Source organism: Pithys albifrons, chromosome 3, assembly GCF_047495875.1.
Source record: "Pithys albifrons albifrons isolate INPA30051 chromosome 3, PitAlb_v1, whole genome shotgun sequence".
Classification (NCBI taxonomy): Eukaryota; Metazoa; Chordata; class Aves; order Passeriformes; family Thamnophilidae; genus Pithys; species Pithys albifrons.
The window spans coordinates 87,613,903-88,190,618 of NC_092460.1; the positions used below are offsets into that span (position 1 = coordinate 87,613,903).

General features: G+C 40.4%; 11 protein-coding genes across 21 annotated transcripts; 3 read left to right on the forward strand and 8 right to left on the reverse strand.

Moving 5' to 3' along the window:
* The first annotated feature begins 783 nt into the window (after positions 1-783).
* SLC26A3 (solute carrier family 26 member 3) lies at positions 784-14,873 on the forward strand. The gene is made up of 20 exons (XM_071552614.1): positions 784-914; positions 1,681-1,820; positions 1,933-2,043; positions 2,135-2,292; positions 3,005-3,169; positions 3,870-4,022; positions 4,730-4,812; positions 6,092-6,239; positions 6,370-6,483; positions 6,591-6,668; positions 7,096-7,191; positions 8,171-8,277; positions 8,536-8,605; positions 8,694-8,786; positions 10,084-10,179; positions 10,772-11,005; positions 12,730-12,784; positions 13,250-13,395; positions 14,175-14,240; positions 14,850-14,873. The coding sequence occupies exons 1-20, from the start codon at positions 784-786 to the stop codon at positions 14,871-14,873; spliced, it is 2,268 nt and encodes a 755-aa protein (XP_071408715.1).
* A 6,983-nt stretch (positions 14,874-21,856) lies between these two features.
* On the reverse strand, positions 21,857-28,123 carry CBLL1 (Cbl proto-oncogene like 1). 2 transcript variants are annotated; one of them, XM_071552616.1, is made up of 6 exons: positions 28,044-28,123; positions 25,452-25,619; positions 24,998-25,095; positions 24,653-24,736; positions 23,783-23,856; positions 21,857-23,304 (listed from the first exon to the last, which is right to left on the reverse strand). In XM_071552616.1, the coding sequence occupies exons 1-6, from the start codon at positions 28,054-28,056 to the stop codon at positions 22,263-22,265; spliced, it is 1,479 nt and encodes a 492-aa protein (XP_071408717.1). In that variant the 5' UTR covers positions 28,057-28,123; the 3' UTR covers positions 21,857-22,262. The 2 variants fall into 2 exon arrangements, with proteins under 2 accessions (XP_071408717.1, XP_071408716.1); XM_071552615.1 differs by having other exon boundaries at positions 24,998-25,098.
* Positions 28,124-29,172: 1,049 nt separating this feature from the next.
* On the reverse strand, positions 29,173-53,435 carry SLC26A4 (solute carrier family 26 member 4). Of its 2 annotated transcripts, none has more exons than XM_071552617.1 (20): positions 53,188-53,435; positions 52,715-52,854; positions 50,335-50,445; positions 48,548-48,738; positions 47,928-48,092; positions 45,166-45,318; positions 44,972-45,054; positions 43,879-44,026; positions 41,554-41,667; positions 40,705-40,782; positions 40,433-40,528; positions 38,999-39,105; positions 37,591-37,660; positions 37,176-37,268; positions 36,978-37,073; positions 35,780-36,010; positions 34,265-34,319; positions 33,817-33,962; positions 32,566-32,649; positions 29,173-32,059 (listed from the first exon to the last, which is right to left on the reverse strand). In XM_071552617.1, the coding sequence occupies exons 1-20, from the start codon at positions 53,340-53,342 to the stop codon at positions 32,036-32,038; spliced, it is 2,340 nt and encodes a 779-aa protein (XP_071408718.1). In that variant the 5' UTR covers positions 53,343-53,435; the 3' UTR covers positions 29,173-32,035. The 2 variants fall into 2 exon arrangements, with proteins under 2 accessions (XP_071408718.1, XP_071408719.1); XM_071552618.1 differs by having other exon boundaries at positions 50,339-50,445; positions 53,188-53,274.
* Positions 53,436-59,256: 5,821 nt separating this feature from the next.
* Positions 59,257-79,723, reverse strand: BCAP29 (B cell receptor associated protein 29). The gene is made up of 8 exons (XM_071552632.1): positions 79,598-79,723; positions 79,271-79,374; positions 76,018-76,118; positions 75,040-75,190; positions 71,522-71,657; positions 68,828-68,939; positions 61,575-61,675; positions 59,257-60,202 (listed from the first exon to the last, which is right to left on the reverse strand). The coding sequence occupies exons 2-8, from the start codon at positions 79,360-79,362 to the stop codon at positions 60,164-60,166; spliced, it is 732 nt and encodes a 243-aa protein (XP_071408733.1). The 5' UTR covers positions 79,363-79,374; positions 79,598-79,723; the 3' UTR covers positions 59,257-60,163.
* A 3,281-nt stretch (positions 79,724-83,004) lies between these two features.
* On the reverse strand, positions 83,005-93,991 carry DUS4L (dihydrouridine synthase 4 like). Of its 2 annotated transcripts, none has more exons than XM_071552630.1 (7): positions 93,715-93,991; positions 93,483-93,617; positions 92,942-93,063; positions 89,695-89,815; positions 88,115-88,237; positions 86,638-86,864; positions 83,005-85,126 (listed from the first exon to the last, which is right to left on the reverse strand). In XM_071552630.1, exons 2-7 carry the CDS (start codon positions 93,590-93,592, stop codon positions 84,879-84,881), a joined length of 951 nt encoding a protein of 316 aa, XP_071408731.1. In that variant the 5' UTR covers positions 93,593-93,617; positions 93,715-93,991; the 3' UTR covers positions 83,005-84,878. The 2 variants fall into 2 exon arrangements, with proteins under 2 accessions (XP_071408731.1, XP_071408732.1); XM_071552631.1 differs by having other exon boundaries at positions 83,006-85,126; positions 89,695-89,812.
* An 11-nt stretch (positions 93,992-94,002) lies between these two features.
* COG5 (component of oligomeric golgi complex 5) lies at positions 94,003-273,436 on the forward strand. The gene is made up of 22 exons (XM_071552623.1): positions 94,003-94,096; positions 94,941-95,080; positions 96,036-96,093; positions 98,941-98,995; positions 99,106-99,175; positions 104,302-104,422; positions 167,965-168,095; positions 208,829-208,994; positions 209,719-209,831; positions 209,923-210,000; positions 224,377-224,458; positions 226,740-226,944; positions 227,654-227,815; positions 229,778-229,877; positions 248,128-248,238; positions 249,600-249,662; positions 250,455-250,558; positions 251,797-252,034; positions 260,773-260,849; positions 261,334-261,460; positions 262,008-262,087; positions 271,780-273,436. Exons 1-22 carry the CDS (start codon positions 94,039-94,041, stop codon positions 271,892-271,894), a joined length of 2,454 nt encoding a protein of 817 aa, XP_071408724.1. The 5' UTR covers positions 94,003-94,038; the 3' UTR covers positions 271,895-273,436.
* GPR22 (G protein-coupled receptor 22) lies at positions 125,923-131,977 on the reverse strand. Of its 3 annotated transcripts, XM_071552619.1 has the most exons (4): positions 131,928-131,977; positions 131,528-131,780; positions 129,480-130,536; positions 125,923-127,529 (listed from the first exon to the last, which is right to left on the reverse strand). In XM_071552619.1, the coding sequence occupies exon 4, from the start codon at positions 127,502-127,504 to the stop codon at positions 126,203-126,205; it is 1,302 nt and encodes a 433-aa protein (XP_071408720.1). In that variant the 5' UTR covers positions 127,505-127,529; positions 129,480-130,536; positions 131,528-131,780; positions 131,928-131,977; the 3' UTR covers positions 125,923-126,202. The 3 variants fall into 3 exon arrangements, with proteins under 3 accessions (XP_071408720.1, XP_071408722.1, XP_071408723.1); XM_071552621.1 differs by lacking the exon at positions 131,928-131,977 and having other exon boundaries at positions 130,276-130,536; positions 131,528-131,913; XM_071552622.1 differs by lacking the exons at positions 129,480-130,536; positions 131,928-131,977 and having other exon boundaries at positions 131,528-131,913.
* HBP1 (HMG-box transcription factor 1) lies at positions 272,613-290,383 on the reverse strand. 5 transcript variants are annotated; one of them, XM_071552627.1, is made up of 11 exons: positions 290,364-290,383; positions 285,669-285,861; positions 284,374-284,608; positions 283,473-283,605; positions 282,571-282,682; positions 282,338-282,450; positions 281,873-282,029; positions 281,172-281,316; positions 278,471-278,800; positions 275,232-275,373; positions 272,613-273,729 (listed from the first exon to the last, which is right to left on the reverse strand). In XM_071552627.1, exons 2-11 carry the CDS (start codon positions 285,835-285,837, stop codon positions 273,712-273,714), a joined length of 1,554 nt encoding a protein of 517 aa, XP_071408728.1. In that variant the 5' UTR covers positions 285,838-285,861; positions 290,364-290,383; the 3' UTR covers positions 272,613-273,711. The 5 variants fall into 5 exon arrangements, with proteins under 5 accessions (XP_071408728.1, XP_071408729.1, XP_071408727.1 ...); XM_071552628.1 differs by having other exon boundaries at positions 285,669-285,857; positions 290,364-290,375; XM_071552626.1 differs by lacking the exon at positions 290,364-290,383 and adding an exon at positions 289,598-289,638 and having other exon boundaries at positions 285,669-285,857.
* Positions 290,384-296,759: 6,376 nt separating this feature from the next.
* On the reverse strand, positions 296,760-392,621 carry PRKAR2B (protein kinase cAMP-dependent type II regulatory subunit beta). Its single transcript, XM_071552633.1, has 11 exons — positions 392,061-392,621; positions 361,633-361,668; positions 318,049-318,101; positions 317,544-317,627; positions 305,492-305,598; positions 303,227-303,380; positions 301,933-302,034; positions 301,437-301,511; positions 300,611-300,676; positions 300,358-300,496; positions 296,760-298,940 (listed from the first exon to the last, which is right to left on the reverse strand). Exons 1-11 carry the CDS (start codon positions 392,380-392,382, stop codon positions 298,807-298,809), a joined length of 1,272 nt encoding a protein of 423 aa, XP_071408734.1. The 5' UTR covers positions 392,383-392,621; the 3' UTR covers positions 296,760-298,806.
* A 22,670-nt stretch (positions 392,622-415,291) lies between these two features.
* PIK3CG (phosphatidylinositol-4,5-bisphosphate 3-kinase catalytic subunit gamma) lies at positions 415,292-455,780 on the reverse strand. 2 transcript variants are annotated; one of them, XM_071552634.1, is made up of 11 exons: positions 455,645-455,780; positions 447,775-449,790; positions 443,473-443,538; positions 443,163-443,388; positions 439,747-439,850; positions 437,284-437,430; positions 435,932-436,022; positions 426,146-426,276; positions 425,423-425,534; positions 423,379-423,536; positions 415,292-417,453 (listed from the first exon to the last, which is right to left on the reverse strand). In XM_071552634.1, the coding sequence occupies exons 2-11, from the start codon at positions 449,776-449,778 to the stop codon at positions 417,172-417,174; spliced, it is 3,321 nt and encodes a 1,106-aa protein (XP_071408735.1). In that variant the 5' UTR covers positions 449,779-449,790; positions 455,645-455,780; the 3' UTR covers positions 415,292-417,171. The 2 variants fall into 2 exon arrangements, with proteins under 2 accessions (XP_071408735.1, XP_071408736.1); XM_071552635.1 differs by lacking the exon at positions 455,645-455,780 and adding an exon at positions 451,024-451,145.
* A 25,665-nt stretch (positions 455,781-481,445) lies between these two features.
* CCDC71L (coiled-coil domain containing 71 like) lies at positions 481,446-483,214 on the forward strand. The gene has a single exon (XM_071552636.1). It carries the CDS (start codon positions 481,584-481,586, stop codon positions 482,457-482,459), a length of 876 nt encoding a protein of 291 aa, XP_071408737.1. The 5' UTR covers positions 481,446-481,583; the 3' UTR covers positions 482,460-483,214.
* Positions 483,215-576,716: the final 93,502 nt, after the last annotated feature.

Sequence of the window (576,716 nt, forward strand, 5' to 3'; positions counted from 1 at the left end):
TGTGTAATGCAGGCTCCAGGGGTCATTTCTGGAGTGACTGAGGACAGTTTCTATTCAGCCCAAACATGGAACTGTGGGTTGGGATAAGGCAGAAAATTGTATTTAGGTGAGATATTGGAACAACTGTTTGTGAACACGAAGCAGAGGAGAAGCAATCCAGACAGCCTGTGGAAATAAATATTACAAATAACTTCAAGCAGCAATACTGTACTTTTTTACTACTGAGCCTGATCTTGGCACACAGACTCAAGCCAAAAGATTCCCCCCTCTCTCTGAAACCAAGAGAGGATGGCTGAGCCCTGCCTTGGTTCTGCCTTTCCCCTCATGTGTCAGTGGGTTTCACTGAGCTCCCAACCCTCCCAGCAGTGCCACAAAAAGAAACTGCTTGGGATCTGTTTGTTCTTTAGGAAATTAATCTCCATTGAGGGAGGAAGTTCTTGGTTGTAGATGGCTGGCTCAGAGATAAATTAACTCAAAAACCATCTCCACTTTTTGGCTGCATCTTTAGAAGGAAATACTTCACGCTCCAATGAAACGCTGCTCTGAAGCAGGAGGAGGAGCAGGGTAGGAGATCACCTTGGCAGAGTGAAATGGGTGTCTCAACAATCCCTCTTTTGATCTTCAAAGGTGGTAACGCTCAGTTTGGAGTTCACTCAGCTATGCTACAGCTACCCACCCCAGAGTACATAAGGACATAACCCTGTCCTTCATTTCAGGTTTTTAACTGCCTAGGCCAGAGAAAAGCACACACAGTTGCCATCCTCGGCTGACATTTCAGGAGAAATGGTTGAGCCTCTGGGCAATCACTATGTTGTAGCCAGACCTGTGTACTCAGAGAATGCGTTCAATGAAGAGCATGAGAAATTGCACAGATACCATAAAACCTTTTGGGATCACCTGAAACTCTATTTTCGGTAAGGAGATTTTTCTTCCTTTAAATATGGATCTAAGAAAGAGCCTAACCTGTTCTTGGACAGCATGAACTCCATCCTGACAAAATCCATCTCAGATGCCAACATAGCAAATGAAAATTCATTTAACTGAATTCAATGTCAGAGTTTTCTCATGAATTTTAGCTATTACCCTTAAAAGTCTTCCTACAGTTCTATCTAAGGTAGCTTCACTTTTTCTGCGCACTTGGCAGCACAGACTCTGGAGTGACTTTAGGGGTTAAAGGGAGCTTGTAACAAAGATGTGCACAGACTTTTCACCAAGGCCTGTTGTTGCAGGACAAGGGATGATGGTTTTAAACTAAAAGAGGGTAGATTTGGACTGGATATAAGGAAGAAAATTTTAACTATGAGGGTGGTGAGACACTGGTACAGGTTGCCCAGAGAGGTGATGGATGCCCCATCCCTGGAAATGTTCAAGATCAGCTTGGATGGGGCTCTGAGCAACCTGACCTAGTGGGTGGCATCCCTGGGGTTTGGACTTGATGACATTCAAAGGTCACTTCCAACCCAAACTGTACGATGAGAATTTTGGTTGGAAAGTACCTCTGAAGGTCACCGAGTCTGCCTTGAAACACAGCTGGCAACGCAGGCTGATCCAGGCTCTGTCTGGGTAAGATTTTCACCTCTGACAGCCAGAACCTGAATCATTTTGTTTCCCCAGAGAAAACAGGCTGCAACTCAGCCGAGCTGTCCACTGACAGAATTCTGTCCTCTTGTGCCTGTACAGCTGCTCCCCACAAAGGGTCAAAAAAGCTGCTTTGGCTTTGTTTCCCATTGTCTCCTGGCTGCCAGCGTACCGCTTCAGAGAGTGGATCCTGAGTGACATTGTCTCTGGCATCAACACGGGGCTCGTGGCTGTGCTGCAAGGTACCTTTAGGAAACATGTGCCCTGACACAGCCTGCCAGGCCAGGGGCCAGGGCACTGCTGACTGCAGCCTGCGACATACACATCACCTTCCCTGGGCCCCTGTCTTTACAGGTCTCGCCTTCGCTTTGCTGGTGAATGTCCCCCCTGGTTATGGACTCTACGCAGCCTTTTTCCCTGTGCTGGTCTATTTTATCTTTGGCACATCCAGACATATCTCAGTGGGTAAGTGCAGGCACACCACTTACGCTCCTCACTGGTGAAGAAGTACACGCTGCCCTTTCATATCTCTTAATGAGTGCCTTGTGCTGCTCAGGTCCCTTCCCTGTCCTGAGCCTGATGGTGGGAGGAGTCGTCACCAGGCTGGTCCCTGATGGCAGCACTGGAAATGGCAATTCCACAAATATCTCAGCAATAAATGACGAAAGGGTGATGGTGGCTGCATCTGTAACCTTCCTTTCTGGGGTTTTTCAGGTTGGTAAATGCATGTGTGTGTATCCTTGCATGTCTATAGGCACCTAATATGAATAGATGGATGGTGGGCTGACCTTCCTCTTTGGTTTCTGCTATTGTAGTCACCAAAATAATTCTCTCCCCCTTCCTGTGTAACTGACCTCAGCTCACTGATTAGGATACAACTGTTCCTTGGGTTTGCAGAGACCTGAGGCTACAGCCCACACAGCTGTAACCTACACCTGCAGCAAAAACAATCTGCTGGATGGGGAAGAAGTAGCCATGAAAGTAAAATGAATGATGCAGATCCACCAAGAGGAATAAAAGCTCTGCCTCACAATAGGAAAATATTTGGGCTTGTCTTTTAAACCCCCCCAAATTTATCCTTACCTTCTAATAATGAATTCCTACAGTTCTCCACTTCCTAACAATTTATTTGTGCTTTGTGAAACACTGGTACGATATGAAAATATAGGTACGGAAAACCCTAAAGCTAAGGAGGTCTATTTTAGCTGTAATATAAAAAGAATGGGTTTTAACTGCTCTAGAAATTACTCTTACTAGTTGCTACATCTCAACTTTTGGTGCCAGTTTGGTGACAGTATATTCCTCAATTTCTGGATGGATAGGATTAGGTGAAATCTTTGCTTCTATTAAATATGGTACACTTTATTGCAGAGATTGCTTAAAACACAAATGAATCCCACTGATGTATGCTTATTTTGCATTTCAGTTACTTCTGGGAATTTTCCAGTTTGGATTCATCGTTATTTATCTATCACAGTCATTAATCAGTGGTTTCACGACTGCTGCAGCTATCCATGTTGTGGTCTCTCAGCTGAAATTCATGTTTCAGCTCCCTGTCCCTGGATTTAATAAACCATTTGGCATCATCTATGTAAGTGTTGAGTGTTTATTATTGGCTAATGTTATTGATGTACCTGTGATGTATTTCTGACTGTGTATCACAAGGCAGTAATAAGAGAACTCAGCATAAAAATAACCAAGCAGGAGGAAACACAAGAGGAAAATCAGAGAGAGGTATTATTAGTATTTGACCAATCTTTAAATTTATTACCAAGCACCAAATTACACCACATTGGGCTAATTAGATAGTAATCACTGTTGTGTGTTGACATATTTCAATTAAGTACTCAACTCTGTGTTAAGCACTTAATCATTCATTTTTACTGGACTGATGTGGTACGTATTTAATTTGCATATGACTCTGTGAGGGATCTGGGATGAGAAAGGAGGAAAGAGAAGGACAGGAAGGGAGGAAAGAAGAGAGACCCCTGCTTTGCAATGCTCACATTTCCCATTACACACGTGTGTGTTGCTCCAACCCTCCCTCAGGGGAGAGTGAGGAGGGGAGGGTCACAAACCAGTGGAAAGGGTCTTTTACAGATGCTTTCATCATTTGGCTGAGGCACCTACATTCACAGGGGCCTGCAGTCCACATCATGCCACAGGGAATAAATCCCAACCATCATCCTCCTCAGAGCAATTCAGACAGATGCACTTGTGGAAGGGATAGTGCTACTGTGCCAGGGCCCTGCTGTTTCTAAAGCACTGTGTGTTTCTTCCTGATTCCGCAGACTCTGGAGAGCCTCTTCAGCCAGATTACAGAGACGAACATCGCTGACCTTGTCACATCCCTGCTGGTCTTGCTTATCGTGTTCATGGTGAAAGAAATGAACGATCGATACAAAGAAAAGTTACCAACTCCCATCCCGATCGAACTCCTTGTGGTGAGTCACTTCCCTTTGATTTTGCAATTGTTCCATGTTACAACATGGGAAGCAGCGTTTTAATTATTTCTTCTCTTGTTCTCCATTAAATGATGCAATATTATTTAACCTATAAGGAAAAATCGACAGTGTTCGTGAGCTATTGTGATATGTTTTACCTCTGCATAACAGTTCTTAAATGAAAATACCTGTGGTGTTACAAACCATGAATTTTTCACTTGGACAAGTCTCACAGCTGGGGCATCTCTGCACCACACTTGCAAGCAGCCACTGAAGTCCCAGCCATCCATGGCCAAGTACAAAATTATTTTGCCTTCCAGCAGCAGAAGGTTTTGCCCACTCCAAGCAACAGAGGGGTGGGGGAAGCTCCTTAAACCCTGGAGGATGTTGTATAGACTCAAGTAGTACTTGTTTTCTCACAGTCATTACAGCACCTTGTTAGAACCCACCTGCCTTATTGGGTGTGTGGATCTCTGTTGTTAGTAAAATATTCCTTAATAATCTGTGTGATTTTTGAACATAAACTCAGACCTGTAAGGTCATTCAGGAATGACATCTGAACAGCAAAGGGATGTACAGACTTAGGGCATAATTCTGCCACTAGTTATGAGGCTGGAGGGTGTGTGGGAGAGGGAAGGTAATGGTTTTTAATTGTTCACACTCTTGCTTGAATGTATCTAATGGAGATGTGGTTTATTGTCTTTCAGACAGTCTTAGCAGCACTGGTTTCCCACTTTGTTAACTTTGAAGAAAAATTTAATGTAGCTGTTGTGGGAAAACTAGAGGAAGGGTAAGTGATTTACTTACAGTTCACCAGTGGAACAAAATGTTCTCTCTAGTTTGACAGTGCTAAATCAGTTCAGCTGTTTCTGATTAAAATTTTCTGGTTCATTTTCTATCAGTAGGTAAATAAACATTTTTCTCTCAACAATATGACACACTTTCAGTACATAAAAGTTACTCATCTTCTAGTCATCAAGGAATACACCAAGACATGAATTAATTATGTCCTTCACTTTCTAGGACAGCTGTTGAGCAGGAGGTTGACATTTGCCCCTTTTATTGGGCTACTCACTCCAGAACCCCTCAGTTTCCCTCAAAGTACTTGCACAATTCAGCACCACCACCAGACCTGGGAAGCCATCAGGGCACTGCACGGGTCTCCTGCCTGGTCCTGTGACTGGCCACCAGCATCTCCTCAGGCACCATTATCCTCCAGAGACCTCAATGTCTGCTCCTCCAGGAGTATATCCACATACAGAGTATATATCCACTTAAAGAGAATGAGAATGTATCTCTATATAAAGTACATCTGGCTATGCCAGAATCTTGGCATAAAGAATTAATAGGAATGTGTTAAGTTAACAAGAGTGAGGAAGACATTTACTAGGACAGCAGTGCTCCCTGTAGCCTCAGGGGTGTTATTAGATGAAGTTTGTGAAGGAACAGCTATTTCTGCTCCAGTTTCCTTTCTTCAGATTTCAGTTCATTGAAAAAAAAAAAAGAGAAAGGGAGAAAAAAGAAGCCCAGAGGTGAATTCTCCCTAGGAGAAGACCTGGCATTCTCCCTAGCAAAAGACTCTGATCAAAACAGCAAAAAATGGTAAAGCTAAAGTTTCTAGGAGATAGATAGCCTGAGAGACTAGTCAGTATTACCTGATATTGTAAATATTTGTTTTACTGTCTAAAGACACTAAGTGAATCACACAGAGATATTTTTTCAGTTGTAATTAAGTGAAATCTTTCCATGTGCAAATTGCCTCAAGCAAGAACCTATATCCATGTGTACCTAGAAGGAAGAACTGTGTGTGCACCTCAGATGAAATAAGCTGTGACTGGAACTGGCCAAATAAATGAGAACATGCTGAAACACAAACTGAGCTGATCACAGTTAAACAGAGTCCCTGTCCTGATTAAAGATTCCCCAAAGTTTTATAGGGTTCAGTCCCACAGCTCTGTGTCACATCTCTCCAAAGTGCTCAGTACAAGCTTGACCACTGTCTTGCTCTCTCGGCTGGCAGCTTGGCTCCTTGGGCATATCCTTAATGAGAGGAGTTTTTTGTCTTTCAGGTTTCAAGCACCTGTTGCACCTGATGTGGGCATCCTCCAGAACTGCATTGGTGATGGCTTTTCCATCGCCATCGTTGGGTTTGCAGTAGCCTTCTCTGTGGCCAAAGTGTATTCCATCAAGCATGACTACCCAATACATGGCAACCAGGTAGGCAAATATCACAGAGGTCAACATAGTGCATTTACCTATGGGAAATAAGTAATTTTAGGAATCCTTTACCTTGTGAATAACTGTCATGAACCAGCTTTTAAGAACAATCTTTTTTGTTTTATTTCAGGAATTAATTGCTTTTGGTCTGGGTAATATAGTTGGTGGATCATTCAAAGGATTTGCCTCTAGCACTGCTCTGTCAAGATCAGGTGTGCAGGAGAGCACAGGAGGCAAAACACAGGTATAAAAGACAACAAATCAGGATGGTGTCTAGTGAAACACAGCTCTTTTTTCCTAGCTGTTCATAATGCCCACAGGCACTCATGGAGGAATTGTTCTCTCATGCAGATTGCTGGTATTGTCTCGTCTGTCATCGTCTTGGTTGTGATCTTGGCCATTGGATTTCTCCTGGCACCATTACAGAAGGTATTCACTGGTTTCACTTAGTGCTTCCTCCTACTTGCCAAGGGCAGGTCTGCCTTCGGAGTCACTGAGAGTGTTCATAGACTTCAATGGGAGCGAAGCAGGCGTTTGAAAAGCTTGGTTCTTCTTTCCACATCATGCCAGAGAGGACCACTACACCTGGTCCCTCAAAGACAATACAAACACTCAAACACCAAACACCACAGAACCAGCTTTCAGGTGCCAAAAATAAGTGGGATTTGCAGCCTCAAGTCAGACACCTGCATTGCCCCACAGCTGGGGAGGTTCCAGCAGCTGTGATTCACCAAGAGCAGCTCCCTGGCCTTTCAGCTGCACTTTGGGCCTATTAGTATCATCTTTTAATTCCTAATGTTCATAATTTTCTTTGCTTGCTTAAACATTCAGCGTGTGTTTTGGTCTTTTTTAACAGTCAGTCCTTGCATCTTTGGCTCTTGGCAACTTGAAAGGAATGCTCATGCAGTTCAAGGAAGTCGGCATCCTATGGAGAAAGGACAAGTGTGACTGTGTAAGTTGAGTCTCACAAGCATCATCATCACAAGTAAAGTGCTCTGAAAAGTAATCTATTATGCAAATATTCTTACAGGTTACCTTTTTATATGTATATCTGTCTTACTTCACTAAACAGAAAGTACAATAGTGGCATGCCTTCTTTACTGGTGTACCCCTTGCTTATGTTCTCCATTTTGTCCCACCTATTTTGAGTTGATTTTCTCTCTTAACTTTATTTTCATCCATTTCATCAAAATCTATTAAAACAGTGCATTATACAAAATCAAATATAGAAGGCAGTTACAGAAAATGCCTAAATAACAGAAAATGCCTGAATACCCACTGCACTGACTATGCATTCAGGGACACTTTCTCACACTCACACAACACGTTATATGGAAGAGACACAACAAAAAGCAAATGATAACCATAACCTTAAGGGTTTACTCCAAATGGTAAATCCTATGGCTGGAGGGCAGGATTGGTTACATCTAACATTCAGAAAATTTAGGCTCTTGCCTTTCTCATGTGCCAGTTCCTTTGATCACAAATGGTTCCAGGCCTCAGATTTCCCAGCTATCAAACAGAAATGCTTTGAGCTCTGTGGCTAAAAATTCTTCCGTATTACCTAGTCATTTATCAGTTATGTACATTCACAGCACCTATATTTGCACATTTACAACTCTCAGCTTTACAGGATCCTGATTTACTTGTAACCTTGCCTTTCTGCTGTGTTTTTATTGAGAATTTAGTGAACCACCTACTGAAGAGCTACACCCTTATCATTCTGGGTCTTTGTTGTCTAGAAAAGGTCATCCCTAGAAACTCTCCCAGGTGCTGGTGATTTGGGCCCCATTTTACAGGACAAAAGCCTTCACCAAAGCAAACAGACATCCTGGATCAGATCTGAGATCTATTGCTGCTCCCACCCCCTGAGCTCACGACCCAGGTCCTTGACAGAGTCATAACCATTGCCATCCACATTCTTGTTACAGATTATATGGGTGGTGACTTTCTTAGCTGCCATCTTTCTTGGCCTGGACATTGGACTAGCAACAGCTGTGGCATTCCAGCTGCTGACGGTGGTGATCCGCTCCCAGATGTGAGTACTTGTTGGATGTGACGACATCTCAGAGCCTCCTGTTATAAATTAACTCCCTCTATACAGAGAAGGCCAACAGCCCTGTGCCTCAGTCTGTCCAGCAACCACATGTTCAAAAGCAATTTACAGGCATAAACCCTTGGTTGTGGGGATCTGCAACAGTTTGCCACTGCAGCTGAGATTGTTTTATTTGATCCTTCCCATCCTCCAAGTTTTGATATAGGACACTAATAATTTTGTGTGTATTGTTGTTCACAGTCCAAGCTGCACTGTTTTGGCTAATGTTGGGAGAAGTAACATCTACAGAAACAGGAAGGATTACACAGATGTAAGAAGCATCTTGTTGTTTTCATCATCTGCTGCACTTGTGTTTCTATAACATACGTTGTCACTGACACTTTTGCTTCATTGTCCAGATCTATGAGCCAGAGGGAGTGAAGATTTTCAGGTGCTCCTCTCCAATCTTCTTTGCTAATATTGAGTTCTTCAGAGAGAAACTCATCACTGCTGTAAGTGTCTGGAGCTGTCAGTCTCAATATATGAGTTTCACAGCACATTAAAGTGAATACAATGTCCCAATAATTACCATACAGGTAGTTGGTCTGCAGTTCAAAGGTGAGAACAGCCTGACCCACGCTGAACTTATGCCATAATAATGTTTATAGCATATATAGACTTACGTATACACATACATATACTTACACCTTAACAATACATATTTTAAGTCCTTTGCAAGAAAGTAGTGCAAACATAGATAATATAAAGGGAAATTATTTTCTTTTACCAGCCTTTATATTATTTATACCCAATAAAGCCTAGTTTACTCATCTTGCCCCAAAGAACATAGCCACAATAGTCAGAAGAATGCCTCTGTCAAAGAGGTCTTAATGTCTTTCACAACAAATTGGTGGAGGCAGCCAGTCTTTCCATAACCAGCACAGAGATCCAGGATTCCTGAGCCCTTATCACACCAGCAAGGCCCCCCATTCCCAGACTGACCACAACTCACACCCATAACCTTCCCTTCCTGCCACTCTTAGTGGGGAGTTGACAAGCAGTGTCATTACCTGCACACTGGTAATGAGCAATTCATTCTTCATGTGAGGGACTGAAACTGGCAGAGGAACACAGGAGTCTGACACATGGTTCTCCATGAGCTTGGCTTTCACCTCAGGAGAGCCCAAAGTTTTTTTTCTGTGGGAGCAGATGCTCACGCTACTCTCTGTATGAATACTGGTGCTTCTAACACCTCTCTACCCAGTGGATGGATGAGGCAGAAGACTTGCAGGAATCTAGTGTCTTCATAACCCTTATTAGCCTAATTTACCTTCCACCTAATTTTGTTAGATCCAGCTAACAGATTCAAGAAACATATGCATCCAACATGATCAAATTTGGTTTTCTTCTTCAGGAAGAGCAATGTGTGAATGATCTACCCTGTGGTCAGGTGGCACAGAGCAGATAGAGCCTGTGAGCTCTCTAGTCTGGGTTGCCTGGGTCTCCATCCCATAACGAAACAAGTAGGACATGCCAGCTCTGTGCCAGCCCACTGGAGTTACTGGCCTATGCTACAGCACTGTCCCTGCTATAATGCTGTCCAGGCTGGTGTCCTAAAGGGAGTACAGATAGGCCTGTCTGGTTTGTAGCTTTGTAGACATCTTTCCAACTAAGAAAAGTGGTAGGCAACATCAAGCTCAAATGATGCTCATCCCGACTGGAAAGATGAGGCATGTAAGATGCATTGTTCCTACCCCACTGTCCCTGAGATGCTGTTTCTTTTAATTATTCAAAGTGTTACTTTTGCAGGTTGGCTTCAACCCACTGAGAGTCCTGAGGAAGCGCAATAAAGCTCTGAGGAAGATTAGGAAGATGCTGAAGAAAGGAGAGCTGCAAGTGACACCCGTATGTAAGGCAACTCCACCCCAGGGAGGGGGAGTTAAGCAACCAGCTCCTTGGCTTTAGATGGCTGAGAAGTACCTCATAGCCTGCTCTCCTAATTAGATATGCTACTCCCCAAATTTCCACTTCATGACCTAAACACATTTGAAAACTAAGATTTTCAATTGCCATCACAGTTAGAGACCTACAGATTTAGCATGGACAGAGCTTGTATGTGTCCACTAGAGCTTTGTTTGGCATCAAATGGCAGGATCAGATCCCACAGAGGTGAAGATCATGCTGCACTAATGGTAGGATAAAGAGCCCAAATCCTGTGTGCTTTGTGTTGACTTGTTCCAAAATTACTGAATTAAAGTGTATCTGAAAATTTACTTCAGGGAACAATAGAAAGCCATCATTAAATGACTTCCAGACTTCTCCAGGCAAGGGAGAGACAGATTTTTTCTAGTGCCCTGTGCAGCTGGGTCCTGCTCCCTCTTATGGGAACACCAGCTTTGCATTGCCACTGCCCTTTGCCCTTGTGTAAGAAGCACCACTACCCTGGCTGGGTCTTAAAAGAGCGTATTAATTATGATACTTTTCTCTGTCAAAACAGAAAGGCTTGATTTGCATGGCTAACCATACATATGAGTCAGATGAAGAGTTAGACAACAACAAAGTAGAGGAGCTGGACCGGCCCACCAACATGACAGACCTGCCCATTCAGATCAACTGGGGCACTGACCTCCCCCCTGGCATCACAGTGCCCCAGGTCAACATTCACAGCATCATTCTGGATTTCTCATCAGTGTCCTTCCTTGACTTTTCTGCCATGACAGTCCTCCAAAAGGTACTCATAATTCACAAGACAAACAGTTATCATATGAAAGAAAAACTTATGAATGCAGTTACTTTTGAGGGATATGCATGAAGGAAGGGATGGTGTTCAGAGGGACCTGGACAGGTTTGAGGAATGGGTCCATGCAAAACTTGTGAAGTTCAAGAAGGCCAAGTGCAAAGTGCTGCACGTCAATCAGGGCAAACCCCAGTACCAATACAGGCTGGGGAATAAATGGATTGAGAGCAGCCCTGCAGAGAAGGAGATGGGGATACTGGTGGATGAAATATTGAACATGACCCAACAATGTGTTCTCATAGGCCAGAAAGTCAATCATATCCTGGGCTGCATCAAAAGAAGTGTGACCAGCAGGTCAAGAGAGGTGATTCTTCCCCTCTGTTCCACTCTCATGAGGCCCCACCTGTAGTACCCTGTCCATCTGTGCTGTCCCCAGCACAGGAAAGACAGGGACATATTAGAACAAGTCTGGAGAAGAGCCATGAAAAGGATCAGAGGGCTGGACCATCTTTCCTATGAGGACAGGATGAGCAAGTTGGGGTTGTTCAGCCTAGAGAAGGGAAAGCTATGAAGAGATCATGGTATATGGCCTTTCCATACATAAAGGGGGCTTATAAAAAACCTTGGACAATGATTTCTTACAAGGGCATGCAGTGATAGGACAAGGGGGCAATGTCTTTAAACTGAAAGAGTGAAGGTCTAGTTTAGGTATTAGGAAGAAATTCTTTACTGTGAGGGTGATGAGGCACTGGAACAGGTTGCCCAGAGAAGCTGTGAATGCCCCATCCCTGGAAGCATTCAAGGCCAGGTTGAATGGAACTTTTGAGCAACCTTGTCAAGCAGGAGATATCTCTGCCCATGGCAGGGGAGTGGGAACTAGGTGATATCTCTCAGATCCCTTCCAGCCCAGGCAATTCTATTATTCTCTCCTGTGTATATAGCCTGCTTTTTAAAGGCATTCCTATATGAACTGGAAGGTCAGTGGCAACGTTTGAGTTTATGTGAATTTTAACATACATTTTGCAGAGAAATTGTTTAGGATATGGTTTAAATAATCAATACAAATAGTCTTGGAATTAAAGTGTTGCCTGTGACACCCTTTCTTCATTTGTTAAGATTTTTTGAAGCTTTACAGAAATGTATATATGAAATATGTCTTTAAACACCCAGCTGGGAGTTGGAACACTGGAGTTCAATTTCTGCTCCTGCAGTTGCTTCCCCAGATGATCATGAACAAGGGAAAAGACATAACATTTTCAAACAGCAGCAGCTACAGTTAACTGTCTAGAGACACATAGGGTGTGTAAATCTATTTCCATAGGAACTAAAGACCCACCGTGTCGGTGGGAACTGTAGTGCCGCTCAAATTCCCAGTTCTAAAAATCTCCCCAGAAGATATTGAAGTCTTTTAATTTTCATCATGTATTAGGTTGGTACAATAAAGTCATACAACTTGTGAAAGATCCCTTTTCTCTCTGTGAACTAAACATTTTCAATTACTGCCCCTTTTCAAAGGATTGGCCACTCCCATCTGCAGCCACATGAAGAGCCTGTCTCACCTCTGGGTGCAGCAGAGCTTGAGTTCAAAGCCGCTAACAATAGTAGATCTTAAATACCTTAAAGTGGTTTGTACATTTGCTTTGGCTAATCACCACAGTGGTTGTTATCATAGTGCAAAAACAGCAGTATCTAACTGGTGCCTCCTTCTGGTTTGACAGACTTTGAAAGAGTTTGTCCGGCTTGACATCGACATTTACATTACTGGGTCACACGGTGAGTCCTTGCCTTTTGCCTCACCCCTCTGCCTCCCCTGCTGACCACTGAGCATGGCTGTGGGGGTCACCCCAGCTTTACCTTCCAGTCTTGGATGGCAAACAGATCCAGCTGAGCAGAGGTGTCATCCTTCCCATGCTGTCCCCAAAAGGCTGGGACCAGGCATAAAGGCTCATTTTACTCATGGCCATCGCAGCTCTGGCCTGCGAGACCCACAATTGGCACAATTGGGTTGGGCATTAAATAAGCAAAGGGGCTCAAAATCCCTCCTGCCTGGCATTGAGCAGGGCACTACTGATGGGTATTGATGTTCCATCCTCTCCATATCCATAAAGAGGAAACCACCAGCTCTAACAAATAAAACAATTCCCATGTTCACTCAGGGGGTGTGCTCAGGATGCACTGTTTCTTCCTTTTTAAGGCCTGAAAAATCACTCTGTGCTTTTTGATTGTGTTCCCTCACAGAGGGCCTCCTGGACAAACTGGAAAGAAGTGCATTTTTTGATGAGGAGATTAAGCCATCCATGTTTTTCCTCACCATTCATGATGCAGTTTTACACATTTTGCTGAAGAAGGACTTAGCCAGCTCCCCAAAATTAAAGCACACTGAGGTAACACTACAGTTTTCAGCTTTTGTTATTTTAGTGTCTTTCCAGTACTGCCCAGCACTCAGCAGTGTCCTGCATAGTTAGCCACGTGCACTACACTGTCTCTATACTCAAAAAAAGTTAATGACTATAACTCAGCTGGTCTCCAATAAATTTGGAGAGCAAATAGGGGCCTCTGCTCCATATGCTTGGCAAACCACTAGTGAAAGGAGTGAATAACTCCCACTGATGACTGGTCTGGTGACAGACTTCACCTGAAGTCACCTCCTTGGGAAGAGCAGTGTGGGTGAATCCCAGCCCACCCACTGGCAGTCCTGTCATCACCCATCCAGCAGAGACTGCTCCATTCACTCCAGTGGCTCCTTCAAGGCTGCATGTAGGCTTTCCAGCCCTGCCTACCTTCAAAAGGAGTGCTAAGTTAGTGCAGATAAATTAATACAGCCAAGTTTGGTGATGGTCTTTCTGGGAGTGTTCTTAAATCAAGAGCAAGAAAAGATCCTGCATACCTTAAATCTGTTTAGATGTACCAGATCCAGAATGCTGCTCACCTGGAAACTGTCTAAATCCACATAGCCAAACTGGGCCAGCCCTTCTGCACTGACCCAGAGACCTGGCAGGAGTAATAAAGGCCTGACAAGTGAGAGCTTCCTTCCTTCTAGATCAACTTCTCAGGCATTAGTTCAACTCCTAAAGATTTAAAAAGCATTTAAATGTTAAAAAGGAAAAACAGAAAAAAAGGAGTAATTGATTTCCTAACCCACAATTTCTTGTGTTCATTGCAGGAGAACAGTAGAAGCAGCGACTACGTCATCATCCCCAGGAATGGACTGCGCAGCCGGGAGTGCACAGTAAGGCTCTGTCTATGGCACTCCAGGCATAGAAACCCAGCCCAAAAAGCTGCTCAGGGGAACGGCTAGGTCAGATAACAGAAGCATCTTCATCCCTGAGTTCTTACGTCAGCCCAGGGCAGAAAGCACCCAGACAGCGTATTGATGGGATTTGACTTAAGGCAAAGTCTTCTGGCAGCAGGAGGTCCGGGGCTTGGCTCAGCAGTCGTGCTGTGTGCATGGAGAGGCTGCAGAGGGAAAGCAGGCAAAGGCCATTTCACAGGCTGTCTCACCTGGTCTCCTGGACTGTCCAGCACAGCTCCCCAGGCTCACTGACAGAATGCCCTTGTGGCACAGAAGTCAACGTTATTCCACTTTATCAAAATTTCCCAGGGAGAAGGGTAGTCTGGAGACAGGAATAAGAAAGGAATGCATGCAGCCTTTCATCACAGACTTCAGGAGAAGGGCAGTATCCAGCACAGAGCAACCCTATGAGGAGAAAATCTCAGATCACAGTCTTCCCACATAAATGCTTTAGAGAAGCAGACTCTTATACATCATTCACCAGAGGAAACTTACCCTGGCTATTTCTTTCAAAAGGTGAAATTTGTTTCCTTTTATTTCCTACAGATTCCAACAGAAACAAAATTTTAAATTTCCTTTCCTAAATATAATATTCTCCAGCAATACAGTGTCACAGAAGAAGAATGTGGATGCCATGATGAACATGAAGACAGAAGGATACTTTAAAATACCTTAAGAAGGATTTACTACATTTGGTTATGTTCCAAGTTTTGGAATAGGCTTGTTAGTCTTTATGTGTCTCTGTATATATATAAATGTATTTATGTACATATATGGAAGCTAAAATCTTACAGATTTTCTTATTTCATATAGTTTGTAAACAACCTGTACAGTTACTAAAGAATATATTAATATTTGAAATCTTGTGTTTCATAACACAGACTAATAGTTAGGGCTGGTATTTTCTCTTCAACTTGTATATAACTTGTATAAAGTTTTCTTGATAGTTTGTAAGATATTTAGTAGACTGAATTATTGAACTTGTTCTCAGCTCAGTATCATGAGCATAGTGTGCATACTGTACATAGGGACTAATGTATCTGCTGTAAAACATGAAGATTGCTCAGGAAAGACACAGGATGTTCAGATGCAAACACAATTCATTGATTTGGATTAGGCTGGTGAAAGTGCACCCTGGAGGATGCATTTATAGTGAATATCCACATGTAATGACTGCGGTAACTCTGTATGCCTGGCTGTGTTTGTCAAACACCGCTGAGGCAGCGCACGGGCAGTGAGACCCAGCGCGGGCACAGAGGCGCTGCCCACGGAACGGGGCTCGGAGGAGCTGTGCGTGCTGTGCCAGGCTGGATTGCCCAGCTCTGTGCACAGATGCACAGAGGAACTTCAGCTTTAAGAGTTACTCTGATACTCTGCACAACCCAGTCTGCATGAATGTCATCAATGAACTCCCACTGGAAGTCAAAGGCTTGAGGATGAAGTACATCATAACTTGTAGGGGGAAAAACCCAACCCTCAAAAGTGACAGAACTTTTACTTTTGCATGACAAGTGCTGGAGGTATAAAAATCTTCAGCCTAGAGAGAAATGGAACCATCTCTGGAGTCTTAAAAAAAACAGCAGTCTGCAATCACATAAGTTTTTGGTTTTTAAGCTTAGTTTTAACTTGCAATCAATCTGGGGTGACCAGAACTGTGCATTTGAACTTGATGTGAAGAAGGGCTGAAGGGAAGGAGAAAGTGTTCTTGATAAAGCAGAAGCACAGTTTTTATCTCCACAGTATGCAGGTCTTAAAAATAAAATTTGAGGAAAACCAGACAGAAATAAGTGGGGAGAAATGGTACTTGTTTGTATAGAAGGTACCTGCACATATGCCACATTCAACCAGTACCTTTAGTTAGAAAAATAACCTTCCAAAGCGAAATGACATAAACATCATGTCTCTGAACCCGAGCAAAGCCTTCCATGCCCTGCCACACAGGGCCATTTTTAATATCATTGCAGAAGAACAGATTACTAAAGGCACCAAAAGGCAAAGGTAGATTATGCTAAAGAGGAGGTGACAACTAGGAGTTTTGAAAGAGAAACACCAAAATGGAGGGAGCATGAAACTCTTAAATATTTTCATCTTTTTTTTTTTAAACTGCTGTTATCTGATGAATTCTGCTAACGACACCAAGCTGTAAGTCAATATTAAAGTGAGAAGGTTTTGAATACAGAAAGAACAAGGTGAGATTGAAAACTGAGGGAGAGAAGTTCAGCTTTCAGAAAACACACTCATGCATTTGCAATGAATAACAAGCTGTAGTTCTGTGGTGGGTGATTATGGGCCTGACACGGTGTGGGGGACGTGGCTCTTGGTGGCAATCACAGAGATGGCACAGGCAGCTCTCTGCAGACACCAGACAGAGGGAGGGCAGTTGTACAATCCTGCTTTGCTTCCGAGCAGGACACAGCACATATCACGTGCCAGACAATGAGCACAGCAATACCTGAAAACAGATTTAATCAGGACATTGCTAAATTGCTTTTCTAATGCAGTCTTCCGAAAAACACAGATTATATCAGAACAGATTTTCCAGCAGAACAAGCAAGGTATTAATGCTACTGTGCAATGCTCACGGGAGATTTCATTCCAAATACTCTGAATTTCAGGACTCAGCTCTCCAGTTCAAGAAGGATGATGTCAAACTGCAATTAATGAGGAAAATTGCTATGAGGATCTTACTGGAATGGAGAGCCTGTATCTAAGGACTGGCAAAAAGAGAAATAGATCCAGGGATTTAACCTAAAAGAGAGGAAAAGCTATGCCAGATAAAAAATAATATTGTCCTGTGAGGGGAAAAAAAATAAACTGGCCAAACTTAATTAGCAAGATAATAGAAGATGGTTCCTCATTTTTACAATGGTGAGATGATTCTGCAACATCCTTTCCAGTTAGAACAAGAGGAGTAAAACACTAATCTGCTTTTAAGATGAGGCTTAAACATATTTACGAAAATCATGATAACACATCATATCAGTTTAATCTGAACTGTCTGACTCAGGCTGTTCTTTCCAGACCTGTGCTCACAAGCACCTCTAAAGAGACAGGCAAATATCCCTATCAAAACAAGTCAGCAATATATGAAGTGCTGTATGTGGTGGAATGCCACATGTTGCACTTCAGAACCATATGGGATTTGCTGACAGGTTTAAGATAAATGTTCTTTTCTAAATTGCCCTTCTCAGAACAATTTATTCCAATACTAAAGACTCTTCTGACACAGCACCATTTCTTAAAAGGACATGATACCTGGACAGCCTTGCTTAGAGAGCCTTGCACTCCTATGTCACATGTCCCTACCAGCTACTTGCCATCCTCTTGAACCACTTCACTCCTTATTTTCCAGTGTTGACACCAGCAGCATTGTATTTCTGTTTCTTTAAGTGATTTCCCCTCCAGGTCCTGGTTATTTCTGCATTCAACTCTCTGTTACTCTAACTTTCCTCGGGGCGGTTTACCCTTATACAGATTATAGCATAGACCTCTTGTTATGGTGTATTATGGAGATGCAGATTTCCTGCTTTATTCCTGAGATAGGGACCTTCAGAAACCTGGGTTTTTAGGTTTCTAAATGTCCTCCATCAGGCACTGCAGCTGTTCAGTTGGAGCACTACCATATATGACTTCTTAATATTTTACTCAAGAATTAAGCTAAAAGGCAAATTTCATACCTGCTTTCTTTTTGGCAAGCTGACAGGCATCGTGTTAATTCATCATCGCATATCCCGAGCCTATCACTCCTCAGCACAGTGCAGATGCTTCATAACTCAATAATGGCCATTTTACAGCCAGTGAGAGGGATGGAAAAGAGAGAAGCCACGGAGCCTGTGATACTCAAGCCTAGTCTCAAGCCTGGTTTCACTTTTTCAAGCTGAAGAGGTTTCCTGTGTGAAATAGAGATACAAAAAATTGTTTATTCAAGTTCTTGGGCACAATGGAGAGGAATGTAACATGCAAACCCCTAGTTTTTTCAATTTCTAACTGAATTTCTATGAACAAAGAAGTACCTTCTTTACTGAAACATCACTCACAGTTCTCTATTCCTCATCCATGTGCTGAATGTTTATTTTCCCACACTTTATGCACCTTCTCCCTTCTGCTTCCTGATTCAGAAATGGCAGAGAAAAAGTGGAAGAACAATCATCAGTACTTACGTGATTTTATTTAGTACAGGAAATAATTCACCATAAATTGTCCTGGAGCTGCATTGAAGGATTGGTTTTCATAAATAAAACTGAAGAGAACTCTTGGACATTATCACTCCTCCTCATTAAAATGAGTCCTACTGGCATTTAAGAATCACTTGCAGTCTATTATCAAAATTGCTAATTTACCAGCTTCCTGCTGCTATTCCACCCACATCTTTCTGGATGTCTGTTGCACTTTTTAATATTTTAATCTCTTGCACTCATGAAAACAAAACCCCACCAACAAATTAATGCCCTATACTTAACAGAATAAGGAAATCCAATTCAGAGTAGGAAAAGTTTCCAAAGTTTCTGTTCTATGGCTAAGTCAAGACTGAAGGGAGCTTTAAACTTCATTATTCTCACATTATTCACCCTGCCCTAACAAACGGAGCCAGTTCAGTTTACAAACTCATCAGAGTGAATCACTAGTGTGAATATAAAATACATGAACATTGTGAAAAACCTCAGGATTGTGAAGGCACAATTACTGTATCAAGATGATTTATGAATTGCTGAGAATTGTTTTTAACAGTACAAAATAAAAACTAGGGAAAATACAACTTGTATGATGTTGATATTTACTTTAGAAATGTAACCAGGATGAAAATGAATCCAAACCTTGCACATTTCTCTGCTGTGTTGGACCCTGAGTCGTACATATGAAAAGTTCAGACTTATTTCCCATACATTCAGTATTAAGTGGCAGCTGCAGTCCACTGTGCTCCTCTAGTTTTCCAGGCCTGAGAGGACCCTTGATGAGAACCTGTGCCTGCTTTTGTCAGCAGCCCAGCAACACACACAAACACCACAAAATCAGACACAAGTTTTACAGAGCAGAAAGCAGTTTAAGAGCAGTGTGTTCAGACTTGATCCACAGGGAAAGCATATCCACAAATGTACTTTTGAGAACACCTGACTTCACATAACACAGGAGACAGCTTTTCCCTTTGTTACATGTGCAATTTCTAATGTGGAATAAATAGTGGAATTACTTTCACTTCAGTTTTTAGCAAACAGAATTTGACACTCCTTTGAGAGCAGGAAGTGAAAAGCAGCAGAAGCTCCATCCAGTAAGGTTTTCTAACTCTCTTGGACCACATTTTAAAAAAATAATTCACATTTTAAAATATTCTTTTTTAAATGGCATGAAAAATATTGCTTGTCACATCTAGGTAACCAATCTTTATGTTAATAGTATTAAAATCACCACCAACAGAAAGTGTAGGTTCACACAGTTAGTCTGCTTATTGCAAAGTATGCATGGCTGCAGGCAATCCTTCAAGCAAAGTGATAGATGGAGTCAAGGATAGAGGGTAAGGAGACAAGCATCTAAAGCACAGATATTTTCAGGCCATCTGCTGGTGCATCTTGCATTCCATGGGGGACACAAGCCATCATCAAACTCCTTTTTGTTCCCTTATGTGACGTTGTTACAGGAACTTAAAATGGCTGACAAATTCAAAGGTTGTCAGAGTTCTCTTCATAATGTGAGATCTGCTTGGCAATGCCTTGGGAGGGAGATCACTGAGGCATATTTATTCAAAATAAACATATTCAATTCAAATGTTTGCCTTACATTATGACTTAAGAAGGAATCCAAGGAAATCACAAGTACATCTCACCATTTCTAAGTCTGTCAATTATACAATTAAACACAATATATGAGTTTTGGAACTTCACACTAAAATGTCCAAGTATTTTGCAAAAGAACTCCAACCAACTAACCAAGAAAAAACCACCCCAAAACACACCCCAAACCTATAAAAAATTTAAAAAGACAGTTAACACAAGGTTTCAACCAATTAAGGCATTTTTAAACTTCATAAATATGAGAACACTAACAGTGCCCTTGGTTACATAGGTATGCTTAAGACTTAATAATTTAAAAAACATATTTAGGTCTTTCACTTCTAAGCAAGATACAGAAATTTGACCCAAGGCCAAGTACTGCCTGAATACAATGAACTTTCAATTAAATCCTCTATCACAAACATTTTTGGTCCATGGTCACTAAACAATTTAAGGGATCCCACTGCTTTTTTGAGTGATGTATCATTGCCCACGTGACATACGCCACCGTTGCCTCAGAGAAAAAAATTCTCACACATTGTCCACACTGGCATACATAAAACTTCTGTGCTTTTTGATAGAGCAAAAGCTGCTGTTTTCCCTTAAACTGCCTCAGCATTTTTGCAAAAGCACTTTATCAGTAACTTCAAGAAGCAGCTTTGGACACAGAAATAACAAAGTTTGAACCCTTCATCTGCTTCAAAACAGACTAATATACAACAGAAGTATGCAACCTGACTTACTAAAAATCAGCATGATGGAAAGAGGTGCCTTCCTTCCTCAGTACCTGCAATGGACAGGTAGGAGTTCACTTCAGAACGTCTGATTTTCCCAATAGGCACACACAGGTGAGTGGATGCACCACCCTGCCCAAACACCTGCCAGGCGGAGCCCTGGGGAACCCCCGTGTGTCCTGGACACAGGCCAAGCAGTGAGTCCCTGGAATACAGGCATGGCAGGCCTGTCCTGGACACAGGCCCAGCAGTGAGTCCCTGGAACACACACATGGCAGGCCTAAGCCTGGCTTTGCAGACCAGAGCATTCATCAGACATGCACATTTCCTCCCAGATGAAGTTATATGCTGTAACATAAACATGCCTATGTCTCCCTCCTCCCAGAAAACAGTGACAGAAGGGGGTCCTTAAAATTTGCTCATGTGTTTCTTGTTAGTTACTGAATGAAAATAATGCTGGCAGAGCCATTTTTGCCTTCACAAGCACAGAAGATTTCACACAAGGGATTTCAGACCACTTCTTTCAGGTTATCCAAATGGGAAGTTTTCCTACTGTATACATTATATAAAGTGAGAGAGGCAAACACCACCTCCCTACCTAAGCTGCTTCTCAGACATGGCAAGACAATTCACAGCCATAGGCAAATACAATAGTTTGAATTCGCCTCCAGTATTTACACGTAAACAGAATATTCTGAATCAAAACTAGCTTTAAAACAAACTCAAAAACCCAAACAAAACCAAACAAAAACCACACAATACACGACTTCATGTCATGCCAAAAGCTGTATCTTTGATGCATTAATCCTGCTGCATAAACATAAAGGAAAAAAACCCAGAAAACTGAAATGCAGTAAATGCAAAACTCTGCACGTCTGATTTCTAGTGCTGTGAATTCACTACAGCCTGAATTCATTATGAGTAATGGTAAATGGTAGTAGTAGAAATATTAAAGTTCCCTTAATATTTGACTATGCTGCCCATTTGGACAGTATTAGTGTTGAAATTGTGTCCCAGAACTGTGTGTGTTAACTTCATATAAAAACTCACCACGTTTACAACCATAATTCAATTTAATTATTGTACACAGGTTAACAAAAACACTGGATTTAACAAAACCAATATTCAGAATGGTACAACACATGTTCATTTTCTCCAGGAAATAATGTTACAAGTTATCATCTTAGGACAATTTAGCCACACGAGCAACGGAAGTTCTGTTAAAATGCAACTGTGGTCTACTAAGCCACTTATTTTAGCACTACAGAATATTTGAAGTCAGAGTTCTACGGCCAAGGCTTAAAAGTCATTTAAGATTCAAACCTCAAAATGTCTTACAGTCAAAATGACAGAATTTAAAAAAAAACCACAACAAAATAACCTCAAAACAATTAATTAAAAGGTTGCTGTATATAGTTTTATCCTCTTCATAGCACTCTCTATGCATATAATTGCTTGTATCATTGGTAATAGGGTCTGTATCTGGCTTGATCAGGATGGTGTGGTCCAGGAAGAGGGGCCTGAGCAGGAGGCCCTTGCATCCTCGGAGGTGGAGGTGGACCCCTCGGAGCTGGCCATATCCCTGGACTCATTCCCCCAGGCTGTGTGAACGGGGGGCTAAGAGTTCCTTGATCTTCACTGAACTGTGGCAAAGAGTTAGGATTATAGTGATGGGGAGGGGGGGCATTTACATTTACGGGTGGCCCTCCATGCTGGGGAGGTGGAGGTCCCGGAGGAGGATGGTTCATGTATGGCGGCATCTGGGCAATGATGTGTCCAGGCGGTGGGGTTATTGGAGGAGGAGCAGAGGTCATTGGTGGCGGAGGAGCTTGGCTATACACCATGTGAGGTGTGCCTGCTGCCTGGGGAGGGTGCTGCAGCGGGTGGCTGATGGGCGGGGGCGGCGGCGGGGGCGGCGCGTAGTGCTGCTGTGGAGGCATAATATGATGAGGATGAGATACCACTGGCTGGCCCTGGTACTCAGGGTGATGGTGAGCAGGTGCTGGGGCTGGTGGAGGTGGTTCTCGAGCACCTGAATTCGAATCATCCTGAATAGGGACAGTTATTAAGTTGCTGTGTTTCCTCGTTGAAATGCGGAAGGTGTCCTGGCTGACTGGGCGAGGTGGTGGCGGAGCCATGGACAGCTCTGCAGGAGGAGCACGGATGTCCTCGTGGGGCTGGTTGTAATGCTCGTGTGGCACATGCTGCAGAGGAGGTGGTGGCATCATGATGTGCTGCTTTGGCGGAATGTGGCTCATGTGATGTTTCTCAGGGGGCATTATGAAACGCTCAGGAATTTCGGCAGGCGGTGGGGCAATAGGAGGATGCACGGGCTCAATGGCAGGGCGAGTAACAGGCTTTCCAGCTCGCATATGACGGTGGTTGATGTGAGCCTGTAAGTCCCTCTGTGACAGGTAAGTTCTCTTGCAGCCTTGAACGATGCTACACATGAAGAGAGACCCTCGCACACACTGCTCGATTCGCTGCACGGGTTCATTACAGCTAAATCAAAGGAGAACATTAGTTATTGTCATCAGAGAGAGCTCAACATACATTTTTTCTTGTTAAAAGTCAACCAGTTTGCCATAATTAGCCAAATGAAAACTGACAATGTTCTCCCACTTTCACTGATTTAGAAGTTTACCTAGTTTTTAAGTCTCTAAATGTAACTAAGAACTAAATATAACTAAGCATTTTCTAAGTAGCATCTCTCACACAAATTCCTTCTGTGTATTAAGAATTAACAAGGGTCACTCTCACTAAGCAAATTAAACTGCTGTTTATTCCTTTTCAAATTAGAGCAGCAACAGCTTACTACACAAATACTCTTAACAGTCCCAAAGATGGGATAGGAACAAAAAGAGAGTACTGCCTCTACTAAATGTACATAAGTAAGAGCCACGTTAATACAGTGCCTGAAATAACACATTTAAGTTACTTTCCTACATTGCCTTTAATAACAAATCTTGAGAGAACTTACCCTGGACACATCTTGTCTCCCTTTTTCTCATGTAGTATAGCACAGTCATAGCAGAAAACATGCTTGCAAGGTATCTAGAGACAAAAAATTGCTCTGTTAAGACATTGTATGTAACTATCTATGTCGTTTTGCAGAATACAGTTCCTCCCTCCAGCACACAGTTTGTAATAATAAAAGTAACTAAATCCTCTGTAAGGTGAACAACCATAAAGGTGGTTAACAGTTTACAACATATTTGCATAGAAACCTTCTAGAACAGTTTATGATAGTTTGGCATATTTTGGAGGAGTGCTGGTTTGGTTTTTCAAGTGTTGGCAAAAACACCAGTAAAAGTTGGAGTCTTGCACAAATGCCAACACTGAACATTCACAGAAGCTGCATATGTAATCTGATTACACTTGTCTTGTTGGCAAGGACAGAAAGTTTTAAGAGCATTAACTGTAATGAAGTCAGAACCTGAAGCCTGTTACATCACACCTAGAAATCTAAATTAAACTCAGATTTTTAGAAGTGAATAGTGAATAGTGTTTTCTAACTTCAATTAAGATAAAATGTTTATTTTTAAACCTAAGCGGTTTAAGATCAAAACCTATGGAACTTGAAGGGTTTTTTGTTGGTGATGCTGTTCTGATTTTTTAACATTTTCAAGCTTACTTTTTTAAATCAGGGAGTGAAGCAAAATCAGTCAGACAGGTGGAACAAAAATACTTTAGCAATGAAGGCCCCTGGCTCCATCCTGGTACTATTCTGGTGTTTGTTGAGATGCCTGTTGAAATCAGTAACCGCCACAAGCCTCACACAGACACAGTAAAACCTAATTTCTCCTGAAGTGAAACCACAGCTGCATCTTCCAGTGGTAATTTCACTTACCATGCGTCCATACATTTTGATGGGCAATCCACACTTATCACAGAAATGGACCGGTGTGTCATCTTTTTCCCCCAGCAAGTTTATCTGATAGGATAGAGAAGGGGAGGGGAAAACAAACCTCAACATCACTAAAGCTTCCCTTTTCAATTATCATCAACATAACCATTATTTCTGAATTAGAGGAGAAGGAAGCAAGAACACCACAAACAGGAGAAAGCACAGAATGTATTTTTAATCAATCAAAAAGAATGGAAAACACTTTTAATAAACAAAGTATCTACCACGACTACCTACAGCTTGGTATGATACACAGGCAGACTCATGACTTCCCATCCATGACTTTACCTTATAGTCCCAAAAGATGGGTCCAGGAAATCTCCTCTGACTGCCAAACATTTCACCTCCTTTGCATTCGTATCGTTCCTCTTTGTTATAATCAAATTCTTCTGTGGAAAGGAGAAAGAGAAAAAAGACAGGAGCCAACCACAACACTTTCCTAACTGACACCAGCTGCTTATATTAAGAGCATGGATCATTTATACCAAAATCATCAAATCATGCCACAGAACTTCCAAATCTGCTGAGACCATTCTACAGAAACACAGAATCAAAATAGTAAGACAGTCTGAGAAATGGGCACCATTTAAGCCCTACAGTGCAGCAGTACCTGGAAACTTCAAACTTGTTTTGCACTTGGACAGAACCCTGGACTTTAAATCTCCAAGCCTGAAAAAAGTCTTGAACAATGTTACAGAATAATACAATTCCCTAGTAGTACTGGAAATTTATATTCATTTACCTTCATCACCAGCTTGTGTCTTTGAAGGCATCCTGTTCATATTTCTTGTAGTTCGAGGTGCAGGTTTGGTTTTATTGGTCTGCTTTGAAATAAGCTTTATAGGGATTCTTCTACGGACATCAAGACCACCCAATGATCCTGAACTATTTGTTCCTTGCAAATCATTGTCTATGAAAGAAAGTAAAAAAAAAATCTAATTTTTCAGATATCTAATAGTTTCTAAAGAGGCTAAATATTAACAGAAAGTTGTAGGAAAAGTAATTTTTAAAGCTTGTTTAAGGCTCATACAACATAGAAAATAAGTCACTTCACATACAATTTCTTCCAGAAGTCAAGTCACAAAACTTTCTTGGGAACAGCTGTGATTTTAGGAATCTAGTTCTAAAAATAAAGCTATTTAAATAACCTAGGTAGTCTGTAATTTTTCCACAACAGGAAAAAACATTAATTGTATAGCTCTTCTCACAGTGTGAATAGCACTGAAGAGTCAATTCTCTGTACAATTCTCTTGATAACATAGAATTTATGAGAAAATTAATACAATCTAAGAAATTTGTTTATTTAAGTAGAAAGGAAACGAGTTCCTATATTAACTCAGCATCTTGACATATCACTTAGAAGTTTATGATAAAGTTTCACAAAAATATTGGTACTTAGGAGTGTGTAGCTGTATCCTTAAATTGAAAATTATTCCCCACTATGTGCAGAATTCTCTTTAACCACATTTAAATCTGAGTACCAGGGCAAAGGAAGCAAGAAATAGCCTGACACATGTATCAGTAGGTCCAGGCTCCAAGAGATAATCCAGAGCGGGATTGCAACCTGGAACGCTACCACAGCAAGTGTAACTCCCTCAGCCTCAAACGAGTTTACACAAAACCACTGCATAGCATCTCATTAATACAAAAATAAAGTTATGTCCTTCACAAGTCTTCCCAGCTCGCTTGGATTTTAACTGAAAATACCATTTTGGCAGATGTTTCAGCCTGGAAGGGGCGAGCCACAGGCTGTGCCAGCCCTGCCATTCCGTGTGGAGGGCAGTGCAGCCCCAGGACTGCCGTACAGCAGTGCCCGGGCACTGCAATTAGGGCCCATTAGTGATTAGGGCACAACGCTGTCCCTCAAAGCCTACAACCATCCCACACAATACAACAAGTAGAAGGAAAAACGAGGAGAAAGGGACTGCTCAAGGTTATTCAGCAGGTACCGCCAAAGCTGGGAAACACCTGTTCCAAAGTGGGCCTGTGCCCTCACAGTCGCATTACCCCAAAACCAAAAGCCCTCAATTTCCTCTGATAGATCAAATTCCTCTCAGCACTGTGGTTGACAAGTTTCACTCTAAAAGGCAACATGCAAAAAAGGCAAAAGCAACAAAGCTTGTTTTTACTTCTGGCCAGTTGTCACTTGTTTAGGCTATGTGGATGAACCTGCACACCCAACTGTGACACGGGGCTTCCCTGGGCACTGCTGGACCCCGACACCAGAGGGAAAGCTCTCTGTTTTCCACCTGCTGGAAAGTTCTGCTTTCTACCAGAATACACAAAAACACAACACCATAAAATAGGAAAAGTCCCTGCAGAACCTCAGGCCACTTGCAAACAGCAACAACTAAATTTTAAAATTCCCAAACTTGTGTATTACTCAGTCCACTGAAGTGCCAAAGGGAAACAATTAAGTCTGACACTTTTCTTGCACATACCCTTGCAAACCAGGAATATTTCCATGACTTAGCCACTCAGTTAATCCAAACTAGCAAGTTTATTAGTCATTCATGTTTCATGGAAGGACAATAAATTCCAGTCTGCAAAGCATAACTTGCATGATTACATCCAGACAAGAAATACAACAAACATGTACCAAAATTGTTAGGACTACTTAGGGAAGATCTAATTAGAGGCGATGCAGCCTCCTCAAACGCCACTTTTATCAAGTTACGTTTTATTTTTGCATTTCAAGCTTTATTAAAATCCATAAATATAGGTCAGATACCTTACACATACAGATCTATAATGCAATCTTTGCTAAGAAAAGGGAAGGAAAGCTCCAAAACACTCTAGCAAAAAGCCGACGTTCCCCTCTCCCCGCACCGCACTAGCGAGGGAGCGACGGCCACAAAACCAAACTCAAGCACACGAGGGTTTCCCCTCAGGCCACAGTTGGGAACCAGCAAACACATGGTGGGCACGGGGCAAGCGAGCGCCGCTGCGCCACCGCCGAGCGGCCCCGGCTGCGGTGCGGCCGAGCCAGGCCGGGCCGGGCCGCCGGCGGGGCAGCGCAACCCGCGGGCCCGGGGCGCTCCCGGCGGGGCAGCCGCCGCTCCAGGCGCCACGGGGGTGCCGCGGGCAGAGGCCGCTCGGGCCGCTCGGGGCGGGGGCAGCACCGGGCCCGCCGCGCCCGCCCGGGGAGCGAGCAGGCCCCGCCGCGCGAGGAACCGCGGCCCGCCCGGGCCCGCCAGCGCTCCCCATGGCCGGACCGAGCCAGGCCGGGCCCGCAGCCGCCCCGCACCTGCAGGCCCCGCATGGCCCCCCCCCGGCCGGCGGCGAGCGCGGTGCCCCCGGGCCCGGCCCGGCCCGGCCAGACCCCCCCGCTCACCATTGTGGTCCATGATGCGGCGCGCGGCGCTCTGGGAGCGGAAGGGCGCGGCCGGAAACGGCGCGGGAGGGCGGGGCGGAGGGAACTGGAACGGGGCTGTGTGGGATAACCGTGGACTGGGGCGTGGGATAGCCCGGCACGGGGGCTGTGGGATGGCTGTGGGATGGGGTGTGGGATAGCCCGGCACGGGGGCTGTGTGGGATAGCCGTGGCTTGGGGTGTGGGATGGGCCGGGCACAGGGTCAGTGGGGCGGGCTGGACGCGGTGGATCAGTGGCACGGCCCGGGCTCGGCGCGGACGCCTCACACACACCCGGAGCCGCCTCACCCCCGGGGCCGCGGCGAGGCAGCACCGTGACTGGTTGGGAGTAGGAGGCGCGACCCTGTGGGCCCGTGGGGAAGGGTAACATTACAGAATGAGAGGGTGTCTCGGTGCAGGAGCCCCGGCGGCCCCGCCCGCCCTTGCAGTGCGGCCCCAAACACACCGGGCGGGTCTGACACCGCATCCCGCCCTCGGTGCTCGTGGTCAGCCCGAAGTACCACCATGGAAACGGCACATTCCTGACAACTGGGCGGTGGAAATGATGGAGCAGTGAACCTTCAGAGCATTCTAAAGCTTCACAGTGAAATAGCTCACTAGCTCAGGAGAGAGCTTAATGTAATTTCCATAAACTTGGTATTTTGTAATTCCTATGTAACTCAGTGCGATACTGCCTTTATAGATTGCTTGCCCATCACACAGAATAAAGGAAACAAATACAACTAAATCATAGGTTAGGAGTAGAAAATGGCCTCAAGCAGTCCTTCCACAACCCTACAGTAGGGTAACTACTCCATGCACTTCAGATTGGTGATGGTCTCACTAAAAGCCTCCTGGAATGGGATTTTGTGGCCCTACAATGTCTCTCACTATCTTTACAGCCCTAACATTTAAAAGCTGCCATTTAAGTCTATCGTTTCTTGTCTCAACCCCACAAGGCAGAGAGAACAGGTTTTCCCTTTTATATTTGTTCCTCAAAACACAAAACTAAGGGAAGAATGACAATGATCCCCTCACTCATATGCTTTTGTCTCCTGATAAGAATTCACAAGAAGACTCAAACACAAAACCAAACAAGAAATCCCCAAACATGCAGATGAAAGGAGCATTTCTTCAGTATGCACAACTTTATTTTCTAGTTAATGGATATAATTACTTTTCAAATGCAGCTTTTTAAAAGAATAAAAAAATTAAAATACATCTCCAAATTTAACACCTGACATGCAAAGACAGAACAGTAATACTCCAAATGCATATAAAAACACCACTTCTTCATCCAACTGGAAAAAGATAAGCACACCCAGTTGCATCATGGATGTTTGAATTAGTACAAAACTGTAGAGAATTTTAGCTTCACTGCAAAATCCATTATTTTGGTGTCCTTCATTTTGATGGATGCATAGAAAATTAAGCACATACCCTGTGACCCACTGAGAAAGGCATTTGAATGCAATTCAGCATATTCCCTCTCACCCTTCTATGTCACTGTAGGTCTTGTGTGAAATGCTGTTTTTCAGAAAAAGTTGAATATTTATACCAATTAAATTAGGAGCAGATACACCCATGCCTGGAAGAACTATGCAGGCCACAGATAAGTGTATTTCATCATACTTTATCACAATCACAGCTGAAATGTCCTATTTGGAAAGGAACTGGAAGACTGTTGAATATTTAATTGCTTCTTAAATATCTGTACAGACAAGAATAGAGAAAGTTTGAAAAATAATACAAGCCCACATGTCTGTCAAGTAAGAATCTATACTCAAACTTCACAGTGCAGATGTTCCCTTGGGAAAAAAAAATCACTGCTACCATTTTTTTACTATCTTTTCCATATTACATGTCCTGCATAACAATTAGCTGAAAGCTCACTTACCAGTCCTATATGGAAAATTTTACTTTTTACATAAAATATACATCCTTTTTAGAAAAGCAGTACAGCTTCTGAGAAACATGTCACTGGCCTTGTCCTTCTGTTACTGGCCTTGTGCACTGGCAAGAGCTCCTTGTAGTCAGGTTTATAGAAGCTGGGGCCATGGCCTAAAAGGAACTTCAGCTCAGTAAGGTGGGCAGAAGTGCCACCCTCCTGTGTGAGGCTGGAAGACGGGACAGGAGTAGGACAGGTAGTGCTAAAAGTGAATTGTCAAATCACAGCCTGGGCTGAAGCATTAATGTAAATAGAAATTATTAGTACCATCTGAAGAGATGCAGGTTCATCTGATTTGCCTCATGCTCAGCTAGTGGAGTTGCCCATCCAACATATAAATGGCCTCTGCCCATTGTGAATACAGTCCTGCATTTTGCTGTCTTGGACTGCAGCACCAGCATCACAAAGTTCAAGCCTGTATTGCATTTGAAATGAGAAACTTCACTGACTTTGTGAAGGCTGAATTTTTTTGCCTTAATTAGAGAATAAAAGCGTCAGTGTGGTGCTGTTACCTACTTTGTAAGATACTGCCCAACTGAGTGAAGGTTACAGTTTGTTTGTTTTTTCACTGATTTTGATGGAGTTCATTCAGGTCCTAAGGACAGAATATTTTATTTAGTGCTTTGCATTATTCCACTAATGTTAACCTGCAGCAGAAATCTTTTCTGTGCAGTGTTACGTACAAAAATGTCTCTCATGGAATCAAAGAAGGAGACTTAAATATGTGAAGATCCTGAAGTTAATTAGCATATATTGCTAAACTTAAAGGCATTTTATACCTGGACATTTCTTATACTTTTTTATCATTTTCCTCATCATGCAGTGTTTTTTTCCATTAAAAAATATTGTAGTGCTAAAAAATTTAAGGTAGCAGTCTGTTTTCCATCAAAATACAGTTCTTCTTCAGAAAATTAGGAACATTAATTTCCTGCATATCTATTTTACGTAGTCCTGAAGTATGAATTAAAGTTTTGCAGGTCAAATCCTTTATTTTTTGTCAAGTATTGCACTTGTGCATTATGGACTTTAAAATGTAAAGGAACAGCAGCAGTTTGATGTAGAATATTAAAAGAAAAAAATTTGCTATATAAAAAATATAACTATTCATTAAACAAAAAACCCTCCTATATTCCATTTAAAAGACCCATAAACCTCTATACTAGGTCACATTCTGACTTGTTTGCTTGCACTCAGTAGCAGCCTGTTCTACAGATTCTATTAAGTACTTGGGCACTAAGGTTCTCCTTAATTTATGTAATGATCTGCCTCTTGATGAAGGTTATGTAACTGAGCCAAAATAATCTGTGTGTACTTCATTTCAGGGACAATCATAAGTAGTACTGCATGGTTTGCCACAATGGGATTAATACAGAACTAATGAGCCCATATCCAAGGGTCTTTTGAAACTTATCCTGTTTAGGTTTTATAGTAGTTCAGTGCTGTTTTCTATTCCTGTGACTGTTTCACTTGTCACCTGTTTCAGTGATCTAACAACCTGCAGCAATTTCAGGAATGGCTTGGAAAAAATGATTGTGATACATTTTTCAGGACTTCTCAGCATATATTCTCACACTAATATTCTAGAATTCAAAGCCTTGGCCAGCTAGAACTCCTGTCCTTTTGCTAGGCATTGTACAAATACTGAACAAAAGTCTTGCCATCCAAAGATTTTGGTCTCTGACTCTCCTGGGCAGACCATAAAGCAGCTTTTCATCCTGTATGCAATGGTAGAAGTGTAGTGCATCTTCTGCCTGACTAGTCCCAAAACTGAGTACATCTTTCATAACAGTCTTCTGATTTTTCTGAAAATGTATCATATTGGAAAGTGCTTGCTGAATCGAGGTCCAGAATATTTCCAGGACAACGTTAGCTAAAATTTGGAGAGTTATAGAGATCTGTATCATTCAGACAAACAATCAGGTTTTTTCTTCAAGTGCAAAGATTCGTTTCACTGCAGAAAAGGCTTATATAGTATTGGTGTGTAAATATTGCTATGAGTTCACAAGGACAGTACCAGCAGTCCATCTTCATGATGCAAGTCTGCGCATAGCCTAGAGAAATGGTTTTAAAAGGTGGAGAGAAACAGGCCGTGGTTAGTTCTGAGTATACACCACCCAGAAAAATAACACATTTGTGTATGTGCTAACTACAAACTTTGAGAAAGTATGGAGAAATTAACTTCTGTAAAACGAGCAGACTGTGCAAGGTGTCTCCTGTGTTAAAAGGAGGAATGAGAGGGGGATGTTGATCATCATTTTGGACTCTTGGTGCCTCAAACCTTATTGAGTCTTCTTTTAGGCACCTAACTTGTGTTTAGATCTATTTATAAGCCTGTGTAAGGGAAAAGTAGTCCTAAAGTGGCAGAGAGGAGATGTTTATGCAGATATAATCTACTACCCTCTCAGCAAAATCTTCCTTCCTTCACTCAGCTCTGGCATCCAGGTATCCAGAGAGGGTGTTTATTTATGGAGAAGGTAACTGTTGAGAGCCATACTCTCACAGCATGACTCAATGCGACGGGAAAAGGGATAGACACGTTCAGTTCTAAAGTGCATACCTCTTCCTGAACATCAAGTGCGTCATCAGGCCGGCTTGTGTCTGTGAACTCTATCGGTTCTTTAGACCCCTGCATGAGTGAAATCTTGGAAAGAAGTTGAGAAACATAGTTAAGTTACATGTTGTCTGTATCATTGAAATTGATTTTTTACTCTGAAGTACCTTAAGATAACTTCCACAGCTTAAAAGAGTCTGTTGTTTACTGTTCCTTAACAAAGATGTTGATTTAGTTCAGTTGAAAGGAACTTATAAATTGCAGAGCTTTTGATTTTGTCTCTGCTCACATGTCTAGTTATGGCTTTGTAAAAATAATAAAAACAGTCTATCTAAACTGCTGTATAGACTATATAAACTGCATTGTCAAAATGTTAATCTCTACTATAAAACAGTAGTATGCAAAAATTATAAAAAAATAATGTCCTGTCTTAGTTATTTACCGGTAATATTAGTTCTAATTGCTATTTAAGTAGAATACTGTAATAGCAATTGCTAGGGAAGGAACTGTGGTGAAAAGAAAGGAGGATTTTATAATACCATTTTCCTAATGTGGGCCCACATCCTTATATGCTACAGAGTGTTCTGGTTATCTTTAAAAAACACAGAATACAACTAGGAAATGCACAGAGAAGGGCAGCAGGAATGAACAGTAGCTTGGAAGAGCTTCCGTACACATCCATACCAAGTGGGATGAGATCATAGCTTTGGTCAGAGGTCTATGAAATTATGAATAGTACTGGGAAAAGGAGCAGGGGATCATTATTCATTGCAGCTAATAATCCAGAGGTCCAGCAGGCTTAAACCAAACAGGTTTTGTCATATAAAAAATCTAAAATTACAGAACCCAGCTTCACAGGACAGTGTGAGGCTAAAATGTATTAACAAGTTCCAAAAGGAGTATGACAAACACATCAAAGGAAACTCCATCTGTGACAATGAAATACAATACTCCAAATGCAACCTCCAGCTGAGGAAATTCTTAAGCTGTCAGATGTCAGAAACTAGCAATGTGTCTTAGGATAAAGTGTCCTCCATATGTCCTGTTTCTCGTGTTCTTTTCACAAATGAGCTCCTGGAGTTGACAGACCCTTCCTTTGATCTAGAAAAATATTCATGTACTACAGAAACTGCCTGATTTACTACACTCTCACTTTTTTTGTACTACAGTTTTCTATCTAGTTTTCAAACGTGCCATGCTGTAATGGAAATTGCTAGATGACAGAAGGAAGGGAAATTTATTATGTGATATCATTACCTTCTCAAATATGGGGTCTTGGTTGTCACTGTATGTCATTTGATTCCTTATGTAGAGCACAGCATCATGGACAGTCAGGAAGAACATGTCTTTTCTGACAGTATCATCAAAGAAGGCACTCCGTTCCAGCTGAGATATAAGGTTATCTGTATAAAAGGAAATCAAAACAGGTTTATATAATCTGAAGTAATTTAAAAAATAAACGTTGAAATGATCACAACAATCAGAAATTAAACCTATGGCCAAATGAATCCATCAAAGTTTTGTCTTGACTTTTACTTCCCATATTTCCTTTAAACGCCACCATTCTTGTGTCCCCCAAGAGTCCACAATGTTCATCAGTGTGCTAATTCACATATCTATTAGAGCAAATGGTCCACAGACACATCTAGTGACCCCTTCACTTTATTCTTTGCATGAGTGATAGTAGAAATATTTGGGTATTTACCTTGATATGAAGCAAAGTATACTCTCACATCAATTCTCTCAAACTCTTTGATTATCTAAAAGAAAAGAAAAGTTTTCAACAAGTACAAAATAAAATAAATAAAATCTGTAAGGAGAAAATACATAAATGTATATATGTCTATGTAGGTAAAGTTTAGGCACACACACTTCATTTGTTTTCCAAGTGTCTTCATTCTGAATGGTACATTCTGTTTATCCATCACAAATACAGCCCTGCTATACTTTGCTATACTTAATGATCCAGTAGTAAAGTACCAGATTGCTGAAGTGGCCTATCTTTGACTATCTAAGTGGAACTATCCATTTTACACACACAAACACTGCTGCCAATTAGGGTTCTCATTCTGTTCTCATAATGTGAATAATCATCTTGAAATGAGAGCACATGGGCTCAGGCAAGCTTTACTTCCCCCATGTGTGTGTGATGGGATACAATAACTTGCTGGCACATGCAGATTTTTTCACACAGATTCTTTTCCCTCATTCAGTGCACCAGATGGATCTGTTCTTAGATGGAGCTACATATGGAAAGAGTTATGTCTATGGACCTTGTATCTTTTTTGCCTCAGGAGCCAGAAATGAATTTAAACTAGGCAGAAGGCTGAAGCAAAGCACACACCACTCTTGTATTTAACTGAGTTAAAAGGTGGGAAGCTGGAATCTACCCCTGGCTCCCTGGTGGCAGGCAAGGCTCTTAGAACACTGTTTTCAGAGGTGATTACCAATTCCCTTTTGTTAATTGATAAACTAGAGTCTTGGTAAAGATCTGGTTTATAGATAAGCTAAGCAGCCCCAACTGCAAAATTAAGTTAGTGAAAGCAGGAATATGAACATACAAAATATCACAAAATATTAAAGACTGAACAATATGGTCCTATACACTTGTAACTGGGCACCAAAAAATAATGGAAATACTTGGCCTTCATCTTTGCACCTCATTTCCCTTTCCCTAAACCCAGGATTATTATCTCCTCATTATGCAGTGTGATGTTTGAAGAATTAATGAATGTTCATGAAGCCCTTGAAACTAGCCACAAAAACTACTACAAAGAAATTGATTATTCTTCCCTCCTTCATAATTTAAATAGTATGGAATGAATGAATACATAAATCAGTGGATAAATACTGATTAGGGATGGTAACATGAAATTTTTACTACCTCTGTATTAAGTGAGCATCATCCTGTGCCCAGATTAAAGCAGGAGGCATGTGGAAAGAAAATACATAACTAAAATATTTCATAATATATGCACATAAGGGGGCCACATTTTGCAGTTAAATTGACTATGCAAGCTTCATATTGTTCTTTCAATGCATTTTTTTCCCACCTAAAAGACACACAGAGCAATATTCTACCTTTTGCTGTTTACATTTTGAGGGTATTTTTCAACAACTGACTTTTAAAAACTGAGAAATTAACTTCAGTTAACAGCTCTTGATTCACATACTATTGACTAGTTTCATTTTCCTGGAACATCAAAAAACCCACTCTTACCGTTTTTATTGATCTCACAGCTACAATATCCAAGAAGGTTACTGCTCCAAAATCAAGAATGAGACTGTGGATGGGCACCTTGGGGATGTTTACTTTGACTGGGAGTTCTGAATTCCAGTCCACCTGGATCTCTACTTCTTTGGTGGGAACTTGAGGATCTTGGTTGTCTTCAGGTTCCTCATCAGTCTCGAAAGCTTCATTATTAATACCAGGTTCACTGATGATGCCATTCTAATGTGCACATAATATATGTGGAATATAGAATTTAATCATGGAGAAAGTTTTGGAGCTACAAAAATTACTTCCCTGTGACACCTTCTGTTTCAGGAATGAACAAGACAGATACCTGTGACCAGTACCCCCTGCTCCCAATCATGGTAATGTGGTTACCATAATTAACACCATTTTATAAGGCAGGAATTCATTCTCTATGGCCAAGCAGGTCATGAATTTGTTCCCTTTTCCCTCATTCTCAGGCCTTGAGGGTCCTGTGAACCAAACAGACAAACCAAACAGATTTCTTCTTCCCCTCCCTACCAGCCTCAAGATTCCTGGGCACCATCTGATCTTATCTGCAGAGAAACTCTAAATTAAGTTTGGGTCTAGGTAATTAGAAACTGTAAGTTAAGTTGTATTACAAATTCTGTATTATGCTGCTTATAAATTGTACTGCATTAATTCTGTTTGTAGAAATCCTGTGCCATTTTAACCATAAATTCTGTGCTGTACTAATCATAAATCCTGCGAAGAGATATAAACTTCCATTTGTAACTATAATACAGTGTCATCACCATTCTACAAGGATCCCTGCAAGAACCTGTTTGTCCCCTGTTTCATTACATCCAAGAATTTAAAGAAAAACAAGATAGAGCACATAATTATTTCCTTTCCTCTTACGTCTTCATTAAAAGAGCATCTTCCTGCAAGAAGACCACTATCCAGAAAAATCATAGAATCATAGAATTGATTGGGTTGGACATCATCAAGTCCAACCCTTGGTCCAACTCCAGTCCCTTTACCAGATCATGGCACTCAGTGCCACGTCCAATCTCAGTTTAAGAACCTCCAGGGATAGTGAATCCACCACCTCTCTGGGCAGGCCATAAAGATGAGTACATAGAAATTAATAATTATGGTTAAATTAATAAGCTCCAACATGAATCCTTTGAGCAAAAATCAAAAGAAAAAAAAGGCTTACTTTAGTAGCTTTTAATTTTCCCTTCTTGATTAGCTTTTGTATTTTCCTCAGTGCTTTGAGTCTCTTGTTATACACCTTGACTGCATCGAATCCCACCTACAGAAAAAAGACCAAAATTATTTAACTTAACATAGATATAATTCTGAGGAAATCTCAAGGGTAATTTAGAAGCTTCCAAACCCATCACATGTCACTCACTGTGGATTTGAGGCTGCTTTTTAGTCCATCAATGTTAGCATAAAAAATGGGACTTGAAAACTTGAGAATCTTCACACCTTCTGGTTCTATAACCTGTTGCCAAAGAACATAAGGTCAAGCAGCAACAAACATATTTTGACTAAGAAGAAACAGTTTAATAGTTTCAACAGTTCAACTACATATCTAATTTGCAAAAATTGCAAATATTTGCTGACAATTTAGCAGATCCAATTGTTAGAAGCTTACAGGCCCAGCATTAATGTGGACCAACCCTCTGGATCAGGATGCAGAATTTCATGCTGAAACTTGATATCTTCATGACTCCAGTTCCAAATTCAAGTCCACAATATGTGAAGCACAACTTTTTATCATACTGACTTGTAGACTGAAGGGAAACAACTCAGCAATGACTTACATTTTTGTAGTCCTTGACCTTCTTGTAGATGTCTGTGCCAGGAATGTTCCCAAAGCCTCCCCATGAAGGACTAACAGAAACAAAAAGAAAAGATACTGAAGTTAAACATCATACATGGGCACTCACAGAATTGAGGGCTCTGCTGCATACAAAGTGTCTTAGACTTTTGTAGTTTGCTTTCTAATGCCAAACTAACATACTTATTGCATAAGTGTTGAATCTATTTTGTGTCGCTGTAGTGAATGGGACTTTTTAAAGACAAGGTACTTTGGTCTCAGTCTACTTGTTGCACCATTTTGATTTAGAGCTGAGTGAATAACTTGCTCAATTTGTTACCCAAGCCAGAAAAATATTTCAAAAGCAGATTGGTTTGATTTGAATTTAAAAAAAACTCAACAATCTTTTTAGTCTGAAAAAAATTGATTCCTTTTTGTCAATTAAAATCAACTGAAATAATACATTTACATTCTTTTCTGATTATGTAAATATTTTTGTCCAACCTTTTTGATTTTTATTTCAGTCAATATCAAAGCCAAAATATTTTACAGTCTCCAGATATAAGTTTAACAGTTGAAGCAAATGGTTTTGAAGTTTGTAAAGCCTTATTTCCCTTTCATATTTTGATTTCATATATCTGAATTGAATTTGGGATTTTTTTTGAGGGTCTTCAAATTCCATTTTTTTGTAATCTTCTACTGTGTAATAATTTTTGCAAGGCTTTTTATTTGTGCATTTGCTGACAGTGCAACTACCCTTTGGTAATGCTAGCAACCATATTCTGTGGAATCCAGGCTAAAGGAAATGAGTCATGTTGTATTTTCAGATAAAAGATCAATGAAAAGTAACAGGATGGCCAAATAAGGTTCTTTAAATCCACCTTTTCTCACCATTTCACTACCGTATGTTCTTTAAGCAGCCATAAATCAGGCACAAGCACAAAATTTTTTCTTCCTCTCATAATTTCTCTTGCACTGCTTTTACAGGCACACAGTCTTGCATATGCAGTAAGTGAAAAGGCACAGCAACATACTGTGGTACTGTTACCTGCTAAGAGTTACTCTAATGATCAATTAATTACAGAAGCCATACATCTGTTTATATTTGATCTGGAACATTCCCATCCCTTTCCAGAACTCAGCTATGTGAGTGCATAGGTAATATATGGCCAAGTACCAGCAGAGCGGCCAAAATGGTATGGAACAAATACTGAAAAATTGATGCAGCTTCTCTTTTAGCAGTTTAATTCCATGATAGCACACAAAGAGTGTTTTTTCTAAAAAACAGATTTTTTTCATTTCAACATTTTTGTAAACTCAAGCAGATTGTAAACTCAAGTTGATTTTCAGCACACTGTATTTCTTTTCCATAGTATAACAGTAAGAATTACTTCTGATCTTGTGCTACTTACAACTGAACTCTCAGCACAACTGTCAGCAATCCAAACAAAAGGCCAGCAAGTAATCCCAAATCAAGTCCCAGAATGATGGATGCTATACATGTGAAAACCCAGATCATCTGGAAAGGAAATAACAGATGTAAAGTTTCTTCATTATAACATATAAATCCTGGTAACACTAATGGATCACTAGACCAGACAACATGAGTAGCAGAAGAATTTGACTTTGGAGATGATTGTAGCACACTGGCAATTAGCTGACTTCCATACAAAAGTCTTTCCCTTCCTCCAAGATCCTTCTATCTGTCACTGTCTTATCAGGCATAGTTAGCTTTTTAGGAAATAAGGGGGGTTTTACCATAAAATTTTTCAAGGATACAGTTACTTTTGGTGAAATTAATGGAGATGCAGTTAAGCATTGCATTTACCTCTTTCTGATGGTGGCAATCTTTGTTAATCTTTCTTTAGAAATTGGAAAGCATTTATTTTACCAAGATGTAAAATACTGCAAAATGCCCCACCTACAGACATATAGGGAAGGAAGGGGACTCCTCAGTGATATCTAAGAAAACTGTTGCAAAAAGAGGTATTTCCTATTAACAGGTTGATGGCACTCTCTAAAGTCTCCACTGAATATTCAGGCAGAACAGTTGAAGTGCACTCCTCAGTTCTTTCCTACGTCACTGCCCGGGCAGAACACACAGTAGACTCAGTCTTTCAAAAGCTGAGTGCTTGCACTTCTCACTAATGTGAGTGGGATCTCCTGCCTATGAACTAGTAAATGATTTACTAAAATACTTCTGATCTGTCTAAGGCAGGTACTGCCCAGTGACACTAACTGGAAAATGTAAGCGCAGTAAAGACTACATGGAGAAAATGTCTTCTATGCAAACTTTTCCTGCCCACAGTGAAGGTTTATTCCATGGAAAACACAGTGGAAGATGTGAGTAAGTACCCTGAGATATGGTTATAGTGGCTCCTAAGAAAAGTTTGTTCATACATCCCTTAGCATGCCAAGTGAATCCACAGTCTAGCTTGGATTAGTGTTGCTACAACAAGAAAACATATTTTCTGAGGACTTCCTGAGATTATCCAGATGAAAGGGATACTAATGTGGTAACAATATAAATATGTGTACGTGACTTAAGGAAAGGTTGGCTTTTTTGACTCATTTATACTGTGCAAAAGATAAATTGAATGGTAAAGGTGGCACTGGCCATTTTTATTCTGCTTTTCAAGCCTTGTCAACACAAGGCTGCTGTAAACTAGGGTAATTCATATGAAGGAGTCATCATTGCACATGAGTACCCTGATTGCCACCCTTACTGCAGGGTACAGGGAATAAAGGAGATTAGCAGAATACTATGTAAAACTCTAAAATGGGGAATTTTTAACTGACTTCATGGTACTTGCATTCATGAGAAAATAAAAAATCAGGTTACTTACAGCATCCACTTTATTCTGCCTCCACAGCCGGGGAACATCAAACACTTGCATGAACATCCCTTTCAAGTTAGCTACAACTACAGCTGCCAACACAGACTGTGAACAAAAATTATGAAAAATGGTATTCAGAAGCAAAGATGCATATTAAGGTAGTGCTCCACATTATACACTATAAACCACAGCCTTGTCTGGAAGCAGTCACCATGGTTTAAAGAGGGATATTAATCTTGCCCGTCCTGATGTGGCTGTGCAGCAGAGGAAGAGTACAATACCTTTTGTAAGGGCTCTAGCAATTTCCCCAGGGCAACAATAGAAATCAAAACAATCCCAGCTGAGATTATACCAGCAACCTGCAAAGAACAGAGTGTTTATAGGAAATGAACTTATTAAGACACTATCGTATGTTTCTAGGATTACAAAGAAAAGGTACAAGTAGTTGCACATTCATTTATTTAGGAACAAGGAGACCCTCCAAAATGTCATTGTGTTTGGGCATATGTGGGCAATCATTATACACACTTCAGCTAACACAGAGGGAATTCAATTAAGCAGGTAGTCTAAGCAACTACAAGCATGGTAGTTGGAGGGGTTACATTACATGGACAGATGAACACAGCAGTCTGTGTGTCAGATGGAAAAGGGGCTTCTGGATAACCCGTAGTTTTCCATTATTAAAAAATGCAAAACTGTAGTGCTATTAAACAAAGTAGCTTACTCAACATGAGAAAAATGGCACATGGGCTGATGGTGAAGGGCAAATGGCAGGGGGCAGCTCAGGCCGGCACGTGGGAACTTCAGTACAGCACAGCCAGCTGGGAAAGGATTTCCTCTCTCATTCTGAATTCCTGCTGTGACAAACTCAGTCCTTTAACTGGGAGTGAAATTCTGGGGAACTGGAGTTGAAAGATTTCTGACCCCTAAGTGAACTCATGCTATGTAAAACTTGATCGCCCTCTTCTGGCAGAGCGACAAAAATGATTCATTACCAAGACACGAGCTGCTCGATTTCCATGTGCCAGCAACACAATCATTTTAGGACTAATTTAATCCCACTGTGAAATCTGTGCACTATCCAAAATTAAATTTACCGGTGCACAGTACTAGTAAGGAGAGGTCATTACCTGAGTCTTTCCACCAGTACTTTCTTGGACTGCAGTCCGTGAAAGAGCAGTAGTTGCAACAAAACAAGAAAAGGCACCTGAAAAAATGTTGCTGAACCCAAAGGCAATAAATTCCTGAAAGATAATTGGATGATGCTGTAAATACAGATGGCTGAACATAGTTTTGCAATGGAGAATGACAATAGCTTCTGCAGTAGTTGATAAAGCAGGTAGCATAACACTGAGAAGAGTATGAATTAGTAATAGCTGTTAAATGTTTACACAAATTCCTTTTGCACCAGTGCAGTTACCTCTGTTTGGAAACTGATAAAAAAGGTTGGTATACTCCCCCTGATGTGGACATACTTGTCTGAGTGTAAAGGTGTTTAAAGCTTATTTCATCACTGTTATGAAACTTAACATTTCTAAAACTTACACTTGTATAATGGCATCAAGACACAGTACTAGTATAAATTTAACTCCCAGGTATCATCAGCTAAACAAGTTATTTTGATCAGTACAACAGGTTGAGTTTAGACACGCCTTTAACTATTGCAAAGCATTGTATTATTAGTAGAACTAATAAAGAACTTTGCAATAGAACACAATTTCCCTGAAAACTTCTAGTTTGTTTAGCCGGAAGTTTTTCAGTCTAAGCATCCTAATGAAAACACGTTAGTTCCAGGGAGAATGCTCATATATTTGCCCCAGGGTCACAGATGCTGGCATCAACTGATGCTTGTTGGTCTGCTCAAATGACAAGGACCATGAGAGATTTATGTCTTCGGATCTGGGCCATTTTTCTGCCGGGAAATAAGGAATTTGGGAGCTGTCTGCAACCAACCCCATATAATTGACAGAAACATTGTTTTCACCAAGCTGACACAGGCACAGGAGCTTTTCAATGACTGCAAACTTTTAAAAATATAACTTAAGATTTTAATTTGACTGTGCCCTTCTTTTCATCAAAATTAAATTTCCTGCAAGTTTTTCATTAAGCTCCAACTAAAAGAGCAGGATTTTGAAGTCATGTTTTTTAACAGAACAGACCTAGATGATTCATGCCTATTCCTGTGTAACAAGCTGGGACGTGCAAGAAAATGTTGAAAGTATAGTTCCTAGGATTCTTAGGTCTTAATAATCTATGAATCTGTAAAGACAATATAAACACTGGCAGATAATAATACTGACCTCTCCTTCAAAATTATTTTACTACCCGCTTGTATGATGTTATTTTAATTTCTGCAGATCAAGTAAACTATTTGCCCATCAGTCCAGGCTGCTGTTAACCTTGGCTACACGTAAAATTCATAGCATATTGTTGAAAGGAATAGACTAATTCTTTTTATAGACTAATTCTTCTACTACAACACTTAATCAGTATCATTGAAGCACATCAGTACTGGCAGAACAGCATATTTAACAACAGAACAGCATAAACAGCACTTCCAAGATCATGTATTACTCTTTCAGTTTAATTTTGGGCTATTTCTGTAGTGAGTGCATTTTCTAACATGCTCCAAGGATAAAATTCAGAATTAGCATAGATGCAGGACAAGGAAGCTTTCTGACAGTTTTCTTCCATGCCCATGGGCAAGCCACAAAACCCACAGTGAAGACATTGAACAAATGCAGGAATCCTGTAAGAGCTGGTGGCTGCACAGCTCATGTCATGTTTTAGCTATGTGTCCTTAGAAACCAATGCTTAAAGCAGTTCAGCCTCTTACTGCAGACAGTTGCTCAAGGACACTTATGTTGGTAGGCATTAACTTTTGTGAGGCTGCAGGACTGATCTATTATGTTAAAGTACATTTATAGTGATGTAACTGGTGTCATGCTGAGGAGTACAGTACTTTATTAACTGAGAAGTTCAACTGATGTAGACTAAGCCTAAATAAGGCTGCATGTAGACTAAGCCTACATGTAGACTAAGCCTAAATAAGGCTGTCTGGAGCAACTTTGCCTTCCCCTGCCCCAGCAACACACCTCAAAATACGCCTTACAAGAGGAAATGGAAAGTAGATTGCTAAAGCTGGCCACATCAGCTTGATATCACCAGAAACTTCCTCTATACAGTGCTTACCCTTTCAGAGCTACTGCAGTTACTAAACCAATACAGAAGCAATGAATTAGTACAAAAAGCTCATATTGAAGATAGGGCACATCTGACTCATCTCTGTGCGCCCATTTCAGCTAATTATTTTTTTTAAGTAGCTGAAAGAATTTCTCCTGTCAAGACTTTAGCACTTGTCTGAAAAACATGTGTCTCCTTCACTTGGCCACATAAGTCAACATGAAACAGAACTTACATTCACTCTATTTATAAACTGCTTTGGTTATACATACCTGGTTTCCATCAATAGCATAGTCATACTTGGTTGCATATACTTTTCCCACAGATACAGCAATAGCATAAGCAACAATAGCAATGGAAAAGGAGGCTGCTATCATCTGGGAAAACAGGCTGACATTTGGAGCTTCAGGAGGCAAAAATCTAGCATTTAGAAAAGATATTAGTGTTACCAACTTTGATCAAATTCTGTTCTTACTAGAATTGTCAAGGAGTCTTGAGGTGGAGGCATACAGGTTGCTTATAATATGAAGTGTAATGTTTCAAGTTAATAAAAAGGTGGAAACAGCCCACTGACATACAGAACATGCTTATCTAGCTCATCATAGCCCAAATCCTGATGCTATTAGTCAGCAACAAAGCTCCCATTGTTCTCAGCATGACTGAGATTTGGCCTTGTGATAGCAAAGTGAAAAACTACTTTTTTTAAGCATTGAATAAAGGATGTATTGAATAGAATGATGAATTATATAAATATGTTAATGACACTTCATACTATTGTTAACATATTTCTTCAGAAGACCTCAAAAGCATTTTATCCCCTACTGTGTTTCCACAAATTTTAATTAATCAAGCCCTGAATACCAAATGGAATGTGAAGGTTACTACTGTGAAGTGCTCTGAATCTTTCAAGTGAAAGTTTCTACCAGTGTAATCCTCAACATCCTTGCTCCTACGACTACGGAAGTGACAGGATTGGTTGGGATAACAGTAGCAGCATGAATATGAACCACAGTGGGATAAATCAGCTCTACAAAAACATACAGAATTTCTTTCATAAAGTTCTTTTTTTTTTTTACATTTTCCATAGTCATATAGTCACTTCATGAGCATGAAGCAATTAATTCTCCAATGAACTTAATGAATCAGATAGACATTCCTAAGCCCATTTTACAGAAGCAGGAAAGCCAGGCAACATATTTAGGTAGCATAATTGACAGAGGCAGAAGTAAAACTCAGGAAATCTCCAGATCTAAGTTCTAAACTCAGGTTACAGCTCTCAATGTTCCATTTATGCCTTTTCTCTTAGCACTGTCATTTTTAGCCAATTAAAATAATACCTATTTCCCAGAAAACAAAGACACTTACCCTCTTGGAATGCTCTTAACAATGCCTGCATTGTATTTTTTTTCCAAGTCGGCAGCATATGAAATGCCAGTGGCTACTATGGTCTGCAATAAAATAAAACAAGAGTTTTAATTCTTAAAAAGGTTTCTTGTCTCCCTGTAGCTAGACCCATCTATTTTATCTGTTTTCAGGTTTTTTTATGCCCCTTTGCTTACCACAATAACTTCTATTGGTATAGGTATTGGTATCTTGTGTTTGAACCGATCATTTAGTTCTTTAACTACCATGCAGACAAAAATGGTGAGGAGTCCAGCAATAAGATCTGCAATGTTTGTGGTACCAATTTTTTCAAATGTTTCAACAAGAGTCTGAAAAACAAAAATTACAACATTAAAACATGCCCATGTCCACCTGAAGGATGCTACAATACTCATGAGATAATCCAGATGCCTGGGGTTTTGGAAAGGGCCAAGTAACTTCTTTGCTCAGGCCTAGAGAAGCCTGAGGATAATATACTGTCAAGGTGCTACAGAATCAGTAAATGGATTTAATGGGGAACTTAATGGAAAAAGTACAACTGCAAGAATTGTCCACATAGGGGGCTTCTCCTTTCTGATTTTTAGGCAATTAATACTATGTAAGAAGAGCTAACTCTCTACCTGTGTTTTACCTCTACCTGGATTGGAACAAGGAAGGGAAGATCTATAGCTTTTTCACTTTAATGAATAGCAAGAGAGATCCTCATTTTCCTAGTCAAAAGAGAGGCACCCATGGGCAAAATCCTGGTTCATCACATGCCCTAGTACAGGTGGTCTGTGGATTACATGTTTCCTATTCCCATTGCTGACATACAGAGAATGAGTATGAACACACAGGTCCTACCAGTCTGTGAAAAATCCTACACTTGACAAAAGCTAAATCTCACAGTACATTAACCCTCCCAGCAGAGTTCAGCCCCAGAGTGGAGCACTCACAAAACTGAGCTGCAATAGGAAGCTCCCTTCTCTACCCTTGCTATGACCTTGCTTGGTCCTATTGTTTATTGCAAGTAAGTGTACAGAGAAAACAAGAAGGGATGATTACAGAAAAGCCACAAATACTCCTCTGTCCTCTTCCTAAGCATCAGGGTAGTTCTCACTTGTCCACTATCTCCAAGAAAATGTAATTATTCCATGAATAGTTAAGCAGCTGTAACAATGATCTGGTAGAAAAGGGGTTAGAAACAGACTTCTTGCATCCTGGTTAGCTCCCCCAATACTGAACTGCTGGTTTAAAGGCAAAGGGAGGTTTGCAGCAGCAGCACCCTTCTGAAAAGACTATGGTCTTGATATAAAACATCCAAGTGCTTATTCAGCTATGTTTTCTAAGCTAAAGAAGCCTTCCTGAAACACTGGATCAGATGCCCTCCTTTGGTGAACTGAAACCATTTCTTGCCTGTTGTACTGTTTACCAGAGATCCCATTCATACTGACCGTCTCTTGCATTGCCCCACTTCACAGGGGAACACTATAACTTCCTAACTTTGGGTTGTGGATTCTCCTAATGTTGGACGCTTGGTGTTGCAGTTTGTTAAACACCACTTTTGAAGCAAGTCCAAAATTCGCTGAAGCTGACACAGTCAGTCACTGGTTGAGCAGACCAGAAATCACAATTTCTGTGCTCTACACGCATCTGCAAACACACTGACTGGGGTCACCTGTAAGAACACAGAAGCTTTGAACTTTAACCTAAAAAGTCAACATTCCACTCAGGCTTGCAGGAGCTGGAAGAACCATGTAATTCCTTTAAAAAACATGTTCTACTAATGTACCTACTCATTCAATAAACAAAAAAGAGATGGAAAAACCTGCTGGATTAACAAGTTATCACCCTGCCAGGTCTGCTCTAAGGTCTCTTAGACAGTACTTTGTCTCATCTAATTTTCCTTGTTCTGTGGGGAAAGTTTTCAGTAATTCTGAAAAGGCCCATAACATAATACTTTTCTCCCCCCAGATAGGCCACAAACTTTTTTTCCTAAATTTTACCTTGGTGCTTGTAGTTATATTCATCCTATTATTGCTAATCTAGATGCCTGATGTATTTTTACTAGTTTGGTTGCCAGAACTGGCATGTAAAATCTCTAAATACACTTTTTTTCCTGAGAATGGCCTCTTTTAGAAATCTGCTATGCTAATATTAATTTCTGTATAGAATCATAGAATCAGTTGGGTTGGAAGAGACCTCCAAGATCATAAAGTCCAACCCTTAATCCAACCCCACTTTGAATACTAGATCATACCTAAAAAGCCGTGAACCTCAATAGTTTCACGCTGAAATCAGTGACAAACTTAATAATTTTCTTGGGAAAGGATACTATTCTATAACATAGGACCTCTGGGAATTGATTATTTCTGTAATGCAGCCAAGACATTTTCTCCATTTGATCATTTTCTGTAATATCAACAAATGGGGTTGTGACAGCATTTAGTTTCACATTTGCTACCTGGACAAAGGGTGGGAGCCCACATCCTGTTTTAGCTATCCACAAGCATGGCTACACTGTGGAATGGAGAACAATGCCCTTTACCAGAACAACCTGCTCAGCACTAGCCAGCTTTGGGAGATAACCTGGCAGTGTTAAGAAATGATGAAACATCCTTCGCAATAAGTCAGAAAGCAAGGGGTGGGACAAAAAGTAGTCTCCAGAAGTGAAGAACTGTTTTGCTGGATAATTGCGTTACAACTTTATGTGAAAAACTGCTCTGCCTGCAAAAGGTGGCAGTTAGACTCTCTGCCTGGGTAACCCCAAAAGCAGCTACCTAGAGCCACACAGCTATAAAAGAACAGTTGCAGATCTTCATGAGAGTGAGAACTAAATGAATGCCCCATACTTACGACCATATATATGAACCATTTCTCTGTGAAACGGAATCAGAAGATAAGCAATTTTATAAAAAATCTGTCATGAAACCAAGACAGAATGGAACGGCATACTTACATATATTATGGAAAGGACACCATTATAATTTTTAGTTGAAACATTCAGGACTATTTTTAATTGTGACACAAGCACTTGAAAAGCAGCTGCAGTTGTGAATCCCCCAACTAGTGGATCTGCAAGGTACCTCACAATGAAGCCAATCTGGAGGACTCCAAATATTACCTGGAAAAATCATGAAGAATGACAGCTTGCTAAACAACAAAAAGCTACACTTTTATTTGGGGATTTCTTATGCTTTGTCTTTTCTCTTTGTTGGTAGAGTTTAGGACTGTATTCCCCCATTTTAGCCTAATGTAGCTGAGTATCACCCAACCAAGGAAATAAAGGAGACCTGAAGAAACGTGAAAGGAAGCTCCACGATATGGACCATTAACACTTAGTTTCACAATCGCAGGGCTATTTTGTTCACTGCACTCCCAGTCAGGCTGTCACAGACTCTGCCCAGGATAGGAAGAACAATCCCCAAAAGCTCTTCGAAGTTTAAGATAACTTTCCTCCAATTTTGTGTTTAAATACAGGAAAATGTCTGACTGCCTTAGCAGGTATTTTCCAGCCATATGTTTTCCTATTAAAATTAAAGCACTGTCAATCTTGTGTCTTCAAGTCAACTATTTTACCTGTAAAATTCCAACCAGGAATGTGAGAGTACTGGCAATCAGCACTCTCTGTGCATCTCTGGATTCAGTGTCTATCAGTGTTCCAGTACCATTAGTCCCTGTAGCATTAATGCCATGTATGAGAAAATTCTCATCAGGGGCCATGCTTAATACAACAGATCCCACCATCAAACTGACTACAGGGAATGGACCTGTAATGACAAACAAAACACACTGAAGTTTAATATACAATGAAAAGAAGCATTTATCAGATCAGGCGAGAACCTCTAAATCAAAAAAAGCACATAATATTTTCATTGGGCTACATTAGTAGCATTAAGAGGGTGAGAGCTGCAGGCACTGCATACATGACACAAAGATGCAATTATTTTCTTAAATAACTTACATTGTACATACAGGTACAGGTGCAGTTTCATGCTTTGCTTAAGCCAGTTTAGGGCTGTACCAAGGCCAAAATGGGCAACATGTTCAATATGTTCCAACCACGTCCCTTGTGTCAGCACCACAAGGAGACAATCCAGGTGAAAGCAACATTTATTTCTCTGTGGTTTGGATTTTGTTTATTTGCTTGGGTTTTTTGGTGGTTTTTTTTTTGTCAAGGTTAGTTTTCAGCTGATCCAGAGAGCCACACAGATATATGGTCAGGGTTCCCAACACCACAGTGGTGCAGGAACATGCTCCAAGGGGTAGTACCACATCATTTGGCAGTAATGTGCTTTTACACTGGCTAAAGATGACTGAAACTATATGTTGGGCAAGATAGAGAGAGAATGACCATTGTGTCAGTAACACACAATCTAAAAGAAATCATATTTGTTGCAGTTATTTACTAAAATTTCGCAGAAAAGGAAAATGTCATGAAATGTCTTAAAGAAGGACTAGTTAATTTTACAGATACCTTAGAGGACACTTCATTAATAAGAATGTTGGGAGTAGCATAAAAAAAAGAGTGTTTGATAATCTAGAAAGTAGGATTGCCACTGTAAGTAGAGGTAACAACTCAGACCTGGATAGCAAATGTGAGCTGGTAGGTAGAGTTGAAAGAGGCTAAGGAAGTTGAGAAAACATACAGGAGCATTTGATGCAGCAGAGAAGCAAGCTGATGAAAAAGCGTAATACCATGCCAAAGCTCTGGGGGGTGGAAACAATCTAAGCAGAAATGAACAATGAAAGACTAGATTTTGTTAGAATGAGGAAAAAGGAACTTCGGTGATCAAGCTGTAAGAAGACTTTTAAATGTGAGAACTGACAGGAAACAAACCTCCTATTTTAAAGAAAGTATTCAGAAAGAATCAACAAGGTTTACCCATAGCCTTGATGTGAGGACCTAGAGCGAGGCTGGAGTGGACACACAGGTTCTGGTCTCCGCGACAGGCAAGAAGAAGATACTGTCCACAGTAATCAAAAAGGCTGCAGCAAGTAAGGCTTGTAGAGAAGACTAAAAGAGCTCTGTTTTAGCCATCTTGAGCTTTAGCTGATAGACAATATATCTGTCATTCATACTGCCTACTGAGGTCTCGATCTCGTAATTTCTTGCATAAAGTGTAGCCAAAGACAAGATTTAAACTTCAGCACAAATTCAAGCAAAAAGCAGGGTACAACTATTATGCACAACTGCCTGTATAGAGAAGAAATAAGCCTTAATTTCCCCAGATCCACCAATACTAATATTCAGCACAGCCAATTTGGTGCAGAAAGTAGTTATATTATACAAAATATGAATTTCCACAGCAAGGATTAACATTTTGTAATAGATAATTCACTGTAACTTGAACACACGCAGTTACCAACTGAGATGTGCCTTGATGTTCCCAGGAAAAAGTATGTCAGGATGGGAAAAAAAGCAGAATAGAGACCATATCCAACAGGAACTGCAACCAGCAAAGCATATGCCAAACCTGAAATGATAGATCATCAAAATATAAGCTTTAAAATCTCTTAGCAAACTACTATCTGTCTCCAACAGACTTTCAGATTTACTGCTTTCGTCCAGATGCAATATAGAATGTGTTTTGTTTGTAAATCATTTGCAGGCACATATGTGAGTATCAATGACAGTAAATGACTGTATATCCCACCCTGGTAGCTGGATGAACAAGCACTGAAAGATGTTCCTATTTAGCACAATACACAGACTCAGACTGGAAGTTTAAGTGGGGAACATTGTTGCAAGAGTGAAAGGTCTGCCTCATGAGAGAAAAGGGGGATATGTGAAGTGTTCTAGACATAGACAGACATTTCAAGCACAGACTCTGAATTATTGCACTACAAATACGCTTCAGTGTGTTCAGTCCCTGTGAAAACCAGGCTACTTCTTTTTCCAGTATCAGCTTATAAACTGAACTGCCAAAAGTAAGTCACACAAATTTGAGAGTTTTGGTTCTTCCTTTGTATATCTGTGCAAGCTGTCAAAACTTGCAAACAATAAAAAAAAAGTTGCTTTCAGTAGCATATCCCACTAATTGGCTCCTACTGCAGAGTATAGTCATGTCCTTCGAAAATACTGCAAAAACCTGTAAAAGTTCAAACAACTGAAGTCCTGGTCATACTGCGGTGACTGGTGGGAGGACTGCAAGCAACACACATAGTTGCTGGGAGTTAGAGACTTTAGGAACCTCAAGATCCCAGAAGCCTCTTTTTTTTGGCAAATATTTTGGCCAATTTTCCCTATAATGGAAGTTTTAAAACTTCAGAATTATTATCATTTTTAAAATTACAGCTAAGTTTACTAGCACTAATTTCTCCCCCCCCCTTTTTTTAATACATAGGTGGGAGACCAGACAGTATGTTTTAGAAACTGGTTTTACAAATGGATTCTAACTGACCGAAAATCCAGCAACTGAAAAAAAAAATGAGGAGGTTGCAGTAAGAGGATAATAACTGTTATAATTCATATGAAAGGTCCATCTAGCCCAGTTAGTTCATTTTAGAGGAATCCTGTAACCGTGCCACTATCTTCAGCAGAGATCTTCCACTTCTGACATTCTCTTTGGGAATTTCTCTGGGAAAGAATCACTTTTTTTTATTCCTCAGCTCACCCTCTGCCTGAAGCAGAATTTGTAATGCTTTTCTTTCTGCCAATGAGTGCCTTCCTAGCATGCTCCAAGGGAACAGACAAGAGGGAATACTTTTGGCTAATTGGGAATGCGTAAACTGCTTTCTTTGTTTCCAATGTAAGTCTTTGCCCTTTTGCAAACACTTAATTTCCGTGGAGGTAAAGCATGGGGCTGACACAGCTAGCTTTGCCTGCCCCAGTCCTGAAAAACTGTGAAAATGGTTAGTAGTCACAGAATCACACACTATTCTGAGTTGGAAGGGACCCACAAGGATCATTGAGTCCACCTCTTAAGTCAGTGGCCCACATAGGGGATTGAACCCATGACCTTGGAATTATTACAACCAAGTTTTAACCAACTGAGCTAATCTCAGGGTGTAAGAACTCTATTGAGATGAAAGAAATTAATGTGATGGATGTGTCAGGGTTATAGCTAGTCTTATCTTTGATGGATGCTGCCTCCGGCAGAATGGTTCTGCCCTTTAAAGTCTTCTTTAAATAGAGTATTTTAATTAATTTCTGCTTATTTCTGCCACTTTCCTATTTGTTCATCTACTGAATGCTTTACTAAAAAATGTAATACAGAAGTAAGGAAAAAATATTGCAAGTCACAAACCATAAATATCAAACTTATTTTTTAAAAAAATCTGAATATGCCTGCACCCCCTTGAGGGTTGTCTTCTGTAGATACCTGAACAACTTTATGAGGTGAATTTTAAATAGGAGTAGATGTCAAGGCTGCATTATTTTAGGATAACGAGATTTCTATAGGCAGCTGCAGAAGAACTACAGACTTAGATAACCAAGAAAGAAATAAGACCACACAACCTACCTGATTTATCATAATGTAAATAAAATTTTAAACATCAACATGGATACTCTTTGAGTAAAACACTTGGAAAAAAAGTTAAATACATCTTGATAGCACATCAAAGGAAATTTAAATCTCCTAGCCAAGCAGAGGAAAAGGAATAAATTAAAACCATCAATTATTTATTGCAAAATAATACCTAATATCTAGTATTAAATAACAAGCCTCAGATTTGTAATTCCATCTGCATAAGGTCAGCTCCCTTGCAGGAGGGTCCTGGGGGCGGCGTGCCTGGCTTTACCTTGCAGCGTGGCGACGAGGCCAGTGCTGAGCCCAGAGATGATGTCGCTGATCAGCCACTCTTTCACGCGGTAGTTGGGCAGCCACTCCAGGATGGGCAGAAAGGTCTTGGCAATCTGAAAGGCCCTTTTTCTGGAACATCTGCAAGAAAACAAGTGATGAATACACCCCACGGGGCTGCAGCTGGAGAGCCCCAAGAACCTCAGGGTGACAGAGAGCTGAGGTGATGCACATTTAAGCTTAAAAGGCAGAGACACGGTCGCGTCTGCCTGACAGGGACGGGGCATGTACTAGTGCCAAGAGTGCGGTCCCTGAAGAAAGCACCCTGTGGCCGGCTGCGATGTGCTGAGAAGCAGGGATGGGTCTGCCGGCACTCAGGCGTTGATCGGGCACTGCATCCCCCGGCAAGTGGGCTTTGCGGCGCGGGGACCGCGCTCCCCGCCGGCCCGGCCACGTCCCTCCGCTCGGACCCACCTGCAGGCCGCCTGCGCCCGCTCGCGGAGCGTGGGCGGCAGCGGTGGCCGCCGCTCGTTCTCCTCCTGGAAGCCCGGCTCACTGTAGATGGGTCGCGCCACCACGTAGTGGCTGAGCTCTGCCGGCGGCTCCGCCGCCCGCCCGCCCGCGGCCATGGCCCCGCCTGGGCCGAGCGGCGCCCGCCCTGTCGCCCGCGCCCGCAGCGCTGTCCGCTCCTGAACCGCGGCGCTGCCCGCGCCCGCTCCCCGGCCTGGGGCAGGGCAAGCCGGCCCCGCCGCAGCCGCATTTATACGGCCGGCCGCAGCCCGGCGCTTTATTTACGGGGAAACACAGAGACCCGGCTACGGGCCGGGCCGGGCGGCGCCTCCGCCCGCCCTGCCCCTGCGGCCTCGGTGCCCCCCGGCCGGGTCGGCTCTCCGCGGAGCGGCCCCCCGGCCCCGGCACGGCACGTCCCGGCCCCTCGGGCGGGGCTGCACTTCAAAGGCGCTGTTGGGGCTGGCTGGCAGCGGGGCTGGCCGCACGCACACGGACCCCGCGGCAGGGGATGGCCTCTCCCCTCAGCAGCCTCCAGAGTGCTCGCTGTCAGTGAGGGCGAGCCCGAGGCTATGAGATAGGACCGGCCGCAACGCACAGTGCTCGGCCCGCACGGAACCCTTCTCGGAGTTCCCAAAGCCCCGTGCATCCCATAAGCCAGGTTTCAGAGTCGGCACCAGGCAGATACAAACGCCTAATAAGCAGCATCTGCTCTCCGAACCACCCCCGAGCTCACCCAGCCACCTCGGCGGGAAGGAGAGGAGGTTCAGAGCCTGCGGGCTCTGTGTCACACTTGAAACCACAGAAGGTGGCCCGGGGCTGCAGCTTCTGGTTTGCCCAAGGTGGGGTCGTAGGGAATGAACTCCTTGGCAGCCCTGCTGTAATTTAAGATTAGATAGGTCTGGGGCTGAAGTCCTGCGTGCTTGAATACTCCTGGCTACGTTGCAGCTCTTCCATGTTACGTATGGAAGACCTTGCAGGTCTGAAGCAAAGCATGTGTCCTTCTCATCTGGGAGACGTTTTGGAATTGGAAGCAGTGCCAGTGTTTCAGCCAACACCGAGGAGGTGCTGAGGGCACACACTGAGGGTACTGCATCAACCAAAGTATTTCTTCAATGAGCTACTCAGGCATGGATATTCTTGACAGCCTTGGTTTCAAAGTAGTTTAGTATAGTCCTAAATTCAGGTATGTTGAAGCCAATGTTGCTAAACTGTAGAGAAGTTATTTGCTGAAAGTATGTTTTGAAGTGTTAAAACAGTTCGTGTTTTTTATTTCTGCAACTGTCATCCCCTCTGCTGCATTCCAAGGAACGTCAGGGTAAAAGGCTGAACAGCAATGATCTCAGCAATGTTGCATCTATCCTGCAGCAAAGCAGCCAGCTTCCAAGGAATCCCAGTATTTTGTAGAAACATGTAAGCATGGCACTGGAGTAAAGCTGAGTTAACATTTAGAGGTACAAATCTGTGTTTTAAGGAAAGTGACTTAATGTAAACATTACTCAATCCAAAGTCAGAAAGCTTTCAGAGTTTCTCATTAGCAGATAATACTATTGGGAAAAGGAATTAACATTGGAAAACAGAGGAGTAGCTTCATTCAGTTAGACATGTACTAAAGCACATACAAAAAATTGCACTGGCATCAAAACTGAGTAATCTACTAGGTTAGAATCCACTCCAGGTAAGAATGGAGCATCATAAAAAGCAGTTTTGAAATCTAACTTTGAAAAGCTGTTGTGGTAATATCATCTTAGTTCTAAAATTAATACAAAGACAATGATGGCTTCTAGGTTAATCATTAAAGCAAAGAATAGCAAAAACATTTGCAGGAACCCATTGCAGATGCCTTATGCTTAACCAATAAACTCAATTTTCAGGACTGGTTGTGTATTATCTATTATTTTCTCCTAGAATACCCACATAGGATTTTAGAAAAGAATTGGTTGATATCAAGAAGTAGTACTGAACAATAAGGAACACAGGAAGACTACCATCAGAAGAATCTGAATTGACGGTAACATTCCTTGCAAACTTGTTTCCTACAGCATGTATCTGCCTGAGCAGAACTCCAAGCTTCAGCACCTCAATCATGCATCGATGAGACCTCTGCAGGACCACACGTATTGGCAGGACAGAAGTACGCAAGTTTGAGCACAAGAGCTTTCAACAAAAAGATCTGCCTTTCTATAACACAATGTATCTACCAGAATTTGAAAAGACAATTATTTGAGGAAGAGGATTAAGCTTGCAAACCCTAGCTCAGAATGGATCCCATACACAGTGTCCAATCAAACACAACGTCTTTCCAAACTGTGATGTTGCTGACCCCACTCAGAATGCATTCCCTTCCTCTGGAACACTAATCCCTCAAGCTAGAAGGCTCTTCCTTAATTTTTCAACTTTAGTTTTTCTGTTTGGTTGTTGTTTTCTTTTTTATTTTGGGGGGGTTGTTTGGTTACCCCCCCCCCACCTTTAGTTAGCTTGAAATCTGCGTTAGTCTTCTGAATCCTTTTGTTCACCTTATTTTTTGCTACTATTTCCTAATTAGTTCATTTTGTACTTGGTATGAGACAAACAACTTAGGATAGATACAGAGTCTGTTTCCAAGTCTCCTGCTCTTCCCAAGACCTTACCTCTAATGCCTAAGTCATGTCTGGAGAAGAATCAAAGCCTAAGATTTTCTCCTTATTGGCCAAGAATAACAGTTCCTCTCTTCCTTCCTCTCACATTGTCTCTTTTCCGTACCATGTCAAACGTAAAAGGAAAGGAGCAGTTTAGCACCTTCCCACCCAATTTAGTTTCTTCTTCCATAGTTACAGGAATATGCATTTAAACCTAGGTGAGTTATTACACTCTCTTACCAAACACAATTATCACCAAAGCTACTGCCTCTTCTGGCTGTGTTTTCAAAAAGAAGAGTAAACACAGACTACACGACAGTCTCATCTCAGGCTGCAGGATAAAGGGTTTAACTTACAACTATTTAAACTGAGAGTCTTGCAGACATTCTTTTATCACAGCAGTAGCTGGTGTCCAATTTCCAGAAAAGTGAATTGAGATGTTTCCCATTTTCCGTAGGAGCTGGGTTTGGTACCTCCTTACTTCCAAAAGACACTCTAGTGCCAGTGCCTAACTCCCCGTAGCCACTAAACATAGAGGTGGGTTCCCCCTCACTAAGCCCTGGGGCACCCACGTGTGTTTGGGAATCTGAACATCCCAGATGTGGCTCATGCAAACTGAGACCATCTGGGTGGAGTCCAGCAGGGAATCCTTTAGCATATACAGTTCTGGACTGTACAGCCTGCTCCTGCTCCACTCAGCTCTCCTAAAGCTGGAGATGGAATAGCAACATCCTTTCAGGACAGACTTGCCCTTACAGGCAGGTAGTAGACCTGTGTGCCTTTAGACCACAATTACATTTCAGAGAGGACACGAAACCAGAAGGAATACACCCTCACAAATACTCAGTTTTAGAACTATGTATTCAGCTGTCTCACAATTAATGCATACAGCAATAGTCAGCACAGAGTACTGGAGGACTGGCATGACACAACTTGAGTGCTGATTTTCCAACTTATCTGTAAAATTCCTTGTATCAGGTTGCACCAGGACCCAGATTACAGCTGCCAGTGGCATAAGCACTGTCCAAAGACAAGGCAAAATGAGGCTTTCTGTCCCAGAGAGTAAATTCAGGATTTCATGGAACACACAAGAATTGAGGCAGTCATGCAATACTTCTACAACAGCTTCACATTTTGAAAAAGAAATGTTATTTCAATGATGAGAGAAAAGCTGAGCTTTCCACCCTTCACAACAAACTATGAAAGCACAGTGTCTTTTCACTGAGGTTATGTAGCCAGGGACTACTGTGGCAGCAAACACAGGGAGTGTTAATGCAGGGGGACATTTTCAGAAAAGACTATGCACAACTTATGTTATTAAAGAAGATACGTTTGTTGCAAAAATAGAAGAAGGGGAAAAAACTCCTGCCTGGCTACAGGTGCTCTCATTTAGGGAAACACCAAGGCATGCAGCAAGGTCTATTAATATTCAGGTCAGTTCCCTTGCACCCACCATGACCTCACTGCTTTCTTGACTCATCAGAAAAAAAGGGGTTTATGAAAAAAAGATAGTTAAAAAAAGATGGATTCACAACCCTTCAATTTGTTTTGAAAGCTACTATGAGCTAAACCTGTGCAAATATTTTTGGAATACTCTCCTATGCTTCCCCACCCAAGTATGGAAAATGCACATGCCTCTTTCTGTAAAGAGGGGGGAAAAGGCTCCAAAACAACCAATTACTCTGACATTATTCGAAGGGCATTAAATTCTTAATTCTGGAGACATACCCAGAATAAATCAACTGTGCAACATGAGTATAAAAATAATTTTGATTCCATCAGAATTAGTGAAGATTTAGCTTTTTTTCAGCTCTTTCCTACACAACGGGGAGAGTAACCAAAATCTGACCCAACAGTCTGAAAGATCAGGAGTTAAAAGCATGAAAATTTATTTCACTGTCTCCCTGTATATCAAGCATAACTTAAAACATGACCATTGAGAGAACTGTACTTAAAGTTGATTAACCCAGACTCCCACAGGCAATGCAAAAATATTTGCAAGGATTTATCATATACTAGAATTTCCGGACATGCTATTTAGACTTCCCATTTTACAAAAGAAATGGTGTTTTTTCCAAGAAGAGAGTTCTACATAGCAGATATTACAAAATAACTTTAATCTGAGTAGCAAAAGATTATTTTTCTGTGAACAAATCTGGGACTCCATAGAGCTGAGCATGTGATAATGCAACTCAGTGAAGTGTGTGTGACCATCCACAAGTGCCAAAATTATGATGGTCATATCCTACTCTGTGACAGGGAAACCAGACAAATGATACAGGTAATGGGCACGACAGAAGAAATGATGGAGGCAAAATAGGAACTCTGTGTGTTTTATGCAATCTCTGATTAAGGTAATATTCACTGTGCTCTGATATGCAAGGGTTTTTTGTGTTAAGCTGCTATCTGCTCAGTGAGTGTATCCACATCTGCCAAGCAGTCAGAAGGAAACTGTGAGGCTGAGGAGACTGATGTATTAGAGGGCACTGTTTTAAGTACCGTATGTTGAATGCCTGTGGCACACCCGAACATACCCAGCCTCCTCTCAGCTCCTGAGGGAGCAGCACATCCCATCCCGTGCTCCTTCACACTCCAGTTGTGGTCTATAGCAAAAAGCTGTGCAAACCACTCAGACTTCCTTCTCAGTGCATTCACAACTACCCATTTTATATTCCATGTTATTTTTTCTCAGATAAATTTTTAAGGATGAAGAGCACAGTACATGACATCGTTCATTATAAGCTGCTACTTTTCTACCCAATTATTTAGTTGTACTACAGGACAAAATGTTTGAAATTTAATGATAGATAACAGTAAAAATAAGCAAGTAATATTTGCTTTTGTTGGGTGTCTTAAAGTAAGAAACAGATATAAGGTTTTCGGTCTGTTATTAAAATCAGCACTTGCTGCTGTATCTCCAAGGTTTCCAACAGTAGCCTTTGGATTTGACTGAGATAACATTCCACCACAAGTTTAAATATTTCAGAAAGGGGTGGGGAAAAAACCCAAACATGCATTCAACTACATCACCAAAACACATGTGTATGCAGGTATGAAAATCTGTAACTTCCTGAAAGTTTTTATATTAATTAAAAAATCTTGTGTCACAGAACCTCTGAAAACACATTCTGTACTACTTTGGCAAAGATAAAAGTATTTTTAAAAAACATATGCATTCTTACTTAACATGCTGTGTTATTATGCTTTATATGACTTGATAAGCTGTGTTTAAACTCTAAGCTAGACAAATCATGTTCCCAGAGCATTCAAAACTGCCCCTATGAAGGGGTACTGTACTTTCAAGAAGAGTTAAACATCACCAAGCTAGCAGCATATTTTTCCCCTAGTGTATATACCTATTAACTATGATGAGATAGTATGTTGGGAGAGATTTGTAAAGAATAAACCCAGAAACTCATGAAGTTAAACAATCCCTTTAATATAACAAACATATCCAACTTTCAAATATAAACTGGAACCAACTAGCAAATAAGAAACTCAAAACAACTTTCTGAATACCAAAAAGGTCTTATGCAAAACAGTGCACATTTATTTGAGGTATCGTATCCACGAAAACAAAACAAAACAAACCAAACTATCTACATTTAAAAAGATTTTTTACTTAGCAAGGCAGAAGTCAGGTGGAACCTACAGAGTAAACAGATGTAAACAGTGTAAAAATAGAGACTGCTAATACAGCCAACTGAAAACTGAAATAACCCAATATATTAAAGAAAAATAAACCAGAGGCATGCAAAATATTGTTTGTCAAATTACACTCAAATCCATGTGACTAAGTGAAAATCAAAAGCTAGTGAGATGGGTTTAGAAATGCAGTTTTTCCTTTTTTCCTTAAATTGATTGTCATTCAATTTTCCACTGAAGTAGAATGGCTGATGAAAAGCTTTTAGTCTTTTTCAACCCACTGGTAACTGAATTTTAAAGACTCCTAACAGGTGTTGCAAAGGAGGTTTAGATAATTGTGTTTTTATGATATACGATATACAACCTCACTCAAATGCTACATGCAAATGGTGCATGATCGTACCTTATGGGAGAAAAAAGCTCGGAAAACAGTCAGGTTGCTCCAGGTGGATTTTTAAATTTCTCCTCACAAGAGCAGTGACAAACATCATGGTAAATCCAGTAAGCCACCTAACATTTTATTTGCAACATTTTGGCAACCAAGACACATTAGAGGAATCTGAATAGTGACCTGCAATGCATGTGCTTTTCAGAGAAATCAAGTTTTGTTTCAGAACATAACCAGCACAAGGTTTTTCTCATTGAAGCAATTGTACCAATGTCATCCGTCTGAGCTGCACTTACAGGTCTTTTTTATCTTCTGCTTTATTTAAACTTTGCTGAAAAGAGACAGATAAAAAATAATTTAAGTTTGGCAAGATCAGAAACCACTGACTCCAGAAGTCGTATTTTGCCCCTTTGCAGCCACACCTGATTTGCTCATCACACCCCTGTCAAAGTTCCCATCAATGCTACACTTGTGACTTGTGCTTCTGATCCCAGCACAGTCGGGGCTGTGCAGCCCTGGTTCTGCTCCCATCCATGTTACATCTGAACTGTGCAGCAAACTCAGCAGAAAACACGTTCTGCTATCAACCAATTTATCCTTGGGAGCTGCATCCTCTGTGTGCTCAGTACCTTCTGTTCTTTCCATTCAGAGCTAAACACAGAGAATGGTGAGGATGTGTGTTCTAGACCACAAGCCTCTTAGAAATGCAGCAGGACTACTATGGCTCATTACACAGGGAAGCACAACAAGGACAGGCCATGCATGGTGGTCTTGCTCTGAACACACAGATCAGTTGAGCAATCTCTGTAGGAGTGCAGGGTGAGGCTGGGAATCAGTAGGTTGTTTCATATACTACAAGAAAAAATGATTATAACCAGCTCAAATTTGTCTTTTTTTTTTTCTTAATACAGGACCAAACGACTCTTCTTGAAAAGCAGGTCACCATGACTTTAACGTCAATCGTTTATCTTCTGCCAAGACCACCACTTGTAGAAAGGATAACTGTCATTTTTACTGAATTTTGGTTGAGACAGATGTTAGGCATGGAGCACATGAACATGCATCAGACAACTTAAGGAACAGACAGGGCTCCCTGTTCTACCAGAAATAATTACTGTGTATTTTATGGGCATTATAACCAAGAACATATGCAATCTCACTCAAACACCTAATTAAACTTTTGCTTATGTGTTTTGGGTTTTTTAAAATTATTTTGTACTTCAGTTTGAATTTTATAGTAGCCTGGTTTTAGCCTAGGCTGTTTCTTGGGCTTTTTGGGGTTTTTTTACTCTTATGTATCAACAGTATTGCACCATTTATAATCCAGTATTGCAAAAGCATGTTTAAAGAGCAAACAAAATTAAGTTACTTTTATACATTATGTATCTACTCCCCACCCTCACACTACTCCTATCATTTTCTTACAAGATTTCAATTGGATTATCACATGCAAAACCATCTCAATCTTATTTCCCACATAACAACAAATTTAATCTAACATGACCTGAGCTTTGTCACTCAAAGTGCAAAAAAGAAAATAGTAGTAACTTTGCTGTTGAAGTTTAAGGAGTGCTGTCCATTGTAACTTTATGCTGTACTAAAAATTTTGGTAAATTCTCTTGCACAATAAATACCAAACATGTAGAATTTTGGTGGTCCATTTTCAAAACACTGTGCTTGTACAGCAATCCAGAGCCACCTACCTGAAGCCGTTCATATTCTTTCATCAGACGATCATACTCTTTTCTTACACTGTCAGACTGCTTTTTAACTGCAGCCACCTCATCTTTGGCTTTGTGCAAAGCTGTAAAATATCAGAATTGGTATTTTAATTATTACTTGTATTCCTGCAGTTTCTCAGAGCCCTAGATGGGTATTAGGGCTCCACTGCAGTGGACACTCCTTCCTCTAAAAACGGTCAAATTTAAAACACAGCATCACAAAAGTACACAGGAAGAGATGTTCAGGACAGGGAGAGAATGACCTGAGTTCAGGGAGATCAGCACAAGAAACAGGAAGGGTCTGTAAGAATGGTAAGGGCAAGACCAATAAACTGTTGAACGAGGTGTCAAATTAGTGATGAATACAGTGTTCTGTAACATTGTAGGAGACAGTTCTAGAAAAACAAAACTCCACAACTCCAAAATCAAAACTGTCAGCCCTCTTAAAATAAAAAGGGAACTCGAACACTGGGCAAGATTTTCACAAACCAGCTGAGACCATCTACAAAGGGAGAGAATACATTATCATAGGAGCACAGACCCCTCCTTTTCAGCTTATTCTGTATTTTAGCACGCATGATTTAATTGATTAGAAGCATCAGTTTATGGATGAGAAGACAGAAATGGTGGTGGGAGGACAGACAACTGTGAACAGGTTTTTCGTGTGAGAAAAAGTAATTCTTACTCTACTCAATCTCAACACAGTACACTGAGAGCATGGCCATGGTGCAGCACCAAGAGGCCAGGACTCCAAAGGGGCCAATTTACAATGCGAGGTAAATCAGCAAAAAGTGTCATAAAGCCACTACTCCTAAGGTGTTATGTAAGGTCAAGTAAGGTCACTTAGACATTTTCATATTCCTCTGCTATAGCTATCTCAAGTATCATTATACTTCTCTGCTGTACAACACAGGCATACTCTAAAATCTGATTTATTACGCTAAAACAGAGAAACACTGTTGATGACCTAATAAGGCTGGCTCACATGGCCACTTAAAAAAACCAAACAACAAAATCTGACAGAACAAATTAAAAAAAAAAAGCAGATTTCCTTATTCCAAAAATGTGCATCTATCCTTTGACTGTGAACTTGAGACAGAATCTTCTTTCCCAGAGACCTCCAAGACAGTCAAGAATTGCAGCACCTCTAGGAGCCTTTTGCCAAGACAAGGAGCTAGATGTGTTTTTTGGTAAGCACTGGGCTACAAGGAGTCTGGTCTGAACCAGATTTCTCTTTGGGTGCTAGTTCCTGAAACATCAGAAACAAGATTTGAGCACTCTCCTACATGCAGAAAACTCCCTCCCTATTTCTGTTATTTTTAATTAATTTGAATGTATACATGAAAAATAATTCCCATTTCAGAAGTCTGAAAGTGGTTTCTCAGTAATAAGACTTTTTACTTAGCCTGAAATTCTGATTTACTGAAGTTAATAACACTTCCATCTATTGCTTCCAACATAAAATCCCCACCCCTTCTCTTTAAATTCTTTCTTTTATTTCCATGCTCTCACAAAGTTATCCTTTATCCCTTAAGACATTCTTGACAGCATCCATACACATTTTCTAAAGGCTGTGGTATTTGGAATAACTATGATTTCCACATATTTGACAACTCAAACCCCATGGCATTTACTCTTTCTTTGATCTTGTTACTGTTTAAAACATTCAACAGTAAAATTTGGAAATCAATAAAATAGTGACAATTTGACAAACTTCTGAATTTTAAGTTGTAGACAAAAAACCTATGCACACATGGCATCTCACTTCTTCAGAAATCTACTAATTAGAAAGATAAATTTTGCTTTTGTTTGAACATTCTTGCACATATTTATGGTAAAAATTAACGATAACTTATTTCTGAAGAAGTAGTAAGTCAATGTTATTGATCTAATACTGTTTAGTTTTTTACAAGCAGCAGCCCAGTTCTTTAGTTGCAACTAAAAACTACTTTTTCTTTAAAATATGAACAAGAAAGCATCTACAAATCAAGAAAGCAAACAAGTTACTGCATTGTTTTAATGTTTTGACCAAAACAGATGTATGACAGGAATACCTCACCTAACCCTAGAAGAAGAAAAAGCAAGGAACAGATTGTCCTTTCCACCTGTGTTGGCTACGGACAGAGAAACAAAAACATCAACAAACCACTGAATCCAGACTCATTCCTGTTGGGGCCATACAATTAAAAGGAGCATCACATCTTTGACAAGGTGAATTCTTTCTTGCCAAGCAATGGAGCCTGTCCATCCATCACTGCCCACTCTCCTGCCACTGCATGAACGTGGCAGTGCAGATGAGTCGGTCACAAACATGTGTTACTTATCATATGGACTGTATCATATGAACACGGATGCAAAAGAAAACAGAAGATCCTTTGTGTGCACAACACAGTCAGTTATTATTTCTGGCTTCCTTCTGGTCTGTTCCTTTGCCCCACAGGAGACAGAACAGCTGCACTGGCAGCAAGCAAACCCCAACAGCTGACTGTTCAGACCAAGAAAGTGCATGAGCAGGCAGGAGGTGAGGATGCTGCTTCTACATTAATGAAACTAATGAGAGGAATAGTCAGGAAGTCCCAAAACTGGAATCCAGCCTCAGTACTGTGACAGGTAGGCTATCCTTTTTCATTCCTTCTCCTTCCCTTCAAATAAAAATCAACAAAATATTCTTAGGGCAGTGTTTCAATGGAAGACATTTGTGGAGGACTTTATCTCTTTACACTTGTGTCACCTGTGTGACTGGAGGTCCATAAACTAGTGTAACATCTACAGCCTGGGAGAAGTAGAGAACTTGTCCTTCTTCCACCACATTCTCTGTATCCTATTCTGAGATAGACAGTTTACCTCAGATTGCTCTGAATTCGAAGCAGGATGAAGAATAAAACTGCTCCAAAGGAGGTTACCACAGGCCAATAGCTGCAGCATTTCTATGATCTTCTCATTCAACAAGGGTGGAGAACCAAACACTAACACAAAACCAAACAGCAACAAAACCAACCGATGATTCTCTGGGCATTTTCTTGCACAACTACTAGTCCTGGTCTGACTAAATCACTTGACTTATAGTGCTTGCTACTAAGGAAACGATCTGGAACTTACATTAGCATTCTCACAATACAAGCCTACAACCCAAATCATTTGACTAGTTAAAGAGTAAGAAAGAGCCCTCTCTTTTAGGAGTTTTCAAGTTCAGAAAGAACTATTCACATTTAAGAATTTAGGCACTGACGGCACAAAAGATTTGCCAACAAATACACTGTAAGGCTGGGAACAAAACTCCAGTCAAGTAATTCCCTACTAATTCTGAATTCTCTTCATATGATATAATAGATAGAGTTTAAAAAGAGAAGGCAGGGCCAAAAAAAATCATGCACAAATTTGCTTTGAGTACCCTTTGCAAACTCAAGTGAAATTTTGCGACAAAAGGGATATTAAGAGACTCTTCTGATGGCGTAAACAGCCTTGAACAACAAACCCACCCTCGTATATGCAGCGCCATTCCCTCCACTCAACTCCTGCTGCATGTGACTGAGCAATGGCTCCCACCAAGGTTATGATCTCACAGGTAAAAGGTAAGGTTAAGTAAGACAGACTTTGTTTCTAAGTCTTGCTCTGCCATTGGCTTAATAACATGATACAGTGGCCAATTCTTTTAACATGTTTGTTTCTAAAACTGGAGTGTATTAGTGCAGCTTAAATAAGAATAGTTTTCATACATGGCACTAGTCTGCCAGGCAACACAAAGGCCAAGCTGAACTCTGCCTTGCAGCCAGAGTTTTATGAAATGTATTCCCAATGTCTGTATTGTCTAATTATCTTTCCAACACCTAATAATCTTCACATTTAAGTGAGAGCTGTACATCTGCACATGAATATCTTCTAGAACTGTGAACAATTAAGAGCTATTTCCAAACTAGACCTTCACATAAATTACTGCTCTCTTCCTGTCTCCTACAATACTATGCAGCCATGAAACAAAAAACACTCGTGAAATTCTGTACACAAAACAAACCTCAAAGGATGCACGGAAGTTTCATCAGAATTTCCTCCTGCCGCACTGTATGCCTATGACAACAATATATAAACAGAGTTTTTTCAGAAAAAGTTGAACTAAACCTCAAAAGCATCTAAATTACTTCGGTGAGCCAGTACATATTTCACAAAGTGTAATCCTAATGGAAAAGATAAATGGTCTTTGGATTTTGAAATTGACATTTCACACATCAGTATTTCCACAGTGTGGGTTCTGTGAGCAAGAAAAGAAAGTTAATGCCCCAATAGCCCTGTTACTGCCCTCAGCGCAAGGACTGCTGTAAGGACAGCTGCTTTAGGAAACTTCTCTCAGCTCTAACCTCACTGTCAATTGTAGATAATTTGGTTTGTTGTAGCTTTCTGGATAGTTTTCAAAAACATACAAATGAAACAATATCCTTTCCCTTTTCCTCTTCTTTCCCCAGGAAATTCCTATAGGTCCAAGACCAGCAGCCATACTGAGAGCCTTTAATTATTTGAATCAAGATTTTCCATCATATACAAGTTTATCAATACATTACCATCTCAAAGGTTTCTAAACAGTCATGTTATTACATGTCTAGGTATGCTAATAATGGATTTAGGCTCTGAAAGTGCTAACCCCACTGCTGGGTGCTTATAAAGCCCTGACAACAATATGTGGGTCTGCAATAAAGGACAGAGGAACTAGTCCTCTTTCCTTCATTTCTGAAATAAAGAAAAAAAAAGGCATCAAGAGGAATAGGAAAGTCAAGTCTGAAAAGAAAACAAATTTGGCTGGTATCTTTGTCATTCACTTCTAACCTTTCCTCAGATTTTTGTAATTTCACCACTCAGTCTTCATATTGTATTTTCAAAGCACAGGAGGTGGAAAAATGTCTTAACTTAGGATCTCACTTAGAGCTGATTGGGAAAAAATTGACTGTGTTTCCTGTAAAAACTGAAGAACTAGAGATTAATCTCCTGAAAATCTGCAATAATCTCTGTTTACCCTACAATTTCAGTCAGAATTTCATAAAGAGGAGACATACATGGTATTTCCTCTGCCAGTTGTAAATACTGAGTCAACAGGCTTACATTTAGGACTCCTGGGTACCACTCTGTGTTAGTCCACCTTTCAACACATGGGGCCCACTATAAACTAATGTATCACTATGCATCAGTAGCTTAACAAATGTCCCAGACCAGAGTCACAGATATTTGAAAGTGTCTTGTGAAAAAAGATTATACTTGTTTTTTCTTCCAAGTAGCAAATAAAACCCCAAATACAAAATGCCAACCACACAAGAACAAAATTCAAATTTATGACTCTTACTGATACTACAGCTGAAAAATAAGCACGAAAAAAGAAAAATTCCAAAATCAAATCCAGTAAAGTTTACATTTCTATATGGGTCTTGCCTTGTTTCCTGGATAACACCCTTTACACTCTTCACTCCCCCCCACAATTTTATGGACTGGACTTTGTGGACACAAAGAAAAGGTTACTTTAGTCATGTGAGCTCAGTAGCATGAAAATACAGTAGTCTAGAAGAGGTAAAACCAGCTTTTCAATCTCAACTTTCATTTTGTGTAATGCATTGCTCACACTTACTGAGCATGAAACTCAGCAGTGACCTGTTCAGTTGCAGGAATTTCAAAAGAAAACAGTAAATCTGATTCACTTTCTCTAACACTCCATAGAAACCTGTGTCTGCAGATTTGGGTATTATCAAGTACTTTAAGCCTTCAGGCTACCAGTTTGCTCAAAACTGTGTATAAAAAAGCTCCAAGGAGTGAGACGGACATACCTTAACACCACCCAGCTGCTGATGGCAATTCCCGTACCTCCCACAGGGGTTTTGGCAATGAGGGGGATGGCATCAGGAGAAGGGCTGTAAATATTTTCCTATTCTTTCCTAAGAAAGACTCTCTCCCCCACTTCTGCCCTAACAAAAGATTCAAGCATGCCTTAATTTATACATTTTTTGGATGAACAACAGCTCACAGGGAGAATGCAGCTGAAGCAGCATGAGGTAAATCTATTTATCCCTTAGCTTTCCCTAGCATTCCTGACTGGAAAGCTTACATTATATTAATGTAACATACCACCAGTTAGTTTAAATAAAACATATGCATTTAAATTTCGCATTGATCCTGTCACTTCAAAGGTAGTTTCCCCCCCCCCCTTCAAGAAAACAGCAGGAGAGGGAAAACTCACCATCAAACCTGCCTGAGAATGTGAACTAATGAGACTCTCAATTTAAAGACTGCTGTTGCTTCAAGCCCAACTGAAAACAGCTGTTCTACAGTGCTTTTTTGAATTCCCAGTGAAAAAGGGCAATGAAAAAGGATTAGTGAAGTGTTTGCTGTTATTCTTACAGCTTTGTAGCAGTGCCATGCAGTATGAAAGCAGGGCTATGTTTTGATGACAACATGCTATCTGGTACCACGAAAATCTGTATTTTGTTACATTCTGAACATCTGATTAATGTTTACAAGATCGCAGGCAGTGTTATCTTAAAAACACTGATCTCAGGTGAACAGGTGTTCACAAGCATCACACACCTTGATAGATCCCAGTTAGACAGAACCAAACAGGTAAAATCTGCTTCTATCTCAATTTGGGTTGCCTATAAAGCAGTTTTGACAACTTAAACCTTAAACACGGAAGCTGCTAACCAAAGCATTATGTTACAAATGGCAAGGTATGTTTCCTTGTAGACAAAAAAATATAAAAAAAAGCTAACACCTTAACACCTCTGCTGCAGAACACACAAAATTCAGAAGACTAGCCAAGGATATTTCTGCTATCTGACAGAAACCCTATGTTACAGTAAAAACCCTCAACCACATACTTTGCCATTTTATACGGGGACAGGGGTATGACATGAAACATCAAACTGGTAGAAGTAACCAACTTGCAGTTGCCTCCATATCCTGGTTATGTCACTGATGAAGGCAAGTCAACATCACTTAAATATATCCATTCAATTTGTTAATAATTACAATTTAGCTAAGGTGTTCCAATTAAACTGTACACATGTCATAATGGAAACACTGACTAAAATAGAGGGATGGCAGTGATATGTTTTGCCAGTTCCTCGTCAAATGTAAAGAAATCTCATGCCACGTGCTTCAGAAACAGATGAAATTAGTTAATGCTACACTGAGAATACATTTTTGATGTTCAGTCTTAAAACCACCTTTTTCTTAATTGCAAAGAAGTCCATACTAATACTTACCAGTTGATGTCTTCTGTAGTTCTTCTTTCAAATGTTCAACTTCCTTCTTCAACTTTTCCTGAGTTGCTTCCGTTGACTCTTTCTTTTTACCACTTCCTTTTCCACTCAAGGTCTATTAAAAACAACAGTTGCTACAATTAATTTTATTTTCACTAGTTTGAAATTAATGCAAAACACCCAAAGAATGTCAACTTTGATCGCTCAAAGCAATAGGTTTTATCAAGTGTCAACATGATACAAGCAGATACTCAGTCATTCTAGAAAAAAATCCACCTGAATTAAAAAAACTAAACAAACTCCATGTTTTACATAGATAGTAATGGCATACTTGTAATAGAATGGCATTATCTCCAGTGGAAGAGTACTTTGTATGTCTGCTTTGAATGTACAACTTTCATTTAGGTTATAAATGAATTTTTCAGAAGGTACGTGCTGGGACTGTCAGTGACAGAACACTGCCATGTTTATGTGCAACCGGTTCTAATAATTTATTGTGATTTCTCTCCTTGTAGGTTTGCAGCTACTTCTTCAATCTTCAGAGTATCTCAATAGCCAGATTTGATTTCCAGTGAAATTCAAGCACAAAAACTAGGCAAGGAGCCCTGTAAGCACCAGGCACAAGAGCAATATATTCCTTGAACTTTAAAAATATTGGCACTACTATACTTATGCATGCTATTAAAACATAAGATTAGATCCCTTAATTAGACCCTTTGCTCATAAAGCCTCTACTGCCCAACCACACATCATCTCTGTTATGAAAATGGCAAAAAAGTAGTAAATGCTTAATGGAAAAAAGAAAAGTGAAAAACTGAGATACTGTTAGATAAATCTGTAACACCAGAGTTTACCCATGACAGGTGGGAGCAAAGGGAAAAGACTACTTTAGGAAGAAGGAAAAGAACTGTTTATATAAACAGTTCTTTTTCTTCATTTTTAAACAATCCAAGGAAAAGAGGTGAAGAAAAGTTCCCCAAAGATATTTAATCAAGAGCGGAGATTACACTGGACTGTTGGTAAGAAAACAATAGCCAACTATGTCCTTTACTTTGTGCTCACCTCTTTCTATTAATATGCAAACAGCTATTTCTGTAAACTCTCATCTTAAGTCCTGTGCTCCAGGGAACCTCTGAGCAGCAGACAGTGCAGACCTTGCACAGCAGAGCAAACTTACAGCATTAATACTTGCAGCCAGTGCCCTCTATGCAATTGCTCTCACCTCTCTGATGCCAGAATGAAGCGTGCTTGTAAATAAACACAAATGCAAGCCAGTGGATGAGAGAAACCTAAGTCATAGTGTGTCTATAAAGGTAAGATATACCAATTCTGAACACTCTGCATATCTGTCAGAAGGGAGATCCAGCCACAGATCTTCCTGTACCTGTGGTTACCAGTGTTTTTGCAAACCATGCAATCACACACACAAATAGAAACAGACAGGAATACAGTTTCCAGTTTCTGGCTATTGCTTACAGGCGGCTATGAGAATGTGTTGCTAAGGGAATGTGAAAACAGAACAAAAAAGAGGACTTTTGGCCAAATCCCAACAGGACAGAGAACGAAAAAAAAGTACTAGTAAGCAGTAAAGGGACAAATTCCATGGCTGACAGAGGGAGTCTGGATCATTTTGACAAAACACCAAATCCCAACATTTTGGAATCATTTCATACTTGGGAAACAACTAACACACCCTAATGATCCTTCTTTTACAACACTTTTCAAACAATTGGATTTCTTTTACATCCCTTCTAGTACTTTTTGTCCAGAGTTTGTTCTCTTTGTCTGAAGATTTATGATGAAAAAATTACAGTGCTGGTAACCACAGACACTGCATTACACAAACCTGAAGGAAACCTGTACACACCTGCAGTGAATTTTATTTTGACAACATGCGAGACTGAAGAATGCTCTAAAAGTCTCCTTACACCAGATATTTGCACTCTATGGTTCAGTCTCTTTAAAGAGAAGTCAAACTAATCAAGAAAAGATTTAATATATTTATCTTGATTATCTTTGATTACTTCCCTTCCTGCATACATCTGTGTATTGAACCACAACAGAAAAATGATAGCTTAATTTTATCCATTCTTCTCCTAAGAATAACATCTCTTTGATCCACTGGTGTTCTTTCAAGTGAGAAATTTTTGCACTCATTAATACTATGGCAGTGATCTACTAAGCAAGGAAAATATCGGGAAACTGGCTGACACACCATAAAAAGATACAAAATAGAGTAACTACAAAAGACCATTTTTACAAGTTAGAGAAGGTATGTTTCAAGACTGGAGAAAATCCTATTGAGAAGAAGAAGCCAGCATGAGAACAGCTGTATTGTAGGCTTTGGAGGCTTTTTCATCCTGGACTGCTACAGCCTTGACCTAAACAGCCACTGTTCAGGATAAAAAGAATAAAATTAGTGTCTCAATCTACTTTGTTATGATTAAATTCAGAGAGATAATTTAAGAATCTCTTAGTCCTTTGATGAAATTTGTACTGGAAAGACAGAACTTTATTTATTTGGATTACTTCAGTTTCCTCTGTTAGCAAGATGCTACTGCAATTTGATACCAGTGTTCTGAATAATATATTGTAAGAACATTGTTCTTCCTTTTTCCACCAGAGGGAAAAAATGAACAAATATTATTCAGTAGCAAATCATCCCCAGAAAAAATAACTAAAGAAGCTCAAAGATACCTCCTGCAGCCTTTCATTCTCGGCCATATATTTTTTGGCTGCTTCAGTAGCATCATTTACTTGAGTTTCCAGAGCTGCATGAGATGTCATCTCTTTTGCCAACTGAGTAAGAAGGGTGATGGTACGTCTCAATACACTGGTGAAGAAACACAGTGAACAGAACTGTAATTCACAGCACAAATTTAAAAAGAAAAAAAAAGGTAAAACCGAAACCAAACCAAAACAGCCAGAAAACCAAAACAACTCCTTTTCTCTCACTGTATTAGATGTAAAAACAAAACCGGAAGAGAACTGGTTAAGCACCTGAAACATGCAGGTTGACTGGTGACAACCGTGAAAGAAAAACACTCTGATTTTTCCTTGATGCAGAACCTCCCTCCGCCTCAATACCCACAGTCACTAAGAGTTCAGAGACCTGCTTGCTTAAAGACTGAATTACTCTTATGTGACCCAGTGTTTTAAAACAGGATGGGTCTCCAAATTCAAGATGTGTTATGGTAAGGAGTTTAGTGCCAAAAAAAAAAGAATCCCCTAACTTTATAAAAGGTCTTACAAGAATAAAATCAGCAATGTGAGCATATTAATCTTCAAAGTATTCTGTCAATGCAGTTAAATCAAGAGCACTCATACAGCACCTCAAATCTAAGTTTGCAAATATCTCCCTTAATTTGATCTAGTGATTGCCTCTTTGCACAACTACTTTCATTATTCATCTTGGAGTCTTTCAAAGCAGTATGTTGCTGAATCAAGCCAAAGGAACACTGAATTAAATTAATGCCTGTAATAAAACTATGCAGCTGGTCTTCAAAGAAATTTGAAAATCTAAGTAACTGGCTTTTTCATAACTAAAAGAATATTAGTAGACTTTTTGAAGGTAAGCCACCCCTGAACCTCAGCTTTTTATTTAAAGCTCATTTTCTTACTTTTTTGGGGTTAATAAGAGAGTTAAGGTCCCCATGTCACTACTTTTCCAAGGCTTGCCATGTTTTACTATTGCTTATTGATTTATAGAGAAGTCATTAAAACAGCAAAACAGAATCACAGAATCATGTAGGTTGAAAGGGGCTTTCAGAGGTCATCCTGCCCAATGTAGGGACAGGTAGCAGCACTTTTCTGTAAGTCGGAACATCTCAGGTCCCTGGCCTGTTACCTCTTGTCATTCCTGTGTGGATCCATAGAGATGAGCTCACTCCACCTTTTCTCCAAGCTACTACTAGACAGACATAGAAACCAATAGGATCTTTCCCTTCAAAGAGTCTTCTTTTCTGGCTGAAAGCCAAGCACCCTCATCCTCTCCTCAGAGGTCTCCATGGGTCATCACAGCAAGGACACATGTCACCCCAGGATGACACAAACCTGTATGTGCTCACGCTAATTATGTACTCCCCAGCTGTGCCTGCCAGTGGGGCTGATGTTACATTCCCCACTGACTCTCTTAGACGGCTCAGAGAACTGGGAGGACAAACAGCAGAACTTAACAGTAAGAAACTACACAACCTAAGGTTAGTAATGAGATACTCAATGCCTCACTCTTTTCCAAATACTTTGTCATTTGGTCCCCTGTCCCACCGAGCAATGGGCTCACGTTTCCCTGAGCTTTCTCCTTTAATCTTCAGCCCTTTTCATCCCTCTCTGGTTCCACATGGGGTAAGAGAGGGCCAGACAAGCCTTTGTAGTCTCTCCACATCTCCCAAGACATGAAGTAACACTGGCAGATGGGAGTCTGTCCTACTCAAGGGACAGTCCCCGGTGACTATGACCCTTCTCTTTTCTATGCAGTTTGCAGATGAGGGCTCAGCTGGACCCAATACCTCCAATGACAGGAGGTCACTTTCCTCATCTGTACCCAATGTTCCACAATTGCTGAGCCACAGATGAAGAGCTTTCCTTGTCTTGTCAGATGTGACAAGCTTCCAGCCACCTCCATTTTGTAAATCTCCATCTGCCACTCTCCTGGAATCTTCCTACTGGCTGATGTGCTAAAAATAACTAAAACTAATCAAAAGGACGAACTAGGGGCATCGAAATGCCCATTCACATCTAGATGTGGTCTGAACTTGGCTGGGTGATGGTAGTAGCAGGGCAGAATAAGACAACCCAAGGAACACTTTCCCCACCTTCTCTGACAGATATTTTGCCTGTTTAGTGGGTAAGTAAAATAGCTCTATTATGAAAAGTCCTTTCATCTAGCCACTACTGTAGAAGTACTTATTTCTTCTGAATTTTGGTGAAAGGCCAATAGCACAAAAAATGCTTCAGGAAAACCTCTTAAACAGCAGAACTTTTATGCACAATAAAACCTACTGGGGCCACTTGAAAAGTTTTCTTCCTTGAAAGCTGAGTGGGAGTAGGATCCTGGGGGACCAGCTTCCAAATCTTGTGTAGGACACAATCCAGCTACTCCTCTTGGACCACAGATCAAAAACATATTTGGCATATTTACTCAACCTTTCTAAAGGAAGGCAAAGAACATGATGCATTCCTATCACTATTGTGCAAGGCTAGAACCACTTTTGTTTTTTCTAACATTTTCCTGCTCAAGTTTTGTATTATTTTTTCCTTGACACTTCTTTAAGTTCAGTGCTCCTCTACGAGCTGCAGAAATGGCCATACATCACTCTAAGGGGAAGAAGGCTGTCAGAAGTCTCTGTGATTTTCTTGTTCTGTGTTCCTCTTGCATATCTAGGCAATGTCAAGCAGCTCACTGAAGGAACTTGGAAGAGGAGCAACATTCTTTGTCTAGTCACCACAAAAATGTATAAAGAGGAAATTATCTGACCAACATGTCTGTTTCCATTAATTTACATTATCTGTGTCCAATGAACTTGGTGCTCCCTGCCCACTGTTGAGATCTACAGGTTGTTATGGCTACTGATTCACTTGGCTGCTACTGCTGGGCAGTAAAGAACTGTCCTTTCCTTTACCCTGTTTTATTAGCTGTATTTAAACATCCTGAAAGGGTTATCAGGCTTAAGATCATAACACCATAGCAGGCAAGTTACCACAAAGTGCTTGATCTGAAATACATTAGAAATTTTCCTTGAAAGGTGGAATATTATCCTACAGTTCTTAACTTTGAGCTTGAGAAGTAGCAGTTAGGCTCAAGTTTTGCTTCCTAACACAGCAGGATGTAATAACACCAGTTTGCAAGATATTAACATTATTTTAATAGTATTTTAGTCTCTGAAGGTTTTTTTAATTTCAGTTTTCCATGTTCAAAGCAAAGGGTGTAATTTTAAAGAAGGAAATGAGTAATCCTTGAAGAAACTTCTGCAAAATACTTGTTTTCTCCAGGATTCAAAATGTTTCTTTCCATGTGTCACTCATACATCCTTCCAATCTTCAAATATTTTTAAGGTATTATTTTTCCTGACTTTAGTTGCCTCATATCCAACCTGGTCACACTTAATTCTTTAATCTCTTGAAATTGGCCTTCTGATCTTCACTTTATGATTACTTGGTGCAATAGTTCCTGTAATAAACGTACTACATAGATATTAGAAAAATGTTATACTTACAGCCAAAGAAATAAGGAAAAACCTGAGAGATAGAGGTTTCTTTGCGATCGGAAGAGTTTCATCTGAATGTGATCAAAGGCACTGCTATTGACATTTGCAGCCTTTTCATTCACGTGAACGGATGAGTATTTCCTGACTTCTCTAACAGCATCTGCAAATGAAAACAGCCCATTCTTATTCACATCTGTTCTGGTCCTTTTGTAATATTAAGAATATAGTATTGCAGTCTGACCTGACATTTTTATATATGTACTGCATCTGTGTATTTCCCTCTGCAGAAAATAAAACTATGCATTTTTTCTTTCTATTTCAAGCAGCTTGGAATTAAATAGCACGTTCATTCTAAGGTGCTGGGAACACTTCTATCCATGGAGTACTACTACTATCCTTGAAATACAGGAGAACTATTTTAACTACTGGAATACAAGAGATGCTTACCACACACAGCAGTCAAGACAGACATGAAATTAAATCAGTCAGGCATATGGTCACCATTCAAGCTCCAGGATCATTAAAGCCTTACTCCTACTTCATAGACCTTAGGATCTACTCATAACAAAGGCAGCCAACAGCTGTTTTGTATCTGTGCTAAAGTAGTCAAATAGCCCAGCGTTTCGATACATTATTCTGGTCTTCTATTTCAGCAACAACCAAGGGAAAGAGTGCCATCTACTGCACAATGCACAGCTCAGCCAAATTCCTGTGTACAAGAAGTTCATTCACCTCGTGAGACAGTGAAACTAAGCAGCGGGCCAGACCGAGCCCCATCTCTGCTCCTCATTCACCACTATATTACTATTGCATGTGGATCCCCAATGTAGATGCAGTATAAGCCCTCTTCTCTTTCATTCCTTCGTATAACTTTTTGATAAATTAGCTGATTTACATTAGGCTTGAATCCTTTCAATTAATTTACTGATATGAACTCCATGTACCAGGTTATTTTCCCCATTTCTTAAGAAATTATTGAACACTTACCAAGAAATAAGACGATCAGTAAAACTATTATTGTAAGGAACATCTTGTTCCAAAATACTGCCATTTTGCTCCATAGGGGAATCATAAAAATCTTCTGCCATCTGTAAAATAATATTGTGTTATTCAAAAATAATTAAGCACTAAAAGAAGAGCATAACAACCTCATAGAAGAGAACCTTGTTACTGATAAGAGACTTGTGTAAGACCTCTAAACAGCTGCTGTAATTACAATATAATTTAGGTGTACACTAACTTTTCCAACAATCCCACTTGCTTGTTTCATTTTTTTATTTGTTGTCAATACAGGCAAAGACAGTTGGTTCAACTTGCAAACTTCTTGCGTGATGGCAGGTACTCCACAGACATGCTTTATTTCAGCTTTTACTTTGTCTAGGATTAGTTTGTGTTCAGTCCTGACTACAATAAACTAGGTGGAATAAAGATTGTAAAATCCATTCCACCATTTCTGTTTCTATCTATTCACACCCCTTGGTGCCAAATAAAATAAAAAGCTTCCACAAATTAGGATCATCTCTACCATCCTTCTTCAGAAGGCTTACCTTTCACACTGATGAATGTGCGCACTTATGAGGTACAAGGACTGTTACAGCATCCTAACTTGCAATGACAACAAAAGGACAAGTCTTACATTTATATTCTGTCAGGGGCTAAAATCCCTTTCCCTAGCATAAATTTGCTGAGTACAGAACTTCAGAGGCCCAACAGCAGTGAAGACAATTATTATGAATTTTTAAAAACAATCATCTATTTGATATTCCTGCATGGAGGGCTCTGGAGGAATTCACACTCGTAGCACAAATGAAGAACATCTGATGTGCTCAAATGAATGGCAACAAGTGATAACAGAGCACATACTTGTCCTTTGATGCAGGTTGGAATCAGTGCCACTGCACAAATGAAATAATACCTAGTCACACCATTAGGGATGTAATACAGACATGCTATTCACTGTCTGATTATATGAGGTAAGATTTCCCACTTTTGTTAAGACTACATACATTTCCCAGAGACTGTTAAAATCGGCCCTCTAACATAGCAGTTTCCAACCAAAATAGAACTTAAATTAGACTGTAGCATCATCTCCTATGGTTCTTTCTGGTTCTCCACCAGAAAGGATTAAAATGTTTTAACACTGTGCATACAAAAAGTTCATTTTGATGTTGTAGCATAATCTGAGTTCTTTATAGCAGACAGTCACAGTCTGTATCAAACAAAAAGCTTACTTCAAGCTACAACTCAAACAAAGCCAACTTGTTAACTCTTCAAACGTGCAGTTCTCAAAGCTCCACACTAACCTCCACTTAAGAGTGATGCTGAGGTATGACCTTAGATCAGCTACACCGCCAGGTTATAATCAGGCTAAAAATTAGACTTCTTTACTGCTAAGTCTTCTCGTGTTCTGTTTGCACACTTACTTTTCCTCAACAAGTATTGACATTCACATTTACTAATGCTCCATTTCCCTTTAGTGACAAAAAAATCACATAAATACCATCCTTCCAAACTGTAACACCGGCCATCACTGTAGATGTACTACACTTAGTAGAACAGATCTGTCTTTTTTGCATACTTGCATTTTTACACTGTCAATTTACTTGTTCCCCAGGAACTTACAAGCTTGTTAGCGAATTTGAAAAAATTATCAAACAAAAAAGTGCAGGCACAAAAGAGACAAAGTATCTCTTTGAAGACTGAGAAGTGAATAAATCAAACTTTAAAGAATGGCAGTTGCACACCTCCAGTAACCAGGCATGCTTTACTGCCCTGACAGAACCAGCACTCAGGCCACCAAGATGTGAAAGGCAGACCCGCTGCCCTTGGTTCAAGCCCTGTGAGCTTCACAAGTGCAACACATTTCAATATTCCCAAAGTACTCTGCTTGTGTCATCAGCCTGCAGAAATTCTTGCAGCAAGTTTCCTCACATAAACCGTTAATATTCTGATGATTACGATTGCCATAATACTTTCCCCCTTCTTACAGTTGCACTTTGGATTAGAAAACATAAAGTATGAGAACTCAATAATCTGTGCTGAAATGCTGAACTCCCCACAAGCCAACTTGTAAAAACAGGAAGTTAAATTAGATTTTTAGGACAGTTTCAACTTCTGGATTTGGTATCAGCTGTAGAGAAGCCAGTCATTTTCAAGCCTCTCCTGCACGTTTAAGTAGTTATATTCAGATTCTCCACACAGCGGGTTTTATTCTTTAAGATATTACAGTAAAAGCTGCATTCTTCATTCTAAATACATCTAAAGATGCAGAAAGCAAACATTTTTACAAAACACTGAGACAGCAACATTTTTCTTTGAGAAAGCTTTTAGGTTTCATCCTACTGGATTTTGAGGTGGTTGGTGCAGTATTTTGTGGTTTCTGGCTTTTTTTTTTTTAAATCCCAATATTCTGAAAATATAAGTCTGCTTCTCCTGCCTCTTGTAGAGAAGCCAGCTTGCTTTATTTCCTATAAAGAAATATTACCAAATTTGAAGATCTACTTACAAGAAACAATCTTAAGACAATGCTGTAGAAAGGCCTTTGTAGAGAGTCAGAGCAATGAGCATGTTTTGCTTCTTTCCCTTACCACGTGCATTTATCTTACAAGAATTTACTGTTTCCCTAATGTTTGTGTTGTGTTCCAGAACTATTATAATTTTGTTCATCTACATATAAGGCTATAGAGGCCTTTATTTCAGTAGTCCTGAACTTTTTGCATCAAACTGAAGTTGTTTAAACAAGTATCACAAATTTCTTGCAGCCCTTACACACGCTCTCTGCAGCTTGCTTTGATTACCTGAGTCTCTTATCTACCCAGCACCCACAATGCCCAGTGTACACCAAAATATAAAGTTGTTTCTCACAAATTTAACAAATAACTGCCGAAAAAACCGCATCCTCCTCTCATTTATTACTGCCAGATGCCTTCCTTTATCCTGGATACCCCATAATCCAGGGAGAAGCCGCTCCACCTGCTGCAGCAAAGCAGGAGGGCTCATCTGGACACCCGGACCGCTGTTCGGATGAATCAGCACTGCGCAGAAAACATACAGCTCCTTAAAGAGGCTTGCGATTTTTGCAACTCCTGATGCTCCAGTCCCAAACGGCATTCCTTCAGCTTTGTTTACAACTAATTAAAGACGTAGCAAAGCTCCGTGTTTATAGAAACGGAGGTGTAAAGTAAACCCAAGCCGGTGAGCAGCCCGAGCGGGGCTGCCCAGTGCGCCGCAGCGCTCCTACCTCAGCGGGGAGATGAACGGCAGGCACAGCACCAGAATGACCGCGATCTCGCCGTACAAGAAACCGGCCACTGCCGTCCACTGGAAAGTCATGGTCCCTGCGGCCTGCGGGCGAAGAGGAGGCTCAGACTTCCCCTCCCGAACCATCCCCGGGGCGGGGCCGCGGTGGCCCGGCGGGCAGAGCAGAGCAGAGCAAGGCCGGACCGGGCCGGGCCGCCGACAGAGTCCCCGCAGGCCCGAGGGTCCCTCCCGCCGCCGCCACCTCCCCCGCCCGCCCGAGGACCCTCGGGGCCGCCCGTCCCCCCACCCTCCCGGCCTGCCTCCGAACCTTCTGGGCGCCCGGAGCTGATGGCGGCGGAGAGGGGAGAGGGGCCGCCGGGCCGGGGCTGGGGAGGCGCGGGCCGGTATGTCCCGCCGGCACTGCGGGGGCGGGCGCGGGGCCGCCTCCGCCCTGCCCGGGAGCTGCGGGGCGGGACGGCGCTGAGTGACACTGCGGGGGCGGCGCGGAGCTCAGCCGGCCCGGCCGGGGAGAGAGAGGTGCGGCAGGGAGGGCTGTGGTGCCCTCCAGCCCTGCCACACCGGAGAGGGGATGGCGTCGCGCTGCCCCTGCCCCTGTCCCTATCCCTGTCCCTGTCCCTGTCCCTATCCCTATCCCTGTCCCTGCTCCGGCCCCGGCCCCTACCCCTACCCCTGCTCCTGTCCCTGTCCCTGCCCCTGCCTCTGCCCCTGCCCCTGCTCCGGTCTCTGCTCCTGCTCCTGTCCCGGCCCCGGCCCCTGCCCCTGCCCCTGCCCTGGCTGTGCCCCTGCTCTGCCCCGGCCCCTGTCCTGTCCCGGCCCCTGCCCCTGCCGCGCTCACTCCCGGCCCGGCCCGGCTGGGCCCCGGCTGAGCCGGGTCTGGCGGCAGGCGCGGACATACCGAGCGGCCGCACCCTCTGCGGGGAAACGCGTGGATCTACATGCTGGGAAAGGCTGTCATGAATAGTACCTTTTATTTATTTACTCTCACCTAGGGAATGGTTGTAAGCATTTTGCTGCGGAGACCTGCTGTGATCGCCCACTCCATGACTCGAGCTTACTCGATTTGGGACTTCAGCTCTGGTTTTCCAGCTTTCTCCTTAGTTTCTGAAGTTCAGTTAAAATACTGCCAATGTCTGTCCATCCCTCCTCCATGCCTAACACTAATGTAGAAAGACCCAGTAAACATTTTTCTCAAGAAAAATAGGTCCAGTATTCATAAAGACACCAATAACAACAAGTCTCAAACAGTGTTAAATAGGCCTGTTTGAACCTCATGAATAAAACTATATTCCTTCAGAAACCCCTGTTCTATCCTACTGTACTGTGCAATGTTTTTATCAGCATACCAAGGCTCCCAAGATAGTATTTCCACACCTTGGTACCCACTTTCCCACTTGACCAACTCTTCTACCACCCATGCAACTCTCCTTCCTTGCCCCTGCATAAGAAGGGCATCCTCTGATCACTTTCTCCTGTTGATCCTAACAGATGCTGAGGTGCTGCCAGAGGAAAAGGTTACCTTATCTACCTGAGCCTCACCAGCACTCTTGACACAACTACCTGTTTGGCAGAATTTTTCCCCGATTAATTTCCATCAGAATGAGACAGATTAAATGTGGTGAACAGTAGTTCTTTGTTACTCTAATCCATTGGCACTGACACTGGGTTGGAAGTTCTGGGACAAGCAGTTTTGAGCAGAGTTGTTTGCAGCTGCTCAGAATCTGAAATTGTTTACTTAAAATTTCCCAAGTCTGCAGCCTGGGGATGGAGCCAGTGTGTTAACATTTTCCCAGCATCTGCCAAGCAATGTCTGGAGGAAAGGTTACATCCCAAATAATTGTTTATGCATAACAAATATCGGTGACTGATATAACCAGCCATTTCAATCCAATCTATGCAGTGGGAACAGGATGGGTTTTAAGTAGTATTTCTGTTTTCATAAACATATTTGATCAGTAGCATAGACAAAACATAACCTCAGAACATCCTAGTTATTACATTTTAGCTATTGGCCTGCAGCCATTATACTTTACTGAAGCTGTTAAAACGTTAATGTAGACTTTCTCTTCTTTAATTCCAGAATGGTTTCCATTTCTGAGCTGCTCACTTACCTCCTACTAGAACTGCAAGCTGCCCTCCCAGTGGCCCAGCCTCAGACTGATAGGACTATATGTGCTCATCCCCACTGCCAGAGACTCAGAGTCTGCTTTTTCTCTTTAGGGGCTGTGTAAGAGCTCAGAAAGACTCACTCTGCAGTGATTGCTGTGCACTTCCACTGCAGCTGATGTGTGTTCCCCACCAAGCTGGAATGAGATCCGAGGAACAGAGAGAAGCCCCCGGCAAACATGTGTGAGACCTCCCTTTTCTTGAGGAGGTCTTCTGGAAGGAATTCTGCCACTCCTGAAAGGAATTCTAGCTGAAGTTGTAGAAGTCTGTGTTAATAATCTAAGGCCGCCTATCATAGAATGAACTGCTGTGTGATAAATATGATACCATACAATATATATAATGGCTGGCTGCTTTAGGGAAAAAAACTCAGAAACTTTAAAACATTAACACTTTAAAACATTAAAATTATAAGGAATACCTTCCTCTCACACCAGTGAAGTGACAAAGTGTTCAGAAGCAGAAATAGGAAATGCCTGTGTATTAGCATCTGGTTAGAGGACTGAAATCTTACTCACTGCTGAAACAATGGAAAAGTTTAAACTTATACTGTTCTATTTTGGCTTGTATGATGGCTGTTTCATCATCACACACGGCTTTTGCTCAACCATCAGCTCTAGACAGAGAAGTGCCTTACAAAATTTAAAAATAGAGAATACAGAAAATGGGATTGCATAGACTGCCTGAGGGAGCTCATGTTATTGCAGTAGGGTTAAAGTTGCAAAAAAGTAAAAGTATTATGAGAATATGGCATTGTTGTGCAGGGTGGCTTAACATAAAGAGTGGGATCAGTTACAGGAGGCAAATGACCTAAAATAGGAAACAATGCTATGTATCTTAGGTTACTTGCAAGAACAATTTTTAAAAATTCAAAAATTAGAAAGACTGAACACCTGGAGATGTTACAAGTAACACATACAGGGAAGGAATACATCTAGTGGCTTTAACCTGGAAATTAGAATTTTTCCATGTTCATATGGTTTATAATGAGAAATATGACCATATTCTAAAACAACATTGGGAATTAAATAACTAACTCCCATCTTTAGCAATTTATGTATATTTGAACAGTATTTTTGTTCCGAGTATGGCTCAAGACTTCAATTTTGCAGTTTATTCTGTGGCAACACAGTGAAGCGTGTTCAGATGCACACAAAATTCACAAGGGAAGGCTTACAATTCATTTCACCCTCAAAAAGGGATGATAAAAATCCGTTGACTTTTATGATGCATAAAAGGCCAGATCAAGCACTCCTTAATTATTACCAACATTAACAGCAACCTAGGTCTTGTACTTCAGGCAGAAATGTCTGTGATTGATCTCACACAGGTTCAACAACTGCTGTCTTCACAATCATCAAGTATTCAGTTCCTAAATAGGTCAAGGTATTTCAAGTCCTCTAAAATTCAATTTTCCCACTACTAGAGGGGAAAAAAGCGCAAGCCTTTAATTTGTGTTGATTACAATACATTTTTCTTTTCTGCTCCTTGTGCCCAATAGGACAGTTTGCAGCATGTAACAGTTGGTAGCCAACATCATAAAAATCTTAAGAAAATGGTAACAAAGGGCTTAGTTAATACTTTCACAAATCCTCCTCTACAATTCAGTTGTATAGTTTCACTTTTTAATTTTGCAGCAGAAGGCTGGAAGCATTTTCAGAACTGAGAACTGAGTTGCACAGTAACTTGATGAACTTGAGACTGGAAATTCGACAGTACAAAATACAAAGTCGTGCAGTTGGGAAGTAAGAACTTTTGCTGTAAAACTGAAAACTCGTAATTTACATGATGAATATGAGGAGAAGTGAAGCATTAGGAGAAGCATTACCAGAAGAAGATACTGCTGGGAGTTTACTTGGAATGCTATACAAAGTTGTGCTTATCTAACGTCAAGAAAACATCACAATCCAGAAGAGTGAAAAAATAGTTGTCTGAAGGAATGGAGACACTATCACAACAAAAAAGCTGCAGAGATTGTCTCAACTAGGCTAGGATAGCAAGGTATGTCTGTAGTCTTCCATTTGTTAACACATCAGGAAGGTGATCACATCAGAGGAGTTATGTAACTTTGCTGTCTTAAATAGTGAACTAAGACTTGATGACTCGGGTCATGCCTTTCAAACTTTTATTCATATGTCTAAATCAGACATATTCATGATCCAAAATGATCCCATATATTATGCCACTGCACTAAAAAAACTGTGAGAATTTAAGATACTTAAACTATCAAAATATTTGGGGAATAGCATCAAAAGCAACCTTCCCTCCTCTAGATTGTTGCATAATAAAAAAAAAATTACAATTGTATACAAAACCAAGTAATTTATTTAGAAAATTTGGAACTATTCACAAGTATATTCATAGAACAAGCACAGTCAGAAAATAGGCATTTTTTGGTATAAATTTCCGTGTAAACATATATAGAAAACAAATTATTTGATTACAAATAATTGTACTACAGTTTTGTGAAACTTCCCTTGCAGAGCAAATGCAGCTGGTGTCATCCTGTTCTAGTTTTCACTATGTCACTCCTATACAATGATTCAAAGCCAAGTGGCTGTCACGCTTTGATAAGCAAAACGCCAGTGGGCAGAAAGGACTTCAAGAGCCCTACTGAGAGAATCTGTCAGCTTTTCTTTGACCTAAAAAGTTCTGGTCTGGTAGGTGATAGGGATTTAGTCTTGTAGACCATTACTATACAGTAGATAAACAAAACTGAATTCTGTTAGACTGAACTTTCAAGTCTTGTACTTTAGATTCAGCTAAGTTTGTACTTAAGTTTAAACCATCTCTTCATTTTACTTTTTCCTTCTTTTCATTACTGTTTATCTATTCCTTATTTCTTCTACTATATGAAGTATGGAATTTTTCTAAGGTCTAAGTAAGTTTAGAAAGTTTTAGCCTGCAAAAAGGGCATGTAATTTCAAAGAGGATAGTGTGCTGAGCTTCAAGGCCTCACAGTCTAAGTTTGCAAATCTACTCAAAATTCAGCTTATGTCAGTAAAGCAGAAACTTCTGTAATTGCTCACTTTGTATTCTTTTGGTCTGAAATTACTGGCATTATTTGTAAGTAGTCCTTCTGATTTTAGGAGGTTTCATGTAAGAAAGGCCCTAGTTTCCAATAATGCTGCTGTAAGCAATTGTCTGGTGAAAATTTAAATTACTGGAGCCTTACAATAATCTACCCTCGGTGTAGTAGTGCATGGTAAATAGAACTTCAGATTTGTGGAATCTGGAATATTTTTTAGAGGGAAAAATGAAGACATAAAAATACTAAAAATATAAAGTATCATCCTAATGATGTTATGCTGTTTTGAAAATACTTATACAACAGATAAATGTGACTAAAAAGTACGAATCCAATTAAAACTTTTAACACGTATCAACAATTGCAAAATACAAGTTCACATAAAAGATTTAATTTATCACACACCATAATGGTCATTCAGGTAATCTAGTACTGCTGAGGTACTTGATAAAACATTAAAAACTTTTTTTTCTTGTTTTGAAGTTATCCGTTCCATCATGTACATTAAGTGGTGGTGGAAACATGTAAAAGGAGTTCCGTGCTCAAGAGCAATGTCAACCCAGTCCTGGATGCACTTAAAAGGTGTCTCTTCATATCCTGCAAACATAGCTGGATTTGCCAAGAGTCCTCTAGCCACCATTATACCTTCAAAATGGAAATTAAAGCAGCGAGTTATATTCTAGTTCAAATTTTATGTTAAATCTTCCTGTAGATTTGGTATAGCATCCCTTAGGACAACCACCCAAAGTTGCAGACAAGTAACTGGAGGACAACTGGCATTAGTATTGCAGCTGTATCAGAGAAATCCATTTAAAAAGGCAGGCATCAGAGAATCTACAACACTTATCAACACCTTCCACATTCCAGGAATTTTGAAACGAAACACAGGACATACAGCCTTTTCTTCCCTATTTTTGAAACCGCTCTTGAATAGTATTTTGTTTTTATTTGCTACACACATACAAGCCTGCCCTTATAACATGAAATTATGATGGAAAGACACCAATATGCTAAATTCAGTTGGTTTTTTGTGCAACTCAAGTCTGTTCACTGACCTAGAATCCTTCTTTCAGTAAGAGTTCAGTGGCTCAATTAAGTAAATTTCAGGACTCTCGATCTGTAGTACATATTTTTGAACAAGCCAATTGTAATCCCATGTTGCTGGATAACTTCTATAATTTTTCTGTGATTAAGGGATTCTATCTTCCTGCAATGTCAACATATAGTCACTTAGTATTTTCTTAAAAAATAGAAAAATCAAAAATGAAAAATTTCTTTTGCCATTGTACATGACAGAAAAAAACTTAATGCTTTATATTTTTGCTATTGAAGAATGCCAGCTGGACTCTGAGAACATTTTTTGTGCTATGCATTTCCTTCCTGCTTTGTTTTTTGGGGAAGTGGCACCGTAGTTTGGTTCAACTATTTTTGTTGTTGCTAATAAACAGCGACAGTGTCAGCAGAAACCTTCTACATGAACTTCTCCTTCTGCTACTGCTCTTTGTCCTGTTGGTCTCTAGCTGAAAGAAGCAAAGTATGTAGATACAGATCACTTCTTCAAAACACATAACAAATTTCCATATTGTCTTCAAAGGACACACAGTTGCAGGAATCTGTTGTGACTAAATAATTGCAGGGCAATCCTGCAAAAAATCCACATATTTTTCCACTCAATGAGAGTGCAATGCCTCACTGCCCTTGAAGCTAACCATCTTAACTGCTAAGTATCTGGCTTAACAGTATTTCTTTTTCCACTGTGTTCTTACTGCAAGAAATCTGCTTGCTTCCATGTTCAGGAAGTAGAGATTTCCCAGGGGAAGCTTACAGTTCTTTAAAAGATGATCAGATCCATAAAGAGACAGAATGAGTGTCTGAAGGTCCCCCTGAACTCCACTACTGAGTGATGAGATAGCATAATTAAGCAAAGAGCTCTTGTAATTTGCTTTGGAAATCGTTATTTGTGGCTTTGAATAGCAGTGCTCTAGTGCTGATGATTACAAATGATTCTGTTTGTGGGTTTATAAGACATCTAAAACATCCTCTTTCATTTGTCCTCCCAAAGAGTGAAAATCACTCAAATCATGTCCTACTTACAGCCAAAATAAATAGATATCTGATTTGTAAGTTTACTTAGAAAACAGAGTATGTTTTCTTACCATCTGCTTCTGTCAAATGATGAACATTTTCAGCATCTTTTAAAGTTTTAACGTCTCCATTAGCCACAACAGGTATAGACATGCCTTGTTTAATTGTTTTAATTGCATCATAATGTACAGGCTGATGCCTTTCTTCTGTACTTCTCCCATGTACTGTAATCCATGAAACTCCAGCTGCTTCAGCTTTTTGACACAGGTCAACTGTTCTTTTTAAGTCCTCATGGATCCTAAAATTCCAAGAAAAGCAGGAAGTTAGCTGGACTATATAAAAAGCCCTCCTCCATAAGGAGAAGTTACCACACATTTGTATAAATAACAGTATAAAGACAATATTAATGTTGGAAGACAGTGTTTGTTGTCATTTATTAAGAAATTTGAGTTTAATGTATGGAAACAGCTATGTAATTTATATAACATCTCTGTAATATACATAGTAAATTTAATAGAGATGGAGCAAGGGTATCCAAAAATTCTAAAATAAACACCACAATTTTGCATATTCCGTGGAAAAAAAATCCAGCTTATAATAGTTCCCCTTTCCAGAAGGACTGGAAACAGTTGAAACTTAACTGACAAATATGCAAAAGCCATATAAGATATGTGGTTAAATAGTGAATCATGGAATGGCCACAGAGTCATAGAATGGTTTGGGTTGGAACTTAAAGACCACGTATTTCCAACTGCACTGCCTTGGTCAGGCACACCTTCCACTAGACCAGATCCCTCAGAGCCCCATTCAGCCTGGCCTTGAACACTTCAAGGGATGGGGCATCCACAGCTTCTCTGGGCAACCTGTTCCAGTGCCTCACACCCTCACAGTAAAGAATTTCTTCCTAATACCTATTCTAAACCCCCCTCTTTCAGTTTGATGCCATTTCCCCTTGTCCTATCACTACATGTTTTTGTACCAAGTCCCTCTCCAGCTGTCTTGTAGCCCCCTTTAGGTACTGGAAAATGCTCTAAGATCTCTAAGATCTCCTTGGAGCCTTCTCTTCTCTGGGCTGCATACAAAGCAATGCCAAAGAAGTCTACAGAAGTTTAGAAACTGATGAAGGGAAGCAGAATGTATTCCTTGCAGCAGCTGTGGGAACAGTTCCCAGTTTTGTTACCCACCCCTTTATAGCCAACAGCAACTGTGGCTCTGGCTGCCAATAGCTCACAAAGTAAATCTTTGTGATGATACAGACTATGCATTGCTTTTCTTTTACAGAACCCCTTATCTTTTAACTTGTACTTCCATGTTGCTTGGACTGCAAGAAAACTCTAGTATACAGTATGTTATCTGGGGAAGTTGTCAAAGACTGTGCTGGTTCTGCTATTTAAGTTTGGGATTACTTGCCCCAGATACTCACATGTAAGGAAATTATTATAATGTGTAATACTACATTAACAGAATATTGTAACTTTTACACTAAATTGTTTCTATAAAAAAAAGGATTCTTCCTTATACCACAGACAGCACTAAGGTTACACCTACCTTATTTTAATAGATACTGAAAATTTAGGGTTGTCGATCTGATTCCGTACATGTCTCACCATATCTTTAACAAGCTCTGGTTTATTTATTAAGCAGGCACCATAACCTTCTGCCATGGCCCATCTTTAAAAGAAAAAGAACATTTGTATTCTACACTTGAAAAAATGCAGATCACTTTCATCAAATACACCAATTTCATTCCTTAGGACCTTCAGAACATGCGGTTGAGCAGAGATAGTACTGGCTGTAGATCAATTATTTGTTTGCAGTTTGATACCAGTATGAAGATCCTGGTTCTGTCTGCACCGTGCTTTAAAGCTTTGGACAAGTTACTTATCTTTTTCAGTTAAATTTTCTGTTCACAAAATGGACTCACAAGGAAAATAAATTAAAATTTAATCAACAACGGGTTAGAGCATACAGAATATAAATAGTTTGATGTTTCTCCTTCCACTGGGTCATGGATTTCTTGTAAACAGATAATGACTTTGGATTGAAAAGGAAGATTTTTGAAGTGCAAGTGAGGATATTATTTAAGTAATGCTCTATTCTCTCTCAACTGCAAAACACTATTTTGATTGGCAGGAAGTAACCTTTGCTTCCAGTTAAGGGCAACACTTTTTTCCTTAAACAGTTTTTCTTATAAAGTCAGATAAAGTGCATAAACTTTTGTTATTTTGAAACTAATATGCAGAAAAACCAAGAGATTCCAAAGTAAGCATATATTTTTGGCCTAAAAGGAACTTACAGTCTAGCATATTTAACTGTAGTTAGGTTAGGGGAAAAAAATACACTTCCATTCCCCAGTCTTAGATCTCTACAGAAAAGAATTTTCTCAAATACTATAATTTTAAGTCAAGACAACCTAATTAGAACAGACATATTGAGTATTTGCACCATAATATTATCTTTTATTATTCCTATCTTATTTTTCACATCTTAATTTAGAAAAAGACTGCCTGACAAACATGTAATAGATGGTTCTCAATTGAACCAGTTAGCAAGAATCTTCATTTGTGCATTACTACTCTGTTTCACTGTTAAGACAAAATCTTTATCAATTCAAGTGAGAAGTATATCACTAATTTACTATACTTATAAATCTAGCAAAAGATGGAAGAAACTGTTTTCAGCACTTCCTGAATAATATAACCTGTATAATTTTATTTTAGAGACTATCCTTCACTTGCAGAAATTTGAGACATCAGGGACTTGCCTCATTATTTTTGAATTGCCAAATCATTTCTCAAAACACTCTCCAAATTATTTGCAGCAAAGCTCTTTTTGGTAATGCATATTTAACAGCTCTTGAGAAGAGATGGACACTTCACTTCTGAACCAACACTCAATATCTCAGAAATGAAAAAAGGCAAGTTGGCAAATACATCTGCCTTTCCCAGTCTCACCATGGTGACAGGCATCTCAGAACACTAAGAACAGTGTCTTGCCACACAGACATCTCTGACAGGTTAAAAAGCTGTTTCTCTCTTGAGGTCTATTTTTAGGTTAAGACAGAAATTACTACCAAAATTAGTCTTGAATTATTTCATCATCTTTACCCATCTTTTTCAAAACTTTACCTCTGAGGGCAGCCACAGTTTAGGTCTATTCCATCAGCAAACGGACAGATGATACGAGCAGCATCACACAAAACCTGTGCTTCTTTAGCAGCAAACTGAACGATCAGTGGATGATCACCTGCTCCAGTGACAAGATATTTAGAGATTTAAAAGTTCCCAGAAAATAAAAAGAACAAATTCTAAATTTTGAATGGTAGCTTACCAGGGGTTACTAAATTAGTATCTATTAAAAGAGGTGGGAGTTCAGACAAGTATATGTGCCCTACACAGTTGCTGGCTCAACATACACTTTTTCTGACTGAAACCAGTCAGTTGCCTATCTTCCACAAAGACTATCTATGAAGCTCAGTATTCTCTACATTTCAGTAGCCTTCCTGCTTGCCCTCCTAGCCTGCCCCCTCTTGCCTGCTGCCTGTTTACTGTGCTGACATGGTGGTGTCTCCTGTCAGGTGGGAAATCTGCTTACAGAACCAACCCCTCAAAAAGGAGCTAAACCACCCACAAGCTCTGCCCTTCCTCATCCCAGCTTATCTTTTTCCTATTCTGTGCCAGCATGGCTGGATTTTATACCCAGTGTGATATGCAGAGCTGGAATGAACACATGCGCAGAGGCAGCTTTAGCAGCTTTGTCTCCAGTGAGAAACCAAAGTGTCAGTGCTCCTCAGCTTGGATCTGCTGAACTACTTGTGATTTACTAAGCCCCTGCAGAGAGCCAGATGGTCATTTGGAACACGCTCTCCTGTTTTACAGCTACTGCATTACATTAAAGGCATCTAAAAATATCTCAAGCAGCCTTAGCACTCTCCATATAAACAATTGCTTCAGTTAAGAAGGGGGATATCTGAGCACTGATGGAAAGAGATGATCCAACAAATGCACAAAGCAAGTGCACTTCTAGCACTGAAGAGACTGCAAGTGCTTCTCAAGATTTTTTTAGAGTGCAGCTTAAATCAGAAAGGCCAGACAGAGTCAGTGCCTCAATCAAGCTGAGACATTGTAGAGGTTACCTAAAAATCCATCAAGCAAAAAAAATCCCATGCATATTTTCAAAAAAGTACACTGCTCTAGCTGAAGAGATTTACATTGTTATAGCTAATGTTTTAGAATAATCCAATGCTCTTAGACTTTTTCATTGAGCATTAAGTAATAAAAATACTGTCTAGCCCTATGATTGTTTTAGCAGCAGACACAGAGTATCTATCTCTGAGAAATACACAACACACATCAATGCAGAAGAAAATGAAAAACAGAAATTGCAAACATGTTTCACTAATTAGAAGACAAAATCCCCAAACAGCCATCAAGTTAAACATAAAACCACACAAAACGTATAAATGCTAATAATAGAAATACTATAATTTGGGCAAAGAATGAGGCAGAATGTTTTAGGCTTACAAAATTAAGGCAAGTATGAAAGAAGTGAGAAGGGAAAAGATGTTGTTTACAACACTAAAACATTTTATTTCGTACCTCTTGTTATCAGACAGAAAAGTTACAGCATAAAGAACTTCCTTTCCCTGTCCCTGCACCCCTCAGAAGATACTACCTTTCTAACATGTGGAACTTCAATGCCACTGGACTTCGAGTAGATCAGAAGTGTAAGCAAATTCAAAGGGGACACACTAGTTACTGTGGAGCTTTGAGCCATATATACTGTCAGTTACGTTCTTATTCATTTTGACACACAACGAATTATTCAGGCTCGCTTTGAAGCAGAATTCTACCAATAAGAGCATCTACCTGCATTTCCCAATGTGACTTTTCTCTGTAACTGCTCTATTTGAATAATGCACCATAGTAGTCAGTGCATTTCAAATAGTGCAATGTACTTCTCCTACACTTACGAAACCACAGATTCTGTGGTCTGACTAGATCGTCACACTGCATAGATCCTACATGCTGATTTCACTAGCACATTAACAGTGCTCTTCATTCCTCCAGTTGAAACTTATGCTTGTGCGTTCCTTGTGACACTGTTCTACTGCAGACACTTCATGCCAGCAGATCTCTATCATTCTTGCCACCTGTTCCTATGTATTTCATACCACTTTCTCTTTGCTTTACAGCCATGATACTGTGCAACTCATTATACTCCTTATTTTTATATGTTTTCCAGTTATGTGTCATTCCCATGCCTGAAGCCTTGCTTCTCCACACTGACCTCAGCCATGCTTTAATTTCCTGGTCTCTCTGTCCTTCTTGCTCTCAGAATCTCAAGTTGTCTACCAACAGTCCCTTCCACTTTCCACTCCAGCTAATATGAAACCCTGTTTCTTTTATAAATCCTTGATTCCACTGTATCAATGCCTGGACTATTAATTTTTTCACCTTCAGCAACACTATTGATTTTGCTAGAGACCAGAAAATATTTCCCAGCAATGGGTTAAATGTTTGTAACTAAAACACAGCCAAAACAATTGCTGGGGAAAGAATCTTACCATCACCTTGTACCTGGTCTGGCTGGCATGGAGATAATGTTAAAATTTATTTCAAGTTTGTTTGTAGCAGCCTATGTGGTGCTGCAGTTTGAATTTTGCAACATGACCACTGTTGATAATTCACAACATTTTGGTGATTCCTGCAGAGTACTTGCAGTGTCAAAACTTTCTCCTTTCCTCACTCTGACTCCTCCTGCCCCCAGCAAACAGTCTGGGGCAGGCAAGAAGTTTGTAGTGGACACAGCTATGACAGCTGACCCAAACTGGTACCAGGAATATTCCACACTGTATAACATCAAGGCTGGCAACCAAACTGGAGTGGAAAGCGAAGAAGAAAGTGGGTTGGGACGTGCAATTTGTGTTCCAGTGTGGCTGTTGCTTTGGAGACTGGCTGGGCATTGGTCTGTTGGTAGGAAGTGACTGCCTTTGCATTACCTGTAATTTTTTCCTTTCTTTTCTTCACATATTAAGCTGTGTTTATCTTGACCCAAGATTATTTCTCCTGTTTGCTCTTCCTGTTCTCTGGGGAGGATGTGCTGCTGGGAGGATGGAGGAGGAATAAGTGAGCAGCTAGCTCCATGGGTGCAAGGCTTTTACTTCAAGCTTTTCCACTATTTTATTTGACCCACTATGACTGGATTGTTCTTATTCTCACCTAGAATTTTCCTATGGTTTCACAATCAGTAAGGCACAATATACCAAAATTGTTAACAGATGTCAAGTTGTGTGGCAGACTTCATTCACTTGGCCCATTTGGCTCATCACCACATAAAACATTCTGACAAGGCAATGGTTTATAAAAAAAATACCTTTGTTTGTTGTGAATTCGCTGTCTCTAGCTTTTGCAGATCTCACAAAATCGGCTGCCACTATCATTGGTGTGTAGCACAAATCACAACTGTATTTCCTAACCAAGGTTCTGAAAGCCAACCTGCAGACACATGAAAATTAAGAGGTAAATTGTAAAGGCACTTTTCTGATTAGCTGTTCTAAAATGCTGTTGTGACATGCAGTACTCGGGGGACAGAATCATAGAATCGATTGGGTTGGAAAAGACCTCCGAGATCATCAAGTCCAACACTTGGTCCAACTCCAGTCCCTTTACCAGATCATGGCTCTCAGTGCCACGTCCAATCTCAGTTTAAAAACCTCCAGGGATGGTGAATCCACCACCCCTCTGGGCAGGTCATTCCATATGTCCAAGCATAATCATACGATAAAAACATGCTCCATGTCTTCCTCTGTCTTAAATAATTAAAGGAGAAAAAGGTAATCATCCCTGTTTTTACAGTCAAGATAAACTTCCTCAGAGAAAACACACTGGAAGAAGTTGACACGGCAGTTACTTACTTTGAATAGCGGACCATGGGGGCACATATTTTCACTACTTGCCCGGAACGAAACAAATCCATGGGATCTTTTAGCCGGCATTCTTTAGCTTCTGTGCTGTCACCAATCATGTATAATTAGCAGTCCCCTTGGCATCTGGAAAAACAACCAGCGTTTGAAATGTCAGCCGCTGTTACTCCTCACAGGCCGTGCTGCAAAGCACCCGGTGCGTCTTCCCGCGGGACGCGCTCACCCGCACAGTGCCAGGACCTCCCGTCGGAGCCAAGGCCACGCCGCTTCCCGGCAGGACCACCGCGTGCCGCCGGGACCACCGCGTGCCCCCGGGACCACCGCGCGCCGCCGGGATCACCGCGCGCAGCCGGGACCACCGCGCGCAGCCGGGATCACCGCTCCTACTGGGATCACCACGTGCTGCCGGGATCAGCACGTGCCGCCGGGACCACCGCTCCCACCGGGATCACCACGTGCCGCCGCCCGCCCGCTCCGGCGCGCGCGTTCTCCATCATCGCCGCGCGCCGCGCCGCGGGAGTGACGCGCGCGATCCGGCACCGCCAGCATGGAGAAGGAGGCGGGGGCGGCCCCGGCCCCGGCGCTCGCCGAGCTGCGGGCGGATGGTGAGACGAACGCTCGGGGGGGCAGCGCTGGGCGCGGCTGCACCGCGCCAGGGGCCCCGGCGAGGGCGGAGCCCGGGGCGGGCCGGGCGGGGAACCCCCGGCGGAGCAGCCGCGGGAAGTTTGCGCAGGGCAGGGGAGGCCGCGGCGGAGGGTGCGCCCCTGCTCGCCTGCTCCCAGGGGGAAAGGGTGCTCTGGAAGGAGAGGAGGGGAGAGGGGAAGAAGGAAAGGGAGAGGAGAGGGAACTCGGTGGAGTTGGTAGTCGCTGTCTGGGAACTCGGGTGTTGCTTGATCTGCTCCCAGGGGGAAAGGGTGCTCTGGAAGGAGAGGAGTGGGAGCTCGATGGAGTTGGTAGTCGCTGTCTGGGAACTCAGGTGTTGCTTGTTCCAGTGGTATTTTTTAATTGTTTTGCAAACTCGCACCTTTATGAGAGTCCGGTATAATTTCGTGAAGTTGTGCCTTGTGCCACGTGTCAGTGATTTGCAGGTGACTGGTGTGTGCCTGGTTGTTGGTATAAGCTGAACAGCCCCACCCTGGTTAACGCTGTAAAGTTTGAAAAAGAAGGTATGGATACTTCTTAGTGTATTCCACTCAGGGTTGTGGGGTATAAAGGAACATGAGTATCATAATTTAAAAAAAAAACCAACAAAACACAAACCCAAACCTCAACCCCACTTAGAGGCTCCAAACCTGTTTCTCTTGATTGTGGTGTTTCCTCATGTCTGTAGTATGTGATGTAGACAACATGCACTAATTTGGAGGAACTGAAGGTCAGATAACTGCAGTCTAGGTCCAAAACTATTTAACTGTTCTGAAGCATGAATATAAAATTAAATCTTTTTTTCAGAATGTTATGCTGACTTCTTCAGAGAAGACTTCGATGTGAAAGCTTACACTTCCCAGTCTATCCATCAGGCTGTGATAGCTGAGCAACTGGCAAAACTTGCCCAAGGTATTAGTCAGTTGGATAAAGAGCTGCATTTACAAGTAAGTTTAAAACACCTGTTATTCTGGGGTGATTGATATAAAGTAATTAAAAACACACTCACCTTATGATCTTGTATGTTCTGAAATTGCCCAGTGTCCTCTGCAAGCAGTAATAAAAGTACAACTTGCAGCTAAACTAGTAGTGAATCTGATAACTCAGTTAAGCCCACACTTAATACTCCTAGCCACAATCCTATTTTAGTTTCTGCATTCTGTCTCTGTATACTGAGATACATACCTCTGCAGCCTCTCTCTGTTCTCTTCTTTGTAAAAATGTTCCCTGACTCACTCCAAATGATCATGTCAACTATCAGAAACATTGGGCCCATGTTTTGGGACAACATTGTGAGGAGATAGTGAGAGCTTGCACTTTTCAGCCTGTGCTGGAGAGTAGCCTAAGCCCTAAGACTTACCTTTAGCAAGGCAAATACAACTATATTAGCAAACCTTCAGAAAGGCTTTCGGGTTTTGGCTGGTAGAAGACTATTTCTAAGCAGAAGTCACAAATTCACAGTGGACCTTGCAACAAGTTTGTGTGTAGTTTCAAAACCTGTTTGCCCCCCCCCTCCCCCCCGTCCCTATTGGTAAGTTCTTTGGGAACTAATTTTTAAATGTCAGAAAAAAATAGTGAATATACTTTATTGTTGTGTGATTAATAAATTCACATTTACAATTACTATATTTGAAGGTGTGTTGAAATAGGATTGCTCTGCTGGCTTTAATTGTGAGCAATGCTGCAGTTACTGACTTTTATTCTGAGCTTGGTGCTTTTATAAATTAAAACCCATATGTTCTGAAAACCCCTTCATCTTGAGGATGTACCTGCTTTTTCTTGTGTCTGCCTAATGCAGGGGTGGTGATACTTAAATGTCTAGTGTAGGAATGATAACAATATATTTAATACTCCTTTTATATCCCCATTTTTCCCTGTAAATGACTATTTTCTATTTTTAAGGTTGTTGCAAGACATGAAGATCTGTTGGCCCAAGCAACTGGAATTGAGTCCCTGGAAGGTAAATGCTACTATACTATATTGGGTATTCTTACTGTGTGTGAAGGAAGCACTTTTAGAATCTGTGCAGGGAACATCATTCATTGCCAACTTTGGTTCCTCATGTTAAGGCTACAGATCTGTCTTCTGAGGAGTAACATGTGGCACATTTTTTTGATGTCAGTAGATGGAGCTTCAGAGAGAAGATTTGGCTGATACTTATCTGGAGTAGCTGCTTCATAGGGAAATGTATTTTGATAGTCAGTTCTTGGGGACTTTAGCTATCAAGCCTTTTTTGGCCTTTAAATATATTTTCCTATATTTGTTGCATAGTTTGCATATCTTAACCAAGGGTCATTAACACATAATCCCAACTGTGTTGAGATATTTTTTCCTAGCAAAGAGCTACTAAGTTAAATACATGCCTTTGTTTTATTCCACTGTTTGAGACCTGGATTTTAATTTAGGAACCACTGAATCTGTATAGAAAATTATTGCAGTATATTCTTATGTCAGGAGCTCATTGAACCTGCCATTCTGCTCTTTGTCACTTGCTGGGAACTTCGTGTGGTTTTGTTTTGTTTTGTGCTTTTTTTTGTGTAGACAGATACTTACCTGTATGAATTGCTAAACTGCATGTACTATCAGCTCCAAACATATCCCCTGTTCCCCTTCCATTCTGTAACTTCCTAAATAATTTATCTTTGATCCTTTATCTGCTTTCAGGTTTTGGCATAACCAGAGTTTATGGTTACTGACAACTATAGTATATCCTTAGTCTTTAAAAATTCTCTGATACAGAATTTGGTTATCAGCATTTGCGTATAGCTGTAAAATTAAAGAAATTACTATTTAATCCAGTGATGGTAGCTCTTGAGTAACTTGTTGAACAGTTGGAGAATCAAATATAGAAGGCCGAAATATGTGTTCATTCTCCAAATAAGAAGTAGATAGGAATCTGTAGTCAATCTTGTGATTGATCAAGACCTCCTAGTCTTCAGCAATTTGTGCTCAGTGGAATTGTGTTTTCTGAAATTATGGTTGTTTCTGAAGGCATTCCTTCCTAAAATTGCTCTGAGGAAAGAATGATGTACTTAAAAACAACTACTCGGTTAGAAAACATTTCCTTAAGGCAAGTGTGGTAAATAATGCATGTTTTACCCTACTAACCCAAAGTAAAAGTAAAATCCAATTCACCTGAAATTTGCTGAAATTTTTGCATTTACTTAAGGTTACAGTCTTAGAGGAAATACTGAGTCAAGGTTAAGAAGAAAAAGAAAAGATGAATGCCAAGAGATTTTTTAAATTATGAAGTTAGAAACACATAGCTCGTGGTATGTTTATCAAGAAAGTTAGCAAGTGAAGACCATGGAACTAATTCACAGCATGAATAGTCATTTGGATATGTGGAAGTGAATCTCATTAAATGTTTCAAATTGATACACCCAGCTCGGAGAGTCCTTTCTTTGTCAGGCCTGTCGCCTTTTTTAATGGTACACTGATCTCGAATACCTACTCTTTTCCGTGTGTAGGTAGTTCAAGAGATATCTTGAGCTACCTGTTATCTCAAGAGAGGCTCAATGGTATCATCCTGTATCTTTCACAGCTGATGGGGAAGGTAGATTGCCTTTTCACTCCTCCTTATTCTGTCCTCTCAGAAGAGGCCTGCTGTGTGCTTAACAGCAGTATCACAGCCACAGATGCAGCCACTGGCGTTTCCCCCACTGCAACGTAGAGTACAAAATGCAGCCTGTTTTGCTCACTTTTCACTGTATGTCATATCTTCATCCTCTGAGTTGTGAGAATTGCATGCTGGCCATTCTGTGCATAAATGCCAGAGAACCCATGAGTCTGTCACTAAGTCAAGGTAATAATTCTGAAATACGAGAAGATGGAAGTTTACATATTTATACAAAATAAGTGAGATATAGTCACACTGTGGGACAACCTGAATGTAACTATTGGCAGTAGTTTTGTTTGTCTTCCATTTTCCTGTATTGTACTGCAGTTTTATCTGGTTTAATGATGATGTGCTTGTAAACAAGGCTTTATGAAAATGTAGTAAGTTTGAGAATGCTAACAATGCCTGGAACAAAAATAATTTCATAGGCCTGGGTTTGTGTAACTTAATTAAATTTTTAGCAGGCTGATTCTGTATTTCAAAAATTACTGCTATTCTTGACTACTTTGTTTGCAATTTAACAAGAAAAAACAAGCATGCTTGTTGGCGTTCCTTGTGCTGCTTTGCAAACTAATCTGAAATAAACATGATTAGGAGAGTTTGCTCTGTTTGTAATCTAAATGAGATGACCTTACGATGACATTGATATCTTCCTTTTGCTAAAGATGGTTATGCACAGGAAGACAACCTTAAAGGAGAAGTTTTTGTCTTTTCAATCCTCTGTCCATTAGTTTCTCTGAACTGTCTAGTCACTGTGTTAAATAACTAGTGTTGAATGGATTGTGCCATTTTTGTATATCATGTTCAGGTGTTTGTACCAGGTTATGTGCCTTTGAACTGCAGTCCTGATCATCATTCTTCTAGAAAATAACGTCCTCTAAATGTTGTTTGAAACTTCACAGGTGATGGATTTCGGAGTGATATTTCTTCTGTGTATTTCTTCTTTATGTTCTCTACCAATAGATTTTCCATAATATTCAATAACTAACCTATTACCTACTCAGTTTATTTCCTACTATGCTTCATTTTACCAGTTTTAGCCTGTATGAATGCTTTGTTGTAAAGGGGGGAAACTGTTTTGTTTTTTTTTTGTTATGCCAAGTTAGTCCGTAGTAGTTACTGGGATTTGAAGAAAAACTTTCTGTAATCGATGAGTGTTCCATGTAACAAATTTGCTTTATTTTGCAGGTGTCCTCCAAATGATGCAAACTAGAATTGGTGCTCTACAAAGTACTGTTGATAGGTATGAAGTTGATGATGCCATTCCTTACGCTATTAAAAAGTAGAAATTCTAATGTTCTATAATGGTATTTAATAATGCTGCTATAAATAAATTTCTCTTCTTATTTTTAGAATTAAAGTCAAAATTGTTGACCCCTACAACAAAATAGTATCTCGTACAGCTCAGCTAGCAAAACTTCAAGTAAGTTGCATTAGAAATATATTTTAAAAAACCCTTTTTAGACCTGTGTTATTTCACAGTTTTTGGACATGAGTGGTAATTTTCTATGCCAGTAGCCTGTAGTTCATTGTCAGTATTTCTCAGTGAAAATCAGTATTTTTGTGTCTTTTCATGAGCTACTGAGAAGTGTTTTGTATTGCAAAGTAGGAAACTGACCTTTGCACTACCTAAGTGGCAGACAGAGGGAAGAGGGAAAGGTTATCTGAGTACAGATTAATTAAATTCTCATTACTGCTTGGGTAATTGGTGTTACGGTGCTGTTGTATAGAAGATGCTTTTTGCCACTGAATTAACGCATGCTTGGCTGCAGTTCAGTAAAGAGTTTGGAAATTAATTCTTGCAAAATAATGAAGCTGCAACTCGAGCCATTTGTGGTTCTGGAGTTTTGTAAGCCCAGGTGCAAAGTTGTCCCTGTTGTTTAAATATAAATAGAGTCTGCAGAAGAATGTAGATCTCCATTAGAAGATAGCAGTGGGAGAGAGCTTATTGCAATGATGGGGAGATAAGTCTCAAACTTCCATCGATAATTTTATAATAGTTGAAATCTATTCCATAGATCTTCAGCAGTTGTGTGTCTACATTCTGTTAAGTTTATGGTTTAAAAAGCAACATCACTTCAACCTCACAAGTGTTAAATGAGTTACTGTTTAAACTTTTTGTCTTTGCAAAGTTACCTTAGCTTTGGAGAACTAGGAACTTATCTTTTGGTAGGTGAATTTTGAACTGTGAATGTACACTCAAGTAGATTGCCATCTGCATGTGACTGCTTTTGTAGAGTAGATGAAGCTGCAGACTTGGGCAGTTTCTGGTCTGGGGGCTGGTTGAACAGCTGCACTAGTCTCTTGGCAGAACTCTGTTATTTCCTCCATTGCTTTCAGTGGCTCTTTATGTTCTGTTCAGCCAGTTTGTGTGGCCACTTCTGATGTTTTCAGTTCCAGCTATTGGTGCTTTTGCCACTGGGCAAAAGTTCCGTGACTTCTATGTGGTAGGTTAGGTGCAGATCTTTTACTGTTCTCTGATGTTTCATATGCGGAATAAGTTGTGGCAATTTGAGGTAAAGATAAAGTTCATTTCTGCCCTACCCTTACACAAAGGGAAACTGCAGAAAGATCTCTGAGAAGAACGAGTCCTTCAACTTAGAAAATGTTTTTTGAGTGCTCTTTACTTCTCTTGGCTGTAGCAGATTTACCTGGGTTTTCCTTTGGTATGAGAGCAGCATCCATCCAGGGTCAGCATTACTCACGCTGTGCCAGGGAATTTGTAATACCTGGCTTTTCTTGATGTAAGTTGGAAAAAAGAGGTGCAGAGTAGGTGGGAGCCTGCAAGTCTATCCTTTGTAGTATCCAAATTCACTTGAATGGGTACCTCAGTGTATAAAGAGGAATGATGATTCCAGCTTCCCTGCCAGTGTGAGGGTCCATGGAATGATGATTCCAGCTTCCCTGCCAGTGTGAGGGTCCATCCTCAGCATGACAGCTGCTGTCCCTTCCTGGTGTTGGTAGATACACAGCGAGTGCTTTATGTTGCACTGCACTGCTGGGAGTTGGGGGTCAGGTCACCTGAACAATGAAATGAAGCTGCACTTAACGGAGAGCTGACTCAGTCGGGAATCTCAGCTCTCCTGCCTCCCCAAGATGCACTGCTGTGGTGTCCTTCACCTGGCTGACTCATCTGTTGAGGATGGAGGGGGAACAGCACAGCCAACAGTTTGCTTCCTGGCCATGGCAGGGCTTAGGACATGAGGTTTCTCCCAAATACAAGGCTTGTGGCTTCGGACATTTTCAAACTTAGTAATGTTATCAGCTGATGTACAATTATAGAATAAGTAGAAAAAGATAGCTGGTAAAAGAGGTTGCCTTCCATCAAAATCTGTAGTGTTGACAGGTATGTTTTGATGAAATGTGTGGTGTTTCAGGGCCTCTTGTACACAGGATGGTGTCATTTTAGTGCCTTGCCATTGATTGCTGTGGGACTGCTCACAAGCTGAAGGAATATTTGACTTACATAAAGCTAGATTTTGCTGTCTGTAATTGTTTTTAATATAGTAAAACATTCTCACTGGAAGTTGATTGTAAAACTTCAAATCTAGTCCTGAATTCCTAATCTCTGCTGTGTGGTTCTGTGTATTATGTCTTGCTCTTCTGTTACAGCTTCACGGCATCCCAAGGGAGCAGCAGGCACAGAAAGCTCACTTCCTGCTTCAAATCATACTGTTCTCTTCTGACTTTTTCCGTAGTCAATCACAAGCTAAATGGGAGTAGTTAACAGCTGAAATGTGTAGACAGAGAGTTTGTCCTTCAGAGGGATATTTTCTGTGCAGCTCTGTTTAACTAAGTATTTTTACAATGGTCTCTTAGTTTCAGATATCTTGGTGTTTAAAAATACTTACGAGAGCCAAATGTTTAAAACATTTTTAAAAGAATAATAATTCTGTATTTTAAAGTTATTCTCTCTTCAAAATGTTTACCAGTACCAGATTTCATACTGATCCTACTGTAAATAAATAGTAAGTGTAGTCTAAAAATAGTGAACTGTCTCTTCCTTCTTCAGGCTTCATAAACAACAAAATATATGCATTCAATTACCTTACACATGTGAGCTACACACTGGCACATTTTGGAGTGTCCATCTCTTTATAATTAAGTCTTCTGTCACTAATTTCTTAAAATTAACTTGAGCTTAAAAGTATGAGGCTTTTTGATGTCTTAAATTGTAGCAATAATGTCTATATTGTTACGTTGTTTTAAATTTTAGGAGATAGCTAACATGTAACCCCCCAAAAAGTTGTGTTTTATTTTTAATTTCACTTACAGCACCAGAACTAACTGGGGCCACTGGCCTTTTCCAAATTAATTCTTGCTTGAAAGTGGAATTAATTCCTTCTTGGTTGAAAGCACCTCCTTTAGAAAAGCATACTGTATCAACTCAGGAAGGAATTTTTCCTGAATTTATTCAGGCTTCTGTTTTGTAGGTCATCAGGTTAGAGGATTTGGCATCTGTGAACAACTCCACTATTAGATAAAATTCTTTATTTCTGTTACATGGTCCTCATATATTGCATTCTTTTACAGTGACTGGGATTTTTATTAAGTTGAACAGGTCACATAAATGAAAACACTTGGGTGAAACAGGATCTTTGTCAAGGTCACGTTGCAGTAGTAATCCTTGTGAAGTTAAGAGTGCATCTTCAGTGTCATTGGATTGTTCTCCTAATTCACAGGACCATGAGTTAAAACGTTTTTTTTGTTTCTGTATCTAAGTGTAACTTTTCCAATCTCTTAGTTTTGTAGTTAAGAGACTGTTTGTTGGGATGGGAGATAATGAGCAACAGCATGTAAAGTAAAAGATGGTCAGAAAATAACTGAAGTTGAATTCCTAGGCAAAAATATTAGCCAGATGTACACAATTGGATTAGAAAGTAATTAAATTTGAAAGCAAAGTAGTAATACTATGTCCTCTTATTTGGTGAAGCACAGTGCACTATATAAAAAGCTATTTTTGATTCATCTTACAGAAATTCAGTTCACAGATATGAAAGTGATATTTGGATTAAGATTTTTCTAATTAAAGAAATGAATTAATAAAAATTAATACATTAATCTCTCAAAGTAGGATAAGCCCCACTTAGTTCTCACTAATGGTAATAGAAGTCATGTGGTTAAGTTGTCTTAGAGGGCTCAGGAAACTTGCACTTCAGACTGTGGTAGAGAGCCCAAAGCAGTGAGATTAATTGGGCTTTTCGCTGATTTGCCTCATTGGGGATTTTCTAATTTTTCCTTTTTGTTCTGTCTGGATGTTTAACAAAATTAAACTCTAAATATTTATATTTTCATTGGTTTTTGCTGGCATAGGGAAAAGGCTACCAAATTGTACAGTCTGCTGTGAATATTGGTCAAATTGATTCACTTCTGTATGTTTTCTTGTTGCACTTTGACATCAGTTTTCAAGAAATTAACTTGAGTATGAAAAAGACCTTCAAATTCTTTTGGATACTGAATATTTTTTAAAGTAATTTTAATTTAATTTTTATATCCATAAGGTTAAAACTTCAGGAGACTTTTCCTTCAGTACCAGGAAAACCAGCACAGAACAACTATGTCTTCCTTATTCCAGATTTCTCACCATTCTTGTTAATCTGATTGCAGATGTTGGACTGAACCTATGACTGTACTAAAATCTGAGTGAAATTTCTGAATTCTAGTTTAGGTGTTGCCCAATCGTGAATGTTACTGTTCCCACAGCATGTACCTCCTAACCCCTCTGGCCCAGTCCAGCCCTAGAGGAACTCTATGCTCGATGTAACTCCTACAGTTTCTATTATTTAATGTGTAGGAGAAAACCTGTTTCAAGATCTCAGCTGAGTGAACAGTTATGAAATTACTGTGTTTGATCCAGTTGTCAGCAATGCCTTTTTTTCTAATTTGATGCTAATGGAAACATACACAAATATGTTTTCTAAAAATTTTCATATTACATCCATCCTCCATTTTTAACCAAGAGTGCCATGTATTTAATAAGCATATGAAAGAATGTGAACTCACAGTTGGCTGAAAATGAAAGTGACTGGCCTTATGAAAGTTTTGCTGAGAGTTAGTTTTTATGTATATTCCAACCATCAGAGTCAATATCTGTAATAACAATTTAGCCATTAAGTTTTAATGTGCTGTGAAGTACGTGCTGCCATTTTGCTTCTTTTTCATCAATATCTGGTTGGCAAGGCCAACTTCTTAATTTTACTAAAGCACTAAGAGGTGAGGAATACTGAGGAGAGAGGCACAATAACAAATAAAGCTCATTTCCAGTTAGAAATAGAACATGCCTCTGTCATGGGGTTCTGAGTTTCCTTTGTTTTTTGCACAGCTAATGGCAGCATAATCTCAGTAGTGCCATGAATGTAATTGCCAACTTTGGAAAGTACTGATCTGTATAACACAGAATTGTGTTAAAAATTCTGAAAAAAGGAATTTCAGTGCTCAAAAGTTTTTAGTTTTATTCCCATACATATTTCCTGTTTCCACATTAGTGGCCCAGCATTAAGTGATCTGAATACACTGACGGTATCCCCTAATGCTACAATTTCCCTGTAGGCTGCCTGTGACTTGCTGCGTAGGATCATACGCATCTTGTATCTCAGTAAGAGACTTCAAGGACAACTGCAAGGTGGAAGCAGAGAGATAACAAAAGCTGCCCAGAGTCTCAATGAACTTGGTGAGTCCTTCTTAGTTACTTTTACAGGCATTTTTAGCTTGCACTCACATGACTCACACGGGTGTTTGACTTAAAGTTTTGGATGTTTCTTTGGTTTTTTTGCCATGGTTCTTGCTGTCTACTTCCTGATTTAAATTGAGAAATGGCAGGAACAGTACTTATTACTACTTTCCATTTTTCCATGTGACTTCTCTAGATACAGATAATTAATAACATGAAAATTCTGTATTAAAAACTTGTGTTCTTTTGGACAACAATTTCTTTGTGAAGCAATTTCTTTTTGGTTTATGTTTGTATGAAATGCCTTCAGAGGCAGCAGGTATGTATTTGGCTTTTGGAAGACATTGCACTATGATAAGGTATCGTTTGAACTACGAGTTTACATCCTGAAGAAAGTTATTTGCCCTGTGACCTTTATGAAAGCTGTAGGTGGTACAATATACAGCCACCTAATCTTATTCAGGTACTGGAAGCATCCTGCTGCAGTAGTGACTAATTCACCCTGTATTTTATTGGTTTGTATGAAGAATGATGAGAGAGTCCTCTTGAATGAGGTTATAATGCTAAGTTGTTTTTTGTACTTGTGCTAGCTTGGGAAGTTCCACACTTCAGGATGCAGCAAGGAGCATCCCACTGGTCTTGGAGATAGTTGTTGGTGGTGTATATGGTGTCTTGCCAGCTGTTTCTCCTTTGATTTAATAATATTCAGATTTCAGCTTCCAAAAATAGGTTGTGGGAGGGCTGAACTATCAAACATTCAGATCATCCTGAGGTTTATTGTGCATATTTGTCACTACTGATCTTTTTCTACTGTGTAATCAAAAAATTATTAGACAATGGCTTCGTTTTGTAATTGGAAGATCCTGTGTTGCAAATGGAAGGTTTATATATTTATTTAGTGTATCAGTTTGACTGAAGCACTTAAACATCAATTGTAGCATTCTAAGATACGGTATTTTTTCATATTTGAAAAGAATTTTTCTTTCCATTTTGGTCTCCCATTATATACTCAGGATATATAAAATAATATTGTCTTTTAACTAGCTGAATTACAAATCTTGTGGGATTAATTTGACTACTAACTACTATTAAAATATTTAGTCCAATATAATGGTAATATCTGAGGTGCAAGTCTTGCATAGTTTTTAGGATTTTTTTCTTTGAAAGAAAGTGCCTTTTACTCTCCTTCCTCTTTGTTTTTTTAATTTCACTGTTTCAAAAAAGAACTTGCACTTTCTTTTGTTAAAATGCCGCAGTCTTTTGAGTTTCTTGTTTTCACATACTTGGCCTTTTACTGAAGCTTAGCAAAGTCTGAGTAATTATTGTTAAGGTTGAAGGGAAATGTGTCCCTTTAGGCAGCCCTTTTGAGTTGCATCCCGTGGTCCATGGGGGTAGCCAAGGCTTGTGACCCTTAATTTAATCCTTCATTCTGGGTGGTTTGTGGCCAGGTAGAGTCTTTGTCAGTGTCAGTGGTGTTGCAGGGAGGCTGGGTTTGGGCTGTGGATGGGGAGTGCTGTGCTGTGCTGGAAGGCACTGGGATGTGTGGGAGGGTGTGGGGCAGGAGAACAGGGAGGCTGTGATGGCTTGGGGTGAGGTTGTGGAAATGCTGTGCTTTAGAAAGATGGAAAATGTGATGAGTGCTCAGTGGTGTCAGGAGGGTGGGAAGTGTGGGGAGCAGACACTGAGCACTGGTAATTCTGTGGTGAGATATGAAAGCTTTGGGAGGGCTTGGGAAGTACAACATCTGATGGTAGTGAATAGTGGTAGACATGAGTGGTGTGAGAGCCTGGTAGTGGGTAGGAACCTCTGTCATAAAGGCCTGCTTTTAATTAGGGTTCATGGCCAAGATGAATGTTGATGTATGGTTTTAGCCAGATATTTCTGAATATCTCTTTTGTCTCATTCAAAGAAAAAACTCTTTTCTTGTTTATTACCTTTTTGTTGTATGTGTGGTGCAGTACAATTTCTGCATTGTCAAAATCAGTAGCACTGTGATATTACTGTGAAGGCTTTGTACTTTCTGTGGTTGTAATCTATCTTCCATAAGTTATTTTGGGTAGAATCTTGCCATAACTGGGAATTTATTTTTATATACTGTTATAATTTGTGTGAAAGTTTTGGGGACACAAATGTGCATGTTCCCATTTAGGTATATGTATTCAAAATATACTTCTGCTGCAGATCTATGTTAGTCCACTTAAAACTCAGCTGTGTCTTGAAGTTTATTTTGCAGCGATATGAAAAGCTGTGGTAAAAATATAACGTCTTTGAATTAGAAATATGGGTCAACCAGAGGAATCACAAGAAACAATTAGGTTTTGCTGATTTTTTTTATTGGACTCTCTAAGTTGCTAATAGTCTGCAGATCTCCAGCTTCAGTGGATGATGTTAGGAAGGTTCTTGGAAAACATTTGGTAATATTCTGACTGAGATCTTTACTTAAAGCTAAAGTAGACCTAAAATTCTTCTGTGTTGGAGTTTCACATTCTTTGACATTAACTTTCCACTTTGGCACTGTAAGAAGGAAAACTTAATTCCTGTATAATTTTAGAGATTAAAGGTGATTTGTGTGTGTATGTATATATATAAAACTAAACTCTAGACTTCTGCAACTCTTCTACCTCCCAGTATACTTCAGATTGTCTAGCAAAGTAGGAACAGAGTTGTGATTTTCCATTGAATAAGCTACTAGCTGCTTCTCTAGTGATGATTCTTCATATTATACAATCCAAGTCAACATATGGATGGGTAAAACAAGCAATAGTATTGAGATGTCACACAGTGCCTAATGCAGTGAATTATATGCCCTGACTATGCTTCTTGGTGATATTTAAATGCAAATATTTTATAAAGTGGAAAAGAAACATTCCTAAGCAAGATTAAACAATAGAATGTGACAAGAAAATGGTACACTATATACAGTTCCTTTCACAGAAGAAATTCTGCAGGCATTAAAATACCTGCTTTCTTCCATGTGGGTATAGAGAAATTAATGTCTTTAATAGCAGCCTGTAACTTACCAGATGAGGATGAAAAATTCTGATTTGTGCAACAAATGACCAGCATAAGCATGGACAGGTTGTAAATTCCATCTGTCAGTTACAGAGCCAGCTCTGGATAGCAAAGGGTTTCTGTCTTTTCCTTGTTGAATACCTGGAAATGGTGTCATTGTTCATATAAATGCCTAGGTTTATTTTAATGATAATAAACTCCTTGTCTCTATATATGCTTGTATTATAGTTTATGTCACAACAAGTTAATCTATTTGTTTGAATGACCTTGTGAGCATATATTTTGAGGCAGGCTCCCACACCAGTCATAATTTTGCTCTTTTGTAAACTCAGTCTGTGGCTGAGCTATGCAGCCATGAAATGAAGGAGAAGGGGGCTATTAAAACACAGTTTTGAGTGTCTTCAATACAGAAGTTGCTCCAGGACAGTATTGCCTTCCATGTAACTTAAGAGAGGATGGGCAAAGATAGGACTATGACCTTACTTTAAAGCTAAATAATTCTAGAGAAATTACAAAGCATTGTCTGTTACTGAAGTCTAGCTAAAATGATGAAACCCCTACATTTGTACTGTGTTCCTGTCGTGGTTTTACACCAACCATCAACCAAGCCCTGTGCAGCCTTCTGCTCTCTGTCCCTCGTGGAATGGGGGAGGGAATCAGAAGGGTAAAGGTCAGAAAACTCATGGGTTGAGACAAAGACAGTTTAATGGGTAAAGCAAAAGCTATGCACGCAAGGAGGGCAAAGCAAAGAATTAATTCACAACTTCCCCTGGGCAGGCAGGTGTTCAGCCATCCCCAGGAAAGCAGGGCTCCAAGACAAGGGAACACAAACGCCATCAAATCCAAATGTCCCCCTCTCCCTTCTTCCCCAAGCTTTATATACTGAGTATGATGCTGTATGTTCTGGAATGTTCCTTGGGTCATTTGGGGTCAGCTGTCCTGGCCATGTCCCCCCCGACTCCCTGTGCACCCCCAGCCTCCTTGCTGGTGGGATGAGTTGAGGGGCAGAAGAGTCCTTGACTCTGTGTGAGCCCTGCCCTGCTCAGCAGTGACAGAAACATCTCAGTGTTATCAACACTGTTTTCAGCACAAGTCTAAAACACAGGCCAGACCAGCTACTATGAAGAAAATCAACTCTACCCCAGCCAAAACCAACACAATTCTTTATAAAGAGAAAGCAGAGCTTACATATGGCAGTTATTTAGGTTTAATATGGCAATGGAAGATTTAAGGGAAATTGAAAAAAAACAGATCTTGTAAAGAAGTGTAACTGGGCTGGAGAAAACTGAAATTAGTTAGGATATGCAGGATACTGGGTGAAATATAATTTGAAAGAAACTATCTGGTTGTGCCTGGAAGGGCTCTTTGTAGGTGACATAATGTGGGTGGGTGGTGGTAGCCTGGTCTTCTGAAATGCACTGTGGAACTAGTGACATCTGCACAAAAGTGACAGTGGTCTTGGGCCTGAACAATTGTCTTGTAGAGGCTGTAAATAAATTGGATCTGGCACCTTTCTGGGGTGAATGATACAGGTCATACATGATTTAAAAAAAGAAAAAGCCTGGATATGTCTGGTATGTCTTCTAGAACAGAAATTAGAGGCAATGGAAGGAGGAAAACAACCTCATCTGCCTGTTTCAGTGTGGTTTGCATTGGTGGGACCTTGTCTTGTGCAGTATTCAGATTTGCCTGTTCCAGTGGGCTTTTCTGGTGTTGCTGCTGCATGTAGTACCCCGGAGTTTCCACTGGAAAGGAACACCCTTGTAAAGATTGTGAAGTTATCTATAGTATTGCAGCTCATCACCCAGTTTGTGTCCTACAGTAATACAAAATAATGCTTAGTAGAGGGAGACAGCATGATCTGTTTTCCCTGTCTTTGAAAATGACATTAATTAGACCAAAATGTTTTCAAATATTTTAAATCTACAAGTCTAATTTTTCACCCGTCTTGTTCCCTGTTGCTGTTAAAACACAGATCTATTCCATAGAAAGGAGAACATGTTGCATTGCCTGAATATATATATAGTATATTTATGTATATAAAGATTTGTAATATTTATAAATAAAAATACAGATATGAACAGTATGTATGCTCACCCTAATGTATCTCAGCTGCTTTTCAGAGTAGTCTAGTCTCATTGTTCTTCGTGATTATCTTTGGGAATTCCTGGGGGGAGAGATTGGATCCCAGAATCTAATGAAGGGCTTTATTGAAAATAGAACTTACTGCCACCTATTTTGTTTAGACAATTCAAACTAACTTGACTTCCTGAAGCAAAAAAACTTTAGAACAAATAAACTATTTTTTGGAATCTATAGTATAAAAGTGCTATTAAATAGTAGGCCACAGATTTATCAAGAGTGAATCCTGTTTAACCAACTGTATGTTCTTTGTTGGCAGCATAACAGGCCTTGGGACTAGAGAGATCAATGACTGTCTTGTAGTTTGATTTAAATAGGGCTCTTGACACCATTGATTTAAATAGGGCTCTTGACACCATGTCACACTGGCAGGATTAGCAATAGAATCCAGATGCAAATGTTGTGCAATGAATGCAGGAGTTTAGGGAAAGCTGTACCCCAAAGTCTTCATCAGTTGTTCACTGTTGCCCAGCAATATATGAAGTGGAGTTTTGTTGAAACGTGTTCTGCAACTGGCTAGCATTTTCATTAATGATTTGAGGGATGTAATGTGGTGTATATGGTTATTAAATTTACAGGCAATAATCAAGAGAAGGATGGGAAACAGGATTATAGTGAAGAATATTCTCAGTCAATTGGAGATACATCTTAGCTGAACTGATTTAATTTCTCTCCCAGGCAAGTGCTAAGTCCTAGCAATCAGTAGTTGTAGTTAACAGCAGGAGTAGGAGAAATTATGGTATGGATAACAGTTCTGCAGAGATGAAGGGCTTGGACATGGTCAGTGGGTGGAGGAACTGAAAGTGCGTGGCTCTGGTTTGGAGAAGGAGGGTCTGAGAGGCAGATGAAAAGTTTTTCAAATGGCAACAGAATAAATGGCTCTCCATATCTGCTGTGATTGAAACAGTAAGTAATGGGACTGAAATGAAGCAAAAAAAAATTATTTTAAATGTTAGGAAAGGTTTCTGCCAGTACTGACAATTTCAGGGGATCTGTAAAGTCAGTATTTGAAGCCTTTTCAAAAACAATTTAGACAAGGCATGTACCAGGAATAAAATCGAATATCATGGAATAGCCTGGGTTGTGGAATAGCTTTAAAGCCCTTCTAGTTCAACCTCCCTGCAATGAGCAGTGACAGCTCATAGAGAAGGTTTTGCCTTGAAGTAGGACTGAGTAACCAGTCCTTTGTTTCTCTCGAAGATGCTCCTCCTACCCCAACTCTGTTATCAGAAGAGGTAGTATGGAGATGTTTGGGGTTTTTTTGGTGGTGTGGTTTTTTTGGTATTTTGTTTGTATGTGTTTTTTGTTTTGTTTTGGTTTGTTTTTGTTTTTGTTTTTTTTTTCAATTGAAATGCTTGATGTAAAATGTGCTTCCCAAGTTTGTTGGACACTGAGCCTATAGACCTTCTGCAATGTTATTAGTACAGTGTGACTGGAAAATTCATGTGATCACTTTAGTTCAGCCTCTTCTTATCACTCCTTCAGATGCAATAGGAGATAAATGTCCTCAAAGACCTTCAGTTCATCCCTCTGACACAATTACTTCTCTTCTGGTTGTGACTGACATTCTCATAAACTTCACACAGTTCATCTTGTTACTTGAGTGCTGCAAAAACTGCCCCTCCAAAGCTGTTATGTCAGTATTGTCTGGGAGAATGCAGTGAACAGGAAAAAGGAAGGTGATACTGACTATGTGAATGTAAATGTCAAAGGCAAACTGCCTGGCTGCTTTTAAGAAAGATACTAATTTATTCCAGTAGGGTTTCTAAGATTTGGGATCAGTGATGAAGATTGTTTTGTGTTTATCAAAATACTAAGCACTACTTCTAATTTGTTGAAACTTAAATAACTCATTTTAGTAGTAAGTGTCCATACTGGTTTGTTTTATACCATTTAGCCATATCTATTGCAAGCTGGGATTACCTTTACCTGTGTTGTTTCCACAGTGTACCTTATTAGTTGAGTATTAAAATAGCATAAGTAATCTTATTAAAACACAGAGACTTATTCTGAGGTGATTGCAGTTTGGCTGACTGTAATATTTGTTCCTCGAGTAAAATATTGTTGTATTAAAGCCCTTTCATTTTAACTGCTGCAGTTTTTGGAGTAACATTAAATATGTGATATGTATCTGTACACGAGTATTACTGAACTTTCAGTGGTAAACTATCTGAACACCTCCATGGATACTGTGGCAGTCTCTGTCACTATCACCTTCTTCCCATATCCTATTCAGTGATGAACCTATTTTTTTTGTGTGTGTTCCAAGCAATCATTCACAACGCATGATTGCCAAGCCAGCTCTTATGTTGTTGACTGCTATTAAAGTGAGGATGGTCTTGGTTATGATCATGTCAGTGGAGTCTTTCACTGCTAGTACACAGAGCAGACAGATTTGTTGACACTAATACTGCAGTGCACATTTTCTCATAAAATCAACATGCATTAATCTGGAGGGAAAAGTTGCTCTCATGGTGCTTTTGCTTAGGGACTTAGATGCTTTACAATTACTTGTGCAAGACTTGGTGTCCTCTGAAATAATGCAGCATATGTCTGTGTAGCACAGTGCAATGTTCTGTAGGGGTAAGTGAACTGATTTGATTAATAGAAATTACATGGCTTTGCTGACATGACTCTTTGCCTGGGGTAATTAGTCCTACTGAGAATGACTGAATTATATTACTGGCTCAGAGCCATCTATATTATTTTTGAGTGCCACTGCTTCAGGTGGTGCATCTGCATCCATTGTAAGGGCAAATATCGTGCTAAAACATTTTCCTTTTGTCCCCGGTGGTGTTAACAGTAACACTGCCAGATCTTCACTGAAATTGAAAATGTTTGGACTAAAAAACACTGTGCCTTTCTCTAGTTGAGTATAGTCTCCATGTTCTTCCATTTCATGTTGTTCCTTTCAGTTGAGTTGTTTTTTATTTTGCTTTGTTTTGTTTCTCCTGAGCTTCTGTTACCCTAAGATGGAAAATTTTGCAAGAAGTTGTTTTGCAAATTTTTGTTTGTATTCCAGGCCAAAAAACCCCTCTTTGGAGGGAAGGTCAGTTTATTTCTTGTTGGCTTTTGAAATAAAGAAAAATCTTGATAGTATGTAACAAGTTTATTAATTTGAACTGTTTACTGTAAGATACTGAATTAATGTTCATGTAACAAAATGACCTTCAAAACTTAATACAATTTTTCATTTTTTAGTTAGAGGCCAATGATGTAAGACCTTTTTATTCTCTCTGAGCAAGGCAGACAGAACATACAGATTTTACCACCAACTTGTGTTTTGCTGTGACAGAGAATCCTAGCTTGGAAACCTGATGTTAGACAAAGCATTTTATGTAAATATTTGTTATTTGGTTACTTAATCTCTGGCATGCATTTTATTTTCTAACCATTTTCAATAGAAGACACTAAATAATTACAGGCACATGAGAGAAAAGACTTCAGTTTGAATTTATACAAGAAAAAATATTCTGTTGCAATTTTGTTTTTCAGCATAACCTTTAAATTACCAGGGCTTGAATTTACATTTCCTCAAGTTTTTAAAAGTTTGATTTTGTTACTATAGCTTCATTGTAGATTTGTGAAATTGCATTTCTATTTCTATGTCACTGTTTTCCAAAGTTATATCTATTTGGATCTATTGAAATTTAATTCTCTTTGTTCATACAGTTCTAGAAGTCTCGGTGGGTTTTCTCAATGTCTGGTTTCCTTTAAACAACCATAAACAAGTTTCAAGTTTGCCCTATTGAGTGAATTATGAAATTATTTTTTCATGTAAGCATTAAGCTGATTTCTGCTTTTGAGATTAATCATTTAGCTATAACTACTTGAAAAATTTGATTTTGCTGTATTTTTGTATTTGCTAAATTTGTTAATTTTAGTTTCAAGTATACAGACCTTGTCAGAGAGCTGTATATCAGATACTTTAAAATGTATATCAGGCATTTTAAATGTAGTGCTCAGCTTTCTATCTTGGTGTTACCTTGTTCCTGAGAGGTGTGTTATTGATGGCCCATTAGCAGGGCTGTGTCAGAAGTTAATTAGGGTGTGTTCCAGTTGCCTTTGCCATAACACGTGGAGTATTTCTGGCAGATTTTATCCTTATTCCATGTCCATCAAAGACTTTTTTCTATCTTTCACTTTTTCTTTCTCTCAGTTACCGAAGTCCACACCTTTTGTTGCTTACATTTCTGGAAAGCTTTGCACTTTCAAACTCCTTGTCTTCCATTATGCTGAATGTGATTGCTGCCATTTCATTATTAATATCAGTTATAATTGTTATTGTCATAATCTAATGTATAGGGGTTTTGGTTGTAGGCCAGTGTTACATTTAGCTGGGTTTCAGCACAAAATCTGTGGTCTGACAGCTCTGATTGATTTGCTTCTAACAGGTCAGAAGATTTCAGTGGGAAAGAAATGGTAATGGACAACTGAGGAAGGGGAGGGGGAGTGTGATGGACTGCCAGTGTTTTCTGCAAAGAGAGGAATTCTTGTCAGGACTGCACAGGAGCTGCACCCATCATGCAGCTGATAAGTTATTCATTTGAACTTCCTTGTGTATGGTCAGGTGCCCGAGGCATGAATAGTGTTTGCCTTGGGAGCACATCCAGTTCTGTGAGGTTAAGCCAGTACTTCTTATGAAACTACAGTATTTGCCATTTGCTGTGGTAAATGTATCAGATGGTCTGGGGCTTTGACAGCACAGGATTTATCTGGGGTTTGTAGTCCCACACAGGTAATGCTGAAACAGAGAGTTGGGAATTTTGAAAGATGAACTGGTTGGAAATGATGAATAGAAGGAGGGATGAAAAGAGGAGATGTGGAAGGTCTTGGTAATTATCCTCCCTTTTCCCATTAGTGGGCTTAAATGTAAAGACCAAGTCTCATAAGATAGGTTTTTTTCCAGTTTTTGTTTGTTTATTTTGCAATTAGTGCATTTAATTGTGTAATTTTAAAATCTGAAAACTATATTTATATTCTGTTTCTGTAATTACAAAATTTGCCTTCTACTCTCTTTTCAAAGTATCCCTGTAGAGCAGAAAGAAATTATACCAAACCTGTTTCTGTTTTGCTGGTAAGGAATATTTGTTCCCCACCAGAAGGATGGTATTCCAGCAAGGTTTGTACCTTGTTTTTGCTTTACCTCCTGATAATTTCAAGTGTTTGAGCAATAAGTATTTAATGTTTGTTAGCTAGGATGTGTCATAAGAGTGGAGATGTGAAAGGATTTGAGGGAACCAGCATGAGATGGGCTTACAGTTATGAATACTTGTGTTCGGCCAAATACAGGATAAATACAAATTCAGAAGGGTTTTTTTTGTTTTGTTTTTAATGGATTTGAAACAGTTACAGTTGTGTAACTAGTGCAGATTTTAGGGCATTTTTGAGGCAAAGTATTATTACTGGATAATCATACTTTTTAAATAGTACTACGTGGTTAAAAGAAAGCTATGGATTTCTGTCTCCAGGTGACATACAAATATTATCAACACCCAAAGATATCTGCAGTCTCTGTCTGCCTTTGAATCTAGTAATTTTTTGTGCACTGACTTTAAAAAGTCTATATTAGTTTGATACTTGAGCAGCCCAAAGGTGAGAAAAAAGTTTAAAAGAAGTAGTTTTGGGCTGAGAGAAGGGAAGAGAGACAGATGGTGGTGGTGAATCTCTGAGAGATTATTTTTTTGCATCTTGTAAGTTATCAATACATTGTAGAGAGCATGACTAGCTGACAAGACTTTTACATAAACAAAGCAAAAGATTTCTGCTCAGGAGTCTGTATGTTCATGAAGAGAAAGGCAAGTTGGATGACATAATTTCAAACAATAAATGGATTCAGATATATCAACAGAGCAGAGAGATGTCATCTCTAAATTGGTGGCATATTCTTACTGTATTGCAGCAGGTATGAAAGTTTAAGTAAGCAATTAAGAGCTGGTACTCGATACCTATTATAAACAAGTTGGTGGCACTAACAACTAGTATGGAAAAAGTTAGTTCTGTAGCTCCATTCACAGACAAAATGATACATCTGAAACTGTGGATCCAGTTGTCTGTTCTACTTTGGGTGGAGGTTCTGGAAGAAAATGGCAATTTCATGTTTCAAGTAGGTTTGCATGTGCACCATCTGAAGCTCTGGGAGGAATTGGCATTCATAACTCTCTCTCTTTCCTTCTTCCTTTCCTGAGCATTTATATACTTGGAAATTCAATAGTAAACTGCAGGTTAGTCCTCTCAGAACCAGAATAGTGATCTCTAAGGAGAGTGGATTTGGTGGCTTGAGTTCAATAGACGATCACGTCCCCATGGGAAGGTGTGCAGAAATGTCACATGTATTTTTTCTAGGGATGTTGGCTGAGGGTTGCTGGGAATATGTGTGCTTCTTTTTGTTTATCTGTGGCCAATGGTGCAATCAGTTGTTCTGTGGTCAAGGAAATAACAGTGAGAAGCAGTTCATAATATTGATCTTTGTCTTTCTTTTGGGACTGAAGCATTTATTAGTGTGTAACCCGGTGGTTGTACAAGAGAACATGGTTTGTTCAGAAATAATGCTTTGGTATTGCACATCTGAGAAAATAGAGGGGTTTTTGTCTTTTTGAACAATCAGATTCAGCAATAGAGTCAGAGAGAGAAGAGAAATAGGTGAAATGGACCATAACTTTTGATCACCAAGGAAAAGAAGTGAGCATTAGATTGAAATGCTTACTAGAAGATCAAATAATTGTGATAGCAAATCATGTTTGGAAAGTTTCATTGGGGGTAATATAAAGAGAAGTTTCAGTAGAAGTACCTGTAAGTTCATATAGATTTGAGAGCCAGTTAACAAAATCCCAAAGATGTTACTTTCACAACCCACTGAATTAAACCACAAAAATATAATCGTTGCTGACAAACTGTGTTTCCGAGATGTGTGGGGGGTGTGTTGGGAGCCCAGACTGTATGTCCTCCACAACCACTGGTAAAAGGTCACCAATTTCTAACACAGCAATTATCAACAAGGAGAAACATTTTTTTGAATTCTCTTATAATAAATAACCTTTGGGTTTGGAAGCCACTTGTTTTCAGAGTGGCAGGTCTTGATGCACGAGGCAAACTGAGAGTAGACCCAGTGTTTAATGTTTTGGTTTTGAAAGAGTTAATTTCCCTGTGCAGAGGATCTTCTGTTCAGTAGTTGGGGCAAATGTATTTAGACAAACTTGAAAGCTGAAAGATTGCTGAGAAGACTATATTAGATTGTGAAATATTGGCTTTTTGGCAGTCAAGGAAGAGGGTAGTCCTGGCTGAAAGCCTGTTCTAATGTGGTGACAAAGCAAAGACAACAACCACAATTGGAAAACAATGTATAAACACAACTAAATGCATTACAAGTATATGAAAAATTTAAAATACTGCAGAAAAAAATCCATGAGTGACTGGAACCAGATATTCACCTACCATGGAATAAACCTTTTAATATGCTTGTTTCCAGATTTTTCATGAAGATTTAGAGTAGAATGCTTTTTCAATAAATGCTCTTGCTTTCTCTTTGAAGGCAGGGTAATTTGTTCTTCCATAGAGCGAGAATACCTTGTAATCCAACAATAACTAAGGAGGATATTATAAAAAATATTAAGTTCCCAGAGCCATTAGTTTGTAATACCTTACTGAATGGGGAAGGAGAAAGTTGAGCTCCTGTTGTTCTAACATTCAGGAGGAGAAACAGTATTTATGTTGAAATCAAGGTCAGGTAGATACAAAGCTGCTCTATAAAAATAGTAGACAAGTTGAATTCATTTGAAAGAAGAATTCAGGGCTGTAAAGCTGAATTAAGGATAGTAAGTTACCTTTTTATGGAAAATATGCGCTGTCAAACAAATTTGTGTATTTTGCTTACTTAGTTGTTTAAAGGAACTGTGTACATGCATTATGAGTTTATTTTGTGTGCATAATCTACAATTTAGATGAATTAAACCTCCCTTAAGTTATTGTTCTCCTAAGTAGGGTTTAAATAAGCCATCTTCTCCTCACCACACAGTTGTTCTATATACTTAGTAGACAATTTTGTTACTAGGGGAGCTGAAAGAGAGGAACAGGGGTAAGTAAGGTACTAAACTTGTGTAAAGCTTTGGAATTGGACTGCATCCTTGCTGGGATTGCTTTGCCAGTGTTGTTTGTTCTCACATTCATACAGCTGTGTCACGCAAATCTGTACTTCTGAAAATTGCATAGAGAATTGCACTCTACAGGTAAAAACATAGTTCTGTGGTTACCTGTGAATAAATGCAATTACACGTATCACAGTAGGAGATTAAATGGGCTCTTTTTCTTGAAGATTAGGACTGTAGAGGTGCATTCATGGGGAGAAAATAAAGGGCCGCAGAAGGGCTCTTGGATTAGCAGAGAAGGAAATGACGAGAGCTAAGGACTGGAAAATGAGGTCTGGCAAATTCAGAAGTATAAAATAATTGAAAAATTAGATTATATACACAGTTTTGTTGTAATTTCTCTAGTAAATACTGGTTGTTCAAATCTTAAACATAACAACCAACTTTTTTCTGTTCAGTTCTGATTAAAGTGTGAGCCAGTCTGTGTTTAAAAAAACCCACTAAATAGCTAAAAATGGAAGACTGGAGTCTAATCTTTGTTCAGGTCCTGGATGAGAGCCACTATCCCTGTAAGTGTCATTTCTGTCTTGCTTATAAGGTCAGTGGAGGTGTTACTGTATGTAATACAAAGTAATGAGAAGTGTAAAGTAAGATTTCATTCTTCATAGGAAACAGCTTTAAAAATAATCTGTTTTCTCAGGAGTAGTTTTTCCTCTTTGTCTCCTGACTCATGCACATAATTTTCAAATATTGATCAAGAATTTTATGGACTCTTCTCAGTTATGATTTGAAACATAAAGAATTCCAGTCATCTTACATGTTTACCATTCAGGTCCAATCTTCAGTTACCCACAGGTATTAAATCTGATTACTGGCTTTGTTATCTTAAAGGTAAACCCTCTTCAGCTGAAAACCAGCAGGGCCTCATATCTTTTTTCATGTAATTTCAAGGAAAGATGTGAAAACCTAACCTCATTAAAAGAAGGAACTTCCCATTTTTTTGAGAACATACTGTTTCTCTGGCAGGTTGTTTACAATTTCAAAGATTGCCTCCTGCCCCCCCAGTTTTAGTTGACCTGTCTCACAAGCTAAAATTGCAGTAGAGACATGAGATTTTTGACTGAAAAAACCCACCTGGGACATAACAAAAAACCAGTGACTGAATCAAGTGTTTTCCACTTTTATTCTACTTTACTTAAACTGATCTGGAATCTTCACTGTACAACTGAGGCAAGACTTGTTAGAAGCTTCTGAATACATTAATCTTTTTAAAGATGTCTTTAAGTTGTCTTCATATGCACTTTTTTGTGCTTTGTCTATGTTTGATGCAACTGCAGATGAGCTGCACAGCTGCTTTTTATATTTATGGACATATAACCTCATACGGTCAAAATTATTGATCTTAAATGTTTGTTCCTGTTTAAACATAATAAATGAAGTGATTCATCCAATTCACAAATTTCTCATGGTTTGATGTTTGCTTGGTAATTTTTCAGAAGATGACTTTTTAAATAAAGTAACACTCTTATTGTTTCTATTACATGCAAATATAATTCTAGAAAGTCTATTATCTCTGAAAAAAATCTCATTAAATACTTACTGGTAGCAATAGCATCAATTATGCTAAATCTTATTTAGCTCCATATTATGTGCAGGTCTGTGATACTTCAGCAAAACACAAAAACATTGGTTTTCCATTAGAGTTCTCTTTTGGTTTAGGTACAGGAACCACTATTGTTACTGAAACAAAGAACTGTGTTAAAACCTTCTCTTTACCCACAGATTGTTTTCATAGAATCATAGAGTGGGCTGGGTTGGAAGCAACCATAAAGACCATCTTGTTCCAACCCTCCTGCCATGGTCAGGGACACCTTCCACTAGAACAGGTTTCTCCAAGCCCCATCCAGCCTGGCCTTGAACACTGCCAGGAGTGGGACATTCACAGCTTCTCTGGGCAGCCTGTTCCGGTGCCTCACAGCCCTCACAGTAAAGAATTTCTTCCTAGTGTCTTATCTAAACCTTCCCTCTTTCAGTTTGATGCCATTTCCCCTTGTCCTATCACTCCATGCCCTTGTGAAAAGTCTGTCTCCAGCTTTCTTGTAGGCCACATTGGTACTGGAAGATACTCTAAGGTCTCCCTGGAGCCTTCTCTACTCCAGACTGAACAACTCCAACTCTCTCAAGCCTGTCTTCATAGGAGAGGTGCTCCAGCCCTCTGATCATCTTCCTGGCACTCTGGACTTGCTTTAACAGGTCAACATGTTTCTTGTGTTGAGGCCTCAGATCTGGATGCAGTACTCCAGGTGGGATCTCATGAGAGAAGAGCCAAGGGAGCATCACCTGCCTCTGCCTGTTGGCCAGATTCCTTTGATGCACTTGGCTTTCTGGGCTGGCAGCACACATTGCCAGGTCATATTGAGCTTCTCATCAGCCATTTTTCACATCTTTTGTTTTGTTTGTTCTCATTCATTAATAGGTCTCACTTATTAGCTATTAGAGCTGTTAGCAGGACTAATAGATCTTCCCATTATTGTTAAGGTTTTCCAACACCAGTGCTCACATTCACCTCTTTTTTGTAATGATACCTACATTGCAAATAGTATTCCCCTCCCATTTTCTTTTGCCATATGCATGCTTTCAGCCCATGGTAAATGTAAAATCTCACTGGTTATTTGTAATAATAAATACAAAATATCACTGATATTTGTAATAATTTACTAATGTGGGAAGCTGTCCTTTTTTTATTACTTCTCCCTTCTTCCTTCACTATTTATTTGTGACAGAGATTTGTGAAAAATATATTGAATTAAGATTTGGCAGAAAACCATGGTACAGAGTAGGAATAGGTTACTGCGCTTCCCCCTTCCCCTCCCCCACTGATTGATTTGAAATGGAGTTTAATTTGAAGAAAAATCTCGCAACAGATTGTGAGAGATCCTGGTACAGTTAAAAGTAAAACTGTGCTAATACTGCTTTGTTAGTAACAGTCTGACATAGCCAGTGACAGATTTTAGTGCAGTGTTGTTTCAGCAGTGACATTGATTTGTTTATCAGATACAGTATCAAGGTAAACTGTTACAATGTGTGGCAGGAAGTTAGAGATCTTTCAGGGTAACTGGAACCAAAAGTGTGTTTCTGAACACTGGGCTTGGAAAGGAAACAAGGGTGTGCTGTTTGCCCGCAGCTTTGTGCTGTCAGCCGGCCTGGCTGGCAGTGTCAGCAGGCAGGGTGGCCATGTACAAATGCTCGTATTCAAAGCATATAATTCATACAAACTATAAAATAATGTGTTTTCTTAATTTCAGCTTCTGTACCCATCACAGAACTCACTGTAATTTTTTTTTCATTTCAAATGAATTCCTTTTCATTGTGTGAGAGTTTTTTTGTAAAATAAGAAAACAGCTGGTACAGAAATCTGTAACTTAAGTATACGGGAAGATATTTCTTCCATTTTGGATGAATTTATATTAATCACTGAAGTGTAATTTTAACAAAGAACATAAAGATGTCTAATGACATTTCTCCTTCAATGTATTACTCTACAAAAATAAATAAACTGAGAAAAAGAAGCAGTAACTGAAAACATATTGTGATAGTGGAAACACACTCGAAGCATCCAGACAAACTGAAGCTATCTGACCGATACTGACTAAAGGGAAAATTCAACAGCATTTTTAACAATTTATCACTGGGAGCAGGCACTTAATAACCTTTTAGGCCTGTTCTTGTAATGCATATGCTCTGTATATACTTTGTTCTCAGTAAAATGTATACTTTATCTGTAGGAAAAGAGGTGGTACAGTAAGGCATGCCCTGGTTTTGTCTGTTACCTGTGTATAATTTTTTAAATCGAAAGCCTTTTTTGCAGTTGCTGTTTGTCTCATTCTCTCCTCTCCTCCCAACAACTTTAGCACAACCTCATATCCCAGTTGATGATTCAAAGATAAATTCCTCTTGTAATTTTTCAAATGTTTTATATTCCGAAAAATAAGGTTGCCATTCTTTGTACAGCAAGGGCATGTTGCCCTCCAGCTTTCAGTGGTCCTGATGGCCGTAGCTCCTTACAGCAGTTCCTTCTACCTTCTGCTCTTTTCCACTTGACCTGTACTCTTCACATACTTCACATCCTTCTTATTTAACACTTATTGACTGTGAGTGATTTTGAGTTTTGTGGTAGTCAGTTATTATGCAGTTTTTTGATTTCATTTTTTTCAACCTTCCCCAACAAAACAAATTGCAAATTCTGTGTTTAGTTTTGCTTCTTGAATTGCACAAGTGTTCTATGAAGTAGAAAAAGTGGAAGGTAATTACAGAGTCAGATTCTTCTTTCCTCTGGGTGTAAGGCAAATAAATTCAGTGATATTATGGCAGCATGTGTGAAGTGGGAGTGGAGTTCGGCTGTTACAAAAGCTGGAAGGTTTTAAGACAGAAGCCGATTGTCCTTAACTACATGTTGGAGGTATTTTGGTGGAACCTTGGGTGACAGAAGGGGGATTTAGTTTATTCTAGTTTTTTTAATACTTCATTGAAGCTGTGGTAAAGAATGCTGTATTCTCTCCTTTTGAAAGAGTTTAATGGCAATTGGCAACTAAAACATTCTTCAGAGGAAACAAACATAAGTCTAAAATATTCAGCTATCAAAGAATTTTCATGACTAGCACATACATTCATGTTGAAGTAGAAGTATTACGTGGATTGCTATATAATATATGTAATGGTTAACATGGTAGAAAATTTTTACCTTGTGTCTAGTAAATTCTATAGCTTGTTGAGTATATTATTTCATTTAAAAAGAAATAAAACAAAGTGGTGGTGGGTAAGAGAAGATATTTAAGTTTATACATGGTGGGACATAGTGCCTGTCTGTCCAGTTCACTGACACTCTTACCAAAAACTTCTCCATACCAATATAAAATAGATGCTGATGTTGAGCCCCACTTCTGATGTGTATGGTTATGTAGTAATTATGTATTACATACATGTGTGTAATTATGTAACAATGAAGGAAGAGAGATGTTTGGATCTGATATGTATCCAGATGCATACATTTTTTAATCTAAAATATTTAGAAAGCACTGAAGTGACTCCTATTCCCCTGCACTAATAAATAAACAGAACTTCCGACTACGTAGCAGTGCCTTGTAATCCATAAAAATTGTTGCATACTGGAAACTAGATATTTGTGATGTATTTACATTTCTGTTTCACTGGTTTGCCATGTACTAGTGTGTGGAGGTGTGCTTCTTGAATATTCTAATAGATGCTGGCACTGTACTCTATTTCTTTTCTTTTTTGTATTTTCAGTGTGGAATAACCTCGTTTTGCAGTGTAAAATTGAGTGGAAATGCATTTGAAGTTAAAAGACAACATAGTCAGATACCAGCTAATACTTCAGGGACAGAGAATGTGTGAAAATTGGCAGTGCTTGCTTGTGTTTCTGAGATGTGTTTGCTGGAATTAGTGTTTTTGGAGTCCTGTACAATTCTGCTTGCCTTAGGCTGAGTGGTGTGAAGTGTAATTGAACTAATGACTCACTGTGGTGAGATCATTTTTAAGAATGTAGTGGGCTTCTGATTGTACAATACTCTGGCATATATTTGCCCTTTTTTCTCCAGTGATGCTGCCTCTTTTTGCATTCTGTTTTAGTCTATCTGTCAAGCACCCACGGCACACCTTCCTATCCCTCCTGAAATCCTCTTCTGTGTCTGTAGGATATGCAGTGTGTCTTCACTATTTGCTCTTGATTTTATGTTGTTTGGGTTAAATCTGTCATGTGGTATAGATCATGTATGATTCTGTTTTATGATGACTTCTGTGTGTGTACAGGATTGCACAGATCCCTACTTATATTGCTCCCTGCTGTATGCCGAATTTTCTTCTGCAGCCCTCAAAGTGTACTCCAGTGCCGTATAAATCCATTTTTAAAAATTTAATGAAGGATAGTAAATGTAAAAATGAACTTGCTTTTATTCTCATAGGCAATCAATGGCTATGATCGACATAGCTTTTAAAACTGGACTTAATCTCTTTGACTAATTCCTAGGCTGCTCTTTATCTTTGCTGTGAAGTGCTTCTTCATTGCACATGACTTTCTAATGAATGAGCTTTGGCACTAAACGTTGAGTTCTTAAGGATTTATTTAGTTTTAAAAGTAAAATCAAATTGTCAAGAAACCTTTCAAGTCTGAAAGCTTTTCTTAAATGCTTGTTTCAGATAAGGACGTGATGTAAACTTACTCATGTTTTGTGTTCATTATGATTTCTCTTTTCCTTCCTTTTAAATAAATGGGTAGTATTTTTGATATATGAATGCTTTATTGGCAATAAGTTGATAAGTAATCAGTGAAATCATGTTATGTCATTAACCCTAAACATCCCCCTTTCCCCTCCTTCTAGTGTTCAAAATAGAGAGGATGGCTTGAAAGGGAAAGGAAGAAGAGCTACAGGAAAGAAAAAAAATTATGGTTTCTGCTTAGATATTTTGAGTACATTTCTTTTCAGAAGAACTTACTCCCAAAAGAATGTTTTTGAAGTGATAAATGTGGACAATATGGAAAAAAGAAAGCTTATTGCATAAAACCTCAGTAACCTCGGAAATAAGACACAGGATTTCAGTTCTTGTAGGAAACTGGGATAGCTTAGATGGAAACAACACTGTAAATGGGTACAGTGGAATGCAGGTGTCGTTGGGCTGCTTTGCACAGACAAGCCAGTGAAATTATGTCTGAAACCATGTTACCCAGTTATTTCAGCTAGTCAATTACTATCAATTAGATAAAATTTGTAGGTAGAATTTGCCTGATTGTAAGTGACTATTCTTTAGAATATGGAGCTGTAATATTGTTTTTTGAGTATTCTGTTCTGGTAAGCTAAGGCATGAGCCCAAGTAAACTAAGGTACATTACATATATATTTTTAACCAAAAAAACCTGTTTTCACAATACGCATATGATTAATAATGTCATGGAAAAAAGCTTTCTGTGCCCTTAAAACAACAGTTCTTTTCTATGTGCAACTTCAGAAAAGTGCTTCAGAAATCCTCATTTTCTATGTAATACTTTAGTCAAACTAACATGTTCAAGGGTAGACTCTGGTTTTTTTATATATATAAGTTATTACTTAGTGAAAATTACCCTTTGAAGTACATTGGTAGCTGGTGACACACTGATCAGTGTATATAACTCCTCATGGATTTTGCAGTTTTTTTGTTTTGTTTCCTACTCTTCCCTGCCCCCTCAATAACCAGTAATTAGTTCAATGAATTTAGCCACTGCCCTTTGAAATTATGAAATTTCTAAGGATGGCATGATGCAAACAACCAGATAAACTTGTTTGGATGAATATCTTAATTCTTGCTTACAATGTTAGGGTGATGGTAACTTCTTAAGGCTTCTTGCTTCCTCAATGCAGGTTTAAGATGAAATAGAAGAAGAGAATATAGGAGAAAGGTGTACCATGGCCACCCAGGAAATACAGGAGTGGGGTAGCCAGCAGTATTGGTGATTGGTTTGTGACAAAGTAGTTGCAGAGCGAAAACTGAACATCATTGATAGAGATGTGAAGTAAAAATAAGGAAAAAATTATTGAGGGCAAGAAAAATTGTGAGCTTCAGCTGTGGCATTTAACAGCCATAGCTTTCTATGTAGCTGTATGGTGTAAATGAAAAATATCTGTATAAAAGGTCCTCATGTCACACTAGAGGTCTGGCTAAACCTTTTCAGAATGAAAATCTTAGCCTTACACAGGAAGGGCTTGGTTCGTGGGTTATCTTTTGGCATCAAGCCTAATATCCTTCTTGTCCATGTTTCTTTCCTTCATTTAGCCTGTCTTTTACCCCAGTCTCTCCTGTGTAATTATTCAAATGTAAAAACTCTGGATCTGAAATTGTTTAAACAATTCTTTTTACTTTTCTTAAAAGTACTGTCAATTTTTGGACTGGCATGAATTTTTTCCCCCTCATATCAAAGATAACAGATTCTGAACCATTAACTGAAGGATATCATGTAGATGACTTTGTCTACACGTACATGGCAGTTGCATGCTGCAGAAATTTGAAAGAAGTAGCTGTCTAAATAGGAGGTCAAAATGTGTCCAGGTTGTACCTGCATAGCATTCAGAATACCTCTGATCAACACTGTTTATGAATTAAATTTAAAACTACCATTTCATGCAAAATGTTGAATTTGTGCTTCAGAAAAGTATTTCCAAGTGCAATTTTCTTTCAAAATTCTTTTATATTTACAGAGAAACTGAGCCATACAAATATTTTTAAAAGTTCGCACTTCTTTAAGGCTATTTATTTTCTAAAAAAAGAGGACTTGAATATTTTTGACAAATATACACATGGTGTTACGCTAACAAACAGCCATGCAACATATATCTTACATAATGAAGAAATTGAATATACAAGACCTACTCTATTTAACATACATATTGAAAATATACAGTCTCACCAATAGTTAAAAAAGTTTTTCTTATTTGGCAGTATTTTTCTACACTTTGTTCAAATATTCTGTTTTATGTGTTTTGGTGAATACTGAAATCTAGTCAGTGACAACCTGAGGTACTAAACATTTCTGCCTTACTTCGTTGTCTTCAAAGGTAATCTTTTTGTTCCTTTTGGGCTCTATCCATGAGTTGTGTATTATAGCGTTATTTGGCATGGGATCTGCTTCCACTATTGAAACCACTCGCTTTTTCATCTTACTTTTCAGAACTTTCTGAAACTTTTGCCTTGTGAATGCGTAAAGTAGAGGGTGAAATATAGTTGTTCCATATGCCATTACTAGAAAACATAATCTCAGCTTTACCAAAAGGTCACTTGGGCCCAAACATAAGATGGTGGTGTTTAAAACAGAGATGGGTGTCCAGCAGAGCAGGAATGTTGAGATGATCAAGAGGGACATTCTGAAGACTCTCTTTTGCCGTTCTCGCCGCTCCCGGTGCCGTTTCACAGCTCGGCGCAGAGCGATTATGACAGACACAGAAGTCCTGACACCAAACACAACATTTTTTCCTCCTCCACTCTGGGACATATCTGTAGTCTCATGCTGAGTGGTCAGAGAAATAGTTTTTTTCTTTCTGGCTTTCTTCTTTTGTCCTGTTGTAAATCTTGTACCAATCCGAATATTTAGGGCCTGGAGTATTTTGGTGTATGTAATTAGCATTACTATAACAGTGAAGAAGAATATTGGAATCTGAACGAGAATGTGGTAGTACATTCCGAGTTCAGTGTAGTACTCATTTGTACTCACACACAGAAGTGTCTTATTTTCCCAAGTACTTGCACTTTGAAGACTGAAAAAGTTGACTTCGATGAAAGGAATCAGGAAGGAAAAAAGTGAAATGATCCATATTGACGTCATTAATATCACAGCCCTTCCCATGGTCAGAATTCGATTGGCAGGTTTTACAGAGATGTCGTAGCGGTCCAGGGTGATGGCAAAGACGTTGATTGCAGTTGAAACGCTTGCAAAAGAGACACAAGCCTCGTGGAAGCAGCAGATGAGAGCAGTGTTACTCTCCAGTGAAAGCAGAAGGATAACTATAGTTAGAGGAATACATCCCACACAAATTATTACATCAAGTACATGAAGGTTCATTGTAATTATGTTACTGACAGAATTGATTAAGTTGGATTTCATACAGTAAAGTACCAGCACGGTGAGGTTGCTGCCAAGTCCCAAAACAATTTCTAACATCAAAAATCCGGTGAGAGAAACTTGAAAGCTTAATGGATATGACAGTGGTTGGTACATGTTGGTGTCGATGTCATCAATGGCATCTCGAACGGTGATGTTCGATTCAGACTGCATGTTGACTTCCAGAATGGGGGAGAAACACATTCTTTTGTTGCAGTTGTTTTTTCTCCTGAAAGGTGAAATAAAATACAGAACTATTTGATTTCTTTTTTAACACTTATTTTAGATAAAACCTGGGGAAGGAGAAGGGAAGGAGGAAAAGCAACTTTTATTACCAATCTCTTAATTTACTGTATGTTTAGAGCTTTAGTTGGCATGGACTCAAAAGCCTGAGGGTCTGGAATAAGGTCTCTCCTTTTTAAAAGAAGGCATGATTTGTTTAAAAAAAGGAAAAAAAGTGAAAAGCTTCCACTTAAGGAGGCAAGGCTTTGTTTATAGTGATGTGGTTTTTCACAAAAGGCCCATTTGTTGAATAAACTATTCTTGTGCATAGCCTTTGTATTGCTTCAAGGGTCATTTTAGAAGCATGTTGTTAAGTATTAACAAATTAGTGCTCAAGATCATTTTAAAAAGCTCTTGTGGAAAAAGAAAGTGATAGGAACATTGAGCATTGTTACTTACATGTCATAAAAAGAGCATTTAAATTATTTATGCCAATTTAGCCACGTCTTTCTTATGAAGTTTACAGTAGTGTTGTGGACTGAAACGTGAAGTTCTGTAATTCAGTAGATTTTTACAGAGCTTGAAATCTTCTGTTCACTTTTATCTTTTATGCATGCATCTATCTAAACATATGATGCTTGCCACAACAACAATGATATATAAATATATATAATTTCAAATGCAAAACTTAACTTGGATTTAGGGAAATGGAGTTTATTATAAAATACTACATTTCCTTTTTCTCATTTAAATGTTCAATTTCTTCAAGAAATCAGTGCCTACATGGAGGAGAAGAATATTTAATTTTATTGCAGAATACATTTAGGAGAATAATTTTAGAAATAATATTTGAAAAGAAATTCCTTTGGGGGTTTGATTTTTGGCTTTTTTACAAACTGCAATTAAATCCAACAGTTTTACATACATAGTATGTGTCTCTTAGGAGTAAGTGAGGTTAAAAAGTAACACTTCTTACATCTGGGAGATTTTTTTATTTTGTGGCTCATCTGCTTTGTTTTACACATGCCGACAAGTTGTAAATAATACAACATCTGCATGTAAATACCTGATGTTTGTATTGTTTATATTGTGAGCCAACTCTTGAGTTTGTAATTGAGTGAATAAGTAAAAGAGAGGTTATTCAATTTCTTGCTATGATACTCGAAGTCTTATTTTTTTTTAGGTAGGTTTAAATTTAAGAGGGGATGTACTGGGCATGAAAATAAATTTGGATGTCAACCTTTTTGCTCTTCTGAAACATTAAAATGGATAGCAGTAAGGTGAACAAAAATGAGCTCTTTGAAAATGAAAGTATGAATTAAGCACACTTGGGATACAGTATGCAAATGGATTTCATCTGCAGTTCTGAAAAGCCTCAATTGAACAATACTATTAATTGCAAATTGTATGATGAAAATTCTTGGCATTCTTTAACAGCTATTTCACATGTGCCTTTTAAATATAAAGAGATGTAGATTAGAACCTATTAATCTCAGGTGTGAAACTAAACAAGAAATATTTCAAAAGCTTTGTTTCATTTCTAATTTAGGCAACCTCTACTCGGTTTGTATTAGCCCTCAGGAATACAATTTCCTCTATGTATGCTGTCCTGCCTGTGAATGGTTTTCAAGAAACCATTCCAAATGCACTGCTGGATAAATGAAGTTCTTTTGTATTAGCCAAAGCTAGGAAGAAATCAAAAGCAGATCTGCTAAAACAAGTGACACTCTCACAGTAACATTATGCCAACCGAAATTTTGTGAAAACAGAAAAGTTCAGATGTGCTAAGTCATAATTAAACATCACATCCTTGTTGCATTGATCCAATTTCAGTTAAATAAAAGCAGAACTGTGAAGGCAGGGAGCTCATTTATCCAGCACATCCCTCTCCCATCTGGGTAAATCCCTGTTCCCTGTAAGTGCTGAGAAGAGCTGGGGGCACGGACTGCCGACCTACCTGTTCCCTGAGCCTCAAGGGCCTCTCACAGCGTGGCAGCAGCTTGTCATAAATTGATACATGGTGTCACTGAGAGATTTTTGACATGCACTGTAACCTGGAAATCAAGTGGTAGCTGGGCTCTTATTTCATTCCTTCCAGGGTTTTTTTTTCCTTTTATTTGTTCCTGCAGTTCAGCAGCAAAGATTTCTGATTAAACATAGGGACTTCTTAATTGCCTCAGATACTTTTACAGACCAGAGCATATTCTCCATGTCTGTTCTGAATTTCAAGCCAGCAATAACAAGTAAACCTTCTTTTAAACGATGTTAATTTATTTCCCCTGTTGCATTTTGTAGCAGCCTGTTTTTATTTTCCAGGTTTAAAGAGAAATAATTTCTGATCTCTGTTTTCAGAATGTGTGTAGACATCCTTTAGTTTATGGTTGCGTATTTCTTTCTGTAATATTCCTGCTCATTACTTTTGAGTGATGGCTTAGTCAAAGAAGTTGCTATACATCATAAAATCCAGTTCATGTGCTTTGAGAGTAACCATGAGTTACCTAATTTGGTTTATTTTGATTTAAGGAGAATATATAACATCATAAAATGGAGAGAAAAAAATCCGTTAGTCATTATGATGACAAATAAGTTATTTAATGAGTAGTATAGAAAAAGCTTGGTTAAGCCTTTATTCAGCTTGCTGGTGAAGTATGCATATTTTCCTTTTGGGATTTCATGTTTCATTGTCTCTTCATGCATCAGTAGTTCCACAATTCTGGTTTTAAATTATAAATCCCTCTTTAAGAAATGCTCACCATTTTAAGGATCAATCATTGCACTCTTCTTTTAATGAAAATCTGAGCAGATATTTTAGTCTTCCATGTATATTGTTGAAGTGTCATGCACGTAAATGGTAATACAATTGTGTTCCATGTTTTGATTCTAATTCCTTTATGTCTTAAGAATACATTTTAGTGATGCATCCTGCTGCTTGTAGGTCAGACAGCTACAAAGATACCCGGTCAACTGCATTCTTCATATTGTCAGTTGTAAAACTGAATTAGTTGCTGCATGCCCTTGTGAAGGGGAGGAAAAAAAAGGTTAAAAGTAGGGCTTTTAATTTCAAAATAATGCAAGAATATATTTTCTAATATCACTTATTTAATAAACAATAGATTTCTAAAATTAGACCTTATAGATTACATAGAAAATCAGTTAGTCTGTTCTCTATTTGCTAGTAAAATCGTATTCTGCTGGCAGCTTACATGAATTTAGTTTTTTTGGACAAGTTTCCTGTTCTTTGGACAGTGCAGGTTACAAAAACCTCTGACTAGAAGCAGTAGCTGTTGGATGTAGTGTCTGTGACTAAAGGTAGAAAATGTAGTTTTATAGCTCAGGTGAGCAGGTACCTTATACATAAAACTCTCTTGTCTTTTAATGAGAAACTGAACAGAATTAATGAGCCTTATAGGAAATGTGCTTTTGTTTAATTTGCACAATTCTATAATTTTCTTTCTTGAAATAAATATTTAGCAGATCCATGCTTTTAGTAAATGGCTTGAATATACAGGGTAATGAAAGAAATAAGTTTTTTTAAAAAAGGGAGATTTCTTGAGCAATTAGAAATTAGTCATATTAGCCAGCCTTCATAAAATAGTAAGTATAGACTAATTACAGACTGTCTGATCCTTCGAAGGGTAACTGAATAAATCTGAAACATATTTAACTGCCAATATCTGAAAATAGTGCTGAGGGAGAAAAAACATATTCGTGGTTGCATTATGTGGTTGTTTTCTCAATACTGTATGAGCTTAAACTGTGCTGTCCTTATCTTGTACGACCAAAACAGGTTCTTAATATTCTATAAGACTTTCATACAGAATAACATTTTTCTACCATTCTATTTTTAATGGGGAGGGAGAAATAACATTTGAGTATTTCCTGGCCTCAAATATAACAATAAGTGCCTAATATAAGTCAAATCTGATCTCTTGCCTTTTTTCTCCTATTTTTTAATTTGGTTAAATGTTACTTATTCTGCATACCATAATAAGGAACAGATCTTACCTCCACTAAAGATTTGATAAATTCTCGATGCAGGTGAAGCAGTTCCAGGTTGGAGGGATTCATTTTGTTCACTTGTTAGCAGAGTAGAATGGAAAGAGGGTAATAAGCATATCTTCAGAAAATGACCTTAATGAAAATTTGTGCCTGTACTGTGCCATTGTTTCAGCATACTGCTAATGTATACAACTGCTTTAGTTCTGCTTTACAGGCTGCTGCAGTCTCCCACTCTTCCTACGGTAGAATCAATAAGCATCTGAAAATACATAATGAAAGTAATTTAACATAGTGAAGGCTTCTTGTCTCCAGAGACACCACTGAGATTCAAGCTTTCTAAAAAAGAAGAGCAGTGCTTCGGAGAGGAAAGCTTGCGAGGGGCAGCTTTTGCAGAATGACAGCCTACCTTGTCGCTTCTCCTCACTGCAGAGAGATGCAGTGCATTCACTAATTTTGATTGGTCAGTGATGTTGGGCTTAAATTGTGCTTCATATATGGGATTGATGCCCTCCCTCCCCCCAATTTATATAAGGATTCTTTTATAAAAGGACTAAATTTACAAATGATTTATGAATTTTGGAATATATTAAGGGTATGCCTGTTTTATTTTTACCTTTTCACTCCTTACTTTTTGTACACGGGCAACCACATGACACAAAAAAAAGGATTAAACATTATTACTTAAAAAGCTTCCAACAATCTATATTTGAGTTTGCCTACTTTCCATTTCTGAGGGTTTTTGGTGGCTTGAATTTCTGTTTGTTTGTTTTTTTTTTTTTTCTGTTTTTGTCCTAAGAACATCTATGAAATAATACTGCCTCTTTAAGCCGTGCTGAATTTCTCCTCACATGTTTATTTGCAAGTGATCATCTAGGTCTTGTATTCAATAAATTACATTCAGGACAACTTGGTACCCGCATGTATATTAGGAAAATTTGTTGGGATTCACAGAGATTATTCAGACCCTTAAAATGACTTGATAATTCAATTACTTCATGACTCAGAAAGGAATGATTTTTAGGATCCATCACCATGTACCATGTGTATGTAGTAGTGAAGGTTGTTAATTTTGTTGAAATGTTAACTTCTGAAAAATGTCTTATATGTTTCACATGAATTTTGCTGAAGACTTAACAGGTTTTTGTAAGGATGTCTTACATGATGTTCTTGACCTTCACTTTGCAGGGGATGTCTTCATTTTCACTTTTTGTTTCATAACTTACTTCTGAATCTGTTCTGTCAGTACAAACAACAATCAAACCACATAATGCAAAGTGTCGCACAATATCTGTTCTGATTACTGCTTGGCTAAATAAACCTTGGAAATAAATTCAGTATAAAACCCCAAACAGTATTTTTAAAAAAATCTGGTTTTTGAAACAAGTAGTTAAGAATATCTGAGGATAAAATGTTCTGTGGATAGTTTTTAATTGCAAATGAGAGTGTTGAGTGCGGGGCTTTTTTCTTTTTTGTCTTGATTTAAAAGATTTTTAAAAAAATTTTGGTAAAGTACTAAATGTTAAAGTAGGGTTCTTAAATAAGTAACTGTTTTAAGGTGGTAGTTTGGGTCAAATTTTCATGGGGTCCTCTGTTTTTAAGTTGTTAATGCAATTTTCAAATGCAGTTGTGTAACTCAGATGTCTTTATTTCTTCTCTTTTTCATTCAGACACCTCTCCAATATATTATTTATCTTTAGGTAACAGCATACTTCATTTATTTTTTAAAATTGCTGCATATCCATCCCGCGTGCTTCCTGTTCCATACTCTTTTACATTCAGAAAATATGTAACTGAAGATTGCAGAAACTTTGAGCAAAGATCTGCAGGTACCAGCTGGCTACACTGAGTAGCAACTGATTGAGCCCTTTGAGCTGCCTCTTGTGTCGTCTGCCTCCCAAGAGCTTGAAACCAGTGGTTTCTGCATAGCTCTAAAGGGTGATGTGATAAAGAGGATTCCTGAAATGAAAGCATAAATACTAATATATTAAAGAGATTTACTTGCTTCACTTTCAGTATGACTTAGGATAAGTAAGGAAGCCTGTCTAAATTTAAACAGATGAATCTCCATCTCCCTTTCTAATTCTTCAGTGTGTCTGAACAAAGATGGAGGTATTGGATGAGCTGTACTGTTAGAAAGAAAAAGATGTACACAGGGAGGAGGATTGTGACAGGATTCTGGATGTAGCATAGCTATGTGGTTCAAATGCAGGCAAAGGGGTCATGAAGGACTACCTGTATCACAGGAGGTGATATTGGCAGAAGTTTTATCTGCAAAAAGCGTTTGAGAGGAATGATGAGGAGCTGAGTTGTGAACATATATTAAGCTTAAATTTTCTGGAGAGAAATTCAGGAAAAGCAGCAGTACCATATGGAGGCAATCAGGAGTAGGTGGATGGATAGACATGCTTATAAGCCATTGCTGTGCAGATGCTACTTAAGATGGTGTGAACAGATGACATCATCCTCAAAGGGTAGATGGGGAAGAGTGGGCAAAAAGAGCCATGTGCAGGCACCCAGCATAAACAGAAAAATGTGCTGTTCTTATACCTGTTTCTATGTCAGTGTAGAATGGAAGAGAAAGAATTTGGCTGGTGTTTTGTCTTTTGGGGTAGGGAAAAAGAGGGGTGAAAGGGTAATGAGAGTTAGAAATATCAGGGAACAGCAGGAGTCCCAAACTCAGAGACTGGTGGTGAAGGGTCATAGGACTAGGAATGGCAACACAAGAAGAGAGGGAGACCCAGATGGTGACAGAGAATAGAGCTGTGAAGGGCTGAGTCTGCTGAGTCTGATATGAGGGGAAAATAAATGCAGAAAAGCAGGAGCTTGAAGCAGAGTGAAGCATAAGGGAACAGAGGCATATGCGTGTAAATGGGCTCTGAGTACCTAGGGGTAGAGATAATGGCACTTGCATAGCATGCACCCCTGTAGTACTTTTAAATTCAATTCAGGAGTCATAACTGTCTGTTAGAATACCTTTTGTTTTGCTGGGAGCAGGAAGTTCAAAAATCTGGAAGTTGTAGTGTATCCATTTTTTATCTACTGTCTTACTTTCTACACAGAGAATGTAATATCCCAGCATTGGCTGTTACTGCATTCCATAACAGTGGTAGGACATCTCTAAACCTGGAGGTCTCAACTCTGCTGGTGAATTGATAAGATCACCCTGAATGCAGCTTCTTGCATTGCAGTTTTTTAAAAATCTTACTATGTTAAAAAGATTTGTTAGGATCTCAAGGTCTAGCAGGGCCAAATGATGTACTCAATTGTGATGTTTGCTACCATAGTCCTTGATTTCAGAGCTTTAGCATTCTCCTAGTGTGTTTTAGGGATAACTTTACATAAAACCTACCACTGGCTATCTTAACATCCAGATGTCCTGGGCATTCATGTAGATCTTTATTGACACAGTTGGGAGACTGTCTGCTCACTTTCCTTGTTTTCTGCATTAGTATTTTTTTCAGTTTTCATGATTATCTTCCCTGAATGCTTCAGCAGTGCTTTCTTTCTTTGTATTTCACATCTTGTTTCCTAGTTTGAATCTTGCTGCTCTTTTGGTGACTGTTTAGAATTTTCTTACTTCTGGGTCTAAAAATGTCATCTATTTCATGTTTGCAAGACTGGGCCTCCTAACTCATACAATTTTTTAGTGCCCTGTAATGTCTTTAAAACTTAGGTTACTTTTGAAAATGAGTATTGAGTGATCTTGGACATCTTGGCCTGGGATTGTTTTTCAGCATTATTTGTATGGTGCATCTGCACAATTCCTTCTGTACCTTGCACTTACCTACTCTGGGCAGTGTGATACCCAATTCTAATGTAGCTCTTTTGGATATTTTATGGTCTTCATCTGTTCTAGCAGCTTGTGATCCATATCTAAAATGTTTCTTACCTTGTTGCATCTTGATTTCCTCAGTAATCAGTTGCAAAGAACTTTGTTAGAACATAGTTGAAAATCCAGTAACTTCTGTAGTATTAAGTAAAAATAAGCAGTGCGTAGTAGCTGTTTGGGATTGGGAGTTGCACTGATGTGTCCTTGTTATGCTAAATTTGTGAGGGTGTTATGCTTTACCTAGTACTGAAATCAGGGCTTGCTGGCCTGAATCATGTTGCAGCAGGGTTTTATGTTTAAAAGATGTAAATCTGACTCCTGTGCAATACATGAGTTCTAGTTGTAAGAGTTTTTATTATTATTTAAGAGTGGTATGCTGAATAGACAACAAAAAGTCTGCTGGAATTTGTATATAAATACCATTCTGTCTCAGATGACAATGCAGTCTTTCTTTTGGCACAAGTACTTTATTGTCTTCTCTTTAATCTATCAAAAACTGTTCTAAGACTGTTATTCCTTTTCTGTAGTAAAGACTGACATCCACAAAATTAATTTGCCATTCAGTGTCCTGCTCTTAATGTTATTTTTTTTCTCTCTTATCATTGATTGCCATACAACTTGCTTTGCTTTGTTATTTTTATAATGACTTATTTAGATTGGGTTTGAGTTGTTTCGCCTTTCTAACATTCATGTTTCCCTTGCCAGAAAACAGTCCCAACACATGGGACATTGTTGATCTCGATTTCTCAGTTTTAGAATTGCATCCATAGAACAATCTGGATTTTCCAGATTAATTATATGTTGTTTCACTGTGCTTCCTCTTGTATTTGCAAAGATGAAGACCTTTAGAAGCAACACAAAGACAAGTGTTTTTAAATCGATATAAAAATGTATTATATGTAACTCATATATATAATATTATAATGGTACATATATTTTATATGTTTCTGTATGATGTATATATATTCATTTTTCAAGATGCAGAATTAATGTTAGCATAGCAGCCTAAGTATAAAAATGGTAGCTACTTATGCCACAAAATTATAATGTCTTATAGGATTCATTTGAGTTTGTGTAATTGTTAGGCATAGGTTATTTGTTCAGTAGTATTCCATGTTAGTTCAAGTGTTGACCTTTTCAGCACTGGAAGGTTCTGCACTCATGAGGAAATGTGTAAGTTACGGAATGCCCTTTAGCTATTAAGTCTGAAACTATCTTATTTTAGTTTTGCACAAGGAGGTGATACCAAAGGAGAATTGCCAAACCAGTGTTGTTATCATTCATATATAGACAAGGAGCCTTTTTCCTATCACAAGAGTAAATTTGTTTAGGTGGTGAAGCTAAATCATAGTCTTGGTGCATTGCTGCATAATTATTTAAGCGTTTTGGTGAAAAGAAATAAAAGGTAATACCAGTTATCCTCAGGAAGGAAGTATGGCTGGTAAATTTAACAGTAATTTAAATAACATCAGTCTGACTCCAGCTTTGCTCCATAGAGGTGTTTTGTCCTCTAGTATAAACATTCACAATGAATGATGCTGTATCTTGTAGTAGTTATTGCCAAAAGTTTAATTGTGAATTTCAAGATAATTTTTTGATTGTTTTTCTTTCAAAATTGTAATATTGCTGTGAATTTATTTTTTCCTTCATTAAAATTGTGCCTTGACAACTCTGAGAATTTGAGAGATTTCTGCTTTTGTAAAATATTTTTAGCTCTAAGTTAGCAATTGCTACTGAGTTCTAGCGAGGGTTTCCATTATTATGGAAAGGCTTTTGGGAGTTCTGACATCACATCTTTTGTATTGCTTCGAACATACAAAGAAAAAAGCCACCTGTTTGCATTGTGTTTGTGAAGGTGACCCTGAATGAACGTTGATTGATGAAGTTGGAAAGTAGTTTAGCACGAGAGCTGAAATGTGCTGGAGCTGCAGTCCTGACCCTGCGTGGCTGTAGATTGAGGAAATATTGTCTCGTGGTTGGAAGTCCCAGGTGGTTGCTTAGCTTGCTTTCATCAAGATATTTTGTATGTTGGAAGTAGTTTTTTGGTGTAATTCCCTGCTGCTGAGTGACTGTGTTGCCCAGCATCCATCCCCATGTCCTGGCTGCCGACAGCTTGTGCTGGTGCATCGCGAATCGGCATCAACAGAGACTTGTTAGCAAGCTTTCTGCCTGGCTTATCACAGTGCACAGGGTTCACCTCTAAACTTCAGGATTTGGTTCAGGATTCTCCATCAGATATCCTGGTTGCTGTGAAAGTGATGCCTAGCTAAGTACGTGGGATGGGCAGCAGGAGCAGCACTGGATACCTGGTTACAATTCCCTGATGCAGGAGTTTGGTTACATACCTTCCAGGTGTAATGTCTTTTAAGTGGAATTGCTAATTTAAAACAAAATGAGAAACAGGAAGATTAAGTTGTTCATTCATCAGAGATCTTGAAAAGATTTTGTTTCTAGTAATTTTTTTGAAATTGGAAGGCAGTACCATTTTCTGATAATTAAGACAAAGCGTTCACATGGCATGTCTAGTAGTGACCATTCTTCTAGCTGAAAGGCAGGGACAAGTCCTTAGGTATCATGTAATCTGCGTCCCTTAAATTTTGTTAAGATCACCCACAGTGTAAGGTTTGCCACCAGGGTGACTTTGTATGCTGCAGTCTTGCTCAGCCCCTTGGCTAATTTGGTTTGGAAGAGCTACAAAAAACATGTGAAAAGGATCCACTAGGCTTACTACCCTTAAAATCAAAGTTCAGTGACCACACAGAGTAACTCTGCCTGTTTCTACATAGCTGCAGTGACAGGAACATACTTTGTTTTCTTCAGACAACAAAACAAAACCTATGAATGGTAGAGTCCCTCCCTTCTTGTGAATGATGGGTAGAAGTGGTTAAAACCATGTCAGCCCTGGTGTTTGATTCAAGTGCAGGAAGTCATTCACATTGGTCTGATAGTGGTGATATTTCACAAACTTGGTTCTCAGAATCTGAAATTTATATGCAGTACTATATGTTTTCTTTTCATATTTTTTTAAATGATAAATTACTTTGTTGTCCTCTCTTTGCCACCTTGATTACTGAGTTATTTTTACAGAGTTGTTCAGGGAAACTGATAGAAAATGTGTTTATGTAGTGCCATAAAAAGACATGTGAAAACAGTTTAAAAGTAATAAGCTGTAATGATAAAGGCATAATAATGTAGAAATTGAACTAAGTGCATTGTGTTGGCTTCACATTTACTCTGCTAAAAATTATTCATTTGATTGATGTGCATGTTGATCTAAATTGAGATTTGTGTTGGTATCATGTTCAGTTTATTTTCTTTCTTCCTCCGTTGTTTGGGTTCAGCCATTTTCAGAATTTGTATCCATAATGTAGTTTAAGTTTTTTAAAAAGTTGGTTATTGAGAAAGGCCTCTTTCTTTCTGAAGTGGATAAATGAAAGAAATATAATACCCTTCATATTTTCTGGATTTTTAAAAACATATATATTATAGGTCTAGAGTCTAAAATAAATACCTAAACTGTGTTAAACTGCATGCAATACACATGCATATGAAGAGCTAATTTTGTCTGTGAAGCCTGACAAATATCAAGGGGTGTTGTGCCTAAGCCATAGTTTCAGTTTTTTTCCATCTTCTAAAGTATTTTTGTCTTCACTGCATAATTGTTGTCTTTGAAATCACTTACTGTAATATTAAAAAATGCTTTCATACGCTGTTTTTGGGAGAAGGCTGAGAGCAGTAGTGTCAGTGGTATGTCTGAGCAAGGGAATACTGTTTTGCTTTGTATGTGGTTGATGCCTGGAAGTGGCTTTGCAGTCATTAGGCTTGAAGCCTATGTTTTATTTTACAAATAAAATCTTGAGAAATTGAAAGTGGTTGGTTGCGACATTTTTGTTACACTGATGGATCTTGAGCAAATACATGTTATTGGAGAAAAAACTTGTCAAATTCTTCAGCAGCCTTCACTGATGATCTCCATAATAATTTAAAACACAGAGGTAGAATGAGTTGCAGTGATAGGAGCTATGAAGTGTATTTGGAATAGGAAAGAGGAAAAATGTTATTTTCATTATTCCTGGTACCTTTCAAAGTGAGAAGCTTCACTATTACTAGGTAGGCTGGCAACTCTGCAAATTGATACCTTTCCTTAGGAGCTCCTGGAGCAAATGTGAGAGATGGAATACAGCAACTGCAACAACCAATCAACAGGAAAACCGTGTGAGTTATTACATGCTGACTCTCTTGGTTACCTTGCTGTCTTTCCAAAAGAGAAGCTGCCATTCTGATACAAGTAGTGGTGTGTTCCAGTTCTCATTCTTTTCACAGTAGATATAGTATTCAGTCATCTGAGCGACAGCGGGATATGGAGAACATTATTTCTCTTATTAATCAAGCAGATTAGTTTTAATGTGAGCAAGTAATGAAAGGAAAGGAGAGTCTGCCCTTTGAAAGTGGTTACTATTTTAGGCTTGCTGGTGATTAGGTTGGAAATGTTTTTCTTTAAAGTTGTTTAATGTAATACCTCTTCTGCTGTCTTGCTTTTGAAGGAGAAAGAAAAACTCAGCCAGCCCTTCCTGTTTCCCCCCAGGGCAATTGTTTTTCCCCTGCCAATTTGTCATATATTCTTCAGAAACTTACTTTGTTCACCACCATCAAAAAATTCTAGGCAGGTCCCTGCTTATTGGGTTCTTGCTAATACCCTGTTTAACACTCCCACTCCAAAATCTTTAAGCTGGCATTATCACAATGAGCAATACAGAATATTTCAACAGGGATTTTCTGGAGGTTTTTGAGTGCATCTGTATGTAAGGACTCTGTGGCTCTTTGGCCTGTCAGTTAAATGCATACCTTGATAAATGTTACAGGCTGTGATGATAGCAAGTACTTCACACAGTTTGTGAGAGTATAAAAGCCTCTCTCAGTAATCTTGAAGCTTGTAGGCAAAGCAGCTATTGCAGTGTACTTTGGGGCAATAAAGACTGATATTAGACACAGAAATTTTGTTTGTGTTCAGTGCCCTAATCTAGAGCAATTTTATATGGGCAGTTAGAGATAGTTCGGATTAACATTTAAATTTAGCTGCTTATCTGATGTCCATGACTGCAATGCCTGAGCATCTTGTATCTGCTTCATAGTTTCTCTTCACATTACTCTGTTTTGTAGAAAAACAGTTTGGTTATGTGCTGGAAGCCTAGGGCAGGTCTGGAAGGTCTGTCCATATTTCATGAATCTGTTCAGTCTCTATAATACAAGACCAATTTCTTTTTGAAGAATGTGCAGACTACAGAAAATTTTCACATTTGTTTTCTTTGCAGGTCTTTAAGCACAAATTTTTTATCTCTAACTAGACTTGACAAAGAAAGTTAAGCCAAGGCAATGCTTTGGAATAATAAGGAGAGAATTGAGGTTTGAGTGGAAAAAATAGTTCATCTGTCTATCTCTCAGGACATTAATTTAGTTTTTTTCTGAAGGAAAGTAATGTATTGGCAAAGCCAGAATATAAATTATTTCTTGCACTAACTTTACTTCTATCTAAATTGCTTTAAGCCCTCAGTTGCATTGGAAGGGGGGCAGGGAAGCAAAACAAACCTCCAGAACATGCAAATAATTAATGAGATCTTAAGAAACATATTGATGAAACACTACAGAATCATCTACTTCATCATCCAGCTTTTCAGAATTAAACCCTCCCCCCCATCTTTACGGAACAGGCCTTGCAGCATGCACAGAAGATTATTAAACACAGGGCAAAAATACAAAACCATGTTTGGGGAATATTTCACCTAGAGTTTGATTTTGAGGAGTTGTTGGTTCCAGTGTCAACTGGGAAATTACTTTAACTGTAAAGATACTTGATAAACAAAACCTGTAAACATTTAGGACCTAACAATTAAACAAATCAATATTACGAATAGAACAAACTGGATATAGTGGTTTTTGTGTATGGTACTTTGGGTTGTCCCACACTGAAAAAAGCTTTTCATTAATATGTAGGTGCTTTGTATTTTGGTGCATTTCTACTTCTCTTATCCTTCCCAATCCTGCCTGTATCTTAATGTGTTTGTGTGATGTGACAGAAGGAAGAAGAAAAGGTGCCTATTTAGGATGAGCCAGGCATGGAGTTGGTAGCATGAATATTTGATGAGAACTGAAGGAGTCACATGCAAGGACAGGGAAGTTGTGAGAATTGCTGTAAGGGTGACCGAGCTGCTCTTCAGATTTATTTATACAGTCTTTCCTTTATTTATATAGACTTGGCTATAAATGGACAGAGAATGTTGAGTGATGAATTTTATGTCCTCTTTTGTACTGCTAAGAACTTGACTTGTAAACCTTGCTTTTAAGTTTTTGGGTTTTGAAAAAATTCTTCAGTATCAATATTTCTTCACTCTGGTCTCACAGTATAATTCCATTGGGTGCAATTGCCATGGATGGCAATTTGCTGGATAACATCCTGTGATCAGCTGGGCACAAAATTGCCTTGACTAGATTTGCACATCCACAACACAAAGAAATGAGATTAGAAATGGAATTGATCCCAAAAATTCTGTGGACCAGCAGCTGCAGAGAGAACTGTGCACTGTAGAGAGTCCACACCAAATTGCTAATCTGTAATTTTAAATCTTTGTTTAAATCTGTGATTATGATGCAAAGTTTATTTTTCTCATTCTGTGCTTGCCTGAAAGCATCTATATTTTCAAAGTATGTTTTAAGATTGCCGAGAGCTGCTAGTTGTAGATGATGAAGTAATGAATTCACCAAATCACTAATCTTTTTAATTTTTTAGATTCTTTTTAGAAATACATCCAGATGATGTAATTTAATATTCTGTTTTTGTGCAGAGTCTTGGCTAATGCGTCTGTTGAATGAATAAATAAATGGGAAGAAATGCAGTTTTTAATTCTGGCAAAACCTATTTTTATTTTTTGATTGTAAAATTGGCAGCAATATTCTATCTGGGATAGCATTATTGGTTACTGACATAGTGGAATAATAGTAGCAGTTAGAAATAAATTTGAATGTAGATGAATTTTATAGCTTGTGCTTTTATTTATTATTTTTAAGTGATTTTAGCACCTGCAAAACAATGCAAAATGCTGGTTTCTCTTTTGACAAGTATTATACATTCACAGATTTTTGTATAGCTTCACAGAGATTAATGTATAGCTTCTAATCTCCACTGATTACTATTATCGAGTAAGTGCTTGCTAGATATCAAAGCAGTGAACACTGAGCAGGTCACAGAGTGGGCCAGCCTGTTCTTTGACTGGGGCTCAAGAAAGCAGCCAGGCAGCTATTGTTTTACCCTCTGAATGGAAAAATGTATTCCTTTGACTGCCTTTTGGCTTTTGGATTCCTACTGAGTTAGTAATTTATTTATTTGTTTGGGTATTTGAATGATACTTGAACTTCTAATGAGGAAATTCTGCTGTGCTTCATCTGGGAGAAGAAAATTGTATCCAAATAGTTCTAATTGCAGCACCCAACTCTTTGCTGTTCAGTTTAGCTGATAAACACAGGGCTGCTCAAAATGCCTGCTGTGTCCACCTCCCAAAGCCCTCTCAGCACTGTTATGGATCATCTCCCAAACCTGGGATTTTGGGGTGCTGGCAGAGCTGGCACCAGATAAGCTTGGCTGCTCTTGTGGAAATCTGTGACTGCTCGACTGGATTCCAAGTGCTGCCATCCCTGGCACTGCCATGCAGCGCTCCCGAGGCTGATCTGTTCAGTGCCTGCAGACTCCTGATCCTGGAGCTCCTGTGATACAGGCACCCTAGCTACAGTTTGTGTGAATGTGTATATGTATATAAACAAGTATACAGTATTTATAATATTGACCCAATTCTCTGGGAGTGGTATGAATTACACGCTGTCTGGCAATAGAAACAGTATAGTTGTTACATTCTCCAAATGGAGATTCTCCAGTGCATAATGTGTTCTCTACAGTGGAATCCTACTTGCAAAGAGGTAACAAGAAGGAATGCTAAATTTGAAACGACGTACCCTTGCCCCAGAGGCTTTCCAAAATGAGCTTTTCTCCAAAGATGGGCCTTCTCCAATGGCAGTGGAAAAAGAAGCTGTAGTTTGAATTGATTTTGACTCTGGTTTTATTTACAATGGATAATTTTTCCTCCCTCTCTTCCAATTAGCAAACTTTTCTGGTTTTGGTGGGTTTTTTTGGGGTTTTTTTTTGGGGGGGGGGAGTTTTTTTGGGGTTTTTTTTGGTTTTTTTTGGCATTTCTTCTGCTTAAATTTATTAGAAGTAATATCTGGTGTATGAGGATTGGGAAAGAGAAAAGACAGACACAAATCTATTTACAATACTAAAATCAATCTCTGCTGAAATTTAGACTTTTATACAGATGAAGTAATAGCATTCCTGTCTTCTTTTATGTTTTTAATCTGAAATAATGTCATAGAATCATTAAGGTTGGAAAATACCTCCAAGGTCATCAAGTCTAACCTTCGACCAAACACCACCCCCATGGCAACTAAACCACAGCACCAAGTGCCACATCTGTTGTTTCTTGAATGCTTCCAGGGATGATAACTTTACCACCTCCCTGGACAGCCTTTTCCAGTGCCTGACCACCCTTTGGGATTTTCCTTTGTGTTACCAACCCAGTTCCTTACATTTAAAAATTTATATAGTTGAAGGTGTAAGAAAGTTCTTTTCTTCACCTTTCCCACTTTGGTATAGACTTCATGGCTCTCTATTTGTAATCATGGGTAGAAATAACTTAAAGGAAAAAAAACCTGGGGAGAAATTAATAAATTAATTGGCTGGGGATAGATGAAGCATTGGACAAAATCCCAAGGCAGTATTATTTAGGAGACAAAGAATGATGCTCCTGTTGCAACAATGTTCACAGGACTTGTGTGGTAACTGGGTTTAAATGTAAAGTTGATACTCAGACAAGTTCCTTGGTGTTAAACTTCTTCCCTTTATGAGAATGCTTAAAACAGTGGCCAAAAATGCCATGAGATCTAAAGATGGGAACTGTAGGCAAGTGCTGTCTTCTAAGAGGTATTAAAAAATGCAGTCTCTATAGTTTTTGAGGAATTTTTCAAACTGCACCCTTCATGATGAATGAAAAGCAGTAGGGAAGATGATTTCACCTTCAAGCCTCATGCACCAAATGCTTTTTTAAATCTCATGAGAAGGAGCTGTAGCAATTGCATCTGAATGTGGTGCTTTCCTTTCCTTAACTATTTAAAATGTGAGCTTTATTGACTGTGTAAATATATAGCTTTAAAGATCTGAAGAAAAATTACTGTGAAAAACAGAATCTGGGTAGACTCAAATACTGCAACATTAAGACAAGATTTTATACAGAATGTACTAGAACTAGTTTTAAGTAATTCTCCCTTAATAATAATAAAGTATACTAGTCTCCATGGTACCCCATCACCTTTGTGGAGAAAAAGGGAGTAATGAAAAAATTTCCACTGCTTAAATGATCTTTTACAATTACAATTGTTTGAAAAAATTAACAGTCCATGAAAATCACATAAGTTTTATCTTTCATTATTTATTAAATATTACCTTATTTGAAACGTAGTCTGTCATTATTGCTGACACAGTAGGACTACTCATACTTGAAGATGGAAAAATCTGAGTGTAAACCATTCTGTGTAATTGGTACATGGTTTTTAAATTGTCTGAAAACATTATGTTTTATTTGGCTCTTTTTAGGCTTTCCTCACTTGAACTTGTATTAAAGTAAGCATGACTGAAGAAGTGGTGTTGGAAGTCACGCTCTCCTTTCTGTTTATAATCTAGATATGATCTTTGATACATCAAAAAATATTAATTATTGCACTAGTACCCATAATTACTAGAATGAATTCACTGCTGTCTGCCTCAAGCTGATGCATAAAAACCTGCTTTTGTAGTTGCTCATGGTATTACGAGACAAAATTATAATTCTGCCATTGTGAATATAATAAATACTGCTCCTATCTCTGTTACCAAAGTGCACACATCGCTCTGGTGAAATGTAAAGTTGACTTTCTAGTAAAATACTAAGTCTTACAGGTAGCTCCCTTATTGGCAAGTGCACAATGTGAATAAATCAGATCTATGGGTGGTTGAATTTTCTTTATATTTATTTAAAGTTTCTGCCATACTGTTGTGCCACACTTGAAGTTACAATAGTTATGCATCAAGTTATATCTGGTTCTCCAACTGAACATACCAGGCTGGATTTTGAATTAATTAGAGCATTTTCAGGTCTGGAGAAGTTTATTTTTAATGTCCAAGGGAATTGAATAGGCAAAGATATGTGACAGTTTCTACTTTATGTTTATTATAACTATATGTCATCTTGGACAAATCCTTTTGTACCTTCATTCGTGGAGGAATTAAATAAATTGGCAGCTTGCTTAGGTTCAGACAGAACCTAAGAAAAGCACAAAGAAAAGGCAGTTCTTTCTTGGAACATTACTGCAGCCCTTTCACCTGCCTGTGAATTGCAATGAATGACACTTTTTTCTTCTTTTTGATCTGAAGCTTTATTTAAAAAATAATGGTCTACTGTTCTATAACAGCACAGAAATCAGGGTTATAAGGTTGATTCAGAGAGAGGGTAGATGGAAAAAAGAATTGGTATACATACCTGTAGAAACAGAATAGTTATGCTGCTCTGTTTGCCTGGATAAGTGATCTCACTTGAGAAGGCACAAGTGCAGTGATCCCACTCCTGGGGACGTTCTCTGAATTCTTGCTCGGAAAATAACAAGACACCGAACTCCTGAAGTTTCTGGGTTCGAAATTCTGTTTCTAGCCCCAGTTCCAGGTTTGAAAGTCTGAGCTGCGAAAGTTTTAGTTCACCAGTTTCACAAATTCTGAAGTGCTACTTATTTAAAGCAGGTTGAAGTAGTTGCACCAATGGATTATGTAATGTTATACTCAAAAAGATTCTCCCCACCAAGGTAGTCAGAAGAGAAGAAGTTGGTTTATATCGCTGTGTTGTAATACGTAACAGGTGACCTACTTTTGTAGTTTCTACATGGGAACACAAAGAACAACACTATATTTATGTGCTTTGAGATCTTCCTACACATCTCTCTGTCCTTCCTTTCTTTAGGTTTTTCTTCCATTTTTTTGTATTCTATGCCCAGAAATCAGAGAGAGAAATAAACCAATTTTTCCTTTGGCCAGTGTACAAAATGTGCATAAATTTCTATATACTGTAATCCTAGATGTTCATTTTCACATTTCTTTGAAAATAGAAAGATTTTTTTTTCATTTTCAACTGTGTCTTACAAATACATCTGTAATTGTTTGAATTTTAGGGGTTTTTATATGTCTCATATGATTTTAAAAAAATTTTGAGTAGCTCTCAGGTCTTTTTATTTAGTTTTTAGGGGGTTTTTCTTGGCAAGGGAGGAACTTGACTCTTGCATAATTGACTGTGAAAAATGTATTATTAAAATCCATACATACAAAATGTTGTTAAATGTATAGTTTAAATTATACTTTTCCTCTTGCACTGGCCTTTTCTACTTTATTATAAAACATACTATTGTAACCAAGTGAGATTTTCAGGCAGTAACGTTTTTCAGATTCATAGCATCTGTTCAATTGGCATTTATGAAGCACTTTGAGATGCTCAGATGAATGAGGCTGTGTCAGAGTGTGTGTTTGATGGCACCATTTGAAGGAGCAGCGTGTCTAAATAAGTGCGTCTTGGACTTCTGTAAATTCAGTTGTACACAAACTGTCCTAAGTAAAATAGCCTGTGAAAGGCAAAACATAAGCATTAAATTCCTTGGATACCTTTTATTGGGAAAGCAGGATTTGATAAAGGCACAATATGTTGCAGGCTTTATTTCACAGTTCTGCCAACACGGATCCAATCTGAGCTAGAGCACAGCTGCTATTCCTGCCAGTCCTCCTCTCTCTCCTGATGGAGCTTGATCAGCTCTCTTTGTTTTCTGTGTTCTCTAAAAATGAACGCTCTTTGATGATCATCCGTAATGAATTAGTGATGTCCTGTTCTGGGACTGTCATTTATAGAGTGCTTCCCCCCAGCATTAAAATATTCTTTACTGACACAGTAAAGGAAGGTAATGAGGAAAAATAGATGAGAAGTTGAAGATGGATTGCGACGGATAGAAATACGTAGAGAAACTAGATGTTCTTACAACAATTGTGCTATTCTTTTTATCCCTGTAACACAGTTGCTCCTCCTCCGCCCCCCACACAACAGATTTGTAATGAAAGAATAGAATCTTGTGCAGGCTGCAACTCCCAGAGGTAAAACCCACAGTACTAGACTTCCATCTGTATAGCCTATTTTGTTTCAGGGAGATTTCATTTAGTTTTCCTTGGTTAAATTAGTCTGAAATACCGTCTTTGCAAGTTCATTAAAATTATTCTATAATGGGTGTCTACCGTAATTTTTGAACTTTTACATTCAGTTTCTTGCTGGTGGTGCTTGCTATTTACCTGATGTTCTTGTCATCCTTTCTGCCATGTCCCGATGTTTGTCGTGTTCTCTTGCCTTTGCGCTCACCTTTCTGCTGGCCCGTAGTGTTACTGCTGACCTGTTCTCTGTAGAAGTCTTTCTCTCTCTCCCACTCCCATAATAAAATAGTGGAGCAAAAAAAAAGTAACCCGTGTTAGTTGTGTGTAATTGCAGTGGGGAAGGGAATCCTCTTTGGTTGAATAATGTATTTTTATAGAATTTAAGAGGATTAATTCACCAGAATACTTATCTGTAATGTTCACATTTACCAAACATAGCCCTTACTGATCAGTGAAGGCTTTTATCTGCGTGGGGAAACCTGGATTTGAACTTAAGCTATACATGCGGGGGCGGGGGGGCAGGGGGAAGTGCTTCCCAAAGGGAATGGTGCTGGGTTTTGTTTTTGCTTTTCAACCAGCATACTAAAATGTACTGAATCAATACTTTGAATCAATACACAAGTATTGGATAGTTTCTTAGGAGCAGTTAGGAGCACAGGAGGCGTAATCCCAATGAGATCTGCGCGCATGGATCGTTTGATAACCTGCACACCTACAGGGGGAAGTGAAGCTGCAGTGCTGAGGGTAGGACTGGGCACAGGCTGGTGAGAACTTTGCTCTTCTGACACAGAGTGAGCACTGTGTCATTGCTGCACAGACCAGGAGTGTTCCAGGGGTTAGGGACTTCTGCTCTTCACTACCTTGTAAGACAGTGTAGCTTTACCCCTCTCCTTTGCCAAGTAATAAATCCCTCTCTCTCTAAAACATAAGCAAAGAGCTCACTTAGGTAAGTGAATTACTATGAAAATACAGGGGATTCACCTAAGCTACTTTCTGAAGGGCAGTGATTGAACATTTGAAGAACGCTGATAACAAATGTTATCTGAATAATCTGAACTTATCTAATTGCCATTTAAAAGTTCTTTTACTTTTCCCACAGAGAGTTTACCCTTACTGAAGGTGTCTGTTTCAATACTAGATAACCTGGCACTTTTTCTTCCCAAGTTTATTACTTTGCTCAACTCTGTTCTCTAAAGAATTTCCACTTGTGCTTTGGAATTTTTGAGTGCTTTTGCCACAATGATTTTGTGCATTCTTTATATGTTATAGACATGTGCTAATTAGTTGCTGAGTAAAGAGAAATCAGAAAATGTATTAATTGCTGAGTAAGATGGTGAAAACTTGATGTCAGTATAACCCAAAACTTTACAGAGTTCTGTATTTTATTGCTTTAATGTGGAGCTTCATACACACAGTGGATTAAAGATTGACTTGTGTGGGTGTGGAGGAGGGAAGGAGATGACATGGCTGGGAGATGTGGAAGGGAGGGAGCCGTGTCACCTGGAATTGAAACTGGTAGTGGAACTGAATCACAAGAAACTTAGGTCTGCTACCACATCTCAGTATCTTCCCTTTCTTAAATGGTCAGATTATATATAAATAAGTGTCTGAATCATTACTGTTCCCAGTTTCCCCTGGAGGTCTCTGAAGACTCAGCAAATTCCAGAGGGGTGAGAGAAAGCTGACCTTACAGCACAGCTCAGAAAGAGTAAATGGAATGACTCATAACCTGGGCCAGTTGAACATTTGCTTATGATAGAATAATTTTTGACTGATGATAGGGGACATAACAAGTAGAAAGCACAATCTGAAATTTATTCAGATTTCCTGAAAATAATTTTTGCCAATTAATTTTTGCTTTATCTCCATTGTGATAGCGTTCTTTTGACTCTGCATGTAGATATGGGGTGATCTGCATGCTGTGGATTGAGATTGCCTTGGTATCTGTTACGATTTTAAATACATTTTTGTAAATGTGGATGAGAAAATTAAAATATTGAATTTTACATGGACTCAGACAAGAATTGAGCAGAGCCATTTTGCTAACAAAGCTTATGTGTTCCTTTTTTCACCCTCTGTCACCTAATTTCTGAAACTACGAATGGAAAGAGTTTAATAAAAGGTAATAAACTAATTTGATTTTTTAAAATAAGATTACAAGTCTGAGAAAGCTTAACTGTATTAACACTATTGAATTCTGTAGGACTTTTAATACATTTTAAGTAAAAGAAATCAAGTAAAAGATACAAAGGAAAAGACAAACCCTGAGCAACTGGAATGATAAGAGTCAATGAATAGCAGAGCAGCTTTCCCTTGCAAAGAACAGTTTCATCTTTGTTGTCTTCTTTTGTAGAGTTTATTCCATCCCAAGCCTTCCAACCATCCTTATATATGTGAGTTGGAAGTCTTTTGTGTCTGATTTTTTTCGCGAACACCTCTAATTTTTATTGGGATTTCCTTGTCCTGTATTTTTGTAACTCTTATATAATTCTTCATTAGCTTTTTTGCAGCACGAAACACCCCCTGTCCATCAGAAGCTGACTTACAATTCCATTCTTCATCCATCCACCAACCACCTATTGTTACTTTTTGAATTCATAATTATGTCTTAGTGTCTTAAAACAGTAGAAATATAGTACATTTAATATAAGCATTAATGCTATTTTTAAAACTTACGGAGTGGGAAAAGAACAAAAGAGAGTGGCAGTTTGTACAGTTGCCGTGTTGGGGTGTAAGGGATTCACAGAGGAGCCCTGCTGTGTGAGCAGGAGCAGTGAATTGGGATGAACCATCGGACAATTCTCTGCAATTTTCTTCCTTGATCAATATGCAGGTGCTTCTTGGTCATATTGATCTTTTCTGCTTATTTAATGTACTTTCATTTTATGAGACCTATACAATCATTAAATAGAGTAGTTTGAATTGGGTTTGAATTGTTTTCACTTACTGTGACATTGTTTTTAACAGACTGGGTGTATTTACTGGGTAGCTGTCCTGTTGGCTGCCATTAAGGTAAAAATAGCTTGTTTCCAAAACCAGGTAACTGTAGCCAAGTGTCCCATGCTAAATGGTCTGACCAACTTGAGAAAGTTGCACAAACTCAGTATCTCTATTTCAAAATGTCAGGTATTGTCCAGTAGTTTGCTCTTGTTGTATTTATTCCTTTTTCTCTTTTTTGATTAGTGTTTGTTTACTCTGAAAACTGAGGAAATACTAATTCACAGCAGAACAATTTAATTGCAGCCTGAACTGTGCTGAAGATCAGTTTGCTTGTAACAGACTTGCTGAGCAGCAGCCCATGCACTGCTGTGTGACAGACAGCATCATTCTTAGTTCTCATCCTGCTGCCTGCCTGCCTGCTGGGATGTGCTCGAGGGATCCCTGGGAATCAAAGCAGGTGCCTCTTACAGAGGGAGCCGTGCTGGTGCCTGCGCCGGGGCTGTGCCCTGTCAGTGCTGAGCTGCCTGGGTAGCTCAGGCCTGCTCTCCACAAGGCAAGTTTTGCTGGCATGGCTCTTCCAGATTGTCCTTTCAGCATACATGTAGTGCTGCAAAGAATTTTTGCCATGTCAGCCTATGTTACCTGTGGAATGAAACAGGATACATTGCACTACCAAGAGCTCTTCTGTACACTTGGGCTTTTTGCTGGCATAAAAATACTGTAGACCCTTCACTTCATCTTTGTGATGGTGCACTAAGAAAAGTTTGTAATCGAGAGGTGGATTTAATATATATTAAGAATAGAACATAGAATCAACTGTGTTACACTTAGTAAGCAAAGCTAGTGAAAAATACTGAGTGAGTCATAACAAATACTGTTTTTCTATCCCTCTTTTTTGTCATCAAAACAATTTGATGGGGCTGGTTTAACAGATGGGCAGAAAACCTATCACTGTGTGTTGGAAAACTGTTTCCAGATGAAGAAGTTTTCTTCAGTCATTTGCACTCCTTTTTTCTTTGTTCAACATTGACTGAACTAGTCAAAACATTTTAAGCATATTAAGCAATGACATATTAAGCAAGTCTATAAAATAATTAAATTGAAACTAAAAGCTAAGAGTTCTTAGAAATATTTACATTAATATTTGACTTAGTATAAATCTTATGATAACTGCTTTTGAATCTTGTAGAAACCTTGTGCTGAAGATAAAGTTTGTTAAGGTTGATGTGCTGTTTCATACTGCAATATTTGGGATTATCTGGTAAATTTATTTCTGAATTGAGAATAAGCTATGAATTTCACTGTGCTGTACATGCTCAGATATGATGAAGCAGAGAGACACAAGGTTCATGTCTCTCCTTCCAAGAGAGGTTTTATAGAGTTATTAAGGTGTTTTGTTTTTCATGTACTGTATTTCAGTTCATTTCCTTGTATAGCAATTGCACAGCACTGCTGTACCTGAATTCAAGTGGAGGTTTTAATGGTTCTTTGTCTGTTTTGGTCCTGGTCACTGCTATTAAGAACTTTCATGAATCTGCCCTCTGCATGTTCTTTGGGAAGACCCAGACTCTTAAAAGTTATGTGAGGTTAATAATCCGCATAATTTTGCAGAGTGTGAGCAAGTACTTGGCAGGAGGTGCCAAAAAGCTGCGGCAGATTTATGTCATGCTCTGTAGTCTCAAAACAGGTTCAAAGGACACAGCTGATAACAGGTGACTGGTACTACAGCATTAAATAACTCTTCTATGGTGGAGATGAGTCAGGTAGTTATCCATTTCTAAACACATTTGCAAAACAAAATCCTAACAACAGAGGTTTCGAAGCTTTTTGGATCTGTGATTTGCTGGAATGCTGCTAAAATGTATATTGCAGATTTTGGGGTGGTTATTTTTCGTGCCCTCACTGTGTAGGAGAATCCTGTAATTTATTATACCTCCAGTGTCTGGTAATTTTCAAGTCCTTTCAGTGTCTCCAGTATGTTTTCCCTTACACGAGGGAAATCTCTGGGCTGCTGTTTTCTCCCCATTAAGATGCTCTCTGTCTTACCTCTCTGCCTGCAGGCTCTCTCTGCAGTTCTCAACAGTGCAGCGTTTGATTCCTCTCAAGCCCTTGCTGGAGGGGAGCCAGCAAAGTGATCACTTTCAGGAGGAGGCAGTGAGAGAAGTGTAGCTGAAAAACAGCTCCTTAACCTTTCTCTATAAAGCATGTCACTTCCAAATGGGGATACTGTAGTGTCCTTTGTTATCAGGCCCAGACTCCTCACATTGTGCTCCTGCTGTTTCAAAAAATAACTTTGAAGATGTGTCTCAGCTGCCGCGCGTTCTCTGGAAAGCGAAAGGCAGTCTATGCCTCCCCGGCTGTATTGCTGACTTGTGGCAATGTAGGATTGAAAAATCTCATGTTCATTATATTTCATGTAATTCCAAATTTTTATATGCTGTTATCAAGATAACGTTTGAGAATCTGAACTTCATAGATCCCATTTAGTTCTCAGGACTTCTGAAAACCTGGGGGAATGCAGAGCAAGTTCTGCAGAAGTTCAGAAATACAGAAACAAAGTGAAATATACATGTCAACGTTGTTTTAAAAAATTTAGAACTATGCCATGGTTTCTTGAGGAATGACTCATTTTTTAACTCTTGACACAATTGTTGCTGATGTTTCCATTCTCTGTAATTTTCTAGGGAAGGAAATGGGGGTTAGATCCTTCTCTCTCTCTCCATCCTCTCTTCCTCTTTGCTGACTATGCACCAAATTTTCCAGTTTTACTTGGGGCAGAAGGTAAGGGACACTGAGTCTCACAGCAATGTGAGTGGTTACTTGGGGAGTACAGGTAGAATAAAGAACATACATGCAAATTTGGTGCTCAGAGACATACATGAAGCTTGGGTAATATTCTGAAATGTTCTGCTTTATTGGACCAAGAATTTTTTTTCTTTTTCTGTGTCTCAGAAATGTAGTTCTGGTGGTTTATGCATTTTGTTAACTTAACATGATTCCCTCTGTGAAGGCAGACAGACATCCCTCCTCTTAGTTGCTGTGGGGCCTTTGATGTTCAATTTCAGGTTTTTCGCGTCATTGTATTTCTAAAATGGGAATTGTATTCCGCTTATTTTTACCCCTGCAACAGACTTCATACAAAACTTTTCTGTCATTAGTTGTAGCTTATGAATTTTGAGTGATTATGTGATTATTTGTAAATACCCACCCTGTAGCCTTTTTTTATCTTCCTTTCTTCTTAAAAGCCACTACTTATTGTACATGAGAAGATGGAAAACTGGCATTCTCTAAGTAAGCCAATGAAATTATTTCCCTATTTCCTGTTATCAAATACAAAATTTTATTATTGAAGCCTGTTCCTCCTAAGGAGTGCTCTGTCTTACCTAGAAAGACTTTGAAGACCTGTCTGATTTCCCCTTACTCCAGCAATTTGCCTTGATCCCTAATGCTGCTTGCTGAAGTCAGATCAAACATAATTAACTTTGTGGTCGAAAATGAATCTTTAGGAGAGTTAGAAGAAACTTGGAATTGTTGCTTTCTGGGAAGGTCTGACATTTTGAAGTCCAGTTTTCATCCATTTCATGACAAATACGCCATGCTTGATTTTTCCTCCAAAATTATTTCATAACATAGTATGATATAATTAAAATATATTTTTCTTTAAATAGAAAGCAATAGCTACTTCCAATCAGTTACCGAAATGTCTTATAAAATGCATTTAATTTTGAATTCTTGTTCATGACAACATAAATACATGGATTTAAAAAAAAGCCCAGTGCATTGCAGAGGCTACACTTTCCATTCTTAGATCCTTTGTGTAAATGAAATGGAAATTCTGTTAGATCTGGAATACTTGTGCTCTTGTAGTGCTAGAGCCTTATTCACTCATCCGTGCTTGCTGTTGGAGAGTGCAGGAGCTGCATTCCATCGGAGCTCTCCCGGCAGCCACTGGTGGCTGTGCTGGCTGTCACAGCAGGACGCAGGTGTGGGTGGGGACCGTGCCTGCTCTGTCAGGAGCTCTCTGTAAGGATTCTTGGGGCAGAGAAGCAGTTATGTAGCATTGGGTGAATCAATGATTTGATGCCCCCAAGGTTATCCAATGAAAAATAGATGGCAAATGCTTCTCCAATAGGGTGAGGGTGGAGAGGTCAATGAGCTGTCAGTGGCCACCACCTCCTATAAATGAGTTTAAAATTGCTGAGGGAGAATTACAGTGAAGGTGTATAGAATCATGAGCGGTTCAAGGTTTTCTTTCATGGTTAATGGAAAAGAAACAGAAATTGAGGACTACCAAACATAAAATACCTTTGCTCATAGTATTGGTAAACCATAAACTGCTGCTCCCTGGAGCTTCTGCTTTCCAAGCTGTCCATGCACTGGGCTCAGCACTTGGTGTTGGAAATGGAGCTTGGCTAACCTGGGGGCAAAATCAAGTCATGGATGCCAATAGCCAAGGCCACAGCTATTCCAGCAGTTGGGATCTGTGATGGAGATTATCTGCTGCTTTCTGAGCAGAGACAGCCCAGAGAGATATATTTGACAGTATAAAGTTTTATGTATTAGAATTGCATGTGTTGTCTTGTTTCCAGTCAAGCCTCTTTGCTGCTGCTACTTCTTGATTTCATTTCCAGTGTTTCAATGATAAATAGTTTTGAGTATGCCAATGCCATTAATTTTGAAGACAATTGATAATCTTCATTTAATTTTATGCTAAAGTTAAATTCACTTTTTAACTTATTTTTCCTTTGTTTTTTCTTGGTGAAATATACTTTTGGGATGTTTGAGAAATGTATGTCTTAATTGTGGTCCAGTGTAATAATTTCTTTACTTCAAAATTCTGTTCCTATAAGAAAGTTCACTATATGCTATTGGGAAATTGCTTTTCCCCTGATTTTTTTTCCAGTGAAGGAAAAGGTATTTACTTTAAACAATGGTAATGTTATTTGTAGAGAAGATTCTGTTTCTTTCTTGATCTTGAAATGATTCATAACTATCAGCAGGAAATTCCTCAAATTATGCTTTGTGAGGCTTGAGAAAAATCTGTTACCAGACTAAATATTATTTAGAATTAGAAGAACTGTAATAAAAATTATGATAGAATCATATGAGTACACAATGAGTCTGTATGTTCTTTCAATTTTATTTTAAAGTGCTAATTTGCTAAACATTTTTTATCCTTCAAGCAGCACATTTTTTTGCCTGTTAAACTTTTTTGTGTTAATTATTAGATACAAATGGCTGACAGATGTAGGTAATAATAATGGGCTCATAGATAATTGTGAAACTCTACAAAGAAAATATCGGCATTATTTAATAACAACTATTCTCTAAATTAAATGTTTTCACCATCTGTTAACAGTTTGTGCTCTTAACAACTGAAAGACTTGCTTGAACTTACTGGTTGCTTCCTTGGATATGCAAACCTTAAAAAACAAGTGAGCATTTAGCTCGTTATTTTCAAGTCTGCTGCCAAGGATATTGATTTTTAATTTTGTGTCTCTGTGGCATTAATGACAGGAAAACTCAAGTGTTTCATCAGCACTGTATCTGAGAACACTTAGCTGTTCATTTTTATCTGTTTCTAAGTAGTAGAAGAAAAACTATGGCTTTGTTTCTGTTTGCATCAATATTAAATAATTTTGAGAAGACAAGTACATTTTTATGAAAACTTTCCATGGTAATTCTCAACCTTTGTACCTGCGTGTGCTTCCTAATTTTAACAACATATGAGTGTGTTTTCCATGGAGAAAATCGTGGTCGGTGTACATGTAAGATCGCAGACCAGTAGTGATGAACCATGACTGTTCTTTTGGGTGCCAAGGAACTTCGGCAGGCAGCAGAACAGGTCTGTGCCACAGCTGTGCAAGGGCAGACCTGGCGTGTGCACTCAGCGATTGTTCCCTCTTGTTCCATGTTTGAGGAGCAACTGTGCAGGCACACTCCTCTAATTCCCTTTGCCTGGTGGTCACAGCTGGGCACTTCTTTGGGACCGTCAAGTGTGGGGGCTGTGGTGAGCACTGCAGAGCAGCCTGTGTGGGGCAAGTTGGAAGGGGCGTGATGTTTCCTTCAGTTCCCTTGTGTCCTTGTTAATGCAGGTACAGGTAAACAGGACAGGAAACTTGGTTATCAAATTGCAAAGTTTAAAGCTACTTTCATTTTTCAGTTTCACTTTCCAAATCATACCAGATAGAAGGTATTAAAGCATCATCACAGGCAACTGCCATCAGCCTGTGTCATGGTTAAATACTTTATATTTGTATCGGCAGATCAACAGGCAGGCACCTGTGAAGGCTGATTTCAAATACAAGTATTTGGAATATGAACACTGTTATGATCAGTTTGGCTTTCCAACAACATTCTTTTCTTGCCCATATTTTTAGTACTGTTGCTGAGTTTTATTACTGCTATCAGAATTGGCAAGAATTCCAGCAGACTGGGCAGATTTCTGCCATAGGCTGATCTCTAATTTTGAGAAGCCTTTGCTGTAGGAGATAAGACATATTTTGTGAGGTTTCAAAATCTTGCAGTTCTACTCAAGGTGTCTATGGAAGCACTCTGGGTAACACAAGGTTCACTTTGTTCTCCTACGAAGTATCAGAGGTACATAAAGCCTGTGTGATTTATAGCCTATGCAACATCTGTTGACTCTAAAGATGATAAAAACACGTAAATTTGCAGCCAATTCCAGGAAGTTACTGATGATATGCAAGTGAAAGGTGGGAGGAATTAAATATGCATTTATTAAAGACAAAAATTACATATATTCTAGAGTACCAAGGGAGTTAACATAGTTGATACTAAAGAAAACGAAGGCTGCTTTTGCAGAAGTGTCTCGAAGGTGTAAGTATGAAAGGGGTCAATGCTGGGCTCTGAGAAGAGTCAGGAGAGACTCATAAGGAGAGAGGAATATGAAAGAAATATGTGCAGCTTATATATATAGTAAAGAAAAAGAGTAGTTCCCCTTATCCATGGTCCTAGATAGCATGATTATTTTTTGTTAGTTTGATTTTATAGCACTGCAGCACTACTGATTGTAAAGTGTCTCCTGGCTTTACACGTGTGTGTTAGAAGTGACCCATGTTCTCATGTGCAGTCTGACTTTTTTGGATGCACATATTAGTGCAAAAATAATGATAAAAACTCAAAAGGTGTAGGATATATCTCACCAAAGAGAAAAAATAAACTGCAACTAGAAATAGCTAGTTCAGTATGGCAATTGTAGACTTGTAGAGGTCTACAAGCCTGTAACTGTCTGTGTATACCTGTATCCAGATGTAAAGTATTGGAGAATTAGATCATTAACCCTTAACATAATGAATTAAAACTCACAAATGAACCAGCATCTCCCCTGCCCTCCTTCAAGGCACTGATTCAGCAAAGAGTCAGCCATCTTTGCCATCTTAGCAACTGGTGGGATGTTTGAAAGAAGTTATTTTTGACTAAGATTCTTGAGACACATCATCATTTTCCTTTATTTTCTTTTATCGTTGCATGTGTCTATTGCAACATAGGTTGGTGGTGATGGAAACTGAGTCATTGCACCTTTACATAATGCTCTATATTGAAAAATTCTACTTAGCTATTGAATGATAATGTATTAATAATATTTAAAAGCTGACAAAAAGACTGATGTTTTCAGGCCAGCATGTAAATTTAGGTGATCTCTTATATCCCTCTCCATGTAACTATTTTCCTTCCTTTAATGGCTTTAGTTACAGCACTAACACTTAGGCAAACAAAAGACAGCCAAAGTCATATATCGTTGGGATTCATACATTTTCAGGCTAACAAACCAAAGACAAATTTGCAGGTGACAGCTCCTAAGATAAAAATGGAATTTGTATGAATCCCAACAATATACCTTCATTTAGATGAATCCTTGTGTTTGTTTGGGAAAGAAATGGTTTCCTTCACTCCATTTGGAAGGACATAATTCTTTTACATGAGTTTATGGTGCAGTTGCAATATATTTTCAATGCAATTATCTCTGGTAGATAGGAGAGTACATTCTTTCCATTCTGCTTCATTTTATGTACTGATGTGATGCTCCATTTCAAGGAGGATTGCTTATTGCTCACCTGTTGAGATTTTAAGAAATATTTTCCTGACACTAAAACTCCTGATTACTGTCTGCTTGAAATTTATGAAAACAAGCTTTATTCACCCCTTTGTTTTCCAGTTTTGGATGCTCTCCTGAAATTTGAGCAGGAACGCCACTGGCATCAGTAATGAGCAGGCAGTGCAAAGCTGTGGGCTTAGCTGGGCGTGGGGAGGAACCTGTCAAGGTGGAAAGCATGTGATGACACTACATTACTCTTGCAGTTTAATAAGACCAAACTGATTTATATTTGTATCCTTTGACTACATTCCCTTGTATTTTTCTGTGTGTTATCTTTGAGCATACTGCCATTCTCTTAACTCCTTCAAATCTCAAGCTCATTTCTTCTGTAATGGCCCACTTGGGCTACATCTCTCTCCTGTTCTATATTATCCCTTTCTGCCCCCCCTTTCTGTTTCCATCTCTTTCACACATGCTGTACATTTGCTTTGCGTCTGTGATGCTTTGCAGTCTGTTCAAAACCAAAATAGGACAACTAGATTTTTACTGGCAACATACTTTATTTTTACTTCACTCCAAAAAAAGCCCAAGAGGAGTATTGACTTGTGGAGGTATTATTGCTTTGTTGGCAGAAAAATTTGATTTTGGAAGTCTGTGTGTGTCTGAAGAGCAGTTCTTTATCTGTGCAGTGTCTAAATTAAACTTCAATGAATTTATTATGGAGAAGTGGAGGGTTTTTTTCTTTGTTTATTTTTAAGGAAGAACAGTCTTAATTATCAGAATAAAATGCAGACTTTGTAAATGGTATCAATACTGGTTTTCTTTTCATGATAAATTTTATATCATGTTACAGACCTGTTAAAATGTATAGCCATTGGTCTAAGAAATTTTCTTTTGAATATTTTCTGATTTCTAGGTCATAGCTCAGAAAGAATATTTAGGGTGAAATTGGTTTCACCTCCAGCCAAATGCTAATGATGAATGGCACGAATGTTACAGTTCTTTGTGAATATCTTATCACAGAGAATTCAGAAAAAAAATGCAGTTTTAGTTGCTAGAAATGTTGTGGGGGCTCTTGAGGAAGTTTCTCAAATCAGTTTGTTTTGAGGAAAGGCTTAAGAAGATTAGGGTGATTTTTAAAGATCTAGATTCTAATATTTCACACTGAAACAGTTTTAATTATATTAAAATATGTGTGCATTCCTGCAGGTTAATATCCTCCATGGGTCAGGTGTGGGGAACCACAAGTACAGTGTTCTCCCCACGTCTGATCAGAATTTCCACAATGCTGTAGCTTGTGTCTCCTGCCTTTGGTTCTATCTGTGTGCACCTCTGAGAAAGGTCGGTCTGTCTTTTCCTGTCCACCTGTCAAGTAGCAGTTAGATCTCTCCTTAGTCATCTCTTTTGTATGTTAACAAACTCGGTTCTCTCAGCCCCTCCTCACATTCATGCTTCAGTCCCCTGTCTTGGTGGTTCCCTGTCAGACTCGCTCCAGTTTGTCAGTGTCTCTTTTACTGGGAGGTAAAGTGCCAAATAATAACAATCACTTCCCAAAACCTGCTGGCTATACCCAGACCAGTACACAGCAGGCTGCCTCTGCCACAGGGATGTACTGCTGGTTTATGGCAAACTTTCTGTCCACTGTGTCTGTTTCTGCAAAGCTTCTTTCCAGCCAGTGAGCACCCGACCTGCTTGTGTGGGCAGGGTCGAGCCATCCCAGGTGAACAGGGATTAACTCACTGTTGTTGGACTTCATGGGGTTTTGGTCTGTCCTTTTCTCAAGGTTGCTGAGTGTGTTCAGAGTGGCAGCCCTGCTCTCCACGGTACTGAGTGCTTCCCCCAAGTTGCTGTCACCCATAAACTCACAGAGTGTTTATTCTGTCCTGTCACCCAAGTTACTTATGGTGACATTAAGCAGTATCAACCTCCGGGCTGGTCAGCCCCCAGCTGGCTGTGGGGTTGCTGCCTGCTCCCCTTTGAGCCCAGCAGTCCAGGCAGCTGAGCAGGCAGTGGGCAGAATAGAAAGTAGCAGGTTTAGTAGGTCGTGGTGAAGTAAGGTTGTGAGTCTGCATTCAAGGGTGAGGGGGAGGGATGGGGGAGATCTAATGGTGCGTGGGAGGGGGAACCTTAAAGGAGTTCAACAACTCTTGCTTTAGGCCTAAGTGAGTGTGGGAGTCGTGTGGTATAACTTGTGATTAGACCTAAGTAATGTTTGTCTTGGTGTGTTAAGCTATTTTCTGAATCATGGCATTTTCACAGGAATGTCTCCAAAATTTGGTTCTCATTGTTAAGTCAGTGATGATGATAAAAATAGATATCAAACTCATTTCCATCAATTCCAGATCCTGCGTGGCATCTGATTTCCAGCCCAGAGAGCAGTAGGAATTAACTCTTCTGTCAAGAGAACTTAAATGCTGCTTTAATATAAATTAAAAATAGCTTGTCAGTCTTCCTCACTGCTCCCCCATAATTGTTATCAGCTCACAGTGTGGTTTTTGGTATTTTTGCATGCAGTCTGGAGAGAAGCAGCAAGTTTCCTCTGTAGATAGGATTGGACATACATGATTATTAAAGCACTACTAAATATCTTAACACAAACCATATCCTATAAAAAAATACCAGGAACAGTCTTTTGGAGGAAACAAAGCTGACCCCAAGGGCAGGATGACAGCCCATTCCTTCTTATTCCAACCTGCCTGTACACTTAAAACTTTGGCCTTTGTATTAACATGCTGGAAGAAGTTCAATTTTTTCATACTTACGTGGTCTCTAAAATTAGAATGTTGAATTCTCAGCTTTCTCCTGAATTAGAGCTTTAATCAGGTAAGATTATGTCCCGTCATTGTAAGTGTTCAAGGTCAGGTTGAACAGGGCTTTGAGCAACATGATACAGTGGAAGGTGTCCCTGCCCATGCAGGAGGGATTGGACTAGATGATCTTTAAAGGCCCCTTCCAACCCAAACCATTCTATAATAATACAATGTAGATGACAGGTCTACTTTACGGTACAAGATAATTGTGTTTAAAGGAGTGGTTCAGGTTTTGCTTTTTGAATCGTATGCTTTCACCAGTTTGGTTTTGGTATTGTTGACCTCCTTTCTTAAAAATGAAGCGACTCTTGGCATGTAATTGATACAAAAAGTTGCAAAGTGTTTTGCTTTGTTTTTATTTTTCATGTCTCTCTTCACTAGGGACATCTGTCAGATGCTAAATCTGATTGTCTAATGCATTCTGTTTCCTTTTCTGGACTTAAACAGCAGCAGAGTATTAATGTGCTGTCTGAGAAAGCAAACAGAAATACAGCACCATGGGCCCAGCTCAGTTTCTGGCTCCAGCAGGACAGTTTTGACTCACTTAATGTTGCCAAACAGCTAAAACTGAAACCTTATGTATTATGCATACAAGTAGTTAATATTTAAGGTGGCAGAAATTAGTTAAGTAAAGACTAGATTTCATAGGAAGGTAATGGCACAGAGAGATTTTATTCTCAGTTGTTTCACTTGAAGAAATGTTTGCAGGAATTTTGTTCTGTAGGAAAAGGCAAAAAATATACCAAGAGTTTTCCAAGAAACTGGCATTTTAGTAAAATAAAATTTCTTCCTCTTTAATAATGAATTCATAATACTGGCAGGGAAAAATTCAAAATCAGTAATTTAACATTCAGAATTAATAATTTTGTCAAGTATATCTGAAATACATGACATTGTATATGGCACATAGTATAGAGCAATTAGATGCTTATTTTAAACGATTTACAAGGCACTGTATGCAGTTTTCGTAGGAATAAACATCTTTTTCTGAAGAGCTCAAGTTGTATAAAAATAGCTGTAAGGTATTGTTTCATAGTAACTGTAATGGGATCCTTTTCACTTGATTTCAAGGCTTGTTATAAGCTTTGCTTCAGCAAGTGCTTTGGTGCCTGATGTAGACCTGTGGGGCAGTCATTTCAGCCCAAGTGAAGAATTAGTCTGATTAAAACAGAGCATGAATAAAGGTTCTTTTTAGAAGCATCAGCTTCCAGTTTAAAGACTTTGCAATGTGCCTGCTCTTACCATCCCCACCTGCCATCTGCATCAATAGCATGGCAAATTTAAGAGCCTCCAAGCAGGAGACTGTTGTTCTTTAAGTTAGACTGTTTGCCAATTGTTCTTATAAACTAGACATGTAATAATAAAACCTGAGGCCGCTTTCACCAAAGGGTGAGCATACATTTTCTGCTGATGAATCGGGATCTCAGACTGTTTTAAAACTGACTTTGGTTTTACATTACTTCCATTCATGAGAAGAGGTAAATTGACATACTCAGGCCCAGCAGCATCCTGGGTTGTTGGTTCAGATACAAGTGAGGCAAGCAGGATGTTGTCTTTCCTTTTCAGTAGCTAACATTTTCATTGAGACTATGGAAGCTTCTATGCTGAATTAGATTTGTGGCTCATTTGAATTAGTAAATCAGTTTGAGGTATTTAGGACACAGATAAAACAAATAAAATGGATTCTCCGCAATTCTAACAAATCAATCCACTCATTTCTTTTTGTGATTGTATCTAGGCACTAGTATAGGACCAAAGACTGAACTTTTAATAATCCCTTTCAAAACTGAAATTAATTGTCATTACTGAATACTCGTCCCTCATAGGATAGACATTATGTATTTTTGCAGTATCTGTCCAGTTCCTTGTAATTTTGTGTGGCAGAAATAAATATTGCAAATAGGAGTTTTGATTCAGTTTCATGAACATCTTCTACTAATGCACATGTGAGTCTTTCACAGTATTTCTTGATAAATCATGTAGCCTCCTATCTTCTGTATACTTAAATCCCAGCAGAACTCTTGGGTATCGTTTGGACCTGTTGACTTTTTGGAATTTAAATTAGCAGTTTCTTCAAATATTGTAATTTTTCTTCAGTATGGGAAAATAACAGCTTCTTCTTAGGGTACAGATATCATCAACATTCTCTGCAACTAAGACTGAGAAAATAAATGACCAATGCAAAAGAAATAGGACTTAAACCTTTCTCAAACAGGCAAAGAAAGATGTGTGATTTTATCATTCTATGATTTTTATTTAGAATTTCAGGAATGGTTTGTTTTCCTTTAATACCCACACACATCCCAACCTCCCATGAAACACCCGTTATGTTGTCATTGGATTCTTGCAGTCGTGGGGAAAGTGGTGTGTGTGCAGATTTTAGGTGTTTGCTCCAAGGCAGTCCACTTCAGATGTTCTGAATGTCCTTCTTTCCCCCTCTTTGTTAGTGTCACTGAGGTTAGTTCTCAGAGCACAGAAGGCTTTCTCTTTGAACTCACGCAGCCTCTTGTGTGATGCAGCCTAATCACATGGGGTTATTACTGGCTGTCCTTTTTTTTCTTCTTTGTCAGTGCACCTGTTCTTCTCACTAGACTTCTGTTGTTTCTCTAATTTCTAGCAAAAGCTCAACATCAACTCAGTCTATATAAAGAGTGTGATACAGTCTTTGTGGAGCTCATAGCATGGAGCTTTGCTGGGCTTCATAGCTATCTCTGCTCCAAAAGGATTTTAATACTTAAAATTTTAATTCAGATTTGCTCCTATGTTGTTTCTGTATTATCACAAAGAATATTTGAGGTTAAAAAATGAGTTCACATAATAGAAAGATTCTGCCTTGGTGAGTCACTTGGATTAAGAAAAGCTAACTGTGTTGCTCAAAGTATTGTTTTTCTACCTAATGTACTATGTGCATATTGGATTTGTCTCTGTGAAGCTTCACTTACATAACTATCTGGGAAATACTGGTTTAAAAATTGCATTTTCAAGGAACATCTCAGACACTAGATTAGAAAAGCTTTTCAGATTTAGTAAATCAAGAAAAATTAGAATTGTAGTGACAAAAATATTTGTTTTATTAAGAAATCAAAGTTCTAACCCTTTGTTAGGCCTAGGTAGGGTATAAATGTCACTTATTCCTAGGTGTCAGTGTATTCTGCCTTGACACCAGTACTTTTTTTCAAGAGGAGGATTCAGCAGGCAGTCTGTATTTTAAGTCCTTAAAAAGTAATTTCCAGCCGTGCTTTCCAAGCTTAATAGGGTGTGATAGAAGGGAAGCAATACCAATATCCTGTGAGAGAGTTAAGGATTTGCCTTTATTTTCATGAATCTATATAAAAAGGTAGAATTATCAGAGGGATGAGAGGGGTAGAGGAATGGTTTTAGGCCTAAAGCTCCCTCCTCTGATTTCCTCCCTGGCTCTGCTGAGCAGAAGTGACTGGAGCAGTGGGCTGCGTGTCGTGTGACTGTGAGGGCAATGCCTTGGAGGCTGCTCCGTTACAAAATATTGAGGTTCTAATGTGTTTAAAGCCCAAGTTTTCCCAAAGTTAACAAAATGTTATATATATGCTTTTAAAATCCGTTAAGGGAGAGATATCAGTTATAAGTACTATGTTAACTAAAGCTCTTAGGGTTAATACAGTAATAGTTTTACTCCAGAGCTTTAAGGCTAAAGCAGTTGGAGAGTTAAGGAGTTTTAAACTGGATCCCAGTCTTCAGTCTGTGCCAGCTGAGGGATGAGCCATTTTGTTGGCTTAATTCCTGACCAGAAGACACAAGTACCTTACAGCTCATGTCCCACTCACCTCTGATCATGACCACAATGTTATTGACTGACTGTGCCTGGCAAGAGATAGAATAATGATCACATAAGTGCCTGAAGCAAAATCCTACATTTGCTAGACCCTGGGTTAATAGCGAGTGGTATCTTTGATGTGTTTCACTTGACAGTGTTTATTTACTAACTAAAATTGACTGGTTGGAATGTGCAAGTTCCTTTGCAATATTTTAAATAAACTGGATCCAAAATGCCTGGGCATTCAGGCAGCGATGTGGCTGCTCCTGTGTCAACTGCCCATCTGCTCAGGTTCATCCTGCTGTCTTGTGGTAGCAACATCACTCTCCAGAGTACAGAAGAGTAGAGATTTCTAATAGTATGTCGTCTGCTTAGACAACAAAAACTATCAGAAGGCACGTATCCTGCCTGTGTTGCAGCATCTGTTCTCACACTGAAATGGCAGGAAAGCACTTGCAGACATTTCTGCCATTGACCTACTGTCCTTAGGAAAACTGCTTTTCTTTTGAAAACTGTATAATAGGATTGCTAGAGTTTCCCTACTGGTTGGAATAACAACTGAGAGCATCCCCAGGCAGATGTGTAGCCACTGAACCCACAGAAAGACCCATTTTTTTGAAGTCCTGCTGAAGTGCATTGTCCCAAAGCATTTTGTTAGGATTGCAGGAAATTTGGAACAAAGGTGCAGATTTTAGCAGTTTAGCAGGAGGTGGCTGGCAGTCTGAAGCACAGATGGAGGTTTTTGGAGAAGCCAAAGCAGCATGGTCTTTCTGTTCTTTTCTTAAAACCATCAGAAAGATTAGATTTTTAGCACTTGAAGTGACTTAATTTAGATTTTGATATAAAGCACAGCAGGGAGAAACAGTCTCTTTTTCAGTTTTCTTCCTCAGATTTTTCCTGTGGATTTAAGATAGCAGAACCATATTATAATTTTATATTATTTAAGCGGCCTGGGGTTGCAGAATATGATTTTATGCCATAAATGAAGTCTGCAGCAGTTCTAGTGTTTGTGGGATATGTAAATATTTGGTAATATTTGCACCTTTTTAACCTCATGTTGCCAAGAAACTTCCTTAGAGTTTACCATGGCAGCAGAAAGGTGTCAGAAAATTAGTCTTCGCATTCAGGACACTTGCTCCTTGGAAGTAGTGGGAGTTTAATACTAGTTTTAATGGGTTCATATGCAAGGCCACATGCAGAGATGCAGCTTAGTCACAGCAAAAAGTTGCAGAGTAGTAATGGGTAAGTGTGGGTGCTGTAGCCCCTGCAAAAGCAGCTTTGTGAGCACACCTGCATGTGGGGCCTCATTAGCAGCCTGTGCACAGCTGTGTGTGCTGTCCTGCTGCTTCGCTCTCCTGTGACTCCTCTGATCCATTTTTAAACAAATGCATCTGCAGGCCTTTTCTTAGTAGACTAAAACCTGTTTGACACACTGTACTGTTAAGAGAGAGAATTTCCTTTATGCCTTACTAAGCTTTATGCAGTATTTCCATATCTTGCATGGTGTTTTTCATACACGAGTACAGGGGTGTTCTCTTCATAGCTGTGAAATGACTCACTTGGAATGTTGTGTTCAATTGTGAACATGCGATTGCTAAAATTATTAATATCTAGAAATTAGATTAGTTTATTGTGAATAAACAAAAATAATAGGCTACCAAAGTGAAAGATTATTTGGCAAAGATTTAAAAGTTCACTTAGCTTAGTCAAAATGTTTTAAGCCTGTGCCTTAATAAACTTACTGAGATGACATAAAAGAAAGATAACTTTATTAGGAAGACATAGAGGACTGGTTATAAGTGGAAATAGTGGAACATCATCTTATGAAGGAAGCATCTGATACTGGGAGAAATGTCTTGGCCATTATTTTATTAGTTTTATTTGTTTCTTTCAGAAGAAGCAGTGGGCAACCAGCTTGGTTATGCAAAATGCTGAAAAATGTGTCAGTGAGAGTAGTCCTGCATTGTCTTGGAGATAATCAGTATTGTAAAGGTCTAGGCTACCTTGACGTGGGGAATTGGGTTGATTTAAATCCAGAAAGATCAAAAATAAGGAAAAAAAGTCATTGAGAAAAGTTGAGTTTGAGTAGATTTTCTTGTTGCAGTCGCCATTCCAGTAGTCTGTAGCTGACCTGCTGAGGGGGGTTTCCATGATTGTGATAAATTTTGTGATGATTCTGTGATTAGAAAAGAAAAAATACACGTTCTTTTCTTCTCTTTCTACTTTTCTGTATTAGATCCCAAATGTTTAGGAGTGAAATTTAAATATATGAAGTATAATTTAATTTTTTTTAACGTATAATGCATCTTTAATGTCAGAGCTTAGAGCTAATTATGCTTCTTCAAATAGAAGCTTAGTGATGTGGTTAATGCTTTGGGACAAGGAGATGACTTCTTTCCCCTTCCCGCCCTGTGGTTTTGATTCTGCAGTTTTTGGAACTCATGTTTTGCACCTCTTCAGCAACCTCTGAGTCTAGAGAATTGTGTTGAAGTAAATTCAATGTATTCAATATCCAGGTTTTCTTGAGTAATAACCCTTTGATTTTCAGTTTTTCTGGTGTAAGACATTGCTTTGATGTACTCTATTGTCAAGTGTTGTATAAAAAGATGTCCTTTGGAACTGACTATATCTTTGAAATGTTTTAACATGCTGAAAATGTTCCATTATCCTGTGTCATGTTTGTCAATGTTTGGTTTCTTTTATAGATTATCTTTCTCAAGGGATAGATCTGTCTGGAATAGAAGTAATTGAAAACGACCTGCTTTTTATTGCAAGAGCTCGGCTTGAGGTGGAAAACCAGGCTAAAAGGTTGCTTGAGCAAGGTGTGGAGACCCAGGTAAAACAGACTTTTTCTTTACTTCTTTTCAAAAGTGAAGCGTGAAAGTACTTGAGCTTGATTCCTTTGCTGGGTGTAGCATTGTCTAGTGGAAATTAAACATGCAAAATCTTATGTGAGAATTTCTCACCCAACAATATTCAAAGCAATTGACACAACTGGTCTGGTACAGTATTTGCAAGAATAAATATTTGCAAGTATTTGCAGGATCTGGCCCTGAAGTTTGGGAGCAGGTGAGTGCTGATATGAAGAATTTAACTGTAAACAGTCATAAAAGCTTGATGCATCAAACACTGTGTACTACACTGCCAAAATTGCAAAGCTTTATAGAGAAATATGAAAAATGCAGTTTCTTAAAACTAAGATTTCTACATTTTACCACTGCAGAAATATATTGAAATCTTTATTTGAAAGATTTTGCATTGGAACTTTAAAGAGCATTTTAAACTTTGAGGTAAATATTCACTGTAGGGCATATGAAATGAATATGCATAATTACATTCATCCATAGTAAATGCCACTATCTCTATTTTAATAACCAGACTACATTTATTAACTATTTGTAGTATTTAGTGCTATTGTCTTGTATTTTTAAAATTTAATGTTCTTTGGTCTGTGCTTTTTAGTATTCTTTAAAAAAATAAAGTATTTTAAATCCCCATTTCTAGATTAAGAAGAAGAACGTGGTACAAGTTTCTATCAAATTTGGATTTTAAACAAGAGAACAAAGAGGCTTAAAACAAGACATTTTTATGCAAGGGTTAAACTTCCTTTGTAAGGTGACATAGCATTTGTTTTTACTATTGAACACTGACATGAAAATAGAATGTATAAAGATCTTCAATAAATTGGCTTGGTTAGACAACTGAGGATTAAAATTATCAGCATGTTTCAAACTTTTCCTTAGATCTCTCATTTCAACTAATTTTCTGCAGTAAGAAGTCATGGTTGTGGTGAATACCCTTGACTTTATACTAATAGCAAAATAGTAGGAATAAACACCTCATTTTTCATCTGATTGCGATTCCAGTGTTGAAACTCCTGGCTATTCGAGCCTGATGCCAAGCTGTGATTGGATTTGTTGCAACCTCTGAAACATATAAGATGTTAAATAAAGACTGACCAGAGATAGGGCCTCAGAAAAAGCAAGTAGACACTTACTTTAAATGTAGCAAAAGCCTTTATCAGTGTGTACTCTTTCTAGTTTTTCATGTTAGATTTGACCTTCTGTAATAATTTTCTCTTCATATTTAATACTAAATTGGAACTGACAAAGAAACCCTGGGGAAATCAATCCCACTCCACCTGAAAAATTGACAGATTTATTAGGTGTTCCAGGCTGTATCCAGGTAATCAAGAGATTATTAAAGTATATGCCTTTTGTGCTTTAGCCAGAGGCCTCTTTCTGACAAATGGAAGATTGTCTGGAAGAAAATTATTAGTGCTTAGTCACACCAGAAGTGAGGATGTTTTCATGAAGAGGTGTTGGGTTACACTTCACAGGTTTGTTGTTGGATGTGATTCGTGAACTTAATGTTGGGGAAAATAGTGTACTTTAGAAAATACACATGCCAGCATTGCCCAAGAAATCTAGAATTTGAAATAGGACAAGTAGATCACGTCTTTGATTGCTGTTACTGTAGCTGTGTGTTTTATTGGCAAGCTGATTGACATTTATGCCTTCCAAGCCCTGAGATTTCCTATAAGACAACGTGGGATCTTCATCTTTTTCCTGCATTAGGTACTACAGAATTCCTCAGATAAACTGCCTTCCTGCTCATGTCTAGTCTGTTCCTTTGGGGAGACTGCATCTTTTTTTTTTCCATGGGGTTCTTCAGTTATTTCATATTCATATCTGCAATTGCAGTTTTAGTTTTCACCTTTGTTTTGATCTGCTGTGTAAATAATACATGAGATCCGTTGCCTGCCTAAGAGTGAACTGTATTTCTGTGTTTCATCCAGCACTTTTCAGAAAAACCTTAAGAAGAAAGTTGGCTTTGTGTCTTAATTTCAGAGCATTTCAGTGTTCATCTGGAAGAGAAGCAGGAAGTAGATATACATAAGAAAACAATAAATATCTCATTTTAAGCAAAAATCACTGCAATTTGGTAAATATCTTCTCTAGAATTCAGCTTTTTTTTCAGAGGTGCTGCTAGAAGTTGCTCTGATAAAAAGAACAGAATGAAAAAGTTTAAACTGTCCTTTTCAACATTTTTATATCTCTTCTTTTGTTAGGTAAGATTTTTGTTATTTTGATTATTTGTTTAATGATGTATAAGTCACATGCTAATGAGCTGTGCATGAATAATCTCAAATAATCTCCAGCAGCAGCATGTGAAAGCAGATACTTCCAATGAGGTAATACATTGTCTTTTTTCCTATAATGTAATTCAAGTTTTTATGGCATGCCCAGCGCTGTGGCATCTGTGTATTTCTCAGAAGAAGTGAAATCTCTTTCCCCCTTCCTTTGGAAGTGTGGCATTAGCCTTGACTACTTCAGAAGTGAAGGCTTCAGCTCATGTTCCTGGTGATATCTTGAAGCTGCCATCTGTGTATAAACTAGAAGTGTCTGTCAGTGTGTCTGGACTTCACAGGCTTTCATGGATCTGCCAACCATACCTGTCTTCTGAACCTTTTAGAAAGAGCGCGCTCTCTTTGCTATTGTTTACAAAAGTCATGCAAACAGTAGTAAACCCAATCACACACAGTTACCAGTGGCTACAGGCAGGTTTTTTATTGTCATATGTGGTTTGTTAGCACTCTCAGTGTACATAGCACAGATTGATGATCTTTTGTGACTCACAGAACAGTTTCAAGAGAATAGATTCAAACCTCATCCTTAGTGTTTAGTCCTCACCTCCTTGCTAACATTCCTTCATGCTGTAAGCAGGTTGATGGGAGATGGCATAGAAAGCAGGTGACACTCCATTAGCAGAACTTCACTGAAGTCATCCTTGTAAGGGAAGGGACAGCAATGTTTTCAGCTTTAAAAAGAAAAAAAAAGAAGGTATAATACCCATCTTGCAACCACCAAACATTGCCAGCATTTCTTTTGCGCCCAGGATGAGCCCCAGGCTGGAGAATCTGGATTTGCTTTTGGCACTACTTCACCCCTATTTCCAACAGCAATATGGTGTAAAGCAGATCTGAATAATAAGAGATTACTGGGTACAAGAGAAATTTATTAAGGTCACCATAGCTCAATTCTGGGTAGAACAGTTTTTCCAGGCATGATGTTGTGGCTGCTGTACTTAAAAAGAAGAAACCTTTCTCTGCAGCTTAGCTCCTGCTTCCAACTCTTTCTGCTATATATTGGCATGGTCAGTGTGGGCCTTACAGCCAGGCATGGCCAGACAGTCCCATCTGGTAATGACAGCATTGGTAGCATTACGAGCCAGGCCATGTGCGTGCAGAAAAGAGGTGCATTTCCATTGCCTCCATCTGTACTCCTCTGAAGAGGGACCCCAGTTCTGGGGGAAGTTCACTGCTTTAATAGCAGTTATGAGTCTCTGTGTAAGGAGTATGATTTTTTTGCATGTGTGAAATGTGTTAGGAACCTTGTGACTTTACTGGTACAAAATGTAATAATTACAATATAGGTTGTGAGGACTATGGTACCATTAAAGATTGATTAAAATATAAATATCCATTTATGTCAAGCAAGACACTGTGTGAAAATGAAAGTAGAACTCAAATTTCTTTGGGTTTGTACCTTAAACAGTTTGTCCTTCTGTTTGTTACAGAAACATTCTTTGATCTTTAAGAGTACAAATTTTCCTTGTCTCCTGGAGGTATGGGTAAATTTATTTACTTGCCTAGCATGGATCTGAAGAGAACTAAATTCACTGATAATTCATTGAAATTGTTCTGCTGATCATGTAGTGAAGTGTCCTGATCATGTTAGAGAAAGAAAAAAAATAAGTGTCAAGTTACTATCTGTCCTTTATCCAAATCAATGTTAACTTGTGTCTGTAGGTTGTTTAAAATACAGAGACTTATTTTTTCCAAAATGGAGAGCTTTGCTAATTATAAGCTCACAGAATTAAGAAGAGGGGAAAAAAACCCCAAGAGAAATAAATCTAAACTCTACTTCTGAAAGATGTTCAAATGCTGGCTTTGTATATGCAGAATAAATAAGTAAACAATACAATCTGAACAAAAATTTCTCAGTTATTCACAGTTTAATGTCTTTATGCTGTTGTCATTTTGAGCATATTTGGGAGCATTTTGAGTTTACATATTGTAACTCACCAAGTAGAATTTATTTTTTGAATTGTTGTTTTGCATTCTTTTTCATACTGAACGTTTCCTTTAAGTTGTTGTCTCTGGAGTAAGTACAGTGCCTTTTTTTTTTCTTTCACATTAAAAGATTATTATCTAGATGTATATTCTTAATTGTTCTTGACTAATACTATTTAGTGTCTGAGGAAAGTGATGGGTGGATGAAGTGTCTGAATAATGAACCAGTTGTCGGGAAGTGATTATCCAGAAGTTGCTCAATTTGTCTCAGTTCAGTGTTTCCTAAGCTACGTGCTTGTACAGCACATCTTACACTGTTATGGCAAAATCAGTGAAATTAATCTGAGATCTTTCATAGACCAGCATTTAATCTCTTGTCAAGGATCTCTAATAGGTCTCCTTGTTATCCCCAAGGGATTGGAGGGGAAAGGATGCACATAATTGACCAGTTCTCCAGATACAATCATCAAGTTGCATAATTTATTTCATTTCAGGGTCCTCTGATCTGAGTGCTTATGTAGCACAACTTGAAGTGTTACAGCAACATTGGTGAAATTAATCTTAAATCATTCATAGGGCATCGTTCAATATGATGTCAAGGATCTTAAGCAATACATGCTCTTTATTGGCTGTGGCAGCATTTTCCAGTTGTGCAAATGCACTTGGAGGTGTTGGAGTTATTTAGATATTAAGAATGGCTGGCACTGAGCTCCATTTTTCACTTTTTTGATGAAACATGCAAAAATATAATAATGTTATAATAATATAATAATTGTTTCTTATTGATACTTCCAGAGGTGTGGTTGGCTCTTGGAGCCTGGATGTTTCTGCAAGGTCCTGTGATCTTGAGTTTCTCAGTTTCAGTCTTGCCTACTTTATCCAAGAGCATGTGTTGCCCTGAAATGTCCTTTTTTTCTAGATTAGTTTATGGTGTTTTAACACTTTGAGTTAAATCAAAGTGTGCCTGCTGTTTTATGCTAGAGTTGTGTCATCTTCAGGTGAAGGCTTTATAGTAAAATGGACTGTGCAAGTGTATGAATATGCTATCTAAAGCTGTCTTCTCTGTGCAGAAGTACTTTGCTGTAGAACAAAGTCTAAGGTCATAGGAAGATGTTACTTCATGTGCCCCGTGGTTCTGTAGTGGCCTCTTCAATGCTCATCTTTAGTCCCTTTAGCTTAGAATCTGCTACATTACCCACACTGATGTACTGTGCTAGTCAAAAACAAAATTGTAGCTTCCAGATATTTTTGCCTGCCCTTTGCTGCTTTTACATATTAGCTATTTTATTTTGTCATACCTTTTAAATGATATGAGCCCTTATGTACTTCAGACTGTCAGTGGGATTGATTGCTGCTGTGTAGATGTGCATAACTGCATGTATGTGCATAATTGCAGAGTAATAATTAGAATAGCAAATAAAGTGTAAAAGAAAATGAAAAAAGAACCTCTCTGATTTGGCACATAACCATTTATCTTTTTATCAATATACTCTTAGTTACCCTCATAAAAAGCCTGGAATAACTAGAGTTGAAATGCTACCCAGAGTATACTTTTTCAAAGTCAAGGGGTAATCACCATCTTTTTAATCTTCTTTTTTTCTTTTTTTGTTCTGGCATTTATTTCTACTTTGAAAGCTAGTAGTTGGAATTTAACCTCATTGCTGTCAGACAGTTAACCAATATAGTACACTTTAGGCAGTAGTTGTTACATTTCCGTATTGTTCCACAGTTTTTATTCCCTAGGGGAGATCCTGGTGGAAACTAGACTGAGACAGTTATTTCATTATCAAGTGATTGACTACTATATGATATAGAAATGGAAGGCATTTTTGATTATTCAGTTTGAAGTCAATTACTTGAATCTAGGGTAAGAAGACTGAAGTCCTATCTGTAAAAAGGAAAATGTGATCTTACTTGCTGCTTTCAGCATAAGGTGAGGGTGGTGGCTACAGTTGACTTTACATCATCTGGTTTTGCTTAGTGAAGATGGAGTACAAGATCCAAAGCTTTTTATTTGGATTCATGGTAGCCACACATTTTACTGCTTTTTCTAATTCTAATATAGACAGAGAAGACTTATTTCATCATGCTATAGCTGTCATATTGGCTTTTGTTATGAAAGATCACTATGGCATTTGAGTCTGTTTAATTAAAATCCTACTAATACTGTTTCTGTTCTTTTTTTGCAATAGCTCTGTACATACAGAGATGTATACACAGAGAACTGTCACTTAAACCGTTTTTTAAATATCCTTGCAAGCTTTACTCTGTCCTAACCTTCAAGTTTCTTTGTCATAGAAATATACTCATGTTGCATTATTCAATTTTATTTTTCTTCTTCAGTCTTATGGTTATGGTTTTTCATGATCTTGTTAACTTGCTAAATCAGATTCCTTCATCTGGCCATCTGGTTCATGGCACTACTGATGGAGTTTTCAATAAATCTAAATTATTTTTTCCTTCAACCGTTCTGTTAAGATGTGATAGCAACTTATGGCTCATCTAACAACCAAAAACTATTTTCCAAGTATATATTAGTTACATCCTATATCTGAATGGTGAACTTCATGGGGATTAACCAAACGGTATGAAATTTTCCCTTTACTATTCTGGTCTAAAAAGAATTAATTTTATCTTGAAGTATGATCTAATGGAACAGAAGTGTTAACTGTGGCTGAGTAATTCAAAATCACCAAGCTAAACACTAAGAATGACTTTATACCTCTGAACTATGGATTAAAATAAACCACAGATTTCTCTGCAACATAATCGTCTGATAGTGATATAACCTAGAATATCCTTTCAGTTTCCATAGGAACAGATGATAGAATGTTTTGAATCTTGGAACAGCTAAAATGAATGTCTGACTTCAATGTAGTTCACTTCTATTTTGCAGCTTGCAACCTCTGCATGTAAGGGCTAAAAATGTACCTTAAAAAGAAAGATGGAATATTGGCATAACACATATTAAAGTGTTTTTAGGAGCAGTAGTAGCAACAATAACAAAAAATAATACTAAAAATGAAAATAAGATGTTTCTGTGCATAATTCTTTAGGTGTTACCTCTGTATTTTATTATACAGCTCCAAAAAGTGTTTTCAATTTTGTAGGAAAAGAGAAACCATTAATTTTTCTTCTATGTTATAATGGCTCATTAAAAGTTTTACCACAACAAAAAAATTCTGTCTTGTTGGTCATTTCTAAATTTCATGTCCAGCCATTGCTTTACCCCAGTGTGCTACACTGCATAGGTGTATTTTCTCATTGGAATAATTTATACACAACACAAGAAAACTTCCTGTAGCCAGAAAGAAAAGATCAGGAAAACTTCAGTGGAATATGTAGTGTGTTGTTTAGGTGGCAACAGCAAAAGATGATTGTTGAAGAACAGGCAAGGAAACATGGTAGCCATAGTAGTACTTGTTTTATTACGTGTTTGACATCACTTTAATAGGTCATGGTGCTAAATCAGAGAAGATGTGCTTTGAGTGTAAAAACATCAGCAAGATGTAAAAGACACCTCCTTCTTTGAGATGAATGGGTGTGTAACTGCAGTATTGATTAAAGGGAAAATATGGAGGTCTTGTTAACTATTGGGAGTCTGAATGTCTGTAACCTGAGGCATCGTGAATGCAGTAAAAAGTACTTGGGCTCTTTTTATTTGCTATACCTCCAGCATTTAAGATACTTGAGCCTTAAACATTTTGTATGTGGAAATTAGGATAGTACTGAAAGAAGAAAGTAAAGACAAAAAAGAAGCAAAACAGGGAAGAAGTAACAAGTTTACTTGTGACAGTTTCTGTTTTCAGTGAAACAGGTTTTTGGTCTGAGAATGGAACTGCACTGTGCTAATGTAGTTCAAGTAGTAACTTTTTTCAAGTTTATCCCAAGCCTATTTTCAACTACTATTAATATAGAAGACTCATGAGAGCTGTAGTTATTGCAACATATGGGCGAGTTTAATAGCAACATTTTGAAAATAGAAGGGTTTTTAAATAAAGGTAGTATCTGGGGCTTTCCTGCTCAGTGTCAGAGTATTATTTACTGTTGCAAATGTGCAGAGGACCCTGTTTCATCTGTTACTTTCTGAATATTGATTTTTTTCATTAATGATTCTGGTTTGCAATTTTGCAGCATCCTCTGGAAGATTCCTCACAAAGTGTGTAGTAGATGGTTTAGGTAGGTACTAGCAAAGTTCATTCCACAGGTGGGCAAATTTGGTGGAGCTCTGAATGACAAGAAGTAAACAGAAAGCGTCTTAACACGGTATTTGAGTTGGGAAGATTTTATGCCTGAACGAATAGGCAACACTGGTCCTTTTTAATAGGCCTGGTTTCATGAAGATTCTTTTTTTCCCCCATATGAAAGTAACATTTTTCTTAAATAGATCGTGGAAGCTTCTATTTTCTCACCCAGTAATAGCCTGCAACTGTAATTGTTCAACTGTTGAAATATTTTGTAGTTAAAGTAGAAAAAGCACTGTAAAATAAATGTGAATTTTACCTCTCTAATTTATGTTCCGGAGAAAGTTTCCTGAAGTGGGTTTCAGCACAGGGGGCTCGATAATTGGGCATGGAAGGGCTCCTTGCCTTCTGTCAGCCACCTTTCCTAGCTAGCAGCTCTTGCTCAGAGTCTGCCTTACCTGAGCACTCTCACCTGCATTTGACTCCACATCCACTTCTCATGAAGTCCTGCAATATTCAGGGTCAGGTTCAGCTCTTACAACGTTAAAGACTATTATGGACCAGATACTGAAGTTAGGAAGTATCTCTTAGTAAAACAAACAAAATGCACAGGTTTTCCTTTTTTTGTGATGAGGCAGCATGTAGAAATACTGTATTTCACTGTATTAGTGACATGGTTTAGCAAAACCTTCATATTTAATTAGTTTGAGCATAGACAACAGTTTTTTCCTTTCCTTTGGATTTGGAATTTTTTTCCCCAATTGTATTAAAGCAGAGAACTGATAAATAAAACAGTCATTTTTTCCCCAGATTTGGATTGCCTGACTACCTCCGCTGGCGTGGTGGCAATGACAGCAGCTTCCATCAGTCCCTGGGCATGTAGCTGTCCAGGGTTAGGGCACACAGAATCCTATCTTCCTCCATCCTTCAGCTGGGTACCATTACACCACAGGTCTCAAAATGCCTTCAAAAGCATCCAAATGAGGAAGTCCTCTCACACTGGTCAATGTATTACCTCTATTGATTTCTAAGCTGTGATCCCAGCTGAACTCACCAGCTGCCGTCTGAGAACCACTGTATTTGTATCTGAAATGCTCCTGCAGATTCCCATGGCCCAGGTGAGCCCAGCAGAACTGGGAGCTGCTGCCTCCTTTGCTGTTAGTGTCCCCTGAACCCCACTGGAGGAGCTTTTGGCTCAGGGTTCTGGGAGATGTGGCCAAGGGAGTGCTGTCTCTGGTTGGTCATCTGTTAGCACTCATGGCTATTAATTGTGTGCCTGCTGGACACATGTTCCACAGAGCAGCCTGCAAAGCAGACAGCCCCACTGAGATGTTGTCAGCAGCAAATGGAGCATGAAACAGCCTTCACTTTTCCCTTCCCTCGGTGGTAGGTAGTACACCATGGTGTAAGGAATTCATAATTAGTTGATATGAGGCATAGACTAAAATGCACCATCTTTAAGCAAATATTGAAAATAGAAGAAAGCAGGAGACTGCATTTTAAGGAGAAACCTGCTTGGATAGACACATGCATATTTAATCAGTCTTCAATAATTCATGTAATATTAATGTGACACATATGGTAGTACAAGTGTTTAGTAATGGTTTTGGCTGAAATTTTAATACTTATTTGGCAGTTGTTGTCTTTTCTTTTATACCTTAAATTTTTTTTGGAAAAGGTAGAATTAGCTTAAGTAAATTGCTTAATATTACTGCAACTATGTGTGTTATACATATTTAACTGAAAATAGTTAATTCCTTAAAGTCATTAAGCTTTCATTAACTAAAAACGCTATCTGATTTTGTACAATATTTTTGTGTCATAACCTCTTTCAATGCCTTTCTGAGAGAATTCATTGCTGTCTGAACTGTCATTTTTTTCCTTTACTGTTTTACTTCTGACAAGCTACTTCTTTATTTTTGCTAGTCTGAATTTTATTTTTAAAGGGTAGCTGCAACAAATAGCAGAACATGCAGACTTATGTTATAAAAACAGCAAAAAAAGGGGGAGACATTAGTATTGTTGCTTAATTTTCTAGGTTTCATAACAGTTTATACATTTGTGATATTGTATTAAAATGATGAAGTTAAATTTGTATTTTTCCTTTTTCACTTAACCCGGTTTTGTAATGCCATGAAATTCCTGAAATTCTCATTAGTGGACATTGAAGAATTTTGGTAGAAACTCCTTTACAAGCTCTTTAACAGAGTGTGGTTTTTCTTTGTGTACAGTAAAGTAAAGATTGTTCGAGCAATTACTTGAATAATCAGTAATTTACATACTGAGGCAGGTCCAGCATTTCTGTTGGATAAACATTGTGGAATTGCAGAAGAGAGGAAAGCATAATTGGAGACATCTCATGCCAGAAATCCTAATATGCAGATTTTTGCAGGTCCACCTGATTGATTTTCAGAGCTGTAGTTTTGCCCCATCCATGGTGTGCTTTCTGGAGTGAAAGGCTTTTATGAGTCAGGAGAGAGCAGTGAATGCTGAGGGGAAAATGGGACTGCTTGGGAAGTACCCGAGCATACATTTTTGGAAGCCCACATTTTAGGGAGCATCTCTGCAGGTAATAGAGATAGCACAGTAGCAAAAATAGTCATGAGAGTGTTTTGTCTAATCTAGCCAGAATTAGTCCATGCCAAAATACATCCCTTGTGCTCTGTTTGCTGAACCATGCTGAAGTGAGCACTTCTGGTGCTGCCTCTGTACTCTCACGGAACATAAGCATGGAAGCGAGTGCCTGTGCCCCAGGTTAGAGGGGGCAGGCTGTTGACGTTTGCATTCTGCTCTCTCTGATCTCCAGCCATACTTGTAACCAGTTACTGGCTGCTGATACATATTCCCTCTCCAAAGCTCAGGTGGTCATGTTTGTGCAACTGTTCCCCTGCAGGAACGGGGAAGAAAGAAGGGAAGCTGGAAGATGAACTCCATTCAGTCTTTCTGTTTCCCTCCTCCAGCACTGTATATGAGCAAAGCTGAAATGTATATACGTTTGGGGAGGAATGTGTGCAGCAGTGGGAGTTACCAGCAACGAGGATGGGAGGGTGCCATATGTTCTCCTGTACTGCAGGTTTTACTCTTCCCTGGAGTCTTGTTCTAAAATCCCACTGATTTCTTGTCCAATAAATGTAGTTGTCTTGCTGTACTTGATCAGTATTGTAGAAGATTTGGCTGTTACTGCTTAGTGTTGCTATCCTTGTATTTATTGGGATGGAAGCACTGACTTACTTGAGAAAAGCCTAAGTCACCTTGTTCTTTGTTATTAATGTTATGTGACACATTTTCCTGAATTCAGATCTAGACCAGTGTTTATTTATGATTGGGGTTTTTGTGTACTGCATATTGAAAGCGAAGCACGATCTTGATCTTCAAGCACGTATATATCACTCATTATAAACTTTTGGTATGACAATGTTACTCAGTCGCTTTTTGCTGCAGGGTTTTTTTTATTGCCTAAGGAGATGTTAATGCATGAGGCCTTTTTCATTCCGTCTTTCTGCTTGATTCTTGTTTTATCCCCTTTTAAAATGCTAACTAGGAATCTGAATTTCAAAGTCGTCTGCCAATAAATACATGCAACCTTTTCTCAGACTGAAGACTTTATCAGCTGCTGTGTTGCTACAGCCTATTCTGGTATACATTTGGGAAATTCCCTCCCCTTAATTTAACTTCAGCACTTCCACCACACCTAAGAATTAAATTTAATGTACCTCATGATCAAGGACATTTTTCTCCTTAATAGCAAATAGCATTCCTCATGGAGACCCTCTGACAATGTTTTCATATAAGATGCAGCGGGAAAGCATCACTGTGTCAAGTTTATGTTGCTTTAGTGCTGGTTATAAAAAAATCATAAACTTAATAAATTGATGCAGTTCTAGAGTGAGCTAAGGCAATTTGTGCTAGTGTAGTCTGACCTGGACTGCTGGACACAAGACTTCAGTTCATTTGATGTGGAGTTGTAAGGCATGAAGAATGACAACTGTTAGGAGCTGCAAATTTTATTCTAAAGTAGGGGATTTGATAAGTTGTTTTTTATTGCACTTAGCAGTATTTAATTTTAAAATAAATTATATAGCCATGTAAATAAAGTAGTCTTTGCTGTAAGATTTGGCACAGCAAAAACAGTGACAAAAATAAAGTGGATCATTGAAATAATGCCCTGGCCTGTAAACATCTGAAAATTGATCTCATGCATATTATTTTAAAATGCAGATTTGTTAATAATGAGGTCTGTATTTATACTTTATGTTCTCTACTTGGTTTAGAAATCTTACAGTTTTATGGATTATCTTTATGATTTTCTCTTCAAAAAAGGTAAATTTTAGCATAGCTTTTACTTCTTTTCAAAACTTTTTTTTTCTTAATTCTAAGACAAGTGATAAGAACTTTAAAAAATATTAGGTTATTAAAAAAATATTAGGTTCAACTAAAAAGTAGGTCTTAGATTAGTTTATTTTAATCCACAACTGAAGTCTTTTTCCCTACACTGGAAGTACCTCGTACTTTGTGCCTTGATAGTGGTATGTGGAAATGGGAACTTGATCCTACATCTTGATAAATAACTGTACTTGCATGTAATTTCTCTTGCATGTGAAACTTTTCCTATATAGACTATTTCCATTGCATCTGTGTACAATTTTTATGAACAAGTGATTCATTCCCTTTTTTCCCCCTTGAAAATTATACTAGTAAATAAAGTGTGCCCCAGGTAAAAGTACTAAATGTTCTGAAACACTATTATGTTTTTGACACATAATACTATTATGTGTTCCAATTTCTATAAGAGATGTTTGCATCTTTGTTTGCATTGTCTGTTCTACACTGTGGCCTTATTTATATTTCATGGTAGTTAAGTTCACAGTTTATCATTCAAACAAGGGAGAATACTGGGGGATAGCAGCTGAGTTTTAATAATAGATGAGGAGTTGTAGTTGCAGGACTTTTCCTAAAGCCCTTTTAGTTACGGATCTCTGTCAACAGTCCCTTTGAATCTTTTATATGTACTGAGGCTTTTTACCTTGACTCTGAGAATTCAGAGGAAGTTTGGCAAAGCTGATAATACTAATGATAATTTTTTAGTGCTCATTTTTACCTCTAGGTTTGTGGGTTTCTGGGGATGGGAGAGGAGCTGGGCTAAATTAAAGTTAAGGTTCTAGTTATTGTCCCCTTCTTATGCTTTAGATCCAAGTTATTCCCTGATGTAACTAGTATATATCTTCTGTAGATAAAAACTGTTGTGCAGGTTCATACAAGTGGAGACTTTGATACAGGATTCATGAAAACCTGTCACAGTGTGCAATTGTAAGTGCTAAGAATATTATTTTAACTGAGAATTCATTGAATTTTGTCTCTGAGGATCATTATTGTTCTTGTTTTGAACTCACAATGAGTTTTCACACAAACTAGTATAAATGTGTGTTACAGGCTTTGAATAACCTTCCACCTCAAACTGTTGTGTGACACTTCACACTGCACCCAGCTCTGCAGCACATCGTGTGTGAAACACCCTGCAGCACTGGGCAGAGTCCCAGGCAGCCAGTAATGTGCACAGGTGGCTTCTTTTGTATTCCCCTGAGCTGGGATAAAATTACAGACCAGTGTTACACACACTGTATTAAGGTCCTTAATTGAAGACAGAGGTCTTTTTTAAAAAAAAACAAGTGCCCCTAAAGCAGAGACATCTCATGGTTGTCGTGAGTGGAATTCATGTTCCATATGCCTTAATATGACATTTCAGTTTATACAGGCTACAGTGTCTTTGCTTTGTGAATGCTGAGCCCAGCCACCTGTATGAATTGTGGGCCATGATGGTTTGTTGTCTTTGGCAATTTTAATAATTCTGTCATCTCCTGGCTTTTTGGATCCATGAGAATGTTGAATAGAACCAGAGTTAGGACAATGAAAGACACGAGTGTTCAAGTGTTCTGCCCTTTCAGATTTGAAGTGAATTGTATAACACACTTTCAGTAGGGTTATCCCACCCTATTCTTTATGTCTGTCTTATGGCAGTTCAGTCTATACCACGTTTGCTTGTCTTAACTAAGAAAGAGTCACTTAAAATGCTCTCAGCCTTGCTTCAAATCAAAACATATTACATCTTCTATTCAAAGGTCCGTTTCTCTGTCAAAGAAATAAATTGCTTTGGTTTGGCATGAGTTGTTTCTGACAAAGCCATTTTGGCTATTATTTAGCACCATATTAAAATTTCCTTGTGCATATCAAAAGGTAATTTAACTGTGCAGTCAAATGTAAATAAGTTATTACTCTGTAGCAATAAGAGTTACAATATTACTGTGCTGTCCATCGTCCGGTTTGGAGGAACAGAAGTGTATGAGATGTTAATTTCAGAATACCTCCAGTGTTAATGACTTTGTTATATGAGAGCTCTAAACTCCTTAATGTATTGTTTGGGTTTCAGCTCAAGTGTCTGGGAATTTGCTCAAGTAGATTGGTAATTAAGGTACTTTCTGGGCATAATTAGTGGAGCATACTCTAATTAATGAACTTGCAATAACAAAATGTGTTCCTAAAGTACTACAACTTGGATAATGAAAACATTTACAACCTATATCATTCATGGAAAACAATAGTACTCCTTAATATAATTTGCAATGAATCAGTGAACTCTTTTTCTCCTTCTTCAGCCCCCGCTGCTGACAGTTATTTTAAGATGAGAATTAACACTTAGGTATATACAGCTCCTGTAAATTAGATGGATTAAAGAAAGTACATTTTGACAATGCAGAAGCTGAAGTACCTTTTCTGAGGTGGTCTACACATCAGCTGTAAATGTGTAGCAGAATTCTTCTGTAATGAAGTGTTTATGAAAAGCGTGGGTCACTTGCTAGCTATAAAGCATATTACTCTACTTGTTCTAGTCTTTTGCTTCTCTATGTAGCTGAACTCATCTGTTTAAGAAGTAGGAACAAGTATTTTTGTGGGCTACTGTAGCTGATTCTCCGACAGCCAAGTGAGATGATAAAATGGAACTAGCATCATCTACTCTAAACTTTTTTAAAAAAATCATGTAGTTGAAGGCAGTTTCTGGCCAGCTGTTAAATTGAGTGTGGAAGCATGTGCATTTTAAAAGGGTTTCACAATACTTCTCATTCCCTTCCCTCCCTTTCCCTCCACTGCTCTCCCTTTTCCTAACCTCCCCCCAGATGTTGGAGAAAATACATATACTTTTCAAAAAAAACCAAAACAAAGGGATGTGGAAGGTATTAATGTAATGATGTAAATTTGGAATATGGCCAAATTTGGAATACTCTAGACTGTACTCATTCTGTCTCAGTAATAGGATTTAGGAGAATGTAAGAAAAGAGCACAAGAAATTTCAGCAATATAAAATGACTGTCACAAGAATAATATTTGAAATGTTGAGGTTATTTAGTTTATCGGGCAAATAAGTTAGGCAAATAGCACGTATGTAATCATGTAAAGCAGTGACTGATATAGAGAAGAGAAGCAAAAGTGAAATCTGTTAGACTTCAGGTCATGACTAGTTGTCCAACAGAGGGTTTCACAATAGTGTGCAACATTTACAACATGTTTCTTAAAAAAGTCACAACAGAGAGAAAATTGATTTGTTAAGTGTAAACATCCGTACCTGTGGAGATGTTAATATAGAATGTCTCTGAAACAGTGACATTTAAAATGTGTATTTAAAGAATCTTAATGTGTGTCCTTTTTGGACAGTATTTCCATTTAAAATCTGAAAAATCTCTGAAGAGGTCTCTGTATCTCAGAGAAGATGCAGGCATCTGTCTCTCTTTAAAAAGGCAGAACTCTTTTCCTTTTAGTTTTCAACATTAATTCACACTCAAGGTAAGGAAAGTCACTGGTGTGTTGTAGCATTGGCAATACATTTGTGTCATGAGGAGCTTTGGTTAATCATTTTACAGTTATATTTAAAAATAAAATACACTCTATGCTAATTTGCTCTACATTCTCAGTAAGGCTAAAGAACTCAAAAATGCAAAAAGAGAGCAGTAAAAATTGCATTACCATTATTTTTGTAATAAAGAAGGAAAAATTGTTAACTTCTTTGCTTAAGTGCCTGCATTTAGGAAAAAGGACATGCTAGGATGTGTTTAGTCTCTTGAAAATAGCAAAGTAGTGAAAGATCCAAGGGGTATTATTGTGGTAAGGTGTTCACATGGAAGTGTTCCTGTATATTCTGCAATTTACTTTTTTTCAAGGTGATCTTCAACAGCATTTCAGTGCTTATTACCTGTTTCACAGGCACTGACGACCTTTACCACAATGTAAAAGCATATTTATATATGACAACCAATGAGGCTGGAGGAAAATAAAGGATTTTTTTCAGACGGTTTTAAAGTTCTGTATTACTAACTTCTTACAAAATTTATTAACTAAGATAATAGTCTTTTAACAATGGCATTATTTTAAAATTAAAACTCTCTGTCATGCTTTAATATGTCCACAATATCAAGACTTGGCTGGCATATATGTTGTCAAGTCACTGAAAAATTACTTTTGGTTGTTGCTTAAATGTGCAGCGGTTACAGTTTCACTAAGTAATGCAGTCATTTTGTTTTATTTTTCAAGTAGATTCCTTTTTCTATTTAACTGTCGTTATGGACCCAGATAAGTAGAGAAGTTCTTGAGTTCTCAAATTTGTATCTTCTACTCAAATTTGTTTTCATGAAAAATAAGCATTAAAAGCCACTTTTAATTTACTCATATATGGAAAATTCATCCTTATTTTCTGACTGCTGCAAATTACCCTCAGCAGTCTACATCTTCCTCATGAGGGGAAGAGGAGGGGCAGCCACTGATCTCTCATCTATGGTGAGCAGTGACAGGACCCGAGGGGTGGTCTGAAGTTGTGTCAGGGGAGGTTTAGGTTTGGATATGAGAAAAAGATTCTTCACCCAGAGGATGATTGGGCACTGAAGAGGCTCCCCAGGGCAGGGGTCACAGCACCAAGCCTGGCAGAGCTCAAGAAGCATTTGGATGTGGCTCTGGGCACAATGTGTGACTCTGGGGATGGTCCTGTGCAGGGCCAGGAGCTGGACTCGGTGATCCTTGTGGTCCCTTCCAATGTGGCATGTTCAGGGATTCTGTGATGTCACAATGTTTGTCCAAATGACATTGTCACAGGAAATAGCTGTTGTTATTAGTCCAAATGTTTCCTTTTTAGGAATCCATTCAAACTTGATCCTGCCTATTTGAGTTTATTTTGATACAAATTGCTGAAAAGGTCATGCCCGTTTATTACAAAATCTTTTACCTCTCTTTTTTTTTGCTGGAAAAGACAAGCAACAGCACCTGAGCATAATTAAGTCCTCAGACATGCAGATGACCCAATCAAGAATTTATCATCTGAGAAAATTACATAAAGTCCCTGATCTAAGGTTTTTGTAGAAGTGATATCATATTAGTGTCAGAAAAATCCCAGAAAGTTCAGAGGTGTGAGGAATTACGAGAAGATTTGCATAGGGCTAACCTAGGGTTCATTTAGCTTGACCTCAGCCATTTGGAGCTGTTAAGTCAGAAATTTCTGCAAGTGTCAAAAATCTGTATGTTAAACATACAGTTTGATGATTGTTTTTGTTGGGATAGGCTATCCAACATTGAATGAAGTATGGGGAAATAGATATTCCTTTGTCTGTAGTAATATAAGGCAATGGATGTGACTCTGAACAAAGGCAATTTCTTTTTTACATGAGGTCCAGGTGGACCTTTTTGTACCTTCTTGAGCCCTTTTAAACAAAATGTTAAAATTTACATAGTAGAAACAAGGCTGAGCATTGAAAATTCTGTTTTCGATTTTCCTTAATGAAAAATAGCCAATGTTGTATGATATAAATCCATGTTTAAATTTCATCTCCTTGGAGAGTCATCTTAATGCCTACTGATGAAATTCAGCACTTTAGTGAGGCTGGAGCCAATCAAGATCCTTTAGGACAAGAATTGTTCAATCATCATCATCCCTGCTGAGTGGAATATGATACCCTATATAGTACAGTTCCCCACAGCAGATTAGGATTCGGGTTACTCCTTCACTTCTCATTGCCTGTTTGGAGTGGATGCAAAGGACTGCTGAACACTTAGGCCTGAGGAAGAGGCTGATGTATTTTACAATTTATTCTTACATTATCAAATCATCCTTTGATCCCTTAGAATATTAAAGAATATTTTGTTGCCCTTGAGATTTTGTATGCAGACAGACACAAGCATTTCCCCTGATGCAATGATTCAACAAGCAAAGTTCAAATGATCAATAAAAACCCATAATTTTTGCAAGGCTGCCTTTTGTTCTTTGTCAGCAAACAAGGAGAGTGAACAAGGATTCATCACCTCTCTAGAGAAACAGGACAAGGCAATATGGCAAGTGGAGGATTTTTTTTTGAGAACATCAGATCATAGGAAGCCTTGCCATAGCTTTTCTTAAGTTTGCAACAACAAAAAAGAAAGGATTTATAGTCTATCATTCTAGAATGGTACATCTTCTTAAATACATTGCAGATTGTGCATTTTGTCTCTTCAAAATAAAACCTTTCTTAAAGACAGTTATTTTTCTGTGACATTCCCCTTTTAAATTACAGGGGTGGACGGAAATGCAAGAACTTGAGTGTATTTTGCTAGCAGATCCTTCTCTTGGGAGGAGGCTTATGAACTGGGTTTTAATTCAGAAAAGAAAATAGGTGTAAATTACTATAATCAGTGAATTTTTGTTCAGACTGATGATAAATGAGCTGATACTCGAGGCTTTAGTATTTGAATCAATGTATGGGTACTAAGGATCAGATGAGTAAAGGATGAGCAAAATATCTAAAGCCTTCTAAAGTCATGATTGTCCACTAGGAACAAATAAACATCATTTTGTTCCAGACAACAGAGCCACTGTTTCTGTGGCTGCCCTGGGTACATGATGGATGTCGCAATTTTTTCTTCAAGCTTAATCAATAGATAGAAGGTCTGTAGGAGAGATACCCATTTGTAAATCAAAATCTGTGTGTAGAATCTATCGAGAGTCAGAGATTGTACCTGGGATGGCTGGGAAGCTGTGAGTGATTCCAGGTGATGGTGTGATTACAGGGTGTTACTGACTTCTGTAGGCTAAAGGTTAGAGGGATTCAGTGTTGTGTATCTGCTTATTAATAGTAACAGCCCAAAAAGCAAAACTGTATGTAGTTGTTTATGTGACTTAAAGCTACCTTTGTGTTTCTGCATAGAATGAGATGTTACAAGAGCCTTTGCTGTGGAGTGGTAAAAAGCTGACATGTTTCTACAGTTCATTTATTTTGCAAGTTTTGTATAGCTTGTAGACCAGTCTTCCCTGTCCTGACCTTCTCACAACTTGCTGGCTGAACCCTTTGGCTGTGTTTTGGTGTTAAATAATTGTTGATAGCTGCTTTTCAGTAGAGCTCTTGTGTTTTAAATATATTCAGAACTTGTCTCTGTTGGTCTGATATTAGACCAACTGGTGTCAGAGTCAGAACTCCTAATCAGGTGTTTATTATTATTCTTGTAATTGTTAGAAGCTTATGAATATACCACATATTTCCTCTCCCAAAGAACTAAGTGTGCAAAAGCAGTATTCAGTAGGAAACCTTTTAATGCTCTGTGCTTAACCATGCTGTGTTAAACGGACTGTTTAAAGTTGATTCATCCACTGACAATTTTTGTGTAAAGCTTTCCCTCTAAAATTCTGCCAGGAAATAATAGTGTGAGACAACTTGAAAATACTCTCACTGCTATATGCTTATTATTTGGCTAGATCCAACTTTGGAGAAATACTCTTAGACCATCTTTGAGATTGTTTCTTCCTGGCAAAAAAAAAAGCCAGTTGTGCCTTGGAGAAGAAAATTATTTATGACCTGCTGCATGCAGAGGACCCTGAGTTTGAGAACTGATGTAACTACTGCTCTACCTGCACGTGGTATGAGCATGTAGAAAGCAAAGCAGAGCTGCTTATTTTCTCAAAAGCTGCAAGAGAAGATTTGTGCAATGCATAGTTTCACATATACACACGTGAAGGCTAAAAAGATCCACTAAACCCATAGTATTCTTTCTCACGTTTTGGACATTCTGTAGACTTTCTCAGGAAACATGTTTCTCACATGGCCTTGAGGAGTATTTCATAGTACACTCTCTTTAGCATCTAACACCTTTTGAAGAGATGTTGGTTAGTAAAGAAAGACTTTATAATTAAAAAGTAATCTTGTGTTTTCACTTACCTTTAATTTTCACTGGGATAATTAAGAGTTGTTTTGTACCTGTTAGTTGAGTATTACAAAAAAATAAACTAGAGGAGGGAAAAGGCATGGAAGGTGTCAAAATAGTTGGAGATATAGTTGAATATAATTTATGGTTATAGTGAATGGCTATGGTAGGCTTTTCAGTGGAAAAAAGGCCCATTTTTATGTTGTAGAATTAAAGCACACAGCTTTTATTTAGTTTTGTAGTAGGTCTTTATGTTACTTGTCTTAATCCAGCCTTGTAACAGGCAGCAACATGTCGTCAGAATTAGTACATAATTTACACTTATTTTTTTCTTTGTTTTTCCCTTTTTCTATCCAGCCAAAGAAAGTTGGGCCTTCTTTTTACCTTTTCTCAATCCATGGCTCATCTTTTTCAGTTTGGCTTTTAGGATGCTGCTGTTTGCCTCCTCCTTCCCAGCTGTTCACTAGAAGATTCAGGACTGAAGCCAATTCATTTGCTTTGCTACTTTATTACCAAAAATGGCAAAATTTTGCCAATGTTGTCATTTTCCCATTTCAATAATAGATAATAAAGTTGCACATGGGAGTTTTTGCATATCTTCAATTTTTCAAGTGTGGGTGGAATACTATTTCAGGCTCTTACTCTGAAATGCTAAAACATGAAAGACTGTATTATGGGGTTTTTTTTCCATGATAACCAGTATTTTTAGCTTATTTCTGATTCATCTGAATCTGAGATAAGCTATCAAAGGCACAGATACAAATGGTCATGTATATGCCCTGGGTTTCCTTGCTCTAGACACCTTGGGATGATAAAGTGTTTCAGGCACTTGCTGTGTGGAGGAGAGTGGACAAACCTTCCCAGACGTCTGGAAATGTATGTTTTTTCTTTTTGCCTTTTGCCAAAGGAGGAACTTTCTTGACATCAGCTGTGATTGAGTTTGATGGGAACTAGTGTGGTGGACAAATTCTATTGAATTTAAGGACATCTCAATACTTGTACAGGGTATTTTGTTTTTATTGCATTTTTAAATGCTGTATAATTTTATTAAAAAATGTTTGGACAAAAATTTTTTTAAAGACAAGTGTAGAGCAAAAACCTGTTCAGAACCCTGCAGTGTATCCAGGGCCAGATAAAGACATTGTGAGGAATTACTAACATTAATTAACTGGAAGTAATAACCTCTGGCACACCCTGTTGCTGATCTGAAGAGATCTGTAGTCTTCACACCAAATTAACATTGAATAACGTAGCATGTGTGTGCCTTCTTGCTCCAGTTTTGTGATGGAATCACATGACTTAACACTGTTCTCCTTTAGCTGAAGTTTATCTCCATTCTTAATAATGAGAACATATGTGACTATCAAACAGTTTTAAGGAAGACTCTGAATATGGAGTTTCTTTAGCTTTTAAGGTGAAAGAGAAGGATGATATGTGACTCAAGAATCAGTATAATTTTAAATACTACATATAATCTCTTACATAAGTAAGATTGTATAATCTTCAAGAACTAAAGCATGCTTTTGTAGAGGAGATGCAGTTTGGATTTAAAGAACCAAAGAAAAAAAGATTAGGTAACCTATCCATTAATTTATCTGTTAGTTTGTTGGTTTTTAAGGGAGAAAATGTTCATTTTTTTCCCTTGCCACAGTAATGGATGCTTGCTGTAGTGTAGCTTACCCGCTCTCCATTGAGGATGTGCTCCTGAAAAAGGCAGTGCTGGTGTTTCAAAATATCAAAAAAGCAATTTCCCCTGTTACAGACAGTGTGACAGGGTGCAGATGCACATGGGGACTTTAGATACACAGGGACAATACCTGTATTGTGGAGGACAGACATGCAGTGGCAGAATTTTCAGGATTTTCAGCTGGAGGAGGTTCTGGCAGCAGGTGACTTTTCTGACTGGGCTTTCATTCAGCTGCTTTGAGATTAGTTGCCCAATTTTCATTTATTATTGTGGGCATTCTTGCGTTCTTCTACATTTTCACTGTGCAAATGATCTTCCTCGGAATAATTAAGATCAGTTAAAGCAGTCAGGGATGAAAAACTGAAAATGGGATTATTACAAGGATTGGCAGCAATATTGGGATATTAAATGATGGATGACAGGAATCCCAAACTGAACATACTGATGAAACAACTCGTGAAGTGTTCCTTACCAGTAAACACTCATGGTACTGGGGAGTGTCAGCAATTAGATGTTATGTTAGGCTAATCATGAGTTAGTACAGCACCTGTAATTTTGGAACATGTCTTGAAGACTAAAACAATCTTTTAAGGCCTTCTCCTGTCATTTCCAGTCATGTTGCTTGGTTGGTGTTTTATATTTCTGAAATCAAATGTGTTTCTGAGGTAACAAATCTTTTGGCCTTCTAAATGTATTGACTGAAGTTTAGTTTTCCTTCTAACATCTTTGTTAAAATAGATATTATTTAAAAATGGTAATGTGTCACGAGAGTATGCCATACAAGAAGATGACTAGTGTACCCACTGACAGTTCACAGATTTAACTGTTGTTTCTAGAACTTCTCAGCTACCACATTTGATCCTTAAAAGGAGAATTTCAGAGACTATCTAGTTTGGATTTCTAAAAGAAATTGGATGCTGGAAGAGAGTATGTAACTTATTTTCTCCTGGAAAAGGGAAATACTTTTCTGATAATTTCCTGAGGTGTTCAGAAGAGGATGTTCTCCTTCCACAGAATATTCCACCTCAATATAATTATTTGGGTTACAGATTTTAAGCCGCTGATATCTGTGCTTAGGATGATGTGCTCTAGTAGTGATCAACCTTAATTAATTATTTATTATCATTAATTTAATTTTAATTATGTTGCATGTATAAACATGATCCCACACTCGTACACTTCCTTGGTGTCCCAGAAGTACCTGATAACAGGCATGTGCTGAGCTTGCCTCTAGATCAGCACATGTCTCTTAAGAGTGAGTCCTGCCAGACCAGCTTAGTTTCCTTCTGTTCAGGTGATTGATATAGTGTATGGGGGTGTGAAAGGTGGGATCTGATATTTTGTCTGTAACAGTTTTACCTATGACATTTTCAAATTCAAACTGAGGAAGGATAATCTAGAAGAAACTGCTACAAGATGATTGCAGAACAGTTTGGAAAATGGAACACGGTGTTGATTCTGTTCCAAAATGAAAGAATGTACCAAGTTCTGCAGGGATTTGCCTCAGGGCTAGCACTATTCAGTGCTTGCATTAATGGTCTGAATGATGGAATACAGAATATACTTATTAAATTTGCAAGCTACACCTGTCTAGGGAGGATTAAGAGGTCTTGTAAGGACAGAGTTAGAATGATCTTGAGAAATTGATTTGAAAAAATAGGATGATATTGGAAAGGAACAAATGTAAGGTACTCTGTGAAGAAAAGGAAAAAGGGAAGAGAAGGATGGCTATATGACAGAAACAGCTGTGTGCATAGTAGACCTTCAGAAGAGGATTTTGAAGTTGTAGTGGATTACAGGCTGAATGTCAGCCATGTAAAGCAGATATAAAGGAGCAAAATACTGTACTGGGAGGTGTAAACAGAAGGATACATGGAATAATCCCTGTGCTCTACTCATGTGTAGCAACCCTTGTGCCATAGCCACTTGGCAGTGTGGGTTCTAGCAGTGAATTCAACATGTCAAGAAAGATGTGGACAAACCTTAGTCAGGTGGGAGCAATGAAAACTAGACTTATGAATAACAGTTAGGGTAAATTTCTGCTAGATGTTTTGTATTTCTGTCTGTAGATACCATTGTTTTAGAGGAGTATAAACTTGAACTACTTTCAAAGCTCTTTGCAATCAGTGTGGTAAATTTATTAGCTTATTGGTGACCTAGTGACCTGGAACTGGCACCAGAACAGATCACCCAGCACCCTGATTGCAGTGGGTGCACACGTAAGAGACAGCTCAGCTGAAAGGACCTGAGGGCCAACTCTCCAGCGAGTGTCACACCCATGACACACACCCCACCACTGCTGTGTGTGCTGTGGTCTTCTCACAGAGTAGGGAACGTGACTGTGGCCCTTCTCTGCACCTGCACAAAGGCAATGGCCTCCCCAGCCAGAAGGGCTGAGCATCCCTGTGTTTGCTTCAGGATTTACCGCTGACAAGGCAATCACATTTTTAATGGATTTGAAATTTCACTAATGGAAAATGTGTGCTGCTGTAAACAAAGTAAATCAGCTTGTTGACAATTCAGTACTGTATTTCATACACTGGTAAGTTTGTGAATATCTTGGCACACTACTTGATGGGGTTGAAGGGCATTCAGTACCATGAGTTTGCTCTCTCATGTATCTGGACCAGCAGCATGCTTTGAAAGTGAAAAAAAAAAGAGGAAATCATTGTGGTTTGTCAGAATGCTGAACATCTGAATGATTACATATTTTAGGTAAAAGTTACCTGGAGCCTTCTCACCTGCAAGGTCATCAGTGGCTGGATGTGATAAGTGAACCACAAAAGAAACCAATAATGTTTGTGTTAAACAGAAGATGAAGAAACTTAAAAAAAATAACAAGTGACTAATAAAATAAATAGTGACATTGGCTGAAACAAATGGTGTCAATTTGAAGTTAAGAAAACAAAAATGTTAAAATAATTGCTGGTTGGACTGACAAAATAGAACAGGATAGAATTTTTGGTCTTGGAAACAAAATGGTGCCTGAGAAAAGGACACTCTGATGATGAGTGCTGTAGAGATCCAAGCTTGAATACTATATTGTCCCAAGTAAAAGTATGTTTCAATAATGCCAGGCATTCAGAAGATATATGTAAGTCTGTGTGCTTAAACTTTCAATTGGTATTTACTAAAGCTTTTAAATTAGAGCATGAAGTTGAAATGCAGTGCATGTGTTTGTACTTTGCTGCAACTCTATGCATGTCTAAGCAGTGCTCTGCACAGTGAGGAATAATCAGAGAAACTCTGTTGGTCTTTTGAGGGGTAATGTTCTTTTAAGATGCTGCATATAATTTCAAAGGATCCAGTCAGGAATTTCTCTCAAATATTTGTGCTGTACTCACCACTCCCACTCTCTGGCTTAATATAAGATTGTGTTGAAAAGCTTGTGTGCAGATGTAGAGATAATAAAGTCATGTAGAGAAAGGGTAGACTGTGGCTCACATCTTAGGAACTTAAGTGCACATTAGGGACGGATAATTTTGTGTAGGTAGTTAACATATGTAACCTAACAAGTTTCCAGTTTCTATACTGGAGATTGCTTCTTCAAAGTGAGTTATACTGGAGATCGCTGAAGATGGACACAGTACTTACTAGGTTGAGTGAAACTGCAGAACTTTAGCAGTAAGGCACAATGTAAATTTATACAGAAAGAAGTCAGTGCATGCAGAATGTAGCACTTGCATTAACTCAGCATCATACTATATTAATAAACTGAAAGGAACAGTAGATAATTTTCTTCAGTTGTCCGTTCCTCACATCTCTCCCTTCTGTCAGCTGTACTTTTCTCCACTGGCAGTAGTGTCATTATGTTGAAACTGGAATTGTATGGTTTTGATCTTAACTTGTTTAGCATGTGACAGCATTATTAAAAATGTCTACAACATACTGGTGATCCAGTTGAACACCGATAAAGCACAGTATTGCATAGTGAAGATCTGTTTCTTCGAATTCCTCTGGACTTCTATTAAGAAAAAAATTTAAAAATTAGTGAACTTCAGTCATCAGACATTATGACAACAGTCCATTTTTAAATGGCATTTTAGTCTCTGTTTAGGATGTCTGCTGACCAGAAAATGAAGACAATGTTTATATTTAGCTTGATAATTAGAGGGACTAAATTATGTACGTATAATGTAAAAACTAAAATATTAATTCTCTCAAAAAGTGAGTATCTGATATCACATGAAACCTGTTAATGTCTAAAAGAGACCTTGTGCATAGTTCTGTGTATCTTTTAATATCTTCACTTTTTGTCAGTCCATGTGGCTTTATTTACTGGTACATAACTAGAAAAATACAATTTTTAGCTGACATGTTCAGCTGTGATCTTTTGTTTAGTCCTTGTGTAAGCTGTTACAAATGTGTGTGTGTTTTTTAATGGATCAGTTAATGAAAGGTTGAACTAAATTGCAGTATTTAAGTCAATAAACATCTTTTGATCATGTACATTGCCCAGGTTTCCTGCAGAAGGAAAGCAGCTCCCAAGATTGAGAAACCTTTTTCCATGTTCCAGAAATTCGCTGTGCCAGGTTTCATATTTACTGTGCATTGTTTCCATGTGTGCATAGCAAAAAAGGAGCTGCTGTTCCCTGGTATTCTAGATTTTCTGTTTTGAGCTGAGGGAGTGGCATTTTCAGTAAAAGTTTACCTTGATTTGCTCAGTCCCTCTACATTAGATAACTCTATAATCTGCATTACCAAAATTCCTTACCATTCCTCTTGCTGTTATCCCTACAGCACCTTTGTGACAGAGGTGAAGTACCAGCATCTGAGTTTTGCAGGTATAGAACAGAAGCCCAGAGAGAGAAAGGTCATGCACCAGCCTTACAATGCTCCCAGTTGTTGCCGTGCACAGTAAGGCTCGTGGCAGTGAGGAGTGGTGTGAGCGTGCAGGAGTGGGGCTCACAATGCCATTGCAGTCTTCTGTGTGACCTAAGTGAGTTGAATTAAGTACTGAAGAATGACATTTCAACGGGGAATGTCATTGTATCAGAATTCAACCTCAGCACACATCTGCAGCCATTCTAGGGGTGGTTTTGCTGGGTTACCTGCTGCTGCCTTTCCTGAGCATAAGTACCTGGGACTTCCTTCTAGGTCTGGGTGACTGCTTGTTTCACTGCACAAGTGATGAAAAAGTACTGGTGAAGAAGTGTTAACACACTTCTTCAGGCAATGGGGACAAAGGCCAGGGTCGTTCTAAGCCTGAAATGCTTTGCCTTGTCTCATTTGGGAGTGACCTGCCCTGAAGCATTGGGCAGGGCTGGAGTGGTGCCCATGGCTGTGGCTGCCAAAGGGCTTAGGGAAGAATAATTGTAGTCCAGTGTGGACAGTGTATTTGGGAAGTTCTGTGTTTGCCTCATTTTCTGAATTTTGGTCCCAGTGACTTGCTGAAAATCACACCTTATGTAGCTGAGTCTAAACTCTAGTAAATGGATTTCTTTTTCCTCCCTATAACTTAAAGACTCAAGCCATTGAAAGAAGAGCTGTTTCCCAAGCAGTTCATTAACTGTGCTGGTATTACTTCTTACCCAGGAATTCACATGGTTGGAACTGATGTTAAAAATAAGCTCGCCTATACTCTAGTGATTTAAACCTGCAAAGGGGGAAGGGACAGCAAACAGCATCTTTTAGTATTGCTTCCTTTCTTGTGCTGCTCTGGCTGCGATGCAGAGGCAGTTTAGTTAGGCATTCCCCCTGTCCCCACTTTCTTTTTTGTTTTTCAATTTCCCCTCTTTTGCTACTCAAAGTTATTTTTTAAAATAGAAATAGGGAAGGCAGAAGCAGTGACTGCTGCAGGAAAGTACTATGGAAACCTGTCACGACCACGGTTTCAAATGGAAGTGAATCTTCAGCTGTTCAAAGTCCTAGTATTTGTCAGATTCTACTGTCTCCTCTATAGGCAGAGTTGAAGAGGAAGGAAATGCATAGAGCAGTGTTCAAGAGAAAATACATATTCTTGTCTTTCAGTGGAGGAAAATGCATTTCTGGGCTCAGCTTTGCAATTGTACATCCTGCAATGGACTTCTTACCTGGGACCTAAAACTGCTCAGTTATGTCATGTGTTATAATGCTCTGGTTGCATTATTGTCCTTTATGGTTGGTGAGACACATTTGCTCTAAAATCTAGATTGTGTTTCCAGCTATTTTGTTGGGGTTTGTTTTGGTGTTTTTTTTAAAGGAAACATAGGCAGACAGATTATTCAGAAAGCTCAGTAGAAGGTGGTGCATACAACAATAACTAAATAAATATATCTTTAGCATGCATTTCAGTTGTAGGTGATTGCCCATATTTTCTGGATGAAAAATGTGAAGCGTGGTGTGAATGTATTGGATCCCAAGTCACTTTATAGTTGTTCTCTGTGCCCTTACTAAAGAAAACACCATCAAATACTCTTGGTTGTTATTAGTGTAGCATACAGATGATAAAAAATGACCCAAATGTGGTACTGCTAGTGATGTTATGCTTGATAGGTTTGCTTTGTTCTGTTTCAGCACTGTGCTGATGCATAATAGTGTAGATATATTTATATATATATGAACATTAATGTTTCTGAGTTAAAATAAATGTTTGGAATGCCAGTGATTAATCACTTAAGTATGGCACTTTCTGGGGATATTCCAAAAAATGTGAATTCAAATACTGAAATATTTCATCTTCCTGTGGTCACTGAAGTTCCTGGACGTATTTTGTAATGTTTGGTGGTCATGTTCATTGTTGCTGAAGTATTGCAAAGCAATACCTTATAAATAGAGAATACAATAGGAAAGTGTTTTTTTTTAATTAAAAATACTGCTATTCTTAAAGGATTATTAAGGAAAAAATGAAAAAAAACCCACTTGGTGATGGCGAAGTCATTCTGAACTAGTAGATTAATCTTTAATTCTGTGTAAATTTAGGAAAATAGAGGTTTTATTTTAAAATTAACTGAGGTTTTATTTTCACATTTCGACTTAAACTTTTTACTGCTGAGTTATAAAGCCTTGGCAATAATAGACATGATGATAGCCTTTTGTCCTGTGAGATCCTAATCTTTCAGATTTTGATGAGTCTCTGTGCATTTATTGAAATATTTATACTGAATTAGAAACAGATTATGGGATTGTGCAGACTTTGTGTGCTTTCAGCTGTGATATAGAAAGCTTTATATCATTTTACCATTGTGCACTGGCCCTATATAGAGGTAATTCAGGAAGCCTAATACAATTGATGTCCAACTGTGACAAGGTATTTTTGTAAAAGTAGAATTCTTCACTGCTCCTAGCCTGTCTAAATGGTTAATCAAAGTGGATTGACAGATTATGTGTCTGGCTTTTTCTTTCTTTCTTTTTTTTTTCCGTGTAGGTGTTTGTGACTCATAAATGCAGAATTAGACCGAAAATCTGTGACTGGATAATGGAGTATTTGCAAGCACTTTATTGCACTTTTCACTGCAGCACAACAAATAGCCTTGACTTTCCAGCATTTATTTGTAAGGATCTATTATTATGTGGCCCTACTAATCTCATAATTTCTGCTACTGTTTTTATGATAGTGCAGGAAAGTGGTTTATAAATACTTTCTATAAATGGGTATTCCTGAAAATGTGTCTGATCTGAACAATATTTTTACATAACTGTCTTTTATGGTAAAGTAATAGGTGAAAATTGAGAAGTCATTAATGTTTTATATCCCTTCACTCTGCTATGAATCATCACTTAGCTGTTTGCCAAAATCTTTGTATTCTGTTTAGTGACAATTTTATATGAGGATCAGCTGGATAATTTTTGAATTCACTCCTGGTCCTTTTTTTTGACGATTCATATCAATTAATTTAGCCAGTTGTCAACCAAATATGAAAACTTAATCTTGCATTGTAGGTGATGTTTTAAATATGTATTAACTTAGATAATGCTTTTTGAAGAATTTAGGTGACATCACTGGTCAAAAAATTTTAGATATTAAATAAATTCTAAGGAATTAGCAGCTCCACAGTGTGTGTGTGAGGTGAAAAAAAAAGAACACCTTGGAAAGCTATTAAAAATGATGTTGTGTTTTAGATGTCCCCATTGAGACTAATTATGTAATTTGTGATCACTAAAAATTATTCCTCATAGAATATCTATTGTGTAAACACAAGAGTTTAATAATACTGAGTTCAGCTTTCTTTGCAGACAGAAATAATTTTAAATTAGAGGCTGCTGCATAGTCTGCTTCTGTGTTCTGGTTGTCCATCTGTTTAGGTCGTTTCTCTGGACTGGAAACATGTCAGGCATTATGTCTTGGATAACTCTGACCACACTGGCAAACTGAAACTGCAGCAAGACTAGATAATACCTACAAGAATGTATCTGATTCTAATACTTTACAGTAATTAATGCAAGTACGGTAATTGATTCATCTATTTATTTGCAGAGAGACTTGGGTCACTGCTATGAACTGCTCAGCTGTGAAAGGCTTTGTAAATAAAATATGCTGCAAGGGTAGAATGGGGGAGACTGGGAACAGCCTGTGTCAGTACAGAAAGTGGAAAACTAAGTTTAAGAGTTGAAGGTAACTCCAAAGAGAAAGATGAATGGAAGGAGCTGTTATGAGAACAGGATTACAGAAGGGCTGGAGGATGGACTGGGAGATGGATCAGGTGGAGCTGTGAAATAAGGGAGTGGTGTTTGCCTTGCTATAGATGAAGAAAGGCAGGCTAAGATTAGATCTTGTTGAAAATAGTTGAGGTAAGATTGGAATGAGAACCATGAAGGTTTTTGCTTATCAGACATTGCAGTGTTTTAATTACATGGATCTAGTCATTGAAGAATGGGCTTAAACGAGATAGTCTTCTTTATCCATTTGAGTGTTTGATACCAAATTGATTAAAATATTTCTGTTTGAGTTTAAATACTCAAAGGTAAGCAGTGTGTATGAAATTCTGCTAAATTCCAGGGATGCAGCTGAGCAGAGGCTGATCTTGGCTTTAGCTGAGTCTCTGTATAATCCATCTCAGTCTTTTTAATTGGTACTTTCGTGTATCTGTCTCTCTTCAAAACTAAAGCTACACTGAGGTTCTTTCTGTCCAGATAAGATAGTATGTTTTTGTTAAACGCCTCTCCCAGACTGTAATTCTATTTGTGGTTTGTACTGTTGACTGTTGATTGTTAGCAGGTTCTGTGATAATGCAATTAGGTGATCCAAGAAGAACGTACAAAGCATTAATAAGCCACATCTGCATAGAGCAGAGTGAAAAATATGATCAACTAGCCATGATACTCATCTAAATAAGATAATATAATTCATTTTGCCTCTTTCTCAGATTGAAAATGTGCTTTGCCTTAATCTCCTTGGAAAAAACAGTGTTTCACTGTGTACTTGATCTGCTACTCAGTGCCACATGAAATTCTGCATTATTGTACATTTGAAGGTGTTCTTATGGTAGAAAAAGTTTTAAACCTTTGAATTAGCTTGAAATAGCATACAGAACTGAACAGAACATTGCAATAAAAAGGAGAAATCTTGCCTCAAAATGCTGCAGTTCTTAGATGCTGAGTAACATCCTCTGTGTGGAAGAAGAGGTGCACTTAATTGCCTTTCCTTCTCTTTTGCTTCCCTTCTCTTCTTCTGCAGGTGGCACCCCCAGTAAGTTTCTGTTTGTGTGAAAGCTTCAAATTGCGTTACTGGCTGATAACTGAACTGGGGGGTGGGAACTGCCTTTTTTCACTGGTAGAACTGGATCCGAGGGCATGTACGAGCTGGAGGCAAAGCCAGGTCCAGTATTTCTTTTTCTTTAGATGGCTTCAGGTTTTTTTCCTTCATAGTAAATTTTTTGTGTAATACAGCTCTGCTCATTTGTTTTTAAAGAGACTGACCATTTATTTTTAAAAAATACTAGAAATGTAGAATGTATTTCATTAAAAGTTGAATCTGTAACTAGAAGAGGCTTCTCCCAGTGGACAAATTTACGAGAGGATTTGGAAGACTGATACTGCTATCAGGGTGTGGGTAACATGCCAGCACTGAAGAAGTGTTTGATGTGTGTACATGTGCTTGCTCTCTTTTAAACTGACCTCAGTGAAACTCAGTGAAAATGACTGCGCAAGTCCATTGTTGCATTTTCCTGGAACTGTGAAAAGAGCTAGGAAGGAAAATGGAGAAGAAAAATGTCTTCTACCTCATCCTTGAGCAGCCTAGTCTGGTGAAACCCTCCTTTGAGCAAGCAGGTTGATTAGGTCATCTACAGTGGTCCCTGCCATACTCAACCATTCTGTGATGCTACAATTCTTCACCAAATTATCTGCAGACTTTCCTGTTGGTGGGGGATGCAATGAATTTGAGCTTTGTATTAAGAAGAAAAAAAATTATTTTAAATGTGATCCAACAGCATTCGGACCTTGATGGAGGTCTGTCTATAGCGTAGTATGAAAATACTAACTGAAAAGAATTTAAAATAAAATAACTTCTTGGAGTTCATTCCTTCTAAATACTTGAGGGCACTTGAGGGCTGTTGGCAATATATGCACAGATTCTGGAATTGAGATGTTGTCACTTGAATAGGTAATTTTCTTGTTGCAAAGACTAACAGGAGAACAAGAAAACCCAGACGGCTTTTGGTAGACATTTGAATCATTCAGAGCATACCACTTGGAGGATATTTTGTCTGAAATCAGATTTTTTTTTTGGTAAACAGAAAATATTAGTTATAACCCTTCCATAGCTAGTTCCTAATGTTAATTGTTAAGACTGAGTTAAACCTGACATTTCTGTTTTTTCATGCCTTTGTTCAACCAGCTAACAGAGTGAGCATAATGATATTGTTAGGTAGGGGAAAGCATCTGGTCACAAGCTTCTGTCCAGATACCAGAATTAGCAGTGAGATTTTTGTGTCCTTATACTTCTGTTCTTCAGTGATGGGACTTGAGTTGGCAGATACAAGTTGAAGTTGGTCAAGGGCAGGAGAGGTGCTGCAACCTTGTTTTCTGCTCTCTAACCTTCATCAGAAAGGGACAGCTGTGTTTTTAATAGAGAAGCTGCATCTTCAGATGTGTCCTGGTTCATTGTCAGTAAGGGCTGTAGAGATTGGGCAAGTTGTGTAAGAGGTGAGAGAAGCGTTTTAAGAAGCTTGATTTGGCTCAAATGTTCCCATTTCCTTGTTGTCTGTTAGTTTTTATAATTTTGTATCATTTATACTCTTAATTTATGCTCTCCTACACTCAAATACAGCATTTGTATGGGCTAGTTGATCTATCTGATCTTTCCTCACTGTCCTCAGAGGTGCCAGATACTTCCTTTGAAATTGCTGTCACGTTGATAGCCTAAGGCTTGGTAAACTTTGGAACATTGCTTGATGTTTCATGAGATAATTCTTTACAACAGTTCCTGATGCCTTTCTGTTCCATTAGCTCTTAGCCATCTGTTGCTTTGATTACACTATTATAGTGAATAAGTGTTTTGGCAAGCTATTTAGCTGTGTTGAAAAATCTTGTTTCTTTGCTTTCTAGTATTTTATTGCTACTGTTTCTTTTTTTTTCTTTCCCCTCAACCTTTTTAGTGCAACCCTTCTTGCTATTTACTTCTTGCTATTCTAAGAAACAGAAGGTGGACCTGGTTTGAGGACATGATGAGGTTTATAACTGTGCTTTATGGCTGTTCTCCTTTTATGTGAAAGTCCTTCTACCAGAAGAAGTTGTGTATTCCAAACAAGGGTTCGCAGCAGGTAGATATTATAACCTAACCATATTTAAATATTTAGTTTTGGAACTCTTGCCTCTTTAAGGCTTAAAATGTGCTTTTCTCACCTAGCCAATGTGTTACATCAGTATTACCTATTACATTTCTATAGAAAATAGTAATATCTTAACCTCTCGTTCCTCTCAGCACTGCAAAGGCCAAACCAGGAAGAACTGAAATATCATTAGAAAGGAGCCTGTATTCTCTGGCTTTACATTGTCAATTTGACCTTTTCATTTATTGCTCAGATTTTAGAGATGAACAGAGTAAAAGACAGATGGGGTGATAATGAACATAGAGATGTGCTTCCCTAAGTAGGCTCATTTTTAGGAGTAGTGATATACCAATTAATTTTTTTGAGGCATGGACTTTTGGAAATGAAATAAAATACTGTTTTTAGACTGCAGCTGAATTTCATTGCCATTTAATTTCTACTTTTAGGGTTTTGTTACTTTTTTCCGCAATTAAAATAGCTGAGTGATAGCTCAAAGCAAGAATTCCAACAATTATTATTAAATTATTAATGCTGCTCAATCAGTCATTTTGCCTTGACTGTGACTGAGGTGGCTAAATTTTCTTCAGTACTTGCCTATTTGAGCTCCTTATATTGAACTGTAGCTTTTCCTGGAGTTGCTTCTCATTTTTTCACTTTTGGGGTCTGTAAGAAATCACTAAGAACTACTTGTAATTGGTAGCTGCAAATGCTTACAAACCTTTGTCAATCACTTGGTCTTCAAGTAGTACTTGTCATTGTTTATGGGAAAATTATTTGAAGGAGACAGTGTGTTGTAATGGCAGCAAGACGAGAAGAAGGGACGGATACTATAAAGGAAGATCTGACAGGATTTTCAGTCTCACAAAAGGGTCTTTTTTGGACCTTGTAAAGCTGTACTGTGTTGGAAATAGCAACTGCTCTCTCATACAAACAAAATGAGCTGTGTGAAGTAAACTTAGAAAAACAACTGAAATAGTTCCCAATATAGCAAATCTTGTATCAAATGAAATTAGTTAGTACTAAGAGCCAGTCAAAGTATAATCTGGAAACTTTTTGCATTTACTCTGTAAAGACTGCAATAGCCTTTTGTATTCCCTGTCAGAGAATATACATTAGTTTATCAGCTGGTTATTTCAATATGCATCCTGTTCTAGGGTTATTGTATTTTAATGCTGATTATTTCTTGATGGCTAGGGAATTTGTGGTATTTGTTGCTTGCCATGTTGTCAGACCACTCTGTTTAAGTAATTCTGGGACTAATCAGTAATTATAGATCTTCCTTCAGGTAAGCAACATAAGTAATGCTTTTTGGGCTGTATTACACTCCTCTGCTTGTGTATGGGACATGGTAAACATTTTGCTAAGTAAGAGTAGGATGTGGCAGCACACTGAAATCACAGCTGTTGAGTAATATACATACATGCATACATACATATTCATATATGTGTGTGTGTGTGTTTTCATTTATGTAGAGAAAATGTTCTTTTGGGCTCCTGCCACAGCCTTCCCTGAACAAGGTCATTAGTTCTCTGCAGAATTGTAAAGATTTTCGGCCAGAGTTACTGTTCTGGTTTTAATAAGCAAATTAGAAATGTTCTTGTGTACATTAATAGCCTTGGAACATAATTTCTAAGTAAGGGACTAGTCGGAGTTTGACACCTCTGCGTGTGATCCTTCCAAACTGAAACATGAATAGTGGTGCAGGTACTTGTGAAATTTAACTAAATGGAAGTTAACTATTAGTTACATTTGTAACCATACTTCTTCATGAAAATTGTCACAGATAATTGTCACAGATAGTATTGACCAAAAATACTTTTGCCAATAAATATTTCTTTGAGAAGGAAGTTGATAGTCCACACAGGTGAAAACCCTGCAGCATGGGATCTTATGGACAGATTGGCCCTGGATAAAGAAATAATGATGTGAAGAACTGGGTGGAGAATAAGGAACCACATGATGAGGCCCATACCCTGAGAAGGTACAGTGTGAGTTTGGAAGCTGTGTTTGTAACACTTAAGCTGATTAGTTTTGTCTGTCATCCATGTTTCTTACTTTAGGTTTGCCCTGACTAGGAATCTCCCCAAATTAGCTCAGTGTCATCACCACACTCCCTTATGAGGACCAGGCTTGCTCATCCAAGCTGTATTTCCAGTGATGAAAAAGAATCTTGCTCTTTCTTTAGCCGTGCTTTCATGAGGTGGTTCTGATAACACTAGTGACAATCATAAAATAAAACACTACAATCTTGAACAATATAAAATAGTTGCAATATTGGCATTTGACCGAAAAAAAATCCTTGATTCCATCTTAGGAGATATTTTCAAATTAGAAATGTGATACATATTTATTTAAGTCTCTAATGACATTTCTATTAAGTCTTCACAGGGTTATTATCTATGTGGGAAAGGAAGTGACCAAAAGGGGTTCTGCTCTGCAGAATGACTGTGGCTGTCATGCTGCCCTGGACAGCATCTCCTGGGGTTTGAGTCTGGTCACCTGCTCTCGAAAACAACCACGTGATTTAATTGTGAAAAACACACATTCATACTAATGACTGCATGACACTTATTTTTCTTCTTGTCTGTGATTGTCTACAGAACCAAGTGGGATGGGATGGGATAAAATGAATCAAAAATGATGTTAATAAAATGAACAGTTGTCATTGATAGAGAAAATGAGCAAGTGCATCTGGTATGAACATCTCTTCATAGTTCCTTCTGAATGAGTGTCTGTTTTGCTAAAACATAAATTGAAATACACAGGCCTTGTTTTCAGGTGGTGGCTGATGCCACTCTTGTGACTGAGCTATTTAATGTATTGTCTGATGGATGCTGAGAAACCTCAATGTTTTAAAATATTGGTGAGAGTTGTTTCATGGTAGAACTAGCTTTTGAGCAAGTTGATTTTTCTTTGTTTCCATCATATGTTGAACTGATGATTCACTGAGGCTTCCTAAGTTCTTAAATTTGTGGAATTTAGTTTCCATGTAACATACATTATGACATGCCAGATGGAGAATTGCTTTTAATGGAGAAGGGTGTTATTGGTGGACTTAATGCATCTCTCCATAACTCCTTGATTCCTTATAATTTTTTGCATCTGAAGATCACTGTAGTTAGTCTTTGAGTAGGTAGTGTCGTGGGCCCACAGTTTGTGGGGTCATGGTTTTATTTCACTGGTGTATGTCTGTGTTTATGCACTTTAGATTATGCTGTATTGCTAACATATTACTAAATGCTGTTCTGTTTTTCTTGGCCCCCTACTCTCTTGATTGCCAAAGCTTAAAGTTTATGGCATATGTACAAATTTTTTATTGTGCTAATTTATTATGTAAAAGGGTTTTTTGTTTTAAGACACTATCTTGTGAGAAGCAGGTTTGCTCTTAATCTAAGATTTTTACAGAGTAGAATCAGTCTGCTTTGTGTTTGGTAAAAACCACTACTTCTGAGTCTTTATTTATAAAGCAAGACATTTAAAGCAAAAAGTGACATAGAATTTTATGAACAAATATGCTAAGGATAATGCTTTAAAATTGCTAAGTGTAGTTGCCTGCAGTGGCAGACAACTTGGTTATAAAATACTGCTGATGAACTCATTAAATTCCATATCAAAAGTAGTGGTATTATTTTCCCTATTGTTCCTGTTGGATAGCTGTTCTGAATATCATTCTCTGATGTGATACCATTTTCCATTGTAAATTACTGTTATAGTCAGTTCTTTTTAACTTTGTATGTTTTCCATTCGATAAAAATTGTGACAGTATTTTGAATCTTGGAACTGTTTAGGTTTAAGCTTTGTCAAATAGGAGTAAGTTATTAGGGACAAAGTCTGTTGGTAGTGGCAAATTCTGTAATACTGGTTCTCAACTTTTTGTCTAGTGTGTATTAATGATAAACAGTTTAATTTTAAGGTGTGTATGCAAGCATGAAAGTACAATCATTTGTTTCCTTCCTGCTTTTCAACATTCTCTTTTCACATACTTTTTTTGCCCAAGAGATGCTTCGTTTTTTTTAACATATTGTCTAAACCTGCAAAGTAGCTGTGCATAAAAATTGCAATTCTCTCAGGGTTAGTCGTAAACCAGCAATGGACTGTTACATACCCTGTCTAGGGCATATAAAACAGAAACTGTTTTTGAAGTGGGAAAGTTGCTATATATGAAACAAAAAAAGAATGCACTTTGTTGTCAGGGATTTGATGTATCTCTAATTCCTGTTACACAAGATGAACACGTGAGCTCTAAGTCCTGTCTGTGGTCATGCCCAGAATTCAAAGCAAATAAGAAATAGGACTTCTGCACAATCTTTGTTCCGTTCTAGTTTTAACTTTGGTCCTAGATTTGGAAGACAATTTGAGTGAATAACATGTTTCCATAATGATATGTTTTGGTTTGACAACTTCTGACTATAACCAGTTCTTCTGAAATACATCTCAGGCTCTGTTGAAGCATATTTTTGTGTCTTTCTTGACCAGTAGCTGCAGAGTTAGTTTACTAAACTATTATGTGGGAGCTCTGAGATTCATCTTTTGCTTGCAATTATTTGTGCCTGTACTGCCTGTTTGACAGGAAAATCAGTATGTGGCCACTGATTATTCAAGGCTGGATAGTTCTCAGCTCACCTTTTGATTCTGTTGTGGTTTTTTGGGGGGTTTTGTATATGAACATCAGAGCCTGACTGAAATCTGCTTGAGTGCTTATTCTTACTGTAGTAGTAAGGTATTGATTTTGTGTTCCTGACTCTCTACCTGGTTTCATAATTTTGCAAGTTTTCTGTAAAAATTAGAACAATTTAGGAAAGGCTGGTAAATGAGTTGTGTCTTTTCTACCTTTGCTTTCCCCCCCCCCCCTTTCAGTTTCATTATCTTTCTCCCTTCCAGAGTATTTTCATTCTATTCCCTGTCCTCTTCCCATTTATATTTTCTTTCTCTTGTTCATTCTGTCCCCAAATTCCCTCTTTGCATTATACTACTCTTCATTTTCTGACATCCCATTAATCTTCCAGTCTTTGTGGCTTACTTTCCCACCTCCACAAGCACACCCACAGGATGCTTAGAAATTTTACAGCATACCCAGTTGTCAAAAAACTAAACCTACAAGTCCCAGACCCGTAATACTATGCTGGGAATGCTCATTAACTCCCACACTGTTTGGAAAAAGAAACCAGTACAGTTAGTATAAGGTCTGCAAACCATAATACATGCCTAATATTCCACTAAACCTGGGAACTCCTCATTGAGGCTGGGAAAGAGGGTGGGATCTGGCTTTTTTGCTTCCATTGTGGTTCTGATTTTTTCCAGAAACCCTAGAAAGAGTGACATGAACACGTAGTTATAGGAGTGTGACCTCTGAAACATTAGGTTTGAGAACACATTGTTCACCAGTGGATCAGAAAACCTGTTTCAGCAGATGGATGTCCCAGCAAGTGTATCCTCAGCACTGCAGCTGCATTGTAGCTTTACTGCCCTGATTTCAGTGCAAGTTGGAAAGTAGTGGATCACACCCTCTTTCTTTGTCTCAAAGTGTTTGTCTGAAAAAAACTGTGACCCAGGGAAGCTGGAGCCGAGTTGTGTTGGTTCTGCAGCAGACCCTTTAGGTGTCAGTGGCTGTGCAGCTGCAGCCACTAGCAGGGAGGAGGCAATCGTGTCAGGTCTCAGTGCCAAAGCCAAGCTGGGGTTTGTAGTGACCAGTGCCTGTGGTCTCAGCTGTCTCTGGCCAGTCTGGGTGCCAGGATTTCTGCCAGAACCATGTTCTTTACTGCTGGCAGAAGTCACGAATTAAAATGACAGAAAAGACTGCATCTGTAATGTGTGTATGATCAACTGATGGCCCCCTCTAGTAATAGGCTGTGAATGCTAATTAAAAAAGCAGTATTTAGTGTATAGATGACACTATTTAGTTTCCAAAGGCAATAATTTGAGGCTTTTCTCTTGCTAAATAGCACCAATGCCAGTGTTTAGTGTTGCTCAGTGGAATTATCATCAGATTCAATCTTAATCAAAGGTCTCTTAAACAGTGGACCTGAAGAGTTTTCAGAGTTTTCACTTTCCTGTGTTGAGTTTTTTTGTGTGTGTGTGTGTTTGTTTTGGGTTTTGGGGTTTTTTTTTTGCAGGCTTTGAAAATAATCACTGCATTGCTTTGTATTCTTAATTCTGCTGTGAGGAAGTTTTATCAGCCTTAGACATGGAAATGTAGAAATACAAGCTCAAATTCTGGAGTAGTCAGTAGTAGGGGCTTGACCTGCTTGTTTCTGCTTATCCTTCATTTGCACTTTTTTTAAAGCCTGTATCACGTTTAATGAACTATTGGGCACTTAAATGACAGTACTGTAACAAACACTGTGTGTTGAAGCAATATTAGTAGCTACACCATAGCTGAGTCCAGCTGTGCTGTGACTAACCCCAGGAGTATTGAGTCAGTCACTGATAACTCACCCCAGGTTAGGTATTGCCAGCTGTGCTTCCTGTTCCTTTTTTTCCATCCTTCATATTCATAAGACAGCACCAAAGGAAGCTGAGCAAAGCATTGCTAAGCAATCAAAGGAAATCAATCCTCTCCTTTACCCTCTGTTCTCTGTTAGGCAGTAAGGATGCTGGTTACTTAAATGAAATGAATTAGCAGACTGAACTTAAAAGATGCACTTACCCACTAAAACGATGCTTCATCCTGGATAAAAGCCCCGAGTACTACAGTCAAACATAGTATTTTTTTTTAATATCTTCTTTCTCCAGAACCCTACTCAAGTGGGAACTGCTCTTCAGGTTTTCCATAACCTTGGGACTTTGAAGGATACCATTGCTAACGTGGTGGATGGATACTGCACAGTTCTGGAGGAGAACATAAAAAATGCTTTGGATATCAAAGTATTGACCCAACCATCTCAAACTGTGACAAGAGGTGAGATATTTGTTTTAAAGAGAATAAATGATTTTTTTTTTTTGACAGGAGTGCAGTATATTGTCAAATGGAGGAAACTATCAAATCCAAGCCTGTTTCAGGAACGTTTCGCTGCTTGCTTTAATTAGTAGAGGGTGGGAGTAGACATATCTCAGAAATCATCTAATTTGGCTTTGTAAGCCAAAATTGAGTCTGTGTTACTGGGCTCAGAGGCTTTTCTTTATTCCTCCCTGCCTCTCTTTACTAACTTGCCCAGAAAATCTTCCCTATTAATTTACAGCTTTTCAGCATATTTTTACCAGTTTCTCATAAAAAGGTGAATCCAAATTCTGCTTTCTTTGTATTGGTGGGAGGATCATGGGTAGAAATTATTTGCAAGCAATGGAAGAAACCTGCAACTACATTGTGATGCTTTTGTCTTTCCTTTGCTGTTACATCCTGCGCAACTGCTCATGGCATTGCCTTGGTGTTTCTGTGGAGGTCTGAATTGGTGGAGCATGTAACAGTGACACACACTGAAACATCCCCGCTGAACTTCAGTGAGTTGACGTCTCAGTTGAGGCAGCTGAGGCCATTCACAAGGCTCTGTTCTGAAGGTGTTTTAGGCTGCTTTGATTTGAAAAAAAGTCTTTGTCAAAGTGCATAGAGCTCTGTATTCCTAATGTTTTAATTTTCACATGTGGAAGCTGAAATGTACTGCTGTGTGTTTTTAAAAACCGTTTAGGTGGCCCTGGTAGAGCTGCTATGCCAACACCTGGGAACACAGCAGCTTTTCGAGCAGCCCTCTGGACAAACATGGAGAAACTCATGGATCAGATCTATGCTGCTTGTGGACAGGTACTCAGCAGCTAATTCTTGTTTGTCTAGTCATGCAATTTTGGATATAAGAATTCAGGTGCCACTTTTTCTCTCAATTTTTTTTTTACAGGTGCAGCATTTGCAGAAAGTATTGACAAAGAAAAGAGATCCCGTATCACATGTCTGCTTCATAGAGGAAATAGTAAAGGTAAAGTTTTAATTTACCTTACTATGCTTTAGTAATTCTGTTAAGGAAAGTGTGGTCAGAGAACGGTTTTGTTTGCAATTTTACAGTTACATATATTTTTTAAATTAAATTGATGGGGAAGTGTTGAAAAAATCAAACTAACATTGAAAGATACATTTGTGGTCTGTGGATTACATCTGTAGGATGTAAACATGTTCTTTTTGAAATGATTTCTTTTATTTTAAAGGGAGTTGATAAGGCACCACTGTCAGTTTTTATTATGGATCATTAATGTCATTCCATTATACCATGTGATTTGAGTAATTAATTAAGTCTGTTAGTTTGCATAGGAGAATGTGTCTTCATCCATCACTTTCAGCCATCTGTTCCTCACTTCTTGACAATTTCTTCCCTGAAAAACAATTATGGCTGTTCTTTTGAATACCTATTATTTTCCATTCAATTGCATTGCTTCATATTCATATTTAGAATAATTTGATTAATGGTCTCCTTCAGCGTTAGGAACAGGATTACTGAAACTATCTCATCTACCTTAGTAGAAGAGAGCAAAAACAAAAGACATGTTCCTGCTGACATCTCTTTTCCAAGTGTATAACTGGATTTCAATTTACATTGACTTAATTTTTAAAATATCTTGGGGAAGCTCTTCATATGCAAACATGATCTTAACATTGAAAGCAAATAATGAAGGTTAAATACAGCATTTAATTTTATCTGTCTGTTAAGCCCATCTCCAGAAGGTGTTACTTTTCTGTGAAGCTCTTCAAGCTTCTCTTTCTGTGTTAAAAAACCCAAACCCCCTCAACAACAAAAATAAAAATCAAAAAAGCTCCCACAAACCTCCTCAAAAAGTTTACAAACTTTTAGCATGTTTGCTTCATTAAAAAGTTTAATCTGGCAAAAAATATCTATCTATTGCTGCCTGGGTGGATCAGCCCTTTAGTGGATTAGCATGTTTAGGGAGAAACATCAAAACCTGGAAACAGACCAGAAACTCTGAAAGGCTCAGGAAGAGTTTGGATGGAAAGGGAGCTTAGATAAATGATCAGTTCATGAGTGCCTCCCACCCTGTGCCTGTGCTTCCTGCTACTCATTCCTCCCTTTTGTAGAACAGCACTTAAAAAGGAGTTTTTCCATTTCTTGAAGTTGATATTAGAGGGAAGTCAAAGGAAATATTTTATCATCCTGGAGAATAAACAAACAGGGAAAATGCATCTCAATAGAAGATGTTAAGGAAAAACTCATTAGAATATAAAAGGCTTTTGCGTGGTCGTATGCTAAGCATATTCCATGATATCTCTGATTACCCTTCCTTCCCTTAAAATTCATATTGTTGGATTGCATCTAAGTGACAAATGGGTGAGGTCACAAACAGTAGAGTTGCTATTTAGACAAAACCTGGCAAGTACTACACACTGATACAGGGGCCTCTCAAGAAAATGGATTTTATCTCTTCATAAAATCATAATGTTTTTTACTAATTTTTAATCAGACCTGTACTAACTTTGTATTTTATATTAATTTTTGATTTTAGCTTGTACCTTAGAGTCTGTCAGTTATCTTAACCATGCGTAGCTTTAGACTAAGTGGAATTCAACCCCGTAGGTGTAAGATGAACTTCAAGAAACCAAAACCTTGTTTAGATGAGAGGCTAAACTGTAAGAAATAAATCAGAAAACCTGTCGAGATTAGAGACTTGAAGCTGTAACATTGTTTAGTTAAAAGGAAATGTAAGGCTACAGAGATAACAGCCCATTAGATCTGTTAAGAGTCACCCAAAATACGCTGCTTAACTCTGGGGAGGGGTTATCTGTTGTAACCAAGTATATAAGCCTGGAAACACAAAGGTCTTGTGGAACATGTCTGTGGTGGACCTAACACCCCCATGTTCCCAGTGCTGAATAAAGGGAAGGATTTTGTTCTATTCTATTGGATTTGATTGTTTCTTAATTCACACTGCTGAAATTCCAGAGTGTACGTGCAGATGGCTGTATGGGAGAGTATGAATTGGTTTGTACATTGATGATAGATATAAATAAGAAGTTGGTATGTTGCCATTTACTAATGAAGATCCATCCACCAAACCAAACCAAAACATGCTTTCCTCAGCAAGTGTTCTGGAGAGGGAGGAAAGTTGGATTTTCTTTATTGTATTCAATTTCATTAATAAACTGAGCAAATGAACAAATCAAACTAAAGGTACTAACATTGTACCCATTTGCTAGGGCAGCATGCCCACTCCAGAAGATAGGAAAACGAATCATCCACTCTGCAGTCTGTGCTCTAATTACTGTTACTGATGTCAACATTATTTTATAGTCATCTTCTGCAGCAGCTGCAGTACGACTTTGCCTGTCCATCTGCTTCCTTGTTTTGATTACTGCAGTGCAAGTACCATCCTAGGAAGCATAAGAGAGGAGGAGACCCAGCCTTTTTAAAGCACAAGTCCTTTAATAGCAAGGAAGTTACTTGCCCTTTTTTTTTTTAAATTCATCATTCTCTTTTTTCCATTGGGGACTTTTTGTGTCCTTCTCTTCACAGCACAGCCTGCAGTTTTTCTAGTTTTGTATTATGATCTCAAATAATGTGCTTTCCAGCCTTCTAATTACCTGTTACCATAATAATATTTAGTAGTGTTGCATCATGTTGTATCCAAAAATGTAATTTAAAAAACAATAACCAATTAATTAGAGCTTTCATAAAAACTCTCAGTTAAAAAAAAAAAGAAACAAAACAAAACCTGACAGATGGAGAAACTGAGGTACAGAACTTGGAAAATTTATAAATACTGGAGTTCAGTGAGGGGGCAATGACGACACCAGCATCTTTTCTACCCTATGGTTTCTTTTACAGAATTCCCTTCCAATTTTTTCCAGCATTAGATGTGGCCAAGAGTTAAGTGACATAGCCAGGCTTACATGAGCATCATGTAAGAATCTGGAGATTAAATTTATACTGCACTTTTTTCCATTCCTTCCCTTTACAGATCTAGATTTTGGTATTTTTCATTTGCCACAAAATGAAATTAATGCAGTTTTGAGAAAGTGCATGCTCTTATTGTGCCTTCTAAAAACTGCTACATTTCATACTAGTAATGAACTAGAGATTCATTATTAATTTTTACCTATTAAAATTACAGATTTAATTTTAAAAAGTTATGACCTATTTAAAGGAGATACATGGTTTTTTTAAGAGTGAGTGAACATTTTTGTGTGGTTTATGTAAGAAAAAAAGACCTTTAATGACTACATTTTATTTAAGCAAGGTTAAAAGAATTCAGAATTCATGGAGTTCTGTTTTCTAGTTTTGGGGGAAATGAATAGAGCTTTCATTGTATACATTTTTTAAAATATAGGATTATTGTGTTCATAATGTTAATGGTAAAATTAAAATTTCAAATGAGATTTAAATAATGTAAATTTGATATTTTTATTCACCTAATGACTGGTTATTTATATCACTTCTTTCAATTGCATAATTCACCTTCAGAGAGCTAATAGGTTACTCCAGTTTGTTCTGCTTTATTGCTTCTCTTTCAGTGTGTAGTGACTAATCCTTCCTCAGCTGTCGTAATACCTAAACTACAATTGACTTGAGTGTAAGTCGCAGCAGAAGGTGTCTTTCTGTGACAGCCACCTTTATAATTAGAGATAAGAGTCCCTCTAAGCCCCTTGTAAAAGAGTCGAAAATGATCTCTGATCCTCATCTATTTTGGTGTCACTCCTACATAGGCATCAGGGAGCAGTGCTGGGAAGTGAGAAGCAGGGGCTGAAAAGCAGCAAATCATTTTGTAGGGGGGATCTGGGGTGGTCGATGGGAAGGGTGAGCTGGGGTCTCTCCACTGGGCAGGAAGGTGCTGGCTCCCTGTGGGAGGGCAGATCTGCCCTTGGTTGCCTTTGGGTGTCCCGTTTATTGGCAGCTCAGGCACATCACAGCCCCTGTCATTTACGTAAGGCTCTGGGTAAAAAAGCAAGCTGAGAGTTGTAGGGAGTGTTATTATGCACTTTGTGGAGGGCTCTTATCATTGCTGCTGCTGCTGAACGTTTGGTGAGTAAGCAGGCTATTTTCCTGAGTTGTCAACACTGGCAATATGAGGTGTTAATGATACAGAAAGAAATGTCCTCAGCATTACATAAGATAAAGAAAATAAATGGAAAATATAGATATTTATTGACAGAGGTCACTTACATTTCACCTTCTTATTTCTCCTCCTCGTCCAAATGTGTTGAAAAATGTTGCTGCTTTGAAATTATTCACATCTATCATAACATATTCACATTCAGTTGACCCAATTAAAAAATAATCCCAAGTGGAAAAAACTGAAAAATAATCCAATTATTGCTGTGTGTGAATTCAGAAAATAATATGGTTTTCACCTATTATTGCAAGTATGTGATTTATTTTTCAGTGTTTTTTGTAGGAGCAGAATTGGATTACTTGCTCATCATTTCTACTGTGATTTCTTTTTAAGCAATAATGTGGTACTTTGTGGAGATCTAAACACAAGTGGATGAGCAGGGGTTTGATCCACAAAATATGAAAGATGCTCTTTATTTCAGACCACAGATTGCCCTGCTGAATTCACTTACATGACTTTTAAGGACTCTCTTAAAAACTCAAGAAGGTCATACCAGTTAAAAATCCTGATTCTCATTTTGAATGGGTCCGTGTGCCCACAGAGGCACACTAAAAGTAATTTGATTCTAATTCACATGGGAGGGTCAGAGCCTGTGCGATGGTTTTCTAATGACACTACGCTTTCTCTAGAACTTTAATTCTGTTTCTCTGACAGAAATATTCAGCTGTGAAGAAAAGGGATGGTGTGGAGGTTGCATGGGTTAGTAGGTAATAATGACCTTCGTTCTTTTTCACTTCTGGTTTGGTGGGGTTTGTGCAAATTGTAGATTGGTGATGACTGCAGGTCATTAAGTTGGTTGGTCTGCAGTCAGCCTGCCATTGAGAAAGAAATACATTTAGCAGAAGTGCTGCCTTTTATCATCGTTCGTGTCAATCTTACCTGAACAGCCACGGGCTGAGTGGACATGGTAACGAACCACCCTCTCATCCTTGGAATGGGTATGAAGTAGTCAAGGTGAAAGCATAGTTTGAATTGAAGCTGTACACACTAAATCACTTCTCTGGATAGAAGAAAGATGTCAGATCCCTTGGGTAGTTACTGGCTTTTGAACACTAAGTTCATTTACTGCCAGTTGATGCATATCTTGCAGGAATATGGAAGGATTAATTAACGATTTAAGTAGTTTTGAAGATATAGGGCACTGTTTAATACCTAAGTATTTTTGTTCCTTACAAATTAGTTTTTCTGAGGAATCACTTAAGAATTCTAATATTCCACTTGGGAAAATGCACAGTCTTAACTTTATTTTCTAGATAAGAAGGTTGCATTTAAAAAAAAAAAAAGACCAAAACAGGTTTTGTTTCATGTTTTCAGCTGCATAAAGAGACCTTTTTAAAATGTTGCACTACTGCTGGAAGTCTAGAAAGTATTACACCTTGGGTATAAACTGATCAACCCAGTGTAATGAAATTCTATGCCCGGCAGTAAAACAAAAAAACAAGGTCATTTTTAAAATCACAATGTCATTTATTGACATCTGTTCACCTGTAATGTATAATGTAAACAACATTAGAAATTTAAATTCACTCTTATTTTAGGGAATTCAATCTTGACTAAGAATACAGAAAAGGTTTATTGAAAACACATACAGAATTTGTCTGTTTCTTTACTGATTAATTGCACAACTGAGGATGATGGCTTTTTGTTCAGTCTAACATTTGGCAATTGTGTTGCTATAGAAATAGCGCAAATAGATTTCCTTATTTCTGTCCCATAAGATCTTGCTGTACAAAATTGTTAAATCATTTGTATAGTTGCTTTATTGGTGGAAAAAATATTTAGACTGTCCATTAAATGTCTTCTGTTTTTAGAGCAACATTCACAAGTCCCGTATATCTTTACGGCGGAGCCTTTGATTACAGATAGAAAACACTGTATGTATTAGTATGCAAAGCCTGATTTCAGGAGCCTGCAGCAACTAGCTGCATGATAATATTCACTATATTGTTTTACATTTCAAAGAGGCTTCACAATAAAGATGTTTTTCACATTCTACTCAAAGTATCAAAATTTCTACACAGAAAAATAAGTTGGAATTGATTGTCATGAAGTGGGAGCCAGTTTAGAATCAGTGGGTCAGATTTATTATTTGAATGTTAAAATAGCTATTTTAGACACACACAAATATGATAATTCACAGATGGGAAATTATACTCATTAAGTTCTAAATTTACAGTGTGGAGGAAATAGAGACATTTGTAAAAATAAATATGTGTCCTTTCAGCATCTTCTTGCATTCTTGTCTATTACTGAATGAGGGAGTACTTTCGTTCTCATTCCTTAAATTCAGATTTAATGTCAGATACTAAGTAGTTGTATAAAGAACAGAGATGAAAAGATTTCATTTCAGTAGTAGCAAAGTTAATTAGTAGTTTGGTATGTTTTTTTTTAATGAGATAAGCTGTTCTGGGTTTATGTTTGAGGACACTTGACATCAGTTTTCCAGGCTGCAGCGTTAATATTATTGTATCGTGACAGCAAATGCAGATCTTTTAATATCCTTGCTCTGATGGTATTGGTACTCAGCCCACAACTGTTCAGTGGTTTATTAACTTACTAGTAGCTGTTAGTGAAAATAGGTCATACTTTTTGAACTGGGAAATCAAATCACTTTCATGTGAGTGAGAAAGGGTTCAGCACATGAATTCTGTCAGTCTGTAGTTTTTTCCTTGATCTTGCAAGCAGGCAACATTGACTCTAAATTTGAAATCTATACAGTAGAGTAATAATGTCACTTCACACTATTAACAAGTCTGCTTATGTGCTGTAATACAATGCACTGAAGGTATAAAGACCTCTGGAAAAAAATTAATATGCAAGTATAATTCCCCCCACCAGTTCATTCCATACCAGTAAAAGAATACTGATCTGAATCCTTTCCTTACCACCAGTCATTGTATGGGAGATGATTGAACCTACAGGCTCTCCCAGTTGCCCTGTGTTCAGAAATTCAGCTTTTTATGAATATAGGGTTAATCATGAATAGCCCAGCTGAATGGCCAGGCCCAGAGTGCTGATCAGTGGTGCAGAGTGTAGCAGGGAGCCAGTGGTGAATGCAACAGGTCAGTACAGGGCCCAATCCTATTTAAGACCTTCATTAATGATCTGGATGGTGGGGCAGAGTGTACCCTCAGCAGGTTTGCTTAGGACACAAAACTGGCAGTAGTGGCTGATGCTCCAGGGGGTTGTACTGCCATCAAGAGGGACCTCAAGACTGAAGAAATGGGGGCTGACAGAACCTTATGGAGTTCCATATGGAGAACTGCAAACTCCTGCAGATGGGGAGGGACAACCCCAGGCACTGGCACATGCTGGGGGCCACCCAGCTGGAAAGCTGCTTGGCAGAAAAGAACCTGGGAGCCACCAGCTGAACACAGCAAGCAGTGTGCCCAGGTGGCAAAGAAGATGAATAATATCCTGGGATGCATTAGACAAAGTATTGCCTACAGCTTGAGGAAGTGATCCTTCCCTTTATTCACCACTGGTGAGTCCACACCTGGAAGCACTGTGTCCAGTTCTGGGTTCCTCAGTACAACAGAGATGACACACTGAAGAGAGTCCAGCAAAGGGCTGCAAAGGCAATGAAGAGGCTGGAGCATCTCCTCTGTGAGGGAAGGCTGAGCAATCTGGGACTGTTCAGCCTGGAGAAGAGAAAGCTCAGGTGGATCTCATCACTGTGTACAGATACCTGAAGGGAGGGCGCAGGGAGGACAGAGCCAGGCTCTTCTCAGTGGTGCCCAGTGGCAGGAGCAGACAAACTGAAACACAGGACGTTCCCTCCGAATGTGAGGAAACACCTTTTCACTGTGAGTGTGACTGAGGACTGGCATAGGTTGCCAGAGAGGCTGAAGAGTTTCCGTCCTTGGAGGTCTAAGTGGCATTGCTTAAACAAGTGTCTCCAATCAGATGACTTCCAGAGCTCCCTTCCAACCCCAGCCTTTCTGTGATTTGTTGACTTGCAGCTTAAAATCTCTGCCTAAAAGGCCAGTCTGCTGCTTTGAAATTGTCATCTATTAAATAAGACTTTTTCTGTCCTAGACCAGCATAAGTGTTAAACTATTGAATAAGTAAATACTAAATATTAAATTTTACACTTACTATACTTGTATAATTGGGGAAAGATTCAGTTTTATTATTTTACAACAGAAAGGTTTGGATAAGAAAACCTTATCTTAAATAAAATTTGCTAGTTTGTGTTCACCTAGAATGCACAGGCCTACATTCAACTTTTCATTGTCGGGCTGGGACAGAGAGCAGGATGACCTAGCACTGTCCAGGTATCTCCTGGCACTGACATGATGATGTATTGTTACACAGTCTTAATTCCCTTATCTAAATCCCCTTGTATTGGGAGAAGATTGCACTGTATTACTATTTGTGCAGATTATTGACTATAGAAACTTTGTAGTAATAGTTGAAATAGTTCTACATGGTAAAAATATTTTTAGCTGATAGGTGATTATGGCCCTGATTCAACAAAGCTCTGTCTAGTATTCTAATAAAGATAAACTTTGTCCAGTTCACATACACAATAAAGTGAGCCCCACTGTTGAGAAAATGCATTGCCATTTGTGGTCTAGCCTGCTGGACGTATTTTGTCTGATTTATGGGTATAATTTTCATGAGCAAATCATTCTTATGTGAATAGTATGTGTGACTGAGTACCTAATTTTTAAGCAGCATGAAAAAGGGTAAAATTACAGTGAATAACCCAGAGTGGAATTTGATTGTTGTGTTTCTCTATTTCATCCTAGACAAATGCAAGTGGGTTTCCTAGAAATAACATTTTCAAAAGTAGCTGTGTGTTTATAGTCCGTAGCTGTTTCATAAGCACCTTTCTATTCCCCTGATTGTGGACAGATGTCCAGCAGGTCAGAATGACAGAGCGTTGCCCTAGTTTATGTTGCTGGGCTGTTGTTCAGTTCATTTCTGAAAACAAAAAATTAACAAGGGGAAGACAGATCTGAGTTGTCTTGCACTGCCTCAGGAATTGCACAGGGACTCCTGAATGTGAGTGCCTTCTCAGCTGATCAGTTTTGGGGAATAAAATGGTTACAGGAACAGCAGCGGCAGTATTTTTAATTCCCAGTTTGGGTTGGTAGATTATTAGTTTATGTAGGTATACTTTAGGTATAGGAGCATTTTCATCATAGATTTTTGTATTAGAAAATAACCAGTTATGTGGCTGACCTTAACTCCCCAACCATTTTGTAGTGGTGCAAAGTATGATTAATCTACAGATTTTCTCTGTTGAGATCAAAATAAAGCTGTGAGCAGATAGTACTGTTAATTCAAAAATGCTGAGTTAAATGGATCTGCTTTTGGGCAAAAGTTCTGGTTTGCCATTATAGTCTTAAAGTTGCTTGCAATTAATGTTCATAGGTGTATTTGCTTGTATTTCGTCATGGGGAAGGTATGTATATACCAACCTGAATCTTGCCTCTCATGAGTTTTAGATACCATCAATTACAGTTAAGGTTGTTTTGCTGAAGAAAGAACATATTTCATTGGAAGAGGAAATAGCATTTTATTTTATGCTAAAGTGCAATAATTTCCTTCTGAGAGACTTCCAATTATGTACGGATGTTTTCTGTAGGTTATGTATATGCAGTATGCACCTGAAACAGCTTTGCAGCAGATAACAGTCGCTCTCAACTTCCAAAGGTTTATGTGCTCTCTGTGTTATTAACACATACACTGATGGGGAACAGGGAGGAATATGATAGAGCGGTGACCTTTTTTCAGTGTTGTTGGTTATGGCATAGGAAGCTGTTGGAAAATGATTGCTACAGAGCTGAAAAGATAATCGGATGCAGTTCATTACTCATCTTGTCAGCTGCTCCTGCTACAAGGGATTGTATCACAAGATGTTAATCTGCTTGTGACTAGATTTCAAAGCAAGCATTTTTATTTTGGAGGGGGTGTAAGTAATTTAACATCTTTCAATTTTATTTCATTTTCAGAAGCAAGAGAAATGGAAAATTCCTGATTTAAAGTCTCAGAATATTAATTGATAGAAATATTAGTACATCCTTGTGGGTTCTGTTACAAAAATATGCTCCAAAGAGCTATTTAATTGCAGAGGTTGTTCTTTTTAAGCTAATTATGAGGTAGTGTTTTCCTTGAATAGTGGAAGTTAGTCTGCTAGCACACTTCAGTGTGTTCTGCAAGACAACAAGTATAGACACAAGACAGATTTGGACCAAAAAGAGTCCTATCTATGCACTGAATCACTGATGTGGATGTACCCAATGCTCCTATACATTGTCTACCAGTGAGGATATTTGGTTTAAGTGTAGAGGAGGACCATAGTCATTAGTTAATGCTCCACAGATGGGAAGATGACAAGAATGCAATTTTAGCTAGATGACATTTTCTAAAAGTGAAAGGCCCAAAAGAGCAGTTACTTTCTGATACTGTGGGTTGTTGCTCACAATGCTATATGAAGCATAGGGGAAGGCTTATAAACTTTCCATGACATTAAGATGAGCCAGTAGATTTGCTGTGTACATTTCAGGCAAGCAGTACTGCCTTTCTCTCTTCCAACTTCATCCTGCCTATCTTAAGAAGTCCTTGAAAAAGTTGTCCAGTGCAAGGGTCATTCCTTTATTTTCCTGCTAAACTGGAGAAAAGCGCTCCCTTTACTGCCCTTTTTGTGTCATTTTCTAGTATTGATTGCTGTCAAGTGGAATTGCATGTTACATTTTAAAGAGTTAAGTTATAATTTTCATTGTGATCTATAGTCATCGATGTAATCTCTATTAGAGCACATTATTTAAAAATAAGCAGTGAGACACTTACAAGTACTTTAAAAAGTAATATATTGAATTAATGTGTAAGCAAAAGAAATTACCGATTTAAACAAAGTAAGTTGTTTCTGGGTGCTCAGGGTTGCATATGGCACTTTTTACTCCAGCAGGAGCATCTCATGCTAATGCCTTGCTGTATTCCAATTTTGGTAGCTACAGCCCACCCACTTAAATACCCCCTGGTGTATGCGTAGGCAACTGGTTCCTGCCACACACTCTTACATGGTCTTCTCTGTGCTATTAATCAGCAGCTATATTTCACCTCCAGAGAGACTGCATCTCAGCACTGCACAAAGTGAAATATTCTATCATATGCTACAGAAGTGACCAGTAAGGACTCTGTGGATAGTAGTTTTAGTTGGTTTGAAAGTGGGACATTAATTATTTTTTCCCCAAACACTTTTGACTGAGTAGTCAATCAGTGTGAAATGTTACTTGAATTTTCTGTATAGCTTTTCCTGTCTCTCCTCATACATAGTACAGTTGTCTGGCTGAGACATGAGGGCCTTCTTCACTTCAGAATTTGATCCAGTCAGTGAACACCATTTGCCTGGGTCAGAAGACACAAGCTAATGGTCAGAGGCTTAACTGGTGTAGCTGTGGCTGCCTGTGGAAATGTGTGCATGAGAACATAAGTATGTATGTCTGATTTTATATATTATATATATAATTATAGAGAGAGGTGTATACAAAAGGTATATGTTTTCACAACAACAGTAAATGTCATCATATGTATGTTACTCTTATTTGTTGAATCTACCAGTTAAGACAGGAATGTCAGTGTGGAGGGGTACATACTGTGACAGGGATGTAGATGATGATTACAGTAATGAAAAAAAAAGTTGTTTGAGAGTGCTCCATTAAATATTTTTCCACCCCCATTAGATTATTTAGAATTTGAGTTGAACTACGGTGTTGAATAGGCAAACATTTTTTCAATTTGGGATAGAGAATATGAAAACTAATTAATCTATAGCTAATGTGAAAGGCCATTTGTTTTTTAGTAGTTTTCATACTCTGAATTTGAAACTATGAAATTGTTGAAGAACTAATTGCCCATTTATGCTATAGCAATAAATTTACCAAAAAAAAAAATTTATGCAGTGACCCTTCTGAATAATTTTCTGATATATTTTACTTCACCTATTTATGAAAGTCAAACCCAGTTTTACAGAAAATGCAAACATCGCTATGAAAGAAGTTACTTCAGTTTCTAAATCCATCATTTTCCTCAAGCAAAGATAAAATTCCATAATCCCAATTTATTTTAGCATTCAATGGTAATTATCATACATTTTACATGTATGAATCCAAGATGTTCTCTTTCAATTCTTAACTTATGACTCATAAACTTTATCTTTTTTTATCTTCTTTTTTCTTTAGAGATAAGGGATAGAGTTGGATGAATTCCTCATCTAATCACAGATTTTGTGATCATAATCCAATTATTTATTATTATTACTTACAGATGTACCAGTATACCTTTGACTGACTTCCAGGTTTTATATTAATCCTTTAAGATGGTAACTTTTTTAACAGCAACTTAAGCTTGAACTTGCAGTCTTTAAATGACCAGATCTCCAGGAGGGATGCAGTTGTACCTGCTTATGGATGAAATTCTAAACACCTTCCCTGCTTTGCATGTTATTGCCAATGCCAGTGAATAGAATGCATTTTTTGTCCTTTGTTGTCCTTTGTAGTCATTCAGTTTCACGAAGCAAGTTTGCAGATGACACAAAACTGGGAGGAGCTGTTGACTCCCTCAGAGGCAGGGAGGCCCTGCAGAGAGACCTCAACAAATGAGAGGACTGGGCAATCACCAACTATATGGAGTTCAGCGAGGGAAGTGCCCAATTCCACACGTGGGATGGGGCAACCCTGGATGTACAGACAGAGTGGAGAATGAGACACTGGAAAGGGACCTGGGGGTCCTGTTTGATGGGAAGTTGAATGTGAGCCAGCAGTGCCCTGGCAGCCAGGAGGGCCAGCGCTGTCCTGGGGCATCAGACACAGCATCACCAGCCGGGCAAGGGAGGGGATTGTCCCACTCTGCTCTGCTCTGGGGCAGCCTCACCTGCCATATTTGTGTGCAGTTTGGGGCACTACGGTATGAGAAAGTAGAGAATGTTCAAAGGAGGGCAATGAAGATGGTGAAGTGCCTTGAGAGGAAGTGTGTGAGGAGCAGCTGAGGGCACTTGGTGTGTTCAGCCTGGAGGAGACTGAGGGGAGACCTCATTGCAGTTACAACTTCCTTGTGAGGGGAAGAGGAGGGGGAGGAGGTACTGATCTCTTCTCTGTGGTGACCAGTGACAGGACCCAAGGGAATGGCCTGAAGTTGTGTCAGGAGAGCTTTAAGTTCAATATTAGAAAGAAGTTCTTCACCCAGAGGGTGGTTGGATGCTGGAACAGACTCCACAGGGAAGTGGTCACAGCACCAAACCTGGCAGAGTTCAAGAAGCAATCTAAGAAGTCAGAGTAGCTGGACTTTAATAGATATCTCCTCCTTCCTCATTGCTGGGCAATGCAGAAGTTGAACTGACATGATTTTCCTCTGTTTTTTCTGATTATCTTTGCTGTAGTGATTTTGTCAAACTAGTTAATGTATGAAGTGGGGTCAATGGATGACATGTACTGTGCAGTGAAGAAAACCGTTCTGTTCAGAGCAAGTTTCTCCTTCCCATGAAAACACTGAACAGTCTTCCAAGTATCTGACTAGTGGACAGGACAAGATACCCATCCACATCTCTGGTAGTTTTTTTTCTACCTCAAACATGCAGACAGGGAGAGAAAAACAGAAGGAAAGCAAAGTCGTGAATTAATGCTTGACCATAAGTGCCAGATGTTGAGGGCAGTAAGGAAACAGCCATTGCCTGCCCGTTCTTTTGGCAATAGTGTTCTCCCTTGTTCCCACTCCTGACAGCAAGCCCTGTTGGCACCAGGCAGTGAAGAGTCAGCTGTGAGGTTTGCTGTGTTTTCACGTGTTTTATGTTTTCAGAAGGAACTCATGTGCTGCACAGCAATGGTGTCGGTCCCTGGTCAGAGCCTGCCAGCAGTTGTAATGGCAGGAAATAATTGCTGGGATGTCGGCAGCATGGGAATCCCCACAGAATGGGAAAGTCACTGCAGTGCAGAGAGGTTTTCTAACATGTCTCCTGAGGTGTGCTGCTTTGGGCTGCACTCATACCCCTAGAGAGCTGGGAGTGTTCCTCTCAGACTTGGAGGAAAATATTCCATTGGAGACAAACCTGAAGCTTTTGTTTTTGTTTTTTCCAATACTGTTTCTAGCTCTAAACCTGAGGGAAACTTCTCAGATTTCATTTACTTTGTTTTTATTCTCAGTGATGAAAAGCAGCTTTGACAGGAAGCATTTGCTTTAAGATTTTTTTAAAAGAGTATATTTTGAAACTTGTATTTTTTGTCCCTTGTCAGGATGGCCAGTCTGATATTTTGTACAAATTTTGGACTGCAGTAACTCAGACACTTTCCTCTCAGTTTCAATCGGCAACAGACTGTAAGTATTCAGTATAAATTACTTGTAACATGTTCTGCAGTTACTTTGAATATCTCTTTTCAGTAAGCCCTTTGCTCATTATCTCCTCTAATAGAACTATAGCAGTGGTTCACTCTGAAAAGGGTCTGTGAATTAAAAACTTCTGGTTTTGTAACCAAACAAGATGATCCACCTAAACTATGGTTGAATTTTCAGAAAGAAATATTTGGTGTTTCATTAAATAGTCATTATCTAATAACAAAAAAGTATTTTTCCAACTGTATGTGGAAGTAAAAATGTTTGGAATGGTACATTATACTTCCTAAAGCAAATGGGTTTGCCAAATTCAAAAATAGTAATTTGATTTTAAAGAGCAATTCTTAGAGTCTCTTCTTTTTAAATACTGATTGGTTGTAAAAATCTGATTTTAGCCATTTTTTGGATACCTTTTTAAATAGGAGTTGAGTTTCTTCAAAACTGTCAGGTCTAAATATAGATAAATGGCTGGTGTTCTGACTCAACACAATATTCTGTACAATAGTACAGTTAGCAGATACAATCAAGGAATATTAAATATAAATAATGTGTAAACAAAAAACAGTTCTATTACCAGTACATACTAATGCAGCATGCAGTTGGATTGTAGGTGAGTTTAGTGCTTTCATAAATACATCTTTCGTGTTTGAAAACAGTGTGTAATCTTTTGCACATACAGATGAAGTGCACAAGATGTACATTTATCTTTGTGATCTCAGCGATTGCATTGGCCCTTCAAAATTTGGTCCTTCCAGGCTTTATAGCAGCAGCATAATTTTGAGGAAGTAGCTGGTGGATTCATGTTCAGTGGTTGCTAAGTAACTGGATGATCCCAAAAGAAAATGTATTCCTCTTGTGGTAAAACATATTAATTTTACTGTTTGCCTTATGCATTACTTTAACAGCAGAATGTACGTACCCAGAAACTCTTGTGTTCAAACTGAACATGTGCTGCCTGTTTCCAGCACTTGGTTTTAAGATTGTAAAATTATGACGTCAGTTAACAGGATCAACCAACGTTGCAGAACTGAGGGAACTCTTACATTTTGTCAGCTATACTTTGTCTAAGAGCTGTCCAAAACTGTTTTATTACTTGTGATTTTTAAACATGTTTTTTATATAATGGGAATGATGTTTTCACTTGGCTACAGCTGAGTTTTGGGGAAACAATGTTTACAATGAGTAGACTTTTTCATTTAAGTGAGGCATCTGTATGAGAATGTTCCTTTTTGACGTAAAAAATCCTGGTGATTGAATCCACTGACATCAGTCATAGACTCTGGATCATATAGATCAGAGGAAGACTAGATGATATCAGAAAAGTAGTGTAAAAATAGGAGTTCATGGCGTTTTACAGTGTTTGCTAGTAGATCATGATCTGCTTTTGTGAGGTGGAGACAGTCTTTATAAACTTAGCTTCATGACCTAAAATAACTCTGTGTTTGATAATAATGTGAATTCTCCAGTATTCCAAAATAGAATATATTTGAGTTGAAAGCACAGGCTGGGCAGATGTCTGGAACCTGAAAAACCTACCAATGAATGGAACAATGTTAATCTCCTAATGTAATGGGAAATCCAAAGAGTATGAGTGATGTTAGATCAAGATTAACAGTTGCTCAGACAGTTGTACATTTGTTTCATTTCCTGTTACTTGTGGCAAGCCTTTCAAGGCTGAAAGTAATGCTGATTTTTCTGCTGGCTTTGTCATTATTTGACTAGTTTAGGAATTGCATGTTAAGTACCTTGTTTTAAGAAGTTGCCTAAAAGCATATGCTTCCCTCATCACATTTCTGAAGTTTTTGGTTCATAGGAGTTACTTTTGTCAACTTTAAATGGATATCTTCAAAGTTGCACAGCCCCACACTTTTCTTCCATTAAACTGTTGTAAGAAAATCTCTAGACTTAGAGAGTTCTAATCACACTTTGGCTTTAAATGAATGATGGTAATAATTAAGTTTAATACCAAACATTTCACAACCATGATTAATATCTTTATTGTACAGAGTAAGTTTTTCATGTTCAGTCTTCTGATTGTGGATTTTGTGCTGGTGCTTTAGATACATACCTTGGTCAAGTGCATTTAGTGTGATAGGTCATGCCACTTTGAAATGAGTTATAAATGTTACATTATTACTACTGATAATATTAGGACAACATTGTGTAACATTCATTGGTATAAATGCAAGGATAAACGTTATTTATATGAATATAAAACATTAGCTTGAACTTAATACTGTGTGTTGCTTACTGCTTTATTTTGCAGCCTCTATGTTTTTGAAACAAGCATTTGAAGGAGAATATCCTAAATTGCTGAGGCTTTATAATGACTTGTGGAAGCGCCTCCAACAATATAGTCAAAATATTCAGAGGAATTTTAACACAAGTGGAACTACTGATCTTTTTGCTGAACTACAGCAAATGGAAGAAGATGCACAGGATATATTCATGCAGAAAAATGAAGATTACGAGTATGTATTATGAACTATAAGGGTATAAAATATAAATCTTTGCACCCTGTAAGGAAACAATATTTTTATAAACTTACTGTTATTCGAATTGTCAGAGCAGGAAAATTTTAAAGGCTTTTTTCTCTTCTTGTAGTTACTGCTTTAACACTATTTTAGAGCTGTAGGATTTTCATTAGGTTATGTAATTAACAGTGTTTAGTTGTCTTGTCTTTCACAATGTCTCTGACTTTTGAACAGGTTCTATCTTTTTGTCTCTTTGAGTGAAAAAAATAACAGAATGCTCAAAATTCAGTTGTGTATGCATTGCAATTACAGCAGTAGCTTTCTGCTAATGACACTGCAATCATTTGAGTGTGACAAATGCTCAGTTGTTATGATTCACAGTTTTTAGTTCATACATCATAGAATAAACATGATCTAAGTGGTAGATATCAGAAAGATCAAACTGAAACAGGCTCATCAAGTCTATTAGGACTTCTAGACTTAAGTAAGAAAAAAAATTAATATTGTGTATGAGAATTTTATTGGCTTAAATGCATTTTTGAGCAGTTAGTAGGAGACTTATCATAGGAATGTTTTTCAAGTATATATGTTTAAAGAGCAGAAAGGAAAAACAATTTTGGAATTGCTAAGTTTGTATGGTCTGGAAAGTTTTAATATTATTGTGTGTTTTAATTTAAAATGTAGTAATTTTTTCTTACACCCAAAGTCCTGAAAAGGCCTTGAAAGATTCACTGCAACAATATGAAGCTGCTTATTTGTCAAAATCCCTGTCTCGACTCTTCGACCCCATCAATCTTGTTTTCCCTCCTGGTGGTCGGAATCCTCCCTCTTCTGACGAGCTTGACAGCATCATTAAAGCTATAGCCAGGTATGCACATCTAAGGCTCTGCAAAATGTAGTACTCAACATGTATCACGTAGTTTTTCATAAGTTACAATTTTAGAAATTGGACCTCAGCTGTAAAAGGTTGGTTACGCTTTAATTATAGAACAGGTTAGTGTAAAAATTAAGAATAGGCTAGTCTAGGCTAGGATAACGTAGCATAGAGTGAAATAGAATAATTCAGTTGGAAAGGGCCTACAGTCATCATCCAGACCACCTGCCTGAACACTTCAGGGCTCACCAAAAGCTAAAACATGTTTTTAAAGGCATTGTCCAAATGCCTCTTAAACACTGACAGTCTTGGGGCATTGACCTCCTCTCTAGGTAGCCTGTTCCAGTGTTTGACCAACCTCTTGTTAAGGAAATGCTTCCCAGTGTTGAGTCTGAACCTCTCTGGTGCAGCTTTGTACCATTCCCACACCTTCTCTCACTGGATCCCAGAGAGAAGTGCTTAGCACCTCCCTGTCCACTTCCCCTGCTTAGGAAGCTGTAAAGAGCAATGAGGTCACCCCTGAGACTCCTTTTCTCCAAACTAGACATGCCCAAATCCTTATCCATCCCTCACAGGACATTCTTCCCAGCCTTCACCAGATTTGTTGCCTTCCTCTGGACACATTCAGGTATCTTCACATCCTTCTTAAATTATGGGGCACAGAGCTGCACACAGTGTTCAAGGTGAGGCTGTGCCAACGCTGAGTACAGTGACATAATCACCTCTTCATTATTATTCATGAAAAATACTAAATTTTATTATTTATTATCTGTATTTTGTTTTTATGGAATAAATGAAATTTTAATTTAGGTGTTAATGTTTATGCTTATAAAAGATCAGGAAAAGAAACTTCACACATACTGATACCTTAATTATTCTGTGTCTAAGAGAAGATAATAGTTGCTTGACTGCAAGTGATAATGCCTGGTGTAAGTATTCTGTTAGAGTAAAACAGCAAGATAGTAGGTAAAGATGACTCTTCAAGTAGAATTTGTAGAATGAGATACATAAATTAACAATAGTACATTTTCTCTCATAAGATTTTGATAAGAACTACTCTGTTTAATAAATTCTGAAAATGGTGAACAGTATTCATAGTATGTGTTATGTGTGTGTGTGTAAAATACTAAATACTGACACTGTACTTGTGGCTGTGAGTTGCAGATACTCAAAAGGTGTCTGTTGGTGTGATGATTGATACTGTTTTGCTTCTTCCAAAGAAGAAATGAAAACAACAGGAAAATTAAGACATTTCATCTGAGTTTTCCAGAGTGACATTTAGCTAATGTTTGGGGCCCTGCAAGTTCTTGGAGAAGGTTATTCCAGGTTTGGGTGCCTAGTGATTCTCCAGCTTTTGGGAGAGGTTAATCCCATCACCAGCAACATGGCAGTTCTTATGTTGGTCTGAATGCAACCCCAGCCAATGGAGAGCTGGGGAGGCTCTTAAAAAGACATAAGGGAAGTGATATAGAAGTCTTTTCCTTCTTCGTTTGTTCCCTGTCGTTCCTCTGGGGCCTCTGTTACTATACAGGATTGCCTAAAACACAGCTTATTAGTTGTGTCAAGCTAAGGCATCCCCTGGGTATTTCTGCACAGCTCATGTAATTCTGGAGTTGAGTGACTGTGTATTCACCTGTAATGTTTGAAGGCTGCTGCCTAAGCTTGAAAGTAGTTAATTGCTGTCAATATTTTTGAATGGCTTACTAATAGTGATTTCATACTGAAGTGTCATTCCTAAACTTTGCTCATTTTTACTAGAATAGGAACACTGCACATAAAATTCCCAAATGACTTGTTAAATTGTAAACTGAATTACTGTGCGTGGAAAGACTTGGTTGTACGTGTTACTCTCTCTAAACTGACATGCCACGTAACTGCGTATTCATAGTTAGATCTTTATTGGTTAAATACAGCACTGTTTAGTTGCTAATTAAGATTGGTAATCTTTGCTTCCAGTGAGCTAAATGTGGCTGCTGTTGATCCAGACCTGAGTTTGGCTGTGGCAAAAAATGTGGCAAAGACCATTCAGCTTTACGGTGTAAAGTCTGAGCAGCTTGTAAGTAATTTTAAATTTCTGAAAACCAGTGATTTTTTATGTACAATGTTTTTGGCTTTTGTAGATTTGCAACTTAACAATAAAGCGATTTAGATAGACAAAACCTTCCAATTGGCTTTCCATTGTATTTGGAAACGTTTTCAGTTAAATTCTGCCTTCAGATAAACACTGTCTATTGATAGCAGTAAAATTTGTCTGTATGACTCCAATTTGAATTTGCCATGTTAACTTTAAAAAAAAGTTGTCGCTCTCATTAAGTCAAATAAGAGCAATTAAACATTTGATATTACATCAGTTACATGATACATAATCTTTATAGTATTAAAGTCTGGACTATTCATATATAATTTTTCACTCTTTGCAAGCATTTTGGGTTATTTTTTCTTGTAATTATTATTTGCCATATATTTAACTGACTTTTGATTGGTTCGCATTTGCCGAATGTTTCCAGCCATTTGCCATGCACTGGTATCTAGTGTTAACCTGAATAAAGGGAGGATCCCCCAAAACCTTATCCTTTGGGTAAGAGTCCCCCAAAAGGCAGTGGAAAGTACAGTGAATGTTGTCATCATTTAAAAAAAATAATTTAAGATAAACAATTTTCTCTTAAAATGTGTTGCTGAAATTTTAATGCGTTTCTTATGAAGAGATGAAAATTAATTTCTGCAATATGCAAACCCACAAGAAATGACTAACTGCTCGTATTTGTAAACAAGATTTTCATTTAATAAACAACATTAATTTTGACAGCAAACTCAGACTCCAGCAACATTCATTTACTATATGGTTTATTTAAAGAGAGATGCTTGCTAACAATTTTCTGTACCATTTGGCTACAAAGCATTGCAGCAATTAAGTTAGTATGGTTTCTGTTTCCCTTTTACACTCCTGCTGTCTCTGAATAGCTTTTAAAAAGTTGAAATTCAATAACACATTCTTGTTTACCTTGTCTGTTGGATGAATTGTCTTGGAAGTTTGCAAACTAGTGTGTAGAAAAGGTACATAGATGAAGCAGTTGTGAAGGCCATAAAGAATATTTTAAATTTTTTCAAATAAAAGTATGTATTTACCTTATTTTGTTAGCTATTTAAAAGATAGTGCTTAAGTTGGCCCTGCCCTTAAAGGCAGATCATGGCTTCATATTTTCAGAGTGAAATTTGATTATGAGAGGAGTTTTAGTAGGTTGGGAGAATCATCATAGGTGTAAAAACAATTACGTTTGTGTCTATATATCATGGACTGTAGTGTCAAACAGTGGCGTTCAACTGGAAGACATATCAGTGTAACTGTGAAAGCATGAGGGTCTGATGTGCTCATCATCTCTGTCAGAGTTTGAATCTGGCCAGTGGCTTGTTTGGAAGTGCACATCGTTTTGTGATCAGATTCTCAGGAAACCCTGGAAAAGATATGTAGAAATGACCTGATAGCTAACTATATGATTTGTGGATTTGTATTATCTGACCTTTAAGTAAGAGAATGTAGGAGTAAAGAGGGAGTCCGAGCCCTTGAATGTGAAAACTGAAAATGTAAACCTGAAACTTGGAAAAGCTAAGTCAGACTGGCAGGATGAACGTGAATGTCCTTCAAGCACATGCCCATGAACCATAGAACAACATCAAATATGTATTACACAGCTACTTTTTTTTAAATTTCTTTCTTTCCTTGCTGATAGACGTTGCAAATTTAAAAACCAGAAGTGCTCACAGTTGCCAAGGCATAGGTGTGAGTGCCATCTCTGAAGTGCTGAAATATCGTTCCTGCCTCCAGCTGCCTCTCCAGCAGGGCACGGCTCTCCCACTTGTCCTGTGCCATCCTTGCCAGCCCTGTGGGTTATAATCTAGAACATCTTAGCCTTTTTTTGTACCTATTTCTGGGCATACAGATTGAGTTGGAAATGTGCACCATGTGTAGAACAGGAGCTATGTCAGACATCACTGTTTCATTCTGTTTTAGTGGTGTAGCCAAGAATGCAATCTTAATTCAATCTTTCAATCCAGCCCCCAACGGTAGCTTTGTGAAGCTGAGAAGGGTGACCATGTAACATATCCGCCCAGATGCTTCGTGTCTGATAGCTGTAGTAGAGCAGTGCTAAAGATGGAAATTTAATTTCCTGCAGGAATTTGAAATTGAGTTCTCTTCCAAATTAAAAGTAAACAAAAGCATCTCAGAACATTCAGTGAAGGAAGATGGAGGTGGAGCTTTTAAAAGTAATTAGAAAAAAATTTTTAATGTTGTTGCAATATTGCAGGTAGATTTGAATAGTGAAAACTGAATTTTCAGTCCTAAAAAACCTGATGTCAGCTTTTTTATTTATTCAATTTCCCAAAAGAAGGAATTGCAATTCTCTGAGATTTCATCACTGTTCCTCCAGGTGTCTTTACATAGTATAAAAACCCCAAGAAAACTGTTACTCAAGATTCAAAGATTTTGCCTCTGAGCAGAAGCAGCATCTAGCAGTCTGTACATATAGTACTAAAGCAAAAACAAGTAAGAAAAATTGACCTCTTCCTGTAAATCAAAAACATTTGTTTGTGTTACTTGTTGCTTTGTACACTGTTGGCTTTAGGTTTTCAGTTTTCCTCACACCAAGAACTTGCTCTTCCTGTGCCTGAGACCTATTCTTGTATTAACCAGTTCAAAAGCTTTCAGAGAAGATATAAATAACCCTCTAGGAGCAGTAGGTAGATACATTGTGCTGTTGAGTGAATCTTTAGCTAACCCCTTGCTGGTGCTTGATATGGTTGGTGTATGCCATGAAGCATTCAAAATTATTGTCCTAATTTCAAACGATGTATTTGCAGATGTTCTCACTATACAGAGTTTGAAGGGATAATGATACGTTGCACTAAATTAAAAAAAATATTTGTTAATTTAAGAATATTTGCCACCTATCCTGTGTTTTGTTAGGTGATGCTGAGGGAGGGTGCTTCGTATATATTCTCTGTGCCATTTTTATTTTGTCCCTTCTTACTCACATTTTCCTGGCATCAGGTGGTTCAAACTCTTCATAATTACAGACACCATGATGTTTCTGTTTAGTCACCATTTCTACATCCTTCTCATTCCAGATTGGAAAAGAGATTAACAAATTTGATCATGTTTTGGATAGGAGCGAAATTTTCCCATTCTGCATTTGCACCTCGTAATCCATCACTTAGATTTTAATATAATGGCTGCTAAATGAGCCAGATTTTGTTAATGGGCACTTCTCTTGCAAGTGAAGTAGCCCAGATGAAAAAGAACACTAACTTTTCTCCTTTATTTAAGAGTTTTCCAGAGGGATCATCCATTCCCATTTGCAAATACCTTAAGTTACCTGTCTTGATTGACACATACGATATGTTGTGCTCTTGTTTAACTGGTCACATAAGGAAAATCAGCTCTTTCACCAAATGCTTACAATACGTACAGTAGAGGGAAGAGGTTTGTGAGAAACCAGGAAGTTGCATTTCCTGAAAACAAAAAGTTGAGTAATTTGGGGATTTTATGTGAGTCCATGCTGCTTAACAAAAGAAAGGAGCTCAAAACTCACTTCCTAGAGAAATTTTTACCTGTAGTTAAGAAGTGTAAAAGAGAAGTTACATCTTACCAACATCTTCATTAGATGCCTTTGACATGGCAGCAGTCATTGTGTGGTAGGATCCTCTAGGGCAGTGGTCTCTAAACTTTTTTGGTTGTGCATCCCTATCAGTGGAAAGTTTTTGAGTATGCACCCTCATTATGTGTATAATTATTTATTACTAACTTTTATACATGCACTGTCGAAGTTCCAGTATTTTCGTGCAGCAGCCCCTGGGCTGTGTGCCCTGATCCCTGTAGTACCTGTGCTCCATTTCCAACACCACTCCTCTAGTGTAGTGCTCTGAAGTAATTCTCAATAATGAGCAGATTTTGTCTGTTCATTTTTGGAAAAGGTGCCTGGTTGATTGCAGAAATCTTTTGCATTCATATTTGATTTTGTTAATTCACTACTTTAAATCGAATTTTCTCATCTATTTATATAAAAATGAGAAAGATAGTCACCTGCTGATTGGAAGTGAAACAAAACTGTGTTTCACCAGTTGATTGCCTGTAATTTTGTCATTTACTGAGCTGAATTTTAAATGTACTTGATTTCTCTTATAATTAAAAATCCCTTTGTTGCAACTTTGCAATCACTATGTTTTGGTTTGCTGCTGATAGAGCTATTTCATTAACTGATACTTGAGCTGGATGTATTATTGGGAGAAGTCATGAAACATTAAGGGTTAAATCTCCTAAAGTTTACGAGATGTAATTTTGCCTGCAAGCAGAAAAATAAGTTGCAAGATCCATTGTCTTTTCAAAGAGAGAGGATGGAAGAACCTTATTTGGTCCTCTAGTCTATTCCCTTCCAGGCACAGGACTGTTTCAAACAATATTTATTGTTGGGTGTTTTGTTGCATTCTTTCTGGTTTTAGAGTGATGATTTCAGTTATCTGAATGTAAGTACTGTACGTTCTCTTACTTTTGTGCTGTTCCTGTTCAACTTGTCATGTGGGTGGATGGAAATACACTAACACACCCACCGAGTGCACAGAGATGAAATGTGTTGTGCTGTCAACATGAAAATGCAGTTGTTTAGGAAAGGTGTGATTCTCCTACTTTTTGAACCTGGAGACCTCTACTAGTTTCCTCCATAGAGTACAGTCAGACTGTCTTTATTAATTGTAATCAGAGTCCCACAGCAATCCTTCCCACCTTGTCTGACAGAAGCTGTATCTTGCTGCCTCCTCCCACCACAGGGCATCACTAGAGACATCATCAGAGACAATATGACCTGTTATCTTTTGGCCAATAAAGAAGCGAAGAGTCATTTGCAGAGGCAGAATTGTAAAAATCAGGTTTGCCCACTTGCTTTTCAGAGCAGGTGGGGGTGATTATGCTGGCAAATTCTCATGGATCAAACTATCTCAAAAAACATTTCTATGTATGGATATGTAATGGTATGCTTACATGATTTAGGCAGACACAAACTCATGCTACTGTGTTCCCAGATGGCAGAGCACATTTTAGCTCTACTCAAGTCTGGGGTGACCAGCTTAGCCGTGGCACCTGCAGCAACACTCTCATTCTGCTTGGAGCACAACCCGAGAAAGTTCTTGTCTGCTTGAAGTACAGACAAAGCAAGAATCTGCATGGCCGTATTATACTAGGCAGATTTATCCTAAGGTTAGGGTAGATAAGGCTAAAATCAGTGGGAGCTGTAATTGCCTATAATGGGAGAGTTTCCTAAGTATGGATTATTGTATTTTATGGAGTAATATGTTTGTCTAAAAAAAAGAGATCTGTCCAACAGATAAGAGGCTGCAGGCAGATGATATAATGGAGATCTTTCCCACTGTCAGACTTGTAAGCAATCATAAAGAGGAAGCCCTCAAAAGGTGGAGATGGAGAGTGGGTGTGATGAGGGAGGAAGGAAATAGAGAATTTGAATAATTTTTTTATTCTCTCAACTAAATGTGGTTGAACTGATGCCATACATCTCACGAAAGCTGATGAATGAGGTGGAGGTCTGAAATACAGGCTGTGGGCAGTGCTCTGGGAGAACTTCTAACCTATCCTTTGCCCATAGCTCATGGTAGCTTGGCTTCTCATCAGGAGTTTAGCCTGTGCAGTGGCTGTGACATTTTCTGATTATCAGGTTTGCCTGATAATCAGAAACTTGGAAACTTCTAAGCACTGTGCAGTGAGCACAGTCCTTTCTGGCATTTTGAGTAATTCTTCCCTGGCCTTCTTAAGAACACATAAGATGGTGCTTCATGTATTTTACATATCTCAAAGTTAAAATGCTAAAGACCCAGTAATGGAAATGAATTTTGAGACTAAACATTAAAGGGAATACGTAACCATCTCAAAAATTAGAGTCACTGCACCAAGGTCCAAGTAGTTGTCACGTATCTTCAGAGGGCAGGACATCAATTCCCATATTGACGACCTGGACATGCCAAAAGGCAAAATGAGAGATAACTTGTTATTCCGGTCCCAGAAGTGATGGATCACTGTACACTTGGGACATAAAGAAATTTTTATGGATTTTCATGAGTGGATGAGGTTTTAAGATTCTGGGTTGTTTTGAGGGAAAAGTCAGCATCAGCTGATATCTGTGGTACAGAGTAGGCAACCTCTTTCTTACTATCCAGGAGTTCAGTGGTATATTGAGATTTATTTACATTTACTTAAGTCAATATTTGACTTACGCAGTGCTCTGCATGGTTCTAGAATGTGCACCAGTAGCAGAGCACTAGAGCAGGAATATGAGCAGTGATATGTGGGTACCCTGCCAAGTACTAAAAGTTTCTTGGGAAGTAACTGGGAAGCTTTGATTTAGCCTGATCCTGTTTCTGAATGCGATGGTGAAACTGGATTTCAGATGTTGTAAGACAATTCTGAGTATTTAACTGCATTAATGTTTAAATGTAAAACATAAAAATATAATAACATAAAAATTCTATGATTAAAACTAATATACATTATTTCTAACCTTCTGAGGGTTTACTTAGATCTACTTTTCAATTAACCAGTAGTAAATTGTGTAACTGGGGCCATGTTACTGTAAAGTATTGCTGTCTGTCATAACGATGAGTAGCATGTACTCGATGATGGATGTTTTAAGTGCATTAGTGTTTAAGAAAGTAAATACCAAAAAAAAGCATAAGAAGTAGAAAAATGTAACAGTTCATCCCTTTGTCAGCCCCTTCTTCATAGTCAAACACTATACACATATGTATCCGAGTCACTCACTGCTTATCCCCAAATGATCTGGGTTTGCTTTTCAGTGGGGGTGTGGCTGTGGAAAGAAAAACATATAACTATCCTTGGAACAATAAGTGTGAGTAAATGAGCTTGGTCTCATCTGTTGGAAGGCAAATTAGTATCACTGAGTCTTGTTCTGATTAGTGTTGGCCTCACTTCAAGGATCAGCAAAAATGTGCTTGTTTTTTGTTGCAGAAAGGCTGTGTGTTGAATTGCTCTACAATGTCACCCCAGTGTTTATGTTAATATCTCCCTCTCAGTTCGCAGTACAAGGTCAGTAAAGGTTTATGGCCTACACTCAGGACTTAGGTTGCCATCCCAGCTGTGAACAACTCTCAGAGAGGGGAGGTGCCAGTGCTGTCTGTGCTGGTGAGTGCAGGGTGCCTGGGAACAGCCCAGGGGCTGGGCAGTGCCTCCAGCTGGGCAGGGCTCCCCTTCCCCAGGGCACTGTGGCTGCCAGGGCCCTTCTGACAGCACTCTCTGCAGTGTTGCCTTCCGTGAGCCACAGCTGGAGATGGGGAAGGTGGTTCTTGGCCCAGGGCAAGAACCTGCTGGTGGCTGTCCTGACAGCTCAGTGGCACAGACGGGCGTGTGCCAGATCCAGCGACTTTTCCTGGCACCGTCTGAGTTACTGCTATGGGTGTAGCCAGTATGTGAATGAGAATGAACAAGAGTGGCATGCAAAATCTGTTCAAGAGGAAGCTTAAAATGCTGACAGATTGGGTTAATTTTTTTCTTGCATCTGGAATTCATACTTTCTTCCTTCTGCTGTAAATAAATCTCTAAGGCAAAACTTAGGAGATGATGATTTCTTCTGTAGTAACATTGCTTTTGGTCTTAAGATTTTCTTAGGTTTCCAGAGCTTCAAAAGGCACTCTTTCCTAAACATGTTTTTCTATCTGTAATGCTTGTCAGCTGTACTTGACTTATTTTCATATAGCATTTGGTGTTTCTACCAGAATCTTAGTCCTTGAAAAGAGTACAGTTGTCTGTGGCATTGTGGCTAGTTGGCAACTCCAAATACTGTTGAATGGGTGCAAGAAAACTCTCGGATATTAACTCTTTTCAGAGTTCAACACTTTTTTCAAGTAGCCAGGTATTTTTTTGAGCCAACTCTGATGACACCTTTTTGGATGCCAGTGCAACCAACCCCTTCTGCAATTTAATATTCTATTTTTAGTGAATGTAACGGATGGAGAATATCTATCTATCTGTCATGTTCAGATATATTTAGAGCACTGATCTTTGTAATGCTGATCAGCACCAAATGTATTACATAAGATTAGCATCAAAATATATACAATGGAAAGTCAGCTCTGCTGCAGTTGTTCTTAAATTATTTTTAGTATTGCCCACAAAGCTTGTATAGCTCAGTGCATTGCCCTGTTGTTGTGCTCTGTCTCTACTCTGTAGGAATAATTTTAAAAGATTAATTTATTTTCTTTCAGACCTTTTCAATCACGGGTCTCCTTCCTGAGGCTTCAAGTAAGATTGTCAGTCTGTGATACACACATTACAAAGATTTTAATAACTGTCTACTTTCCACCAGGACTGAAACTGAGACAAACAGTTTATCTCTAATCACCCTTCAACCAAGTTTATATCTGAACTTGTGATTTGCAAGTGCAAGATTCCAAATTCAGTTTCACTTATATCCTCAGCTAGTGTTGTTCTCTAATGCTGCTCAGGTGCCTTGATCTTTTGCAGTTACTCATAATGGTAATTTCAATTTTCCACTTTTAATGTGTACTCGGAATTAATATCTCTTTATTAAATATATCTGGTTCACTATCTAACTGTTTAGGATTGGAGTGGATTATTTGGGAGATTTGCGAAGTTTAAAAGAGGCAGACTGTGAGGAAACAGAGCATATTCTTCTCACACCACTCTAGAAAATTTATTTTTGTCTTTCAGATTTTCTGAAAAAAAGCTGATCCTTTCCTGTGAGTGTTTTTTAAAACTAGTTTGTAATTACTGAGGTTTAAAATAGATCTCAACTTTCTGCACATCCATCCCATCATCATAACTATTTGTAGCAGATGAGTCTTTTTTTTTCATGGTTTCTTTCTCAGTAGGTTTGTGGTGCATCTGATATATGATAGTCAGTAGAAAAAAAATTTGGTTTTGGTGATGTAGTTTTGAAAGTGTAATGCTACCATGCCACGGCTTCCTGGATCTTCCAGCGTCTCTTGTTCTGAGGTTGCAATTATACGTGCTCTGATCTTGGTTTATATTATTAATGTTTAAAAATAATCTCTGCTTTATTAGTGCCTGCCCTTGATGGTTGGTAAACGTTTGTTGCAGTGAAGAGAATGAGGAAAGAAAAGGCTAGAATGCCAGGGGGAATAGAAAAACAATTAGTTCAGCTTAAAATGTTGAGCTGAGAGAGAGACAGGAATTTTCATAGTGTCAGTTGTAGAACAGAAAGTGTCTCTCATGCTTGATCAGGGCAATGCAGATTTAAATAAGCTGTTTTCAGGGAGTTATATAGATGATAAGCAATATGAACAGCATATTTTTGTCCAGAATGTAAAAGACTAAGTGTATTATAACTTATCCAGAGACTATATTGGAACAGCTTGTCTTAATCAGTGAAATTATTTAGAAAATTAGGAACGCAAAGAAGGATGGGATTTGAAAGTTAAAATGTTGCAATGAGAAAACACTTTGATGAGAAGGATCAGTTCTTAATTTTCTCTGAGTATTCATGGAGATAGGAGTTTTTTTCTGAACCTTTTGGTCTATCCTTAGTGTTTGACTAGAAAAAGGCAGAGAGGGTCTGGACCAACCAAGTTCTCCATTGATTTTGCCCCAGTCTGCCTAGTGGCAAGACAGATACCTGTAAGATGTTGCAAGAAAGGAAAATGCCGATCTAGGAGGGCTGGAATTCTGGTTTCTTCTTAGGGAAATGGAAAAAGAAATGAAGACCTCATTTATAAAGGATAGCATTCTTCAGCTGGCATTAGTCATATGTATTTCAAGAAGAAATGTGTCTTACACCACCCAACAACATTGTTTTGCCCATTTAATTTATACAAGTTCCTCCAATGAAATAGGCTAGAGTAGCAAGAAAATGGATGTGAGCTGCATCTCTATTAGGATGTTTACTTATGTTCACTGACACAGCCAAGTGGTTTGTGGTATCCATGTTGGGTTTTTTCCCAGCCATCCCCTTATTCAGCATAGCTAAATTTAACTGTCTGAATAATTTAATGAAGTAGAGGGGAACAGGGTGGAGAGGGAGAGAAAGACTTCCCAGAACCAAATTCTTCCACTGAAGGGATGAAAGTACACTGGAATTCTGGCACCAGATTTAAACCCCAGCAACTTTATGAGGCCTGTTATGGTTTTGAATTGAAAAGCATGATGAGTCCTCACTGTAATGACACAAAGTGAATTTCTGATTGCCTTTTTTATTATGTGATCTTATAAGAATTAATCTGTGTCTCTTATTAGGTGGTGTTACATTGAATTGTGAGCTTTCATTTGCAGATGAATCACTATTCAGAACATATTCCAACAATGAGATTTGTCTGACAGTTCCAGAGAAATGTATCTCGTCCTCCTGTCTAAATGTCGAATATTGTGAACTTTGGAGGGGAAGTATGAAATCTAATAAAGTCACAAATCATCAGGAACAGTAGTGAATGACATCTCAGGAAAGGTTTGTGTAAATAATGGGTCAGTTACAATGGTGTAAGTAATGTGAAAGATTGTATTTTCCCCACTTGTTTTTTGAGATACATGAATTAATTGTATTATACCAGTACCTTGAAGATATGGTATTACTGTCAATGACAAACTTGTATCCATGTTATTTAAATGAGAGAACGCAAAAATATGAATTCAGTGTTTGGCACATTAAAGGAATTCATTAATAGGTATTTAAATAGCATATGTGGGAGGCTATTATATAATAAAATTTCAGAGTAATTACTATTTCATGTACAGTAATAAAAGCTAAAGATGGCAGTTGGTCTAATTTAAAAATAATCAAAAGTCAGGTAAGGTTTCGTAATTTTTTTTTGGTGAGAACAGCTTTGTTGAAACAGTCATTAGGAAGCTACTTATATTGGTCACAGAACACTTGGAAGTATCTATCTGATAAATCACTTTAAAAAGCTTTTAAACTTTTAAAAATGGAATTAAAAATCAAGAGGAAAGAGTTACACCAAATTACTTCATGAAGCATTTTCTTCTTTCTCATGTTGTCTTTTGCTGCTTAGATCGTGACTCACATAACAAATGTGTGATTTTTTTTTAAGATACACTGGCTAAACTCCAGAAAAAATCATCCAACCATCAAAGTCTGGTTTTGAGAGTACTATGCTCTTCATTTTATCTTGGTGAGAAAGTGGTTAAAAAACTTCTTTATATGTAGCATGTTATTTTGCTTACAGGTAAAAAAAAGAGCATGATTGCACAATCTTTACACTATTTTGTTACAGTAAGCTCTAAATTATTTCATACACAATTAAATTCTATGATTCAAGAAAGGATTTGGTTAAATGTATGTTGATATGGCAAAAGATTTGGAATTTCACAATTTTGGAACAACTCTCATATTAGAGAGTTGGAACACATGTAATTCAATTATAAACTTCTACAGAGTGGAATTATTCTAATCTCAATTAACACCAGGACTTGACCACAGAAGGCAGATGGCAATTAAATACGTTGATTGTATTTTTTCTGTGTAAGTGAATATCACCCTAACATGCTGGACCTCTCTCTTGTGTCTTGGGGATGGATGTCTGCCCTTCACCTCTGGAGGTGCATTCTCAGTAGCTGGTTGAAACCAGCAGCTAATGGGATTACATATAAAATATGATTAATCATTCAGTCATTAATTTGGCAAGCATGAAAAATTCAATAAGCTGTTAAAGTCAGAGGTATCAGGATCCACACACATTGTCCTTGAAATCCTTCTCAGGCTTGGGCCTGCTGGATAATACAAGGGGCATCATTTTCAGAAGCTGAGAAGTTATTCCAGGTGTTCTAGGGTTTGGATTCTCTGAGATTTCTTAAAGGAACTGGTTTTAGAAGTGCTCTCTAATAGCAGAGTTGTTTTAAAGCATCTCATTATTTATGCACCGTGAAACTTTTCTCACTTTTGATTACTTGTACAGTATTTTTCTTCTCAGATGATTCAAAGACTTGGAGATAAATCCTGTCTTTTCTGTTACTGAAAGACCATTTGCTGTTTGTCTTCCATGTCCTTAGGCTTTTGAAAATATTAAGGAAGAAAAACCGAAACAAAACAGAAATACCCCCAAAGGAATGTTTTGAGGAAGCTGCTTGTTCTAAGATGAATAGTTTGAGCATGATGTTTGGTCTTTTTTCCTGGTCCCTTCAAATTTTTCTTCCCAAAATTCTATATTACTAGAATATTAAATTTTTGTTTTTCTGAGGAAGCTAAAAAAAACAGAAAAAGTGATGTTCTGGAAGCTACAAGAATGTCCTGAAGGTGCAATATAAATGTTATTATGTACATTTAAAATTATTGCTTCAACTCACAGCTTATTCCTTTCTTCATGTCTTGAAATATTTCTTCTTTGCAAAATTAAAAACCATTCCAAGAACATAAATACTTAGTATGATTTATTCTTAAATTTTAGTTAATTTTTTTTAAAGCAGAACATTAATTTTAACTTTTCCTCATCAGTCAAGGACCTTATTTGCTCTGACACATTCATTCAAATCTTACACTTCGAACCTCTAAATTATGTCTCTTCCTTTTGCAAATTGTCCTTTAAGTAGCGAATATATAAGTAGCATAACTAATGGAGTTCAGATTCTTCTGTGTTTTTCTGCTAAATGGTGCTTTTTTTACAAAAAGGAGCAAACCCATCTACTAAACTTCTGAGTTTCTTCAGTGGAAAGAGGTTGTAAAATCCTCCTCCTCCAGTATGGAAAACAGGAAACCCAATAGTAAATCATCCCAGTTATGTGCAGTTCATGGCAGAAATCCCAGGGCCAAGCCCTATTGACTGAGAAACTCTGTGAACGGATTCTGTGCTTTATAATAAGTTGTTATGAGCAGGCAGGAGGCCAAGACCCAGATGGATTGATTGCCTTCTGCCAGAGGTATGGCAGCATCAGCTGCCTCTGTTAGGAATGTATTTAGTGTTGACAATGTCAGCTTGAAAACTGGAGTTCAGTTTGTGCCATCAAAACATGTTAATCTCGTGATCCTGGAGTAGCATCAAATGCTTTGTGAAAAAGCGCTACTTGAGTCTTATTTTAGGGTCTTCTCTATACTCCTAAATTATGATGCTGTTTCCTGCTCTAAAGAGAATGGATTTGCTGAGGCTCTTTCAGAGAAATCAAATAAATGTAGCTTTCCAAAACTGTCAGTAAGGATGCACACAGGATTTTAGTTACTTAGTGTGAAACCAAGCTTTTTCACAAAATGTGTAGTCTGTGAAGGGAATAGCATCAAACCAGCTCACAAATCAACGTCTCTTTGGAGCTGCCACCTGAAAGGGGAATGTTACTTTTGAAGCATTAAACAGATTACAGGAAAATATGTATCAATAGTCTGAGCTTCTCTACAAGAAAAAGACAAACTCAGTTAGCATTTTTTTATAACCCCAGGGAGAACTGATGATTTGATTCGTGGCCTAATCTAAATTCTACATTCATTGGTGAAAACAAGAATCTAATCCTGAAGCAATCTTACCGTGGCACATGTCTCAACATGTGAGCTCAAATCCATGCTGTCAGATTTCATGTCTGTTCTTACATATTAAACATAGAAAAATGTCAAATACAGAACTCTTGATCATGTTATTTTCGAGATGTATTTCCAAAGCAGGTCTGTGCAAAGGGGTGCAAATACATTTATAGGGTGAGAATGTGTCTGACCTGATTTCAGGCAGTGTGGCTACCTGTATGTGTCTGTGGTACTGCTGTAGATTCCCTTCATAGCTAGTGAAGGAAAATAGGTGCATACAGGGTGCATTTACTCTCTCCCTAATGCAGGATCTTTGAAAAGGTGGATTACTCAATAGAAGTTATTTCTCAGCTTGATGGTTTTCCTGCATGTGGTCAGGTGAATTATTCCTGAAATTTTCTGCATTGGGCAATTTACTGACCCAAGATGAGGCACCTGTAATCTCTGCAGTGAAGCAGTGTGACCATATAGGTGTGCTGAAGGACACAAACTAAAAGAAACTATTTTTCAGAAGGACTTCTGAATTCAATGAGAGAACAGTGACAGTCATGGCTGACAGTTTCTCAACCATGTCAGACTGAAGCAAATTAGATGGCCTAAGTCAGCTTGTTCTGCTTCGTGACACATTCTTTGTGTATTGGCTTCTACAGGAGTCCTTTTTGGATCAATAAACTACCTGATCTCAAGCTACTGCTTAGGCCTCACATAATGTTGAATTAGATTTTAAAAATACCCAATTCTATGCAGCTTCCTCCATCTAGTCAGCTGCTGGATTGAACCTGCAAATTTCAAACTTCTACTTCAGAGTACATGTGAGAAAGACAGTATCTCCCTGTGTTTCTTTCTCATTTTAGTTTAGCAGCTGCCCTTTGAGTTTTCTTTAAATGCTGCTACAAAAGTCATGGCTAATATTTGCTGGTGGGACACTTCTGTGCCTCACTCCTCTCTTCCTCATGAGCATCGCATGTTTGGCAGTGTGTTTGTAGCTCCTGTTGGCAAAGAGAGCTCACACTGATGTGTCACCCATTGTAGAATTGTTGCTTGCTGAGAAATAGGTACCCATGCTTTGCTACTGCCCATGAAATTACAGTAAATAGTAGATGGGCTTGAGGTAAAAGCAGAAGTAACTAAAGTGAAGAGCATAAGAAATCAATTGCTATACTTAAGGCAGATAGAGAAAAGTGGAACAGTTACAGTCCTTGTTGTTACTGCTTGTTCTGGTCTGGCTTTAGCATGGCTTCTTTTCCTGTTTTGTTTTCAGCTGGCAGGCTTAAGCCAGACTTAACTCCCAGGGTGACTGACAGCTCCCTGGAGATGGGATCAGGCCTTCAGCTGCTCTTTGTCTTTTACTTGTTTCCCAAAATAGATTCTGATCTGGGATGAAGTCACTCCTTCTGTCCTCCCTGTTTCTGCTGAGCATAAATTCATCCTCCGGGCCTTCTGCATTTCAGGATATATCTGACTGATTAAAAAGGCACCAGATTTTGTCTCTACTGCCCCCATCAAAAAGAAGACCTGCGGACTCTTGCTTTCAGCTGTGTGGATGTTGCCAGGCTTCACACTACTTGACTTAACCTATTTACACAGTGCAGTCCCCAGTGGGCAGATAACAGAGTTATCTCTGTTAGGGTTAGGGTTACCACCAGGTTTAAGTGCATAACCTGTGTCTAGCACAGAACTTTAAAAGTACTTTTTATATAAAAGATAGCAATGAATGTGAATCATTGATAAAACCTTGTATGATGGAAGAATAACTAAGGGATGGTTTGTGACTATAGTAAATTGGCCATACTGTGGTTTGTGGGAACTGGGGAGACACAAAGGCATTTTTCCTAACTGGATGCATAATTGTGCAATGAATGTAAGATATGTCAAGAATTCAGTCTGAGACAATAGAATATTGGAATAATGATAAACTATCTGAAATCCTGATTCATGCCAGTGGCAAAGAGTATGTACATGAAACATTCTGGACAGAGCACAGGACTCTCTTACCTCAAGGCAAGGTCATAGAAATCATTGTGGTGACAGCAGGAGAAGACTTCTCCTGTAAAAGGTAGGGCACACCTACCCACATGGGTGCCAGGTGTTCCCAAGGCACACCTGCAGGAGAATGGTCGTAAGGAGCCCTGATCTGCCCACTTCCAACTATTGGTTATAAGAGGAGAGTTTTTCAGGCCTTGTGGCTTTATACCAGGGATTTTAAGATGCATAAGAGATCAACACAACTGACAAAGTTCAAGTTGATTAGTTTAAGGAAATTTCTTATGATAAACAGTTTAGAAAGATTGGTTGGCTTTAAGGCAATTTTAGATTTTGCCTGTGAAGCTGTTGTACACTATTGCTGACTGCAAGAACTTCTTGTTATTGCAGAAGGATTATGTTTGTACTTGTTAATGGTTTTAATTACCAATTAACCTTCTTCACCAGAGAAGAGACAGAGTGTAATGTCTAAGAAAAAGAAATTTCTTCACAATAAATTCTGGCGAACTGAAATCTAAGTAACTGGGATGTAAAATTTTGACAGTTTACTAGTATCTTTTATGTTTAATAGTTGTAAATGTGCAAAACCCTCAAATAGTCTGTTCAGTACTTAAAATAGTGTGGCGAAAAAGGTTATTTGTGTTGGGGTGTGTGTGTATTTCTTTTTATTGCTGTTTTGCAAATTTGTGAAGGTGTAAGCATGAGAAGCAGAATTCTCAAAACCAGTCAGGTCTGTCAAATAGAAATATCTGTGAGGAAACAAGGTTGCTCATATCTCATTAGGAAGGCAGGAAGATGCTGAGGCAATTATGTATTTGTCAGCTAGTTTAAAGATACATTTTGATGCCGAATAATTGAAGATGCATTTGTCCTGAAGGCTCAGCTTTACAGGGTGTACATTTTAATTTTAACTGCAAGAGATTTCACTCACATGAACTGTTAATAAAGCTATTGTTTCTTTGGTACCTTGAGTTCACGTTCAGAGAATAACTACACATTTTTCTTTAAGAGGTTTCTTTTAATTTGGTGAGAAAACAGGTGTCTTGGCAAAAAGGGTTTTACAGAGAAAAACATGCACCTTCACAAAAGTATTACAATAGATTACCAGGACTAGCAAGCATTGCTATGGTAAGGAACTTCTGTTACACTCAGCAAACACAAACTCTATGCAACTTTGGTTAAGTACCCACGCCTTACAGAAAATAAAGAGGAAGAAAAGAATAAGAGATTAAGAGAAGAGGTGATAAAGAGAGAAAAAGAGAGGAAATAAAATAGTTACCACTTAGAAAGTCACACATTGACAGCTCTGGAGAACAGACCAGGGTTCCACAGAGACCTCCTGTGTGCGTCTTCATCTGCTCTGCCCTCTACAGCCAAACCCCCCAGGCTGTTCAGCCCATCCCCTCCCCCTACACACACACACAGACACACATGCACACAAAAGGTGGTTCTGACCCAGTAATCTCTGATCTGGTATGTTAGAAAATTGGAAAAGATTTTTCCTCTGCAAAGGCCTCAGCAATTTATCCAGAATTATTTCCCTAAATTTCCCCTACATTTGAAGAAAGGGAAACAAATTGATATTGTCACCACAGTGCTGTGAATAAAGTCAGGGTCCTCTGTACTTGCAAGAACCTGTCTAAAACTTTATTAGTAGTGCTGGGCAATACTAGATAACTCTGCTTGTATGCTGTTTGTGTTCATTTTCTGTGGAACAGCAGTAGTCTTTCACTGGTAAAGAGTCACTGTTTCCATAACTTTAAAGTTTTCATGTTACGTTTGTTTCTTCTGTTGTTAAACAACTATTACTGTATATTCAGTTTTCATTTAGGAGCTTTCTGTAGGACCTACAGCTGTGTTAAAAGATACACTTCATGAAAGTCTCTTGACCATTTGCTCAGTGAGTTGAACATATTTTTACTGAGAGACTTTTGGAGCTAGGCATCTTCAGGGGGTTCCTAATTATATCTCAGTAAATCCTTCTATTAATAGCTATTCTTACTTTCGTGTTTAGATGTACTTCTAGAATTCACACAGCCTTTTGTCAGTTCTTTGTTGTATTTCTGCAGCTTCCAGTGCACAAGAAAATTTCCATTTGTTTCCCAATTACAATTGTGTATGTTTTAAATTATAAGTATGTGCTGGGTATCCTTCCAGGAGCATTCCATAGCTAATGGATATTATTCTGGAACTTTGATTTCTGTGGTAATAATAAAAAATGCATGCTCTGAGTAGTTTAAATACAAAGAAATAATTTTTTTTTTTTGCTGAAAGATTCATGGATGGAACTCTTTAATGACAGGTCTAGCTGTTTTGGTCCTTGCAGTTCTATTTTTCTGTTGACTTACAAGCCTCTAATATGTACAACGTTCTGCAAAGTTCTAAACCATCTATTTGAAGTAACAGAGCTTTTAGAGGAGGCTTGAATGGTTGTGAGAAGGACAGACTGAGGGTATACAGAAAAGTGTGCACTATTCTACTCATACAGAAAAGGTGCTGCTAGTTATCCTGCATCCTGAGGTCAGTGATTTCATCTGACTCTCAGATTACAAAGTTGGAGTTTTGCTGGGATGAGGTATCTCCAGGAGACCTGGGTCTCAGTGCTGTGGTTTGGGAGCCGGGGCAGTCTCTCATAGTTGCTATTGCTGTTGTTCAGTTTCTTTTATCTGGACATGGAAAGTGTATAAATCAAGATGAGTTAAATGGAAGAACACTGGGTGCTGACGACCTACAGCTTTCTGCTGTGGTCTAAGTTTACTTTGGAGTGATGCACACCAATTAAAAAATTGGTGGTAACAATTTCTGTGATCACTGCAGCTGTCCACTCAAGGAGATGCCAGCCAGGTGATTGGGCCTCTCACTGAGGGACAGAGGAGGAACGTGGCTGTGGTTAATTCGCTCTACAAGCTGCACCAGTCGGTTCTGAAGGTAGGCTGCTTTGGCATTTCTCTTCTTACCATGTTACCTTCTTTGCTCTATCATGTGCACATTCCCCTGTTAGCTGTGAGAACTCTGACAAAAACAGCCCATTTTTGGTTTAAGAGCTGCACCTTGCTATGCTTTTGTACAACTCTGAGACTTGGCTGACCCTGGTAAGCACTGCCACGTTACAAATTGTCAGTATTAGAAGAGTGAAAGATGTGCTTATAGAGAATAATCACATGTCACAGCCATTATTTTGTGAGCATAAACAATTGAACTTTCTACTTTTTCTTGTCTTTGTAGCAGTCAACCTGATAGCCTTTGTCTGCATCTGTCTCAGACCAAACTTACATTTTTCAGAAGACCCTCAGTGCTTTCCCACGACTGTGGCTAAACTGAAAAGGGGAAGAAAGAGTGAAATCAAGAAAAGCAACACCTCACAGATATCTCTGTACATGGTTACTCTGACCAAAGTCTGGCCTGGAAATTTTTCAGGACTAAGCACAGTTATGAATAATTCCAATTTACTGGCTTAGTGATGCCAGTGCTTACACAGCCTTTGTAAACTAAAACAAACAGATATATTGATAGTTGCAGTTAACCATGTTTAATTCCTAGTCTGATTAGAAAAAAGATTGTGAGTACTCCTGACTCTGGATATGTTTAAAGAATGTTAACAAATGCTAAAAAACCCTATAAAATTTGCTTGGATTTTGCAAACGGATGGTAGATCTAGTTTTAAGTCTGCTTTCTCTGATCCTTTTAGTAATGAACCTCATGTGTCAGTGTTGGAGGGAGATCTGATATGATTCAGTCTTTGAATTCAGTACTTATTTGGCTTAAAAATACTATTGTGTAGCATGTTCGTAACTGTAAGGAAATGGTAGAATATTTCTTCAGATGATTCCTTGACTTTCAATTCTAATTATGTTGTAGCTCCACATAAACAGCTATTTAACATGTAGTAGTATAATAGTCATAATGCTGAGAAAGAACAACCATTATTTAAATTATTTGCCACAGAGCTGTTTGTATAGTCCTCCATGAATTCTATATTTAGCCGTGGGAGAATACACCAGTTATTTTTATTCTGATTCTGTTAGCCCTTCAGCTAAATTTCATCTTAACTCCATTGAATCACTTCCTTGCCAAGGCAGAAGCAGAGTCGATAGGAAATTTGGGAGCAAAGGACTGATACTGCTGCATTGAAAATTCCATCCATGTAAAAGACATTTGAGAGTTATCTCTACCTATGTAAACCACTCATTACTAAGGATAACTCAGTATGTTTTTAAATGAAGTTGAGTATTGTGGATTGTAATAATTTGTTGAATATTGACTATTAACAATTACTTTACAATTTTTAGGTAATTTCCAATCAGAGCTCGTTTCCAGCAGCTGCTGAACAAACAGTCACAACTGCCTTAAAGGTAATTGAATGTCCATATGCTGCAGGGATAGGGCTGAGCTTTGCTTTGTTGCATTTAAAATGGGAGCTTACTGCCACATACAATTTTGTGTCAGTATATTTAGTAACAGATATACAAGTATTCTGACATTTATAATTTGTTGTATCTTCAGCCACATATGTGTTGCATGTGCCAACTCACTGCTTGAGTAGTGTTTGTATTCGGAATCTTCTCCTAATGGTCAGAACACAGATGTCATCTTGACTGAAAAAAAAGTCTTTCTCTGCAGCATTCACAAAGCAATAGCTGGATCCTTCATCGCCCCTTTCCTCCCCCTGACAGATACATCAAATTACAGCTTTTATGCTACCTGGTGCCTTCCTGGAGAGGGCTGTGGATGGCTGTGCAGCCTGTGAGGATGACAGCTCTCCACATCCCTCCTGCTGGGCACTGCTCTGGGAGGGGTTGTGTGCAGGGCAATGAAGGGCAGCTTGTGTGGGGGGGATTAACAGCTGAACCAGGTGTGTACACCACAACATGTATGTGTACAAACCAGGAATGCCAAATTGTTGTGCATCTTTTTGAAGGAAAGCTTTACACAGAAGTAGCAAACAGCTTTATTTCTGCACTTTATTAGTAAAATCAATTACAGAGAAATGTTATCTTAGGCTTTGGTCCTTCTATTTAGCTTTTTTAAATGCAGAATAATAAAAGGGACTGATAAAATGAGCTGCTTCTCAAGGTATTTTTGAGGTGTCAAAATGCAAATGCTTCTAGTTTTGGTTTCCTTACTTGTGCCTTTTTCTATTTCAGGCAGTTCACGATCTAATGGGTAGTGCTGTTCAGCCGTTGCTGAACTCTGTAGGAGATTCAGTGGAAGCCATTATCATCACTATGCACCAGGAAGATTTTTCTGGGTAACTAGAAATATCTTTTAAATTTACCATTGCTCCAGGAAGATATCCTGCATATGCATAATAGATTGTTATTGCTACAAAGTCCTTGAAGCAAGAGCTCTTGTTTGTTGAGAAGGTGATGCTTTATGGTCAATGAACAGAGAAAACAAAATTACGCCTATCTATTGAAACAAGATAATCAGGTAGCTCCTGTCTTCTTCCCCCCCTCCTTTTTTTTGCATTGCACTTATTTTTTGTAGACAGTCTTGAGAACTGTCAGTATTCCTGTTTCTCAAAGCATATAGCCTCTGATTAAATATTTAAGTTTTATTTTTAATTTAAATGTCAGATATAGTATATTATGCTATTTTCCCATAGCATTTTCATTAAAGTTACCCATATTCTTTACATGCAAAGAATCTTGAGTCTTACCTATAATTGAGACTTCCTTTCTGGATTTTATTTTGGTTGTCATGTCTATGCTGACACTGCTTATATCTTCATCAGTTGTCCTGTTTTATATCTTGGAAATTAATGGAAAACAGTATATTTTCAGAGTTGTTTCGAATTTGCTTTTTTTTCTTTCTTTTTTATGAGGAAAATTTTATTCTCATTGTCTTTCTTTTGGCACCAGTAGCAAAATGCCTGTCTAGGTAGATAAACTCTTTCCAGCCAAAGGCTAAGTTTAGTCAGATAGCCTGTATGTTTGTATGTTCAGGTTCCCGAGTTTGGAAAAGCTCTTTTGCCTGACTGTGAGCCAGAGAAACAGAAAGATTTGTGTCCAGGCGCTTCTGTGCTGCTTCTGTGATATTGACTTTATAATCCTGGGATTGGAGGAATCTAGGAAACTAATTCTATATAGAGAACAGGTTCAGGATAGGCTAAACTAGTAACCCTCTGACATATGTTCATATTTTATGATCTATTATTAGAGTTTTGAATCAACAACCGTGACATTTAAATTTAGGGGCTGGATTTGAGGTTTAGGCTCCAAACTGATGGAAGCTCTGCCAGTTGAGTAGGAGTGGGATTATTTCCTTTATCTTGTTAGGGTGAGAATGGCTGATAAAGATATATTTTTTTGACTACAGTGTCAGAGGGAGCTACATGCTCCTTATTTTCAGTAAAAATGAGACACTAAAATTCATGTCATGACTTCATGGGGTAGAAAGAAAATTAAAAAGAATCAAATAGGTTTTGGTTGTGTTTTAAAGATTAATTTAGCTGCCCTTATTTCTTTTTCTTTTCTTTTTTGCCAGATCATTATCCAGCTCAGGAAAACCAGATGTCCCTTGTTCTCTCTACATGAAAGAGCTACAGGGTTTTATAGCAAGAGTCATGACCGACTACTTCAGACATTTTGAGTGTTTTGACTTTGTCTTTGATAACACTGAAGCCATGGCTCAGAGAGCCATTGAGCTTTTCATTCGCCATGCCAGTTTGATACGGCCCCTCGGTGAGGGTGGGAAGATGCGCCTTGCAGCGGATTTTGCACAGGTACCCTCAGTGCTGATTTCTGCTCTTTGCTGTTATTTCACTGATGTCGTTGAAAAGTATCAGTACCATCAAAGTATAAACAGGCAGTTGTAGGGACTGGTGTGTTCCAGGGCTAAACATTCTCTCTGATAAGGTACTGGATCCTGATAAATGCATCCACTAGTAGTTGAAGATCCCTCATGACTGTAAGGCACGTTCAGAGAGATCTGACAGCTTCCTGTCAAGTGACTGCTGTGTTTAAATTCAGCTGCATCTTGACATTTTATCCCGCTTGGCTGACCTCTTCAGAACGTCCATCATTTGCCACCATTCATTCACTTCATTCTTGCTCTCCCCTGTAATGGAATGATGTGTCACTTTCTTAATCGCTCCATATATCACAGTGCCCACAGTGGTTAATGGCTAACTCAGCTGCTTTGCAGTGAGGGAGACAAGCTAAAGAAATACCAATACCCTGGGGAAGAACAGCGCTATGGGAAACAGAAGTGCAGTTTTCTTGTGGAATTCTCTTCATGATCTGACTGACTGACCAGCCTCTGAGCTTTACCTAACTCTGTACTGGACTAAAACACAAAAGAAATTGCTAGATTCATACCCACTCCCTGTCTGTGTTATTTACTATATTAAAATTTAATTAGTATTGCTGTGTGGTTAACTTGCCAAAGAATCAGGCATCCACTAGATCAAGCTGAGGGTGCCAGTTATTATTATCCAAGTGGAAAAGGGAATTAGCACCAGCTGTCTGCATACCAAGTGATGCTTTTGGATAGTAGGTAACTGAGGTAGGAGAGGAAGGCAGGGAGGCAGGAATTGCTGCCCCCTCCACTCCTGCATGTGGCTGCTTGGTATCATTTGCCTGTGAGTTACATACTCCTGAGTAAAATTTTTTTATTCGTTACTCAAAAGTAGCAAATCAGAGAAATTAAGGGGAAGTTTTCAATTGCTTTCAGTGAGAAAGTTCCATTCCCTTCTCTATTTTGAAGACAATGGCATAAAACTGGAGGGGAAAAAAAGGAAGCTTGACTCCTCCCTTGGAAGGGATATAGATAATTTTTGTAATTTGTGCTATTTTTAGTAATTTTAACTAAAGGAAGTGATATAAATTTGGGAAATGTCTTCACCTGCCTCTACAGTAAGAGCATCTGATCTATGCACCTATTATAATCTAAAAATAGCACTTATTTATCATTTTTAAACACTCATTATTACATGAACTGCCTTTTAAGTGAAAAATGAAGGTATGTTTTCATCTGAGTGTAGAAGAATTTGCATGGTCTTCCTGGCTGTGCTGAGTATAACTCCTGAATGGACAACTGTGTAAATATAAATATTCTGATTTCTCTTCTTTTGTACCCTGGACTCCAAAAACAAAGGTTTGAATTCATTCTTGTCTCCCGCCTTCACCTGTTGCTACATCTGGAGGCTGTCTTGTGTCTTTTTTTAATCTTCACACTGCACCATATTCTTGGCTTGTTTAAAAATGGGCTTAAGACAAGAAATCTATCTGTGTCCAACCAGTCCCATACACTCAGTGCTCACTCTGTGCCATTGAACATCTCTGCACAGAGCTCCTGAGGGTGTGCAGGCTGCACGGGGGCTGTGCTGTCCAGAATGACCTGGACACTCTGTCCTCTTGCTTGGTATAACAGAAAAAGGACTGAAACATTCTGTGTGTGGAGGCTGCCTTATATCCATGTTTTCTGTGATATATGTGCTCCTCCCAAAAACCTGTTGGATTGTGGGCACGTGCCCATGAGAGCATCTCCTGGTAACCACACGGGAAGGTTGTTGCTCTGACCCAGCCAGGAGTTCTGGACACGGTGGCCAAAATGTGGCTGTAATCCTGATCAGGACTAGGGGAGGTTGCTGCTGCTTTGGGCTGAGCAGAGTAGAGGGCTGATATTCAGCTGGGCTGCTGATTGATTGGAAGTATAAATTTTTCCAAATGGCCATAAATGCTGCATGTAGGACTTCTTATTGTTCCAGAAAGGCACTGCATTGTTCAACTAAAGCCAAACCTAAAGGAAAGGACCTGCCTGCAAAGACACACTGTGTGAAGGAGGTGGTTTGGTTTTAAATTGTTATAACTGGTACTCTGTCTTATAGAGTCATTTTAAATTTTCTCTGCTTGAAAAAGGGTTACATGTTTCTGCTCAGAACTGACTTCTGTGATCTGAAACTCCTTTTGGTATTTTGGGGTTGCTTACAAACAAAAGACATGAGCAGAAATCTCTCCATGAGTTTTGGTTAATTTAAGATTCTATTACAAACACGCATGCAGTATGTCAAATAATCTTGGATTGCATCTGATTTTGGGTATCTCGTGCTTGTGCACATTTCTTTGAGGCCACTCAGAGTAAGAGTTACAGCTGCCTTATACTCAGCAGAATAGCTTTGGCTGAGAGTCAGATTTGAAAATTTTTGCACTGGAAATGTGTTTTATTGATAAATTGCCTCAGAATAACAGGTGTCTACACAGAAGGGGGAAAACAAATTTCAAGTTCTCTTTGTTCAGAACTGGGTTTGGTGAGGTGCATAACAGCCAATTTTGTTGAGTGAGGCTCAACTTTTAAGTTGGGAATTACTGCTGTACTCTGTTGAATTCTGTCTTATCCTGTTTCCAGTGTCAGTATTGCATTTGGCTGACCTGTGCATCACAGATCTTTCAGCAGTGAGTCTAGATGTGTGCTAGTGTGGCAGCTGTAAACAGAGCTATGATAGGCTTGAAATATGCCTGAGTATCATTAATATGATTCCATGTAAATCAGAGCATACAGAAACACAGGAACAGTGCAAGCCCTAGGTTTCCTAGTATGCAACACTGCAAGGTTTTTATCCCATGCTGTGCTGTGGTTCCTTGGGAATCTCATTTGAAATATTTCCAGTCTACAGGCTGAATTCACCTCTTTTCATGCTCTCAGTTTTTATGCAGGCAATTACACAAGATTACTTTGCAGTTCACTCCTCTGTGTTCCTGAATCAGTTTGTTTAATTTTGTTTTGTGTTGTTAAGGTGCCCTTAATTCAGTATTCACATATTTAATACCAAATTTCAGTTTTTAATTCACTACTAGTCAGACTAAAAAAAATGTGCTCCTGGAGGCAAGCAAACCAGCAAGCCCTGATGGTTTTCAACATTTCTGTTTTCTGGGGAGTACCAGTTCTTGTCCAGAAGACCTTTTAGCTTGCTTGGTATTCAGAGTTGTTACAGTACTTAGGCATACTTTGGGATTGTGGCTTGTGGTTCAGGCCTTCCCAAAACCAGATGGAAGTGCTGGACAATCCAGCGAAGAATGAATTATAAGCACTATCTGTTGAGGAATTTATTTAGAAGAGATGAGGAGCCTACAGTAACATTTGGCATGGAAATTAGTAGTCTGCTACACAGAGTTTGTAAGCTGATACAGGAAAATAGCTGTTTATTACTAGCAAATACAAATCACAACTGCATTGAATAAACTAGTCTAGTAATTGCAAAGACAAAGTAATCATTATGCTTCATGGCATGAAGGCATGACATGATTTCCCATCTATATTGGAGCAACACATAAGGCGGGAGCCACTGTCTGTGCCAAGAACCCCGTCTCATGTCATGACTGATTATTTTTAGCCTTGGAGAGTGAACTATTTTTATTGGTCCTTTTTGAGGTAATACTATTCTGTATATGCTTTTCTGTATTTCTTATGTAGATATGATTTATAGTTGGGTTTTGTGGCATTGTTCAACTAGTTTTGTGGAATATAGTTAACATTGCCACCAATTCTTGAAGTCTTTCTCAAAAAATGACTGCAAAATGAGTTTATTGAATTTTCCTAGAAAAACGTTTTATGGTAGAAGTTGACAATGCTGAATTCTAGTTAACTGAATGTAGAAGAAATGTTTCTATCTGCTGGCTAGCCCTATGGTCAGAATGTGGTTTCCTGATTCAGTATATTGTATGTGGCATTAAAAAGTAGCAAGATTATTTGGCATTTGGATTTTAAAAAATGTAAATAGATTTTCTCATTTGATCAAACATGATGATACAAGTATAAAAGTGATTTTTCTCATTTTTCATAAACTCCTTTTTGGTTTCTTACAGAGAAGTGAGAGCAGCAGGATGCTGTAATCACAGTTGTAGTCATAAGGACAGAAACTACTAAAGCTAAAATGCATTTAATGTTTAATGCTAATTACCTTCCTGGAAAGAGGGAATTATTTTCTGATGTGTGTTATTTTAGAGGTGTTACAGCTGAAAGATTTACTTAAGCATCAACAGTTTTGGAATTGCTGCATTGGGGAGAAATCAAATACCACTTCCCTTGAAGGCCAGTTTCTTTCATATAATAGTTCAGAGCTCTTCTGCTCCCTTGCTTGTTAAAGCATTCTGTTCTGGTGAATGGCTAGAAAAAAACATTTTGAGTTAACATTTAAAAACTTGGAATTCATCTTGGCCAGGAGGAAATGTAATTGCCAAAAATTTAATGTTAGGGTTTTCCAGCTGAAAAAACAGCTGTTTAGGAATGAGAGATCTTGAAAATACCACAATAGGCACTAAACAATAACTTCACCATGGGGTTTTTCAAAGCACTCTTCAATATATATGCATTATCTGTATCTAGACTGCATATTAACTTCACCCTTGAGTTGCTGAACATAATCCAGTTAAAGAAGCCACGCATGTGATGTGTTTTTTTTACAGTATGGCCATCCAGTGAATAGTTCAACAGATAATTGACCATCTAGCCCTGGGCATGGCAGGGTCATATGAGTAGAAAAGATAATACAGCCTTTTTGGGCTTGGAGAGCAAGTGCCATTGAGAGGAAGCATATGTTGGGCAGGAATCTGCCACTGTGTTATGCAAAGCATAGCAAACCAAGATGAATAAATCATGGAAAAGCAATGGGTTTTGAACAAAGTTAGAAGAAACAAGTCATTAGGCCATCTTCTCTTCTATTTGCTGCTTCCTTTTTGGCAAGCACAGGCATCTCCTACTGCTTCCCTTGGATCCTGTGTTAATGATTATCTCACATCAAGCCTCTGTGGTTGCAAATTACTGCTTGGACACCTGATTTATCACCAAATTTAACCTGGATATCTGAATTTTCAAACTTACTATTCTGGAAGAGAAATTTGGAAAGGAAACAAAAAATGCTACTTTGCCCTTTTATATGTAAATTCTACAGGACATGACTGTGTGAAAGATCTTGCACACATGATACAAATACTGGCTTGCTGACAGCCAAAACCATCACCTCACCAACATGCTTTGGAAACTATAGCTGTGTGTAATAGCAAGAGCTGCTACAGAATAAACATGTTGCATGAATCAACAGTTGATGCTGTTTCAGGTGATGACAGGTGGCAAAACGCAGAAGTGAAGTGTGCTCGATCCTCCGCCCGACTCCAGCACCGGAACAGCAGCAGCTGTTCCAGCCGAGCGGTTCCTCCCCAGCACTTGCTCCCATCGCTGGCACGATGCTCTGCAGAGACAAAACCACACTCAGGGGCCTGCAAAAATGGATGGAACAGCAAAAGGATGCTGTAGCATCTCATTTCACTGTTGGGCTCAGACAAATACTTAAAATTCAAGTGAAGAAAACAACCTTAGTTATTACATTGATTATTTCTGTTGGAGAGTTTGGGTTATAACACATAGCGTTATAAATTTAAAAAAGAGTTTCTGTGGTTTATGTACTTTTTTACCACATTATTTTTCACTCATTCCCACTCTTCATGAGTCAATTTGAGATGGTATAGTATGCTCAAAGCTTAAAAACAATATTTTTCTTTGGCAGCTAGTACTTCACGAATCAACCATCTGCTGCCATTAAATCTATCTAGTTCTAGCAATACTAATAATTTCCTACAGTGAATAAAGGTTGAAGATGAAGTAATAGAAATTTTCAAAGGTAAATTTTCTTCTTTAGTACTTAAGCCTAAAAATACTGATTTATGTAAACAGCAAAGTATATTCAAGAGACTTCATTTAAATTTGTTTTAATAAGGAATTGGTTAAGCTGTGGAGAGTTTCACTTACATCTCATTACTTCATATTCTGTTTCAGGAGTGAAACAATCTTTTGAAACTTATTAACCAAGATTATGTTTTGCTATGCTGTTATTTCTTTCCCCTCATGAGTACAGTTTGATCCACACATCTCTGTTTCTGCAAGTTAGACTGGCAGTTTGTTGCCTGTTATCAAAGTCTCTAAAGAACCTAAAGGAATTACGTTCTCCCTGGTCCCTCACAGCTACAAGCCCACAGCTCCCACCAGAGCTGGGACACCAGCTCCTGCAGGATATCAGTTACTTCCAGCTGCCCCCAGCCAATACTGATGCCTGAAAAGAAGCTCTGGAGAAATCAGAATCTTGCTCCCATTTGTTTTTCAGTGTCTGTGGCGTTCTTGTCTCACGATGCAGCAAAGCATACTTAATTAGCTGCTCTTTTTGGCTGCCTGCTCCTGATCCTGTGGCAGACCGGCCTCTTGGCTCCCGTCTGTGCTCAGAAATGTCCCGGGGGGCCTGAGGAGCAACATGCCAAACTTGTAGTTTTCATCTTAGTTTGGAGCTGGAGCACCTCCTTGCAGCGATCCCCAGGGAGAACCTGCCTCTCCTGGGTGGGTGCCCTCTGCCTCTCTCCCTTGTGCCGGTGGGTTCAGCGCATGGCACAACAGCTGGTGACTCCTCAGGCACAGGGACACTGCCTTCCCACCTGCCTAACTTGGACCCTATCTGATGGAATGGAATAGTGTGCCTGCTCGGGAACTGTGGGACTGGGTTGTGTGAGCTCTGCAGCCCCAGGAACAGGTGCCCCTTGCACCGGCAGGCGGAAGAGGTGCCCTCACCCCCAGGCTGTGAAGGGGATGGCACAGTGTTCCCACCTGGCTGTAGAGAGAAGCCTGAAGATCTGGGGACCAGGAGGGTAGCAGGCAAGAGGAAGCTGGGCTGTTATCCAGGGCTGGAGCCTTATTTTGGTTCCTGGATTTTTATTCTCTTTCTGCTCCCGTGGGTTTATGCAGATTCCAAGCAGCTGGAAGTGCTTGTTGTGGGGCATGTAGTCCAAGGTCCCGAGGCTCGGACAGCAGCTCTCTGGGGCATTCCCTGTCACCTTCCAGAGGCTCTCACCTCTCCTGGTCTGTAGAAAAAGCAGAGGTGCTTGGGTTGGGCCCTTCAGCTTCTTGTCTGAATGAGTGTTGTGCAGGTGGATACTCCTATGGCATGATCCACCTGACCTATTTTAGGTGTCCACCTCGGGGACAGATGCATCACCTCTCAAGTGTGGCTGTTTCTCTCCACTGAGTCTGAAGAGAACCTGTAGATGTTGAGAAGCAGGTGAAATGATTCCCATCCTGCCACCTGCTTTTAGATATGGCTGTCTGAAATATATGGCCTTGATTTGCATTAATTGCTAATTTAATTTCTTCTGGGTTTCGATGAACTATAGCTTCATAGTTCACTACACCATGTTTCTTGTTCCTGCTGGAACCCAGTATAGTTACATGCCCTTGGTGAAGCCAGTGGCCCAGCAGTCAGCTCTGTCTTAGGAAATTAGGCAGCTGGAAAGAATAATATTATAGTATTAAAGACTTGACTGTAAATAGTGTCATATCACAAATGCTTTGAAACTCGTTCAGCAGCATTACATAAATGGGAAACTCATTGTATGGTGGTTTTGATCTGGTTACTTATTTTAGCTGTCATCCTTTGAAACTTAGTTTAATTGTGCAGTATGTGTAAATCAAAGACTCAATAGTCTTTCAAGTTGGGGATTTTAAAAAACCGACATGGAGAATAAAGCTTGATCCCTCACTTGCCTAGCTCTTCAGGAGAGCAAAAAATAAAGACTTAATCCATATCTGACTAAAATTACCTGTGGGTTTTTTTGAGTGGGGTTGTTTGTATTGGTGTGCACATTAACTGAAATTTTGCTGTGTAATCTTCATGTTCACTCTAGATCCAGAAGGGAAATTGTTCTTTCTCACTTCTGTGTCCTCACTGTTAATGAAGAGCCTGTGACAGAATTTGGATGTAAAAACCCAAGCAGAGCATGGCTCATGTTCAAAAAAGCAGGAGAACTCCAGTGCTTAAAGTGTTTTAAATTTGTTTGTTTTTAAAGATGGCTGCTGTAACTCAGAAACTGAACATTATGCAAATAAGCATGAAAATAATGTCCGTATTCTTTCCATAGGGCCCTGTGGCAATAGGTCCCAGCTGCCTTCTTTCTAATCTGCGTAGATTTTATGCCCCAAAATCTGGGGCCCAGCATTCAAGAAGGAATCATTTTGTCCTTCACCAAAGAAAAATATGCACAGCTGAAATGGGTCTGCAATTGAACTGCTTTAGCAATGTTTTGTGAAGACCTGCCTAAACTTCCTTTCTTCCCAGGCTGTGGTCAGATTCTTGGGATATTGACATAAGTGCTTCATCAGGAAATTCATTGCCAACAAAATAAATCTACTGCAAGAAACAAAGCTTCAGCCTCAGAAAGCTCATGAGACCCCTTCTGTAATGATCTTCAGACTGTCACTATTGTTTTTCATGAAATGCTTACTGTGTTGCCAAGAATAAGGCATAAGTCTGGGCTTGGGCAACATAGTGTGAAAGAAAATTACAGCTTCTTGTCTTAATTCACCAGGAAGAAGTCATTGACTTGGTCTCCAAGTTTGGATTATTGGTTATTAAAGGCAAGCTACTTTCAGTACCAAGTTTTATATTTTGGGACAATCTCATTCAAATGGCAATGTTTGTTTTTACAGATGGAGTTTGCAGTAGCACCGCTGTGTCGGCGAGTCTCTGACCTGGGAAGATCTTACAGACAGCTGAGGTCTTTCAGGTGAGTTGCAGTCAAAGTATGACTAAACTGTATCTCTGAACTGATTTATTACCTCGTGTTAGTTCTGATTGAACTGAGATCTTTTTTGGCAACACCCACCTGCAAATTAGAAATAGATTAAAGTTCATTAAAATTTTATGCAGAGTATAACTATGATTTAACAATCTTTGTCATGCAAATTCTGGCCAAATTGTACTTTTTTGTGTTGCTTTCAGTACATCTTTTGTATGACAGTGAGTTCTATAGTTACCTTAAATGTTTTCACTGAAATACAAGATTTACAGTCCTGTGTTGTTTAATTACAATAGACAACTGCTGTACATTCTTGCAAACTGAACCTGCACTGAAAACCCAAGATGCAGAGTAGTGGCAAAAAATTAGATGATTCAATCCTAATACATATTGCCACTACATACAGTCATTGTTCTAATGCATAAAATAAGCTTTTGCTTCCTTTCACAAGTATATTGTTACATTTTTTCAGACCACTGCTGTTCCAGACCAGTGAGCATATTGCCAGTAGCCCAGCTCTGGGAGAGGTTATTCCATTCAGCATTATTCTTCAGTTCTTATTTACAAGAGCACCACCAGAGTTAAAATCACCCTTCCAGGTAATAAGATCAACCTGTCTTTCCTTTTCAGATGCCCTAAGGAGGAATGAGCATTGTAGTTTGCCCTAGCTGTTTTCATTAAAAATTATTCAAGTTCATATTTTATATGATTTGTTGGCATTTGTTTTTATTGTGACAAAGGTTTTACGGTCATTGACTTCATATTTTGAATATTAACAGTAGGAATATGATCATCTTACCAAATAGACTCTCAATTCTTCACTATTCTACCAGCTCGTAGAAGAAATTGCACATCTTTTCCCAGACTGCAAATTGTCTGGATCCTACTTTTGTAAGATGCAGGAAATCTAAATAAGAACACCTGTCAGAAATGGACCAACAGCCGATGTGGGAGATCACCTCTGAGCTCTCAAGTAACATACTGGGCCATCTGTTAATTGTCTGTGATTCCTTGACTTATTCTGCATCACTGTATTAGGAGAGTCTCATGTGGCTTTCCTTTATGTCATCTTTGATTCTGAAATTAGTGTGTCTGTTTCCTTTTTCACATTTGTGTGTAACTGATGTTTTTATTTCTCTGTATCAGAGGGCTGAGTGGTCCATTGCCCGCTACTCCCAGTGGCTCGATGATCATCCGTCTGAAAAGGACAGGCTTGCTCTCATACGGTAAAAATCACACTTCTTTCTTCTCTACATTTATGGTAATGGAGCAGTAACTTATCTGCACACCTAGAGTGGTCTTGAAAAGTAAAAAATGTGCCTCAGGAGATGTATCATACATGCTATTACCCTCTTTCTACTCGTGGGATGAGTTGCAAAATGGCCGAATTTGTAAACTGAACTCTCTCCTCCATCCTCCCATACCCAAGCCCTCAATGCCTTTGGAAGGGGCATGTAATCCTCTTGCAAAAGAAGGAAACCAGGCACACTGAAGGTTTAAATTAATACTGAGTTTTAGCAAAACTGCCTCCCTCTCTAACTGTTGGAAAGTCAAGGCTGGAGCTGTCCTGTGTATCAGGAAAGTGAAGCTTTGGAAGCTCAACCAGTGTAAATGTAGGTAGAAATCTAAAAATGGCAGACCCTTGTTACACCCCTGTAATTTTACTCTTCAGGAAATCAGCCCATGATTCACAGGGAAGTGACAATTACATCAGATTTTTTAAATCTTGCTAGAGTAGATGACTTTATAGCTAAATACTATTTTGCATCTTAAAATGTTAAGAAAAGTTAGAACAGTCTTGTATTTCAAAACAAGCAGATTTTTGAAGTATGTTAGAGAGAACAGATGAGTTGTATGAATGTGACAGAGCCAGCCTGGGGATCCTTAGGATTCAAGGCTCAGATGATCATTTGGCTCCTGATGCCATAAATTTTCCAGCCATCTTCCCAGTGACCTCAGTGTCACCCACTGCAGTGGTATGGGAAAGGCTGTCACACATCACTACACCAGGCTCCATCTGGCCTGGGAGCCAATTCTGTCCTTGAACTTGTGTGCGTGGATGATGCCAGCTTTTGCTGAAGTGATAGAAGCTGACTTTTAAGTTCCAGCCAGCAATGGTTGTGCCTGAGAAAGTCAACCGTTATCTGTCCACACTTCTAAAGCAGCCAAGGGAAGTCTGCTCTAAATATTTACAGTTCCTGAAGCTGATAGCACCATACAGTCCCATGTAGTGATTGGGCCAGTTAAAGAATTACTGGTTGATCACCAGTAGATGTTACTAGGGTTTGTTTCTGAAATATTAAAATTCAAACTGTATCTCTTCATACATGTATTTTTTGAAAATCAGACATGTTGTCTACAAAACTAGGTTTTCTTAAATCTCAAGCCATGACACTTTGAATTACAGGGGTATGGGTAATATCTACAGAGCTGATAGAGCCGTGTGTATAATTAGTTGTGAATATTTTGATTGTAATTTCTGTCCTGATAATACTACTAAACCGACGATGTTGAATTTCAGATATATTGGGGAAAGCCAAGAATGCAAATCATTTCAGAACTGATGGAATTTTGTTCCCCTTTGATCCTTTTTCACAAATTTGAAAATGCCATCCTTAAATTACAACCGATTTTTGTCTTTGCTTGCAATTAAATTTCATCCAGACTGATTCAGTTAATGGGCTTGCTGATGGTCATGTTCAGACATTGATAAATTTCTCTGCCTGGGGAGGTATTAAGGGACAAATCTTGGGACAAGGCTTTTAGGCAGAGACAATGTCATCCATTAGACCTAGTGAAGCTGGAATACTTAAGGTTTTCCTTTCAATCCTTTCATTGAATCCTTTATTCGTTTTGCATGAGCTCCCACTCTTAAAATATTTTCACTTTGTAATCTCAAGAAAGTACTGCTACAAGGTTGTCACTTGGCAAGGTCATCAACTGAGCATTCTACAGTGAGGCTGGGGTTCCTTTGCTTTATACTGTGAAGAGCTCAGACCCTGCTTGGACATCCATGGTCCCAGGGCGTGGAGAAGGCTCCTTTGAAGATGTGCCCTTTCCAAAGGCCTCTGTTGACACTGCAATGGCTCTTCCCTACTCTTGTTGTGCCAGAGCTAGGCTGTTTGTCACTGCCCATGCTTGACTCCTGCTCCATCCATGCCCAGCTCAGCACTTGCAGGCACCTCTCCTGCAGCTTTGCTGAGCTGCATGAATTAACTGCCCTGGGTTGGTCCAGCAGATTCTTCCCTCAGGTGTTTGAGTTGGCAGCACTGCAGTCTGGGAGCAAAGATCTGAGTCTGGCCAGCACTGGGATGCAGTGGGTGAAGGGAATGGTTCTCCTTCGCAGACACCAGTCACCTCTGTAGGCACTGCTGCATGCACTCACCTTTGCACCATCTCCTCATGCCTGTAAGCTATTTCAAAATAGCCTGGTTATCTGTATATAAGACAGGCAAGCAAACGTCAGGCTCTAGTGCAACCATGTCTAACTCATATTTTCTTTAATATTCTATTGGGAGATTTCTGAGCCTGCTCTTCATGTTTCTCATGTGAACCTAGGTCGAACTACAAGTCTTGCTCTTTTGTCAGTCTCCCACTTCAAGCTTTTTCTGCCTGTAGGAGTTCAACTGTGCTAATTGAACTTTGGATATTTGGAGACTTCAGATCCCCTGTACTGGCCTACATCAGGATATTATCTTTATGTTTTCTGCAGCCTTGCAAATGGTAATTTTCTGCAACTTCCCTTTCTAACAACTGTGCAATTACTCTAGAGACCTGCTGCTTAGATAGTAATTTACTTGTGTTACCAGGATCCTTACAGCTTCATATTAAAGCTAATTGGAGTGCTGCTTCTGCTCTGTAGGTCTTAAATGCTTCACTTGCAACATGGTGTGAATGGTATGAATCAGTACCTTTCTGAGAATTTTTGTGTATTTCTTTCTGGTTATATTCAGCATGAAGGGTGAGATTTACCTGGTCAGAGGTATATTTGCTAGACTCCCTTTATGGTCAGCAGAGAGAAACAGGTGCTGCTGGGCTGATTTGTCTCATCCTGAAGCAGGTACCTAAAATAGGTCAGTTGCATTGTGTCCTGCAAGCTCCATTTCCTCTGTTCAGAGAGGGGAGCGTGGGCTGGGACACAGGAGCTCTCTCAGGCAGCCAACAGCCCTGCAGACATTTAAAGTTAGGTGAGATGACCCTGCTGCAGGCAGGGATTGTGTTGAAAGGAGCCCTTCTTTAAGTGGCCAGGGCATTTTTTGTTTTTCTTTTTAAATTAAGCTTGAAAGCTCAGTCTTTCTTCCATAAAAGAACCCCTATTAGATGTGGCAGGATCTGAGCCAGCCTGAAGGACAGTTTATCCATTCAAGGGCCAAATTCTTACCTGTGCCTTTACAGTGTGAGTTAACTCCCCTTACTCAAGCTCACCCTTGCTGAGGCAGAGCTGAAAGGCCAGTGAAGGGTTCATTTTCATAATGAGCTGATGTCCTGAGCTGGAGAGTGGCTCCGACCACCAGCCTGCCAGGGGCAGGGCAGAATGCCCCCACGGAAGCCCCATCTGTGCACTGGGTTCAGTCTCGGTGGGTGCAGCAGCCCGACAGCTTTGCCCCCAGCGGCAGAGCCGTGCAGAGCCAGTGTGCTCTGCTCCAGCCGAGCAAGAGCATCCCGGAGAGGGGCCAGAGGCTGCCGGTGCCTCCGAACACTCCAGGCCATTCATAAAAACCCTCGGCATCACTTAGGCTTTTCTGTCAACACATGGTCCCTTTGATCTCTTTGTTATGCACTCTGGCGTAACCCAGAGATGTCTCCTGCCAGTCTGTTGTCCTACAGGTGATGCTGTTGGAGATTGTACTGTCTGTTTTTACAGTAATTTTGATAGCACTGGATTAAATAAGCCTGGTGTTGGACAGATGTGCTCTTACACAGGGTATTTTCCATTTTCTGCTTTGCTCTAAAGTTTGCAGACCAAACAGACTGTTAACAAAGTACTAAAGAAAAGCCTGGCCCTGGTGTCCTGCAGCTGCCCTGCTGATGGATCAGGACTGGAGTGCACAGGCTGCTGCCCCACTGCTGAGCAGGAAGATGATCTCTGTCTCCTCCTCAGCTCACAGTGCAAATCAGGCTCCATTTGACCAAGGCAGAGCCCAGGAGGGCAGTGCTAGTGTTCAAGATTTCATATAAAATTAATTAATTAGAGTAATTCTAAATGATACACATTAAGATCCCTTGAGAACCACAACCAAAATCATTCTTTTTTTTTTCCTTTTAACTGTAGATATGAATCTTCATGGGTTGAAATAACATTTTAAAGAAGAACTATCTGGGTCTTATATAATCAGCATGTCCCGATTTCCAAGAAAGCTCATGGTTTTGCTCATGCAAGTGAAGTAATTTAATAAGTGCTTTAAAATCCTTTTCCTTATGTGGGAGGGCATCTTAAACTTAGGGGTTTTTTTCCTTACTTCTTATGGCATTTTTAATGAAGCATTAATATATGCAGAACATCCCACCAACCCTCTTTCCATAGCTCTCTTTTACAAACAATATTTGTAATGTATACCATAGCTTGTCTATTAAAGTAGAAACAGATTGCTGAACAGGTTTTATGTTCTTTATTAGACTGGAAGATGCTGAATTTAGGGCATTATTTAGTCTAATCCCTTCAAGAGTATATTTTGTATATTACATAAACAGGGGTTCTTCCATGTTAAACATCGATAATATAAATTACATCTTTTTATATGACAACAGCTGTGATCTCTTCCGTTCTGGAGACTTGATGATACTGCTTTCACCCATGGTGCTGTTTATTTTTCCACAACTACTAAGGCACTGGTATTTTTACAGTGTCCTCTACAGGAATGAACTTACCTTTTTAAAGACAAGACTTTAATGGTAAACTGGTGCATCTGAATTGACTTCTGTATTGCCAACATAGTTTACAAAAGCCCATTTGAGCTAGGACTGGTAAAGCTTACAAAAATGTTGTCATAAATTTTGCATTTCAAGTGTTAACAAAGCTTCTAAACTCATTTATCTCCCCAGATGAGGTACAGTCAGGTAGGCATCTCAACAGCTCCAGTGATGTGTACTGGTCCAAGTTGCCCAGATCAACCAGCCCATCTTGCTTTGCCATAAACAACTTCCTGCACAGTCCATATTCCTGTGTGTTGCAGTCCCAAAATCCCACCCTTAAGACTCAGTAACTGTCCTCAGAGAAACAAAACTCCCATCCCAAATGAACTTCTGGAATCAAGTCTGCTTTATGACCATTGGTGTTTTCAGTTACCTCTCCCTGCCCATTCCTTCCTCTCACTCTGGAACAACCTCACCATTATTCTCTGGACTCCAGACATCCTTTCTCCCTGGATTCATGATTTCTGCCATTTTACTACCCAGACCTTTTGTTACCAGGGATGTTGTTCCTAACAGGGTGGACAGAGTCCCTGGCCTGCCACCATGGTGTCATTACCACAGGCAGCAGTGCAGAAGTTTCCTGAGCTTGACCAAGGTTCCCTTGTCACCAGGTAGGGTGTGGAGCTGCAGGTGCCGGCAGCTGCCTCTTCCCTCCCAGCCTTCAGCAGCTGCAGCAGCTTCTCATCCTTCCACTTGGTGTGAGGCCCCTTGGCTGCTTCCCTAGGCCTGCCCATGTGGGAGCAGGTTCCTGGCCTTGCCTGAGTGGGCACAGGGAGCAGGGAGTTCTTTAGGCCAGTTTGCTTCTCTGGAAACACTGTTCTTTCAGCATCTCAGGTAAAGTTACTGATTATGAATGGCTTTCTAACATTCAGTTTCAGAGTGTTTAAATACTTTCATTGGACATGCAAGTGTGAGACACAGGAAAAGAGTGAATGCAGTTAGAGCATTCAGAAAGCTTTTATTTTCATTGTTTTGTGTAAAGCTCTACAGATGTTATAGAAAAATGCCTGAGAATTCACCTTATAGTATTGATGGAGTAATAATTACTGGTTGTCTTTTGAGTGGGTAAGAGAGTTAGTTAAGATGCTCCTGGGTTGGTCATATTGGTGAAGTTTGTCTCTTTCAAACAATGCAAGCAAAGCCGCAGTGAAAGAGCAGGTGCAGCAGGAGGGAGCTGACAAAGACAACTTCTGTTTGTTCTTGGAGAAGGATCTGGGCAGTTCCGAGGTCACCAAACAATTCCTTTTAGCTGATTTTTAAGTTGTAAGAGGACAGTGGCTGCCACTGATGGACTTGGTTTTGCCAGTTAAATCAGGAGAGAAGGAGAAATGATAAAAGCTGCTGGAAGATATGACAGTGGGACTGTAATACTGGTGTTTGGCACTTAGTGTAGCCTAAATCTCATTCTGTCTTGTTTGATCTGATAGGAATAACAGTCTGGCTAAGGATTATCAAGGGCTGACATTGAGTGGTTTTGGGTGCTGCTTTTAGGGTAAAGCTTCTCCCTTTCATCTCTCTGGTTATCTCTGTAATCTTTTTCAAGGGCTTTTTCAAAGCAAGGAGATAAGTCAGAAAGGGATAGCAGTGTTACCATCTGGATAATGATGCCAACCCACAACTTCACCAAGAGGTGTCAGAGCTTTCTAAGTTAAGCAGGTCAATATGTTTTTTCTATTTTCAGCTTTTGATGACCTCAAAAAACTATTTGGGCCCAACAAACTTTGAGGAATGTATAGAAATGAAAAGACAGGGATGCTGGTGAGTGGAAGGGGAAAGATTTAGCAAGATGAATGTCATTTACAGTAAGAAAACTGTCACAGGAGTTTCTCAGCTGTCTTTTTAATACAAGGGACTATTCTGTGTAGCAAGTAACATCTAACATGTTTAACCGTTACTTGAGTGCTGATCTGAGTGGACTCTTCTGAAGCATGTTCCCTCATCATGATGGCATCCTGGAGCCTTCCCTGCTTGCATTTCCCACTTGATGCTCAGTCTGCTTCACATGCTTGCCCCTGATTGCCAGAAGAGGCCAGTTCCTCTAAAAAGCACACTTCCCTGATGTTCCATTCCGCCAGTCTCACTTCTCTTGAAATCTTGGGATTTAAATCATACCTGTGGATGTCCATAATTTCTCTGCAGTTTGTCATGCTGATGGCCTTTGCTGGGAGTGAGGTGAGCTGCACCCAAAGCATTTTGTGGCTGCAGCAAGCAGTTTTTCAGTTGTTGCCTCTTTCCCTGTAGCCCCTGTGCTGCTCCCCAGAGACCATTGTTAAGGAGCAGGCTGAACATTTTGGGGGAGCTGACCAGGTGCAAAAAATTAGCTTTATTTTGGCTAGATAAAATAAATATTCTTTGCATGCCTTTTTGGCTGCAACAAGGGATTGCTTCTCTCTTGCTGTTTGTTGATGTGCAAAAAATTCAGAGTGACTCCTCACAATGTGTTGGTACCTGGTGTGCACCCCTGAGCAGTAGCTCACTAGTAAGTTGTTACCAAAACTGAAGGACTCTCAAGTGCACGAGGGCCACATAAGGGACTGTTTCTATCCTTCTGAAGCATCTCAGCTCTCCTGTAATCCAGTCCATCCTCCTTTTGCATCCCTTCAGTCTCAGACAGTATGCCCTGAGCTTCAGCAAAGAGTGATGCTGAAGTCCAGCTGCTGCCTGGGGACAGCAGGAGCTGGGGGGGGGGCAGCACTTCGTGCCTCTGCTGTTTCATTTCCATCCTGTGCTCAGAAGCAAAGCTCCCTCAGGTTCTTTGGTTGACAGTTGCTTCACTCCCTGTCAAACTCCATTAGCAGGGACTGCACATGGGGACACCCAGCTCCTCCTGTTGCGCTCTGGCATCAGGGCTGATGGATCAGCGCCTGGATTAAGTGGAGATGGGAAGTGCTGGCACGAGCAGGCGCAGCCCCAGGACCAGCTCATGGGGTCAGGCTGTCATGGCTGTCATTGCTGTCACTGTCTTCTCGGAACCCAAGGCTCAGACTCCTCTGTCCAGCAAATTGAGCACAGGCTCTTTGCCTCAGGAGCGTCTTCCACTTGTTCATAAATGAACTTCATTGGAAATTCCCAGCAGCATCACTCTGACATGGATGGGTTTGAGTCACTGAGGAAGGGCAAAGCCCTTGCTGATTTAGCAAGAGCTTTACTCACAGGCAACCAAGTGCATTGTGACCGTGCATCCACCTACCATCTCTCTGGTTTGCCAGGTCTGATGGGCTCACCTGCACCTTCCCAGAGCTGCAGCATCACATAGGGGTCTTGACTGCTCCTCTCTTACATCTTCTTACTCGAGGAGGAGCCTCTGTGTGAAACATGGGCTGAATCTCACTCATCAGTGCTTCTGCTCTCCTTAAGCCTTGTCTAATTAAATGCCTGCTTGCTGCCTGTTGCCTCCAGCTGCCAGAAGGCACATACAGGTGAGCAGTGCTGTCTTAGGTCCATGAACTATTTGACTAGGAATGCAGTTTCACCAAAAGCTTGTCTGTTGAAGTAGCAGCAAACAAATCCAGCTCTGCCTCAATAGCCCACCATCCTCCAGTTTATTTATAGGCACAACACTGCAGTTGCTCTGTGTTATCATCTCCCTTAACCCCTGCACACCCTGTTCTCCTCATTAGATGTGCACAACCATTTGCCTCCCCACATGGGACTGGGAACGTTCCTGCCCTGTTACCAAATGCCAGCAGGCCCCCTCACTGGCAGAGCAGCTGTGCTGGTGTGTCCCGCACTTCCATGAAGGAATCCAGGAGACAAAACCTGAGACTGCCCCCCTTCAGTGACCCAGAGTGACAAGTGCAGCTCTGCTGCTCTGTTAGCACCAGGACCTGCTGCCTGGCGGGCTGGGGCCCAGGAAGGGCTGTGACTGACAATCTGCATTAGCACTGCAGCTGTCACCAGCCAGAAAAGGAATGGCTGAGTACCAGGAGTCTCCACTTGAAATGGGGCCTGTTGTTTGTGATGTGTTTTCTTAATGTTAGTTTTGTTGTAAATAGCACAAATGTAAAAAGAGTCTTAGAAGTAAACTCCAAGATTATTTTATCTGTTATGTGAAGAAATGGGAGAAGCAGGAAAGGAGAGGAATATTAAATTAGAAGCCATATTTAAGTGTGGCGAAACTAATTCGGCCTACTTAATGAGCTAGAAAGTTGGAATTTGAACAGATCAGCACTTACAAAGTCTTTGAAACATGCTGTCATTCAACAACACTGTTACTAGAACGTGTGCTAAAAGGTGGCTTTGTGCTGTAAAGCAAGTTAAATTATGTACAAAGTATGTCATCACAGTTGCCCCTTTCAGCGTTGCAGTGTTTTTATTTGTGCAATTCACAAAGGACTGTGTGTGTGACCCTGTGGCAGTGTCTAAGAAAGCCACATCCGGGGCTGTCTGTGGGTTGGCGCAGCGTTTCCCCAAGGACGGCGCCAGTTCAAAAGGCTGTGCCAGGAAAGCGCCGGAGGGCACTGCAGTTGTTCACCAGTGCCCCAGTTTTCATGCTCCAGGTTGTACTCAGCGTCTGCAGCAGCTGGAGACTGTTCTCCCCCTTTCTACAGGTTGCCACTGTGCCCAAGTCTGTGCGTCAGAGCTGTCATTTCAAACCATCTGCAACGTGCTGCTGCTTATTTCAATGTTAACTTGCTTGTTCCTCAAACGTGCAAGAAAGGAGAGAAACACCATGAAACAATTATGTAGAGCTTTGCAAGGCCTTTCTAGCTCACTTTTGAAAGAGATCACAGAGATCACAGACTATTCTGAGTTGGAAGGGACCCACAAGGATCATCGAGTCCAACTCTTAAGTCAATGGCCCACACAGGGGATTGAACCCATGACCTTGGCATTATACAACCAAGTTTTAACCAACTGAGCTAATCTCAGGGTCACTTCCTTCCACAAAGAACAAGTAAGGACCATCTGATGAAGATTCTGCAGGAGGGAAGAAGGCAATTAATTTCAGTTGCAGATCCTGAATTTACAGTAATTAATTGCTTTACCTACTTTTTTTTTTCAGTGGTGCATTGGAAGCTTATGTTCAATCAGTCAGAACCAGAGAGGGGAAGGAGTTTGCACCAGTCTATCCCATAATGGTTCAGCTGCTGCAGAAAGCCATGTCAACCCTTCAGTGAACACATGTGGACAACGCTCTCAAAATACAGAATGGACAGTAACACAGTCATGGGTCTTTGGTGCCACAAATGCATTTATGGTTCATGTAAATTATTCCCAAATACAGAAGCTTTACAATGAAACATGTTTACCTACTCCAGCTCTGAAACTTGCCTTCTTGCTTTCTGTTTGCATTACAGGAACTTGTACAATATTTTTGTGTAACTTTTATGTGCTGCAAGTCTACATCTAATTGAAACATTCTTAAGCATTCCTTTTGAATTTAGAAAAGTGTAAAATTAGAACTCAAATATTACAGTGTAATTGCTCAATATCTCAAGTAAGGAAGCAGCTCTTTTCCTTCAAGTATAGTTTTAAACAGTTGGATACATTTTAGCCTTATTCAGAAAACTGTACTTTTGAAACACTGGAATCATCAGTTTCCATCTAAAAATCACTAATTTTAACACAAGAAAAAATATTTATAACTAACCTAAATGACTCTCTATTGCACTGCTACTTGCTTAAAAATAATTTACATTGACTTCAACTCTCTGTAATAAAGAACATTGAGTATCTGATCCTGAAATCAGTATTTGAAATTCTTCACCAGCTTCCTAATGGCAAAGGATTAAAATATATTTTGGATGGGTTCATGTAAAGACTTCCACACAGAACATACTCACTGCTGCAGGGCTTACTGATTAGTCTTCTTTATTTAATAAAATACACAACACCAAATTTTAATGAATTTATTTGAAATAATATACAAGAATATAGTGTGCAAAAATCTTAGGGGCAACATCATGTAGACGTGTCATAACTGAAATTTACAGTTGTGATTCTTAAAAAAAAAAAAAAAACAACGCACAGCTGTTTAGTACAGGAAAAGCCATGACTGTAACAGTTCACAGCAGAAGCAAATGGTAATCCTAACGCAGCTGCTCTAATTTTAGACAGTTGGAGGAGAAAAAAAAAAGTAAAGTGCAAGTGTTGCACGTATAGTTAAGTGCAAAGTTTGCCCCCACCATAAAGATGTCTTATGGCAAAATAAAATATTGTAGAATATGTGGCAAAGACAGAACAGAGTTATAACTATGATGGTGATGGTATCAACAGCACCATTTTTCTTGAGATAACGTTATTTTTTATTTCATCCTGTCCCAAGCCGTTGTTTCCACCATGAAATGACAGCTCTCACTAGTGCCAGCTGTTGCAAAAGCATCTCCCTTGTGGATACAGGTTTTTAAGTGGCATCCCAAGCAGCAGCAGTGGCTCCCTTGCTACATCACTCCACGCTTTCCATTCCCACTTGCTCTGTTAACTTGCTGGCAGTGGCACAGGCTGGGACACTGGAGGCTGATAATACACTTTGCCATTTCAGAAAATCCCAGGCCCCAGAATTGCAATTAATAATATGGTTGTGCAATACATATTAATCAGCAATAAGAATCAATGTATATAAACAGCTGTTACATATTTTAAAATTCCCCTTTTTGTACATTTTCTTTTAAAAATAAACATTTATACACATCTCCTTCGCCTCTTTCTAAAGTACTTTAGCACCACAGGATATCCATTTTCAAGCCTATATTACCTGATACATATATGAAGTTTGGAAGAAAAGTAAGGCAATTTGGTTTAAAATGCTGATAGTTTTAGCTTACTTAATGTTCTATTGTAAAAAGCAAATCTGCACTCCGATCATTTCCGACTTGATGGTGCCAGTATTTTATCATCACACAGTCACAACAAATAGTAAGACCTTGATCTTGCATCTTCCTGCCCTTGCGCAACAGCCATTTTGTAAATTCAGAGTTAGCAGGAACATTCTGGCTTAATGCTGCTGTGAGCCCTGAGGAAAGAGAAAACCAGGTCAGCAGTTACCAAGCAAAGGGGAGGCAGACCTTACCTTAAATCTACCAAACACTGGTTTTGAAAGCCACAAGTGTTTCACTGGTCAGTTATTCAGAAGAAAACAAAAAGGCGAATACCAGACATCAAGACTCCTCTGTCACAGCCTGGAGTCCACCAGTCATTACTCAGTAAGGTAACCAAACTGTTAACAGTTCAGTTCACTGAACTAAAACAATTAAAAAAGGCATTTCCTGTTCTAACACTGAATTAACAGGTTCCACAGATCCTGTTCTCTTGGCCTGAAGACCCTGAGGACAAGGAAAATCCTACTCTGTAAGGCAGTGAAAGAAAGCCATCCTTCTTACTAGGGCCAAGTCATCACTACTCCTCTCAGCTACAAACACGCCTCTGAGTGGCCTGAAGCTCACAGGTCAGTGTGATCTCACCATCCACAGCCCAAGACTGCAGCAGAGTAAAAGCAGAAAAAATAAATAATGTTATTTTAACTAAACCCACAAGGAAATCTAACAGAAGCTGACACTGTTTATTAAAATAGAATGCAGTGAACAGAGAAACAGCTTGCTCCTAGCAGCTGGGATTTGGTGGAACCTTCTGCAACAAGGGACTGGAAACAGCGCAAAGTGTACACAGCAGAATGAAGCAACTCAGTGTTGGAGCATTTCTTATTCAGTCTTAAGGCAACACTTGCATGTGCTCTTGAGAAAGCAGCCTCATTTACACATGAAAGGAAAGGGGGCTAACCCGAGGATGAAATCTTACACCACATGGATGGTTTCACTAACCCTGTAGATCAAGTCCACACCACACTTCAAGCTCCTACCCAGGTATAAAATGGCTCATGAAAGGTCTTGGCGTTCTGCGCATCTCAGTGATCTCTCTGTCCAACCTACTCTTCCAGTTGAACAAGCGGAATCTCTTTTTTTTTTGATGTTAGCTTTGCATGATGGTTCAGCTTGAAAGCCCTTCTCTTTCTCAATACCTCCACCACCTACTAATCCACACCTACAATCTTAGATTGATGGCTTTCTACAAAGTGGAAAACTATTTATTTCCCTACAGAAGTAGTGTTATCTGCTGTATTTATTTTACAATTAAACACAGTAATAAATGAAAGGGATTCATGGGGAAAAAATTATTTTTCTCCCTCAGTATCTTCATATATGCCGGTATAAATTATGAGGGAAAAAAACAGAAAAAGGTAAAGAAAAAGGTTTTACTGAGGAAAAAAAAATTAGGTAGGAACTTATCAACTCAGTTACTTCAAGCAAAAGGTCATGTGCCCATCCTCAACATTTCACAAGCACACTCACTTTCAGTCTCAACAGAATTCATAAAACTCTCACAAATTCTCAGAGATGGACCCTCCCCTGGATGAAGGTTTGGGCTACCAGGAATGCAGCTTATACTGCACAAACCCACTGTAGCTACCTGTATGAACACATGTAAGTGCACAATGAAAAAACTGCTTCACGAACATACAGAATTTGTTCGTTTTCTTTTCCAACAGTCAGGATTTAAACGTTTCTGCTCTTCCGCCAAGGCCTTGGCTTCTAGTGTGTACATCCGCCTTTCCTCATTTTTCATTTTCTTCCACCTGTCCCCGAGTATCACACTTATGGCTCTGCAAGACAAATGGTTACACTATGGTCAAGACAGTGCTAAGAAATATCCTGATTTTTTTTTTTTATCTGAGCACTTTAAAGGAGACAAAAGTTAACTGTGGAAATAACACAAAAGGCAGAAATCAAGTGTATGTTAAAATTTTTAACAATCACGTTTCTGATGATCTTCTCATCATTCTTTTAACAGTTAAACAGCTGAGACTTTTGTGTTAGCTGAGCATGGGTCAGTGCACATTCCAACATTTTTAAGGGTGTACATTTGAATACACAGCAACTGGCATAAACCAGTAAAACAGGGATGTTAAAAAAACTACCACCAAATGGTAACTCACATTTGTTTTGCTCTACTTTCATACTAGAAGATCATATGACAGATTTGCTGAAAATATGTTCTCTAATAATTAGGGCAATGAACTGAGTATGACCTCGCCAAACAAATACTGGATTAACTGCAAGCCCCCGTGTCTATTTAATCAGTATGTGCAGGCTTCCTCCACCTTTACTCCATACTGGACAGAACATAGTGCTAAGTTCCCATTTCTGTGCAAAGGGAACCATTTGTTCTAATACATCTATCACCATTTCCAGAGCTAAATTAATTCCTTTCCTACTACTTCTAAACTCTAGGTCTTTGGAGAACATTTCCCCATATTATCATGCCATATTGCTTAACTGCACTCCCAAATGTTGGATCAATATCCCATTAAAGCTTTAACTCCATCCTTTAGCTGAACAAAAATCTCTAAACAACAGCTCTTTTATCAATGACAATTACAAGCTAATGAGTAGTTTGAGCACTTTGCCTTCAGATTACAGTGATGAGAGTTCTATGACAGGCTTTAAGAAAAAGGTGAACACAACTAAATCCTTTCCTTTCACCTATTAACAAGTTCCTTGCTGGCAGCAAAGCTATTCATGGACTTTCTAACTGAATCATGTAGAGTGTCAATCATTTCCATAACATGGCACGTTCAGCAATTCTGAGGCTTTTCTGCACCACACCAGGAAAACGGATCCGAATCCTGCAAGACCTTGTAGCACCATTCAGAGTTCCACAGAGCACTGAGGGAGCACAGCCCGGCCTGCACTGGGGCTGTCCTTAAGCCTGTGCTGCTCTGGTGACTCCCTGGAGTGAACTCAGGCTGCCACCAGATCCCAGCAACATCAAACCCATTCACACTGCCTGTCTCTCTGGCAATGGAATGTCTGGGTTTCTATCCTAACTGAGAACCAGTATCATTGCTCTGTCATCAGAAGCAAACACACTCCAGTTTAATTAGCAGATTTTTCATGCTTTGACAGTATCTAGAGGCAAATCAACAGAAACCTGTCTGCTTTGGGTCACCAGCTTGTACTGTACTAGTCAAGGCTTCCTGAACACACAACCAAGTCCAACTACAGTAACAGTGAGAATATCTAGAAAATAAACAAGTGCAGCCCTGACACCAGTTTCTCAAACATGGTCTTACAGCCCACAGTAGTTTTAAGTTCCATGTGACTCTTGTGCTTTGAATATTTACAGCTCTCTCTCTTGCTGACACAGCTTGAAATCTGTCTCAGAACAGACCATTTAACTCTTAATACCTTAAGTTCTGTCCTTTCTTACTAGGTAAGAAAAATAAAGTAACTAACAAACATGAGAACTCTGGTGTACTGAAGTAGCTGCTACATTGTAACATCTACTTAGTAATCTCAAAATGACACAAACATTAAGAAAAAACTGCCAGAGTTGCCTCTGAACAGCTAAATTTCTGAGTATCTCAGCAACACTTCAGCAACAGTAGCTGAATTTCTGTTACATCAGTTATCACTAACTCTATTTCTGCTGTGCTGTGTTTTATGGATGCCAGAAAGCTGCACCCAAATGCACTGCCTTCCAACTGGGGCAGTGAGCAGTGCATTCTGAAGCTTCCTTGCAACTCTGTCATCACTTTCCTTCAAGGTAAACCTGCTCACTGAAATACCTCACATTCACATCCATGAAGCTGCAGCTCCAGTTCACTGCATCCCTTTGACATTAGCATTTTCAATTAAATGTATAACCATCATAAACTTTCCTGGCTGACATTCTGCTCTGTTTCTCATTGATAGTTGCAATGAATGTGAAGGCAGCAGATCTGCTTCACTGAACTTATTATAAGCATTACAGAACATCATTGCTGGGACTCACAAGACTGATGGGGATTTAAGGATGGGCTATTCATATGGCAAGATTTTATTTCTCAATAGCAGTTACAGCCTCCTTATTACAACATTATAAAATACCCCAAATCCTCTCAAAGCCCTGTCAACGTTAATTTTTTACCGGATCTACTACTAGAATTTTTATGTCACAATGCAATTTTTACAGTAAGTTTTCATAATGCTACATGCATTAAAAAATCTCATTCTAAAATCAGTGCATGTTCATGTGCTTTAGTTTTTATTTACATATGCACAACTAGCACAAAACATTATTTAAAATATATATCATGAAGATAGTTATAAAAAAATCTAGAAGTGAACGTGCATATAAGAATAAGAACAAAAGATCAAACTAAGACCTGCTCCCCAAACACAAAGTCATACAACTCTTCCTGCAAATTTCAGCATTGTTGAGTGCCTTTAGAACACACAAAATTTGTCAATGTGCTGCCTGGATTAAGATCTTCCAGCTATCCTAACAATCAGTACTGCATTATTCAACAGGCTCTATAAGACTGGAAATAAATGCTTGTAACTTCATGAACAATTTGCAATATCATGTCAATATGTAGTTTTAAGAACCAGAAAATCCCTTTTTTCCATTACAGCACACAAATGGAGCACCTCATCACTCATCAGTGTAAACAAAGACTGTTCCATATTTGTGGCTCTGCCGGTGCACATCTACACATGTATCAGTTGCTTTACCCAATGATACAATGGCTTGTATCAAGCTCACTGCATACTGTAAATACTGACAGACCACCCCTTCTATCATTCAAAACTTGTCCTTAAAACAATACACACCCATTTTAAATCAAATGCAAAATTTAGGCCACTTAAATCTAAAGGTGGGACACAGATATTCTGGTAGCTCAGCAGTAACAGCAAAACCACAGTTTATGTAATTACCTGTTGTCTTTCCCTGGATACATCTGAGTGTATTCAACTCTGTATTTTTTGGCAAAAAGCATGAAGGCATTCATTGGTCTTTTGCACTTATTTGGAGAAGTGGCACTCACAGTACTCGCAGTCCCTGAGCTGTGGCTTTTGCCAGCTTTGCTGTACAAAGGATTGGAGGACAGATGTGACGATGCAGCAGAGGCACAGTTTTTACTGCTGCATTCTGATCTCTCAGCATCTGGATTGTTTGCCCCTCCACAGGACAGAGACGCGCGCCGCTGGCGGGCCATGCTGCTGAGCACATACACTGCGGAGGAGTCCATCGGGGTGAAGTCGTAACTACAAGAAAGAGACGTATCGTGAAGCCAGCGGGGAATTTTCATGTAAAATCCCTAAGTATCTGTTCACTGTTCAGCTGTACTACATTTCTACAATCCTGGTCTCTTTTGTGTGACAAAATGACTTGCGCTTGATGCAGATGTCAGTGTGAAAAACAAAAAACCACAACAAGAGTTTGGCAGATAAATTAGTATTTTCTTCAATGTGATGGCAGATTGCAACTTCACACATTCTGCTCTGTACTTTCAACTCCCCAGCTGTGTATCAGCTAACTATACACTGTCTTCAAATTCCATCCTCTTCTAAAATATACTTCTTTCTTTCTGCTTCTGTCCTTACCATAAATCAAGCCTGGCCAGTGAATGACAGGTACTGAAAGGGACAACTGATTTGGGAACAATAAGCATTGAGTTCACTTTCAAATATATATTAAGAACCGATACGAAACCACTGCATTAAAATAAATTATATGCACTACTGCACAGGTAAATCCTCTAGGCAGTTAAAATACATACTCTGTTACACACAAATCTTCCACTGAGATCGGAACACTGTTTAGAGCCCTGCCATGTCGCACTACGAGATGCAGTTCTGACAAGCGCCTGCCCTCTAGTGACAAACCCGCGACATTCCCCGGTATTTCAAGGTATTTGAACAGCTGAGTTGTTTCCGTAAAATTTAGACACCCAAATACTACAAGCTCTTGCAGTTTTTAGTTGACCAACAACTACAATTAACCTCTAACCACTACAGTAATTTAATTCCACAGACCATTTACCACCTCCAGGTGTGCAGATCAGACTGGGAAGTACAGGCTATGCTGTCTTTACCACACTACATGGGGAAAAACACACTTGCAAAGGTGCTACTAAGTCACAAATCTAAACCACTACGTTACCACCACAAAATAAACATAAAACACATATATATGCTAAGGCTCTGTTCACCCACTGCTCAAGTGGCTATAGTTGTGTAATTTAAGGCCAAAATAAGGGCTTTGAAGAGTTTTTTTCCAAACATGAAGTAGAACTGCTAGCAAGGAAATACTGCACGTGGGAGTACAGCCCCCGTCTCCAAAGGCAGCTCCTTCTGTGGGACAGAACCACCAGGAAGAGTGGAGCCCTTAGGGTTGCCTCCAATATCCCTCAGAAAAGTACAAAGCAGCAAAGCAATGCTGACAAACCTTGCAGGCTATCAGGAGAAAAGGAGAAATGACTTTCCTGTTCCACAACAGTCCAGTACCCTTCCTATTCCTAATCTCCTTCCCATAACACAGCAACAGGATTGTTTTTTAATTCTTCTGTTAACCACAGCTGCTGCTGCTACACACTCCTTTCTCAGTCACTTACTCCCTTCTGCCCAGAAAGAGGACAAGGAATTTGAAGTGTCCAGGCAGAATTCAGCTGAGCTGCAGGATTAGTAAGGAGCCAGAAGTCCAGATTCTTCAGTGAGATGTAGCTATAGGGATTCTAACAGCTCTCTATGTGTGCAGTTCAGAATAGGAGTTAAAAACAAGAAAAAGACCTAGACAGAAAATAAGTGAAGCCAAGCAATCTGAACTCCCTCTCCATGTCACACTGAAATCATACAAGAGCTCCCAGGGCTTGAACTGCAACCAACACTTTAAATTCCTTTTTTCTACTGCAAAAAACCCAAAAAGCAACTGGACTAAAAACTGATGCTAAAAAGGCATGGATTCTACTAAACCTAGAAATCTCTAAACAGTACAGAAAAAATGTTTATTATCCTTAGACTCTTGGAAAAATTTATGTTGGACAGGACTTCTGAAGGTTATCTGGTTGAACTTCTAGCTCAGGCAAACCTCAAAGTTAAACTTTAAAGTTAAGTAGGTTTGATATAATATCAAAGAATAGCAAAAAGCAGAATACACAAAACTAAGAACTAATTATGAATGTACAGTGTTCTAAAGCCATAGCATTTATCACTCAGAAAGTACTCAGAATATTCATATATGTAGCTGCATATGGAGCACAAGGTAACAGCTGGCAGACATACTATTGTGGGAATATTGTACTACATTTTTCAAACATTTTCAAACATTTCAAACACTTTACCTGAAGAATTTATACATATAGTATATATATTTTTATTGTTTTACCTAATCTGGCTTAAACTATCATAAAAAGAGGCTGAAAAATTACTCTACTCTGACGTACTACTTTGCATTCAGCAGAGCACATAATTACACAGCTTTCCTAGTACTGAGTACTCATTTTCCCCTATCATTTATCTTGTAATACCAAAAGTATTATTCTCTCTTTGCTCTATGTAATGCTTCAAATTCTTCTACACTTAAGGTGCCTACTCATGAAATACAAGAACCACTGAGGCCACTATATCCAAAAATTACCTTTTAAATGTATCAAAAACACCTGAATCATCAAAGTTAATGGCATCAGGGTGTCCAGGAGGTAGACACAGATCTCCAAGATGCATTTCACAGCATGGAATGCCATGCTGTACCACAGTCAAGCTTGGATAAAAAGATGACCAACCTGAAGTGGTAAAGAGTTAAATTAGACAAACGGCCAGACAATCTCTCCAGTTCTTCACTGGAGCAATCCTGTATCTCTAAATAACATAATTTTATAAAAATTTTCTGATGTAGTTTCTTTCACCCAAAAGAAAAATCAGAAGCACTTACTCAGGGAATTCTTACGGCAAACAGTTTACTTTTGCTAGAATGAGATTTTATTTGAGATAAAAATAATCAAAACCTAGAAACTTTTACCAGTGTGTTAAGTTCCATGTTTAGCAAGCAATAAAAGCCTCTTATGTGCAGCTTTTCTTTCTCCCTCCCACCCTGGTTTTTCTGCTTTCCTGAACTCCATTTATATACTCGACCAAATCTTTCCTTAAGAGACAGGCAGTCTTGTGTAACTTTATGGCTTTACAGTTTCGTTTGTTCAAACTCTGGATTTCTTTCCAAAGACAGTAAATTGTTTCTACACAACTTGTATCAATCTCTTGAACAATATGGGATGCTAAAAAGTCTGCAGTCACTTACTGAGGCTATTTTAACATACAACAAACTGTACATGTATTTCATACCTTTATTTTTAACATAGAATGGATGGTCAAGTCTGCATTCTACGGTAAGCAGGCCATCCTCCACTGTGCCAGGATCAAAAGTCAACTTCAGCACTGACTCACCAAAGGAAATGCTTTCTTCATGAGAAATCAACTTCAGACCATTGGAACCATAGTCCTGCAAACACACAAACAGCTCAAAAAATTTCACCTAAGGAAAGCACACACCTGTGTATCCTACAGGTATATACAGGTGTATAGTCATCACTGTACACCAACATTCTCATTGCTATTTCTATCTTGCTGGTAAAGATGATATAACATTCAAAACATACCTAAATGAATTCAGTTCAAGTGCTTTATAGCTCTCAAATAGCTCAAGACATCTTTAATGTCCACCTGTCTTCCTGAGACAGGGGTAACATGAGATACTAAATATTTGCTACAGGTATTGGAATTAATTTATTAGAACTAACAGCTACCTACCTTGTAAGGACTCGCTGGGAGACTTTCCTCTTTTCCACAGCTTTCAGACCTTGCAAATTCTTCAACATCCTGCCATTCATTATTGTGTCCTTTATGAAAGCACAAACGAGAGCCTAACAGATTTTTTCAAGGATAAAAAGAAATAAGATCAGTATCAGGTTAAAAAAAATCCATCTTAAAAAAAAAAGGGCAAGACAAAACAACTACTTATTTGATGCAACATGTTCTTTTACCTTTTAGAAAACAATGCCAAACAGTTGAGGGCCAGGAATGGCACCATCCCAAATCATCATCATCTGAAAGTGATGACACGCAGAAAATGCCAGATTCTGATTCACTATTCGCCTATTAAAAAAAGCAAAATGGTGTTGATATTTTACTGCAGAAGATTTTAGGGCTGGTCTTACATGTCTTTTGAGACACAGTCTCTTAGTCTGCACCCATGGCATAATTTTGCCTCAAATACTAATAGGCCTGTAACACCAAGATTCAAGGAATGCAAAAAATGTCAATGGAGTGTTTTTATCTCTGTTTATGAGACGCATCCTGAAATTTTGGGGTTTGTTCTCTAAGGTTCATTTTCACACACCTGTGGATTATCTTATGCTTAGATGTAAGGATTTTACAAGCTACCACACTTCAGCCATCCACAGGATCACTCGAAGCACATGTTACTCTATGGTCCAATTACTGAAACGCTGTAGGGTCAAGCTGGTTCTACATAAATCACTTGATAAAATTCACTGCTGTTAACAGTCAGATTTCAGATACAAATTAATACATGGGAAAGGGAGACACAGGACTGACAGTTTTTGTGCATCTAAAAGGAGGGGGATCCATATTTCCTTTTGAGGCAGCAAATGATTTAAATACAGTCTTTTAAGGCTTGCTGTGGAAGAAATTACAGTAGAAGCAGACCTTTCTTAGAATGTGGTCTCTTCAGTAAAAACATGAACTCTATGAAGTAGAACTACAAGCCTACCCTGTGCAATGAGAAGAAAAGCACATAAAATCTAGCTAAAATAGAAATGGTATTAGTACTAAACAGATTGTTTTTTTCAAGCTAGTGTCCTTTTTCAAAAAAACAACTCATTATTCATACATCTTTATTTTAAAATGTTTCAGAACAACTCACTCTTTCATGTCTCACTGGTGTTTCATCCACCTCATTCTTGGAGAAGCTGGGATCATTGTTTGAAGATCCTGGTGGAGGACGTGCATAGGAATGTAAACTTTTGCTTGTAGCTATTATGTGGACAGGAGATGATCTACAACAGAAACATGTATTTTAAAATATCTCAGATTAAGACAACACGAGCCTTTGCTGCAGTTACTCCAAAATGCTTTTATTGCAAATATTTCTGTTTTTGTGAGCTGAATACCAAATAAACCTCCCACACCCCAATATTCAAATGGGATGACTAAAGGGTGCAAGCTCAGGCAGAGAGTATTTAGCATAACTCCTGCATAGCTTCTATACAGCACCCAAATGACAGTATTACTATTACTATTAACAGTATTGTGTTTAATTTTCTAAATATAAACCTCAGCCTAAGCTGTACAACAACAAGCAAAGCCCAGAATTTCCAAGATCCCATACTGCTGCTCACAGCCTTATAGGATTGAGATCACAGACCTGAAACAGTTACCACTAAAATATACACTGCATTAGATTTCCAGTCAGCTCTGTTTAAAAAAAAATCTCAAGTCAGTGCACTAGAAAGCATTAAGAATTTAACATAACAAATGCTTTCTAATTTTTCAGCTGCTGCTTCACATGAGGTAAACATCCAGAATTTCTGAGCCTGTTGTGGCTGAGCAATGTCTTTATACCATCCCACCTCATTCATGGCTGTAAAATAAGCAGCCACTGCACCAGGCTCCTGTGCATGCTCTCACAGAACAAAACAGATACTAAACAGCTCAAAGAATGGGGTTCCAGTTCAAAGTCAGAGTGTGTACACAGTGAAGGAAATTTGTCTGGAGAAACAGTATTACAAATCTCTATAGTTCAAAATTGAAAACAATGTCAGTACCTGTTATAAAAAGCACACTGCATCAAAGGACTCTGAGGACTTGTGGCTATATTTGCTAATTCTGTCAACCAGTTCACCCCATTCTCACAAGAATAAGCATTTTCTGCATTGCTGTTTGAGGTATTTTGGCTCCACGAAGGCCTTGAACATTCCTGATGTGAAACATCAGCACCAAGCTGAAAAAGTGCAGGTGGGGTAGAATCTGTCTGCACAGCCTGTAATTCAGGAAGATCATCTACAAACAAAAGCACAAATTATCATAATTATACCCATTTCTAGTTGACACCAAATCTTTCAAATCTAAATAAAAAAGGGACCACAATAAAGTCATTTTATTTTCTCGTATCACAACTACCAACATTTCACAAATCCTACTCATAATACTGACAAAATGAACTAGCAACACCTCTAGTCTAGTATATACTCATGCAAGAAATTTAAGAAAAAATTCAGTACCTTCATAAAAGCATAGTTCTGGTACCAGTTTACACACAACTGTACTGCAGAACTGTGCCAAATGTAGCAACTTGCTTCATTGATATACTAAAACATTAAATGAAAGGCAACTAAATTAATCTCTCCTAGCAGGAGTCACACTAAAAATGATCAGCATCAGAGGCTATTCAAGGTAAAAGTTTTCCACATTCCATCAGGGTACTGGAATTAGGTAAGTCAGAAATGATGAAAGCTGGGTATACAGCCTGCTAGAATGAACTCCTGTCACATCCCACACAGAATGACAGAAAAGAGCCCAGCATGTTAACAGAAGTCTGTTCATGTGCTGCCATGTAACTAAGTATCATTATTCTTCATCACTTCAAGACTTCAATTAAAAGTGTTAATATTTCACTGATTACATCAATACTTCCTAATGTAAATGCTGGTTTTTTTCAATACATAAGCACTGAGGTTAAATTTCCCTCTAGCCCAGAGTATTTAGTTGCAGCAGATCTAAAGCAACATTAGTATCTCTTTAGGAGGAGCTCTTGAGCTTTCTGTTTGTTATTCTGGTGCCAAAGAAAACATTTCTCAGTGGATTGGTAGCACAAATTTGTGGCTCTGAGTTCAAGAACACATTTCAGTCAACAGGCCAGTGTGTCAGAACTTGAAATGGGTTAAAGGGAAAAGTGACTGCAAAGTAAGACCTTCAGATGTCACAATTCACTGTCATATTCCCCGTTCCACTCAAGTTCAAAGTCAGCAATCTCATTCAATCAGCCTCCAGTAATTTCAGTATAGGAAATCAGCAACAAACTCCAGAATTCAGCTTCTTCTGAAAGAGTCATGTTATTTACCAAGTTCCATGTGCTCATCACAGGATGCGTATCCAGGAGAAGAGGGGAGGTTTTCATTACACTTCAGCAAATCCAATGACTCATTCATCCCTGAAGTCCTCTTGTCCACTACCAGGAGGAGTTTCTGCACTGCATTAGGCATTTGATTTGTCTTCACTTCCCACACCATGTTAGGATGCTCCAAAGCATCTGACTTTAAAGAGACAGAGGTTAATAATTTGTACGAATGGGAACTGTTTTACGTTGCATCTGACACACTTCATTATGAGAACACAGTTTGTTGAGTATAACAGCATAATTTAAGGACGTCTAGAGACAATCTTGCACAGTCCCTGCAGAAAGCAAAGCTAACTCTGAAGTCAGGAGGCAGTCTAGGGCCTTGGCCATTTGGGTTTCTAGTATCTTGAAGGATAGGGAATCCCTGACACTTCCTAGGACCACTCTTGCCGCAAAGAAGCCATTCCTCACACATTTGAATGTCCCTTGCCACAGCCTGTGCCCTCTGCTTCCAAGGTCTGGGGTTATCTCCTCAACCACCGCTCAAGCCAAGGTAAACAACATTCCCTTGGTACCCAAACGACTCATCCCATCACAGAAGGCAATCAGATGTGTCAGGTAAGATTTGACTTCGGCTAATCCATCCGGGCTATTCCCAGACAACTTCTTGCCTTGTAAGACACTGCTGTCAGGAGGATTTGCCCTGTAATATTCAGGAAGGCTAAGGTTAGGCTGGCCAGCCTGCAGTTTCCTCCTCCCTGAAGCCAGGTGTAACATTTTCTTTTTTCCAGGTATTGGGAGCCCTCCTGACACCAAATCCACTGCCTTTTGGAGACCATCCTCCCAATGTGCCCTTGCCCACAGCAGGGGCTTGGAACTAGATGATCTTTAAGGTCTCTTCAAACCTAAAACACTCTGTGACTCTATGAATGGCACTGGCCAGCTCTCCTGGAGGCATCCCATCCAGTCAGTGCCTCACAGAACTGCCCTGCCCCTCACCTACCACAGACAGAGAAGCGCCTCGCTCTCTCAGACACACGCTGCTGCACCCAGAGACTTGAGGAAGCTGGAAACAGGCCTTGCAAATACAGATCAAAGCAAAAATGTCATCCTCAGCCTTGTAACATCAGGTCTCCTGTGCCATTCAGCAACAGGCCCACACTCTCCCTAGTCACCCTTTCACCACTGGCATCTCCACAGAAGCCTTTTCCAGTGCCCTTCACATCCCCTGCCTCCAGGTACAGTCTCAAACACTTGGGACTGGTAATGTCCTTAACTACAGTGCAAATGGAAAGACAAAGAAGCCTCCACCAGGCAATTTCACCGCAGTTTCACTTCCCCAAATACTTTTTATACCAAAAGCACTTTTAAAAATTATCTTCAGCAGAGCACTGTGCCATTATTCTACACAACCACTGCCTCTAAAAGCTGACAAACAAGGTTATCCAATCTTTACTAATTTGGTTATCTACTGTTTTTTTCAGACAATGATGAATTAAAGCTACCATAACTTGATTATCTTGTACTTTAATGAAGTGCCATTGAAAAAGGAATCATAAGAGCCTCATGAAAGAGCAGAAAATGCAGCTAAGTAAGAAAGAAAACCTCTGAAGTCTACCATGCCACATTCATTTCCACTAAGTAAGCTACATTGATGAAATACAAACAATAGCTAAAAATAGTCTAATATTTTCATATCATGGAACGATTGGGGTCAGAAGGGACCTCTGGAGACCACTGGTCCAACTAAAGCTAAAGCAGGTTCACCTATAGCAGGTTGCATGGGATCATGTCCAGGAGGGTTTTGACTGGAAAATTTCAAACCTTCTCATCTCCTAACTTTCAAATACATGCAAAACTTACAGAAACTTGCATACCAAACATAAAAGGATGTTTGCTTCTACTCAAATGGCACTACTACAAAACTATGTCAGTTTATTCTGATTTTATGAAGGTGGAAAAGAAAGATTATTTTAATGTTCTCATTTCTGTGGTCTATCAGTGATGTTTAGTTCACCTCCAAGAAACATCTTTAATGGAGATTATTCCCTTATCACCCATGTGAGACAGCAGAATTACAGAAACCCACAAAACCACGAGAACAGAAACCTCAGCCGTTTCTTAATGGAAGAATCAGACCTCAGTACAACAGATCAGGACCTTGAAGATTATCTCCAACTAATCAACTCTGAAAAGCCACTCCTTGTTTTGCTGGCTTGTCTACGTCCTTCCTTTGCCCCCTTATGCCTTGTTATTGCTCTACTTTTTCCTCTCTTTCCCATTTTCCTGCCAAAATGACCAAGCCAACTTATTTTTGTAATGTTACCTTCTCCTTCCTTCCTGTCAGGTGCCAAGATTTGAAAGTACCTGTCCTGGTATCCCAACACACTGATGGCCAGAGGTTAAGGTACAGATACAACACACTAGTCTGACCAGAAAGACACTTCTTTGAGAAATTAAGTGTTCCTGCAAGTCAAAAGAATTTCTCTAAACCAAAGCCACCCATGTACAAAAGCTAAAAAATCCTCTAACAAGTGAATGACAAAGAATTACAAAAAACCCCAAGAAAGTGCCCAACTTTACAGGTTTTTCTATTCTACTTGATTAAAGCCTGTTCTGGACATCACATGCTCCTCTTGTCCTCAGCCTTTCAATGGTTTAGAACATGAAGGGGAATGGTAATTAATCAGCTTGTAAAGACTCTTTAAAATTCAACTTCATGTTCAAAACTTGTTGTGTCAGATGTCTTTTGGAAGCATGCTTCACAGGACGCTAATTACTGTTGTTTTTAGAGGTTAAGGGAAATTACTTACTATTTTGTGCTTTAAACTAAGGTAGTTTGTCACGCTAAAACAAACACAGCAGTGTTAACAGAGGCCTTATTAATTGAACCATGCCTATTTCTGAGGTACAAAAATAAGTTTGTGACAAAAGTAAATAAAGGCTGTGGCTGCGAAGGGGTTCAGCAGGAACTGGGCAGTATCCACCCAAACCGCACAGCGCAGGAATGCCTGGGTGGAAGCGCTTCCCGTGGGTTTTTTCCTCCTGGTATTTGCCTGCCTTCCTTCCCCCAACACACCGCCAAAGTCCCAGGCCAGGTCTACGCCTGAGCCAGGCGCTGGATGGCGATTAATCTGGTGAGCAGCCTCTCCAAACCAAACACAACACACTGGCAGGGTAGGCCTGGCTCTCCCCCAGGGCCGGTCCCGGCGCAGCCGCCGTGCCGAGGGCTCCGGCCCGTGAGTCACCGTGTCTGCCGAGCCCGGGCGGCGTTCGCGGGACGCGGGGCGGGCCCCGCTGCCCCCGCAGTACCGACACCCCCGGGCCCCGGGGACGATGCTCAGGGTTCGGGGAAACCCCAAACACCCCAAAAACACCCCCAAAAACACCCCCGGGCCCCCCCCCCGCCCGTCACGTGACCTTGTTTACACCCGCGGCCCCACAGCGCATGCGCGCTCGGCCCCATTCATTCGAACTGCGTAACACCGGCCCGGGGGCCCCCCCGGCCCCCCCGCGGCCCCCGCACGGCCTCGGGCCCCGCACGGCCCCGGCCCCCGCCCCGCGGCCGCTGCTCCCGCCGCGGCCCCCCCCTCACACAGCGGGGCGGGCAGCCGCTCCTCGGGGAAAACAAGGGGGGGCTGCCCGCCCTACCCTGCTTGTTTTCGGCTGTGAAGGGCCCCAAAGGGGTCTGCGCACCCCGCGGGTTTCAGCCCCGCGGCGCGGGACGGTGGCCGCGCCGCCGGGCCGGTCGGGGAAGGCGCTCAGTAAACAATGTCCGAGGCTCCCGTCTCCGCCAAAAGCCGAGTCCCGGCGGCCTCCACGGCTCGGCCCGCGGCCGCTGCCGCTCCCCTGAAACCCCGCGGGACCCGCCCGTCCCCCGCCGGGGCCTCGCAGTCCCCAAAAGCGACAGCTCCAAACTTTGTAGCACTTACCGAACCCGTCGCCATTACCGAGCTCCCATCGGCTGCCCCCCCCCGCCCCTGCCCCGCGGTAGGTCCCGCCCCCTCCCGGTGCTGTTCTGGCGCTGAGTGGCCAGAGGCGACGCTCCTCACGTCGCCGCCGCTTCCTATTGGCCCTCTGGCCTGCTTGTCAGAAACCTGCTCGGAGGGCGGGCATGTTTTGACTCTCCTGCGCAGCGGATTGCACCGCGCTACACGTCAATCACCCGTACACAGCGCCGCGATTGGCCAGCGCCCCCGCGGCCGCGGCGAGGAGTACTCTGGGAGCTGTAGTCTTCGCCGCCGCCCGCGCCTGCCCGCGGGGCCGCGGTAAGACGACAGCCCCCAGGATGCCCCGCGCGGCGCCCGGCGCTGGTAAACAAGCGTCGCGGGGGGGACACGTGTACCGGCCCCGCCGCGACCCCCGCACCCAGCGCCGCCCGAGGGGCCCGCAGCGACCCGGGCACGGCCGCACCGCGCGGGGAAGGGAGGGAGCTGCTAAAGGTCACGGAGTGAGTCAGCAGCTGCGCTCGGCCCTGCCCCGGCCGCGGCCCTGCCCCTGGAAGGACACCCGCCCAAACACAAATTGGCGACGGGCGAGAAAATATAAATTAAATCCATTCAGGTTTCTAAGTCCAGTAGCGTATCCCAGGCACTCCCATACATTTACTGCCAAGATAACAACGTGGTTTGGTTAAACATTACTTTTGTTTCGCTGACAGAAACGAAACTCCAAGTACTTCGGCATTTGCCCACTTACCCCTGGCTGGGAGATCAGCGAGACAAGGCTCCTCCCGAGGCCACGGCCTCGTCACTAATCATACATTTCATCACTGCGCCTGACGTGTACAAAGCAAAGGCACCATTCGGAACTAGTCACTGTGCTCGAAACTGATGGGGAGTTTCAACAGTTAGCAGCTGTTGGGATTTTTATCAGAACAGCCTTTCTTACCCTATTTTCAACATCATTCCAGTAATGAGAACGTCTCCTAAATACTGTCTCAGAGCTTGTGCTGCAATTTGGTGTGTGCAGCAGCTCTGCCCTTCAGGCACCTAACACAGCTGTGCCAGAAAACACGGGGGGAAATAGTTAACAGGGTTGAAACAGCGCTGTTTCCGATGCTGTCCCGTGGCACAGGCGGGCAGTGGCCGCCAGAGGGAATGGGAATGCTGCTGTTCCACAGCCCAACACGGGTAACGCAACTGAAAAAAAATTAAATCACACACACCGAAGCTGTGCTTAGCATCAAAACACACTCGGTATGCACATGTCACTGGCATACCACTTAAAGTTTGCCTTTTCCAAGAAGTTTGTTTCTGGCAAAGTCACTGCCAGCTGTAGGCACTGTTTGAAGAGACGTATTACTTTGAAAAACTCACAGAATCTTCTGCGCTGTGAACTGGAAACTATTACTTTTTTATATGCAAATTTAGCCTTAAAAAAGAGTATAAAAGCCAATGCCATAGAATTTAATTCAAAATCTTTTATGCTTAATAACAAAACCAACCAACCCATCACAGATCCTTTTCCCAGTTTGAAAACATCAGTTAAACAAGTGCCTTGAGGAAAATCTTGAGATTGAAAAATTAGTAGACAGCTTATCATAATATCAACTGCTTACCCCACAATGTACAAGCTCACATTTTCCCTATATTTACAATTCAGACTTCTCCTAAGTAAGTGATACATCTATATAAGAAAGATTCTGTGGCATCCTCTCTCAAATACATTTTTCAATAAACAGAAAACTGGTAAACCAGGAATCATCTTTTTTACACCACAATAGAATTAATTTTAAAGCTGTTTTACTTCCCCTTTCTCTTTTGATCTCTCTTATATTCTAAACAGCCTTTAGGCTCTTTGGAGGGACACTGAAGCTTCCAGGGCTTTTAATGAAGTTCACTGTGGCCCCTGCATTGCCAGATGGAGGCTTGGCAGAGACCTGTGCATGCAGATGTCTCCCTTCTGCAAATAGGCTTCTCTGCTTGTGGGACAGCCACCTGCAAGGTAAAACTCACAATTTACTCTTCTGAAAGCTCCCTCTGCCACAGTATGGAAGATAGAAAGGGCAGAGGCCAGATCAAGCAGCTACAGAAGATTAAAAATCCTGTCTCGATCCCCTCAGATTCTTCAGAACAAGCCTGGTGGCCTAAAGGTTCATATCCTGTTATGGAGGCCATTTCCACTCTGTTAAGTATTTTTTGAACCCAAAACAAAATAGCTGCACATCTGTTTGCTGTGAAGGTTCACAGTTCCCTACAAAAACTTGCACATGAGTGTTAGATGTGAAACCCAGTCCTTTGAGATCCACTGGCCCAGACTGCAGACATAGGTCTAGACAAGTAAACACCACTGAATTAGAGCTTTGACAGCAGGCTGGAATCTATGACATACCCAGAAAGCACCTAAGTATGAATCCTACCTAGGACTGAGATTAAAATCTTGTAAAGATGAGTGAATTGTTTTGAGGTTCTAAGAAGAGACACATAACAGCCTTCTTATTTTCAAATCTACCTTTTCTCCTTTGCATACAGTAAATTAACATTACTCAGTGAGATGCAAGAGAAAATGAGTAAAAGGACAAGCAGTCCATGAAATAGATGACAGCAGAAAACTTTCAAGGCTTGCTTACTAAACCTCTTGGTTCAAGGCAAATGTGCCTCATCTAAATTTCAGGATTAGGATTATGTCAATGCCATGCTCCTTGAGCTGTATGTCTAGTCTCTAATTAAATCATTACTCCCCCTCCACACGCCCTACACCTCGCCTTAGTCCATGCCCCAAATGAAAGGGTGCTCAGAGAATGAATCAATACTGTGTAACACAGACACTGTTGGTAGCTTTGCTGATTCAGTTGCTTCTGCTGTTGTAAGAGGTAGAAAATAAGGTGGGGGATTGGCAAGTGTGTTAATTGTGAGTTCTTGTTACATTACAGATGGCTACCAAGAAGCACAAAACAAACAGGAGAGTCTATACTATTAGAAAACACTGAATAATTTGCATCTTAGCTCTTTACCTCTTAAAATTGCCAGCCACAAAGTTAAGAATCCAAAAGGTAGCTTTTTAAAATAAGTAACATTTCAAAATCATATTAAAATATATGCTACATTGGGTTTGTGCCTATCTGAACTTTTAAACCCTCCTGTCCAAAGCCAATCCTGCCCTTATGACACAGCTGTTACTGCTGACTCTCTGAAATACAGCATATCATTATTTTAATTCCACTATAGGTGCTTTCACATCCACATGTAGACATCCACACTCAGTAATTAACTAAATACTCCTCCAGACATCAGAGGAACCCTGCTCAGCAGAGCTTCCACTCCTACCCAGCATGGCAGCCTCTGCTCTGCCAGACTCTCTCACACCAGTTTTCTCCTCTCACAATGACTGCTCTATCTCCCAAGGCCGTGTGTACTCATTCCCCATTCTCACAGCTGCAATGGTGGCTGGCTCTCTCCACCTTCTAAGGACAACTCTAGGCATGCTCACCCCCACATTTCGCCTCTTCAGTCTCCTCACAGAGGAAGCTGCTGGGAATGAAGAGCTGAGGAACAAAGAACTTGTTGCTCTCAGGAAAGAATTTTTCCCTTGAGTGCTAGAAGGGAAATGTCACTCGCCTCCTGCAGTGTCTCAAGGTGGGGAGAAATGGAATAAATAACAGGCCAGAGATTGATTTATTTTTTCTTCCAAGACATGTCAGGAATTAATAAGAAATTTATTTCACATCATTTGTGCACATATTCCAGTTACAGCTAAAGTTTTATTGCCTACAAAGATAAAGCAAGACAAAAGATGACAATAGTATTAGAAAAAAATAAAGGCCTGATATATTGTATAAACAATCCAGAAGAGTACTAAATAAGAAAAGCCTCTATCCAGGCTGAAAGCTTTCAGAAAAACAACTCAGGAAGAGATTACAGAAGATCTGTAGGTTTCCTCTGTGCTGATTGGTAAATGCCAGTGAGTGTTTCTGTGCACTGGAATACAATCACCTCTACTGTAATTTGGTTTAGAATAGCCCTGGTAAAGTTTTTGTGCAGGCCAATAGCAAATAATTTTTGGATATGGTTTGGGAGCTACCATAGGCCAAGGACTATTCTCTGCTGGCCACATGGCCCCATATGGAAAGCTAGAAAAAAGACAGCTTATAAATGAGTGCAGAAAAATACTGGAAAATAGTATAAATGCTGTATATTCAATGCCTCAGCATTAGCAAATAGTCTCAGGCACATAAAATTTCCTGTGATAGTTATAACCATACAGACCAGCAAAAAACTAAAGGTATAGTGAAGAAAAGGTTGCCTAAGACAGTCACACCACCTGACCCCACAAGGACAAAGCAACAAAGAGAAAAAGAAGATAGAGCTTCTTAGTAAGTTGAATGGCTTTTCCCAAATAAGACATTTATCAGAACTGTGTGTCCAACATCTTCAGAGATGAGAGGGAGCAGGTCCCAGAGGCTCACTTGGCTGCCAGGAAATTAGTCATTCACAGAGACCTGTACAGAGGGTTATCCTCTCCCAAAACTTCATAGCTGCTCAGCTGAAATAATTCAATACCTTCAAAGAAGAAAGGACAAAGTATTCATATCATGCCATGGTGCTATTTTTAGGCCATCCTAATGTAATTTACCTCAGTAAGAAAAGGTTGAGTCAGGAGATACTGTCACAATGGCCCAGTATAACCTAATGTCAGAGTTTTTCACACAGTTTTGATGGGCAGCTTCTTTTCTTAACAGTCTGGTCTTTGTCTCTTCCTCGTTCTTCCCATACACACAAAGAGCTCTACCAGTTCTAAGGAAGAAACACAACCCTGCCCATGGTACTCACAGCCATGGCAATGCCAGCACTGCACTCCAGCACCCTTTGATTTGCCTTCAGGCAAGGGACAGGGCTGGGACCAAGGGGATGGGGAACAAGAGTTGCTGCCCAGAGAACCAAACCCAGCCAGTCACACCACTTGCTTTACATGCCTGTACTGCCACTGCCTCTTCACTTGGCCATCAGAAGACAGATCATTTAGAGGGAAGGAGAGAAATGGTGTGAAGGAAGAGACAACTTTAAAATCTAATTTTCTCTGAACTTTTCATATCCTACCAAGATTATTCAGCTTCCCTTTGGTCAGTGAAGTGAGAGTGCCCACCCTGCTAAGCATCTTTTTGAGCCAAAAAGCATATTAAGAACTTGGAAACAGCCTTGATATATATCTGAAGGAAATACAACTCTCAGAACGATTTGAAAATGATCCTAAATGTTGTCAGGCAGTAAACAGCACAAATCAGTACATACTTGGCATAAAAAGAGGCAATTCCTTCCAGAGCAAACTGCAGGAATACTTGAGAACAACAGATACAGGAAAAAAAAACAAACCAAACCACACCTATAACCTTAGAAACGAAGCAAAACCAAACCAAACTCCCCAAAACAATAATAAAAAAACCCTAAAAAACAAAACCAAAAAACAACCAACCAAAAAATTCAAAACAAAAAACTCACACACACCTATAACCATCACATGTAAGACTGGATAGAAGAGCTTGAGCTAACATTAAAACTTTAGCAGGAGCATGTAAGAATGTCCATGGTGTGGCAAATTGCTTTCAGCAAAGCACTTTGTTCAGCAAAAGCTATCAGATGCAGTAAGCATCTGAAAAAAAGACCAGGAACTGCACAAGTCTGTGGAGGATGACCAGCAGATACTGATTTTGCACATCTGGGAACTCTTGATATTGAATAAACAGTAATGTTTGCCATGAACTACAAAATGGCACAATCATGACATAACTATCCCAGACTCCTCTTACAGAAAGCTTAGAGCGCCAAACATTTTAAGCAAAACCAAACACACCATTCCAGCAAGGACCAGAATAGTCTTTACTGAATAAAAGACACAACATGAGGGACAGTGGTTTAGGTTGAAAATGGTTTCACAATGCTCTTGAGAGTTTTGCCTCAAGATTTCCACAGTTGGTCACTTCTGGACCTCAAACAGGAGACCCAGAAGGGAATGATTTCAGAAGTGTTTATCTCAGATGAATTTGAATTAAATCTAATGAAGCACAATGTCATTTGACATTTAAAAAGTGACAGCATCAGCACAAGGACCAAAGAAGCTTGTTTTCCTCAGGGTTTGTGTCTTGTGATTCAGTGTGGGGCCACAGTCAAATTTTTTTTTCCCCATGGTTATGGCATTTGTAAACAAACATTTGCTGCCATGTGGCTTCTCTTTCGCTCAGTAACATGTGAGCCCATGAATGCCTCTCTACAGGATTCCTCTCAGGCTTTTCTCTCCTCGCTCAGTGGGGCACATTTTCAACGAGCTAATTGGAGCTTTTTTCATTTTGTTTTTTTTTTCTATTTAGAAGTTAACCATCTGTCAAATTAATTTAAATCATCTGCAGAATTATAAATTGCTGGTAAGGTTGGGGAGAAAGGAGAGAAACAAACCAACACACATGTGCCAAGTAACTGCCAAAGCACCATTCCTTTAGTGACCTGGCACAGATAGTCTCATAAGGTAAACCTGACATAGTATTGTTTAAAATTATTAGAATTATCTACCTTTTTTGAAATGTCTTTAAAAAACCCCAGTGACTTGGGGTATGATTCCTTCTTAGGATGAACACTCACCACATTTAGGACATGAAGACCTGCATGTTCAAAGTGTACATATGAACAGATCCAGGAGAAATTCCAAGTGCTGACTGATGAGGGATTTAGTGATTTGGATGAAACTTAAAAAGTGACAATTTATTACTGTTAGTTAAGCCCCCCTTGAATTCACCAACAAAGAAAATTCCAAAAATCATCCAGTGCCCCAGAGCAACACCATAAAACTGCTGCAACATGAAGTTGCACTTTGGGACTCAGAAAATCCAAAGGCTCTGATTATCTTAAATTTGTCACTCTGCAGCTTTTTTCCAGCTATTAACTACAAGCAAATCATCAAATACAAAGTAGTTATGACAATTACCACACCAACACGTCATCTGTTCTGAGTAGACAGAGCATCTGCATAACATCATTTATGAAAATCAACATGAAAGTGTTAAGAATTATGATTTTTTAAATAAATGAATATAAATACGTCACTTGCAATTTTATGATAATGAAATCAAAAGACAACAATATCAATAAACATAGATATTTTATATATAAAAGTGTTGTTTATTGTAAGGAAACTTTAAATATAACCAACAATATTGAAAATATCATGACTGGCATTTATGGCCTTGATTGTAGTTTACTGCCATACAAGTAATTTCTAGCATTTTTCTTAATCACATCAAGCCAGTGCAAAATATAGGTAGCTTTTAGAGATTAAGCATACAGAATGACAAGAGTGTAGATTTTGGTTACCTGACATTTCCTTCTAGTATAACAGCTTCTCTTTTTTCCATAAATCAAAAGTACAAAGGCAAGTTATCATATGTGCAATTAATCACACCAGGTTTCTAGGTAAAAAAAAATTACATTTGTAAATTTTGCTCAGATTGTATTTCTTACGAATCTGACTTATAATTTATACCATACTGTATGATATAAATTATATAGTGTTATCATATTATATAATCATAGTTTCATATACAGGTATGATTATATGAATTGTCAGAACATATCACTAACTGTAGGGTAATGATTGCATCAACACACACAAATGTATGGCATTAGAAAAGTCATTATCTAAGAAGGAAAGATGTTATAATTCAGGTGTTTGGAACAGGGCATGAGCAGCCTTCCACCAACTCTTGCAGTGTTATTTTGGCAGAACTACTGCCCATTGCCAGTAGGTGCATGAGTTTTGTACATCAACAGACAGGTTTTAAAACTGGACTGTGCCTGAAGTTTCCAGTCACAGACCTTGTAAGCAATGAGCCCTGTGCTCCTAACTAAGATGATATTCCCTCTCCTCAGTCTCAGAAGGTATCCCATGCTGTTATGGCTGAAGATGTTATTTCATGATGACCTACAGATTTTTGAAAGCAAGACATGTTCGGTGTAACAACGACAGACGTGTGCAAAGCTTTGGAAGTACTGATCTTTCAAATTAAAAATATTTTTGCGCTTCCTGGTAACGATTTTAAAGGACAAGCTTAGTTTAGCATGGCTTTGAATATCAATCACTTCAGTAATTGACTGATCTTTGATAGTTAAGATTAGACTGCAAGAAGAGAGATATACAGAGATCATTTCATTAGAAACACATAAAAGATTTAACAATAAGAAAGGTGAGATCTAAAAAAAAATCAACTAGAGAACAAGCATATATAGAGAAGACAAAATGCATAAATATAAAACAAGGGAGAAGGAAAACAATATAAGGTATGTATGATTAGGTAGAACATGACAATGACCCGTGCCTTTGCTTTGAAAGCATTAAGGTTAATTTGTCAGCTGTCCTCACTCATGTACAGAATACGTGTAACTAATAAAAATGCAGTTTATTGCAAAGATATACAAGTCCTCTAAATTGCATAAGATATTACAATGTCGTGCTGAAACATGACATATTAAACAAAGAGGACTTTAAAACAAATTACAAAATGTTAAAAATCAGATTTGGGTCATGAGCGTTACACAAAACGCATTGTCATGCTTTATCTTACGATTAATCTTGTGATTCACTACATCTGTGATAAATGCAACATAAATCATGACAACTGTAATAGTCAGAAAGTAGTATCTACTGTATATCTTCTGTATTAATACATATAAACACTTTGTGTGCACTAATACTTTCAACATATCACATTCAAACTAACAGTCTTTCCAGAAAAATTGTAGCCTTTTTGAAGAACTGAAGCTGGTTTAACAAGTTCATCACATGTGGGGTTTTTTTTTTAAATCTGTTCTTCATGGAAATGCTGTGTTAAAAGGCTTGATTTTCAAAGGTGCTGTACTATCACAGGTCATCCTAATAGCAGATGGAATCAACTCCAAGCACTTTTAAAAATCAAGTCCACAATTTACTGAATTGCTATTTCATTTACTAATATTTCCACCTTAATAAGTAAAAAAAAAACAAACCAAAAACCAAAACCAAACAAAAACCCCAACCAAAACCAAACCAAAAAACCCCAAACCCACTCTTAAAATCACAGAAAATGCTTGGCATCTATAGGAAGAGAGACAATTTCTCAGTGGACTAACCACTACTGTGCTATGTTCTCATAACAGATCTTGTTGCTCCAATGCTTAGTTCATGCACTGGTCTCGGCAATGTCCATGTTTGTTCCAAACAGAGCAACCAGCTGCTCCTCATAGTTTGCAATGTTCCTTTTCAGAATTTCCATACAAGGTCCCAAAAGCCTTTCAAATGCTTGCACATCCATAACTAAGATAAAAAGGGAGGGAAAGAGAAAGAATATGATGTGCTCATCAGTTACAGACACTCATCATGGTATTTATGACATTCCAATGTAAAATTTTAAATGATAACAGAACAGATACTACTGAACCACATCCATTGTTTGCACAGGAGAGAACAGCTTATCTTAGCAAAACCAAGATCAACCAACATATTGGTGGCTTGAAACTTAATAATAAATAAACTTGAATTTTCCTACTAAGATTTATGTCACTGAAGAGCTGGTGAAGAAGTCTGAAGAGTCCTGGATTCCTCCACAAAATAGTTACAAAATCCACATTCTTAACTGGTGTTGTTGGCTGTATTTGGGGTCTAACTCAGTCTATTTCCTTGGTCTTTTTTATTTACTTCCACTCATAATGAAAATTGTAATAGATATTTATTTCCCAGCAAATGTACAAAGAGTTGAAGACAGTAATTGGCATGCAATGTCAGTGCACAACCAGCCAGAATGTTTTCTTCAGCTGATCACATAATGTGACCCACAGTTTCAGCCAATAGGACAGGGAGGAAACTTCTTACTTTCAGCCTGTTGGCCTGTAGTCTCTTGTCTCCCCAGAAATGTTTAGCAGCTCTGCTATTTGGGAAGTGCCAGAGGTCTTTGTTACTCACCCATCCTGGGTAATGACACTCTTCCTCACTCAGTGCCTCTTACTCCTTCCTGTCTAACATTGATTTGCCAGATCATCTCTGTGTGTTTGAGTTAGGAATTTAAAAAAATTGCGAACTTTTTTGATTACTGGCTTGGTAATCAAACTGTTATTCAAGAATGCAAAATCTGTCTTTGCAGTTTGCAATTTTCCCATAATTAGAAACAAATAATTAGGAGCCAAACATCAGACCCTGAAAAGCAATGGCTGCAGAGGGTTGTCAATGAGCACAACTCCCATGATCTTCACTTTTGCTGTACCTGAGACTACAGTGTGATGGAATGATTAAATCAACAGCTGGTGAAACAAAGAACTTGTAAAGAGTTTGAATCATGGTAATAAAATGGGACAGGATTATTAACAGTTATTTCTTGGATGAGTCATTCTACTGAGAAACGAAATACTTTACCTTCCTGCAGACTATTAGACATTTATCTGATAGTTATAAATGGTTTGCAGCAATACTTTGTACTGTCCTAAAACAATTTTTACTTCCATACAATCAAAAAAAATACTGGAGAATTTGTGTGTAATAGTATTTATCAACTGCAAGTAATTTTTGCAGACAAATAATGTGAATAGGAATGCAGAGCAATAGGTGATGCACTTAAACAGTCTTATTTGGGTAAATGTCATTAAATCTTATATTCTTGAGAAAGACAGACTTACAATAAAACCAAACAAATAGATTATGTATCATTTTATAATAGATATAAAATATTATTGAACAATACCTAAACATTTGACAGTGCCAAGAGCAAATGCAGAAGCAGCTCGTGGTTTGTTAGTTACAAGAGCAAGTTCTCCAAAATATTGTCCTCTTGAGCATCGAGCTATTTCAACTGCTCCATTCTCTTCTAGATCTTGCTTACCCTGAAATATCATGTGAAAAAAAGAAAAGTAAGAGTATGAGGGAGAGTTTTGCTGAACTCAGGATTGAATAAGCAAAATTACAAGATTTAAAAAAAATGTTTTAGGGATGTTTACCTTCCTTGTCATTATAATCCTTACTTCTCCAGATTCTACAATGAAGAAAGAATCAGCCAAATCACCCTGCACAGGAAAAAACCCGAAGTGAGTAAAAGAAATGTAAAGTTTTCCTTTTAGTTTCATTAACAATAAAGTATTTGCAACCAGTGCCTTAAAGCTCATCTTTTTGATACCTGTTGCAAAAGAAATCACTTTTCATTTGAAAACCATACTTTAGGCACATAACAATGAAAACATCTGTACAGAACTGCCAGCAAGGCCTTTTCAAGCAAAGACATGGCTGGCTGTGCCTTACGCAAAAACCAGAGAAAACCAATGGTATGGAAGACTTTAAGGATTCTTAGTACTGTTTCTCCACTTCTGTATTTCTTCTAAATTATTTTCCTTACCAAGTTTCCAGCATAAAAATCCTCCAAGGGCTATCTGATATCCAGTGATTATCTCGGGGCAAGACAATCGCAGCTGCCTCTCCTGAAGATTTTACTTCTGAATTCTTTTTCAAAAGATTACCATATTTTAAAAATAAAAATAAGGTAAGTCCTCAGTGCTCCTCACTGGAAGCCCATTTATGTAGTTTGAATTCCTAAGTATACTAAAAGTGGTGACTCCTTTATTTATACCAACAAAGAGGGTTGTTTTTCAAAGCACTGTGAGTGAAAAGTTGGCTTTTCAAACAAAATAATCACCTCTCTTACATGTAAGATTCATTGGTTTTGTTTAGTTGAGAAAGAAAAATATAGTTTAAAAGTAAGCATTGTCTATAGATAACATGATTTCTGTTACCTATTGGAAAAGGAAAACTGAAACTGGAAATAAACTGTACCTGAGCAATGATTTGTTCTCCATCTTTGTACACTTTGGTACCAATCACATCAACCACTTTTAAACGCTCAGACATCTTCATTTAAAAAGAGAAAATGTAAGAAATACTTAGTTAACATTATGATACTATATATTTAGAAAACACTTTCATATTTCTTTTCATGAATCTTTGCACAGAATAGTGTATCTTGATTTACCTGTTTTGATAACCATTAAGCAGAGAACTGCTGAATCATGTTCCAGAAGGGTATACTACAGTTTTAATAGCCAGATATTTGGATAGAGCTTCCATTTTTGTAAGAGGTCTATAAATCCCAAATATTCCCAAATTATTTTTAAATACAACGTTAACAATAATTCTTTAAATTTAGAAAAAACAAAAGTATACAAAATTTTATTGTGGAGAAACTTTGAATTCCAAATTCAGACTCTTCAAAAGCAGAATCTTATCAGGTACCTCAGATACAGCCATTAAAATAATCCAATAGAAATCTTACTTCTAAAGATTTAAGGAATGGCAATGACTCAATAAAACTTTCATACATTCTTCTTTTTTTGGCATTATTTTTTACAATGATTCTTCGGAATGTTACCCTGTCCTGAAAACACAAAAAGAGAGTTTATTAACAGAAAATATGTGTGTGCTAGAAAGTACTTCAGAAATGGCTGAATATGTTCAAATTACCCAATTTTAGTCACTCAGTGTGGCTGTCAAACTAGCTACAGTCAGTTGCAAAAGGTTCCTCTAGAGGTCAACCAAGAGCTCCTAAAGTTAAGCTCCTGATCTGATTCACCTTATGAAAATTTCTGTCTTTTGGCAGAGAGCACATAGTGAGTTCACATAGAGAGGGTAGAGAACTTTTGTTAAACTATGAACGCTGCGTAATTTAAGATATTTAAGAAATATTCAATATTTAAATGTTTAATTTACAAAGTTTATTCATTATCCTGAGCTCCCATACATATTGATACATACTCACATACTCAAAGAGGTTTTTATATTATTACATAAACAAAACCAAAGTCCATGGGTCTGGGTCTTAGGTCAAGTCCACTTTCTGCTATTTCAGCAGCACAAGAGTCACTGCTGCCCTAAGCAGCCAACTGGACATTCCTCAGTATTTGGCCATGCAAGTGAACCAGACATGGAAAAACTCCACAAATGCTGTTTTCTTCCCTTAACTTCATCTAACTGTGTCCTGGTGACAGACAGAGAGGAAATGCATTGCAAGCCTTCACTGCTCCATGTGGGACTTACTGGCCAGTACAACCCAACCCAATTTAAAGCCATTCTTACATTGTCCTACAGAGTCCCAAAAATCACATGGATTAAGCTGGTGAAAAACCACGTTTCACTTCACTTCAATGTAATCTTGGGATCATTCATTAGACTGATATGAACATCTTGAAGAAGATGGCCATCCCAGTTTTACATTTCGGTCAATTTTATTGCTGTTGTTGAAGATTCAGATAGCACAACTTCATACTGGAATATTATTCTGGAACCAAAGGCATGTCCAATCAAGATTTGGGGAAAAAAATTATATGCAATTGTCAAGTGGTTTTCTATCTGAGAAATTATAATTAAAGTAAAACAATTTTTTTTTTTAAAAATACCCAGTGCTTTCTTAGGCCTCAGATTTGCATCTGTAGATTCTGGAAAAAAACAGCATTGTGGTGGGAGTTCTCAGAATTAAACTTTCTGAAATTATATTTTTTAAATGCTGATATACCATTCCATTGCAATTTATATATATTTTTTTAATAGCTTAAAACAAGTATTGCACTTACCAAACCCCAGATGGCACCAGGAGAGGTAGCTATAATTGTAGCTGCTCTGGGTGTGTTGTACATTAAGGCCAACTCACCAAAGCATCCTCGGTTGTCATAGGTTCCAACACACCTCCCAACACCGTCGCATTTTACATAAATATCATAGGTACCTCTGTTAATACAACATGTAAATACAGTTAAAGAATCCAGCCCTGGTCTTTGCTAAGCAGCCTCTCACTATATTTTTTATACCATGAATTCCAAAGATGAAGTATTTGAAATGTACATTCACTTGTTTCAATAGTATTAAATACCTTGAAGAGACATCTCAACGACTTATATAAATAATAAAAGTGGTCTCTTTTTAAAGGGAAGGATAGGGTTGTTAGTTTCTACATTAACTCAGTTTAAGATAGACTGGATGTATAGGGATCTACTGATCACCAAAACTTACTAAAAATTAAGCTCTAACTTACTAGTTGTTTCTTAATTTCACTTTAACCACACTAAACACAAATGTCACAAGTCCTTGCAAAAATTGTTATGATAGGATCACTGAAATAATAATACAAGTTATTTAACATTTTAAATATTTTTCAGTAGTACTTTATAACAAAATAAATAAAAGTGAAGCAAGAATAAGAAGGAATGTACCTGAAAAGGAGCATAAGATTATGAAATAAAGATATGCATTTGTTTGATATATTGTGCATTTCTCCTCCCCACCATTAAATCAGTAACTTTTGTTTTGCTGTGAGAATGCAGTAAAATCTGGTATCTTATAAAACATGTTGCCAACCCCATCGATGCTGAGCCATCATTTTGTTCAGTGCTGAATATTTGTATGCTATGTGTTGATAAATCACATGAATGTAATGCAACAATCTGCAATTATTTCATTGGTAAGGGACATAGAGGTGATTCAGTGCACCTAAAAACTGCAAGGCTGACAGAATTTTGTGAAGTCCCTGCAGCCTTTTCCATAAGAGATGACAATCTGTAACCTCACAAAGCTGAAAAATAGTGGCTTTCCAGCACAGAATCCTGACACACTTCTACAATCTTCTGATTTAGTATTTCAGTTACATGGGGCCAACAACAATCATCTAGTCCAACTACATGACCACTTCAGGGTTGCCCAAAAGCTAAAGAATGTTATTAAAAGAATTGTCCTAATGTGTCTCATACACCAACAGGCTTGGAGCATTGACCACCCCCCTAGGAAGCCTCTTCCAGTGTCTGACCACCCACTTGATAAAGAATCCTTCTATCAAGTCTGAACCATCCCTGGCACAGCTTTGAACCATTCCCATGAGTCTTACCACTGAACACCAAGAGAAGAGCTCAGCATCTCCCTCTCTACTTCCCCTGCTCAGGAAGCTGCAGAGAGCAATGAGGTCACTGCTCAGCCCCTTCTTCTCCAAACTAGACAAACCAGAGTTCTCAGCTGCTCATCACAGGACATTCCTTCCAGCCTTGTCACCAGATTGGCTGCCCTCCTCTTCGCATCCTTCTAAATTGTGGGGCACAGAACTGCACACAGTGCTCAAAGTGAGGCCACACCAGCACTGAATACAGTGGGATATCACGTTTTTTGACTGCCTGGTTGTCACTGATCAAAAGCCTTTGCCTTTTATTTTTGAGTTCTAGCATAATACTCCTAACAAACACTCCCAGAAATCACTGTGTTAGTCTAAGACTACAGGTACAAATAAGAAAAGGTGGTTTGGGACAGCCTGGCTGGAGCCTGTGTCGAAAGACGAATGAAGGATGCCAAAATCGATGCTCTTCCCAGCTCACTGATTTCAACAGTCATGATTATCTAGGATTTTACTTAGTTACCTGTTTTGTCCCATACATATCTCCAAATGAAAAGCAACAACTTAGCTACTCAAGGTCTAATAATATTAATGCAAGCAAGAAAATCTACAGGTAGTACTGAAATGCCAGTAAGATTTCAAATATTGAGCTGTAAAACTTGTCCCATTGTGTTTTGTGTTAGATTTCTTTCCATGTTAACAAAAAAAAGGAAAAAGGAAAAACCCCGAAAACGGAAAACTCCACCTTTGGTATCAAGCAATACATAACAAGAACACATTTCCACATGAAAAAATCTGCCTCCTTTTAGACACTGCTTTCCATAGCTCAGACAGAGCTATACTGATTCACATGTGCTCTTTTTTTTTCTCCCATCCAAGTATATGTAAGAGTCAGATACAAGTTCATAGAACTCAATGGACTTTTGCTTAATACTCTGTGCAATGATGAGACACAGCAATTCACCTGTCAATGACGTAGAAGTTGTCACCGTCATCCCCTTGATCGATGACATGTTCCCCTCCTTCAACCAGCTTTTCAAACATCGCATCTAACACCTGAGACATCTGTTCCTGTTTAAAAGAACACAAAGACAAGAAATTAGCATCTGCTTTTAAAGCTTTACTCTTCCAAATAACTAACTGTCCAGCTTCCCAATATGCAGATAAAAATGTGGAAAATATTCATGCTACAGAACTGTGTGAATCAATAGAAAGTTTTATTTAGTATTGTGTTTTTTTCTCTTCCAGTGTTCAGAGCACAGCTTCCCTTCTTGTCCCTGTGTGTGATAAAATAGCTCTTCCCTGCAATATAAATTACTCATGACCATCCAAAGAGAGAATTTCACTTTTCTCAACTGAGTATTGTTATACTATTGAAAGAAAAAACTGTATCTCTTATTGCATATGTTAGACTTACCTGATTTTGTCTTCACAAACAGAATTTAAAGTTTCAAAACCATTGTTAAGCATTTTGAAAATCTAAATTATACAATGCCTGCAGAATGTTGGGCCAGATGTAATAAAAAAGGTCTGCAGTGCTTTGGTTGAGTCTGTAAATGCTGGACTGTGTGGGAAGTAGGAATTTACACATGGCTAGAAAATTACTTTGCTATTTTGAATGGAATACAAATGTTTAGTGATAAATATTAACAGACTAACAAAATGTGATTATCTGAATTATGACTGTCTAATAACAGAACCAAATCACTAATTACATAATTTGTGTTGTTTGGTGTAAATTTTCTAAAACTTGACTATTCACATCTCTGAAAATCAAACACAGCTTATTGCAGATTAACAATGTGAATCCTAAAAAGATAACTTGAAAATTTTGATTTTATTTTCCGTTTATCCCGCAATATACGTAAAATTCTAATAATAATCACAAATAGGTACTCTACTTTTTGAAACTTATTAAGTACGTATCATACTGGAACAAGCAGGTTCTAGTGAAAACCGTGGTAAAGAAAAGGCTGTCGATTTGCACTTTGCAGTGGTTCAATTCACAGCATTTCCAGCCACTGAACGATGGATGGCATTTGCTTTTCCAGAGACAACCAGTCTAAACCAGTCCTTTAGAGTCCTTCTGCAGCCCATGGACAGAGATAACCATACAAGGGAGGTCAGAATCATTCCCTAGATTTCTCTTTCTTTCCTCTGAGGACAGACATATCTATTGTATCTCCCAGTTACACTCAATTTTCAGGTGAAATTAATTCCATCCTCATGCTGTTGAATCTCTTCACTTACTGAATGCTTTTAAAAATATCAGCAGTACCATGTTATCCAAGCCTTTTTGAAAAATGGAAGCTAAATAGGATTTAACTTCACGGCTTTTGCTGTGTGGGCACAGAGAACAACAGAGTGGCAGCATCCACCCTTCGTACAGCTGAGCAGGGTAAAGTACAGCATGACATCATGCAGCACTCCCAGGCCAGCAAAGAACTAGTTAACTATGTCTCTATTTAGTTAGTACCTTTGTTAGTATAATCAGGTATGTACTTGCAAGAAGAAAGATCATTTTAGTTATCAGTTAACGTGTTACAGTTCATTTCAGAAAAAGGGAAAAGTGTGTGTCGGTGCCACTGGGAGAGACTGAAAATTGGGCACAGGACTTGCCTTTTAAAAACTCTCATGCTTAAATTAATAGGTAGTATTACTTTGTTTTCAGTCCTCCCAATGTGAACTAAAAGAAACTCCCACAGAATCTGCAAAACTGACCTAATGTCAGTGAGTTGTCCAAAGCACTGGAAGCAGCACCTTCCCTTCCTCTTGCTTTACACAGGAAATTGGCTGCTGTTTGAAAACAAGTAAGAACCTGCAGAATGCTCCACACTTTGTGGGAGGCTAAAGGCTATATGTTATTCTCTAAATGCAAGCAATGCAAGAAAAATGCATTATATGGCACTCAATCCTTGGAAATTCAAATACTTCCAAGATATCTCAGGGGAAAAGATTAAATGAAAAAGATGGTTATTTGATGTACTGGAGGAACAACACATATAGATAAAATCTTTATTCAGTATGCTTCATCTCACATTTCTGATTAGAATATTTTCAATCTCATAATTATCACAGAATCAACTGGGTTGGAAAAGACCTCTGAGATCATAGAGTTCAACCTTTGACCAAACACCACCTCGTTTACTAGACCATGGCAGTAAGAGCCACATCCAGTCTCTTCTTAAATACTCCAGAGACGGTGACTCCACCACCTCCCTGGGCAGCCCATTCCAATGTCTGATCACTCTGTAAAGAACTTCTTCCCAATGTCTAACCTCAACTTCCCCTCACACAGCTTAAGACTGTGCTCTCTTGTCCTATTGCCTGGGAGAAGAGACTGATACCCATCTGGCTATGACCTCCTTTTTGGAGCTTCTCTTTTCAAGCTCACCAAACCACAACTTCTCCAAAATGTAAAACTATATTTTTAGACAACATAATAGAATTCAGAAATACAATTACCTTTTAAAAGCATTATAAACTCTAGAAGGTATTTAATAGGTTTCAGGGCAGTCCATTATCTGCTGAAGCACTGCACATGTATTTTAACTTTCTAAATAAATTGCAACTAACTTAAAGACAAATGGTCCTTCTTCTAAAGCCTTCCACTTAAAACAGAGCAGACTTCAGTAACCAAACCAGGAACATGGCCTTTCCTTTTACCATGAGAACTACACAGCTTGCTTGGATCTCTGCCAGACTGAGGGTCAGTTTATAGGCACCCTCTGTAGTTTGTTTGAAAAGATAAAGATCAGTAATTTTAAAATTAAAAAGTAAATCTGTTTTATAAACATAATTAATTCTAGTATTTTATAAAATAGTTCAGTCTAAACACTTTTCTTCCTTAAAGCAGTTCTACCTTCAAAAATATGTATAAAATGAAAACAGGATGAGGCTTTTTATCAGTGTTTGTAAAGATGCCATATGTAATGCTATGGCAATCTTTTAATATTCTAAAGACTGATACCTTAAAAGTAGGATGATTTTTAAAAAAGAAATAAAATTTATCAAGAATCTGAAGTATTAAATATGTATGTTGTGCAATCTTTGTAACGTCTGCTAAAATTTCACTATCTTAACACAGGATGATGTGGAGATGACATGGGTTTTTTCCCTCTCTTAGACAAAGATAGGACCTACCTAGCGGTTTTATATCAACGTAACCCCTTTTCTCCACGTCCTGGGTAATCAGGTCTCCGTTATCCTTCCTGAGAGAACTCACATTTTCCCTGGTCTGTCTTTTATCACTGAAATACGTAAAGGAGGGTTTGTTGATATCCTTTCTGTCCTTGGCCAGATTTACTTTCGTTAGTGTTTTAATTAATTTCCTCACTATCTCCCTGGCTGTTTGGACAGTTTCTCTGTATTCATCCAAGGCTACCTTCCCCTGCTTCCACCCTCTGTAAGCCACCTCTTTGTGTTTAAGTTTGTCCAGAAGCATCTTGTTCATCCAGGCAGGTCTCCTGGCATTCTTCCCTCCTGCATTTTTCTTGAGCCTGGAGGAGACAATCCTGGAAGTATCATCCAGCTCTCTGGCCCCCTCTTTCCTCCAGAGCACCCCTCTATCCCATGGCACTCTACCAAGGAGAAACTTGGAGAGGCCAAAGTCTGCTCTCCTGAAGTCCAGAGTACTGAGCTTACTCTTAACCCTCCTCGTTGCCCCAAGGATCCCAACTCCACCGCTTCACGATCTCTGCAGTCCAGGCTACCCTTGAGCTTTGCATTCCCCACCAGCCCTCCGTGTTGGTGAGAACAAGGTCCAGCACAGCACTTCTCGTTGGCTTCTCCTCACTTGGAGGAGGATGTTAACATGAACACACTGAAGAACCTCCTGGATTGCTGTGTTGTCCCTCCAACACGTGTTGGGCGTGTCTGAAGTCCCCCATGAGGACCAGTGAATGTCAGGCTGCTCCTATCCATTCACAGAGGACCTCATGCACTCAGTCTTCCTGGTTGGGCAGCCATAGCAGATCACCACTGCAATGTCACCTGTCCCTGCCTTCCCTTTAATCCTGGCTCTCTGTCAACTCCTCATCCACCCCTAGGTGGAACTACATGCACTCCAGCTTGTCACTGACACAGAGGGAAACGCCACCTCCTTGTCTCCCCTTCCTGTCCTTTCTAAAGAGCTTGTATCCTTCCATTCCAACACCCCAGTCACAGAAGTTGTCCCACCATGTTTCTGTGATGCCCATGAGGCCATAGCCCTGCATAACTTAGGTGTGTGTAAGTCTGTTGTATTGCCATTCCAAGCTGAATGTACAGAATTGTGTGCATGTTTACAATCAGTTACAAAAGACATGATGAGATTCAGAGGCACAAAGCCCCAGGCAGAAATGATAACTGGTTTACCAAGGACATCCCCCTGGAACAGTGTGTGATTCCATCCCTCTTGCCATGTCAAGCAAAAAACTATAACTAAACACTCACTCTCCTCTTGCAGACTTTGTATCATACGAAGTGCTGTCCTCCAGATGCATGTTGCTTTATTTCAAAATAGTATGTTAACCTCAATGTCTCTCAATTTAACAAAACAAACATGGCAATCACATCTCAAGACAATTCCTTGAAGAAAACAGTCAGTGAGATAATGGCTATTAAGTATAACTAAAACTACATTTTATTTAGTATACAACTCACACAGATTAAAAATCCAGTTACTTGTATGTCCTCGCAAAACAGCTTTTGATTCATTCAGGGGAGCTGGTAGACTGTGGTGTGTCCTTCCCAAATGTCAAAGGCTCTTTTAACTGCCAAACTACCAGGTGCTTTGCTACCACTGAGCCAGGTATGTGTTTTCTTAACATCAGTTTGCAAATTTACTGTGACCTATTTTGTAAAGGGAAAAGGGTGAAGTTCTCCATACTAAACTCAAGCACTGGGCCGTCCAAGAAACACTGATGTTTAAACTGCTGATACAAACATTTGTTGTTTAACAAAGTGCTACATGAATGAATGAAGGCACTGTAGATAAAAAGGAAAGTAGGACATGATCATCACTGTCAGTCATGATAACGGCAAATGTAGAAAGGAACTTCTGACAATTTTCCTTCCCCACTATGTAAGAAAAGGTATCCAAGAGATAGAAGGCAGAGCTACATTTCTACAATTAAAATGATGTGGTGTCTAACAGCAAACCGAGACAATCTTAATCGGGCATTTGGCATGAGCTGGTAAAATCCAGCTATTAAGATGAGTGCAATAAATCTCTAAACTAATGGATGGTACAATGGAATTATATATGCTTGGGAATTCCCCAAAAGAAGGATTAGTGTGCTGCTGGAGTGCTCCCTGGTACACAGGACATCTCAGTTAATTACTTTTAGATCCAAGACATCCTGCACAATTAAGTGAGCATAAGATTGCCTTGCACTTTAATAAAATAGTGACAAGACTTGCCTATCTTAAATGACTTGTAAAAATTATAATGTTCTGAGAGACAACCATATGACTATCATGTGAACAAAGTGAATCCACACTTCTAAAGTCCCTGAGTTCTTAAACCACTTTGCTATTTCCTCCTACAACCATTTTACTGAAATGAGTCCATTAGAATTGTTTCCTACTGGCCATCTTATTCTCACTTTGTGCAACAGGAAATATCAACTCGTTACTATTTGATGTGATATTAAGAAGTCAATGAAGCAGACAGAGTACCAGAATAGGGAGCAGGATGTGGGGAGGGCAGGTGGGGGGGGAGGGGAGAAAATGTTAGTAAAATTGGCCAGGAAACCATGCAAAGAAAAGGACTTCTTAATTAACAAGTCAGGATCTTGTAGAGGAACAGTAGATTACAAAATTCATGTGTACAGCTCTCTGCATTTGTTTTTCACAACAAAACCATGTACATACACTCTTTGGAACTCTGATATAAATATTAGCAGAAATATTAATCCAATTCAAAACATTTAGTTCCCTTGTGTAATATCCACTTTTAAACTAATCAAAAGGCATTTATTCCTTCACTGTCAAAGAATCTAATTTGTATTTCAATGTACAATCAATATTTGCAAGTGATATTTTCCTTGAAAAAACACCTTGACCTTCCTATACATAGTTACATGCTAAATTAGTACTCAGCCTCTCAAATATCATGCACATGTCCATCAGTCAGGCTCAATAACACATTTCATACTTTGTAACTAGACCTCTCAGCTAATTGGCTGATTCTTTTTTACAGTTTGCTAAAAAAAAAAAAGGCAGAAATAATTCAGAGTTGCAAATAGTTTCCAGAATTCTTAACTCAAATATGAAGGTACCTTACATCGTGCAGTTCTTTTGCAGAACATCTTCAACAGATGATTACAGAAACACAAAATAATTTAGGTCAGAAAAGGCCTTAAAGATGGTTGAGTCCAAGTATTAACCCAGCACTACGAAGTCCACCACTACACCACGTCCCCAAGGACCACCTCCAGGGATGGTGACTCCACCACTTTCCTGGACAGCCTCTTCCAATGCTCTGACATCTCTTTCAGTGAAGAAATTTTTCCTAATATTCAAACTAAACCTCCCCTGGCTCAGTTTGAGGCCATTTCCTCTTGTCCTGTTAGTTAGGAGAGGAGACCAACCCCTGCCTGGCCACAATCTCCTTCCAGGGGGTTGTAGAGAGTGATAAGGTCCCCTGCTTTTCTCCAGGCTAAATGCACCCAGCTCCCTCAGCTGCTCCTCAGACTTGTGCTCCAGATCCATCACCAGCTCCATTGCCCTTCTCTGGACACTCTCCAGCACCTCAATGTCCTTCCTGTACTGAGGGGCCCAGAACTGAACACAGGACTCGAGGTGTGGCCTCGCCAGTGCTGAGCACAGGAACAGTCACTGCCCTGGTCCTGCTGGCCACTATTCCTGATACAACAGGCGAAGTGCAGAGAATCCCTGTTTGTTATATCCGAGGTGTTTATATTGCCTTAGGTTGAAACAGAGGATTTAGTGCAGTTCTGCAGTTTGGGATCCCTTTAATTTGCAAAGAGCTTTGTGTTATCTTAGAAGGCAGGCTATTAACATGTTCAGGCATTGCAGGCTCAGTTATATAAATGTGTGTGTATGTGTATTTATATATTTATAGCTATATATATATATGCATATGGGGGGGTGTATACTTCAAAATCTGTAGTTCTGGTTCTTCACTGAAGTTTTTAACAACATTATGAGAATCTTCTGTGGAATGCTTTGGCCTTAAGTATAACAATCCAATATTCATAAAACAGTTACATTATGCTCTTTTTCATCTTCCTTCAAGTTAATCAATTCTAATTCATTAATCAATATTGTGCTCTCTTATACTAATTCCCAAGGTACGTAAGTGGCAATATGCCCAGAAATTGCTATTGCATACTTGTGAAACAATATGTATAATTCATTACCTTTTAGAAAAGGGTCAAGACCTATTTTAAATATTCTCTACAAGCATTAGCTGGGCAGAGCTCTCCAACATAAAATTTTCTTGAAAGAGAACAGATGATCTAACACCGCTTGTGAATTTTTGCAGAAAGGATTCAAACTTTAAGTGCAAGGGTGAGGCACAGCTTTGATGGTTCCAGTCCCTTGAGCCACACTGTTACTCTGATAAAATGTTCATCAGGTTTTTTAACTGCTGCCCTATTGGCCATAATAGCCAAACCAAATAGCCTGTTGTTAATCACCCCAGCAAATTTTCCTCTTTCTACGGCCATGCCACCCTGACACCTGATCCCGTCCGATCTTGGAAGGTCAGCAGGGGAAGTCCCAGTTAGTGCTTAGATGGGAGACCTCCTGGGAACACCGGGGGCTGTAGGTTCTAGTCCTGAGGCCTTCACTGTCACCATCCAAGCTCTTAGGATTTAAAGGGTGGGGCCAGTTCTGCGCATGCTGTGCCTCACCTAAAAAATCCACTGCACAGTCTGGAAGGGCACACCCATGTGGGGAGAGCCCTGCACAAATCTTCATTCATGAAGCCTCGCCATGATGATGATGGTGAAATTTTCCTCTTAAGACACAAAACCAAAAGAACAACAACTCTGAATTGCATTATAAAAAGGAAATGTAGAGAGTTGCCTTGGACACTAGATGAGCTGCTGCTGCTATTTCTCATGGTGATAAAACAGCTGTTAGGCTGAACAGAGAGAAATTTCAGTAATAGCGACTTAGGGCTTACCCTCAGTAATGGCTCAAGACTTCTGGTCATCATCTTGTTTTCTCTTTGCTGGCTTGCATAAAGTGATGTGAGAGGAAAGAGGGCATGCAGCTTCTGATTCCACTGCTAGTAACCTCCAGCATCTGGAGCACAAAGGAGGGGATCTGGGAACATGCTTTGTGCGTGCAAGTGGAGTAAGCAGCCTGGCACACCATGGCAATCCTGGGAGAACAGAAGTAGTATTGTGGTTTCTGGCAATGGGGTGGCAGGCAACCAAGAAGACAATAAATAATTCTCTGGTCTAAGAGGAAGAGGTTTTTCTGGGAAGAACAGAAAGAGGTGCTTTAGAGGAAGGATGAGTTAATCTAATATAGGCTACATTAATAGCATGGGGACAAGAAAACAAACACCTGAATAGACCTTGCTCTTCTAATTCACTCACCCACACGGTTCTGCTCCTAGAATTTAGAATACTCTAAAAAGTAGTAAAATAAATCTGCAAAACATGTTTCCCTCATCTTGTTGCAAATGAATGTTTCAATCCATATTTTTCTCTTCAAGTAAATTTTTCAATACTGTTATGCCTTAGCTAAAACTGATATTGAGTAACAGCAACTAGATGGGAAGGGATTAAGCCCTCAGAAAGGCAAAAAAATTGCTAACATACCAATTCTTGAAAAGTACTTTTTATTTAAGAGAGTTGACTAAGGAGTGCCTTGCTGAACTCACATTCACTGACCAGCCACATCTTCATCAACCTACAAAATTAAATAAAGTTTCAAGAAAATTCAAGTAACTTCACAGACTTTAAGGAACTTTTCAGAATTGGCCTTTAAAACATAAGAGTGTTGCTCAGGGAAATGTACCAGAACTAGTGTTCTGTTACACTACTATATTTTCAACCACAGCCAATATGTGAAATATTGATGTTTATAAATAATTCCGTGTTAAGTTTTTCTGTCTGATATTCAAAAACTGCCACAGGTAAATGCAGGCTCAAGACAGTATTGTGTGTGTACAGCAAGTCCTAAGCTGTCCCCATGTCTGAAGGTTATCTTTTTCTCCTCTCTCTCATTTAGCCTCAAGTTCAATTGGTTTTGCTGTTTTTTAATTTTATGTGATGGCTCTTGTCTGTTCAGATGGACGCTTTAATTAACATGCTGAGCAGCACTGTAAGTCACCTCCCAATTACTGCAACTTCTGCTTTAATGATATCCTTATCTTACCCTTCCATTCAAATTAAAATACAGTGTGTGAGGGTGGGATAAAGTTTTAAGAAAATGTGGACTCCACTGAGCATCGTGTATTGAACACAGTTTTGATCATGCTGTAAGACATGTTGTTATTCTGTATTTGAGAATGATGTTTGACACCCTGCTAAAAGGCCATCAGGAAAAAGCCATTTAGCACTTTAGATTGTCTCTATCTCCCTAACTGACCTCTGAAGCAATGATTTTCATACACAGAATTAGAGCAAAAAGAGGCTGAAGTTCAATGCAACGATAAAAAGAAACCACAATAGTGGGAGTGGGAGATGCTATCAATATGAATGTTGATTTTTGTTCCATAGACTTGAGCTTTAGCAGCTGCAGATATTATCTCTCTCCAAGATGAAGGAGGTTTTTGCTAATACACCACTCTGCAAACTGCAGCAGCTCTCATGCTGCAGGGTGGAGAAGCAGAGGTGAGGAAGAGAGCTGGCATAGGAACATTTAAATTACTGCAACTGCAGTGGCAGAGCCCTTGAGTCACTGCCTAGGAGGAGAACAAGAAGGAGGAGTGGGAGAAGTCCCCTGAGGACTACAGATCCTGGCTCCACAGAAGGAACAAACCAGACTTAAGAAGGCTAAATAAATTTTAATACCCTTCCTATCTTCAGATCTCAGTAGTTTTCCAATGTCTTTTATGAGTAAAATTATTATAATGAAAAAATCTTTTACAAAAATTATCTTATTCAACTTCCCAGAATGCTGTTCAGAAAGAACTTCAAGCAGGAGGAGGTGTCCTTAATCCACTGGACAATCTGAGCAAAGGTAAGTGAACAAGGCTTAGGAGATCCTGGGAGTTGATTTCAAAGCAGAGCTCCACAAGGGAAGAACTCAGCAAAGAAGTCTTCTGATAAACACCTGGAACAGACTGTGGGAATGATTAGCAATTACAAGTAACTGATTCAGAAGCAAAATCTAAAAACAAAGTTCAAGACATCAGTATTGAGACAGCAAGCACAGTCCTGAGAAGACCTTCACAAACAGGAAGTAATCCCTCAGTATTCCTTGGAAGAATCCAACCTTGGAAAAAGTCCATCAAGTGCTCACAGGGGAACACTTTAATGCCCTTTGTCTACACAACATTACAATACAGATAATATAATGTCAATAGATCCCTGTCTTGAAGACCAAGTGGCTGATGAATATTTAGTCAGAAGATCTTGTTCTTGCTATAAAGGGAAGCAGATTCCATCCAGAGGATTGATCCTGTAAGGACTATTAACATCACAGTAGGTTCTAGGAGCATATGATAATCCACTGGGTCACACGGCTCATAAGAGAGAGATGCTCAAAGATTAACTGAGGGGTCTGCCAAAATGCCACTGGCAGACTATTGTGATGATAGTCCAGCTAAGTGGAAGCCAGGACACAGCAGCAACAATGAAAATATATAATAAAATATATAATATATAATAAAGCAATTTAACATCCAGAGCAGACGCTGAAGCGTCAGGAACAGAAAGGGTAAATATTTGCATGACCTTTAGCTTGAACAAGTATAGGTGGAACAGCTGATTAACTACCCCTTAAACAGACAGCATGAGGGAATTAGGAAATCTTCTGTGTCAGGATCCTCAGTGCCACAAGAATGCACACGGATTATTAGCACCCACGCTGAGACTTTTGATACCCTTCTGTAATGCTCACACCAGAGTTCCTCAAAGCTGGGGGTTTGTGGCTCTCTGCTCCTCAGGGCTTCTCTTGAGTCCCAGGGCCAGGACTCAGCCCTTCTGCAGACAGAAGGAGGAGCTGGAAACCTGCAGCACAAATTCCTGTGCATTCTCTGTAACAGCACCTGACTTCCAAACAGAGCCACAGGCTGAGCTTTCCATTAGCTCCTTCTTGAATCAAATTTTAAACTTTCTGTTCTCATACTTAAAACTCTGCATAATTATTTTCTTTCCCCCCATGTTCCCTCCCCTGCCAGCACTGAATCAATTCTCTGGAGAAGGCATTTAGTGTGCTGTGAGTCATCCCAACCTCAGGATGTATGTTTTGATTGATACAATCACCTTTTCCTTCAAACAATCCTGTGGGGTTTTTTGGTAGCTTTATCACCTTTGTCTGATAAGGATCACTCATTCAATTCATGTAAGCTTTCTTAAAAGCCCACAGTTGTTCCTATAGGCAACAGAAGGAAACTATTTGCAAAGAAGAAAATTATCTGAAGCTTTCTTATGGTATCTGCATTAAGTGAAATAACAATGTCCGTTTCATAACTCCCTGTTCATTTACATCCAGAGCTAAACTTCAGGCTTTGGGTATAATTTTCTGTTTTGAGGGAGTGCCTTTTGCTAAAAAGTAACCAGCAGAGACAACTTACATATTCCAGTTAACTGATGCATTTATATACCTCAATGTACAGCAAGATTTAAAATAAGAAATACTTTACAATCACATTAATGTATAGTTTCATATTAATGTACTTCAAGATTATAATTTATGGTGCTGAACAAAAGACTCTCTATTATGATGTATCAGTTATAGAAATGGCATTTCTGGAATTTATGAAATGGCCAAGAAAGTGTATGTAAGGGCTTACAAAAGTCAAATCTGTGTATTTCTGTCCAAAAGCTCGAAAACTAATTTTTACCAGCACTGCTAAAAGCTATTCATTACAAAAAATTTCTTACCGGGTCTAGGTTCTTAAAAAGAAGAATGTCCTTGCACGCCTCCTGCAGTCTGTTTCTTTGATCATCTGTTTTGGGGTGAATAATCTGAGGGATATAATACAAAAACACTTAAAGTGATTACCATATAGCAGCACCAGCTGAAGAACTGAGCTAGTTCAACTATGCATTTTACACAATATTTTGGCCATTATTCATAACACTTTCATTTCAAAATCTTCAGGATTTGAGTAAACATTCAACAGTAAATACAATTGCACAAAAATGTTTCCTTAACCGCATATCACAGGTTTGGTAATTTAGAATAATACTCATGTCAGGTCCTACATGGGTGACTATTACAGGGAAGTTTTAAATGTTCCTTTAACACAAAAAACCATGAGGTTGCTGAAATATACAATAATAAAAATGTTTTTGGAAAGGAATGGTAATGCTGGTTACATTTTTCTTCCTAAATTTGTTGCCCAAAAATTGAAAAATTAAGTATTTTACTTTAAGGATTAAGTACCCTAGATTCTGCATCGTCCTCTTCCTCGTCAGGATTGTAAGCTTCTGCACACACTGAAATAAAATAAAAGTATAATCTTAATTCAAATTGCAATATGTTTCCCAAGATTTACAGAACAGAAAATGCATTGTGTGGCACAGGAATAATACACAGTAATGTAACACATTAAATAGAGAAGATACTGCTGAGAGTCCACAGCAGGTCAACTCCAAAATGCCAGTGAAACAAAGCTACACTTGTATAGCTTTGAACACGTTTTCCTTGTGCAGTGGTTTGAAATACCTCTAATATATTTAAAAATTTATCACCTAACCTGAACTAAGTTATCTTACCTTATTATCAGAATTTTTTCCTGACATCTAAATTAATGACTTCTTGTTCAAATTTAAGCTATCCATGAGGATGCACAGATCAGATCATTGCCTTCATCAGTGTGGGTTCAAGGTGGTTTGGGGTGTGTTTCTTTGGGTGGTTGGTTGGCTCAAGGTGTTTTATTGGGTTTTTTTTGCATACTTGAAAACTTTTCACTCCTCCCTACCTTTTACTTTTTAGGCTAAATAATTCTGGTTCTTCAGGTTTTTCCTTACAAGTCACATTCATTAGCCAACTCTCTTAATTGCCATTCCCTGAACCCCTCCCAATTAGACCTTTATTGAAATATGATGCTCAAAACCGGACCCAGTATTTGAACAGAGCAGAGTACTGAGTACAACAGATTAATTACTCCATATATTTTTTCAAAGCCATTTCAAGACAATTTTCAATTCTAACCTCATTCTCTAGCACCCTTCCAATTCCTTCTCAACTCTGTGACAACTGCAAATTTACTAAGCATATTCTCTAAAACATAATCCAGACTATTACTGGAAAAAACAGAACAGTGTCTAAAATAAACCCTTGTGGGATATGCACGAGGGACACAGCAGTAGCTGCTCAGGGTTTATCTTATCCAACCAGTTCTGCAGCTATAGCCCATGCAACTTACATTAAGACACCGCTTGATGTTCCTTAGCTTGTTTATAGGGGAGTCTCGTGAAGCAGCATTCAGAAGCCTCTTAAAATAAAAATGTAGGACATCTGCTCCTTTTCTTTTATCCACAAGTTTTAATCTCTTGTTACAGGGTATTAGACAGTTCCAACAAATCCATGCTGATTGCTGTTTGTTATTTTCCTCCAGGTATTTACAAAATGAGCATTTGTCTGTAATTTTTCTAGGAACAAAAATGATCTGTAAATCTGTGATAGGTGTCTTCTCTCCATAGCTCCCTCATTCTTTTAAAAAGGAGTTTTTCTATTTTTCTGGTATTTTGGGTTTTCTTCACGCTTATTTTTCTTATGCCAATTGGCAAGAGGGCTGAGACTAATTTACACAATTTTTCCAGTTTCCAAGTATGGCATGTACGAGGCACAGCTAACCTGGGAACAAACGCCTAACACATTAAGTACTGTCTGTTTTGTCCTTTCTCTGTTTGTCCTAGTTCAGCTGGAGGGACCAGCTAACCCTGTGTGGTGGTGATCAAACCTGTGTATTCCACCCCCTCTATTCATTCCCCAAGGACAATGGGCCATTAGCAGCAGCTGCCCAGGGAGCCATTATCACTTCACACCCAGCCTGAGGGGGGCGGAGCTGCTAATGGGCCATCAACAGCTCAACAACCCCTGGCTGCCAGAGTTAATCACCCATTGTGTGAGTCCCCGCCCAGGGGGAGGGACTGAGTGCTCCCTGAGGGTACATAAGTGGTGGGTAAGAAGACCTCAGGACCTTCTCATCGGATCCAGAGCAGCAGCAGGACCTCGACAGCAGGAGATCACCGCTCTCGCCCAGACCACAGCCCTCGCCTGCACCAACAGGTTTTTCTTTTCCTTTTGCTCTGGACTTGGGGGAGCCACAGGGGTCTCAGCAGAAGGGCAAACAAACCCCCTTGGGTTTGTGCCCCAGGACACTGGGTTATACTGCTGGGGTATTGTGAGTTGAAAGCAATTTCCCTTGTGTATCAGTGTTGTTATTGTAATATTATTATTAAATTTTAGCTCTGACTTATAATCTCTCTCGTGGTGAGTTCATTTCCCCTGCTGGTTCACCTTCAAACCAGCACATCTTTTGGCGCCCAACGTGGGGCACGAGAGAGAAGTCAGAACTACAATTTCATTTTGTGTATTTGGGTACAGAAACTCCCTGACTACCATGTTGCTTGATGTATTCATGTGGATGGTGTATCTGGGCCTGTTCATATTTCGACACATGGGGAACCATGTGCCTGTTTTGATGCTCTCTTTAATACCAGGGAGAAGGATCAAAATTGCTTTATTAATATACTATGTTTATGTTGTCATAACATCAGAAGCAATGAATTTCATTGTGAATGTATATTCAGTCTGGTCTGCCTGTCCTGGTTTGGGTTGTTACCTCTGGGGTCTCATTAAAAATAGCACCCAGACTGTGGGGAAAACAGGCGGAGATGGTCACTTCCACCTTTTCACCTCTGCTACAACAATCATTGAAAATATTGAGCTTCCTTTTGATGTTAGGGACAGCATAATCCTGCTGTTAGTGTTGCTTTGTCTCCTCTGTACTGTATACACCATGTTTAGGGTCAGAACTGGGCTCTCTAAGGAGACTTGCTGGAGGCCTGCCCTGGGAGCGGATGATGTTGAGTGGCACGGGAAGTGGGAAGATATGGGCCAGTATTTGGAGACCTTCTCTCCTCAAATGATCTGGAAATTCACCCCGGAACAACTGCAGGACCCTGCCAAAAATGCTAAGCTATGTGAAAGGAAGATGCTCTGGTAGTCCCAGAGATGTGCAGCTCACAGCAACCTGCTGGGCCCTGGCCACTGCCTACCGCACACTGCTTGGTGTGGTACAGCATCATCAGGAGGAGGAGAAAAGGAGCAAACCCACCAGCACCATGTCCACCCAGACCATGACTGAGCCAGAGAGGAAGAGAGATACATCAACTAGCGCCATGTCCACCCAGACCATGACTGAGCCAGAGAGGAAGAGAGATACATCAACTAGCGCCATGTCCACCCAGACCATGACTGAGCCAGAGAGGAAGAGAGATACATCAACTAGCGCCATGTCCACCCAGACCATGACTGAGCCAGAGAGGAAGAGAGATACATCAACCAGCACCATGTCCACGCAAACCATGGAGGAGCCAGAAGGACAACAGAAACCGATAGCAGTTGCCCCTGTCCAGAAAAGAAAATCAAAGACCAAATCAGTTCGTATAGTGCATGACGAGGAAGAGTCAGGACCTTCATCTCAAGCAGAAGAAATGGAGCCAGAAATAATCACCCGTTCCCTATCCCTGGGAGAGCTGCGTGAGCTCCGGAGAGAGTTCACACGACAGGCAAATGAGTCCATCTTGACCTGGCTACTTCGAATCTGGGATGCTGCAGCCAATGATACAATTCTAGATGGGAGCGAGGCAAGGCAGCTGGGATCCCTGTCTCGAGATGTTGTCATTGATCAGGGCATTGGAAAGAGACAGGAAACTCTCAGCCTCTGGCGGCGACTGTTGTCAAGCGTGAGGGAGAGATATCTTTGTAAGGAGGACCTCCACGTACAGCAAGGACAGTGGAACACGATGGAACAAGGTATCCGGTGCTTAAGGGAATTAGCCGTACTGGAGATAATCTTTTCAGAGGATGAGAGATTCCCTAAAAGTCCAGATGGTGTCCAGTGCACATCCCAGATGTGGTTAAAATTTGCACGACTTGGGCCAGAAATGTATTCTCGCTACCTTGCAACATTGCAGTGGAGAGAGGGAGAAGACAAGGTGGGTGCACTGGTCAGCAAACTCAGGATTTATGAAGACACTGTCACTGCTCCATTACGAGCCCATGTCTCAGCTGTGGAAACAAAACTGGCTGAACTGGAAGAGAAGATTAAGGAAGGACTCTTCCATATCTCTCCAGAACAAACAAGAGTCTCCGCCATCAGAAGCAGGCGTCTTCCAGCTAAGGAGAAAGGGTACACTCCACGCGGCAGTCTGTGGTTTTACCTCCATGAGCATGGAGAAGATATGAGGAAGTGGGATGGGAAACCCACCTCTTCCTTAGCAGCTCGGGTACGTGAATTGCAAAGAGGCACAACTAACACAGGCAATTCTTCAAGGTTGAAGGCTGCTCCGGTCTCTCGTGGGCAAGGCTCCAGACAGTATAGGAATGATGATGTTATGCCCGATCCTCTTGAAGGAACCTCCCGGTCATATTCACAGGGAGAGCGCAGTGAATACCATGACCAGAACTAGGGGGGCCCTGCCTCTAGCCAGGTAGAGGAGAGGGACAATCGGGTTTATTGGACTGTGTGGATTCGGTGGCCTGGCTCATCAGACCCACAGAAATACAAAGCTTTAGTGGACACTGGCGCACAATGCACGTTGATGCCATCAGGATACGTCGGGGCAGAATCCATCTCTATTTCTGGGGTAACAGGGGGATCCCAACAGCTGACTGTACTGGAAGCTGAAGTCAGCTTGACTGGCAAGGAATGGCATAGACACCCCATTGTGACTGGTCCAGAAGCCCCATGTATCCTTGGCATAGACTACCTAAGGAATGGATATTTCAAAGACCCAAAGGGACTGCGTTGGGCCTTTGGCATAGCTGCTGTGGAGACAGAGGAAATCAGACAGCTGAGCACCTTGCCTGGCCTCTCAGAGGACCCTTCTGCTGTAGGACTGCTGAAAGTTGAAGAACAATTGGTACCGCTGGCCACAGCCACAGTGCACCGTCGGCAATACCGCACTGACCGAGACTCTGTGACCCCCATACACAAGATGATTCGTGAGCTGGAGAGCCAAGGGGTGGTCAGCAAGACTCACTCACCCTTTAATAGCCCCATATGGCCAGTACGAAAGTCCAGTGGAGAGTGGAGGCTGACGGTGGATTACCGTGGTCTCAATGAGGTCACACCCCCCCTGAGTGCCGCTGTGCCGGACATGCTGGAGCTTCAGTATGAGCTGGAGTCCAAGGCAGCCAAGTGGTATGCCACCATCGACATTGCCAATGCCTTTTTCTCCATTCCGTTGGCAGCAGAGTGCAGGCCGCAGTTTGCTTTCACCTGGAAGGGGGTGCAGTACACCTGGAATCGACTGCCCCAGGGGTGGAAACACAGTCCCACCATTTGCCATGGACTGATCCAGACTGCATTGGAAAAGGGTGAGGCTCCAGAACATCTACAGTACATCGATGACATCATTGTATGGGGGAACACAGCAGGGGAGGTTTATGAGAAAGGAAAGAAGATAATCCAGATTCTCCTAAGAGCTGGTTTTGCCATTAAACGAAGTAAGGTCAAGGGACCTGCTCAGGAAATTCAGTTCCTAGGAGTGAAGTGGCAAGACGGGCGTCGTCAGATTCCAACAGAGGTGATCAACAAAATAGCAGCTATGTCCCCACCGACCAGCAAGAAGGAAACTCAGGCTTTCCTAGGCGCCGTGGGCTTTTGGAGGATGCATATCCCTGAGTACAGTCAGATTGTAAGCCCTCTCTACCTTGTGACACGGAAGAAAAATGATTTCCAGTGGGGCCCTGAACAACAACAAGCCTTTGAGCAGATTAAACAGGAGATTACCCATGCAGTAGCCCTTGGGCCAGTCAGGACAGGACAGGATGTGAAGAATGTGCTCTACACTGCAGCCGGGGAGAATGGCCCATCCTGGAGCCTCTGGCAGAAAGTACCTGGGGAGACTCGAGGGCGACCGCTGGGATTCTGGAGCCGGGGGTACAAAGGATCTGAGGCCAGCTACACCCCAACTGAGAAAGAGATCCTGGCAGCGTATGAAGGAGTTCGAGCTGCCTCAGAAGTGATTGGCACTGAGGCACAGCTCATCCTGGCACCCCGACTACCAGTGTTGGGCTGGATGTTCAAAGGAAAAGCTCCTTCTACCCATCACGCCACTGATGCCACATGGAGTAAGTGGATCGCTCTGATCACACAGCGAACCCGGATAGGGAATCCTAATCGCCCTGGGATTTTGGAAATCATCACCAACTGGCCGGAAGGTGAGAGTTTCGGATTGTCCTCTGAAGAAGAAGAGGAGCAGGTGACACGAGCTGAGGAGGCCCCACCATATAACCAGCTACCAGAAGAGGAGAAGCGATATGCTCTCTTCACAGATGGCTCCTGCCGCATTGTAGGGACAAGCCGGAAATGGAAAGCAGCTGTATGGAGTCCTACACGTCGAGTTGCAGAAGCGACTGAAGGACAAGGTGGATCAAGTCAGGTCGCAGAGCTGAAAGCTGTTCAGCTGGCTTTGGATATCGCCGAACGAGAGAAGTGGCCAAGACTCTACCTCTACACTGACTCGTGGATGGTGGCCAATGCTCTGTGGGGATGGCTGGAGCGCTGGAGAAAGGCCGGCTGGCAGCGCAAAGGGAAACCCATCTGGGCGGCTGAGATGTGGCAGGACATCGCTGCCCGGGTGGAGAAGCTGAGTGTGAAGGTCCGTCACGTAGATGCTCATGTACCCAAGAGCCGGGCTAATGAGGAGCATCATAACAACGAGCAGGTGGATCGAGCTGCCAGGATTGAAGTCTCTCAGGTAGATCTGGATTGGCAGCATAAAGGTGAATTGTTTCTAGCCCGATGGGCCCATGATGCCTCTGGTCATCAGGGCAGAGATGCGACATACAGATGGGCTCGTGACCGAGGGGTGGATCTAACTATGGACAGTGTCTCACAGGTTATCCATGACTGTGACACATGTGCTGCCATCAAGCAGGCCAAGCGGGTGAAGCCTCTATGGTATGGTGGACGGTGGTCGAAATACAGGTATGGGGAAGCCTGGCAAGTTGACTACATCACACTTCCCCAAACACGCCAAGGCAAGCGCTACGTGCTGACCATGGTAGAGGCAACCACTGGATGGCTGGAGACATACCCCGTATCTCACGCCACTGCCCGGAATACCATCCTGGGCCTTGAGAAACAAGTCCTGTGGAGACACGGCACACCAGAAAGAATAGAGTCTGACAACGGCACCCACTTCAAGAACAGCCTCATAGACACCTGGGCCAGAGAGCACGGCATTGAGTGGGTGTATCATATCCCCTACCATGCTCCAGCTGCCGGGAAAGTTGAGCGAGGTAATGGACTGCTGAAAACAACCTTGAAGGCGTTGGGTGGGGGAACTTTCAAACACTGGGAGCTGCATTTGGCAAAGGCCACCTGGTTGGTCAACACCCGGGGCTCCATCAATCGAGCTGGCCCTGCCCAATCAGAACTCTTGAATACTGTAGATGGAGATAAAGTCCCTGTGGTCCATATGAGAGGTATGTTAGGAAAGACTGTTTGGGTTAGTCCCACCTCAAACAAAGGCAAACCCACCCGAGGGATTGTCTTTGCTCAAGGACCTGGTTGCACTTGGTGGGTAATGCAAAAAGATGGAGAAACACGTTGTGTACCACAAGGGGATCTAATTTTGAGCGAGAAGAGTTTGTAATGTTTCATTGTATACATGTGTATATATATGTATAGGTAAAAAGGGGGTTAATTTGGGAATGACTAGATGGAGTGGAATAAGGGGTGGATAATGTCCTAGTTCAGCTGGAGGGACCAGCTAACCCTGTGTGGTGGTGATCAAACCTGTGTATTCCACCCCCTCTATTCATTCCCCAAGGACAATGGGCCATTAGCAGCAGCTGCCCAGGGAGCCATTATCACTTCACACCCAGCCTGAGGGGGGCGGAGCTGCTAATGGGCCATCAACAGCTCAACAACCCCTGGCTGCCAGAGTTAATCACCCATTGTGTGAGTCCCCGCCCAGGGGGAGGGACTGAGTGCTCCCTGAGGGTACATAAGTGGTGGGTAAGAAGACCTCAGGACCTTCTCGTCGGATCCAGAGCAGCAGCAGGACCTCGACAGCAGGAGATCACCGCTCTCGCCCAGACCACAGCCCTCGCCTGCACCAACAGGTTTTTCTTTTCCTTTTGCTCTGGACTTGGGGGAGCCACAGGGGTCTCAGCAGAAGGGCAAACAAACCCCCTTGGGTTTGTGCCCCAGGACACTGGGTTATACTGCTGGGGTATTGTGAGTTGAAAGCAATTTCCCTTGTGTATCAGTGTTGTTATTGTAATATTATTATTAAATTTTAGCTCTGACTTATAATCTCTCTCGTGGTGAGTTCATTTCCCCTGCTGGTTCACCTTCAAACCAGCACACTGTTCTAGTCTGTTTACCATATACTCTGCAGTGAAAACTGATGTGCTTCTGCTTAGCAGTAGAGCAACATATTCCTGGAATATGCTCTTACCAGAAACACACATTAAGAACAATTTCTGTTACTCCTCATGTATTTACTTGTACACAATCTTTTCTTGTCAACATCTTTTGGTCTTGGCTTCTTTGATGTGTTTTGTTGGGTTTGTTTGTTTGTATTCTCTATCCCTTTTTCTATTCTTTTGTACTTGTCCTGAATAATCCAAACTAGTTTTAGTTTAGTACATGGTTCCCTCTTGCACTTGATATAAATGAGGTGCTTTCATTTTAGACAGATTTATTTTACTGTGCCCTTTGTCCTTCTTCTGTCCTGTCTCAGTTTGCATTTTTTTCTTTATAATTTTTCTTTGAGGATAAACAGTTCTTTAGTTGCTTTTCTCCAGACTCCTTTCCAAAGAGATTATGACCACAGTCCTCCTATACCCCCTTGAAACCTTTTGTTTTGATTCTTTTGCCCTTTCCCGCCCTGAAATCCACAAGTCCTGTCACTGCAGCGTAATTCTCACTCAACCTGCCTTTTCTCTCCCTGTTCTTGCAACAGCGTCTCCCTTAGAGTTCATATCAAATATAACAGCTTCCCTTTTGACTGCTTTTCCTACCATCTCAAAAGTTGGTTGTAAGTGCATGGCAAAACATTTTGAGCAGTTGGTACTCTCCTTTATTGGCTTCCAGCAGATCCAAATTCCCCACTATCACCATCCCCTGTACCCTGACCATAATAAATAACCTGACCTACCTGATTTGTTTGGTGGTCTGTGCAATGTCTGTGTAACAAGGGAGCCCATGAGCTTTTCCCCAGTTAGTATTACTCCTAGAGCATCACTGTGTCCAGCTCCCTCTCCAGCTGGGTCACAGCACAAGTGTCTGAACCAAAATATACAACAGCCTCTCCCTTCTCCCTGCCCTCCCACCACGACTTTGCTATGCTAGGTCAGTCACAGTGTTGCTCGTGGATCAAGATTTGGTGTCCCCTCGTTTACTACTCATACTTCCTGCATTATTATACAAACAATTAATGAAGTGGTAAACACATTAACATCTTCATTACCATATCCACTTAAGAGGATTTCATATAAATAATCATGTGTATTATGCAGAGTCCCAAAGGAAGTCTTGCTCCTCACTGTATCAGGCACTCAGCTAAAATGTCAGCTTTACAAAACTTTATAAAATTTAGAGAAATTTGACACAAGTCCTACTGGAGCTGACTGAAAGATTCCTATCCAGTTTACTAGGAACTGGATTTGGTCCCAAAAAATTACAAATGCCCACAAAAGGAAGTCTGCAAGCCCTTGAACAGCTATAATACTTTACCTCCACATAAACAAAATTTCTACTGACTGTTAAATGGTACTATAGTTACTATAATCTTGTCAGAAATAAACTTTAGGGGATTTTATTTAAATAGCAACAATAATAACATGCCAAGTAAGCACCATATAACCCACTACACTGTAAATCAGTATTTGTTTCAGCTGGTATCAGGCTCTGTGTCCCAGTGCATGTATGTGCACATGGGAGCCAACAAACCTGTGTCACAGCACAGTGTGTTGCTGGGTGTATGAACAGTCTGTCTCAACCTGCCTGATGAAATCTCTACATGAAAAAAATTACACAAACCAGGAATTTGATTTAATAGCTTTGATATTGCTATCCCAGAACTGACAGGTCTCAGAGAACCTGCCTAAACACTAAGAGTCTTCCAGACCACACAAGAGAAACTGAATTAAGCCCCATCCCTGTCCATCTTGAGTCATCTCATCAGTCCCTTTCATGTAGCCTGAAGCAGGATCAGTCCAGAGAGGATGTTCCTGAGCTATTCTGTGTCAGTTTGTGTCTCTGCTCTAAGGTCATTCTTTTCTGCTAAAAACTCATTTCAGTCAGTCTCATTAGCTATTATCAGAAGTGCTTTCATTAAATATTTCTTCTTTACCACTGGGTTACAGATAATATATTTAAGCACTGCAGTTTCTCCTGCCTAGTGCCCATATAACCCAAATTCTAAAAGGATTTCTTTTGATAATCTGTCATGAGAAATTTAACTCTTCTGGTTATAAATCTTTATTTATTTTGCCTTGGCTTATCTTTTTGCCACAATCAGGGATGCATTTGGATCACAACTTAAAGATTATACCAGTGCTGTGGATCTGCTGTTTTAAATATGTAATTTCTTACCTTCATTGCTTATTTCAGTAACACATTCATTTCTAAGTGCATGCCACTAGATGTCTCCAGGAAAAAACTTGATACATTTTATTTTCATTCTTAAAATACAGCCTCTGACATTACTATGGTCCACTGAATTTCATTAAAAGAACATCCCACTTGACATAAACCATCTAAACTAAGTGAGATGCCTCTTACATAGACATTCACATCTGCACAAGTCATCTGGATTCCAGGGACTGTCAACACAGAGGAACCAGCACCTTTACAAAGTGATTTATCTGACATATATTACATGTCCAGATTAAGATGAGATTAATTAAAAATGTGACTAATTGGCTGAGATAAATCTTATCCCTCTTGAGATGAGTCCTAGTAGTTACAAAAAGCTGCAAGACTGGTTTCCCCCACTTCTTCACTTAGTATGTATTTCCTGGAAAACAAAGAATTTCATCATCTGATGATGATGACAGGTTGCTCATGAAGTAGCACACCTTTTGTGTTCATTTCATATATCCCAAGGAGACAGTCTCTGGTCCCTAACTCTTCTGTCTAAGCCTTGACTGGCACCACAGACATTAATTATCTGAACCATTGCATGCTGCAATACACATATTGTTCAGTATTTTATTTTTCTACCTCTCCAGCTCATTCCACACTCCCAACAGTACTCAGTACATGGTGACTTTATCATGCTCAAATGCCCTGCCACATTTTGCTACGTGTCACTGCTGAGTGCAATACTCACATCATTGCTCAGAAAGCAGCTCTAATACTGTTCTCAGGGACCTATTTCATCCCATGCATAAATGTGGTATTAACACATAGTGATACAAAGATTGTACACATTTCCCCATTAGTTGCCAAGCACAACTAAGCAAAATAATTTCTATTTGCTTTTTCCAAGTGAGGGTTGCATTTCATATATAATTCCCCAAGACGGACACAAAAAAACTCAAATGCATCAACACTAAGTAGTTTTAGGAAAAATCTAAGCTGCCAAAAAAAGCAGAGCATTATGAAAATACCCATGCACTGAAATCTGCACACAACTCTAGATGGATTGCTTTGTCAGCAAGAAGAGGTAAGCTTTTATAATTTCTAACTCATCATTCCAAGTAAAGTCGATTTCCTGGTTTTCAGCTAGTAAATATGTTTCATATTCAAAATCAGCAATACAGTCACTTCAGACATGAATTAATTCTAAAATGAAAATTAACACACAGTTAGTAATTGTAAGATCACAAAACATATTACTCATGCTCCCTCTATTCCCTTGAAGTATCAGGAAATAAAGAGCCATCAATAAATAAATGAATGAAAATTCACATATCATCACTGAATAATGTATTATACTCAAAACATTGCAGAAAACCCAATCAATATGTGTGTACCCTTTCCAAAGTGCAGAAGCCCTGCATTGTAAAGCATATTAGAAAGAATTTCTCAAGAGAAGAACTGTGGGAATATTTCTTCATCCCATTCAGGGCAAATGAAGACTATAGTTTTGCCAGCATGACTGTTAGGGTAGAGCATGAAAACAGACCATCTCTAGTTGCTGTACCTACACCAGCAAGTCTTACATCCCTAACTATCACCATGATGCCCATCCCCTCATACAGCAAACACATCACTTTCCTGGTTTAACTGCATGAAAATTGCTGAGGTGGCTTAATGGCAGTGTGAGATTTTCTCCATTTTGTCAGGATTTACTTCTCTTGAATGAGAAACATGGTTCACAGAGACTCCTTGCATGGCAGGTGGTAGTTCCAAACTAGATTAGACAAATACTGCCAGATGTCAGAAGTTCCTGACACAGAAACCTAACTTTTAGCATTTTACCAATTCCTACCACTACAGAAGGAACTAGGAAGAGAGCCCTACACCCCAAAATCCCAATTGCATATGTAGCTTTTATTTAAACAAAAGCACCCCTGTGGGGTGATAGCAATGAGAAATAACCAGTTGTGGTTTCTGATGCTTGCAACTATCAAGTACCATATTATTTCTCTTTTCCTGGTTTTCACTGAACCACTTGGAAGATGAAATTGAAAAGCTGTAAGTAAACATAAGGACTGAAAATCAACAGAGAGAAAGGAGATCAACTCTGTCCTTTATCTGAACATACAATGAGATGAGACTTAATTTATCTGATTCCATGCATGATACAATAGGGCAATACCAACTGTCTCTGCTGCTGAGCCCCATCATTTGTGCAAAACCCTGGACATACTTCAAGAAGTAAAGTTTATTTTAAATATAAGCTCATTTGGAACAAGTCATGATCAGTGGGGCTATCATTTCCCATAATACTGTTGAAAAGAAGTCTGTGAAATGCCTCTTCCTGATGGGGTCACTAAACTGAAACTTTATCTAGGCATAATTAGGTGAATACACAGAATGCCTAATACTTTGCAATTCTGTGTCATTATTCTTTTAGACATGTAACACTTACATTCCAAACACTATCCAAACTGGAATAAAACTATGCATACTCAGAAAAAAAAGGTCTAGCAAACAGAGACGTGTGTATTCTAGAGATATCCTCACATGCAACAAACTAAAATTGAAGGAGTTCCCCTCCAATCTACCAGACTTAGGGGTAAGAACTTTTGAGTGGTCGACTACCTAACACAAATCACTAAGTGCTCAGAACTCCAGTCTAAAAAGCCAGAGCTGGATAAAATCCAGACAACTTGTTCCTTCTTAATTATCAGGAAGGTGCTCTTCAGTTCACTAGGAATTGACTGAAGTGGAGTCTTGGGCCCACTGCCAAGGCAGTCTGTTTCAGGATCGGCTGCTGGGGACGGACTGTTTTGTATTCTTCCTTTCAGTGCACAGACTGAAATTCTCAAAAGACTGCCTGATAGTCATAGTCATGAACACCTACCAAATACCAGGCTTGTGCTCAGCTATGCAGCTCTGTGGCAAAACCTTTCACCAGAGCTAGAAGACTTTGCTCAGACTGCACTACATGCTTGAAAGAATTCAAAAGACTCCCACAATCAACTCTTCTACAGCACTGTCTCTTGGCCATCTGCTACCAATGCTATTTCTAATGAGCTGAACCCTATTTCTAAATAACATGAAGTGTCTAATATAATATGTAGCATCTTGAATGAGGTCCATGCCAATAGTGAGTCATAAAACCTCTCAATGATTCTCCGTTCAAAAGTCCACATGGGTTTATTCATATATCACCAACCATCTCAACAAAGCAGAAATTACATTAAAATGGTACTGATCACTACGACAGCCCATTTGAAAACACATGGCAGCCCACATAAGACACTTCTGGGATAACTATCCCTGTTGAGTTATTCCCAAGTGGGCACATTTGCACAAGTTCCTTAAAATTGTCTGGTATGTAAAAGTGAAAATTGAGATGTATTAAACCACAGTACCTCTTTCTATCACAGAGTTCCAAAGCACTCTGCATCACAGGTAGCACGCTCACTGCTGGGTCAAAGATGCAAACTTTTCCCTGAAATCTCAGGGGTTGGAATCACTAAATAGGTTCCTTTGCAGAAACTGTCTATTCAAACTTCAGCATGAAGAGCTGAAAGACTTTTCTGTTTTTAAATAGGGCACCAGAAAGGGGCTTTAACAGAATTTCCCTAAGGATTTACATAGTACTTAGTCCTTTTTCTGGTCCTATTTCTGTTATTTCCATAATTGTGTAATTTGTCAAGATGGAGCTAAAAAAAAAGTCAGCCAGGCTTCTGGCTGACGGCAGGAGACAGTTTTGTTGGGCGTCTCAGGACACACTTGTTTCCATCTGCCTGGATAGTGAAAACCAGCACAAACATACACTACAGTATCCAGAACACTGCAGGTAGTTATTAAACAAAATCATTACATGCACTTCCACTGGAAGAGTTTGCCAGTATACACCATGCACTACAGTCCTTACTCTATCAGCTTTCCTGATATAGCACATGGAGTAGTATAACATATATCAACGTACTGTACTCTGATGTTGACTTTATAACCTTCTGTTCCCATTCTCATACAAGTCCCAGCAGTTCACAGTGCTACAGTGTGTTATTTGGGATGTATCTCAAATATGTATAAATATTTGACAAACTCTTGAGCAGACACAGAGCTCTTTGCATACATTTCAACTTTATATTTGCTAATACTACAGAATAGAAAGAGAAATGTACCCAGCTCCTCCTGCCATATTTAGCGCTTCACAGACGTCTATTGCAGATATTTTTCTTATTGAAAAGTCAGCATTAGGATGATATCAGTGACTACATTATTTTCCCAGTAGAAAAGTCATGCCTTACATAAAATATGAGCAAATACAAAATGCAGCCATTAAGAAAACATATTCTGAACAATGCCACCTAATCTTTTTGCTATTTTGTAACCCATTAACAGTTAAAAGTGAAAACTGTGTGAAGAAAGAAACCAGTTTATAAACCTAGCACAGTAAAACATGAAGTTATCAATACAGCAGAATAAAATAATAGAAAATGGGGGGGGGGGGGGGGGGGCGGGGAGGGGGAAGTACAAGTAGAGAGAAAGGCCAGAAAATGAAGTACTCAAATTCTGGAGTTATGAGAAGACATTGATGGACAAATGTAAGAATCAGTAAGACATAGGACATTGTGGGTGGAAAGAATTGAGAATTATTGGGGGGGGGGAGGGGGGGAGTGTAGGTTAGATTGAGGTGGTAAGTGGTTGTATTGTCCAAGAGGAAGCAAATTTCAGGGGCATTTCTGTTCAGCTCACACTTTTCGTGCAGGGCTCTTTAATCAGTCTGACAGATACAGTCTGATGAATCATCCAGAAAAATGGGGAAGGTACAGATAATACCAAATCTAGAGCACTCCTATGACCCTTTGGGATGATATCTAAAGCATAAATGCAAGAGTACTTCAGTGCCATGTGTGAAAGCCTGTGATCCCACACAGAGGGTAGATGTGGTTTGGGCAGCTCAGGGGTGCAAAATAGACCTCAAACAGGCTTCACAGAAAACCCTGCATTAATGTGGGATTCAGAACAGCAAGCTGTGAACAGGCACCTAAAATAGAGGTGAAATGATCCTTTGGAAAGAAAGATTTCTGTAGCAAAGTTACCTTTGGTTTTCACAGCTATGGGACCAAGGGAAGGAAGCCTGAACCTACCTTTCCCATTTTCCAGAAGTGCCCTACATTCTACATTACAACGTACTCTGTAAGGAGATGCTCCTCATTCCTTCTGGGCCCAGGCCTCTAGGCAAAATGAAATGATCAATAAGCTAATGGAGCTTGTCTCCTGGAATTTTAGTGTGCTGATTTTAGGTATGTTGGCTTTGGTCAAATGGGTAAGTCATAATCCTCTATAAGAAATATGATAAACCAAACTTACTAAACAGGTTCCAGATATAACAGGAAGACAGGTAGACAAAAAACATTATGGAAAATATTTCTGCCAAGTTTTGAAATGGTTGATTTTGAACATCTGTTTTCTCAACAATTCCAAAAAATCAATTTAAGACTTTTTGCTGACAGGATTCTTTTCAGAGAGCCAAAGGAAGTTCAGAAGACAAATCAAAACTATGAAATAATATATATACTGGTTTGCTTTTTCCTAGCTGCTGTTATGAAATAATACTGGTAACTACACACTAAGGTAAGAAAGCAACCACCAACACAGCAATCAGAGCATGCTCCCCTGCATTTGTAATGGTGCAGACAATTATAACAAGCCAAAAGATGGGCTGCAAATATTACCAATCCAAGAACAGGGACTGTAATCCCCCAGAGAACACAGAATACCACACTTATATCACCTAATAATAGAAGTTGACCCTGTGTGACTCATTACCACTCAGAACAAGAAAGAAGGCATCAAAGTCTCCCAGAACTAAGTTTTTCTTAAAAGGAAAAAGCCCCAAGCCTCCACTCATTCAGCTAATGACCTGTCACTACCTGAAACTGTGTTTCTCAGAAAGTCCTAGTCAACGGTAAACGCAGACAGTGCACTCTAATGACTAAAAAAAAGCATTTTTTATTTTCAGCTTTCTAAACACCCTCCACCTCTCCCACACATACACGTTTGATACCATTATGAACTAAATAGTACTGGATTAAAAAAACTAAATGGGTCTAAACATAAACTGATCTTTTCCCTGCATATTGTAAAACCAGATTTATTTCTTCTTCTGTCTATGAATATTGCAGAGGCCTACAGTGCTGTTTCGCTCCCTCTTGTTTTATGCTACTATAAGAAGATGCAGAAAGGCTGGATGAGGAATCATCAGCACACAAAGGATGCTCCTAGGTGTATTAATCTTCTCTGCTGGTCACCACCACTTAACTCCATTTTCTCAGTACCTACTTAAAACTACATTGCACTTGAAGAAAAGATGAACTCAGGAAAACTAACATATGTATACAGGAGACATTCACTGATGAACACTTGGCAATATGACCTCAAACAGCATCAGACAGGCAAGACAGTTGGTTTGGACTTCCCAGTCTACTCCTTACTTAAATGAATATGATGACAAAAGCATCCTTGCCAACCTGCAGCTGACCAAGAAAGATTGTGCTTCTTTCACTTAAAGAAGAAAGGATTAAACTGCACCAATGGCAACAAATCTCTAATAATTACCTCCTGTTATCTTGGAAAGAGCTGACCACATCTCCACAAATACTCTGCTGCCGTATTCCACTGCCTGTTCCAGTATTCTCCATTGTCTGCAGAGTTCCTTGTTTTACACAAATCTCAACTCCTAGTGTCTTCCTTAATATACAGAATCTCCACTGGGATCAGCTCTTGCCCTCCCACACACACTCATGACCTCACACAGTTTCAGCAGGAAAGGAAACTGTCAGACAACAGGAGAACGCTCATGAGTGCACATACAGCAAATTTCTCAGCAACTGAATACACACCAGACAACCTCTTAATCAAAGTGGACTTGCCATTTTGAAAACTAAACATAAAATTCTAACTTGGCTTCCTTTGGTCATGCACGTGAAATAGATCCACATGTGAAATTATTCTTACTGAATGGAAAGGAGGAAAGATTTCTATTTCTACTTTATGAGAAGGAAGACAGTAACACATTTCCCCTCTGTAAACTGTGATTCCTTTAAATTCTAAGGAGGGAAAAGTAAAGATCCTAATGTCAGCCAGACAGCTCACATTTACTGAAACCAATATCATAGGAAATCATGTACCCCAGGTAACCACTTTTCAGACAAGCTCTTGGAATAACAGCACAAATTAAACAGAGTTAACATCACACTTTGCCAGGTTTACAGTTCAGCCTTTTTCTCTTAGAAAATAAAGTACCTACATCTGCTTTTCAGCAACAGCTCGGTTAAGTGTCAAGAATAAATGAACCCTTAGGGTAAGACAGAGTGGCATCTAACTTCTTAAGCCAAAAAAGTTACATGTAACTTAATGGCCTTTTAGGGATCAAACTTAGAGGGAATAATCAAGGCCATAGAGAAAAATGAAGGAACCTGAAGGATATTGAATTCCTTTCTAAATGCCCTGTGTGTAAGCAGCAGTGCTAAAGAACTTCTTGATTTAATTTGTATACATTTCCCTTGAGACTTCTAGAAATTGCAGGTTTAATGATTAAATAATCATTCAGTGTAGAAGTTACCAAGATATAACAGCACAGCTAGGAGATAACTAAATATCCCAGTTGAATGAACCAGACTGCTGAGGTACCCACTGCTGGTATGCTAAATAAAACTATTCTATTTCTAAAGAAATAGAAAACAATAAAAAGCAATAAAAATTAAAAGCTGTTGAAAATAAGTGCCAGGCTTGGACTACTGTGACAAATGAATTTGAAGGTACTACACCTACTGTAACGACTTATAAATCAACTTGGGTTTTTCACACTATCAGGCACCAACTGGTAAAGCAAAAGTAACATTATTTACAACTAGTCGGAGCTCTCAGAGTTGCACCTTACACAAGTCAGTGTATAGATCATTCAAGTCTGGTGAACATTTTTCACCTTTGGCTACCCTGAGAAGAAGCACATGCACCCAAACATCCCTCGTTCTCATCCTCAGCCCTGCACCAGCACAGGCTGCAAACCCCAAGCTCCGAGCGCTGCTCCCCTGGAATGGCCCTGGGGGTCCTGGTGGGCAGCTGCTGCCCACGAGCCAGGAGTGCCCCAGCAGCAAGGAAGATCAGCTGCCTCCCAGGCTGTAAGAACAGGAGAAGGGATCATCCCTCTACTCATCAGACTGCATCTGGAACGCTGGATCCACTTTGGAGGCCTCCAATACAGGAAAGGCACTAAGAAACTGCAACGGGTTCAGGGACAGTCGAGCACTTGCCATGAGAGCAGAGGCTGAGGGAGCTGGGTTTGCTCAGCCTGGAGGAGAGACAACTTTGCAGGACCTGCCAGCAGCCTGGCAGTACCTATGGGGAGCTCACTAAGGCTCTGCACTCTGGTGCACAGTGGAAAGGTGACAAGCAAAGGCATGAGTTGAAACAAGAGAGCTTCAGGCTGGATATAAGTCAAACTTTTCCTCATGAGGCCACTGAGGTGGTGGAGCTGCCCAGAGAGGTTGTGCAGTCTCTCTTAGTCCTTGGAAGTTTCCAAGAACCAGCCCTCACTGACATGCTCTGTCTTAAGAACTGGCCTGCCTTGAGCTGGAGGTTGGACCAGAGACTTCTTAAGGTCCCTTCCAACTTGAATTATCCTAGCATCCAAGAGAATTCTGTCATTGGGAAATTACCATTTTTACTTTGAGTCCACAAGTAGTATCTGTAGTTCCAAGTCATTCCTTGATGCCATCAATTACCTGGTAAGACTGCCCTAACAGTTATTCAAACCAACAACTACAGGAACCACGTCAGAGCATGTCACAGTCAAGTTAAAGGCTTTTTTGCCATCACTAAGTAAATGGCACATCTGATGTTACTGTTCTTGGAGACAGGTGAAAAAATTGCAGACATTTCCTTGCAGATTTTGGTCTCATCCTGTCACATGGAAAATGTTGCAGAACCTGGAGCAAAGACCTGCTTGCAGTGTAGATTTATTGCAAACTACAAGGAAGCCAGAACTGGAAGTTAAACTTAGTGTGAAATATCACAAAAATTCAGGACATCGCTTGTCACAGGAGACATTGAAGCTGAGCAGTTGACCAGAAGGTAAACGAGAAGATTCACAGTTACTATAAACTAGAATTTCATGTTCCGAAGTCAACAACTGGCCAAATGAACTTTACAATCTGTGATGATAAAAGATTTGACTTCCAAATGCTCGTCTTCACACCCAGATGCACAAAGCAAAATCAATAATGTTAGAAACTGAAAAGTCTGAATAATAATGAGATATACAGAAGAATGATCATCAAAATACGGAAAAAAAAATTCCAAATGCTTAACAGGAGTAACATCTATCTTCAGCATGCTGATGGAAACTGCAGGAACTGTAGAGAGCCAAATGCATAAAAGACAAAAATGCTATTGATTGTAGCTCAGAGCACATTATTGATGTTTACATCCCAATGTCGCTAATGTTACAGTGACCAAAGTTCAATACTGTTTAAAGGTAAAGAAACTTTTTTTCTGTGTAGCTTATTTGAAATTATTATTTTCACAGAATCACGGAATCAATTAGGTTGTAAAAGACCTCTGAGACTTTGACTGATCACCACCTTCTCAACTAGACCATGGCACTAAGTGTCACGCCCAGTCTTTCCTTGAACACCTCCAGGGATGAGGACTCCACCACCTCCTTGGGCAGCCTGTTCCAATGCTTAACAACCCTTTTTGTGAAGAAATTCCTCCTTATGACCAGTCTCAACCTTCCTGGCACAGCTTAAGACTATGTCCTCTTATCCTGTAACTGGTTGGCTGGGAGAAGAGACTGCCCTCCACCTGGCTACAACCTCCTTTCAGGTAGTTTGTGGAGAGTGATAGAGTCACCACCTGACCTTCCTTTTCTCCAGGATAAATTACCCCAGATCCCTCAGCCATAGGTCCTGCCCTCAAGACCCTTCACCAGCTTCGTTGCCCTTCTCTGGACACATTCCAGCACCTCAATGTTCTTCTTGTAGTGAGAGGCCCAGAACTGAGCACAGGACTCAAGGTGTGGCCTCACCAGTGCTGAGTACAGAGGGACAATCACTGCCCTAGTCCTGCTGGCCACACTGTTGCTGATGCAAGCCAGGATGCCTTTGGCCTTCTTGGCCACCTGGGCGCACACTGGCTCATGTTCAGTCAGCTGTCGACCAGCACTCCCAGGTCCTTTTCCACTGGGCCATTTTCCAACCTCTCTTATACAATCCTGTTAGTCAGAGAAAGCTGGATCCAAACAACACAAGATCTCCATAAGCTGCCATCTTTCAGAACAGAGTCTCATAAATCACAAGTCAGAATCATAAAGATGAAAATAAACACACACCTTTTTTCTTTTTTTTTTTCCTGACAGCCAGGCATTTAACATCAGCAGGAATGAACAAACTATGTCAGAAGACAGAAACTCCACATTCTAAAAACTATGATTTTTGTTCAGCAATTCTACAGACAGTAAAATGGCAAAGGATAGCATTTCTCCAAAGAAAGTCAACAGATTCAGAGTGACTTTATAACCAGAGAGCAACACCAGACGTGCAGACAACTGATACAAAATACCCATGGGGTGTCCATATGTTTCAATTACAGAAATCATAAACTAACCCTTCATTCACTAAATGTAATCTGACAAGAACACTAGCCACTGTAGTACATTAAACACTCTCCTTCTCCAGGATGAGGTGGAGAACACCCAGCCAGAGCCACTGTCTCCAGAAAATGTAGGGAAAAAAAACAGCTGAGGTCACATCCTGAAGTGAGATATAAATATCTACCGCTTCTTTGCAATTAAGTGGTTAAATAAGGCATCCAATACTAGTGCTGGTTGAATTATGAACAGAGAAGACTGAGTCCTCAGTATTTGCATCAAGAATGCAATAATCCATCAGTGAATGACCATCACTGCTCTCAAAATACCCACAGTCCCTTTTCTCCCTTCTGGAATAAGATGCATTTCCAAATGACCACCAGCACCCACCACAGAAATGCCCGAGAGAACATTATTTACATATCCACATTCACATCCTGGGGACTATCACAGCTCTGAGAGTCTAAGATTATTTCTGTAGTTAAGGGATCAATGCTGATGCTCAGAGAACCACAGTACTCCACAAGTTAAACTCACTTTCCTTAACTTTACTAAACAAAGTGCTGTGTGTTACTGTTGAGAAAAAAGTGTCACTTCCACAGAGGTATCTCAAAGTGGCACCAGCAGATCTGACAGACCAGTAAATCCCACAGCTGCTGAACAGGAGAAAGCTGATATGTGTTTAAGAGTTTGGTGCATATTTGGCAAGCCAGTGCTATGAAATCAGTGGCAACACACAAGCTTCATCCATGTCACAAGACTTCGTGGAAACTCCATGGGCCCCACAAGTCTCATCTTAATCATGACGAGTCTGGAGAAAGATACCTCCTTGAGAAGTCATCTTAGGAACTGCACCCCAATCAGTTTGGTCCCAGAGGTGCACCAAGTTGTGCTTGCCCCTGGCAGTGAGCAAGAGGATCACCAAAACCTCAGACACCTGAAGCAGGTGAGGCCTTCATGGCTTTCACAGCTCCACTGCTGTGCAACACAGACACGTGATCTTTTCCCTTGCTGAATTTAAAAGAACAGCCAATAGAGCACTTTTCAGAATACATCACTTTCTAAGCAATAAAAAAACCCTGTGTGGATCAAAGATGGAATTCAAACCTCTCAAACCCCAGAGCAATAAAGACATTACTGCTTTAAACAAAAAGGACAGGATCCACCATGCGGAAGAAAACCTGCCTAAGAAGAAAGTGGTTCATCTCTGCTGAGTGGCTGAAGGAGCCAACACATCTCTGAGCACATTACAGCTCTTACTGTAACTTACTCCTCCCTCCAAGGAGGAGGGATAGTTGGGCAAACAATGCTGTAAGGGGGAGGATGTGTACTGACATTGTCAATGCTCACTGAGAGTATCGCCCACAGAAAAACACAATTATTTATTGATGACAACAAAATTATCTAAAACAGACATGAATCCCTACAGTTACATTTACACCCAGTAAGAAAAAGGGGTTACATGTTTTCTTTTATTCCTTTTCAAGAACAGTTCAAAATAAAGTGTTCACTATTATGCTGTCACCACTGAAAATCTAATGACTGGGGAAAGGCACAGTGTAAGAGGGAAGATAAAATCCAGTGAACTCTTAATGAAACAAAATTTTAAGATCTTCCTGAACATATAAACCCATTCATAACTCATCAGCATACTACACTGACCTTTGAAAACTACAAATTTTAAAAAATCAGTTAAACCTTCAGAGAAGAGAGGATAAATATTACCACAGGTTTCAGTGGACACAGCAGAAGAATCAGAATATTTTTACGCCTTCATGAAGTTAAATATTATTAACATAATACACCTGTAAGGATGAAGGTAATGGCTACAGGACTATATAAAAGTTAGAGACACCAAGCAAAAGCACTATAGAAATGGCATGGATAGTTCATGGGACACAGAGAATGGCAGATACACCACAGATAGAGCCCCTGCTCCCTCATGCTGGTACATCTGTCCCCTGTAGTCCCCAGCCATTCCTTATATCTGCAAGAACATAAAATGAATAGACATAACAGGGTGCCTCAAGACCTGAGAGATGGGAGCACAGGGCTGAGGGTCTCCACTCCCTTACCCAGGTACCACCCAAAACTCCATTGCCTTAAGTTCTCTGTCGTGAAGAATAAACTTCTGAAGTTTAAAGACCATAAAGACATGGTACAAAATGATTATGTTTAATACCCTTTTGAGAAGGCAGGGGACCTTTGCTGAATGAATTACAGTTACAGACTTTTGTTCCAATCTGTTTCATAATGTTTACCACTGTAATTACATATTGTGATAAGCACAATAGAGATAGCATGAATAAGATTGGATTTCTCAAAGAAGAAAATATTGAGGACTTGAAAGTAAAAAGAACCTTCTAAAGCCTAAAGCCAAAGTTTTTTCTAGTTTCCGGTTTTGTTGTGTAAAAACAGAAATTAAAATTCTAACTCATATTCCCCAGTATCTATGTTAGAAGATAAAGAGATACAGCAGACAGTTCCCCAAATATGTGGCTGTACCAATGTTCTAGTTAGAATGGCCAGGATCAGTTTATCACTGTGTGGGTGTAACAAAAACTGTGCATTCTACACCCTCTGAGTCATCACTAACGAACAGCAGCTGCCCAGGGCACACCTGACACTTCACACTACAAGATGGGTGTTAAAGAAGCCTACAAGGCATGAGAATGTTTTCTGTCTCCACATCAATGACTCAGTCATGATACCTCCCCTCTTGGAGGCATCAGCACCTTCACACCCACCCTGAGGGGTCATGTCTGCTAATGGGCTGTCAGGGACTGGCACAACAGGCAGTTGCAATGACCCAGACCATCAAAGATTCCAAAATATCCCATGACTCACAGACTGAAATCACCCGTTGTGAAACTCCTCGCCCTGGGGGAGGTACTGGGCATTCCCACCTGAACCTGAGCACACATAATCTTGGGGTTTGGGGACTTCTGGTACCACTCGTTGAATCCAGAGGAGGACCAGAACCTCAACGGGACTGTGCCACTCTCAACAAGACTGTGACCATCATCCTCATCAACAGGTTTTCCTTTCCTTTTACTTTGTACTCAGGGGGACCACACGGTGCTCAGCACAGGGGCTGACAAACACTATTCTGTTTGTGTCCCAGGGTGCTGGGTTATACATTTGGCCTTTGTATGTTAAAGCCAGTTTTTCTCTGTATCACTGTATTTATTGTAATCTTTTTAGTAAATTATAACTCTGCCTTGTAATCTCTCTTGAGTTGGGTTCATTTCTCCCGCTGGTTTGCTTTTAAACCAGCACAACCAACTAAAGGATCAATGACTTAACTGGAAGACAGAATTGTAGGTCTTCATTGGACATGATACTCCGCAAAAATAAGAAGACAATATGAAGCAAGTCAGGCAACTCCCACTTCATTTTGTGTGGGACACAAAATAAAAATGTAGGTTAAAACCCCACAAAGTTCTGATACTAAACATTTGTTTATTAGAGAAGGAAGTATACATGCATATCCCCGATGGCTGGTAACAAATTGCCTTAATCCAGCCAGCCCGGGGTTACATTTTTCCTTTCTATTAAGCCACTTACATATGCTCTACCCACTTGCATCAATGTGCTATTTCATAACCTAATCATTAAAGTGTGTTGATTTTATCTTAGGAAGGAAGGGCCATGGTAGTTTTAACTTGCAGTCATTAAACCAACGCAAGGAAGAAAAATGGAGAAGTTTCATTAAAAAGGAGTATTCATTAAAAATGTCAACATGGGGATGTAAATGCAGAGTTCCTGCTGGCACCACTTGTACGATAAATGCATTAAGAAACTCAGTCATTGGATGTGATTGCAACCAGCCTATAAATAGACACAATTCCAATTGTTCATATAAATAATGTCTTTGCAAATGATCCCTCAGTCATGTTGTGTTCTGATTAAAGAGCCCTGCATGAAAAGTGTGAACTGAACAGCAATGCCCCTGAAATTTGCTTCCTCTCTTGGACAGTACAACCACTTACCACCTCAATCTCCATGCAACTAAACACCTTCATTCTCATTGAAATCAGTGGGACATATTTAGCACTTCTTAAAAATAAGGTCTAGTCCTGAATACAAAGGTTTAATAAAATTCTGATAGAAACTGTAACTCAGAATCAGTCAGTTTCAACTTTTGGTAAACAAGGGTTTTTTCTACATAATAACTCAAACTTAATACAAAGCTTTTAATGATAAATTTTAAGGCTATTTTGTCACATATGCAGTCATTAAACTAAAAATCAGCTAACATTGAAACTGATTTTGCTTTAGCTTTGAAAATGTCACAGATATTGAGAGGATTTTGCTCAAACTTCAAGCAAGAATAACATTATGGTCAAAGGAAAACCACAAAATATTATATCCTAAAAATTATCTCCCAGAAATTTATGAGTATGTCAGAATTATTGCTATCATTGGCATTTTTCAGTAACCAAAATTATATAAATCTGGTTACCTAAAGAATCACAGAATTATTAAGGTCAGAAAAGACCTCCTAGTTCATCAAGTCCAGCCTTTGACTGAATACCACCAAGCCCACTAAACATAACACAGTGTGTTCCACCTACACACTTTTGAAGCCTTCCAGGGATAGTGACTCCACCACTTCCCTAGGCGTTGTGTTCCAATGCTTAACCACTCCTTCAGTGAAGAAATTTTCCAAATATCTAATGTAAACCTCACTCGTACAAGTTGAGACCATTTCCTCTTGTCCTGTCACTTGTTACCCAGGAGAGGAGCCCAAACCCTACCTTGCCAAACCTTCTTTTCCCCCGGCTAAACAACCCCAGCTCCCTCATCCACTCCAAGATTTGTTCTCCAGCCCTTTCACCAGCTTTGTTGACCTTCTTTGGACAAGCTCCAGCACCAGTGAGGAGCCCAAAACTGAACACCAGCACAGCCCCACCAGAGCCAAGTACAGGAGGAAAAAGTTGTTTAATAGAATAAAAACATTCTGTACTTCAATAAACTTCTACTTTTTGTGAAATCTAAGGCTGGTACATTCACTCTAGAAAAATTTCAATTCAAACGAAGCGTTTCAAACAGGCAAACAAGTGTGCACACATGGCCACAAAAATGGTGATTTACTATTATACAGATAGAAGAGAAGCAAAGCTGTGTGTGTCTGAGCACATGTGTCTGAGCATGCGCACACACACATTAGTTCTTTCTCTCCTTCATACACTTTCTTCCATCCACAGACACATTCTACAGTATTTAGAGACTGCCACTGGCTGAACACCAACCCAGACCAAGAGCTCTCTGGTCATGTATGCTCTGATGCTAGAAGGGCAGGAGGACACTACTCTGAAAACCTAAAATGAAGTAATTTTTTTTATTTTCTTGTCCCTTCAAGGCCACTCTTTTAGCTCATTCCAGGCAATCATTCACAACCATTTAAATACAGATTATTTAATTTCTAACTTTTTATTTATTCAAGACACCAGGATATCATTTATACACTCAAGTATGTCATGACCAGCTAAATGCCCTTGAGAATTCAATGAAGTGCTTTACATGTAAATTTGTCAGGACAATTTTCTGTTCTCTGTCAGGTGACAGTAATATGCCATTGTTGTGGGGACCAGAGCAGCTACAGGAATGAACTTGTTCCTGTTACTTTAAACTTTAAATCTACAGTTTCCTGACCATTGTACAGTCAAGTTCTATGCAGAAGGTTTTAAGCAACTGGTATCCAGAATTAGGTGTGAGGACATCATGAGCCAAACGCATCAGCAAGCACAGAGCAATAGCATAGCAATATACATGGTTAACATCCCTGTCAGACTGCAGCAAACCGCCTCTAATAGCAGGCAGTCTTTGTCTCCTTTATGCAGCACAGCTTTTATGTCATCATACATTTTAATCTTCTCTCCCTTTTAAGACCAGGTTCTCTGCAGAGATGGCAATGTGCACAGTGCAGGCAATGAGGATGCCTCATACCCAACAAGCACTGCTGCTGGGCACTTAGTGGTAGGCGTACCACAAAGAATTTGAAATCCATTTAACATGTTCTTTTTGACTGCATCAAGCATAGGCTTCCTACTCCTGCCCTCGAGGCCCTTATTAACCTGGTGTATCAGCTACTGTCACACTGTGTTACTCCTCCCTGTCTCTGCTTTGCTACTGTGACAGCTGTGCGACCACAGTTCTCCAACAGCGCTTGAAGTATTTGTTCACTACATACTTTACACATGGATTGTGCTTATTGAGCTGATCCATAAGAATTGTACCACTTTTCTTTCCTCATTCTTGCAGCAGACCAGTTTCCTGGATGGCATCTGAAAGAAACCAGCTGGGTTGGTTTAATAAGCCCCAACCTGATCTCTTTTTACCATCAAGTGACCCACCTGGTGGATGAGGGGAAGGCTCTGGATGTGGTCTATCTGGACTTCAGCAAGGCCTTTGACACTGTGTCCCATAATATACTCCTGGAAAAGCTGGTAGCCCATGGCTTGGACAAGTGTACCCTCTCCTGGATTAAGAGCTGGCTGGAGGGTCGGGCCCAGAGAGTGCTGGTGAATGGAGCTGCATCCAGCTGGCGGCCGGTCACCAGTGATGTTCCCCAGGGGTCTGTGTTGGGTCCAGTCCTGTTTAACATCTTTATTGATGATTCAGATGAGGGGATTGAGTCCATCATCAGCAAATTTGCTGATGACACCAAGTTGGGAGGGAGTGTCGACCTGCTGGAAGGCAGGAGGGCTCTGCAGAGGGATCTGGATAGACTTGAGAGATGGGCTGATTCCAATGGGATGAAGTTCAACAAGGCCAAGTGCCAGGTCCTGCACTTTGGCCACAACAACCCCCTGCAGCGCTACAGGCTGGGCACAGAGTGGCTGGAGAGCAGCCAGGCAGAAAGGGACCTTGGGGTACTAATTGACAGGAAGCTCAACATGAGCCAACAGTGTGCCCAGGTGGCCAAGAAGGCCAATGGGATCCTGTCCTGTACCAAAAATAGCGTGGCCAGTAGGACCAGGGAAGTGATCCTTCCCCTGTACTCTGCGTTGGTGAGGCCACACCTTGAGTACTGTGTTCAGTTCTGGGCCCCTCAGTTCAGAAAGGATATTGAGGTGCTGAAGCGAGTCCAGAGAAGAGCAACAAGGCTGGGGAAGGGACTGGAGCACAAGCCCTATGGTTAGAGGCTGAGGGAGCTGGGGTTGTTTAGCCTGGAGAAGAGGAGGCTCAGAGGTGACCTCATCACTGTCTAGAACTACCTGAAGGGAAGTTATAGCCAGGTGGGGGCTGGTCTCTTCTCCCAGGCAATCAGCAATAGGACAAGGGGGCACAGGCTTAAGCTCTGCCAGGGGAAATTTAAGTTGGATTTCAGAAAAAAATTCTTTACAGAGAGAGTAATCAGGCGTTGGAATGGGCTGCCCAGAGAGGTGGTGGATTCACCATCCCTGGAGATTTTTAAACGCAGATTGGACATGGTGCTGAGTGCCATGATCTAGTAAATGGACTAGAGTTGGACCAAGGGTTGGACTCGATGATCTTGGAGGTCTTTTCCAACCCAATCGATTCTATGATTCTATGTTTTAGGATGAAGTGTGGGACAGGACACTCCATCCTTGTCCTTCCTACACACTTTGACTCATACAGGTAAAAAATTCAATAAGCAGAATATACAGTCCTCACCAACATGCAATAACATACCAATGTTGTTGGGCACTACCAAACCATGATGACAACTTAGATTCTACTCTGTAATTGCTCATGGATAAACTGATCCCAGGAGCACATCTCAGAAAGATCTTTTAGACTGTGAAATCATCTTTTTCAGTGCAATTATGCCACACAGGAGGTGTAAGTATTTCTTTTATTCTTGCTTAGTTGTCTTGCATTTAAAACATTCCTTCACACTAACCATGAGAAAATGTGATTGATTCTGTGATACATCTCAAAATTCTACAGAATAGTAGGTAAGCATTAGATAGGGAGACATTTTTGCTGTTTTATAGAAACACACACACATTTTTGTCTGCTCATGGCTGATGCTTTGACTTTATTTGAGCCTAAGCCCCAGTTTGGTGATGGCTAACATTGCCCAGGAACTTATTCCCAAACGGATAGGATAATGGGTGGTTCTTTTAGAATAAATAATAAGTTAAGAAAATGCCTGAAAAAACTAAACTGTGCCTTGCATGACCATCTTTGATATTAGCATATTGCTATGATGAGGTATTACTATACATAGTACAGTACTATGGTGGGACAGACAAAAAATTGACCAAAAGAGTAGGTGTACTTGGCTCTGAACCCACCAGAATAGGTGTGAAAGTAGTTCTCAAAGCAATGCTAGCAGGAGAAAAAGAAAGGAAGATGTTTCTCCCTGTTGCTCACTGGCAAGAATAGGAGGGAGCAGAAAGTCCTTGCTTAAGACTTCTCCCTTTCAATGTTCCAAGTCCCCAGCTCACAGAGCACTGTTCTGCTCCAATCTGAAGCTGTATTTCCAAAACACAGATCATGATAGCAGGGAGGATAAAGGCTGACAAGTAGGCATTGAATTTGTGCCTTCAAAGATGCACTCATCACTTACTAGACTGCACGCACAGGAATTTTAAGGTATAAACTCCCAATTTTGTTGCCGTGCGTAGCTGATGCTCACTGTGATAGTTTCAAAGCCTCACTGAAGCTTTAAGATTAGGTTGATGTGGGGTCCCTCTTCTGTGTCTCGTTATTTGAAACCGAATCTCCACATTTTCATTATTTCCTTGCTTATGGAGAAGGGAAAGAGTTAATGTTACCAAGCAAGCTCATATTTAACAAGAAAACTAAACAAGCTTTAACATTTCCACTTAATATTTCCTCTGACAAGTTTATTTGTCTTTATTTTCTCATGGAGTTCTGTTACATATTCTATGTAACAAATAGATACAATTTTCTCCATGAGTGGATTGTAGCATATAGCGATTTTTCATTCTGCCATGCTCATAATAATTCTTCACAGTAATTGCAAAGACACCAGAAATCAATCTTTCTCACTTATTCACAAAACAGTGATTTAGAATAAGAACAGGAATTATTCACCTTTTTGTTATAGCTTAAAAAAAAGCCTTAAATATAAGTTGCATTAATAAATAAAAAATTTATTATTTTTACATCTCATTTTACTCTAAAGAAGAAAAGGGTTTTAATTTGCCTAAGAGAGTTATGAGGAAGAAAAAATAATTATGGTATTTATTCAGACTAAATTCTGAAACAAACTCAGGAGAAACTTTCAAATCCATGTTCAGTCCTTCAACAATATTTCTTGCAAGTTTTATACTAGAAAGTTATGTATACTCTGTTTTACACACACATGAACACCACTGCCATGCAATGGCCAGATCCTTCTCCATTTGCTATGTGATCAAGAACCTTGGGTGGGAGCAGGACCCTTCCTGACTTATTCAACGTAAGATTGAACCAGAAGAGAGATCCTGAGTCCAAAATCTATTAAGGAGATTCCTTAAGAGAAAGCTAATATTCAAACAAGAGAAGTGGGAGTACAAATTGTGCCTGCAGGAGTATATCTTTAGTCCCTTACTGCAATCTGCCCCAAATGCTCCACTGTAATTTCATGCTGCTGCAACACCACTATGCGCAGCACAAACACAGTTATTCATGTATTGTCTCTTAACCATTTCCATTAGTTTCTATCTGTAACAGGAAACGAAACAAAACTAATGCAGAGTGATGAGCTGGATTCCACAAGTGTTAAAACAATGCATATAATAATGGTGTAACAGCATTAGTGACTTGCCTAGCAGTTCTAAGGAACTCCATTTGAAAGAGCATACACACAAAATTTGAAAATTAGATCTCCAATGAGTTTTCAAGAGCAAAGACTTTCCATGTATTTATGTAGAAGAGAAAGAAAGATCTGAAATGCAAAAGCAGGGATTCCCTAGTGTTAAAGAAAGCAAATCTGGTTCCATGTTAGCAACAAAACTATTACTGGGAAGTACCAGTGCTTAGCTAGTAAACATGTCCAGCACAGAAGTATGAATAGCTTTGGAGACAATTGTAGGACCTACTGAAGGGAGACAACAAATTATAGAGATCTTTATCCTACAATTCTTACAATGCTATAGGCTTTCTGTATCCTCTAAAGTAGACATTGTAGAAGAGGATCTGAGAGATAAATGATAAAGCCATGAAACAAAGACACTGTGGAACTGGATTATGTGGCAGCAGGAGGATGGGTACAAGAAACAGGGATACTGATGGCAACAAAGCCTTGGGCTTGCACTTTGACAATGGGCACTTTGTTAAACAAGTGCAGCTCAAGGCATGGCGCTTTCCTATGAAACACACAACTGATATGGAGCATTTAGCTAGCAAAACATCGGACTGCTGTTAATTTTAGGCATTGCCTGAAGCACACCTAGTGTTTTAAACAACATAGTATTTAGGAAAGATAATTAAATGTATAATTTTCCCCTTTCTTTCCCAAACATTTAAAAGAAGCAGTACTTCTCAAATACTAAGCCTAACTTGAAAGTCAAAGGCTAAACCACTTGTATTACGGTGTTTCCAAGAAAGCTTGCTAAGCAAAATGTTCCACAAATACTGTTATTCCATTTTGAACAACTCATTGTGTAAAACATGCCTTGTCTTACTCATCTTTTATCCTTCAGTAGAAATCTTCTATAGCACAAAAGTCAAACTAAATGAAATCACAGATGGAATTGCTTTGGGAAAACTAGAAAGCAAATACTACAGCCTGCAGATTCATGCTCTATCCCTCATGGCGGGGGGGAACATACCTCCCTAACTCAAACACAAATGTTGAAGATCAATATAGCATGGCAGCCAGAGTGGAGCTTATCACAGACACAGAAATACTTTAAATAAGAACAATCAGAACTATTAAATTACAATCGATACCCACCAGTTCCAAAACAATTTTAAAATCCTTCATCTTTCTTTCAGTAATGAGCATGCATAATCATTCCAAACAAGAGCAATTGTTTTATTTGTTTCAAAATCATGAGGTATAAGCATCCTGATAAAGGCATTGAAAGATTATTAGCTTATGTGATCACATTTAGATTCTGGGGGGTTGTTGGGATCTGTGACATTATCAATGGTGAATGCAAACTTGGAAGCAGGTTAAAACAGAAAATACAGTATGACCTACAGGGTGACAGACACAGGAAATGTTAGATGCACAGGCAGAGATCAGAGAAGAACTATAAATCTGAAAAACCTGGCTATAAAACTGAGAGAAATTCAAATACAACAGAGGACGTGTCTTACTTCAACTAGTCCACATCACTCACTGCAACCTGAGAGCATCCATTACAAAATCTTAGCAGATTTAATCAGTAGTCATTGACATGTGCAAACTACTGCCTGCAAATAAGTAACAGCCATATTTATTGTTATTAGTATGAACATTTGGCCTCATTTGTATATTTATTTTGATAGAAAGTTTTTTTTCCTGAAAAACCTGCTTCCTCTGGAATTTATTCCCTATTACTTAGACACAGAGCAAGATGATGATCTTCTTATTATCCATAACACATTCATTTGGTCATGAAAGAAATATTAGATACTGCATTAAAGTATTCTAAGTACAACAGTGCCAAACTAAGGGGAGGGGGAAATAAAAAAAAATCAAGCTCCTTAGACAGACCTCTGCCTGGTCTCATACAGGAGACTGTGCTGACCTGAGTACCCAAGAAAGCAGAGGGAGCCAGGCTCCAGCATGGTCCCTGGCACAGTCCCAAACAGGTATGACTGCAGGAAGGGCTTAGCATATAAACACAAGCTCTACTGTGGCACCTTCCCATACCCACCTTATTTACAAGTTACATACATAAAATTATTTTTAAGGAATTGGTCAGTGATTCTGACAACTCAATACCTTGCTACGATATCTGAGCTCTCCCTCAAACTGGGAGTAAATCCAAGGGGCAGCAGTCCATTAAGATGACTTTGATTCATATTTCAACACCAATCTCTGACTAATGTTTCATATATCTGAAACAAGATCAGCCCAAATAGCTGAAAAAACTAATATGATTTATTTTATTGATACAAAGCCACATGCAGAATACTTTCCACAGGTAATACTGAAACAGCAGAAAAAACTACAATTTCCCATAAAGGAGCATATACAGTAATTTATGAACTCAAAACACATTTATAACTCTCATATTTCCTAAAGAGGTTGCTATCTAGCTTTAGCAGCTTGTGCCATTTAAGGATAATTATTCTGTACATTTTAGTCAGAAATTGCAAGGACATCTAAACAAACACAGAAATACAGATGAAACCTCAATAAATCACCTAAACCATCTATCTAAATCATCTATGCACTGCTGCAGTATGAATAACACCTCTATTTCTGCAAGAAAAGGTCTCGCCTTTCCTTAAAACTTTGGAAATTACACAGCATTCCTGAGCAGTTTAGTCTATTGCTTTACTCAGTGTTTAGTTAGAAAGTTTTCCCCAAAGCATGGCCTAAATATTTGTGTGTGTAAAAATTAGGCCAATCGCTATTTGTCTACTTCTTTCATTCCCTGCTACCTCCTGGGGACAAATATTGAGAGTCCTCTCTACAGCAACCTATTGAAGAGCACAAGGATTATGTACTCATTCCTATTACCACCCCCCTCACCCTTCTTTTGCCTTCTTGCCTCCCTTCACCACCTCAATCTCTGCCTTATAATCTACTAAATCTCTTCTTCTTTTATTAAGCTTAGTGTTAAAGTGTTATGACAAAACAGCTTAAGCATAGCAGTGTTTAAAGCCTGACATGGCATTAACTTGCAACAGTTTGCCTGTTTCTGTAACTCAGCTCCATCAACGGATGTGAAAAAGTCATAGTCAACCTCTGCTGATCATGTATACAAGGAAACACCCTGACACAACCTGCTAGAATCTACATTTTAGGCTGTGCTATTTTGAAAAAGGAATAAATGAATGTTGAAAGTGAACCAGTTAAAAAGTTCCTGAAGTAATGCAGAGATAGCCTAAATTTTGTTTCCTTTTGAATAAGAATACCACTGTCCAACCATACACTGCAGTATGGAGAGTTATGGCATACATGCAATGCAATTGAGAGAAGAAAGAGTCTGTTGGGCAGAATCGGTCACTAGAACAGACAAAACAACTGAAACAGAAAGGAGGCAGAAAAGCTTCTGAGCACATACTCTCTTCTTCAGATCTGTGTCAAAAGCAACAAATCTCAAGGTAACAACAGGTCAGGGGCAAGTACTCCAAGTTTAATGTAACAATGTTATTTTATCAGATATTCTGAACAAAAACAGTGGTTAGAAGTGGAACAAAAAGTGCATGCTCTCCAAGCATCCCTAAGCATGTATTAATACACCATTTTTCTACAGGAGCTTTCCTCAAATTGCTAGAAAATATAAAAAGAAACCAGGTAGAACAAACTGAACTCTTGTTTTTGTGACTGTCTCATGTGAAGCAGACCTTGTGAAACACACAGCAAATAAGCTATGCAAGACAAACTAATGAAAGGAAGCTGGACCACTAGATTATGGATTGGGTGGAAACATCTTTTATCATCAACTTTCCAAAGACCTCAAAGTGTTGTGAGGCAGGTCACTGTGATCAGTTCTTCATTCTCAAGAGTTAAAGAGTCAGCAGCACCCTGGCAGCCAGGAGGGCCAACCCTGTCTTGGGGGGCATCAGGCACAGAATTGCCAGCTGGGCGAAGGAGAGGATTGTCCTGCTCTGCTCTGCACTGGGGTGGCCTCACCCTGAGTACTGTGGGCAATTTTGAGGACCTCAGCATAAGGAAGATCTAAAGCTATGACAAACTGTCCAAAGGAGGGCTATGAAGATGGTGAAGGGTCTAGAGGGGGAAGACATATGAGAAGATACTGAGGCCACTTGGTCTGTTCATCCTAGAGGAGACTGAGGAGAGATCTCATTGCAGTTACAACTTCCTTGTGAGAGGAAGAGGAGGGGCAGGCACTGATCTTTACTCTCTGGTGATCAGTCACAGAACTTGAGGGAATGGCCAGAAGTTGTGCCCAGTTGAGGTGTAGGTTGGATAATGGAAAAAGGTTCTTCACCCAGAGGGTGGTTGGGCACTGGAACAGGCTCCCCAGGGCAGTGGTCACAGTACCAAGCCTGGCAGAATTCAAGAAGCATTGGATGATACTCTCAGGCATGTGGTGTGGCTCTTGGTGACGGTCCTGTGAAGGGTTAAGAGCTGGGCTGGATGATGCTTGTGGGTTGCTTTCAACTCAAGATATTCTATGAAACATGCGCTTTCAGCAGGCCCAGATTGAAGCACAGTACACTCCTTGATCCAGTGACCATCAGGTGCTGCAGCTCAGCGCACCTTGCCCTTACTGTTATACAGCAAAGGATGTGAGGGTTACAATCATAGTAACTGTAAGAGAGACCACGAAAGGGAAAAACAATGTTCTCTGTAAGGACTGGGAAGTACAGACTTTACACTGCAATTGTGTAAAATCACAAAATAAAGACAGGAGTTTGTTCTCAGCAATGGCAATTGGGGCAGCTGCTGTTAGAGAATACGGCTGAGGAGGCACGGCTGCATAGGAAAGCTGTGAGAAACAGAAGCAGTGACTGATTGCAAGGGGAGCATGAAGTAAACAAAGGTCATGTCCATTCACACAATGGTGCACAATACACCCCTGCATCCATGAATGGCTGCAGCCCTGCAGAAGTCAGCACAGTCCTACAATCTCCTCCAGTAGGCTGAACTTAAGTAAGATATGCTTTTGTGACTTCCAGTAAACTCCAACATACTACACTGATGTCCTGCCATAAGCTTTGGTGCCTTCTTTACTGTGCTCCATTCATACAATGTAGATACATTCTCAATTCTGACAGCACTTTGTCTTCTGGTTTTCCTCACCACAACAATGGCAGCCTTAAAGCTAACTGAATTTTAGTATTAGATACTATTGTATGTCAGCTGACTATATCCCTGTTTATTTAAAAAATATGGTATACTGTGTATTTTAAATTTTGCATTGACTACATGTGTGTAACGAAATAAAAAGAAAAATTCAACATGATCTGAATTTAGTTTGGGGATAATTCATCACTCCGAACAAGCAGAACCAGTAGCTCTGCTTGAAGAACTGGAATTACTGGCTCATCAATAATATTCTTCATTATTCTTTCTTCTGTCATTATCACTTGATATGCTTCTACAACAACACTGCATCCTACCTGAGTATTTCAAAGGGGAGTTTACAGTTACTTCATTCCTTACCATCATTTTTCGTACAACTTCAGCTTCTGCCTTACTGTATAAAAGGGAATAGCACTTCATTTCAATAAGCTGCCTTTCTCTGACAATTTTTAACATGTCACAGGGAAGTGGGTGCCAATCTTTTTAAGAAAAACTCAATATAATTCAGTTGATTGAAAATCAAAAGTGAAATATTGTTTCTAAGGACATCGTCTATTCTTGGCTAACAGTATTGCTTTTCTCTTCCTAAATACTAGTTTATATTTAATCACTGAATCCAATATCACCTATGTTTTTCCATACTTATAATTTCAGAAAGCAATTAGCCATTCCTTCACCAACAGGACTCCCATGGTCTAAATGCAGTAAAATTCACAGTGTTTCTTTAGTAAGTTGTCACATTTTCTGTAGAAATTATTAAATTGAAAGCTAGCAGTGACATATGTAAATGCTACTGGGGGCATGACTAATCCACAGTCCACACAATGGTTCAGAATAACGGAGACCAAAACGTCTATTTTGTCACTTTCTTGCTAATGGCACCTTACACAAAGATGAATAAATTGTTCTGGCAAACTTGCTCCCAGATTTTCCCTTTTATGAGGGTTGTGCAGAACCTCCCTCTGCCTCTCTGAAGGGATGCCAAAATGCACCCCTAAGCCAGGCAGAGGCGTGAGCCCTGTGCCTCAGACACAGGGGAGAGCTGAGAACACCATCTCCACAGCTGCGGGATGGGGGTGCAGCCAACGAGGGCAGGAAGGGCCATGGGCCCCTCACACCCCAGGGACAGCCCTGTAACATGACTGTGTGTGGTAATTGTGCAGGTGTGTGCCCAGTCTCTGATGCAGGGACACTGTCCTGCTCCCAGCAGTGCAGTCACAAGCCTTGGAGGTCTGACAGGCATCCCACCACTGATGTACTCACTATTCATAAAGTACTCACTTGGTTGTGAAGTGTTTCACTCTGTGTATGTAGTATTTTAGTTTAGAAAAGACCTTTATGATGACCAACTCCAACCATTAACCCACCACTGCCAAGTGCACCCCTACACTATGTCCATAAGTGCCACATCTAACGTCTTTTAAATGTCTGGAGATGGTGAATCAACCACTTCCCTGGGTAGCTTCTTCCAATGCTTAACAACCACTTTGGTGAAGAATTTTTTCCCAATATCCAATCTAAACTTTCCTTGGCTCAATTTGAGACCATTCCTCTTATTCTGTTGCTTGTTACTTGAGAGAAGACTTCCCATCCCACCTGGCTACAACCCTCTGTCAGGCAGGTGTAACAAACGATAAGGTCCCCCGAGCCCCCTTTTCTCCAGGCGAACACCCCCAGCTCCCTCAGCTGCTTCCCATAAGAACCTTCATCAGCTCTGCCACCCTTCTCTTGACACACTCCAGCACCTGAATGTCTTTCTTGTAGTGAGGAGCCCAGAACTAAACACAGGAGTCCAGGTGTGGCCTCACCAGTGGTGAGTACAGGGGGACAATCACCTCCCTGGTCCTGCTGGCCACTATTCCTGATGCAAGCCAGGATGCCATTGGGTCTCTTGGTCACCTGGGCACACTGCTGGCTCATGTTCAGCCAGCTGTCGATCAGCACACCAAAGGTTCTTTTCCACCAGGCAGCTTTCTACTCTGTCCCCATCCTGCAGTGTTCCATGAGGTTGCTGTGACCCAAGGGCAGGAGCTTGCTAAAACTCACACAACTGGCCTCAGCCCACTGATCCAACCTGCCCAGATCACTCTGCAGAGCCTTCCTGCCCTCCAGCAGATCAACACTCCGGCCCTAAGTTGGTGCAAACTGACTGAGGGGGCACTTGATCTCCTCATCCAGATAACTGATGAATATATTACACAGGACTGGCCCCAGCCGTGAGCCCTGGGGAACCCCACTAGTGACCAGCCACCAGCTGGATGTAGCACCATTCACCACTATTCTCTGGACCCAGCTGTCCAGCCACCTTTTTTTATCCAGCAAACAGTGCACCCATCCAAGCCACAAGCATTCAATTTCTCAAGGAGCACATTTGTGGGAAACCATGTCAAAAGCTGTACTACAGTCTAGGTAGACAACACCCACAGCCTTTCCCTCACCCACTAGGTGGAAGATGCTTAGAAATTCATCAGATACTTAGAAATTTCAATTAAATAATTTAGTTATTTCTGAAAATTCTGAAATTACTCAAAAAGTCATATGTTTCCTATTAAGCATTTTCTCCTGACTGAGTCTAACAGAAAATACTGCTACTGCAGAAATTCTTGCTGGAAAACAAATATTAGCAAGGCTTGAACAGAAGCAAACTAAACTGACTTCTCTACCAACTCAAATTAACTATTATCTGTCTTAGACAATTCTTCTATCACAGCTTTTGGGCATCTCAAGTAATTAATAAAAAAAAGAATGCTGCATCTTCTTTGTTCTCTTATAACGGTTCTGTAAGTCTAACATTGGTCAAGTTAAGTAAAACGACTTTTGGTTCTTCAAGAAACTTTTGTACTTCCATAAAAAGTGGGGAGAGAAATAAGCCACAAAATGCAGCTGTGTCCTTACAAGAAATTACCACAGTACCTAAGTGTACCTAGAAAAGTAGTTTGAATTTATATACATATTAAATGAATTAAACAGTTTGTTTTCACAGGGCATAAAAACTGGCTTCCTTCTTTCCCAGCTTTTCCTCTTCATCTAATCAGCCATGTACCTAATAGTGAAAGTTATTTGCAGTGTGTGGAAAGGCAAAAAATATTTCCAATTTCAACAACTGTAAATTTTAAAAAAGTTCAAAGTAAAAGAAAAAATGTTTGTTGCACTGAGATCTTCCCTAATGTCATGTAAGTTTCTCTCTCTTTCTCATTTAGGCTGATGGTTGCTGCAGTAGGTGCATAATGTCAAGCACCCATTTACTTACACTGTGCTTCTCTTCTTTGGAGAGATCCTTACCAGCACCTATGGTGAAGAAGCCTGAAAGTTTTGGCTTTCACTGCTTCCTTCTGTTCTTTCCTCAGTAGTGCAATCTCCTTGATTGCAAGTTTATTCCAGATACACCTAAGATAGTTTCTCCCCAGAGGTTCAATGCTGAAGTACTCTGCCTATTGACTATTTTTATATTTTTGTTCAGAGCTTTGTGGAAAAGGTGGCAAATAAACAAAGCTACCTCTCTTTCCGATTTGGTTGAGAGAACAATATTTGTAACTTCATCTATTTGCTTTCCACAGAATGAAAACAGTATTTTGAAGTTCAATTTTATTTGGGGAGAGGAAAAAGGAAGTTATCTCTGTTGTTAATATGCCCTTGAGCCTATCTATCAGTTCTTCTTAGCTTAAAAAGGCTAACACAGCAAACTCAGGTTCTTTTCGCTCTGTTGGAAGCTTAAGCAGATACATGGCTGAAGTAACTTTACAGGTATGTCTATTTCTTAATTTAAAAATTACGTATTTGTATGTAATACTATTCAAATGGGTGCAAAATAGCCTCTGTGTTATCTATCAAGTATAAATTTAAACTCATTATGCAGCAAACCCATGCTGGTTTTGTTGTATTAGTCTAAACTCCTGCCAGTATTTAATGAGATAATTTACTTGTTTATCTATCTGCCGTGGTTTAATGGAAATTAAAATTGATCTCACCTATAGCAAAAAAGTATCTGTCTATATTCAGAAACCACATCTCTTGGCCTCAGTTTGTTCAGGAATTTCTACTAATTTTTCACCTCATGAACATATTCACAGCTTTCTTTTCCACTTCATGCTGCTTCTACCTCCATGTTCCCCTTTCCCCCCCCCAACCAAGTCTCTTGATTGCCTCAACAGTTGTTATCCTTTCTCTTCACCTCAGTGCCACCAGACTTTAAAGGAAAAATTGAAGATTAACTTACAGCTATCTCATTATTCTTTCTAGCTGTATAAAGTATCTCTAATCTCTTCTTGCTAAATTCCTGTTTTTAAGACTATGCTATTACCTTTGTGCATAGCCCAGAACAATGGAGTGCATTATTAACCAGCCCATGAGTAGCTCTGCCGTCAGCACTACGGCATTTGTGTATTTCAGAGCCCACATTGCATATATAAACATACACTTGAATAAATACTCCTAAGAGATACTAAATTAGGTAGCTCAATAGATTTTAAGAATCAGAATTCAAGAACAATTAATTGATCCTTGCTTACTTATGCCTTTATTCTCTACATACCAATGACAGTACATTAATACATTCACAGCATGTTAACAGGAACAGCTGTTAAATAATAAATGCCTTACTGTATTATTTTCAGTAGGTGCTTCAGCAATTAAACTCTGACTGCCTATTTTCTAGTTCAGTTAGGAAAATTAACTATATCTTATGCAACCAAGTCAAATACTAGGCATTATCCAAAGAATAACAGAAACATCAAGATATCCACTGTAGAGAATTATTGTTCTCTGTGAGGAAATGTGTCATCTCCTGGCTTCTCCCTGTTTCTCATTGCAAGAGCTCAAAAAGCACCTTTTAGCAGAACAGTCTAGGAGCCTTTGCTGCAGATACCATTGGATGTTTTGCCTCAACTGTTTCCAGAATTTCAGCTTTCTCCATCCCACCACTGGCTCAAGGCAGACATTACTACCTCTCAGATGTAGTTATTGTGAGCCACAGCACAGGTCAGTTGGAAACCCAATGCAAAACAACACAACAAAACCTTCTGAACTTCTGTTTTATTTAAATCAATGCACCCTCAAGCAGCAGAATTTACAGGTCTACATAAGGGAAGTAGAGACAACCAGTGGGCAGAGACATGACAAAGGCAGGGACCCTGATGCACAGGCTCTCAGAACCAGTCTGCAGCATCACTAGATCAGATGTATTATCAAACCACACACTACGGCTAAGTCTCCAAATATTCATCACTAACTTGGAGTTATGTTCACCGAAAGCAAATCTTCAAAAACACTCAAGAACCCACGACCTTGCACATTTCAAATTTTAAAATAACTCCTAGCCAAAGAGTTTAAAATTAATAGAAATTCAGATTTGAGAAAAAAAATCACTACGTTTCATTTGGTCTGCCTCTCATTTCCTAAACGTGAGATTGAACATTGATTACAGAAGGTTATTAAGTTACTAAGCATAGAAAAACCCCAATAGCTACTATCCAGATTTTCCACTTAAAAGGTATCTTGACTACCTTAAGCTACCCAAACAATTGTTCAAATTACAAAAAAAAAGTATCTAAAAAGATGGTTAGGACTGCAAACATCCCTGTGAAATGTTTTTATTATCAGCATAGTCTGACTTATATTTTTTATTTTATATTTGATCAATCAAGTTCCTTAAATGTATTGTACCTGTCTGGTACTCATTTACCATTTAAGAAGAAAAGGAAGAACTATCATCTTTCACACACTTTCTTGTTTGAAATATAGTTATTTTAACTATTAAAGCTGCTAGCAACTTAATAAAATAGTACATATAGTAGAGTGAAGTATTACTTTGTTCCAGCTTGAAATGATTTACATTTAAATAATTTACATGATTTACAATATGGACAACACCATACAATCTAACTCATTACTCTGAATAAGATAAAAGTTATCTCTCCACAACAAGACCAAAAGACATGAAATAATAATTGTCCACAGAAATTATTTCCCCAATAATTCTGCAAAAACTTCAGCCTTATAACATTTTTAGTTTCCTCTCAAAAAGAAATGTTAATTTAATGTTAAAGAATGATGAAAAAAAAACTGGCTGTGGCTTTTTTGTGCAAGTATTAGCTTTTCAAACAATCAAACTCCCCTACTGCAATGCAAAAGCTTGGCACACATCTGTTAGAAGGATTGCATTCATTAAAGTCAGCTATCAATCAGTCACAGTAGAACTTTCCTTAAAAACATGAAGCATGATTTGCATAGAGCCCTGCTCGCTGTTACTGAGCGCTACTTAACGAATCCCTTTCATTTCAAGCTACAGCACCTCATGAAGTACTGTCAGTACTTAAACCTTGAGAATATTTGAAATGCATTACATTTTCCCACTTGGTGTTACATATGTGAGGGTAGTGAGGCCCTGGAACAGGTTGCCCAGAGAAGCTGTGGATGCCCCACCCCTCAAAGTGTTCAAGGCCAGGTCAGATGGGGCTCTGAGCAACCTGGTCTAGCAGAAGGTGCCCCTGTCCATGGCAGGGGGGATGAAATGACATGATCTTGAAGGTCCCTTCCAACCCAAACCATTCCAGGATTCTATGATATCCTATGCACCAATCCTGCAAATGCAAACTTCCATTTTTGTATATGGTTCCTTAGCAATCCTGGGTATTTCCACTAATATTTTTATATTGACAAGGTACTAACTGAGGTTGTAACCAGCAGAATTAGAAGTCTGGATAGATTTACGGCATTATCAAATATTAACTTTATTACATTTATTAAAAATTACATGAAGTTGAAAAAAAAGAGTGTTTTAGACCTGAATTTTAAACTTTGCATACTGAGATAACTAGGAACAGCTCACGTCTCCTGCTTTGCTGACTCTTATGAGTCTGACATGAGTCTCATTATACTTAGTAGAGACTTTTATGTCACATTTTCAGATTCATAGCACTTTAAACAAACAAGATTCAGGTTCTGGGCCTCATTCTTCAGGAGAAAAAGCATTCAAAAAAAAAAATAAAGCCTGAAGGATATGACACAGCAAAACAATAAGGAGAGGCCAAGAATATAAAATATTAATTTATTAATTAATTAAATTTTAATTATATGTAATTTGGAGGGATCTGTTACATGTAATGGAATAAGGTGAAGAGTCCTCTGAGCCAGCAAGAACCAAGTTAATTTGAAGCATACCCAAGCCAGCCCCAAGATGGGCAGGTGCATTCCTAGGACCACACCCCACCTTCAGGACAATGACATGCCTGGGCCTGACCTGACCCTCTGTGGCAGAGCAACGTTCTGTGTACACAAACCAGCTGGTTTGGAACAACACTGTGGCATTTCTTGCACAGTTGTACATTCCTTCATGCACAGCTGATCCCCAAATTGCAGTTTCAGGTTGTCTATAAAGTAAGCAAGGTAACCCTGCATCAGATTACATTCAGGTCTTGCTTTCAATGTTCAGTTCTGTTAGGACTACAATTATTTTCTTTAAAGGGAAAAAACCCTTAGATTTTTAGGAAGTTTCACAGCAACAAGAAGGGTTCATGAAAGTTCTGTGACCTGAAACCTTGGTTACATTTTTCAGTAAAGCAGATAAATTAGAGGTTAACCCAAATCAGTCATCTTTAAAGAACTCTGACTAATGTCATACTACATTTTACATGACAATTGCTGTCAGCTTTTCAACTATTATGTAGACAAATGAAACTTCATTCAACTTACCTGATGCACGTCTGGTGAATCGGTTTATTGCCGGAGCTGAAAGAAAATAAAACATTTTGATTACTTTTGTAGTAGTTTAACACACTTTAAACATGATGTTATACTTCATTCAAAGTGTGACAACTATGAAAACCTGTTTGCCATTATTTTTGTATCTTTATAGGAACCCACCTTCAATGCACACGCACAAACTATTAAGCAGCTGTGCAAGAGATGGTAGACAGTAACTAGTAACTTTTCAAGACCATTTTCTGCTTTCTCAGAGTTACTGTTACTTATAGCTGTTTTTGACAGGATGTGAAACATTTAGATCTACGTTTCCATTATTTATTAAGTGCACAGAAACTGGCATCTCACAGACAATAACGCAAGCAGGGATTAAAAAAATATGTAAAACAACGTACTCACTTTTACAAAATATACCTATTGGAACTCTGACACCAATGATACTCATACACAGAAAAAGACTAATTTGCAACACATCTAGAAGATCGACTTTTGCTCTGGCTAACCTTTAGAACTCCTTGGGTAAGTCAATAACAATGCCAACCCTCACCCAAGCCCCACTGCAAATGCTTCATAGTGCCATCCTGGCACATCTCCAGCTGCAAACATTTGTAATCAGACTCCTGTCTTGTTTCCAACTGGGACAGACTGCAAAACACAACTTAAAGCACATGGCTTTGCCTCTGTTTCATTTCTAGGTTTACTAAATTCTTCAAGAGCTACTAGAGATGAAATAGATAAATAAAGTTTTTATTTTGCATTCCAAATAAAACCTTCAGTCTTCTCCTAATTAGTATAAAACATTGGTCTTGAACTCTACTTTCATGTGATATATTAACTGCTGGAATAAACAGCAAGAAGAAAATCTGAATGACCTAATTTCAAATGTGGGCAGCAGCTACATTAAAAATGTATGTCCTTACAGCACGTATTAATATTCAGCCTTAAAATTTGATCTTCATATTTACACAGAATTGAAAAATGAAAAAAAATCAAACTTAATTTACTTTATCCAACTTAATTTTACATGGAAGTTATGCATCATGTCTTGAACATCTAAGCCAATATAAAGAGAAAAAAACTGCTGAGAAAACAGGAGAGACAGCAACAGCCTGACTTCTTATTCCTTTGGGAACAAAAAAACGCAGAGCAAAGCTACAATTTCTGAACCACAGTCACAGATGGTTTGTGCAAGAACATACAGTAGTGAGTGACAGGTCCAATGGCAAAAATTGCACTGGGAAAGCCGACTACAGAGGTTTGGAGTGCTAGTCACGAGCAAGGAAACCTCTGGTTAACAAGCTATCACAGACCCCAAATATATATACAGATGAACAAGGGCATAACATAACCAGCAATGTTATTTTTAAACATGAATTCTAATTCTCCCCAACATTTTTTGTTAAATAAACCCACAAAAAATATAGACCCATTTTTATTAAAGCAGTTTAAGTAGACACCAATTTTTCTGCAACTGCTGTTTATAATACAGGGGGCTGTTTCATTCCTCAAAGCTGTTTATTTTGTCACTACTGTTACAGGCCAAATTCATTTCAAGGCATCAGTCCTGACTGTCACCATCAGATGACTGAGTTGTTTCCCCAAGAATGTAAATTTGCAGCAGGTCTCAGCAGATGTGCTCATATTAAAGAAAACCCCAGAAAACTAACAACTTGGAATCTGACATATTTCTAACAAAAAAGCATAAAATAGTGTTCTGTTTCCATTCAAAAGCTTTCCGCAAACTCAGGGAGGGTTTGGCTGTCAGTTCTGTACATAATCTGCAGATAGGAAGATTTAACTCCTCTAGATATCTACCTCAGCACATTTTAAATAAAAAAAAACAACAACCAAAAAAAAACCCAAAAAAACCACAAAAAAAACAATCAAACAACCAACCAAATCCAACAAAAAGTCACAATAGAACAGTAAAAATAAGGAACCTCTAGCACAAAAGTAACATAATTTGAAACAAGTTACTGGGACTGTCAAAGAAACAATTTCTTTTCCAGCTACATAATTCTAAATTCACTCTTCTATTTGGTTGCAGGGAGCATAATTTATTGTACAATAGATATTACAAACTATTTACTGTTAGGAAAAAAAATGAGCAAGAATGTCAGAACCTTGATTAGCAACTAATTTTGAGCTTATGTGAATAATCAGTGTTTCAGCAGCAACCAGACAAAGCCTTCCTGCCCAGACTGGGACTTCATGGAGGTCATCCAAATGTGTTATGGGCAGATATAAAAGCAGCACCCACAGTTCTTTCTTATGGAGCAAGTTGAACTACTCTCTATTTTTCTGGTTACAGTATACTTTGGTTGTTCAGAAAGATGGAAGACTTAGCATACAAGAAGGTCTCAGGGAGTCACGAGCCCTACAGAAATTTAGCTGTTGTTTTCACTACAAAGTAGACACGTGGTCAATCAGGTCACTACAATGTCTGGCAGGATAAGCATAGTAAGATGGGCAAAAAAAAAAATCTAAGAAGCACTTTGCTGGAGCCATAAAGCAAATACGTCAGGAAGTCTTGGCTCAGAAACAAATGGACAAATCAATGGCAGAAATATTCAATGAGGGATATTAAACACTCCTCCTGAAGCCACAGAGAGAAGCCTAAAGAGAGATTCCCAGGGAAGAAATACTATTTATTCTGTCTGTGATTATAATCTTCCCTGGACATCTTCTTTATTTAGCCACAGTCCTTACTGAGTTCTGAGTTAGGCTGACTCTCAGTTTTGGACCAAGATTACTGTCTTGATTCACATGGCTCAAGTGAAAGCGGAACCCAGAGAGACAGGGACACCAAGAGACAGTCTTGGCATCCAGGCTGAATTATGAGGCAGCTCTGAAATCCCACTCACAGGCCACAGGAATATTGCACTTCCACTCATGTGTCCATGGTCCAAGCTACACATACACAGGAGAAGTGGTGCTGACACATTGTACTTCCCACCCTGCTGTTTCAGCTGTTCCCCAACACCCACCCCTCCCCTCCCTCCTCTCAGCCATGTCCACAGGCAGCTCCTCAAGGCTTTCAGTGCCTGTCTGCAGGCACAGCAGGAAGCAGCTCTGTGAGATGCCCAAGGACTGATCACTACAGTGTGAAGGCCAAGCAGACTTCTCAGAAGGCTCCCCCATCTCTGGTAACAGATCATAGCTCCAGTTTTCCAGCAGGGGTAAACTTAGGAAATGAATGGGCTTCAGGTAATACTATCAAAGTTAACTCTACAGCAAAAACATACTGTATCTTAAAGGTTATAGTGATGCTGTGTTGAGGGCTTGTTGCTCAAAATGATTCAGTAAAACAAGTTGCTAGAAATAAAAACTACCTACAGTAACTTCCAGCTACACAAATCCTCCCCCCACTAACTTGTGCAAAATGTAAAAGGAACAAAATTCATGGATTGCAAAACCTCGTCATTGCAAAAGTCAAGCATTTTTCCCAATAAAGGGTAAACTGGCATGAAGATAAATTCAGAACATGTCCAGTGACATTTAATAATTTTTACAGTATCACAAAGAGAGCTGCACCACAATAATGTACTGTTGTGCACAGAGGACCTTGTTTACAAGCATGGTGTCACTCCAATATTAAATATGACTCTTCATGTACTACTTTGTCTCAACCAAAATCTATTACAAACTAACAGGGGAAAATTATCTGGGAGTGAGGTGGGTGTGCGTGAGAGAAATCACAGAGGTCTGTGTCCTGATGGAAATTACCTGATTAAATTACCATTTGACACTGCACAAGCTATAGATCCTTACATGACATATTCCAGTTGTTTCACTGCTAGCACTACATAAGAAAAAATTCCACCATCTGTTACCTGCTGGTAACTGAAATTCATGTTTAAAAATCCTTGCTCAGAGGACTGTACAAAGGTACAGCTTTTGAAATATTTTGGCAATACAGATTAAGTAAATAAACAGAAATTATCAGCAAATTACGAAGGGAGGATGAAATATCTTAATGTATCTATTCACCAAGAACACAGGCTTTAAAAACAACATCAAACCACATGAAACATACACTAAAAGTTTTTACATCACTCAACACGTCTAACCATTGCCCCTTTCCCTGCTGTACTTTACGAACTTCAGACAATCATCACAACAGTCCTGCAAAAAAGACCATAAAAGTAGCATAATTTTGTAAGTAGAGAAGGAAATGAGAGTCTATGGGTTGGTCTGGAGAGTACCAGGACTAAGAAGATAATGCTAAGAAAGGATCCCTATTTGGGCAGCTTCCAAATTGTTAACTTGTTCTGATAGCTTGAGCTGTCCCTTTTTGTAGATTCCCAATTTAGGTGTTTTTGCACCAGAAACTGCCAGAGATTCTTGTGCCATTAATGTCACCTGGAATAGGAAGCCAAACACATCACAGACATTAGACATGCAGACTTCCTAAGAAGTCAGGAACTGTCAGCCTGGGATTCAATGAGAGACTCTGCTTATCAGGGGCTGTTAAGGACATGTCTGAGCATTCTGACAATCTGAGCTGCAAACTGGTGCTTTCTGCAGGTCTGCAAAGCACAGCAAACACACAGCCCCAGGCTGAGCTGCAGAGTGCACAGAACCCACAGGTGCACAAGGCAGGGTGGGCACAGCCCTTTCCCTGCAGCGGCTCTGGTGCACGGAGACCAACAGGAGACTGCTCAGCCTCCTGTCACGGTTATGGCAATTCAAGGCAATGCTCTTTGGGAGCAAAATACACAAAGCCAAAATGCCCGCTCTGAGTGACAAGGGCTGGCAGGAGATTAGTGATTAATCTTCACTATTAGCAAAAATTAGAACACTTTCCACAAGCCTCACTTTCAATTAGCTACTGTAATTTCTTCATATGGCAAAGGGCTAAGCCCCTTAAAAAACCCAAAAAACAAAAACAGAAAAAACCCCAAGAAACTCTCAGAAACCCCCAAAGCAAATAAACAAACAAACAAACAAAAAACAACCCCCAAATTCAATTCAGCTATTGCTTATTTAAAACCCTCAAATTTGACAGCCCATAGCCCCAAAACCCCCATCTCTACTTACACAGCTAATAGATCTTAATGGATAGATACAAACAGAAACATCCACTCCACAGTGTACCATCTTTGTGTGGAAGATGCAATTGCCCCATGTGAGGTTAAGAAACAAATGCCATAGCCAAATCATACTTTTTTCTACTCTACTGAGGCCAAACCTGTGTTAAAAGTCTGAAGGACCTTCCTGAAGTCAGTGGGTCAAACCTAGTCCAGATCTGAACAAAAGACTAAGACCAAGTAGACCATATAATTTTATACCATTTCACTCTAGTGTTTTCAGAAGATTTATTCCTCATTTACCTATGTCTTTTCATCATATACCTCACAATAACCAGGCCAAGTTTTAACCAATGAGAATCATGGGCACTACACACTTCACCTTCTCAGTTCCAAGCTTAACTCTTTCTCAGAAGTCTCACAACTTTCAGAAAAACTTTGAATTATTCTTACTGCAATTACATTCCTATATTATGTAAATTAACTTTTGCTTGTCTTCTTTTGGAGAATATTAATTAGAATGACCTAATCAAAACAAGAACAAAATCATACTTAAATGAATGCCACTCTAAAATATATGCTTTAGTCAAACTTAACATTTTTATGTCCAAATGGAAGAAATAAAATTAACTCCCCACCATGCAGAACAATGATAAACTGGGACAACACAGATAACAATAATAGTAGTAGTTTGGAGCCCCTCTAATTTGCCTCCATCACAGGAAACTTTCATTTTAGTTCAGGATTATTCCAGGTAGAACGATTTTTTTCAGAGGCTGAGACAGACATAAGGTAATACAACTATGTTCATGTACCTTCACACTGGTAAGACCTCATAAAATCTCAAGGAAGGCAGGACAAACATTCACTGACAGTTTGAAGAAGTAACTCTGACAGAAGAGGGAGTTGTCAGGTCTATGGAGAATGGTTCTTGTCTTTTCTCTGAGAAAGGCCATGACAACTGTGAGGAATGAGAAGAGGAGATGAGCCCAGCAAGCACAAAGCTATTATTTGGAGGACAAACAAACAGCCCTGGCAATACAGTAGTTAGACAGAGCATAGCTTTCAGAATAAGTGTGTTTCAATGTCTGGAAATTTAACAGCAACAGTAATATTTTAATGATGAAATATGCGAAACGTATTTTATTATTTCTCTCACCAAATAAGTCAGTCCTCAAAACATGATTTTTTTTTTTTAACTAGACATAAAACTGAAGAACAGCAGCACATAGGCTTGGCCTTCTCACAGGGAAAAAGGGTAAATCATGGCCACACAGGTACATGCTGCAAGTAACAGTCAGCCAAAGAACCTGAAAGGTTAGACAGCAACCATGCCGCCAGACTTCCCAAAAAACAGACCTTAACATCTCAGGAAAATCTGAATCCCTCTACCAAACTCTGATTCACTTTGGGGAAGAATAGTCACAGTTCCTCAAAGGGTAGGATCTGCACACAGAGGGATCTGCCTCCATGCAAAGAAAGGTGAATTGTGGAAGGCACTGCAAGTCTGTGCAAGTCTGTGCGCCCTGGGGAGGAGTGGCTGCTGCGCACCCCCCCGGGCAGGCACAGGGCACACAGACACACAGTCACACACACAGCAGAGCACAGGCAGCCGGGCATGGAGGAAATGCAGGCTTGCAGAGAATCCCAGACCGACTGAGAAGCCAAAGATGAGGAAGAAACAATGCTACAGAGTGTATTGATGTGCTACCCAGAGAAAAAGTGAGAGTGAATAATTAAGCTTTTGCAAGAAAAGTAGACGTTGGCAAGAGAAAATAGCTACATCTGATGGGATACCCTAAGATTTATTTATTTTTTAATTAAAAATTACATCTACAGATTTAAAACCATCTGTACCACAATAAATACATTCATAATCATTGCTGTCTATGAAGTAATTAACACATCTGTAAAAAAATAAAAATACACAGAAACCAGAATACCCAGTTATCTCCATTTTTATAATATCTAACAAACTGAACTAAACTTACATGAGGTTCTAGTCCTAAAATAGATTATGCTAGCCAAAATCAAATTTTAAGGTTTTTGTTGACTCACTAGTTTGCTTCTTTTCATTTCCCAGTCTGCAAAATGAGTTCTATTCACTGTAGAATAGTTTCTCAAGAAAGCTGGGAAAGCGTTATAGTCACAATAATTTGAAAATGAGACCAGATATTTACACCTTGTGCTCCCTGTGATTTAACTCTGGAGCTCAGATTCCCAGAATTATGTGCTAGTTCATTAGGACTGCCCCTTTCCAAACCCAACATCACGTACTTCCAAGGGTCATACAACTACACAGTAATAATACATGAATTATTTCTTCAAAACCCAAAAAGCTTGACTTCATAATTCACATCAAAATAGCTCAGTAAAATTTTTAGCAAGTTGATTCATTGATTATTAAGCTGTCACCACACAAAACCATGAATTAAATATGTGGATAAATACCTCGAGGCTTGTTTTGCTGTGCATCTATTTAAACACATCACTACAGTATCAGGAAAACAACAATGTTATAAATGAGGTCTCTGAAAACATTTAATAAACAGAGAAACTAACATATTATTTCAGTATTTTTATATTATTTCCGGGTTATAATTAATGTTAAATATTTTTTTAATGATACGACAAAGCAACATGTTTTCATGGTCATATTTTGGCATTTACATACAGTCATCAATAAAGAATCAGAATGGTTTCAGCTGGAAGGGACCTTAAAAATTATCTAGCAGCAACCCCCCTGCCATGGACAGGGACACTTTCTACCAGACCAGGTTGCTCAAAGCCCCAACCAACCTGGCCTTGAATACTACTCTGGGTAACCTGTTCCAGTGCCTCACCACTCTCACAGTAAAGAATTTCTTCCTTCTATGTAATCTAAACCCACCCTCTTTCAGTTTAAAGCCATTCCCTCTTGTCCTATCACTCCATGCCCTTGCAAAAGCCCCTCTCCAGTTCTCTTGTAAGCCCATGTGCAAAACCTTGCACTTGGCCTTGTTGAACTTCATGGGGTTCACACAGGCTGATCCCTCAGGCCTGCTAAGGTCCTTCTGGATGCCACTCCTTCCCTCCACTGTGCTGACTGCACCACAGAGCTTGGTGTAATCAGAAAACTTGCTGAGGGTGCACTCAATCCATGTCGCTGACAAAGGTGCTAAACAGCATCAGTCTCAAATTTGACCCCTGAGGAACACCAGTCCTCACTGGGCCCCTCTTGGACATCAAGCTGTGGACCACGACTCTTGTGAGTGAGAACATCCAGCCAATTCATTATCCTCCAAGTTGGCAAATCCATGCTGCTCCAGTTTAGACAAAAGGATGTGGTGCAGGACAATGTCAAATGCCTTGTACAAGCCAAGGTAGATGACATCAATTGCTCTTTCCTTACTCACCAGTGCTGTAACCCTATTGTAGAAGGCCATCGAGTTTGTTAGGCATGATTTGCCCTCTGTGAAGTCATGTTGACTGTCACCAATCACCACCTTATTTTCCAGGGAAGGAAGGATCTGCTCCACTATCTTGCCAGACACTGAGATGAGACTGACCAGCCTGTAGTTCTCCAGGTCTTTCTTTTTTTTCCTCTTTTTTAAAAAAGGGGCTTATGTTTCCCCTTTTCCAGTCAGTGGAAACTTCACTGCCACGATGTCTCAAACATGATGTATAGTGGCTTACCCACTTCAGTTACCCATTCCCTCAGGACCTATGGATGCATCTCATCAGGTCCAATAAACTTGTGCACCTTCAGGTTCCCTAGACAGTCTTCAATTTGGTCTCCTATACTGGGTGATTCTTCATTCTCCCAGTTCCTTCTGAGACTTGAAGCCTTCTTCAACTTGGGGGCTGTGGTTGGAGCCCTTGACAACGAAGACTGAGGCAAGAAAATCATTACATACCTCAGCCTTCTCCACATCCCAGGTAATGAGGTCTCCCATTTCTTTCTGGAGAGAACCTGCATTTTCCCTAGTCTTTCTTCTACCACCAACATATCTTTATAAGCTTTTCTTGTTGTCCTTGACATTCCTGCCAGATTTAATTCGATCAGAGCTTTAACTTTCCTAACCTGATTCCTGGCTGCTCAGACGCTCTCTCTGTATTCCTCTCAGGCTACCTGTCCCTGCTTTCATCCTCTGTAGGCTTCCTTTTTGTGTTTGCCAGGAGCTCCTTGTTCATCCATACAGGCCTCCTGGCATTTTTACCTGATGTCCTCTTTGTTAGGACTCATGAGCTCAGAGGTGGTAATTCTTGAATATTAACCATGTTAATGGCTCCTCTTCCCTCCAGGGCTTTACCTCATGGCATTCTACCAAGCCACCTACCCTGAATAGTTCAAAATCTGCTCTGCTGAAGTCCAGGTTATTGAGCTTGCTGCAACCCTCTACACTGCCCCAAAGGATCTCAAACTCCTTTATTTCATGGTCACTACAGCTCGGGCTGCCCTTGAGCTTCACATTCTCCACCAGCCCCTCCTTGTTGATAAGAACAAGGTCCAGCACAGCACCTCTCTTTGTTGGCTCATCTATCACTTGGAGAAGTTATCATCAGTGCGTTCCAAGAACCTCCTGGATTGCTTATTCTCTGCTGTGTTGTCTTTCCAACAGACACCAGGGAGGCTGAAGTCTCCCCACAAAGACCAGGGTTTCTGAATGAGAACAGTTCTATCTGCCCATAAAGGACCTCATGTGCTCAGTTTTCCTGGCCTGGCAGCTATTGCAGACCCCCATTATAATGTCACCTGTCCCTGCCCTCCCTTTAATTCCTGACCTGTAAGCTTTTGGTTGTTTCGTCTCTCAACTCCAAACAGAGCTCCAGACACCTGAGGTGATCCTTGACATAGAGAAGGACCCTCCCCTCATCTCTCCTGACTGTTCTTCCCAAAGAGCCTGTATCCTTCCATTCCAACAGCCCAGTCACAGGAGTCATCTCACCAGGTCTCCATGATGGCAATAAGATGACAACCCTGCAGGTGTGTACACGCCTTGTTTATCCCCCCTGCTCTGTGCCCTTGCACAGGGGCAGTGAGGTTGGGCCCCTGACAAAGCCGCCTCGTTGGCTGGAGTTATGCCACAAGTCAGTTGGTTATTTAAGCTGTCAGAACACAAACCTCAAAAGAGAGGTAAAGAAATCTCTCTCACTTTAGCAGTTACAGAGATTTCAACTCTTATGAATAATTGATGCCGTATGTAATTACTAACACTGAAAATATAAAGACAAAATGCCTGCCTGATATGTTAGACTGATGACCCAACACAATGAAATGGGCTGTCACAGCCCACTGATGGGAAACAAACACTGCTCTTTTTCCACGCAAGTAGCCTGTTCAAGATTTTGGGCTTTTAAAAAACTTTAAAAATCTATTCTTTCAAAATTATGTTCCATGTTAGGACATAAAAGTGAGGACACTGATGTATTGGGTTTCTCTATCTTAAATGTTCATTCTGTTACTGAGCACGTTTCCCCTTGGAAATTCATCCTCCTTATTGTTTGTGACCAGTACACTAGGTCATTATGTCATTAAAAGTAACCAGTGATCCAGATAAGAGGAAAAAAAATAAATCTATACATAATTCACAGCAGTATTTCTAATTATCTGTTATACCATGGGCCAAAAGAAGTTAATTTGCATCAGAATTTGTCTAGGCACAAGCTGAAGATGTGAACATGTGTAGAAATCCTGGCTTGGAGTACTTGCTGCCCTCAACACAGGTTACTCAGGACATGAGACAAAAACTAGTAGAATGTATGAGAAAGATTTCTACCCACCAGAGACAATATATTTTGAAATCAAAAAAGATATATAAAATTGAGTGTAAAAATAACAATAGAATGTATGTACAAGGGAGGTCAGCCTTCCTGGGACATGCCCTGGGCTATGAGGACCCAGTCCTTCCCACAGAGCCAAACTCCAAGACCTGCAGCCCTGCTTTAGCTTGGTCACCACCTAGAGATTCTGTTCTGTACAATTTACCAAACTGCCTATTTCTGCCTAGCAGAGTGGGTTGGGGTGGTTTAGTTTCGTTTCTTTAACATGATCACTGTATCCCAACACCACTTGCAGTAACATTCTTCCTTGCTAATTTATTACCATCTCCATGAGAGATTCTGCTATAGCATACTTTAAAATTGCTACTAAACAATCTGACACAATCTGACACAAAATGTCAGTAATGCTTTTATCTTCTTACCATCTGTAAATGGCTTCTTTCCACTTGAACTTTCAGAAGCTATTTTAAGAATATTGTGGTTATTTGCTTTCTAACACTGCTGCGTAGGCATTTAGATCCATTTCGTGTTCTTTCCTGCTTTCTAATTTTGCTGCCTGGAGCATATTTACTAATGTATGCATGTTCTCTATCAGAACAGAAGGAAAACTGGTCACTCTGCCAAAGAACTACCAGCAATGCCCAAATCAGTTGGGTGGTGTTGCTCATCTGTAAAAGCATCAAATTGACATTTTATATGACACTATGCTTCAGGTTCACCATCTCATATCATGAAGAAAAAATGGCACCTGTCCTTGAACCAATATTTCTGCCAACCTGAAAACTAAGAAAGATTTTACAAGAGTGACCTGTTCTGATTTCCTGATGGGCAACAGCTTCCCTTAACCATTACACAGCAGTGATCTAGTCCCCCCTCCCTTTTTTTTAACAAAATTTTGGCCTACGTCTTTTGTCTCTTGACAGTACCTGCAAGATACATTTATTACAAAGGAATAACGTTGCAATCTCACTGATGGAAGTGGGTTGCAGAAGATGTCATGGCTGTCAGTATTCTTCTCTGAAGGAGTACACCTTTATGTAGAGCTTATAATTATCTCATCTGTTTTATATGGTTTAACAACGGTGAACACAGCTGCTTTTTCCCATACACATTCATACTACCTGTGTTTAATCCAAAGCCTGAAACCTGTTAAGACACACGCTTTCCTACTATTTTTCATGTTTTTGTCACTTCGTTATTAGGTTATTACAACAAATCCTACATGGGCAAACACCATTAAAATGTTCTGAAGCAAAGATTTTATACAAAGACTCTGTCTGGTTCCCAGGACTACCTTGGCAGAAATGTGTGGTGCAAAGTACCTTGATGGAGACGTATATGAATATGTATGATCTGCAATCTGCAGTGCCTGCTTATTCACTTCCTGGTAAAATTTAAGAATTTGGACTTGATGTGTATTTTGAAGTTTGCATATTTTAAGAACATTACGTTCTTAAAGGGAGTTACTCTTGCATTCATGATAATTCATTCTCAGTCAGATCTAAAATAGACAATTTTGTTAGCTTTCATGTTATGAGGCAAAGCACATTTCCCCCACTTGGTTTTAGAGAAAGACTGAGATATGTACCTTATCAGAAAGCACAGTGACTCTAAAATAAAAAGAAAACCAAAAAAGCCCAAACTCCAAGTGTTACTACTTGAATATAACAAGAAGAATGACACTGAGATGGTTCCAGGAAAAAAAAAATTGCAAAAACCCCAGCTAATCAAAAGAAATATAAGCATCTAACTAGAAAAGTCATGACCAAAAAGAGATGGTCCTAAGGAATATCCTGTTCTTGGGGCAAGTGAATGAAGCACAGCTGGTGCTGGAGCTGCACTCGCTTCAGCACAGGCCCAATGTACCACTGTAATAGTGGTCAAAGCACAAATACTAAGATTTATCTCCTATCATTTGTTTTTTTTCCTACACTGCAGTAGCATTAAAAGCATTTTGAAAGATGAAGTAAAACTAAATGCTGTAATGTCTTTTGGCTCTGTTGTTTGTGGATCACATTCAGAAATGTCTAGTAATGGCAAGTCATGGATTTTTCAGCACTACTCCATTTTCTCAATAATTTGGGCAGCCTTTGAAAAGTTGCATCTGTTGCAAGTAAACTTCAGCATCACAGTCACTTCACATTAATTTCATTCTTCTCCTGGCTAGAAAAGCTTGAGAACATCGTCCTGACTTCCTTCAGTAACTATCTGTGAGATTCCTACCAGGGGCCAACTTTCCATGACTCTTGATAACAAAACTCTCCAACAGGCTGATTAGTCATCAGGCAATGAAATAATTCTTGGCATAAAAAATGCTCTTCCAACAGAGGACCTTAAAAAAAAAAGTAACCTACTGTGCTCCCAGTTTGCATTCCCTAGAAAAATTACATGTGATAATGACACCACTACCTGAAATACAGATAAAAGCAACCATAACAAACATATGTGGTCATGACCCATAGATCCCTTTCTTCTAGGCCCATCCAAGAAGTCCAACACATGCATTTTCAGTGTCTATTTACAGGTACCTACATGGGAAGACAATCTGAGATTTGGGTACTGAACAGGGAAGTACAGAGGCAGAACAAAGGCAGATGCAGAAGATCTGGAGACTTGCTCAGACTCTCTGTTTTGGGGAATGGCAGAAACACTTCACTCTGGGTCTCATGAAGTGCTCCTTGTCCTGTCTAGTGTCTTCCCCCACCCTACACTGCCTTTCAAGAAATTCTATTTCTTTTAGAGCAGGTAAACAGAAAATGTCAAGCATGCATTAAAAAGGGAAAAACAAAAACTAAAGGATTAGTCCGCTTGACATGTCAGACTAGCAACCCACACCTCTGAAAAAAAAAGGCAGCTCTATTTTTCAGGCCATGCCATATTCCAAAAGCAATCACTAAATGCTCTTCTCTTGAAGCCAAGTCAATGTGCAAGCAAGCATGCTATAAAGCAGACAGGGTGCCTGGCTCTGACCCAGTGATCTGGATATTCAAATGTCCACAATGAAAGGCTAGAGTTTCTTACTCAACTTACTGGTACATGCATGCTTTACATTATACCTTCAGCAGAAAAAAAAAATCTAGTTCTGTAAATTACATTGCAAATTTCTACCATTTCTTCCTTACTTTCTCAAAAAAAAAGAAAACCAAACTACAAACCCAAACAAACTCCCCCCAAACAAGAAAACACCTAACCAAGCCACAAAAAAAATCCCAAACCAAACACAGACTGCTTCAGAATGTTTCTGAAACTAAAGGACACTCAACCCCACAAACTTATGACAAGCATTTCCAGCATCCACATTAGGTTACTACAAGGTAAGATGAGGAGTACCCCTGATGATTTTTCTTTTAAAACTTATTTGGAACAAGAAAAAAATAATTCTTTTTGTGCTAACAGTGGATTTTGAAAAACCCATAAAGATACAAAGAAGGACAACTTTACATAAAAACAAAAAATCCAACACAAATGAAAAAATTTATTCACCCTTTATAATCTGGGTCTATACACGACTTTTATGTTGTGTGACCAGAAGAGCACACAGGCAACACAGGATTCTGTAACAGTTATATGGCAAGAGTCCATATTAATAACCACAAGGTACCTTTCATATAAACAATTTGGCAAATGACAGTATGAGTTAGGAATACCAGGCAATGCAACCTTTACAGCGTGCAGACAAGATAGATCTGCATTTCCTTCTCGTCAGGCTGAGCTTGTGGCAGCCTGCTGGGGGTGAGGGGTGGCTGCTGGGGATGCAGCTACCCAAGGCCATCTCCAGCACGTTCCACACCCCACAATGGCCAATCCCTTCTGGGGCAGCTGCTGGCCAGGCAAACAGCTTTTCCTTTCCCTGCTCCCTCAGGCTCACAGTGTTTCCAACCCCAGAGTGCCCTGTGTCTCTGCTCCCCCACTCCCCTGGATGATTCCTGCCCGTTTGGGGATATGCCCTAGTTTCCATTAGAGCAAAATGCCATAGTTACCAACAACCTCCCCAGGACTCTTCTATGAGAAAACCTGGGAGAACTCAACCTGACCAGACACAACCTACATAGGACAAGGGCAAAATTCACTACAACTCTCTCAGGTTTAGTACACTTTTAAGGGCAACCCTTGTAGCCTAAACAAAGCTTAGAGGTTTCCTCTGTTTACAAGGCCTTTGTTGATTGCTCAGGTGTCCCTGCTACTTCAGTCAAAAATAAATCCATCATTTTCTAGAGTTGGCCAGAAAAACATGATGCATCAGACAAAAATTTCTTAAATTCCAGCATCAAGTGGGCCCTGGACTCTAAATACCAGAAGTTTTTTCAAGTATTGCAGACAAACAGTGCTACATGAGCCCCTCACTACCCTTCACACACATACTGCTACAAGGTCCCTGAAAATGTATTCCATTTAAGCAAGTTACAGGGACCACTGCAAACGACTCAAAGGCACACAGCAAGTCTGAGACACGTGAAGATTTAACCCAATATGTCTTAACTCTCAGAACCCTATTTTTAATTGCTGGATCATTCTTCTTCCTTAAAAGATGCTTATCAAGGGATGAGCACATTTCCGGGGGGAGGGGGTCTTACCTAAGGGGGTAAACCTGCATAGCAGATTGGTAGACTGGTGTGCCACAGACAAAGGGATAATGTTAGTGGTAAGAAACTTTTTCAGAGAAGGTACAGAAGCTGGTCATAATGGAATCGAGGGTAGGAGGCATGTATTCAGAGGAAGCCTGCGGAGAGGAGTAAGGCTTTAGTGGCTAGGACTAGGGGGAATAGCTCTTGAGGGGGGTTAAGTGAGCTGGGATTGAAGAACAAAATGGCAGTATGTTTATGAGCATGATGTTAGCATACTCAGCGAGGAAGAATAGTGCGAATGGCCTTGCAGCATATTCTACGTTAAATCCGGATACCAGTTTGGATTCCCCTTCTGTAAGGTCGAAAGGGGCTCAATTTGTTTCAGCGAGGGTTGAGATGTACCCTATTATTGCTAGGGGCCAGGTAGAGAAAATTAAATAGAGGGGATCTTGAGTTGTTGCAAGAGTATTAAGAGTGTAGTTTCCGCTCAGAATAATCACTGATAATAGAATGATAGCTAGTGTTACTTCATAAGAGATAGTCTGTGCGACTGCTCGTAGAGCACCAATTAAGGCGTATTTAGAGTTAGAGGTTCAGCCAGATCATAGGATTGAGTATACTGCTAGGCTTGATAGGGCTAACAAGAAGAGCACTCCTAAGTTTAGGTCAGCTAGAGAGAAGGGAATAGGGAGTGGTATTCAGATTGTAATTGCTAGGAGGAGCGCTAGGACTGGTGTCATGATGAAAAGAGAGGGAGATGAAATAGAGGGGTGGATAGGTTCTTTGATGAAAAGTTTTACGCCGTCTGCTACGGGTTGTAGGAGGCCAAATGGTCCTACGATGTTTGGACCTTTTTGGGCTTGTATATAGCTTAAAACTTTTCATTCCACTAGGGTTAGAAAAGTGATGAGGACAGGTAGTGCGTAGGATAGGGATATAATAAGGTGAATTAGGGCAGTGAAGTCTATCATATGGAAGGAAGCTAGGGAGAGGATTTGAACATCTGAGAAAAAGGACTTAAGCCTTTTGCGTTTGCTGAGCTCTGCCATGCTAGTGGTTCTTTTCTGGAACAGGAGGATGGGGAAAAAGCTTTTGGTAGTTTAGTTGAATTCACTACTTAAGGCGGGGACATGATAGTGGTATTGGTCCCACTCTTTTGGTCCTTTCATACTGAAAAGAGTTTATCACAGATAGAAACCGACCTGGATTGCTCTGGTCTGAACTCAGATCACATAGGACTGTTAATCGTTGAACAAACGAGCCCTTAGTAGCGGCTGCACCACTAGGATGTCCTGATCCAACATCGAGGTCGTAAACCTCCTCATCGATGGGGGCTCTTGGAGGAGATTGAGCTGTTATCCCTGGGGTAGCTTAGTTCATTGGTCAATTATATTGGGTCTGGTTGCTATTAGGACGTTGATTGGTGGTTCTTGGTTAAGAGGGGTAGTCTTGTTTTTGGAGGATTTGTTTTTCTCCAAGGTCACCCCAAACTAAAAATGCATGCCAGGATGGTCTTGGTGATGAGTGTGGGTCCAGTGGAATGGGGTTTAGTGAAAGGGTGGCTGCTGATTTTAAAGTTCCACAGGGTCTTCTTGTCTTCTTGAGACTAAACCTTAGCCTTCAGTTCAAATTCTTTTGTCGTGTGGATTTCATCCAGACCCACAGAATGGTAAAATATTTTTTTTTCCTCCACAATTTTTAAGCATCTCTTATGACTAGTAAGTTAAGGGAAAAGTTACTCTCAGTTACTATAGTGCACCGTGAATGCTCATCTTAAAATGTTTTTATCACTAGTTTGACAGACAACAAGAGCTTCATTGGGCCAGTCTATAAAAAATAGACACGTATGTATTTTTTAAAGCATATAGTTTCACAGGCCCCATAGGTGTTACTGTATCAGAACCTTAAAATTTCTAGAAGTATTATACATGAATGCTGTCCAGTTTTACAGACCTGCCAATAATTCTGATTAACATGACTCTTCCATTTGTTTCACAGCTCCAGTGCAAAATTCTCCTTTTCACCTTTAAAACAAGAAGTTACTTAGAAATCAAACCACTTCCATAAATATGTAGGACTTGACCAACAGAAAACAATAGTCAAATATTAGTAATACATGTCACCAATCAAAACTACTGATAGCCAAAGATTATTTTTTTAAAACCTGAAACTATGATTAAACTTTCTCTCAATACAAAGAGAAAAAAGTATGAGTTTTGTTTCACCTCACTGTCTCACCTGGAATTTCATTAATTTTCCTATTACAGACTACAAAACTTGAACCTTCTTCCCACTCCCTTAAATACAAACAGTTACATGCACTTGATGCTCACTCTAGTAACACAGAATCCCATGTCAAACAGTAACTACATTAAGAGAAATTATCATTACAAAACATTGCAATTGTTGAATCTCTAATACACAATTTGTGGAAGAAAAGTATGAAGCAAGTTTTATGGAAAAAATCAAACTTTGCTACCTAAAAACATACTGCATTATAAACTCAAATGCTAAGATGAAAGTTAAATTCATCCCTTCATCCAAAAAAGGAGGGTAGTTCTACCTCTCTATAAACTGTTTTGTCCTGGAATGCTAAACACAAGTTAAACAATGTCAGTTCCTAGCCAGAAGTAAATACAAAATAGGGTTTCCAGAATGAATGTGCAGATCTTATTGACTCTGCCTTTACATTTTTGAAACAGCACATGTGTTTATATTCTGACCTCTGTACATTTTCCATATGAAAACAACAACAACAAAAAAATCAAAGTAATACTTTTCAGCACTAACCAGGCTCCTGGTACTTTCTGCGTGTCAGTCACAGTCACGCAACTGCCCCACATGGCTCAGTAATTATGTTTCTGTTCCTGATACTTAGGAAGAAAGAGTGTGTTTCCAGAGAATTTGTCAATTTTAAATTGGTTTCATCACAAACCATTCAAACACTGGAAACAAAAAGGGCAATTCCATTTTGCAACGAAATTGCACTACACCAGTTCTTTAAAAAAGGGGGGGCGGGGGAGGGGGGAGGAAGAGAGGAAAAAAGCACCAACTGAACTTGCTGAACAATTTTTGATGGAATTTAACAATGGGGAAGGCCTCCAAGGAAAGAAGAAGTTTCCACTAATTTGTGAAAATTAGCAGCTGATACCAAACTAGTATCCACCATGAGGGAAAGGTCACATAAATTCAGTCTTGGCCTGCCTCCTGTGTCCTGCCAGGTGATCAGTACGAGACACTCACCTCAGTCCTGGGCAGCTCTGACCGGGCTCAGGGGCTGCCCCACCTGAACTCCCTGGTGCACCTTCAGTAATCTGCTTCTTCCTGAAGACTGGACATTGCAAGGCCACAACACACACTCCATGCCATACATCAACTGGCTCTTTCAGGCCATCAAACATGGATTAGTTTGTTTTTACCCCAGCTGAAATGAGCCTATACCAAACAACCAGAGTGCTGGAACAGCTTCACACTATGATGCTGCCACTATGATTTAAAGAAACAACAAAAGCATGTGCCAGTTTGTATGTTCAGGGCTGTGTAGTCAGTTTTATTAGTGCTCAACAAGTAACTGTGTAACAGCTTCAGCAAATAAAGCATCAAAACTTTAAAAAAAAAACAACTGCCCTCCCCCCCCCCAAACCTCCCCACAAAGTCACTGAAGAGGACCTTACAATAAATGTTGAAGGTGAGACATTAGATTGCAATTTACAGTCCACAGTCACAAATGATAACTCTTTACTCAGAAGTAAGACACATCTTAGAAAGCACAGAAAACGTCAGGCTCCAAAGTACACAAATAGCTTTGCTCAATGGTTGTATTTCCCCATGGCAGTGGAATGATGCCCTGGTGGTGTCCAGGCCAGCAGGGCCCTCAAGCAGTGCCTCCTGGGACAGCTCCCTCCTGAGGGGTGGGACCACAGACCAGCTCCCAAAACAGCAACGCTTGGGTCTGTCACCTCTGAGCCAGAAGAGGTAAATGGCCTGCTTTATGAGGAAGGATTGAAGGACATTTCCTTTTGAAGCTCACTTGCAAGTTTTGTTTCCATTCCGTTGAGGATTGAGATGCTACAGTGGCAGAATTCTTAGAGAGTTAAGACATTGAAACATTTTTCTAACATGAAAAAGCATATCTCAGTAAGCACTCAATGAGGTAGAGGCTGATACCAAGATCACTACAATGATCTGGATCCAAGAGTACTTGTCTGCTCTTCTGAAGTGCAATACCTGCACTTCACATCAGCTCCCTCCCAGCCTGCCTTGGGTTACGTGGTGTTAGAGCTCTACACAGTGAGTGTCAGGATAGAACTGTAAGTATCAACCTGCCTTCTTTAGATTGACAAGTGTGATCACACACATTCCTGTGACTTATCTTCCATTACTGTCAAACAGAACTGCAAATAATACTTTATCTCAAAACAAGGGTTGGCCCTTGATTGAGCCTCTGGATAAAGAACCTTAACTTCACTTATTGTAAAAACAAAGCAAAAGAAGGAAAATAAAACACTTGTTACCCTCTTAACAGCAACAAAAGGTGGAAAACAGCAATGTTGTTACTGCCTTTTACTGTCTCCTACTAACACTTGTTTCTTTTGTTTTTTGTTTTTTTTTTAATCAAGTGTATGAGAAAGATCCTTCAGGGGAAAAAAATTGTGATGGAAGAAGTAAGTTGCAACTCATTGCTGTACTTTTGTGCTCTGTAGAACTTCCCCAGGAAAACTGTCTCTGCTGGAAATGGATCACTGACAGTTTTGGCACTGGCATGAAACTTATGTCTTTCTAGCAGTATTTAGTGAAGTTTTTGCTGAGAAACTCCCCAGACTGCCCAAAAACAGAGTCAGAGAAGAAGGCAAACACCTACACATTTGCATGGAAAACACACCTTTCTCTCAGAAGCTCAAACCATTCTTTGATTAGATTTCCCAAGACTTGGGAAATAGTTTCCTTATATCTGCCAAATCCTGCATCTGTGCTGAGAGCAGTAATGTGTATAATGGACTTAAATAAAGCAAGACACTGTTCCTCTTCTTTTTTCAAAAAAAAATTTTTTTGAGGCCATAACCTGAAATAATTACAGGCAAGCCATGTTCATATGACAATATATTGCAGACAGACAGCAAACTAGGGCACACTTAAATCTGTGACTCCATTTTATTCCTGATTCTAGGAAGGCAAAACCAGAAGAGCAAACTACTTCCTTTTGCAAGGTGGATAATGGAAATGAATCTACCTCTACTCCCACATCTACTGCAAGCAGCAGCCACATTCCAGTAGAAGGGCAAAACCGACAGATTAGTAAGGGAGATGGACAGAAAAATACTGCAGATAAATTTTTAACAAGAAGTGAATTTAGTAGTATCTAGGAATAAATAACCATCTATCTTCTTTCAAACAATTTTTTATATGTGCATTAGCCATTAAGTAATATTTCCTGAAGGCTGAAGCAACAGGAAGGAAGGAAGGCTGTTAAATTTGTATTTAAACTACCTCTAAGATGCTTAAATACTGTAGTGGTGAAAGTCAGAGTTTTTCATGTTTAGAGGACCTATTAAAAACCAACAGAGAGATAAATTATCAGCTAAAAGATGGCTTAGAAAGATGCCTGAACATTACTCAAAGGTATTGAGCAAAATGGCTGGAAAGAAAAAACACTGCATTCAAAACAGGAAAATAACCCCACCCCCACCCTCCCAAACGAGAACTAAAGCCAAAATGATGACTAGGTCTAGTACTAAAGAGATTCAGGAAGAAGCAGATCGATAAAGCTACCGGATCTTAACTCCTCAATTTCAGTAGAAATTAGGCATGACTGGGGGAAAAAAATTAAACCTGTCCCTCTAATGTTTTATGGCATCAGTTATTGAGAACATACATTTTCCACAACTGATTCACGATGAAAAAATGGGTTTATCACAATGGTAGAAAACACTGTATTTGAAGTTTGAAGAAAATTTTAACGTAAGTCTATTGCACACTCTCTAACTATTTCTGACTGCAAGTGTGGTGACTATCACAACCATTGTTTTGGAAGAGAACAAGAAATCTCAGGACAATTCCAGCTCTCCATTAGACAGTTTTTGTCATTAACCATTGTTAATACAGGACAACTACTTAAACATACTTACCAGCTCTCAGACATTCATTTCCAAAACTTTAAATATCAAAACCTCTTGATCAACACATATTTCAAGGACTTGTGATATTAGACTGCATTTGTTAGCAAAGGCAATTACTGGCTCAATGACAGGTGTAACAGCTTCAGAGGGGGGGATCTAAAAGGGAACAAGTTCAGTGGTAAAAATAAATGTGAAACAAATTAGGGCCAGAGCAGTGCAGTGACAATTCTAACTCATTTGTCAGGTCATCCAAGAAAAGGCCACAACAATGCTGTCATGGACAGCTTGAGTTCAGGTTAATCCATACTCTGCAAGACTTACAAATGCCTTCTAACTCATGGAAATGGACTTTGCTTTTCACACTAACAAGTCTATCATTAAAATCAGAATGGGAAAACAGGCCAAGCCTTTCAGCCTGAGCTCTCAGAACAGCAAACCTGGATGCTTATACTTGGTTCCAGCTTGTATTCATCGCAGCACTGAGAATTCTGTACATTTTATTTATAGTCAACATGGAGGCTTTGAAAGGAATGTTTTCTTTCCAGTGTTGGGCAAGGATTTCATTTCTTGTTGTCTGGTATGTTTTACAATGGACCTGACTGCTAAAAAGTTAAAACATGAAAATACTATCACTATTTATAAAAACACATTTTACATTTGCATCACAGGGATTCAAAAGGGACTGATGTTGTTATAAAAATCTTTATACAAGTAGGACGGTAACTGGAGCAACTGAGCAGGAAAGATCATCCTACTTCTCTTTCCTTCAAAATCTATTTTATACAGCAATTTTCTAGTCCCCTCATTAAGGAAGTCTTCATAATATTTACTAATTGGCCCTTTTAGCCCAGCTTTACAAAAACCACTTTAGTCATATAACTGGAACAGTATGTGTAAGAAAGCCATTCTCATTATGAGCCTTTACCTGCTCAAGCTCTCAGCTTCAAACTCTTGCTCTGACGATTTTTTCCTAATATCATTAAGCAGAGCAATTTAAGAGTCAAACACACAAGTGAAAAACACTTTCTGTTTTTACAGTATGTTTTTTACCTCTCTACCTTCCATTATCCAGTGTTATAGCGCAATAAGGCAAAACTGACTAAATTAAAATTTGAATTTTTTTTATTGTTCCATTCCTTATAATTTTCCCACTTTATCTGTGGTCTGCAAATCAGTTTTCTGAGCAGTAATACTAAAAGGATGCCTTTTTATGGAAAGGATGGCAAACTGCCATATGGCTGCTGTTCAGTTCACTCTGTGGATACCTTGTGCCTACAACCTGCATTTTACTCCCAGGCACTTCAGGCACCCTTTCCTGTCTCCATCCCCCCTCATTTCAGATCTCATACATTTTTGTGTGGCAAGGTATCATTTAAAATGCTGAATAAGGCACTGGACATTTGATTAACATCATCTTTTTGATGTAACCCCAAAACTGTATGTCTTCTGGTTACTTGCTGCATCAATTTAAATCTGGATTCATGTACAACACTGCCTAGAGACGGCAAATAGAAATTCTGTGTGAGTACTTCTGCTATTTTTATCACCAAATGCACAAAAACTTGAAACAGAGCTCTTCAAATATTTAAATTAAAAACCAAGAAAAATGTAATACCAGTCAATTAGAAAAGTAAAAACTGAAAACAAAAGGACACAAAGCCAAATTTCACCCTTTTCAATGTCTTGTTTAGTACTATGAGTGAAAACTGATCTACAGACAAAAAACCTGTTTTCAATAAAGATTAAATAAAATAAGGGTTTGCAATCACTTGTCATGATCAAAATTCACAGAAAGAACATCCTGTGCAGTTCTATGCAGTAAATGGGTTATCTATCATTCCTAACCAGCACATGAAAGGGTAAAAAGGGTTCCCTGAAAGGATAAGGGGTTTCAGTATAAAAACTATCAAAAGCTATTTAGAGTTATCTGTATCATCACCCAATGTCCTAAAGGAAAAAAAAAAGTATATATTTCCTTTAGATTTCTAATAAGACTTATAAGACTTCTTTCAAACAGTACCACAATTGATGGATCTTTATGTCAGTATTTACTTACAGAGGAATATATTTCTTTTAACATGTTTATCTAGCATGTACTAACTCCTATATATACATACAGACTTCATCTTTTATGCACCCACATTGATATACCAACCTACAATATAAAAAAGACTATGTGATAAATGTATCAATTTTAGTAAGATCATCTCTTCTTCTAATTCATGTATGTCAAGCCTATTCCAGCATCAGAGAACACTGGGCCATTTTAAGTGGCTTTTTCCTCAAACTCTTCTCCCTCCTTCATTCACTTTTTAAAAATCACTCACTTTTTTAAAGCACAGAACTTCTGTATAATTACACTCACTTGCAGCTCATAATATGAGCTCAAACCTGGAGTGGGAATAGTTTCTCTACGGCATGACTTTAATGCATTCCCATTCAAATACTAGTTGATGAAATAAACACTATAACTTGTACTAAGCACTAAAGAAAGGGACAGTTTACCATGTTTGGTATGCACTGTTCAATATTTCATCTTTCCATCAGCACTAAAACCATCTTAACTTTCTGTGAAGACGACAGCTGCACCCACATGCCTATCAACTTTGATGACCACGATTGTTATTTTTTTAAACAGAAAATGTTTAAACACAGTCTGGATTCTCCACGAAAAACTTGAGTTGAAACTTTCATTAGGATATATGCTTATTAGGATACAAGTGTTATAAGGCTCCAGACATAGTAATATGACAGGTGACCATGTTAAAATATTTAAAAGATCTCTCAGCATCAGATGACCAACTTCACTTCCATACAATTCACTAACCGTTAATTTTAATTAAGTTCCCATTTATGCTCTTCTGAAATACATCTGTAAATCAAACAGAATTTCAATAGAAAATTCAGCACATAGACTTGGGATGTTCTGTACATGAGGAGAGCAGGGCTGTATCTGGGTAGAGAAAATAAGAGCAGAGAACACAATATGCTCTCTCTGTCCTATGTGCTGTCTATTCTTTTATCTTCCTCCCCTTACTCCAATTCTGTCTTTGCTCTTTCCTCTTGCTTTTACCTCTGCATTTTTCTTTCCACACACTGACTCCTCTTCTACCTCTCTGTCCTGCCTTCCACCTTGCCTTCTTATTTCTTTAATAATTGTCTAAATTTCCCAATGTAGAGGTCATCTTTGATATTGGAATACGAGAAGCCGGGCAGCAGCCTGTACCTTGACTAATCTGTACCTTGTGACCTAAATGTGTGATTTCCAAACCATATGTTCCAGATTTGCAGGAGCAGCTAAGGCCAGGAAGTCTGGGGAGATTTGACTATTTAAGGTTGATTTCCCTCAGACTGAAGGAATTGGACAGAACTAGAGAATATAATGAAATACTTTTTCATAACAGACTTGGGATAAACCCCAAGTTATATAGGCATTAAACCAAGCTTGACTTCCTGACAGATGCATGAAGTTCCTCCATGCAGGTTGCAAACACTAGACCATTATGTTGTAGGAGTACCTTCTAAAAATGGGCATTTTCATAATGTCCAGAGTTGCATTCTTATTCTGATCACTAAGCAGGGGGAAAAAAAGGATTGTTTTCCCATTCAGGTAAACGCATAAACAGAAGTAAACACAGGGAACCAAAAATGTAAGGTTTCTTTGGGAAACTGAACCAAAGTCAGCAAGTGACACAGTACTCCTAGAGCATTCCTGAGGAAGCCAGTTTTCCTTTAAAACAGACAAGATAAAATGAGTGTTGGTGTGCAAATGTTTCCTGACACTGTTTATACCTTATAATTAATAATTCTATCATTACAAGCCCATGTCAACAAAATTTTATGTCTTCCTGTACTTACTGAATGAATGTCATTCTCTTTTTCCCAGCTGAACAGTCAGCCAAAATCAGTTCAAGTTGTTTCTTTAGAGAAAAAGAAGCTGGAGACAAATTCAAATATTTTTGGATAGTTCTACTATTTTTCTGTCCTTAGGTCTTCAGCATTTTCTCCTGCATCATTTCAATACACAAACTTTAACAAAATATTAGCCATCAGAAACATCTTCACTCCTGCAGGCTTTGCTTTGAGCAGGTATGCACAAACACTTTTGAGTGGAGGCTGCTATCACTGCAACTGAACTATGAATACAAACATACTTTTTATAAAAAAGTGGTTAGCAAAAGTATGCTTTTCATCTACTATCACAAATGTATGCAAGTCTGAGAGAAAATCAGACTCCTTACTATAAAAACTACTAAATATATTACAAGTTTGTATTTCTAGTTGCTTATAATTTTGTCAAACTCAGGTTTTGGACTACAAATCGCTCAATCTGAGTAAAACACCTGTGTCAGATTAAGGGATTAAAAAAACCCACACAACAACAAACAACTGTCAGCATGCTCAGGTTTACTTTCTAAAATAACTGTTAAGAGAGAGAAAATATTTTCATTTGCCCCTGTCAAAAATACTGGAAATTTTTATTTCAAAAAGCTGCATTATTCTGAAGATTTACATCAAGGATTGAAAGCTTTGTGCTTTGGTGACTGTGTACACTTCTAAAGAGCACCCAGTAGCCAAACCCTGACCACCAAGGCCCACTGGACCAGCAAAATCCATGCAGCTGGAAGTCTTTTCCCTCCCAGAAGCCACCTGCCTCCCAAACACCCACCTCGAGTGGTCTCTTCACACAATTTATTCTCTGAATTACAACAGGCATAGTGTGGAAAAGGGCAAGGAGATACAGCCCAAAGCCTTGCCAGGGAGTGCACCAACAATGCTGTGCTCACGCAGGACTCGTCTGTGGCTGGAAACTTGTCTCTTCTAAATTGCATCCATAGCAAGGCTGCTCCAACCTGAGTTCAATTAGGTTTGCCCTTATAACCATACAAATAAGGCTTTAATTCTTTTTGTATTTCAAAAGACTGTAGAAATTATTAAAACTTCATTTCTAAAGTTGTCTAAGCACACATTAGATAGTAATGCCTTCAGACACCACTCATCATAACTCAGATTTAAATTTAAATATACAAAATTTTAAGCAATCACGTTTTTCTATATGGCTCCTGATTTAATGATATCCTACTACAACGTATACATATTTTTATATTGCCCCCTGGCTCTTATTCACCCCTTCCACTGCTCTAATATACCCATGATTACACATTACAGACCTACAGGATAATCAGCTCTTTCTGGTTTTCTTTTATTTCAGGAAGAAAACTCTAAGTTATTTGAGGAGTACTGGTGAAATACCATTTATCATCACAAAGCTGGCATGAATGTGGTTATGTGCAGAGTTCTCTCTGATGCTCTGGTTTCTACAATCAATCCATTATTCCAAAATTTCTATGAGCAGTAGATACGGAAAGCAAGTCAGACTGACTAAAGGAACGAAAATAAAGACATGCCTTTAAAACTGGTATTGTAAGCTAGAATATGTATGTTTTACCTAAGCAGCAAGCTTATATAATTTAGGCACAAACAGTGAATTAAACTGAGATATGTACTTGTATTTTCTAGCTCAAATTTTTAAAGAAGGAACTCAAAGCAAACAACACACCAACAGAAGCACATGGGGGAGGAGAGGGACAGCTGTAGTATTTTCCTGTTAAAATACATCACTATTTGAGAAAAGACACCAAAACAAACTGAAGGAAAACAAAACAAAAGAAAAATAAAGTAAACAGAAGCTATGTGATGCCAAATAGTACATACGGCAGCACAATTTTTGAGTTTAAAGAACAGCAATGTTACCTCTAAAAACTCCTCTATTAACTCATATTAAGGCTACATGAAACACGAATTTTTAACTATGACAAATATTTTAAAACAGCTGTTACAAATGATACGGGTTATTACCTATCAAAATATGTTGCAAATCAATACATAAGTGGTAATGTCGAAAGAAAAGTATCATAATTGTAAAAGAACCAATGCTTTACGGAGCACATTCAAATACTGAAGCATTTATTATACTGACACAGTATAATAAATCTAATATGCACTTCAGACCTGCAAAAAGACAAATTTTCTAAAAAGGGGCTCATTTTTATGTATGTGTCCTGATCAATTTAGTAATTGCTATTAGTACTAGCAGGAATTAGTTGTCACTGAGTAACACTTATACACCCATATAGGACAATTAAATACATTTAAAAAAAAACCAAAACAACCAACAAACAAATCAACCAGACACCTAAAAACTATTCCCAGATTAATACAGTATGTTCCAAAGGGTGTAATCTGAATGCTCTGAACCTAAAGAATGTCATTTCAAAAGTGACCTTATCTCCAGGTGCCAATTCAAAATGATGACACCAATACAACAAAGCTCTCCCTCCAGACAAGGTAACTGCTTTTACCTTTATGTTATTTCTGCAACTGATATAAAGGACACAGCAGAGACCTGAATACAGTTTAATTCAAGGTTCACATATGACTCTTTATCCCAAGCACAATTATTTTTCCTTTTTAACACAGCTTATGCCTCAGCTTAACATTTCTGAAACAGGGTAATACTGACGGGATTTCCAAAATACATTTCAAGGACACAACTAATAATGACAGTGAGTTCAACTGCAGGGCTTGTAGGTATTTAGAAACATTTGGTGGGGGGAAAAAAAAAGGATGGAGACAACAGCATTTACAATGAGCTCTCAGCAATGTTCTGTTTGAATTAAATAAGGAATACTGTCAGTTTGACATTTCAAGTGTACTGCTTTAGCAAAGAAAAAATAGCACCACCAGGTCTGAGCTCCTTCCCAGAGATTTTCATTTTACATTTGCTCATCAACTTTTCCAATTTGTGGTCCTCTCCTAAGAAAGCACTATGCAAACAGGAAAAATTGACTATACAGAAGCAGTTTGATTATTCATAAAGGCAGAAGAAAAAAAAATCCCCCAAACTCAAGTTCAATAATTGTTACTTAGAGAAGCAGAAAGCAAAAGCCTAACAGAAACATGTTTTTAAATTGGTATTTAAACACATTAAATAATTATTTGAGTACAAGCCTTTATGCTTTCAGTTATTAACAAAAGGCTGAGTGGATGCACTGCTATGTTAACTTAGAAGAATATATTCAGGACAGAATTTAAAATACACACTTCTGCACAGGGCACACATAAACACAATTAGTAATCATTTCCTGTAACTTATTTATTATTAAGCTTCCATGTGGTTTCACAAATATTTTCATTTTTTGTTACTTTTAATCAATAAGTATTTAAGCTGACAGAAATTACAAGCCATAATACAATTAAACTTTCAAAATGTATTAGACCAAAAATGTGATCTTTTAAAGGGTTTTTGTCAAATAAGTAAATCAACTAGTTGACCTATGATTTTAGCATGCCCCTCAATGAGAATATTGACAATAACGGTTTTCCCTCTTCACAATCACAACAAAAAGTCTGGCAAGAGAATCATGATTACACGTATTCATTAGAAAGCTTCTTAGAGCACCCTGTCAAGTTTTACACATGTAACACATACACACTAATAAATCGAGCTTAATTTCTGCACTTCCCTCCATACAACTGCCAGTTCTCCATTTACCAATAAGTCTGTTTAGCATAATAATAATTAACAATTAAATCCAGGTCCAGTGTTAGTGAATTGAGATAATTTTGTTCTTCCATATTATCACCGTTCCACTTTTCAAAGACAGTAAATGTTCAGAATTTTACTAATCTCACATAATCAGCATTACAGTTTAAAATTACCATATAAATCTGCAGAATCTGATTGACAGATTCAATTTCTTATTAAATATACAGAGTATAGCTGAAAGAATAGATTAAAAGAATGGCGACTATCTTACATATGAAGCATTTTGAAAACTTACCCAGTTCTTAAACATCTACTTGTTTATCTGCATGTCCCGATAAAATGCACATAAGACATCATTTTAAAAACTGCACTGATATTCAAACCAGCAAACAGCCGGCTCCTGTACTCTGCTGAGTAAATCTACCTCCAGCATGACCTGGAGGGATGAATGTTTTGATTATCTGATGAGATGCACTTCAATTTCAAGCTATTCTCAAAAAAACTAAGATACAGCTAAAGATGTCTGGATGTGTTCTCTTCTCTTATTGACTGGCCTCTCAGTATGTAGCAGTACTGTCTGACTCTTCAGTCAGCCTGCTGGTGACAAAAAGACCAAGCACTACACACCCTTCAGAGACAGCTATTACCCGTCCCATAACCACACCAGCCGATGGACTGACATGGTCTCCAAATAAAGCCTGTCAGCCACACAAAGATAAGTGTCTTCAGCTGCGTGCAGACAGGAGTTACCCTCAAACACAAAGACACTGCTTGTTCTTTGCTGTCACAGCCTCGTTTGCTGCACAGGCCCTTCTAAGTACAGAATATTTCGCTCTGGCTCTCGGGAAGAAATTATGTCTTGAATTGTGCTCTACTTTTAAAAACACATATAAATACACCTACACAAAACGCTTAATCAAGTGCGTGAAAACAATAACATGACCATGAGAGGTGTTTTCTAAGGTAGAGATACCACTGCACTAACTACAGAATGCAGATTTGCTCTCTTCTGCTCTTATGAAAAGGACCTTTGTTAGGACTATTACAGGCGTATAGACTAAAAAGGGCTACATCTGGTGATACCTGTGTGCCCAACATCCAGCATCGCAGAACGACAGGGGAAAGCCCGGGAGCTTAAAGTTTGCCGCGGGATACGGGAACCCTCCCGCGGGCTCCGCCGTTCGGTGTCAGCGCGGGCGGGAGGTGCCCGCGGTGCCGGCGCTGCCCGTGCCTGGCCACCCCCGCACGGTCCTGGGTCTGCCCGGAGGCCGCTCGGGGCACAGCGAGCGGCCGATACCCGGGAACCCCTTCCCTCCCGGCCGCGCATCTGAGCCGAGCGGTGCGGGAGCCCCCCGCCCTTCCAGCCCCCGGGCCCGGCGAGGCGGGGGAGCCTTACCCGGGAACTGCTGCGGCGGCGGCGGCGGCGGCGGCCGCTCGTCCTCGCCGCTCTCGGAGTCGGTCTGCATGGGCTCCTCGGCGAAGTTGACCCCGCGGGCGTCGGGGGTGCCCCGGCGTTGGCTGCCCCTGTCATGGCCGGTGCCCGCCTTGCGGCCGCTCGGCTCCTTCTCTGCCGCCGCCTTGGACGCCGCCGCCTCCTCCTTGAGGCGCCCGAAGTACTGGAGGGCGAACTCCAGCAGGTCCCCGGGCTGGCTCCGCAGCACCTCCACCGTGAAGCCCTGCAGCAGCTCCGTCAGCCCCGCCGGGATGGAGATGCTCATGCCGGGGCCGGCCAGGGGGGCGCAGCCCGGCCGGGAAGGGGGAGGGAGCGGGGAAGGGGAGAGGAGAAGGAGAAGGAGGAGGAAGGGGGCAGAGCCCGGGGCCGGGGGTCGGCGGCCCGGGGATGAGGTGCGCCCGGCGGATCGCCCGTGGGCAGCGGGAAGGGGCGGGCGGCGGCAGCGCAGGTGGGAGCGGGCGGGGGGCGGACCCGCGGGGGGCAGCGGCTCTCGCAGCCTCGGCGGCGGCGCCTCCTCCCCCCGCGCCGGGGGAACCTCGCGCACATGTGACCCGGGAAACCATGACAACCTCCCGCCGGGGACTGCGGCCGCAGCGCCCCGCCCGCGCCGCCGCGGGAGCCGGGCCCGCGGCACCGGGCGAGGGCAGCGCAGCGCCGGCAGGGCAGGGCAGGGCCGGGCCGGGCAGGGCGGCCGTCGGCGTCCCTGCATCCCGCCCCGCCAGCATCCCTCCATCCCGCCCCGCCGGCATCCCCTCATCCCGCCCCGCCGGCATCTCTGCACCCCCGCCCCGCCGGGCACCGCGGCCTCCCGGCTCCACGGGCACCCGGACTTCGGGCCCCCGTTCCCTGCGGGGGTCCAGGCATCCAGGGATTCCAGATGAACGAACACGCCCCCGCTCAGGGAAGGACCGCAGAGCATGTAGCGTTTCATAGCTGGTTACTGCTCTGCTTTTTCACGGCCGTGCACCACTTTAAAGCTGTTCTCCACATCATTCATATGCATAGATGTGCTGTCTATTTATATGCATCTATATTATTTAGAATGACAGGGGTGATGTGCTAGCAAGCGCATCCTGTTTGTCAGCTGGTTGTCTAAAGCCCATGAAAAATTTAGCTGGAGAAAGAAACAATTGTTAAGAAACGGGGGGCAATTCCAATTTAAACACTGCCGAGTGCCAATGCTCAGCATAAACACTCTTTCAAGCCGTGCTGCAGAGACTACTTAGCACAGCAGTAAGTGGGTGCTGCTTGTCATCACCAGGAAGCTTTAATGTTTTAAGTAGAGTAAGTAGCAATTACGGGTGCCATGTTTTCCAAGACTTCACTAAATGCTTCTTGAAAGTGAGATCTGTGGAATGCATGAAAACTGCATCACCCTCTGGTTTGCAATCACCTCTGAACACTGGCCAACGTTTTGGGGTTCCAGAAATGTCTGTTGGAGTCTTATTTTTATGCACCAAGCAAAATAACTGCTAAAATGTCTAAGGCTGGGACTACTTGGCTGTTTGATAATTGATTTCAATAAACATTAAGCATTACTCAAATTGCCTTGAAATATGCTTCATAAGGGCTCAGGGTAAGATAAGCAGTCAAAATGTGAATTAGTAGTAGCAAGATACTGAAAGACCTGACCTCAAGAAAATAATGTGACAGCGAAACACAGTAATCCTTACGATGCTTTTCACACAGATAGGTATCTCAAAGCCAGTTTTAAATTGAATTAGATTCCAAGTGGAACCCAATGCCCCTAGTGTATGCATTTGCAAATAGAGCTTGGTTCACAAGTTGGATCTTCAAAGTAGATAGACTAGGTAAATCAGTGAAGTGGTGATATTGCTGCCCTGCAGCAGGCAAGAAACACCTCTGCCAGTCGAGCTGTGGAGTATCTTTGAGCAACATCTTGTGGCTTCATTTCAGTCTGCAGGAAACGCCTACAAGCTAGCCATTTTAAAGTACTTATTTGAAGTTAAATTCACTGTCCAGCCTGAGAAAGATCTTCAGTTCAAGCTAAGTTGTCTAGGGGCAGATCATGAGTGCTCTCAGTGCTGCAGAAGATTGCTCCATCAGCAGGCTCTAAGAACTGCTGCAGTCCGGGGGCTCCCAGCCCAGCCAGCACACCCCCACTTCATTCCATGCCCCATTGCTGCTATGCCCTGACCACAGCTGGCTGTACAAAGCACTGTTGGTACCCACATACATTACAATGGCTGAGAATGAAGTGCAGCGGGAGAGCTGACATCTGTACGTTACAGACAGGTGCCTACCTTAGTCATTCTAGAGGGTAGTTTAGCTAGAAATGGCAGATTTACAAGTTTTGGAGCTTAAAAACCTTCTCACACCACTAATCTGTTTGTGACCAGGTTCAGAGATACCTAAGCTTTGAGGAAATGCCCAGGAAGGGAAGTGTTAGTAATTAGTGACTTCCAGGCACTAAGTATTCTGCGAGCTTATAATATTCCATTTACTGGAGTCTTCCAGGACTAAAAAAGTTGTCATCCCTGAAGTTTTCTCTTAGCCAGACAAGGCACTCTATTATTCTAGGAATTTACCAGCAGTATAGTGTCTTCTGCTATCTAATCAAGGACTTTCCTAGCTTTGCCAGAGCCTCCCAGACATGAAAGGAGATCACTTCTCTGAGGACATCCGGAAGAGCCACCTTTTGATGTTTTATGCAAAGCTGGGGTAATTTGAATAAGAGATTCTAAGTGGCAGCACTCTGAAGAATGCTTCTTAAAAAAAAAAATTCAAAACAGCCTAAAACATTTGTATCTTGTGAAACTTATCTTGAGTTTTGTGTATCTCAAAGGATGGCAGTGAACTTTGTAGTTCAAGTTGGTGTCATCTGGTTTCCTTAGATACTTTCTGTTCCAAGGACCTTGCATTGATATTTAAATTGCTTTTAAATCCACATAAGGACAGCTGTTGAAAAAATGTGTTATGTCTAGCAGAGTGAACAGTTAGATAATGAGTATCCTATCAGTTCACACCTCTCTGATGAGTTTTATTAGTTGCTACTGATTTTTGTTTCATTCTCATTCAGCTCTAAATATATTCTTGAAAGAGAATATAAAACCTTAAAATTTTTTTCTGTACTGAAAAAGGATTGGGCAGAACATTTCCCTCACAATTCCCAAGAAAACGCCATAAAGACTTTGTTGCCTCCTTTCCTCCTAGCCAACAGATGCACTCTTCATAATACACTGCTTACCAGCTTTGCATGGCACTCTGTCCCTTCACTTGGTTCAAGGCAGTGAAAAACTAGAAGACTAGAGCTAACAGGTGAGAAATAGCAACCACTGTGTCTCACATGGGACAATTCCAGGATGCTTCGGACAGTGGTTGAGACTGTTCTGTCACAGATCAGAGAATGAGCCCTTTTCTGATCACGTGGAGTACAATGAACAGAGTGCAGAAGGAGGGAGTGTCAGACTTTCAAGCCTTGTCTTTACCAGGGTAAATGCAAGCTTAGTAAATTCAGTAAACTTGAGCTAACAAGTCCATTCAACAGCCCACTACAAGCCTTTTTTACTGCCAGAGGTCAATATTTTCCCTGATGGGACCATTCTTCTCCAGTCCTTACAAAGACATGGTCCCAAGCAACCATCTTGGGATGAACAATGCAACGCAGTAGGTGCTATACAGAGGGGGCAGAAGTGTGCACTTAACATTGTGAGTGTAAAGCCCTTTCTGTAGTGTGGAAATAACTTTAGCAAGCACTCTAGTGGAGTGTAGGCTTTTAAACCTTGCTCTTAGTGACCTTGGACTGGCTGCACAGCTAGCCCAGAAAGAAAAGACCGTGCTCCTTCATCTGTAGTAGTATCTCTTAATTTGGCCACCTAGTAACTCCCAATGGTGGCTCTCCATGAAGAAAACACAGGAGAGAAACTGGCCCTGCACCTGTTGTAACAGGTATATTTGGCATTTTGTTTTGGAAATGTTACTCTATGTATTTCCTGTGTTTTAAAAATCATCAGTTTGTATTATCTTACATCTTTTGTCCAGGCTTTTGAAATTTCCAATGCAAATGCACTTTGCATACTGCATGACTAAAAGCTGCTGCTGAGAAGGCATTTGCAAATCTCTTCATGCTTTATATTTACTTCAAAATCTCTTTAGCTATATGGCAGTTGGGTTTCTTGCTGGCTCTTGATCAAGCAGTAGCTGGTTTGTACATTTTGAACAACCACAGTTCGTAAGAATAATCATGTACCAATTTCAGTTCTTCCAAAATACCTTTAAAATGTTACATGTATTGACTTTCTCTCTCTTCCCCGCCCGCCCCCCCCCCCCCCAGCTCCTGCTGGTTAGGCAAATCTTACTCATAGAATTTTTTACTAACTGCTTTTAATGGCAGTCATTCAGCCATGGGTTTTCCAGCAATAACAAAACTTGCAGTTGTGCAGGTTCATAGTTTCCCATTTTTCTGTTCTTCTCATTAGAATTATATGTCACTGTTATTACAAAATCCATTGCCAAATCAAAATCTGTATATGAGAAAAATGTTCAGTTCTACCATCAATATAAGAAACTAATTCTTGTAATTAATGAATCAAATTTGAACACATTCCTCATGATTCTTCCTGCAACCAAATCTGTTCTCCATCTCACACCTTTACTCTGCCCATGACTATCATTCTGTGGATTCAAAATACTAAACTCTTCCTCTGTCCAATGTAAATCTAGAATGGCAAGAACAAAGTAGTCACTTACATATTCAAGTGAAACTGTTATTTATGCCAATGAAGGTTTCCCTTGAGCAAACAGAAAGGAATTCACCTCAGAAAACAGAACAGTGGTGGAGCATTGTCAATGAAATAACCCCTGCCATGTTCAGTATCAATTCACAATCAGTTTAAGCAGATACATGGTTTGCGGAGTTTCCTCACACCAAATGTCATCTGCTAAACCTTGTACAAGTGTTACTTTCTTCTCCCTTGTATCACCTTTTTAGCACTTGTAGCACTATGTAGTCAGTGAAATTAAATGCTTGATAGAGCTGAGATGAATCATTGTGCTATCAGGGAGAAGAGAGCAGAAATCACAGCTCAGGAGGAGTATCAGGCTATCAGCAATTCACATTCAGGTTGTCTTACATTCATCATGAAACCAAGTCTTCCAGCAACCTCATCTACTGAGATAATATGTTCAGAAGAATTGCAGAGGATCACATCTTCTGACCTCAAGTCTGTTAGTTTTCAACTCACCCTTTTTAACCCCAAACTGGATTTTCTGGAAGCATGAGCTTCATGGCTTATTGTCAACTCTGCTTACATCTGTTACTATTCAGTAAATGAACAGCTCTTGATTTCCATTGAAATCTGTTGTTTGTGGTCCTTGATATTAAAAAACTACTAGATGCTATCTCAGAAAATTGGTCCTTTTTATATGGGCACTCATAATCACCTATAATTTCAGAAAAATGTGACTAGAATTCTTAAACACAAAATAGTGAGTGCTGAATTTGACATTACAAATAAACCACCTGATTTTAAAAGCAATGAGATAAAATGACAGTGTAGATATAGTAGACCACCTACTTTGAGGATATTACTTCTTATGATGTCCTACTGCTTTTATAAAAATGGCATTATAGACTGTCAAGACAACCTGATAAATGGCTAACAGAGACATGCCTCCAAGCAGCTGACAACAGAAAATCATCATCAGATGGAGATCCCCAGACTGCTTCTGTTAACACCTCCTGTAATCACATGTGAACAAGTAGAAATGTTGCTGATATAATTTCCAGATGACACAAACCCCAGTCAGAACAGTCAAGTCAATGAGCTCAGGAAAGTGTGGAGGGATCTGAGAGAATGGTTCATTTAAAGAAAATCTTTCTTTATACAGCTACATAGTAAGTCATTGACTTGGGAAGAAAGAGTGCAAGCTGTTTTTACAGAATGGAAAGACTTTGTCTTGGAAAACAGTACTTCTAAAAGGTTTTGGGGATCAAAATGGAGAAACAGCTGTACTTCAATTTCCACTGTAATTCTGTAGAGAAAAGGGCTAATGAGATTCTTGCTTGTTTCAAGAGGGAGACCAAAAATAGGAATTGAGAATCTTCCCTCTGTGAAGCACTCCTGAGACCTGTAAAAAAGGTACAGATTTGGTGTTCATATGTTCAAAAGAATATGGAGAAATATGAGCAGTGCTAAAAAGAGATATGGGAATTATTCATAAGCTGAAGGAAATGCCTTGAGGTGAAAAGACTGTGAGAGTTCATAGCCTTTATCTAAGCACTTGTTACTATGCTCAGTAGAAGAGGCTCTTATGCTCCATGTGATGAAGGACATCACTCAAGATAGTCTAATAGCACGTTAAAGGAAAAGAATAGAAACAGTCTTGCTTATCAGGAATGGCTCAATGTCTTCTCTTGGAAAGTCAAACTCTTTCACGTCAGTAGAGGAACAAACAAATAGCTCAAAAGATGCAGTAGTTCTTAGATCTTAAGAAAGATGAAGCAATACTGAGAAAATCATAGTACAAATATGCTTTTAAAAAATCTACAGACACCACCATGGATGGTTGGGTATTATTTAAATGAAAAAGAACTATAGTGAAGGGATAGTTTTGCTTCATTTTCCTCGAGGGATCTGGGGAATCTGATGATTTTTGAAAAAGAACTTTCTCCCTACCTCTTCTCCTCCAATTAGTCCTGACTTTAGGTATGACATCTTCAAATCATCTACCTTGTGGCAAAAACAGTGAACAAATGAGTAGAAATAGTTGATGGATGAAGAACAATCCTACAATTTCATTTATTGCATTTCTCATTAACTGTCAATATTTCTCAGGAAAAAAAAAACCAAAATCAAACCCCACAAAACAAAACAACCAACAAAACCCAAACCAAACCAAACCAACAGAAAGAGAACTTAGATTTCTTGGTAGCTAATTTCCAAAATGAGAGGCTCAGAGCTGTGGAGTCTGTGCTTCTAGTTGATCTCTTCTGGGAAAGATGCAACTTTTTCAGTGGACATTAACTGCTGGGCTTTTGGTTTGGATTGTTTTTTGGTTTTATGGGTTTGATTGTATGGGGTTGTTTTGGTCTGTCTGTTTTGTTGGCTTTTGCTGGGTTTTTTCCTGATAGATTTAATATTTACTCATTATTTTCTTGAATAAATTGTTATTTATTCTTGGCAAGAGGAATAAAGCATCTGCACAAGTATTGACTAAAGAGGACATATAAGCACCAGCTGAAATATTTTCTTTAGTTTAAACCTTAGTGCAGTGGTAAGGTTTGTGCAGACTTTTGACCTGGGGAAAACTGAGAATAGCATTAGTAACTAAAACCACCACTCTGACCCTAACATGTTTCTCAATTTGAGCGTCTGCACTCTTAGACACAGCTTGGGTTGGGTAAGTGGATATACTGGATGGTACAAAAGTCACTTTAGTGTGTTATAGGCATCAAACAGGATGGGCTCAGGTGTTGCCTGGTTTGTGAGGGAAGATGTGTGTCTCTAGTTTGAAGAGCTACATTTGAGAGAAGAACCTTAATTGAAACTAGCAGACCTTAAAGGACAAATGTGGATGTGTCAGAGCTGTGCACAGGAGTGCCAAGTCTCCAGTTTGTCTCAGGATGGTTTGTTTATATGAACTTGTAGATGTGCATTTGATTTAAAAAAATCTAAATGTAATGACCTTTACAGATTCTGGAACAGAAGGGCTGTCTTTTTATTTCTCATGTAAGCATATGTATGTGTATGTATAAATAAATACACACGCATTTGTCTGTATATAACACTACTGTTTCTATTTTGGCAGAACCTAAAGACCCCATAATATTAATCTCTGTATGAATGCAGTGTAAGTATCTTAACTCAGCTGACTTGCAGTGAATTTAGACTCGCTGTTTAATGTAGACTTTTGGATCATCAAAGAAAGTACATGACTATTTTTTATACTTTTATAAGAAACAGAAATATTTAATTTTTATACTAAAATTCATAATTGCACCACCCTTTCAATATTCCAACTTTAGCCCCAGAAGTGGAATATGAACAGTGCCAGACATGCATTCCCATGAGTTTTTATCATTGTTTTCGACACAATCTATTTTTATTCAGTGCTATGGGAAATGCACACACTTTGTGCAGTTGCCAGAATATGATTTCCCAATGCCCCTTATTTATTTCAAAGTGTGTTTTTTTCAGATTCAAGTACTTTTGCAACACAGCACTTTTTCATGTTTTATCGTGTAAGTGCTCCTTGCTTATACTGAACCCCTTTGCTGAGGACAATGGTTACATATGTGGAGCTGAAAAGGCAGCCACATAAGTGAGTAGAAGCCTCCCAAACTGCCTGTAACAGTTTGTTCTTCCTTTTTCAGGGTCTGCCATTATTCATGTCCCCTTCACCTAAAGGCTGCATGCACATGGCTGCAGGGCAGAACTTTTGCCTTGCTCGGATTCTGCTGTGTGTCTCTGAGTCCAGTCGTTGTTGGGGAGATGGTGATGGTCTGCTAAATGGTCTGCTGAAATCCCTCTCTCCGGGCCTACGTTTAAGGACAATTTGGAGGCTAACCAATTTCATAACAGAATAATTAGTGGGAACCATCCATTGACTGGGGCTAGCCAGAACACAGTAAGCTTCAGACTGATTTACAACATAACCATTGCATAAGGAGCTATGGAGAGTTCAAGCTGATGGTGTACAAGAGAACAAATTTGGCTGCGGAACCTGCCCCAAAAAAAGGATGACTTACCTATGGACACATGGCCCTTAGTCAACATATCCACTAAGATGTGCATGGTGCTTTCCAGGTCAGCATAATTTTCTGCGCTGAGATCACTTTTCCTTCATGAACTTTTTGCTCTCATTTGCTTTAAGGGTTCATTTTTGTCCCAAAATCAATCTGCACATAATTTCCTTAGCAAGTCTGCTTAACTGATACCATTGCCTAGACCTTTTGACTCACAAAGGCACGAGGCAAAAAGAACCCCTCTCAAGGTCTGACAACCTTGTCATCTTTCATACAGGAAGATACAACTCATGAAGGAAAGGGGAGAAATATTTTTAAATCTGGCACCTATGGGGAGACAGATTTCCACAAAGTGTCATGGAAGTGGAGCCTCTGAAACTGGCAGCGTCAAAAGGAGCCTCCTAATTCAGATCCTTCTCCACAGACTTTGTTGTGACAAAAGTATTTTTCCTTGAAAAGCCAAGGACTCTCACTAAGGAAAAGTACTGCTGCCTTTTCAATCAACCTTCAAAAATAACTGTTTTCCAAGATGATCTACCTACTCAACTGACCAAGATAAATCTACATTAGGCATGAACTGTAGAATGCTTCCTTTCTCCAAAAACAAAAAAAAAAAAAAAAGGAAAAGGAACAAAAGTTAAAAAAATAAAAATGTAAAAAATAAATCAGTATAATCAAGAGCTGCAAGGGCTGCAGGCTTGTCCTTGGTAGCATCTCTGGCCTGTCAGGAACTTCCAAGTTTTGGGCTCTGAATATATCAAAGGATGGTGCCCATTAAGAAAACTGGCTCTGAGAATAAGACAAGGCTTTTTTTCTCACAATTTGTATAGACTGTCATGATCAATCAGCTGAGGCATCCTAGGACCCCTGAGCTAAAATGTGTCTGTGCACACAGCGCAGAGTACAAAGTCCTTATGGATCTGCATGCCTCTCAAAATCATATTCTCTTATTTTCCTGAGTTTCCTTCTCGTGGACATATGCCTTTAAAATTCAGATTTTCCCTGGTAGCCCCACTGTAAAGGGTCCTAGAGCAGGCCACTGGGTTGGAAACACTAGCATAGACTTCAAAACAGCCGTTCTGCCTTTTCCATAAGAAAGACAGAAAGGGAGTGTAACTGCCCCAGAGTGGTCACTTTGAAAGGTAAGAGTCACTCATGAAGCATCTCTTTGTCTTTGGCAGTCTGCAGTAATTAGGTCCTTGTTTTGAAGTTCTTTTTCTGAAGGTGACGATAAAGGAATGCAGCAGGAATACAGGCACAGAGGTGTAGGGATCTTTGGGTGAGAAAATACCCCGTGACCAACCATAGTCCTGTCAAGACCAGTCATTTTTCAAAGTAAGTTGTGCCGGTTTAAAGGTAAACCAGCAGGAGAAGCGAACCCAACACAGAAGAGATTATAAATCAGAGTTACAAAGTAATAAAAATATTACAATAAGTGCAATGATACAAAGAGAAATTGGTTTTAACCCATAAAACCCAGAAGTGTAACCCAGCCCCCTGGGGCACAAACACAGTGGTGTTTGTTAGCCCCTGTGCTGAGACCCACAAGATCCCCCTGAGTACAAAGTAAAAGGAAGGGAAAAAACCTGTTGGTACAGATGACGGTCGCAGTCTGGTCGAGGTTCAGGTCCTCCTCTGGATCCAACAAGGGGTCCCAGAAGTCTCCAAACCCTAAGAATATATACCCTCTGGTTCAGGTGGGAACACCCAGTACCTCCCCCAGGGCAGGGAGTTCCACAATGGGTGCTCCAACTCTGTGAGTCATAGAGTATTTTTGGAATCATTGATGGCCCATTAGCAGACACGCCCCCTCAGGCTGGGTGGAGAGGTGCTAATGACTTCCTGGAGTGGAGTTATCACAGCTCTTATCTCACAAGGTTTTTTAACACCCAGCTTGCGGCCTGAGGGGTTGGGTGTGCCGTGGGCAGCTGCTGCAAATGGTCCATTGTTAAGAGTTCATGAGAAATTACTTAGAGGGTGTAGAATACACAGCTTTGGTCACCTCCACACAGTGATAAACTGGTACCAGCTGCTGAACTAGGACAAAATTCTCAGTTTTTATCCTTCTCAAAAATGACAAAATGTGGTTGGAAAGACTGCAATATGGATACTTCACAGATTGCCTGAACAGAAATAGAAGAGGAAGATGCAGACGGCGGTTATCCTGTTTTACTAACATTACACAGCCAGATTGTCCTGTGGAAGCTGGTAGAAAGGTCCAGCTGATCTTATCCTTATTGTAGAATAGGATAATGATTATGGAGAGCATAGAATGATTCTTGGTGTGTGATCAATGCCACACAACTGCCTTGGCCAGTTTCCAGTGTGATACCAGGCTGAGGTCTTTTACCTAATCCATAAAGTGCTAGCCTAGTTTTACAGTCCTCCCCATGGAATCAGTTTCACATGGATTAAGATACATTAAACCCAGTCATGACTGCAGCTGGCGTGGGAGGGAAGGAACAGGATATGGGATTGCATTGGTCTCCTCACCTGCACAACACCCTTGAGTAACAGAGGACAGTGTGGACGCAGTATTGACTCTATCATAGTAAACCTGATTTGAATACACAGAAGACAGAAAGCTTGAATTATGACTACATTTTACAGCAGTGAAAACCTTCCATATCCTGTCCGTGTTTCAGTGCATCATTTGCAGAACCAATACAGAGCTCATTGAAGAAGCTGCAAAGCTGCTACCCACTACAGATGGTGTTGGGGTCAGGTCATACTGGATCCATATTATTGTCTTCTGTGAAATGGTAAATTAATTAGAGGTGAGAAAGAGACAAGAACAGTGGCTCACAGTCTTCACAGAGTCACAGAGCAGCTGAGGCTGGCAGGGACCTCTGGAGATTGCCTAGACTGTGTATTTCAGATTGTGCATGTTACCTCTGCCCTATCACTAGACACTAAACAGTCTGGTACCATCTCCAGGATGAGCAGTCCCTGCTCTCTCAGCCTCTCCTTGTATGCCAGGTGCTACAAGCCCTTAATCAATAGTAGTGGCCTCTGGCTGGACTCACTGTGGTACCTCCACGTCTCTCCAGAACATGTACAAATACTGGAGAGCCTTCATCCTGTCAAGGTCCCACTGAATGGCAGCACAGCCATCTGGTGTACCCACAACTTCTCCCAGTTCTGTATCTTTTGCAAACTTGCAGAGGCTGCACTCTGTCCTGCCACCCAGGCCATTGACAGAGCTGCACCCCAGTCCAGGGTCACCCCTGTGGTACATCACTGGTGACAGTACCCAGTACCCAGTTTGCAGGAGCAAGTAAGGATTTTGTCCCTTGAAGGGTTTAATTTCTGCTGCTTAATAGATGGAGAGTTAAGAGGAGCTCTTTTAAATGTTTATGGAAGAGCATATTTTATTGGAGACAGGATAATAAGTGCTAGAATTTATTTTGAAATGTCTACTATTTTAAAATATCTCCTACTTAGTAAAGCATGAAACATTATTTAACTTTAAACATGCAGCATTTAAGATTTGAACTTTTAAAACATGTAGATATTTTAAGATTACTCCATTGTGTATACAATTCCTCTCTTAATAATGCAATGTCTTGAAAAAAATTCTAAATAATTTAATTGATGGCACTTACTTTCTTTTTGTGTCTCAACCAATGGCATTCCTCAGTTTCAATGTCAATGTTTCTATGCCTGGAAGCTGGAGAATAAAAATAGTTATGCTCTATAAAGGGGCAGTGCTGAGGGTAAAAGGTCCTGATCTTGCAAGTTCTCGCTCATATGGAAACTCCATGGAACTACTTGGGTGAGGAGGAATTACTCACCCAGCAGAAATTACAAGATGAGGCTGAACCTCACTACTGAAATGGTAATAATTCAAACATGGAAAAGATTATTCACTTTCCAAAGAAAGGATGGGCCTGAATTTACAAATGCATGATTTTTAAAGAATGTACTACAGCTAAAACTCCCTGGAAATCTGTTTTGAAAACAGATGAGAACCTCCTGCTAAGCAGTTAGACTGCAATGATGTTTTAGCAATTGGGATTTTTTTAGGGTTTTTTTGTATTGAACATAGATGAGCTACAGGGATTGCAGTCCTATTTGGAAGCCAACTACGTATTAATGTCAATATTAATAATGCCTTGGGCTAGACAGAAAGCTTGAAAACTATGTGTTAACATAAATAAAAAGCAGTGCATTTTTGGAGTTGCTTCATTCTGTGGCCTTAAAAAGAGTCTCCTTGGCACAGTAAGATAATTTTATCCTTAAAAAATAGTATTATATGTCAGAAAGGTCTTTATTTCCTGACATAGTAGGACAGAAAAGCCAGTTTTATTCCAAGCAATCCAGCTTGTTCATATGAAATGCAAAAAGAATGAACACATCAGGACACCACAATACTGATTGTCTGACTCTTGCGATAAAGAAGAGTGCCTAATAGCTGTTTTCCAGACAAAGAGCACTCAGTTAAGAAACAAGGTAAATGTCAAGGAGGTTTTAAAGGGGAACATTACTCACAGCTCAAGAGAGGTTGAAAAATATTGAATAGGCCACAAAATGATCTCTCCATTCACTACTCCAAGTGAAGAGAGGGAAAAAAATCCCCTAAACCCATAAATCTTTTATTTTCTAGCCCTTTTCTACCTGGAGCATGACCTTTTCTGGTTCTGAGTATCTCTATGCTGATTTTCAACTGAAGTTTGCTAGAAAAGGCAGCACCCCACTTCTAGGATTCAGGGATCAGCCAGTTGGTGTGACCAGACCCTGCATGAGGACTCTGCCACACCTGGACAGTTTCAAAGCCATTTGTAGCAAAAAGCATTTACCACAGCAGAAGGTTCATAATTCTCAATCCTTCAAGACATCACAGCAAAGGTAATTGCAGCTACTAGTTCTCAGCCATCGAAAGGGCAACTCAGCTTTTGAGTTGCTGGTCCCATTGTCCTTTGCTCCTTTTGAGACATTTTTGATTTTTCCCTCTGAAAGATGATGAGCCTATGAAGAATTAGCTAACTTCTTAAATTGCTTCCTCTCTGTTGTTTGTGGCAGATACTCCCCTGGTGTAGGTCGGAAATGGAAAAAATTTTCTAGCTCAAAGCTCTTTGCTTAGCACATCTTGGTGGTTCTGTCATGGAGAAGTTAATGGGCAATACAGAAATCCTTTCTGTTGTACCAGTGCACCTGATTCTCCTCCTCCTTCACCTTTTCAGTTGGAAAAAAAAATGGTTCTTTAACCATATCTAGTACAGCATCTTCCATGAGAAGCTCTATAAAGTCTTCCCCCTTATGTTTATGTAGACCTACTTTTTTTACTCAATGCTGATTTCCTCCCTTTCTTCTGGTTCTCTCTGAGCATAATTGCTGTATTTGGAATAACAGAGCAATTACCTTCTCCAGATCTCAGTGGTTTCCTCTGTTGTTCTCCATTGTAATCTTGTAAGTAGTTGTGTGCCTGCAGACCTTTGTCCCTGCCAGCTTTCACTGTTGGATCAAAATCTGACATTTTATTGCTCAGAAGCATTTTTGTAAATATTCCATTTCCAGTGTGAGACTGCAACTGCTCAGTTTCCTTGGGGAAAGGATCAGGAGTTCTGAAGAAGTGGAAATGTCATGTTTCTGTGTTAGTTTAAAGTTCTTGGACCTTGTTGATGACCAAATTACTAAAAGCAGAACCAATCTGTCTGAGTTTACAAGGACATAATCCATCATAAGAGAGTCAAAAAGAAGTGGTTTATTTTCTTTTTTTTCTGGATGAGCTCATTTTCTGAACAAAGTAAACCCATATATTACATTAAATAGGTCTCTCATCATTGTTTATTTGCAGGCTTGTTATTCAAAGGATAAGCCAATTCCCTCTCAAATGTAGCTCATTTCCCTGTGATCCAACTCTGACAGCTGTGACAATCTGTCACAGAACCATTGGAATATATAAATTTATATATTAAAAGTAGCTGGAGGTGGAACAATCTCATTTGTGGGTTTAGGACCTTAAAACATGGTGTGAAGATTCACACCTGTTTGGGGTTTTTTTAAACACTGACATTACTTTTTAAATTTGCACTTCAGCAAGTTCTCTTACAAGAATGACTCTTACCTGGGCAAAGTACTGTCCTGGAATGTCCCAGTTGTCCTCCATGTTAGAGTATCAATTATGACTCTATGGCAGTGTGGGAACACATCAGGCTGAGGCTGGTAGTGGGCTGTTTGCCATTCTGGGATGAATTGTTTCTGGCTCGGTACCATATGCCTGAAGGTGGCATGTGTCTTCTCAGGAAGGACAAATTGCTCTCCTTCATGTTTGGCAAGCTCCTGCTGGCATGCCAAAGAAGCCTATATTTAGTACTGGTACTGTTTAGCCAACAATCTGGGAAAATTCTCATGATGATGCGACTAGAGATCTACTGAGGCTATTTTCCAAGATCTGAAGAAGACATGGTTGAAATGGGCTTTGAATTTCCAGCTTTGAATCTGGTTGCTCCTATTTTCTGTAGGTACAGCACATCCTGCTCCCAAGCCCAGGTCTGCAGTGCTGCAGCATGAGCTAGTAGAGCTCATTTACTCTGATTTGGCATTGGTGGCATTCCTACAAAGCTGGTTGTTTGATACACAGCTTAGTACCCCAAATTTTGCTGTCCTTGTTCTGTTGAATCCTGGTTGTAGCTGCCTCCTTTCCTGCTTTCCCAGTGACATGTTCTATCCTGGCTACCTAAAGCACATTTGCTTCCAGATGTGCTGAGAGCAGAGATTCAGAGAGCAACAGCAACTGTTCTCAGCAAAACCCCCATCTGCAATGGGCAGGTGACTTATGTACAATTCAAAAAGGTCCTGAGACCAAAGGCAAAACGAGTCCCGACACTCACTGCAGGAATTTCACCCCCTCTGTTCTTTCCCCTTGTGAAACAGCAACATCAGGAACCTCCCAAAGAAGTGGAGAGGTTATCTCGAACAAGGATAGCATGAGGTTCTCTTATTTCTCATTTATCTTATTTCCATCCCAAATTTGCCACAGGGACATCCACTGTTCAACAAGATCATCTGGAAAGCCTTCTCCTGAAAGCCCATACCTGTGGGAAGGATGGTCTTGGTTATCCATTCTTTCTATTAAGTTGAAGTTACATTTTAAACTGGTAATATACTCTATACTTAGGCTTTGCATACATAGCAGTGATAGCAAGAGTGTGAAAGAAATTATCTCTTGAGGAAAAAAAAGGCAAATATCCCAATTTAAACATGATTTTATTGCCTTTATTTAGGCTGTGTGAAGGAATGGAGATCCATATGGGATAAGCTAAACTAAATAGGCTTTTTATTACAAAACTTTTCAAACACATTCTGTGCTCACAACTCAGCTCAAGATATATTAAAAATTGATTAAGGAGGACTCTCATTTCCTATTCCTTGCTTAAAAAAATCCATGTGACTATTTGCTTGTGTCTTGCCACACATTCTCATAAGCAAAGGAGTTATTCTTAAAAACATTGTCAAAATGTACCATAATCCTTTGCCTGGGCATTTAAATATACTCTTTCACCTAAAGCAAGTGTTGCTTTTGGTTCTTGTAGCTATAGCCAAAACATGAAAAATTGTGCTTGGCTTGGCTGTATTGGAGTTTTCTCCTCTATATGCTAAGCAGGTGGTTCCCAGGGCTGGCTAATTCTGCACGCATTTTCTCTTCATTTGTGGCTTCAGTGTTGCTGGCAGCATATTGCACAAAGAAGAGCAAGGTGTTTCCTTTTTCCCTGTATGTCCCTTCTGTGCGCATAAAAATTAGGTTGTTCTGTTGATTTAATTACTGTGAGGAGGACAAATCATCTTCTTAGGCTTCTTGTCACAAAACTGGCATTTCTTATGGAAGTTTTAAGTGATTTGACAGTTCTTATCATAGCACAATTTCTAGCTTGTGTTCTAGTGAACAAATGTTGATTAATAATTCTTGGCATTAGAAACAACTCACAGCTTTTGCTTATTTTCAGTAGTTCAGGGAAGGTCTCGACAACCTTAATTTGCTTTGATTAATAGATGACTGACTATTCTTGTATATTTCTCAGCTTTCTGTCCATTGGGCCAAGAATAATCTTAAAAGCAGGTTGTGCATGTCTGAGACATCCACTCTTTACAGACCTGTTAAATCCCTCAGATGTTTGTTGACTGTTGCTTTAAAAAAATCACTGTATGTCCCTTATCTAGCAAACACTGCCACATGCTAACTCATAGCTATGAACATTCTCAAGGTCATAAACTCTCTCCAGTCCATTTATCTGCCAGGAAGTTATCTGCTGGCATCTTCCAGTGGAGCCCTTTTTCCATGAATAAAGTAGCATTAAGACAAGTGCAACACACAAACCAGCTGTTGGAAGCCAATATACACTCCTGCTTTTAGCTTGGTATAAGGCTTTGTAAACCATAGATTTTAGGGAGAGGTACATGGCAGATTAACAAGAAACATATTATGCCTGACAATTTGTAAAGACTAAATGGGATACATAAATGTGAAAATACACTGAAGATAAAAGTTTCTTGTCCTGTACACCCTCTCCTCACAGCCTGGGAGCTTTGTGTCACAGCCTGATTTGCTGTATTGTTGGCTCCCATGTTATTTGATTGAAGTTGATAAATCACCATAGTAATCAACTATCAGCAGGTAATGGTTTCCTCTGAGGTAAGAAAGAGCTGCTGCCAGTTCCTGCTGTGCTCTGTTGGGAGCACTGGGCATTGCTGCCAAGCTCCTCGAGTTCTGCTTCTGGTGTTTGGAACAAACAAAACAGTCTCTCGTTCTTGCTGTGGAAGTGCACAGCCCACTTCCCTCTGTGCACCACTTGAGATATCCCCTGAGTATCTTTCTCAGAGCCACTGAGGTGTGTTAGTTGTAATGACTGTCTGTTGCTTCTTCTTTCCAAAATTCTTTAGTAACAAAGAATACTTCGTTGTTCTACAATCCTAAATTGTCCTCAAGGACTCATTGTCTTAAAACATTCAGTCTCTCATTGGTCTCATTTTTCTTGATTTCTAGTAGGCACTGAGCAATTTGGGGGGAATAATCTGTGTTTCTCCAAATATTGAGGGGGTTTTTCAGCCTTCCATCATGATATTTTTTTCTTATGGACTTCTGTGTTTTCATGCCATACTTTTTACATCTTTTAAATAATTCCCTTTGTGGATTTGTGAAATTTCTGACTTCTACAAATATTTCTTTTCTCTGTTTGAACACAAATGTTGCTATATGGGTATCTGTGGCCTTATTTACACTCTTTGTAACAGGGCTCCTCTCCCTGGTGCAGTCAAGTTGTCTACTTCTAGTGGTGTTTAAATTCTGTTTCAAGGCTTGTGGTGTCCTTTTAGGTTTTTTGGGAGGTCTTTCTGTGAACTACGTGACACCTGCTGTATTACAACACATCCCTTCAGGCTGTCACCAGCTGTACTCTCATTTCTATGTCTTTTTGATAAAATGGCACATTTAATAATTTTCCTGTGATTCAGTTTCAGGTTACATTCTCTTGATCTTTTAAATAATACTAATAGATATTTCTTGTGCTTTACCTTTGATGCTGTTGTAAATTGCAATATTGAAATTATGGAAAAGACTCTTCCATATATCTTTTTTGTTGGCCTGTCTCTTGTGGGATGATATTCTAAAGGGTGTTCTCTGAAGGACTCCTTCACAGGGAGTACAAGCAAGTAACTTGCTTCTCAGAAGGTCCAGTTGCTGATGCCACGAGCTAGATTGATCACATTGATACCAGCTGGGATCACTAGACTGTGATGGCCCCACATTATTGCTTTTTTCTGAGTCCTGATCATCCTGGAGAATGGCTGTATTTCTGTTACTACTGCATTACGACTTAGCCATTTTTCCAGTCAAATGCATATTCACTATAAAGTTCTTTTTCCACCTTGAGCCTATTGGTAACAGAAGTCAGGAGGTTGAATACAGAGCATTAAACAGGAAAACTTGGTCTTCCAGTGCTTTGCACCTTGAAGCATATACACACAACTTTTCCTCATTTCTTTTCATGTTTGTTTCCTTTTCAGAGTCAGGAGAATTTTTAGCAAGTTTCTCTCAGTGCAGGTGTTGACAGCATCTCCAGCTACCTGTAATTTTGACACTTGGTTCTTTTGCTGACATTCAGCTGTGCATTTCCTGGCCATAAGAAGTGGAAAGTCTGTGTTGGTTTTAGATTTGCTGTCCAAGCAACAGCAACAAGAGAATAGAAATGAGGAATTAGGGTGAAGATCCTGAGCAGCAGCTGGGAATAATTATCCACCTTGCGGTTTTACCTACTGATAAAAAAAAAAAAAGAAAAATGTTTAGGTTTTGTAAACTGCATTTATTCTCACTGAATAGTCCTGATAACACCACTACTTAAATGGCATGAATCCTGTGAAAGGGCCTTTCAGTAACATACTCTGTCTGCTGAAGTCTGAACCCTGCTGGTGGGGCAGGCTGTGCCTTCAGAGCCCTCAAGAGGGGTGAGTGGTGCCAGTGCCTCATCAGACAGAGGGTCAAGGGTCTGTCTTTCCTGTTTCAGAGTGAGGGGGGCAGAATCTGTCATCAAACTGTTTTTGCCCTGCTCTTTAGTGCAACATGCTTACCTTTGCCTTGAAGCCTCAGAGTGCGCAGCTCATCCTGGCACTTAAACCCTGACTCTATATTCATTTTTGCCAGGGCTGCTGTCACTGGGTCCCTGCTGCCCTGGGAAAGCTGCAGCTGCACCCAGTGGCCATCTACCCCACACAGCTGGTGCCAATCTCCACATGACCTTCGAGTCACTGGTCTTGTTAGAAGCCACTCTTTGACTTCACTTTGGTGTCCTGTTGGAATGATGGAATGTCAGAGATGGTCCACTGAAAAAATTAAAATGTGTAGCTAAATAGCATCTCCCTAGAATGCAAGGTTTGTGGTGGCATGAAGAACAATTGTCTGCCTTTGCATGAGCCATCAGGTTGAATCGAAAGGCCTGGAGTGTTTTGGTTTCAGACTACTTTAAAGTTACTGAAATCTCAGGGTGTTTTTCTTTCCAGGTAGGCAGAATTATTGTTTTACAAGGTTTGGAAAATACATCATATTCTGTGGGAAAGAAGCAGGTTTGTTAAACAGAAATGCTGTCATGAACTTCATCAAAATGAAGCATAACTTTGGCTGGAGGGAGAGCATTTCCTGAGGAGACCTGTTTATTTCACCAAGATTCCTTTTGTACAGACATTTGACAGCCGAGCAGAAGATCTGCTGGCCTGCATCAGAGACGGAGTCTGGACAGGCCAGTATCCTGTCCCTGACAAAGGCCAGCTCCAAACAATTCAGACTGATGGGAAGTAACTTCCTCATGTGCGTTTAATGCCAGTCTCAGACACTTGCTGGTGGATTTGAGGAAGAAGCATAATACATTGTTTGTTTTGGCTTTTTGGTGTGTTTGGTTGTTTTGTTTAGTTTTGTTTTTTGCTAATTTCAGGTTATTTGACAGTAAATATATTAAACAAAATTCAGCACTGGCCATATCTTGAGTTGTTAATGAACTGTATCACAGAACTGCATTATGACAGCAGATTTCTTAGGTTATTAAACAGTCATAGCCTTCATAGCCTTTTGCAGGATAAGTTTTGGTAAAGGAAGATACATTCAAAGACAAAGGAGGATCTGGTACAAAGTCTGAGCTATAGTTTTAAAACTGTTTTGTACTATAGGTCATTAACATTTCTATTTTCTTTCTATTTCTCCTTACAGGGAGCTTGCCTGGGTATTCTTCATTACATTAGATTTGACCTTTCTTTATCTACTCAATGTTTATCTCATAAAGAAATGCCGCTATCTATAGGCTGTTATTTTCCATTTTTTTTCACGCACTTAATAAATGGATCGGTAGTAAACTCTGGCCATAGACTCTAGCCCAAAAACAGCTTTGAGAGCATGACCAGCACTTGGAAATGGTGACTCCTAATGCTGAACACCTGAGTGACTGCACCCTAGTGTGGGATGTGCTCTCTCTTCCTACATACAGCACTTCTGCCGCACACAGGTCTCTTTTGTCAGCTAAAATTAACTGGCACGTGTTTCTGGCAGTGCTGCTGCTGTTTCCAAAGTGACAGCCTCTTCTTTTGCATCCCCAGGAGAACACCTGAGAAATGGCACATTTTTTTCTAAACACTGCCTTCTTGCCTTCCCCAGCCTGTGGAGGGCTCCTGCACACCAAGTGCTGCTGGGCACCCTCTGAAACAACAAAGCCCCACTCCCAGGGGTTGGAAGGAAAAAGCTTTTCCTGTCCAGTGTCCACTTGCTTATTACCAACAGGCAGGTCATCAGACTCTCTTGCTGAATATGAGACCTACTGATGCTTAAAAAGCCAGGAAAAGCCATGTCCTTCTGAGTGTCTCCTTGTATCAGCAGCCCAGGTCACCAATGCCCCTTTTCTCTAATGACAATGATGTACAAACCTCACATGGGTATAACCAGGTCATTTGTCTCTTTCACCAGTCCTTGTTATTAACCACATAACTGCAGACAAACAGTTTTTCTTTCTTTCTGCTTTCTCTTCTTCAGCATGACTTACTTTCTCTAAGTGTGCCACAATGTTTAAAAATGTATTTGTACCTTTTCTGGGTGGTTCTCCCTCCAAAATGCAGAGTGGGGTGAGCACAGCAGAAATCTCTTCCTGCAGACTTCTATCCAGGAGAATCAATGGTTTCTGGAGTGTTGTTTCCAACATACATTGTGTAAGTTGCAATTAGAAGGTTCATGAAAGCACATCAGTGTTTTTCAGAAGCTTTGGTATTACTGGGATGCTCCAAGAGCCCATCAGACCCTGAAGATGGTTTGGTATCCCAGATTTTAATAATTTCTTATTTTCAAGACTGCTTTACACAAACTACATTATAAAGTCATCAGCACAAGAGTTTATAATCTATATAATCCTTGGGACTATGTGGATTTGCAGAATGCTGCTGGTAGACAGAAAAAATGTTTATAATTAAAAATACAAGAGTTGTAATTTCCATTGATGTTTTTCTCAAGTCAGTTGTTCATATCTGTATTTCTGTATCACTGATCACACTTTTGAAAATAATCTGCTGAACATGTTAAATAAGGCAAAATACTCTGCCGTTGATAGATTAAATACCTCTTAACAAGTGCAAACAGCGTATTCAGTGAAGATCTAAATATAATCACACCGTACACCTTAGCTCCTTTTCAACTTCTCTTTCTGTCCTGGCATATAATTAGGATGGAGCCTTGGTGACACACACTCATTGCTAATCAACATCTGGATGACCTTGCTGGAGCCAAAGCATATGTCAAGCCACAACCAAGTCTGAGGCACTGACTCCAAGAACAAATGCAAATTTTCACTGCTAGGTGCAGTAGCAATGTGAATTAGACTACCAAGACAATATAATACATCTTAAAGACAAAGTAGCCCTTAAAATAATTTTCAAAAAATAATCTTAAGGCTGACAGGAGATAATGTTGATAATTGAGACCTACTCTAGAAAATTTATTATTTTTCTTTCTCTGTGTGACATTTGTGAGCCTCTGAAAAACATGGTTAGTGACTAAGTTACATTTCCTGACTTATAGCCCTTAAAATCAGCTATTCTGAAGGGTCGGTGTGTTTACGCATTTGAAGATTCAGGCAATGTGGTTCAGCCTCCTGTTCTGGCAGTGGCATCTCCAGCTGTCCAGGCCTTGGGTACGTGGCTGCCACTGCAGGAAGGGACAGCTGTATCCTGCACTGCGACATGCAGATGTGTACTCGTGCCCACCTCCTCACCTGAAAAGCAGTTCCACTCCACCTTGAAGCTGGACTGCCTCAAACCACATCCCTGCATTGTTTCCTTGTGCCAGGGCTTGGCAGAAAACAGACTCAGTTGTGGGTGGGTGTTTCCAGAGGGACACAAAATCTAACTGATAATCAGTTGTACAAACACGCAGCTATTTATCAGTACAGTGCCAGTGCCCACAACTTGCTCTGTAGGTAAAAAGGAGGTTTGGCAGCTACTTGTGATCTCCTAGAAGTCAGGTTGGCAAACACCCAGCACCCAGAAGACACAAGACACTTAGGCAGCACAGCCATAAGCTGCATGGGCAAGGAAAGCAGTGAAGAGGCTGCAAATTAGCACAGCTCTGAGGTGTTCCACATGTCTGTAACAAACACTGTATACAACTCAGTATAGCATTGTAAACAGCTGATAAAAATAATCAGTCAAAGTTTAGTGCAGGACTAAACTGCTTTCCACTGGGTGCAGATCTCTCATAGACATCTTCCTGCAAATGGTGCCCACTTCAAGACTGCCATTTCCCTTGAAGTTGTGATTAGCATTTATTTCCCAATGCTACAGTTAAATTTAGCAGTAGATCTACTTACTTTTTGAAACTAGGAACCTACTAAAATCTTCTGATTTTTCTTTATAGAACAAACCAGGAATTAATAAAGGATTCTTAGAAAGTGGTAATATTCTATTCATATTTTACCATTACAATAATTGCAATTCTAATACTTTAGACTATTAAAATTTAAGATACCTGACATCGTACAGAGTTATTAATATGTAACTAAAACAATTCCTGTGAGTGCGACTTTGAATATGATTTCTATCTGAGATTAAATTGTCTCTAAGAAACTGGATAAAAAATATTTACATGTGTTTTGGGATAAGCTGCTGGTTCATAAATAATAATCAAAGGAATAGAATATGTCAATTTATTTCAGATCTATAAAATACAAATCTAAAAACATTTTACAGACAATAGTCACCATTTAGTTTATGTTTTAGTATGGTCTTAGGCCTTGCACAGAATAATAAGGTAGCAGAACAACAAATTAGTCTACTTTTTAAAGATTTCCTTAACTAGAGTCTATCATATACATCAAAAACAGTTGTGCACAGTAACCAATTAAACTTCTACATTTCAAGAAGAGATTGGCTACATCTCATAATTGAGACACCAATTACAGTACATTTATTAAAAATCCTTCAAGAATGCACTCAGTAGTAACAGCAGTTAAAATCATAACTGTTCTGTGAAATTATCAAAGCACATGATAACAGAATTAAAAAATTCAGTTAATCATTTATATGTAATGTAAAGCCCATGTAACACTACAAGAAAGAAAGGAATTACATGGGCACAAGTGCAAAAAAGCAATAGTGTAAGCCATCTTTTCTCTTTGGTAAAAATCAAATAGCAGGATGTACATCATAATAATTCAAGTCAAAGACTAATTCAGGCTATATATTTTTTCCTTTCCTACCATAGGCAGACTTGATGATTTGCAGGCATCCTAGAGTAGAGAAGTTAAAATCCTACTTAACACTGCCCATTTTTTCCTCTTCTAAGTTTAAATATTGAAACAAAAGATAAGGACTTTTTCTTTCATAAATAGCTTTTCAGTAGTATAGTCTCAAGTAAATTAAAAATAAATAGCAAAATATACACAATTTCAAAGATTACATTTAATTCCTTCTAGGTATATCCTGAAAATATATCACCAAATAATAAATAACTTTGGGTTTCTCAAATATTTGGTAAAAAGTCAATTACTCTTATATAAGGAATTTTCTCTGAGGGATAAGGAAGTACCCTGCTTTTTCTACAAAACTTTTACTATACAGGTGGAATTTTAGTAACTTTACATGAAGAATATAATCTTTAATATAATATGGATGTTCATGGTAAAAAAACTTTCAAAATTCAATCTTCAGAATTTCAAGTTCACACCTGAGGAACTTCCAGGTAACTCTGAAGTTCACCTGGCAGGACAGTCAAGCTCAGTTGTCTATGTCAGGAGGCTACAGCAACAGTAAGGCAATTTCCTCCAGTGGTAGAGCCAAAGCTCTTTTCTACTGACACCTTATTAAAAGTCCAGAAAGGACAAACTGTTGAGGAAGGGACAAGAGAGAAAGATGTGGGCGAAGAACACTCAAATATAAGCCACCCTGGGACAGACATGAACTGCCTACAGGGATTTCACTATAGCCAAAGATTTTAAATGAACTCTTCTGGGTTTGAAGGAGTTGACTCTCATGAACAGTTAAGGTGATGTCATAGGGGATTTGTAAGTTACTGTCTTACTCAAGCTTCTCGTATTTATCTGAAATTGTAACTAAAGGAAACAAGAAAAATGCAGGCCACATCAGCAAGGCAACTAGTTAAAAGAATCCATCCAGCAACTTGAAGTGTCATTAAAAATTAAAAAAAAATAAATCTTAACTGCAGGAAGATCTTCTGGAGGGGCAGAGCAAAAGTCCTTGCCTTTTTAGAAGATACATTTAAGCTGCCAGCAAAGTAAAGGCAATTTTGATTGCTCGTTTATTCAGAATTCATAAATAACATGTAGATTCACTAAGTTCCTATTCACACCCACAGCTAATCTACATAAAATATTAAGCAGAATGCTTTTCTACTCCTTGTTTGATTCCAAGCACAAGATGTAAAAACCAGTTAAATTGCACAGTCCAGCCCTTATCTCTGCAAACCTCTATCTGATCAAGAAAATGTTTTTTGGCATCTTCTTCACTTTTCCCTACTGTCAGTGCATCCCTGATATATTCAATATCTTCTTTGCTGGTTAATTGGGGCATTCCAGTCATCAGCATCATGGAGAACAGGATGATCAGCAGGTTTGTGTGGTGTCGGAGAGCTAAATAAGCCTTCACACATACGTCCTAGGAGAGAGAAGAGGTTTTTGTTAATTGATGAGAAGAACTGAGAGGGATGGTGTTGGAATTTTACAAGATTCTCATTAACCAATGCTATTCAGTCACTCATGTCAGAGGGAGGAGACCCAACAGAGCCATTCACCTGAGCAGAAATGTGATCTGAACCTCTGCATCTGCCACTTGGCATGACTTCATACATCATCACATGCTGGGGCAACAACTGCTGTTTTGGTGTACAAACCAACAGCTCTTCTTAATCACACATTAATTACCAAAGCATAAAACATTAGCTTTATCAGTATCTCAAATTAATTACCATACAATCTCTTTCTGTGGCTGTTAAATGAGAGAGGAATAAGTCATTGTCTTCTTTTCCAGTTGGGATGTTCCCATTTAAAGACCATGGCTGGCAAGTGATACTGAATAAAGTAGCTCCTCCAGGGGATTGCTCTTCATTTTATGTAGATCTCTATTAAGTTTGAAGCAGTGACTGCTTTTTTAATGGGGAAGATTTTTCAGGCTTGGTGTTCTAAGAAACATTTCCAGCTGACAGCTCTAGTCTTCAGGCACCCTGCCTTGCTATAGGACTTCTATCTTTATGTACTGTCAAACTGAATTCCATAGACGTTTTTGTAGCTTTTTCATTTTCATGTACAAATAATCTGTGCTTAACAACATAACCTTTAGAAGAACGAAATATCCACAGCTTGGAAAAACATGCAATGTTTTTTAAAATAATATTTAATGCTAAGTGACTAGTATATAAACTGAAATTTTTATTTCTCTTACTAAATTTATTACTCATTTACTATTAGAAATAAGAAACAATGCCATGAAGACATCAATCATCAATCAACCAGAAACTAGGGTTACAATGCAGTAATGTAAAAAGATTAAAAATATTTCCAAGGAAGTTGTTATTACAACCAACACTGAAGCAACGCTAATTTTTACCCAATTCAATATTCAATTTAACCTTTCCACAGTGGTATATTAATTTATTAAGAATTCTTAGGAAATCCAAGTATTTTCATATTCATTCATTCATGGTGAGGCTTCGTGAAGGAAGATTTGGGAAGGGCTCTCCCTACATGGGTGTGCCCTTCCAGCCTGTGCAGTGGATTTTTTAGGTGAGGCTCAGCGTGCGCAGAACTGGCCCCACCGTTTAACTCCTCAGGTTCATCTGCCACGGCCAAGTGAGCTTGGATGGTGACAGTGAAGTCCTCAGGACTAGAAACTACAGCCTCTGGTATTCCCAGGAGGTCTCCCATCCAAGTACTAATCAGGGCTGACCCTGCTGAGCTTCTGGGATCTGACTGGATCGGGTGTCAGGGTGACATTTAACTGCATATTTTAATATAAACTCCCATCAAATCCCATCAGTCCTCTAGAATGCCTTTTTATTTTTTAAAAGATATGTGTTTTTTCTCTTCCCCTGAAACAGGAAGAAGTGAAAAATAATCTTAACATCTATCACTGTTCACATCATCAACACCAGGACACACAACCAGGTCAGGAAAATACTAAGGAAGCAAGATGATATATCGAAGAACTGTCTGTACATTTCTTTTTCTGTTGCCTGGGAACTTATATTTTTCACTCTGTTTCCAAATAAATTCTGTCCTGAAATAAGTTCATACTTATAAACTCCAACATTAGTTTCATTCTAGCAAACAGAAGATAAATTGCAATGGTCAAAGCACAATTTATGACAGAAAACACCCTCAGCTTATCACAGGGAAGAGTTTACGACACCAGGGGGAAAAAAATAAAATATTTTACTTGTGTATTATCAACTTCAAACAGGAAAATCTTGTCACAAGAGTTAGTCTGTGTTTTGTTCCCCTTGAAAGAGATGAAAGCTCTTTATAGTTATATCAAAGAAGGTTTTACATTTCTGTATGGATGATGCATCTCACTGCTCCGAGTGAGACAGAGAAATAATTATGCAGTCAGGAAGAACCTGGCATCACTGCATCTCAAAGGCAGTCCTTCCAGGAATTCAAAACATTTAAAAAAATCTGCATCTGCCTGTTACAGTTATTTATTCAGACAAGAACTGAATGTAGTTTTGAATTAGTATCTTCCAAGAAAACACATTTTTACACTTCTGAGAGACAGAGAACCAAAAATAATACAGACAATCCATATGTGTCAAGGACACACATGTTTACTCTAGGGTTTACAAGAAAGCTGCTAACTAGTCTAAAGCCACAGGCAAAATGAGAGAAAATGAAGAGGAACCAAAATCTTATTGTCCAATAGACAATCAAGAACAATTATTCTGAGAGCTTGAAACTGTCCTAAATACTATTATCCTAAAATTCAGGCATTTGTTTAACCTAAAGTGTCGAAATTGTCACACAGGCCATCCCTTCCCTATACAAGATACTCCAACTCAGAATTTTTCAATGATCAATTGTCTACAATTGTCTCAATTAATGAGATTTTGTAAAGAAATAGTACAGAAGAATTTGATTAGTACTGAAAATACAGATGTCTGTATTATCAAGCCAGCAGAGTAATGGAAAAACAATGAATTAAATATAATTTTAAAATTTAATAATTAATGTAAAATTTAATGCAAATACTATCAAAGACCATTTTTGGCAAACTAATAATAGGTAGGAGGACAAAGCTCAAAAAAGGCTGCGAAGATCTTAGATGAGGCTTTCTCAAGGGTTTCTACAAGTAAGAAGTGAAAAAGTTTCATGTACATAGGAGTAAGAGTGGATGGGTTTCAGCCAAAGGCTGGAAAGGAAATGCCACCACATATGACACTTACAGCAAGAGAAATCTGGGCAGTACTAAGACAGCTGAAAAATTCATAAATAGAAGAAAAAAATACTTGCCTTCTTAGATTAAGTTATGCTTAAATATATGTTTGCAATGAGGATAAAACCTCATCAAATATTGCTTCCTACTAAGCATTTCTGTGATGTCATTAATAACCTCTGGCCTCTAATTTCCAATAAACCATCAGAACAAATGCAAACAAAAAGAAAAACAGAATTTAGATTAAGAACTTTCTATTGAAAGGAGCTTCCAGAAAAGTGGCCAGGCCACTGACAGCCTCGGAAGTTCACTAATAATGAACTATACTCTTCTGCAGTGAACTTCAGACAAGATTATTTGCCATTTTAACCTCCTCTGACACCTGCAATATGAGCTATAGCTGCTAATAGATCTGTATGGACTGTGTCCAATCAGTAAAAGAGAAATAAAATTTTTTAAAAAGTAGGTATTTTAAGTTATTAAAAACATGAAAGCCTCTAAAAAACAAAGTATTCTTCTGAAGTACAACCTATTTTAGTGTAGCTGAAGTACAAAATAATGAGAAATGCTTTTTAAAATTAATGAAGGATAAATGTTGAGACTTATCCATTAATACATGAATGAGTCAGCAGGCGTGCTAAATGAATCCCTCAATATTAGGAAATATAATGAAACAAGTTAGTTGAAAAGTGAAACTATGGTTTTTTTTTTTACTCTGGCCATAAAACCATATTTACTCTGGTAATAAAAACATACTTTTTTTTTAGCAAAGTATGTCATGCAGAGCTTGCTCTGTGTTACTACTTTAGTTGTATCAAAGTATCTTAACTTCCTTTTTACTGGACAGAAAAGGCTTTTAATGCACTATCACAATAGTGGTTTATAAAGGAGCTATTGCAGCACCACTATACATGAACTTACATATTTTGTTCTGTTTATTGTTGTCCATTCCTAAATCATCTCACTTAAAATGCCCAGGTCACAGTTCACAAAGGCAAGGCACATTAATCACCTTTTATCTGTTTAAAGACACTAGTGGAAATGACAGTGGCATTATCACAGCTTTCCTAAAACATCTGCATTAGTGGGATGGCAGCAGTACTTAGAAATTACTACCAGAGCAACAAAAATGAGCATTTAGTCAAAGCCAGGATGGTATGATGGAGGCACGACATACTGAAGAGAGGCTAAGACCAAAATCATCTCCAATTGTTTCTGACATTTGGGGTGCTGAAGTAAAGATCAGACATTCTCTAAAGAGCTGGATGATCCATATATACAAACACAACTTCACTTCAGACACCAACATGTCTTTCAACTCTCCATGAGAACATTTTTTAACTATTTTCTGCTTCCAGAACAGAGGTCATCTTTGAAATGACACAAGTCAGAGTGGTGTTTCAGCCCCACACTTGCACATGGCTACAGCTGCAGCAACAGCATCGTTCCTTTACACAGCACAGCTCACAGGCTTCTCTGAGAGCACAGGCTCAGCATTTCCTCCCCATCTTAAATCTTTTGAGCTACAAGCCCCCTTCAAAACACCTGCACTGTGATAAAGCCAGTTCTTGCAAACTGAAGACTCAAAGATTGCACCTGGTTCTTTCATTATTTTCAGAAGTGTGGACAATGACTTCAAAAAAAGATAATTGGGTCTTCTCCTGGGTCCTCGCCCTACACACACACCCTCTCCCTCATGATTGTTGCTGGTGGACAATGCAATTTGTCCTAAGATAAGAATACCAGGTGGGAAGTGTCCTTACATAAGAATACCAGGTGGGAATTGCAGAAGGAACTGTCTGGATGATCACACAATGGATGCATTCCAGAGAAGGGGGAGCAGTGATGGCTTTGATTGACTTTGGTACACCTGAGCACGCAAAAGAGTATAAAATGCTGCTGGAAGCTGGGCAAACTGGTCTCCCGAGGTTGCAGGCAGCTTCTGGGGGGATTCCCACCCCTGGCAGGGATGTCTGCAGGGTATGTCCAGCCCGAAGATGGAGAACACTCACTTTTGGATGAGTGAGTAAAAGTGCTGAGATCGGTCACATACTAAAAATAGGTACACAGAGTCACATGCTAAAGTAGGTACATAGAGGACCCACCTGGTGTTCTTATCTTAGGACAGTTCACATTGCCCATCGCCAACAATTTCAAGGGAGAGAGGGTGGGGTTGTGCCTGTAGGACACAGATTTGCTATACATCTCTTATATGTTCAAAGGGACATAGTTACCATCCAACGGTGAGAATTTTAACTAGGTACTCAGATTAGAAAACCTGACCCCTGACTGGGACTGGTTCACCCCCAGGGAATCCAGAACATAAAAGTTAGGCTTTTGCTTTGACTCACACTCTGCAGGAGACTTTGCTTTTATTATAAGGAACTTGTTTTCTAAATCAGTCACTTACTGGAAGGCTGTAAAGATGACCAAAGGAGTAACACCCCAGACATACATTTACTTCAGACTAGCCATGCTCTCCACCACTTCATTAAACATACTGAACAGCATTTTCCTTTGCTCCCTCTAGTCCAGGTCATACAGTAGCTTGAATAATCACAACTGTTTTGGAAGCACTCAGTTTTGAATATAAGCTTCAATCTACTGGATTTGTAGACCATTCTTTTCTTTCAGAGTTAAATCTATCCATCCATTTCACAAAACCAGCATCTGACACAGCTTAGGGGCACTACAGATTTTTACTCAGAGGCAGCAGTCTGAGCCCCAGAACTCAAGGGCAGAATCAGCAGGGACCATCGCTGGCAAAGCCAGCTGAGGAGTGCCTCACACCTGCTTGCCCTACACAGAGGCTCTGCTTAGTGCCATGAGTTCCCTCTAATTGCATAAATACCAAAGCCCTCCAAAAGTGATTTTAATCAAAACAAGAAACAAAGAATGAACTGCTTATCTGGTCTGCTGCTGGCAAGGTTTTCAATATGGCTTTGTGGATGTTTGAATTCTATTTCCCATAATCCTACAGATCATTTTTGCTCTTAGCTGGGCCTAAAATATCCTGGAATTGTATTATGATTCATTACATTTTATTAACATAATGCCCAGGAGCCTAGACCTTTGAAAACCAAGGCACTAATGTTCATTTCAGAGGGTAAAAAAACATTGCTTAATTGATTTGCAGCTAGATAATCGTTCTTTTACCTGAAATTTATGGAAATGAAGACTTGTCTTCTTTCCGGATGTCCCCATGACATACAGAAAATCTGGTGTCAGCACAAAAGGAACTCTCTCCTTATTAATTCCAAGGAAGCTTTTATAATTCCCAAGAATATGGCCAAAATCTATATGGAAAAGGTTACCTTCATAAAGAGAAGAAGTCACAGTTATAATCAAATACAATAAACTGCTAAGACACTTACTTGTATTCACAGTAGTTCCAAACCCTCTTTTTTGTTGTATGTGATCACTCTTTTCAGCAGAAAAGACTATTGTCTCTCCTTTTTTTTTCAAAATAGTTAATTCTGTCCTCTTGGCGAAAGTACATTTTATTTATCTTTGGCAGTTGCCAAAACCTCATCAGAGCTGTTGTACTTTCTAAATATGCACTCATAGCTTTTCAAAAATCAACCACGGAAAGCTTGTGCCTCAAATCCATAACAATCAGTGCAACACTACATGGAAAAGGCTTGAGGGTTAGGTTTCAAATACCCATGGGATTCTGGCACTCCCTGTCTCCTTGGCAAATGTCATTGACAAGAACATGCTTCTTCCTCACAGACCTGCATTAGCAAATTCTAAACCACTCTGTATGTGCAGAGTAAGTCTGCACTGTCACCCTTTTGAGAGCTTTGAGAGAATAGCAGGGTATCAATTCCCACAAAAGCAATGAAAAACTGCCCTCTTAAAGATCTCTACACCTACAGGACTGGAGTGTGTTGATAGTCTTTAGATTACTTTCGTACTTTCACTGCAGCCAGCATAAGGATACAAGAATATGGTTACTTGAAAACACAGATTTGTAATAGTGGCACATGCATAAAAAAACCCATCAAATTATGTAAGATGATACTTGGGAGTGATCTGTAGGTGGAACATCCTTATTTTAAGCCAGCTTCCAAATTCCCCCAACCTTCCAAATCTGACTCCCTGCAGACCTCTCAGACTGTCATCCTTCCAGGTTCTGAGGCTTATGATAGCTCCCGTTAAAGACTCAAAGGCAAACGTGCTCCTGATCACAACAGAGTAACACTTCTTGCTCTGTTTCCCTGTCCACCAACCTGTGTCTCATTTTCTGTCAATGGGAACTAACACTGCATTGTATTATATATAAAGTTGAAATTAAAGCAATTCTTTGTTGTCTCTTCTGACTACAGCTGAACTTTTTTGCTGTAGTCTTCAATTAGCCAATTTCTGCCTTCATGGTACTTCCCTCTAGCCTTCAACTGGTAAAACTTTAACTATAAGATGATTAATATTAAATATCCAGCCTTCTAACTAAGCCCTAAAGTATTTTCCATCTCTTAGCAGAGACTAAGAGGATCATGAAACTAAAAGTGAATTCCTTAGACTAAATAAAACTCCTCCATATGTACTGCTTGTTCTGGGGTCCTTTGTGGGACTTCCACAGGTAAGTAAAATTAAGTATGAAACAATTTGCAGCTACAGAAATAATTCCAAAAGCTTATAGTACAAAAGAATTATGGCTTTCTTCAGGAGTATTGCAATTATTCCCCAGACTTTAGCAGCAGAACCAATACACTACATGTATGCTTATTTCCTAGGATTTTTTTACAATACATAAAGCAATTACATTCCTCAGAAGTGAAAACAGTCCAGCAACATCTGAATTCTGACATACCTACAGTTCCACTGAACTCTGTCAGAACCATCTCCACATATCAGACAGGTGAACAGCTGTCAGCTTTATAGTTTTTCTGGTGTTTAGATTTGAGATGTAGACACAAAAAAAAAGTTGGTTTACCTTCCCCATGACTTAGTTTGTGTCATACTGCTCCTTGGAAAATAATGGCATTATTAATGGTAATATCTAAAGCCTGTATGAAGGCCAACAGGGGTGACAACACATTTCAATGTCGCAGGAGGACCTGAACTGGTAAGCAACACTGACAGAACTGGATTGTGTCTCTTCATTCATTTTTAAGTGCACTACTTATTGAAAGGAAAGATAAATCTAGTGAAGTATAGACAGTCTGCACTTCTATGAAATTCTTACAAAGTAACCCACCTGTTTCTGTAATCATGATGTTGTCATTGTGCCTGTCTCCTATTCCAAGTACAAAGGTTGCCACACAGTATCCAGCACAAGAGTAAACAAATCTTTCCACAGCTGCCTGAAACTAAAAATAAATCTTAGAGATGTCAAATGCTAGACACTAAATGCAATAATTCACAGAGTTATGTACCTTTCCGTTGACGTGTATCTATCAACAGTTATACAAACTGTCCTATAAAATATACCACCGCACAAGAGAAATCACAATCACAGCCATGCACTGCACTCCCTGTGCTGTGTGAGCAGGTTCCATCCTTTAGCAGGGAGAAAAGCAGCATATTCCTCACACATGATGGGGAAATAAAAGCTGTCAGAAAGCTCTACTTGGTCAGTGGATCTGCACAAGCAAAGGAGTTGTGAGTACCCAAATCTGTCTCTAAATCCTCTAAAACCACTCTGCCTTTCAGTGTTCTTAGATGTCCTTTCAATCTTCTCCTCGTGTATCTCTTCTAACTTCCATTGACAAAGAAGTAATTTCAAAAGCACCTTGTCTCTCAGGAGTCTGGCTGCCAGCTGGGTGTTAAAGGCTCTTTCACAGACACCTGCAGCTGAGTGCAGGGAAAACAAACCGATTTTTCAGACTCCCTTAAGTAACAAACACAAACATATGGGCTCCCTGCTCTTAAATTAGTAGGGTGCATCTGAAAATCCTACTGAAAAATTCAAAGAACTCACCTTCTCTTCAATCATGCATTTCTCCTTGAGCCACTGGTTTAGTATTTCATCCTTAAATGCACCAGTGTTCCCAACTGTGCTCTGTTGAATTTTGGCAATTGTTGTAGCATCTTTCACAATTTCGATCATTCCTAGAGAAAATAAGGAAGAAGTTATTAAATTTATACCAAAGCCTATTAAAAATATGCAAAATTAAATTTTAACGTGTCCTTTAAAATGGACTGCAGAACTTCATAGGTTGTGTGCAATGATTCATTTTACAAGCAACAATGGTTCTTGTTCATTCCCAGCTGAAAACAGCCAGAACTTGCAAACAGCCTGGCATCCTAAACTTGGCCTCTTTTAAAATGGAAACTATCACATGATGAGCAGGGACCCTCTGCATAGGGCTTTTCCCAAGAAGAGGAAGTACTCCTGTCCTGATACCTGTTCACATTATCCCTAGCTTCTCTCAACTTCACAAATATGAGGAGCTGAAAAAAAGCTTCAGTGTTGCAGCAGAATAGGGATGTAAGTGTTGCAAGGGCTGTGGCAGAGGAACAGAGCTGGCCATCCTACAGTAAATCCAATTTAGGCTTAGGAGTGCACATACACAGAGGGGTTCAGAAATACCAGTACATAGTGGGGTATGGGAATGGGATTGCCGGTGAAAAGCTCTGGCTGTCAGGGCCCACAGGTCTGTCCGTAAACTGAGCACACCCTTGCCAAGACAAATTGGCAGATCCCAGCAACATGGTGCAGAAACAAGGGCTTGTACTGTTCATGCCAACATGGCAGGTGATGGAGGGTGTGCTGGTTTAAAGGCGAACCAGCAGGGGAAATGAACCCACCACAAGAGAGATTATAAGTCAGAGCTAAAATTTATTAATATTACAATAAATACACTGACACAAAAGGGAAATTGCTTTCAACTCACAAAAACCCAGCAGTATAGCCCAGTGTCCTGGGGCACAAACCCAAGGGGGTTTGTTAGCCCTTGTGCTGAGAGCCCTGTGGCTCCCCCAAGTCCAGAGCAAAAGGAAATGAAAAACCTGTTGGTGCAGGCGAGGGCTGTGGTCTGGGCGAGAGCGGGGATCTCCTCCTGTCGAGGTTCTGTTGCTCCTCTAGATCCGACGAGAAGTTCCCAAGGTCTTCTTACCCACCACTTATGTACCCTCAGGGAGCACCCAGTCCCTCCCCCAGGGCGGGGACTCACACAATGGGTGATTAACTCTGGGAGCCAGGGGGTGTTGAACTGTTGATGGCCCATTAGCAGCTGCACCCCCTCAGGCTGAGTATGAAGCTGATAATGGCTCCCTGGGCAGCTGCTGCTAATGGTCCATTGTCCTTGGGGAATGAATAGAAGGGGTAGAATACACAGCTTTGATCACTCCACACACAGTGTTAACTGGTCCCTCCTGCTGAACTAGGACATTATCCACCCCTTATTCTACTCCATCTAGTCATTCCCAAATTGAATTCCCTTTTTACCTATATATACAATGAAACATTACAAACTCTTCTCACTCAAAATTAGGTCCCCTTGTGGTACACAACGTGTTTCTCCATCTTTTTGCATTACCCACCAAGTGCAACCAGGTTCTTGAGCAAAAACAATCCCTCGGATGGGTTTGCCTTTGTTTGAGGTGGGACTAACCCAAACAGTCTTTCCTAACATACCTCTCATATGGACCACAGGGACTTCATCTACAGTATTCAAGAGTTCTGATTGGGCAGGGCCAGCTCGATTGATGGAGCCCTGGGTGTTGACCAACCAGGTGGCCTTTCCCAAATGCAGCTCCCAGTGTTTGAAAGTTCCCCCACCCAACGCCTTCAAGGTGGTTTTCAGCAGTCCATTACATCGCTTAACTTTCCCAGCAGCTGGAGCATGGTAGGGGATATGATACACCCACTCAGTGCCGTGCTCTCTGGCCCAGGTGTTTATGAGGCTGTTCTTGAAGTGGGTGCCATTGTCAGACTCTATTCTCTCTGGGGTGCCGTGTCTCCACAGGACTTGTTTTTCAAGGCCCAGGATGGTATTCCGGGCAGTGGCTTGAGATACGGGGTATGTCTCCAGCCATCCAGTGGTTGCCTCTACCATGGTCAGCACATAGTGCTTGCCTTGGCATGTTTGGGGAAGTGTGATGTAGTCAACTTGCCAGGCCTTCCCATACCTGTATTTCGACCACCGTCCACCATACCATAGAGGCTTCACCCGCTTGGCCTGCTTGATGGCAGCACATGTGTCACAGTCATGGATAACCTGTGAGACACTGTCCATGGTTAGATCCACCCCTCGGTCACGAGCCCATCCGTATGTCGCATCTCTGCCCTGATGACCAGAGGCATCATGGGCCCATCGGGCTAGAAACAATTCACCTTTATGCTGCCAATCCAGATCTACCTGAGAGACTTTAATCCTGGCAGCTCGATCCACCTGCTCATTGTTACGATGCTCCTCATTAGCCCGGCTCTTGGGTACATGAGCATCTACGTGACGGACCTTCACACACAGCTTCTCTACCCGGGCAGCGATGTCCTGCCACATCTCAGCCGCCCAGATGGGTTTCCCTTTGCGCTGCCAGCCAGCCTTTCTCCAACGCTCCAGCCATCCCCACAGAGCATTGGCCACCATCCACGAGTCAGTGTAAAGGTAGAGTCTTGGCCATTTCTCAAAGCCAGCTGAACAGCTTTCAGCTCTGCAACCTGACTTGATCCACCTTGTCCTTCAGTCGCTCCTGCAACTCGACGTGTAGGACTCCATACAGCTGCTTTCCATTTCCGGCTTGTCCCTACAATGCAGCAGGAGCCATCTGTGAAGAGAGCATATCGCTTCTCCTCTTCTGGTAGCTGGTTATATGGTGGGGCCTCCTCAGCTCGTGTCACCTGCTCCTCTTCTTCTTCAGAGGACAATCCGAAACTCTCACCTTCCGGCCAGTTGGTGATAATTTCCAAAATCCCAGGGCGATTAGGATTCCCTATCCGGGTTCGCTGCATGATCAGAGCGATCCACTTACTCCATGTGGCATCAGTGGTGTGATGGGTAGAAGGAGCTTTTCCTTTGAACATCCAGCCCAACACTGGTAGTCGGGGTGCCAGGATGAGCTGTGCCTCAGTGCCAATCACTTCTGAGGCAGCTCGAACTCCTTCATAAGCTGCCAGGATCTCTTTCTCAGTTGGGGTGTAGCTGGCCTCAGATCCTTTGTATCCCCGACTCCAGAATCCCAGCGGTCGTCCTCGAGTCTCCCCAGGTACTTTCTGCCAGAGGCTCCAGGATGGGCCATTCTCCCCGGCTGCAGTGTAGAGCACATTCTTCACATCCTGTCCTGTTCTGACTGGCCCAAGGGCTACTGCATGGGTAATCTCCTGTTTAATCTGCTCAAAGGCTTGTTGTTGTTCAGGCCCCACTGGAAATCATCTTTCTTCCGTGTCACAAGGTAGAGAGGGCTTACAATCTGACTGTACTCAGGGATATGCATCCTCCAAAAGCCCACGACACCTAGGAAAGCCTGAGTTTCCTTCTTGCTGGTCGGTGGGGACATAGCTGCTATTTTGTTGATCACCTCTGTTGGAATCTGGTGACGCCCGTCTTGCCACTTCACTCCTAGGAACTGAATTTCCTGAGCAGGTCCCTTGACCTTACTTCGTTTAATGGCAAAACCAGCTCTTAGGAGAATCTGGATTATCTTCTTTCCTTTCTCAAAAACCTCCCCTGCTGTGTTCCCCCATACAACGATGTCATCAATATACTGCAGGTGTTCTGGAGCCTCACCCTTTTCCAGTGCAGTCTGGATCAGTCCATGGCAAATGGTGGGACTGTGTTTCCACCCCTGGGGCAGTCGATTCCAGGTGTACTGCACCCCCTTCCAGGTGAAAGCGAACTGCGGCCTGCACTCTGCTGCCAACGGAATGGAGAAAAAGGCATTGGCAATGTCGATGGTGGCATACCACTTGGCTGCCTTGGACTCCAGCTCATACTGAAGCTCCAGCATGTCCGGCACAGCGGCACTCAGCGGGGGTGTGACCTCATTGAGGCCACGGTAATCCACAGTCAGCCTCCACTCTCCACTGGACTTCCGCACTGGCCATATGGGGCTATTAAAGGGTGAGTGAGTCTTGCTGACCACCCCTTGGCTCTCCAGCTCACGAATCATCTTGTGTATGGGGGTCACAGAGTCTCGGTCAGTGCGGTATTGCCGACGGTGCACTGTGCCTATGGCCAGCAGTACCAATTGTTCTTCAACTTTCAGCAGTCCCACAGCAGAAGGGTCCTCTGAGAGGCCGGGCAAGGTGCTCAGCTGTCCGATTTCCTCTGTCTCCACAGCAGCTATGCCAAAAGCCCAACGCAGTCCCTTTGGGTCTTTGAAATACCCACTCCTCAGGTAGTCTATGCCAAGGATACATGGGGCTTCTGGACCAGTCACAATGGGGTGTCTATGCCATTCCTTCCCTGTCAAGCTGACTTCAGCTTCCAGTACAGTCAGCTGTTGGGATCTCCCTGTTACCCCAGAAATAGAGATGGATTCTGCCCCGACGTATCCTGATGGCATCAACGTGCATTGTGCACCAGTGTCCACTAGAGATTTGTATTTCTGTGGGTCTGATGTGCCAGGCCACCGAATCCACACAGTCCAATAAACCCGATTGTCCCTCTCCTCTACCTGGCTAGAGGCAGGGCCCCCCTAGTCCTGGTCATGGTACTCACTGCGCTCTCCCTGTGAATACGACCGGGAGGCTCCTTCAAGAGGATCAGGCATAACATCATCATTCCTATACTGTCTGGAGCCTTGCCCATGAGAGACCGGAGCAGCCTTCAACCTTGAAGAATTCCCTGTGTTAGTTGTGCCTCTGCAATTCACGTACCCGAGCTGCTAAGGAAGAGGTGGGTTTCCCATCCCACTTCCTCATATCTTCTCCATGCTCATGGAGGTAAAACCACAGATTGCCGCGTGGAGTGTACCCTTTCTCCTTAGCTGGAAGACGCCTGCTTCTGATGGCAGAGACTCTCGTTTGTTCTGGGGAGATATGGAAGAGTCCTTCCTTAATCTTCTCTTCCAGTTCAGCCAGTTTTGTTTCCACAGCTGAGACATGGGCTCGTAATGGAGCAGTGACAGTGTCTTCATAAATCCTGAGTTTACTGACCAGTGCACCCACCTTGTCTTCTCCCTCTCTCCACTGCAATGTTGCAAGGTAGCGAGAATACATTTCTGGCCCAAGTCGCGCAAATTTTAACCACATCTGGGACATGCACTGGACACCATCTGGACTTTTAGGGAATCTCTCATCCTCTGAAAAGATTATCTCCAGTATGGCTAATTCCCTTAAGCACCGGATACCTTGTTCCATCGTGTTCCATTGTCCTTGCTGTACGTGGAGGTCCTCCTTACAAAGATATCTCTCTCTCACGCTTGACAACAGTCGCTGCCAGAGGCTGAGAGTTTCCTGTCTCTTTCCAATGCCCTGATCAATGACCACATCTTGAGACAGGGATCCCAGTTGCCTTGCCTCACTCCCATCTAGAATTGTATCATTGGCTGCAGCATCCCAGATTCGAAGCAGCCAGGTCAAGATGGACTCATTTGCCTGTCGTGTGAAGTCTCTCCGGAGCTCACGCAGCTCTCCCAGGGATAGGGACCAGGTGATTATTTCTGGCTCCATTTCTTCTACTTGAGGTGAAGGTCCTGACTCTTCCTCGTCATTCACTATACAAACTGATTTGGTCTTTGATTTTCTTTTCTGGACAGGGGCAACTGCTATCGGTTTCTGCTGTCCTTCCGGCTCCTCCATGGTTTGTGTGGACATGGTGCTGGTTGGTTTGTTTCCCTTTCTTTCTGGCTCAGCTGTGGTTTGTGTGAGCATGGCGCTGGTTGATGTATCTCTTTCCCTCTCTGGCTCAGCCATGGTTTGAGTGGACATGGTGCCTGTGGATTTGCTCCTTTTCTCCTCCTGACGATGCTGTACCACACCAAGCAGTGTGCGGCAGGCAGTGGCCAGGGCCCAGCAGGTTGCTGTGAGCTGCACATCTCTGGGACTGCCAGAGCATCTTCCTTTCACATAGCTTAGCATTTTGGCAGGGTCCTGCAGTTGTTCCGGGGTGAATTTCCAGATCATTTGAGGAGAGAAGGTCTCCAAATACTGGCCCATATCTTCCCATTTCCCATGCCACTCAACATCATCCGCTCCCAGGGCAGGCCTCCAGCAAGCCTCCTTAGAAAGCCCAGTTCTGACCCTGAACATGGTGTATACAGTACAGAGGAGACAAAGCAACACTAACAGCACTAACAGTAGGATCATGCTGTCCCTAACATCAAAAGGAAGCTCAGTATTTTCAATTATTGTTGTAGCAGAGGTGAAAAGGTGGAAGTAACCATCTCCGCCTGTTTTCCTCAGAGGCTGAGTGCCATTTTTAATGAGACCCCAGAGGTAACAACCCAAACCAGGACAGGCAGACCAGACTGAACATACATTCACAATGAAATTCACTGCTTCTGATGTTATGACAACATAAACATAGTATATTAATAAAGCAATTTTTATCCTTCTCCCTGGTATTAAAGAGAGCATCAAAATAGGCAAATGGTTCCCCATGTGTCGAAATATGAACAGGCCCAGATACACCATCCACATGAATACATCAAGCAACATGGTAGTCAGGGAGTTTCTGTATCCAAATACACAAAATGATATTGTAATTCTGACTTCTCTCTCGTGCCCCACGTTGGGCGCCAAAAGATGTGCTGGTTTAAAGGCGAACCAGCAGGGGAAATGAACCCACCACAAGAGAGATTATAAGTCAGAGCTAAAATTTATTAATAATATTACAATAAATACACTGACACAAAAGGGAAATTGCTTTCAACTCACAAAAACCCAGCAGTATAGCCCAGTGTCCTGGGGCACAAACCCAAGGGGGTTTGTTAGCCCTTGTGCTAAGAGCCCTGTGGCTCCCCCAAGTCCAGAGCAAAAGGAAATGAAAAACCTGTTGGTGCAGGCGAGGGCTGTGGTCTGGGCGAGAGCGGGGATCTCCTCCTGTCGAGGTCCTGTTACTCCTCTGGATCCGACGAGAGGTTCCCGAGGTCTTCTTACCCACCACTTATGTACCCTCAGGGAGCACTCAGTCCCTCCCCCTGGGCGGGGACTCACACAATGGGTGATTAACTCTGGGAGCCAGGGGGTGTTGAGCTGTTGATGGCCCATTAGCAGCTCCGCCCCCTCAGGCTGAGTGTGAAGCTGATAATGGCTCCCTGGGCAGCTGCTGCTAATGGTCCATTGTCCTTGGGGAATGAATAGAGGGGGTGGAATACACAGCTTTGATCACCCCACACACAGTGTTAACTGGTCCCTCCTGCTGAACTAGGACAGAGGGGAAGCCGGAGGGGAAGCCAGAGGGACATGCAGAAACAGAGGCTGCAACACAACTGTAGCTAAGACTAGCAAATGCAGTCTGCCCTTGGACTGAGTAAGTCTGTATGGGGGAGGGGGGAAATCAGATTTTAGTTGAACTTATTAGATAATTGGCAATATATTATTTTCTTCCTCTGCTTCAAGTTCAGTACTGTCTTCCAGCTTCAGCTCCACCTCAGAGATGAGCAAGCAAAGAAAAATATCCCTTTGTCCTCAAAGTGATTCAAACCAGTTTCTGACTTGGTTTCAGTTTGACTCTCTCCGGAACAGATCAATTTCTTTCTATTCACAGTCCTTTTTCCTTGTGCAATTACTGCATTATGCACAAATTTTTCAGCAACAGAATAACAACGCAGTAATCTCTTCCTGCCTTCCATTCATGGCTGAATTCATGGCTGAATACTCCCTGGAGGTATTTCTCCTGTCTTGACAGTGGCCTGGGTTTGTTTGTGATAAAACTATTGTGGAAATATGACCTCTGAAACCCACCACCAAGACCACCAAATTAAAAAGCTTTGCATTTTGGTCTGTGCTTGCCAAGCTGTTGTTTTTCTCCTGGGACTGAGCTCCAGATCACATTCCAGCTGTTGAAAAGGTTTTCCCTGCCTGTGCTCACAAATCTCCCTCTACTGGCCAACAGCTCCTTGATTCCAGGGGCACAGAGCTGGCACAGGAGGCGTTTTCTGTAACTAGGATAGAGGTTCTCAGCTGGGCTGCATTCAGCTGGGAGGAAGGGCACCAGTAAACGCACTACACGATTTGTTTCTGGGGATCTGTGGTACTAAAGCAGGAGACTTTAAGAGGCAGCTTGAACTCCTCTGAAATTCTGCAGGGATGCAGAACAGTGATAATTGCCTCACAGAGCTGGGAACATATGGACATGCCAAAGGCAGAAAGAGCAGGGTATGACCTTTTACCAGTGATACATAGAATAGGAAGTTCCTCCTAGAGAGCTCTACTTGGCAGCAGCAGTAGAGAGGGCAGATGTTTCCAAAACGACAAACTGCAGTGAATGCAGCCGTCTTTAACAGGCTGAGAAAGCTCTACACAGCAGAGGATGCCAGTCCCAGGTGTAGGACACCTGTTTCACCCTGTGCTCAGTGTAGAATGGGGTACTGTCTTTGTGTCAATACACAGAAACTGCCCAAGTTCCATGCAAGTATTAAGAGCGAGGGAAGAAGAAGCTTGTAAGAAGACTGCATGTGAATATTGTGAAAGAACATTTGCATGCCACTACTCTTTGGTTTTGTTCCAAACAAGCATAAGCTCTACATCAAAGTGTCCCACATTGGGTATTACTAATTCAGGCTGCAGGTATTCTCAGCAAACTGTGCAGCAGTGTTTGTAGGATTAACCATGCCACTACTGTGGTGCTAAAAGATGTTAAATTCTTACATCTCTCCCATGCACATTAGGAAATAATTTTTTACTTTCCTAAAGAAACAAAAGAATGGGGAATCAATTAAGAATTCATTAAAGAATTATTAAGAGAATGCTGGAATCACTAGCAGAATTTCTCCTTCTTCCTCCAGTTTTCAATACATGACATTGTCTTAACATGATTTTAAACAAAAGCATATAAAATCCTAAAAACCTCTCTAAAATAATAGGCTTAACACATCTAAAAGAGGAAGAAACCCCAATCCTCCTTATATTTATAGTAAATTAGTATTTTGATTTATAATATTCCATTTCCTTTATTAAAAATTCTATCAATACATATTATTCAATTTTAAAACATTTATATTAGGAGAAAGGGAAATCTCTTACGTCACACTACCAGGTATTTTACCAGTGAGTTTGGGTTTCCTGCATTGCTGAGAGATCCTGAAATTTTATGTGGCAATGGATATTAGAGAGCAAGAACATGACAGACATATATTAAAAAGAGTTCTGAATTTTACTGGGATTTCTTACTTGATTCCTCTCACCATGAATTCTGAAAAATAGATCATTTGTGCTGCAGGAACTAATGCCCAGTGAGAAATACTGCCTGAGTACACTGATAAGTAATGTTGTTGTTTCTATGTAGCACAGGATATGAAGCTCTAGGTCAGAAAAAAAATGTAAATGTTTAGCTCTCTTCTCTATTTTATTTTCACTGACACATTAAAACACATCTTGAATAAGACTCTCACTTTCACTGCTGTTTCCTACTAAATACTGTTACTGAAGAGAAACTTGCAGCACTACCCAAGCAGTTGGACTTGCACAGGAACCACAGTTAAGCTGGTGCAGCAGCTCAAGGATACCCATCAGAAGGGCAGAAACTACTGCCAAGGCACAAAAAAGCTGCCACAGAAAATGTAATGAAGTGTTGTTTATCTCAGCACCTCAGTCCATATCAGAACAGTTCTCCCATACACAACTTCTGTAAATATGATATTTGGAATTTCCACATACCTATTTTGTTCCCTGTAGAAATACAACCATATGGTAACAAACAGAGGTCCAAGGATTCTGCTTCCCAAATGGATTCCATAATTCGAAGAATCTAGTAAAAGAAATGTATATGCTAAGTTATTTCAGATTGTTTGAATGTTACGTATTACTCATACAAATAACACTACCCAGACTTCTGAGATGGGACTTAACTTACTTGGCTATTGGACAGATTAAGAGATAAACACAGAAAGTATACAGTCATTCAAGATTATCAGTTACAGTTATATTTCCTCATCTGTCCTGCGACTGGGCAATCTTTACTTTTTCATAAAGTATTAATAAATATTTTGCATGAGTTCTACATAAGCTGAGATCAAATGCATTAGCAAGTATGTCCATTTTTCCCTGTAAATATCTCCAAAAGTACTAACAAACCAGTTGCCAGAACAATCACTGAAATATTACTATATTAATGCTACCTACTGATTTCTTTTTCATTTGTTAATGTCACCTATTGCATAAATGAATGATAAAAATGCTTCATCAGAAAAACAGGCCCTCTTTCACTAAGTAACATTTGGTCTCTAGACCACCAAAATGTGGCATGTGTATGGCATATGGCAGGAAAAAACAGGGTTATAGTATGTACTGGGTGTGGCTGGTGAAGCTGATTTCCATCAGAGCAGCTTGTATGGTGCTGTGGCTTTGACTGGTGACCAAAGCAATGCTGGGAACACACCTGATGTCCCAGCTACTGCTGAACAGCATTTGCTGAGCACCAAGGCTGCCTGTCTGTCTCTCACTCTGCCTGTCTCTCACTCTGCCTCACCGCAACTAGATCAGGGAGGGCACAAGAAGTTGGGAGGGGACAAATCCAGGCAGATGGCCCGAACCAACCAAAGTAATACTCCATGCTGAACATCATGCTTGGCAATACAAGGGAGAAAGAAAGGGGTTACACGGGTTAACCATTGTCTGTGCAGGAGGAACTGGCTGGGCACTGGGTCTAGCCATAGAATGTGGAGAGTGACTGCCTTAGCAACACTTGTTTTGTTTTCTTTCTCTCTCTTCCATTTCTCCTTGCTTACTAAACAATTCTTAGCTCAGCCCCCAAGTCTTCTTGCTTTTACTCTTTCTCTCCTCTTTCCCCATCCCACTGGAGTTAATCCACAACACAGTAACATAAAATACTGCAGTACAAGGACAACGATCCAACGTTGATGTCAGCCGTGCCATACACAGTTTAAAAAACAAAGGATAATCTCTCTTGCATATGGACAGTAAAAATAAGGTATACACACTTTTGAAAACAATTTAAAAATATATGAAACTATTCACATTACTGATATGATATGTTTCAGCTATCGTACCTGTAAAATAAGCATGTCCTGACGGAGGTCATCTCCATGCTTGAAGATTATGCCTATGGTTTCATTTGACAGAGCTGTTGGATCTGCACATTTAAACTCAAGCCAGAGGGGCTTCTTCTTAGATGCCATTACTTTACATTTTTCTATCTGTGAAAGACACATTTATTGCTTGCTAGCCATTGTACTCCAATGTGAACACAACTAACCTTTTTATACAGCACCTACAGAATAGTTTACCAGCTTCCAATCAGTTACACCACAAGATATACACTGAAAGAACATGTAAGGAATGGTGGTCAGTTGCCAGATAAAGTCTCACCGAACCTGCACAACTTTTAACCACAGCCCATGATAAAGGAAAAAGCATAACCTGACTCTCCAAAACTGGATTTAGCTTGTAAATCACCTTCAGAGAGATTTAAACCAATAATAGAGATTCTGACAAAATTGACAGATAGGGACCCTCACAACAGCACTTCAATAGGTGCTTTGCAAAACCAAAATATTCATTGTCCAGTGCAATTTACCACATCATCCATCCTTGTGACTTCTAGCAACTACATTCCGAACTGCTTGACTCAATTCCCTTAGCAAATTGCTCAAATTCATAGGGAAAATGGCATTTTTGAGACTAATTCAACATAATCATTTGTAAAATAAGAAAATTAATTCCCTACTTAGTTCTATTACTTTTTTAATCTTCATGAATTCAGCACTGAAACTGCTGAAAGTGCATTATTTCAAATGTTTTCTCCAGTAATTACAGCTAATGCAACTCTAGTAGGTAATACTTTCTACTTTGGAATGCCTGATCCATTGTTGAACATGACTATGTACAACAAAGCCATCTAAAATTAAAAGAAAAAAAAAGCAACTGCACATTAGTTTGAGAGCTGACAGAATCCATGACATAGGAGATAAGTATTTTGGAATATCCACATTTCGTAAATGGAATTTCTGAGCCCATGGTTTAAAAAAGAGCAGGTTTTACCATCCATATTTTCAAAAAGGAAAGAAATTATTAAATCTTTGAACTTACTAGAAACACTGACTTTCCTTCTAATATTTGGTTTAGAGTAGTAAAATTTTAGGGTTTGAAGGTTATGGACAAACAGTGCTTGTTAGAACAAATGTGAAATGAAAGCTTAGCAATACAGTTTGTTGTATCAAATATTTTTGTTCATTTAGTTTTGGAGAAAAACCCCTAACCCATCTATTTTGGACATAGCTATCCTTTGCAAATCTATAGCTTCCTTCATCTAGGAAGGTCCTTGGAAGATTGAATACTTCCTAAGTGAAGGAAAACTAGAAAATCCAGAGAGATCTATTTTATTTTGAAATCCACTTTTTGTCAAGCAGTTGATGATTTCTGTATAAAAAACCAAAAATAAGTGACTAAAGGGAGACGAATACAAACAAGAAAATAGTATTTAAGAAGCCACAAATTCTTTATTTCTGAGTAAGCAATGTCTGAATTGACTTCTGTACTGACAGTACCTCAGCTGTGCCCAACTGGTAGGTGTTTAATTCTCTCAGCTTCAAGACTGACTAGCTTATAGCTTGTCTTCCAAGGCACAGGTTTATTGAACATTAACATGGCCATATCTAGACAACCAGTATCATCGGGTACCCAAATGAGTACCTGACTATTCAGCAATTCCACAAGTTGGATGGTTCATCTGCCCTTAGCTAAGACAAAAAACCAAGGGATTCTTTTCTTGTGGGCTCCTTGCTGCACATCAAGTGACTCCAAGGATCTTCACTGTGCTTCTTTACACAGCCCTCACATTGCATAGCAAATGCATGATCCAATTTCCTTTCACTTCACATCTGCTGATTTATTAATCTTGTTTTTAACTCTGAGTTGATAAACACAATTGCAATCTCACCACAAAACTGAGGGCAGCAACACAGAAAAACTCAAGTTTTTCTTAATGCATTACTAATAAAACTAATGTATTTTCTAATAAAAACAACACAGAGGTATCAAAAAATCAGAAATAGTTAGGGCAGATATTTTTGTTAATATGATAAAGGTTTGGACCTTAACCTTAATGACAGATATGAATTATGGTAAGACAGAGAAAGTAACTGGAAGAATGGAAACTGAGTACCCCAAAGCCCCTGAAACAGATAAAGCAGTTTTATACAGATATTTCATTTAAAAAATGTTCAGCTACCTGGTTAAATCCTGGATTAAACTAATGGTAAAATCATAATTGACATTTAATGATTAGAATTTCATGGGTTGTTGCATTTTTTTTAGTGCATGGTGGCACATTACTACAGTTAGAAAAATGGTAATAGCTCTGGGAACAAAAACTTACTGAGTCCATGAAATGTCACAATATTCACACTGAAATAATACCTTTAGACATATTAGCAAAATTTTTAACCAAATGACACATATTTGGAAACAGATTTTTTTTAAAAAGGATTTGTAGAAACTCAGAATATACTTACCACTAGGGCTCCTGCTCTTAGCCCAGGATCATATGGAACTCTGAAACTTTCTGGAAGTTTGCTGCCCTGTAATTTTTCAAGCTTTTGTCTCAGCTGTGCAATAACTGCAAATAAGAAAACACAATGAAATCAAAATTTGGAAGGCAAAAAGTTTATAGCAAATCAAACTTCTTAAGCATCATGATCTGGCTAAAAAGTTCTGTTTAGTTACTATTTAAATTGCTTTCCTCATGATCTGATTTTAGGAATGGAGGAAGACTTTTTAACTTGCACTATTAATGGTCAGGGCTGTTTCAGATACCTAAAGGTAAAGTCTTCCAACACCTCACAAGTCCTGTGCTTTCTCTGCAGTGTTAGAAGCACTGCACAGTGCCTGGAGACCTTCTGAAAACTCAAGAGATTATGTTAAAATGTCAGCTTTCATTTAAAAAACAAAACACAGTAGAACACACACAAAAAATTACTTTGCCCTTATAACTGCAGGCAGAATTGTGGCTCTTGAGTTCTTGTTAAGGGGACAATATAGAGATACTGAATGTCCTATCCAACAACTGGTTTCATAGTGCAGCCTTGTTACTCTCACATTCCAGTAAGAAAACTTGCTGTATATTATATGAACAAGAATTTTAATGTTCACATCTAAACTCAATCTTTTAATTCATTAAACTTCAAGCATCTGAAGCTTCTGCTCAGAATAATACAGATTATACAATATAACCTTTTCATCTCAGCTAGCAGGTGTTGGCAGCATAAGGAATACACTGGTTATTACTCAGCACTAGGACAAAGACCTGAACATTGTTCTAAAAGAAACTGTAGCTACAGAGCAGAGGATGTATATATATGTTCAAGTAATTTTGGAGAAAAAAATTAAAGAGAAAAAAAATTGTACTGAGAAAGCTAGGCATGGACCTGGATACTCAACACAGAATCATAATCAGAGCATCATTGATCAGTTTGGGCTGGAGGGGACCTTGAAAGGCCATCTAATCCAACCCTCCTGTAATGAGCAGTGACATCTTCAACTCAACTTGCTTAGAGCCCTGCTCAACCTGACCGTGAGTATTTCCAGGCATGGGGCATCTCCACCTTCTGGCAACCTGTTACAGTGTTCCAACATCCTCATAATGAAAAGTGTCTTCCTTATGCATAGTCAGAATCTGCCCTCCTTGAGTTCAAATCCACTAACACTTGCCCTGTTGCTGCAGGCCCTACTGAAACATTTGTCCCCACCTTTCTTTATAAAGTCTATGTAAGTTTAGGGAGGCTGCTGTAAGGTCTCCCCAGGGCCTTCTCTTCTCCAGGCTGAACAACCTCAACTCTCTCAGCCTTTCCTCATACGAGAGATGCTCCAGGTCTCTGATAATTTTTGTTCCAGCAGGTCCATGTCTGTTCTGTCCCGAGGGACGCAGACATGGACACAGTGCTCCAGGTGGGGTGTCACAAGGGCAGAGTAGAGGGACACAATCACCTCCCTCACCTCAGCCTGCTGCCCACACTGCTTTTGATGTAGCCCAAGACACTTTGACTTTTTGGGCTGTGAAGACACATTGAAAGAAAATGAAGACAATTCAAAAGTTGCTATCAAATTAAGAAAGTCAAGACAAAAGAATTAGCCAAGAACTCACAGAACACCAATGTCACATCTATACCATAAGGTTTTAGAAGAGAACTAATGCCTGGTGAAGAAGAGAACTAGCAATGCCTGGAGACCAATGTGGTATCTCTTCTGTTAAAAAGTAAATCTGACAGCTATATACAGGGGATAGTAAGTGGACTGTATAATTAAACACCTTTCAAAAAAAACCCCCACCAAAACCCAAACCCACAATAACACAAAATCAAACCAAACCCAAACCATGAACAAAACCCGCCCACAAACAAAAAAAAACCAACAACCAAACAAAACCCCCAAAATCAAAAACCAAAATCAAACCACCACAAAAAAAAACCCTAACAAAATCCCCTCCGTGAAAAACCACCGAGGCTGTAGTAACTTGGATGATGAAACAACTTTCTAAAACACAACTACAGATTTCCTACAAAAATGTAGCTTTAGTTCAGTAAGTCTCCTCATTGTAATGCAAAGTAATTTGAAAACAGTATGCCAGTCAATTGAAGCGAGCAAAGATTAGGAATTAGCTGAGTTTAAAACACAAGTAAAGGCACTTGCTAAAGCAATTTTCAAGTTCATCTGCCCTAAGAACAAGCTACTATGCCTTTTAAGAGATGAAACAGGTGCCTAGACACATTCTTGGGAAACAAGTCATATAGTACAGAGTAGTGATGAAAGCAGATAATCCCATGAAAGATGTAATATTTTGATCTTAAGAATTTATTTATTTATTATTACTTGCTGCATTCAAATATAATAAAAGAGATTACATTAAAAGTGAACAAAACAGTTTGACAGCATGATTGCTACTGGAGTAGTATGGACCTAACAAGAAGGAATTTATTCTTCAAAAGAATTCCACAAATACTGGAGGAAGAAACATACATACAAGAATTAGATGAGACTGCTTGACAGAATGAAATGAAACAGAACAAAACATTCAGACTGAAAATATGAACAATGAACCTTAGAGATGACAGGGCAAAAAAGAAGCAATAACCTAAAGAATAAATTTTAGGATATACATTTTTAAAACATAAGAAGTAGAGGGAGCCTGTAGGAAAAACCCCAATAATCTGAGAATAAATTACGTTAGATTTAGCATTAGTAGGACACTCCACAGTTTCAGGAAGCCTTATTCAGTGGAAATGTCAATTATGTAAGTCATCTTTCAATGTTCTGCTGTACATTATATACAAAGATTCTTTAACTTCAAAACCTGGTGGGTGTCAATGTGATTGCTTTCTCTGAAAACTTTTCTTCTTTGCCCACATATCCTTCAAAGACAAGGTATTTTGGAATCCACTGCTGTTACAGACATGTACATCTGCAAGGCTGTAGTTTCTGTCCAAAATACAGGATTCTCTTACTGAATACATTTAGGTTATAGAGTATTTAAGATAAACTTAGGAAGTTGATTGGAAACAATGTTTTTATATGGGGCTTCACTAAGTCCCTTAACTCACACTACGTGGTAACTTTACAGATATTACATTATATATTGAACAATAAATGCATATTTCCTTCACTTTTCTTTCAAAACACCACCACAACCACTTCTGCACAGCCAGAGTAGAATGGCTCTCCAATCCAAGGAATTCTTTTGGGGTGGAATGAGCAAACTAACCCTGGTTCAATCATTATCAGTTTACGCATACGTTTTAAAAGAAAATTATGCCCTTTGACAGTTCTTTATCCACAAATTTTCTAAATAAACAGTAAAATTTGCTGCCCAGTATTTCACACATGAAGAGAAAAAAACAGTGTTATTACCAACAAATAAATGTCTGTTAGCAAATACCTTGAGAAGTAACGTCATACTTTTCTGCAGAAACCGATTTGATCTCCATGGTGACCTTATGCAGCAACTCAATTACTTGCACCTGCCTCATGAAATCGTGCAGCATGGCCTTCCCACAGCCCCTGAGATAGGCTTCGAGGATGACCGCAAACCTCTGCTGGTAGTGCATGGACTGGGCAATCTCGCTTCTTAAGAACCAAAATAGGAAGTGACCAATTCTTTTGTTCTGGAGGTGAAGAAAAGTATTTCAATCAGCACACATTTCTTGACATTTCTTTAGCATAAGTTGAGTGTATTTTGAAGTACTTACTCTCAAGCCACGTTTTAGCAGAAATCTGGCTAATGCGCTGTCATGGTATGGCTCAAATTTCACAGCCTGAGTAATACAAACATAGAAGATGTTATTAACACAGTTAAGAGCCCACTGCACTTACACTTCACCACTGACATCTACAGAACACACTGCTGCAGGAGTAGGAAATTAATAACAAAGCAGGTCTTTAAGAGGCTTCTTGGTGTCTCATTCAAGAAGCACTCCCTCTTTGCAACAGGTTATTTTCAGGGTTATTATCAATGTGACAAAGCAAGGCATGGAGTATCTAACCAGTGAGACCAACCTGAGGTCTAACATGAAGGAATGTTAACAAAACAACACCATTCCCAGGCCATAGGAAAACCTAGCAAGATCAGGAAACCACCTGCAGCCTGACTGACACTGAGAACGTTCAAAATTATTACTGCCAGATGAAATAACATATTTGTAATCATTCTTTAACAAAAATATCAGTAATAAGGTACTCCTTTTGGACAACATCCAGTACTTCAGGAGTCAGGCACCACGTTACCTTTCTGGGTTCTCCAGAGATACCCACGGGATAGAGAAGCAGCTCTTCAGAACACCTATCTGACCTTTAACCCCTGAACAATGACAGAATAAAGGCTCTGACACACATCCTATGCTAATGGAGTACAATTAAGAGGAAGACTTCATCAGAGCCTTCTTTTAATGACTGTGAGAACAGATGCATTTTTTCTCTTCCAAAAGCTGCTCCCCTCCACCCAAGCCCACAGACATTTCCAAGCTACTGCCAAAAAAGGGTGGGGAAAAAAGTCAACAACTCTTTTCAAGTGTCAGCATTGAAATCTATTTGCTGTTGTTCTCCTCTCCATCCCAAAACCCAAGTGAATTGGTCTACCAGAAAACTATCACGCTTCCAGGTACTGGGCCGTGCCAGGGAACTTCTTCAGTTAGGTTTTCCAGCAGCTTCTTTCCTGTTGCTTCAGTTTATAGGTGCTTTGTATTAATGATGGAAAAAAAGCATGCATGCATATCCCATGGCAAGAAACAAGAAATGAGAAGCATACAATCTCTGAAACAGAGTCACAAAATCGAGTCATGAACTGAGGGGGTTGGTGAATGGCTTCAGGTTCTGGAAACAGCGTGCCAGGAAGCAGCCTGTAGGGAGATTACGGGAACACAAAGGGATGCGCAGAGAGCTGGGTGCGTGTAGTACGCTCAGCTTTCAGAAGCAACTGGGTATGCAAACCTCTAGCAGTAGTTATTCAACAGAATATAATGGCTCTTTCAAGATCACTGTGCTCTGCAGCTTGCAAAGAAGCAACAAAGCCATCAGCAAAGGTCTGCTAAATTCATCAAACAAACCATAGTTTTATAAACTCTTGAAAGTACTGTGGCACACAGTTGTTTTTTTATTAAAATATCAATATGATTTCTGAAATGTAAATCGACCTGTGGGTTTATTCAACAGAAAAAAAAATCAAGCTTTTTCAGTTAACCTTCTAGAATGAACCAACTTGCAAAAAGGTCAGAAAGACACGTTCTTTCCAGCTGCTGGCTAAGAGACAGACAAGAAAGCTAAGCACCAGAGACAGACAAGAAATCCAAGCACCAGAGACAGACAAGAAATCCAAGCACCAGAGACAGACAAGAAAGCCAAGCACCAGACTTGCCCTTCTCTTGTATCATAATTCTGCAGGAACTGTCTTAACTGTCTCTGCAATTCTGCTTTATTTCCCCAAACAGCTTCATCTTATTTAATATACTAAGAATTCACAACTATAAATCAATATATAGATCCTTTTACTTTGTGTATGAGATTATGAGGTATGAGGGGTTTTTAATAAAAATTAATTTTCACTGCAATAAGGTGCCCAACAGCAATAACTTCATAAATTCAAATGGATTTGCTTACAGTTCCAAGAAAGCCTATTAAAAACCTCATTCTGGTATATACTATGCTCAGTGTTCTCAGTGCATATCCTTGAAAAACAATTTAAGACTGAAATACAGCCAAACAACCAACATTACTTCAAATCAAAACCTCCTTATTAAAGTTGCAAATATATTTTAACATAAAATAATATTAAAAATGTATATGAGCATACTTATTGAGCTGATGGTTTAGAAATAATTATTTTAAAAAGTCAAGCCCATTTTTCTTTTTTCCTCACAAAGTCAAACATCAACTTTTGCACAACAAGAAGAAATGCTGGGCATTAAAAGATGTCTGCTGGCACTTCATCAGGTCCCTGCACATACCTTTGCCTTGTCAGTTCAGCAGAAGAGCTTTACTCACTGCCACATACACGCACTACAGTCGTTGGTGCTTGTCTTGCAAAGGATTTTGTTGCGTTTTAACTATCCTATCCATGTTTTATCAACTGCAGAGAGAAGGACAGACCATTATAGGAAGCTAAATAGCTTTATTTATGGTGTGGCTGCTTCTACTTGGGATAAAACTAGGGGGAAATAAAATGTTTGCTTGATTTCTAACTCTAAGGGGAGGTAGAATGGAGGTAAAAGGAGTTATGAAATAAGCCATGGAGCTTCCATAAAGGCATGCATTTGAAAGGTGATGCCCATTTGCAGAACAGACATGTCAGATGTGTCCATTGGAACAAAGGAATGGTTGACATCCCTTCTCTGAAAATGGTAGATTTTTAAATACACTGTGGCACCAAAACTTTGCTGCAGGATGCCGACAGCCTACGTTCCATTGTTAGCTGAGAAAAAAAACAAGGAAAGCAGCAGAGAGGTAAAAGTTCAAATCTAGCATTTTTTTCCTTTTTAAGGATGGTAATCTTGTAATATCTTACATCTCTTACTAAAAATGACACAATGAAGTTAAGTCCCCATGATTTTATGCTACAGTAATTTATTTCACTCTTAGAGAGATTTATTATTTTTAAAACTCACCAGATTTGTACTTCCTGAAAACAAACAATTTCAAAAACAAACAGAAAAACTGTCAGAATTTCCCCCATTCTCTCAGGCATTTGGATAGCAACCAATCACCATTCCAAACTCCTAACTTGGACACAAAAAAGCTAATAAAATTGCTGGGCCGCAAGTAGACAGCAAAAGCTCAGAAGCCAAGCATATATATAGCAGCAGCTACGTGGGAGGCCCGTGAGGTAACCGTAGCGACTCCTTTGGCTAATGCAAAGTGCATAAATTCTGCCTAATCTTCAGACAAGCAAAGACAAGGATAGAAAGGCTTTGTTTAAAGCACTACTGACGTGTAGCAAAATCTGAAATACTAACTTCCATTTTCCAGGGAACCTGGGCTCTCTGAACTTGCAGAAATGGAAAGTCCCACTCTGCAGCTTTCCCAGACGCAGCAGTTCCATTTCCATTTTTTTTTAATTTTGAATGCCAATTTTGTCCTCTGATTCTCTGAAAAAAGTATTTCCTGCTCTGAGGGATGACAGCCTTTCCAGGCAAACCAGAGCCCTGTCAGGTGCAGAAAGCCTGTGTAACCGTGTGGCTTCAGGGGTCATGCTCACCAGGAAGAACATGGGGTTACCACTTCCATCAGCCACCAGAGGAGACTTTGCTGCTGCCCAGCAATGGCACCACATTGAGAAAAAGCAACCAACCAATTTTCTTGTATAACTGCTATAAACCTTCCCAACATTTCATCTGGGAGATCCATGCACAGTGATTCATTGCCATCAAACCACAGTTTTTTACCCAAGTTCCCAGAATGACAATCTTATTATGTAGTTCTAGCAACTCTTTATTTACCTTCAAAAATTTTTTTTGGAAACTTCTACATAAATTTGGTCCTCTTAACAGCACAAGACTGAGGTCACTGCAACATACTGTGTAAATACACTGGTGTTGTTGACCTAAACCTAACTGAGATTTTTCTTCAGGCCTTGCCCATATCAACAACTGTCTTTACTTTCTTTCTGTGTACACTCTTTCTAAACTATTAGTAAAGTCAGTCAACAACTCTTAGTGCTGTGTGATTCAGACCTCATGTGAACAGGACTAGAGACAGTACAGTTAAGATTTACTCCCATCATAGCTGTGCTGGCATTGACAATTTCCAGAAAAACTTACTACTGTCAACACAAGATGCAAATAGTAAGACACAAGGCAATGGTAACACAAAATCAATGACACGGGCAAAAGGCAAAAAGTAGAAGTTTGTTTTGTGTTAACCTGGTCACTACCACTGCTTTAACTAAACACTGAAGATTTCAAAACTAGGGATCACTAACAAGACCAATTAAAATGGAAATGCTAGTGTGGTAACGCAAATATTCCTGGAAGGCAGAGTTGAAGAATGCAAGTACACCTTACCTGCACAAGCTGTAAAAGATAATGAAGAACATCATCATCTTCTAAACTTTCCAGTTTTTGAACTGCCATTGCTCGGACATTTTCGTCTGAAAAGTTACAGTCCAGAAGTTGCATTGTGAGTCCAACATCTAAAGTGCTCTGATCCCAAGCTTCTTTCTTAGCTAGCAACTGGTATGTTTTGGCCACTATTTCTTGTTGTCCCCATTTCACAGAGCTAAGCAGCTTAGGATATGCCTTGGGGTGCTTTATGCTTTCATATCTGAAGTGCCACAACAGTTCTTTGTCCTCCGGAGAAAGTGGATTAAGTGGGTCAGTTGCTATGATCTCTTCAAGTTGCTTGCGCAGCTGGTTGGGCATTTCAGCTCGGGTCCTGTCCCCTTGGGTGTCTGATGCTATCCTGTGCTTGGGCAAGGCAATTGGGTGACAGTATTTGTCCAGCACAATAGAGATAGCCATTGAGTTTTCTTTATCCGGGTTAGTTGCTGATGTGAGTTTGTCGGCATTGATACTTCCTTGTTCTTCCCCCTTGCCTGGAATTTTCCACATGTGGAGCACATACTCCCCACTTCGTAGCAAGAAACGGTGATCTATCAACAAAAGATTTACATAATAGAGCAGCTGGGTTTTGCATTTTGAGTCAGAGCTGGAGGATTCATGCGACTGAAGGTTCGTCTTTGTGGATGGCCCCTGTGCTTTGCCGCAGTATATCTGAAGATTCAGAAGTGCTCCTTTAGGCAAATCCTTGATTTTTATATCAAACTCCAACCAAATGTTCCACAGAACCTCCTCAGTAAAAGGCTTTGATGAAGTTCTTCTCTGTGAAAGGAGCTGCTGCCCATGTTGAATGTTGGCCTCCACAAACACAGTAAGATCAGTATTTCTTGGTAAAACTGGAATATCAATGCCAATTATTTTCACCCTAAATTTCCTATTACAATCCCACAATGAGATAGTGAAGACTCTCTCATGATCTTTCCCATCTATTGTCAATTGTTCATGATACCCTGTAACTCCTGTACAGTCATCCACCAAGGGCCATTCTTCCTTCTGAACCTCATCCTCATTTGGGTCAGGGGGATTGTCCAGGACAAGGTGGATTTCTTCCCCATTCTTAAGACACTGTCTTATCCAGTGAAAGTCTTTGATTGGTGTCTCTCCAATAATATACTCATCTCTGCCACAAATCCTGAGTACAAAATCCAATTCACTATGATCTTCTGGAATGTCCATCAAGGATTTTTTCTTTGCCATTTTTGTAAAAAAGCTGTGGAGAATCATATCTGGAGTGTCATCTATTGACACTTTAATTTTCTGGCTAGTTGTTCCTCTATGTATGATTATGAAAATGTTATTATTAGTGATCTTTTTAAATAAATATTCTGGGAGTGGCTTAGATGTAGTCCATGGGTGCATTGCATACAATTTGGGATCCCTGCAGGCTACCTCTATCATTCGTGGGGTGACTAATCTGCGACGGGTAAATTCCAGCTCATCATCATGCACATTGCTTACATCAGTGACATCATAACCAATTAAATCATTAAGCTGCTGCTGAAACGCCTGAACTTCTTCTGATGGTTTTTGTTTCTGGACAACATAGATCTTGCCTACCTTTTTCTGTAACACCTTCCAGTACAGTATGCAGTCCAGTGTCTGCAACACTTGATGTTTATCATAAATTTCATACCATTGCCCTTTCTTCTGATATTGGAGAATAAACTGATCCGGGGTGAATGCATGGTAGAAGTCTGTGGTTTGACTCATCTCTATTGCACGCATCCAAATCTGGGCTTTCATTTGCTCCACTGTACAGTTGCCAGCTATTTCAAGTAATATAATTTCTGGTACTTTAGTATGTTTATTGCTTGTAGGTAAAATGAACTCAATGGATATCAGTTCCATTGACGAAAAACTACTCGATGTACAATGAGGTTTCATTCTTCTTCTCCTTCGTTTGTTTTCCTCTCTCATAACAACAGGCTGTTCATGATCCCCCAACTCCATGCCAGAGGAAATCTAGCAAAACATATAAATATTTGATTACTTTCTCATTTACATTTATTTTCACTCTTATTTTTTAACTCTTCCAATTTAAAATCATAGGCCTGTCAGAATCCTGACATGTATATACTTTTATATTCCTGCTTCCCTTAAATTCTGGTCACAAATACTTTATTTAGATAGACCACCTCACATGTAGTCTATTCAATTCAATACCAAACAAAAATTAAAAAAAAACCAATGAACCCTCCAGTGATTAAATAATTAAAATGGAGCTTTTAGACATACTTCACAGATTTAACTGAGGATAAGCAGTCTGAATGTACAACCTCCATATTGATTTCTTCTGGCTTCTATTTGATCAAGCACTGATTCTTCTGCTGCCTCATCTGTTTTGATGATGCTCATGTTGACATAAGTGGATTTTCATAGAAACCAAAACACTCTACAGTGTATGAGCAGAATATGATCCCACTGAGCTCCAGGAATGGAGTAACAAAACAAGCAATATTTGCAGACTGGACCAACGTAGTCTACTCCCAGTTTCTTCCATCTCTTTTCAATGATGCGGAATCCAGGAATTCCACCATAAAAGTCCTTTAGGATTCAAAACTCAGGAACTATTTCAGAAGACAAGTATTTAACAAGCATCTAAATTCAAGGCTAATGCCCTTAGATGTGCTTCTTTTAAATAAATCAGTTCAGCACACCGATAAAATCCATCCATTTTCCAAGTACACACTTCCAGTATGAACTATTAGTCTGCTACAGAAGAAAAACATCCCAAGCTGATGCCGATTTACTACCCTATACATCAAATCACACCTAAAACACTGGTGAAACAATATCAAACTTAAGTAGCCTACCTTATTAGTATTCAGTAAACCAAAAATATTGTTGCCCCCAGTTAATCTCCACTGAACAATATTAAAGTGGAAATTATTCATCAAGAGCTTGGAAGTGTAAGGCTGTGCTGATTGAGCACACTCGCACAAGCCAAGTTGCCACAACATACTGAACTTCCTTTCCAAACAACACTTTCTACACATAAAATCTTTCTCTAACTGCTGGAGAAAAGTAAAATCCTGTGCAATGATGCCTTAGCAGATAATAAAACAAGCAGGAAAAATATGAAGTGTTAAACTGAAACAACATAACATGCTAACTAAAATTCTTTTCTCAAGTTCCGGAAAGCAGCGACCATGGATACACCACCTCAATAATTGAGAAAGTAGAAGGAAATGTTACCTGCTTATTAAATAAAGGCTGAATTGCTGAAGACGACCCATTTGTTTGATTTTTGAAGTTCCTATTTTTTTAAAGGAAGATCATTCACACAAACAGTTACTTTGTTTAAGCTGTTCTGCTTTTCTTGCTCACCCTCATAATCCAGATGCAAAGGAAGTGCTGCACTTACCAGGAAGGAAGTTTTAACCAAGGTGATTATACATATGATTGCTCATTTTAAAAGAAGTCAGAATGCTTTTCCTGTTACAACAGTAAAAATACACCAACTGTACACCAATTTAGCACACATGCATACAAGACATGCTTAAAGCCTTTTAAAAATAGCAAAGAATAATAAATACCCAGGCAATAAATGTAATGAATTCAAGTTAAACATTTAAAACCAATACATTTTTGAGAGGTTACTTTATGAAAGAGTTAAATACAAATACTAGATAAAAGACAACAAAATCCACAATGTTTCCTTTTTTTTATTTTCATGGTGATAGCCATTTGACGCTACCAACCAACTTAAATTCACTGGAGTTTTTTAAGCCAGTCTCTGTACAGGCATCACAAGGAGATTGTTATCTGCCAAGGATCTTGCACAGTAACCTCAGCAGGAGAACTGCTGGGCAATCTTCCCCCTGGTATGATTAAAAACACCCAGTGAAATCCCTTAGAAACGACGACTTTACAAAGAAATTAAACCATAGACTTTCAACCCTAATTGTTGTGGTTAACTACAACCTGAAGAGCTGTTCTTTTACTAAATAAAATGCCCACGGGAAAAAACATTTGGGAAAACATGTTCAAAAGAGAAAGAAAAGACAGAAAAATCTCTAACTGTATCCTTTTCCCTTATGACACTTAAAGAGAAATACTGACAATTTTGAATACTACAAGCAGGACAACACATCCTATGGTGGTACATATCCTACAAACATTATGACTCTTGGAAGAAAGAAAAATAATTAAACAATTGAAAGGTCTTTTAGCAACTGTGAAGTGGCAGTGCCTTTAGTTTTCTTTAACATCTGCACACTTCTTATTTCTGAGACACATTTTTTAATTAAAAAGTGAAAAATAACATTCCCTCTGTATTGGCAAAAATGATCCATTCTCAGCCTCTGAATTTAACACTTTACAGAGGTTAAAAAACTGAAAAATGCCTTCACTATACACACAGCTCTTGTCTCTTGGAGCATCATTCTGCTTGGCTGCTAAGATTGATTTCTTTTTAGAGGTTGTTTTTTTAGGAACTGAGTTTGGGGAAAATACATTCTGTCCCAACTCCTTTTATCTTTTAAAGCCAGTATTTGAATTTTCTCAAGGTAGTGGCAAAGCTACCCTGAACATCTTATTGCTGACATGAAACCTACTCATGTTGGCCAAGACAGGTCCAGCATTTATCTTCCAGCCATGTGCAGCCTGCCAACATTCATCAGCCACAGTCTCTGTGGCTTCTCAGCACTACACACTACATGTCTCTCTTGTCTCACATAATTTCTAAAATGCAATGCAGTTATGCATTTTTCTTCATTTAAACATCAGCAACTGGCATTAAGGGGTTTTTCATGCCAATAGGCTGCATAGATTTTTTCCAAATGGCCCTTGTTCTAAAGTCATTATGTTGCCCCTATTAAGAACATCTGGACCCATTTCAGTTTCATTGGGTTCTGCAGATCTAAGAAAGCTTCCAGGTTTAAAACAGCCTCAGCTTGGTGCTATGTGCTACACATCCAAGGATTAATTTTTCAAACACATATACAACAAATAGTCCATACCCTGCTAAGCTCTTCTAGCACTACACCGTTGATCAAGACCATCAAGACAATCAAAGGCAGCATCTCCACCTTATGCAGCCAAGAACCACCTTGCACAATGCTCAACAACTGGAGTTGTTTCTCAGTCTCATCTGCTTATAAAGGCAGGTAGTGCAAGGCAGTGAAAGCTTCAGATATTCCCCCCCAAGCTGCATCAGGTTACAACACAAAATGCACAGTACTTCTGCAGCTGCCCTGTCTATACAAGGATGTTTTATGGCCTGAATTCATTTGAGCTGTGACCCGTCATGTCTGGTCCGGCCCAATCCAATCTCCATCTCCAGTTCTGCTCTGACCCCTTTTCATCAGCTTCAGAAGGTTCTTATCTGCCTCTGCAGTGAGACACACAAAAGTATCCTCATTCTTAGGGTGACATCAAACTATATCCAATCTGTACGTTGGCAAAATCAACTTGCCTTACGCATATGCATCATAAAACTCTGATGTTTGTAGTCACTTAAAGTAAGTTCCTAAAACGTTTGTCATGCCTAAGTTTTACCTGCAGATTGACATTTCTATATCTCTCCTGCAACAACACCTCAAAAAAAGGAAAAAAAAATCAGTTTTAAATTTTTAATTCTAATGAGCCTTGTCAACCCTAGATATCCTTGTATTATGAGAACTGTTCTACCACGGTGCACAAATCCTCATGGGGTGCAGTAGAGCAGGAGGAGGTGGGTCTGTAGAAGGTAACCAAGGCAAGTAAACAGTCTTGCCTTTGTCTCCAGTTTGTTCCTATCTCTTCACTCAGGTCAGCAATCTGACCATAACAAGAACAACACAAAATTTGGTTAATTTTCAGCTGGATCAGTTCCTTTATCTGACTCATCACTTGCAGGAGTGGTTAGGGCAGTGAGGGAAGAGAAAGGAAGGGAATGGAGCCATCAGAGTTAAGCTGAGATTGAAACAAGATTCACAGCAGAACTAGGAGATAAATTTATAAGTAAACTTTTGAAATTATTTGAAAACACTGGCTGAAAGGCACTTTGAAAAGACAATGTGGTATTTTGATGAATTATTTAATATATTCAGCTCGAAAAAAACCAGGATAGCTGTCAGTCTTCATCGCTCTGTTAGGACTGTGTTAGAGTTCTACCAATTACTATTATGGTTATTGTATATTAGCTCCTGCTTCTAGTTAATCCATCATGTACAAACCTTATTTTAAAATTATTCTTTTCACTTTAGTGTGAACTCCTTCCCAGACAACTTAACCTACAAGAAAATAAGCACTCTCTACCAGAATAAGAATTACCTCGTGCATATATTATGTAAATAGATAATTATGTTTACATTCACAGTTTTAGACAAGTCAACTTAAAAGATAAATTTTTAAAAACTGAAAGAAAACTACCATGATATGAGCCAAACCTTTCCAAGCAGCATCTTGCATCTACTTGTCCACATTGTCCTGTATCAGGAGATGGCTTTGCATTTGCTGGACAGGAGTAAAATACATCTCTCCTACACTTGCAGTGATCCAGTGTTGAACTTTGCAGACAGGATACAGCACTAACATGTTAAGGATGAACAGAACAAAAAGCCACTCTGCTCAGTTTCTTTGTCAGATGCTCGAGCAACTACGAGCTCTCATGGGAATTACACAGCGCAGGTTCCCATTTGCAAGTAAACTTCACAGGTAAAGCAGTCACATTCCTCACCGAAAAGTACACAAATCAGCAGATATAGCTTTGTCAGGAGGTTGTTGAGCCAATCAGACTGCTATTACAGCTGTAGCACTTTAAGGATTCTCCTGCCTTCACTACAGACCTTTGCATATTTTGGTTTCTACACGAGTTATCTATTTGGGGCAGATTGTGGAACAAACAGTAACTTCAGGCTGGCTCCAAAAATTTAGCTAAGAATTTCAGCAAAGTTCTAGTTAACTGGAGTTACAGAGCCATGGGTAATCTACCGCCAAAGCAACACTTCATGAAAACACGAGGATGGCAGCTGTGGCCACCTGGACACTGCGGGTCCCGTCAGTTCGCGCCCGGTTTTCCAGCGCTGACTCCTAAAAGCGTGATCTGACCTACACCAACCACCGGCTCCCGAACGCCCTCAGCTATTATTTCAGATGATTTGTGGTGCGGAAAGGTTTTATGGTCTGCCTGTACCAGACAGACACAAGAGGTTATTATTTGTTGGAAGTACAGTTATTTACTGTTTAAAAGCCGTGCTGTGGCCGCGCTGACTCAGGTCTTAAGACCCAAAGGAACCGCTACTACTGTCTAGCGTGATCCTTCGCTTCGCATTGTTTCATTGAACGTTCCGGCAGCGTCCTCCGCGCGTTTGGCATCACACCCAGTAACTGCTGCTTGGGCCGCGCCGTGCGGCGGGACCGCGGCCGTGCGGGTCGGGCAGCTCCGCGGCTCGGCAGTGCCGGGGGCGGCAGGACCGAGGCCGTGCGGGCCGGGCAGCTCCACGGCTCGGCAGTGCCGGGGGCGGCAGGACCGCAGCGCGACCCGAGCCAGCCGCACACGGCCTGCGGAAGGGCCCCGAGCGCGGGGCGAGAGGCGGCGGGAGCGGGGCTGCCTCCCCTGCCGCCCTCTCTGCACCGCCCGGGCCCCGAGATGGCGGCCGGCGCCGCCCGTTCAGCGCCCGGGGAAGGGAAAAGCGAACCCCACCGCGCCCGGCCCGCCGGGACTGCCGGGGCCGCGGGGCGTCCTGCGGCGGGCGCGGAGCCGGGGCAGGTCCGCCCGCGACCGCCGCGGGAAGCGGAGCCGCCGCCACCTGCGAGCCCGGGCCTCGGGCACGCCCGGCCTGGGGCGGAGCCCGCCGCGACCCCCGCTGGCCCCCGGCCCGGAGCTACTCACCGCGGCTGCGGCCCCGGCTCCAGCCCCGACCCCGGCCCCGGCTCCGGACAGGTGTTCGCCTCAGCAGGAAGCGCCGCGGGCCGGGGGCCGGCGGGGAAGCTCCATGGCCGGCGGGAGAGGCAGCTCCAGAGCCGCCGCCAATCACACGCCGGGCAAAGAGGGAACCGGCTGTGGGGCCTCCCTGCCCCGCCCGGCCCGGCCCCGCCGGGGCAGCCGGGCCTGGCCCCGGCCCCATCAGCCGCGCTGCGCTGAAAGCACCACAGCCTCGGTGCGGGGCACTCGTCAGCACAGGTCATGCGGACGGGTCCTGGTGTTAATACGGGCAGCAGAACCTCCCTGGGAGCTGCTTCCAGAGGTGTTCCCTGCCCAGGGCCCTCCAGCACTGCCCCTCGGGCCCGGGGCTGCGGACAGCTCGTTCGGCACCACACCCCAGGGCAGGGACACGGTCTGTCCAAGCTGCCCTCAGAAACCTCTGGAGTTGGGTAGGCACCTGCTCCAGTGCGGTTCCTTTCTCCTTTGGAACGGTTTTCATACTGTCTGATTAAACCTGTTCTACAAGTTGAGAATCTTGCTTGTCTTTTTTTAACTACATTTTTTGTTTGAAGTGGCTGTGTTACTGTTTTTCTACCATTTTCCCATCTCCAGACTGGGCAGTCCTGGATCTCTCTTTTTAGGTCATGTTCCTTAGAGCTCCTGTGATTTCTGTAGCTCGCCTCTGGGTTCTTGCCAAATGGGCCACATTGTTTCTGGAAAGCACTGCACAAAACTGGACATAGTAGTATTCCAGCTAAGGCCTTGCCAAGGCTGCCCACAGCAGGAGGATTAATTCATCAGCCTTACAGTGCCAGGGCTCCAGATGCAGCTCAGGAATAACCTTTCACATCCAATTCAAACAACTCCCCCTCACCACTCTTTCCCCACTCTGAGTGCTGTCTGTTTGGAGCTGAGTGTTTCTGTCTCTGCAGCTCTTTTTTTGAGTAAACAGCAAAAACACTTTCCATGGTTATGTTGAGACCTTTTTTGACCCAGATCTTGCAATGGGATTTGCAGGTGAACCCTGTATGGCACTGAGGGCACACACTCACCCTGAAAGCTGTGCTGACATCAGGTCACATCTTTAGGGAGCACTCTGCAAGACCAGAGGTTGCCACAAAAACTATTATTAAATTCCATAGAAAGAAAATATCAGAAGGAAATAAGCAGTATGTTACACATACAGATACTATTATAAAAAGTTGGACAATTGCTTTTATAGCATGGATGGATCCTTTTCACTTAAAAAATCATATGCATGACATTAAGAATCATAACACCAGCCTGAAGCAGAAGGTATTTGAGGAACTATTGTATAAACATGGAGTTTCAAAATGAATATCCATTACACTGAGCTGTGGCTGTAAGGAATCATAATGCTGTATTGTCTTCAAGTTCCCCTTTTTACAAAGATGAAAGCAAAGCAAAAACCTTTAACAACATTCACGTGTGTAGCATAGAGGGAACATGGTGAAGACTCACTTCATGCCTGGTTTTGCCTGATACAATGGGTCATATCTGTCAAAGAAGTTCAGCTTTGCACAGCATGAGTATTACTGAGCGCTTTAAAAGACATTTAAAAGCCATATCTAAATAGGAAGTCTTTTGTTGTTGTTGTTGGCTGGATCCCCAGATAGATCACTCCAGGAACACAAATGTAGCCAGTTTGGAGACTAATCCTGTTAAAATCCACGGACTTTATTTGGGGATGCACAAACATACGAAGATTTGAGCAGCTGAATAAAAAGACTGTCATTTGTCAAAAGACAATTATAGAGGGAATAATTTACAGCAAGAGTAAATAACACATTTCATGTTGATTTCAGCCAGAATTGTATAACATATTTTTAATAGCTATAAGTCAACACAGTGTTATCTGCAATGAATGAATAAATTATTTCACTTACTGTATTTGAAAAAGGTTGGAAAACTGAAAATCTTTACAGGATTTGATAAGTTAGTAAAATATTACATTTTTTTCTGTTAATCTTCAGCTCGTCTATATACAGCACAATTTTCTTTATTGTCTTTTTTGGCAAATAAAGTAATACAAATTTTCCTGTAGGCAAGAACATTCTCCTTATAGGTTGTATATTCTTTGGAAATATATATTTTAACATCATTTTATTCCTGTTAATTTTCAAATGTGACTTAAACCTTTCCCCAGAAAATTTCTGCTCACTTGTTGGTTTTTGATTTTTTTTTAGTCGAGAACAGACTGTACAATAAATTGAAATGCATATTTTGCCATATCAAAAATGGAACTTTAGAACAGTAAGGAATACCATGGCTTAATGAAGGCAGGTGAAGAACACAATTTGATATTTAAATGAAGCTGATTTAATCAAAATTAGTCATGCAAAGAAGCAATCATTTTGCTAATATAATCTTGTGGGGTGCAGTAAAATGCAATTATTTCCTTTATGTTCCAGCTGTAATAAAAATATGACAAGAAATCACTATCATGATCTTAAAAGGGAGGTTACAAAAATGTAAGATGGCATCTTGCGTGTCCTCTGCACAGCCAACATCAGTTTTTATGTTCTTTGGTGGAGAACTGCGATAAAGAATAACAGCCACATTAAATGCTCATCAACAACTTTATATACTGACATATGTTGAAACTGGATATAATGTTCTGTTGTCATTGACAAACTGGGTTCATTGCAATTTAGAAAATAGTATCTAATAGTTTGGATTGCTTTTTATTTTCTATATTGCCAGAAGAGAAAAAAATTAAATGGAGTAACTTTGTAGGTCTTGTAACAACAAAGGCAAAGCCTGCTTGCCTAGTCTCAGCAATAGCTACGTTCAGTTTTGTAATTGCTTTTTTATGTAAAGAGAATGGAAAAAGCACATTGTGGGATACATTGTACATCCTCTTGGAATAGTATGTAGCTTTCTCCTGTCTTGGAAAATTTATAAGCTGGAATTTTCTAATTGGGTGTAAACACTTTATGATGCATTCAGCGGAGGATTTAAAATAAATTGACAAAATCCCTTTATCTTACAGCTCTGCTGTGAAAACTGATCATATGTGATCAGTTGTATTGACATCATTGCTGATGATTTGTCCATATGCCCAATCATATGGTAACTTTGATATCAAAATAATTTTTTCTTTCTGCTATGACTTGCCAACAAACAGAACAGGAGTCAGCTGAATTTTAGTTTGGTTTTTGCATCATATTCTAGGTATGGGAGCTGCTTGTGTAAGGGGTATAACTGAGAGCTATGTGTTGCCTGCAAATCTGTGCTCCATTCACAGTTTTATGTCATAGGAAAGGCAGTTCTTCTTATGCCTGTTTGTGGGTCATTGCTTGGGGAAGCAGTAGAAGGCTCTGGGGGAGTAGGAGGAATGCAGAAGAAGAGCAAATTAAGGATGGACTCTTGCTGCCTCCCTCTGTAGGGATGCCAGTGGGGAAGGAAGTCCTCTGTGAGATGTCTCCTACATGAGCTTGGGTTCCAAGGGAGAAGCTGGATCCAGGGGAATCTTTTAACATCAGCTGGGCATGAAAGTAGCCTTGTGGCCTGATCCAGAAATGAGCTCTGTGAACCTCTATAGACAGAGCAGCATCAGGAAAACTCTAACAAGGAAAAGAGGAGTCCTCCCTCTTTCCCTTCTCTTCCAAGAAATACCCACTCTTTCCTTTTCTCCTGATAAATCAGGATTCTGCACAAAATCCCTCCCTTCAAACACCTTAAGCTTTGCAGACAGGAAACAGCAGGTGTTCAGAAGCCTTCAGAGGTACATCTGCTAAAGACTTTGTCTCCCATTTTACTGATTTAGGCTGTTATACTTCAGAATAGGTATTTAAGGCACAGGGGTGGGAGTGCAAGCTGTTTCCTCTGTACCACATATGTACATGCATCAGCTGAGTGGGAAAACTCGCATAATACTCTTATTGGCTTGAATGCTTATTTTTGTATGTTCATATATGCATGAGTTTGTCTCAGGGAGATGTGCTTCTCGTGGCAGCCAGTGTATGTGTAAATAGATCTTTAAGATCACTAGTTATTCCAAAGGGATGGGGAAACTCACAAGTTTTCGTGGCTGCTGACAGAGGTCTCAGTATTGGGGGTGGTGATGTAATATTGCATCATTTTGTGGTGTTGGGTCTTGACAGAGGAAATGAAAGAGGTCAAAAATAGAAATGTAAAGAAAAGGAGTTCATACTTCCAACAAGGCCTCTAGTCTAATACCATTATATTAAGTGCTCTTAAAAATAAAGTACAGACAGGAATTCCTCAGTCTCTGGAACTTTCTGACACTGAAAATAATTAGTTTGATTTAGCAATACATTATGGGGTTTCTCTAGACAGGCTCTCTGAATTGTGCTGCTGTGTTATTTTCCTGTCCTGATATTTATTGCTCTTAATCTTTACAAATTTGCTGAGCTGGCTACTCATTTGTTGGTGCATCCTTCTGTCTATGAGGAAGTAAATATATTTACATTGCATAGAAGTTATGTAAGGGTAGGCTTTTTATCAGAGGATTTCTGTATTTTTCTTGTTGTAAATGAGTAATATAAAATGCTTTCCATTTAAACTACCTCACTGCCTTTCCCTCTATATTGAAGTAACATATGCGTTAGACACAAAAGTGTTTCTTACCAGAGTTTCAGGCTAATTGATCTGCTGTCACAATATTCAGGAATACTGAAAAGATATTCAAGGAGGAATCTATTTGTTCAATGGAGTTTAGTTGAATACAAAATTAGCTTCAAAAAAAAGCCCCTTGCCATCCTGATCTTTTCTGGAAACACATCCTTAATTATCTCAAACAGCTTCAACAGGTGGCCTTAGCAGAGTGTATGGATCACATTTGGGGGTTTTCTGGGGCTGAATAACAGGATTTCATTCAAAAATGCTGAATCCCTTGTACAGGAAGCCTGTGGGCAAGACTGTCTCTTTCAGAAGGCCAAGGATCCTGTCTGGGAGCTGGGGCTCCTGTTGGGATGTTGGGTTTGCATCTGTGACAACACTCCATACCCAGGAGACAGTCCCACATCGTAGTGGTAGCTTTGCTAAATAAACATCTTTTCCTCACATTAGAATATAAAGCTTCTGTCTTTACACGTAAATCAAAGCCTTGAAAACCAACCAGCCAGCACAACCATGATGAGTAAAAAGCCAATTTCGGACCTGGAACTTTGTGTATTTTCTTCCTAGAAATGAAAGCTAAGAACAGCTGTGAACCAGAACTTCCACATGTGTGTGTCAACCCTTACACACAAAATGAGGACATCAGTGTGCTGTGGATATTAGTGCTTCATCGTGTGTCAGTCTGGTCTGTATAGTTGGCCCTCCATGTCTATGTCGGCAAGGGAAGGTTAACGACAAACATGGGAGCATCACCCAGATAAAACAGCTGGTATTGCCAGACATCCCATGTATTTTAGGATTCCATGAGTTACTATCACAAATATTATATTCTCTGTAAAATGCATGTCCCCATACATCCCTGCTAGCAGTGGAAAGCCAGGCCTCTCGAGCAAACTTTTCCAAAGTCTCTTTAGTCTTTTGCATTTCACAGTGGGAAGCCTGAGCTGTTCAGCAGAGGAGGACATGATAACTGAACCCAGTTTTGGTGCCTCGTGGAAGGCAGTAACTGCTGCAAAGTGCTGGTCAGAGTCTGCACTTCTGACCCTCCCTGCGCCCAGAAAGTAAGCTGTGCCTTATTCTCCCCAAAGCCCAAAGAGAATATAGCAACGTACACCATCACTCAGTCGGAGTCCTGCCACCTCAGGTTTCAGCTAGATACCTGCTACACTACCTAGATATGATAGTAACTATGTCTCCTATTTCTGCAGTTGAAATATGCCAGATGGCCAGATCATGCTTTCCAGGGCATGTAGGACACCTATCCCAAGTATGTTGGTCAAGTTATGCCAGTTTGCCTGCATGCATCTGTATGGCTGAAAAGAGGCAGGGCATGGCACTGGATCTCTTTATAGTTGTTCACCTGTCTCTCTATCAACTACTGAACAGACGTAGCTCTCAGTAATAATCTCTTGAACATTCAGAGTCTCCTTGATTCATTTTCAGAAGCTACATGAAGTCTTCCTAATTTCACATAATGAGGCAGATATGCAGGAGCCTTGTGTTTCATCCCAGCAGGGAGCAACTGCTCTTCTCTGGGAAGGTGATGTTCTTTCCCAGTATTTTTCCCTTATGTCTTCAATAACAAAATGCTTTGAATGAGATGGTGTGATTTTCATCCTTGAAAAGGGCGACCTAGTACTGGATAGACCAGATGCTGTAGTCTTTCCAGAGTAGAACTGTACCCCAAAAATGTGCAGTAGGTTGACATGAGTAAGGATATAGAGATGAGGGACGTATAGGAGGGTACTAGGATGGTATTTCCTCTCTGGTCTCATATGATCTAAAATACTCCAGATTGTCCTTGGACTCTTCCTGGATTCCATCAAAGAGAAGAAAATAAAATGGGTGCATAGAAGGTGAATCAGTGCTATGTCCAGAGGAGGGGGACAGGAGGATTCCATGGAGGAATGGTGGATATTAGGGATGTATAACAAATGCAAATGAATGAGCAGCTTTGAATACAGCATTTTGAAAATCCCTTAAGAAGAGTGACTACAAAGAGCCACATAGCAGAATGTGTTTTAGGCACAGAGGTTGCTGGTACTGGGATAGCAGGCACTGCAGGGCTTGCTCCTGAGGACTGGCTGCAGAGGTGGTGGGAAGGTGGTCCTTATGAAAGAGGATCAGTGCTGTAGAGCTGGCCCTGAGGAAGGGTGACCTGCTGGCACAGGACTGCGTGGTCCCTTGGGTGTCAACATCTGTGCAGAGAATAGGGCTTCTCAGACTTTTTAGCAAAAAGTGAAGGCCAGAGGAGTGTACTGACGATTCTACCTTGACAGGCTGGGCACTGGAGGTGGCAACCACACTTTGATTTTTCCTCTGTTTCAAGTAATTGGCATCCCGATAGTTGTAGATGAAAGGGACACTTGAAAAAGTGTTGCTGGGAGTTTAGCAGTTGAGGGTTTGCATCCATGAGGCTGCTAATTCAGGAGGAGCACCCTAGAAGACCATTGTTTGACTGTTACATGCCCAATACATGAATCACCTCTGTTAATAGCTCAAGAAAGAACCATGTTGGCTGAGTTAACTCAGTTTCACTTGGATAAACAGCAGGGTACTCAGAGCAGTGTCCGTCTGCTAAGAGTGAAGGCATGAAGCAGATTGATCTGAAATCCCACATTCAGCTTCCAAGGTGCTTCAGTACCAGTGAGGCGAGTACCATGAACTAACTTCACTGACATTTACGGCAGATAAAATGTATAGAGGCCAATGACTATATAAGCCATTCTTAACAAAAATATTATTTAGGTGATGCATGGTTCATGTACAGGGAAAAAATATATGTTAAGTTTCCAAGTAGTTACAGGCTGAAAAGTGCAGAGCTGAGAACACTGGAGGTCCATGAAGAATTGATTTTGTGCATACATGGTGCATGTGCAATGGTGGCAGTGTTTGTGTTGGCAGTGGTTTCAAAGGAACTTGGCATTACCCCATTTTCTAGCCTTAATTCCATGAAAGAAGGAGTACAAAAAGCAGGGATTCTTTTTGCTAGTGATTAGGTAAGGAACCATCTGAGTTAGTCTGATAATCTCATTTAACCAAATTATGTATATTGAAACACTGTGGCATTTGAGATAAGCAAATCTGTCACAGATCTTGCAGCCAGGGAGAAGGGAAGGTCTCGTGTTTGATGTGCCTGGAGAGATATATGGGCAATTTTTGGCACTGCAACTTGCCAGGAGGTTGAACACAAGTCCAGATTCAGCCCATGAAGGAGGTTTTAGAGCAGCCTTTGGAGCATGTAGCTATCAGTGAGGAGTACACAGTTGGCACAGACCCAGAGCTTTCAGCTGACCACAAACACTGTCTGTGATATCACTGTGCTGGAGCTTTGGTACCTCAGCTCTCTGTCCTGCCATCCCACCCAGGGACATGCCCCTTGCCCCCACGTTTCTGCTGAGGCGATGAAGTGGGTCACCTTCCCTGGGCACGGGGCTGGGGCTCGACCGTCCCCAGCCATCCCTGCCACAAGCAGTGCTAACAGTGGCTGGGCCAGAGGGTGCAAAGCCGAGTTGCTGCTACGAACTTTTCCTCTCCAAAGCTGCCCTTTCCCTTCGCCCGCTCGCCGTGGCCGCCGCCCGTCTGCGTCATCAACCGCGGGTGTGACGTCACCGGCCGTGGGTGTGACGTCATGCGCGGCCGGCCCGCGGCGGCATTTGCGTAAATCCGCCAGGACAGAGAGACCTTGGTGCTGTGGGGACACCTGCTGGGCCGGCAGGAACATCGCCAGGCCTTGTCCAGGCCGTGTGACACCGGAAAGGGCTCTGGATTTCTGCCTCTGCCTTTCCCTGGTTCATCCCTGGGATGTCAAGAATAATGTTAATCACCAGCGGTATCCAAAGATTGGTTACCAGAGTTACTTGCAATTAGCCCATAGTCGTCCTAACCCATAGTTACTTCCCTGTTTTCAGTCATTAATATTCGAAAGAAATTAAAGATCCGAAGGGTATGGCAATACAAAGTGTTGTGTGTCTTTATGAAAGAGAGTTGGTGCCTTGATTTTGATGCATCTGTGCTGCAACTATGTGTGTCATCCCAAATGAGTGATAGCAGAGCATTAAAATCCCATCAAGTCATCCGGTAAATTGTGTCACGTGAGCACCTACATCCAGTTCTGGACGTCCAGTTCTCGGCAGAGAGGAGCAGTACGGGAAAGGGAATGATTTGTCTTGCTGAGGACAGGCTCCACGCAAGAACTCGGTGTGTCAGAGATGCTATGCCAGAGCTGCCTCTCAGCTGCCCACGAAATTTGTGGCTAAGGCTTTGCCAGAGCTTGGCAGACAGCTCAGGTTAAAGCTCAGACGGTGACCTGGGGTGCCCAAACATTTCAACTTGCCTCTGCCAGGGATGCCTGGCAAGACTCACTTATCCAGGGGTGCCACATAGACAAGTGAGGCTTCTGACATCTTAAGGACAATAACTCTGTCACAAAGTTGGTCTGAAGTTGGCAATGGGGGATATATATATTGTTTGACAGGGTGGCTGCTGATGCTGTGGCTGTTTCAGGCCTCCTGGCTGCTGTCATCTCACAGCAGTATGAATCTTTCTGACTCCATTTTAATTTCCATTGTTTTCATCTTCCTGACTTCATATTCTGCAAAATTTTTCCCTTTCTTATACATGTACCCAGGCGCACAAACACTGTCCATGCTTTTGTTGAGCCTTTCCGTAAGTCCTGCAATCTCCCTTCTCTCAGCTGCTCAAATGGCTACATTTGAGGAACTTATGTACTTTATTTCTCCTGGTGTGTGAACCAGATAGCCATTCCAGGCATGAAGGCCTGCATGAGTGATATCAGAAATACTGAGCCAGCCATTTGTGATGTCAGACATCAAATGGAAGCCTAACCTTTTCCCTCAAACCCTCTGCTTTTGTGCAGCCACCTTCTCTTCACAGCTTCTTAGGTAAAAGTCTTTGAAAACTCTTAAATGAAAGCTACTGTCACTTCAGTTGTTAGACACAATGGGATATCTACGACAAAGTATTATCTGCCAGAATATCACCTTGGAACATGGTAAAACTCTGCACTCCAACAGCACTAGCAGATCTGATGGGTTGCTGATGAGCTGTCTTCTATTACAGCTCGTAAGATAATAGTTATCCCTATTACAAGAAAGAAGAGTCCAGGACAAATTACTAAATTCAGATACAAAGATTCTAGTCAAGATATTAGCAAAAGGGATACAGCAAATGCTATCAAATTCAGTAAAAGAAGTCAAATGGTTATGAAACATAAATACTTGCCTAGTAAAATGAGATGAGGATCAAGTTATACTGTATTCAAGAAAGAAAAAAGCATGCCAGTAGAACTGCATGCTGTCTTATGGGAAATAATATTTTAAAAAGAATTTTCTGATGAACAGTATGAATTTGAATATTATGCAGAGCAATACTAGTTTCAGCACTAGGCTTTTCTGGAGAAAATTGAATGTTTTAATAAGCATCTAAGTTTAAGTTGAAAGATAAAATTTTAAAATGTTTGACCTCTATGAATAAGTTTAAAATATATTTAGAATACAAAAATGAAAAAAGACCTCCTCAGATTACAAGATTTTCCAGAAAATCTGTGTGGGTAGGTAGAAGCATGAGCTGACCCTTTGAAACTAGTCGTGGTACAGCCTTCCTGCCTCCCTGTCCTCAGTCACTGGCCATGGAAGAGGGGATTTTGTTTGTTAAGTGGCCCTTCATTGGTTAGGAAGAAACCCCAAACACCACTGAGGGTGCAATAACTGATTTCTAGCAGGGAGAGCTGGAACTCACTGGGGGCCTCAGTGCAAGGGACTGCCGGGAAATGTGGCTCTTGGACACTCACTTGGTGGGCCTAAGCTGAGGAAAAGCTGGCTGTAAAGTTTGTTTTCTCCTAGAGAAAATAAAGGAAAGCAGAGAAGCTGGTTGTTTCCCTCTAGAAAGAGAAAATATCTGCCTTTTGGCCTGGTTTGGATGGCCTGGGTGTAGCTTGCCCACGTGTTCAGCCAAGGATTTTCCAGAAGGGCCAGACCCAGGGACAGCAGAGGCAGATGGGGGAGCAGGTCTTACTGTGTTCAGCCACTCTGCCGTGATGGCAGACTGTACAGCTGGGCCAAAGACAACATGGTTCTGCCTACAACATTAGTGAAGCCAATGTCATCTATGTTGTTGCTGCATGGAGTGACCTCCAAAGTATACCAATAAGAAGAAAGAAAACATTCTCATGACTCACAGGGTTCTTTAACACCCAGCTTGTAGCCTGAAGTGTCAGGTGTGCCCCTGGGCAGCTGCTGCCAACGAACCATTATTAACAGTTCATTAGAAATGACATACAGGATGTAGAATACACGGTATTGGTTACACCCACACAGTGATAAACTGATCCTGGCCACTGTAACTAGGACAACTGTTTATCTGATGTTTCCTTTATGATGTGTAGCTATTTTATGGTTTGGATTCAATGGCTTGCCTTTTTTTGCAAGTGCTCATACAGCCATGTGTCACATAACGAAATCCATTCATTAAGTAATTCAGTGTTAATAAAATAACCTTGATATTATTGGAATCTTTGCAGGCAGACAGCTAGCTAGTTGCTAGCAGCTATCTACAAATATGTGTGCTGAACTCAAAACTGGATTGCAGCTCTTTGGCATTAACTGAAGCACAGTGTCCCTAGGCCTGATTTTCATAGAATCATAGAATCGATTGGGTTACAGAGTAACATGTAGTGTAGGGAAGTTTACTGTGCACAGATGGATGGCCTGGAACACATTTGCCTGTCCTGGCACACAGGACGCCTGATTCCAGGATGTTCCAGTGTTTCCCACTCTGGTAACCAGACTGAATATCCGTACAGCATCTGCCCCTGCTTGGACCACATTCTGACAAAAAATGTTTAGAAAAGTGACAGATATCTATCTCTTCAGCATGGTAGCTCTCGTGTTCTCCCTTTGCTTTGTGTAGATCCTAATGTCCATTGGGTGAAGTGTGATTACTCTCTCATTACTGGCCTCCAATAATTTTTTCTACTTTTAGTAGATACAGAAGAATTCCTGTGTGTCATCTCAGTACATCTAATGCTTAAAAAAATGGAAGAGTACACTGTACATCAGTGCCGGGAAAAATCCAAGAATATAATCCTGAAACATGCACACTGTATACTGTAGTGTATTTTAAAAACAAATTCATCTGAAACTGGTCAGCCATCATTTTTTTCTTTAATTGAAGATTCATGCATGTTCTATGCACATCTCCATATCTAACTTAGAGGCCTAAAATTAGTACGTGAATATAGCCTTCATTTGCTGCATTAGGACAAGACAAATTGGATATTTTTGTTAGCCTTATAGGTTTCTATTTCCTCCTGGTAAATTACTTTGTTCAGCAGGTACCACTTTATATTATGGTAAGAATCTCATTTTCTTCCTTCCACTCCTCCCCTCTCCTTTCTAATTATAGTCTCTGAGGCCTGATTATGGGTTAATTTAGTGATGACAGATGCCTTTTACCAATATTTATTCCTTTTAAAATCAATAAGTGCAAACTTTGTAAACAAAAATGACAAATTTCCTTGTAGGGTTTAGTTTTCACATGCTAGAGGGGACCCCTGGGCCCCTATATGTACCATGCTTCCCACCCTCAAATTAGGCCACCTTGTTGCAGTATTTTTCAGAACGATAATTTTATCCAGCCCTGCAATGTTAATTATTATTTTCATCATCATCATCATCAATACAGTAACTGCCACTTATGCACCTGGAGGAGGGATTAGCATCTCCAGGCTATCCTCTGGGCTTAATCCTGTGGAGATGATCAGGCTCCTCACTGGTACATCCAGGCCAAAGCTTGATCCTGTGGTATGATTTCTTTTTATAGTACTTGGTAGATTATTTTCAGCCATTAATTTGTCTAATTATTCTTTGGATCATGTAAACTTTTGAAACCCATGGCATCTTACAGCTAGTTCCACAGCTTAATTATGCACTGCGTAGAAAAGTGTCTCTTTCATTTGCCACCTACGAATTTGATTTTATGCCTTCTAAATCTTGTATGATGAGAAACAGCACACAACCAGTTCCCATTTGTCTTTCCCATAAACCTGTTTTTCGCAGGTCGATGTACTCCTTGTACAGAAACCATTCCATTGCTTCTTCACCACGTGAAATTTCATATTCACAGCTTTTTTTAGTCCTGCTATTGATAAAACCTGTACACTGTATTCAAAGGGCCGCACCATGAATTTATGGTTGGTTACTGATATTTTCTGCTTTGTTCTCCTGTCCTTTCCCAACAATGCCTTTTCAGAGGGAAATGGAAGCATCTATGAGTAGACTGGAGCATTTTTCTTGCATCCTCACAACCCTTGCATTGGCAAAAAAGAGAGGAGCACCACCACAGCGCTACACAATTTCCACCCTGCAGCTGAATTCGCAGCACTTCTGTTGCCAATGCTGGCTGAACCTCCACCAATGCCACCACCTAACTATGTCAAGTGGCAGAAGACAAGAAGTGCACTCTGATACAATGCAACTCACCCTTTTCCTGTAGACAGGTGGAATGGAATGATATGGTTTGGTGACAGGTGAAAGAAAAATGAAAAAAAGGAACAAAGAAGGAAATGAAAACAGATTGAGAGCAGAAGGCACTGCATGCAAGAGAAACATTATAGAGAGAGGAAATGAAAGTTGAATGGGGTTTATTTCCATAAAAAAAATGAGGCATTAGCTGGGCATACAGGAGAAGTAGTAGCTGAGAAGGGTAGTGATATGTAACAAAATAAGACTGACCCCAATAGCCCTTGGGAACGGAGAGAAAAATTTAGGAATGGTGAGAGCTATTTCTTCAGGTTATGATTTGTGGGGCTTGCTGTACTAAGGTGTTGGGTGCATCAGCAGTTGCAGTCTTTGTCTCTTCCCAAAAATAGTGAGACGTGAAACTTTAGAAGTTGGTGGTAGCAATTCTCATGCTGTTGATGGTGGGGGAGGATCTGAGGGCTGCAGGCATAGTGGTGCTGGTTCTTCTTCTCCTTGTTGCTGCATCTCTTTACTTGGGTGTTAGACAAGAGGAAAACACAGAATACAGTAGGAGCAGAGCTTCTTGTTCATTGAGGGTACCTGGGTTACAGGGCAAAAATGAGAGGGTGAAGGCAGTTCTCCAGCTGGCCACTATCACAGATTGGACCTCCAGTCTATCCCAATAAGCTCTTGTCAGAGCTCTCAGTGCCTCTCCCATCTTCAAGGGGTTTGGCCGTCTGAGTCAAGCTCAGCCTCTTCACTGGTAAAAGCTGTTGCAAAGAAACTGAAGAGAGGGCCTCCTTCTCTCAGGAGCTGCTTTTAAGTTAATGCTCTTTTGCTTACAGCTGTGTCTGCACCTGCTCTCAGACGTTCTCCTTCTGACCTGGACCTTGACACTGTGGTTTGACTTGACTTCCTGGCTTTGCCTCAGACCTGTTTCATCATGACAGACCTCCTGGCTGATGACTGGCCTGAGGCTGACTCTGATCACTGCCTCCAGACCTGCTCCTGATCCAGACTTACCAGCTCCCTGACACTTCATGGACGAGGCAGTGTTGTTGACACCCTCAGCTCCTGGCCTCCACACCTTCCCTGGTGGAACAGCCTCCCTGTGCTGCCCTAACACCATTCCTTACAGAGCTCTGCATTTCAAATGCAGAAATTGCTAGATGTCATGAAGTGTAGTTCCATGTCAGCTGAGCTGGACAGGAAAGAGGGGTTTTGTGCTGAAGATATGTTCAAAATTTCAAAAATATTTTATCCTGCCACAGACATCAGAATTTTCAGAATAGTTATTTTGGTGATAAATTTAAAGCAAGCAACAGCTCAGGGCTTACAATGATTATGGAACACCATGGTTCTTGTTTTTCTACCAGTGCATGATTAGTCAGCTCTACAAAATGCAGTGGTGACAATGAATTACACTAAAGAAATCCTACACTGTATTAGCCATAGTTTGAGACAACTGGATTGAGTGATAATAGGAGAGCTCAAGTCAAACATGGATATGCCAGATAATAGGTAGCTTTAGTCTGTACTAGAAGCTATATATCCAAATGGTTTCCCAGGGAAAACTCTTTAGCCTAGTTTTGCTCATCTTTAATATCAGCACATGATACACTGCTGAAAATAATTCCTTTTTACTGGCCATAGCTAAATGGTGCATCTCTGGATCAGAACCTGGAGATGCTGTTTGAAGTGGAAGTAACTAGGGGTTTGTTCATAAATATGAAGTGATAAGTGACTTCTTGGAAAGCTAATGTACTGGATGATAGCCCATGAGGGTGGACAAGAGAAGGCTGCATAGGAACTGAACTGACATAGCAATTGCCAATTTGTTTTTGCCACAGAATTCTCCACTTCTGCTCTGGGTGTTACATAAGTGATGCAGGTTAATCTAAAGAAGAGACTGGTGGAAGGAAATTTTAAGTTTTGACTGAAAATATATCTTCACCTGTGATAGAATTAATTTCATTTTAATTAGAATTATGAGAGGACTCCTTTCTAAACTGTGCATAACATTTTTCTAAATCAATGGAGATAAAAAGGTGAAATGCCCATATCCAGCTTGTCTACGTCAGACACTTCAGTGATTTAAAAAGGATCTGATTTAGTTTGCGATCAGGTGAAACATTTCCTTGCCATCCCCTTGTCTTTCTTTGCTCATTTTCTAATCCCTTTCTAATCTTTCCACTTCGGTATAATTGGACAACTCTCCATCCTTATGTGTTTTAACCTCTCCTGGCACAAGAACTATCTTCTAGGAAATGCCTGCCTCTGGAGAAAGCCATTCTATAATCTCTGCCTTGTAAGCTTGATTTTTGGTTGTTTTTGTTGTTGTTGTTGTTTGTTTGCTTGCTTGCTTTTTTGTTTGTCCAAATGTTATGCAAATAGATATTATGAAAAATGACAACCATTTTCAGCATTGGTTCATTATCAGTAATTGTTACCTCAGGCCTGGAGTTTCAGTTTTCCAGCTTTCTCTATTGCTTGTTTTTTTTTTCCGATGTATTTTTCCTTTGCTATTGTACACGGTATGTACATATCAAGATCTACATATTATCATATTCACTTCGTAACTAAATTGTGTGATTCTCTAAACATCGTGGGACAAAACAGAACACACAGCAAGCAAAGTAAACCTGTAGTGTAGGATATGGTACTATATTAGTCAGTGGGAGGAAGTGGAGCTTTTGGAAATACCAGCTCATTTTGGCAGGAAGCAAATGGGCAGGAATTGCAGTGATTCAGCTTTCAGTCAGGGAGGGACGACCAGGAAGAATCTGGATCAGGAAGAAGCTAGAAAAGGAATGGAGAGTATGAGGAATATGAAAGGAAAGAGGGTTCTGGTGGATGGAATATGTAATGTTGAGGATAAATGTGGTATTTCTCTGTTGCAGTATGTCCGATCCATTGCTACAGAGCAGAGACACCAGTCTTTGTTTCAGACAAGACCTGAGGTTAGCCGCTGGGCATCTTCATTTACACTTCTAAATAATGTTCGCTTTTTCCAAAGGGATGGACCATTTGCAGTTCTCACTGCCTGTAATGGAATAATGAATGGCTCGGGCCATGAATTGCAAATGCCAAGCGCTGAGCAGCTCCCTCCAGACAACGCGTTGGGACTTTAGGCTCTCAGTGTCAAAAACTTAGGACTCAAACTGCACGTGTAAGAGAATGCTAATGGACAGTGAAAATTCTGGCTTAATTAGATGGCCTTAATTAAACCAGTAGTAACCTGTGTGTAGATACTCTTAAATGTGAGCAACAATGGTTCTTTGAGCTTATACTGAATAGGAGCCAATGTAAACTAAACCTAAAGATGCCACACAAACTGGAATGAGTGACCACACCAGGGCTTACCATGGGTTTAATTAAGTCAGTAAAAGATTAAACCACTACCATGTCTTATTTGGAGGAGCCTTCCAAAGGTAGCCGAGGGGAATCGGAATCAAATTTACACGATTTGTTAACTTTTACTGCTATTTCACTTTGCAACTAAAGTTTGAGACACTTGTATATTTTGGAAAATATTTAATGCAATTGCTGGTTGATAACGTGTATTTATGTTTCTGTGAGAACAAAGACATTAAGAACTTCACTATATTTCTTAAAATTTTTAAAATGTCGACAAATGTGTTAGTCATCTACCTGGAGCCATTGCAGGTTCACCGAGTATGAATGAAGTCACATTTTTTGTGGGGAACCTTTGTAATAATGCAGATCATGTCTAGGGTCAGAACTTCAGCTAGTGTCAGTCGCTGTGCCTGTATTGAAATGAAAGGTATCTACAGCTACAGAGCGAATATTTTCTTTCATTATCTAAAAGCCCATTTCTCAATGTATTATCAATCTATTTTTATTCTCTCTTTGTAACAATATTATAACAAATGGTTAAAATAATTAATGTATTCAAGTTAGCCAGTTTTAATATTTATTGTGTGCTGACATGAATTCATAAAAATTTTAAAAGGATTATAAAGAATACTATCAACCAAGTGTTATGGAACTATAAATTATTAGAATATTTGGGAGAATGTATATAAATCACAGCTGAAGCGCTTTGAACTGGGTCTGCATTGAAAACCAATAAAAATACTTTCAAGGAATAAAAGGCTAAAAGGAAAATGGGCAGACTCCTAATAGGTGTAAGTCGGGGCTAGATGTCAGTTTAGTAAAGGAATTCAGGTGCTGTGAGGTGACCTGGCACCTCCACGTTCTCTATGCCCAGTCTCCTGTGCCGGCTCCCAGTGGCGCATCCAAGGGGCCACCAAACCCCCCTGGCCGTCTGGGACAGAGGGCCGTTGACAGGAGCAAGGGAGCAGTGCCGAGATAAGCCGTCCAGGCTTTTGAAGCCCGTGCCTAACTTAGAGAACAAAAGAGAGATTCAAAAGGAGGTGTTAATGCTAACAGCCAACATCTACATAATAATTGACTGCTTTCACTGAAACAGAGAGATCAAGAGCCTTTTCCACCTAACTTGTCTGAAGCTCAGTGTCCTCTGCCCTGTGAAAGTGCCAGAGGGGATCTGAAAAAAGGCCGGTTTCTGTCACTTTCCGTTAAAACACACAGAGGGCAGTAAGGTTTGCAACATTCATTTAGACAAAAAGAACAAATAAGAGTGAGCCTGACTAAGACGTGGTTCATCAACACAGTAAAGCTGGTGTAAGTATCTATTTAATAAAGCTACATCCATATGACATACAAAGCTGAGCTATTATCAACTCCCTCTCTCTAATTCACTCAAAGCATTTTGAAGGGTAACTTTTCTCCACAAACTTCACGCTGGATCATGTATTGTGTCCTCCCTAGGCCAGCATAAACCATAAATCTAATATAAACACTCCATTGTATTCTGTGGCAAATTCAAAAAAAAAATCAATTGTGGCTCCCTCTGTTCTGGAGTGAATTTTTCTTGCCAGCTCATCTGGTAACACACAAATCTGGTAGGAAGGAAAATGGCAGCACAGGCTGGATGGTATCATGAAAAGAGTTCTTGAACTGACATCCTTAGTCACACGGTATCAAGAAATAAGATTTAATTAATAAGGTTATTAAATAATTGCTAGGAGGCTTTAAAAAATGTCTGGTTTGAGAAGAGTAGAGGAAATTCACATTCATTTTAACAGCGACGGTACTTTAAATAGAGTGCCTCAGGAAACTGTGATCAATATTACAAGACGACATAGTCTATGATGTGTGAGAACCATGTTCTTGAGCAACAGATTTCTTATGCGGGAATTATATTCAGAAAGCAGTACTAGATTGACCTATTTTACACCTTTGATAAGACCGAAAACTTACCCACTTGGTCATGTATTGGAAAGTAATGAAGCTTATATTTCTGTTTTATAAATGAGGATTATAATTTGAAGGATGTACAGTAGGGAGCACATTTTAGACAGAAATTGACTAAAGAAATAGAAGAAGGAGAATATTCCAGCAGAAATTATACCAACAGTAAACAGAATTTTAAAAAGAAGATAAAGAGAAGGGGGGAAAAAGAGAAAAAAAGGATTTACCTTTTCTCAGTCAGTAGAAGCACAGATTCACAGCATTGTGGAGGTTCGCAGGGACCTGTGCAATCACCTGGTCCAACCCCACTGTTCAAGGCAGGGTCAGTAAAAGTAGGCTGCTCAGGACTGTGTGCAGTAGGTTTCTGAACACCTGTGAGGATGGAGACTCTACGACCCTTCAGTGCAGCCCAGTCGAATGTACAATCGTCCGTAAAAAACTTTTTTTTCTTGTGTTGCTGCACACCCTGGTGACATCTTCTCCTGGTGATAGTTTCTCAACGACGGCATGTCTCCCACAGGCTACAAGACCACCTCCCACTGCCCTCACTCCAGTGAGCAGCCCCAGGCACACCCTGCAGCCTGAGGTCTGCAAAGTTTCATCCTTCTTCTGAAGCTCCATTTAGAAGTTGTCCTAGAAGGACACAATAGAAGAATACGTATTCTGAAATAATCTATTGTGTGAAAGCATTTATTCTATAAGAAGAGAGTTGGGGGTTTTCCCCCTTGGTCTAGCATATTCAGTTTCCAAATCCTGCGCACTCTATCTACACTAGGTCCCACAGATCAATTAGTCGCCTTACCAACTTAATGGGCCAAGACAATACAATGTATCTCTCACCATGTCTCTTTTGCACTGGCTTTCCAAAGGTGATAGAGTAGTTAAAGTACTTTTACTTTTTCCACACTAAGATTAACATGGGCTGATCTACTTTAGGAGTAGAAAAACAGAAGATTTGGTAATAATATAACCAAAGCCAACAGGAGAGGTTAAACAGTTGGCTTAGGTGAACTGAAAGGAATAAGAGAAAAATAAGTTGAAATAAAAACAGGATTGGCAAGAACAGTTTTCCCTTTGGATATAAAACCCAAGGACTTCTTAACATTTTAAGGACTTCTTTAACATTCTTAACATAGACCAAGAGACCATTACTGATCCTCAAGACGGTAGTGACCACCAGTGCAGCTGTTATCAGCATTTATTAACAGCAGGGCAATGATGACAGAAGTGATGCACAGTTTGCATGGTTATGTGCATCCTGTACTGATTTCTTCCCAGAATGAGAAAACAAATGTTAAACAGCCTCTGCTGAAATATCTTCCAGGAATGCCTTCTGTATCACAAAGCATGCTTCTTTGTGTACTTTTATTTTTACTATTGCTACAGGGTTTTTTTGAATGTATCAAAGTCTTCTGCTAAAATATGGCAGAGATTTTTTTCCTCTTTCAAACATTACTGTGAATGAATGCTATTAAAATAAAAGCTTATTTTTTAAAAAAAATTCTTTTCCCCCCTCTGCATGTATTCACTCACCATTTTGAAAGACCTTTTTGAAATTGTATTGAGGCAATGAACAAAGTGAAAAATGAGTATGTAGTGATCAGAGCCAGTGGAATACACTTTACCTCAGGCTCCATCCTTCCTGTGCTCCTGCCTGAGTGTGGCTCCTGGCTGCTGATGGATTCTGCAACCTTGCATTTCTTTCTCTGAAAATGCTTTCTTACCTTTAAGCTCAAGAATGGGTTTTTCTAGTTGCTGCAACCTGATGCAACAGTAAAGCTCTCGGAAACAAATACTACATTTAATTGATGTGGATGCCCTCTTCTGTCTTCTAACAGGTCCATAGAGTAGAACCAGTTTTGATGGCCAGCTCCAGGGTCCACCTAGTCCAATGTCCTTGCCTGTTAGAGGCCAGAGGAGGAAGGTTAGGGAAAGTGTGTGAGACTGTTGCAAACATCGAGAGTTACTTCCCCAGATAAATTCTTCCTTCCTTTCCCAGCCCTTGGCTTACGGCCTTTCTGAGCCCAAGGTTTTTGTGTACAACAGCTATTGATGGATTTTTTTCTTCCAATCATGTCCAATCATTTTGAATGGTGTGCTCTGTAATGCCTGCAAATGTACTAGGGTACATTTTTCCATTTTGGGACCCACAACTTTGCTGGAAAATGAGCTCCACAGAGGAGCTATGAGTCATCAGGAAAAAAAAATAAAAAAAGCATATCTCTTTAGTCGTTTAAAGTTTTCTGCTTTATAGCTTCATCTGCTTCCCTGTCATTCTTAGATTATGAAAACTAAGACATAATAATTTCTTATCTGCCTTCTTTGTACTATCACAATTTTACAAACCTTTATCATATTCATCCTCAGCCATCTGGTTTTTTTAAGCTGAAGAGTCTTAGCCTATTTAATCTCTCTTCATAGAGAAGCTGTTCCATATTTTTACTCATCCTAGCAGCCCTTCTTTGTATCATTGCTATATTCTTTTAGAGATTGTAAGACTAGAAATGCACAGTATTCAAGATTTGTGGAGGCACAATGGACTTGCATTCAGCAGAATATTTTCCTTTCTATCCCTTCCACAGTGATTCCTAGCACCCTATTTCCCTTTTTGACTGCAGCTGTGATTTCTACACACAGCGATTCCACATTTTTTTCCCAATTAACTGATTGAGAAACTATTCTTGTAAATTATTTGCTTTTGTCTCTTTTTGAAAGCATTTTCATGAATTTTGCCAGTGCTTTTCTGAGCACATCTCAGACCCAGGAACCTGATGACTGTTGGGTGAGATCTGAAGTTTAGTTGCTAATGGATGTGGGTCATTCTTTCACAGCTACACAAACTTTCCTGAAAGTATGCTGAAGACATTTAGAAATCAAATTAACTGAAGCAGACTGCCAGTTAATGCAACCCCTCAATGTCAGAGGTAAAGATATTAGAAAAAGACATTGGACAATAAGCCTGTTCTTGCTAATCTGGGTAGAAGAGCATGAGTATGCTGGAGGAAAAGTCCCAGCAGCAGAAGTGGTGTGACTTAATATCCAGAATTTTACTGTTCATCTCAAGATTCAAAACTGTGTAATCAAATATAGAGGTAAGATTGTTAGCGTTTAAAATAATTATCAAGTACCTGTGAGGTTTTTGGTCCCAGGAAGGAGTTTTAAAAGAAAATAGTGTCCCTGTTGTGTAGCAATCAGTGTACCAATTTCTCAGTTGGTACTTTGCTCCTCATTCTCAAGAATTCTGTAAGGAAAATGAATTCTAACAAATAATTGAGAACAAAGATTACAGTTGGTTTCTTTTCTCTGTCCCAATGTAGACATTTCCTGTACTTTTAGAGTAGCCATCGCTACAGGAGATCTACAGAAAATTAAGTAATTGAGTCTTTACATCTTAGTCAATTTTATTCATCTATTAAGGAAAGGCATTATTTACTTCTATAACTCAGGAGTACCATGAGTGATAATTAACACATATAAGAAATGGTGTGATTGAAATGAAGAACTATGCACTTCCAAGGGATTATTAATTTTATTATCATCATTATTACTCTATTGAGCTATTGGAAATTAGTAAAAGATAGACAATTACTGTGGATTTTCTTGAGATGACTTTGTAAGGTATGAAAAGGAGAGTGTTATACTGCAGAAAACTCATAATGAAGTTGTAAAAGCGAGATTATATTCCATGCCTTAAAACGGTATTGTGCATCCCAGAAGCAAAAAAAGTAAAAATAATGAATAAATTTTGATTTAGACAAAATTGTGCTGATCTGTCTTTTCAGTGATAGTAACTCATTTACTGCTTGCTGAAAATTCTCCATCTCTGTCTCCATGATTTTTGAGTCAAATACCAGAAATGCTTGGAATTGCAGGAAAAAGGTTATGGCCAGTGGGCAACTGGATGTCTGCAGTTTAACAAGGGCCCACTTGTCAGGTGAGCTGCTGAATTGGATAGTGCCACAGCTCCTGCCTCTGAGAATGTGAGCACAGGTCAGCTGCTGTGGTCCATCAGGTGATGAGGCTCTTGCTAAGCTGTGTTGACCTCGTGGCTGCGACCCTCATACACCAGAGAGTGACTAACAGCAGCATGGCTGTGTCAAGAGATGGCCGTCCCTAATGCTTCCAGCTCTGGGCTTTTATTCTCTGCTTCATAGGACATCTCCTGCAGTTAAATCAATCTGGCTACATGACTGTGCTGTAAAGTACACTGTGAAATGAATCCAATTAAAAATGGCACTAACACCATCATTTTGGAAAAGGTTTCTTTTTATAAAAATGGGTCATTTATATAGCTGGTTTAGAATATGGCTGTATTTTGAGATTGTTCGCATGAAGATTTAAAATAGCTTTGTTAATATCCACTTTAAATGGCTATTTGGATTAATATTCTTGAATTTCCCATGAACACAAGTTGAATTATACTGTGAAGAAAATTAATTTATTTCCACTGGCAGTAAGGAATAATTTCTTATGCAGAATTTCTGCCTCTTACTTGATTGTATTTCTAGACATTCCAATTTAGGTTCTTGATGAGTTGAGAATAAAAGATTTCCCCATTCTAAGGTGAAAGATTAATTACAGAACAAAGACTGTCTATGAAGAAAAATGTTATTCCTCACCCTTTACCAATGCTGAGAGAAAGTAATTAGTTAGGGATCTAATCGAACCCCTAGTAGGACTTGTAGGGAAGGTTAAACCATCTCTGCCCATGCTGACATCTTGCTGTTCTGGGCACTGGAAAGAGCTCTGGTTTAATTGCAACAATCCAAGACCTGAACAAGACACTCTCCCTGTGACAGCAATCTCTGCAGTACTGGAAAGCATGATCTAGAGGGACATGGGATCTCAAAACAGCTGACAAAACTGTGCAATTGTAGCAGTGCCATGCAGGAAGAAATGGTGCTGTGGACTCAGAAAGGTGATGACTCTCAAAGGGCTGAACCAATGCAAGTTTTTACTGCTTTGTTTGGGACACGCTTTGTTGGGATATGAAGCCAATTTCACTGATGCTGTAAATATTTCAGTGTTGACAGAAAGCAGCTTGGGACAAAAGGACTTAGGGGTCTTGGTGGACAACAGGCTGAACATGAGCCAGCAACATGCCCTTGCTACGAAGAAGGTGAAAAGTATCCTGGGTTGCATTAGGCAAAGTATCGCCTGCAGCTTGAGGGATGTGATCCTTAACACTTCATTCAGTGCTGTTGAGGATCACGCCAAGCCTGGAGTGCTGTGTCCAGTTCTGGTTCCTCAGTACAAGAGAAACATGGACATACTAGAGGCAGTCCAATGAAGGGCCACAAAGATGATGAAGAGGGTAGAGCATCTCTCCTGTGAGGAAGGCCTGAGCGAGCTGGGACTGTTCAGCCTGGAGAAGGGTCAGGGGAAATCTCATCAGTGCATAGAGACACCGGAATGGATGGTGCAGAGAGGATGGAGCCAGGCTCTTCTCAGTGGTGCCCAGTGACAGGACCAGAGACAATGGGCACAAAGTGACATGCAGGGGGTTCCCTGCAAACATCAGGAAACACCTTTTCACTGTGAGGGTGACCAAGCACTGGCACAGGTTGCTCAGAGAGGTTGCAAGCACCCGTAAAGATCATCAAGCCCAACCTCCTGCTTCTCATAGGAATACCTAGAACTAAACCATATGAGAAACAGCATAATTGAGATGCTCTTTGAACTCTGACAGGGTTGGTGCTGTTATCATTTTGCTGGGGAACCTGTTTCAGTTACTAACTACCTTCTCAGAGAACTTCTTCCTAACGTCAAATCTGAACTTTCCCTGATGCAGCTTCATTTCGATTTTTCATGTCCTATCAGTCATTACTACAGAGAGGAGTCTCCATCCTTGGAGATATTCAAAAGCCATCCAGACACAGTCCTGGGTAACCTGCTTTAGGCAGCCCTGCTTGAGCAGGAAGGTTGAACCAGGTACCTCCAGAGGTTCCTTCTAACCTCAACTGTTCTGTGATTCTGTGACTTAAAATGTTGACTGACCAGCTGTGCTGGTTTAAAGGTAAGCCAAACGGCAGGAGAAATGAACTCAATACAAAAGAGATTACAAATCAGAGTTACAATTTAATAACAATATTACAATAAATGCAATGGCACAAAGAGAAATTGTTTTTTAACCCACAAAACCCAGAAGTTTGATCCAGCACCCTGGCGCACAAGCACAAAGGGGTTTGTTAGCCCCTGTGCTGAACCCCACGTGGATCCCCCCAAGGCCAAAGTAAAAGGAAGTGATAAACCTGTTGGTGCAGCTGACGGTTGCAGTCTGGTGGAGAGCGGTGGTGGCAGTCTGGTTGAAAGTGGTGGTCTCCTCCTATCAAGGTGCTGGTCCTCCTCTGGATCCGACGAGTGGTTCCCCAAGTCCCCAAACCCCCAAGACTATATCCCCTCAGGTCCAGGTGGGACTGCCCAGTACCTCCCTCAGGGCAGGGAGTGATACAATGAGTCATCTCACTCACAATGAGTCATGGGGTATTTGGAAACATTGATGGCCCATTAGCAGACATGACACCTCAGCCTGGGCGTGGAGGTGCTAACGACTTCCTGGAAGGGAGTTATCACAGCTCTTATCTCACAGGTGTCTTTCACACCCAGTTCACACTCTGAGGGGTCAGGTGTGCCCTGGGCAACTGCTGCAGATGGTCCACTGTTAACAGTTCACGGGAAATGAATAGAGGGTATAGAACACATTGCTTTGGTCACACCCACACAGTGATAAACCGGTGCCACCTGCTGAACTAGGACACTGTCCTGCAGGTTAATGTTAAAACCCCTCTGCAATAGGACAAAAGTATTTAGTATCATGTGAAAGACTTCACTGTATCATGTCTGTTGGTGCATTTTTGTCGTTTCACTCAGTATATTCATGGTTCCTCTTCAGGGGAGCTTCCCTATCGAAGTGTCCAACCAAATCCTTACCTAAACACATTTCAGTCAACAAACCTCCTTTGCCCACTGCCCCGCCCCGGGAGGATCCTCACCCTCGGAGTGAGGCACAATGCCAGCACCTGGCCCAGGGCTCGCCCAGCCATGCGGGACAGTTGAGGGAAAGGGCTGCCAGCTGGGACACCCTGCTGGAGACTGGGGGCTCGAGGCTCGGTGGCGCGCTGGGGTCGAGCCCCGCAGGCCTCCCGGTGCAGGGGCGGGTGCAGAGGCTGCCGGGACCCCCGGTGCGGGGAGGCTGCCGGGCCCCGTGGGCCCCCCCGGTGCAGGGAGGCTGCCAGTCCCCCGGTGCGGATGCGGATGCGGGTGCGGGTGTGGGTGCGGCTGCGGGTGTGGGTGCGGGGCGGGGCCGGGCCCGCCCGAAGCGTTTCGAACGGGCCAACGGGCGGCGCGGAAGGGGGGCGGGCGAGCGCAGGCCCCGCCCGGGACTTTAAAGCGCCATTTTGTGCTGGGCGCAGGACATCGATCGTCGCTCGCACCTGCGGGCGGCGGCGGAGGCCGGAGCTCACCCTCAGCGCTGCGCCCGCGCTGCCTTCTCGGCGTCTGTCCCGCCACTCTGTCCCGCCGCCTCCATGACCCGCAGTAGGAAGCAGGCGGCTCTGGAGAGAGGAGCCGGGAAGATGAACCCAGAGGCGGGGAGCGCCGCGGCGGCGGCGGCCCCTGGAGCCTGGGCGGCAGCACCGGCAGGGGCAGCGGCAGCCGGCGGCGAAACGGCGGCCGCCGCCTGGGGGCTAGAAGGGGAAGCGGAGAAAGTTGTGTATTCGCGCTCTCAGGTCTCCTTCGCCGGCACCAAGGCGCTGGGCGACGCCCTCAAGCTCTTCATGCCCAAGTCCACGGAGTTTATGAGCTCCGACTCGGAGCTGTGGGATTTCCTCTGCAGCCTCAAGCACGAGTTCTCCCCGGTTATCCTCCGCAGCAAGGACGTCTACGGATACTCTTCCTGCCGCGCCGTCGTCCCCGACCCGCCGCCGCCCTCGGAGCGGCCCCGCCGCCGCGCCAGCAAGCGGCGCCTCCCGGCCGCAGACGCCAAGCGCCGGGCCGGGCCGGCGGGCGGCAGCGCCAAGCGGCGGCGGCGGCGGCGGCGCCGCAGGAGGGAGCGGGGCTGGCAGCACCCCGCGGCCCGCGGGCTCCGCGCACCGGGCGGCGAGGAGGACGGCGAAGAAGAGGAGGAGGTGGCGGCGGCTCCGGAGCCGCCGGGCGAGCAGGCGGACAGCGAGCGGAGCGGCGTGGCGGCGGCGGCAGCCTGGCAGCCGTTCGGCGGCAAGTCGCTAGAGGAGATCTGGAAGGCGGCCACCCCGCGCCTCACGACGTTCCCTACCATCCGTGTGCGGGGCAACGTGTGGAGCCGGCGGAGCTTGGCGGCGGCGCGGCGACAGGCGCAGCGGATCCTCGGCGTGGACCTGTCCCCCGTGGTGCGGGTGCGCCGGTTCCCCGTGGCGCCGTCCTGAGCCCAGGCGGCCCCGCTCCCGCGCTCACCTGGGCCGCGGTGCGGACAAAGAGACCGGTATCAGTCACCTGTTTACATTGCTTTTGTCTGGATCGTGTTCTGCTGCTGCACTTTATGGCCCGCTCGGGCGGCGCCGGGCCCCCCGCCGTACAGGGGGGCGGCCTGCCGGGCCCCGGCCTCGCCCCGGGGTGGGACCGCCTGGCAGGTATCACGCGTAGGGACCAAGTTCCACGTCCACTTTTTTCTCTCCCATTGGGCTACCTCACTGGTCCAGAAGTCCACCCAAGAAATTATTTTCCAAAGGAACTTTCATGCTTGTATAATAAAGCACCATCTGGTTCTTGCTATTTTTTCCCTTCCCTCCCTTTCCCCTTTTCCGATGGATTATGTATGCTTTGTGGTGTTGCACTAGTATGTGCTCAGGGTATTTTGAATCCCAAGCATTCCCAAGTTTCAGTTTACTCTGATAAAGGATGCATAAAGAATGGAGGTTCAGGACTTGTGGCTGTTTTTGATGGTGCAAAAACTTTTTTTTAATTTCAACTTCATGAGCTTAGTGATATATAAAGATGTATTGCCCAGTATAATTGTTAAACTTTTGTATCTAAAGTCATTTTTAAAGTTTTCTAGTTGAACTAAGTATTTGTTTCTATGGAGCACCTAAAGATCGAATCATCCTGATATTTTATAATCGTGTTTACTTTAGGGAAGCTCATTTGGTCAACCTAAGTGAACTTAATAAAAGTTAAAGAACAAGTGGTGTTTCAGTTCAATGAAACTGCATAGGGATGGGTTCCTGGTGAAGTTCACCACCACCGAGGTGCGTTATGTCATGAGCTCTGGCTTTGTGAAGAATGTAACTGCTCATCAAAGCGATGCATAGGTGTCTGGAGGTCAACTCTGATCCCATGTTGGTGCTGACAGACAAGTCAGGAGCTCACAGGTCGCAAATATCACACTGAAGTGCCTCGCTCTGCAAAAAGAGCAAGACATGATACCTGATCAGTTCATGATAACCTAGCACTCATTGTCCTGCAATTGTGCAATGGTTAATGAGGAATAATCGTATTTAATATAATTACTTGCACATAATTTTTTTATACACCCTTCATGGGTTTTGCAGTAGACTGATGCAAATCCATGATGTAGTTTGATTAGTTTTAGTGAAAAATAGTGTGTCATTCTATTCAATAGGCAGTTTCTCTTTAAACTGAGTTATTAAAGGCTTTTTATTAGGTCTTATGCCTTTCAGTTGGTGTGTAAGGGACAATGCAATTACTTTCTTTTTAGGTTCCTTTTTTATGTTCGCAAGAGGAGTTAAAATGCTCGGTAATACACAGTTTATGTTTTCATGGTGGAATGAACAATTTCACAACTTGCTTTTAGAACTGTTTGGTGACTCTTAACATTTCTTTTTGGATATCTGTTGACTTCTTACTGTCTGCTGCCAACAGAGGCAATAAGGTGGCTTGATATATACAGGCTGCTTGTAAAAACATGCTAGTGCTAACCTAAAGCAGGCAGCTTCTAAAAACCTGTAAAGATTTTGTAGTTCTTTCTTACTTATTGAAGCTGCAAACATTCTTCCAAACTAAAGTTTAATCTATATCCATCTGTCTGCTGAAATTGTTTACATAACGTTAGACCGTCTGCTGATCGCTGCAGTAGTGCCACGTTGCATTTCAGAAGTTAATTAAATGAAAGTTCAAGGGCACATATTGTGCTGTTTCTCTGGCTGTAGTACCTGCTGAAATGTAAAGACAAAATTGCGTTCATTAAAAACTCAGTAAGGCAAGCTGCAATGTGACCAAATGCTGGCCAAGTATTTCAGTTTTGAAATTCCTCTTCAGAAACTCATGAGTATTGTTACTGATTCTTGAAGCATCTAGGTGATTTCACTGCTCCTACTGTTAGGGTGAGGGATTTCTTAGTGTTCTTTTCAACTGTGTAGAAAGATGATAAAATGCAAGCAGTTGATTCTTAACTCATAAGCAGGCACAGGACAGGCTAGGTAGGTCAGATTTCAAGGACGAGACTTAAGGCTGCCAGAGGTATGACATGGGAGACGCTGTTAAATTTGTGCTGCTCCAAATTTGTTTGGAGGCATATCCTGAAATGTTCTGTATGGGAACAAAATATAGTGAAGTAACTTACAACTCTGTTCAGTGACTCTTGCTGTGTGGGATGTATGCATAAGGCTTCCTTATTTTTCTCTTGGTTGTGCTTTTGCTTCTTAGTTTAGAAGTATCAACTTTATTAAGAGTATAGTGTACTTTGCTGATACCCTTTTAGCAAGTTGGGTTGAGGTTTCACTGGAGTCTGAACTCCTCTGACAGCTGCATTTACAGGTTCTTAACTGAGCTATTTCGGTCTGTGAAGTCAGTTAAGAGGGGAAATCTTTAGTCGGGTTTTCTGGCAAATTAATGTGCTGAAATAACTCAGCAAAGGATCTGAGTACAGGGCAGACAGGGTGTGAAAGCCAACAGGTCACAGGGAAGCTAAGGCAGCTTTTTCAGGATTGTGTTCATGGCAGTTTGTGGCAATCCAGGACAGGTTTGTCTGTGGTCCAGCTTCTCTTCCTCTTTTTCCTTCTCAAAGGTGTGACTCCCACCAATCTCTCTGTGTTCAACTGAGGAAGCTGAGCAATCAGAAGACTCTTCAGTTTTAGGTTTGGCTTCTGTTCGACCTTATAGCTGTAGAACAGAGCTGAGGGAGGTTGGAAAGGGGTATGGCAGTATTGCTGCAATATTGAGTTAGATACTTTTAAGCGTGGAAGCAGTAGGGTTTATTTTATGAGAAGGGCTAATAATGCTATTGTACTCCACCTGTACATGTGCTGTTGGAGAAAATGTAATGGATTAGCTGAACTTCTCATCTGACTTCATGTGGCTGTTCATATGGACACACTGAGCCATGTGAGAGGTGTGATTTGCCTGATTTTAACTCAGTGGTTTCAGCATCCTGTCACATTGGGCTACTTCTGAAGCTGACAAAATGCGGGCCTAGAATAAATCCAGTGTACAATGCCCAGTCTACTTCAGTTAGCATGGCTGGTTTTGTATTAAACAGGAATTTTTTGGTAGCCTCTGTTGCTGGAATTCTCTTGCAGTAGCTGGTTCCCTCCCTTATGAGCTCCTTTTATAGAATGACTTTCTGTATTGAAAGTTTGACTATTTCTTTTACCAGCTCTGAATGTTCAACCGTCACTCAAAGATTATTGAACTTCAAAATGCCATGGTGCCAAAAGGTGTTGGACTATGGCCTCAGATGTGTGGGATAGAGTTGAGGTGACCATTGGTCTAGTTTGCTACCTAGTGTAGGCTTTACATTCAAGAGGCAGTGCCTTCCTCTGAGTCATTGCACAAATTCTTTGTACAGGACTAAGCTCATAAAAGGAGAATGCAGTGCCTTGCAAGAATTCTCCTGACTATATTGTTACATAAAAGTTTTCACGTCAAAAGGATCAAAGTGTACAACTGGTCCCTGAAACCCTCTGTTGCTGGCCTGTAGAAAACAAACTCTATATGTGCCCAAACCTCACACAAGGTGTTGTTGTATGTATTTGCAGAATACTTGGATCTTGCTCTGTAGAGATAGAGGGTGTTGCATGTGTCTGTTTTCCTTGCCTATCAGAAGAAAAGGGCAGAATGAATCTGGTTTGAAGATTTCAGCTTCAATCCCAAATAATTTTCACTTACTGTGTCTTCAGCAAGGCAGAGGTGTGGGCTCTTCATGCTGTTTAAAACAGTTGACTTATGCTAATTTATGGTAGCTCAATGCTGTACTTTTGAGTCCTAGGTTTGCATGCATATGAAACCAGTAGTACTGAAAGCACCTCTGTTTCCTTTTGACCCAATGGACGAACACAAAAATTTTTCAATGGGTATGTATGAATAGAAAACACTGATTTTGGGCTGAACACAGTGTTTTGGGTTTTTTCCTTGAATTCCTCAGGTTTTGCCTTTGTCTATGCCGAAAATCTGAAAGCAAAGGACTAGATTGGCAAGAGCGAATGGCCTCACAGAGATGAGGCAAGTTATATCAAGACAGACAGTAGATTAGAAATCCTAGATGTCTAAGCCCCAAATTTGAGTGCCTCCTCTGTCACACTTGGAAGGGGAACATTGAAATTCTGTGTCCTGAGAATCATGTTATAAGAGCTTGAACCATTTCATTCTGTGTAATAAATATTCACTAAGCTAGAAAAAATTTCTGGGTATCATGTCTTTTAGGGAACACCTTGGTTCTTCATTTGCTATTTATTTCAGGTGAGTATAACTGCTTTAGCAGGAAAGACTGAGGTAAACCCATCACAGAGTATTCTGTGGTAGGGGATCTGCTCAGGCGGTGACTCCAAATGTGTGCTGCTCGTGATGGCTTATTCCCAAATTATTATGAGGCATCCAGTATGTATGGTGGTAGGACTATGTAGAAGAATTTTGGAACATGTCTTATCCCTTACCAAGGCAAGGCCATTTTTCCATACTGTAAAAAAAGCATATTTCTTCAGTGCTAAGTCCTAAATATCTTCATAGAATTACCAAAAAATTCTCTAGTTCTTCTCTTGTTGCTGCCATTTTTTTAATGTAAAGAGACCTGAAAATATTTTCCAGGGTTGATTCCAAGGATAGAGTCTTGTTTATGCATTTATGTACAGTGAAAGTCCTCATGGAACTGCTAAGTAGTACTCAACATTATAGGAGATGGAAGAAGAGAGCTTTCATTCATTGTAGTTCATTTTCACTCAAACAAGTGTGCAAGATACCCAGCCCCACTGAAGAGCCTGTGGTTCCCTCTGCTGTGGTACTCTCTGCTGGCCTTTAAGAAAGCTTCCATTCCATTTCTCTTTCAGCCTCCTTATTTGAAATTGTAGAAGATGAGAATTGATAGTGTTGAAGTTAAAAGGTGATAGTGTCAAAGTTAAAACACTGCCAAAAGGAAAGCCCTATCCCTTGAACTGCTCTTGTTCTGGATTTGTCTCTACATTGCTACTTCAGGAATGGAGACATTCTGCACCTGTCCCTGCTCCTGCCCTCCTTTCCTGCATGGTTTTGAGGAGAGATACAGATTTGAATGGTCGTGAGTAGATGGAAGGTGAAATTCCTACTCTGAAAGACAGGTGGGATTTTTGTTGTTGTTGGTTTGGGCTATTTTGGTTCTGTGTGTGTGTGTGTGTGTGTGTGTGTGTATTAAGTGTAGCTGCCTGCTGCTCTCCACCTCCTTGGAGAATCTTCAGCTTGCCTCTGCCATCAGCAATGTCTAATTGTGCCTGTTCCTTTGGTTGTGCAACTGATGAGCCTGTTCCTTAGCTTACATTGCCCATGCCAAATCACCTGTGCTGCAGGGGGATCTGTGAAGATGGAGAGGACCTGTTCACATGTACACATACATGTAATAAGTGTTATCTTAACCTCACATTTTGGCAGCTGTGTACCTTATTCAAAATACCAGATGCTGTTTCCAAATGGATGTATTTCCTGGATGAGAGGTAAGAAACCAAACAAAGAACCTGGTGTGACAATTCCTTGTGGTTCAGTATGTGTGATCCAAGATGCTTTTTCAAAGTATTTTTGAAAAAGAAGGAAAATTTCTTTCCATCTTCCCAGTGAATTCCTAAAAATTCTAAAATGAAGGTACTATGTTATTTTTCCTTTTCAGTTGAGCAGTTGAAATCACATCCATCCACTTTGTACATCCCAGAATTGTTAAAATAATTTATAACTGAACTTGTCCCATGGCTCTTTAAGGTAACTGATGAATAATGAGCATGTCCTTCTGAATTAACTGTGCAGTGCCAGGTTACGTAGGAAGCCGACACAACACATTTCACCCCCTCTGAGAGTATGAGTCTGCTCAGCTACTGGGAATTAGTGGCACAGTTTGGGAGCAGTAATGTGAGTTTTCTTGAGATGGAGCAGAAAGCATGGGTTAGGGCATGGTCCCTTATCCTCTGCTTATCCTTCATTCTTCCCAAGCTCTAGTGTGAGGTTCCAAATAGCAACGATTTTCTAATTATATAATTATGTATAGCAACGACTAAATTTTATAGATGGTATATATAATTACGAAAGCTTGTAATTAATATTAGTGTATATGTGTACACCCACACACACGCACTTGGACCCTAAAGCACTTCTAAAGAGGCTTCTGTTGTAGTTTTTAATTGTCCAATGCCACTGTATCCCACATAAAAATGCCCCACATTTCCATGCTATACAGGATCAACAAAACTGTTCCAAGGCCACAGCAATCCCTCTTGGAATCTACCTTGTGTACTTACTAACAGGTACCCCACCCAGAAACCCCTTTCCAGTAAGATTTCCAGTGGACTTCTGCCTCATAGAATCCACTAATATTAAATTTTTTTATATAATCTCCACTAAACCCTTGGGAAATTGTGAGGGGAATTCAGATCTTCCAGAAGAATGGCTATCTGATTTTGTTTTTACTCTTGCAGTGATGGTTTGATAATCAGAGAATGAACCAGAGAACAGAAAAAGTTAAAACCAATCTTTTGTCTTAGCGGAAAGACTGAAGTGCAGTTCCTGCTGCTGTTGAGTGGCCTTCAACAGGAAGGGTCACACAGCTCAGACGCAAAATGCCTTCCACTTAAGTAGTTTTTCCAGGAAAAAACACAGAGCACCTCTTCCTGTGAATGTGCAGAAACTGTGCACATTCCTGTGAATGTGAATGTGCTGTGCTGATTCTGAGCGGACTTTAATGTGTTTGTGAAGGTCAAGTGTGGTTTTTTTCATAGAAATTGTACCTCAGGTTATACAAAGGAATATATACCTTTTCATCCCTAGACCTTTAAAGAAATTTAAAGTTTGAATCTTTGAAGACCTGCCCACACTATTTTTCTTCCCAAAGATGCATCAGTTGCTCAGGAAGTTGTGCCTGTGGAATACTGAATAACTCAGGTTGGAAGGGTCTGACAGAGGTTAACCTGATCAAACAGCATCCTCCACAAGCAAGCACAGGTGAAAGATGTCATGAAAATTGGTCCTTTAAAGACTTCCTAAGTACTTGTGAAAACAGAAGAAATAGGGAAAAATAAGATTGAGGGGAAATTATCCTGGGTTGAAAAATGTGTCCCAGGGTCCTGAGAGAACTGGTTGATGTCATTGCTAAACCATTCTTGGTCATATTTGATAAGTCATGGTAGTCAGGCCAAGTCCTTCATGACTGGGAAAAAGGAAACATCACTCCTATTTTTATAAAGGGGAGAAAGGAAGACCTGGGGAAGTGCAGATGTGATGAACTTCACCTCTCTGCCTGGGAAGATTATGGAGCAGATGGTCATGGAAGAAATGTTAAGGCACATGCATGACAAGGAGGTGATCTGAAACAACCATCATAGCTTCGCTAAGGGTGGATTGTGCCTGACCAATCTGGTGGCCACTTATGATGGAATGACTGCAACAATCGACAAGGGAACACCAACCGATGTCATTTGCCTAGAATTCTGTAATGCTTTTCACACAGTCCCATGTGACATCCTTACCTCGGAATTGGACAGATGTGAATTTGAAGGTTAGACTGTTTGGTGGATGAGCAATTGGCTGGATGGACACAGCCAGAGAGTTGGGGTCAATGGCTCTATGTCCAGGTGTAGGCTGGTGATGAGTGACATCCCTCAGGACTCTATTTTGGCACTGGTGCTCTTTAATATCTTTATCAATGGCACAACCAGTGGGATCAAGTGCACCCTCAGCAAGTTTGCATATGGCTCCAAGCTGAGTGATGCAGTTGGCACAGGAGAAGGACAGGAAGCCATCCAGGGGGGTGTGACAGGTTTGAGAAGTGGGACCCACAAGCGCCTCTTGAAGTTCAACAAGTCCAAGTGCAAAGTGCTGCACCTGAGTTGGCCAATCCTAGATATGAGTACAGTCTGGGAGAACAACTCATTGGGAGCGGCCCTGAAGAGAAGGACTTGAAGGTTCTCATGGTTGAAAAGCAGGATACGAGCCAAGAGTGTGTGCATGCAGCCCAGAAAACCAAACAACCTGGGCTATATCAAAAGCATTGTGGCCAGTAGGGTGGGGGAGGTGAATCTGTCTCTCTCTACCACTCTGGTGAGACCCTGTGTGGAGCACTCCTTCCAGCTCTGGGGTCCCCAATATAAGAAGGAAATGGGCCTATTAGAGCAAGTCTAGAGAAGGCCACAAAGGTGATAAGAGGGCTGGAGCACCTCTCTGAAGACAGGCTGAGAGAGCTGGGGTTGTTCAGCCTGGAGAAGAAAAGGTTCTGGGGAGACCTCATTACAGCCTTCCAGTACTTAAAGGGAGCTTATAAAAAAGGATGGAGAGGGACTCTCTACATGGACAGATAGTGGTAGGACAAGGGGGAATGGTTTTAAATTAAAAGAGGAGAGAATTACAATAGGTGAGGCACTGGAACATGTTGCCCAGAGAATTTGTGAATGCCCATCCCTGCAAGTGTCCAAGGCCAGGTTGCCTGGGGCTTTGAACAGCCCAGTCTGATGGGAGGTGTCCCTGCCCATTACAGTGGGGTTGGAACTGGATGACTTGTCAAGTCCCTTCCAACCCAAGCAATTCTATGACTCTATGAAACAAATGAAAAGAAGATGCTAATCTTTGATATTGTAAAACCTGTATGTTGTGCTCATGATGTCATTCAGAGCTTTTTATCCTCTCATGTTGGATGGTTAAATTAATGCTGCTGAACAGAAATTTCCCAATACTTAGTTCAGGACAAATGGGAAGACGTAGAGGAGAAATTGTTCCATCAGCTTTACTGCCCTTGTTTTGTGTACCAGCCTGTCACTGCAACTCCATGTAATTTGACAAAATTCCGAGTGCAATGAGTTGTGCTACAGAGAATATAGTCCTAGGTGCTCTTAGGACACATTAATTATTTGAGTACTGATTAGATCCATCAAAAGTGCTCATTTATTAGCAATAAATAATTAATCTTTGTGTAGCAACTGTGCATAAATCACTTTCATCTGCACATAAATTTCACTTCGTTGTCCAGTGTCTCATCGAAGTTGTTTCATCCATCTTTCCACCAGACCAAGTGTCTTAATAATCCCCTGATGTTTGTATTCTTCTGAATTGCATTAACACTTTTATCACTGGCTGTTTCCTCATGCCTAGCTGCTTCTTCCATATTTCCACTGTATGTAAAAATCCACCTCCTTAGTGTTTAAAAAAAAATGCAGGGATCACATCATGATTGTTCCCACTTGGAACAATTTGAATGAAACAAAACCTCTTGGATTTTGGAGAGCTGCCTGAAGTGATCTTGAAAAATAAGTTTGACTTAATGAAAAATGTCCTGTTTAAAAGAAAAGGAAAGCCCAAAGCAGCCAGTTGTTTTTGCATGATTTATTTTTTTGACATTTTTATCAAAACATCTTTCATTTTTGCAAACAGTCTTTCATTAAACTAAATGTTTGGAAACTTTAATTTTTGGCAAAAGTCGAAAAGATAACAGAAGTGGAAGCTGCTTAGACTTTGTTTTCTTTATTTCAGTAACTCAGTGTTTATAAATGCAGAACAATGTACCAATGAGCACTGGAACTAATTTATTTTTAGTGATTTTCTCCATGGTTTCCTTGCTACTAGTGTAGTTCAGGGCTAGGTAGGTACTTAACTAAATGTATTGTGAAACACATGAACTGGCCAGCTGGGCACTTCCAGGGTAGCAGGGTCCTTGCATTAGGCACAACTCTTGCACACTCAATAGGATACCAGAATTGGGGTGTCCTCCCTGCTGATGCCTGGCATTCGCCCTCTCTCAAGACACTCCTTCCCCGAGGAGGTCTGAAACCCGTGTGTGAAGAGTGTTGCCCTCCTACATAAGGGATTTTTTCTTAGGCACAGAATGTAAAATGCCACCATTTCAGGACTGCCACTCTCTGTCTTGCCTCACTGGAATGCTGTATAATATCAGGAGTGTCAGACAAGGAAATAGTATTTCATGTCAGCAGTGTTGGTAATGAACATGTACATAATTTTGCTCACTTTTCTGCATCACAAGTCTGGCTTAAAAAAAATCAGAAGATTTAAAAATTGTATGTATATATACATACCTGCAACCTTTGCAAGTCATGAAATTTCATGCTTTTCAAGATTTTCTTTACCTTCAAGAAGAACAGAATCTCATTTTAATGATAAATAAGTCTTCTCAGTCTAGGATTGGGGACAGTTAGAAAAACAACAAATACCATGATCCTGGCAATAAAAGCCCAGAGTTGGCAGTCGCAGGTCAGGGAAGACAAGGCTTGGGAGAGAGCCAGAGCCTGCCTGTGAACAGGAGCAGCAGGCTGGAGACAGCTGTCTGGAATCTGTCTGGGCAGCAGGCACCCCAGGAGATGAGAGAATCATGCAGGGAAGCAGCTTTTTGCTGCTATGGGAGTCGTAACATCAGAGCTTGTTTCCACTTAAAGGGGGTTTCTGTTAGAACTGCAACTGGCAAACCATGCCCATGAAGATGAAAGTTAGACAGCTTCCCAGAACAGAATTACATGAGTAGAAAGGAGTTGCATACTGCATACTGCATGTATGAAAGCGTTTATGTTAGAGGTTTTGGTAACATGGTTATGGGCTTTGAGAATGGGTGTGTGGCTGGGTGGATTTTTTTGTTTGGAGTTTGTTTGTTTGTTTGTTTGGTTTTTAATTGATGGAGAGTAAGGCTGTAGGAGAGGATACAGGTATCAGTGTAGGGAGACACAATTTACCTATCTGTAGACTTAAGTTTTTAACAACTGCAGTGAAGTCAGACCAGGATTCCCCAGGTGCTAGAACTTGTGGGGAGGTGCAGTGACCAATAGTAGCAAAGCAGTCTTCTACTACTCCTATGAAAGCTTGGAATGCTTACAGAAAGTCATTGTAAAATCTGTGGGTTTGCAAAGTCCAGAGCACATCCCATTCCTGGCTTTAGGCTTCTTAATCACACAGGGATTGAACCCACAACCTTGGTGTTATTAACAGCAGGCTCTAACCAACTGAGCTAATCTCAGGGTCTTGTGTACAGCAATCCCATCAAACACACTGTCCTAGTTATAGGGACTGGGACTGTTTATCCCTATGTGGGTGTAATAAAAAATGTGTATCCTACACCACCTATAAGGCAGTTAAATGCCACCCTGATGCCTGATCTTGTCAGATTTTGGAAGCTCAGCAGGGTCAGCTCTGGTGAGTATTTGGATGGGAGACTTCCTGGGAATACCAGAGGCTGTAGTTTCTAGTCCTGAGGACTTCACTGTCACTGTCCAAGCTCGCTCGGCTGTGGCAGATGAACCTGAGGAGTTAAAGGATGGAGCCAGTTCTGCGCATGCTGTGCCTCACCTAAAAGATCCACTGCACAGGCTTGAAGGACACACCCACGTGAGGAGAGCCCTTCCCAAATCTTCCTTCAGGAAGCCTCGCCATACATACATACATACACCACCTATGTAATTTCTGATGAACTGTTAATAATGGATCGTTGGCAGCAGCTGCCCAGGGCACACCTGACACCCCAGGCTACAAACTGGGTCTTAAGGAAACCTGTGAAATTGGGAAGTGTTCCTGTCTTCACACCAATAACTTGGCCATGATAACTCCCCTTTGGGAGGCATCAGCACCTTCACACCCACCCTGAAGGGTCATGTCTTCTAATGGCTGGCACAATAGGCAGTCACAATGACCTAGACTAGCAAAGATTCCAGAAATATCCCATGACTCACAGAATTAAATCACCCATTGTGAAATTCCTCCAGGGGGAGGTACTGGGCATTCCCACCTGAATCTTTGGGGTTTTCGGACTTCTGGTATCGCTCATCAGATCCAGAGGAGCACCAGAACCTCAACAGGACTGTGACTGCCACTCTCAACAAGACTGCGAACATCATCCTCTCCAACAGGTTTTCCTTTCCTTTTACTTTGCACTCAGGGGGATCAGGTGGTGCTCAGCACAGGGGCTGACAAACACCATTCTGTTTGTGCCTCAAGGTACTGGGTTATACATCTGTTTTTGTGGGTTAAAACCAATGTTTCTCTGTATCATTGTACTTATTGTAATCTTTTAAGTAAATTGTAACTCTGATTTGTAATCTCTCTTAAATTGAGTTAATTTCTCCTGTCAGATTACCTTCAAACCAGCACACATACTAATGATTATTTTAGGGCTAGCTGGAACATGAATTGGATGATATGTTAAAGAAATTCAACCATCTGTCCCATTTTCTTTTCCTGTTGGTAGCTGCAGTTTAGACATAAATTATCTGTGCTGTGCTTAGGAAGACCCAAGATTCAGGACATCCCCTGGTGGACCATTTTAATGCAATCCAGCTGATGTCAGTCTGTCTAGACTACTTAAAGGAAAACTTGGAGCCATGTGGTAGCATAATGCAAGTATTTAAGCTTTCACCACTCGAGGTAGGTCTGGAGTTCAGCATTCGTAAAACCAGCATGGGTGGTAGATGGTGCTGGGTTTGAGCACAAACTCAGACCCTGAACTGATGCACAGCACAGGCATAGCCAGGGAAAGGGCTGGCTGATCACAGAGGTCAGGGCAACATCTGAGGGTGTGATAGGTTTGACTGGATGTTGTGCCCTCTTACTTGCTGGTGCCTCCATGTGTGAATGCAAATAGCAGACTTGCACTCCCACATGGAGGCAATGACTGTTGCTCATGTAGTGACCTATCCAGGTGGGCAGCAGCCTGTGAGTGTGCTTACTGATACCATAGCAAAATGTGAATACTGTGAGTGAAGAGCTCCTGTTTCTTCAGGCATCAGATGATCTGCTCACACTTTAAGCAGCCACCTTATATTTTTAGTATCTTCCCTGGTATTTGTCAGAAGGATCCACACCATCAACACAGGCACAGATAGGTAAATGGATAGTATCTTTTCCAGTAAGTCTTTAAAAGCCTCAGCCTCTCTTCCATAACTTAGTAGAGAACATGGGCACTTGCTTTCAGATGTTCACTAGCATATGGATTAGATGCCTAAGGCTGTGTCTTCATAAATGTTTTGGTTCAAAGCTATAGTACTGTTTTGAAGTTAACTCCTTGATTCCCCCCACTCCCATGAATTGATTTGGCATTCAAAACAGTTTTGGTGTCTGTGAGGTAGCTTCCTTTAACAGGAGCTGAAACCCAACTCCAACACCAAATGTGCTCCAGACCCTGATGAATTTTAGGATCTGAACCAATGAGCAGGCTGCACAACCACAAAGCCCTCCGGCATGTACTGAACATGCACAAATTACTAGAAATCCCCTGAAACCAGAAGATGCTTCTGCAACATCCCAAATATGTCTCCTGCTGTACAAAGAACCTGCTGCATTTTCATATTTCCTTGCAACTGCCACCCCTTGGTTCCTTGTGGCTCTTTTGTTCCTTCTCAGTCACCTACCTCATCTTCTTTCTTGGAAACCCTGACTGTTGCTTTCTCCAGCCTTTGCTGTTGGCTCTATTATTTTTCCTTTCCTACTGTTCTCTTCTTTAGTGGTGATATCTATGCCATCAGCATCCCAGAAATCCAGTGGGTGTACAACTGTACACCATGAGAAATGGATGCAGCCCAGTAACTGCTTCGAGAGAGCTGTCAGTGTGCCCAGCAGCACCATAACCCAGCAGCAGTACCAGGAGGCTGCCAGCTGCTGAATGGTGCCTCATTAAACTGAAGGAATGAAGGGAAAGTGATGGCTTTGCTCTTGAAGATCCAGACAAATGCCTGGGGTTGGCAGGACCGAGGTGTCTTCAATGCAGGCAGCTCAAATCAATCATTGGTGGGAACAGACCACCCAGCCTGTTCAGCAACAGAAGAACTTGGAGGGGCAGCCTGCTTCTGGCACTGCTTTGGGGCTCCTGGACTCCACTGAGGAGCCATGCAAGAATACATTGAGGGCTATGTCTTCTGTTCTCTTCCTCAACCCAGCCAGAATCAGGGGAACAACATCAATAGACCAGCTTCCAGCCCCAGGACTATGTTGGGGACCAGCTCTGGTGCTGTACCTCTGTGAGGGACCACAGCACCACTCCTACACCATCCACTCCTTGCTATTTCAGCTTCCTCTTCCTTCCTTCACACTTCCCCTTTTGAGTGAGTTAGAAATCAAAATGGGGGAGGAGGAGATAAAAGTAAATTGTCTCACAAAGTGACTAAAGGCAGGAGCTTTCCTTTTGTCTTTCTGAATTCCACAGAACTGATGCCAGGGCTGTGACTGTCCCAGACAAAATATATGTCCCCATAAAACTGCTCACCAGCTCTCACTACTATTGAAACCACCAGCATGTTAAAACACCTTGTTACTAGTGGCAACCATTTTCTGCTAGTCTAATTTTTATGCTTTCAAAGAGTAGGAAGGGATAAAGTAGCATTTCTTGTTTGCTTAGGAAGCCCCAGTGTCGTTTATATTCCTGCATAGGGCAGTGTCCCCTGTTCTGCTTTTGCAGACTAAAGTCATGGCCAATGATTTATCTACCTGTCAGTCCCTGCTGCTGAGGGTTTTCCAGATACCTGCCACAGCCCAGCCTTTCCCCACACTGGTACCTGTAAGCACAGCAGAGCTCACTGCCTGTCCAAGTGTGAGATGTGAGCCACATCTCTCCTGCCTTCTGTTACACTGGCCACTCAGCCATCCTCATTTTCTCCCAACAGAATTATTTTGTCTAGCTCAGAGATAAAAATAGCTTACTGTTTTCTAGGGACAGATTTTAGAGAGACGTTCTCAAGAGTAAAGCACTGAGCAGCAGAACAAATAGCCAAAGGAATACAAGTCCACGATAAACCAAATACCTTCAAATATACCTAGATGGTCTGATAATACAATTGTTAGAAATAAAAAGCAAGAATTTTTGCTTTTCCAGTCCATCTTTTCATTTGCTTGTTGTTCTGCCTCTTGCAGAATAGGCAAGTGTTTCTTCAGGACTCACACCCCTCTGTGCTTGCATCCATAAAGCCCTGGATGTAGTGCATCTTGTGAAGAAGTTTTGACCCATTTATACGTCACAGACCAGAAAGACTAAAACTCACCATCTAATGTTATGTGAGAACAGCTGGAAGGCTGTGTTATGAGATTATATTGCTCATGTGTGACTTGCCAGGGACATTTTAGTTCTTCCCTCCTATAATCTTTGCTACAATTAAACAGGAACCCTGTTTCTTAGGAATAGGTTCTAATAATCCAAAGGATTTAAAGATAGCTGTTGGAATACACTGAGTTTTTGAGCACTGCTGGAGACCCTTTGAACTAAAGCAGAACTTAAAACATTTCAGTGACATAATTCCCATTTCGGTCTACAAGGTTAGTTACTGGGAGCTATGGATACCTTTGGTATAGTTGTCAAACTTTTACACTCATGCATAAATGTTTTGATAACTAAAACTTAACTTTTGCCCACCTCAGTCTTGTGCAGAAGGTGTGAAACCTTGCTACAAAAATCCTGGAAGGACTCAGAGGCAGCCTGGTGAGGAGCTCAGAGGTTTGCTTGGCTCTTTCTCCATTGCCGTGTGCCTCTGCTGCCTGGTTGCAGAATGCTTGAAGGGTTTCTCCCTCTGAACTTGGTCAAACCTGCTCTCACCCTAGTCCTGACAACCAGACATAAGGCACCTCATGGCATGGGTGCACAGTTTTATAGGACAAATTGCTTCCTAACAGAGTAGGCTTAAATGTTTTAATTCTTGCTAACTTCAATTCCAGTGTCAGCTGAAGTCATGGCATCTGATTTCAAGACTGGAGAAAATTACTGTGTAAATGCAACTCAAAGTGCCAAACCATTAACAGCCAGGGACGTTTTTAGTGTCTTGATATGTTTCACTTTGCATCTTTTCTTCTATATTAGCTGGAGACTCCAGTCCAAGCATTGCTCTGCTTGCCATGTGTAGAGCAAACCCTCAGAATTTCCTCTAAGGTTGGACTAATGGGTTGTCATCCTATCTGCTTCCCAGAGCCTTCTGTGATGGTGGCCACTCCAAAGCTTCTCTCTGTTTAAACTGCCAATTCCAGTCTCCTTTGGTTTTACCTTAAATCTGTTCTTTTGTTTATTACCCAAACCCCACGTGTTTATATTGGTGTGATGAAGCATCCTGGAGAAATAGCTTTTCCTCATAACCTGGACTTTTTTGCAGGCTATTACTTTGTCTGAGATTTTAGAAATAGCTGTTGGGAAACTGCAGGCCTGTCAGTCTCACCTCAGTGCCTGGTAAAGTGATGGAGAAGATTATTCTGGGAGGTATTGAAAAACACCTGAATGCCAGTGCAGTCACTGGTCACAGCCAGCATGGCTTCATGAGAGGAAAGTCCTGCTTGTCCAACCAGATTTCCTTTTGGGACCAGGTTACTCACCTAGCTGATAAGGGAAGTCAAGTGATGTAATCTTTTTGGATTTCAGTGAAGCTTTCAATACTGTCTCTCATCATATACTTCTGGACAAAATCCCCAGCACACAGATGGATAAACACATCATGTGGTGGGTGAGCAATTGGCTCACAGGTTGAGCACAGAGCGTTATAGTGAACGGGGTACCATCAGAGTGGTGACCAGTCAGTAGTGGGGCTCCATAGGGCTCAATCTTGGGTCCTGTGCTTTTCAACATCTTCATAAATGAGTTGGACACAGGACTGGAAGAGATACTAAGCAAATTTGCAGATGACAAAAAACTGGGAGGATCTGTTGACTCCCTTGAAGGCAGGAAGGCCCTGCAGAGAGACAGACTGGGCACTGAACAGGCTCCCCAGGGAAGTGGTCACAGTACCCAGCCTGACAGAGTTCAAGAAAGTGTTTGGATGATAGTCTCAGGCACATGATGAGACTCTTGGGGATGGTCCTGTGTAGAGCCAGGAGTTGACTCTATGATCCTTGTGTGTTCCTTCCAAATCAGGTTATTCAGTGATTCTGTGATATTTTCTTCTAGTCTGCCCCTTCCTGACCCTGCTTATGGGAATCACTCATTGCTCCCTAGACGGACAGTGGTGACAGTGCATAATATAATACAGTCAGCATGTTCCACATCTTATTTCTTTTCTTCCAATATCCTGTCCCTTACCATACATGAATTTTGTCATTTTCAGTTTCATTCTGTGCAACTGCAGTTTTGATGAGTCATCTTTCCATAGGTTCTGAAAGAGAAAATCAAATGTAGCTTGTGGGGCTGTCCCCTTTCTTGTTTTGGCACTTGTATGCATATGTCTCTTGAGTTCTTTAGTTGCCAGATTCCTTCCAGCCAAGGCAGCACTGCTATTTCTTCAGGAGGGTTCCTGGGTGTTGTCATACTCCTAAAAGACTGTTCTCCAAAAGATGTGTCATTAAATGATTCATTGCTCTTACATCCTTCCTAGTTGTCAGTCTCTAGTTGCCCAGTTTCTTACATTGTGCTGTATAAGCTGTTTCCTTTTCCATACTTGCAATGGATTTAGGGGCTCTCAGTGAGAAGCATTGCCTTCTGTCTGCAGAGAAATGACAGTGTGACACCCATGGGTGGCATTGGCTCAGGAAGGAGGCGTGAGATGTTCATCTTACTGAGTGCCCATTGTGTCTCTGATCTAAACATGGGGAAGGCACTGTGGTCACTGCACAAGCTCCGGGGGTTGGTGAAATGGCAAGGAGATGGTGAGGGTTCATGGCTACAGCAGTGCTTCCCCTTAATTTATTACCAAAAGACATCACTACACTTCTCAGCCAGTTTAAACAAAATCTAAATGTGATGGATTTATGCACTGATGACATCAAAGAACACAATTCTTTTCTGTCTGAATTCCCAGTCCTTGTCCCTCTCTGTGGTCTGACCCCTGCTGCCTGCTGATGCACATCATCTCCCTCCACCCAAGGCCAAATTCCTCAGCACCGGAGGTAAGGTCGCTGGCCCTTGCCTGTGTACTGCCTTACTGGGAAGTCATTACTAGATGTGAGAAAGCCAAATCTGCCCTTCAAGAACATGGTTTTGAATGCAATAACTTGGAACCAGTTAAAAAAAAATCTACAAGGAAAGAACCACAACAGTACAGTATGTGCCAGTGCTCAGGGTGGTGAAAGGCAGGCTCCAGTGATGGTAATCCTATGAGACAGTATTGTGTTTGGCGCTCAGACACTTGTGTGATCTGGGTTTCAGGAATCCCTTAGCAAGACAAGAAAACAGTTTCCAATCTAGAAGAAAAAAATGACAGAACCTGGAAGTGAAAACTCATCTTGTTTAGTTTATGGCACTTTCCATGTTTATATCCTCCATGAATCTTGGAGAAAAAAAGGGCTAGCCATTGCTCTCCCACTCACCTTTAATTGATAGTGTTCTGTCTCTGCAGACTCGAAGTGCCAAAGAAATAGCATTTATCTTCAGAATTTATGTTTGGTTTGGTTTGGTTGGTGGGAGAATTCTTCTGTTTTCTTCTTAACTTCAGAGAAAATGAATCATTGTGCAGTGTGAGGCTTGGACACAAGGTTGAACAAGAATGAATTTCTTGTTTTATGAACTGGAGAGTATAAATCCCAACACCTTTTAGTAAATATTTGTTCATGAAGTTTTTCAGTCTTTTGCTATAGTTGAAGCACTAATAGTCCACATTGCCTTAAAGTATTTTAGGAGCTTGTCAAGATTTTATTTTGTAAGTATACAATCTTCTCAAATCTAAGCATGTATCTTCTTCCATTTGCTATTTTGATATTTTCGTATTTTATTATAAAGCATTCAAAATTAAAGCCCACTCTAAAAAATTTTTAAAAATGAAAGGTAGCAATTTTTCATGTACTGAAAGCCTAATAAACTCCAGTATACATTTCACATATCAGCACACAAACAAAACAAATTGTAGAATCCTTGTAATGTGTGAAATGTTATGACTCCAATAGCTGATGATTAATATTGTTATATATGTGTCTATGTGTGTATAAAGACAGATTTGATATGTGGTGACTGTAGCACCTCCTTAACTGAATATCTTTCAACTACAAGTCTTGGTGCATCCAGTCTCTGAAAATAACATACTCTTTTAAGAAATTAATGCTACAAATGGGTACAAAAATCAGGTTTGGGATTTTTACACATTTGACAAGATGTTAGACATTAGTATTTTCACTCTTCCTTTTCTGCTAGAAAATACGTTCTGAATTAATATCTTATTTTCTTATTCAATCAGAGAAACATTCTTATATAGAGCAAGGAGATTGTGAAGTTTGCAAGGAATCCAAAAGGCAGACACAGGACTTGTAAACACGCTGAACTGACTTTAAAAGCCAATAAATTTCACTTTGTGTGTGCCCATTGAAATCCATGTATAACCTTGCTATGGCAACAGCATTGCTGGGGAGAATTAACATAGAGATAGACTTGTTATTACTTTACATCTTGTTTCAGACTGCTCAAATAACAATAGCAACAGAATGGAAGTGCCCTTTGTGCCAAGAACAATAAAGTGGATGCAAAGAGTCTGAGAATTCCTGGCAACAAATACCTCACACAAATTCAGCTCTAATATGAAATATTTTTAGATTTGGATTCCTTTCACTGGGTGTGCAAAGGAAAAGACTCCTTAGGGCAAGTCCCTATCAGTCTTTTCCCCTTTATGAAAAAGAGTGCAATTCTTGAAAAAAGGGTCTGCATTTCATTCCAGGAGAAATTCGTACTCATTTTAGTAAAATATGGAGGGGTTTTTTTAATTATTATTTCAGCACAAGAACTTAAAACTCAAATTGTGATATACTGACAAACTCCAAGTTGTGGTGAGGGACTGGTGAGAGACAAGACATTCCTCGAAGTCTCACAAGGAACTCCAGTTATCCAAGAAAATCATGGTGTTCAGCATTTCCAGCGAGCCACAGAGCACATTCAATGAGCAGGTCTGTGTGGGTCATGCTGCTACATCTACTAATACTGCCTTGCAGCTCAAAATATTTTTTCACATTGTATCACTAAGAGTTCTATTATTATGTGAGACTAAATTTTCATTAAAAGAAGGGGGGGAAAGGTGCATGCATAGCCCTTATAACTGTGGAGCCTGTGAATATCAACTTCTTAAAAAAGAGGACAAGTCTAATTTTTGTTTTAAAGTCTAATGGTTAGATCAAGCACAAGATTTTCAGGATGTTTCTTTTTTTTCACATGGCATATCATGCTTCTCCTCCTTAAGAAAACTGTCTGTTTCTAGAGACAAAAGCAAGACATGAACAAGCTTTCGCAACCATTTCATCATCTTCATGTTCTAATGGTTATCTTTAACCACAACACAGCCATGGTCTCTGCACAAGAAGGAGGATGGGTTTGGTTCTGCTCTGCACAGAACTCTGTTCTTCTCCTACTGAAATCAACGATGAAAATCCCTCTGAATTCAGTGGAAGCAGGATTGAAACAGCGACTCATAACAAAGACAGCATTGTTCAGCATTGCAGGAGTCTGGGATGCTGGTGATGCCTTTGGTCTTTGTGCTCACTTCCTCTGGCTCATTAGGGCTGTGGCTTTTGGGTTTCAGCTCCACCACGTATGTTTGCTGTAGGCCGTGAGCTTTGTGGGCTCTGGTGCTTACTGAGCTGCAAGGTAGGTGTTGCAGCAGTCCTTTAAAATACAACATCTATTGTAAGGGTGTGGGATGTCTCCTCCTATTTTAAATGCACAAAATCTAAGATTGGGTTGCATTTCACTCTAGATTAGATTTGCATGATTTGTTGATTACTTTTGCATTTTTTTTTTAATTTCAGCAATAAAAGGTAACTGAAACCCCAAGAGGCTGCCTAAAGCACCTTAGCTCTCATCTTTCCTGATATGTCAGTCAGCAGAGTGTTTCCTTCACACAGGATGCCAGCAGGCTTGATTTCTGATTCTGAAGTGGTAGTAAAATAGCATAAAGAGAGGCTGGAAAATTGACAGTTGTGGGAGGTATCAAGACCTGAGTCCTGTAAGACATTCCCTGGAGGAGCATGGATATGTTGTTCCAATATAGAAAAAAGCACTAGAACCCTGATTAAGTGGGTGCAGGTCACAGAGAATATTTGGGCAACTTCAGTGGAGAGAGGGGATTTTCAGCATGAAAAGGATAGTGGGTACTTTTGTGCATGCATAAGCTTTCAAAGTGCATATTTTAAAATTCAGTTATGTAATGATACTGTTTTTGTAGGCTAAACTATTAAAATTAATTACTGTCTATTTTCATTTTTTATAATTACTGTAAAGGTTAGAGAGATATATTTGTTCCAAATTAGATTTTATTCTCATGCACAAGTACGTGTTTAGATTAATGCTACCTGAAGTAGATGAACCATTTTGGTTTTATGAAGCAATCTGGGCAAATTTCCCAACTGGGCATTTTAAAAGGAGGAATCTGAAACATCAAATGTGCTCATCATCCCTTGATGATGAGACCTTCTCCCTGCAGGGAAATCCACATGTATGATTGTTCATGACACATTTCTAAAGCAATTCAGCTACAAATTGCAAAGATATAGTTAAAATACATTTTTAATTACTACTAGTATTTTTCAAGGCTCTCAGAGGTGGCAGCCAGTTTTTTGAAGCATTGTCATTTCTGGGTGCATCTGCTACTAGTGGAGGATAAAATAATTGTCTTTGCTTTGGTATTTCCAGGGTAGACATTAATTTCTGTATTTAATTCTCAGTTTCTCCTTTCTTCTCTCTGCAAGACTGTATGGCAGCTGTGGAGGTTTTGCCTCCAATTTCCTTCAGAACCCCTGGGGAGCTGCCTGAGGGCTGTGCTGGCTCACTCTCCCCATGGGTCCTGGTGCTGTGGCTGCAGAGGACCAACGCTTCCTTTACACCTCAACCTGTGGCCCTCAAGGACTCAGGATGAGGCTGGAACACCATCACAGCTTGAGGAGCCCTCCCTGAAAGAGTGGAGGTACTGCAGCCCATGCCCTGTCTGCTGTGCAGCACATCTGACTCCAGAATCCAAGGTTAACAATAACCACACTCTCCTTTTAGTCTTCCAGTGTTACAAAGCCTGTGTATCGTATCCTGCTTTGGGAGAGCTGGAGGAAGCAGTGTAAAACCCATGTTTATAAAAGGATGTGAGGTATAAACTAACACTCCCTCTCTGATATCTGAAGATTTATCTCTCAGTTAAATTCCTCAAAGGGAAAACTGCAAAAATTCAACCTCAGTGTTAATTAAGAACCCATAAACTGCATTTATCTGAATTTACATATGGAAGAGAAGGTGCTATGATAAAAGAGAGATTTAACTATACATCCCTCTGCAAATATAAACACAGTTTCCCCTGTGTTTATGCTAGACTGTCTACAAATGCATTGTAATCCCAAAAAGGGCTGCTTGAACCCCTGAGCACAGCTCTGTGCCAGGGCTGTGTGCTTTGGCAAGCTCAGGGACTGTAGCATACACAGTAATGGTGACTGCTCTGCAGCAGCTCTGAGCATGACATGATAGGCAAATCCAGGGCAGGATTTTGAGTTGGAAAAGCTGTGGTCAAAGACAGGAGATGAGGAGCTGGGAAGGAAGATATACAATTATTCAGAACAAGAAGAAAATACTGCCTGAGCAGCAAGGATGAGTAAACAGGATAATTACCAGGAATTTACAGAAATATTAGTGCAATCATGGGATGGCCTTTGTTTGAGCAGAGAGAGGGTGGTGAAAAAGCAAAACATAAAATCCTGGTTAAGAGTGGTAGAGACAGAGATTTTACAGGAGTTTTAATAGGCATGGAGAAAAGGGGAATGAGGAAAAATATTAATTAATTTTTGAGATATCAATAGACCTTGCAGGAGAAGAGAGCAAGGAAAATATGTGGGTCTGACTGCTCACTCATGGTTGTTGGTGCAAATGTGATAGTTGTAACTGGAGAAAAGGATTTAAATAATCAAATATAAAAGGGAAGCAGGGTAGTACCTCCACCAAAGATAAGAAGAAGACAAAAAAAAAAAAACAGAAAGAAAATCTAAATAAGCAAAGGATACACCTGGATGTTGAAGGTGAGGAAGAAGTAGGGAAAAATAAAAAAAACAACTCTTGTTCTTAAAAAAGGTGAAGGAGCTTCCTCAATGGCTGACAGAGGGAGAAGCTGGTTAAGGAAGAAAAGGAAATCAAAATACTGGAAGCAGAAGCCTTTTGGTTTTGAGAAGCCTGGAGATGAGGGGGAGGAGGGAGAGCAAGCAGTGAGCAGAAAAGGAGGTGGAGCTGGGCAGGCAGCTAAAGACTCCTAGGCTCCCAGGGAGAAGGGAAGAAACACAGGAAAAAATGGTTAGTGAGAGGATAAGAGGAAGTGCAAGGGGGGTGTGGGGACACGAGCTACAGAATTTCAGCTGGAGCCGTGGATCGCAGTGGGAAAGAAGCAGGAGAGATGTGTGATAATGGGTCCTCACAAAGCCACCTCCCTTTGTGTCTGAACATGTTTCTGCAACTAGATTAAATTAAGCAGTTGTTATCCAGGTGATGGGTGGGTGCTGATGCATAACCTTGAGGAGCACACAGAGCCTATAGGAAAAATTGATTTATGAGCCAGTGACCAAAATTTAAAAAAATCTCTAAAAAAAACCCCAAGCAGCGTGGTCCCCCCGAAAGCTTGTCTTTTCCCATTTCCTTGCTTTTTGTACTTTTCTTTTGGTGGTGAAAGAACAAGAGCAGAAACAAAATTCTCTGCATCTGATGAGAAGAAAAATATCAGATTTCAGGTCTTCATCAGGAATGCTCAAGGAACAAAGTAGCAAATTTTATCTCCTGCTGCTGCTGCGGGAGCTGCAGCCTCACTGTCCCCCAAGGGAGAGCACAGACCACATGCCAAGGAGCTGCATTTCACTCCTGACGAGAATTTGACTCTACCTCTCTCTGATGACTCCCTAAATGCTGTGCAGGTGAGTCCTTTGGCCACTATGCTTTCTACAAGGCACAAAGTCTCGTTAGTCGGGACTGGTGTGTGTCACCTGCCTGGGCTGTTCTCTCTGGAGGAAGATGGGCAGGTTCACACTGGCTGTCCAGTTGAGGCAGTGCTTGTTAATTAAATTCCTCCATTTTCACAAGCAGACACTGTGGGCTGGTGTTCAGTGGTGCCTGCCCTCCCTGCTGGCAGCCAAAGCTGGTCCATGGAAGAGTTGCTGAGGCAGGAGAAAAGTGAGAAGAAAGAGAATGGCTTTGTGGCCTGAGCTGGAGTAATGTCTGAATACCAGGAAGCAGGTTACATTAGTTTTAGATGGACTGATCTTTTTTCAAGGGAACAGAATAATTAAGGATGATGTAACATGAACAGGTACCCCAAGAGAGGTGCAGGACCTCCTCACAGCTTTCACTCTGAGACCAGTTGACAGTGGGAGGTGGCTGGAGCAGTGCTGCTAACAATGTACAGGGCAGATGAAGCAGCTCCTGGGGCACACTCGGTTGGTGGGGCTTGGCACCTCCGTTACTAGCAAGGACCAATTCATTTATTCTAGATCACAAGTCCTACAAGAATTGACTCATGGAAGTTGGGATGTTTAGCCTGGAGAAAAGAAGGCTCAGGGGTGACCTTGTCACTCTCTATAACTACCTGAAAGGCGGCTGTAGCAAGGTGGATGCTGGTCTCTTCACCCAAGTAACAAGTGACAGGATGAGAGGAAATGGCCTCAAGTGGTGCCACAGGAGGTTTAGATTAGATAACAGGGAAAATTTTTTCACCAAAAGGGTTGTAAAGTACTAGAACAGGCTCCCAGAGAAGTGGTTGCCTCACCATTATGGAGTTATTTAAAAGACATGTCCTCCAGGACAACTGGGGACATAGTTTAATAGTTGACTTGGCATTGCTGAGTTAACAGTTGGACTTGATGATCTTAAAGGTCTTTTCGAACCTAAATGCTTCTATGATTCTATAATTTGCTGAGCTCATGCTGCTTTGGGGGCAGCAAATATATATGCTTGTTTACAAAAGTGGTGTTCAGCAAAGAAAAAATTAAACGAGATCCTCGGTCTTGCTCTGTGCCATGCCTTCCTCTCTGCACTGAAACTGTGGAGCCCCTTGCACAGGCAGCAAGCAGGCAGTCTGCCCAGCAAGGAAATAGGATTCATAGCTCTACGTGGCTGTTGGCTTCCAGTAGCAAAGAAGTGCTGGGTCCCAATCCCCAAAGAGTGCTCCAGCAGCCCTGCTTGTTGAAGAGTCCCTCTGGCTGGTACCGGGGACCTCGCATCATCCCAGCAAGCCCCAGCCATGTTCCCCCACACTGCTATTCCTCTTCAAGGATGGTGCATTCTATGGGCCACTTCGGGCAGTTTTCTGCAGACCTGCCAAGCATCTTGCCATGTGTGTGGCCTTGGTTCTTACTGTTCCTCTCCGGCCTGGGTAAAGTGCATGTGCTCAGTGCCAAAGCTTTCCCATCATTTTCTGAGCCTATCACACACTTCCCCTTATCCCAGCTGCAAACTCCACACCCAGGGCTGAGGCTGGAGACAGAGAAGCTCTTGGCCAGTGGTTCCATTTGTTGATATGAAGGTCTGGGCTCCCTGGCTCTCAGCACATTCCTGCAGGTGGGGCTTGGGGTCACCTCTCTGTTCGTGGCCACTGCCCCAGCAGACGCTGAGCCTGCCCACAGTGGGACTCGGCTGGCACTGGCTGAGGACACGGCATGCTCTTGCTGCTGAAGTGAGGTCTGTTTAATACTTGTCTGCACTCAGTGTGTAAATATTATGAGGAATCTGTAAAAAATCTTCTGAAAGCCACTTTACACAGATGTTAGCATGAATAGATTATTGTCCATTTATGGCTGAGGGACAGACTTTGTAATGTACAGTTAATTTTATATCTCTGTGATTTCTGTGGCACTGGGACTAGTCAGCAAAAACCTATTAATAACAAAGAGGACAGAGTAAGGATCTCTGTAATAGGAGAAAGATGGATGATGAAAGGGTGATTTATGATTGCTCAAAGGAAACAGTTTTATCTGTTTGCTCAAAGGCAGACTGCCTTTTTAAGAAAAAAATATTGCTAAGTAAACAGGGGGTACATGGTAATTTATAATCAGATGATTTAAATAGGCAGTATGAATTACTTCTTCATAAAAGTACAAATAAATTTACTGCTGCTTTGACAATAATCTCATTATTGATCATCATCCCCTTTAATTAGCCCTCAGGCATGCTGCTTTAGATTTTCCTTTACCTGCTCCACATGCTATGTGACCTCCTCTCAACAGCTTTAGCTTGGGGAATGGTTTTTCTACAACTGAAGCTCAAAAATGCTGCCAACATTCAAAAGAATCACAGCAGAAGAAAGCCCAGAGATTTTCTTATAACCTTAAAAGCAACGAGGAATATAGGCTCACTCCAGGCCTCAAACCCAAAGTGTGTGTTAAAAAACATGAACACAGAGCCATAAACCTGGGCCACCTTGTCACTGGGTAAATGGCAGCACTGTCAGAGGAGCCTTAAAGATGGCTTTAGTTGTGGGTTTAGAGGGCTGAGGACACAGGGGCAGGCTGAGAGGAAACTAAAATAGCAAAAGACACTGGGCTCTAATGTGTCTCACCATTTGGGTTTGTTCTTTATACTTACTGAAACCTCATTTGATGAACAGCCCTGTCCCAGGAATGCACACGCAACTAAAAATAGCTCAAAATGAATGTTAGCTGAAGTCAGCCCACCTGGTGGCTGCAAACACAGTTATCTCCTGTTCTTTCTTCCTTTCTTCCTTCCTTCCTTCCTTCCTTCCTGCCTGCCTGCCTGCCTGCCTGCCTCCTTGGGCTCAGTGTAACCAGAGCACAGGTGTCTTCCTGCACACCAGCAGTGGAAGGATGAAGCAACCACTCTTCTGTTAAACCGATGAGGGGGTTGATCACTTGTGCTGATCTACTTGTGAATCAGACCAGGGCGATGGTAATGCCCTGCAGATGTTTCCTTTCCAAACCTCAGCAGTCACAGAGGGAGCTGGTGAAGTGGGAAATGGGATTGCTGCTGAACCACAAAGGAGCAGATCCCACAGAACTAGCAGAGGGAGAAGGCAGCACTACACCACTCAAAGCCAAATATAACCTTGAGTAATGTCAGCACAGGTAGTAGGAAGTCCCATCCTAGGATTTATACTTTTCCTCTACTCCTTTCAGCTTTTCTTGGACTCTTAACAGTTATCAGTTGAGGCCTTCATTCCATCACAGCTGAAGAGAGATAAGCAAAACAGACAGTTGAATTATTTTATTTTGCTAGACCTTTTTTTTATGTAAAATGCATCTGCTTCATGTTCCTTTGAAAAAATGTCTTCAAAGACACCGATTGCTTTTGGCACAACCATGTTGATCCAAAGTTGACTTGAAGGCAAGACAGGAGAGAGCTGCTCAGCCAAATCCTGCTCTTGGAAGCAGTCACCAGCTGTGGACATTTTCTATAGGTGGAACTGGGTGCAAGGGAGCACTGAGCTGTTTCTCAGCTTTCCCAGCAGTTCCCATGTGGACATATACACATTACCTAACCTCTCTGTGTTTCCATATATGGAACAAGAGTAAAGATTGCTTTTCTAAACTTCTTTTGGATCTACAGAGGAAAGACACCACATGTAGATCTTCTGAATATGTAATCAGGACCAACAGGAAGCCTGCAGGCCAGGTCCTGTCTTCAGCTTTGAGGTGTACATTTTAGTAGTGCTCTAAGGACATGCTACTGCCTTTGCATGTGAGCTGGTGCCTGGACCTGTAAGTAGGGTAAGGTATTTGGGGGGTCTCAAATGGGAAACACTCCACTCTGCTTTGGGGGCCAATTCATCCTGAAAACACTTTCTGTTTGGATGGAAAATGGAGCTATGCAGTGCTAGCCCCAAGTTTTGACGCAGGTTTTATTTTAATCTTTGCGTGTGTCACAGGCTTGTACACTGAATGGTAATTGGAAATGGCAGGCTTTACCCTGAATGAAAGACACCATATATATTGGCAGGAAAACAAAATCCATGGCTGTTCTTGTGCTGTTTGGTTCCTTTCAATAAGCTTTAAGAAAAGGCAGCAGTGGTGTGTCTGCAACAACCCTGGGCATTGGCCCAGGGAGGAAGGTGGGTGTGCACCTGCCCTGCAGTCCACTCTCCATGTCCCCACCAATTCAGCTACTACTGATCCTCCTGAAATCTCATTTCTCAACCTGCCTCTCTGTACAATAGTGTTGCACCTACATGGAGGGGCAGAGGTTGTCTCTTCTACTTGTCAGCCCGGTCCAGTGATGGGCACCTCACTAATGGATGAGGGTTTGATCCTCGAGGACTGCCATTTCCTGGGCAATGTACTTGTCCCCAGCCACTGAAAAGAGGCAAGACCTCCTTTTGTATGCTTCTTTTTAATTGGAAAGGACATGGAAGAAGGAGCCCAGGAGGTCTGAAGTGACACACCTCCAAGGCCAGAGCCACCTTATGCCAAGCATTTCCATGTACACCTCTCTGCTAGGCTTGCACTTGTCAGGCACTTTTCAGTACAGCTTGCACTGGCAGTTTGAAGAATCTTGGTTCAGGAAGGGTCTGCATTGGTCTTTGGAGTGAGAATCGTGTTCCTGACCTGCTGGGAAATGTCTTGATTGCCTACTCCCTCCTCATGGAGCCCTAAAATCACTCATTAGATTTCAGAAATTGGGCCAAGTTGAAGGACCACTCAGAGCAGATTGGAAACACTGTGGAGCAGCCAGAGAAAGGTGCCAGATAAGTCAAGGCATTGAAGGAGAGGGATGTTGTTCAGAGGACGCTACAGAGAAAACAGAAGGTTAGACAAGCCAAAAGGAAAGAAATCCTTGCTGCTGTGAAGCTGATGGGCAGGTGAAACCATAGAGGCTGAAAGAGGGAAACTCAGAAACTAAAAAATGTAATTACTTACAGTTCTTCTGCTGATCTAAACACATTCATGCCCAACACATTCTTTTCAAATGGATATCCATCCCTCTTGTGAATTCAAGTGAATTATGCCCAAGCTGCCAGTACTCTCCATGTTCATACTACCATAAAATATACAATTGATTTCAAACATCATGAGGTGCTCTTTTAAAGTTCGTGGCTGCCTGCTGCATGGTGAGACTCTTGCTTCAGTGTCTTTTCTGTTGTTTTTCTCCTGAGTGTGATTAGTCAAAAGCAGCAATCACCACCACCACTCTTACTGTGTCTTTTCAAGCTTATATTGCTCTCAACTTGCTTTGATTTGATTCTTGATAGCTCAAGAATTCCTCATGACTATATGAAAGAAATTATTGGTATTTCAGTTAGAGTTTCATTAACAAAGTTTATGAACTCTGGAGGAGGTTTGTCGCTGTGCAAGGTTCAAAACCAGATCCACACCAGATCATTTCCCATCTTTCCTTTATTATTACTTGTAAAAATTCCTTCTCTTTTTGTTAATGCACATAATTTTCTTAGTGAGCACAGGTTGGAACAAAGAGCTCAGTAATATTTATTAGGATTCTTTTGCCTTTGGTCTTCTCCAGGGCTTTCAGCTGGGTTCTGAACACTACCACAGCTTACACAGATGACTACAGTAAGTGCTGAAGCCTAAGCAGTTAAAAAAATAAGCTTCAGAATACATCGAAGAGGATGTGTTTTCACAGATCTCCTGGGCTTGCAATTCCCCCTAGAGTTGTTAGAAGCCAGCAGAAGCAACTGCAGCCCACTAGTCAGTGGGATACTCAATGAGGATGGTAATGTTTCAGAGGACTGGAAAATATATATGCACACATTTAAATATATTCAGAAGGAGAGGGAAAGAAGCTCTCAGGGAATTATAGACCAATCCTTTAAGCTTCAGTTCTTGGAAAAATACTGGGAAAATAAAAATACAGAAAAAATTCATGCAATAGCCAGTACATATCTGCCAAAAGTGTGCAATGTCAGCAGGGTTGAATTTATTTCTGAAAATCAACCTTGTTGATAAGAAAAAAGTAGATGACTTCACATTTCTTACAGCAATTGTCTACAGATCTATTCAAACTGGGCAACACATCTCATGTTCATAGTCTTTTCTAGCCTAATCATCATTAAAGAAGTGCATGCTCTGACTCTGCCCTGTCATAATGTATAGTTTGGTCCCTCAGATCTCCTTACACACCTAAATGGAGCTCTTTTTATGACTGAAGCTTTTTTGATCTACCTTTAGATCTTCAGCTTGGATGTTAACTTGACTTACCATTTTCATTCTCCCTAAAAAAGGAGAGGCATTTTGATTAAATCTTTGATTTGACCCTTAGAGCTGCTGAGCCTTCAGTCTGCCCTGAGCCCTGGTGCATACAGACACAGCCTGTTTTTTGAAGTTCCCTTTGAAGTCCAGAATTGGTCCCCACACCTAGAGCAGAAGGATGCATGGGCATTCTCTGGAATGCACAGTTTGAACAACAACCAACTTGCTACAGATAAACCTTCAACACTATCAACCATTTAACCCTGGGATTCAAAACCAGTAAGTAACATAAAACTCTGGCGAAGAAAGTCTGCAGAAATTTCTCCTCATTAAAATTTTCTATGTCTTAACAAAGGTCTCTTAATGCTGCCACATCCAAGTGCTGACCAGCTGTATAATATTTGGATGAAGAAGCTGAGGATGCTCAATTTTATCTATTTTGCAGACAAGACATTTATTTCGGGGTCGTGTATGACACATCAGATTTTCCTTTCAGTGCTGTAACAATCAGATACTGAATAGCCTGCCAATACCTCAGCCTGTTCTGCCCAGAGTTTCAGCAACAGCCATATTCCATTTTTGAAGATACCTAAAGCTCATATGTTTCCTCGGACTTCTACAGAAAATTAACCAGGACCTTTTAATGAATTCTTTTGGTATACCTTTTCCAGGACATCTGTAAATTACCTCCACCTCTTTTTAATGTCTGATAATCCAAAAGGTAAAGGCAGTTGTAATTGTGGCCAGCACAATCTTATGCATGCAGTTCTGGTCTCAGGATGAAAAGATGCTGTCGGTGAGGGACTGTTTTCTCTGGAAAGAGAATCTATAATATGTATTTTATAACAGGGAAAACCTAATTTTTGATTAATCTGAATCAGGAGACAAGTTTTACCCTGTGGTCTGTATAGCTCTGGTTCACCTTGGTAGGAATTGATTCTCCTCCTCTGATGTGAACTGCCTGAACTGAAGGACACAAGGTTGCCCTTTAGTTTGGCTAAAGCCAAATCTGGCTACTTGGAACTCCTTTCAGGCCTTCACAGAGCCCTGTGTTCTTTCAGAGCATTGAAAAATAACTTCCTTGGCTGAGGATGTGCTGAGATTTCTGTTCACTTGAAGTAACCTGAAAGAAACCACCTTGCCTTTGTGAGCACTGTCTCTAGTCACCAGGCAAAGAGTTGATGAGTGATCTTCTTCAGGATGTTGGTCCATGTATACATTCACTTTCTTTTCTTCTTTTCCTCTTCATGCACTAGTGTAAGTGTCTCCATGAAGTCATATTGTAACATCTGTGGGGTTATGAATGCATGCTAGCCTTTATCTTGGCTTGAACTGGAGGATCCTGGTAGATACTGATAATACTGATACAGTTCCCTGTCTCAACTGCTTACAATGCACATCCATCCAGATATTGCATATACATTTGTACAGCATTCTTGGATAAACAGCAATGAGTCAGAAAAACAAACTACCAGTGACTTCAGCAAGGCTTTGGTATTGCTCCACAAAACCCTCCCTAGAGCAAGCCAAGAAAATATGGACTAAATAAGTAGTAAATCTGCTGGAAAGCTTTGCTGAAGGGTAGTTATCAGGGGTCCATGTTTAGACTTGAAGGTCTTGTGGAATAGATTCCCTATGGATGAGTCTCAGGTCAAGAAGAAGACAATTTATCGACTAATGGTCTTGACACAGGAAGGAACAAAGGTCACACTTGTGGAGGAGGAGAGAAATGTCTTTGAAATGCAAGATTAAAATTTAAAAGTTCCTGATAAGTTATAGGACACCTCAGGCTGCAAGCTGGGTGTTAAGGAAAACTGTGAAATAGGGAAGTGTTCCTGTATTCACACCAATGACTCAGCCATGATAACTCCCCTCTGGGAGGCATCAGCACCTTCACACCCACTCTGAAGGGTCATGTCTGTCAGGGACTGGAACAGTAGGCAGTCACAACAACCTAGACTAGCAAAGATTCCAGAAATAACCTGTGACTCACAGAGTTAAATCACCCATTGTGAAACACGTTGCCCTGGGGGAGGTACTGGGCATTCCCAGTTGAACCTGAATGTCTTGGGGTTTGGGGACTTCTGGTACCACTTGTCAGATCCAGAGGACGACCAGAACCTCGACAGGACTGTGACCGCCACTCTTGACCAGATTGTGACCATCATCCTCACCAACAGGTTTTCCCTTCCTTTTACTTTACACTCAGTGGAACCACGTGGGTCTCAGCACAGCGAATAATGAACACCAATGTTCTTGCCCCAGGGTGTTGGGTTATACATCTGTTTTTGTGGATTAAAACCAATTTTTCTCTCTATCATTGTATTTGTTGTAATCTTTTTAGTAAATTGTAACTCTCACTTGTAATCTCTCTTGAGTTGGGTTCATTTCTCCCACTGGTTTGCCTTTAAACCAGCACCCTTAAAGAACAAGGGCTAAGTAGCATATATGAGTACTAACAGACAACTACACAAATGCAAACTGGGAACTGCCTAACAAGCATAATGAGGAATGTGAGTTTTGGGCTTGGTACTGCTGTGAAAGAAGGCAGATGCTACACTAAGGTATCGTAATAGGAATCATAAGTAAGATGCAGTTGGTATTTCTTTTTTGCATTTTATTCAACCCTTCAAGATTTTTGTAATTTTGTGTGTTTTCAAGTACCACACTTCACAACTCCAACTGGACATTGCTCTGAGAAAGGCAGGGAGGAGTGTTTTGCCTGGAGTAAAAAAAAAATATGGTCTGAGAAGAAAAGAAATACTTTGATTTGGTTTGGTTTTTCTGGAGAAGATAGGGTTGAAGAAGGGAGAGGAGGGGGTGGAAGTATGGTAATGCTCTTCTTGTTATCATAAAAGATTGCTCCCCAGAGAAGGAGGCCAAACTGGCTGTGTGTATTTTATGTGTAGAGCAGAAAATCATACAAAAAGACATGATAAACTCAAGGATAAGCGAACTCTGAAACAGATGGCCTAGGAAACCTTCAGGTTGTAAAATATTTGTAAAGACAGATTTAGATATAATCAGATGTAGAGATGGGGCAAGATGGTCTTCTTACTTCCTGCCAGTCCCATCATATATGATTCCCTGATACTGTGTTTATTTTTTAATTCAGTCCGTATCAGTGTCATCACAAGTATCTGTCTTGTGAACCTATTTACGTTTTCTTCAGTGTTTCTTCTACTGGTAACTCCCTGTCCCCTCTCCTGCTCTCTGGTGGCCTTATCTCTGGTGGCCTTATCTCAGTGTCTTTATTGTCCTTTTCCTCTCCCTGACAGCAGCCTCTTCTGTATCAGTAGTTTTTCTGAAAACACCACCGCTTTAACAGCAATTTCCTTCAGTTACACATTCAAAGTAGGTGTTTTTACCCTCAGATGTTTAAGCACACACAGGTGAATCACTGAGTTTTGTTCCTTCTTTATAATCTCAGAAGGGTGATGTATTGTGCCCTCCCAGTGACATGTGGCTTTCTCTCACACCTGAAGGATGAAATCTCTGCATTATGGGTTTAAACAAAAGTGTGGCCTGCAAGCTTAGAAACAAACACAAGGATAAGAAGAAAAAAAAAACTATTACAAGAGAGTCTTACAGGTGCTTATTTTCATCCCATGTTAGAGATTTAAATAAGTGGCAAGCCTGCTTGGCTCCATGCGCAATCAACAGAGACACTGAGAGGAGCATTTCTGGTGGGTGATTCATCCTGACTAACATCAGAGTAACCTGCTCACATTGCCAACTCAGAACCCCACAGAGACTTGTCCTCTGGTTGGGGGCCTCAGCCAGCTGGCCAGGAGGCAGGAGGCACACGGGTGCTGCCAAAGGCACTGTTGTGACCAGGAATCAGTGAACCTGCTTAGCTGAAGGAAGGGACCAGCAAACTGTTGAGGAAGAGAGTGGTAACTGCAGTAAGACTGTCCAGGGATGGTGGGACAACATTTGCAGCATTGTTTCTTCAGAGCTACGTAGGACTGTAATATGCTCCAAGAACCTAATTTTGAGAACTCCGTTTTAGTTGTCCTTAATTACTTTGATGTTTAATTTTTGCAGGTTTGGTTCTGTTAAAAAATAAAGTCATTTTATTTGAAGAAAAATGAAGACCTGGTGAAGCTGTGGGCAAATCCTGCCTTTTTGCTGATCTAGAAGTGATAGAAAATAAAATCCTACCTAAGCTGAGCTGGGGAGTGGTGCTTTGACTCACCTCTGCTTCCTGTAAATCCTTGTCTCCTGTCCTTGGTTTGACCCTTATCTGTAATTTCTACCTCCAGGTGATTCAGGTTGTTTGGAGTGCTTCTTCCTGTCCAGCTCAGGGGAATGGACAATTTCAATTTTGTACTAGATACGTAAGGGATTCAAAGCAGGAGCTCTCAGCTTCATGTCAGGCTTGTTGTTTGATCTCCCCAGAAAAGTGGGTGTTCATTCATCTGAGAAAAGCCCTATCTGAACTCGGAGAGTGCTCCAATAATCACCCAGGCACAAAGAAATAATTTTTCAGCTCTCCTAGCCATGTTTTAGCACCATTCCATTGCCCTCTTCTGTTTCATAAACTTTATCTTCACTCCGGAGACCTTCCTCAAGACCAGTGCATCTTGTCTCCCTTCTGGCCTGGAAGATGTCCTCAATCCACCATCCTGTTGTCATATCTTCCACCAAACACTTTTGAGTATCAGCTCATGGCCAGCACTGCCAAAGGGAAGTCCCCAAAGCCACCTCCATGAGCCATCTGGACAACCCTTTGATGCAGCCACATCAGGCATTAGGTGTGCAGGACGCTTGTCCTTGTGCTCCTCCATTGGTCAATACTTGCCTGTTGCCTGCGGTGCTATATTTAAACAGTGAACTACTTGGAGCACACCCTGTCCTTTCCTTTTGTGATTGCACAGTGCCTCATTTAATGGGGTGTTGCTTCATGACTTGTGCTGTTTGACACAGACACAAAGCAAATAAATAATATTAATGGCACTAAGTGCCTTTCCTTACTTCCTGCTTTTGTCTTTCTTCATTTTCTTCATTTATTTTTTTCTTCACAGTTACAGCTATGCTTATTTAAATAAAAGAACAACTCAGATACAGCTTGGCTTTTATCTTCCCAAAGAATGTGCACTTCTTAGTCCAAAGTTAAAAATACTGAATTCTGAACCAAGAAACATGGAGGTTGTTTTTAATCAAATAATTTGTCTTGGCAGGCACTGCTGTTGTTTGGGGAAATAATCCACTCTGTTTCAGCAAAAGCATGTGCACAGTATTGAAGCCAATCCTTAATTCATTTGTTTTTCTGTTTCCTCTGATCAATACCTCAAAGAACAAGTCTCGTATAATAAAAAAAATAAAGTATCTTCCACCTTTCTTTTTGATCACTTTAAAAACTGTTACTGAATAATTAGCTTTGTTATTAGAAAACATCTTCATTTCCTCACAAATGCATCACTAAGCATGGCATGCAAAACATAGGATGTTTACAGATGCAGCTGAGTAAATTGCTACTTTTCTTTTTCCACTGCAAGTAGCAAATTTGTCCCCAAATGTTGTTTTTGTTATTCACAAACTATTTGTATATCTGAGAAAAATAGGCCAAGTAGTTTTTTGCTAGATGTTGAATACTTAAGCCTATCAGAGAGAAGATATCCACAATTTATGCAACACTATAGTCAGTAGTATCCAGGCAGTAGAAGACTCACATGTAATCCCTATTTCTGCCTGTAGGACCTGAACTCTGCTTCCCCAGAGAGTGGTCTGAACAGCAGCCTGAGGGATATTTATAGAAAAGGGCTGAACACAGAGTTCTTCTGCAGTCCTACACAGGATGGGATATTGCAACATCCTTACTAATTTTGCTGTTATTCTTCTTCAGGGATAGAAAAGAGACAGAGACATTATAGCAAGATATGAAGTGTTAATAAAATCCAACTTTTTGCATGTGCTCTTTTTTTTTGCTCCTAGCAAAGACTATAACTAAAAATTGTATTTAGATAAGCAAAAGAAAAGACACGAAGTTTAAGGTATAAAATATCATATTGTCATTAAGCCACAGGAATTTTCACCTTCTGTTGTGCTTGGGCAGCAGCCTGATGGAAAAGAAGACAAAGGACAGGATGGGGTTTTTAGTATGAGCAACCTGATCTCCATTAGTATGTTCACTGCATCCCAGAGAATTAATGGCTCTATAAATGAGCCATTGAAATGGTAAGAGTTACCTACATATTCTATTTATTTTATAATAGCTGTTAAACCTGATTTGATAAAACAGATCATCAGATCTTGATTTTTGTGTGCTTAATTTAAACAGTAATTAACTGGGTATTATATATGCAAATTGCAATGAAGAATTCTCTAAAAGTAGTTGAAGGTGGGGCTGCGCTCCAAAAACAAGTCTCCAAAGCTATTGCTGAATTCCTACCCGAGTGAAAAACAGAGACCAGTTGAAGAAACAAAATAGCTACTCTATTGCAAGCCTAACTGTGCTAGTAGGGTCGCAGATACAAGGTGAGGAGAAAAGGGAGGTCGCAACCTAAGGGGCCACATCCATCAGGGCCTCCTGCCCAAAATATCCCTTCTGGGCAAGTTCTGCTGTGATTAAGTTTGGCTGCTTTCATGAAAGAGAGAAGAGCCCTGAAAAGCTGAATGAGAGGATGTAAATGTCAGTGTTTTCTCCTGGGGAAGTGAAAGAAACAGATATCTGAAAGGTAAAGTGCAGGTACACACTGAACTCAGGCTGACAAAATTTGGCACATTGATCCTTGGTCCAGAGCTATGATTTAACTCTAAAAATAAGTTAACAGGACATCTAAATAATGGTTTCTGTGTGCAGAGGTTCAGTGACAAACCAGATCGGCAAAGAAAATACAAACCTTTAATTACAATTACCCCAATGCCTGAACACCAACTTATGGTCTTTTTTCATGGTCACATCCATAAGAAAATTCACATCCTGGCTGAGGTAAGTCCTGCCTCTCCCAGCTCCTGCACAAATGCCACTTCTCCTCCCTTCTGCCAGCACATACACTTGGGTGGCCAGGCAATAAACTGACTCTGGGAACTCATCTGGCTTGAAATAAGCCCTTGGTCCTCCAGAAAGGATTGCCCCCAAGCCCATGCAGGACTGCCTTTGGGGTGAGCCACTGGCAACAAAACCCTGGGTGAGGGGGCTGCAGCCTGCTCTCACTCTCTCTTCTGCTGGGGACATTACCTTCTGAGGGTCAAAAGTGGTCAGAAAGAGAAAAGTATCGCAAATTGTTCTATGTCTGTCTTGGAGGATCTAAGAAATTGTCTGGTCCAAACCTCTCTACTAAGACAACTAAGTTGTCTTTGTTCTTTAGCTGAGATACTTTTTTTCTTCACTGTTGTTAAAAACCTTCAGGGAAGGATGCCCTTTTAGATTCAAGAGAGAACAAGAGAAAATCTTCTATCTTCCTGACACCATCTGTTCCTTTTTCCTTTCTTTTGACTTACCTTTACATATGAATCTATTGGGTTGCGAAAGAGATTTTAGCAATGTGTTCTCCAAAAATTGCTTATGGTCTTCAATGCACTTATAGAAAACCATACATTCGTATTCCTTAGGAGATGAAGGAACAAATACCTCAGCACGTACACACCTTCAGCAGGTATTTGTTTTTAAAAATAGACATGTAAACAGCCATGTTAGAACTTGCAAAACTTCTTGGTGTAATTATTACTGTCCTATGACTGTTTCCCTGTATGACAAACAGTCTTTTAACATAGTTCAATGCAAACATTTGATGAGTTAAGAAAAACCTTTCTTGTTTGTTGGAAGTAGATTCCATTGGGTTACAGTATTAAGAGACGTCAGTTCCTTGAAATGTTTGAAAAATAGATTTTTTATGTTACTAAAACCCATTAGTTGGCTTCAGTGGTTAGGGTAACCACATTTAAGTTTCCCCCTTGTTTTAAATGACATCCAAATCAGTGTGTAACTGGCAATAAACAAGTATTTTTAAATCCTGTCTCTCTGAGGAGAGAGCCCAAAAAGGTGCTATCACAGTTGGTGATTTGTGGTGAATTTTTAGGCACATTCAATGGAAAGCAAATAAATGCTTGAATGGATTGTACCTGAAAGTCTTTCCTAACAGGCACATGGTATATTGGATTTGCATGGCAAAGTTTTGGTGCTGGGGAGGGCTACAGGGGAGGTTTCTGTGAGAACGTGCCAGAAACTTCCCCCATGTCCGATGGAGCCAATGCCAGATGGCTAGAAGACAGTGGCCGAGACAGTGGCCAAGACAAACCTATCAGCGATGATAGTAGTGCCTCTGGGATAGGGGATGAGGGGAAAACTATTGTGCAACAGCAGCTGAAAGAGAGGCATGAGAATCTGTGAGAGAAGCAGCCCAGCAGACACCCAGGTCAGCGCAGAATGAGGGGAAGAAGGTGCTCCAGGTGCTGGAGGAGAGATTACCCTACAGCCCCACACAGATCATGATGAGGCAACTGCAGCCCTGCAGCCCATGGAGCTCCACAGTGGAGCAGAGATCCACTGGCAGCCTGTGAAGGACCTCACACTGGAGCAGGTGAATGTGCCCAGAGGAGGCTGTGACCCTGTGAGAAGCCCATGCAGTCTGTTCCTGAAGGCTGCATCCCATGTACGGGACCCACGCCAGAGCAGTTTGTGAGGACCTGGAGCCCATGGGAAGGAACTGTGTTGGAGGACTGTCTTTCATGGGATGGACCCCATGCTGGAGCAGGGGAAGAGCATGAGGAGAAAGTGGCAGAGACAACCTGTGATGAACTGACTGCAACTCCTGTTCCCTACCTCCCTGCATTGCTGGGGGGAGCAGGAGGTAGAGAAATTGGGAGTGAAGTTGGGCCCAGGAAGAAGGTAGGAGTGGAGGGAAAGGTGTTTTAAGATTTGGTTTTATTTCTCATTATTCTGCTCTGATTTCATGAGTAATAATTTCCTGAGTTGAGTCTGTTTTGTCCATGACAGTAATGGCTGACTGATCTCTCCCCACCCTTGAACATTTTATTATATTTTCTTCCCCTGCCCAAGTGAGGAGGGGCATAATGGATCAGCTTGGTGAGCACCCAGCATGCAGCCAAAGTCAGCCCACCACACAAGGTTGTGTTGGAAGTGAGATGTCTAAAGAAACTATTGGCAAGTTTACAGGCTTGTAATATGTAAGGCTAGGAAAACTGGTCATGAGAGCAAGCTCCAGGCTGCCTACAGCAGACAGCATGAATTGTCTTGGCAATGTGGGACAACCATATGCTTGGTCTCTATATGAAGAAAACTCAGCATACAAGAGTGCTCTAAAGCAATCCAACCCTCACAGATGTCATTTGCTCCCAAAGAATCCTACTGTAGAGCAATACTTTTAATTTTGTCCATCTACTCATCTGCAAGGTCACTTCTTCAGTCCTTTTGCTGCAGAGTTGTTCCTCAAGTCAGTATCTTCTTCCTGAGACTAGTTCAGTTGTTTAGATCATGGTGCTAATAACACCAAGGCTGTGACTTCAATCTCGGTATGAGCCATTCACTTAAGATTTAGATTCAGTTATCCTTGTGGGTCCCTTCCAACTCACCATATTCCATGAAATCTGTGAATCCTCTGGCACTCAGATCACTAAATCTGTTGTTCAGTATTGTCAGGATATAGCCAACAGATTCTTCCTTCTTCTTAATTTTTGGTCATCTATTAGTGATTGTATGCACCTCAAATTGTCATTGTTCTTTATTTCATAATTTTATTATGAATATCTGACACACATCTCCAATGGAAAGTTGTTTAAACAGTGCTTGAACAACCTTTTGTGTCTTCCTGACCTACAGGTTAGTGAAGACATTTATTTTTGACTCTGTATTTTTGCTAGCACTGTTTCCCTTTCCCATCTGCCCCTGCACCACAGACACTCACAGGGGCTGTGAGATATACTGCCTGGGTAAATAAATGTGACAACAGTGCTTGCAGATATTCCTTCTTGAACAGTGGTGCCACGTAAGGTCATATTTATTTTCATAGCCTTTGTTTGCTGACCTGTTGATTATAAGATCTCATTGTTTTGCTGTTCTGACTAAGCTGTTTGTCTTTTGTTGTATCTCATCTACTGATGAAAAGATACCATCAGCAAACCAAGACTGCCAAACGCCCCTGGGACTCCAGTCTCCATGCCAGATATTTCTTACACAGCAGTATGAGGCATTGCAGGGAGATGATGTATCTTCACCTACGCTGACAGTAATTTAATTACTGGTGTACTGAGAAAGATTTTGGAAAATATAAATGGTTTTACAAAGAAATCTGTAAATTTTCAGCATCTTGCTATAACAACATCACTGTCAAATGAATCATAGAATCATAGAAACATAGAATTTATTAGGTTGGAAAAGACCTCCGAAATCAAGTCCAACCCTTGGTCCAACTCCAGTCCCTTTATCAGATCATGGCACTCAGTGCCACGTCCAATCTCAGTTTAAAAACCTCCAGGGATGGTGAATCCACCACCTCTCTGGGCAGCCCATTCCAATGCTTATTACTCTCTCTGTAAAGAATTCTTTTCTGATATCCAACTTAAATTTCCCTTGACAGAACTTGAGTCTTTGTCCACTTGTCCTATTGCTGACTGCCTGAGACAACAAAAGAAATGCTTTCTTACAGTCACTGAAGTGTAAGATTACTACTTGCTACTAATTTTTTGTTCATTAGTATTATGTAGTGTGAAGGTATGTTCAATGAACAGAAAACTAAGAAGGAAACCAGGCAGCTTTACTTAGTGGCACTATGTCTTTTCTTTGGAATAATTGTAAAAAGCTCCATTTTTGGCAGGAGCATTATTTATCTCCAGTTGTTTCAATCACTTAGTTTTCTTAGGCATTTCTGTCATGGTGCATTTCCTTCTTTCCTTTGAGATGAATTTTAGACCCTGTTCCTTGCTGTAGTTGCCTTCTTTGAGTGGATGTACACTTACTATCCTTGCTTACAGTCTTTGTAACTCTGCAGTGGGCTGCTGGAACCTTCCAATTCACCTTCAGTAACTCATGTGAAGAACCAGGACTTACCTTGCCAGGTTCAGTCTTGTTTCAGTTGGAGGTCTATTCAGTGCACAATAGAAGTAGTCCATGATCCACTTTGACGTAACCTGCCTTGCCCTATGTGTTTGTGTGCTCACAGTGATTCACTGCTCCTTCCTTCCTTTGGAAAGTCCTGACACATTCTCAACCCTATCAGTGAATGTGCTTCTGATGGGTCTTCAGGTCCAGCCCACTTGACTGAAAAGGGATTCCAAGTCCTTCCAGACAGAAAACTCATCTGAAAGGAAGAAGTGGAGAACCATGCCATGATGCTTCCTATTGCATGACTTTGGGTGCCCACTGCTAACCAGAAAAGTAAAAATTTCAACAGCCTATGCAATCATATAATTGAGTTCCTCACTATACCACAAATTCTGCAGGTAAGAGTGAAGAGATGGATCTAAATGTGAAATACTCAAAATATATAAAATAATCCTACTGTTGCTCTTCCAGAGAGCCACATGGAAGGCTTTTGATGAAATATAACTTTTTTTATTGCTTCTGTGAATTACCATCAGAAATACCAATTTGTTTTACATATGAAATATGAATTCAGAAACTCTGCTCAAGCACTATAGTTTATACAATTTTATATCTTTATGAATAAAACAAGTGTTATTACTGTGATGGATATTTGTAAATAATCAAGTGTGGAATGTTCACTTCTGATTTTACTAACATTAAAACACTACAACTTATCTGATCAGCTTTAATAGGTATTAAACTACATGAGCTATGGAAACTATTGACAATGCTGGAGATAAACTGTTTCTGTGGACATTTTTGGAAGACTATAAATGCTAAATGACTAAAAACCCTTGGGAAGGCTAGAAAACACTCTACGTAACTGATCTTTACCTCATGTCACAGGATAATGGTGACTTTCTTCTTTGTGTTGGTAGTTCATGACTTTTTTGCTTATAGCCAGAACCCTTTTTGTCATTTTTTGTCAGCTGCAGATGTTCATTCTTAGGCTGGCATCTGCCCTTTTCTAAAAACCTCCATGCAGGGACTGAGATTCCTGTCAGAACACCATCAAGAATATTACTATGCTTCTCCCCGCTAGTGCAAGTCAAAGTGGGCTTGAAGCCTTTTGGAGAGCATGGTGGAGAGCTCTGGCCCTTGCAACAGGCTCCTGGAAAAGAGTTGTCTCATGCCACTAAAGAGCAAAGTACTTTACAAACAGTATGCATGTACTCCTCATCCCTTGGATAGCTACAGAAGTCAGTAAGACCATGGTAAGTGTTGACTTTTTGACACCAGGACACAGTATGTGGAAGTTTCTTCATTTGTTATGTGCTGTGATTCAACAGGCCAAAAAGATTCTGTCAGTAAAACCAAATGCCACCATCAGAGCAGCTGCTCAGGAGCACAGAGGGATGGGTTAATAGGTCCTGACAAAGCCAAACTCATAAATAACTTAATCAAAATACATGAGCATGTTGGATAATGTTTTGCTTTCAGTACTGAAAAATAACAAAAGGCTCATTGTCACCAAAACACAAAAGGCTGCTGGACTTGAGGATATTTTTTGCTGAGTTTCTTAGGAATTAGAGAATAGCTGGGAATTTTACTTATAAATATTTGCATTCATAGTCAGGCAGTGGAGGCTGGAAAAATGATGGCTGCTCAGCTCATGAGAAGGCAAATGAGCTCTAAAGCTGTAATACCTTGTTAGGAAACCTTCTCTTGGATTGATGTACAGAGGTGGAAACCTCTGTCAAAATGTGTGTTTGGGATCTGGCCCTGACTTCTGCAGCCAGGATCTAGCACAATGCCCCTAGACACTGGCTACCCCAGATAGCAGCCATGCTGACTGACCTGTCTGGGTGCTCTGGGGCAGCGTCTGCTGAGCTGAGCAGTCCCAGTCATTTCCTCATCGTTCAAAAGCTCAGCAGCAGCAATCAGCATGCCTTGCTTGGCAGCCAGCCCAGTAGCACAAGAGCATTCTGCGATGGGCTTTTTGAGTTTCTAGGCTTGTGTGACTACTTTTCAGAGCTTGTAACAGCAACATATCACGCTATCTTCCACGGTTTATGCACACAATGGCACTGCAAGTGAAATATTAGGCATAATCTCTTCAAGGGACTAAGCAAACCCTTAGAGATAATCAGGGATTTTGAGCTCTGCTCCTTTAAGAAGAATATGTCCATATATATATGGACACCCTCCCCCAGAAAAGAATGGATTGTGAACCTCTGCTCTCAGATAGATCCCGTTCTCGCATGTGGAATTCCAAGAGGAATGACAGATTAGAAACTCATGCCAAAGTCGCTGAAGCATTTAATAGAGTCTGAAGAAACTAGTGTCAATCTTTCCTTTGTCCAGAATTGCTTTAGCAGAAGTATGCAGGCTCTTCACATTCCTCGAATGGTTCACATGAAGCAAAATCTCATCTAAGTGCAGTAATCTCAGGGCATGAAATTGCATTTAACTTAAATTGTTAACTGTTGTTAATTCTCCATGTTATAATTATACTGGCTACAAACAAGATCAAGTCAACAGTGTGGAGGAGACGTCAGTGGGGTGACTGTGAAATGACAGGCAGCAGCACCAATCCCCAGTCCCTCTGCGTGGCTCGTGCGCGCTCGCAGCTTCAGGGTGGGAGGGCTCAGGGGAGGAGGGGGGCTCTGCACATATGTCCAGAAATTGCTGCAGTGGATGGTTTGGCTCAGCTCTTGCTGCTATTTAAAGGCACATGAGCTGCATGTTAAATTGGGTATTTGCCTGGCTCTCCTACAGCGGTTTGACTGTGCTACACATACAATGAAGACAAAATGTAGGCCCATAAGGACAGAAATTACAGGACATCGGGGCTGAATCTTGCTTCTCCTCCTCAGATGACAGTTTCATAAGGACAACTCCCTAAACCAGAACAGTATTAGCAAATTAGGATCATGGCTTGCTGCTGTGCTTTGAGTTGCCAAAAAATGCTTGGTTTCTTCCTCAAAGTGTCAGCTCAGGTAAATATCTGGACTTTTAGTCTGAGAAAAGGAAGAGCATTTGCAAATAAAAAACCCAAACAAACAAACAAAAAAAAAGAGGATTTGTCTCTTGCCTAACCAAAACACTCAGCTTGGGTGCCTGTTGTCAGCAGCTATCCCAGCTCTGCAGGAGGTGGTTGTAAAGCTTCAGGACACCAGAAAATTTACAGTGAACTCATTCTAGGAAAATAAAACAATGCATTCTGCTAAGTCCTTAAATTGCTGTCTGAAATACCTAAGAGTTGACAAGCAAACCATTACTAAAAAGGTTTTAAAACACAAGCGAGAGAGAAACCACAGTACGAAGAAACTGAAGCTGTGTCTATACTAGCAACTTAAATTGGCCCGGGGCCATTCCCTGGCACTGAGATCAGTTGGCAAGAAGCAGCCTACATCCATGACATTCAACTGTCTCACTCTCCAAAACAGGGTGTCCATGTGGAAACTGGTGCTGGGAGCAATCCCTGGCCCATAGTGGTCCTGAACACTACCCAGGAACTGACTGGGAGAGAGCTACTTGGCACATTTCAAGACCTGTGCTAAAATTTTTGTGGTGTGAAGGATGGGGAGTGCTGAGGGATGTTCCTGGGGCTGTTAAATGTGGTTGTACTGAGATAGCCTCAGAATTTCAACCTCTGCTATGGATAAGAAGAAAAAATCTCAGAAAGAATGGGAGCAGCTCCACCCTTTTAGTTTCCTAGTTGGGAGCTGAGGACATGTAAGACATGCACTTTGCCCTGAAAGCCTTGCTGGCAGGAGTCACAGCCCTTGTGCCATGGGTGGGCACTCACCTCCTCTGGAGTACAGTCCTGTGTAGCTTTGCCAAACAGAATCTTTTTAATTTGTTTTTTTAGTATAATTTTCCCATTACTCTGGTGGTTTAATAAGTCTTTGTTTTGCTGTAATTGAAAACTTTCTTATTGCTCTGCACTCTACAACTACTGATATGTATGTATTTTCTTCTCTCAGCCATTTCTAATACCATTTTCCATCTCTGAATTTCACTTTCATGACAAAAGATGACAAACATGAACACTGACTTAGATGGCCACAGAATTTGTTGTGATGGAACACATCAGTACTGTGTTATTTAAAACAAAACAAATTAAAAAAAAAAAACCCTTCCAGGAAAGAGGACTCCCTGCTTCTAACAGCAACTTCTTTTGTGAATGCAAACAATGTGGAGCAGCGTGGCCAGGCTGGCCGCGTTGCTGGGGCGGTGGTTTTGTAACGCCATGTGTTCAGTGACAATGCTAGTTTCAATCATTGTTACAATTGCTTATTCCCATCACAGAACTGATGTTTCTTGGCAGGACTTCTTTTTTGAATCAGATCAGGTCCCTAATCCAGTTCAAAATACAGTCCTGTAAACAGTTGTGCTGTCCCAACTGAATGGGTTGAAGATCAGCAGACAGGACACAGGAGAATGGGAGGCAGGAAAGGTACCAAATATTGAGTTTTCATTGAGTTTAGAGTTGCTCTCTCTTTCTAATGCCTGCTGCTTTGTTTTCTGCTCCACCTGTGAGTGATAGCATAATCTTAGGAGAAAGTGAGGTGAGGATTTCACAGCTGTTCCACTGCTTGTTCTCTTTGCTTCTTCCTTCCTAATCAGGCTTTAGTGATGGTTTGTGCAGATAGTCTCATGCTCCTATACTGCTTTGGCAAAGCAGTGCTTGGGTTTCCTCTTTCCAAGAAGGAATCACTCCGAAGGCAGGTTGCGTTTTCATGGCAAGTATCAGTTTCTCCTGCCTGTAAAAGACCAGTGGATCTGGCCAATGCAACCACCCCTTTGAAAGTGAGACCCCATTCCATCAGGACTTGCGTGATCACTCAAGTTACTTAGTACTTCTTTTTGTTCTCTGTTCACCTTCACTAAAAAGATTCACAACTATCAGATGTTTAATGCAATTAACAGCATTGTTGAAAGGGGAAGAACTGAGAGTAGAAGAGAAGGAATGGATTAGGAAATGCTCCTTCAATTAGACATTTTCAGCTTGGTTAGGTCTGATGAAAATCACCCTAGAGTACTTAGGGATATGACTGAAGCAATCACCAAGGTGCTTGCAGCTAAAACCAGCTCTCAGGCATCTGTGGTTGAATTATCCAGTTTGGAGATTATCTGTGCCACAGATGCAGAGCTAGCTGGGGTCTGACACAGCTCATTAGCACCGGCACCACATGAATAAGCCGTTGCATATTTCAGGGTCAGGCTGGGTCTGGACATAGTCCAACAACTTCCATTCAGGACAAAGCTAAGGCCTCCTCGCTGAAAACACAACTGGATGTCAGCTGACTGTTTATACCTGTACCTGTATCATATTCCCTCCAAGTTCCTGGAGAATACTCAACTTAGACACAGTGTGAGGGAAGTGATATGGGTCATTTCAAACCCACTCGTTATATTCATCTAAAAAGCCACATCTAATGTAAGTGCAATTAAGTCTAATTGGATCCAAGCTAAGCCTCTAATAAGCCTTGAACCATCTCTGTACTGTGTTCTCATAGACCTGCATAGTTCCCTATATCCATCATCCAGAGTGTCTCAGCTTTCCTGAGGCTCCAGTGGGGACCTGATGGTATCTTGAAGGATTGTGAAGCTACAGGAGACTGGAAAAGAGGTAAACATTAAAAGACCTGGAATGGATCAGATCAAAGTAATTAAAAGGCCAAATAAAAAAATTGCCTATTGGACTGTGGTGGGGAGAAGAAACTCAGATGTGAAGTAGCAGCCCACAAAGATTGGCCAAGAGTAAGTCACACTGAAACAATTCAATTTCTTTCTACGTTTGGTTCCAACCCTGCCTGTGTCTGCGGTTTTTCTTGCTCCTGGCTACTGGGGTTTTCCAGCATTTCCTAAGGATGCAGGTGATGTCACCAGCCTCAGTGCTTGGGTGGTCCTCATTGTAGCTCTCTTTGTAGGAAATGAGATGGCTTGATGGTGCAACTCCTGCCAGGCACTGTCCATGCTTCAACAGTAACCTTTTGTGATGGACCTTTCCCAAATAAAGGGTCATTTTACTGCTCCTTCTTCTTGACTGGGTGAATATCAGATGTTACACTAAGCATCAAAAGGATTTTACTTGTCACAACAAAGTAAGAGGAGACAGAAATGTTTAAATAAGGTATCTAAACAACCCTACATCTTTCCCTTCTAATTACATTAGAATAAGAAAGAAAATTAAACACCCTCCTTAAGGCATCTTTAAGTAGCAATTCTAAACTAGATGTACATAGACATTAGAGTTCCTCTATTATAACTGCACTCCCCTTGTGCACTAAATAAATAAATGGTCCATGGTTGGGAAAGGTTGTACAGGCATCATATATGTGTGCTTGCATACCCTGAGATATTTTTATATCCATTTAGAAGAAGAAAACCTACTAATGCAGACATTGCCTGGAAGAATCCACTTCACAGAATCACAGAATCACAGAAGATGCTGAGTTGGAAGGGACACACAAGGACTATTGAGTTCAACTCCTGGCCCTGCACAGGATCATCACCAAAAGACACACTGTGTGTCTGAGAGTATCATCCAAATGCTTCTTGAACTCTGTCAGGCTTGGTGCTGTGACCACTTCCCTGGAGAGCCTGTTAAGTGCCCAACCACCCCCTGGATGAAGAACCTTTTTCTCATATCCAACCTAAATCTCCCCTGACACAACTTCAGGACACCTCTTGGGTCCTGTCACTGCTCACCACAGAGCAGAGATCAGTGCCTGCCCCTCCTCTTCCCCTCACAAGGAAGTTGTAACTGCAGTGAGGTCTCCCCTCAGTCTCCTCCAGGCTGAACACACCAAGTGCCCTCAGCCACTCCTCACACGCTTCCCCTCAAGGCCCTTCATCATCTCCATTGCCCTCCTTTGGACACTCTCTAACAGCTTAATATCTTTCTTGTATTGCATAAAAGTAGCACAGATTTAATAAGAGACACACCTTCCAGCAAAAAACACTGTGGAAAACTAATATGCTGCCCCCCACACCTTTCAATCCACATATTCTCTGTATGCCACATCCAGGAAACTACAATTTCTGATTCACCAATAGTGAATGGTGATCACACCAGTATTTTCCAGTTCTTCAACTGATTAATGCCTTATGTGTCACATACCTGAAGGGAGGCTGAATTACACCCATGACTCAGATTTTTCTCTCACTATAATTATAGACCTACAGCAGAAATGGAGGTTTCATGACTTTGTCACTCTGGCTAAGGAGTGTGTCTGTGTGCTGACAGTGATGTGAGTTATCCATCCCTCTGTCTCCTGGCTATCAGAGAGACACTGGAGTGACTTGTCTCAGGGGCACCAAGTTACATCAGCTCCTTTACACAAGTTCCTTCTTGTTTCGTTCCTCTTTGAATTTTGCTTTGCATGAACAGGAAAATCTGAGACAATCAATTCCATGATTCCATTTTAAGGCAGATTAAGTGACTCAGAGGATCTCACCTCACTGCAGATGCCAATAGTGCAATCATCTGTGTCAGAGCTGGTTGCTCTGGGCCTTTTAGTCAGTGGAGGGAAATAAGACCCAATTCACCTTCACTAGGTTAAATATCAGCATTACCATGAGGTAAACCATGTTATAAAAGTGTGGGTTCCCTTGCTGACTCCTGAGACAGCCTGCATGACATGCTCTGGCATTGATGACTACACTGCAGATAACCTACAGTGACAGATGATGCATCCTGCCCCAGGTGAGTCAAGTGCACATGCATTTTGAGATCTGATGAAATAACCTGCTCTGTCATCAAAATGCAGCCTCCCATCCCTCTCTACATGACTTACTGCACTTCCTTTTATTACATTTTTGCTGCATAGACAATATTTTGGCAGATTCACTGGACTAATTTGCACAGGGAGGTATTGCTCTCCAGTGTGGTGGCAGGAGATATAACAAGGTGGTGGCAGAACCCTTGAAAACTGTTCTGTAAACTGACTGGAGTCTGATTTGACCTTTTGCTTTGCTGTGATTTCTGTTGTGGTGCAGCAGCCTGGCACTGCAAGGAGTCCATCTGGGAGCCCACAGGTTGAGCTGAGTGCCTACCAGCACTGATTTGGTCTTTCCAAAAAATAATTCCTATTTTGTTAATATATGGTTTACAGATCTAGTTTCAAAAGAGGCAGCATAATGTGTTCCTTTCAGGATTTGAAATGCTCCTTTGGATAGTTTCCCTGGGGCTTTTCCATCTATTTATTTTGAGTTATACATCCAGTAAAAGGAGTGTATCTAATCCGAGCTCTGATGCCACTGGCTGCTCTCATGCCACTGGCTACTTTTTAAGTACAACTGTAGCATTGAACAGTTTTGCTGAACACTCCTGGGGAGGAAGAGAGAAAAAAAAGAAGAGCCATAAATTTTTAACAACAAATATTTATCAAATCACAACAAGTTGTTTCAGGATTGTAGTGAATTTCAGTGAAAATAGAATTAAAAAAGGATTAGGGCAATTTAAATGCAGTTATAAAAGTGCAGCCTAGAGATAGGTAGGCAAAAAAGACAGAGTAAAAGTTCCACAGAGTTTATAATAACTTTACTGTGAAGCCTTGGGCCAAAGAAAACAATAGGTTTATTCACTAAAGAACACCCAAAAAACCTTTTGGGATGTAATTTCTGAAACAAACCACCCTGAGTGTGGTGGATTCCAATGGACACCACTGTGCTGAGAACAACCAGATTCAGACCCAATGACCTCCATTTCTGAAATGTACCATCCCACCAATTTATGGCCATGGTAGTTTTGAGCAAGAGGGTGTCAAAAACTACTCTTACATCATAGTTAGTTGTGATGAATTTTTTGAGTGCCATTTTATAAACATATTTATGTAGGCTTTCTTCCTTCTAGGCCTTTAAAAGCCACACCCAGAACATGATGTTCCATAACCCAACCTTGTCTTTGTTATTCACCATCATGCTCTGGAAGAAAACCTTTCTTCTTGTCTCCCTCACCTTTTGATACAGTCTTGGAGAGTAAGATACCTGTGAAGTGCAGTTTGCCTGGTGATGGTAATTAGAGCTTGCAGCTCCAGCTGGTGCCCAGGGCTGGGGTGCCCTCTCCCCCTCCTGACTCCACTGCCCTTTGAAAGAGCCACAGCTCTGCCTGCTAATGATGCCCTTACCAATAGTATCAAAATGATGGTTTACAATGTGATAAGACTGACAAAATATTTCATCTGGCTGAGTCTGTGGGTGAAAAGCACCGAGGTGCTGGGTGAGAGCAGAGTGGCGCAGAAGGCTCTCAGATCTTTCTTTCTGGCCCCTGAAATCATACACTGCAGGGCCCCATCCTGGCAGAAAAGACAGGAGCTGGTGCACAGAATTTTTCCGGAATGTCTCCATTAGTTTTAATGACCAGGCATAATTGCAGCACAGACTTTGAATCAGGGACCTGGGAAGTTTTGACAAGCTCTATCAAAACTTTTGCAGTTCATCTCAAGGACTAGCATTACAATAAATGTCATTCTCTAGTTTATAGTTGTAATCCTGGAGCAAGAGCTGACGATTGTTAATTTTATGCTTTCTTTCTTTCTGCTTACTCATTATGTCAGCATATTTCATTTCTGCTATGCGTTCTGAAATCAATCTTCATTTTAATGTATAGTTCCCTATTGCCTTTTTTCCAGTAAACAGCTGAAGATTTAGTGTTGGCCTCTAACACACTGAATTCATTTATGATAGTTTACATAATCAGATTTTCAGTGCACTGTAAATCTGTCTTTAAATGCTTGCATTGCTCCAGGACTAAACTGGTTAACTTTCTGAACTGTTTTTCATCATTTGTGTACATTTCACCATTTTAAGGAACAATTAAGATTCTATTTTGGTGGGGCTTTAGCACCTTCTGTGTGTCATTGATTATTTTGTCCCAAATGGGGAATTTCTACAAATGAATATTGTATTTCAGAATAACAACTATTTGGTCATAAATATCTTTTAAGCTGCTAAATGTCAAACTTTCTTGCAGCAGTAGGGTAATTCATCTCTTGGATATAGTGGTTGACTTTTGCAATTAAACAAAGTGATGGAATTTCATGGGGAGGAACAAGCCAAACTAGCCAAAATGTTAACATGCACATGGGTGGTGAACCTACAAAGCAGCTCTGGTGGGAAGCAGGAATGTGCTCCCACCGGCTGCCTGTGGATTCTCCTTGTGTATGGCACCCTGCTTTAAGCTCTAACAAGAACAAGACCCAAGCCCAGGTGTAGGGCACTGCAGTCAGGGCTCTGAGTTGGTTCCTTCCCTCCATGGAGGATGAGACTTCTTCAAGCACAGTGGTTTACTCTTCTGTATCCATTGCCAGTGGCACAAAAGAGCAAGATGTAAGCCCAATGGAAGGTCCTGAAGAAGCCGCCAGAGGAGCCTACCCAAGCTACCCAAGGATGTGTTGCTTCACCACTGTGGGTTTTAGGAGGCTTCAGCTGAGTCATGACTCAACAGACACACGTGCCGCCTTCCCATGAAGAAACAGGAGGGTGAAGCCCTTGAGTAGTTGCCAGCCAGGCTGGAGCATGGAGGCACTGCTGGGGCTTGCTTGCATTTGCAAGGGTGGGTTTGACCAGCAGCTCATCCTTCCCTGAAGCCTGGTCTATCTTTCTTTCCAGAATGAAGATAGCTCCACAAAAGTGCAACCATTTCACAAGCTGAGTTGCTAAACTCAGCTAAATGGATTACAGTAAATCAACAGCATTTTCTCATAAGGAAACACACTGACTTTGGTTCATACCTTCTCATATAAAGCAGACTCCATAGCAAGCACTTGGAACTTGTTTTATAATACTGGGGTGTTATTAAATCCTTTTGAAAGCTGAACTGTGTTTGGAGAGTGGAGAAAATTGCACTTGAATGCAGCTTGTGAGTGTGGACAGATGTTAAATACAAAATGTCCAAGTTTGAGGCTGGGAGATAACAGCTTTCCAATGCCACAGCTGGCTTTGGTTGTTCTCCCTCTTACAAGGAGATAACATTAACTTGCAAAACTAAGGGTCAAGGAGCAAATGATGATATGGATTTAACTGAAGCAAATCCAATATAACTCAACAGCAGTTGGGTAAGTATCACTTTGTTTACCTTATACCAATGCACAGGATTTAATCAAAACAGCCAAACAAATGTCTATTTTAAAACATTTGGTCCAGGTAAAACCCTAGGTTTATTTTGGAGATTTATTTTAGACATACTAAGGTGTCTAGATAAGGAGCAAGCTGGGAAAAGAAACAAGTGGTGTGGGAGGGACAAAACAGAGGAAAGGAAGGGTCAAGTCTGAAGTGAAAGTTTGGTGAAAATAAGTCTAAGTATTGATACCCCTGGAAACCAAATGAGAAAAAAAACCTGACAGAGGCACCTAAGATGTAAAGGGTTCAGATGGTTCATGTGGACAGCAAGCACTGCCAGTGGGTACTGTGTCTGGCAGCCTGGTACCAACTGCATGGTGATATTTATGGGACTTCAGGATGTATTTTGTCTTCTAATCTTAGGAACAAAAACACAGGCTAGAAACTGTGGCACCAACATATTATTAAAGTTAGGAAGTTAAATACTGCAGAGGTTGGAAGTACTAGAAAGAAGGATGTTTGTGCTCTCTGCATACATTCTCTTGTTGAGTGGCCTTTAACCACACACAGGATTCACAACAACATCCCAGACTCAGCTGTGATGGGTTTTCTCCAGTGTTTAAAATCACAGACACCTATCCCCTGTAACTGTGGGCTGTGGCACTCTGCTGAGTTCAACAGTGCTGGCAGGAAGGAAAGTTGTCTGGGAAGTATTTGGTGAATTTATGGAGCTTTCAGGGCTGGATGACCCCATAGCTCTTGAGTGTTACATCGCCCTGTGAGATACAGGTACAAATTCTGCCTAAACTCATGTAGTTTCTTGCGCTGGTGTCTGGGACTCTGCCCCTAGAACTGAAAACAGAAAAAGCATATTGCTTAATTGAGAGTATATGACCCTTATCGACTGGGTGGAGCAACACCATGGAGCAAAGCAGGTCAGCACCCAGCAGTGCCTGAGCTGTCCACTTTAGGCCCTGGTTCCGTATGTTAAACCATATCTTTGTCCTTATAGAAAAACATCCAAATTTCTTCCTTGTGTTGGTTCAAGCTGGATGTAACTTTTCTCTACCTGTGGGACGTGAACTGTTCTAAGGAGTAGTATGCTATAGCTAAGGCTCTGCATGCTGCTGTCAGGATGGCCATGCCCACAATCCTAAGAGTATTGCTGATAGGTGGGGTGCAAGTGGAAATTTTGATTACTCACTCTACCCTGTCTGCTGGAGTAAAAACTCCTTTCTTGTAAAGGAGTTGTACATTTTTTGAGTGATCTCTGGGGGACTTTTCAATGTGATTGGGGCATAACAGCTAGAAAAGACCATCTGCTCACAGACCAATTATTTATTCCAGAAGGGAGATCAGAGGAACTGAGATATTTTTTACTATCTGTTCATATCAGGAGTGTTTCTAACCAGATATATATTTGTGCTAGATTACACAATTCACATATACTTGAACCTCAAAGTAACCCAAATCAGATTGCATGGTCAGGGACTGAATATTCAGTCATGGTCATGGACAAGGCTGAATATTCATGTTCCTTGAATCAAGGAAGAAGAAAGATGGGCATGGATAAAAACATGTATATGTAAGAGAGAAAGGCAGAATTGGTAACTGTGTTGGGCAGCTCTAGGTTCTTCTGTGTTTCCAGCTCCTGTATACATAGAAAGGCTATTCCCAGACTTCCAAATCAGGCAGACACCATGGGTTCATGAATTTGAACAGTTACTGTGTGCAGAGTGCTCCAGCTGAACATCTGTAAAGTCAGGCAGCTTTTGCAGAGTACTTTGATACAAGAGGACTGGCTGCCTTGGGGGATCTCTAAGAAGCCATGTTTATCATGAGGCTGCTGGTTGCAATCTCTCCTGCACAGATTTGTAGTGGAGCTGCTACATGAGTGATTGTGGTATTTGCATTTTTGCACATATGGAAAGGTGGAAGGCACATCGCTATGCGAGGCTAACCTTGAAAATCAGAGCTGGAAGGAAGAAATGTGGGAAGGAATTTGCTCCAAACTGAGAAATGTGGATTTTGATAAGGGAAGCACCATCAGTCACTGCCTAATGAGCATGAAGTGTATTCCTGGTACTGCATAAATGTAGGAGGTGCTCTGGTATGATGATGACAAAGCAATGGTATCCTTTTATAGGAAGCACATAAAAGGACTTAGGCTGCAGGTTTGCAGGCTGCTCAGCCACTTGAGCAGCTCCCTGCCTAGGAAGGGGACCCCTCAAGCTATGCACTGGGGCCCGAAGATTAAAACCTCTGCCCTAAGCACACAGGAAGGGAGTTGATGCTGTGTGAGGGACATGCTGCTTCCCACCCCTGCAGTATTTAACTTCATAACTTTAATAATGTGTTGGTGCTATGGTTTCTAGCCTGTGTTTGGAGCTTTTCTAGCCTGGATTTGGAGCTTTTTCCTCACCATATGTATGTTGAAGCACCATATACACATTTTGAAGAGCCTGTTCTACCTAAAAAAGAAAGAAAATTTGTCAACTCCATGCATACTGTATTAGATTCTCTGATCAGATAATATATTGGTCAGCAATAGACTCCCTGCCTTTCTACAATACACAAGACTTAAATTAGATACTATTGGTTATAAATTTTAAGGTATGCATGTGAGTTAGAGTCAAGATTAGTAAACCAGCCCTTGGATCTACTCAATCAGAAATACATCTAACAACAAATTCAGGGCAGGGCAGTGTTTACTGAGCCTTCATGGTTCCTCTTTCTCCCCAGCCAGAAGATTCTCAAATTTAATATTTAGAGTGGAAGTGGAAGTGCTCCTGTAATTTCTTGACACTTTTAAATGCATGTGTAGATGTGATTTCTTAATTAACAATGAAGCTGAGCAGTTTGCTGAAGATGTCTCAGTTCTAGTTTTGAAGTCGTATTTATAAACAAATTGCAAATCTCTTCAAATCCATAATTATCTGTCACATCTGATGAGCACTGAAAATATCTTCCAAGATATTGTTAACCATTTAGAGCTGTTTCAGCTGTGAGATGTTATACCTTTGTAACTTCAAACAGGGAACATTAATATGAAGTTTATATTCACCACATGACTCTGCAAACTAGATTTAAGGGTAACAGCAAACACTGTGAAACTGTGATAAAATCTGGAGAGCTGGTGAAAGCATACTTGCACAGACAGTGTAGAGCCAAGTGTGAGATACCCTGTACATTCCTATGGGTTGTTCCTTAACAGGAATGGCAAGCTGAAAGTGTTGTTTGGCTGCCTCAAATGCCAGCTGTGCCCACAGGCTCATCTCTCAGCATTTCTCTTCTTACTCCGAGAACTCCAAAACACGCTGTACAACCTGTGGGCATCACCCCTTCTAGTACTGGCAGGGAGGTTGGGAGATGGGGAGATGGGAAGATGGGAGACTGTACTCAGCTCTTCCACATGTAGGTTATGCCCGGGGCAGCCCAGTGTGAGCCTGACACAACCCCTGATACACACCTCCAGAATACCCAGTTACACAGTCATCAGAGCTGTGACACCATTTCCTTACATTTTTAAATCACTATTCATATAAAGGGCCAAAATGTTGCCCTACCTCTTGGATTTTGGACTAACATTAAGAAATGTGAGAATGGTGGGTGCAGCTGTTCTCAGTGTCCTGCCCCAGTGCCCCTCAGCAGAGATCCTGCTTGTCTCTTCTTTCAGGATGGATGTTTGGAAGGTACCTTTCTCTCAGTTTTCATCTAATCTGGCTAATGTCACACCTCTGCCACCACAGTCACCCATGAGCAATGGGCCAGACGTGTCCTGCTATGTGTGCTGTGCCTGTCGCAACAGAGTTCACTTTACCCTTAATTAGAAGCAGATGAAAATATGGCTGCTGGTCCAGGAGTGGTGTGGGAAATGTAAAGAAGGGCTGCAGTGTGGTTTGATCCCTATCCCTGAGCCTGGCATGGCCCTGGTCAGAGCTGGGACCTGAGCATCCATCCTGCAGGAACATTGTTTTGTGAGCTTTTATGTGGCTCACACTGGTCACATGTCCTTGTGCAATATGGGATGCTTCAATCTATTCCTTTGAAGACTGTCAAAAACCAAACTCTGAAATGTATTGCTGTTTATTTAAAAATGGAGTTACAGAAACAAATTGCATCTCATAACATGGATGTTTCTGACAGGTATATTCTTCAATGAATGCTATCTGGAAATGTGGTAATAAAGGAAAACTGCCAACATAATCTTCTACAACTTCACTCTCAAGACTTTTGATAGTAAAATAACTGAACACTTCAAGATAATTTCCCCCAGCTAATCCTTGGCCTTGAGTATGCTGCAGAAAACATTACAGTGTGTCCAAATAATGAGAATTACTGCTGGCAATTTGTACAAGGAGGAGCTCAGCATCAAGGACAACATCCAGTTTTATCATGCTCCCATGTAGCCTGTTGAAGATAATAAAAAGAGACTACTCCAAACAGAATTTTTTGTTGATCTCCAGTGTTTAGAACAATAATCTCAAAAATGGTCCTGAAGGCTCGGAGACAGCAAAGACCTTTGCATAAAATAAATATTTTAATAGCTCAGTTTCTAAATTTATTCCTGGCAGACAATACGTACTTTCCCCCCCTAAGTTTGTTTTGAACCCTGGCTGTATTCATTTGGGGATGAGAAGAACTGCATGATGCTTCTTCTTCATTCCTGAGACTACAGTCCAATGAAGTGGAAGAAGCACTAACATTAACAGTAACAGCACTCCTTGATACTCCTTTAGTTCCTCTCCTGTGCTAGGCTGAGCACTATAATCTTTCTCTTAAGCCTTTCAGGCAGGAACCAACCCATGGAGCCCCTGATTTCTTAGACTGAGCCTTCCCCAGCTCCTGCCATGGGAGGGGAGCTGTGGCACTCCAGAGCTGCACAGCTCAGAAAGCACACAATGGCAGAAGGAGGGAACCAAGGTCTTATGTTCTGCCAGAGCATAAGACATTTCTTCCATGAGGCAAATGTGGGTTTGTGGTTCAGGAAAATTTTTGGGACCTGGCTTTCTATTCCCTGGAGTTTTTAATTATAAACTAAAAAACCATACACAGAACTGTTTGGAGAAAAGGAGCTGAAGTCTTAATTTTAGAGTCAAAAAAGCATTTCTAGATGGAGTTTGTAGGTTTGTGACCTAAAGCTGTGGTGGATATTAAAACACCCAAAATGGTGGCACAAACTTGTTTTGCAGAGACAGCAAAGCAAGGCTGAAACAAGCCCTTGCTGAAGGCAGCAGCAGCACAATTCCTGTGAGCCTCAAGGAACTGGGCTTTTCTTTAGCAGTGCACGTGGACAATCAGAGGCAGATGAAGTTCTCAGTCATGTTTCTAGTGATGCACAGCTTCTTCTGGCTAATCCCTGAGCCAGTGCCACATCTCTTGAAGCCTTGCCCAAGGGAAAACTCCTACCCCTGCCTGCCACTTCTGTTTTCCATCCCCTGGGGATGAGTTCAGAGATGCTGCCCAAAGTGGGACCCCAAAGGCAAATGGAGAGGGAGGGGACAGAGAGTAACTCTCAACACCTCTGCCTTTCCCATCTGCAAAGGTGGGGTATCTCAACTCTCCTCATCACTTCTTTCAGTCCATGTGTGGGAGCAGGGGGGAGTCTCGAAGATCACCCCTGTGTCTAGTTGGCGAAGCGGTGAGAGCACCTCTCTCTCAGGCTGTCAAGGTACAAGGGAGTGAGTCTCCACAAGGAGAATGAGAGAAGAGCATTTATGTAGGTCAAGTTAGTTCATAATTATTTTCTGGAGGAAAGGAGAGTATGTATGGAGGAGGAAGGACAAAGTAACCACACTTTGGAGCAGGGCTGCATGGCATTATCAGTCAGTTGGCAAGGGCCAGAGTGATCCTGAGGCTTCATGCTTGCTGGCAGCACTGACAAAACCAGCAGTGTGGCCACTGCCACGATCCCATCACTCTTTGCTACTCCTGCATCTTCTCCTTCTGCCAGAGAGCTGCTCTTTATGTGGTGAATCAGATGAGAGGCTATAAGTCAGCAAAAGGTTGGGGTTTGGAGTTTGTTTTTTTCCAGAAAAAAACCCCCATTGGGTATTTTCCAGCTGTGTTCTGGCCCAGCATGTGGCAGCAGGAAGCAGTCATCTGCACCCAGTCCTACAGGGCTTTCCCCTGCCTTTGCCAAGTTTGTCTTGTTGGCATTACATGGAAGCTCAGGGCTAAGGGCACAGCTCTGTCTCCCTATTTCCATCTTCATGCTTGTATGTCCTCTGCCTATTGCACATGCAGCTCCCAGCCCTTGCACCAGATTCAGCATTTACAGCTTGCTAATTCCCTGCAAGTTTCCCTGATGGGTATGTAAACATCATCTGACCATGCACTTTGATACCCAAGCCATACATTTCCCTTGTCTGCTGATTTTTCCTTACCGGTAAGACTGTAAATGTTCCTTCTGTCCATAGGGAGCGCTGGCCCACTGCTTTAAATCCTCTCTGTGATGTGTTCTGAGACTGTTGCTGGTCCACAGACACCTCATAGAGACTGAAATAGTTAATGGCCTAAACATTCTAAAATCACCAAAAGACTATTGTCCACTGTAGCAGACTGAAAAAAACCAGCTGCTCAGCCAGCAAAGCCTACTGGATATGCCTACTATGAAAGGATGTTTGGATCAGGTAAGTGCGTGCCATTGTCCAACTATTCCAGGTGCTGAAGGGAGTGCATACCTGAAGCCACAAACTAGATTTCCAGATAAGGGAAGAGGCTAATAAGAGGTAAATCCTGTGAGGTGGGATAATTCTTCTTATCATGCCAATGTCCTCCCTTGCATGATGACTCTGCTGTAGAACCTCAAAGACATTTTGCATCTGGCCATGATGGACCATGATTGATGCTGAGTCTTAGAAAGTGTCAGAGACTTGGGACATGTCTTGTGACACTATCCATTGTAAAAGTCCCTCCCCCATTCCCATCTGAGCTTGAAGTGTATAATAACTCATGAAGTCTTTGAGGTTTTATGGAGCAAGGGCTTTATCCAGCCCCAGTGGATCAAGACCATCACTTTGACAGGACTGTGACCACCAGTTCAACCAACAGACATGAAAACTGCAACTGCCACATTTCATCACTGGATCCAGTGGGTGGTGACTATATGTATCTTTCCACCTTCTTCATTCCTTCCTTCCTGCCTTCCTTCCTTCTTTCCTCCCTCCCTCACTCCCTTCCCTTCCTTCCTTACTCCCTCCCTCCCTCCCTTCCCTTTTTTCTTTCTCTCTCTCTTTCTCTCTTTCACTTTCTCTCTTTCTCTTTCGCTCTTTCTTTCTCTTTTTTCTCTCTTTTTCTCTCTTTCTTTCTCTTTTTTCTCTCTTTCTTTCTCTTTTTTCCTCTCTTTCTTTCTCTCTCTTTCTTTCTCTCTTTCTCTTTTTCCTCTCTTTCTTTCTCTTTTTTCTCTCTTTCTTTCTGTTTTTTTCTCTCTATTTCTTTCTCTCTTTTTCTTTTTCTTTCTCTTTTTTCCTCTCTATTTTTTGCTCTTTCTCTTTTTTGACTCTTTCTTTTTTCTCTCTTTTTCTTTTTCTTTCTCTTTCTTTTTCTTTCTCTCTCTTTTTCTTTCTCTCTTTCTTTTTCTTTCTCTCTCTTTTTCTTTCTCTCTTTTTCTTTCTTTTTTTCTCTCTTTTTCTTTCTCTCTTTTTCTTTCTCTCTTTCTTTTTTCTCTCTCTTTTTCTTTCTCTCTTTCTTTTTCTTTCTCTCTCTTTTTCTTTCTCTCTTTTTCTTTCTCTCTTTTTCTTTCTTTCTTTTTTCTCTCTTTTTCTTTCTCTCTTTTTCTTTCTTTCTTTTTTCTCTCTTTTTCTTTCTCTCTCTTTTTCTTTCTTTTTCTTTTTCTTTCCTTCTTTCTTTTTTCTCTCTTTCTTTCTCTTTTTTCTCTCTTTTTTCTTTTTCTTTCTCTCTTTCTCTTTCTCTTTCTTTTTCTTTCCTTCTTTTTTTCTCCCTTTCTCTTTTACTCTCTTTTTTCTTTTTCTTTCTCCCTTTTTCCTTCTCCCTTTCTTTCTCCCTTTCTTCTTCCCTTTCTTTCTCCCTGTCTTTCTCCCTTTCTTTTTCTTTCTCTCTCTTTTTCTTTCTCTCTTTTTCTTTCTTTTTCTTTTTCTTTCCTTCTTTCTTTTTTCTCTCTTTCTTTCTCTTTTTTCTTTCTTTCTTTTTTCTTTTTCTTTGTCTCTTTTTCTTTTCTTTCTCTCTTTCTTTTTTCTTTTTCTTTCTCCCTTTCTTTTTCCTTCTCCCTTTCTTTCTCCCTTTCTTTCTCCCTTCCTTTTTCCCTCTCCCTTTCTTTCTCCCTTCCTTTTTCCCTCTCCCTTTCTTTCCCCCTTCCTTTTCCCTCTCCCTTTCTTTCTCCCTTCCTTTTTCCCTCTCCCTTTCTTTCTCCCTTCCTTTTTCCCTCTCCCTTTCTTTCTCCCTTCCTTTTACCCTCTCCCTTTCTTTCTCCCTTCCTTTTTCCCTCTCCCTTTCTTTCTCCCTTCCTTTTTCCCTCTCCCTTTCTTTCTCCCTTCCTTTTTCCCTCTCCCTTTCTTTCTCCCTTCCTTTTTCCCTCTCCCTTTCTTTCTCCCTTCCTTTTTCCCTCTCCCTTTCTTTCTCCCTTCCTTTTTCCCTCTCCCTTTCTTTTTCCCTTCCTTTTTCCCTCTCCCTTTCTTTTTCCCTCTCCCTTTCTTTTTCCCTTCCTTTTTCTCTCTCCCTTTCTTTTTCCCTTCCTTTTTCTCTCTCCCTTTCTTTTTCCCTTCCTTTTTCTCTCTCCCTTTCTTTTTCCCTTCCTTTTTCTTTCTCCTTCTCCCTGTCTTTCTCCTTCTCCCTGTCTTTCTCCTTCTCCCTGTCTTTTTCATTTCCTTAGGTGTTACTTTTATGCTGTATTCCTTATCTATTTACTCAGGTGTTATTTTTGTGCCATTATAATGCTGTATTCCTTATACATTTCATTGAGTGTTACTTTATGCTTTAATATTGCTGTATTATCACAGATTATAACATCCAAAATTGTTCTAAAATAAACCCTACCTATATATGCTTACAAACACTGGTTATGCAGTGTCATTTGTAATTCACCCCAAGGGATTTATTAACAAGAACCTGGGTTACCCTCCCCTTCTGGGGTGGGTCATAACACCACCACGAAAAGAAATGCTGTGAAGTGGAGACAGCTGCACTCAACACATCGTTGTGAGGGTGTGCAGAGGCTGTACATGGGGCTGAGTTTGGGGAGATGCCCCCTCCCTTCCCATGTCAAGGTACGTGCTGCCCCCAGGATACAGGATCTGGCTCCACAGGGAGTGGAGGTTGTCAGCAGGGAGAAGCTCTGGGAATGAGGGGAGGAAGGACATGGGGCAAGGAGGGGGGCTGGGGCGAGTGTCACGAGGGTAAGTGTGATTTGAGGGTGATGACAGGGGTAGAATGGGCTTTGGGGAAGGGGCAAGAGGCCCAGGGAGGGAGAGTGGAACATGGGATGTTGGTGTGGGATGTTATGAATGAGAATGTTTGGTGAGTTGGTTGTGCTCTGCAGGGTATAAGTGGTTAAACAGGAGGATCTGTTACAGAATCACTCAGGCCCAAGACCTGGGGAAGAAAGCTTCCTAGCCTCAAGTCCAGCAGCAGGGTGGTTTAAAGGGACCGTAATGATTTTATTTCACTGGGAGCTGCCCCTTCAGATGTTGCAAGGCCCCTTGGCATCCACACATACCCTCTGCCATCTGGTCCATGCCTGAGCCTAGAACTCATTATCTGCAGGCAGAGGGCAGGAAAAGGCTCTGCCAGCGTGTTGGGATGGCATGATTGCAGCCATCAGCCCTGCGTTGTGCCATCACAGGTGGAGGAAAAGCATGGCAAGGGCTGTGATAGGGCTGTCACCCTGGTGAGGATGGAGCTCCAGGCACGAGGATGGTGCAGCACAGGACTGACCTCTGCTATCACCTCCTGGTACCAATCCCTCATCCTCTATCTGACTTCTGGGCCCATCCCAGCATTTTGTGTGTCTTGCAGGAATTGGCAGGCTTTGAAACTGCAGCTTCCTCATTTGGATGGGTGATGATATGATGAGGATGACAACTGTGCTGGAGGGAGCACCCTCCCAGTGCTGTATTAATCACAAAGGTCACATCTCTTAACAGACAGAGCTGTAGTGTGTGGCAAATGGGTCACATGTTACCAGTTTCTTTTTTCCACCCAGTAATTCACACTAAAAGGGAAACAATGTACTGTCAAATTCTCTGGGACCAGAGGTCTGAAGGCAGGGAATGATGCATCCATCCACTGGTTACTAAGAGCAGGAAGCAGAGGGAGGAAGCTACCAAAAGACTTTGCCTATATAAACTATTTACTTAAATTCCCCAAGGGGACTCAAGACTGAGAAGTGAAGCAAGAATCACTCAGAGAAACTTTTCTCCTACTGCCTTTGTATTCCCAAGGAGAAAGTATGGCAGATCTTGTCCCATGTGAGCTTTCTAACAAGACCTCCTCAAATCACATGTTGGACATCCATGTGTCACTGCCTGTCTACACAAGTTAGGATTGCCTGAGCAGTGGAAAGGAAATGAGAAAACTCAGTTTCTGCTAAGGAACATGTCCGTAGGGCAAGGCTTGGGCTGCTGCCTGAGAAAGAGTTGGCAGCAGCTGCCACAGCTGTAGGAAGAGGTTACCTCCCTGGTGGTGGTACAACTGTTTGTGCTGCTGTGTGGTAAATGAGATCAGAGATCTCAGCTGGTTGGAAAATTCCTCTTTTTTCCTTTTTTTTTTTTCAGCTGAGTGAATTTTCAGCCAGATCACTTTCCCAGGCCACTTCAGGGTGCAGCTGCATGTTGACTTGTGATGGCATGACATGAAAATAGCACAAAAATAGACTAAAGGCACAGATGGGACAGACTCTTTCAAAAGAGAAGACTCAGCAGACTGCAGCCTGAATGACCTCTGAGGCTCCTCCTTCCTTACAGTTAACAACAGCTTTGTTAGGCAACTTCCTCAGCAGTGGTGAGGCTTTGCATTGGGGAAGATGTGCTCTTCTTCCAAACATCTGTCTTCATGTGCCAGCTTCCCCTTCCCACTGAACATGTGCAAGAGGAACAGACGTGACAAGGGAGACAAACAGGAGGATGGATACTGAAAAGCTGCTTGAGACCCACAGATGTAACCTCCTGCTACCAAAATGTATCCTTGAATGGTGGGGATCAATGTATCCTTGAGTGGTCTGTGCAGAGATGCCCAGCTTTGCAAAGTGGGTACCTGAGCAGCAGGCAGGGGAGTAAACATGACACAAAAGTACACACAGAGATGCCAAATGGCAGTGTCAGAACCAAATTCCTGCTGAAAAGAAGAAACAACCTGTATTGCTGAGGGCTATTAGCATCAGGCTGAAGGACAGGGCCAGGTGGGGTGAATGGGTCAGATGTTTGTAAAGGTCTTCATGAGGTGCTGTGTGTCCATCTGTACATGCTGTCCCAGGTACACTGAGAAATCCTAATAAATGGTGTGAGAAATTAGACTTCTTAGGTCTTAGAGGCTGGTTTCTTTGCAAGCAATATGCTTCACAGGAATCTCTCTGAGCCCTATGTTGAAGGACATTTTTCAGTGAGCTGCTTTCTTGTGCATTTCCCAGTGCACAGCTCACATGGACAGACATGGCACATCACAGCCTGGAATGATTTCCAGTCTCAGTGTAGGTCAGCAGCCATGCCATGTCTGCAGAGCAATTTGGCACATTTCTAATTTAACCCAGTTAGTCAGATCAGCTTCCTAAAATGATTTTTTGAGCACTCCAAGAAAAGCAGTTTATTTCAGCTAAATCAATAAAATACTCTTCTCTGAAAATACTATTATGTGAGCAATTATTGAAATACTACATGTAGGAATCATATACCAAATAAAGCAAGAGCAGTGCCACAGAAAAACAACCTCAGAACAGGAAAGGCTTATTTTAGGGTCATTACCCAAAATAATTGTTGGCTGTAGGAGAAAAATTCATATTTAGAAATATCCTCTGGAATGTGAAGTATTCTTCAGTTTGGGGAAGAAACATATTTATTTTGCTGATCGATGGATAATCAGTGCTTTGCATAACTAATGAATAGTGGTTCCTTCCATTTAAAAGGAACACTTGGAGACCTTATTTCTTAAACCCTTATACCATTAAGAAAAATTGAAACTTGGCCTTTTGGGGAGCTTTGCAGCTTGCCTTGGGCCCATGACTCTGTAACTTCTCACTACTGGATTATATTACATTTGAAGTGAAGCAGAGGCAACACTGCTTATTTCAAAGTGCTTATTAAAGATTTGGGAAAAAAACCCCAAAACCGCGTGCTGTGGGCAATACCTGCATAGCAGTTATTATTTAGGATCTTGCAGACTCTGCAAAGGAATATCTCTAAATTCCAAATTTACTTGGATCTGATCAGGATAGAAACAATTCTGATTTGGCAGATAGATGACAAAACAGATAAATTGCAAATTCTGCCAGTACAGACTCACATGTGCTGTGTCTCCTGTTACCCTGGAGGTATTCTTTGACCCTGAAACTCTCCACTTAATGGCTTGTCTTTCTGTCTCTAGGGCTTGATCTGCTGGAGTTAGTGGAAGCTTTGCTCCTGATTATATTGGGGCATGTCTGGGCTCAGCCAGAGTACTGATCGAGTTGAAACTGCAGCTTTTCTTCTGCCTCCTTATCCACACCTTTGGACTGCAGTTTAACTGTGCCACTTTCACCCAAATCCCTGACTTCACCTCCTGCTGTGCTGCATGCACCTTAGCTCTCTTTGGGATCTCCATATTTACTTGAGTCCTATCTTACCTATTTTCACTACAGGTAAGAACAGTTGTGCTGGTTTGGTCCATCTAACTCACCCATGTACTTTGCCTCCAACAGGAGCCAAAAGCACATTTGTTACTGTAGCTTCCAGCTGTTTTCAGCTCAGAGGATTTCTGAGCCTGCCATGGTTTGCCTGTGCCATAGACCCCTCCAAACATCTGGGTGAGCATGTAAGCTCCTTGTGTTCTCAGCCTGCTTTGGAAAGGACCTCTTCAGCAGGTCCACTGCCTTCTGCATGACAAACTTCTTCCTGTTGTTTGCTTTGAACTTGGCTCCTACCAGCATTATTATCTGGTCCCTCATTAGCCTGAAGATACAATCAACACTTGATCCCTACCCATTATCTCTTGTGTTATTAATGATTTCATAGCTCTGCCTGTACCATGTTCCCATCTCACCTCTTATCCAGCCTGAGAAGCCCTACTCTCCTGCACTGTTCCTTGTACAAAACTTATGTCACACTTTTCCTCATCCTGTTATTCTTCTCTGAATCTTTTCCACAACTCCTCTATCCTTTTCAAGGGTCCAGAACTGCAGAGACTACTCAAGGTGTGGGTGCAAAGTGGACTTATACAGTGACACAGTGATGTTTGCTACTTGATTGGCTTTTCCTTTTGTAGTAATCCCAAACATTTATTTGACTTGCTGAGCAGTGACTTTATGTTTTCAAGAAAGTGTCTACAGTAGGTCTACCAAGGTCTCCCTCCTGAATAGCAGCAGTGAGCACACAAACCATTATTTATATATGAAACCAGAGCTCCTTGTCCTTAACTGCATTTGTTGCCTTTCATCTGTCTAGACTGAATTTCATTTGCCATTATTTGGGCTGGTTATTCTCTCTCTTAAGGTCCTCCTTCAGTTCTTCACAAGTGGCCTTCATATTCCCTACCAATAATTCTGTATTATCGTTAAAGTTTTTGACCTCCTTGCTCACCTCCTCTTGCAGTTCTCTGCTCTGGCTTCCCTCTTCTGCTCGCATCTGCCTTTTCCTTGCTTTCCTCACTCCAAAGACTCTCAGTATCCTTGTGCTGGTTTAAAGGTGAACCAGCGGGGCAAATAAGCTCACCACGAGAGAGATTATAAGTCAGAGCTAAAATTTAATAACAATATTACAATAAATACACTGACACAAAGGGAGATTGCTTTCAACTCACAAAACCCAGCAGTATAGCCCAGTGTCCTGGGGCACAAACCCACAGGGGTTTGCTTGCCCTTGTGCTGAGACCTGTGTGGTTCCCTCAAGTCCAAAGCAAAAGGAAGTGAAAAACCTGTTGGTGCAGGTGATGGCTGTAGTCTGGTCAAGAGTGGTGGTCTCCTCCTGTCGAGGTCTTGCTGCTCCTCTGGATCCGACAAGAAGTTCCCGAGGTCTTCTTACCCACCACTTATGTACCCTCAGGGAGAACCCAGTCCCTCCCCCTGGGTGGGGACTCACACAGTGGGTGATTAACTCTGGGAGCCAGGGGGTATTGCTGAACTGTTGATGGCCCATTAGCAGCCACGCCCCCTCAGGCTGAGTGTGAAGGTGCTAATGACTCCTTGGGCAGTTGCTGCTAATTGTCCATTGTCCTTGGGAAATGAATAGAGGGGGTAGAATACACAGCTTTGATCACCCACACACAGTGTTAACTGGTCCCTCCTGCTGAACTAGGACAACCCTTCAGACTTCTTCATGTGGATCTAAAGTAAACATAGGTGGAGAAAAAGGACTTCACAAAGCCTTTGAGGCTTGTGGTGAAAGACCCTTTATGACACACTGCACACTGTTTATATAGGGTTAAGGCTATGTCCTATTGGCTAAATTGAACCTTGCACTATCAAAGTACAATTCTAATTGGTTATAATCCATATCTCACAAGTCCAGTGTTTTGGTGAAAACATATTGACAGTGTTCAGGTACATCTCTGGTGTCCTGTGGGAAGCTTGAAGAGTTCTCACAAGAATCTTCTGGGGAGTCGCTGAGAACTCCTAGGGAGTGATTTCTCCTTTACCAGTCAACAGCAGCTGTGGCCTTGTTTATTCTTAGTTGGTAGCTGCTTCAGTCTTACAGGATCCATATAGATCTGAATTGCTCACCTTTGATTTTTCTGTACCAACATGGATCCATCCTCCTTTACATTTGTCCTCTGCAGCCTACACCATCCAGAAAAGCCCATACACTCTTTGTTTTCCTGCTTTCTACTCGCTTTGCCATGTGGTTGCAATCATGCCAGTCAGAGTTGTACCAAACGTTTGGTGTCTGAAAGGAAACTGTCCCTGCTGCAAGGCCTGTTGTGAAAGAAAGAAGGTACAGGGCAGGATACTCCTGCCAGACAACTGAAGTAACGTTTAGGCATTTCCAAAATTATTCATGATGTCATTTTTATTTTTTTGAAGGCTATAGAAAATAAAGTTTGGGGTTTTCTGAACAAGAAAATGAGGTTTTATTATCCTTTTTTGACCCTAGTGGTTAGCCAAAGTTTGGATTGTTTCAGTTAATTCTCTGGTGTCTGGACTGTTTCGAAACCTAGCTGTTTATTTACAAAGAATAGGCACTGTTTTCTTTGCTTAACATGAGGAAACACTTTGCTCACAGCTCCAAGCTCTTTTCCAGTGAGTGGTGCACATTGTTTGTACTACCAGGCAATACCTGGCATAGCTCAACCCTCAGAAGACTTGCGTCATGTGTCTGTGTTTTGGATGGTGGATCCTATTGTTCTGGATAGTTTATTCCACAAAGGAAGTTAATTGTTCCCTCTTGTCTAGTGAGAATGAATAGGGCTACAATACCTTCTGTTTCCAGCAAGCTTTAACTTGATTTATGATGGAAGGAACTTCATAAGGAACCAATGGTCTTCCACTAATGTTGATCTTTCAAAGAGCATACTCAATCCAAAAACTCTTTTTTTCACTACTGTCTCTCACCAGTAAAGCATAGCTCATTCTTGCAGCACCTTCATCCCACAGACATCCCAGCTCTGGCAAAGTCAAGCCTTGCAGTAGTAATAACATGAAATTCCACTACTGGATGCAATTTTAGCCATGCTCAAGACTTTCAGAGATTAATCTCCTGGTTAGGCTTCCCAGTTGAAAAGTCGGATGTAGTACATTGCACCGTTTCTTGTTTTCAAGGATTTGTAAGTGGACTGTCTCTAATGAAAGGTTAGAGAGACAAGTTAATTTGGAAAACAGAGTTGGATTCAATGACATTGAGAATTTGCCACATCCTTTTTGTGCTACATAAAAAACGGGCAGTTAAATGTCTTCCTGACATCCGATCCCGTCAGATCTCGGAAGCTAAGCAGGGTCAGCCCCAGATTAGTACTTGGATGGGAGACCTCCTGGGAAATGCCGGGTGCTGTAGGTTCTAGTCCAGAGGACTTCACTGGCACTGTCCAAGCTCGCTCGGCCGTGGCAGATGAACCTCAGGACTTAAATGGTGGGGCCAATTCTGTGCATGCTGAGCCTCACCTAAAATCCACTGCACAGGCTGGAAGGGCACACCCACGTGGGGACAGCCCTTCCCAAATCTTCGTTCGTGAAGTTTGGCCATACATACATACACACATACATACATACATAAAAACCTTTCAATAGGTCTGTGCAATTCTAAAAAATGCATATAGCAACAACTGACTTCACAGAATCACAGATTATTCTGAGTTGGAAGGGACCCACAAGGATCATCGAGTCCAACTCTTAAGTCAATGGCCCACATAGGGGATTGAACCCATGACCTTGGCATTATTACACAATGAAGTTTTAACCAACTGAGCTAATCTCACGGTCATCTTCAGCTCCTGGTTCCAGACCTTTGCTTCTTCTCCATGTGAGAACATCTCTTGCTCTTTTCCAGTAATTTTTCTCATGGGAATTGATTGATTTTTCCTCCCTCCATCCAGACTTCACCATACTACAGATCTGAACACATCTATGAGCACCTGAAGTAAGTGACACAGGTCTGAGCAAACCTTCTGTACCCTGCTCACATTTTTATTATGTTGCCCAGCATCACTGCTCATCACCAAAATCCAATGCAGCCTTACAGACCAGCCAGGCCCTCTGAATGGTGTAACCCAGCTCATCACACAGCAGCAGGGGCAGCATCCCTCCTGTAATTCTGTAAGGGATTTTTTGTTCAGTGTTTGGGCTTTTGCTGAGCTATCTGCTAGCAAGACGTGCTCTCTGCCCTCCTTCAGAGCAAACAGCAGAGAGGACTTGCTAACAGCAGTGAGGACTTGCTGATAGCAGCCCTCTACTGCATATCCTCCACCGCAGAGGACATAAATGCTTTTTCTCAAGGGACAGCAACACTTTTCTTGTTATGGCTGCTGCTTCTCATGCTTCAGTTTATGACAGGACATATATGCAGCTTCATGTGTGAATAAAGAGCAAAACCGAAGAAGCCCTCCATGTTGCAACATGTTGCCTTCCATGGCAGCACAGCAGCCTCCTCGCTCTGGTGCATGTCAGCATGAGTGTGAAATGCCCATGGGCAGCATGATAGGCTCTTATGGGCACCTGAGAGCTTTCTCTCGACTGCAACTTTGGTTAGTATTCCTTCTTAAGTTTCATCTTACCTCCAGCATCACAAAGAGCAATTGTCTGTCCAGGGAGAGAGTGTCCCAGGCTCCCTTACATAGAGAAAACATGGTGCATAGACCCTTTTCCACCTAAAAACCAACAGTGAGACCTGGGCAGCTTTCTGCATGCATCACAGATGTAAGCTCACAGTTAACACAGACTGAGACAGGGTTTGATTTGTCAGACAGGAATCACCTGTGTAGCTGGAGGTGAGCACACACAACCTCACTAAATCCTCAAAAGCTCATGAGTTTGTCTCAATGGTTCTTCAGTATATCCTCTGTTGCTATGCCCAGGCTGATGGGAACTGGAGAGAATTGGAGCTGTTGCCTATAGAAAATGCACTCTCTGCAAAAGCTGTTTGTGACTGCCATCCTCATTGTCTTGCAGAGCGCTCTTGTGGCAGGAAAAGCCTGGTACCTGCTAGACTACTTCTGCCTGAGGAGCTCTGCCAGTGTGATCCAGGGCGGTACCCATGGAATAATTCTTCCCCAGCACAGCTGTGATGTTTAAGCTGAGCACTGAATTTAGGTATTTCTGCACAAGGCAAAAGCACATAGGGATGGGACCCTGTGTGGACAGTGTTTTCTGAGAATACACCAGCCAGCCCTACATCCAGGGAAGGAAGGAGGCTGTGGTGTTACCTGCTGCTTTTAAAACCCCACTGCTAAGAGAAGAGGGAGTCAATGGAAATGAGACACCCTGATCTAAGAACAAATGACTTAAATTATCCAGGTGTAATGGTTTGACCCATGGCTTCCTCAGTAACCATTGTATCTAAGGAAGTTACAAGTATCCCACACGTGTCTTCCACGTAGTGGGGGGGGGGGAGTGTTTTTGCTCTCTTCTCTCTTGGCCAAGGAGCTGGTGGGAGGTGGTTGGAGTCTGGTCCCTCTGGTTGTTGGTGGTTCTCCTGTCCTGGGTGAGATTGTTTCATTCTTGTTCCCCTTCCTTGAAGTTTTAAATTGTGTTTGTTTTGATTCATTTGGTTTCCTTAGGTTGGGTTGGTATCTTCCCTATTTTCTGGTTAATCAGTCCCCTTTTTTCCCTTCCCCTTTCCCCTGGGGGTGGGATCCTATGTACTGTGCATACAGTGTGGTTTGTGAATGTTAGAAAATATAATTTATTCTTTTTATTCAGTTCAGTTTCTTTAGAGTGCGATTCTTTTCAGTGGTTTTTTCTTTCCTTTGCTGGGAAAGTTCTGGGAGGGGGAAGGGGGGTCAGTCCAGGGCTGGCAACAGCTAGGCCTGCGACACCAGGCCTGTGCAAGAAGGTTCTACAACAGGAAGTAGAATAAGGGCTGGTGTTGCAATGACTTCCAATAGCAACCATCAGCAGCTACTGTTTTCCCAGCTTTTCTCTAGTAATCTCAGGCTTTCAAGCATTTACTAACTCCTCAAAAATTCTTTGGCTAAAATTTGACATATGAAATAGGAATTTATTAGGAATACTTTTACACCTTTTTTCACCCAAAGAAGTCTGACCATTTTCCATTCTTGTCATGTGTATTCCTATTCTCATTTGGGGGATTCCTTCATGTACTGTAAATGTAAAATCATATTGACATTGTCTTACGTTTTCCCATCTCCAAGACCACTGTTAATCAACTTAGAGAGCTTGTCCCTTGTTAGTCTCTATATGTCACATAAAAAAGAGATCACTATTGTATTTAGCCTAGTTTCTGTTTTCATTCCTTTCTGACTTACCTCCTCTTGAGTGTGGACTTGCAGCAGCTGCTGTGGAAGGCTTGTTACCCATAACCTACATCCGCATTTGCACAATAAACTGAAACGAAAGCAGTGGATACAACATGTCTTTCTGGGTAAAAGTGGACTTAACTCTCTATTGACTTTTACTTAGGTGAACAAGCACAATGACACTATACTTTTGCATGTCACGTCACTGCACATCATGTAAACAGCTCTAAAAAATGCAAAGCAGTGAGAAGGAATTCCTGGTAGCATCACACAGCTCCACAGTCCTTTGACTCTTTGTGGTCCAAGAGTCCTCCAGGTACATCTCAGAACTGAGTGGTATTTTCTTTAAAGGTTTGTAATAACGAAGAGACACTACACTAAAAAGAGAAAAGTAATTTTGACTAACTTGAGATGGTACAGTCCAATGAGTTCTGATGAAAACATTCCTTTTATTGGATAATTCTCGTGGTCCTCACTGCAAATATGAAAATGCAAAACTGTTTGTTGCATGTTGTTTTGGTTTAGCTTGTACTCCAAAGTATTTTGTTAAAAACTAGTCATCTTGACACTCAGATGCAATTAATAGAAATTTCCTATAGTATATGTGATGAAAGTAGTTGCAGTTCCTAAAAAAAAGTAATAATGCTCTATACATTTATTTTTCATTCCACTGCTGTTTTAGTTTGTCTTTAATCCAATAATAAACCTTTAGCTATTCAACTCTGAGAAAAACATTTTAGTATCAAAAAGCTGACAAAATTCACAGTGTTTGTGAGTGGGGAAGCAGCTCTGCTTTGGTAGTTCAGACTGCACAGTAACTTGGTATGCAATAACTTAGAGCTAGTCCAAACAGCATTTTTTGCAAAATTTGGCTTTGCATTTGCAACTTTAAGTCATTTGCACCATTATATCCATACATAACCACTCTTGGGCAAAAAAAAACACCTACAGGTTTTATTTCAACCAGACAAATCTGCTACAGTTCGAGCAGCAGCTCAAGCTGAAGCAGAGGCCAGGAGCCCTCAGTGGAGTGTGAGAAGGGTGAAGGACTGCATCAAACTCTGCAGTTAAACAAAATGCTAGTTAATCTTCACCCTTAGTGTGCAGCAAGTGTGAGGGAGTGAGCTCTCATCTGGAAGAGTATTTGGAGAGAAGTAGGAAACATGCTATGAATTAGCACCCTTGCTGACTAAATGAAAACCTTCCTGCCTCAACACCAGGGGTATGATTGATCCTTCTTCCCAGCAGTGCTCCCTACCATAGAGGAAATCTGTGAGTGCAGTGACGGGTGGCTGGAAATGAGTGCAGTGAGAGCAGCTGTCCCAGCCAAAGAGCAGACCATGTCCACAGCACTGGGATTGCTGGGTGCTGCACCTGTGTGTGTGCTGCAGCCACGGGAGATCTGCCACCAGCAAGGGCACAGCTGAGATTTATTAAAAGTAACTGTGATTCAAATGACTCATAAAGAGCCTCAGCACTCCGTGGTTCAGCTGGACTCAGCTTGATCTTTGCGTCTGAAGCTTCTTGTTACCAGGAGCCCAACTACAAAGAAGTAGCTCCTTTCATGTGATGTCCTGCCAGGCTGGGTCACAAGTGTGCTACTGAGAGCATGAGTCTACTTCTGTAGATACCACCAGGACCCCCTCTGCCTTTCAGTGGGAGACATCAGTCCCTCTTCTTTATTATAAGGAATTCTGTGCAGTGAATTGTTAAGCCATCCAGCATCTCAGCCATCTGGGAGACAATTATAAAGGGAATTGATCTGTCAGCTCTTTCTTATGCCTATTCTGTGGCTCTGCACGTATAATCCCACCAAGGGCTCTGGGCTAGCAGATTGTTTTGTTATAATCAATGACAAGTTTACTAAATGTGAGTGTCTTGCTGTTGTCATTTTATATGTATTTTTGAGGGATGCTGAGAGGTTGGGAATGCCATACTGTGGGATCAAATGAGGAGGCACAAGAAGGCTCTGGTCTGAATCTGCCCTGGTGAATTCTGACAAATAGTTGTTTCCAGAAGATAGTTTGTAGGAGTGAACTGTCAGGATCAGTCCAAAGCTGGCTCTTGCTGCCAAGAGGAGATATTTTATATACAAGCTTTCTGCTGTTGCAAAGAGTACAGAAAGGGTATTTCCTTCAGCTGGAGCTGAGCAAAGTGAGAAGGATCAGGGAGAGGTGGTGGTGCTCACCTTGCTGTTGTGTCCTACAGTATTTTGCAACCAGTACCTTGTCTTTGCATGGGATTTTATACTGCAAATAGTTGTTCCATATTTGCTCTTTGGTGAGGGAACAAGGCCATTTGAAATAGCACAGCCCAGGCAGCAGTTCCTAATGCCCATGGGCTGGGTATTCCTGGTGTTGCTTCAGCAGAGCAGACTGGGTTGCAGAGGCATGAATGAACTTGCATGTAGGCAGCTGGCCTTCTGGGAGCTGCTTTAAAACAATTTAACAACGTGCTTTCCTTTCTCCCTTACCCCTCTCCTGCCTCTAAACAGTAGATTTCAGCACATTCAGTTTCTGCACTTGGACCTGTACATTTAGAGCGAGTGAATTTTCTGTTGTGTTTTTGCAGTTACTCTGGGTTGGTCAGTTCTACTGCTCCCAATGTTGTGTCCTGTCCTCCCCTACGTGTGGTGCAGACAGTGGGGAGCTCATGGGGAGGCAGCCCAAGGGACAGCAGCCCTGATTCCCCATGACCAACTGCACAGGGCAGAGACAGTCCTGGGCTGGGATCCACACCAAGGAGGGTATTTTATGGAGATCTGGTGGGGTAGAAGAGAGGAACCAACAGGCAGGTTCACTGGTGCTCTACTATGTTAGAGGTATATCTGGCAGAAATGAGGCATATCATTCATCTCAATGGAGAATGTATAGCAGAAACACCAGCCATGAACTCAGTGTCCTTGGGGTGAATGGCTGTGCTACCCTGTCAGCAGGGGCTTCTTTGTGTAAGAAAGGTTGCAAATGAAGGAGCAGGGCATTCAAGGCAAGAGATATTTTGGTTAATGTGTGAAAAGGAAGAAGTTGATGCAACATTTCCTCTCTTGAGCAAGAGGCAGCTCAGCTCTCTATGCATGTGGTGTCAAGCACAGAGCAGAGGTGCTGGCACTGGGAAAGCCCAGGTGGGAGCAGAGGCAGGTGCCCATGGCAAGCAGCAGTGGCAGGAGCTGCTCCCAACAATGTACCCCCTTGCTTCCCTGGCTGATTTTCCTCCCCTCCTTCCCCTTCCCCTAAGGAAAAGACTGTTTATATTCTGCTTCATATTCTTGGAAGCAGGAAAAATTTGTTCACTGAGCACTGGTTTTGATTAATTTTCATGTGTTTCTACATGGAGGTCCTGCACCAGGGCTATTTATAATAGTAGTGTTACATCTGAGATCAGGCACTGTTGCTGGCTGTGATGTCTGGCAGAAGGTTTGTCCTTTAATCCTACTTCTGCTTTTGCATCTTTCTCCCACACAATTCAGGATGAAATGTTCCTGTTCTGTTCATGGCCAGGTTTTACACTCCGGTTAAACAAGAAAAATACATGTGCTATGTAACAGTGCTTGCTTGTTCTTCATCAAATGTGACCCTGCACATGTGGAAAGTGTTTTCTACTTCCCTAAAAAAAAAATAAAATGGTTAAAGTAAGTTGGAGCCATATCAACCTAGAGGTGAAAGCTAGTAGGAAGATAAAATGTCATCCAAATACATCAGGACTGAGCCAGACAACAAGTCCAGAAGCAGCTCTCCAGCAGTGTGGCCTGTCAAGAAATCAGGTGCTGCTTCAGCTGCTGTCATCGAGGTTTGGTTTGTTTTTTTTTTTTAACTGTGTCATTCGAAACGTGGCTGTGAGCATAATCTAAGGAGAAAGGCACGGCAGAGGAGGTCGGTGGGCGGCCCTTGCACCAGGCTGGCTCCTGGAAGCTCCACCTCTGCCTGCCCACTCCCAGCTGCACTGACGCATAGCTGTGCTCAAACAGTTCTCTCTCCTGCCTTCCAGTGGAGCCTTTTCATAGAAACCTCTGCCTTTTGGCTGCTGAACGGAGAGAAGATGAGCACTTCTCATGGCTTTCTCTACTTCCAGGCATGGAGGCTCTCCAGACCTTTAATGGCATCTTGATTATCCAAATGTCTTTCAAGGCTTTTTCTATTGAAATTCTTAGTACCTCATGCATCAGATGTCCATGCTAGAACCTCGAGGATTTGGCATTTGCAGATACACAGGAGGAAATGCAGTAAAAGGAACCATTTTCTCAGTAACAGGCTCTGCTGAGGGCTGTGTTTATGTTAGGCTGTGCTCTCACGTTTCAGCCCAGTGCAGTGTGCCATCCGTGCCACCAAAATACACAGGGTGATGTGTTTTTAATACACAAGGTGGTGTATTTTTCAGTGGATTCCACACTGTGGACTTGCCTGATTTCTGACTGTTGCTTGGATCACAAAAGTGCCCAGGTCCAGACCAAGCCTTGTTTCCCTGATGGGCTTCTCCCATGTTGCTGCCCATCAAAGGTACCCAAGCAATTATTTTCACTGGGAGGTGCAAACACTGTTGCAAGATGGGGGGGAAATTGCAATGCCTCCAGATATGTTTGCTATTTAGGCTTCTGCCTGCTGTCCTGGCAGGTAGCTAGGGTGGATGCCAGGAGATTTCAAATCCTCCTGCTCAACAAGGCGTTACTTCCCTGACCTACACCAGGCTGGCACTGCCTCATATTTTGCCAATGTGAACTCCTGCACTGGCACAACCCCTATAAGTATGTTAATTTTCGGGCACCATTTATGCTGTTTCTTGGCCTAATCCTTAATTGTGTGAACAATGAGACAGCAGTGATATTAGGAGGTGTAATAGTCTGCTCTTACGCTTCAATAAGGATGTTTCCACTGCAAAGATTAATGCCATGACAGGTGATTTTTCAATGACCCTTTTAGGAAGCAACAAAGAGAAGGAGAATTTGCCTTTAAAGACATAAAACTGCCCGAGTGGGTGCACAGCAGTGTGGCAGATCCTGGCACAGCAGCTTCACACCCAGCAGCACCAGCTGGATGCCTGGATGGCTGTTCCAGCTGCACTCCTCATAACAGGCTGAACTCCCAAATCTTTTGACCACAGAAAGTAATGGAAAATTCCATGTTGTGAAGTACATAACTCACCTGTGACCAAACTCTGCAGAGACTGCTTTGCTTGCTTCACATGCTAACTCATCTTACAAGTCCTTTTCTGAATAGGAAAAAAAAAAAGCAAGTTATTTCTCAGGAATGCTTTGATGAGCGCTATTTGTAAATACTTTCAATTATTTTTTCCTGTTATGGAAGCCTGGAAGGCCAGTGTGTGCTTTTTGTGGGGTGTTTGCAATCAGACATGTCCACATCTGTAGAATATTCCTGTCCTGTACATGATTTCTCTCCCTCTGCTCTGTCAGAAATCAGCCCAGCTGGCTGAAGACAAGCCTTTTGAAACAACTATCAGGTTTGCACATCTGTGATGTTGCTTTTTTTGGAGTTTGGTTCCTCCCTCCCCCTAGTTAATAGACAAAAGACTTCTCCAATCAGCCCGACGGACTTAGTCACTTCTGTTGGGTACTCTGGCAGTCGCTGCAGCTGCGAGGAAGTGGCTCCCAAGTTTTAAAGGAAAAATGAGCCTGCCCTCTAGCTGCTGAACGCACCCTCCTCACCACTTCTTTGGCTTTGCTACAGCAGGCAGGACAGAAAATCAGTTTTGCTTCCTCCTCTCATGCATTCTGGTCTCTGATGGTCCTTGCCCTACTCAGGGGCTCCAGATGGGTTTGCCACATGGCTCCTCTGTACAGGCATGACCACTGTGGATTAACTGATACAGGATGACAGCGTGATTTTGAACAGCAAAGCTGATTCTTCAAGCCTCAAGGCAACAGTTCATGGAATAATTTCCCCTGCATTAGCTTCATCATAGTGGGGAACCCATTCTTGAAGGGCAGGACCATCTCTTGCAGCTCTTGAAGTCTGGTGATGCACAGCACTCAAGGTCAGCATCTGGGTTTAAACCAGGTGTAAGATAAGGACCACACTGCTGAGGAGAGAAATTATATTAGGGGTTTCAGGACAGTTCAATGATTTTTGGCTGTGGTGAAGCTTGGCAGTGGCCATTCACAAAACAAAGTAATATGTCCAATGGTCTGAAAGAAAAAATTGGTACATAATTTCAGAAATGTTGAAAGAGTTGACTTGCGTTTTGGGGGGGGGGGGGTTGTTTGTTTGTTTTTTCCCTAGAAAAGTCAAAGAGTTTGTTACAGAGAAAAGAAATATCTCTTTCAAGATGGACTATTCTGTTTCTAAGTACTTGCAATGAAAGACAAGAAATGAATGTCTGGGAAAAGTGGCTTCTTTGTTATTGCTGCTTCTGTCTGATCAGAGTGCTGGACATAACATGGATCAGGTCCAGATCCTTTCCTTGCCTGAAGTGACTTGGACAGCCATTGCCCAGATTTAATGATAACAGAGTTCCTCCTTTCATAAAGGCAAATATGTACTCTGTGTCCTCTGACAGGCATCCTGACTGGAGCTGGGCTCATCCCAAGAGACCATGATACTGGCAGTGCTTCAGGGGTTTCCACTGACCTCTTCTTTAGACATCACCTCCCTTTGCTGGCAGCACTTTGAGGCTGAACAAAGCACAGAGGTATTTGTCTACACAGGGATTAGGCCACCTGCTAAGAAGGGAGCAAGACTAATCAAATTAACCATTTGGAGACAAAACATTGTTCTTAACCAAATCTTCCTGTTTCTTGGAGAAAAGTCCTGACTGAAAGCTTGACACCCTTTGATGTTTTTATGGTGTAACACCTTTTGTCTGAATGAAAATGCCTGTACAGCACTCAAAAAAAAAGCTGTTGAACTAAACAATAAAATCCTCCCTGACCCTTGTAAGAAGTTAGGAAGAGGGAAAGACCACTTTAAACCTTTCTGGTTTGTTTGGTTTTTTTTCCCTAGGAAAACTTCAATTTTAACATGAATTTTGTGGCAAGTGCCCACCACCACTGAATTCTTAAAAGCAGAATGTACAACCTCCTCTCCACCAGATATATGGTTAAGGTGCTAGGACAGAGGGATAAGGTGGGCAGGCAAAGGGGAGTGGGCTCCATGACGGCTTTGAACATTGTTGCCTGTTGACTGAATTCCTGTGAAAATAGATCCTCAGAAACAATATTAATGGAAGAAGATAGATGGTATACCTTTATTGAAAGCTTTCGAGGTGCACACCTGAGGTCTGCACACACGTGACTAGGGATGTTACAGCTTTTATAACCCCTCCAGCAATTAATATTTGAGATTTCTATGACCAACCATGATTCTCATTTCCCCTGATGCCCCACCCATAGAGGTCTTCAGAACTGCCCCTTGGAGAACTTCGGGACCTCTAAGCCTTCTTCCTGTGTTTTGTCTCCAAGTTATCTTGCAGGTGGCTTCTTCAAAACAGCGTGTCCTTGAGAGAATGTATGAGAGAATGTTTTATTAACTTCTGATACCGCCTAATATGTGAGCAACCCAGGAAAATCCATGTAACCCATGTAATTCCAAAAATCTACAAAACATGCACTAAAATCCTTAGGCATCAACATGATGGAGAACAGGAGAGAGCTGTAAACACAGGCCAAAGTGGTGGAAATTTCTTGGAGGGAGTCTGAGGGTGCAATGAGGAGTGAGAGCTCACTGGGGCTGGTGAGAGGGATGGGCAGGTTCGCAGTGGTGCCGGGGGTGTGGTGCATGTGCGGTGCCTCAGCTCATTCTTCGACAGCGAGATGGAGACATACGGAACATCTGGCAGGAGCTGTGTGCCTGTAAATCATGTTTTAAAAGGAATTTTCCACTCGGGAAGCCACTAGGTGGCATGTGAGGTGTAGCAGAAAGGAAACGCAGCAGCAGGAGGCAGAACAGGCTGGAGGGGCCATCGCAGGCTTGAGCATCGTGGGGCAGGAGCCAGTTGTTGGAGTAACTCCCTATTCCAGCATGTCACTAATGCATAGGTGTTGAAGCTTTTTTGTTTCTTTCTTTTGTGTGGGGGTTTTTGTTGATTGTTGTTTTCCTTTAAAAAAGAAAAATTTGCAGTTTGTGGGATGCAGCATGTTAACCAGCTCACAATTCAGCACAGGGATGGCCAGGGGTGCAAACCCCGAGGAGTGTAGCCGCCCACCCCTTAGCAAGTCTTGACTCGGCCTTCACAGCAGTCACCATTTACCTCCTGCTGTGATTTCAGATTTAAACAGAGTGTTATTTTGCATGGATATTCACCGGCTAGGCCTTTATCTCTTGCCAAATATATTTTATAAAGATCACTGAACAGCCACCATTTTTCTCTACCTACTATTGCCAGGAACACTGTTGGAGCTGTTGTCCATATCTGTCACCTCTCTCTTGGAGTGAACCACTTGGTCATTTTTGTGTGGGTGGGGTTTTTTGTGTGGGTTTGGTTTTCATTTTCAAGTTGAACAAACTCCACCATAGATTCCATGCAAACCTAAGTGACTAATCAAGGCTAGTAATTTTTAGTGATGGGTCACAAGCACATCTTTGTTTCAGCAGGTAAAAGCATCTTCTACAATGAGCTTTTGATTCATGCCTTCAGTGCTATTGGCAAGTAACACCACAGAGGTCTCTTAAATTCTCCCACAACAGTGTTGGCATGTGCCAGTTTGGAAACAACCCTTTGAATCCTGGTCCTCTGGATTGCTTGGTCATGGCACAGAATGGTAATTTCTCCCAGATATCCAGCCTGCAGGAATATTGTCTTTTGGAACAGAAAACTTAGGTAATCAACTGATGGAATGATGTGTTGAAATTTATGAAAAATAAAGAATACTTCTACAAAAATGTGGGTGCATAAGTAGCCTTGGCTATCCATGGAAGGATACAGGTTCTACCTAGTAATGAGTCCTGGTCTCTTAGGAAGAGAGGTGCATAGAAGTGTTCTGAAAGGCAAAGATGGGTATTAGTCTCCATACTTCTGCACTGGGCATCCTTTGTACGACTCCCACCAACCACCCATGAAAGCTGTGGGCTGAATGTGTGAAAGGTGAAGTCAGGGACGTGTTCCCACCCTTGCTTGCAAAGAGAACTCAGTCCCTAATTTGATTATGAATTCCAGGGACTCATCATTATCTCTGGAGATGGTTTGCTGCCTTTGTCTTGCTGCCCCACCTAATATTTGGGTAGCATTGACTAGAACTGGGACTTGTATAGCTATCAAGGACCACCAAGACATACATGTTTCTGCTACTAGAAGCCTGGAGCAGATTTGTAAATGAAACAATAACCTATACATTTTAGGACAGACTGGTTGGTTTGACTATATGTGCTTTTTCAGCATAAACACCACTTAAGGCTTTTCAAAGCAAACCGGCTTGGCTGATGTTGTAATTCAGCATTAGCTGTCAAATATCCCTTTGATGGCCCTCTTGTTCCTGTAGTATGTTGGCCTGTGTAGCTGGATTTGGCTTTGCAGTTCAGAAGAATCTGTAGAACTGAGCAAAAGGATTAAGGGAATGTCCTAGTTCAGCAGGAGGGACCAGTTAACACTGTGTGGGAGTGATCAAAGCTGTGTATTCTACCCCCTCTATTCATTTCCCAAGGACAATGGACCAATAGCAGCAGCTGCCCAGGGAGTCATTAGCACCTTCACACCCAGCCTGAGGGGGCAGAGGTGCTAATGGGCCATCAACAGTTCAACAATACCCCCTGGCTCCCAGAGTTAATCACCCACTGTGTGAGTCCCCACCCAGGGGGAGGGACTGGGTGCTCCCTGAGGGTACATAAGTGGTAGGTAAGAAGACCTTGGGAACTTCTCGTCGGATCCAGAGGAGCAGCAGGACCTCGACAGGAGGAGATCACTGCTCTTGACCAGACTACAGCCATCACCTGCACCAACAGGTTTCTCACTTCTTTTTTTTTTTTTTTTTTTTGCTTTGGACTTGAGGGGAGCCACAGGGGTCTCAGCACAAGGGCTAGGTTTTGTGAGTTATACTGCTAGGTTTTGTGAGTTGAAAGCAATTTCTCTTTGTGTCAGTGTATTTATTGTAATATTATTGTTAAATTTTAGCCTCTGACTTATAATCTCTCTCGTGGTGAGTTCATCTCCCCTGCTGGTTCAGCTTTAAACCAGCACAAGGAATCCAGCCCCTTTAGTAAAGAACACCAAACCCCAAACACATAAGGTATTTAGTAATTTCTGACTGATTTTCTACTTTTGTCTAAGGATTTAGGCTGTAACAACTGGGCATAGAGGCTTTATATGTTTTTGCTAGTTCAAAGTAAACAGCTCTGTTGTATGGGAGCAGTGATAGATCTGTGATAGACCTGTATTTTGAATATTGATTAGCAATAAGAGAACAAGCATAAAGAAGATGAGATAGCATCGGATTTGCTGTGAAGAGAGAAGGTGCCAAAGGAGCCTGAACTGTCTGTCTCCAACAATTGTTGTCTCCTGCCCTCTGCGTAGTTCAGACATATTACCCTCTCCCTGCCTTCTGCAGAGAGCTTCAGCTTATTTCACTCAGCCAACAAGTACTTCCCCAGCTAAGGACCCAGTTATTGCTCTGACCCTGCTGGATAATGAGCATGGCCTTGTGTTAAGGGTTTAGCCAGGTGGACCTAAATTTAGGTTTTAAAGTTCAGCTAGGTCTAGGATTGTCAGCTGAGTTAAGCTGGGCTGAGCTAGCTCACAGCTGACTTCTTCCAGCCAATAATATTGTATTCCATACCATACTACATCATCTTAAAGGGTGTTAAATCCAGTGTGTGGAAGTGGCTTAGTTAGTTCTGCCATGGCCGAGGTACAAGCGGGACGTGACCCAGCTTTTGTCTTGGAGCAGGCTGTGCTCCTGCCCCTGCTGCCTCTGCTTGCGTTTTGTTTGCATTCAGGGAAGTAGAAACATTTTTGTTGTTACTCTTTCTGTTTCTTGCTATGTGTCTTTTAGAGTACTTACAGATCTAGTGTAATTTGCTTTGTGTTAATTGAGGTGTGGGAAGTTATTCTTTGTTATATATATGTAACTTGTGTAAGTGTGTGTTATATTGTAGTTTCCTCTTCATTTTCTCTTTTCTGCATAAATACATGTAGTTAGTTTCAGCATAAACCTGGTTTGAGGGGTTTTTTTTCCCTCTCCCTCTTCTCTTCCCTTAACTGGTTGGGGGGAGGAGGAACCCTTTTCACCCTGTCCTGGACACTTGGTGTTTTGCCAGCTCAACCCAGGACACTTTGGCATTTAAGTTCATGTAAATTAAAGTGCAAGTAACTCATCAACTGGTGTTCCAGAAGATGCAAGAGGAAGTAGACAAACTCTGTATTGCCTAAAGTAGAAGAGGATTTACTCTTAAATGCATTTCTTTCAACATGCTGATACTGCATGCTACAGCCACGCATGCATGGAGATCTTCTTGGAGAAGAAACCCACATGAGGAACACTCAAATGGAGATGGTTTCACTCTCACAGGTGTCTGAGAAATCAGAAATGTGCACCATTCACTTTAGGATGAAAGCAAACTCCTGAAGCCTTTGCTGTTTAATGGAAAGGTCACAGAGATCTTTCACATGTTCATAACATCCTGGAGGTAACCAAAAAGGCTTTTACTGGGCAATGACAGACTAAGAGTCAATCCTTGTTCGTGCCTGATTTCAGACTGAAGGTCTGCAACTGTTTGTCCAAGTGCAGCAGAATGAGATAAGGCATGGCAAAGTGGTTCTGAGGAAGGTTCCACCTTGCTCTAGCTTACAGTTATTTGCAGAAAACTCAACCCTTGCTTTCCTACAACCTGGCTGCTTTCCTCACTGCAGGCTGCCTGTTCCCCCAGAACTGGGGGTGGTCTCTCTTGCTTGGAGAAGGGATTCTATGACTGCATTTTTGTATCAGTGTGGCCTTATGCTGGTTGTCTGGACTGGTGTCTTCAAATTTTTGACATTTGTCCTCTAATGATGTTCCCAATAGTGTTACCTTCAGCCTAGCTTTGACAGCAAAAGAGGCTGCTGTCTGGGTGATAGTAGATGAAGTTGAAGAAACACAAGACTGGTTAGAGGAGGGGATCCCATGCTGATTGTAAGGAAGAGTGCTATAAAGGACTGACCAGGACCCCAGGTCTGAGCTGTGGCTGTATCCTGTCTGACCTGTTCTGCAGGGTCTTGTCTACATGAATTGGGCTTCCAAAATCCCAGCAGATAGGAGCGGAGGATTTTTCTGCCGTTATTGCAACACCAGTTTCCCCAAGAATTTCAGCTGAGCTCACCACTGTTCCACCCAGACTCCTTGAAAAAAGATCGTTCTGGCCCCACTTGAGGAAGGAGCTTATTTCCTCACCAGAATCCAGTGTCCTGATTCAACCTCTGTGATGTAAGGCACAGATAGGGAGAGGCCCTGGTCTTTGGCCTCAGGCCAGGCCAGCAGTGAGGACACACCTGCAGTACTCTGTTAGAAGGGATTTTATTTTCTCTACAACTACAACAACAACATTTTTTCCTAAAAATTTTCTAAAATGTTGACTGAGATAACTGCCTTACCCTATACTCTCAGCCAAAGGAGGTATCTGGTAAAACTTGCAAAGTAGAGACTGAGCCAGGGTTTGCACTTCAATATTACAGTATAAGTGTTGCTTAGGACACTGGGAAAGGAATGAAGTTCCTCAGGCAGTGCTAGGTTTGAGTGACATTCCAATGAAGCAGCTCATGATCATGTGTTTAATTTTCAACTCAAGGCTTTTGGTTCATGTTCCTCACTAAAGGGTCAGCTTGGTTTTCCAGGGACTGTGTTGAGCCATGTGGTACAAACCAGAGGCAGCGATTAGTTTGCAGAATATGGAGCAAGATTCTTCAGGTCTTAGAGACAGAAAGGTCCATAATTCAAAGAATCAAAATGAGATCACAATTAAAAATACTTGTATGCGTTCAAATTTTGCATGTTGAATGCTGAAGTGTTTTGAATGTTGAAATATTTTTATTATACTATGAAATAAAAATCTTGTGTTCTGGCAGAGCCAAAATAGACCTTCCAGCCTTACCCAAATGGGTGTTTACATTTTTTCCCTAAGAAATGTCACTGAAATAATTCTGTTTTCTGGGATTTCTGAGATGCAGTGCAACTATGTTTTCCCATGCACACCACTCTGTTAGAAAATTCTCAGCTCTTTCTAGCGATAACTATTGGCTATTACAGAATCAGTTAACCTACCTGCTGTACAATTTTCCTCTAAGAAATTCCCTCAACAACAGCATTTTAATAAAAGCTGCACCAACGCATGTATGTTTGAAATCTGGTTAGAAACATCTTACCTGCAGTGTGCTATATTCCTAAAAAGCATTACCATTATAATAAAATCTCTTCTGTCTTTCATCTTTTACCTACTTTGCTGTAATTTCTTTCAAAAACCATAAATACCTGATGAATAAAAATTTATATATTGTCTTGGGTTGAGCTGGCAAAATACCAACTGTCCAACACAGTGTCAGCCTCCCTCCCCTGCTGAGAAAAAGGGAGGGGAAAAAACCTCCAAGACTTAAACTTGAACTTCACTACTTACATGTTTACACAAAAAAGAGAAAATTAAAAGTAGAGTACAATATAACACACACCTACACAAGTTAGATATAATAAACAATAACTCCTCACTCTCCATCGAGCACAAATCCCACTATTTTAGCTACAAATCACCCATAAGAACTCAATTCCCCCGAGGGCAGACCCAAGCAGAGAGAAGACTAAGAACAAACATTTTACTCTCCTAGGATACCATAGCAGCAAGTGATGGTAAGGCTTGATCCAGGAAAACAACACGATACATCTTTCCCAGAGGAACAGCCATGAAGAACTGAGACAATTCCTCCTACTTTACTGAAGTTATATTTCAGTTTGTGTCATCTTATTTGAAATGTTTCTTTGGTTGCTTAAGTCAGGTGACACCTGTCCCTCCTAATCTACATAAGACTGTCTGCTAAACTGAGGCCTACCAAAAGGCCTAACTAAAACTATATATACATATATATCCTTAATTTACCTCTCTTGATGAACTTTAATGAATTAATTTGAATGAATTAGCCTCTCAGAAGTCTATCTGGCACCTAAGGTGATAGTCATGGCATGTTTTGGGCAGCTGAGGCAGTGGGGAGGTGAGAGTGTGCGGGTGCAATGCCATGTGAGCTGCAGCAGAGGTGAGATCAGCAGCAACAGCCCAATTCCCAGAAACTCAGGATAGTTTTGTTTCTATATATCAGTGCCTTCCCAGAAGCTCAGGACGGTTTTGTTTCAATAAATCGCTGCCTTCCCCTGAACTTAGTCATCAACTAGCTATGAGGGGAAACAGATCTCTTCTGGCATGAAGACTGTGGACAACCTTGAGAAGTTTTGCCCTTCCTTAGTTCCCACACATCTATTAGTATGTGATGCAAAGTTTTACTGTCAAATTCAGGAGATTCAATGCAATGTGCCAGAAAGGGAAGCAGTAAAGAGGAAAATGAAGGAAGTCAAATAGTTCCAGATACTCTGACTGGCCATGAGTTCCTCTGCCCTGTATTTTTAGTTTCCTTCATCATAAGATGGAGGGGCTCCACAGACACCAGGAAAACTGGCAGACTTCCTGACAGTAAATGGAAATAGTTTTTAAGTCCTGACAGTCTTCCTAAACAGAAGGTGAAGAAGGGAAAGACTCTTCCGAGTAATCATTCTGTAGCTGCACATGTAAGAAGTGTCAGAAACCCCCCCATTTTTCCTCTTGGAAATGTTTTCTTTGAGGGAGCCTTATTTTCTTCCTGTGATGATGTGGTGACAACGTATTATAAATGTGAATGGCATGATGAGTAGTATGGCCCTAGAGGGTCAGGAATAAACCTCCTTAAGTCACAGACAGAAGTGCCTTTTTGAATGCATTTATACTATCTCAAGCAGTGATTAGATTTCCTGAAAAAAAATTCTTGAGATGTTTTCATTCAATTTATTTTATTTTATTTTTTTCCTTTTTAATTGTATTATTATTTTCTTATTTTTTGTATGCTAGCAGTTGAAGTTGATATCAATGGTTGCAGCCATAGATTCTAATTATTACAGTTGCTTTTCTGCTTTTGGTTTAAGTTCCTTGGAGCCAAAACTTTTATGAGCTGCAAATGAAGGGCACTTTGGTGAGTGCTTTCCTGGCTTCCAGGGAGTGATCACCAGTGACAGCTAGAGATCCCATCTATTATTTATCAGCTTTACCATATTTTCAGTTTTGCAGGCAGTGGAGTAATAAAACACCTCTGTATGGGAAAAGATTTAACATCCCAGGGATTGATCCAGAAATAAACCTGGCCAGTGAGAACATGGACACTGGAAGCTTTATGGATGAGGTGGTTTGCCAAATGCTGGAGTTTCTTTATTGATCACCTCTAATAATATCTTTCCTTTTCCAAAAACTGAAACATTCATCTATGATGAAAATCAAAAAAGGCACTTTCATTGCCCATTTCTGCAGAGCATGGTGCATAAGCATGTGCCAGACACTACTGTTATTACCAGAAGTGCTACATCAGCTTGGAAAGATGATCTTTCTGGAACTGATGATGGGCTAAATTTCCAAAAAGCCTGGCTGCTCCCCTGTCACCTGGGGATGCCCCGTTCATTGGAGCAGCATGACACTCAGTGCCCAATGTGGTGCACTAGGAGCTGGTCCATTGTGGACCCCATAAGAAAGCCACTCAGACTCTGTAAAGCATCATTTAGAATCCTTATTATTAGAGTACCTTGGTTTCATCTAGGATAAGTTAATTTTCTTCCTAGTAGCTGGTACAATGCTGTGCTTCAGACTTAGTATGAGAATAATGTTGATAACATACTGATGGTTTATTTGTTGCTGAGTTGTGTTGATCCTAAGTGAAGGACTTTTCAGTTTCCTGTGCTCTGCCAGCAAGCAGGTGCATAAGAAGCTAGGAGGGAGCATGGCCAGGACAGGTGACCTGAGCTGGCCAAAGGGATATTCCATATCATAGAACATCACACCCAGTTAATAAACTGAGGGTAGTTGACCAGGAGCTGCTGATTGCTGCTTGGGGTTCTGAGCAATTTTACTGGGCACCACTTTTGTTTCTTGGGTTTTATTACTTTCTGTCTTTATTATTTTTCTTTTTATTACCATAATTATTATCATAACCATATTTTATTGTATTTCAATTATTAAATTATTCTTAACTTACTGGTTTTACTTTTTTCTGGCTGTTCTCCCATTCTTCTGATGTGAGCAGGGGAAGAAGGGGGAAGGTGAGCAAGCAGTTCAGTGGTACTTTATTGCCAGCTGGGGTTAAATCATAACATGGAGAAAAAACTATAAATATAAAATAATATAGATAATTTTACATCCCTTCTGACACCAGGATCCGCCAATTGTGCACCCACATGTAGCACATCATGCAGCCCCCTTCACAGAGATGGTTTATGCCAATTTGATGATTTGAGCTGTTACACAATTTTCTTGCAAAATGGCAACTCTGCTCATCATTTCCATTGTGTCTTGCTGTGCTTTTGGACAAAGGCAAGGCCAAGCTGGCAATGCAATTGCTGGTACCAAGTGGGAGCTGTCCACAGGCTCTTGCATTACAACTGAAGGTGAAATTTATCCTGTGGCAGCAGGTACCACAGCTACAAAGTAACCCAGTGCACATACAAGATAACTGCCCTATGGGTCCAAAGCTCCTCTATGCCTGGTGCTCCTCCAGCCAGGATCACTGCACCAAGGCTTGCCTGCTCCCTGGTCTCTTACAGAAGCTGTCCCAGCTGGCAGAGCTGTACGTGGGGGCTCCTGAGGTGGACCAACAGCAGCACCATGGGCTGCAGACCTGCTCTGTGCCCTGATGTTATGTGCCGGTTACCCTGCAAGCGTACACCAGACCGCCAGCAGTGGGAACTGCAGCATAGGCATATGGGCTAATCCTCTGCCTCTTGCTGTGAGATCACTGCCCTCATAGCACATCTTTGAGCAAACCTTGCTGGGGAGGTTTAAGACACCTGTAAAAGCCCTTTAGCAAGTGAAAACTGAACCTCAGTTCAGTGCTGTCAAACTCCAACGTATCAATAGGCAGATACTCTTTAAACAATGCAGAGTTACGCTTCATAGACATGAGCAACCCGAGTGCCTTTGTGCACCAGCTGATTCATGCTGGCATGTTTTTTATTCTGCAGCTATTGTAGCAACATAGGGTCTTGATCCCCTGTCACCCCAGCCGACACTGCCATTGCTCAGGCCTCTACCAAGAAGTGGAAAAGTCTACCAAACCAGAAAAGCATTCCTACTGCTCCTCAGCACTTGGGATGCATGGGTGCAAGCAGGCACAGGGTGTGCACAGCCTGAGCCCTCCTGCCAACAACCAATACTTAAGCATTGGCAACAGACCCATGGTGGAGAGTGGCAGGGCTAAGGCAGTGACCTCCCCAAGCACCTGATGGGTGCTGCAGACTTTTTCTTGCTTCCTTCAGCAAGGAGGCATTGAGGGGTGCATGGAGACCCTGACCCATTGTGCTGGGCAGGGGGTAGTGGGTGGTGGACAGCAGAGGCTGCCAGGACCACCCTGGGGCACTGTGTTTGATGGGCAGGTACTTGAAAAACACTGATCCCTCAGCTCACAGTGCTCCACAATATCTCTACTGCAGAAAAACCACATTGGCCCTCCTCACTCAGTCCTCACACCAAGTCTATTTGGCCAGGGTAATTTTACTTTTCTCACTCTGAAAGAAACATCTTTGAACAGAGTTACCTTAACCTCCACAAAGGGTTATTACAAGTTACTCAGCCATGTCTGCAGCATACAGTGGGGCTGCTCAGGCTTCAAAAATCAGATTATAGTTTCCTTTTAAAACCTGGAGGAATGTGTTCTTGAGCCGTGAGTCACCTTAACTGTGACACACTCATTTCAAATGTTTCTGCTTAAAATAGAAAGTCTGAGCATCATACAGCAGCAGGAGGTGACAAGGGAAGGACAAAAGCCTCCAGGCGCTTCATCCCAAGGGAAACGCAGCAAAGAGCCTGCCCAGCCTCAACAGCAAGGAGCTGTATCCATGTATCCTGCAGGTGCAGCTGGATGGGCTTCTGCCCCAGGCACGTGGCACAGTATGGAAGGAAGTGCTCCAGCATCACAGAAACCTCTGCTGAAGTGACCTGAAAGCAAATACTGTTTTGAACTGTCCCTTGCAGCTGCCAGGTGAACCCTTGGCCTGTGCTGCTTGCAGCCCAAACATGACTGTGACGTGGGAGCAGGGGCTTCTCGAGTGCTTCCACTACTGTGCCCAGAGCTTCTGCCTCCAGCCCAGACAGTGCCAGCGTGCCACTGCCATGGCCTGGCCTGTCCCTGTGCTCTGCAGCAGGGCTCAGTGCCCCTGCTCCAGCCCTGGTAGGCAGGGGGATGGTGAGGGCTGTGTTGGAGCCCTGGCTACCTCCCAAATGTGATTCCAGAGCCTGACAACTGATAGCAGAGAGCACTGCCTTGGGGTGCTCCAGGAGGAGCTGCCTCTCGTGGGGGTTAGACAAGCCTGACCTGGCAGTGCCTCCAGGAGGGTTTGAGGCAGCAGTGAAGGGCCATGCTGGACCTGAGTCAAGGGTGCTCCTGAATTGTGCTTGTTATAGGTAAAATTGACCGAATTATTGAGGCCAACACTTAAAAGGTAATTTTTAGTAATTTATTGCAGCAACAATAGACAAATAATTCACCGCAGCAACCACTAGACAAATAAGCATAAAGGACATCCTAGGAAATGCCTTGGGCGACCAGCTTAGGAGCTTAGTGCTCCCAGCTAGCTCGCAAAGGGTGCAAGTTAGAGGCTTGGTTTTTATAGACCATGGTTGTTCCTCTTTTTAGCTTAGTTTTTTTTTTTATTATTGATAATGTCTTAGTCTCTATTTTTAATTAGTCCCTCCCAGCCTTGGCTTGTGATGGCTCCTGATCTTCATCTCATTGGGCTTGCGATAGCTCGTGATGTTCACCTCTGTGTAGGTTTGGCTCTGTTGCTGGGGGGCTGCTTTCTTTTGATTGGACATAGGGTGGTCTTAGGGTGGTCTTCAGGCTCTTCTTCTCATGCACGGTTCACATGCATTATATGCCTATACCAAGCATTACACAATATGCTAAAAAGAGTCCATTCTGCGGTTTAAACTTTGCAAGTTCCTCAAAGTGGCAAGCACAGTCACAATGACATAACAAACTTTGCTTTATTAAAACTAATACAAAAACTTTATATCAAATCATTAACTCAATTTAACAAGGAAATTTTATATTGATCACTTATCTATTACAGTGCTCCTCGAGGAGTCATGGCTGAGCGCTGCCTTGTCCCGTGGTCAGCCACTGCCCTCGTCAAACAGTGGAGCAAAACAACCTGAAACCCTTTCTTTGTAACACATTTGAATCAGGGCCTGAGGCGAGAGGAAGGGCAAAGCACATTTTGGCAGCTCTTTTTAGTCAATGAGTAAGTGAGATCAGACAACAATCTGCTGACCAGCCCATCACTGCTAGTGGTGTCCCCTGATTTGCCAGTCCCTTGTTTGACTTCAGCAGAGGATTTGGCACTTGTGTAACACAGCCCTTCTGTTATACAACTAAGTCCAGCCACACGTTTTCTGGTTTCACTTGTGATTCATAGCATGCAGGAGCTGAAAGGTGCTCACTGGTTCCTCCCAGACAAAAGCCATACTGTTTTATTTAGGTTAAGGTTCAAAGTACTCAGACCCTTGAGCAGCAAAAGCAAATCAAACAAATTGACAGCAGTTAATATTTACAGGACCAAAGCTCACAGAAAATCAGTAAAATCTATGAGATCATCATGAGCAACAACTTCAAAACCAAAGGCAAAACTTTCCAGATAAAAGGGTGAGTTTTGCTGGCCAGTCTTTTGACCCATCAGTGTCTGACAATGCCTCTTTCCCTTGTCCATCCTCTTGCACAACACTGCATGTACAGCTTAGACTGAAAGCTTCTGACCCTAAAATCAGGCTTATCACATGCCTCAATTAAATGACTTGTAATAGGCTAATCCTAAAGGTATCTGGTTCATGAAGTGCTTTGCTGGAATTGTGCAACAACCAAATTTTGCAGGCTGGTGCTTCCTAAGCTGCCTTATGGTCTGTGGGTCCATGGGCAAATTTTCTGGGATACAACTCTCACTTGCAGACCAATAACTTTGTACAGTCCCAAATTTTTGTGTCATGCAACGTAGGACTCTGAGAAATATGCCACGCAAGAAAACATTGCAGAAACAGGGGGAGATAAGATACAAAGAAAAGAGTAAACAAATCATAGGCTCTCCTGTCCAACTGTTTACCTGTAACACATGTTTTTGACTAGCAGCCTCAGGAGGGTCTCTCCTGAAGCTGTTCCTATGTTACATCATGAGTTCTCAATGGACATTCTTATTGCACCTCCTGCTTGGCAGCCCCAGCATAAATCCTGCCGGAGAGAGGGACAATGGCCCCACTTTTGGGGACTGGCTTCTTTCTGGAAAGCATCTTCATGTGCAGGGCATGTCCCTGGCCAGGTGTCTACCCTGGTACTTGGTCCTAAGTTACAGCACAGTCCAAGAGTCTACAAAAGCTGGGGGGTGGGAGTGGAGGGATGATGTGTAGTACACCACATTTTTCATCGCAGACAATGCTCTAACTGCAGGCTTGTTTGTGGAGCCAGACTTACGCTAGGACTAGGTGCAGATTGCGGCTGACTTCCCTAGCAATGGATTGGGGGAAAATGCCCAGGACAAAGGCAGGTAAAGAAGGCAGTCAAGGAGAAAACACCCCAAGAGAACATGCAGATGTGGCCAGATATGGCCAGAATGATGCTGGTTTAAAGGGGACCCAGGAATTGCACCTGCAGCCACATAGTTCAGGTGTAATCCCTGGAAGGAGAAGGGCCTAATGCAAAGGGGTTGTTGTTGGGCTGGGGGTGCCCAGTGCTGTCCTCACTGGATACTCTTCTGGTCTTGTGATCCCTCAGCCCTTCAGAAGATCTCTGACATGAAAAATCCTGAAAAGGAGCCTCCCATAACGAGCTCATAACCACGCAAGTTAATCCTCCAGTCCCCTCTTCCCCACACCCTGCTGTGACTGAGCTCTTTGTCTTGCAGTATGACAAGTGCAAAGAAATCCTTCTGTAGAATTAAGTTGATTGATATTTAAATCAGTAACTTTCAACCTGCAGCCCATTAAATCACACTGTGACAAGGTAAGTAACCAACAAAAGGGAAGCTTTTTGTCAAAAGGGTTAAATTTGTTGCAAGGGGATCCCACAACTCTTGGGGGAAATATCTGGGCCCATAAATATAAGATTGTCCACAGCCTCCCAGGTGTGTGTTTGCCAGTGAAACATCTGATATTTTGGTGGAATGGCATTCCTATGGAGTTAGAGTTTAGCCATGAGACAAAATTACCCAGGTTTAACACTTGGAATAGTCATCTATGTTTTGCAAATTTGTAAAAAGCCATTATGCAAACCCAGTTGTGCCATGATTGTGCCATTTAATATCACAGGGATTTAAATCCTGGCTAACCCACAGGCCAGGCCAGTTCTTTTATAATTCAGAAGAAAAAAAAAGTCACGTGTATTCTGTGTGGGGCTCTATTTTGGTTTCTAGCAGGTTTTTAGCTCTTTCTCCATTGCTGAACTGCTTGCATAATACATTACAATTTTAATTCAGGAAGAAAAGCCTTTTGTGTCTTCCAGTGACCCAGGCAGCAGGAAATGTTTTACCAATAAAGTCAGAAAGGTATTCTTACTGGTGACTGAGGAAGAGGAGGATGTTAAGACATATGAAGCTGCTTCTATGTTCTAGCATTTATTAACAAGACAAGGCAGGGAATATATTTGCTCTCAGAGGGATTGGTGGTCAATGCTGCAATACAATTTCATGCTGCACAAGGAAAGTTCTACTTTGAAGGGTGAGGGTGAGTTAAGTAGGGCCTGATGTTCCACCTGGTCCCATTACACAGGGCCATTAGGCATATAAAAGAAATTTTTTGGCTGTGAGCTCATCTTGCCATATCCTAATTTATTGAAGATAATGCAAAATTAGACAACACTAATTACACTAAATGACTCTCAGTTGTTTGCAGTTAGATGGCAAATGGCTGCATTGAAATAGGCTCTTTGCCTTGGTTTGCAGGTGTGGGAACTGAAGTATAGAGGTGAGCTGGTTAAATTGGTTTTAATAATGCCAAGGTCATGGGTTCAATCCCCTGTGTGGGCCCTTGACTTAAGAGTTTGACTCGATGATCCTGTGGGTCCCTTCCAAATCAGAATAGTCTGTGATTCTGTGTCTGTGAAATAACTGACAGGACTGCGACTAGGACCCAGTCTTATTTTTTTCTGGAATGTCCTTGTGTGACATGTTCCTAGAGTTTGTATTATGAATTAGCTCCAGCACTGCTGAACTTTTTGCCTGGCATGTGTGCTGTGGGTCAGCAACGGGGACATCTCTGAGCACTCAAATGGTTGATCTCTTCTTGACCTTGGGCATGAATTAACCACACTCCTGATCTCTTGTTCTTGACATCTGTCCTAGTTCAGCAGGAGGGACCAGCTAACCCTGTGTGGGGGTGATCAAAGCTGTGTATTCTACCCCCTCTATTCATTCCCCAAGGTCAATGGGCCATTAGCAGCAGCTGCCCAGGGAGCCATTATCACTTCACACCCAGCCTGAGGGGGCAGAGGTGCTAATGGGCCATCAACAGTTCAACACCCCCTGGCTCCCAGAGTTAATCACCCATTGTGTGAGTCCCCGCCCAGGGGGAGGGACTGAGAGCTCCCTGAGGGTACATAAGGGGTGGGTAAGAAGACCTCGGGAACCTCTCGTCGGATCCAGAGCAGCAGCAGGACCTTGACAGGAGGAGATCCCCGCTCTCGCCCAGACCACAGCCCTCGCCTGCACGAACAGGTTTTTTTTTTCCTTTTGCTCTGGACTTGGGGGAACCACAGGGGTCTCAGCACAAGGGCAAACAAACCCCCTTGGGTTTGTGCCCCAGGACACTGGGTTATACTGCTGGGATTTTGTGAGTTGAAAGCAATTTCCCTTGTGTGTCAGTGTTGCTATTGAAATATTATTATTAAACTTTAGGTCTGACTTATAATCTCTCTCGTGGTGAGTTCATTTCCCCTGCTGGTTTACCTTTAAACCAGCACAACATCCCTTTAAACACTGTGCCCACGCTGAACCTCC

Coding starts and splice junctions, on each gene's coding strand:
- SLC26A3 (XM_071552614.1), top strand. CDS start 784: ATGGTTGAGCCTCTGGGCAATCACTATGTTGTAGCCAGACCTGTGTAC. Junction 6,484..6,590: donor GCACAGGAGGCAAAACACAG/GTATAAAAGACA, acceptor TCTCTCATGCAG/ATTGCTGGTATTGTCTCGTC. Junction 8,278..8,535: donor GTGGTGATCCGCTCCCAGAT/GTGAGTACTTGT, acceptor TGTTGTTCACAG/TCCAAGCTGCACTGTTTTGG.
- CBLL1 (XM_071552615.1), bottom strand. Junction 25,099..25,451: donor GACACAAGCTGGTGATGAAG/GTAAATGAATAT, acceptor TCCTTTCCACAG/AAGAATTTGATTATAACAAA. Junction 23,857..24,652: donor TCAAAATGTATGGACGCATG/GTAAGTGAAATT, acceptor TTTTGTCTCTAG/ATACCTTGCAAGCATGTTTT.
- SLC26A4 (XM_071552617.1), bottom strand. CDS start 53,342: ATGGCCGCGGGCGGGCGGGCGGCGGAGCCGCCGGCAGAGCTCAGCCAC. Junction 52,855..53,187: donor CGGGCGCAGGCGGCCTGCAG/GTGGGTCCGAGC, acceptor GTTTTCTTGCAG/ATGTTCCAGAAAAAGGGCCT. Junction 36,011..36,977: donor GAAAATTAAAAGCTACTAAA/GTAAGCCTTTTT, acceptor TGTGCACATTAG/AATGGCATCATCAGTGAACC.
- BCAP29 (XM_071552632.1), bottom strand. CDS start 79,362: ATGACTTTCCAGTGGACGGCAGTGGCCGGTTTCTTGTACGGCGAGATC. Junction 75,191..76,017: donor ACTGATCGTCTTATTTCTTG/GTAAGTGTTCAA, acceptor TTTCATTTGCAG/ATGCTGTTAGAGAAGTCAGG. Junction 68,940..71,521: donor AGAATGAAAGGCTGCAGGAG/GTATCTTTGAGC, acceptor TGTTTTTAATAG/ACCTTGAGTGGAAAAGGAAG.
- DUS4L (XM_071552630.1), bottom strand. CDS start 93,592: ATGATTGGTGACAGCACAGAAGCTAAAGAATGCCGGCTAAAAGATCCC. Junction 88,238..89,694: donor AACTGTGGCTGCCCTCAGAG/GTAAAGTTTTGA, acceptor TTTCTTTTAAAG/ATGGGCCATGGCAGAAGGTT. Junction 86,865..88,114: donor TCAGTATCTATTAAAATAAG/GTAGGTGTAACC, acceptor TTGGAATTTTAG/GATCCATGAGGACTTAAAAA.
- COG5 (XM_071552623.1), top strand. CDS start 94,039: ATGGAGAAGGAGGCGGGGGCGGCCCCGGCCCCGGCGCTCGCCGAGCTG. Junction 209,832..209,922: donor TCTATGCTGCTTGTGGACAG/GTACTCAGCAGC, acceptor TTTTTTTTACAG/GTGCAGCATTTGCAGAAAGT. Junction 210,001..224,376: donor TCATAGAGGAAATAGTAAAG/GTAAAGTTTTAA, acceptor GTCCCTTGTCAG/GATGGCCAGTCTGATATTTT.
- GPR22 (XM_071552619.1), bottom strand. CDS start 127,504: ATGTGTTTCTCCCCCATTCTGGAAGTCAACATGCAGTCTGAATCGAAC.
- HBP1 (XM_071552624.1), bottom strand. Junction 282,030..282,337: donor TCCCAGCGAGTCCTTACAAG/GTAGGTAGCTGT, acceptor GTGTGTTTGCAG/GACTATGGTTCCAATGGTCT. Junction 275,374..278,470: donor TATCCAGGGAAAGACAACAG/GTAATTACATAA, acceptor TTTGTCTTGCAG/AGCCATAAGTGTGATACTCG.
- PRKAR2B (XM_071552633.1), bottom strand. CDS start 392,382: ATGAGCATCTCCATCCCGGCGGGGCTGACGGAGCTGCTGCAGGGCTTC. Junction 318,102..361,632: donor ATTCACCAGACGTGCATCAG/GTAAGTTGAATG, acceptor ATTTTATTTCAG/TGTGTGCAGAAGCTTACAAT. Junction 298,941..300,357: donor TGGCACTGTCAAATGTTTAG/GTATTGTTCAAT, acceptor TTTTTATCTTAG/TTATGGATGTGCAAGCATTT.
- PIK3CG (XM_071552634.1), bottom strand. CDS start 449,778: ATGGAGTTGGGGGATCATGAACAGCCTGTTGTTATGAGAGAGGAAAAC. Junction 443,539..447,774: donor ATCTTTTACAGCTTGTGCAG/GTAAGGTGTACT, acceptor TGTATTACTCAG/GCTGTGAAATTTGAGCCATA. Junction 443,389..443,472: donor TGCTAAAACGTGGCTTGAGA/GTAAGTACTTCA, acceptor CTTCACCTCCAG/AACAAAAGAATTGGTCACTT.
- CCDC71L (XM_071552636.1), top strand. CDS start 481,584: ATGACCCGCAGTAGGAAGCAGGCGGCTCTGGAGAGAGGAGCCGGGAAG.